Here is a 576716-nt window from a genome sequence, read left to right as displayed (position 1 = left end):
CTTTTGCATTGTTGTTATGTTTTGTTTATTGCTGTTTTGATGCTTTAATTGTTTTTACACTGCCTGAAATTGTTCTCCATTTGGAGAATTCTTATGAACTGAGCTGCAGATGCTTTTACATTTTAATTCAAAACAAAACAAAACAAAACAAAAACGCATCTCTTTCTACCCACCATCCCATGAGTTAGGAATCTGCCTAGGTTGCTGTTTCACACATTACACACAAAAAGGAAAGACGAGAATACGCTCTTGTACGTTCTCCTTCGGAGCTTCTTTGTGGATGTGCAAAGCTGCTCCCATTTAACTCTGGGCTTGCTTCGTCCTCCTGTTCACTGAGCATGCTCCTTTGGCTGTGAGCCTGGCTAATTATTTCTGTCCGTGAACTGTGTTCTGAACTGGCTTGACTCTTTCAGCTTTTTGCCAGCTTTGCAGAAACACACTGCACATGCTATAGCACAGATTTAACGCTTGACTTCAGCTGCTAACATTGAATGCTGGCTTTAGAAATTTTAACACTATAAAGGAACTGGGAACTTGGATTCCCATTCGTTGCTTCCAGACCCTATAATGGTAAGACCAGGACCAACATCAACACCCAGGTTCCAGCATCTAGGAAAGATTATTATCATTATTTATTAAATTTGTATACTGTCCTACATCCGTAGATCTCAGGATCCACTGGTAGCATCATCCCAGGTGTTATGTACTGAGTTGAATAGGATCCAAAATGTAGCAGTCTGATTGGTCCACAGGAGCACCCAATCCAGCTCCAGGTGGAAGTGAATCCGCAACCTGATTAGCCTACAGGTGAATCCCGGAATTAGCCAATCACGTGGGGCCCAATGTGTAAATAATGTATTTAACGCAGACATTCTGGGGAAACTTCCATTCCTCCTCACCACTATGAGCTGAATAAAGAGCATGAAATCCACTCTCGACTCCAAGTATATTTCACCAGGGAATTGTGGGCATGCAAGTCTGCCATTTTAATTTCCCATAATGCTCTAGGTTGATACTATGTCAGCCACTCTTGGAAATGTAAATCAAAAACCCATAGCCACTGCCACCAGATATGTTGAGAAAGCCACCAATATAGGAAGATAGCCATGCTGGGTATTACACAGCTGGCCCTAGACAGGGCATTTTTCGAATAAAATCTGAACTCTCTGATTTCAGTGGGTCTATTTGACTGATGTTGGATATTGAGACTACCTTTTCCACACAACAATCAGCGAAGGTAAAAAGAAGAGGAACCCAGAGTAAAGAGAGAGAAAATGAGAGCCTCTTCTCTCTCTGATGCCTCTGGGTTAGTTTTTCACTGGCTTATCTTTTTTTAAAAAAAAATAATCTTATTTCTTGAGCAAATGAGTTTTAGTGTTTCTCTATTGCGAAAAGGAATTAAGAGCACTGATCTAATAAGCTTGTCCTTCAGAGTGCTAAGCCGACTTCCTGGGCTTAGGAATTGTCTGCCATGGATTTTGCTTGCTTGTGCAATGTATTCCCTATTTGTTAAATGGAATAATACTGTATGTTGCAAATATATCCTGTGTGTGCATGTCACACACTACGAGTTAAGTGACACGTGTTTTTCTGGCTTCAACACCCACCCACCCCAAAATCCTAACCCTTTGGAGCCTTATACATCTCCGTCCTCATTTCTATGGGAGAGGAACCTGAAAACTGTATTACAGTTGCTGCCCTTTTATCTGAGAGGACCTCTGTCACATTTATGGCAGCATCATAGGCAGGAACTAATACCCAGTGGTTGGTGGATAGATCCATACTAGAAACCTGTCTAGCCAATATACTAGGATAGTTTAATGCTTCCAAAATCCATGACAGGCAGTCCATTACACAACCAAGAATAGACGGGTATAAAATTATGTTGCTGAGCTGCCATTGGAAAATATGGGAATTTCTAATGTCACACTAGTTCTTTGTTCAGTAATATGTTTGGAGAAGAAAAAAGAAAGATGACAATGTGTGTGTACTTGGTACTGGCTCCAAACTGGAAATAATCCTCTTGGTTTGTTTTCTGCTCTGGAACGTTCCTACACAAAACATCCCATAATCCTTTTTTTCTTTTTGCCTGTGTAACTTTAGTCCTGGAAACACCTTCCCATGCCCCCAGCTCTCTGTAATAGTTCAGCTCTAAATTGTGTGGGAAGTTCTGAATGTTTTTCAAAACATAACATTTTCCCTCGAATATATAAGTTTTGGCCTTTGGTAATCATGGAAAAATGGCATTATCATAAGAAACATGTTATCAACTGTCCTCATTTCCTTCGTTGACTCTTGCTTTGATGGATGATACGCACATTGCACTCTGCAGGAGAGCAGCATTCAAAAGAGCTCATTTGCAAGAAACAAAGAGTTCCCACAATGAATGGAACTTGTCACACAAAACTTCATACTGAGTTATAATCAGCTCTTCTTATTTTCCTTAGCTATATTTCTCTGATGTTTATCTCTGATGTTTATCAGAATGAAATGCTAGACCCAAGATGCTGCCAGGACAAAATGCATCATTCCCAAATCATGATATCTAGGCTTGGCAAGGTGAATTTTGAATAAAGTCAAGATAAGCATGTCATAACTCGTAGAAACCAGGATAAAGGCAAAGGCTTTTTTCGTGTATGAATTTTCTCTCACACACAAACATTTATCAAACTAATATCATGGGCAAAGACAGATACAGGGCAAAGGACCTCATGAGTTCTTATTTTCTCCTCACTGCTCTGAGGAGGTGCATTGACCTAAGTTAACACTGTGACAAGATTTTTCAGATACAGTGGTACCTCGGGTTTGATACACTTCAGGTTACAGATTCTGCTAACCCAGAAATAGTACCTCGGGTTAAGAACTTTGTTTCAGGATGAGAACAGAAATTGTGCTCTGGCAGCACGGTGGCAGCGGGAGGCCCCATTAGCTAAAGTGGTGCTTCAGGTTAAGAACAGTTTCAGGTTAAGAACGGACCTCCAGAACGAATTAAGTACTTAACCCGAGGTACCACTGTACTGGAAAGGTCTGCACTACTTGTGACCTACCAAGCTGAATCAACAATCAAGACCAACAAAGACTCAGTGCGTGCCCTGTTTTGATGCCTGCCTAGGACTGCAGAAGCAGGTGATTGTGAAGTACCCTGTAGTCCTACCAGGTATTGTTAGGCTAGTAAGCAGATTCCAGTTTGGTGAATAGTGCAAGCCTGTTGGCAACCATCTGTCTTGAGAGACAATGAAGTATGCCTCCTGAGGTGAAGTCAAACTGCTGTGTTGGGGCACCAAGGTGACCTCCTCAGGGCACAAGCCTGGGCAGTGTGTGTGGAGGACCTGAGCTGCCCAGAAGACAAGACCGTCACCCCCCCACACCCCACCCCACCCCACCCAACCTTGCTGATGTGGTCCACAGGAAAGCAGAGCAATACAGTACATTTGACACAAGGTTGCCTACAGGAGTTGCCGGAAGGAGGCATACAAGGCACCTTCCAACCATCTTAGGGACTCCACTCTGGATGTGTGTAGGGTTTGCTCCTTAGCCTTTTCTTCTCCAAAAGATATCCTGCAAGGCAGCGTAGGTTTAGGATCATTTTCCTTCTTCTAGATGGCCTACCTTCCGAAGTTGACAAGTCCCATTTGCCCCTTTGTTAAGTATGCTATAGTTAGTATAGAAGTATTCTGAAGCACTGTATGCTGTTCTCTTGCTATTCTCGAGACGCATTGATTCATACAAGTGTTCCCCCACCTGCTCTTTCCTAAATTTCCTGCTGTTCTCATGCCCTATTTCCTGAAAAATACGCTTAAGGGGCCATTACTGATCCTGCTTCCCAAACACACATGCTGTAACGAACCCAGCAAACAGCTTTGTGCTGACTGAGACCATTGCTCCATCTTGCTTGGGGTTGTCAACACTGACTAACAGTGGCTCTCTAGGGTGTTAGGCATGGATTTTTCATAGCCCTGCTTTGATATGTCAGGGATTGAACTTGGGTCCTTCCACATGCGAAGCCCTGAATTTATTTCAGGTGAGTTGGACCATACATGCCACTTGTTCTATGGGAAGATTAGCAATTCAAAGGCAAATGTCCGTGCGAGTGGACACATTTCATGTGGTTAAACCACAAGGCTCGGCTAAAAGGGGGAAAAAAAGCTGTTTTCCTTTAAACATTTCATAAGTTTTATTCATAACAAGGGCGGTGTCGCTTTTTCCATTTACAAATGCCGCATGAATCTTTGTAATTCGCTTGCCTACAAATGGAAACAAGATGCACTTTTCTAAATAAATATTATAAGGGCTACTTCTGCCCCCTCCCGCCACCTCTCCTATGTATTCAACAGCTTAGGCCGTGCCACTTGCTGGTTTACAGCTCCTGACGTAATTTGAGTCAAAATTTCATAAGCATGAAGCCACTGGGCAGCGTTTGTGCCAATTCCACCTCTCATTAACCTGAGTCGTGCCCTCCCTCCCCCCCCCCAAACTCCAAAGTGTAAAAGTCAACAGGATGTGAGGGAATTCACCATAAGCTGCTGCTGTGGCAGATAGCTGTGACACAGTAGCGTAGCAGTAGCTGTGTCAAAGCTGAGTGCCAATGAAGTCATTTCAAGGACCTGTTTCTTGTCCCCCTCCAGGACAAACTAGCATTTTGACAGGCCAGAAAATATGGTTTGGTAGCACAAATGGACTTGTGCAGCTAAGGAGAAAGCTGCTTTTCTAAAGCCACACCAGAGACACGCTAAAGACCTTAAATGAATCATAATAACTTGATGAGTTGGTCCCAAAGGATATTGTATGACTGCTGATGAAAAATGTTGGACTGAAGTGAAAAAGGACTTAGAAATATGGTCAAATTTGAAGTTATCGTTGTTAGGTCGAATTGCTGTGAATAAAAATGAATGTATTGCCAAGAATGCTGTTTCTGTTTCAAACATTGCAAATTTTGGACAAAATGGACTGTTTCAAGAAGTGGCAGAGAGATGTCTCTAGATTTGTCTGGCAGGGCAAGAAGCCTCGTATAAAATTTAAGATATTAACTGATGCTAAAGAAAGAGGTGGATTTGCCCTGCCAGACCTTAAACTTTATTATGAATCAGCCGCTTTTTGTTGGCTGAGAGAATGGATGCTTCTTGAAAATACTGACGTGTTGGATTTGGAAGGGTTTTTTTTATTTTTTGTTTTTTTTATAATATTTTTTATTGCATTTTTTCCAGATACAACTAAGTCAGATATACAAAGAAATAACAGAAAAGAAAAGAAAGAAAAAGAGAAAAAGAATCATCTTTCCAAAACATTTTCCATAACCAACCGGACTTCCCCACGTCTCCCTCACAATGCGTTCTTTACAAATAAAAATAACAGCAAATTGTAACCTTGTTTCATGTATTCTTTTGTTCTTTCAAATAATTATATTTTGGGTTTAAAATACTTATTATCAATTTACTTTAAAAACAAATTGTCAGGGAACTGCCATCGGAGGAAAGGGAGGTGGAAGGGCTCACAGAGGCTGGGAAGGAGTCAGCAGCGAAAGCAGGGACCAGCAGGGGGAGAGAGGGGTCTCTGGAGGAAGGGCTCATGAATGCGGAGAGAGACGCAGCAGCAAATGCAGGAACTAGCAGGGAAGAGGGAGGGATCAGGGACACGTCCAGCGAGAACAGCGGGGAGGTGTCAGAAGCTCCCATAGGGAGACCCATGCTTCGCCGGAAGCTGCCACGTCGTGAGTCCAGAAGACGCGTTTCCGTTAAGGAGCTTCTATGCTGGAAGCGCTTCCGCAGACAACCACTGTCGGAATCTACGAGTGACTAGGGCAGACATGTTTGAGGAGCTCTGTCACACACAGAGGTTTGTGGAGTTGCACAAACTCTGAGGGACCACGATTTTACACACAAGCAGCTAATCATCCCATCATAGCATTCCGACAGTCTTTGTAAGCTGCCTGTGCAGGAGAAGGCATCATGAGCGACCCAGCCGGAGCCGGAGAGGCAGGAGTTGGAGCGGGTCCAAGCTTGGAAGATAGGTACCGAGCGTTGGAAATCCAATTGGCGCTGCAGACGGCTAGGCTTGAGGAGAGAAGGGCTCAGGATGCAGACAAGAAGGGGAGAGCCACCCAGTTCAACAGAAAGGTACCAGGATTGGTGCAGAAATTTGGGGGGGACCCCAAGGACTATCATGCCTTTAGAACAGAGATGCAATATGCTCTCAATGTGCAGTTTGATGAATTCCCTGACGAGGAATCGCGAGTTGCTTTCGTGATTGGGCATCTTGAGAGGGGGGCGAGAGACTGGGTTAGGCCCCTGATGGCAACGCACAATGACGTACTAAAGGACACCATGAAGTTCTTTCGTGCAATGGATCTCATGTTTTCCAGCGATATTGAGGAAGGAGTGGTGCGCAGACAGCTAATGGCTTGCAAGCAGGGAAGCCGATCTGTCCGTGAGTACTGGACTGAGTTCACTATGCTGGTTCACAGATTGGGGTGGGACTTATCGGCGGCACCCATTCAAATGCTATTTGAAGAAGGCCTGGCTTCGGCCGTGAAAGACGAACTGTCCCGGGGTCCTAGGGCGGATTCCATGGATCAGCTGACTAAATCTGCGCTGACCATAGGAGCGCGCCAGGAGGCGAGAGCTTTGGAGAGGCGGGAAGGGAAAGGGGAACGCTGGAAGGAGTTCCGCATTCCTGAGATTCCAGAGACAACTTTCCCGCCGGCAGAGCCGATGGAAATCGGAACAGCGCGCGCGCGCGCAGTTTCAAAGCCCAGTGAGGGGGCTAAGAAGGAGGGAAAAGGCGCCCGGAAATGCTATCTCTGCCAACAGCCAGGCCACTTTGCCAGAGTCTGCCCCCAGAGGAAGGAATGGCAAGGGATGGTGGGAGCTGTTGAGGGAAGAGAGCAGGGAGAACCGGAGCAGGTAAAAGCCAACGCCTGGTTGCCACAGTCGGGGCACAGCAGCCAGGCCAAAGAGCAGTGAAAGTGCCCATGCCAGAAGCTCCTCAACCTGCTCTAGTGATTGAAGTGTCGCTAGAGCTGCAAAATGGACACCCCCTAAAGATAAAGGCGCTGTTGGACTCAGGCAGCTCCTGCAATTTTATGAGCAAAGAGTTTGCTGCTGAACACCAGATACAGACGATCCCTTTAAGCAACCCCCTGCAGGTGACCACGATCGATGGCAGGGAGTTGTTGGGAGGAGGAGTCAGCTTGCAGACCGTCCCAATGATAATGAGGGTGGCAAGGCACACAGAACTGATAGCGTTTAATGTGGCCACCTTGGGAGGCGCTCCCATTATTTTGGGAATGAGCTGGCTAGCGCTACATGATCCGCTGGTGGGCTGGCATCAGAGAGTGGTTTCCTTTGGTTCAGCACATTGCTTAGAACACTGCAAAGGGGAAAGGGGTTCAGCAGGGGCCCAAGCCACCCTAGCAGGGACAGAAGTAATGGAGAAGGTGAAGGTACCACCACAATATGCAGATCTCAGCGACGTGTTCAGCGAGAAGGAAGCCGACCAACTACCCCCGCATAGGCCCTTTGACTGTCAGATCAATTTACTCCCTGGAGCACAGCTTCCTGTAGGCAAGTTGTATGCCATGTCAGACAGAGAAATGCAGGAGCTGCGAGAGTTCATTGACAAGAACCTGAAGAGAGGCTTCATCAGAGAGTCCAAAGCAGCGGGGGGTAGCCCAGTGTTTTTTGTGGATAAAAAGAACACGGACAAGCCGAGACTTGTGTGTGACTTCAGGGGGTTAAATGCAGTGACAGAACCAGTGGCTTTCCCTATGCCCAGGATTGATGACATTTTGACCAGGGTGCGGAAGGGAAAGATTTTTACAAAGCTGGATCTAAGGGGGGCGTACAACCTGATACGTATAAGGAAAGGGGATGAATGGAAAACCACCATGTTCACCCCTTTGGGGGCATTTGAATATTTAGTTATGCCATTTGGATTACAAGCAGGCTCAGCGTGCTTTCAATCGCTGATGAACCACGTACTGGGTCCTTTGCTCTACAAGAATTGCGTGGCCTTCCTGGATGACGTGTTGGTGTATTCTGAGAATGAGGAGCAGCATGTGAGAGACGTCAGAGAAGTGTTGCGCAGGCTGCTAGACAACCGGCTGTGGGTGAAACTGGAGAAGTGTCAGTTTCATACCAAGGAGGTAGAGTTCCTGGGGTACCGCCTGTCAGACAAGGGATTGGCTATGGATCCCGGCAAGGTCCAGGCAGTGCTGGAATGGAAAACTCCCAAAACCAAGAAGGACGTGCAGAGGTTCCTAGGGTTTGGGAACTTTTATCGTAAGTTCATCCGAAACTTTGCCCACCTGACGGCGCCCATAACGGACTGTCTCAGCAGTAAGAAGAAATTTGTTTGGACTGAGGAGGCGGAGCGAGCTTTTGAGGAGCTAAAAAGGGCCTTCGCCTCTGAAGAACAACTTCTGCATGTGGATTTACAAAAAAAGATGAGAGTCGAAACAGACGCATCAGACAGAGCCATTGGGGCGGTGCTCCTCCTGCAGCCAGGGGGGGAGGAGTCAGAGTGGAGACCATGTGCTTTTTTTTCGCGAAAACTGAACAAATCCGAGAGGAACTACACGGTGTACGATCGAGAACTTCTTGCTATCCATGAGGCTTTCCGGAGATGGAGGCACCTGCTAATTGGTGCACAACATAAGGTGCAAGTGTGCACGGACCATAAGAACCTAGAGTATTGGAGAACTGCGCGAGTGCTCAATCAACGGCAGTTGAGATGGGCCCAGGAGTTTTCCAAATTTAACTTTGAGATTTGTTACGTGCCAGGCCCAGAGAACGTTAGGGCGGACGCTCTCTCACGCAAACCTGAATATTTGGAGGGGGAGGGAGCACCCGAAGAGACCCATGTCATTCCAGAGGACCGCTGGGTGTGTGGGGCGGCATTGGTGGGGCAAAGGGAACTGGTAGAGGGAACGGTGCATGATGAATACGCCCAGGACAAACTCAGGGGTCTCAGGAGGGAGGGAGACAAACCCGGGGGTTTTGAGGAGAGAAACGGGGTGTTGTATTACAAGGGAGCGTTATATATACCTGAAGGTGAATTGAGGGAGAAGGTACTCAAGCAACTGTACGATAGCCCCACAGCAGGGCATTTTGGGCAACACAAAACCATGTGGCTGGTTACCAGGGAATTTTGGTGGCCCAAGGTCAGGGAAGATGTGCGGGAGTATGTGAGAGGGTGTGACCAATGCCAACGAGCCAAGGGGGAGAGGCGGGCACCGGCAGGGTTATTAGAACCACTACCCACACCTGAAAGACCATGGGAAACAGTGGCAATAGATTTCATGACTGATCTGCCAAGGTCCAGAGGGAAAACAGCCATCATGGTTGTGGTAGACCTGTTAACCAAAATGGCCCACTTTATAGCCTGCTCACATGCGGTCACGGCAGAAGAAACCGCTAAATTGTTTGTAGAGAATGTGTTTAGGTTGCATGGCGCCCCCTTGAGGGTGGTTTCAGACCGAGGGAAACAATTTACTTCCAGGTTAATTTCTCAACTGCCCGGCATCCTGAAACCAACGGGCAGGCGGAAAGAGCTAATGGCGTCCTCCAGCAATATTTGAGGTGTTATGTGAATGACAGAGAGAATGATTGGGTGGAAAAGCTGGCGTTGGCAGAATTTGCCTACAACAATGCAGAGAACGTGTCCACGGGGATGAGCCCCTTTTTGGCTAATTACGGGTGCCATCCCCGAGCCTTCCCAGGGGGGGAAGGGGAGAACTGGAGCGTTCCAGCTGCAGAACAGTTCGTAGAGGAAATGGAGGCGATCCATCGCCAGCTCCAACTTAACTTAAACAGGGCTAAGGAGGAATATAAGAGGCAGGCAGACAAAAACAGAAGAGAAGGTGAAACCATTAGGGTGGGGGACCAGGTGTGGCTGTCAACCCAAGGGTTACCATTCAAAGGGGGTTGTAAGAAGTTAAGACCCAAAAGACTGGGCCCATTTGAAGTCACGCAGCAGGTCAACCCAGTGGCTTTCAGACTCCGGTTACCGAACCACATGAAGCTGCACCCAGTTTTCCACAGGTCGCTGCTGTCACCGTATAAAGGGGACAGAGAAGGGAGGGTCAATAGGGGACCAGCAATGGAGGAGAAGGAACACAGCTACCATGTAGCGGAGATTCTCGATTCCAGGTGGAAGGGAGATCAAGTAGAGTATTTGGTAATGTGGGAAGGGGAACCGGAGTCGGAAAACACCTGGGTCATGGCAGAGGATGTAGATGACGAGGTTTTAATAGAAACTTTTCATCAGAGGTTCCCACGTAAACCTCAGCCAGTGGTGAGGTTCCGGAGGGAATACTTTGCCACCACCGACGAAGAAGAAGAGTTGGAGGGGTTCCCTGATTCCGAGGAGGAGGAGGATTCAGTGAGCCGGGACGAAGACCGATGGAGGGAAATGTTCGAGACGTCGGAAGATGAAGAGGATTCTTTTCGGGGTTTTATCTCCTCACCGCCCAGAGGAGAGAGAATGGGCGGGGGGGAAGGGGGCCCTGGAGGGGAGGTGGATGTCAGGGAACTGCCATCGGAGGAAAGGGAGGTGGAAGGGCTCACAGAGGCTGGGAAGGAGTCAGCAGCGAAAGCAGGGACCAGCAGGGGGAGAGAGGGGTCTCTGGAGGAAGGGCTCATGAATGCGGAGAGAGACGCAGCAGCAAATGCAGGAACTAGCAGGGAAGAGGGAGGGATCAGGGACACGTCCAGCGAGAACAGCGGGGAGGTGTCAGAAGCTCCCATAGGGAGACCCATGCTTCGCCGGAAGCTGCCACGTCGTGAGTCCGGAAGACGCGTTTCCGTTAAGGAGCTTCTATGCTGGAAGCGCTTCCGCAGACAACCACTGTCGGAATCTACGAGTGACTAGGGCAGACATGTTTGAGGAGCTCTGTCACACACAGAGGTTTGTGGAGTTGCACAAACTCTGAGGGACCACGATTTTACGCACAAGCAGCTAATCATCCCATCATACAAATGTAATATTGTTTTAAACATTAGTCCTTTCATTAATGTAACTTAAATTCCCATAACATCGAATCTTATTGCTGAAGCTAGATTTTCCAAATCATGCAAATTCTTAACATTCATATAAGTTGTAAAATTTTTGTAGATAATCCTTAAATTTTTTCCAATCCTCCTCCATTGTTTCTTCTCCCAAGTCTCGGATTCTGCCAGTCATTTCCGCCAACTCCATATAGTCAATCAATTGCGTCTGCCATTCTTCCAGTGTGGGTAGATCTTGTGTCTTCCAATATTTTGCGATGAGAATTCTTGCTGCTGTGGTTGCATACATAAAAAAAGTTCTGTCCTTCTTTAACACCTTCTGGCCGACAATGCCCAGGAGGAAGGCCTCTGGTTTCTTAGGAAAGGTGAACTTAAACACCTTTTTTAGCTCATTATAAATCATTTCCCAGAAGGCCTTCACTTTTGGACAGGTCCACCAGAGGTGAAAGAATGTTCCTTCAGCCTCCTTACATTTCCAACATTTATTATCTGACAAATGATATATCTTAGCAAGCTTGACTGGGGTCATGTACCACCTATATATCATTTTCATAATATTCTCTTTTGGATTTGGAAGGTTTTAACAATGTATTTGGTTGGCATGCATATCTGTGGTATGACAAGGTTAAAGCACATAAAGCGTTTAAAAACCATATTGTCAGGAAAGCACTGTTTAATGTCTGGATAAGATATAAAGACCTGTTAGAAAATAAAACCCCAAGATGGCTGTCACCAATGGAAGCAAAGGCTCAGAAAAAAACTCAATATGGAGGCCAAATGGCCGAAGTATTGGGAAATTCTGGAGCAAGAGGGAGATAGACTAAAACTGCAGAGCTTTGAAAAATTAAAAAACAGAGTGCGAGACTGGCTCCATTATTATCAAATAATGGAGGCATATAATTTGGACAAAAAATTAGGCTTCCAGGTGGAAAAATCAAAATTGGAAACAGAATTGTTAGACCCCAAAGTTAAGAATTTGTCAAGAATGTATAACTTGTTGTTGAAATGGAATACTCAGGATGAAACGGTGAAATTTGCTATGATCAAATGGGCACAAGATGTTGGACATAACATTATGATGGCTGACTGGGAACAGTTATGGACCACAGGTATGAAGTTTACAGCATGTAATGCCTTAAGAGAGAATCTAATGAAAATGATCTATAGGTGGTACATAACACCAGTCAAGCTTGCAAAAATCTACCATTTGCCTGATAACAAATGTTGGAAATGTAAGGAGACTTTCACCTTTGGTGGACATGCCCAAGGATTAAGAACTTCTGGGAGATGATTTATAATGAAATGAAAAAGGTATTTAAATATACCTTCCTGAAGAAACCAGAGGCCTTTCTCCTGGGCATGGTCGGCCAATTGGTGCCAAAGAAGGATAGAACTTTTTTTATGTATGCTACAACAGCAGCAAGTATACTCATCGCAAAGCACTGGAAGACACAAGATTTACCCACCCGGGAAGAATGGCAGATGAAGCTGATGGACTACATGGAATTGGAGGAAATGACTGGCAGAATCCGAGACCAGGGAGAAGAGTTGGTGGAAGAAGATTGGAAAAAATTCAAAGTATATTTACAGAAATATTGTAAAATTAATGAATGTTAGAAGGATGCTGGAATGAAGTTACATGGTTTTAGCAGAAATGTTATAAAGAACTAAGTAAAAATAGATTGTTAATGGGCCAAAGTGTAAAATTTAAGGTTAGATTGTGCTAAGATAAATTATAGAACAAAAATTGAGAAAGATGGAAAGGATTTGCTGAAATAGCTAATTGAACAAGAATACAAAAAAGGGAGGTGTGAGGAGGTCGATGATACAAGTAAATGAAAAGTAGAGATATAGAGATATTGGATGTGTTTTTTAAATGTTTTTGCTTTTCTTGTTGTTTTGTTGTATTGTTGTTGTTTTTTGTTTTTTCTCTTTATTTTTGATGTATTGTGAACTTTTTGCTGGTTTTTTCTTCTTTTTTCTGTAACTATTAAACTTTTAATAAATATCTTTTTTAAAAAAAGATATTGTATGACTGCTGATTTAACTTCCACTGGGACTAATTAATCATAAAGCCCTTTCTTTCTGTCTTTCTGTCTGTCTTTCTGTCTTTCTGTCTTTCTGTCTTTCTGTCTTTCTTTCTTTCTGTCTTTCTGTCTTTCTGTCTTTCTGTCTTTCTGTCTTTCTTTCTAGCAGCCTAACAATGGTTGGTTAAGCCTTTATCCACTGGCTATTTTTCTGCTCAAAATTCCCTGCTCTTAACTCTTTTTCTTTGCCTCAGGGTTACGGCTGTATGCTTATTAGGCCACACCCCCACCAGTTTGCAAGGTGTCATAATCTATTAAGTTTCTCATGCCACTCTTTGCATCTGTCAGCAATTCCGAAATTCCAATTCTACTAAATTATCCTGGTAAAGAACAGGGAATCCTAGAACTAGACTGCAAAAGAGCTGCGGAAGGACACAAAGCTAACCTGACTTTATAAGACTTGAGAGCTTCTCCATTTCTCAAAGTCAAGCTGGCTTTGGCCAGCAGGTTGCCAGTAACACAGCCCTTTCATTCTAGAAGGGACACACAATGTTGTATTAGATCCACTGCATCCTTAAATCAAACTGAAGCTTGCTGAACAGAATGAAGATATACACAGATGCATTAATCTAGTGCAAATAAGTAGATTTACTCAGAAGTAAGTCCCACTGGATGCCATGGACAAATAAAGCATTGGACTTACATTTGTTATGGCTCTTTAATGTATGCTTTTGTTCATAAAAAGAGCCTGGAAGAGAGACAATTCAAAGTACGCAGCTGTTCTTTCTCACAAGACCCACCCTGCAAATTTTATTTCATTGTCCTTCACAGGGATTTTAAGGAGGTACTTGACAACCAGACACTTTACAGGCTCATAAAGCACAATAATAAATATGCAAAGATCAAACTAGGTAAAACGCTTTTTCAAAATGAAAAAAGGTCCAAACAGGAATAACTTTGTAAACAAAAAGAACAATCGACCATATCTACCTCATAAACATCATGGAGACCAAGCAGAAGGAAAGCAACAAACATTTCACAAATATACCTAGCAGGTCATTTTCACAGACTCCTTAAGGTCATGAATGACAACTGCCCCATGTGTGAACCTTCAAGAACACCAGTTTTAACTGGGAGCATGTTAGGGCAACATGCATTTATGAACATTTTCTAAAGCAGGCTGGCAACAACCCACTTAGCCTGTTCTGCTGAGAAGCCTCCTCGGTTGGATGCTAGCTACTTTCAGTGAGTAAAATGAAACACCAAATTGAACACCGGTCCGTAATTTGTCACTGTGTGACATACAGCTGTACCTCACATTACGTTTGCTTCAGGTTGAGCATTTTCAGGTTGCATCCCAAGGCGATCCGGAAGTACCGGAAAGGATTACTTCCGGGTTTCACCGCTCGCGCATTCACAGACGCACAAAATGACATTACGCACATGCGCAGAAGCGGCAAATCGCGACCTGCGCATGTGCAGATGCGGGTTGCGTTCCTTTCAGGTTGCGAACAGGCCTCCGGAATGGATCCTGTTCGCAACCAGAGGTACCACTGTATATAGAAATGGGGACATAGGTCAATGTTTGGTTATGTGAGTTCAGACCAATTGAAAATTGAATACAGGTGATGACCATTTTGTGTGGGGGCTCCGTTCCTGGTCCCTGCGCGCATTAGCAGAGCACACAGAAGCATGCCCCACCCCATGCTGCCCCCGTTCTTCCCTTCTCCAGTCCAAAAGGGCCCGTGCATCAGTGATCACATGTCATTGGATGCACCTGTACATCAGACTCGAATCTGATCTTGTAATGGGTATGTATTTTTGTATTAAATATACCAAGACAAAAGCACACCAAGAACTCAGGCCAATATAAATTTCAATAGTGGGAGTGGTCCCTACTCACAATTGGTATATAATACTGTTTTATAATTTATGACTGTTTTATAGGTAAAAGGTAAAGGTACCCCTCCGTGACAGGGCCAGTCATGGCCGACTCTAGGGTTGCGCGCTCATCTCGCTCAAGAGGCCGGGAGCCGGCGCTGTCCGCAGACACTTCCAGGTCACGTGGCCAGCGTGATGAAGCTGCAGCTGGCGAGCCAGCACCAGTGCCGCACACGGAAACGCCGTTTACCTTCCCGCTATAAAGCGGTCCCTATTTATCTACTTGCACTTAGGGGTGCTTTCGAACTGCTAGGTTGGCAGGAGCAGGGACCGAACGACGGGAGCTCACCCCGCTGCGGGGATTCGAACCGCCGACCTTACGATCAGCAATTCCTAGGCACTGAGGTTTTACCCACAGTGCCACCCGCGTCCCTATGACTGTTTTATAATTTATGATAATATAGAATTTAAATGTATTTTCATGTGTTATTTGATACTTCCAGCTGATGAAGGTGAATACATCGAAACAAGGCCCTGTTCTGGTTTCCAATCCATAACTTGACTTCTGCTCAGTGATTGAAACTGAGTCTCCATCTACAAGCTGATAAATTATAAGGATCAACATTATTGTCGAGTGAAAAGGAGAAAATCTTTGTAACGAATTATTGTCTTATACATATCTCTTTGAGTTTGAGTTTGTAATCTCTATTTGAGTTTGTAATCTTTATTATAATACATACTTTTGAATGGATTAGTTTTTGTTTCTGTTGACTATTGAATTGTGAGTAGGGACCACTCCCACTATTGAAACTTATATTGGCCTGAGTTCTTGGTGTGCTTTTGTCTTGATGTATTTTTGTATAGCTTTGAACAAGTCTCAATAAATAAGTTTTTTAAAAAATGAAAATAAAATCTGAATAAGAATCACTGTGCCTACACATTTAGGAAATGTTGGAGTTCCAGTGTTGATTTTGGAGCAACGTTTATACAGTATATGCATCTAGGGCATAAACCTCTGAGGAGTTCTCTACTACACTCCATTGAAATGAATGGGAGCGGCTCCAGAGCATCATCCTTCTTAATCTGCATTCATAATGTTCTGTATTTATTTAAGATACTAGATAAGAAGGCAGGAGAACTGTGATTGGTCTCCCATGTTGTTTTTTAAAAGAAGCTACAGGGGTGTAATCAGACCATGCTTCTTGCAGAGGAGTTAAATTCCCCTGCCCCATACTATTTTGCAAGTCTGTATCATCTCAAAGCTGCTATTTGTTGCGGAAGGGGGAAGAACATGCAGGTATCAAATATACAGGCCCCAGCCCTCCCCTAGCACTGTAGATTTCACAGATGCCCACACATACACATCATAGTTTTAGTAAACTGCTTTGAGGGTTTTCTTTACAACCACGCGGTGTGTAAGTTTTATGAAATAAGTCAATGAGTCATTTTACATGTTGTTGTTGTTGTTTAGTCATTTAGTCGTGTCCGACTCTTCGTGATCCCATGGACCAGAGCACGCCAGGCACTCCTGTCTTCCACCGCCTCCCACAGTTTGGTCAGGCTCATGTTTGTAGCTTCGAGAACACTGTCCAACCATCTTGTCCTCTGTCATCTCCTTCTCCTTGTGAGTCCCATGGACTGCAAGAAGATCAAACATATCATTTTACATAGTTACTGCTTAAAAACAGGCGACCCAACTGTAGGTGCCATACTATCTTTTATAGCTTGGTGTTGGGGGTCTATAAAGCTGAACACAAGGTATTTTTGCGTAGTGTTGGATGCGATATAATAAGAGGCATGATTGTTTGTGGTGTGCCAAAAACACACTTCTGTCTCTGGTGAACAGGTTTTGTTGTTGTTATTGTTGTTGTTGTTTAGTCGTTTAGTCGTGTCCGACTCTTCATGACCCCATGGACCAGAGCATGCCAGGTCCAGTCTTCCACTGCCTCCCGCAATTTGGTCAAACTCATGCTGGTAGCTTCGAGAACACTATCCAACCATCTTGTCCTCTGTCGTCCCCTTCTCCTTGTGCCCTCCATCTTTCCCAACATCAGGGTCTTTTCCAGGGAGTCTTCTCTTCTCATGAGGTGGCCAAAGTATTGGAGCCTCGGCTTCATGATCTGTCCTTCCAGTGAGCACTCAGGGCTGATTTCCTTCAGAATGGATAGGTTTGATCTTCTTGCAGTCCATGGGACTCTCAAGAGTCTCCTCCAGCACCATAATTCAAAAGCATCAATTCTTTGGCGATCAGCCTTCTTTATGGTCCAGCTCTTACTTCCATACATCACTACTGGGAAAACCATAACTAGCACTTCCCAAATTTGTGCATGCTGGGCGAGGAAAGAGGGGTATACCATTTACTCCAATATAAATCTGCTTACTCTCAAGTCACCCACTGAACAACTCTACTGAAAAACTATGGTGCAACTGATCTGTAGACTGCACTATCACATTACTTCTGAGTACCGTATTTTTCGCTCCATTGGACGCAGTTTTTCCCCTCCAAAAATTGAGGGGAAATGTGTGTGCGTCCTATGGAGCAAAGGCAGGCTTGTGCCATAGCTGCGCGCAACCCCTCTGGCAGGGAGAAGCTGCACGGTGCTATGGCTTCTTTAGCCCCGCACAGCTTCTCCCGGGAGGGAGAGGTTGCGTGGGGCTAAAGAGGAAGCCAAAGCAGCCAGCGGGATCCATCCCACTGGCTTTCTTGGCTTGTAACATAGCTGCGCGCAACCCCTCCGGCAGGGAGAGGTTGTGGGCAGACTGTACGCTGCTCTTTGGGGCTGGGGAGATTTTTTTTATTGATTTCCCCACCTAAAAACTAGGTGCGCCCTATGGTCCGGTGCGCCCTATGGTGCGAAAAATACGGTAATTTTAACTTGTTCCATGGTGCCAACAGAGAGAGAAAGGGCAATGTTATCATTTGCTTTGTTCCACTTTATGCAAGTATTTGCACACAGACTAACCCAAGCTGGAAGGAGGTCGTTGAAGTAATGTCCTCGAATGACTTCATGATTAGGGATGCGGGGAAATGTCCATTTATGGATAATCAGGTTTCCAACGCTATGCCTCTCCTCTTCTTTCCATCCTAGCTCTCTCTAAGAATACAAGAAATCTTTCAGCTAAGTAATACAGAAAGCCAGAACTGAAATGGGTCAGGGGCACTCTGACTTCAGCTGAGAACGGACACTGTGTCTGCATTATTTCAATGAGTCAGTGTGTCACTGATAAGAAAGTTTAAGCAGAGTCCAAAGAGCTGTAATTTATTTGGGGGCATTTCCCATCATTAGCACTAGGAGACTTCTAAAATCAGGCAGACTGAGAGACTTAGCATGCTGACTATTCGTTTTCAAAACAGAAGAGTCCTGTTTCTTTCTGTCTTTTATTTATTTGGAAGCTTTATATCTTATTTTATATATTAAATTTCTATACTGCCCTTCATTTGAGGATCACAGGGCAGTTTACAATATAAAAACACAAAACATACTAACACAACACATAACATACAGTGGTACCTCAGCTTAAGTACTTAATTCGTTCCGGAGGTCTGTTCTTAACCTGAAACTGTTCTTAACCTGAAGCACCACTTTAGCTAATGGGGCCTCCTGGTGCCGCCGCGCCGCCAGAGCACAATTTCTGTTCTCATCCTGAAGCAAAGATCTTAACCTGAAGCACTATTTCTGGGTTAGCGAAGTGTGTAACCTGAAGCGTATGTAACCCGAGGTACCACTGTACTAACAAACAAAAACAGTACACTCCCCAAAAACACACAGAGTTTAAAAGGTCAAAAATTGTTTGTTTGTTTGTTTGTTTGTTTGTTTGTATGTTAATTAGCCAAAGGCCTGGAAGAAGAGCAGTGTTTTTGCCTGACGCCTAATGAAGGTGCCCATCCAAGCAAGGCTTTCTGAGATATTGCAAGAGCACGTGCTTAGTCTAGGAAGCCCTGCTGGGCTATGAGGCTGTGTTCAAAGGATCGGTGCACTTTTAAGACAGTTATTTTGTGCTTAAGCTACAAGAAAGTGTGGTCTTCTTTACTGGAGAATCGGGGTCAATCATGGGGTTTGGCCCGAACATCCTATTAGCATAAAGCTGCTGAACAAAAAAGTCACATATAAGTAGAATGGATTTAACTAGTTGAATTTACTACTTTTCAGCATTTTTATTCCAAAGGTGGACAGCAGCATATTTTCTGTTTCATATTTTAAACCTTAAAGAATTCAGATATTTTAGTTTCAAAACTGTTTAATGAACAGGGTTGTTTTTAAACAATGTTCTGGCTTTTTATTGTGTAGACTCTGTCCTGAAACCGCAAAATATCAATGACTTTCCTTTTCTTCTTGGCAAAAAAATTACTAACCTGGCTCTACAACAACCATGTAATTGGAACAATGTGAGCCAATTGGATGAGTCAAAACATATCTATGCAGATGAATATTGATCTTGTACAGGTGTTTGGGATTGGGATTTGGGATAGAGAGAAGAATGCATTTTCCTCCACTGAATGGGATGTTTTGCACATCCAGGGTGACCCAATTTTAGAAAAATTCTCCTCTCCCCCTACCACCAAAAAAAGCAACAGTTTTTTTTGCATTCATGTTTTAATGCTATCTATTGAGATAGTTAGCTCTAGCTAAACCTCGTCTGACTAAACAGCTGCATCAGACAAGGGCTGCAATTTGAGACTGTACTGCTGTTGCCAAAGGTCTAATTTGAAGTGTTTTAAATAACCATGATTAAGTAAACATGAGTCTCAAAGTGGAGCAGCTAGGATTTAAATGTCTCTCTTTAATACAGTCTTCTGTGTAAACTGGGTTAGATCAGTTAATCTGCCAGCAGATAACGGGGATTAAAGGCACACACTCTAGTTTTGGGCTTGTCCCCAACACTACATCTGTACATGGTTCCTCCAGTTGCAACTCCCACATCATAGGCCTCGGCCAGTCATGGGCATGTCACTGGCAAACGGAGTCTAGAAACGTTATTTGCGGTGCTGTGCCAGAAGCTGCAGGCTGTGCATAGGAACACAATAGAGCCAGCGGGTCATGGGATTCAAATTATTTCCCCATGGCTACCATGTGACCAGTGTTGTGTGTTTATGACAGAATGTATTTATTTGGTCTTATACCCTCCTGGAGGCTCCATGCGGATATCAACATCATACCCTCCAACATTTCTCTGATGAAAAAATAGGGATGTCCTATTCCATAACAACAATAATAGTGATTTTATCATTTATACCCCACCCATCTGACTGTGTTGCCCCAGTCAACTCTGGGCGGCTTCCAACATATTTAAAAACATAATAAAACATTAAACTACTTCTCTATACAAGACTGCCTTCAGATGTCTTCTAAAGTTTGTATAATTACTTATGTCCTTGGCTCGGGTGTCGCATAACTCCATACGTTCCAACATTTCGCCAATGAAAATAGGGATGTCCTAAGGAAAAGCAGGACATTCCAGGATCAAAGCAGAAACCAGTACAGCTTCTGAAGAACCGGAACTGTCCTTGGAAAACAGAGAGACCTGGAGGGTCTGCAATGTGATTAGCAAAATAATAAGAACAACAACCACCCTATTTGATTTACGAGCAGTTCCAATTCCCAACACACACCATTTTGGGCTGCAATCCTAAACCCCTTGACCTGAGAGTGAGCCCCACTGAGTTTGGTGGAACTTACATCTGAGTAGACATAATTAGGATTGCAGCCTTAGCTACTAAATGTTTGTCCCAACTGTAAAGATCCTCTGGTGTTTCTCAAATGTGTTCCCAGGGAATCTCGTGGAGAAGAGTTTTCTACATGTGGGCAGCTACTGAAAATGCCTCTTTACAATTCCATGATGTTCAATGTTTGTTTGTTTTTTGTGAGGCCACTGGATATTGCCTCATTCACAGTGTACCTATACTTTAAAAAAAGTTGTCTCACATAAAAGCTTTGGCCTTATTTTATTGACAAGTGGGGGTTCTGCAAAATTCCCAGCCACCAACTGATTCTGCATTTCAGATATGATAACAGAAGCTACAGCTGTCTCCCCTTACGTGATGGGTACAAATTGCCCCACCTCAGTGAAATATCTGATACACAGGAGTTAATAGAAGATCGACATTACCACATGAAGATTGTCCACAGTATGACTCTCACTCTTAGCTGAAATGGGAATCACAAACGTAAAGAGCCAAATACTGATTCTGGCAGCAAAAGCAGCCATGAAAATGAGGGACGTTTTACTCCAGACATATGAAATTGAATATCTACCGTCATAATTTATTTAAGTAAATTCAAAGGTAGGCTTTTAGAGTTACACTTGTTTCATTCCTAATTTACTGACTGCACCTCTGTAATCCCTTCCACATTTCACCTGCATAGACTAATTACTCGAGTGGTACACAGATGGAGTTGTTTTTTCACCCACTGCCAGCTGCCAAGATGGATGTAGGTGGGCCATAAGAGTGTTGATTCTCAAGCATCCATGGCTGCTGTTCTTCTGTTGCTCTAGCAGTAAAGTCACTGGACCAGTTCCTTTTCAACCACTGTAGACTGTATTTTGGATTTTTTTTTCTCAGGTGCCACTAAAGCAGAGAAGAAAAATATGGCTTGGAGCACACAGTGAAAAAGATTAAGGACTTTGTCTGTCAACACTAATGTCCAGATGTTTTAAAGTGCAAGAGAAAACAGCAAAAAGACATTAATTACATGCCTCTTTCTTCACTTTGAAATGCTGTTTAAAAATAAGCTTTAAGTACCTAACTTTTCCTGCCATTTTCAGAATGATTAAAAAAAAGAAAACATTTCAGACAAAACTTGTCAAAGCAGGCTTAGAGGGAGGGAAACACATCTCCACCCCCAAATAGAGGTGCCCCCCATTTCAGATTAAATTCACACTTACTGGATTAGGTGGGAAACAATCTATTAACTTCAAGGATCCATATGGGGAGGTGGTGCCATGCTAGAAACTACAGACAAAACCCAACATTTTTAAGTACCAAATGTCAATTGCACTGACTGAATGATGGATGTGGGTTGCATGATTGCATGCTATCCATGCAACAAATACATGGAAACACATTTATCTTCACACTGCATATAGAAAACTATAATGTCAGACCACTAAACTCTTCTCCCAAACATCTAGTTCTAAGTTTTGCTTTATTTTTAAACAGAAGTCTATTTGGTGATGGCACCAGGCAAAAATATTGGGAGAGTATAGAAGGGGTGAAGTTCATTTCTGTATGTGTGAGCTTTGTCTTGCATGATAAATTGGAGGCTGGGGGAAACTCTGCTTGTATGGATGGTTCCTTATCCCCCAGACCTGGCATAGGCAAACTCGGCCCTCCAGATGCATCCCTGACCACTGGTCCTGTTAGCTAGGGATCATGGGAGTTGTGGTCCCAAAACATCCTGAGGGCCGAGTTTGCCTATGCCCACCCCAGACCCACTTCTGGTGCCTCCCATAAAAATAATCATGTGATTTTCTTTCATCCATATCCTGAAATGGCAGAACAGTTTTATAACATGTGATGAGTTGTTTGTTTTTACTAAATCTCAGATTGTAGCAACCTTTGCCCCCAAAGTACCACTCCCTACCTCTGTTGTGTCACCACTACCACCACGTTGTCCATCAGCGTTCCGTTCCTTCTGGCTGGATGTAAATCCTGCATTCCATGGAAAAGCAAATTCCAGAATTCATGCAAGGTAAACAAATATGCTGAACGGTTCTTTGCATTTGCAAAATAAACTTTAGCCACACAATTTGATGTTTCTGGTACAATACTAACATTTCCCCCCTTTTTACTAGAAAATGTGTAGAGGAAGATACTAATATGAAATACAATGGCATTACTTTTAGACACTGCACACATTGAATGCATACTGATTTACTACAGATTCTGCACAGGACCAGGCAAACAAGGATTTCTACAAGTAGACTGGGCCTGCTCACATTAGTGCAACATTATAATGGCAACAACAAAACATTGTAGGAGCCAACACGAGCGCCAGCTTGGCCCCACAACTGTGGGTGCCCAGGGCCATGGGTACCATGCAGCGTTCATGGCCTTGGCACAAAAAATTGTGGGTGCCCAGCCCCTTCATAGGGAATTTTGTGGGTGCTCAGGAACCCAGGGCCCCAGGGAGTTGGCACCTATGGGAGCCAATGTTTTCCTTCATCAAGACTCTTTTACCAACCTTTGTGGGGGTCAAGGGTCACATTACCATGATGAAAAGCTGATGGGGGCTACATTTCAAAACTGGATAGAGCCAGGCTCAAAAATGGGCTGGACAACACACACCCTTACCACAGACACACAATCACACATAAACCACATCATTCATTCCTCATTGTCATACACAAAAAGAACCAGGCTCCAAGTGGTTAACAACAAACCACAAATTCATCTCAGAATCAACCATCACAGGAAGTAGTAACGAGTTCATAGCAACATAATAAAGCAACAACGTAATAGCACAACAAAACAAAGAAATCAGATAACAAAAAAGTCACATACGAAATTTGAAAGATCATCCCTCCGAAGCTAAGCCCATTGATTTCAGTGGAATTAAGTGAACGCCATGCTAACCTCTCCAGTTGAAATCAATGGGATTTAAATGTGCTGTCATTTATTTGGGCCATGCCCATAAAGAACGAATTGCCTAAACAGAGAGTTAAAACCATAGGACCTAGCCAAGCCCCCCCCCCCCACTTGTATAAGTCAATCTAAACTATTGGCTCTTGGACTGATGCTTGAAGCTCAGCCACATCTAGACCCTAAAAGCAGGTCCAAATATGTTGACGTTCCACTGTGAAGCTGAATACACCAAGAGCTTGCGAAAACAATCTTTGTACTGCCGTCAACCTTATGACCAATCCCAAACACTGCTTGCAGCCATTGGTTTAGGGACTGGATGCAACAACAAAGTTTGTTCTGTGTGGGAGTGCTTGGTCTGTCTTTGAAGATAATGTTCTTGGTTGCTTGCAAGCTAAACCATCGCTTCAGGCTTGTGAGAAATGCCAAAGCCTTGATCAAAATGGTGTCTTTTTCGTGGAGGCAGAAACATGTTTGCAGTATGCTGGCAAAGTTGGAGAACAAAACAAAAATGGAAAGAAGAAAATGGAGAGCATACAAGGAATTTGTAAATGTTGCTTTAACAAGTAAATGATATTCATTTCTGGGCTTCGTACATGTTTATCATGTTTTCTAGATCAACAGTATATTTCCAAAAAACCCTTTTTCTACCACAGCAATTTTGATTAAATAATAAAAGCCAAATGCTGGAGAGTTCAGAGTTCTGAGACCTAAGGCACTACACTAATACTTAAATAGCGTATTTGGACGCTGCCTTGCAATATGAACGTTATAGGGGAGCCGATTCATTAATATTTGGCACTTGTAGCCTGGAACTGTTTCTGCATGATTCATACGTTGATCTTTTTTCTCTTTCCAGTGACGCAGGGAACAGGACTCATTTTTCCTTGGAAGTGTTGCTTATTTTGACCTCTTCATTCACAACTTTGCTAGACTTCTTCCCATTATGTACTTGATAATCAAAAATGCCATCAGAAGGCAAGAGTAAGAGTAAGCTAAATGTTTCCAGAAGGACAGTTCCCAATTATATCACGTGGTTACAATGTAATAACTGAGGATGGAAATTTATAAGAGAGCATTAAGCATTAGGGATAATATGCCCATAGCATAGCAGTAGGCAAGCTTCAGATTTGTGGGCTTTTCCTTGTTTTTTATTGAATCTTGAAGTCCACTAACTGGAGCCAAGTGTAAAATATTGGTGGTAGAGGCAGAGGGGAGGAGAGACATAGACAAAATTCAAGAATAAGGTGCTTTGGAAGACATGTTCAAACCAGGAATTTGTTTCTGCATCAGAACCAAGCTTACAGTCCTTTGCAAAAATAATTGACACAAACCTTTTTCATTATAGCAATCTAATTTAAGGTCAGCAGGAGAGTCTTTTTGCTGTTGCTGTTGTTAAACCACTGGGAAACTGAAACACTTGCCAAACTACTGCAAATCACCCCAATATATCTCAGTGGATCCCAAACTACCTTCAATCCACCCCACTCTGACATATATAGAAAACAGAAAACTATATGGATAATTTATTTGGACATACAAAACAATTTGAAGAAACTGGGATTCAAAATCCACTCTTTGATTTGCTAGAGCTTAAAATTGATTTAAATTGAGAAATCACAATGAATACAAACTAACCAGCCACAGCAACAATGTTAAAGCCAGAACTTAAGGAGGAAAGTAGCATTCAAAATTGAAACTGAATGAATTCACATTACTTTTATTATTCAAAATTCTTATTTAAAACCTCAAACTTTGATTTACAGTGTGGCTGTGTTCAGGTTTTGATGACAAAATGTTTTTATTTTCAAACAGAAATGCAATTTAGTGTGAAAAAATCAATTGCATAGCCTAAAACCAGAATCTGAAGGTATACTAAGTACTCTTCACATATAACCTTCCTATCACCTCCCCGTCCCCACAGAACTAGAATGGCATCACAACAAAATAAGTCACAGGTTATCAGAAAATGTTCCACAGTTGCCTGGATGACCTCCGCTTTCAAGCCGAGGGAGCCAGTGTTTGTCCACAGTTTTCCAGGTCACGCAGCCAGCATGAGTAAACCACTTCTGGCGTAATGGAACACCGTGATGGACGTCAGAGCACACGGAAATGCTGTTTACCTTCCTGCCACAGTGGTACCTATTCATCTACTTGCACTGGTGTGCTTTCAAACTGCTAGATGGGAGGAGCTGGGACAGAGCAACAGGAGCTCATTCGGTCATGGGGATTTGAACCACAGACCTTCCAATCAGCAAGCCTAAGAGGCTCAGTGGTTTAGACCACAGCACCGTAGTCTGGTTGTACTCTGATAGCAAGGAACTTTGTCACTGATTTCCATCAGATCTGGACTGCAACCAGAGGAGGAGATGACTGGGCAACCCAAACCTATGGGTGGACTTTCTAACTCCAGGGAGGAGACTCCAACAGTAGCTCAACCTGCAGAATGGTCTGTGCACAGCTGCAGGCTCATGGAAACAAGGGCAGATTTGTAACTGGTCCCAGCTCCTTGATAACGCCTGGTTGCATTCAGCTGGGCAGTCTCAAGCTGTTGCATGATGAAAACTTTCCACTTGAGCTCATTCTAATGATATCTCCAAAGATATGACTAAGTAATCAAACTTCGGTGCAATGAGAAATCTTAAAGCCCCCTCTTCTAGAGGGAGGAATGATTCTCTTAAAAATGAGGGGAACAGAAACTCTTTCAGTGTGGGAGTGTGGCTACTGAGGAGATTAATGTGTTGCCTGACTGTAAGCAGTTTCAGATGGTGCAAGTGAATCAGTTGCCCAGTAAAATTCACATGAAACTTCACATACAGCTTGCTCCTTAATTCAAAAAAAAAAAGTGTGCAAGAAAGATTTTGTACTATTGTTACATCTGGACCAACTTGGTTATACCATGTCCTGGAGGACCCACTGCTGAGAAATAAACTGTAGTTCTAATCAAGCAAAAAATCCCTGTTTTTAGAACCCATGTAAAAAAGGTTGACATGTACTTGCAAGGAACAAGACATTTGTTCTAAAATGCCCCAAATGATACAATTGTCAAACAGATGTTTTAAGCCATTTTTTTTATTTCAAGTATTTATTAGGATTCAAGAACTCAAAGGTGGGTCACAACAACCAGTAAAACATAGCATTAAAATCTAAAACTACAAAAAGATTTGCAAATGAATCTGTGTTGTGACCCAGAGATAGACACAATCCCTGAATCAGAGCAGCAAAGCCTTTTCCTGCATCCTGCTAGCCTTTCTATAAAATGTCACTTATACGATTCCAAGACTTTTCTCCAAAGAATACTCACTATTTTAAAAGCACAAAGGTAAATGGGTGGCAGCAAGAGGGGGCTAGATTGTGTCCTGTGGGAAAACACACACAGGATGTCATCTATCAGATTTGGGGGCAGAACAGCCCAATGGAATGCTTGCTTGGAAAACACAAATTACAGGCTTGTTGTCATTCAGTAAGGAAAGGAATGGGTATTTCTTCCTGCCTGGATGAGTTTCTACAAAGTCTATAGCATTTCTTTCCAGATGGATGAGTCCCTAAAAGCCTAAGGCAAACTGAGTTACCACCATCAGTCAGATGCAGGATAGCATGCAGTGCAAGAGGCTTCTAAACCACAGCCTTTCTGAGTGACAGGTGCAATAATGGGAAAGATTTGTTTTTTGTTTTCAAGGAAAAGGGCCATTGCCTTTAGTGTAGCAATTTCTTTCAGGTGGTCTTCATCTTTAATCACCTGCATTTAAAGGTCAGGTTGCATAGATAACCTCTGTTTCTAATGGAGGCATTTCCTGAGAGAAGCCCTAAGGAACAAAGAATGAGAAACAGAAACAGAATAAGTTTGCCACCTTTCGGATTAGCCAGCAAAGGGCCTTTCCTTAAGGACTACAGTGTAGATAAGCATCATTTCATCCACTAGGATAGCACCCCCAAAATCGATGGTAACTTAAAACTCCACCACCATTTTTAAAAAAGAATTGAACTAAGAACCTGAAGATCTTAAGCTATAAAGTTATGTTTTTGTCAGTGGGATGGCATAACCTCTATGGAGTTTATACCTCTGCTCTCCTCAGACCATGGTTACCAGATGTCCCTGTTTCCCAGGGACAGTCCCCGGATTTACAAATCAGTCCCCATACAGAATCCATTGAAGTTGAAAAGTGTCCCTGGATTCATTGAAGAAAATCTGGTAACCTTACCTCAGACCTGTGTGGTGTTAATCCCATTCAATAATCTCTTTAGAAGGTGTGTGAGTAGTCTTGTTTACTACTTCCCAGCCATCAAGGGGTCCAGATGAGTTTCCCCCCTCTAAAATTGACCTCAGTAAGAAGTAATACAGTACTGTAACATGTCCTTGTTTCCCAAATGGGAGGGAAGGATCAGGTGAAAAACAGAATGGGAATTTTTCAACTTTCAGAACAGCTTGGAACTTTCAGTAAGTGTAGCTTGCCCACTCTTGCTGAAATTCCTTCTTTGATTCTGCAGAGAATGAATGCTTTTGTCAATCGATCCAGAAAACCTGGTCTCTATCTCCTTCTTGTTAAGAAACCATACCTAATGCCAGATCATCTATAGAAATAATGAGGGAGGAGATGAAGTTTCTCAATCTCAAAAAATAATAATATTCAAAACTTTTCATTTTCTTTTTTGAGCTCTCTGTGAACGATTGGGAATGTTTAGTCCTTTGCTGAAGAATATTCAGCAAAATGGATTCTCCATTTTTTTTCACAATCTGTTAATTTAGGGGACAGCTGTGGATCCAGCTTTAAATATCATTTAGTATCGTTTAGTATCATCCACACTAACAACAGAGTTCCGTTCAACATTAAGTGAGTTGGAAATTCTCAGAAGATAATTTTCTAAGGAAAATTTAACCTCCACTTTTCCCACAAGAGTAGTTGGCAAAATCCTGTGCCCCCCCCATCCCATTTCACAGCCCATAAATTGCGTGAGGAATTTTGAAAGAGCAGTCTTCCTCACCTGCTGCCTCAGTCCTACTTCTAAGGGCCTCTTCACTACAGGTAGAAATATTCTAGCATACCTTTAGACCTGCTCTTTGCTAGCTCTATTCTACATGCCCCATTCCATGCCCAATAAGCACAGGACACCTGGGCCTGGTGGCATTGTGGCCTGTAGATCGCAGCAAAATACTGGGCAAGGTTTTGCCTACTATCCTCACTGTGCGACGGACTAGTGGGGAAAAGCTGTCCAATAAGCCCTTGCAAAGGGGAAGGGAAAGCATATATAAGGCTATTATCCCTGGAGCTCAGGGCCATTTTCTCTTGAAAGCTTGCACCTGCCCACCCTTGGTTTAGAGCCTTCACTGAGCAATTCTGGGTCCCTGGTTGACAGGACCAAAAATTACTGTAATTTCTCTCTCTCAACCTGATTGGCACTTGGTTAGGGTTTTCTCCCATTTCCCTCAGTGAAATTATGACCTTCCTTTGTTAGGTGGAGAATGTTGTTTGTATGAGGACAGAAATGGCACTGGGCAGGATCAATATGGTATAGGGCCCCCACAAAAGGGGCCTAAGGGAAGGATTGAACTCGCCACTCCCATGCTTGGGGTATCTGCCTGATAGGAATGCCAACCCTCGCCCTGCCTGCTGCTGTCAATAAAAAATTGGCCTAATTTTACCCCCCTCACCATTGTACAGTCTTGTTATTTTGTTGTTCTCATGGGTCACATATTGTACCTGCCTGGGCAACTTTAAGATGAGGCTGCCATCCTATTAGTTCCAGGACTCTCCAACAAAAGGACACAGTGCCCCCTACAATTGAACCAAATAGGATCTGTGTTGTGCTAAGAGGAAAAAATAGAGAGACCTACTACTGTGCTCCTTCATTCCTAAGTGGATGGCAGCTTGTTGAGCCTTATCTTTGGATTTCCTGGCTTGTGTGTCACAACCTTCATGTTATTTCAACAAAGTTTTGTATCTAATTTAATTTCCTTGTTTTTATTTAGCCTCAGTAATGGAAAGGAAATCTTTTCAATGAGGGTAAAACTAGACAATTATTGACTGAAAGAATGGGTTCATGAAGTTATCAGAGACTAATGAGAAAATAGCTGCTGAGGCAAAAACAAAAAACTACAAGTAAGGAGCATGGGAACCAAGAGCTACCAAGGATAGCTGATTAGATTTTAAAATATAAAGCCAGCTTAAGGGACACATGCAAAAAAATACTTTAAGATAAGACCAGGGAACGGGATATTCACAGCACAATAGAATGGTAATTGTGCAAGATAGAAGCTGAAGAACTAAAGGCCAGTTGACATCATCAGGTGCCCCTACATGTGAGGCCACCATGACTAAGTTGATGCCCTCCATATTTTGTTGGACCACAACTCCCATCAAGCCAGCCATCATAGCCATAGTCGGGGATGATGGGAGCTTTAGTCCTGCAACATCTTGAGGACACCAGCTTGTCAAAGCCTGGCATGGAGAAATATTAGTGTGAACTGGACATGGAAGCAGCCAGAAGCTATTTTGTCGCAGCTCCTTCATCTGTAAACCTATCATTCCGTTAACATGTTAGCATTTGAAGATGTTTATTTAGCCATTCTGCCTGAAAAGAAACACACACAGTAACTTTCCGATTTTGTTCAGTGGGTTTTGCTATCTCTGACCTGGCGCTTTGCAAATAAACATGTTTGTGCAAACACAGATGGTGCAGCAGGAAGATGGTGCCTTCCCCTGTTGGACAAAGCCATTGCTGGGACATCAACGAAGCGCAGAGGCAAACTCAAATGATCTCATCAGTGCAAGCCAGCACAGCAAGCCAGCCAAAATGATTCCTGCCAAGAGTAATTCTCTGCAAAGGGACTTCCTGGCCAGATAAGGCAAAAGAAACCTATTGCACATGTTGTTATTCTAAAGGCTAACGGGTAAAATACATGGATACTGAGCCACTGCAGGAATCCAGCGCATTGTGTGAGGAACTCAGAGAGGGAAATCGATCTTTTTGACAGTACCCCAAGTGGGAGATTGAAGCCACATGGGAAGTCAGGAAAGTTCAAAAAGATTGTACATGGTGCAGTTGAATGTCTTTTGTGGTGCATTACGCTTCACTTTGTGGCATATCTCTCATTACAAGAGAACCTGAGAGCCATGGGCCAGTTCTTCCTCTTTGCACTTCCAGCTTGCACCATCACTTGTCACCACCCACCATGGTCCATATTATATTCATTTGGCTTCCAGCTTTGAGCTTGTCCCTCCCAGTTGGCCATGCATGCCCTCTGGTTGTTGTTGCTGTTGTTTTGTTGTTGTTGTTTCATACCACCCTTCAACCACACATCTCAGGGTTCGTAAGAAAAAAATACAATATAAAAACCACAAAATACATAGTCAAAAAATAAGAACAACAAACCAATAACCCCCCATCCCGTGACACATTTAAAAGGGCATTGGATGTCAATCAGTCAAAGGCCTGGTTAAAGAGGAATGCTTTCGCCTGGCACCTAAAGCTGCATAATGAAGGTGCCAGCTGAACCTCCCTGGAGAGAGCATTCCACAAACGAGGAGCCACTCCAGAAAAGGCCTGTTCTAATACAGTGGTACCTCAGGTTGCATACGCTTCAGGTTACAGACTCCGCTAACCCAGAAATATTACCTCGGGTTAAGAACTTTGCTTCAGGATGAGAACAGAAATCGTGCTCCGGCAGCGCAGCAGCAGCGGGAGGCCCCATGAGCTAAAGTGGTGCTTCAGGTTAAGAACAGTTTCAAGTTAAGATTAAGAACAGACTTCCGGAAAGAATTAAGTACTTAACCCGAGGTACCACTGTACTGCCATTCTCTGGACTTCTCGTGAAAGGGGGCACATCAAGAAGGGCCTCAGATGGTGATTGCAAGGTCATTGTTAGATACAACGTAAGCTAAATGTACCCACATCCTTTAGTGTCTAATATGATAATCATCCTGATCCTCCTCGGCATCATTTCCAGTGCACCTTCACCCATTGTGTACAAAATCTCACAATCAAATCTTGAGACAGAACTTTGATACATCTTCAGTTAGACTTGGTAGCCTTTAGGACTGAAATGATAAAGAGCAGGGTTATTCTGCCCTATTGTTACGCCTATTGTTCAAGCTCTGTTGAGAGGTCCAGGCACCTCCCAATTAACAGCTAATTCCCTTTTAAATGGTTATCTGTTTTGTGCTGCCTTTTCAGAACAGGCCTGTCTCAGGCAAACACGCCGTGTTGCTTTTGTGAAAGCATACTTTTCCTATTAAGATGATGTTTTCATTGCTCTTCCATCACGCTGTGCAGAACGGGATATTACTCTTTCAACAACTGGAGCACAAGATCCGTAGCCAGTGGGGGACTAGCCATTACTAGCTACACCATTAAGAGGATGCATTTGCCTCATAATTGCACACACATTGTTTCTTGCCCAAACCAGACAACAGTCCTGTTTTCGCTAAGATGGTAGTACTTCTCTGTACCACTCCCAGCCATTATAAATTTGTACAAACTTCATACTGTTTTGCATGCAGCAGTGACTTTAATGATGATAATAAATAGTCCCAGGTAAAAGATTACCACCCCAGGCATATAAAACACAGTTTATTAGTCCAGGAATGTTCCCTCCACACACATCCCCTAACTTTGCACACCTAACTTGGGGGTTTCTGTTTCGGACTTGCTAAATCACAGTTTACTGTGATATTCAAACTGTGAAGGTGGTTTATTGCTGCTTGAAAACTAGGATAGAGAACAAGAATCTTAGCTTTTTAAAGTAAATTGAGTGTTTGCAACAGACAGCCTCCTCCATAGCGGGTAATTGCATTAAGATTGATCATACCCAAAATGAGAGATTTATGCATCTTGCAGTGGAGGCTGAGTGGAAGGGTGCAGAGACAGGCAAGAACAGAACAGTGAATCATGCAGGGAAGCAGCTGGTGCCCTCCTCTATAGATTAGTGCTTGGGCTAACAGCAGCCTTTTATTTACTTGTACTGTATTTACTTACTTCCAGGTCCTGGTCATTCTCTCACATGTTCTAGGGCAGTAGTGATTAGGTAATTTTAGACTCTGGACTTATCTGTTTTATCTTTAGCATTGTGAAATTAGATAGTAATTACTTCAAAATTGAGGGACGCAAGTGGCGCTGTGAGTTAAACCACAGAGCCTAGGGGTTGCCAATCAGAAGGTCGGTGGTTCAAATCCCCATGAAGGGGTGAGCTCCCATTGCTCGGTCCCTGCTTCTGCCAACCTAGCAGTTCAAAAGCACGTCAAAGTGCAAGTAGGTAAATAGGTACCACTCCGGTGGGAAGGTAAACGGTGTTTCCGTGCACTACTCTGGGTTGCTAGAAGCGGCTTAGTCATGCTGGCCACATGACCCGGAAGCTATACGCCAGCTCCCTCGGCCAATAAAGCGAGATGAGTGCCGCAACCCCAGAGTCGGTCATGACTGGATCTAATGGTCAGGGGTCCCTTTACCTTTACCTTACTTCAAAATTTGGTAACCCAGTTATGTTTGGGGACACTCCTGCTTGCTCTGCTGAGTAGGACCTTGAATGTCCCCCCCCCCCAGTTCTGCCCTGAGGGCACCACTGCTCTAGGGTACCAGGATGCCCAAGAACAGCCTAGGGATGTTACTCTAGCATTCCAGAGCCTATAAGCATGGAGTATGACAAAGGATAAGAGATACTTTGTGAGAGATCACAAGACAAGTGAACAAAGAGGACTTTTTGCTGATTGGCACCCTGGCTCTGAAATATACTCCTGGTAGAGATTCACCAGACTCACTCTGATGCCTTTCCAACAGATTCCTCTCATCTCTTCTTTATAGCCCAGCTTGATTGCTGAGATCATCCAGAGGAGTGCTGTTAGTTGTCCCCCATGTCTCTGAAGCCTGACTGGCATCAGCCAGAAGTCGGGCATCTAGTGTCACTTGCCATCTCAACCAAGATTCAGCAGGCATTCTCGCTGTAAACTTTCAGAGGACAGACCTATCCAGTTGTTTTTAGTGTTATTATTATTTTAAATAAACCAGCCATGTTTGTGGTTTTTGTATTGTTTTGTGAAACTTTATGCAGTGCACTGCTTTGATGTTTTATGTGAGTGGGCAAAATAGAAATACAGTGGTATCTCCGGTTACATACGCTTCAGGTTACAGACTCCGCTAACCCAGAAATAGTACCTCGGGTTAAGAACTTTGCTTCAGGATGAGAACAGAAATAACACGGCGATGGCACAGCGTGGCACGGCGGCAGCAGGAGGCACCATTAGCTAAAGTGGTGCTTCAGGTTAAGAACAGACCTCCAGAACGAATTAAGTTCTTAACCCGAGGTACCACTATACCTTTATAAATAGACAGATAAATTGTAAACATTTTTGTTATTTCAATCGGCTTTTAAAGTGGAGCATAACTTTAAAACTTAAAATATTTAGATGTGCTTTGTTCTAAACTGCATTGTGCTGTAAATCACCACCTGAGATGCATTAAGAGCAGAAGAGTGGGGTTCAACTATGCAGTCATTACTAGCAACAATGGTGTACAGTTCAGAATAAATGTATGGATGATGACTGCTTTAAACCACATGACACTTAAATCCTGGAGAACGGGACAGTTACAATTCACTTCCCTCAGTCTGAATACAAGCGGGAGATATCCTGCCTTGCTAATCATTGGCGATTTCAGTTCACTTCTCTGATTTACAGTTTCCTGATTTGCAGGTTGTTAAAATGCTTGTTAGAGAGTGGGGAGTGGGGAATCCTTGGCTGGTCTGGAAAATGTTCCTACATAATTATGCTGATGACTGAGAATCGGGCTGAAAAGGCTTTAATTCATAGCAGCTTATACAATAAGGGAGATTTAGGGAGGGCTTTTATTCTCTTCCCATATTTTTAATAAGTTTCATTCATGTTCATATCCTGTGCTGCAGGCCCAAAGCACACGGGTTTATGTGCCTAAATCAGCTCTAATCCTGCTCTCAGGATCCGATTCATTTTTCTGGAAATACTTTCCTGGGCAACTAAAGTATTCCATCTGAGTGCGTTGTGTTTATGTCCTAGCAATGTTTATATGGGGAACGAACAAAGAAGGGGTATTGTCCTCCTCTCTGCTAGGAGCTTGGAAAGGTGAGAGTTGAAGCTGAGAGAAAATAGCCACTATTTGTGAGGCAAAATAACCTGGCTAAGTTCATGTGAAAAGAGGCATAATGGCTGCTAGCCACAATGGTTGTGTCCTATTTTCCTGCCTCCGAATGCCCATTGCTGGGAACCTCAGATGGCGAGAATGCTGTTGTACTCAGATCCTGCTTGGGGGCTGCCCTGGGTCATCTGGCTGGTCCCTGAGAGATCAGGATTCTGGACTGGATGGGCCATTGGCCTGATCCAGCAGGAAGAAGGGGGAAATGAACAAACAGCACACTTCAGTTCACCTCAGCACTTTGTGTGGGTGGGTACGCATTCCAACAGCACTGTGTAAATGTGGAATACAGTGGTACCTCAGGTTACAGACGCTTCAGGTTACAGACTCCGCTAACCCAGAAATAGTACCTCGGGTTAAGAACTTTGCTTCAGGATGAGAACAGAAATCGCGCAGCGGCAGCGGGAGGCCCCATTAGCTAAAGTGGTACCTCAGGTTAAGAACAGTTTCAGGTTAAGAACGGACCTCCGGAAAGAATTAAGTTCTTAACCTGAAGTACCACTGTATACTTTTACGGGAAAACAGTCAGTGTAGCTTTAAGATAAAGCTAAATGCTAAATGCTGCTTTTGCTCTTGGAAAACTGCTCTGTGTTCTCCGCCTCCATCCTTCTGTGAAGAAACTGCTTTACCGGGCAGCTCCTGTGCTCTATTTTTCTTCTTCTCAGGCGTCATTCCACTTTCTCTGGCTGGCCCCTTTCCGCCCATTTGACCAACCTACACCTGGGACCACAATGATGCATTGCAATAAGCTTCAAAGAGCACTGTGGTTAACTGCTACTGTAACACGATCGCCTTCCTATTAAATACAAAGGTCAGCCACATACAAGTTCGTTCTGGTTTGAGGCTCATAGTGATTCTGAAAGATGATTAGCTGGACCAGGCAGCTGTGGCAGCAGAGACTCATAGAGTCGCCAACAATACTGTATGATGAGTATCCCCGGAAGAAAGCCTTGCCATCTATCCAAACTTATTAGCTGCATTCTTCTTTGTTAACTATACAGTACTGATTTGAATGTGGAGGTTGCATTTTCACACTTGGTTGTACGCTGCCTTGAGACTCATGCAGTAGGTGGTATAGTTTTGATAAATAAATAAATATAAATGTGTCCCTCCATCAGAATTAGGAGACCGATACAGGTGATTTTAAAATGTTTATATGTTAGATTGGAATGTTTTTAGTTAAAGAGAGACAGAGAGATACTAAATCAGGAGTGGAGAACGTTGTTGGCCTAGTGGGCCAGATTGCTATTGGTCCCCATCCAACTTTGACAAACTGGCAATTTGCTGAGGGTGCCACTGCTGCTTGCTAGCCAGAATCAGATGCCTTCTTTGCCCTATTCTGGGGGTTATTAAAAAATAATAATAATTGGGGAGGAAAGAAGACACATCAGGTTTATCCTTGCGAACTCAGGCTGCTGCATACCTGCCTGCCAGCAGTGGGCACCCCTTTTGCCCCATGCTGGGCCTAGTGGAGGGAGGAAATGTGTGGGGAGAAGTACCGTATTTTTTGCTCTATAACACACACATTTTCCCCTCCAAAAATTAAGGGGAAATGTGTGTGCATCCTATGGAGCGAATGCAGGCTCCTTGGCTTCAGCGATAGCAACGCAAAGCCTCAGAAGCGCAGTGGAAACGCTCCCGCCGTGCTCCGGAGGCTTCGGGTTGCCTTCACTGAAGCCTGGAGAGTGAGAGGGGTCAGTGCGCACTGACCATCTGAAGCCTCCGGAGCATGGTGGGAGCTCCCACTGCGCTCCAGAGGCTTCGGGTTGCCATCTCTTAAGGCGAAGGCAATATGGGAGAGGGAGAGCTGCGCAACACCCCTTCAGCGAAGCGGGGGGAGAAATGGAAGGGGCTCCATTTCTCCTACCGGTTCGCTGAAAGGGCACTGCACAGAGAGGGGGAGATATATATTTTTTCTTGTTTTCCCCCTCTAAAACAAGGTGCGTCCTATGGTCGGGTGCGTCCTATAGAGCAGAAAATTCAGTGACAGGAATATCCCCAGAAGCTCAAGCTGCTGTTACCCTCCAGTCTGCAGCAGGCAGCTCTTTTGTTGCATACTGGAGCTGGTTTTTTTAAGGTTGGAGGGAGGAAAAAGTAGTGGGGTTATCCCTGTAAACTCAGTCTTGATGGCGCCTCATTTGCCCCATGCTGGGGCTTGCTTTTTTAAAAAATAAAATGGTTGGGGAGGGAAGGGAGGAGTGGCAAGGATCAAATTCGAATTGTAATACAATAAATAGAATATAAGAAATAAAAATACAATTAATGATCCATGTGCATGTTTAATGTGAAGGACGTGCAATGCCTCATCTTCAACCACAAATCCACAGACGTGCCACAGATTAGCTGAACGACTGCAGTTTGGGAACTGTGCCATTGCAACTCACCCCTCTCCTGGGAGCAAAGGTGGCGTGGCCACACCCACTTTTTCTTGGCTACACCCACCACTGGCATGCACCCTTGGGGGATTGGCCCAAAAAAGATAAGCTACCACCATCCAAATACGTTGAGTACCAAAACAGGATGTATCTTAAACGCAGGTAGAGATGTTCTTGCTATGTGATACCCAGCTTTATAGCCTGCTATTAATATGTGTGGACATTGCTTTTCATTACTTCCTCCATTTCACTTTATGGTTACTCAGAAGCCCATTTCCAAATATATGATTTTATGCTGCACGAGCACAACATGGCAGAAAAGCTGGATTCAGGGAGAGCGGAAGCACATAAGAACATTATAGCTTGGTTGTCCACAGATGGGAAGTTGCAGCAAAACGGATTCTGAAGTGGCGACAGCGGTGCCTCTGCAGGTCCACAGCTTGGCTGAACACCTAGAAACCTGAGCTTCTGCAATTATATGAGAGGTCTCATGGTGATAGCTTTACTCTGGAGGATTCCACTGCTTCCTGCTTTCTGATTCTTGTTGGAATTGCTTTGGAAACAGATGTCCTTACAGCACTTGGAACTCAGGCTTATAACCTTGGCTAAAAGCAGGAAGTGTAAAAGGTGCGTTCACTAAAAAAGGGGGGGGGTAAAAATAAATAAATAAATAAGTGCATCTGCACCTGAGCTTTTCTAAATCTCAAAGACTAGGGACTGAGTTTTGGGCAATTGTTCAAATTGGCACTTCATCCTTAAAATCACTTCACACATCCTTGCACACAATATGCTGAGTTTAAGAAGGCTAGTATTTCAGTTTCAGCTCTCAATTCCCTGTTCTGATTTTGCAAGCCAAACGCTTAACTGTTTTATAGCTGGGACAATTTATATGAAAGAGCTGCAGACTGAAGTGCCATCTGTTTAGCATCTCCTTTCTACTAAGCCATTTGAAATGCCCAGAAAGACCCAGAAGGAACTGGTTCCCAATTAATTTTGAGCGCTGAAAAACAACAGCCAGCGGTCATTCTCAGTGGATGTGGAATTAAAGTGAAGCCAAACAGGCCAAATGAGTGCCCCGCTGGAACTGAGTGTGCTGTAGAATATGACCCAGGATGTTCTGCAATGAGCAAGAGTTTTGCCATATAAATGCAGGGGTTCCTCAACAGATAACTCGACATCCAAATGGAACTTTGGGATCTGCCTCACATGGAACCTGACCATTGATCCAAGTATCATTGTTTGGTTGGGTGGACTGTAAAATCATGAATAAACCAATACAGGCCTTCATATTTTCTCCCGAAGAAAAGGCAGCGGAAGTTTATTACATATTGCAAAATGAAATAAAAACATTTTTTAAAAAATAAATAAATCCACTTCTGATTTTGCACAAGATTCAACAGGGTATGATTCTTCATCAAAATTACCTTAATTCAGAACACTCTATAAAACGTCTGTTTCAATGATCATTATCATTATCCAACTGATAATATCCTCTTCCAACTCCTTTTTACTAACAAACAAATGGTTATGCACAGATCAGACCCTGAGCAAGCCACCTCTTTTCAACTGTAGTTGAAATCTAATAAAAGTGTTATTAATAATCTTATTACACAAAGTTAGAGATTTTGCCTAGAATGAAGAAGAACATGAGCTCACTACAGGACAGTCAGTTTAATGCCGTTTTACATATTTTGAAGCGATTGATAGTAGAAGTACTGGGAGAATCCCCCAAGGCAGCTGAAGGTCATTCGTAGGCTTTGGCAAGGAAAGGAAATTATCTCTGAAAGCTAATCTAATGAAAATCCTTGGAAATTAATCTCCAGAAACAGCTTTCTTCCTTTCAGAGGGGGGAAGAAAAGGTTCTTAATCTCCAGCCATTCCATGTGAAAGGTTTCAAGTCTCATCTGTCCTGAGTTAATTAAACTGTGGAAAGCCAGGGTTCCTTCGAATGCAGCTGGTTTAGAGTTAAACCGCTAGCATCAGATCAGAATAAGAAAAACAAGAGGACATGCAGTTTTTGATGACTCAGCAAGGAAGGTTTCTCAGCCTATTGTGGTTTTTGTAAATATATTAGCCCCCCTATATTGCAGAACTCTCCAAACAGGTAGATTAAAGGGCTAAAAGAGACTTGACATTTCAATACATTATCATCTCTTTTTGTGTTTTCTTTCTTTTAAAATAGCAGCCACTGTGGAAGCAGATGCTATGAATTAGGACACGGGGGAAAGAGGTTATCCTTATTATTATTTCTTTAATTTGTAGTGCATGCTTCATTGGTTAATAATTGCAGTGCAGATTATCTATAATTTTAGAAAACAATGTACTATTACGGTCAAAATTCATAAGAATAAAAAGATGAGTATTAAAACAAAATAGCACTTTAAAGTAAAAACCATCCTAGTAAGACTAAAAATGCCTTACCCTGTACATCTGAAGTCAATCACTGAGCTCATCTGGGGGAGCACTATAATTGGCCCCCTATGGATCAGAAGCATGATCCATGTCAATGAGAAATCACGCCTTCCAGTTGTGGGCCCGACTCTATGGAACTCCCACTAGAAGTCAGAGTCTACAGAGTTCCAGACACCTGATTAAAATGATTTTATTTCAGGAGACTTTTGCATCATGAATGGATTTCTGATTTTTTTTTAATGGATTGTTTACATTTTCCAGATTTTCCATTTCTGAGGTTTAATTTATGTTTTAGATTCTGCATATTGTCTTTTTTATTGTTGTAAACCACTTTGAGACCTAGATGTTAAAAAGCAGACTGCACACAAACATATACATATAAATAGTACAGGCAGTTTCATCATTTACAAATTAAGTCAATTCCATTAAACTCCCACAAAAGCCTGGAGAAAGTGCTGAAGCCCCTCCAACTACTATTTGACTCCCAAAGGTGCCATTGCAGTCAATAACAAATTGGGTGGTGGGAGTTTTCAGCAGGAAAGTGATGGGAGGAGAGTCCCAATCCAAATGGTACGTGAAGTGTAGGTGGCTTCCCACAAGGCAAGACACAGTGATAACAGCAAGAACCTTTATTGAACAAACAGAGCTTGACAACAGGCGCAAAGTAACTGCTTATATACATTCTGGAAGCCTGGGCCACTCCCACCCCCAAAGTGACTGGCTGTCTAAACTTCCAAGCTGTGAATCATAAGTCAGAGTTTAAGGGCCAATGGCAGAGGCCCAAATCCTGAAATGTTCTGTGACTGGATATCGTGTATCGAATCAGAACACAGGGGCTCAGAATCCTTAGTCCAGACTCAAGCTCAGGCAAACACAGACCACTGAATACATTAACAGTACCTCCATGTGACTGTAATCTTAAAAGAATCAAATTATGATGATACCTTTAATACCAACCTTGTTGTTGTTGTTTAGTCGTTTAGTCGTGTCTGACTCTTCGTGACCGCATGGACTAGAGCACGCCAGGCACTTCTGTCTTCCACTGCCTCCCACAGTTTGGTCAGGCTCATGTTTGTAGCTTCGAGAACACTGTCCAACCATCTCGTCCTCTGTCGTCCCCTTCTCCTTGTGCCCTCCATCTTTCCCAACATCAGGGTCTTTTCCAGGGAGTCTTCTCTTCTCATGAGGTGGCCAAAGTATTGGAGCCTCAGCTTCACGATCTGTCCTTCCAGTGAGTACTCAGGGCTGATTTCCTTAAGAATGGATACGTTTGATCTTCTTGCAGTCCATGGGACTCTCAAGAGTCTCCTCCAGCACCATAATTCAAAAGCATCAATTCTTCGGCGATCAGCCTTCTTGATGGTCCAGCTCTCACTTCCATACGTCACTACTGGAAAAACCATGGCTTTAACTATACAGACCTTTGTTGGCAAGGTGATGTCTCTGCTTTTTAAGATGCTGAATACCAACCTACTTTCCCCCAAAAGTCTGATAGATACAAGTCTTATACACTGCTGTATACCTACTTGAACTATAAATCCTTGGCTATTCAAACGGAAAGCTTCAGCAATAAAGTTCCACTTCCACAAGGGGGAATTACGTGGTCAGAAGTTCAGCAGTCTACTGTGGTTTCCTGCCGGAAAGAGCAGGTCACGTGTCAGTTTTGGCAAACATTCGTAGTACAAATGTAAGCTTGGTTTCCCCTTTTCTAAAATACCGTGTGCGTGCCCTGCTATGATTCTGTGAATTCCAAAAATACAGTTGCAATGTGAGAACTAAACCACTGGCAATGTCAGACTAAGGGCCAAGCAGCGTTTCGGTAAAGAAAAAACAGAGGCAGGCTTGCTGTGGTTGAATAATTGCTCAACTAAGTTCAAGGCCCCAGTCAAGCTGCATAATAGCCATGGCTGGCCAATTTGTTTTGGCATCAAAGCTAGAAAACCCCACAAGCATATCTCCCTCAGAATAAGAATGCAACCATAATAAATTAAATAACTAAGCATTTGCTGCCTATGACACCCAAACTCAGCTGCCTGGGACACCCGCTTCACTCTGCCTCATGGTAGGACTAGCCCTGCTGTTATTATTATTATTACATTATTAAAGCCTGGAGCATCCAGTCATTTAACATTCTGCATGGTGATCTTCCAAGTTAACTGATGACACTTGTTATGTCATAAATGCTGAAATCCGATCTTTAAACAGTTGGCCGTATTTTGCTTTTAGCACATGTCTGGAAATGAATTTTCTGAATAGCAGTCTTCAAAATATCTGTGAAGCATTTTTATTTTTTAAAATAAAAAAGGCAAAGGAGACGTTGTGTGTCTTCTGTTTCCAGTTAGACTAAGCCAGCTTTCTTAATGAGGTAATGTTCTTCTGCTCTAAGTTTATCTGCTGGCAGATGGGTCAGCAGGTGATCTAAAGGGGATAGAGGCGTGAAAAACATCACCTACAAAGCTGTTTAAAGTTAACACTATCATTCATCTTACAGAACCTTTGGTTAAATTGACAGGCACAGTAGTGCTTTCTCCTTCTGGGGGCCTCACCAAACCCTTGACCCTACTGTCTAGCACACGCTCTCTCTCTCTCAAGCCAAATGAGATTTCACTCTACAAAGGAAGTTTATAGCAGTCTGTTTAAAGCCATAGGAAATGTCCAGTGAAATACTTTCCATGCCCCCCAACATTTCTCCCATGAAAATAAGGACATCTCATTCCATAATGATCATTTTACTATTTATACCCCACACATCTTACTGGGTTGCCCCAGCCACTCTGGACAACTTGCAACATATATAAAAACATACTAAAACATTTAATATTTTTAAAAACTTTGCTAAACAGGATTGCCTTCAGACAGCTCGGGGGTCGGATAATGTCATACCCTCCCAACATTTATCCAATGAAAATAGGGGCATCCTAAGGAAAAGTGGGACATTCTAGGATCAAATCAGAAACCGGGACATCTTCTCTAAATCAGGGATGCCCCTGGAAAATAGGGACACTTGGAGGGTCTGACTTTCATGTATCTGACTATGAAAGCCAGAGGCTTGTGGCTTTCAGAATCTCAGAACTGTCAGACTCCAAGGCATCTTAAGAGCCCATCTAGTCCATAGCCACACAAAGGCAGAGGTTAATTAGTCTAACAGATGTTTATCTGTTATGTTTCCAAGCAAAATTCAAAGTGTTGGGGCTGACCTTTAAAGCTCCAAACAAGCTCGACCCTGTATACCTGAAAGAGTGTCTCCATCCTCATCGTTCAGTCCAGACACTGAGGTCCAGCTCCAAGGGCCTTCTGGAGGTTCCCTCAGTGCGAGAAGTGGGGTTACAGGGAACCAGGCAGAGGGCCTTCTCAGTAGTGGTGCCTGCCCTGTGGAACGCCCTCCCATCAGATGTCAAGGAAATAAACAATTTTTTGACTTTTAGAAGACATCTGAAGGCAGCTCTATATAAGGAATTTTGTTAATGTTTGATGTTTTATTATGTTTTTATATTTGTTGGAAGCCACCCAGAGTGGCTGGGGCACCCCAGACACATGACTGCAAAGCCTTTGCACAGGTACATCCAGTTTGCATCCAGTTATCAATTTCTTGCTCAGCGTACATCAGCCTGAACAACCTGGTACCCTTCAGGAGCGGTGGACACCAGCTCCCATAAGCCCCAGCTGGCATGGACAATGGGCAAGCAAGGTGTGGCTTGAAACCCAAAACATCTGGAGGGCCTTCCTAATCTGGGGAAATAGTAATCCATTCCTAGTAGTGTGTTTGGTTGTGCTTCAGCCCAGTGTACCTGAAGGAGTGTCTCCGCCCTTGTTGTTTAGCCCGGACACTGAGGTTCAGCTCCAAGGACCCCTCATTGAGACAAGTGAGGTTATAGGGAACCAGGCAGAGGGCCTTCTCAGTAGTGGCGCCTGCAAAACGTCCCTGTAGAACGCCAGCCCATCAGGTATCATGGAAATAAACAACTATCTAACTTTTAGAAGACATCTGAAGGCAGCCATGTTTAGGGAAGTTTTAAAGGTTTGATGTTTTACTGTGTTTGATGTTTTAATTGGTTGGAAGCCACCCAGAGTGGCTGAGGCAACCCAGTGAGATGGACAGCATTTATTATTATTATTATTATTATTATTATTATTATTATTATTATTATTCCTTTTCCTGTTGCCCACTGTGAGACCTTACCTGTACCTGTGGATTTGTTGGTCCTTTCTGTAAAGGGCATATTTATCACGTGCAAGAGGCACTCCTAGCCGTGTTGAGTAATGGAAAGTTGCTCAGGCATTAGACAGCTTCCACATATTTTGACGAGAGAGAGACACTATCCAGACATAGATGTTAACATTGCTGTGCATGCTCAGCTCTTTTCTTGGGAAGGCAGAGATGAAAGATGTGTAGGAATGCTGTTTTGAGGTATGGCATCTCACTCCTTGCTGAGGTCCGCTCCCCTCCCTGCTTTACTTATGGGGAGTTTTTCCAGCTCCAACTGCAGCAGTGGAATTCAGATCCCTATTACAAGTTTGCTTCTGGAGGCAGTGTACCTGTTAGAGTTTTGCCAACACTTACGCCCCTTGCTGGTTGTTGGGTGTTTGTAGCTAGTGCACAGTGCCTGTTCCACAACTCCACATCTGTGTACATAACTCTAAAGACCTGGCAACAGAGTGTGATGTGACTCCACTTTCATGGCTTGAAAGCTGAGGTGTGTGTTCTCTGGCCAAGGATACATAGTAGTGTGCCGTGATAGATTGCCTTTTTTAGACATACCAACACAGAAGCAGAAAAAAACAGGGGCGAACAGAGTGAGATTTGCGTTCCATCCCTGTCACCTCCAAACTGGAGACTGAATATCTGAAGCAGGGAGCCTCCTCCTGGCCTCTTGAAGGCTTGCCATGCTATTGGTTCTAGATCACGTGGGGAGCATCCACAAGTAAAGAAGACTCCCTGCATCAGACGTTTATCCTCCTATTCATAGAGGGTGATAGGAACAGTGATGGGGTGAAGCTCAGAATGCCCATTCCCACTTGCATGAATTTGCGCATGAATAAAATGCCTGCAGATGTCTTTAGGGATGCATATGTCCATTTTGGTTCTCTCTATTTCTCCCTTTTCCAATCCTAAATTCCATTTCCCAATTTGCATTTTTTTTAAAAAAAAATAGAATTTCATCAGCATTTATTCTAATAATCACATTTTTCTATCTAGATTTGACTAACATACATGTTTTTGCCAGCAATTACCCCTAACATAATGCATTTCTGTATGTCATTTTCACCAATATATTAATTTTTATAAGCGTCCATTTTATGTGTAAACATTGTTTGGAGAACTGCAGTGCAAAATTCAGATCAGTGTGAATTTCAAGGTGTGGCTTGAAATTCGGCTTGAAATTTTCGGTTGTCATGCTGTTTCCAAAAGTGTGACTTGGATAGATTCACCTTTACATGCGAGCAGGATTTATTTTCTCCCCCACCCCTTGGCAAAATCCCACCCTCCCTTTGCAAAAGAGTGGGGCAAGTGGGAGGACCTCTTCATTTACTCCAGAGATTATGTTTCAGCACGACACTGCCTGTTTTGTCATCATAACATTATGCCATCAAAGGGCACAGGAACAAGCCTGGGGGAAGCATAGGATTCCTCCTAAGCTCCGGTCCTCCTTCTGCCACACTTCCGTTCCACCCCTTGTCCCTTGTACTAATAATGTCCTTCTGGCAGTAGTGCTGCTGCACTGGCCTAGGGTCACATCAGCTTCCACTTCCACAAGGGAGGAGGACTCCCCAAGCACAGAAGGCTCTAGGAGTGCTGTCAGCACCACTGGTTGTAATTCAGGATCAACGTTGTGGATTTATTTTGAATTTCTTTTGAAAATGTTCTCAGAGTAACACCAGTTCCAGAGTAGCTGAGTACTATATCTGCAAGCAGTTGCTTATTAGTTTGGCTTATACTGTATTGTGAGCGGGAAGATTTAAATTATCTATGGGTTTAAGCTCCTAATGCATATATACATACTCCACAATTCTTTTCCAAAGTTCCCAGTCTTCTGGGGGAGCGCTAAGAACTTCCTAGCCTGATTTCCATATGGATGAGCACTTTGAAGGGTGTCTCTTCCAAAGATTACTGGATGAGGTCCTAATTGTATGCAGCTCTGGTTGTGTGGAAGCAGCCAGTCAGTTCATGTTTCAAAAACAAGCACAGCACAATACACCAGTGCGGACATCGATGGGAAGACGATATTCAGGCCAGAACACTAAGCACCACCTGCTTGTGAAAGAGCTGTTGGGAAGTTGCCATGGGAAACTCGCAAGGCGGCTGCTCAGTCAGGCCTGAGAAGGGACCAGAAGCTTGTTCCTTTCCATGTTTCCCCCCATCTGAACATGGGGACTTAATTACTCAGAGCTTCTCACAGCCTACCAGTTGGAGGCTGTGCAGAAAAACTGCAGCTCAATTCTACCGAGAGCACAATTTCCACCTGAGCAAATTGATTCTGTCCAGACAGCTGTATTTTCAGTGTCATGACAAAAAAAGAAATTATAGAAGTATCTGAGGCTTTGCAGTGTGTTAAAGAAAGGAAGAAATCAGTCCAGCATCTGTAATCTAATGGAGGCTCTCTGTAAAACTACATTTCATGTTTTAAAATGGCAGAGCAGCTACAGTGGCTACAGAAGTTCTAGTTTTGGTTCTTGGGGTCTCCAGGTAAGCATCAGGTGAAAATGGCCACTCAGCCCTTCCTCAGGTGGGTGGTGGTTGCAGCCCCTCACCCTCAGCTGCGGTTCCCAACAGCCAGATTACACGTGGTGGGCCAGCCACTTGGGAATTCCAGCAGGGTCACAGGGTGGGATTTCCCGCCCAAAACTTAAGTTCAAATTGGACCAAACAGAGCCCCGCTACTGGGCAGTGCCTCGCTGGCCATGCCCAGTCAGGCAGCAAAGCATAAAAGCCGGCTGTGTGTTTCTTCCGCAGTGCAGTCAGCAGAATATGGGAACAGGAAAAGGGCTCCTGAGAGGGTCATCATATTCCCCAGGCAGGTTCATATGGGAGAAGAAGGTCCTTGATCTCAAGGCCTTTGAGGAACCTGTGGCCCTCCAGATGTTATCCAACTCCCATCAGCTGTAGTCATTATGGTGAATGGACAGTGATGATGGGAGTTGAGAGTCCAACAACATCTGGAGGGCCACAGTTTCCCTATCCCCTGATTTAGGGTTTAAAATGTTTATAAAGTTTCCTTACATTTTATATAGTTGCATGTGCATTTAAAATATTTTCTATGCTTCTACACTCTTATGTACTTTATATAATTGTGTCTCTGATGTACTATTCTGGCCATTTTGGCCAATATATACTTGAAGATCCCTGCAGCAGAAAATGTAAAAGTTCAGGGCTTGAACGTATGCATTAAGTCATGGCCTGTTGTCTCTTAAAACAGGAGATTTCAAAATGGTTTGTCGTATAATCTTAGCATGACTGAAGTCTCCTGCTACCCATACCAGTAAAGTGTATCTTGCAGTAATGCTTCAAATTGAGCTCTTTTGCAAGTGAAAAACTCCAAACAGAATACATAGAAAATTCCAGTCCTTCGCCCCACCCCATCTCACCCCTTGCTGGTGTGGATTACTGCAGACCCATTGGAACCAATGGATTTTATGTCAGCTGATGATTTGTTCTTAGGAGTGGTACACAAAAGAGTGAAATTAGCTCCATACTTTCCTTTTGGTATCCAAGGAAAATACACCACCCCAGAGCCATGAATTGACTCAGAATGGAGAAGGACATTGTGATTGAGCTAATTACCCCTCTTCTAAATTATGCAGCATAGTTTCAGAGGGGAGGGGAGGATCATGTGTTGCATTGACAATGTGTTTCAACTAAACAAATGTTTTCCCTTTTAATGGTGTCTGTGGGCAAGGGAGGGAAGGGGAGGGAGGGAGGGAGGGAGGGAGGGGGAAGGAAGGAAGGAAGGAAGGAAGGAAGGAAGGAAGGAAGGAAGGAAGGAAGATTTTATTGTGTTTGTGAAGAGCACAATGTTTTGATGGGGATACAATATAGTTAGTATATGTAACTGAATCCTCTTGTCTAGGGGCTTGCCTATACTACTGGTTTAACACGGGTCAGTGCTGAGCTGAAAATGATTTAGTTAGCAGCTGACCAGCAAATTTGTTATTGAAAACATCTGGGAACCAGTATAATTGCCACTGGAAGTTGTATTTGTGCCGGTCATATAGTATACTTTGATGTAGCAGAGGCAGAACAGTAGGATTCTGTGATTGGTTAACTATGTCTAAGGTCTGGCGTATGTTTTGATATCTTAGAAGGGTAATTTGGCCAAGATTGAGCCTAACCAGAATTTGTGGGAAATGTGCTGGGTGAAAAATCCAAGGTGGTCAGCACCAAACAGTAATTTTACATATTTCCCTTAGAGAAGTAACAGCAAAGGTGTATTTGGTGTCTAAACAGGGATATTTTGGGTCAAGGAATTCATTTCTGCCAACGTAAAGCAGCTATTGAAACATGTTTGCCTCCCAAATGGTTTATGTTGATGGAAAATCTTTCATCTTAAATCTTTTTAAAGTGTGGGGGCAGAAACCACCATTGACCTTATGCAACCAGGCATCATAGTTGTAATATGAAATGTCCGGAAAATTAGCCCTCGCCAGCTTCAGCCACTGGCGTCCAAATATTCTGTCTATGGTAATGAGGAACTCTCCAGTCTGACCATTTGTAACCTTCCCTAAAGGTTAAAGGACCCCTGACCATTAGGTCCAGTCGTGGCCGACTCTGGGGTTGCGGCGCTCATCTGGCTTTATTGGCCGAGGGAGCTGGCGTACAGCTTCCAGGTCATGTGGCCAGCATGACTAAGCCACTTCTGGCAAACCAGAGCAGCACACAAAAATTCTGTTTACCTTCCCGCTGGAGCGGTACCTATTTATCTACTTGCACTTTTGACGTGCTTTCGAACTGCTAGGTTGGCAGGAGCAGGGACCAAGCAACGGGAGCTCACCCCATCACGGGGATTCGAACTGCCGACCTTCTGATCTGCAAGTCCTAGGCTCTGTGGTTTAATCCACAGTGCCATCCGCGTCCCTCTTCCTTAAAGGTTACTGCCCATCTAACATGGAATCACCGATTACCATGCCCAAGCTGACGGTTTAAAAAATAGCTATTTCACCATATGTTTTCATCAGTAGTAAAAGACAATATTATATGCAATTTAATGTGGGTCTCCTGCTGCATCACTTCCCTTGAGCCTTTCACTGCACATTCCAAAAGAAGAGGCTGAAGAATGCTTGCAATCACTTTTTATGCCAAGAGATTCTGTTTTTTATTTGGTGGTAATCTCGATCAATAACAGTCAGATCATTTGCGTGAGGAAAAATGAATGTGAGCAGCACTGCAAGTTTATATTCCAGCTGTGCAGTGGAATCTTGGTTTACTTTCCATGTCCTTGCCCACAACCCCCCTCCCCATTCCCAGTTTGTCAGCAGGAGAAATTTAGGCTCATAAATGCCACATTGGGTTCCAGTGCAGGTGTGATAGTCATTTCTCTCTGATTACCTCCATCTGCAATACATCTTATAATTACAAGTCAGGTAATTGTCCTAAATAGACACTGGGGGGAGGGAGAGACTGGGGGAGAGGGAGAGGGGGAATTCACAAGAGTGAGTACATTTTTAAAAAAATTCTGCATTTGCAGTTTTGTGATAATATTCAGGCAGGCCTCCTTAGAAGACCTGTACCTGACACTTCACGGATTAAAACAGGAGACTCTTGTCACCCACTAAAGAACACTTGCTCGTTCGACACAACTACAAACCCCTGACGTGTTTTTTTGCCTGCTCTGCATAGTGATGCCAGCTTTCTAACCAGCCCTTGAAGTTGTGCTTGTAAATGTGGCCAGTTCGTGGCATGAAGCTAAATGCTATTGCTTGCTGATTGCTGCAGATCACTGTTAAAAGCACAGCTATGGGACCTTCTTGAAAGGTTGGCAACCATACCTGTAGGCATTCATTTCTTGTGCAATAGCCTCCTGTCATACATTGGGTCATGAAACTCGGTGTGCTCATAAGAGTGTGCATGCACACAAAAGCTCATACCAATAACAAACTTAGTTGGTCTCTAAGGTGCTACTGGAAGGATTTTTTTAAATGTTGTCCTTATGGTCAGTTTGCATACACAATGGAAGGAAAACTAGGGCATCCAGAACTTTTTAAGGTGGTGGGGGGAGTATTTCCTATAAGCAAAATAGGGGCAATGATTTAGCAAAGAATGGTACCAGAAAATGAGGGGGAAATAGGGTACAATTGGAGGTATGAAGACAGCTTTGGAGATACTGTATTGTGTTTGTCAGTAAGATCTCATAAAGCTTGACAGGGAGAAAGAATGTGGATGCAATTACAGAGTGTTGAAATGCTGTTTGCAGTGTCTAGATTGCATGATTGAATTATCATTTAGACCTTAGTCAAAGACTTGCCATGGGACAGGCTTCCCTTTGATTCAGTCAGTCATCTGCCTCATTAACCAAATTTCTAAAGAAATGTAAAAAAAATATGCAATCATGTAAAAAATATTCTTTATTTCCCTTAAAGACAGCATAAAGCATTTTTAAATCATCATCATCACCACTTATTAGTGTTCTTATTGCATAAAACCCATGCATTCTGTATTGCTGGTCTTTTAGGGGAAAGGAAGTATAGAGCTGGAAGGTGGGAAGGTGACATCCAGACCACAGAGCTGAGGGCTCCTCCAGATGATCTATCCACTGTGCATTCATCCTGATTTGCTTGCACTAGGTTTACATGGAGTATAGATCATATTTGGTCTTTATTGAGCATTCAGTCGATTTGTTTGCAGGGAGATTGAACTACAATGAGTATTAGACCTGCATTCATCCTGATTTGTATTCCCCTGAGTTATTTCTTCATTCTACACATTTCAGCCCATTTTCCCATCACTTTCTGAACCTGTGTGTGTTTTAAATGGATCTGTTTCATTAGGATAACAGAGTGTTATGATTCACTTTAATTGTGCAATCTTAAATTCCCTGTTAAGCACTTGAATCCCTCCCAGTGCATTCTGGAGATGCACTGTCAACATTCAATAGCACAAAGATAAGAATATGGACAGTATAGTAGTAGTAGTAGTAGTAGTAGTAGTAGTAGTAGTAGTAGTATTTATATGCCACCCATCTGAACTGATAAAGGTCAGCGAAAAGAGGCATGTATTTAGTATATGGCAAAAAGCAATATGGCGAAGATGGTGGTCACACTGCTGTGGCAGGGGAGTTCCATAATTTAAAAGAGTCCTTCCCCCAGGCCACCATTCCCTGCTCTTCTGGGGGTTAATCTCTTTGGGCATGTGCATGGCCTTACAACATAGTGTTTGTAATATTGTTGTTGTAAAACTCTCATTGTGGGTTCTGTCAAAGGAAAGGTAGGCTAGAAACCCACTGAATCAGCGGCGTAGCATGGGTTGTCAGCACCCGGGGCAAGGCAAGTAATTTGCGCCCCCTAACCCGGGGCAAGGCAAGTAATTTGCGCCCCCTAACCCGCCGCCGCTGCCAGCTTCTTCTTGCTGCTGCCTGGGGTGGTCTGGTGTGGTTCTCTCCCGCGGTCAGCGCTGTGCTGGGCGGCCGCTGCACTGTCCCTCCCCCAGATAGTCCCTCGCTCTCTCTCCGCACCGCACGCCTGGCACCCACCCCCTCCACAGTGGGCGGCGACCCAGCGGCTCGGATCGGATTCGCACAGCCAGCACTGCAGTGAGAGAGAGTGAGTGAGCCAGGTAGGGGCAGAGAGCTGCGAGTGCGAGCGCCCCCCCCCCGATGTTGCGCCCGGTGTGGCTGGCCCCCCTGCACCCCCCACGCTACGCCACTGCACTGAATATATGAAATAATCTGTTTCATGTGGACTTGCGATAGGAGAAAGGGAAGCTCACTGGCTTGTCATCTGAAATTCTGATGTCAGGAAGGAAATGGCAATGTGGAGCCAAAGGGTGTTAGATAATACCAGGCTAACCCATTTTGATGATGTCAGCTAGGTTTGTACAAGCAAGACTTGCCAACAGAGCATCCTAAGCTAAGCAAACATTATTACTTACTACAGTGAGCCTGCAAAGGTTACATTCCGGGGGCAGTGCATAAAGCCAAAATCACGTCTTGTCGAAACACGTTGGGTGCAATGGCAGGTGGGTTTGCCATAGTCCCCCGCCCCCAGATGCCAGCCCTCTTTTTATTTAATTTTTTAAGTTGCCAAACAGGTAAAGCTGAATATGCACAAGTCAGATGTGTGTAAGTTGTGAGTGTACACTTTTGAGGCATTGTCTAGCCCTGGAAGATGGTGAAGGAGGAGGACAGGGAGAAATCTGCACCTTGATTGCTGAAGGTACTAGAGTATCTTATTGACAGCAGAATCCTCAGGCCTGGATTGTAGCCTGAATTTTTGATCCAAGAAGACCCTCCATTGTTTGAAATTGTATAGTGAGCAGACTAAAACTAAACCAGGTGTTGTTCCAGTTTTGCCAAGAACAGGCTTGACACACGCTAGCATGTAAATTGATGGCTTTGCAAGATCAAACAATGCTATATTATGTTGGCCGTTCCAGCCGTCCTAGAGAAAAGCAATTTTCCTGTAGTAGTTTTTTTAAAAAAATGTTTTTATTTATCTATGGGTATAATTGGATATCATCAGGCTGGCTGGTACTGTTGTGAACCAATGTAAAACAGAAATGCTTGAGAAGAAAAGCTGATGAGACAAAAAAAAAATCAGTGATAGCTCTATAAGACTAAACTTTCTTTCAATTGTCCTTTTGAGGGCATCATTAAAAAGTCAATTAAATACAGTAAATGTCAATTGCCTTCACCATTTGAAACCAAATTATGGTCCACGATCAAGACTGGGTCATCTTACATCCCCAAATATCCAAATTCCATGCCAAAGAAGTCCAAATGAGCAGCTCAAAATTTGGGATGCTTGGAGAATTTGATTTTTTGCAAATTCTGGTACAAACTCACCAGATCTGTACCTCCCACTCTTTAGCGCTCCATCAGAGCAAACAGCAAACAGCTTTTCGTGGTTTGTCGTTTGTTCCTATTGAAAGCTAAGGAGCAGGTTTTCCCTGGGGAAAGAAGCAGGGCAAGAGGAAAACTGCTTGGACCTGTGTTTTCTAGGCACAGGACAAGCAGAAGGATCTATGAACCCTAAAAGCAAAATCCCTTGGGGAAAACAGGATTTTCTCTTCTTTGTGAAAAGCGGGGGTGGGGGGGGAGAAGATCAGCTGGATATTCAATGGCAAACCAGAGTCTGGGTGACCTAACTGAGAAGGCGCTCCCACCATTACCCACAAAGCTCACTTCAGCTTTGGGTGGGTACAGAGGAGGCCCTCTATCCATTTCAGCAGCATGAAAGAAGTTCATATGGAAGGCTGTGTTCCTAAACCACGTAAGGCTTTCAAGACTAGTACCTGCGCTTTGAACCGGGCCCATAAACTCCCAGAAGCCAACGAATGTGATGCAGCCCACTAGCAGCCTAGCTGTCATATTCTGCGCAAACTGGTGTCCAGACACTATTCAAAAGTAGTGCTGTGTGAAGCATGCTATGGTAGTCCAATCTACATGTAAACAAGGAACATGTATGGATAGTGTCAATATATAGTTAGGTGCCCACAGGATTTATCAATACTTCCATGAAGCTTGACACAAAATAATAGCTTCAGATCAGGATGACAATTCAAAACAATCTGAATTTCTCTGGCTTTTGAGATAAACAGGAAACAAAGGTGCTTTTCAACCCCTGTGCTTCATTGAGGTTTTCTCTCTCTTTTTTTTACAACGGCAAGTGCACTTGCCCATAACCCCCTTAAAACTGCAAATGGTTCTTTCTGGAATTCCTCTTTCGCTTATTAAACAAGGATCTGGCATCATCTTCCCCCTTAAAATAGCTGGCTATTCTTCCTCTCCCCTATTTTTAAATGTCTTCCAGCCATAAAAATGTCAACTGCACGACTGAAAAATGTTGTGTAACATTATGGCTCGCATGTTGCCTGTCTCCGCTTGCCACGTTTTGGTGTGTTGGGGGTGGGTGGGGAGCACAGCAGTGAAAACCAGAAAGAGAGAGACATGGAAATGAAGCCTCACTTTGCTGCACAATGTGTGTGGGCTTCTAGCCAAACAATTCTGTATAACAAGCTAGTCACAAAGCCACCTCTCAGGTCGGAACATATGGGGAAAGTGGATTAAAACATATATTTTAAATAAAATAATAATTCTTGGCCATTTCATCTTTATTTCATTTATTTTTTGCTCTTTTTAATTTTAATTAAAAACACTCCCCACCCCATCCCAAGCTCGCCTGGACTGAGTTAGCTGGATCAAAGAGAAGCTATTCTGTACAAGAATATTTCATGTTAAGTTGCTAGATCTTTCATGAACCATCCTCCTTCATTCAGAAAGCCACACTATACATGCATGTGTTTAACAAACACTTGCTTGCCTGTTTGGCTATGGAGCAGGAATTGGGAGGGAGGTCATTTTCATATAATATAGAGCATATTGGGGTGGGGGAGAGATCTGTTGTTGTTTTTTTGTTGTTGTTGTTTTGCATTTTAATAAGGAACTTCCCAGTGCACACTTTTGGAACCAATGTGCAAATCCAAATCCTTTTTTTTTTTTTTTTTTTGGAAATTTACACTTCTTCAATTTTTGTGGGAGAGCTCTCCAACCAAACAATCTGTAGGAGGGAAAAGGCATATATTGTGGGGAAATTCACACTTCCCCCAATTTTGTGATGCAGTTATATAATAATAATAATAATAATAATAATAATAATAATAATAATAATAATAATAATAATATGGTTGGGTTTCCCCAGCCACTCTGGGTGGCTGCCACAATAAAACATCAAACATTAAAAACTTCCCTAAACAGGGCTGCCTTCAGATGTCTTCTAAAAGACAGATAGTTGTTTATTTCCTTGACATTTGATGGGAGGGCATTCCATGGGGCAGTCACCACTACTGAGAAGACCTTCTGCCAGCACAGAAATGAATACACTAAGGTAAAGTGTGTGTTAAAATGCATATATTCATGAAAACAGCATACAAAAATGTGTTATGTTCGCTCTACATCAGAACTGACTTCCAATGCAGCCCACCATTTCTATATACAACCAATGAGGGGACGTAGGTGAGACTAGCTAACCACCATGACACCTCACATTTAACCTCTCTCTTGTCTCTTACCCCATCTTCCCACTTTGGTAATAGGCTTTCCATCAATGTTCTCTAGCTTCCGCCAAAGAGAAGCAGCAGCTTATGAAGGAAACAAGACTCTTTATTTTTGGATGTATCTTAACTGTAACACAAGTAGCCTCTAACCCAGCTGTCATCTGAGCAGCCAACGCCTGTTCAATTCCTGTAAATATTAACACTCAGCTCACCAACATTGCTGTTTGCATATTCTCTACCACGTTCCCATGATGACTCACTTTGGTCACTTGTTGCGCTAGATACCATTTTTCTCCCAATAGGTTTCTTCCACGCCTAGCATTTGACAGTTCAGCTTCTCCACTTCATACTAGCTCGGTGCCTTGGTCAAACATGTACCCTCTTGACGGCTGGGGAGGCAGACCAATGGTTTATTTCTTACCATAGGCCGTAACATAGTACCAAAATATAGTGACATTTGCAATTAAACAATAATCAATTATTAAAGCCCATGGCTCGAAAACAACCTTTCAGCATACAGATTCATTTGTCAAAGCAGTAATCTGTCACATGGCTCTCAAAATGCACCATGCACCCTTTTTCTTTTTCGCTACTGCCTTTACAAAAGCAAGAATTTGTTGCACCACTGTCAGCTTGTAAAGGACCACAGTCAGAAATCTAGTAGTGTGCTAAAAATTTGTAGAGACTTTTCTAAGTGCCCCAGGGAGGAAATATGATGAAGACCATTAACGCAATTTCTCTTTTTACCTGAGGCAGCTCGTGAACTCTGACTTTCAAAGGTTGGAAATCTCCCTTTCCCTTTTAACCGTGCAACGAAGTCCAAGCAACATTCAGAGTTTCCACTCCAAAGTTGAAACGTGACTGTGATTAATGTGTAGCTTTGAGTTTCATGTATTTCTGAACTGTGTACATTGCTCAGGGCTTGAAAGGTTTCCCTTTTTAATGTGCAGTACAAATGTAGGTTTAAACTGGAGGGGCTTGAGAAGGGAATGCAAAGTCAAAAGTATTTCCATATGTATTTTGAGAATGTTGAGCCTGAAGTAGAAGAGTACCTGGGGATTTATACTGTGTTCCACCAAACTCTGAGAAGTGTGCTAATGAAGACGCTCTGAATTCAATTGCTGCAGTGCTTTGGGTTACTCCACAGCAGCCAAGAATGCTGAGAATCCAGCATTCTGAAAGTTGCCAACGTTCATTCAAACAACATCTGCAATGTGCTTTTTGCTGCTGTGCTTCAAAACAAGGCAACTCATCCTTATGCTGATTAGGTCGAAACCTTCTGAGTTTAGGAGTCCCTGAATCTTGGATGGGATTTCATCACCAAAGCTTCACCAGTGTTGGTGCAGAAGCTGTTTTTGATACCTAAATGGAACACTAATTGTTTCTTCTATTAGTTTAACACCGTATAAGGCTCTATCTGCACTATACGTTTAAAGAAGAATCATACCAAATCGTGGCTTTCCACATAGACTCTTGGGAACTGTTTTAAGGCTTCTGGTACCATATCTAATACCGTATGCTGATACTAATAGTTGTGAGGAGACCTCTATTCTCCTCACAGAGCTACCATTTCCAGAGTGGTTTAACAATCCCACTTCCCAGGGAACTCTGGGAATTGTAGCTCCATGAAGGAAATAAAGGCCTCCTCACAACCGGAGGACTATGTTTCGCGCAACACACCAGCGATTCCTTCAGCCCGCGGTTGGAGATTCAAAGGATAAAGCCTGTTTTGTTCAACAAACATTACTTGCTGGCTCTCACATTTTCTCTGTTCAAAAGCTCAGTAAAGGGAAAACAAAATGATGAAGGGGATAGAGCAACTCCCTTATGGGGAAAGGTTGAAGCATTTGGGCCTTTTGAGTTTATAGAAAAAGCAAGTAGGAGGTGACATGATAGAAATGTGTAAAATTACACATGGCATGGGAAAAGTGGATATAGAGATGTTTTTCTCCCTCTCTAGAGCTTCAAAAGAGGATTATACATATTGCAGGTCTGAATGTACAGCAGCAGAATGCAGACTTGATTTGTCTGGTAAGATGGCTGGTTGAAAGAATAAAAAAATAAAATTAAGGTTTATTACCCTTGAGAAACAAATCTATTCTGAGTACCAACATACATGTAGCCTAACTGAACAAGAAGGAGGAAGGAAGGAAAACCTGGGATAAACATTCTACATACCAACATATAGTTAACTTAGGAAAGTACAGTGGTACCTCGGGTTACAGACGCTTCGGGTTACAGACGCTTCAGGTTACAGACTCCGATAACCCAGAAATAGTACCTCGGGTTAAGAACTTTGCTTCAGGATGAGAACAGAAATCGTGCGGCGGCACAGCGGGAGCCCCCATTAGCTAAAGTGGTGCTTCAGGTTAAGAACAGTTTCAGGTTAAGAATGGACCTCCAGAACAAATCAAGTTCTTAACCTGAGGTACCACTGTATTGGGAAAGGAAAAATAGATTGTCTTTCTGTCTATCACCCCTCCCCCTCCAAGTGATTGAGTGAACTTGTAACAAGCAGTGATGCTTTACTCTCAACAGCAAAATTCGTGGAGGAGAAGACTATCAGTGGCTTCTAATCCCAGCGGATATCTTCCATCTCCACTGTTGGGGACAGTATGCTTTTGAAGACAAGTTGCTGGAAACCACAGGAGGGCTGCATCAATAGGAGTATAGCATCTAGATCAAGGGAAGTAATAGTGCCACTGTATTCTGCTCTGGTCAGACCTCACCTGGAGTACTGTGTCCAGTTCTGGGCACCACAATTCAAGAAGGACACTGACAAACTGGAACGTGTCCAGAGGAGGGCAACGAAAATGGTCAAAGGCCTGGAAACGATGCCTTATGAGGAACGGCTAAGGGAGCTGGGCATGTTTAGCCTGGAGAAGAGGAGGTTAAGGGGTGATATGATAGCCATGTTCAAATATATAAAAGGATGTCACATAGAGGAGGGAGAAAGGTTGTTTTCTGCTGCTCCAGAGAAGCGGACACGGAGCAATAGATCCAAACTACAAGAAAGAAGATTCCACCTAAACATTAGGAAGAACTTCCTGACAGTAAGAGCTGTTCGACAGTGGAATTTGCTGCCAAGGAGTGTGGTGGAGTCTCCTTCTTTGGAGGTCTTTAAGCAGAGGCTTGACAACCATATGTCAGGAGTGCTCTGATGGTGTTTCCTGCTTGGCAGGGGGTTGGACTCGATGGCCCTTGTGGTCTCTTCCGATTCTATGATTCTATGATTCTATGATTCTATGATTCTATGATTCTATGAAGAGTGTGTTTGTGCACTTCCCAAAGGCATCTGACTGGCCACTGTGAGGAGAGGATTATGGACTAGATGGGCCACTGGCGTGATCCAGCACAGCTCTTTTTATATTCTTAGGTTCTCTTTGCTGAGATGTAAAGCAACTTTGCAGAATATGAATGCCAACTTTCCTTGTTTAGTTCTCTTGGATCAGTAGAAAATCTCACCACTACCCCCGCTACCCTTGCTTTCTTTTGTGATATTTCAGATTCCCATACTTTGCACCTAGAGATAGGAAGCAGAAGGGCACTCCTCAGTCTAGTGACAATTCTACTCTCCCAACTTCTACGACACTTTAATTAAAAGAAGTGCCAAAGTCCAAAAGGAGTGCTGACTAATCCTAAACTAACCTATTCTTTATAACACACCAACGTCCTGAATTATTGGCGTGGCATCCTGTCTAAGCTGGGTCTAAAAGACCATCCTATAAAGATGTGATTTGACATCTCCCATATTCTTCCGTTTAGCTTGACTAAATTAAAGCAGAAAGCACACATGCACTAGAAATGCTGTTCATTTCTGAAATGTATAGTATTTGGATGGGTTACTGATGCATGAGCTCATCACATTTGGCGTGTTAATCAGTTCTGAGCACCCAGCAAATCCAGAAGCCCGCTTTTACAATGCCAACCTTGTCCTGTTTGAAGTGACCTCCTCCCCCAAATTTTAATTTCACATGGCAGACCTCCTCTCGTTTCTTAATTAAGCCTAAGGGAAAGGAGAGGGAGTCTTGCAAGCCCCACAGAGTAGCCCCCCCTCCACTAATTGACATGTCTGTAGGCTCACTCATGTGGTTGCATTTTCATAGCCTGACCCTGAGCAGCCATTCTTCTCTACCTAGGCTCTCCCCCCCCCCTTTCCTCTCTTTCTCTCTCTTGAAGCAATTTTGCATACGCTGATTTGGGTCGAAAAATTCAAATTATCAAAACTGTCATGGGTGATTTGCTGGATATAGAGATACCCAGGGTCGGATCAGCTTGGGTGTCAGAAACAATTATGTATCCCAAAGTGATTCCAGTTAGCAAGCCCTCCACTAATGGGCCACCGCCCTAAGGATGCTGATTGCTTCTGACGTTGTTTTTCATACTGTTTGCTAGGAATCGACAACCCGGGCATTTGTGGCTTAGCATTTTAGAAAATGCTCTCAAAAATGAAATCTGCACATATACAAAAACATACTGTAAGTTCTTCAGCTTCGCCATTCCTTCGGTTCCCTCCTCCCTCTATCTCCACCTTAAAACTTGTTTCTTGAAAAAGCTGTAATGAGAGGACTGAGCCTTTCTGTCTTCACATACCCTAATGACAAGTGTGCACTTGGTATCTGCTGTTTGCGCCCTCTTTTGAATAAGTCACGGTTTGTGGGCCATAATACACCAAATCATTCTGCTTAACCCTGCCTTAACCTGCATTAATATTTTCTCTGGTGTTCGCTGTGTGGCCCTACAAGGATTCTGGCTGCAGTGCAATTGGTTGCAAAGCATCATGGTACGTCCAGATACAGGTGCATATCTGGAAATGCCTCAGCTGGTAGACAACTCAATCCTTGGCACTGATGTGGCCACATAAAGGTACAATGTGCTGTGGCATTCTAGATCTGGGAAATTATAAAGGTTTCCAGGAAGAACTTGCTTTCTCAGACTACCGGCAACCTCAAATGTTTTACTACTGTGACCATATAGATACACACACACACATGAGATACAACTGGCTGGAATGATGTCATTTACTGGCTCAAAGCCAACAAGAGCTTCCTGACTTGGACATGTTTTGGGACTCATGTACAGTGAGAAGCATGTGAGAAGCAACCAGTTCATTTATCTATTCACACACTTGAGCTTTTTCCTTACCGCACAAAGTACAATAAATACAGAAATGCTACCAAGCACTTCTTAAATCAGATTTCAGAAGCTGTAAGCTAAATCCACAAGCACCCCTGGGGCATTCCAACAGAGCCTGTCTTATCCAGTGCACTGACATGGGATTTGCCCTGGGTACTCTAAAACAAAAGACCAAGATTACGAGGCTCTCTTGAAGCTAGGCTTCTAAAGGATTTGTGCTTATCTGCTCCCCCATCGACAAAAATCACTAAACTTTTAACACAATTGATAGTTCTGTGTTTTCTTGGTAATTTAATGGTGAAATTCTGCATATTTCCCAAGACATTGCTCAGAGATTCTTTGCAACTGAAAACACAGTTATATTTTTTTAATCTGGAGGAAGGTATATGGCATTTGATGAACTTCATAGGAATTTCTGTGAACCGTGAAAAATAAAATAAAGCCTAAAAAAACCCCAAAGACTGGTGCCAGAGTTTCAGGATTTAAAGGGGGGGAATACTAGCCTGTGATTTGCAAATTCAGGGATATTTTTTCTAAAGTTCTCTACATCTTAACACCTCAATCCTCAATACTTTGTCCTGTCAAATTGGCCACCCCCTCACCTCTCAAACTCCATTCTAAATAATAGTTGCCACTTCCCCTGTGGCACCCTCAAGGCTCTGCACCCAGTGTGACTGAATGTGCTCCCCTAAATCCCCCTCTGCCTAACCTGTTGGGTTCCAAAAGTTTGAGACTTTTGATGCCTGAAACACCAGTCATCTACATGCACTCCTTGTTTCTTAAATACATTGAAGTCAATTCAGGAAAGGAAGAAGAGGAGGAGGAGGAGGAGGAGGAGGAGGAGGAGGAGGAGGAGGAGGAGTTTGGATTTGATATCCCGCTTTATCACTACCCTAAGGAGTCTCAAAGCGGCAAACATTCTCCTTTCCCTTCCTCCCCCACAACAAACACTCTGTGAGGTGAGTGAGGCTAAGAGACTTCAGAGAAGTGTGACTGGCCCAAGGTCACCCAGCAGCTGCATGTGGAGGAGAAGAAGAGAAGAGTTTGGATTTGATATCCCGCCTTTCACTCCCTTTAAGGAGTGTCAAAGCGGCTAACATTCTCCTTTCCCTTCCTCTCCCACAACAAACACTCTGTGAGGTGAGTGGGGCTGAGAGACTTCAAAGAAGTGTGACTGGCCCAAGGTCACCCAGCAGCTGCATGTGGAGGAGCGGAGACGCGAACCCGGTTCCCCAGATTACGAGACTACCGCTCTTAACCACTACACCACACTGGTGTAGTAACCTAAATACATGCTCACAGGATGTAAGATTTGCTGCTACAAATGTTGTAAAATGTTACCACAGAGGACTATGTGTGTGTGAAGCTTTACTATGAAATTCTCGCTACAGCTGATTTCAAAAATGATGCTGCATTGGGTTCATTTTCTACTGGTGCTCTCCAAAACCTCTCCCCTCCAAGTAACTTTTCACAGAATGTTTTGGTTCCTTTTATCAGTTCACAAGAGTTAAGGAGAATGGACAAATGCTCAAGTCCTGCTTGATCCATTCCAAGTTAAAATGAAATGCCTGCTGGTAGAGAATATGCCAGATAGGATTATACAATATTCTACCCCAGCTGTGGCACTTTTCAGAATATAGGTCATGGTGGCTTCTTGTTATCAAAAGCATGGCCTAGGGTTCAGCTGTTTAGTATGCCATCAAACCCTTTATACTGAAAAGAGACACCAGCAGGCTCAAATGTGATTTCCATGTGATAGGCAGTCAGCTTCATTGACTGATTTACTCTTGCCCACATAAAAAAGATGCTTTAGGATTATCTAGGTTACATATGTAGTGTGGAAGATAGGGCTGCAATTGCTGTAGTCAGTTGCTTTGAGGACCAAAAACTTATAGCAATAACAACTCTCACATGCCTGTAATATAATAGAGTAGAATTAACTTAATGTATATATCTATTATGACAGGCCCAAATTCTCAATACCTCTAAATGTGCAGTAAATGGACACCTGGCTCATGGGGCACAATGCTATGTATATTCATTCAGAAGTTACACTGTGCTCAAAAGGTAATCTTCAATGGTGCATGTAATATTGCATCCTTAGTCATAGAATCAGGAACCTTAGCTAAAGCATCTATGACAGGTGGCCATCCAACTTCTGCTTTAAAACCTGCAAGGAAGGAGAGTCCACCATCTCTCCTGGGAGTCTGTTCCACTGCCGAACAGCTCTTATTGTCAGAAAGCTCTTCCTGCCTGCTGTTTACTTAGAATCTCCCTTCCTTTAACTTGAATCCATTGGTTCGAGTCCTGCCCTCCAGAGCAGGAGAAAACAAGTTTGCTCCCTCTTCCACGTGACAGCCCTTAAGATATTTGAAGATTGAAGATGGCTTTCATATCTCCTCTCAGTCTCTACTTTTCCAGGCTAAACATACCCATCCCCTTCAAGTGCTCCTCAATAAGGCTTAGTTTCCAGCCATTAAGTCTCAGCCATTGCAGTGGTACCTCGGGTTACATACGCTTCAGTTACATACGCTTCAGGTTACAGACTCTGCTAACCCAGAAATATTACCTCAGGTTAAGAACTTTGCTTCAGGATGAGAACAGAAATCATGCTCCAGCGTTGCGGCAGCAGCGGGAGGCCCCATCAGCTCAAGTGGTGCTTCAGGCTCAGAACAGTTTCAGGACCTACGGAACGAATTAAGTACTTAACCCGAGGTACCACTGTTATTTATATGCAAACCCACTTCTATTGCATGTTGAAATATAACACAGAGATCTTTGATGTGCCCAAGGTGGATGTGCTACATATAGAGTATGTTCCCTCCAGCAAAAGAAGAGAACAGGGTAAGCTTTAAGCATGTTGCCTTCGGTGATACATGACCTACAAAATAGAATGGTCAGCAATTCAGGGGATAGCTTCAGATTTGAAAAAAAATGGTATCACAATAAAGAGTATCAAGGACATCAAATCTGTTTAAGCCAAGAAGGTAAAGGATAAATAGTATGTGGCAGAACAAAAGAAAGATTTGAGTTGTTCTAATTTGGGGTTAAATCTGTTTGTATGTTATCCATTAGTGCCATCTGGTGGAACTTAGCAAGAATTAAGAAGGCAAAGCATTTGTTCCTTGAAGGCCAGCATATGACCTCGCATTTTAGAATTAATAAATAACCTTGATTCAGATTAAGTGGATGATCATAGCTAGGCATCCGAGTTAATGACATCTTTAAATTTGTTTCCAAAGTTGAAAGTTGGACACCGGCAATTGCATCAGCTTAACAGTGTAAAGTTAAGTACATGCACTTTGGACAGAGCAATCTTATACTCACTTTATGCCAGAACTGGAGATATGCCAGCACTAGGCAATTGTATCCAGCATGTGCTCAGGCCAGGAGGGGAGGGGGAGATAATGCACAAACAGAAAATACAAAAATAGAGTGAAAACGATCGACAGCATGCCTGAACTTTCACTTACACCAGCCAATCAAGGATTGTGCTGGCAGTTATGCCCACATGTGGATGGAGCCAATGAACTCATTCCAAGAGGGACACCCCTCCAGCACTGAGCAGGCTGCCTACAGAGAGCGCACACAGCTGCCTTGGGACTTGGATTCGAGACATGCCCAGTGAAGGGAGTATGCTTTTGCCAAGCTGGTAAGAGGAAGGGTCAAGATATAATACTTATTTATGTATGTATTTATCTAAGTTGCATACCGTCCTTCATCCGTAGATCTCAGGGCAGTTAACAGCATGAAATAAGGGGAGCCACACAGACACACACACACACACACACACACACACTGACAATAACAGTCCTCAGTGGCCCACTGCATAGGGCAGAGGGTTGGGAAGACTGAAGGAGTTCACTTTGCCCTGCATGCATGAGGAGATGAGAATAATCTACCTTTAGACCACCCAAATTTTGCAGCTGTACCTTGCTTTGGTGTTTGTTTGTTTTTAAAGCATAAAAAGACCTGGCACAAGAAATTACACCGCCTGAGGTGGGCAGAGGACACCGTCTCCTGCTGCCTTCTCCTCCCCACTCACATTCTCCTCCTCTCCTCCTCCCCTCCTCCCTCACTGGCCTGACTGCTAACAGAATGGGGTGGGAAGATGGGCCTGATCCGCTGGCTTCCCAGTTTGTGAGTCATGGGAATTGTCTTCAAGTCATTTTCAGATTGGTAGCCATGTAAGTTTCAGCAAAAAGGACAGAGTCTTGCAGCACCTTGAAGACTAAACAGACGTATTATGGCAAAAGCTTTTGTGAACAAGAGCCTATTTCATCCAATGCATAGTGTTGTCCTAATTTGGCAGAGAAATAAAATGGGAGGCGATGGAGAAGGGTGAGGTCATAATAGTGTGACCTGGTGAAAAAGAGGACAGGCCTTGTGTACCTTTACCCCACCTTGGACAGAGAGAAAGAATAGTGTGGGGATTTTATTTTTATTTTTTTGTGAACTATTTTTTCATGTGGTCCCAACCTTCCTTAGCAGAGATCCCGCCACCCTGCTTAAAGTGTGTATTTTCACTCTACTGGAGTTCTTCCTGCCAGCTGAACCAAGCAGTTCAGACAGATCAGACAGATTCAAATGATTTTAAAGTTTTACGGCCTCGGTCCAGTATATCTGAAGGAGCGTCTCCACCCTCATTGTTCTACCCGGACACTGAGGTCCAGTGCCAAGGGCCTTCTGGCGGTTCCCTCACTGCAAGAAGCCAAGTTACAGGAAACCAGGCAGAGGGCCTTCTCAGTAGTGGCACCCGCCCTGTGGAATGCCCTCCCACCAGATGTCAAAGAGAACAACAACTACTAGACTTTTAGAAGACATCTGAAGGCAGCCCTGGTTAGGGAAGCTTTTAATGTTTGATGCATTACTGTATTTTAATATTTTCTTGGAAGCCACCCAGAGTGGCTGGGGAAGCCCAGCCAGATGGGTGGAGTATAAATAATAAATTATTCTTCTTCTTCTTACTGGATTCAGTTGTACCTTGGTTCTCCAATGGAATCCCTTTCAGAAGTCTGTTCGACTTCCAAAAAGATTCAAAAACCAAAGCACGGCTTCCGATTGGCTGCAGGGGCTTCCTGCACTCAATCAGAAGCCACAGAAGCCGCGTTGGATGTTCAGGTTCCAAAGAACATTTGCAAACCAGAACACTCACTCCTGAGTTTACGGCATTCGGGAGCCAAAACGTTTGAGTCACAAGGCATTTGACAACCAAGGTATGACTGTACTCCTTTAACATACAAAAGAATAAGAAATGACACACAAAAGAATAAACAGCACAACATCTGCTCAGGGGTAGGGGATGCTGGAGGTGACAGGAGAGAGAGAGAGAGAGAGAGAGAGAGAGAGAGAGAGAGAGAGAGAGAGAGGAAGCTCTACTGCATTTGCAGAAGTCAGTTGCACCCATAGACCTGAAACATTGGCTATGACCCTTTGATTGTCATGTATCTAGCAGCACCTTTGTTCTTGATGGCCTTCTCATCATTTGCCTAGATAGTTGGATTTTCATCCCTGTTATGTACTGAAGTTCTCACCCTGGGCCAGCAGCGGGATACTGTAGATAGTTTTCACTCAGGTCCACATATGCAAATAAGGGATTGAAAGTGACGTTCAGTGATTGGATAGTTACAGAAATTTGTTACAGTTCCGTTGTAGTGGAGCTCTATATAAGCAGGCTGGCTGAACACTTTGGTTCAGTTCTGTTCTGGCCTGTGAATAAACAAGAGCTGTTTGAAGAATTGCTGTGTCGTCTGATATGTTCACCCACAACTTAACAATCCCCTTTTTGCAATCCCCAGAAACAGCTGGCTGGGTTGGGCAGAGCCGCTATGCTATTTTCCCTCTTTCGAAATAAGATTCATAACAACAACTTCTACTACTTTTTATTTATCCCCAGCCACTCTGGGTGGCTCCCAACAGAATAATAATAATAATAATAATAATAATAATAATAATAATAATAATGCGATAAAACATCAAACATTAAAAACTTCCCTCATCAGGTGGGTGAGTGTGGGAGAGTGGGGGGGGCATGCATGTTTTATTCTAGTGCTATCACAGTCACAACTGCATAAAAGCAAACTAGTTACAGTGACCATTGGAGAGGCCATATTAGTGACAAGGAGCACAAACACATTGGCCTTGGTAAATGTATCTTAACTTTGGAGCAGACGTGTTAGACTGCATTGGAAAATGCCTTACTAATTGTCCTTTGGGGAGAAAAATGCAAGTATAGATGATTTTCTTGAATACACACACACACACACACACACACGGCTAATTGTAGCTTGGGAGAGCAAGGGGATTCAGAATGGAAAATAGATCCATGACAAGGGTTAATATGTCTACTTCCAGTGCTCCAATCAACTTCAGAGACCCCTGCATCTGTTTTAAGGTAAAAGAAGGAAAGGAAACAAAAAAGTTCAGAGAGCCAATCATGAATTTCCCGCATCGTGTGTGGTTTGTCCCTCATCTAGCTTGCTAGTCAAGGTTGTGTATTTATTTTGTTATCTAAAGGCATACACCAGTTTCAGCAAGAAATCTCAAGGTTGCAATTATGTTCAATCCAATGGCTCATCTGAAAGATCTGCCAACATCCAGAAGAGGGCAGTAATGTACCTGCAGGAAAATACATCTATCCAGTGCTTTTTTTCTAAAAAATAATCATAATAATGTTTAGGGTTATTCTCTTTTTGACTCAAGAAAATCACCATTTTATAGTTCAAATCAGGGGAAAATAAATACAGTAAATGGACAAAAGTACAAAGAATCACAAAATGTTTAGGGATATGCATACCCCTGCGTACCCCCAGGGGGGAAAAGCACTGCATCTATCCATTTTCACTCTCCTTAGCTCTATGGAGAAATGATTGATTTCTCCCTTTTTGTTGGAGAAACAGCATCTCTGTTTCAAAACGTTGCTGCTTTGCACCTAGTTGATGAGGGTATGGATAGATGAAACAAAACTATTGGTTGCCATTAGCATCAAAGAGGGGTGTGTGTCTTTAGCACATCATCTCAGTGTTCTGTCAATGGATCTATAACAGGGTTGGGGAATTGGATCCAGACAGAGGACTGGAACCAGAAACGATCAACCCTCAATGGACCACTGTGATTACGAAATGGCATTTGAGAATCATGTTGAGTATTACAGTGTTATGTACTGAGTTGAATAGGATCCAAAATGCAGCAGTCTGATTGGTCCTAGAACAATAGGATTCAGAACGCAGCAGCCTGATTGGTCCTAGAACAATATGCTCCAGAATGCAGCAGTCTGATTGGTCCACAGGAGCCACCCAATCCAGCTCCAGGTGGAAGTGAATCCGCGAACTGATTGGCCTTCAGGAGAATCCCGGAATTAGCCAGTCACGTGGGGCCCATTGTGTAAATAATGTACATAAGTCAGACATTCTGGGGGAACTTCCATTCCTCCTCACCACTATGAACTAAATAAAGAGCATGAAATCCACTCTCAACTCCGAGTATATTTCATACAGTAAAGGGAGGAGGGCTTGCTAGGAGCTGGAGAAGTGGGGCTGGCAGTGTTGGAGAGCAGCGGCAGCTCCTAGTGTATAATATAAATGATCCTATCCTGATTTCTTTAAAACATGGAATTAAATGCTCTATACTAATAAAAAAAAATGCTAGTGCAAAACCACCTAATTATCTTCTATGTTACTGATCCAAGAGGAATATGTTGATGGCATTTTACCAATGTATTCTTGAGAGTGTATTAACTTATGGTCTGTGTGTGTGGTTTGGGAGCTGCACGGTCAGGGAAAAAACAATGTTGTCCAGGGTGGTAAAGACTGTGGTTCCGGTCGCAGCCAGTGAGGAAGCGCAGAGAACTCGCTCCCGGTTTTCTGGGCTCTGTGGAGGCTTGGGGAGAGACGCTAGGGCGCAGCGCACCCCAAAAACCTTAAGGGGGGTACCCTTAGGGGATAGGTTCCCAGCAGCGTGGAAGCGGTCGTGCCGTCTCTCTGAGCCGACAGGGCGAGAAGACGAAGGGCCGCTAACACGATTTGGGAAAGCACCGACTCCGCAGGGCAACGCCTCGAGCTTCAGCTGGGAAAGGCGACGGGCTTCCTCAAGACAAGAACGGGACCCTCAGCGTTTTTAACGTTTTTATAAAACGCATTTTTCAAAGCGTAAAGCCAGTAGTGGAGCTGGGCGGGGCCTGGTTGTTTTTGAACTGTGTTTGGGAGTTCACTCGGTGGCGGATTTAAGATGGCGCAGATGGGAAGTCGGCGGTATGAGGAAGTCTTGGAAAGTCTGTCTGAGTGAGTGCATTTTAAGTTGTGGATTGAGAACAATTTGATTAAAAGGATTTAAGAACCTATAGAACATTAGTGGATATTAAGGATCAACCGAACTTTGGTGAGTTTAATAGTTATCTTTTCTGTGCTGTTTACGCTGATCAAGCTGTGTTATGTTTCTACGCGGTTCAAGCTGCTTCACGTTTCTATGTTGTACAAGCTGCTTCCTGTTTTTATACTTTATAATTAATACTCCTGGAGCTCTTATGCCTCCTCTGGAAGGAATATAGACTGTATGTTGAGGAACTTTGGGGAGTTGACGGATCACGTTAGGAGAGAGGCGGCAGCAAAACTTACAGCAAAGAAGAGAGAGAGAGGTTTAAAGTGAGAAGACCCTAAAGACTTCTCTTTTGCCGCCCCTCCCCGTTTCTCTCCTGCCTTTCCTCTTCTTTTTTGAGAGGACTCCCCCGGTGGTTGGACTCGGACCAAGGGGATTTAAAGTAGACGAGGCTGCGTGGCTCTTTGATTGGCTCTACGCGGTTTAGAAAGATTTGTGCATACCACCTCGACCTGGACCCTGACTGTGGTGTGCAGAAAGGCGACTTCTGACTGGACTAAATTGGACTAAACTGGGCAATACGCCTTTAAGGCTTGATTGCGGGCAATCAATCTTCACTGCTTCCGTGACTCAGGACTGGCGGGGGTAATTGGACTGGCGAGAGTGAAGTGAAAGAGAACGTCAGGATACTGGGTGGAATTATCCCGCATCCCCCTTTTTGGTACTTTTCCCTGGATTTATCACAGAATCTGCTCCGGGGTGTTTTGGGACTACGTTTGGATATCGCTCCGAAGGGACTGGTCAAATTTGTTTGGAAAATCGCCTTATTTTTGCTTATAATTGTTGATAATTGGGGGATTTAAAGGGGAAGGAAGTAAAGGCAGGGGTGAAGTGAATCTGTGGGGGGAGAGATTTGGAGATGACGGGAAAGGATGGAAAGGATTGGAAGAAAGGGGGCGGGACCCCGGGGGAAAGGAAGCTGTCCCGTCAGGAAGAAATTACAGACTTAGACAACTTATGGGCAAAAATAAAGGAGGAATTTAAGCAAAATGTATTATACATGGAAAGTAAATTAGGAGAGGTACAGGAGATGATTGATAAAAAGATAGAAGGAGCAGTTGGAGAACTCTCAATTAAAATTCAAGACCTCTCTACTAAGTCCAAAATAATTGAAGAATCTAACAAGAAGCTGCAGAAAGAGATGAGGGAACAGAAAAAAGAGACAATGAAGATAAAAGAAGAGTTAAGAGAGTTAAGCAACTCACAAGACAGGATTTGGGATAATCTAGCCATGGCAGATATGCGGGAAAAACAGCTTCATCTAAAATTTAGGGGAGTAGCAGAGGAAAGAAATGAAGATATAAGAGGGAAAATGATTAAAGAACTCTCTAATTGGCTAGGTTTAAGAGAGGAAGAGATGGCACTTACCATAGACAATGTATTTAGGATGACAAGGCCCAAACATTTAAAAACTAATAAATTCTTGGGGGATTGTTTGGTGATCTTTAACTCATTGGAAATGAAAAACTTAATTTTAAGAAAGAGCTACCATAACAGATTAAGAATTGATGGAAGGCCTATTATTATCTATAAAGAAATACCGGTCAGGTTATTACGTAAAAGAGATGGATATAAACAAGTGGTAGCCGTCTTGAAGAGAAATGGGATACAATTTAGATGGGAGTTCCCGGAAGGGATTGCTTTCTTTTACAAAGATAAAAAATTCAGACTGATGGACATACAGGAGGTGGAGAAGTTTTTGAGAAGATATGAAAAAGATTTGGGAAAGGCAGAGAATAGACCCAGGACCAGAGAGGAGGAGGAGGGGGAGATAAGGAGCGGACAGGGGGGGAGAGGGGGAAGGAGGAGAGGGTAGTAGAAACAGATGAGGAAGATGATGAGGCCGTAGTGGGAGTAGAGACGGCAGAGGAGGGGGAGCTCTCAGGAAACAAAGGCGGTAGATTATAGTTCGGGATACCGGCCAGAGGTACCGTAACAGATAAAGGAAAACAATAACACACACATTAAAATTTCTGTCGTGGAATGTGAATGGGCTGAATGAGAAAGTTAAAAGGAATAAAACTGAGAAAGTTTTGAAAAATAAGAATTATGACGTAATTTGCTTTCAGGAAACCCACATTGCTAAGAAACATAAACATATCCTGGTGAATAAAAAACTGGGAGTAGAGTTTATCAATTCGGAGGTAAATAAAAAAAAAGGAGTAGTGATATATGTTAAAGAGAAGTGGGAGCCTGCACAGATTTGTAAAGATGAGGAAGGAAGAATCTTAGGGATTCAATTAAATTTCCGGGGGGGGGGGGAATTAATGTTGTGACGGTCTATGCCCCGAATACAAACAGAGCAGAGTTTTTTGAGAAACTTGAACGTATTTTATTAGAGCTAGAAGCTCATAAATTAATCCTGCTCGGGGATATGAACGGAGTTCCAGTACCGGATCTGGACAGGAGTGAAAAGAGGGGGAAATTGAATAGGGGAAAACTGCCGAAATCTTTTAATGATCTTGAGGAAAATTTAGATCTAATTGATATCTGGAGGCATAAAAAATCCCACTTCTAAACAGTTTACTCATTATTCTGAACCCCACCAGAGTTGGGACAGAATTGACCAGATCTGGATGACAAGAGTACTTTCGTTGAGAGTAAAGAGATGTGAAATCCAACCTAGGACACTTTCCGATTATTGTGCCCTGGTTATGGAAATAAAAAATGAAGTAAAGGGACAATATAGGTGGAGGATGAACGAAAATCTACTTGAAAGTGAAGAGGTGAAGGAAAAGGCTAAAGGTACTCTGAAAGACTATTTGGACTTAAATTTGAATAAGGAAGCCACTATAGATATTGTATGGGACGCCAGTAAGGCGGTCTTAAGGGGTCTCTTGATACAACAAAATAATTATAGGAGGAAATTAAGGGAACAAAAGAAAGAGGATATCCTCATTCAACTGAGAAACTGTGAGAGGAAATTGACTACAAACCCGACGGATGATGAAACCATTAGAGCCTCTAAAGTGCTGCAGTCTCAATACTCAGCTATATTAAATCAGGAGATAGAATGGAGAATTAAATTTATGAAGCAGAGGTACTTTGAATCGGCAAATAAAATGGGGAAGTTACTCGCGTGGCAGCTAAGAAAAAGAAAGAAACAAAATGTGATAAATAAAATAATAATGGAGGATAACATCATAGAAGACCCAGACGAAATAGAAAAAAGGTTCATTCAATTTTTCGAAAAGCTGTATGAAAGAGGAGAGGAAGATAGCGCAGAAATTAAAAACTATCTGGATCAAAGTGGAGGGAAATATATAACAGAAGAGGATAGAGCACAATTGAATAAGGAGATTACAGTAAATGAGATTAAGGAGGCTATTAGTAAGATGAAGAATGGAAAGGCCCCTGGGCCGGACGGTCTGTCCTCAAAATATTACAAAACGCTAGGGGAATACCTAGCGCCAGTGCTTAGAGATGTCATTAATAACATCCTCCAGGGAGGGAAGATCCCTGGCTCTTGGAAAGAGGCATACATGACCTTGATTCCAAAAACAGAAACTGAAAAAACAGACATAAAAAATTATAGGCCAATTTCATTGCTTAATAGCGATTATAAGATCTTCGCTGACATTATGGCAAGTAGACTTAAGAAGCTTTTAATGAAATACATACATAAAGACCAAGCGGGATTCCTCCCTAATAGACATCAGAAAGATAACGTTTGCCATATATTAAACATCATTGAATACTTAGATATGAGAATAGATATCCCAGCAGCATTGATTTTCATAGACGCTGAAAAGGCCTTTGATAATGTCTCCTGGGAATTTTTATCACAATGTTTGGAAAAGGCAGGCATAGAAGGCCCTTATATGAAAGGCATTAAGGCAATATACTCAGAACAACAGGCCAGGCTGATTATAAACAACAATCTGACCAAACCCTTTAAGATTATGAAAGGTACAAGGCAGGGCTGCCCATTGTCCCCCCTGTTAGTTATAATGGTATTAGAAGTAATCGCAAATCGAATAAGAGAGGCAGCAAATGTGAGGGGGATAAGAATCGGTAAGAAAGAATTCAAGCTGAAGGCTTATGCCGACGACCTGGTCCTGTCCTTGGAGAACCCAGTGGACAGTGCCAGCAGGGTGGTAGAATTATTGGAGGATTTTGGCAGATTGTCAGGATTCAGATTAAATAGGAAGAAAACAAAAATTTTAATAAAGAATCTGGCTGACCAGGATAAAATCCAGCTGGAGAAAAAGATTGGTATTAAAATTGTGAATAAAGTAAAATACTTGGGAATTTGGTTATCACCGAAAAATATAAATTTGGTTGAAGATAACTATAATAAGGTATGGCAGGAAATAAAAAAAGACTTGGACACCTGGCACAGGCTGAAACTTTCATGGACAGGGAGGATGGCAGCAATTAAGATGTGTATTCTACCGAGACTACTGTTTTTGTTCCAAAATATTCCGATAATTAGAGGCACCTCCCGTTTTAGGAATTGGCAAAAAATCCTGACCAAGTTTATATGGCAGGGGAAGAGAGCCAGAATAAAGCTCAAATACCTAACAGACTCAAGAGAGAGAGGTGGCTTTGCAGTCCCGAACATAAGGCTTTACTATGAGGCAGCTTGCATATGTTGGATAAGGGACTGGGCCACCCTCAGGAACACAGATCTATTAGATTTGGAGGGTTTCGATATTAGGTTTGGGTGGCATGCCTACCTGTGGCAGGAGAAAGGTGGGGTCCACAGAGGTTTTTCCAACCATATAGTTAGAGGCTCATTACTGGAAGTGTGGAATAGGTATAAAAAAATGATTGAAAAAGGTACCCCCTGGTGGCTCTCCCCAGTTGATATCATCAAAATAAAAAAAATAAATATGACAGGTGAAAGATGGACGTATGAGGATCTCTTAGTTAAGACAGAAGAAGGGTGGAAGGTGAAGCCTTATGATGAGTTGAAAGGCAAGATAAAAGAATGGCTACATTTTCACCAGATCAATGCATTGTGGGGTGAGCACAAGAAACTGGGGATGAATGAAAAAAAATCAAGATTCCAGGTGGAAATCTTAGAGAGTAATGATAAACTCCTCTCCAAAATGTATAAACAATTACTGGAATGGGATACTAAAGAGGATTTGGTGAAGGGAGTGATGGTAAAATGGGACAGAGACCTCGGACATAACATTGAATATAATAAATGGCAGACACTTTGGAGGAAAGGTATGAAATTTACAGCGTGCGCAACCCTTCGTGAAAATTTAGAGAAAATGATGTACCGCTGGTACCTGACACCAGCAAAGCTAGGAAAGATGTATAAAACAGCTGATAACACCTGCTGGAGATGCAAAGACAAGGTTGGGACTTTTTTCCATATCTGGTGGACCTGTGACGTAGTGAAGGAATTTTGGGGACAAATCCATGATGAATTGAAAAAAATCTTGAAGTATAATGTTCCCAAAATTCCTGAGCTGTTCCTTTTGGGTATGATTGGCGAGGAAATAAAAAAATTAGATTAAACCTTCTTTCAATATGCCATGGCCGCGGCGAGGATTCTCATAGCACAAAAATGGAAATCCCCTGATTTACCCACGATTGGAGAGTGGCAAGTGAGGCTATACCAATATATTGAATTAGCGAGACTAACACAAAAAATAAGGCAAAATAATACAGTTAAACATAAGAAGAAGAAGAAGAAGAAGAAGAGTTTGGATTTGATATCCCGCTTTATCACTACCCTAGGGAGTCTCAAAGCGGCTAACAATCTCCTTTCCCTTCCTCCCCCACAACAAACACTCTGTGAGGTGAGTGGGGCTGAGAGACTTCAAAGAAGTGTGACTGGCCCAAGGTCACCCAGCAGCTGCATGTGGAGGAGCGGAGACGCGAACCCGGTTCCCCAGATTACGAGACTACCGCTCTTAACTACTACACCACACTGGCTCTCATAAAGATAAATAAAGATAAAGATGAATGGACTAAATTTTTAAATTATTTTGAGATTAATATGGGAATTAACAACTTAACAGTAGACGATAATTAAAACCCTCGATGTATAATGCTAATGACAGTACTACTGCAGAAGTAATGTAAGGATATGTAATCCAAGACCGAGTTGGACGGAAGTGTATTATTTGTCAGTGTTTATGCTCTGTGTGTTTCTTCTTTTTCTTTTTTCTTTTGTTTCTTCTTTTTCTTTCTTTTCTTCTTGTTGGATTTTTTCTTGTAAGTATATATATGTGTATTTTAGTATGAAATGTGTATTTTTCTCAAATAAAATAATAATAAAAAAAGACTGTGGAGAGAAGCACTCTCCCTACCTTGGATCAAATCTATGCTTCCAGGTGCCATAAGAAAGCTGCAGAGGTAGTGCAGGATAGTGCGCACCCCGGAAATGATCTCTTTCAGCTTTTGCCTTCTGGAAGAAGGTACAGGATTATAAAGCCTAGGACTAGCCGCCTGAGAAACAGTTTCTACTCAAATGCGATTTTGAGTAGAGACTACAGTGTAAGGTATTCTCTATGGGAGTATATTGTATTTTATTATGGAGTATCAGAGTTTTTAGAGGGCTAGCCAGGCTGGGATAGCTGGGATAGCAGGCTTGTTGGTTTCTGAATGTCTGATGTAGATTTTCAATTTTGTTGTTCTGTATGGGACAATGACAATAAAGATTATCGCATCGTATCGTATCAGTATGTTACAAATATAATATGCTCATCCTGGATAGCTCAGTTGGTTAGAGCATGGTGCTGATAACGCCAAGGTTGCGGGTTCAATCCCCGTATGAGACAGCTGAATATTCCTGCACTGCAGGAGTCCTTCAATCTCTATGATTCTATGAATATGAATAGATAATGCTGAAAGGACCCTTAGCCATAGCAAATTTGATAGGTGTGGCCTTTAGTTGATGTTGCATAGTAAGATAGATAGACAGACAGATATACATATATCTCTCTCTGTGTGTAGACGCATGTTTTTACAGGTTTTTTCAAAAGGAACATGACCCTACTTATCAAATATTTTCCCTTACCCACACAAAACACAGATTCTTATGGGGGAATGATGCATAGTGTTGAAGGTTTGAAGGCAAATGTGTTTTAGTGGTAATACTCTGGATAGTGTTTGATATTAACCACCTTTTCTCTCACCTTATGCATTTCCATAGTTTTTGAACGCTGAAATAAATGTGGAAAATAAAAAGCAGTACTGTATCATAGGTTTTTATTTCATTCCCCCTTCCCTCTTTTTTCTTTTCTTTTTTTACTAATAGGTGGAAAATTTTCATTAAACAGATACAGTGGTACCTCGGGTTAAGTACTTAATTCGTTCCGGAGGTCCGTTCTTAACCTGAAACTGTTCTTAACCTGAATCACCACTTTAGCTAATGAGGCCTCCCGCTGCCGCCGTGCCACCACCACGCAATTTATGTTCTTATCCTGAAGCAAAGTTCCTAACTCGAGGTACTATTTCTGGGTTAGCAGAGTCTGTAACCTAAAGCGTATGTAACCCTAGGTACCACTGTAATATAATCTTACTGCATCATCTGCCCTTAATAACATTACCATGCTGGTACTAATTTAAATATCTGGAAGTTGGCCACTTGCTCTGAACACTCTCATTTGAACTACAACAACAATCCAGTCCTATATACATATCTATTCAGAAGCAAGTTTCATTGAGTTCAATGGGACTTACTCCCAGGTAAGTGAATACAGAATTGCAGCCTATGATGCCTTAATAACATTGAACCTCTAGCAACAGTTGGTTAAAATATGTTAGTTATTTCAAATGAAAGAAGCAGAAATGTATCGATGAGTAAGAAAAATTCTGGAAAGGGCAGGATTTATTAAAGCTTTTCATACTGTACCCTGTTCAAATGGGTATCTGAGGGTGGGTTTGGGTTTTACAATTAAGTGATTTATACTTTTTCCTAAATAAATGAATAAAATATGCCAGAATGTTTTTGTTTGTTTGTTTGTTTGTTTGTTTGTTTGTTTGTTTGTTTGCAGCTTCAAAATCCTACCTTCAGGTATATAGATCATGTTTGGCTAAAACATGTAGTGCAAATATAACCATTCACATAGCATTCAAAAATACCCAGTCTAGCAAAAGCCAGTATATTTGATTCAGTCACAGCTTATTTTTAGGCTGGCTAGCTATCAAACTCCCACAAGTTCTTGCAGTCTTTCCAAAGAGAGACTGAAAGGTCACAGGTCTCTGGAAGATCCAAAAACATTAATATCTGTTGCAGCTTGGGTCAGCCTTTATTTCATTACAGGGGTCCTGCTCTTTTAATAGTTCCATGGCAGGCAGAAGTTTAATAGATGCAGCACTCTCAGCACAGAAAGGAAGAAGACCCTGTTGAATTTCTATATGCCTTGTATTATGAAACAAGTGGTGTTTTCCAGCATCCCTGCAATGTAAACATGTGCAAAACAATAACTGTTATGTACTGAAGTTCTCACCCTGGGCCAGCAGGGGGATACTGTAGATAGTTTTCACTCAGGTCCACATATGCAAATAAGGGATTGAAAGTGACATTCAGTGATTGGATAGTTACAGAAAATGGTTACTGTTGCGTTCTAGTGGAGCTCTATACAGTGGTACCTCGGGTTAAGTACTTAATTCGTTCTGGAGGTCCGTACTTAACCTGAAACTGTTCTTAACCTGAAGCACCACTTTAGCTAATGGGGGCCCCTGCTGCTGCCGCGCCGCTGGAGCACGATTTCTGTTCTCATCCTGAAGCAAAGTTCTTAACCTGAAGCACTATTTCTGGGTTAGCGGAGTCTGTAACCTGAAGCGTATGTAACCTGAGGTACGTATGTATGTAACCCGAGGTACCACTGTATAAGCAGGCTGGCTGAAACCTTCAGTTCAGTTCTGTTCTGGCCTGTGAATAAACAAGAGCTGTTTGAAGAATCGCTGCATCGTCTGATATGTTCACCCACAACTTAACAACAACAATGCAACAAATGATGCAGTTAGCATCTTACCAGATGAGCCATAGGCTTTCTTCATTGTTGCACACACAACCCAAAAAGTATGGTTTGCCTTTCAAGTTAAGGCAACTCTCCAATATTATTCTAAGGAGTTCAAATTTAGGGCCTGCCCCAGAATTGGAGGTTCAGTGCTTTGCACCCATGCAGTTTCCCTGCCTCTTATATCTTCCATAACCCATCTAATCTCTATTATTGCTGCTCCAGCTCCTATTGTATATTAGGTTCAGAGAAAGAAAGAATAAAAGGCTTCTACCCTCTCCTTTTAGACGTCCAAGATCAGGAGTTTACAAGAGGAAGCAGGGAGACTTGCAAAGCTGTGTATTTGACAGTCATATGACATAATAATCTAGGTCATGTATGATTGTGCTTCCAAAAGTTATGGGTCCATGTCCTGCCCACTGCAAGACTGACTAGAGACGGAGGCAAGCAATAGGCCATTTTCTGACAATGCATGCAGCGTGGCTCAGGTTATTGCAAGCTGTCATCTGTACCGCAAGTGGCTAATTTGAGGTTTCACTACTGCAACAATGTCATGAAGAGCTGTGGGAAAATAGAAATACTGTACGTATGCATAAGCTTTAGTAATGTGCATTCCCACCATTCCTTTTTTGCACCTCACTTTGCTCATATCTCAATGTTTCATTGCTATGTCTGTTTGTATGCAGAAGTGTGAGTTTCCCCCATATGGTTTGCGGTTATGCTTTGGCCTGTGTCAAACAGGAATTATGTTGACATCAGGGAAACATATTGCATGTTCAGCTTTCATTTTATTTTAAGATCCTTGCGTTACTTGCACATTCCAGAACGACATTGTTCACGTGAAATGCTATTCTTGTGCAAAAACACCCAGAAGTTTAAGAAAAAAAATTGAGGGGATCCCTGCAGCATGCAGATAAAGTGATGCTGACTTGAACAATGACCTATGGGGAGGAACCGTAGAGACCCAGAAGAGGCGACAAGAAGTGGAGGGAATGTAGGAGGGGGAGAAACAGAGATAATGATAGGGCACTCTGTGTGTGTGTGTGTGTGTGTGTGTGTGTGTGTTCAAATAGGGTGGACAAGACCACGGAGAACTTAAATCCAGAGCCTACATAAATATGGCAGATAGCATAGACAGGCAACTATGAGCAGGCTATAACTGATTACACACAAATTCCATGCTTCAGAGTCACAGCAGGATATATAAACCCCTGGTGACAGTGTATATAAGCACCGCTATAGATAATATGATTAATCCATCAAACATGTTAAACAGATCCAGATCCACACTTCAGTGTTGGAATTTGGCTTAAGGTCTGGATTTTTTTGAGGTTCAATAAATTATGGTATCTCTTGGCTTTTGAGGTCTACAGGAATTTTAAAAGCTGCAGCAGCTTCTGAAAGCAGAAATCAAAGACTGCCCACTAGTTACATACACAATTAAGCAGCAGGATCTCAATTTAGAGCTCTGATTCTGCATGATTGTTGTGTGTATGCCTCCAAGAGCAGCACTTTAAGCAGAATTTGAGCAGGTGCAGGTTTTTCCATGGAGTGGTGAAGAAGTGATGGGGAATCTGCACTAGTAGCAGAGGATGAAATACCTGATAGAAACCAGTATTTGATTATAAATTTAAAAAATTGTCCAGTAGCGCATTGGAGACCAAGAATATGAAGAAGTGTGCATGCACACAAAAGCTCATACTCAGAACAAACTTAGTCGGTCTCCAAGGTGCTACTGGACAATTTTTTTATTTATTTTGACTGTGTCAGACCAACATGGCTAACTACCAGAATCCAATATTTCATTTTCTGCCTTTAGAAATGTCACATGGACCAAAGAAATATGGAAAAGCAAAATATGTCCAAAAGCTTCTGATGACCAGGGAGGTAATTTATGCCTCTTTAGGAGGGGAGACTGGTCCTTACATGCCTTAAAGGCATCTCCAAACAAGTTCAGGACCTGCATTGTCTTTCCAGGTACTGATGGAACAAAAAGACAAAGCTTGGCGTTGTTTTTTGAGACTTTGGCTCATGGGGATTTATTTATTTAAATATATTTAGTACCTGCCCTTCACCAAAAGGTCCCAGGGCAAGTTACAAAACAGAAAAGAACAATGCCAAAATATATTAATATATATATATGACATACATATAAATGAAACAACCCAGCCACAAAGTCACCGAACCCGAAGGCAATATTTTTTTATTTATTCGGGGAGCTTTTCTCCAAAACGGTGAGGTCGAGGTCTGGAAAATAACAACACCAGCAAGAAGTAAATAAGCACGTGGTGGTAGATCCACCCATGGGCGTAGCCAGGATTTTTGTTCGGGGGTGCGGTGGGCGAACAGCCAAAGTTGTTGAGCTTCTTTTAGGAAATCAAAGTTGAGCTTTTCTTGGTAAAAATACCCCGTAAATAGGACATTGCGCGCGGGGAGGGAGCAGCAGGCTTCTGGGGGGGGGGGGTGAAGAACCCCAGATAAATGTATACTGCAGTGGCGTAGCGTGGGGGGTGCAGGGGGGGCCGGCCGCAACATCTGGGGGTTAGGGTTAGGGGGCGCAAATCCACGGGTTAGGGGGCGCAAATTACTTGCCTTGCCCCGGGTGCTGACAACCCACGCTACGCCACTGGAATACTTTCAATGCTTTTCAAGCTTGGCGGGGTGACCGGGGCTCAGTATAGTAGCTGCTGCTTCGCCCGAAGCGGCATTTGCGGCATTCCACCGCCTGTTGCCTCTGACGTTTCCATGACAACCACACCCCTCCTCCCCTCCATTCACGTTCGGGCATTGGCCTCGCCTCGCCTCCCTCCGCACGTGATCGCGGCGGCGCTCTCCCCCCACCTCTTCCCCCACGCTCATCCGGGCTTCAGCAGGCCGCTTCCGGGTGGGTGTGGGGCTCGGCGTTGTCCTGCCCTGAGGCGGCGGCGGCGGCGGCGGGAGGCGGGCCAAAGGAGGAGGAGGAGGAGGTTCCCGTCAACATGGCGGCGCGCAGAGCGGGCGGCGGCGGTGGCAGCGGCCGCCGGAGCGGGAGCAGCAGCAGCGGCAGCGCCTGAGGCGTCGCGGAGCGAGGCGCCATGGAGAGCGAGGAGGAGCAGCACATGACCACGCTGCTCTGCATGGGCTTCTCGGACGCGGCCGCCATCCGCAGGGCCCTCCGCCTGGCCAAGAACGACATCAACGAGGCCGTGGCGCTGCTCACCAACGAGCGGCCCGGCCTGCACTATGAGCCCATGGACAGCGGAGGGGGAGGCGGCGGTGGCGGACAGGGAGGCCCCCAGCAAAGCGGCGGTGGTGGAGTCTCCCGCGGCGGAGGGGACGGCGAAGGCACCGGTGGTGGAGGAGGAGGCCAAGGTGGAGGCGGCGGCGGCAGCACTACCGGCTTCGACCCGCCCCCTGCCTACCATGAGGTGGTGGAGAACGAGGTAACGGTCTCGGGGCTGAGGATGGGAGCGGGCAAGGCTCGCCTGTGCTTTGCGCCGCCGTTAAGCGGGATCCCAGCCTGACCTTTGGCCCCACCGGCCCGTTGGAAACGCATCGAAAGGGGGACGGGATCGCCTTAAAATACCGCTTTGGTTTTGAGAGAGAGAGAGAGATTGCAAGGATAGGAACCGCGCAGCCCTGAATCCTCACCTCGATTTCTTCTCAAGGGGCCCCCTCCCCCAGTTTCCACGAGTTAATAGGGACCCCGCCAAGCGCGCCTTGGGGGTCTTGGTGGAGTTGACCCTCCCCCCCCAAAAAAAGCAGGCGGGTTTTCCTGGGCGTCTTGTGCATGAGCTGTCAGGTGCATAACTCGAGCTTCAAATGCGATCTGCGTTTGGGTTCCCTGGTTTGTCACCAGAAGAGGAATGTAGCCTGGAGCCTAGGAAAAGGGGATTGCTGTGTTATGCCTAGGCTGCAGTGGTGGAGGGTTTGGAAGCTGGTCACTTGTGTGTGTGCAGACTCATTCTTTCATTATGAGGGGCCCATACTAATACTTTACATGTCTACTCTGATGTAGGCCATATTTCTTTCAGTTGAGTTTGCTCCCATGTGTGTATAGTTTTGCAGCTTTTGTTAACCAAGGAGTTCTTTGAGCACCCATTCAATTCTTTATAGCAATTCTGTCCTGATTGTCTTACTTGAAAGAGTCTGGGTGGCTTACAAGCAACGAAATCGGTAAAATGATCCAAAACCATGAATTAGGTAGGAGGTTTTAAAACTATCGCATCATTAGTGGTTGAGGTAGAACTGGATTTGATGCTTATCTAAAAGTGATATTGATAGGCCCAGGTGCACTTCTTTTGGGAAGCTGTTCCAAATCTTAGGCACCACATCTGAAAATACTATATCTCTGGCACTATCCTGCTATACTTCCGATGATAGAGAGACCCAGCAAAGAGTCTCATTAAGAAAACAAAGTTCTCAGTTATGTTCATCTGGGAGAAGGAGATTTTTGAAATATTCTTGTCCCAGATTGCTTAGAGCTATAAAGCTCAATAATTTTGTGCACTATATCACATGGGTAGCTATGTTGTATGAGCAGCAAGTCATAACATATTCAAACATGGGCAAAAAATAGAGGTATAAAATACGCATTCTGACAAAACCTCATAAAAGCATATTGTGTCAGGAACTTAAGAGTTATAGTCAGTTAACTTTTACTCAGAGTGGACCCATTGAAATGAATGGCCGTTTAGGTCTGTTAATTCCAGTGGATCGTCACTGAATGCAATAATTAATGTTTGGATCGTGTAAGCTGATCCAGACATTCAGTAGCAACTTGCCTGGTGAGCAGTGTGGAGGTTGGGGCTGTCTGGGCACATCCAGTTCTGCCAGTACACCTGCACAGTCTCTGCCACCTTGCCCCTCTTCCTCTTGGTAGTGATGCGACTTCCCACTGGGTGCGCTGCTTCTGACTATGTTGCAATAGGTAAGAAAATGAATAGCCTTCCTACAATTGAATGGGTTTGGGGGATAGGAATGAAAGGTAGGCGGCTTCCTCAGCTGCTTCTTGGTGGAGTCACTCTGAGCACTTCTACCAAGTGCATATTCTCTGCTGCCTACAGGAAAGGTGATGGGGGCTTCCTGGGGAGATACACTACTAAATATTGGCCAAGGACAGCATGGACTCCTTTGACTTCTGTACAAGATAGGAATTCAGAATGCATCTGGGACATCATCCAAGCTGTCAGTGGAGAAGCAGCATGGCAACATTGTAGACCTCTGATACAATCTTATTCTGATCCATCATACACTGAAAGAACTAACTTATACTCTACTTTTTCTTCCATACTTTCTGCTCATTCCAACCTGCAATGCTTATTAGATAACATTCAGGTTTGAATTTGTGGTTTGTCTCCAGTAACGTACCAGCACGGTTCACCTGGCACAATGGGATTGTTTCTTCTACCCCCCCCCCAAACCTCTGAAGCTGAATTTGGCAGCAGGCAATGGCCTGAAGGGGACAGAACAGGAAGCTCCATTGCTTGCACGGAAGCCCATTGCACTGGTGAAGCTGCCGTGTTGGGTACAGCCCTACGTTTCTAGTTGTATTTTGTAACAAGAACAAGTGCCTGAGTTTGTTTTTGGCTCCTCCCTCCAAGGCCACTTTCCTTTTGAGTCAAGTAAGATTGTAAGCTTTAGGTCAACGACTGTCTTATTACTTGCTTTTCTAAGTAGCAGCCCTCCCTTTTTTGGCTGAGGAGTGAGATAAAAATCCTTCAAACAAATACTACTTACATTCCTTATAATATTCCCACCCCAAGACTCCAGAAGTGATGTTATTGTATGAAGCATTTTAACAGATAAATAAAAAGTTTTCAAATTTGAAAAGCTGGTTTTTGTTGTGAAGAAAGAAACGATGCCTGGGGTATAGAGCTTGGACCTGTCTGCTATAGAGCTGAGAACTTTGGCTGGGAGGTCTTTTGGCAGGCTTGGCTGTGTACGAACTCCTTCCTTTCCTTGCTCCCAGTTCTCCTAAATTACATGCTGACAACTGAATCATGACTGAAAAGGTAAATAAACATAGGAATCCATGAGCATATTCTTGTAGTAAGTTGGGAATTTTAATTATGTTGGGAACCAGCACAGAAGTCTTGTTTTGATTCTTAAGCATTTACTATTCTTCGCAGTTGTCATTACTGTAGTGCCACATCAGTGATTAGTGCCGCATAACCACCAAATATTTACCTACTCAGTTTTTGGTGTGCCATGTAAGAGCCAAACTATCTATCTATTTATTTATTTCACAATGTTTATATACTGCTTGAGTGTAATGAAACTTCAAAGCAGTTTACAAAAAACACACACACAAAAACCACCTACGTAGGACATTTGTGACTGGATTAGCCAACATTTTGATTCTTTCTTTAAAAGCTGTCACAGGAATCACACAATTAGATCTGATCAGTAGTGCTGAGGAAAAGAAGAGACTTTCTCTCCTGTGTCCATTTCTGTTCTGTTTGACTCTCTTGGGAAAATACAGATATCTAAATATTTGGTCCTAACAGAGATAAGCTGCCTTTACAGTTTCCTGTACCTGGTTTTGTTCAGCAGCTATGCAGAGCCAGTACTAATAATCTAAAATAACACATTGGCCAAAAAATAACGGGACTATTCTTTTTCACAAAGAGTCCACTACTTGTACTTCTGCACTGTACACATGTTCATCACAGATGAGTTGCTATAACAGGCATATTCAGAGTACCCTTCCCATCCATCCCATCTTGGGTGATGGAAGACTTGAGAGTAGCAGAACACTTCACCGTAACGTGTGTTCCACTATAATCATGTTCTTTATTTTTGTGTGTGTTCACACATGTACAGTTGCTGTGGCAAACTATGCTTATGCATAGCTTCATATATTTAAGAGCATTGCATCATTCACTAAACATTCTGAATCATTTTATGAATGCTTAATCCTTGTCAATAAACTAATAATTAAAGATATCGTGTGTTTAGAGTGCAGAAGTGATATTTTTTATCCGTGAGACAGAAAGTTGCTATCTTGATTTTAAGATGAAGGGATTGAGTATTTTAACCAGAGTTGGGCGAGCTTCTCTTCTCCCACTCCTGTGGCTTTCACTAAACATTCACTAAACATTCTGAATCATTTTATGAATGCTTAATCCTTGTCAATAAACTAATAATTAAAGATATCGTGTGTTTAGAGTGCAGAAGTGATATTTTTTATCCGTGAGACAGAAAGTTGCTATCTTGATTTTAAGATGAAGGGATTGAGTATTTTAACCAGAGTTGGGCGAGCTTCTCTTCTCCCACTCCTGTGGCTTACATTGGCCTAAAGGTTAGAGCTAGGGGGCTGCTTCAGAGGACTACTCTTAGTGTAACTGGGATGGGCAGGTGACAGAAGCTTACCATACAGGTGGCTCTGGGAACAAGAGGGTCTCTTTATGGGAGTAACTGTCGTAGGGCAGTCTTTCAGGGCAAGTTGTAAAATGGAAAGTCCTTTCTGGCTTGGTTTTTAATCTGGGCTGGGGAAGAGTTTAGGAGCTTCTAATGGTCACCTCTCCTTCCAGTTATAGTGCGATGTACTGCTAGAATTTAGTTGTCTGTGTTCATGTTGCATAGCTTAGTACTACATCCTGAAGTGCAACAAGTTAAGTTAGAAAGTTTGAACAGCTATTGTATAGAATAAATATATACCCCACAGATTCAGATGTTATATTTTCAAAAACAGGTATATTCAGTTATGTGGTACCTTCTCTGAAGGTAAAGGTCTGACCACAGCGTATCAAATTTCAGAGCTCTAACTCATTGGGAAACACTGAAACAATTTTCATATTCCTATCAGGCCAAGCACCTGATACATAGTGGTCTGACACATGTTTGCCAAGTGCAAATTTTTACTTGTGCACAGCTCTTAAGAGTGTTTGTTTTTTATGGTTTGGCTTTTACCTAGTTGCTCCTCTGTTTTCCTGTATTTTATTACTCAGATTTCTTAACTTGCCCTTCAAGTTGCAACAGTTTAAAAATATAGTATTAAAAACAGTTGAAGCAGATTACAATCAAGAATAGGATGAGTTCTAGTTGTATATATATTAATGGTTTTGTCTTTTGGTTATAAATCAAGTGGGGGAGCTGAAGCCTGAAAAATAGTGTAAAAGCTTAAGAATACAGTACTTTGTTCACATTCTCCATAGATATGTTCATTATGACTTTTGTGCCAACTTCATAGCTTTCTGAAATTACGGGTTGCAGTTAAATCAAGTGATAGCATTGATTTCATTGTTTAACTTTGTCATGCCTGTATTCTGTTGATTTTTAAAGGAGGAGTTCTTAAAATCTTAGATATGGAAGGACTGTGCCACCAGCACACCACCCTTTTGTGTAAATTATAAAAGGCCATATGCATTTTGTGTATAACACGTGTCAGGATTAAAGCATTTTTCTATGTGGTATTCTTGGGTTCCTGGTTCTGCAAAACTGGAATCTCAATATGCATTCAGCACTTTTATTTCTTGAATAAAAAATATTTATGGACATTGTCTTTTTAACCTTCTCCGCAGCTGTTATAGTCTTTAGTATATTTCTTACTGTTAACTTCCACCTTTAAAGGGTTCCCAAATCCCATGTGAAATATTTTTCTGTTTACTGAAGCAACCTCCAGGCGAAGATTAACACTTGATGTGATCTAAATGTTTATCATTGGTGGAAGTGGGAGGCCATTTATGCATGGAACAAACAGCAGCTCAGCTGGGCAGGAAGTGTCTTTCAGATAATGTTCAGTAAAGACATTTTCTGGTCATCTTCCCAGTCAGAAGTTCTATTCAATGACAGCTGCTTAATAAGGAAGTGAAATGCTGAAGGAAAATGAGGCCAGTGTTAGAAGTTAATTCTACCAAACACATTTTGAATGTTTCTGGATAAGAACAGGAGTCTCTTATAAGAAAAGGCCTGGGAGGATCCTAATCTTTTATAGGTTTTATTTGAAAACAACTTACTTATACAAAAAAGTTTGTCTGGGATAGCGGAGGCAGAGGTCTGACAGTTTATAACAGATCCTCATTTGGTGTCAACTCTTTTTCACCTGTTTTTTGCATGTATTGTTTGCTTTCCTTTGCTTAATATCAAAAACTGTCTAGATGAACTTTTCAAATTCAGTGTTAACTGACATATAAAAGGGAGCTATAAAATTGTAACTAAGTAGATCTATACGCTCTGAGTTATTGTGTGAATCATTCGATGCACCTATGGTTCAAATCATTTTTCCTATGGCTGTCAAGTATGGAATAAAATGTCCTGTCTATGGCAGCATCCTGATCTGGATGCTAGCACCTGACAGAAGGACAGGGGGAGGCATTCCTATTACCATGCCATGGAAAATTATCCTTGTTTCACTATGAATGTATTTAGCTGGTATTATAAGATTTAAATTCTGAATGTGTTATCTTTGTGAATGTACAATCCTGGGCACCCCAAAGGAAAAGACAGTGGTGATTAGCATTTTCCCCTTGGGAATGGGAAAAAGAAGTAATGCTAGAGAGAGCTGCTAAAGTACCCATAACTTATATAATCCTGCAGCAATATAGATGAACTAAAAGAAATAGGAAACTTGTGGTTTAATGTTTGATGAAAACTGTGCTGTAGAAAATGAATCGCACTGTTGTGTTTTCCTAGGCTTCCATTAAAGAGCTATACCTGCATTTGCATTAAGAAATGAAGGCAACAATAATTCATTTTATAGAGGAAAGCATAACTTGCAGGGCTGACTTGCAGGGATACATCCAAATATCCCTCAAATTTCACACTTCGTTTGTGCAGAATCAGAATACAGTGGTACCTCTGGTTACGAACCTAATTAATTCCGGAGGTCCTTTCTGAAACCGTTCTCAACATGAGGCACCACTTTAGCTAATGGGGCCTCCCGCTGCCGCCACACCGCCAGCGCGCGATTTCTGTTCTCATCCTGGGGCAAAGTTCTTAACCCGAGGTACTACTTCCGGGTTAGCCGAGTCTGTAACCCAAAGTGTTTATAACCCGAGGTACCACTGTATCACTTGCATGTACATGCTTGCCACTTTGCTGACTAGATTACTTACTTACATGATTTTCCTCTAGGATAGTGAGATGTTATTTTGCAGTTGCTGTAGTCGTCCACACACTGGCTACTTCCAGGCTAGGCTGCTGTAATGCTTTTTATGTAGGGCTACATTTGAAGGCAGCTCAGAAGTTTCAATTGGTAGAGAATCCAGCCACCAGGTTGCTTGGAGAGCAAAGACGTCTGTGTGTATATAACACCCATTCTGCTTCAGTTACTTTCGTTGCCAGTTTCTTCTAAGCTCAATTCAAACTGCTGCTGAGTTTAAAATTTAAGGCCTTTAATGGTTTTGGAATAGGTTGTTTGAAGGACTGCCCGTGCTCTTATGAGTGAACTCTAGGTGCAAGATAATCCTTGGGGGACTCTGTTGTCTGGCCTACTATAAAGAACAATCAAGTTTGCAGATATCGGGGACGGGGCTTTTGGGGATGAGACGGGACACCACATCTCTGAAAATCTTTCCCCCAAGAAATGTGTTTGAACCCTCCACTTGAGTATTTTATGTGGGCCCTGAAAAGTTTATTTTGTTCTGTCAGGCTTTCTGTGATCCTGTTGCTGGGTTTTTGTGCTATTTTTTCAGTAATTATGATGTAGTTTTATTGTGCTAAAAACCCGCACCTTGGGAGGGCACACCTTGAAGGTGACTTATAAATGATTCAGATAAATAAATGATGTGTAGTTTAGTGCTCTGTGATTTTGCTGTCTAGTGTAGCATTGTTTGGTATGCTAGTTTTGCAAATAATGTGGTGATGCCGTGCACAGCCTCACAGTAGTTCAGTGTTGACTGAATAACATATCTGATGTTGTTTCTGGCTCTCATTGCCATGATGGATAGTGTGGAGACTGCTGCTCTGCTCTTAGCAGCAACCTCTGACCCTGTACTTCTCCTACTTGCTCTACAGTCTAACCTCAGGAGGCTCTTCTGCAAAACCTCAGAGGTTTATGCACTGTGCCGGAGGTCGTGGGTAGTGGCTCTGTCAAAGATTGGCTGTATCTTGTTTTAGCCTAGTTAAGTAGATGGAGCTCGGGACATAAATGGGGATATATGAAGGGATTGGAATCTGTGTTGAAACTGCGTTAGGGTAAGTCCAAGATTGAGCACTTCTGAGCTTGTGCAGTCTTTTTTCCTCTTGGAGGAAATATCCCTTTGCAAATATTAAGTGTTCTCTTTGTTATCATCAGGATGCCACTATCACCACACTAAAAAAAGCATTCCTCCCTACATGTATTCCATAACCCACAGTATATGTATTGCATCACTTAGCCCAATAATAGCATTTCATGAAATGAAATTTCTAGCCTTTACTCAATTGAAATGATTGTCTTTATTTTGCCTCTTCTCCTGTGCACATCATTGAGCTTGGCCAAGGGGCAGACAACTGCTAGGGAATTTCCTAAAGGGTCTACAAAAACATCAGAATATATGAACCTATGGATGGCATTATGGTTCAAGAACATCATTCCCCCCCTCTCTCTATAGTGTAGGACCTCTATAGTCTAGGAGGGGTTCAGGGGGTGTCATTTTTATAGAATTTCCCTTCATAGTCAAAGATCCCCCTGTGTTTTAGGTTAATTGATAGAGGCATTGCCATACCACGAGCCCAGATGCTCTCACGGAAACCCAGATGAAAGCTTGATCAATATGAGCAAGCATCACTTGATCTCTATGGGAATCAGTTGAACCACCATACTTAGGATGCATAATTGTGTATTTGCAAGTGCATGTTCTGAGAGTAGAAATGTTGAGAGATTATGTAGCGTGTGGTATCACAAGATAAAGATATCTAAGAGTTTTCCTTGCTTTTCTAGCTGTTATCTTGAATAAAAGTGCTATTTTCATGTGATGCACTTTGGGGCGGGGAATCCTAAATGGTGACTGGTCAGAAACACAATTTTGAGGTTTTGACAGATAGCACAATGAAAATTTGACCCTGTGTGTGGATATTGTAATGCTGAAAAGGGTTCAATAAGAGGAGGGGTGTGAGGGAAGGTTCCAACATTTGCTTAGAAAAAATGTGAAGAAGGGGAACATGATAGAGATGCATTCATGCTGTAGGGTTTTTCTCAGAATATCAGAGCCCATGGCTGTCCAATGAAGCTGGGTAACAGAAAATTCAAGACGGACAAAGGGAAGTACCATATTTCTTTACGTAGCACACTGTTAAACTAGCGATGGCCACTTATGAACTGCTCCTGAATTTCCCATAGACCTCTAGCTGACCACTGTGAGAAAATGCAGCAGGATTCTTCTTACATTCTTACTGCAATGCTCACCATTCTCAAATGCTGTTCTATAACCACAATGTTGTTTTCTATATTTCAATCCATTGAAAAGATAGTATTTAATGTCCGTGCTTTCTGTTTGTTGTTGCTTTCCTAGATAATAGTTTCCTGTTCCACAGCACTTAATGTTCATTCTCAGATAGGAAGCATTATTTTATGAATGTGCAGTTGTTTTTAATACAGAGAGCGTGCTTGTTAGACCAGGAAATGAAAGCAATAAATGAGACAGTGGAGTGGTACTGGAAAAACAACCTGTGACTACTAGTTCACAAGTTTTGAACCTTGTCCAAGTACATACAATGATCGAAAATAGCCTGCTCACTGACTAGCCAGTGTGCAGTGAGTCATGGTTTTGGTCTTTTTGTGGTAGCTATGTGTGTCCATGAGAGTTTTATTGTTAGATCCATGCTTGGCATCAATTTGCATCCTGTTGGCACTTTTAAAAAAGGTTAAATCTCAAGCTGAACAATGGTCAGCGCTTACTACCCAATCTTGTACATGGTGAAGGATTTCATAGGCTCCACTGCTCTGAGCAGCATTGAATGCCTTTAGACCTAGGGTGTTCAAACTATTTGTTCGCAATAATAATAAAAAAGTTAAAGCCTCTCTTCATTAATTGTAACAAATGATTTGAATTGTTAGGCCTGCTAGATGGAAGTAGGTAAATTTAAGTGGTGTTTGGGGAATGGGGGGAGAGCAGGGATTTATAAAATGAAATGTGGGTTATGTGCTTTCTGTTTGTAGAAATGGCTCCATAGGAAATGAAACTGATGAGAAAGTGGCATAAATGACCTTATTTACTTTACTATAAATAAGTTGAATAAATGTGCTGTCCACATGGGCTACATTAGTTGGGGTGGGTCAGATACCATCTTGCTCTTTGTTTGCTTTTATTTCCCCTTATGGGAATCCACCTTAGCCTTGTAGATCTGTACCTATGGATTTCAGAATCTTTTGCTGAAAATGTGAAAAAATAATTAGAGAGTAACTATAGTAGAATGGTTTATAAACTAGATAAGGCACTCCTACAGTAACCTAAAGAAAAAATAGATGCCTGTAAAGATTCTAAACCAACCTTTGTTTTGAGATTATGGTGTACTCTGTTTCCTTATTCACTGCAGTAGTGATGATTTGGTTATTTAGATATAAAGGAGAAGATAAGTTCAAGGCCAAATAGATCAATATTGATTTGTTTGATATGATTGTCATATCCCTATGTAGATGCAGATGAGATAGCTGTAAGCCTTTCAGCGTGGAAAAAGCTCTTCACAAAGTTGTAGGTCTAGCTGCTCTTCAGCATGGTCATACTTTTCTTTCTTACCTCAGAAGTGGTGCACTCACTTCTTGTATGCATTATGATCTTGGACAGGTGAGTAGTCCAGTAAAGGCAGAAAAGAGAGGCACAGTCAGTGTCACATCCACTGTAATGCAGAACTATGGTAGCTGTATATTCCACATCACCTCCTGCCATAAAGCAGAGGTTGGTACCAAGGTAAAACTATTAGTGATTGCTCATTATAATGGCTGTATAGTTATCGTCTCCTGTATGATTGGCAGTATGCCTCTGAATACCAGTTGCTTTGGGTCATAAACCGGAAAATGCTATTGTGCTCATGTTCTGCTTGGGGGTTTCCATAGGTATCTGATGGGTCACTGTAGGGACAGAATGTCGGCATAGATTGACTTGCGCTCTTATATGATTAGAAGAAGCTGCATTTTTGTTGCATAGTGGGGAAGCAGAACCTGACTAGAGTGGCTGGCTTGTGGGTCTGGTATGATCAGATCTGTGGATGGGCAATTAATACTTCATTGTTAGCATGTTGGATCAATTATGTGATTATCAGAAGTTGTATTCTATGTCTTTTAAATAATTAGGTGATTTCTTTTTGGTTTGAAAATGATTGGAAGAATGCCCTTCAATCCTTTCCAGACTTTTGATTCAGTAATCTAGGAAAACTTTTAAGTCAATGATGGTAGTACATCTGTCTCACCACTGTGCATATATATGTCACAGTGCTAGATTCTGCATTAATCCTCCCTACTTTTTCTGGCACTTCCTTATTTTTCTGCTGGGTGCAGAAATGGTGGGAAAAGAGGACAGCAAATAGGCTTTGTTTTCTGAGTTAAGAAGTAGAATTTCTGTTGCACAGGAGTTGCTTTGTAGTTGGAATGTCAGGTTTTCTGGTATGGGTCTGCTACAATCCCTTTTTATAACAGCCAGTAACTAGAACAACTAACTGTGGCTTCTTCATACAGCTAACTGTGGCTTCTTTTCAACAGAAAAATGACGAAAATGGGAACTGCTCTGGAGAAGGTATCGAGTTTCCTACAACAAATCTTTATGAACTGGAGAGCAGAGTATTAACAGATCATTGGTCCATTCCATATAAGCGGGAAGAATCTCTTGGCAAGTGTTTAATTGCATCCACTTATCTTGCAAGGCTGGGTAAGTTGCAACCTTTTTTTAAAAAAGTAGCATCATAGAAATGTTGACTTTTATGTTAATAATAATGACTTGACAGTAAAAACTTGTCTACTCAAATAGCTTTTGACTTCACCTTTTTCCACGTTGCATGTTGGTAACAGGTGTTTAATTAACAAAATCTTTTCTTGTTGGAAGTAGTATGACTCTCTTGGCTTCAGTAGAGTGCTGTGCATTTTTAAGTTGATGCTTTCACCTTTTAATCGAATGTTTCAGAATCACTTTTGAATTATAGGTGATCTTTAGAACATGTGAAGACAGGCACAGATATATCCCTTCTTAAATATTATTTTGTTTGGTGGTTAACAAACTGTTGAATAGGCCGGTATGCTCAAATATTGGGGTGAAAATGAAATTTTATTTTCTAAACCTGCTTAAAGATATTGCTCAAGAGCAGGGCTCTTCAGGCAATTATAGAAAATTAACTGTTGTTTTGTTGCAGCAAGAACAAATGAGCTGCTGATTTAAAAAGGCTAGTAGTAATGCTTTTTTATATGGAAATGCTTGTAGTATAATTGCAGTATAATTACATGGCGGAAACACTAGTCTGCAACATTTCAGTGGAACTTTTGAACACTTGGAAAAATGTATACATGTAATGCTAAAGGTGATTATTTGGTGTTAGTTAAGTTGCGGTGGGGGTGTGGAAAGAGATTGGTCTTTTCTCATTATGAAAAAATCACAAAGTCTTCCGAAAACCAATTTCTCAAACTGTGGAATACCCAGGAATTAAAAAAGGTAAAGGACCCCTGACAGTTAAGTCCAGTCATGAACGACTCTGGGGTTGTGGCGCTCATCTCGCTTTACTGGCCGAGGGAGCCGACGTTTGTCCACAGACAAACACAGTCACAGTCCACAGTCAACTGGCCAGCATGACTAAACCACTTCTGGTGAAACCAGAGCAGCGCACGGAAACGCCGTTTACCTTCCCGCCCAAGCGGTACCAGTTTATCTACTTGCACTTTGACATGCTTTCAAACTGCTAGGTTGGCAGGAGCAGGAACTGAGCAATGGGAGCTCACCCCGCCGCAGGGATTTGAACTGCCGACCTTCTGATCGGCAACCCGTAGGCTCAGTGGTTTAGACCACAACGCCACTTGTGTCCCTTAACCACTTCTTGAAGGGAACCGTGCCCAGCAATTATTTCCTAGTTATTTCTGCTTGGCACATAGAAAGGGAACTTGGAAAGGTATTTGCAAAGGGAGGCACAAAAATGGTTCCAGTGGCATCACTGATAACTGTAGCTTAGATCTGTATATGCATGCACACCTTCTTTTTCCTCGTTTCAGGAATCTAAATCCTTACTGGGGTCTTTATTTTATTGGAGCTTCCTAACTCATAGAGCCCCTGCCTCGTAACTTAGGTCTCCAATGAAGTCTTGGGAATCACTTTGCTTAGCTGGTGTGGAGGGTCTAATTGACTACACTTCTGGGGTGGTATGCAACAAATTAGATTGTGCAACAGAGCTTCTCTGCCTGTGTGCCCCTTAAATGTGTTCTGTGGATAGCCTGAACCCTCTGGAGCAGATTTGGGGAGATAGCATGGAGAGCCAAGTTCCCTTGAAAAGAGGAAATCTTTTGTGTCAGCAGAACTGCTTGTTTGGATTTCACCCCTGAGCTTTTGATGATGCTGAAAGTTAAAGGGGGGGTGAGGAAGTAGCATGGCATCTTTACATAAGGGAAGGACCAAAAGTTATTGGTAGAGTATGTGCTTTGCATGCAAAAGACCCCAAAATCAATATCTGGCACCTTTCAGGTAGGCTGAGGAAAGACTCCTGTAACCCTGTAGAACCACTGCCAGACAATGTAGATGTTACTGAGCTTAGAGTGTTGGTGCATATGGTCAGAAACAGGCAATGAAAGCTGAGAAAACTTGTTTTATTGTTGACAGAGGATAACGTGGCTTTTTGGCTTTTTGTGTTTGTGGTGCACAGTTGGGGGTGATACAGCTGTATAGAATGAGCCAATGACTGTATAAGCTATCTCCCCACACTAAACTGAACATGTTTGGAGACTGCCTGCAAGCACTTAAGGGTGATTGGAAGGCTCACTCAGATTCCTTTTATTGCATCACAGGAGTGTAAATGTGTTGAGCCTCCTTTGTAGAAGTGGAAGTGAAGAGGGAGAGAATAAAGTGAACCTTGTATGACGAGGAATGCATGTTATCCAGCCTTACAGAGTGTGCCAAGAGCAGTGGGGCCCTGCTGAGGTTCAGATCTATATAGGACTGGAGTTGTGTGCCCTAGATTTTCCCCCTCCCACTGATCACATACATTCTTAATGAAATGTGCCTTAGTTAAGGGATAAGGGAAATTAACTGTTCATGTACTCAGAGGCACTTTCCTTTATTATTAAATCAGAGCAAATGCAAATTGTTGGGATAAAAAAAATATTTCATCTGAAATGGGGTCTCAGAAAGAGGAATACATTGAGGAGGGTGCAAGTGGACAGATTAAGAATTACTGTCTTACAGATATGGGAGCAATCAGCTGTCTGCATTGAATTACAGCAGGGCCCCTAGCTTTCCTGGGCCCATGGGCATATTTGGCATTTTCAAAAGGTGTTGTGAATAACACCACAAAATTGCTGCTGTGGAGCGGGCAGGGAAGAGAAGGCTGCAGGTCATAACATGACTGCTGTGAGTGTCATGCCTAGTCACAAATTTTGGAAAGTACGTCTCTCCCCCCCAACCCCACCCTGCGACTTACTTACATTGTATGTCTCCTGGGAAGGAGGTAGGCAGGCCTGGAGGAAGAAAAAACAAGTAAAGGCTCACAAACCCCGGAGAACAGGGGGAAACAAACAGTAAAATGCAGACACCGGTGGCCAGGAAAGTATGGGAAACAAAAAAATGTAGACGACCAGAGAGGAAAAGGTTGGGAAGGGGAGAATGACAAATACAGACTGCTTCAGAGAGGAAAGAAGTTGAAACAAGAATTTAAAAATAAAAATGCAGAACCGCCACCCCCCGAGAGAAGGACAAAACCTACACACAGTGTTCTGTTCCTTCCCTTCTCTCCCTCACTAGGTCCCTCTTTTCTTAGCCCCATCTTACTTCTTTTTTACAAAATACTTTTTCTCCTGGTCACTCTGTGTTCTCCTTGGATAGTGATTTCAGGCTAGAAAACAAGAGAGTTTGAAGAGGAAGTGGGAATGGCACTCCTCCCACTTCCTCTCTCAGCTTTCTTTTCCAAGCAGAAATCACTCTCTTCTTACTTCTGAAGGGGCAGGGAGTGAAGTCATAGCATGGTATGGGGTATGGGGAGTACAGAGGCTTTCACTGACATTGAGAGACCCTTTCACAGGTGCTAATGCACACAAAAACCACATTGAGGATGCTGGCATTACAGCCGAAACCTTATAAATAAATACATTCTATGCATGCCTGCACATATTGGCTCTTCTGATTTTACATGCTGTGGAAAATCACCAAGTCACAGGATATGCATTGGGCCTCCATTTGAAAGGAAGTTCTTATAGATGCTGGTTGAATGTGTGATCTTTTGTTTACAGTGCAGATGTGTACCTCGGTCTAGTGCAGCCCTGTAAATATAAGCACTCTGCATTTGCACCCTTCAGGTTTACAGCATGTGCTTTGTGCAATGATGCTTACTCAGGATGATAAGTGATGCTGCAAGACCTATGCTTCAGGGAACTATTTAAGTTGTCTGTGCATAATCAGTATCATCATGAAATTATAGCTAAATTGCAGCTGTTCAGCGCGAAGCATTGCCTGCTTACTTCTGCCGCAGATGGTGTGTGGCACATCTGATGTGCTCAGAAATGTCTGTATCCTTTCCCAAGGGTTTGACAGTAAACACCATTAAAGAAACAAAATAGTTCCTAGGTTGGGGATTCAGTCTTCTGCTCTTGTGTATGATCTCTCCCCCTTCCCCGTTTTTCATCTTGATGCTTCAGATGAAGTGAAGAGCATTTATGTCACTGATAACTGCATACACTCCAGCTGGAAGCATCTGCATCCACAGAGAAAACAGAGCAATGCTTACCTTTTATTACCTTTGCTGTAATATTCTACTGTGCCAGCCAGCAAACTCTGCCTGGGATCCATAGAGCTGTTCTGTCTCATGTGAATTTCTCATTCCCTCATAGAATTTCTGACTCCAGTGCCATATCATAAACTGCTTTTGAAAGTCCCACAGTTGAATAAGAAAATATCTAAAGTCTCCTTTGTTCATAGTATTCTGGATCCTGGCCTTTGTGAGCAATACCTTGCCCCTTCCTTTTAAGCACAAGAATATGGAGCTTTAGAAAGCATTGTTGCTTCTGTGTTGACTTTTAGAAATCTGCACTGTTTTATTTCATTCATTTCTCCTTATTAAAACTATAACTTCTTTGAGTTTCTTCATTATTAAAATAATTGGTATGCAGTAGTGGTGTTTGTGTGAACCAACAAAAATCTTGTTTGGGTAGCCCTGTGAGCTTCAGTCCGTAGCTTGCAAAACTTTGCAGGATCCTAACTCCTCCTTTTTTCCTCTGTTAAATAAGGGCTTTCGGATTCTGATGAAAACTGCAGGAGGTTTATGGACAGATGTATGCCTGAAGCATTTAAAAAGGTAGGTGTAAGAGAAAATTACAGTGGATTCTATCTAGTGCTGTAGCTAGGAGAGTAGGCGGTATATAACTCATAAAGTGGCAGCTTGCTACATTCTGATACTGTAGCAAGTACTGTAAGGGGGAAGAGGGCAAGTTACAATAATGAACATGGTTGACAAATACTATTGTGCTATTCCACTTCAAATTTGCAGAGTTAAGAGCTGCATTTGATTTTTCTTTTGCATGTTGCAGCAATTTTGTGGTGTTCTACAAAATAGGTCACTTTTTATTGGGACAGCAAATGGGGACAGGAGAATGGGGTTGAGAAAAGTTTGTAGGAATAAGGACAGGAGTTTGTTTGGGGTGTTTTTTTAAGTGAATTAGTGATGTTATGCCAAGTGAAGATGTTCTCCTAGCCACCTCTGGTCTTGGAATGTATTGAAGATACTGTTTTCTCTAAATATTCTATGCCTAAAAATGGAATCTTCTTAAAACTGGGATGGGGAGCTAAGGTAGATGCCGGCTGTTCTTTCCAGGTTTAAAATCTGCCTTCAGAAGTTGTTTGTTGGTAAATAGATAGCTCCAAAAGCATTTCAAGGCTAGCAAAAAAGTACTCTTTTCCCCCTTGTAGATCCATGTCAGCATTTTAACACATACTGTGCTCCTTTGCAGCTGTTGACATCGAGCGCTGTTCATAAATGGGGTACCGAAATCCATGAGGGAATCTACAACATGTTGATGCTACTAGTAGATCTGGCTGCAGAGAGGATAAAGCAAGATCCTATCCCTGTTGGTCTTCTCGCTGTATTCACAATGGTATTGCAGTTACTTGATCTCAAGGCTATTCAGCATGAAAATCTTACAACTGAATATCCGTTCATCCTAAACGCATGGCTTATTAAAATGTAAAATCTAGAAAAGCCATTTCTTGGTTATATTTGCATACTGAATACATTCCGCCAAATCATGATTAAGGAAGCTTTTAACTATGACTTAATGTGATGTTTGAATTGACAAGACATATTGAATTAACAAGACATATTGAATTAACAAGACATATTGAATTAACAAGACATACTGAATTGACCCATCACCCATTGAATCAGAATAAGAAACCTGGTTTGCAGTGGTTTTTTGAACCATGGCTTGTACTATTCTGGTTTGCCATGTCTGAACTGACAAACCACAGTTATGGCTGTTGTGTCATTTTCCAAGAACTGCTCCAAACCTTGGCTTTCCTGTATATTTGGAAATTCAAACCACTTAGGTTCTAAACTATAGAGAATGTAATTAATTACTTAGCAAGATGTATGTTCGTACTTTGCTTTGACACTTGGTATTCTACTGTCTGCAATGACTTTAAACTTGTCAATTTACTGTTTTTAAGAAATGTGAAGAGGGAGTGACCATATCTCAGTGGTAGAGCACATAGTCTGCAATCTCAAGATCCGAGGTTCAATTTTTGGCATCTTCAGTTAGACGGATCAGGTGGTAGGCAATGGGAAAGATCTCCCTCTGTCTGGGACCCTGAAGAGCTGGTCTTTGTCAGAATAGACCATACTAGAGCAGATGAGCAAACAGTCTAACCTGGTATAGGGCTGGTTTTTGAGGTTTCACTCACAATATTTCACTTTTCATTTTAAAAGCCAAAGTTAAGCATCCATGGTAATATCTACATAAACATAATCCGAAGCAATGCATTTCGCCAGTCTAGGCTCCAATAGCCACCCAGTGTTTTGTCAAAGAAAATTGGTTTTGAGATACTAAAACCATGTCTTCTATTTCTTCACTCTGAAGTTCTGGTCCTGCTTCTGCAAAAGTGTATGTACTTCTTGATGTTCAAACACTTCTCTTTCTTAAGAAGGAAAACCTGATGAAAAGCCACTTGATCCAAATGTGTTTTACATTGGAAAATTGCTAATCCTATATGTCTGCTTTCTTGTCACACCTTTCACTGTAGGCTCTTAATCCTGATAATGAGTACCATTTCAAGAACCGAATGAAAGTATGCCAAAGGAACTGGGCAGAAGTATTTGGAGAGGGCAATATGTATGCTGTCTCACCCATATCTACTTTCCAGAAGGTAAATGTTACACTTCAGGTCTCTTACTAGAAGTCAGACAGAATTTAAGTTGTGTTTTAGTGCAGTATGTGTGTCACTTGAAATAAACATTGCCATTTCCTCCCCACCCCCTTTCCCATATCTAACAATTTATCAATCTGTCTCATTGACAGTAGCCTTTAGTGTGCTATTATTTCTGCTACTTTGACTATAATAAGGGTTTAATTACCACTCCAACCACAGTGCTCTCTTCTAGGTCTTAGTGGTGACCACACTGTAGCTGTGGTTTAGACTGTCGTATGGGTGTGATAATTTCCAGTCCTTTTAGATCTGAATAGTGGCTAAGGAAGTGATATAAGGAAGTGATAAATGGATAAATAAAAATTCGGTCATGAGACTTTTTAGACACTTTTGCAGCATTGAGCTTATTGTTGCCAAAATCTTGCTTCTAATTTCATTCCTTTTTTAAAAAAAAAACCAACCCCTTCTACTCCATTATGGGTTATAAATATAACTGATTCTGTGTCACCAACTCCATATCCTAATCTTGCCATAGAATCATAGACTCATAGACCATAATACATTATAATAGGTTAGGCAATGTTTGGGAAGTGGATAGTGCTAACAATCTCATCCAGAAATGTTATGTGCCTTATCTGAACAGTTGTTGGCAGGCAGTGCCTGTGTTGTATTTGCAGTGACCAGTCATGCATGAAGTAATCTAGAGCTCTAAATGAAACACACAATTAAAACACCATTATTTTAGAAAGTATCCTTGAGGGGGAAATGCTACTAATTTGTTAACATCTCTGTTGGCTAGGAACCACATGGATGGCTAGTGGACTTAGTGAACAGGGTAAGTAAATGATAAAGCATTATTTATTTTGAACCATCTGCACATGTAAGGCACTATAAAGACTTTCACTAAACAAAAATAAAACCAGTTCCTGGGGTGGGGTGGGGTGACGACAAGAATGACTGTGAAGAAATACAGTTACAAATATTTAAGCTGGGATTAAGTTGGAAATAAGTGTTGGTCAAAAGACATATGGGAAAATAAGATACATTTGAGGAAGGATCTGAAGTGGAAGAGTTAGCACCATGTCTATATTCAGATAGATCACAAAAGAGAATGAATGGGTTGTAATTTAAAGCAAGAGGACTTCTGTGAATGAAGGATGTTAGCACTGGAAGAATGAGGATCATATATAGGCATATATTTTTAAATGAGATCCAGTGGATGAAATTATAGTGGTACTGAAGGGAATGGGAAGTATTTGAAGGGAAATGAAGAGCGGTCATCACTTGTACAATGGGAGAGCTGAATGTTTTTGTCAGCAGGATGAGTATTTTTAGCACCAAATATGAGGCTAGAGTTCTGTGGAGAGGCTTCCAAAGCTCATTTTGTATGTGTGTGCGCACATGTTCATGTATGCAGCATTATTCTTGCAAAATGTTCATGTGTGAGTTTTCATCATTTATCTGGAGCTGTAATAGAGTAAGAAGAAATGGATGATGCATATGGAAAAATAGTTTTACCTCTTAAAGGGATTTGTCATCAATTTCCCTGTGAAATGCCATTGAACTGAGTTTTCTAGGTGAACTTCAGAAAAATATGAGTCTTTGACAGAGAGAACTGCAATAGTAGTTTTCCTATTCTCCTATGAGAATTGTTGTACCTTTACCTCCATCACTGAAGTAGTAAAATCCTTAGACTCAGTATACCTTACAGATACATTTTCCTGTGGTGGACAACTGAAAGAAATGCTCATCTATTCATGCCTGTTTCTGAGATCTATCACGCTACTTTTATTTATATAGTCCATGTCTTTGACGGTGTTGTTTGTATATTTTTTTAGTTTGCAGAATTAGGTGGATTTTCTGCAATTCAGTCTAAGCTTCATTCAGAAGATATTGAACTTGGGGTAAGTTAAAATCCCGATCATTTCCCTTTGTTTTATGAATCTTTTACAGTAGTTGGCTCTTGTTCAATACTTACGAATTTTCTGTTGTTGTGGAACGGAAGTAATATTTTAGTCTCGAGATGTGCTGGGTGAAGCAAACACAACTTCTAAAACTGTAGTGTGAATTGGCATGCTTCATTGCATTACCTTTAGGCTGTATTTGCTGCTGCTGTCATCAAGCAAAACTATACTAGCCATGTTCATCTGTCTGTTTTATCAAATACCATTCTCTTGTCTTAGCCTCATATGCTAGGGACCAGTTTGGGCATCCTTCTTGTGTGGCATTTGCCTCGGGTCTGTTCTGTGTATGTTCTTAAATGCTTTCTCTTTCTTCTAGGCAGTATCTTCTTTAGTTCAGCCTTTGGGGGTTTGTGCAGAGTATCTCAATTCTTCGGTAGTACAGGTAACGAACAGCACTTTCTCTTTAAAATTATGTACAATTAGTAACTTGCTCTGAGATTTTTTTAAATAAGTGAAACAAGTGTGGTTCATTGCCCTATGCCTTATGTTTGTTTTTCAGGTAATGCATTTGCAAAATACTTGTTTTGAAACTCATAATATTATAATAATATAATAACACCAAATGATGCTCACATTAACATTGATGCTATTATTGTTAAAAACAACAGTCAGTTTGGGATAACTCTAGATAATCTGCGAGATGCCTTTATAGTACAGATTGGAGGTGGGCGGTCTGTGAGATCCAATTTGTATACTTAGAATTAAATAATTCTGAACCCTGGAATTTGTATTTAGTGACAGAACCAAACTGAGTTTTCAGTCCTTCGACATAAAAGCCTACTCCTCCAGCAGTTGAATGGGGGGGGGGTGTCATTTTGCTGCCATTGTTAAACAATTGGAAGTTGGAAATCCTTGTTCTACTTTAACCCACCCAGAGCTCAATCAGTAGGTCCTAATCTAACATTTGCCACCCCAATATAGACTTGTATTTATTTTTACATTGGGAAGTATCTAACAGTCACATGTGAAAGTTGCTTGTGCAACTGATCTTTCTCCTCCTCCCTACAGACACTTAAAAAGCCTTTCCGGAGGACTTCATTGAACAGCGTGGGCTGTTTACCTGGAAGGGGGGTGTTGTCTGAAACTGGACACAAAAACCTTGCTTCCTTTGCCCATTTTAGGGAGAGTTGCCTATTCCACAGCCCATAGGAAAGCCCTCCAGAGATGTTGTTCAGGGGGGCGGGGGTGAAAAGATTGGTTGAGTGAGCAGTTTACCACTCAGGCAAGCAGTGGATACAACACTTTATAATTAATTTGTTTATTTCCTTACTTCACATATACTCACATCAAACTGGCTTACATCTATTTTAATTGTACCTAGTTTGTGTCAAATAATGGAACACTAGCATAAGTCTTAAGTTCTGAGCATAAGTGGAATATACTTTTACTCAGGGGAGAGTGGTTGCAATTTTTGTTTCCTGCACCACATTAAATCTCACTTGGAGAAACTTCCCTGATCTTCAGAAGGGTGCAGGAATAAAGGTTTTCCATTTCAAGAAAGCCCTTGGAGCAGGGAGATACATTTTCTCTGTAACATACAGAATGCCTGTTTCTTGTTTTATAGCCCATGCTGGATCCAGTAATTCATAATATGATTAAATATGTACAGAATGTTGAAGAGAAGGACCTGAAAGACAAGGTAAAACCTGATTTTTTGGATATGACCTACAACTTGAACTGCAATTTGAAAGTGTAAAACGGACATTCCGTTAGCTAATGCTGCTGCTCCCATGCTTAAAAGCATGTGTGTACTTAACTAATGCTTGGTGAAACACTTGTAATGACACTTGACAAATAATCAGCATTAGAAGATTTAGCCATTAATGCTGTCAGCTGCAGTGTGCTTAGTACACACTTTCCTTTATAAATTAATTTGTTCTATATTTATGATTTATTTAGAACATGTTTACCCAGCTCTTCAGCTGGGCTACTTACATGCAGTCAGTTAATACAGGAAAGTGCCTTCCTACAGACGTGCAGTCTAAAACACATGATGCACAAGAAAGAAGGGCTTGGAAAGGAAGAAGAAACTCAGGATACCCATTTAAAAAATAAATAATAATTTCTATAATGACAGCATGGAATAGAATTGTTCAGGGACAGGAAGAGCTCAATAAAGCAAGTATTTTAGTGGAGCTGGTAGAGTGGCCCTGCTAGAGTGGTTGCTTCCGTGTAGCAGTCTACATCAGGCATAGGCAATCTCGGCCCTCCAGATGTTTGGGGCTACAACTCCCATCATCCCTGACTACTGGTCCTGTTAGCTAGGGATGATGGGAGTTGCAGTCCGAAAACATCTGGAGGGTGAAGTTTGCCTGTGCCTGGTCTACATCCACAATAGTTGCAAATCTGCACTCTTTGTTTTAGGAGGCTGGAATCTTGTATAGCTATTACTTTTTCAAAGCTTGTTTGATAGACAATGCAAAACTTTAAAAAGCTTAATAACTTTTACCCAAAAAATACTCAACAACTTTTGTGTCCAGATTTTCACTTTTTGAAATTTGGGAGCCCTACCTGTACAGTTTCAAAGGAGTTTGGATTTGGATTTGATACCCCGCTTTATCACTACCCTAGGGAGTCTCAAAGCGGCTAACATTCTCCTTTCCCTTCCTCCCCCACAACACTCTGTGAGGTGAGTGGGGCTGAGAGACTTCAAAGAAGTGTGACTGGCCCAAGGTCACCCAGCAGCTGCATGTGGAGGAGCGGAGACGCGAACCCGGTTCCCCAGATTACGAGTCTATCGCTCTTAACCACTACACCACACTGGCTCTCTGAACTTAGGTGGTATCTTCCTTGCTGCTTGAATTCTTCTCTGAGATCTCTAAAAAGCACTCATAATTCTTATATTTGCAGAGACTGGTCAGTATCCCTGAACTCTTGTCTGCCATCAAGCTCCTTTGCATGCGATTCCAACCTGACTTGGTAACAGTCGTAGATGACCTGCGCTTAGATATCCTGTTGCGTATGCTGAAATCGCCACACTTCAGTGCAAAAATGAACTCTCTCAAAGAAGTAAGTTTGCTATGCTAAAATCTTCAACTGATTAGATTGACATTCACAATCGGGTATTTTCAACTTTCACAGATCTAGGACACACTTTTATCCCAAACACTCATTTGGCGATCATTTTATTGATCTTTTACCATATATGTGCATGGTGGTAGTGCTCCTCTTGCGAGCCACCTTAAATCAGGCTGCAGCCCACGAATGGGTCCCGATCCAGTAGTTAAAGGCTAGTTCTCTAGCTCATATTAACCGTAACAACTTAATGATAACCATTGCTGATTTGGATCATAAAGCTTTCAAAGAGAAAATTCAGAGGCATAGGAGGAATCAAAAGATTCTTAGATTCTATCCATGGCTATAAATCCATTTGAAGTTCACTTATGGAATAAGTGGCAAATATATGGTGTTAGTGTGCATTTAAAAGGCCTAATAAACTTTTCATGAGGCCATTGAAATATTAATGATTTTACAGAGCTGGGCACTGCTCAGTGCAGTAATGAAAAATAGAATATAGTTTTGCTTATTCCCTGGATCTTCAAGTATTTAGTGTTTCAGGCCTTGCAAACCTTCACAGTGAAGACACATATTTACAGCCCTCCCAAGAACCACCCATACATACAGCAACTGACTTTCAAGTTTATATATTTTATTTCCTACTACACACTTTGGCTATTGATATATCTAGTTGTTACAAATCCTCTGAATGACACTGTGTTAATTTTTAGGTAACAAAACTTATTGAAGACAGCACTGTATCCAAATCAGTAAAGAACGCAATAGATACAGATCGGTTATTAAACTGGCTAGTAGAAAACTCTGTTCTTTCAATTGCATTAGAAGGTAAGTTTTGAATATCCTGCTGAAATTCTTAAACAGAAAGAAAGTTGATATTGTGGTTGCAGTCAGAAGGAGTGCTAAACTATGTTTGGTATTAATGAAAGTGAGCCTTGTACTTGCATGCTGCCTCACTCCTCTTCCTCCAGGTTGGCTGCAAGGAAATGATGTGAAGCTTTCACTTACAAGATTAAAATAAATTCAGAATGTTGTCCAAACCCAGGCAAACTGTGGTTTATCTTAACAGTGGTCGATTGACACAAACCATAGTTTAGAAAGTTGGCTTGTTTCAATTAACCATTGTTAAGATGAAGTGTTGTTTGGCTTTGGATGATTAAAAAAACCATGGTTAATACAAGATGGAAGCTAAAATTGTGTACTTTTTGCAGTACGAGAACAAAGTATATGAGCTAAGACTCGTAATGCTAAACCACAGCACCTTGTCTGAACCATTCATGTACCTGAATATTTTGGTGTAGATATTCAAAAGTTCATATTTTAGTGAGTCTTTCAAATTCTCTGGTATTTTTAGAAGTATCTTGGGTGCTACCAGCACCAATCCATCGGGTAAGAAAGGGCATTTTTAAAAATACTAAGGGCCTTAGTTGTGTAGTGAATGAGATGGAGAGGGTTGTTAGAAAACAGATCTTCATGTTACTGAAGCTCTTCTTGGTTGTTTTGAAGGAGTATATATTTTGTTATTACCATTTCAAAGACTTGATTAAGGCATTCCTTCTGGTTAGGCTCACTGTCCTCTTTCTTTCGCTAGGTAACATAGACCAAGCACAATATTGTGATCGTATAAAAGGAATTATTGAACTCCTGGGCAGCAAGTTATCATTAGATGAGCTGACAAAAATATGGAGAATACAGGTGAGGATGTGCAGCAGTATGTCTCAGAGTTTGAAATTCTTTTGACAGCATTTGTGGAATGTCTTTTTCAGGTGCATGTATAAAGATCCCAAACCTATCCAAACTTAGCAGTTAATAATAGTGTGACTGATCATACGGTAGATATCCATGGAGATGGAGTATGTGTTATTCTACAGAATTAGGACTCATGGAAGGAAGTTGTGTTCGTGGATGCTAAATAGATGCATCAGTCCTAGGATTGGAAGGAGGCCAGTAGGTCATATTGTTAAACAACTTGCCCAAGGGAAGTTTGTTGCTTGTAATACAAACAACACCTCAATGAATTTTATTTTATTTTATTTTATTTTATTTTATTTTATTTGAAATCACATAAATATGCCACAAGCAGAGAGAAGGGTTTGTTTCAATGCATGCTTCTCAGTACTTTCCTATCACCATATTAAGTCCTGACATCTTTATCTTGTGTTGTGACTTTCTCAAACCTCATAAGACATACCTTGTTCATGTCCTGCTGACCAGTAATCTGATTTAGGCAAGTTTCCAAGAAGATGCGTGACAACCACACTCCGATGCTATATGAGCAAGAAAGCAAACAGTATGCTGATCACATTTGCTGAGACCCTGGAAAAAAATACGCTTCTAGGTTCATCTCTTTTGTTTCTAGTTGTATCTCTCTTCAAATTCTGTGTGAAAGAGAAAACATTGAGAGATGTATGAATTTTCTTTTTATCTTGTTTTAGAACTGCTAGTTTTTTTTAATTGCTTTGCTAAATTTGTTTGACACCCACATACCTTTGCATTATCTGTACATTTTATTCAGTCCATCCATCCTCCCACACACCATTTCATTATTTGGTTACTTAGTTATTGCACTTTGATAAACAGAGCTCTAGTAATTCATGTATCTTCAAGGGCACTTCTGTCACTTTTCTTTTTTGCAGAAACGATGTTCATTCAAATTTCACATAAGTGTTGAAGGCTGCATGTTCTCTCCCTACCCTGCCTCCTCACTGCTTAATTTTAGTACTCTTATATGAAGCAACTATGTCAAATCTTCCTGTGCGCTGAATATGTTAAGAAACTATGGCCTGCTCTATACCTCAGTTTATGGTTATTCATAAATTTAATGGGAAATTTCTGCATGAAAATTTGTGCTGGAAAATTTCTGGAGTGCAGAAATGTAATGAGCACAAGGACCGCAACTCCAATTTACTTTATAACTAGATATGGGCGTCTTTAGAATATCCACACAGTGTTAAGCTTATAAATATGCAGTAGTCTGTAAAATGGTGACAAAGCTCTTTATTCCTGGCGTTGTTGCAACAATGTGACGTACTTCTTCATTTATTTTGAGCACAGTCATTCTGCTGACAAACCTGTGACATGTTCTAAAAAAAGAGATCTTAAGGCTCTGTGTGTCTCTGAATATCACACATTATAGCATGTCTTTGTAGTCTATCCCTTTCCAGTACTGTAGGACATGGGTAGGTTGTGACTGACTAAGGTGAGTTGCAAATCATTGCCACAGTGTAGCAGGGATGCAGGTAGAGTTGATGTACAAAGTTGTGATGTCCACTGCTTTTAAGCACACAATTTCCAGTATTCCAAATGGATGACTTCTGTGGTTCAATGTGTTTTCAGTCTCTCAACATTACATAGGATACTTATAACTAAGAATACTGCTACAATATTTTAAGGTGACTTCATTTCTTTAGATTTTGGCCATACGTTAACTTCAGTTGTATATGAGAACAAATAACATTTGCACACTGCCCATTCACAAGTATATTTCTTGTTGTAATATGTAGCACCAAGAGTTTGGTTGATAAATTAGCAGCTCAGTATTCCATACAGTCTTCATATTTGCATTACCTTTAGAATGTTTATTTCAAATACTGTACTAATCTGCATTCATATAAGGGCTGTTAGCACCTATGTTAACAACTTCTTTTGATTTCGAACAAATCAGTTCAGCCTTCCTGAAGGATTGTGAGTCCTTTCTGACATGGCTTGAGGATTTATTTCTGAAATTTTATCTTCCAAGGTTCTCAAAAGCACCATCTTTTCTTAGAGATGAACGAATGATTCATCTTTATTTAATTATGTAGTAGTAGTTACACAATGCCTGCATTTCTACTGGTTCCATTAGCCTCCAGAGTACCCAGAACCTGAAACAGAAAGTGCTTCTGAATTAGTAATCAGTTTACTCAATGACACACCTAGCAAATGGTATCTTCCCTTTACACTTAGTATAAAACCTTTCACAGAATACTAATACCTCCTTTGTTGTGTCCAAAACCTGAACGTAAAACCACAAAGTTGTCAGTGTGGTATTTCTTGCAGTCTCTAAGATGGGGCTACAGACTTCCTCACTCTTGCTTGATAATACATACACAGTGTGAACCTAAGCATGTTTAATCAGAAACATCTATGTTTTCAGTGGTTTACTCCAGGGTGAGAATGCCTAAGATTCCAGATTTTCTGTTTAATATACATCTATGATCATTTTTTCAAGTTCACCTTTTTTCATAGCTGTCTCCTTACTGTTGTTTTTCTCTCCTCTTTAAAGTCAGGACAGCCGTCAACTGTAATAGAGAACATCCACACCATTATTGCAGCAGCTGCTGTCAAGTTCAGCTCAGACCAGCTCAATCATCTCTTTGTCCTTATTCAGAAGGTGAGGCAACTGCAGCAAGAAACTGAAATATATATATTGAAGTCTGTTTGGATCTAAAGATCATAATATGGATAGCCAAAGCTTGGCCTAGTTGAAACTCAATTTGTTTTTTGTTTTGTCTTTATTTATTCCCCCCTCCCCTTCCCTCCCCTTTTGTAGAGTTGGGAATCTGAGAGTGATAGAGTGAGACAGAAGCTGCTAAGCTTGATAGGACGTATTGGTCGGGAAGCACGTGTAGAGACAACCACTGGAAAGGCATGAGTAATAAATTCCACTTTTAAGAGTTAACATGGAAGTTAACTTCTGTAATGAATGTTGATATTTATCTCTGTGTGTATATCCTTGTAGGTTCTTGAGGTTCTCTGGGAGTTGGCTCATCTTCCAACATTGCCCAGCAGTTTGATTCAACAAGCCTTGGAGGAGCATTTGACAATCCTTAGTGATGCATATGCAGTGAAGGAGGCAATAAAAAGAAGCTACATCATCAAATGCATAGAAGACATCAAGAGGGTTAGTTTGCCCTATCTCTCAGAATGTATATTCCGCGTGCCCCGCCTCCAAATCTTCTAGATGTAACTTTATTTGATTAGAAATGTTGCAGAACTTGAAGCTTGGCATATTCATTAGTTCTCACGTTTCACAGGACGCCTTGAAAAGGGAGAGTGTGTGTATCAGTTTGCTTTTTGTGAGAGTCATAGCCAGTATCTTGCCTTTGTTTCTGCCAAAAGCAGTGACTGTTTGCTGCGGGGAAGGTGCAAGAATGAAATTTGCAAATAGATCCACGTGTCCTTCACAATGTAATCTATATATATTACATAGAGAACTAAACAATGGATTTTGTGGAATTGAGGAATAGCTATAGTACAGACAACAAAAGTAATCTGGAATGGGGAATTAAACTTTGAATGTTTATGCAGTCATTGTTACTAAGCATATCTATTACTGTACCTTCTCCTAATAGTCATCCCAACATAATAATCCTCAGTTTGTGTGGGTGGTACCAGCTTTACGTCAGCTCCATGAAATCACACGCTCCTTTATTAAGCAGACCTACCAAAAGCAAGATAAGGTAAGATAATTTTTGAGACAAAATTGTGTCTTGTGTGGAGGGATATGATATGATCAGGAGGGAGAAATGATCAGGAGGGAATGAATCTAAAAAATGGGATGCATTCAGGGACAACATTAAATACTGAGGGTTTGGGTACTTGGGACCTAAAAATGTTTGTTTGTTCTTTCAGTGTATAGATCAGTGGTTCCCAGGCTTTACAAATTTGAGGATCACTTTTTAACCTCAATTTTTTTTGCAGGCCCTAGCATACAAATTGTTGTAATTTTAGGCTCTGTTAATTGAGCAAACGCTATTATGTACTCAATACAGCATGCAACTCACTCTCTCAAGCTAGATTTTAAAGAAGGGGGGAATGTGTTTCTTTGGGTGGTCTTAAGAGCTGTCAGCAGTAGGATCTCCCAGAAATAGCTATTTCCCACTATTCAGATTGTGTCCGAATATTTGGTCTGGTGTAACTCACAAGTTCACATACCATGTTGTAAACTCTGGCATGGTCAGATATATTAGCTCTGATTAAAGATGTTCTTCTGACTCTCCTTTTTTTTCGCAATAAAGGCTGTCTTGTATTGAGCCGCTTTTCCTCAGACCCTGCCCTCCATCAGCAGGATCTTCCATTATTTCCCATTTTATCTTTGTATCCTCCTCTCCTCCTAACATTTTTTAAAAGAGTCATCCTTTAGAAAGCTTGTATCAGACTCTAGCCTTACTTATTTTGTTGATCCAGATAATTATGATTTAATTAGGGTTTTTCAGCTCTGCATCAATACTTTATATTTGTAAGGTTACCTTGTATTTTATCCTTTTAACCTTATTAAACTTTACTTGTGTAATTCTTGATTAAGTTTTACTAAGTAGAGGAAACGTATTGGCTGACACTGTGGGCCTAAAGTCTCATCCTTGAATCCAAAATTTTCTTTGTATTTAGCCCCCCTCTTCCTAACTTTCTCCCTTTAACATGGCACCTGTGGTGTAGGGAACTGATGTGAAAAACAGCTATCAAACCCTGGGTCTGCTACATAGAAATCAGACTTAGACTTCCTCTTTGAACAAAGCAATCGCTGTCACAATGCCATGCCGTATTAGTGTCATTCTTAATGCTAAGTATTCATAGTAAGTTCAGATTTGGCTTTGGAAACGAAAGCACACGATTTTGTGTTGTGCTAACTGAAGGATGTATTTGAAGTGCTTAGTACTTCCTTCTGCACGACTAGTGTCATGACTGGAAACTGTGGTGAATGAGGATAGAAATTATGAGACTTTTGAGGCCCTGATTGAATAGATGGCCAGGGTGGTGCAGCGAGGGAAACTTGTATTCGAGCCTTGAAAGTCTTAATTGCGCATGTTGTAATGCTCTGCTTAACACATCTTTTCCAATACTTCTGCCAAGAGCATTATTCAGGATCTGAAGAAAAACTTTGAAATAGTGAAGCTGGTGACAAGCAGCTTAATAGCATGCCACCGATTGGCCGCATCTGTGGCAGGTCCTGGGGGCCTGTCAGGAGCAACCTTAGTGGATTGCCGATACACGTACCGGGAGGTAAGCAAACTTGTGGCGTTCAAACCAGATCACTTGGGGATAGCCCTGTATAGAAGCAACTTGTCTCTTTACTGAGGCAGCGAGCTTGAATCTCTCAAAGCTCAAATTTGCAAAATGTTTCATAAAGGTCTGTTCGGAAATGTTAATTGCAGTTTGTGTTTGCTTCCTTTTCAGTACTTGGAGGCACATCTCAAATTTCTGGCATTTTTTCTCCAAGAGGCTACGCTTTACTTAGGATGGAATCGTGCTCGGGAAATCTGGGAATGCCTTGTGACAGGCCAAGATGTTTGTGAACTAGATCGAGAGGTGAGATGCTGTCCTTGGAATAAATGTAGCACTAATTTACTTGGAAACAATGTATCCTAAAGATGATCTGGGGCTAAAATCAAAACACACTAGGAAAACAAAATCGTTTCGCAAATCTGTAAAAAAATAAGATGCTGTTATGAATGTTTGAGGGGCTATCAGGAGTAGACAAAAATTACTTTTAATTCTCAGTCATACGGATACTAGCGTTTTCTTAAATTGTTAGCAATCCTCAAACAAATTTTGGTGCGTGGAGTAAACCATAGTATGTCGGATATTTTAGAGCAGTGTAAAATATATCATTTAAAAACAGAATGTGAACCATAGTGTAAACTCTTTTCACAGATGTGCTTTGAATGGTTTACAAAGGGGCAGCACGATCTCGAGAGTGATGTGCAGCAGCAGCTTTTTAAAGAAAAAATTCTTAAATTGGAGTCTTATGAAATCACTATGAATGGTATGTAAGTATTTTTGTTTTATCAGCCTTCTGTATAATAGTCAGATATCTTAGAATAAAATTTGGGGGGCTTGATAACGGCTGAAGATTGCAAACAGCTTCAGAGACTAATGAAGTCAGACTTTAAAGCTTTTATTTTGCATGAGTAATGTTTCTGTGTTTGTTTAAATGAAAATAGCAGAATTCCTTTAAAATGTTAATTTTTAAAAACAGGTTTTGGTTTGTTTAAGACCTTTTTTGAAAATGTGAACCTCTGTGATCATCGATTGAAACGTCAAGGAACTCAGCTGGTAAGCAGCTTTCTATAAACTTGTTCCAGTGCAGTTCATAGGTCACAGCTGGCAAGTTTATTTGGAAAATAGTGTGTGCTATAAAATAGTGACCATTGGGAAGTGGCAGTTAGAATGTGGCTCTTCAAAGCTATAGTTACGGATTTTCCCTGACATTACTGGGATTTCAAAGGCGGAATTGATATCCAGGGGAATTTCTGAAAGGCAGCACTTTGTCCTGGATCTTAGGCAAGTCAATTTTTAAAAAATCGTGTTTTTTCCCCTAACAAAAGCTCAACAATTTTGGGGGTTCCTTTAAATAATCTCAACAATTTTGGGGTGCCCTGGTTTTTACTTTTTGAAATATGACAACCCTACTATAGTACATTAATTTGTCCTAAGTCAAGATTAGCTTTAGGGCTCAGATCACTTTTCTTTAACTTACTCATATGAAACAATCCATGAGCACAGTTAAATTCTTTGCTTTTACGTGCTTGGGAGGGAGGGGATTTTTCTAGGATTAACCAACATAATTAGAGGAGTCCTTATTTGTACTCATATTACTATTACTTGTTATTAATAATAGTATCTTCAGTTTGTGATAGGATAAAGCTCTGCAACATGTGAAATATTTCAATAGTGTACTCTGATCTGGGTGCTAACAATCTTAGTCTCTCTCTCTTATTTTGTCTAGCATGTAGAAAAACTGGAATTAATAGGAATGGATTTTATTTGGAAGATCGCAATGGAGTCACCTGATGAAGAAATAGCAAATGAAGCTATTCAGCTAATAATAAACTATAGTTACATCAATCTAAATCCAAGACTAAAGAAGGTAACAACTCTGAATTGTTTTGGTGGCTGTACTTGTCCCAGAAGATGAGATGTAGGCTGCCTTCAGACGATCCTAACCCAGCGTTCGGTATCTGTGTTAAAAGAACACGTGAGAGTAGGCAGCAAAGACTAACCTGGTAGCTCCATGTGGGCACCCCATCCTCATTGCTGTCTCCATGACTTGGAGGGATAGCTGCTTCTGCAGTGGAGAGCCTGCTCTATTTATGCGGGTTCCTCATGTGATTTTCAAGGATTCTAAATCCTTGCCAAAATGAGTTGAGCAGGCTCTCTACTGCAGAAGAAGTTATTCCTCCAGCTCAAGGAGGGTGACAAGGCTGGGGAGTCAGAGGTTGTGTCCCTGTCCTCACTCTTCCACCTTGCATGTTGTTGTAAACAAATGTAGAATGCCTCAGTATTGCCCCTGAAATGTGCAATCCCACCTCTTCCTTTGCGTGCCCGGAGAAAAGAGATTAGTAGCTTCCACTTGTTGACAGTTGATAGTTTGCTGCATTTGTATGGAACTGCAAACTATTAGCTTGTCACTGATTTGAAGTTAACTTGTCACCGATTGAAGTTAAATTGTCACTGATTTGAAATTGAACTTCTTTCTCTGCATCTGCATGCTTCTTTGCACAGGAAGGAAGAGGGAAGGGGAAGAGATTGTGCGTGTGTGTGTGTGCGCTTACTGCTGTTCATTCATAATGGCAAGCCATGGTTTTGGTTGTCTGAATAGAGACATGGACCGTGTACGTTGTTGTATTACCAACACTCTTTCTCCTACCCGTGCTCATGCTTAAATTCAGTAATATGTGTATAGTAGCAGTTCTCTGTATGTACTCTTGCTCTCTCTGCATGTGTGTGAATTAATGTTTTTAATATAGTTTAACACTTTTCATTCTTTTCAGGATTCAGTGTCACTCCATAAGAAATTCATTGCAGATTGTTATACAAGATTAGAAGTAAGTGTCAATCTTTTTTAAAAAAAATGTCCCGTTCTATTTTTTCTTTCTTATATAATTGTAAAATAATTTCCAGCATTCCACCTTGTACTGTACAGAAAGCCCTTTCTCAACTGGAGTAATGGAGCAGCCACCATGCTGGGTTATATCCACTAATTATCTGGGGCAGCAGGGAACTGCATTGTAGACTTATGACCCTAGACAACTCCAGTTCTTTTCCTGTCCTTGCCTGGGACGCTGAACCTTCTCCCACCTTTGACCCAAGTAGAGTTATTCTTTTTTTGGAATTGTATTTTCCATCTCTCTCTTGCCATGGTTGGAACTGGAGCCAGGAGCCTAGAGTCAGAGATCTTTTACCGGTTTACTTGCCTTGGGTGTAACCCTCAAACATCTTAACTAGATAGAGTATTTACAGGGAGTAGCCAGTGCTCGTTTCTTGAATATCATTAAAATGAAGGTTTGTAGAGATGTCTGCCTGTTATGCCTTGGCGCTAGCAAATTACTTTGCAGATAAAAGGCAAAGTTTAGGTTCTCAGTGCTGAAGAAGTTGCCGCACCATTACGTGGCCTTCCTTGTAATCCAGAAATAGCATGATGTTTCTTTCATTCTAGGCAGCCAGTTCAGCACTTGGTGGTCCAACGCTGACACATGCTGTCACAAGAGCTACCAAAATGCTAACAGCAACTGCAATGCCTACTGTGGCAACATCGGTACAGTCTCCGTACAGGTAAGGTTTTGGTTTAGGAATAGATAAATATGATCTATGTTGGTTTGTTCTAGATAACCCTGATTTAGAGGACTGGGAATGTGCTGAAGGCTCACACCTTCCTTCAGTTTCAAGTTTTCTGTAACCATGCCTTGCTAAGGTGTGCAAAACCATGGTATGAAATCCTCTTTAAACCATGCTAATGTGGTTAGCTGTAACCACAGTTTGCCCAACTTGCTTGTATTAAAAGAAAGCTCAGTAATGAGGAGTGTCATATCTCACATTCCTGATCCACTAAACTTTAGAATGTTACATCTGAACCAGGTATTCTTGTGTGTGTGTGAAATGGGTATGGGCCAAAGAAACTACCGAAATTAGAACTGGCACCCACAGCTTCATCATACATAAACACTTTACAAAGGATAGGTTTATTCAATGTATTTGTCCCCACAAATGAATGTTTCTGGGATTTGTTTGTTTGTTTTTGGTTTTTGTTTTTTTAAATACCTTGCAAAGGATTCACTGCAGAAGGTAGTTGCCAGAAGGGTGGTGCAAGTCTCTGGTTACAAAAAGAAGTGTTGAGTAAACACTTTTTTAAGGTTTACTCAACTTATGCTGGCCTGTGATGAGAAGGAAAATAATACAACACAGCACAATATAATATACCCTATGTTCACCTTTTGGAAAATCAAGTGGTGCTCTGTTCCAGTTCCAAAAAAGAAGTGTTGTTCCTGTATTAAGCAAGTGTAGTAATCGTGGAACAAATAATGTGCACTTCCATTAAATTGATTTGGACAGCTGCTTAAAGAAGATCAAAGTTGGTACTAGTAGTATTTCTCAGGGAATGTACAACAGCATAGTAGTCATTTATGCAAGTGGGAGAAGTCTACAGTGAGGCTGCAGTTTACCAGCAACAGCACTGTAAAAATCTTAAATCTAAATGTTTTCTGTTGCTGATATGGCTTCTGTGATCCTTTTTCTACTGCTGTTTGGTCTCATCTGTATTTTTATTTGTAAGCTTCCTTGAGTTTACTGTTACCATGGAAAGGTGTGAGATATCGATACATTAATTAAATAAATGGAAAGATGAATTGCCCAGGAATACAGCCAAGTGCAGAAGCTGGTGCTATTTCCCTAAAGCACTGACCACGTTCCCCCTGGCCCTGAGGGGAAGGAGGGCAAATTGGAGGTATAAAATAGCATCAAAAACTGCAATAATCTGCAGCGCTGTCTTGCTATTGGCTCTTCTCTCACACCTTCTTCACCGCTAACATTTCTTAAAAATGTATGTTGTACCTCACTTTTTAAGCCTTTTTCAGGTGAAATAATAAAGTGTGTTGCCAGGTTTATCTTGAATTATGTGAGCCCCAAATAACAAAAGTTTAGGAAAAACTGGACTGAGTTTACTACTTATACTCCTCCATTCTTTTCTTTCGCTAGGCAACTAGGGTTGGAAGTATGTGTTAAGGATGATTTTTTTTCTCCTTGCTGCCACCGCCACCGGTACTTCATCACTAATCTGTGGTTACTTGGAATGCATAATATGATATGACCCAGTTCAGGAATTTCTCTGGCTCTGCTTCACTTCATTGTGTAATGTGGAGCAGGTACAGCAAAACAGTGTGAAGACATCACATCACACTTCCTCTTTTTTAAATCAAATGTTACTGAGGTGATGGTGGGGAGGAGTGAATAAATCTAACTCCTTGACTGTTGCCACCTTGAAACTTAGTTCCAGCTTCTGCATACTCCTTGATAGTGAGAAATTTGTTTGGGGCACCTATCAGATAGCGGCCACAGGGCATAGTGTTGGTGGCTTTTGTCAGGCTGGTAGGTATTTTGAAGGAGCTCAACTGAGGTCTCACCCAACTGTCTCCCATTTATTTTGATTGCAATCTCCAGGTCAACGAAGCTTGTAATAATTGAGAGACTGCTGCTATTGGCAGAACGCTACGTCATCACTATAGAGGTAAAAAAAAAAAGTCTTTGTCATTTTGGTACCCATTTCCCTTTAGTTTGAGTAGCCCAGTAAGTGCAATGCTAAGTTTAGGCTTCAAGTTCTATTGTTATTGTTCTTATTTATTGAATTTATATACCGCTCTATCTTCTTCTTCTTTTGGCGATCACTCGTACCCAAGTAAGATTGCCATCCATAAACATGGTTTTAACAATGAGTCCGTGAGTGACTGTGGAGGCCAATTCTGGACCCACACATCCTTCCACAGTGGGGACATTGGTTCCCAGGTGGGAGTTGATCATAGTGTGGATTTGCCAAGCGTGCCTTCCTCTTAGCAAGTTTCTCCCTTGCATCCTGAGTTTGGGGGTCTTCAAAGTCCATGACACCTTTGGTAAATGCTGTTCTCCAACTGGAGCGCTTGCAGGCCAGTGTTTCCCAGTTGTCGGTGTTTATACTACATTTTTTAAGATTTGCCTTGAGACCCGAAGATCTCAAGGTGGTTTACAAAATAAAATCAAAATATAAAACCACAAAATACATAATCAAAATAAAAACAACAACCCAATAACACACACATCCCACTGTAGACTCATTGTTTAAGCAAGCAAGTTTCTATTAACTTTGGGCCGCATCAGAGAGTGAGGAGGATGAGAACCAACACAGAACTGGATTGAAAAGGCTACAGTTTTATTAGTGGTGGCTACTTTTGTATTTGGCTGAACTGTGGCAGGGCAAGTGATCTAGTGAACTGGTCCTGGAGCCCCAGTCTCTCAAGCTTTGGGAAGAAATTTATACCTTGGAAGGTGACTAAGAAGTCCTAATAATAACTACAACTACTACTACTACAACCCCTCAACAGCCCACTGCAACAACAGTAGCATGCAGTGATCGGATCCTGCTCCTTGATCATGGCCCTGCTTGCTACCCAAGTGAATGAGAACACTGAGCTTTACCCGAAATTGGGTCTCCTTTGAATGACCTAGGAGCAGGCTGGAGAGAAGATCTCCATTCTGGACCACCGCAACCCTCTCCACCCACAGGCCATGTGGCACCAAGCTGACTCGATGAGGGACAAGACCCATGAACAGTGCAGTGGCAAAGGCATGGACTTGGAGCTGCATGGCCTCTACACTGACAGGCAGGGGCTCTTCATGATTTCATAGCAGGAGCATTCCCAGCCCCAGCTGGAGCTTCTGGGAATTAAACCAGAGACCTTCTGCAAACAAAGCAGATGTTCTGCCACTGAGTCCCAGCCAGCATGGGCAGCGATGATGATGTCCAAAATATCTGGAGCACACCAGGTTGGGGAAGGCTTTGCCGTATAATGGATGGATCATTGTGACAGCTAAAACACAGATAAAAATGTTCAGTTGATCAGCTTACGCCAGTTTACATTTTAAATTGTTCCTTGATCATTTGTGTCAAAGGTCACTTTTACCACTTTCTTTCCATAGGACCTTTACTCCGTTCCACGTACTATTCTACCTCACGGTGCCTCCTTTCATGGACATCTTTTAACACTTAATGTTATGTATGAATCTACCAAAGATACCTTTACAGTAGAGGTATGCTCTTGCAATTTTATTGCATTTTAAAATACTCAAATTTAAGGTGTGAAAATTCTCAGCAAAAAGGGAGTTGGGTGCTGATGCAAAGCAGGGGTCATCAAACTTTTTCAGCAGGGGACCGGTCCACTGTCCCTCAGACCTTGTGGGGAGCCGGACTTCATTTTTTGAAGAAAAAAAAATGAACGAAATCCTATGCCCCACAAATAACCCAGAGATGCATTTTAAATAAAAGGACACATTCTACTCATGTAAAAACACTCTGATTCCCGGACCATCCGCTGGCCAGATTTAGTAGGTGATTGGGCCGAATCCAGGCCCCGGGCCTTAGTTTGCCTACCCATGATACAAAGAATATAATAGCATTGGGATGTGCTAAATAATATGTTTTGAGTGTGTTATATATAATGGCAAGTGTATGCTGAGTAAATTAGGATTGCAGGATAATGTGGAAAAGTTTCATGCGCTTGTCCCTTATGGGTCACTGGTTTCTATCTGATAATACTTCCTAAAACTGAGAACATGAATGAACTAACTTCCACTTCATTTTTGCAGGCTCATAGCAATGAGATCATAGGGAGTGTCAGATGGAAGATAGCAAAGCTGTTGAATGCTCCTGTGGAAAACATACAGATATTTGCAAATGACAGCTTGGTATGTTAGGATGATTTTATCAATATTCTAGATGTGTACGGTTTGCAGAAGCTAAGAAAAGATATTGTATTTCAGCTAACAGTGAATAAAGATCAAAAGCTACTTCACCAGTTGGGCTTTTCTGAAGAACAAGCACTTACAGTAAAGACATCAGGAAGTGGAACCCCATCAGCAAGCTCTGCTGATTCCTCCACTAGCTCCAGCAACAGTAGTAATGTCTTCAGTTCATCATATGCAATGGAACAGGTACAACATGGGGGGGATAAATATAGATTTCACGCACACAAAGACACTTTTTCATTAATTAAGTTGGTTTCATTTCACTTTAAAAAAATGCTTTCCAGTATCTTCCATTTCTCTGTACTCTGCATTGGTCATTCGTGATTCAAATCTTTATAAAATTAGTTTGTCAGAATTTGAAAATCAGTTGGAAAGACTGAAGTAAGCTAGTGCTACATGCAGTTACTTATACTGATCCTGCACTTTTTCCCAGTTGAATTGAGATGCTTGATAAATCCAGCAGGAACTGCTAGCACACCTTTCTCATCTGATTTTGATGAACGCAGGATTTCAGTGATCATTTCAGAAATGAATGCATCTGAATTGTTTGAAGTAGTTCTAACTGTAAGCAGAAATGGAAAACGTAGAAAGCATCCTCCCTGCTGCTGTTCATTATATTTGATGACACAGTTTAGAACTCCAAGGTCTAATGTTTTGGTTCACTCTGTACATAAAAGTTAAAAGTATTGGAAATGTGAAGCTGTGGTTTCTTTGGCAGAATTTCAGATCAACACTGCAGTGGTGTGTGTGTGGGGGGGGGTATGGGTGTGTGTGTGAAGGGGGGGTGAAGAAGGATACAGGATTCAGTGCCTTGTGTTGGCAAGTAGCTGACATCCCTAGGCCAGGTTTTAAATTTATATCACTCAATTTTTAAAAATTGAGAACCCTAACAAATTGCTTAAGAAATAGGGAAGTTAATTGTGTGTTCTTAATCCTCAGGAAAAATCCCTCCCTGGAGTGGTAATGGCTCTTGTGTGTAATGTGTTTGACATGCTGTACCAGCTTGCGAACCTAGAAGAGCCAAGGTAAGTAGTGTTATTGAAGACACTGTAGAAATACTGTGGCTGCAAAAATAAATAAATTTTGGAAGCATTTACAAGCAAGCATAGTGTCCAGCCCAGCAGAAATTGAGTACGTTATATGTCTCTTGTATTCTTTAGGATTACTTTGAGAGTACGGAGGCTTCTTTTGCTGATTCCTACTGACCCAGCTATTCAGGAAGCTCTTGATCAGCTAGATTCTCTTGGACGAAAGGTATATATATTTTTTTGTTAACTACACAATCATAGTCTAGTTTTACTGATTGAGCTTGGGATTGAAAGGAATGGAGAAAGAAATAGGGCGTTAAATTGTAGGCATTATAAAATGCTGGGGAAATGCTAGCCATTGTGGAGCAAGAATTGAACCATCGCTGGCTAAATTAATTTTATTTCTCTTATTATTAATGATGTGTTGCTTTGGCGGGGGGTGGGATTCCTTTGCTTAGCACACATTACTTTCCTTCTAGGGATTCAGATAGCATGGCTAATGTGCTTATCGCCACTGGGGCAGGAAAAATGCCATGTTAGCACAGCCGTGTATTAGCTTGCTAGCTTCATCTGTAAAGTTGGCACAGAATCTATTACTCGAAAAGTTCCTAAGCCGCAGACCCATTTAACATTCACCCTTAAGGATGGCTGGCCTAGCTACCTATATAGGATAGTAGCAAATAGTCATTGGGTCCTAAACATGCTTCATAGAAGTTAGCAAACTACGTTAAAATTAATCTGGCATTCACAAAACATGTCTCTCCCATATCTCTCGCGCTGCAACCTTCCAACAGTTTTACTTCACCCCCAAAGGCACACTCCTCCATTGTCTCCCAAGACAGATGGATGCCAGCTATTAAAAAATAATAATGCAAATTACAAAAAATACTAATTAAAGAGAAATGGTATTTACACTGGGGTGCATCGAAAAGGAAGGGTGTGGCATAAACTTTGTAAAAATCTACAGATTGTATTTTATAGTTCTTTATGGTATTGGATAGGGATGGGGAATCTGTGGCACTCCAAACGTCAAATTTCCATCAGCCTGAGTCGGCTGCACCAGTAGTCAGGGATGGACTTTTAATCCAACGATATTGAGAGGGCCATGAGTCCTCTGTCCCTGGTATAGAGTATAGCAAAAGGTGCTTGCAAGAGATTTTATTACTTTTAGGAAGTTCAGGACTCCAAAGACTAGCTGTCATGGCTATATAACCATGTTATATCAGAACTGCCTTCTTATTTGTATTATTCTATGCTTATTCTTTTCTCAGAAAACATTACTCTCTGAATCAAACTCCCAGTCTTCAAAGTCACCTTCTTTGTCTACAAAGCATCAACACCAGCCTAGTGCTACTTCAATACTTGAAAGTCTTTTCAAGTCTTTTGCCCCAGGAATGTCTACTTTTAGAGTACTTTACAATCTTGAGGTAAGAGTAAATTGGCATGGAAGTGTGGGGTAGGGTCAAATATCAATTCTTTTGTTTTGCATGTAGAAGACCCCGTGTTCAGTTCCTGGCATCTCCAGGTAGAGTTGGGAAAGTTTTCTGTATGAAACTTAGCCGCCAGTCAGCGACCTGGTTTATACCATAATACTAACATGTGACTTAGGCAAGTATCAACAAACTCGGAGGAGGAGAGAGAAAAGGCAGTCTGTGAACCCAATGGTTTGTTGAGGCTCATCCATTTAATGCCAAACTATAGTTTAGTGCTTGGGTCCTCAAATATTTTGAGTTCTGAGGCACATCTGGAAAACAAAAAAAATATAAAGGATGCCACAATATATCAATTCACAGAAGAAAAATGGGGTGATGCCAACACACACAAAACAAAGCTGGCAAAAGAAACATGCAAAACCCTCCATCCCCCCAAAGGGGAAAAGACAAGTACCGTATTTTTCGCTCTATAGGACGCACCCGACCATAGGACACACCTTGTTTTAGAGGTCTGCGCTTCGGAGGCTTCACGTTGCTGTCGCTAAAGCCAAGGAGCCTGCATTCGCCCCATAGGACGCACACACATTTCCCCTTAATTTTTGGAGGGGAAAAAGTGTGTCCTATAGAGCAAAAAATATGGTAATAAAAAGCAGCCCAGACTAACAAAAAAACAAAAAACACCTGCAGCCGCATGCCAACATGCAGAATACACACAGTGCTAGCAAACAAAAAGGAGTCATTGAATTCTCTTAAGATGAAACTCTGCTGTAGTGACACTGTGTTTCCAGTTGTCCACAGTTGGGATATTTTTGCATGGTTTCCATAGTAGTGATCCTGCTCTCTTGCAACTACCTAAACATCTGTTTACCAGGTCGCATGGCACTCCCTCACCACCTTGTAGTTCCTTATCTTCCATTCTTTTCACATACTATGTAAATATACCATACCTTCTCTCTTGAAATGACAGGGATTGTCATGGGCCTTGAAACACACTTCGTGAAAGCTTTGTTAGTATTCAAGGACCTCTGACTGTGTTAATGTTCTTAATTATATGACAGGTGTTGATAAAAGAATTAATTAACATTATTGAAAGGTCTCATTGAATTCAGATGACCAAGTGCCGTAGGATGGTGAGTTAATTCTGAGTAGCAGTGTTAGAGTGTAATATGAACTCTTGACCAGCTGAGCATACTTTGGGTGAGAGAGGGGCTTAGTGTATTGCTCCATTGAAACTCTGCCACTTACCTAAAGTCTGAATATTTTTCAGGTCCTGAGTTCCAAGCTAATGCCTACAGCGGATGATGAAATGGCAAGAAATTGTGCCAAATCTTTCTGTGAAAATTTTCTCAGAGCAGGTGGCTTGAGGTTAGTTGAAAGAAATACTCTGAAGTGGAACCTTCCAGCTGTGCAAGAACTAGCCTTTAAGCATTCTCAACTCAGTATACATTTAATACTCGTATCTGTAAATGGTGCTCTCAATAGTAGTATTCGAGCAGCTATTCCAAATACCATGGGGACAGCATAAATTACACTAGGTAGTTTGCCTTCTTTGTGTGTATGATGTTGAATAAATTGCAGCAAGGGTTTTTTCCTGTTACCTTTCCACTTCCATAAGCCTTTCTTCGCACATCCTACACAAAGAGGTGCCAAAACTGCAGCGGAACCTGGATATCCTTGCTTTTTCAATACTGCTTTCAGTGGTTGGTGCTGTCCTCCCAAAATCTGTTTGCAGAAAATGCTTTGTCAAAGAGGATAACAGATAGTACTATGCCATTGACCATTGAATCTGCACTTAACTTTGAATGGGAGTAGATAGTTTGAGGCACTGAGATGGCATTAACTATGCCCTACTGATAAAGTCATAATAAATTTAAATAGTTGATTAGAATTTAAAAAGAATAAGCTGGAGGTTGTAAGTATTAAATGTCATCTCTTAGCATATTTGCAGTTCAGTACTTGACCAGCAAATGAGAGTTGCTTATATTTCTAGTCTCCAGTGGTTGTGTGCTTAGAATCATAGAATGGTAGAGGTGGAAGGGACCCTGAGGATCATCTAGTCCAAACCCCTGCAATGCAGCTGTTCCATACAGGGATTGAACCTGCAGCCTTGGCATTATCAGCACCATGCTCTAACCAACTGAGCCATAACATGCCAACAGAAGAGTATGCCTTTGGACCACAGAAAGCAAGGAAGTGACAGGTGCTGCCATTATTGTGATGGCACAGTCATTGGATCAGTGTCCAGAACATTGTGGAGTGCAGAAAAAAGTTGATTTACATCAGAGCCCTTGCTTTCCCCCGTTTCACCTGTTGATAGTCAGAATTTGGTGGAGCCTATCAACTGGCCCCCGGATTTAGTGATAGTGTTAGTGAGGCTGCTTTGTTTTAAGTGATTAACACATTATATTAATCCTCATCAATACAGGGAAATATTTTCAACCAACAGACTTCTACATGTGTTATATGTTTCTTGTCTTAATTAAAAATCTCTAAATTTATTTTCCAGTTTGGTGGTGAATGTTATGCAGAGAGACTCCATCCCATCAGAAGTGGATTATGAAACAAGACAGGGAGTTTATTCAATCTGTCTGCAGCTGGCAAGGTATGTGATTGATTTTTCAACAGTAGATATGCATGACCCTAATCTGCTCAGTGTTTCATCTTCCTAAGGTACATAGTGCCTTCACTGTTCAAAACAGCACAATTTTTTTATGTTTAGGTTTTTGCTTGTTGGGCAAACCATGCCTACCTTTCTTGATGACGATATTGTTAAACATGGAGTGGAAACACTATCGTCACGCCCATTCCGTAATGTGAGCCGGCAGACTACCAGGCAGATGTCAATGTGTGGAACCCCAGAGAAGTCCTCTTATCGCCAGCTATCTGTGTCAGACAGGTCCTCTATCAGAGTGGAGGAGATCATTCCTGCTGCACGGGTTGCAATCCAAGTAAGTAGGTCTAATGTGGTAGCAGTAGCCCTGCTAAAGGCAGAGCTCAAACATCCCCTCTGCAGAATTTTAGTACCTTTTTTAAAAAATGCTACACTTCCAGAAAACCAGAGTTTTTCTCCTGTTTCCAACTATGTTCCTTGGATTTGGTGTCACGTGTAAGTGCTTTTCTGGCCTAACACATTGGTATCTTGAACAAGAATTCTTTTTTTTTTTTTCCCCAGACAATGGAAGCAAATGACTTCACTTCCACAGTTGCTTGTTTTATGCGACTCTCATGGGCGGCGGCTGCAGGGCGGCTTGACCTGGTGGGAAGCAGTCAGCCGATCAAAGAAAGCAACACGCTGTTCCCTGTTGGCATTCGTAACCGTCTTAGCAGCTCAGGTACACCGCTGACTTAACAGAATTGAAACAGCTGAGATTGGGCAATGACCTCAGCTCTGTGTTGCTCATAAGACTTTATCACAACTGTAGCTATTCATTCCTAACTTGAGAGATCTACACTTCTTTTAATCTTTTGTCACTTGTTAACATATTGCAGGAAGCAATTGCAGTTCAGGGAGTGAAGGAGAACCAACAGCTCTACATGCTGGGATCTGTGTGAGGCAGCATTCTGTATCCACCAAAGATGCACTGATTGCAGGAGAGGCCTTGTCTCTCTTAGTTACATGCCTACAGCTCCGCAGTCAGCAGCTAGGTAGGTTTGAGAGAAGTGGATGAAGCTTTTCTGTTGTTTCCTGACCCTACATACAATTGAGCCACAAAGACCCAGTCCCAATTTGTTACCATCCAACTCTGTTTTTACTTTCTCTCAACCTCTGCTTATATCTGGCACCCACATTTTACTGTAACGCCATATAACGCTAATGATTCTATTAGATTTTCCCAATGATATTTTAATACTAGGAGTATTAAGTACTATAGTGCTTTCTCACGAAACAAATTGTGACAATCCACATTGTGTTTTTCTTAGGATCTTTTTACAACCTCCCTTGTGTTGCTGACTTTATCATAGACATACTACTTGGCTCGCCAAGTGCAGAGGTAAGGTGCTTGCATTTATATTCAGAGCAGTTCTCTTGCATGCTCTGCCCTGTAGCATGGACCAAGTGTTCATGCCAGTGGCAGCTGAAAAAACATTTGCTACAGATGAAGTTACTTAGGATATGCCACTGACTTTCAAGCAAGCAAGTTCCTAGGATGAGAAAGCTGTGTTCTTTAGAGGACCAGACTTCTGGGAATTAAATTAACTGCAAGCATTTTTTATCATACTTTATACAGATGTGCCAGTTTAAAACTGAAACTAAGATTTGCCTCAAAAGCAGCAATGGATTGATGACATTTTTTCCTGCCTCAAGTGAGCAATTGGAGGACGACAACCACTTGGTGCTGCCCTAGTGCCCACTCGAGAAAGAGCCTGCATGGTCACTTCTGTTCCTTACATGCTTGTCTGTCTCAGCTAGCTTGGACAAATTACGATAGTAACTTGGGTGTTTTAAGAGTCTTCTAAGACAGTGGTATTAGGTTTTGTGATCTGACATGTGCTTCTGCCCTGTTCCAGATTCGTCGCGTGGCCTGTGACCAATTGTATACCCTCAGTCAGACAGACACATCAGCTCACCCTGATATACAAAAACCAAACCAATTTCTTTTGAGTGTCGTCCTTACCGCTCAGCTGCCGCTCTGGTCACCTACCAGCATCATGAGAGGCGTCAACCAGAGGCAAGTTGGAGGCATGTTTGTTCAATAGAGAATGTAAGAATTAAAAATAAGCATTTGTCTTAAATGCTTATTTAAGACAAGTGCAGTAAAACCTGTGAAACCGGGGGGGGGGGGAGTGCTAGAAGTGAACTGAGAAGTTAGGATTTCCCCTGTGGTTGCTTGAATAGGAATTGAATAGCCAGGAAGTTACTGAATCATACTGCAGCATTGAACCACAGTCTACCCAGTACAAAGAGAGGATAAGCATTTGGAGGCAGTAGCATCAGCCAGCATACTATGCTAACTTACTTTTAGATTTGTTGATCATAGTAAATGCACAAAAAACCAATAGTGCTGTGGGGGTTTTTTGTTCTGTTTAAAAATTACATACATGCCAATAACAAAATTTCAGTCTTCTTCCTGTTACCATTTGATTTTCAATAAGAACATAAGCATCCATGATGTTGAATGTGCAGCAATGTTTGCTTTAAAAGTTAAACATTAAATATGAACACCAAATCCCAGATCTGCTTTCAGAGAAGCGGATTTTAAGCTGATAGCATTTCAACATATTATTCTGGGATGAATGATGATCATCATTACAAACAATTCACTACTGTGAACTTAAAATAAAAGTAAACCTTTGTTTTATAGCATAGAATGTAAGTCAACATGTTGGCTAGGGCTGAATAAACATCTTGCATGTGTACATGGTACCTGGGAAAGTAAAGGTTTCTGTAAATATTTTGCATGCTTCTGAGATTCCCCCCCCTCCCAGTATTAATTTCCTGAATTTGCTTTTAGGCTTTTGTCCCAGTGTACAGAGTACTTTGACCTTAGATGCCAGTTATTGGACGATCTCACATGTAAGTAATAGGAATCAAAACTGCTTGAAACTTAATGTACCATAAGAAAATGTCCCTTATCCACATGGTAACCAGTGCCATCGAAGTTGAGTCAAGAATTAATATTGATTGCGCTTATGGAGAGAGAGAAATGTGTTTGTCTTGGATTCTTATCCTTCCTTCATTCTTTGTGTCCTTGTAGTTCTGTGCAGGACTGTATTTGCATGGGCCAAAAACTCTGTTTCAGAGGTCAAGTGAAAGATCATCTGCCTCTCTCATGAACTTTTTGCCTGGGTCTTCTCTTTAGTTTTAGTGTGCAGTCTAATTGTCTCAAATGATTAGTAGTTGACTCTGAGCACACAGGTGGGTAGCAGTACTACCCCAGCCAGATGGGCGGGGTATAAATAATAAATGTATTATTATTACCATTTCCTACCTTTTCAAGACCATAAGAAACTACACACTACAACTACCATAGCATTCAACTTTCTTGCGGATGGAAATAACATACAAGAGCCACTTTGGCTTTTTTCACATTGTTTTATAGAACTAGGAAAAGTGGCCAGGATAATGCTTGCATGTTCTTTGCCACTAGGGGATGTATGTAGGAGTATCAGCAAGTGATAGAAAGGCAAAAGAGCCAAAAAAAATGCTATTTGCCTTTATAATAACTTTTTTTTTTTAAAAAAAGGAATGTTTACCTGTGTCTTGACATTTCATTTCCAAAAAGTAATTCTGTGTTCATTTTAAGCTAAATGATATATTTTATATGAAACAAAATGTTAACCTAAGTTTGTCCATCTGTTCTGTAAGCTTAACCCATGTGGTTTTTCTTACCTAGCTTCAGAAATGGAACAGCTAAAGATTAGCCCAGCTGCTATGTTGGAGGATGAGATCACGTGGTTGGATAACTTTGAACCTACCCGTGCAGCTGAATGTGAAACCAGTGAAGCTGACAATGTGTTGTTGGCGGGACATTTGAGGCTCATTAAGACCCTCCTGTCACTTTGCGGAACAGAGAAGGAAATGCTAGGTAACTTGCTTTCAGTGCTTAGTTGTGTCATTACAATGTTAAACCTAGTGATTTCTTCCTCGCTGCTGAGATCGCTCAGGCTTCAGGTCACCAGAATTCCTAATTTGTCAGGTCAGGCTGCTTGCATCTGGTTGCCATGGGCAACAAGAGTTCTAATTTTCACAGTGGAAAGAGAATGGTTCTTCACCTCCTTTGTGGAGCAAGGTTTAAGCTTTCAGGCAAATAAGCAAATGCAGCAAATTTGGCAGTATGAACAACTATCTCTTAGGATAAGACCTGAGTGAGCAGAGGTTGTCTCACTTTCCTGCCTGCTTAGAACATACTTCAAATAGCAGTGGTCTTAAATGAAAATTATTTGCTGTTTTCCACATTTGATTCGTAGTGCTTTGGTCATAAACTAGACAATTAGAACAAAAATAACAGTTATCTGGGGTGCTAATAGCTATATGTGTAGCTTACAATAAAACAGGAACAACATGTGATGCCATTTGATAATGATTGCTTAGTTGTTTTAGTAAAGGGAGGGGAAACTTTGGTGGTGGTGCTCTTTAAATACAGTGAAAGCTGCTATAGTCCGGCTTGTGTTCCGCCAAGGTGAAGCTATCTGTTCTGACACTGGCAGCAGTTATCCAGTAAGACCTTTCTCAGCTCTGCTTCCTATGACCTGTTTAAGTGGAGATGATAGGAAAAGCATGGTCCCTCACTGGACACCTTTTTCTTGCATGATCATTTATTATAAATCATGTAACGGTCAACATTGAACATAGTGTTATTTCCTTTATAGGTTCATCTTTGATCAAACCATTATTAGATGACTTCCTCTTCCGAGCATCTAGGATTATTCTGAACAGCCATTCTCCAGCTGGCAGTGTGGCTGCCACTCAGCAAGACTTTCATCCAAAGTAAAGAGTGCATGAGGACTTTTGTTGTATTAAACAAAGAAGCACAGAGGGCTCGGATCTACCATCCTTGAATAGTCAATCAGCTTTGTGCAGAATGGAACAATTTCCTTTTTTAAAAAAAGACATTAAAGTAAACTTCATAAGCAGTGCTTGAGTGTGCCGAGAAATTAAATAACCGAGAATAAATGTGGTTCCTGAGAGAGGCTATTAAGAAACATATTGAAATACTACTCAATTATAAATCATCTATATTGCTCTCATGTCCTTTATTACATTTTTAGAACATGATGTTCCATATCTGTAGAGAATCACATTTCAGATTCTTGAAGATTATTAAGCAATGTTTTAAATGCTCTTCCAGAACTATTTATTTTTACTGTGCATAATTTGAATGGGTATAATCGGTCCATTACAAAATCCAAAGGGCTCAGTTGTTTTAAAAAGCAAAGCTCAATTCCTCTTTCAGAAGCAGAAAGGCATCTGAACAATTTATTGGACCATAGGGCTGGTGTAACTAACCCGTGCATTATCACAGTCCATAACTCCCTCAAAATGTTGAATGTCATACCCAGAAACAAAGAAATCGGGTTAACTGTTTTCGTAAATTTCTCTTATGGGTGTAACTTAGCCACTGAGCTTGGGATTTTATGCAGAAATCTAAGTACTTTTCTGCTTAAGTGTCATTTTATTTACATCCTGGAACCACCCTTTCTTTAGGAGGGAATGATAAGCACACAGACTTGTTTTATTCCTTGCCTTCCCCTGCAAAATAAATAACATCCACTGGTCCAGGAAATAAAAATGCCCTGAACGGTTTTAAAATTGGACTGCACAGATGGGCATTAAACTTTACTTGGATTCCCTTTGGCAACTATTGGAAGTAGGTCATTTGATATATCTTGCTAGTATGAAAACTGAATATGCAGCATGAACAAATTCTTTTTGCTCCCTTCTAGGTGCAGTACAGTGAATAGCCGATTAGCAGCATATGAAGTGCTGGTGATGCTGGCAGATAGCTCGCCTTCAAATCTACAGCTTATTACAAAAGAGCTGCTCTCTATGCATCACCAGCTTGATCCAGCTCTTTCCAAGGAATTTGATGTAAGTGCGTTGCTTCAATGGAAGTAATTTTTTTCACTCCAGCTATGTATATGTGAAACTAAGTGTCAGATCTTCAGAATGGATTAAATAATGAGAGTCATAGAATTGTAGCATTGGAAGGAACCATAATGAATACTTTCAGAAAGTCTCTTGGATATTCAGTTTTTCAAATAATTATATCCATTCATTCTTTAAAACTTCTTTGCTACAAATTTCTGCTCTCTGCCTCCCTATCTTCCAGTATCTCCCACCTGTAGACGGTCGATCCATTTCAGGATTTGTGGGGCTAAAAAATGGAGGTGCAACATGTTACATGAATGCAGTCTTCCAACAGCTCTATATGCAGCCAGGACTTCCCGAGGTAATCTTTATTTACTGTTCTTAAAGCAAATTCTTTTGGAATGCCTGTTAACTTCACACATATAGTATGGACTCTGGGAAGGAAGGAGTGCTGAATCATGAAAATGGGCCACAACTCTGAGGTAAATCCAAAACTACCTAGTTCAGAAATTACAAGGCTGAGAGTCATATGCAGTAAATGAGGGGATCTCTAACCTTGGTGGTGGGGTTTTGGCTCAGGCACATTTAGAAATCCAAAACTTTCTGGGACACCATAAAATGCCCATGTCACAGAATAAAAACTGTTGACGCTCACACAGGCAAAACACTTGTGTAGATGACAAAACAAACATGCAACACCCCCAGAAAAACACACACATCACAAAATAAACACAGTAAAAACCAGGCAAAACACGCATACCCCAGCAGTGACAAAAAGCATAACTTTGGAAATAATTAAAAGCAAGGAGAACACCCAGCCCCAAACAACAAAAGCAAATTGCACACAAACACAAGCACCTAAAACAAAACAACAGGAGAAGCACACACACAATTGGTCCATCATCCCCAAGCCTCCCAGACAGCAGCAGGATTCCTTTTCTTCTCTGAAAAGGTTTGGAGGCTAAACACAGAGCTGGAGCTTGCCTGCCCTCTTTCCCCTTCCTTTGAAGAATACCTCTGGGCCCAGCTGGGCCGTAGTTGGAGCACAGGGGCATTTGAAGCCCAGGCTCTTGCTCTGCTTTGCTTGGAGGACAGATACGGGAGCCTTGTGATCTCTCCTCCTTATTGTTCCTTTAAGGGGACAGAATGAATTCCAGTCCTTTGAGGTAGTGCAGTTTGGTGAGAAGCCTCTCAATGAGGCCAGCCATGTTGCCCTACTCTTCGTCCCTTCCATCTTCCTAACCAGTATGTTTGTTGAAGGTGGGAATAGCTAATAAGGAAGCTTTGGGTATGTTGAATATTAATATTAAATATCTTTGTTACTGCTCTTACCAACTCCTGACAAAATTGAACTGTTCCTCAGTGTGATGCATTTTCAGTAACTTTCCTTGTCAATTGTTTCCAAAGGCATTGCTTTCGATTGACGATGACATGGACAATCCTGATGACAATGTGTTCTATCAAGTTCAGTCACTCTTTGGTCACTTAATGGAGAGCAAGCTGCAGTATTACATACCTGAAAATTTCTGGAAGGTAATTCTCCCCACCCCCAATTTTAACATGTAGATTTCGGTCTAAACATACTGAAACGCAGCAATACTAAAAGGGCTCTTACCTGTTTGAATATACAGTCGTACCTTGATTTTCAAACAGCTTAGTTCTCAAATGTTTTGGCTCCCGAATGCCGCAAACCTGGAAGCGACGGTTCCAGTTTGCAAACTATTTTTGGAAGCTGAACGTCCAACAGGGCTTCCACAGCTTCTGATTGGCTGCAGGAGCTTCCTGCAGCCAATCAGAAGCCGTGCTTTGGTTTCCAAACGTTTTGGAAGTCGAATGGACTTCCAGAACTGATTCCGTTCGACTTCCAAGGTAGGACAGTAATATATAGTTCTCCCTATTGGTCACAATCCAGTGGTGCAGATCACTGGCATGTTCTCCTCTCCTTCCACTAGGAGGCAAGCTTTTTCCAGGGAACTAAGATGCATCTGCTATCCTTAAGAGTCTCAGTATCTTAAAGCAGTGACTCTATGGAATACGTTTTATATTTTAGATCTTCAAGATGTGGAACAAGGAGCTCTATGTGCGTGAACAACAAGATGCTTATGAGTTCTTCACAAGTCTTATAGATCAGATGGATGAGTACCTCAAGGTTATTTTTATGTTTGTTATGGTGTTATAATTACACAGTAATTCTTTTCATTAACAGCCGCTTCATGTATAAGCCAGTTGCTATTAGCATTTTTTTATCTCTTACAGAAAATAGGGCGAGACCAAATATTTAAGAACACTTTCCAGGGAATCTACTCTGATCAGAAAATCTGCAAGGACTGTCCTCATAGGTGGGTGAATTTTAACTAGGTTATTCCTAGTTACGGGTAGCCTACTTGGAAAAAAGAACTCTTAATGTTAACTACTGGAACATTGTAGGCGAAGTACTTGATTTTCATCTTTGTTTAGTGCCATTCAGTGACTTCATTTTAAAGGAGAAAAAACTCTTGTAAGTACATGGCCGATTTCCCCCCTCAACTTTTTCTTTCAGATTAGCATGATTCAGGCATGGAATTCTCCTTTCCACAGGCAGGGCCATGTCAGTCATTTGGCAGCTTTCAACATTCCATGGGATATGGCCTACCCAGTCCTAACCCTGCCTGCTCTGCAACAGCACAGAGCTCTTTCAAGGCTCAACCATTTCTATCCTCCCTTCTCTGGATTATGTGGGAGAGGAGCCCGATCGCTTCTCAGTCAACACATTGCATTAGATTTCTAAATTAATTTCTCAAGCCTTGATAATTCTCATAGGTTAGGGTTTATACGAGCCATTGCCAATTCTTCATTTTTAAAAGTAGAAATAAAACACAGCAGCTTGGTTGCAAATACGGAAAACATGTTCCTAGCAAATGATGTCTGACTGGGAAGTCTCTTGTCCAGCCCTTTCCCAACCTAGTGCCTTCCAGGTGTTTTGGGCTACAACTCCCATCATCCCTGATCATTGGCCATGTTGAGTGGGCCTGATGGGATTTGGAATCCAAAACCTCTGGAGGCTGCCAGGTGAAGGAAGGCTTCCATAGGTCTGTTTCTATGGCACGTGCCTCCCCTATCCTGTATGACACCCCCAACCCCATTTTCTTGTCAATATGGTTAGTGTTGCATCTGTAATTAAACTACTTCTTAATTCTTCATAAATAGTGACCATGGCTAGTTTTTAAGCAGCAAACTCTCACCAGGATTGAAATTGCAGGGAGGATGGGATGGAGCCATGAGTCTATAGCCTGCCGTCTTACAGCACAATCCAAACTCAAGATCCTCTGGGATGAATGGGTTTGGTTCTGGCAGATTTTGGGCTTCCTCAGCTGGGGATATGCTGGCAGAAGTCTTTCACCCTGTCTGAGGTAGAGGGTTGCCGACAGAAGTCTCAAAAAAGGGAGGCATTCTGAGGGCCTGGCAGAGGTAGAACAGGGCAAGGAGAGACTTAGACCTTTTCCAAACCCCTTGCAATTAAGTCATGTGGCCTCACAACCCAGCAGAATTTAGCCAGCAAAATGGGTGGTGTGAATCATATTCTTCCTTTACAGAGCTGGAAATAGGCTTAACTTAAGCCAGTGTAAATTAAGATTTTCTACACTTAAGATTGCTCTGTAAACCATCAAAGGAGATGATAAGCCTCATGTCTGCAGTGGGTTTGACTGTTAGAGATATTGCCAAAAAGAGACATCTCTTAAACCATGAAACAATAGAGTTGGTAGTATTGCAGTCTAACCCTTTTTCATTATCCAATTTGGTGTAGGTATGAACGAGAGGAAGCCTTTATGGCTCTCAATCTAGGAGTCACTTCATGTCAAAGCCTGGAAATTTCATTGGATCAGTTTGTTAGAGGAGAAATTCTGGAAGGAAGTAATGCATATTACTGTGAGAAATGTAAAGAAAAGGTAATGCTTCTCCCCCACTTCCCTGGTGACAGTTAAAATACCTGTGAAATTCTAAGAGAGAGACAACCCAGGGTGTGTTAGTACACTTAGAGATCTGGAGAATGAGTCTAGTCCAAGCCCTCAAGTTTAATGTGTTCTTGTCTTTATCACATTGATATTCTGCGCTTCCTTCGATGAGTACTAGGGTAGTATATATATATATTGGGGGGGGGGTCACTTCAGAATATTGGTGTCCTAGGCAAAGCAGAATCCATACATTTGTATGTTTGAAAGTTTTTGCCTTTGAAAAAAGACGTGTTGTAAATGATTTGATAAGGAATTAGTAGTTAGTCTTTAGAAAATAGTTTTCCTGCTCTTTTAGTCTATCAACCTAAATCCATAATTGTAAGAAAACTTCTCTACAGTGAGCAGGAAGTATGCATTCCCTGATGCTAAAATGAGTAGCTGGAGGTGACTCTCTTCTATTTTTAAGAGAACTACAGTAAAGCGGACGTGCATTAAAGCTCTGCCTAGCTTGTTGGTGATCCACCTCATGAGATTTGGATTTGATTGGGAAAGTGGACGTTCCATTAAGTACGATGAACAGATAAAGGTAAGCACAGCTGCTCTTTTATTTCTCTAAAGGCATTTTCTGGAATGGAATCTTTACTTCTCACCATTATTTATTCTGTTCCAAGTATGCATGTTGCCCACGGTGTATCTCTGTCCCTCTGATAGGCCTTTGACATTACCTGCCCTAACTACTAACGGTGCTTGCAGAGTTTCAAAAGAAGTGATTGTGACTTGCTTTCTGAGCTGAAGTCCATAATCTTCCTCACTGGAAAAAATCGGAAGTTCCATTCTGAGTCCTGGAAAAACAGACAAACCTTCTGGTTTGCTCTATGACTCTCTGCATCCCATAAACTATTTCCTGTGTTCAGCCTTTAAAGGTTAGCCGCCCTGTGTTTTAGGTAATTACAGGAGGTTTATAAGCAAGTAATAGGGCTCAGGTTTAAATTTAATCGGAAGTGTTTCCTTTCAAACAGTTCCCCTGGATGCTGAACATGGAACCCTATACAGTTTCAGGAATGGCCCGGCAAGATTCTTCCTCGGAAGTTGGCGACAATGGGCGACACGTCGATCAGGGAGGCGCAGGATCCCCACGGAAGAAAGTGGCCCCTACAGAAAACTATGAGCTGGTTGGGGTGATCGTGCACAGCGGTCAGGCCCATGCAGGGCACTACTATTCCTTTATCAAAGACAGACGGTAAAGAGAAAGTCTGCTCTGGGTGGGCTCTTCTAGTTCTTTGCTGGAGTACTTTAAAGCAGCTAAGACCATGCAGTGTTAAACTTGCAAACTCCTATTGGCAAATGCATCATTTTTGTATAGCACTTTTTAAACCTCTGTATGGCACTGTGGGTTAAACCACAGAGCCTAGGACTTGCCAATCAGAAGGTCGGTGGTTCGAATCCCCGCAATGGGGTGAGCTCCCGTTGCTCAGTCCCTGCTCCTGCCAACCTAGCAGTTCGAAAGCACGTCAAAGTGCAAGTAGATAAATAGCTACCGCTCCAGCAAGAAGGTAAACGGCGTTTCCGTGTGCTGCTCTGGTTTGCCAGAAGCGACTTAGTCATGCTGGCCACATGACCCGGAAGCTGTACGCCGGCTCCCTCGGCCAATAAAGCGACATGAGTGCCACAACCCTCGAGTCGGTCACGACTGGACCTAATGGTCAGGGGTCCCTTTACCTCTACCTTTATGAAAGTATACCAGGATGCTTGAAAGTTTTTGCAAATGTAATGGGGTAGCTCTGGCTTAAAACAAAACCAGAATCTTCCTTTCAAAGGATGTGTGTGACAGGAGGGATGATCTTTATAAAGTTTGAATCATTGTATGAAACAGACTGGTGGTGAATGTGTCTGCCATCTTGCTATGATTTCTGATCCCTTTATATTCAGATCTGTTTTGTTCCATATTTGATTTTAACATGAAATCATTCTCAATGCAGATTATCTCTTTGGTAGCCATGAGAATTGGAAAGCTATTAGGAAACTTGGTTGAGATTTTTAAGCCATCATCTTTGACAGTGAACATGGCTTGTGTTTCTGTGTGTTTCCAACAGGGGATGTGGAAAAGGAAAATGGTTCAAATTCAATGACACAGTTGTTGAAGAATTTGAGTTGAATGATGAAACTTTGGAGTATGAATGCTTTGGCGGAGAGTATAGACCCAAAGTTTATGACCAGTGTAAGTATAAATTTTGTGTTCCATTATCACTTTTCCCCTCCTTTAAGTCTTACTCACTTCAGGGCTGAGTTACAGGATCACAGATGCTGATGTGGAAGTTTGGCATCTATCTTCAGAAAAATTTAATAATATTACTCAGATACTGTATGGTTGCTGTCCTGTTGTTTTTTATTCTTTTCATATGGCTCCTTAACAAATTGAGAACTGAAGAGTGTTACTGGTGTGATCAGAGTTGCTACACAAACACATGCTTTTTCTACACAGAAGGCATTACCATGTAGGAAGCAACGTGAAACGTGCGTGTGATGTGTAGTGTATTGCTTCTGTGCATGTACACACACACACACTGTGAAGCATGCATGCATATCAGTGCTATGCTGTTTCCTGCACAGACCTGCTTTTCTTGGCCCGGGGGTCGGGGGGAGAAAAATGTTTGACGTGAAACGGAAGTGAGCCACCTGCCTTCGGAAAATAAAATGCCATGGAAAATGTTGCTTGTTGACCCCCTTAATCAGCAATTTATTCTTTCCCCGTTGGAATGTGTAGATTTCCATTAACAACTGCCTGAAAGTTGTAGTTAGGCCAGTATTCCTGCTGCAAGAATCAGGTCAGTCAACTATAAGGATATCTCTTCTTCGCAGCAAATCCATATCCTGATGTTCGCCGCCGCTACTGGAATGCCTACATGCTCTTCTACCAGAGAGTCTCTGACCAGAACTCGCCAGTTTTGCCAAAGAAAAGCAGAGTTAGCGTCGTGCGTCAGGAAGCTGAGGACCTGTCCTTGTAAGTTTACCTGCCTCTAACCCCGGTTATGATCCCTGCACAAGCAGAACATCTTGCTTCGCCTCTAGTCTCTCTCTCTCTCTCTCTCTCTCTCTCTCTCTCTCTCTCTCTGTGTGTGTGTGTGTGTGTGTGTGTGTGTGTGTTTAAGCTACTTAACCAGAAGCTTATTCCTTCCATGGGGGACCTCTGCAGAATTTATAATCTTCTGTTCAGAGGAGTACTCTTGAGGCTATAATTTGGTTACGCATAAGCTCAGGACAGCTTCTGTGAGTATGTTTATGACTAGGGGCATCCAAGACACTTAAGAGGTGGGTACCATATGAAGGAATAGGACTGTACAAGCTACAGTATTGAAACTTTTTAAAGATATAACCTTGAAAAAGATATAACCATTTGGGGGCGAATACTTGCACCATTAAATCCTGCTAAAATGGCCAAAAAACATTTAGTCAGAGAAACCTTTGGTTTTCTCTTTACCTTGTTTCATTTTTTCCCATTAGCAGGGGGCTGGCCAGCTGACTCTATGAAGCCTATTTTCATTATGAAAAAGAAATGGTTCAGTTATGAACATCATTGGGTATTACAGATACAGTGTATTAGTAGTAGCAGAAGCAGAGCTGTGTGAGAGAGGGCTTGGCAGGTTGTTGAATGCATGGGAGCATCTGTTTAGAGCAGTGTACTCAGCACCAAGCAGTAAACAGCCCTGGAGACCTGATGAAGGAGGAGAAGCTACACTGGCTTCTTAGAAAACACTGTTCCACAGCCTGCTGCCCTAGCAAAGGATGCAGGATTGTAGCCACAATCAGCCATATAATGAGTTCAGGCCTTCCATGCGCAGAGCGTAAAGTTATGATCAAATGTGCATTGCTAGATGCACAACATACTTGAGAACTTTGGCTTTGCACTTTGTCAAGCAAATAGAAGAATACATTTTCAGCATTGAGCTTACATGCGTTTTATTTCCCAGGTCTGCTCCATCTTCACCAGATGTTTCACCGCAATCATCGCCACGGCCCCATAGACCCAGTAGTGACCGCTTGTCCATCTTGACCAAACTGGTCAAGAAAGGGGAGAAAAAAGGCTTATTTGTAGAGAAAATGCCAGTTCGGATATATCAGGTAAACAGTGTTAATGGCAGCTAGATAACATTATAAAAATGTCAGGTATTCACAAGCTCAATAGATTAAATTCTAGGTGTAATGGATATAGGTATATCTTTTACTCTCTGAATTGTTCTGGAGCAAAACAAAAATCAAAATTTAATCTCGTAGATTTAGAGGTGACGCTTCATTTTAAAGCTATTCAGTTGAAGACCATTTCCTCATGTTGTAAGAATCAATAATCGATAAATTAATCACATTTTGTGAAGAAATAGTTCTCTCTTGTAAGCCTATATGTCTGTCATTTTCAGTGGACAACTCAATTGTAGCTGCTCCTTTGTGTATCTTTGCTAGCACTATAACATAGAATAATAGAATTGTAGGGTTGGAAAGGGACCCCAAGGGTCATCTAGTCCAACCCCCTGCAATGCAGGAATCTCAGCTGAAGCCATGACAGAAAATCATGTGAAAGTTTAGTTACTGTTTTATGGCACTGTAATAAATGTGAGTTCTGTTTTCTATTTATTTTGCTGGTAATTCTTCACATAGAATTTGCTATTAATCTCACTGCTGCAGCACACTGAGCCTGATGTTTTCAGTGAGCCTTTCCAGTATGACTTGATTAGCTTGGTGATAATTACAGCTAATTCAGCCCAAATCATGCCATTTCAAACATACAGTATGAGATATACATTGCTTCCAACATCCTGCTTTTAATGATGCTTTTGTTTACAAAATGTCATATTTTCTGTAAGAAAGATTTAGAAATTCTAAACATATCCTTGACTTTTATTTCTAAAACCAGACATGTGTTGTCATTTCAGATGGTGAGAGATGAAAACCTGAAGTTTATGAAGAACAGAGATGTCTACAGCAGTGACTATTTTAGCTTTGTTTTATCGTTAGCTTCATTAAATGCTGTGAGTGATGAATTTTATCTTTCAGATACTAAGTGAAGTGAATTGCTGAGGCTCAGTGGAGCCAGAACAAGATAAACTGTCCTCATTGGGAAGAGGGGGAGAAATTAAGACTATCCAGCAGCAAACTTCTTTTTTAAAAATGAATGCATTGTTGATATAGCATATTATGGCCTCTTTGATTACTTAACAGCAGTAAAACATATGTTCAGTCTCTGATTATATCTTTTAGGGTGTTCACTGCCTGTGTGTGGGCCAAAATACAGGGTGATTTGTGGGGCTGTCCTCCACCAAGTTGGATGAAGGATCCCACAAAGCTTTATGTTGTTCTGTCCTATTGTTTCTGTACTTTTCCCCTCATATATCTATTTTTTCCTACATCTCTTTGCAAGAAGGCTGTCCAAAATGTTGTTGAAGGGCTCTAGATTGTGTTTTTTGTCAAAGCACAGCGGTGTAGGACTTTTTAAGAAGTTAGAAGCTACTCACACACATATATATTAGCTCCTGTATTGCTCTGCTTTAACAAAGAAAACTGAAACACCAAAACTCTGCGGCCAACATTTTAGACACGCTAAGGCTGTATGGCTTATTGTAGGCCTGTAAAACCCATCAGAGGACACAACCACTGGAATGAAAAGGCTGGTATGAAGCATTTAATACACACACCTTTAATTATTGTATGAAGAGAAAAGGCAAGAGACAAATACCTGCTTCCCTCGCCCTTGTAAATTTCATCCACTTTGGTCAAAGGGAGGGGGCAGTTATACCATTTTTCAATTCTCCATTATAGTGAATGGGAACCTCAGAATTTTGTTTACACAAAACCAAATCAAATAGCAGGAAGCAATTTGAAAATGGATCAGAATTTTAAAACATACAGTTACAAGGCAAATATTGAGCCCACTACACACACTCATAGTTTGGTTTGAGCTAAAGAGGAAGGTCCAAAAAATGAGAAAAAGTTTGTGCTGGATTGCAGCTCCCATAGTATAATCGAAGGGACAGAAGCTGTTTCCCCCCTTTCTTTAAACACCAAGGAGCTTAGCAGAAGAGTGGAAGTCACCAGTCACCACACATTTGACAAAGTGTTTTTCTGAAACCTCAGATAATTCTCTTTACCTTCTTGTGCCATCCTAAAACTATTTTGGCACCATCTCAGTTCCAGTCTGAATACTGTGTTTAAGAATCTTATCAGAAAGGCCAGTACTTGTGGTGTTATGTGATGCACTTTCTTTTTCTTAGACAAAGTTAAAGCACCCCCATTATCCATCTATGGCAAGAGTAAGTTTACAACTAGCAGTCCAGTTCCTCTTCCAGACATGTCTGCGAACCAAGAAAAAACTCAGGTAACACTTTTAAAAGCTTTTTAAAAGAGAGAAAACTTATATTTCTCATATTGAAGTCTTGCTGACCTTACTGTGATTGTTTTTTGGTGTTTTTTAAGGGTTGACATAGAAGAATGGATTGCAACCATTGATGCTTTGGTTTCTAAAAGTTTTGAAGCTTGTCAATGGTTGGTTGAATATTTAGTTGAGGCAGAAGGGCGAGAGCTCATAAAGTAAGTATCAATATAAGTACACAAGTCTAACTATTACATACTACTCACTTATCTTCATTAGAGGCATGTACCCAAAAATTTGTATACTTGGATGAATAAGCCATATGAGAGAATGATCTACTTGTGGAGAGGCAGATAGCCTTTTAGATATATTTTCTGGCAGGAAATATAATTTATGACATGAATATAAAAATTGCTTGATCCATTAAGTGCACAGTGAGTCATTGTGTGTGTGTGTAGGCATGTGTCTGCTCCAAATGACAAGCTCTGTCACACTGAACGACTTTCAGTGGAAAGCCTATCTACATTGCTTTAGGCAGTCAATTACTGCTTCCTTTTAATCTGTCTATTTTGTTATGGTATTAAGTCCTGCTGATTTGAAGAATTCCTGTCAGACGCACATAGATATCATTTACATTCTATGAGGCACCTTCAGTTTGGCTATTAAGTGACCGTATCCAGTCTTTCTACTCTCAAAGAAGTGTAAATATTGGATTTCACACTTGAGTAAAAGGCAGGGATTGCAGATTTCTACTAGCACATGAGAGAGATGGATTCTATCGCGCGCATCTTCATTTTTATTGCATGTGTGCATTTTTCAGGACTTTTCTACTGGAATGCAGTGTGAGAGAGGTGCGAGTTGCTGTAGCCACCATTCTTGAAAAAACCTTAGACAGTGCCTTGTTTTATCAGGAAAAGGTCAGTAATATGTAACTGCTGGTATGCGAAACATTTCATTGCACTTCAGAAAATTGTATGCTGCTGCTTCATTAATGATATATGTTAATTGTTCCCCACCCCTCTGCCGCCCTTGCTATTCTATCTTATTTCTTTAGTCTGTTCACTGCCAGAATCTTGTAACTAGTTTCAGACCTTTGCAAATCCTATGATTCTGTGATGGTTTTGTCTAAGTGCGGTATTAAGTGTTGTGAGAAACTCCTACTTGAAAAAATAAGTTTCTGTTCTTACAACTGCAGAGATTCATTGGAGAATGTATGGTCGACGTTTGGTAAAATCTCAGGAGGTGGTTGGTGGTCAGAGGAAGAGGCTTAAATGTCCTGCCTAGCTCCTTGCATACACACGGACCAAAGTCGTTGTTGCTGTGCTCCATACCGAGCTTTTTAAGCTTGAGTGTTTTTACTTAAATTTGCTGGGCCAGTGGTCAGACTTGAAAGTGCTATAGTCCTTCTATTCTAAGAGTGTATACGCTGACGCCCTTCTTAAATAAAGTTATTTTGTTCTAAGGATATGTGTGAGTCCTGAAATGTAGAATAATAATCATAATTAATAATTTTCATTTATACCCCGCCCTCCCCAGCCAAGGCCGGGCTCAGAGCGGCTTACAAGCAATAATAAAAACAAATTGAATGATTACAACTTAAAAACAAAATTAAAATACAACATTAAAATATGGAAACATTAAAATATTAAAATGTAGCCTCATCGCAGGAGGAGAAGGAAAGGAAAAAAGAAAGAAAGGGAGGGAGGGAATCAAATTGGCTCCAAGCCAAAGGCCAGGCGGATATGTAATAGAATTGTTCAGGGGGGTGTTAAGGAAGCAATGCCCAATGGCCAGCTGAACCAAGCTGCCTAGCATTTGTCTTAAGCAAGCCTAATAAATCCATAGGCAGTAGGTGCCTTTTGTACTTATTATTAAATGTGCCTTAATTAAATCCGCCTTCCTGATAATACAAGATCTTCCCATCTTTACTTTTCAACAGTTGAAAAGTCTGCATCAGTTAGTGGATGTGCTGCTTGGTCTGCTGGACAAGGACGTCCCTGAGAACTGCAAAAACTGTGCCCAGTACTTCTTCTTGTTCAACAATTTTGTACAAAAGGTAAACCAAATACTCACTCTTCCACTTCTCTCTTTATTTGCCCTATGTCCTAGGACAAATTTATGTTATGGGTAAACATTACCATTATCACATAAAGGTAGATTGTTTTTCTAGATTTCTTATATAGCCATTTAGAGTTTAAACCTGTTACAGGTGCTCAAATCAAGCCCTATTGACTGGAGAGCATGCCTTTCCCCAGGTGCTTTCCAATGGTCTGCTGCAGTCTTTAGGGCATGTGTTTCCAGCTGTCAGGACTTCCTTTGTGTTCAGGGCATCCTATTGTTAAACCGGTAAGCAAGCAAACCTGAAAGAAAAAATATCTGCAAATCACAGGGAATCTGGTGCTGTGGAGCCACTCAAAACTCTGCCAGTCAGTAGTATATAATTTAATCATATGTGCTTTTGGAAAGTATGAAGCATAATAAGGAACCATAATCTAATATGTGCAGGCATGCTCTGCATATGGAAACAGATGTGACCCTATGTTCTGTTTGTCCTTTCATAGCAGGGTATAAGAGCTTGTGATCTCCTTCTCAGGCATTCTGCCTTGAGGCATATGATCAACTTTCTCCTTGGTCCTAGCCGTCAGAATAACCAGGTAATGAGGTGCTTAATATCATCCAGTAGTCTAGGTTGAATATTTGTGTTGCCTTCAAGTTCATATACTTAGTTACAGAAACTACCCATTGGGATTAAAACCATTGTGAACTCTGTCTTCCGATTGCCACCGCTGCTCCTGTACCTGAGAGCCCAACAGAAGCAGCCAAGGAAATTTAAGCTGTGTGCTCCTCTTCCCCCTGCAATCGTATGTGCAAGAAAACAGCCAGACTCCCTGCAGCTGCTTCCCTTGGGCCCAGCTCTGCGCTGCCAGCAGCATTTGAGGCAGGAGGGAGGCAGAGCCATGTGTCTGGCCTGCCTTGGCAGCTGCTGGGACTGACTGCCTCAAGCCTGTAGGTGATTCAGCACAACTCAGCCCCGTTCTGAACTTGCTGCATGCATTGCTTCTCCCTCTTGGAACACCCTGCCCATTGTTGGGACAAGTTGCTGGTAGAAGGCTTTTTGCATTAATCAAACAGAAACGGGTGCCTACTTGCAACATAACCCGATTCATGGTGCGATATGCCTAGGCTCTGCTGTACCATAAAACTGAGTCTACCTTGGAAACTCAAAATGAGTTTTCCATATAGCACTCTATACTTTGCTACTAGTATATGAACACAGTTGCTGCTTACTTAAAGCAAGTATATGATTGGTTTTAGAAATGCTCTTCCCTTAAATAAAAGAAAAGAAAAGACACAAAACTGAAAAGTATGTGCAGGCAATGATGTTTAAGCAGGGCTTGCAAAATAATCTTCTACTCTTTTTTTATAATATTGCCTAACAAAAACAGAATCGCAGATGGAGTTCAGCACAAGCTCGAGAGTTTGGGTTCCTCCATAATACCGTGGCGCTGCTTGTTTTGCACTCTGATGTCTCATCACAAAGGAATGTGGGTAAGTATTTTATTTCACAAAACTAACTGGCCGCTGTTAATAATGCAGCTTGGCAGATCTTCAGTAAAGAGATTAAACTTCCTCAGTTTACCCACCAAGAGCAACTCCTGGTTTTCAGTGACTATTTGGAAGGAGTGTACACCAGCCACCATATTCAACTTTTAATCTGAAGCTTTGGGAAGCAGCCTGATCTGTTTGGAGCCAGTCTTTCCAATTCAACCCATTGTTATTCAGAGCAGAGCCAATTTAGATCTGTTAAAAATTAAGCTCTGTTTTCTCAACCCCTTCATGATCATGGAGAATCCAAAAACAGCTGTAACTTTCTTCCCTTTTCACAGAAGTGGGTTAAATTTGCCAGTGGGTCCTTGCTTGGAGGACCCTCCAGAATGGATTAAGACTGCAAACTAGGCATTTATATCCAGGGGACACCTAAAGGTTAGATTCTTTTCCCATCAAAGGACGAGTTACACTTTTTTTCATTTTCTTCCAGGATTGGGTGAAATTTGTATGCACAGTCACCCTTTCTGTGAGGGAATGAAGCTTCACAGCGCTTCTCCCACAAGGACAGACTTGACCATTTTAGGGTGGGCACACTAGGAATTGCGGGCGAAGAAGAAAGTGCTAGATTCTCAGGAAATATCTAGTGTGGGGAATGTTGCCCCTAGCAAAGACCCTTGTGCCCAAATGGTTGTAGTTAGGGGGTTGAGCTTTTGCCTCCCACAGACATTTGGAGGCAAATTCTCTTCTCCCAAGGAGACTTGCATGGAAAGGGGTTGCTGCAAAATAGCACAAATCCGTAGGAAAAAGGGGTTTTCTCCCAGCAAGGACCTGTTACCATAAGGGTCAAAGGGCTGGTCTTCAGCCCCTTTCCCACTTACTTTGAGGCATACAATGGAAATCTTTCCATTCACTGTAAAGAATGGAACATGTAAAGAAATAGCTTTCAATCCCTTCTCTAAATATCTGATTGGAGTGCTCTGGGAAAAGAAATCAGTGTTTCAAAGCTAGACCTGTTTCTCAGATTCCACCACCTCTCCACCCTTCCGAGTTTTGGGAGTTTCCCCCAGTCAGCTTGACTTAGTTTCTGGGAGGCTAGGGGTGGGAATCAAGGGCACAGAGCCACATGGAGGCTTAGGGACTCCCCAGTCCATCTGGAGGCACCATGCTAGTAGCACAGTCTGATGTGGGAATCTTCCCCAAATCACCCTGATTCACCTTGTAATTTGCAGTACACAGAACCAGTGCAAACCCCTGCTATTTACTCTCTGCATATAAAGTTGCTACTCAAAAGGAGTAGTGGTTCAACTATTTTCTCAGGAGGCAGGCAGGTGGGGGATGTCTCCTCGTATTTGTTCAGGAAGGCCCAAAATCACATGGATCAAAGTTTTTGCTATCCTCTCCACCACTCGTCCCTCTGCATGTTTCCTGCCTCCATATTTCATTTCATTTCGTTTATTTTTCAGCTCCTGGTCTGTGTGTTCTGCATTCACCCCTTAGCATTACCACCTCTGGACCGCTCCTGGCCCTCCATGAAGAAGTAGAAGCTTTACTGTTCCTGCCTGAGGGGAAGCCTTATTTAATGGAGGTAAGCTACTGTTTTAGGCCTATAAATTATGAGGCTTGGGTTGGGTCTTAAATGTGAAGAACATTTAAAAAGAGCAAATCTACAAGCTTCCCAAAGCTGGATTTTTATTTTTATTTTAAGAAAGAACGGCTGCCTAATCTGACTCTTTGTGTTTCTTCATTAGGTGATGTATGCATTAAGGGAGCTAACTGGATCGCTGCTGGTCCTCATTGAGATGGTGGTGTACTGCTGCTTTTGTAATGAGCACTTTTCCTTTACCATGCTCCATTTCATCAAGGTAAGGAGAAACCAGTCAGGGTACACTTTCAAAACATGGCCTGTTCTACGTTGGTGCCTGAGGCGTGTGTGTGTGTGCGCGCGCACACACATGTCTGTGTACGTAGCAGCTCTGTGCAGTACAGAATCGAATTGCCTGTTGCATAATCTCCATATTGGCAGATGCCAATTCTTCAGAATGAAAGAGCTTATTTGCACTTCACCGTACACATTAGCTGTTGTAGCACATGAAAAGGCTCTGCAAAAAGGTACAAATAGCCAGAGCTTCTGGCATATTCCTCCATTCATCCATGCACTCCATGCATGCATATTAATTGCATTTCTATCCCACCCTTTTTGCGAAGGAGCTGAAGTTGGCATGCATGGTTCTTCCCTTCCTCAATCCCCACAACAACCCTGTGAGGTAGGTTAAGCTAAGAGACTGCGACTGGCCCAAGGTTACCCAGTGAGCTTCATTGCCAAGTGGGGATTTGAACCCTGGTCTCCTAGATCATAGTGCAGCATATTTCATATTTATAAACGTAACTTGCTTGCTTTTACGAGAGCAAAACGTTTATATTTGAAATAGCAAAACCAACAAAAATTGCTTAGTTTCCAGGAAGCAGGAGATCTGTATATGTTCTAGCCCATAGTTTGTACACCTCTCACTTCTCTAATTTTCCTATTTTATATGTTTGGTTCCTGCTGCCTGTCCTCCAGCACCCTAGCCTTTGAACCAATGCTCTTCAGAAAAAAATCACAAATAAAGAATTCTTCCCCAGAACAAATTGGAAAAAAAATGTTTAAATGTATTTCTCTGATGACACATGCTTCTGATAAAAGTGCAGATATCTAGCCCCCACCTTGTTATAATTTAGGGGGTTTTAAAAATGCAAAATCATATATGAATGATTATCCTAAATCTGATATTCATGTGCGTGCCCTTCTACCTGCTTAAATCTGCGTCTTCAACTTACAGAATCAGCTGGAGACTGCTCCACCCCATGAATTGAAGAACACCTTCCAGCTTCTTCATGAGATATTGGTAACTGAACACACTTTAATAACAAACAGGGGTTTTTTTGCTTGTTTGTGTTACATTGTTCACTCAGTCGATAAGCATTGGAGTATAGATGCCAAAAACGAAACTAATTTATACAACCAGGGATTTTCCCTTATCTGGTTTTTGCAGTGTCATAATATTAGTTATCTTGCTAACATAACAATGGATATAAGGTAATCTAGCCAAGGTAGAATCAAGAGAAAGTGCTATTGTGCAGGCAGAAGTCCTTGTACTAGTGGAAAGACTTCTTTGGGTACAACCAAGAAATGTATAACTATACGATAGATTCCAAGTGTCTGTATAAACTAATTGTTCTGTTCCTTTTCGCAGATTATTGAAGATCCTTTGCAAATAGAGCGGGTCAAGTTTGCATTTGAGACTGAAAATGGATTGCTGGGTGAGTAAACCTGCTGTGAGGTGTTAATGGATCCAAAGAACCTTGTAGGTTCTTCCATGCATGCAAAGAGGATTTGTTTTTTCTCATCTTCCTGGCAAATCACTTTGAAATTGTGGGAAACTTCCAAAACAAAAAATTGGCAGTAAGAAAATCAATGGCTTAAATCCAGTGGTCGCACAAGTGAAAGGCAGGTTGCACAAGCAACCTTCCTCTTCTTTCCACCTGAAAACTCTCTAGGGGGTATGGAGCTGTGTGATACAGAGTGGCAATGCAGGAGAGGTGAATTTCCCCCTTCCAGTGACAACAGTTCAGCCCCACCAAAAAAAACGTCTGGACAGGGTTTTCATTTTGTACAGAAGCCGGGGGGGGGGGTGGAGGAGATCATTTGCGTAAGCAGCCTTACACTTCCACAGCTAACGGATACTGCCCACAATCTCTGTCCTTGAATATATTCAAGTGAAGAATTAGAAACAAATTTATGATGTGTGAATTCAAAAGGAGCTATTTTTTTTATTGTGAAGACTTGGTTCATATAGAAACTGAAGCGCTTTTTATCATTTTGACTACTACGTCAGAGGCAGGTGGCATCAAAAGAACAGAAATCCTGTAGGTAACGGGGGGGGGGTATGTTGATAACCAAATTTCATCATCTTTAAGTGCTCTATTATAACCTAGGTTGTAATCACACAGCTCATTGCATGTTTGAACTAGAAAGGGGGTCTTAACATTTTGTTGTTGTTAAGTAAGACATGAATCATAGGCTAAATTCATACGTTGCACCAAACTATGCTTTTGTCTAAGTTAGCGAACCGTAGTTACAGCTACTGTCTGCAGAAGCTGGTGCTGCTCAATGAAAGTGAGAAATATTTATGAAAAACTTCTTGAAATGATGGTTTGTCTGTGGAACGTTTTGAAACTACAACCATGGTTTAGATTCTACACTCTGGTTAGTGGTCTGACATGAAGCCCAAACTAGGATGTAGAACCAAATCTCCCTGCTTTATGGCAGGGCCCACTCCTGAAGTCTTTAATACTGATTAATCTCCTTTCTTTTCCTTCAACAGCACTGATGCACCACAGTAATAACCATGTGGACAGCAGTCGCTGTTATCAGTGTGTCAAATTCTTGGTCACTCTTGCTCAGAAGTAAGTATAACACTCAGTGAAACGGAAGTCGGTGTGTTCTGTTTGTATTAAGTCACATGATTATAAGCAGCAGCTGTGTCTTCAGCAAGCCTTTGCCAGTTCTCTTTTATCCTTTTTCAGGCCCAAATAAAATGTGTAGGATCCATTTATAACCTAGATAAGGGGTCTGCTTCTTGTGAACCGGTGATCCAGGAAAGACTAGTTGTATGGATACCTAAAGAACGTTCAGTGCTGTGCATTCAGTTGCATTGTAATGGTAGCAGGCTCAAAGAAAACACTGTACAGAACAGCAAATATGAGGCCTGTGCTGTTTGAAAAATAGTGATGTTCTGTCATTTGTAAAATCGTCCCATCACTGCAATGTATCATAGCCGCTCAGCTGACTGACTGTGACAAGAAAGAATTGCCCCGTGTGACAAGGGAGGAAAGGTTTTGTAAACTGGAAGAATTTGTACTTTGGAGACGTTCTGAAACATTGGACTCCAGCCTGCTCTGTATCGCAGCACACAAGCAAAGGCAGTGAATTGCACAGCCAGACAGTTCATAAAGTATGAAAAGGGAGTGTGATCCTAAATTACCTTCAGATAAATAGTTTTAATAATTTGCTTTGGATTTCAAAGGTGCTCTGCTGCTAAAGATTATTTCAAGGAGAATTCCCATCATTGGAGTTGGGCTGTACAGTGGCTTCAGATAAAGGTAATTTAAACCCTTTCGTTACAAAAGTTTATTCACGTGGCTATAGTACTGTTCCACAGTTTCCATTAATGGATGCTTTCATATTTCTCTAGATGTCTGAACACTACTGGGCTCCACAGAGTAATGTTTCCAATGAAACCTCAACCGCCAAAACCTTTCAGCGCACTATTTCTGCACAGGTCAGCCTAAATTTGACACTCTTTACACAGAATCTCTGTGGGCTATAGTTACCGTGTGTGTGTGTGTGTGTGTGTGTGTGTGTGTGTGTGTGTGTGTTTATACAAATATAATGAAAATGGTAATGCTGTCTAGCATTTTTGCTGTTGTGTGCAGTACTCTCCTGTCTAATTACTATGTAATACTGGCCGATGATTGCCAAGTTTTATTTATGAAAGGCACAGCAAACTTGGTGCACAAATGCTGCAAGCTACATGCGTGTATGCATACATTACCAGTCTTCATAGGCTTGAAATTCATTAGCATGACTGATTTTTAAATAATTTCAAGTTGCCCATTGCTTTAAACATTGAAACAGGACTGAAGTGCCATAACTTTCCAGTTTGCTCTTTTAAAAAATAAACCTCGTACAGCTGGGCTGGGGGCCAGGAGCCAAATCCAGCTCTCCTGCCCTCCTTGCATCTCTCCCTCAGCGCTCTCCCCAGGCCACACTCCTCATTTGTTCTGCCTTTGCATTTGGAGTGCTTTTGGTCCGTTAGTGTCCCTGAACAGAAGATGAAGACTGTGTGTGAACTAGCCTACTATCCAAAGGTGAAAGCTGTTTGTTGCTCCTCCCCCTTTTGCTTCTGGCTCCGCCCTCCACTACCATGTGGTCTTCCAAGGTTGCACAGAAGGGAATATGGCCCACGGGCTAAGAAAATGGAGCCCCTGCCCTGCAGTATAGCAAGGGATTTTTGTTAAGTCTCTGATATGGTATCACTACCATGCTCTTTTTAAAAAAAACAAAAACCAGTTTGCCATATTTGAACCAGTGCCAATTTATGCCTGTTTGCAAGCACAGCATTTCTTTTTCCTAGTAAGCAGCAACATTGTGTAAAAAGTATTTACTTGGCTCTGAAGTCCTATGGTTTTCCTTTAGGACACGCTGGCATATGCCACAGCCTTGCTGAATGAGAAGGATCAATCAGGAAGCAGTAACGGATCCGAGAGCAGCCCAGCCAATGAGAATGGTGGCAGACATCTACCACAGGTAAAGGGCAAGGTTGTTCTGAGTCCGTTACCTGCATGCTTGCTGCTGTCGGCTTCCTAATTGGCATTGCCTCTTCAAAGCTGAGTGACTAATACTTAGGAAATGGTTTGATTTCCGTTCACCGTTCTTGCTTTGCATAACCTGATGCTGAAAACTTTCGAATTCCACCCCAGAAGCTCACCTGTTTTATAATAGTGGTTGTTTTCTATAGACAACCGTAATTCCCATTCATGCGTTCAAGAAGCTGTGAGAGTGGTTGCTTGACTTGAGAGTTTTGCAGAGACGGCTTCATATAGAAAGTAATTCGTGCAAGTAGCTCCCCACATGGTTCCAACTCGTTTTAAACCCCACCCAGTGCAAACGAATTGAGCTTGTGCATTCTTCTGTCAAAAGCTGAAATGTAAACTTTTGTAAGCCAGGTAGGACCCTACCACCTGTCTTCCTCAAGAACCATTTGCAGTGTTCTTTGTTTCAAAGGCCTTGTTGCCCAGCTTGATTTGACTTCAGGCCAGTCTAGCACCAAAGAGTGATAAGCACAAAGCATCAGAATACTGAAATACTTAGGGTAACAGGCACAGAACAGTTTCACAATATAGCCAAAATAAGTTTGATACTAGCCTGGTTTAAGATGCATCTGTTTCTAAGCAATATAGTGGAGTTCTTAAGCACATTACTTTCTTAGATGAAATTCACTCTCTCAGACTTTAAAGAACTCAGGCAAGAATTAGCTCTACCAGCAGCATCTTGGAGGCTTAATTTGGTTTGGCATACATTTACCATAGTGCGCCTTCCTGGTGATGCTTGTGCCATTCAGATCAGCAAAATAATTACTGAGTAGTTCTAAATTGCCAGCTATGCGGTGGTAGTTCACAGTGCCTGGGGTCTACGATGTACTGCCCATGATCTCCATAGCATCTTGAGACACTTCACTTGGCACCTGCTAAGACCCACTGCCCCTCCCAATACTCTTTAAAGAGCATTTGGCTCCCCCCCCCCCCACACACTTTCCATGGGTAGAAATAAAAGGGCATGCATCCAGCCACACCTTCATCTTGTCTCCTTTTCACCACAATGCTTCTTGCCCACCCACTTTTTTGTTCAGTTGCTTGTTTTGGTTTCGTGAAGGTTGCCTGCTTGCTTGTTTTGAGGGAGGAAGTTTGCGTGTTTTTTGTTGGTTGGAGGGCATTTTGCTTGTTTTGGTGAGGAGGTTGCCTGCTTTTATCTGTATCTGTTTTATTTGGGAGAGGGTGGTCTCGGCACTGCCTATTCCTTCTGTGAAATGGGTGTATTGTGTTGCCTGCTTCAGATTTCCAAATGTGCTTTCAAACCCCAGAAGGCTAGGGACCCCTGCATTACTTGGAAGAGTACATATGCTTTCCTAACTCTTTTGTGTTTTTGAAAGGGCACAGTGTCCCCAATGATGATTGGTGAACCTAAAAGTGACCTTGATGATGTGGATCCTTAGTGGTTAGCTGCAAGCTGAAGAACAAGCGTTCAACGGAAGCATTGAACCCCTGGCATCTTTCTGATATTGTTAAAATCCCATCGCTTTCATCTTTTAGAAGTGACGCTTTCTAAGAAAAAGTGGCCATGCTACTTCCTAAAGAGAGATTCTCCAACTGAGAAGTTTAAGCATCAGGCTGTGGGGGAAGTCCCAGCATCCCTTGTGGTTCTTGTGGGATGCTGGTCCAAGCATGAGTTTAAAAATCTGTCACAAGATTTTACCAATTTAAGGAAAAATATCAAGTGGTTGAAATTTTTATTATGTGAACCTTTAATGAGTGAATGTAAAAAAAACTTGCTTTTCTGTGATGCTGCAAAAAAAAACCAACTTTCAGTTTTTATACAGAAGAAGAAAAAAATCTGACTGCCTTTAGGAATGGAGGGCAAATTTTTAATCTTTCTGAAAATATTGAATAGTGATATTCAAAATTATGTAAAAATGTGTGACTTACACTTGGCATTGTAAATTATTAGTTAAGAATCAGTTTACACAAGGACCTTTGTATTTAATATGTCTCCTAGGTCATTTGTATAGCGCTTTGCAGAAAGGGTTTGCAGCCCTTTTGTGTAAGGATGGTTATTCCTTATGGAATGGTTTTGGTACAAGGAAGTCTGAAATTGGTAACTTTTTTTCCTGATGCTAAAAGTAAATGGATAAGAGCAATAAAGTAGCTTTGTTTATTCCAAGAATACATTTATGTATTGTGGCATCAGTGGATCTTTTTAAAAAAAATGTTGATGAGTAAGTTTAACAAAAAACAAAAAAAGCACTTTAAGACAGAATTTTATTGCTGTTTTGCCTCCTTAAATCATCATTCTAACACTTGGAGACATATTGAATAAATTGTAGTCTTAATGATGTGATCTGCAATCATTTGCTTATGCTTTTGAATTTGAGAGTTGGAATTGGCTGTATATGATTCCTTGAGTGACATGGGGACATATGAATCTTTTTTTAAAAAAAAAAACAAAACAATAACACAGGCAAAGATTGTAGGCTTTGTTTTGCTTGGCCAGGCAGCATTGAAAATACAACAGGTTCATTTGTTCCTTAATAACTGGAAACCAATTGAGCTATATGGGTACAATTTAGTTTTCCCATGTGAAATGCAGTTAAGTGATGTCTTTAGCAGCTCTGGGTACTAGCTTCTTCTTCTGTGCCAATTTTTAGTTTTTTCACATTTTTTTCTGCACTGCTTTTGCCTTTGTTCGAGGATTTTGCCTTAATTTAAATGAAATGCACCATGCACATGAATTGAGGGGAAGTTGTAGAGTGCCTGGGTTACCTCCACTGTAGAAAGGTTTGCCAAGTCAAAGGCACAAACAGCCAAAAAGTGCCTCTTTTTGCTTTTCACTTTTATGTACTGTTGCAAAACCTGATCTGACACAATAGCTTTCTTCACAGTTGTGCACTGGTTGTGAATATTACAGGTCACTTCACTGCTGAAGGAAACAGCTATACATCTTCCAGCTGTAATTCTCTGCCATGTGTTTTGAGTCAAAGGAATCGTGTTGGTAACACTGCATGTGCAAAACAATGACATTTCAGTTGAATTTGCTTCTCTCAAGACACGTGTCTTCTTTGAAATGTGGCAGAATTCAGATATTTTATCAAAAGCCTCCAAAATTTTAAATGTGGTGTTTTAAAATTTTGAATAAATTTTGATGTCCCACCCCATTTTTATTGCAGCACCTATCTTCACTTTTAAGTTGAACCAGAAGCGAGTGTTAACAGAGGTGATATTAAAAAGTATCACTCTGTTTGTCCAAAGGCATTGGCGCTTCCATCATTTCCTATGGAAAAGATGGTCTCTTTTCAGACTGAAACACAACGTTCAACCCCAGGAATGTTCTGTTTTACCACCATACATTATAACATTATTGCAGGCTGTTTTCTGGTCCTCTTTCCACTTGTACAGAGTTGATGGTTACCGTTTTCAACTACAACAATTGGTTGATTATTTGATTTCTGGCTGCTATCACTTGAATCTGCTGAAGAATATTTTTTTAAAAAAAACCAAATGCAACAAATCTAGTTTGCTGTGTAAATTGTGACATGTTTCTATGTTGTGATCACTTTTACTGCCAGTCTTTTTGGATGAAAAATGGATATGATATATGTTTAATGGAATGTTCTATGGGGTGGGGTGGCAGATGCGATTCAACTGTGCACTCTTAGCTGTGTGTGGATTTGTCCAACTAATTCCTAAGGCACTTGGTACTGGAAAAGAAAAGGCAGTTCTCATGGGGGGAAATCCTGGTCAATGGAATAAAGTTTATTCCTCTCACACACAAAAAGGACCAGTCTGATCATTAGGTTGTGAAAAGAGGTCAGATGTCATTTTGCTGGTGTTTTACTCAGGAAATTGCCCTATACTTCAGATTTCTGCTGAAGACTAGCAGAAATCTGTACCTTTGTTATGTCAGGTAGCTGTCTAACAAAAAGAATGCATCTAGTCAAAACACATTGGGTGCAAATGGTTGGCAGGACTGCCAGGTTTTTTTGGGGGGGGGTTTAAAAAGCCAAGCTGAATGCACACAAGTTAAATGTGCGTAAGTTGTGAGCTACCTGTAGTTAATATTCTGCTTAAGAGGAGACTACACAGTTATGCGTTCCCAAGAAAATTCATATGAAACTTTATTCAAAAAAAAAAATGGCATTATAAAATGTTTTATATAAAACAGAATAAATAGTTTCCAGATAAAAATGTAAAACCCACAGCACGAGGAAAGCTTTTCTTTACATTAAGCACCTATCAATTACAGTAGTTAATATGTGTGTTAGTTCAAAAACACTTACAAAGTATAACATGCTGTCTACATTACTCATGAAAAAGCTGTTTAGACTGCAGCCCTATGCAGACTTACCTGGAAAGTAAGCCTCACTTCTGAGAAAACAGGGAAGGATTGGTCTGTCAGAGTATTTTTAACATACTATTTCAACATACATCAACAGATAAAATTTTGATTATGTAAGCAGTTGGGAAACTTGACTAAAAACCCAAAGGAGAGAAGGACTTGTGCCTGCTTAAAACAAAAATTAAAATCATAGCTACCAAGTGCTTTATCAGTAAACCAAACTATTTGGCCTAAATTACTAACAGTGTGCTTGACTTCGCAGTATCTCATGTGTGGTTTATGGCCAATAATAGTTCGTGGTCTCCTGAATCTTAAGTGCTTTGGGTTCTAAAGAAATGTTCTTCACTCAGTGGTATTCTTGGAGGCCAACAATGAAATCTGAACTGTTCCCTCTACCTCGGCTGATGACTTTTGCAGTGCCTTCCGCAATTACAGGTAGGGGCAACAGTGGCCAATTAAATATGGCCGCCTTAACATGGGATCACAGTAAACAGCCCTTGTAGATGGGGCATTTCTAGGTTAGAAGGCAGCATCAGAAGTCATCCTGACCACTCCCTGTTTTCAGGGAGGAGGGTTTTAAATTTGCAAGGCTCTCTGTTAATTATTGCAAATGGGGTCTGTAAGGCACTTTAGAACTTGAAATATTGAAGGAATGCAGGGGTGTGTTTGTATGAGCTGAATGCTGCCCCTCCATGGGCATGACGACTCCCCCAGTCTTTGCTAAACCACAGCAAGATACTGAGATCCCTCAGCCTTAACACAGGAGAGAATTTTTAGGCACTGGAACTTTTTCTCTGTGCTTAGGCAGGGGTGGGGGACCTGTGGACCTCCCAAGACTCCCCAGTTGCATGGCCAGTGGTCAGGAAAGATGGGAGTTGTAGGTCCAGCAACAACTGGAGGACCACAGGCTCCCCTTCCCTCCTGTAAAAGGTTATGGCTTAAGAATCCCAGGAGAGGGTCTTCTGGACTAACCTACTATTTTCCTACTCTGTCTTGGACAAGTAACCTTGTTAACCATGTTTGCTGGGGAGAGAAGGTGAAAACAAAACGTTTACAAAACAAGACTGGCCTGATAGGTACAATGCTACTTAACATAGTAAATGGTTTTTTAAAACAAGGAATGACCCCTTTGAGGGGGAGAAGCTGAGCATACAATGCACGACATGGAGTCATAGGAAACTTATTGCGCGAGTGGAACAGCTTCCATTTGCATAATGGGGCCTTCTGCCCCGCACCCTATATCTCTTCTGAGAGTTCCCTCAGCCCTCTGCAGTAGATTTGGGGGCACATATGGAGGAGGGGCAGTCCCACTGCATAGGCTCTCATGCAGTTACTTAGTTGATTATATCCATCCAAAATCCTGCTTCAGCTACCAGATTAAATGTCTTAAGGGGGATACTCAACATTTAGTTCAAAAGCTGCTAATTACTGCAAAAGGGGAGTTGCTGGTTACACCTCAGACACCATGAAGGGGTTGAGGTCCCACAAAAACCTGTTGTCCTCTCCAAAGCTCCCATTCTTCTTCTTTATCCCCAGCTTTTGAAGAAATACTGAACAGTTCTTCAAAAATCATAGAAGTCAAACACATTAAGTGAATGCATGTATGTGCATTAATGTCACTTTGAGCCCAGAGCACTGCCCAATCCATGCTGTTTTCACGAAACCACTCTGGGTGGTTCACATCAATAAGGAGTATGGTTGGCTACCCTGCAGTTTGGGGACAAGAAGAAACTTGGAAGGAGCCGATGCTGTCACACATCCTAAAGGGCTGGAAGTGGCTGGCCATACATATAAAAGGCAGATAGGGGAAGTATTGACTAACCTACTGTCAACATCATTCTGTGGATGCATCTCAATTGGTATTACTGAGAGGGCATCACTAGAACCATCTCCCCATAGTGAAGATGGTGGTACTATTGGCAAACTGGTAAACTCGGAGCATTCTACTAAGGTCACCCCAAATGCTTTCTAGAGTCCCACCTGGAAGAATATCTTCTTCACTAGGGTGATGTTATGGGGGTGTGGTCTTAACACAGTAGTTCCAGGGATAGATAGTAAAGGGTGGGGTGGGAACAGGTCTGTCACTTATAATTGGAACCATGCTTATCTTCCAAGAGTCTCTTTCTGCAACAGATGGCCAGAGCTGCTGCTCCTTTGCCCCTTGGGCTGCTCAGGACGATGCATGTGTTGTCCACAGAATACGCCCCAAGTGTGTTGGGGCCATGGGACTGGGCACTGCATCCTGTCAAAGTCCAGCCATCATCGCAAGTCACCATCACCTGTGATGGAGAAGGCAAGGTTAGTCAACACCGACAAAGATGAAAACCTCTAGATAAGGCAGCCCCAAAGGTGGCACCCCCAAATAAGTCTATTCATTCTCCCTTGCAGCCTCTTATACAGAGAATCCCACAACCCTGCTGCCACTGCGCCTGGTTCAAGTATCCCTGCCCAAAGAAATGGACTTGCAGCTAAAAGACCACAAGATCATTGTGCAGAAGGGTCCCGTGGTCTCTTAGTCAGCTTGGGCATGGAGCAAATTCCAGTAATCATATGGCAAGTGGCCTCCACTTGAGGCCCAAAAGTGATTAAACTCTGCCAGAGGTTGAAGTTAGGCTTGAAAGAAGCTGTCTGTCATAGCCAGCAGAGTAAGTGGTGAGGTGCATGCTTCTCCAGGTTTCAAATGAGCCCATGGACCCACAATGGTTGGTGACTCATGCCCTAAAGGAACGACACCCACATACCTTTGCTGTGTACTCCAGAGAAGAGTATTCCTGCACCTTGCACTCTAGGCTGGGCGCATGGCAGCAGGAAGCATGCACGGTTGCACCTGCCTGGCCAACACACTGGTCACGATGGCTTTCTGTCCCCAGTTCAGGTCTGATGCTGTCACTGAAATCTCCAGCCAGAGAATGAGAGCTGCAACCTGCCAGTTTAGATCATATTAGGGTATATGCTCAGTGACACGGGTGTGTGTAGATGAATGCAATCATGGGTACAAGTTGATTTGGAATGTTCACATTGGGAATCTCCATTTTTGTTTGTTCTGTTTGCTTTGGTTTATATTGCAAGTCAGAAATTAGCTGGGGTATGGAAGAGGTTTCTGCATCAGCATCACATTCTGCTTGTCTGTCCCCACCCACTCCAATTCACATCATCATCCTACCACATGTTGTCGTTTGCAAGAACCCAAATATAAACCCAAATCACCCAATTTGCTGTTCTTGAAAAGACCAAGCAGTAGTGTGGGATACAGCCTTGTCTGTTCAGACCTACTGAAAGGCCTGTTTCCACAGGCTGTTTTGCCCACTTGGGTGTGCATGCACTGTACTGCTCATGGGCATTGTGCATGCATAAGCAATGTGTGCGGATGTTGCCATGACAATGCAATAGGTTTACATGCTGTTTTAAGGATCCTTGACCAGTACTTGACTTTCCGGCTGCTTTAAAAAAAATAAACTCTGCTTGTGTGAGTTTAGAGAAAGGTGTTAGTCAATTTCCAAATAAATTCTATCCAGCTTTGAAGAATTCCCCAAGTGCAAATACAGTTGTACCTTGGAAGTCGAATGGAATCCATTCCAGAAGTCCGTTCAACTTCCAAAACGTTCGGAAACCTCAGTGGTGCTTCTGATTAGCTGAAGGAAGCTCCTGCAGCCAGTCAGAAGCCCCGTCGGACGTTCCAGTTCCGAAGAAGGTTCGCCAGCTGGAACACTCACTTCCAGGTTTGCAGCATTCGGGAGCCAAAATGTCCAAGTACCAAGGCGTTTAGGATCCAAGGTACGACTGTACTTATAAACTGTTCCATTTTCATTACCGGTAGTTATTAATTGTGCAAACTATGCAAGCTCAGAAAGAGTTGCTTGCAAATGTCGCACAGTGGTCCCAAGATGGCAGGTGGGAAAGCCCATCCCAACCCACACAGTGCAATGCTGATGGGGCTGGGGCTGCATCAAACTATAAGATCTGCAAGTGTGCCACAACACATTATTGGCCACATAAGTCTGGGTCCAGTAAGGGAGTCCTCTTCCCTGCACAGAACCTTCCTTGGCAACACAGAGCCCACAGCTGTCGTCACATACCTGTCAATACATGGCCGTCCTTGGTGCAGCTGACACTCTGCAGTGCCGTGCCCTCTGCAGTCTGCGAGGGGGCATGAACCTGGCAGTCGGCTTTGGGCCAAATGCAGCACCTGGCAATGGCATAGACGCCTTGGCCCCCAAATCGATTATGAGCCACACACTGCTTCTTGCCTCCGTAATCCTGGAATTTGGAAAGCACAGCAGTGAGACACAGGGAAGTGCCAGCAAGCCTCCATAACCCACGGAAAAGCTTGTGTCTGCATGTAAAACAGCAACTCCAAAACGTAGCCTTGCCCCCCACAGAACATCACCTCCATGCGCTCGCCTCGCCGCTTGCCATTCTTCGATAAGCTTGAGCAGCTGAACATTTCTTCGTTGCTGTTGCAGCGAGCGGCAGCTATCGACTTGCTGGTTGACCCCGACAGGGAAGACCACACGGAACGACAGTACAGCTGCTCATCTGAAAGGAAGTGGCTCGTGGCCATTAGAGGTGCCTAGCAGTGCCCCACAGAGTGCAGCTCTTTCCCTGGTCCAGCCAACTGGAGAACACACACGCATTCACGAGACCCATCTCAGGGAGGTGCTTGGGAACCAGTCAAAAGTTGAGCTGGAAAAGTGGCATTTTGGAAGGCGGGAGGAGGGGGACGTCAAATGGACCCTTGTCATGGCCTGTCAAAGCTTTTCTACTAAAGCATGAAGCCAACGAGAATAAGGATCACTCACCTGCTACCAGTTTGGAGGGAAGCCCAGCTACCCTGTTTGGAGTTAGTAGCCTCTGGTCTTCTGGAAACCAAGCCTCATTGATGAGGTTTTTTCTGGAGAAGTGGATCAGCTTCTGCCTCAACTCGGAGATGGACAGGTCAGGGTTGGAGTTCAGAAGCATGGCTGCAATTCCTATGGAAACGTGCATATTACTCTGCATTATTTGACAGCGGCTGTGTGTGTGTGTGTGTGTGTGTGTGTGTGTGTGTGTAACTAGATTGGGCGATTATCTTTTTCTGTTTTCTGTTATCACAGAATTATGTTTGTGTGCTGTGAAATTAACAGCTCAGTGTTTGGGCTCTCTTGTGTGCGCAGCTGTTTAGATGGAATTCACGTTGCTCTTCCACTCATCTGGGCACGTGCTTGAATCTCTCCCATTGACCTCAATGAGACATAAAAGTGCTTAACTTTGGCTGGATTGTACCCCGTAGTCTGTTCTACATCCAGGCTACTTAACTGAGTCTGATGCTCTTGCCAAAGAGAGAGAAGAAGAGGCAAGCACAGGCAAATGTCTGCTTTTTTAGAAAGGCCCCACAGAAGATACTTGGCCCAACACATACATTCACTGTGGGCAGAGAGGTTCTCTGATGGGTGCACTGCTTTACTCTAAAGAGCTTTCCCATTCACTTCAATGGATGGAACAGCCAGTTTCTCCATGGAACGGAATGGTGCACACACCCAGGTGGTCTTGGTCAGGATAAAGCAAACAGCAAGAACCACCTTCTAATCTGCAAATTGCTTTGTTGTTCTTGGGCGTTTACTTCTGCCGATAATTCAGAATACAAATTATTCAGCCATCTGGAACTCCTTTCCTCCAGTATAGCCTAATCGGAGGGGTTATTTCTGCGTTAAGTAAATGCCTTTTCCTTTCCTCCCCTTCAAGCTGCATATTTCATTTCTTAAAAATATCTGTTTTTACACTCGCCACAGGCACCCTCCAGGATGCACAGAACCATTTAGTAAGGAAATGTGTTGGCAGCAGTTAACTCTTTGATGCATTCAGCCTTTGGCCCAACAGCCCACGAGGCATGTCACTATCAGACCATGACACACACGCTGGCATTCCCAGCTGCAGCCGCACAAAGCTGCCAAATGAGCCTGAGGAGCGGGGGAGGGCGAGAGCATGTGCATGTGCACACGCCGGGAAAATATTCTGTGGCGTAAAGGTCAGGCTGTCATTTCACATGGATGTGCCCTGCCAAGGCCACAGCTTTCAGACACTGAGGATCTGATGGGCCACAGGGCAGATTCCTAGCTACTTACTTGTTATCTATCAAAGTATTTATATGCTGCCACCCATCTCGTAAAATATCAGGCCGATGTACAACAAAATGTCCACCATGCAATATGAAACACCATTAAAAACCCTTTCAAAATAATCATGAAAATGACTGGCTGATAACCCCAAAAATTAAGCAGATGCACAGGTCTTCAAAATTTGAAAGCCTAACCAGCTCGAGGAGTGTTCCACAGGATGGGACCAGCAACACGGCATGCTCAGCTTCCAGCTGAGTCCAGTCAGGGCTCTCTGTAACATGCCTGGAAGCATGTGGGTAGCCATTGCAGATGTTTTAGCAGAGGTGTCACATGCAGTCGGCCATTTGCCTCCATTCTGCACCAGCAGGAATTTCTGGACTAGGCCCAAGGGCAGTCCTACATGCAGCATATTGCAGAAATATAGTCTCGAGATTACCAATTTGTGAACTACAGTGGCTAGGCTGACCCAATCCAGATACAGCTGTTAGCTTGTGTACTGGATGAAGCCGGTAAAAGGCACACCTATAACCACAGAGGTCACTTGCTTATTTATTATTTAGGAAATTTATATCCCGGTTTTCCTCTCTCGTTACAGAGGCTGTAATAACACAAAGATGTTGCAGGGTTTCTGAAACTTGGGTCTCCGGCTGTTTTTGGACTATAACTCCCATCAGCCCTAGCTAGTAGGAGCAGTAGCCAGGGATGATGGCAGCTGTAGTCCAAAACCAGCCAGAGACCTAAGTTTCAGAACCCATGCTCTAACGGGTTTGAAATGACAAATACATACTTGGGAGAACCCTCAAGCTGTGTACCTGCTCCTTTAGAGTGCAATCCCAACCATAACAGGCAACGGCCCTATCTTCCAGACATGGAACCACCTATCCACCCTGTCTTCCCAGGATTCAAATTCAGTGCATCAGCCCTCATCAAGTCCACCATTGCATTGAGGCACCGGTCCAGGGCTTGCACAGCCCCCTCCTATTTTTAGATTTTATGAAGAAACAGAGCTGTGGGTCGTCAACATACTGGCGGCAGTGTGCTCCAAAACCCCTAATGAGCACTCCCAACAGCTTCATATTGATGTTAAATAGCATTGGGGACAAAATGGCGCCCTATTGAGCTCCATAGCATTAGGACCAGGCCAAAAAGCACTTCCCCTGATGTTACTTTCCAGGCTTGAACACACAGGTAAGAACAGAACCACTGCAATATAGAGCCTCCAACACACACACACCCCAATCGGTCCATCTAGGAGGAGACCATGGCCAACCTTTCCAAAGGCAGCTGAGAGAAACAAGGTTGAGTATGAGAAACAAGGTTGCCCTCCCACTATCTCATGATAAAGGTAATCCATCAGGTCAACCAAGGCTGATTTAGTCTTGAAACTAGGCTTAGACCCATGGAGAAGCCCTATGTACATAGAGTCCCTTTCACACTACTGCCAAATGTGGGATGAATCCAGCGGGCGCATTTACATCCAGGGCACTGGCAGAGGGCCTTCTTGGGAGTGGCACCCACCCTGTGGAACGCCCTCCCACCAGATGTCAAAGAGAAAAACAACTACCAGACTTTTAGAAGACATCTGAAGGCAGCCCTGTTTAGGGAAGCTTTTAATGGTTGATGCACTATTGTATTTTAATATTTTGTTGAAAGCCGCCCAGAGTGGCTTGGGAAACCCAGCCAGAAGGGTGGGGTATAAAAAATAAATTATTATTGTTATTGTTATTGTTATTAGCTAGTGCAATCCTCCTCCTGCCATCATGCATGTGCTTAATATGTGGGACGGGGGGGGGGGAATATCTATATGAAAAATAGCCATCGATGAATCATGAAGCTGCAGGAGTGGAGGCATATCTGTAATTGCATGCAGTCCTGAGTGATGGGGGCCACTATGAGGAAAACCTTCATTAATTCACTGTTCTGTGTTAGGGTTTTGACTGCTTGATGAGATAGAGAAAATGAGGCGGGAGAAAATATTTGCCTTTCACCATTGAGAATGGGAGGCTCAAAACGACAAATTCAAAGGTCACATCTGCACCGGGCCATTTGAAGCACGTTTAACACACATTTAAAGCACACAGCTCCCCCCGCCCACAAAAAAAAAATTTATAGGAACCACGGTTCACCTCTCACACAGAGCTACAATTCCCAGCATCCTTGACAAACTACAGAGGATTCCTTGGGGGAAGCCATGTGCTTTAAATGTTTGGAGTGGGTGTGACCAGAGACACAGAGAGATTCCGTGAGTTCGACCCTGCTGGGAGCCGTGCAGCAGTCACACAAATTCTGCCGTAAGGTCTTTACCTGCCACGTGCGCAGCTGCTTGGGATGTCCCGCTCTGCGAGGTGAAGCAAGTCGTGCAGTCGCTGGAGGCACCGATGATATCGTCTCCGGGGGCGAAAATGTCCACACAACGGCCAAAGTTGGTCCCCAAGGAGCCCATGGAAGCAGGCTGGTCCTGAACATTGGTGGCCCCCACCGTGATAACCTATGACAACACGAGACCTAATCATGGCTGGCGTGGAGCAAAGAAGAAAGGCAAACTCCTAGAGTCACAGAGGGTCTTAGATGGCAGAAGCCATCAAATGCAGGAAACCTCCAGCAGATGGACTGTCTGTCCTCTGCAAGAGACATCCCACTGCCAATTGGCCTGAGTAATTAGTTCCACTGTCAAACCTACCTTTAAACTCTAGTGTATATTTAAACAGCACAAGCACAGGGTGCAACGTTGATGGGAAAACACCCAGAAACACCAGGAAGAGGTCCTGTCCACCCCAGGTGTTTAGAGCAGGGGTGGCCAGGCTTACTGGGCATAGGCCGGATCACTCCCGCGAGATCCTCCGTGGGCTGGGCTGGCGCAGCGCAACGCCGGAAATCACGTCTGTGCATGTCCGCGGTGCCGGAAATTGCGGTGCCGGAAATTGCTTCTGCGCATGCCCAGACGCCGAAAACCGTGCCTGTGCAGAAGCAATTTTCAGCGTCTGGGCATGCCCAGAAGTGATTTCCAGCACCGTGGAAGAGTCCCCACGCTGCGCTGCTCTGGTTTAGCACAGTGCATCGGGACTTGCCGACTGGGCGGCTTGGTTCGGTGGCAGCTCATGGGCCTTAGATTGCCAACCTCTGGTTTAGAGCATTCTTACGCTGCTTCAACAGTTGTGGCTTCCCCCAAAGAATCCTGAGAACTGTGGCTTGTGAAGGGTGCTGACCTCACAGAGCTACAACTCCCAGCACCCGAACAAGATTTCAGGATTCTCCACGACTATTATCATCAAGTGGTATAATGGTGCTATAGGGAGAGAGCATGGTGTGGATGTGACCAGAGACTCCAGAAAATATTAGCGTGTGTGTTTTTAATGGCTACTTTCCTCCCCAAACCATCTTTTCCCCAAAATGTCACTAGAGATCCCAGTTAATTTGAACATTCCTCTTCAGCCAACTCTATAAGTGGGCTGTGGTATAGACCCTGCTCTGAGAATCACAACCCACAAGGCTAAGTGCCAGCCTCCCCCACTTTATATCTGGAGTCAATGTAGTCGCAGAAAGGAACCTGTGGCTTGGCCAAGATATCCGCAGCATGTTCTAGGGCAGCAATCTTTCTCCATCCGTAAGCTGCCCAGTCCTTGGTTTGGAGGATGCAGGTGGCAGCAGTCGCCCATCTTTCCATGCCTTGCCCTGGAGTGCTAATATTCCATCAAATGGCAGGTAGGCTAGCCCAGGTGTGTGCACCAGTCAGTACTTGGCAACCGCACAGTGGATGAGTGGCAGGTCCGTGCGGCAAACTGTCTCAATGGAAGAGCGCTGTGTTTACAACCATGTGAAAGATGTACCCGTGATGAGATAATCTGGAAGCTTCCTTGGGGCACCACAAATAATTACTGGACTACTTTACTACGGGCCTAGAACAAGGGAGCAAGCTAACCCTCTCACGTACCTCTGGTTCTGATGCCGGTGAATACAAGCAAGCATCTTCCTTGTAGTTGCCCGCTGCAGCGATTATCACCACCCCCATCCGGACCATCAGGCGGCAGGCCATGTTCAGAATGTGGCTGTAGCCACCAGCCAAGGGAAGCAAGACAACCAGAGGGCTGTAGGGCTGGATATCCAGGGTCTTCTTAATGAACTCCAATCCTGTCATGTGAAAAAAAGGAAATGGGCAGCTGAGCTGTCTTGCTCAAAAGAGAGAGCACAAGGCACGACTCTTCACAGTGTGTGCTTTGCCCTGTTTCTGAGCTGGGGAGACAAACCAGTAGAGCACATGTGAAAGAGGGAAAGGAGATTTTTGTACACACATCTGTCCTACTATGCAGAAAAGGAAGGAGAAGAAAACGTCTTGTTTGTTTTAAAGTTAGGAACCATGAAAGTGCAATGGACAAAAGGGTCAGCCCTTGATAGCACAAAACAAAAAAAACCCCAGAAGACTTTTGTGGGACTTGAAAGACAAACATTTGTTATGGCAGAAACTTTCTTGGGCTAGAGTCCAGCTGACAGGTCCATTCAACCATTAAAGTGGGCTGTGGAGGTCAACATACTTCCACTAAATTCGTAAGTATTTCTCCTTTGGGGTCCTCAAATATGAAACCACAAAATAAGCTCCGTCTCTCAATATAAATTAGATTTTGACCGCATTCTCTCTCTCTCCCCCTTTTGTTTTTAAACCTGACCGGGGGGGGCCAAACAAAGCGAGAGCTGAGTTCATAAGAACTGGACTGAATATCTAAGTCCATTCAACCTAACAGGCTCCTCCCCCAGGCGGTGGTGGATCAGCAACATCCAAAGTCTGGCTGGGATTTGACAGATTGGACTCCAGAGTTCTGCTCCCCCTTGACGAACAGCTGCTGCTTACTCACCCATCAGAGTGCCACTCACAGTGCCCTTCCCCTGGCAGTTGAGCACTCGGAGGCTGCTCACGCTGGCTCCTTTGGCGATGCCGGCATCCCTCCCACTCACAACGCCAGCCATGTGGGTCCCGTGGCTGTCACACTTGCTGGCCTGCCACAAAGCATAAAGTTCGCCATTCATCACCTGCTTCTGCCCCCTCGCGCACACCATGAATGGCAATCCTTCACGTCCTCGGGTCTAAAACCACCCTGCGGCCTCTGCGTGGCTAAAGAACCAAGTGGTTCCGTTGCCTTCAACAGACATGAGGAAAAAGAGGAACCCAAAGAATGTGAAGTACTGAATTATATTACAGAATTCTAAATTAATTTTTACTGAAAACTACAGTGGTACCTCGGGTTACGAACTTAATTCGTTCCAGAGGTCTGTTCTTAACCTGAAACTGTTCTTAACCTGAGGTACCACCTTAGCTAATGGGGCCTCCTGCCACCACCGCGCAATTTTTGTTCTCATCCTGAAGCAAACTTCTTAACCCGAGGTACTATTTCTGGGTTAGCGGAGTCTGTAACTTGAAGCGCCTGTAACCTGAAGCGTATGTAACCCAAGGTACCACTGTATTTGGAAAAAGAGCAATGGTAGAATGTCGGGGTGATGTGAAGACATAATTCAGGACAGTAATTGATTAAATGCTACCATTATTGGAAGGCGCAGGGAGAGAAGAATAAATGCTCCCAATGTAAAAGGGTAGGCATGACTGGAGCCATAATTTCATCCTTTCAAAGCTATCTTGAAATTCTATTCTGTCCAACGGCCCCATTATTCACCCCTTCGCTAGACAAAAACAACTGAACCCTTTTATCTCATCTTGTGAAGAACTGACTGCTCTCCCTCCCCATTACTAACATGCTAAATCGAGGGGGGGGGGCTGCAGAGGTCAAGAAAAAGATTAGGGGCTTTAAGCAGATCCAGGTTGTGCCGCAAATATGAGAGGCTGGAAGCCCCTTGATCCTTCACATAAGGAGTGATTGTCATTACAGATAAAAAGCAGCTGAACTGCCTCTGGCCTACTTGCTCAACTGACACTTCCCGCTTCAAGAAAACACCATCCCAGTGGTGCCGCCAAACACAGTAACACGTTTTTATGAGGAATTCAGCAACGGAATAAGGGAACAAGTTGTCGGCATGACAGCTCACGTTAAAAAGCAAGTCATGAATGTTACAGGGCCTCCCCTGCCATACACATACGGTTAAAGCATGACAAGAGCACATGGGGCCTTTCAGATGCGACAATAACTCAGCAAAGCACAAAAACGTTGATTGATAATGCCTGAACAAAAGCCTCACTGTGACTGAAGAATCCAAGGGGGAAGCCTGAAGAAGGGGGCTGGCTGAAGCTGGCTTTCACACTCTGCCCACCTTTTGACAGCCCCTCCCCCTCCCCCAAAACCTCTCCCTGGAGAAAGGGGACCCTGCTGAATGGAGCAGGCTCTGGTGTAAAGGGCTAAGGGAGGATCCTCAGAGGTCAGGTGGAGGTAGCTCCTATAAGGTGCTTCTGCTCAATTTGCGAGGACTGGCTCCTTCCTCCTGAGCGCACTGCACCTGAAGGAGCGTCTCCACCCCCATCGTTCTACCCGGACACTGAGGTCCAGCGCCGAGGGCCTTCTGGCTGTTCCCTCACTGCGAGAAGCCAAGTTACAGGGAACCAGGCAGAGGGCCTTCTCGGTAGTGGCACCCGCCCTGTGGAACGCCCTCCCATCAGATGTCAAAGAGAACAACAACTACCAGACTTTTAGAAGGCATCTGAAGGCAGCCCTGTTTAGGAAAGCTTTTAATGTTTAACAGACCACTGTATTTTAATACTTTGTTGGAAGCCGTCCAGAGTGGCTGGGGAAACCTAGCCAGATGGGCGGGGTATAAATAATATATTATCATCATCATCACATCCCACCCCATTCAACAAGGTACCCCAACCCAAAGGAGTGGCTTTTCTGGGGTGGAGGCCATCAGGGTTGAAAAGTCAGCTTCCACCAGACTCCTTCTGTGGGCTTTCCCTTCAATTCAACCCACAGAGGCAGGATGAAAGCCCAGCCTCAGGTGTCAAACTGCAGCGCAAAAATTAGTTGGTATGAAAATTTTGGTTCAATTTTATTTGAAAAATGCTGCCCTGGACCTTATCTCACTGGCTTTAGGCCTCTTAAGATGGCACTCAGCATGTGCACAGATTTCCACCGCAATTGTGCCATTCAGTCTGGAAATCTCCATGCAATGTACATATCTGAAACCACCTTAAGAGGCCATTCTGCCCTGGAGGAGAGGAAGTGACCCAATGGGAAGACTAGGATCCAACATCTTGGTCAGAGGGAATCTGGCTGCAGTCAGGTCTGTCCACAAATGGCATCTCACTGGGATGCACAGAAGCACATTCAGCACCCACAATGGTGAGTGTCTGTCAAAGAACTCACCCACTTCCCAGGGGTACAGTTGCGAGCATCCCTTTTCAACATAACGAAAAAGCGGGCCTGAAGAAACTGACAGATTGAATTACACATGCTGCTCCCACAGAAACACCGTAACTGGTGCTTAATCCCACAAATCTCCTCCAAGGACTAAAGGTTTCAGGGTTGAGCCATCATAATAAACATAGGGTTCTAGCAACGTCCCTGGTAAAAGGGGAAGGTGGCAAGAAAGTCGTCATCGCTCATGAAGCAGAGCTGGCGTACCTGTCGGTGGAAGCGAGTGCCATCTTCTTCTGGGACGTTCTCAAATTCAGTCATGAACACTCTGCCCTCGATCTCTCGGTGGTTGCTCTGGACCCCAGTGTCCAGCAGATAAACTTCAACCAGGTCGCCCCTGTCTAAAAAGAGGAGAGAGTCAGCCAGTGACGCCAAGAGGCAGTGAAGGCATTGCTCTCAACGCAGCATCCCAGCATGCCAATATACAATGAGGTTTATCTTGCGCAAGCAATTTATAAAGGGAGCTGCTCCAATTTTGTCTTGTACGGAGCAGGCAGGAAAGGAAATGGAAGATTGGACTTAACACGATTATCCCTTCTATTCTGGTGATCAAAGGCAATACAAGTGAGTTGGCTGCTCTGTTTCTGTGTCGTTAAGGCCAGATTTGCAATCTTCGGAAAGCGGAAATTGGGGTGGGGGTGAGTCAGTCTACTTCGCTATTTAAAAAGTGAAGTAGCCTATCCAGTAATTATTTGAGGTCTCAGCATTTAACCATCTAGTGGTTTTAGCAGAAAACAAAAAGAGATATTCAGAAAATCCACTCTGCTTATTGTTAAATTTATGTTTTAATCAGAAACATGTGTATAATGAAGTACATGTTTTAATTTCTCCCCCTTCCCCGCTTCCTCCTCCCTTCCTATAAATTCTAATTGTTACTGATACAAAATACCTTTTACCCATCAAAGCAATCAATGCAATTTACTATATATAAAATTTCATATCTGCAACAATTGTAATCATTTTGGCACAAACACCTATTTCATTCATTTATTAAACTTACTAGTTGCTTGTCACCTGAAGGTCTCCATTTTGACACAACTTTGTTAATAGATTCAGAAACGTTTACCTGAGTACTTATGGTTGTTTTATTTCCATTTTAAATTTCATGTAATTGTTGCATGTCATATGCTCTAAAGTAAACAAAGATGTATCCCAATGCAATCATGTTGAACAGTTTAGAGAAGGAAATGAATAAAAACTATGTTGCAAAAAGAATACATGCAGAGCAATTCAAAGCAACCCTCACACCAAGCCGGGTTGGGTGGGTGGATTCAGCAAGGCTGTTCCTCTGCTCATCTCCACTGGCTCAGCCCAGTCAGCTGCCAAGCATGGGGATGAGAGGCAAGCTGGCAAGTTATTCGCCAGCAGAAAGCCCCCAGATGGAGTTCTCCTGGGGAAAAAGAGGGGCAGGACTAAGCCAGCCTGAGATCCACTGGATCTGGAGCTGGTCTCGCTATTGTCATGTGACGGTCTCAGGCCCAAATAGGGCTGTAAGGGCAGCAAGCATGTGAAACAGGGCCTTATTGGTGGTGGCCCCACACCCATGGAATGCAGTCCCATGTGAACCACATAGTGGCAGACCAAGAAATCAGTGATAGGTAGCGCCATCCCTCTGCATAGGATTTTGTTGTTGACTCCATAGATATTTGGCATCTCATGCACACATGGTTGAATGGAAATATCACCTACTGGGAGGATTATATTCAGTAGATCCGTCTTGCACAGGGACAATCCGGCCCAGGTTCCAGGGAATGCTCTGAGCAAACACATAGGAGTCTTCTTCTATATAATCCACATGCGGTAGTCTCAAAGCCTGCACAAAAGACGACACGGGACGAACGGTGCAAGTCATGCAAGAAATATCATCGACATCATCCTACTCTTCTCCTAAAAGTATACAGAGCATATAACAGGAATGGGGGATCTGTGGGCCTTCAGATGTTGCTGGACTACAACTCCCATCAACCTGAGCAGTGGCCATGTTGGCTGGGGCTAAGGGGAGGTGGAGTCCAAAATCATCTAACGGAATGTGGAGAGAGGCCATTTGTGTAATTTCCTCTTCTCCCTGCAGCTCCTCCCCATCAATGAGAGAGCATCTGGAAATTCAGATTTATACAATTAGTGCCCTGGAGCAACAAATCCACTTTTAAAAAGAAACTGGTTTCGAAAGTGAGCGGGAAATGCACCGAAAAGTAGGTCAACAGAGGATTAACATGCAGATGGTGGCTCAAACAGATCAGGACGAACGCTCAATAAAGACTGGATACAATCTAAACTCTGTGTAAACCTTGTGCAAGCAAATCAGGATGAATGCTTAACAGGTGAACTGGAGGAGCTGTGAGTGCGGCTCAAATTGATCTCAACAGAACTGGGGTGTCACCACTGAGAAGGCCCTGCCTTGTGTGGTGACCTGCCCATCCAACCTTGTTCCATATTCATTTGGAAGCACAAGCAGAATCTTCCTTCCCTGCAGGAATCAGAAGCCAGTCTGGCTGGTACTGAGGAAGATGAAGAGACATGCTGGAATGAGGAAGCCTAGCAGGGTGGGAAGGTGCTGGAGATTTAGGGCAAGGGTAGGGATGAGAGAGGAAAATGAAAAGGTTGGTGGTGGTAAGGACAGGAGTGCAGCAGGCAAGGCGGAGGGGCTGAGAGAAGGACTCGGGAACCTTTGGTCCTCCAGATGTTGCTAGACTGCAATCCCATCAGACCCAGAAAGATGGCAGGACAGAGACCAAAGACTTCTCTTCTTCTCTATGCACAACATGTCCTCCTTACAAAATTGTGCAGGCTTCTGTTTCATATATGTATTCAACTACGCCTGACATCCAGCAACATCACTTGCTCCCGTAACTGTTTCTGTGAGTCCATTCCCTTCATTGGGCAAAAAGATTCCTGCACTGCAGGGGCGGAACTAGATGACCTTGGGGGGGTCCCAGCTCTACAATTCTCTTAATTTTATAATCTCTGATAGCTTTGTTTTTAATTTTCTTGTCATTACCATTACAAGTTATGCAGCTATTCTCGAACTCAGCATTACGGCGGGTACTTAACAAATGGAAAAAGACATACTCCTCCAGTTCTGGATAATTCTAATAGCAATGCCAATGTCTGACAAAATTCCTTCCAACGTCTGACATCTAGCTCATATTTGCTAATTTCCCCTTTGCCACCATTTAGGGAGCCTTTCCAGCCTCTTTTTCTCAAAGCAGCTCCAACTGTTGTAGCGGCAAGTCATAAATTCTCCTGTGTGCAATCAGCGCTTGAGACCTTTGTTGGTAAATATCTACTGCATGCAGGAAGCACACCATTGACGGACTGTGGGAGAATCTCCTTGCTGCAGGCTAACTCTGTGGTCGCTGCCCCCCACAAACATACACCAAACACGCATACACAATCTCGATCTCTCTCGTGCTCCCACACAAATTCTAATCCTCTCGCCCATTCTCTCTTTGGGTATGTGCATGCATGCGCACACATCCATCTGTGAGCGCTCCTGAATATTTTCCCTTCCACTTCCCTTATGCGTGTGCAGACAAGCCTTTGTGACCGCAAGCACAGCCACACAGAGGGCATGAGATGCTCTTCCCTGCACCTGTCGCAACTTGCACATGGATGTCTAAAACCCTGCAGAGAGAGCCGTGTCAACGAGTTGTTTTAAAACCCAAACCAGGAGTGTTTGCATTCTGCATCGGATGATTTCCCCTAAGCAGCGGCACACCTGGCATCATCTTTAGCGTTGCAACGCTCTTAAGTCCTCTGATTCGCCGACTTTCACAGAGCTACCAGCCTGAAGCGTATCTGGCATCATAAGCGGCTAGGAAGTGATTAAGCAAACCTATTTGCCTCCGCTGAGTCTTGCATCACTTTGGATTTCTCAAATGGCACCTGCCTTATCGTAAGATTATGAAATGTTTGGAAAGGACCACTGGGTTATCAGTTGTCCTGTAAAAAGCCATAGGAGTCCATGCAAATATGCCCTTCTCAGAACGCAAGGGGAAAAGCCATCACAAAACACCTCCCAAACACTTCCCATGGGGACAAACAGGAAAGCTGCTTCTTATTTGTATCTTGCCAAGGAGGTCAGAACATTAGCCGTGCCATAATCTCATAAAGTCAACACAGCATGCACTCCTGCCCAACAAGAGAACGTTGTGGCTGAGCAGGGACCTGAACCTGGTATTCACATCACCATAACAAACCCAGCACTCTGAGCCAAAACACCACACTACAGTCATTCAAAGGCTGTTGGGGAAATTGGGAAGCATCGTTTGGTGGCAAAATCATTCCCAGCAACGCTGTGATCACTGGATGGAAGAACGCTTTTAACTGTAAAGCAATTACTTTAAGAATGTTCTAACTGTAACTGCTTTTTAACCAAACGTTTTTAACCAAAACTTTTAGATGTTTTTTGTTACTGTTTTTTAGAATATTTAAACTGCTTTAGAATGTTTTTGCTTTGCTTTCAAATTGTATGTCTATCTGCAGCCCTGGGGCTCCTTGGGGAGGAAATAAATTCAGTGAACAAGTTAAGTATTTTTCTGCAGAAAAAAAAGATCCATTTTAAAAAATGCATTGTTTCATAATATCAATTAGTAACATAAGGAATGAGTACAATGCCAGTAAAATTGTTCGGTTTCAAAGGGGGAATCAGTGTGTATGCGTGCGCGTGCATGCGTGCACAGATCTTTGGCCACACAGTAAGCCCACAACTTATGTTGTGTTATGTTCCAGGGAGACCGCCGAAAGCCAAAGTCACATATAGTGAAAACAGAATCACAGACTTGTAGAGTTGGAAGGGAATCTTTCACTCACTGTGAGGCTCAAACCCATGAGCCTGAAATTAAGAGTCATGCCCTCCCGTTCAATGGGGGGGGGGGAGGATTGCCAAGGTCATATATTCCCCAGAACCACCTCCCTTTAAATTGTTCTTTATTTTTTTACCACACACATAAAGCTGAATGCCCACAAGTTTAAGTTGGATGTTTACTGTACTAATATTGGAATGTTAACTGGTCCATCTCCAGTATCTTTCATTTTTCTTCTCTTTAAGATTTAAACAATATAAAGGAAGAGCATGCTGCCGAATTGTGATGTCTTAACTTACTTTCAAGCATTCCAACTAAAGCACATTTTCCAAGCAAAGCTCTTAAAAGTGCACTTCCCTGATTTATTTATTCTTACCCCAATCATATATTTTAGTTCAACTACAGTTGGCCTACCGGCAGTACCGGTTGCTAAGGCTACACAGGGATGGCGGCCTACATTGACCCCCACTTTTCACAACTCTGTGCCTCGCTGCCACTGACTGAGAGAAGGAGGCGTTCAGTATGGTGTGGGAGCAGAGCAAAGCCCAGCTGCTCCTTCTGCTCCTGCGCCATGTTGAGCTCCTGCGGCCTTGTTCCCCCTTCCTGCCTATGAGCGGCGGCCATGTGCAGCCCCAGGAAGACAAGAGAGCAACACAACCACACAGCCTTCCCACTACTGGTTATGGGAAAAACAATTTGAGATATTTATACAACAAGTAGAATTCACATGGTGTACTTGTTCAGTTTTGTGTACTAAAAACAACTCAAACACCACTCAGTAGATCCTGGTCGATTTCGGCCAGTCGCACATTGCCAGAAGGCCCACATCATTGCCCCACGCAATGGGGAATAGGGACTTAGTGAAAGTTCATACCACAGAGATGATTAAAAAATAATAATAACGGTAGGGACGACAAAAAGCAGACAGATGCACAAGTATTAGCCCCCCAAAGTGTTTTGGGAATTTTTCTTTCTGCTCACTTAAGCATTCTGCTTAGTGCACCAAAAGAAGAGTCTGAAACTGAAAGAAATCTCACTTGAAAAAGAAACATCTGTACAGTGGTGCTAGCGGTTTTTTCGTCTTGCGAAGCAAGCCCATTGACGGATTAGAGGATTAGTGCTATTAGCGGCTTTTAGCGGCTTATCAGCTTATCGGATCAACTGATAAGCGGCTTAGCGGCTTAGAAAAAGGGGAGGGAAAGGAAAAAACCCCCGCAGGAACTCGCAAGACATTTTCGTCTTGCGAAGCAAGCCCATGGGAGATTTGTTTTGCGAAGCACCTCCAAAACGGAAAACTCTTTCGTCTAGCGAGTTTTCCGTCTTGCGAGGCATTCGTCTTGCGGGGCACCACTGTATACATGCGGCTGGTTTTAACTAAGCAAAAGATCCCAGCAGATTCTGTTCCTCAAAAGCCAAATTCTTAACCTTTTTTTTCCCTTTACAGATATTAACAGCTGTTGAGATGATGGTGCCTTGCTTTTACTAGCCAGATTTCTTAAAAATATCTATATTTGTTGTTGATATGGCATTGCACAAAATATATTCAAAGACAGCCATAGTCTTGCTCCATCCTTAGCAGGGAGGTTTCAACTAGATGGCCTACAAGACCCTCCCTTCCCAGGGTTTGGGTGGCATTTGGCATGGCGCGGGCGGAGACTTTCACTTGCAGCATGGGTCCTCCCCTTTTCCCCTTCCTCTTCCTCCAGTATGGCTCCCCTAAAGGTAAAGGTAAAGGGACCCCTGACCATTAGGTCCAGTCGTGACCGACTCTGGGGATTCGGCGCTCATCTCGCTTTATTGGCCGAGGGAGCCAGCGTACAGCTTCCAGGTCATGTGGCCAGCATGACTAAGCTGCTTCTGGCGAACCAGACCTCTCCAAATCTCTCCAACCCTCTGGAGCAGATACTGGAGCTGTGGGCAGCCAAGAACGCCCATTCCACTGGTGGAACCCCACAAGGTATATTTTATGCTGCATTTGATAAAACTGTAGAGCCAGGGGAGCCTTGGATGAGAGACATGCCAAGATCTGAACGTAAATAAGTACCTACTGTGCTTGTAAATACTGCTGGGCTCTGTCAGGGACTAGGAGGAGGAGATAGGAGACTGACTTGGAAATGGGGGGAGGCAACAGGACTGGTGGGCCTGCCTTTTCCCAACTTGTAAGCATACTTTTGACAATAGTTTCTTCCACACTCTGGACATTTCTGATTGCACCGTGATGGACTATAACTCTCCTCGTCCCCGCCCATAGACCATGCTGACTGGGGCTGACATCTGGAGCAACCCTGAGTTCCCCAGCCCCGATGCAGAAAGAGGGACTTACCATGTGCAGCACGTCGCTGCTCATCTTCACGAGAAAGCCCTGGAACAGGTCCTCAAAGATATGCAGGATTTTCGTCAAGTAGCCATGCCTGGCTGCTCTGGCCTGCAGCCGCTTGGCGGTCCTTGACGTCTGAGATTTGTGGGTTTCCTCCTTAAGCACCACGATGTATTGCCCTGGCAGGCGCCACAAGTCCTGCGTTTAGACAAACAGAAGTAGAGAGTCGGTAGGTGATTTGCATAAGCGCGTGCCCCACTAGGGGGGTGGCGCAAGCACAGGGTGGGGCTCTGGTGCCCTTAAGAAAGTGTGAGATTATGCTCCCAGTCCCACATGCTGGCCACTGCCTCTTCTGCATGCTCACTTCTTCTGACATGCATATGAAATGAGCCAGTGGTGTGGCAGAGAAGGAGCTAAGCGCCACCGATTTCATAGCAGGAATGACAGCGACATCCCCCTGAGGGGGGCCTCCTCTGTGTGCCAACCAAATAAAGCTTTTCTAAAAGACAAAATGACCAGATAACCAACCACCCTCTATTATGGCTAATCAAAATAGCGAGCAAGCTTTAGAGGTCCACCAGAATTCTCCACCAGGCTGCAAATTAAGCAAAACTTGGAAAGGGGTCCCTGCATTTATCCAAAAATCATTTTGGCTTTACAGCCTCAGAAGAGATGTGGGTGTGCTGTCACGAAGAGGGCCTGCATTTCAAAATTACCGTATTTTTCGCTCTATAACACGCACCTGACCATAACACGCACGTAGTTTTTAAAGGAGGAAAACAAGAAAAAAATATTCTAAATGAAACAGTAGATGTATGATTTTTGTGGTTCATGCTGTGGCCACAGACATGTGATCTGATGGTGAGTTTGGGGTGACCCAGTGCAAAAATCCTGAGGATCCATGTGGATCCGTGCTTTGTAACCACGTTTTAAGTGGGGAGGGAAGGAAAAGCACTCAAGGGATAAGGAGCACGCGTGGGGTGGGTGGAGAAGCAGCTTTTCTGCGAGCTGAGCAGGGAGGGAAAGAGCACTGTTGCTTTAAAGGTATACTTAAGGTATTTGCCCTGTGCCTGGGGTTTTTTCCATTTAACAGTTTGCAGCCTTTTTCTTCGCTCCTTGTTTTGAGGCAGAATAGATTTGAGCAAGTGAGGAGGACTTGGATTGCAGGGGATTTGCTATTAGCTGTGTAAAAGCTCTCCTCCTTGCAGCCTTCTACTTTGTTTGTACAGGTGGCTACTGGTATCAGGTTCAGTTTGAGTGATAAGCAGCCACCAGCAGCAATACAATGGAGCACAAAAAGCAGTAGGGGCACTAGGACCCAGACAATGCTCAAATCTATCCTGCCTGAAAACAGCTGAGAAGCGGGGGGATAGCCTTTTCTTTTACTTCCTGGTTTTCACTGCGCTCGTGGCTCAGAGCTCCAGGTTGGTTTTGGGGTTTTTTTGCTGCTGGTTGCTTAAACTTTATCCTTCCTGATCCAAGCCCTCCTGTCCCTCTGCAGCCTCATTGCTCCATTTAGAGAGCGCTGGGACCTTTGCTAGCTGAGGCTGCAGCAGCTGTTACCGGCTACTTTAAAAGCGCCTGCTGGCTTTGAACTGCCTGCCTTCTCCCGGCTTGCTATGGCTCCCGTCTGTCCCTCCTCGCGTGTAAGCGGCTGCTGCCCGCTTTGCTGCCATGGCTCTCCTTCCCTCCCTCCTCCTCAGCTCCTCCCCCTCCTCCTGGCTGTAAAGCAAGCAAAGCTAGAGCCGTTCAAAGCCCTGCAAGCGGCTCCTTTGCTTGATTGACGGCAGCCATGGCTCCGGTCGAGTGCATTCGCTCCGTAACACGCACAGGCATTTTCCCTTACTTTCTAGGAGCAAAAAACTGCGTGTTATGGAGCGAAAATTACGGTAACTACTGCACCACTGTATTTAACACCTCACTGGAAAGGAAACAGATTCCACTCAACCACTCCTCTGACTTAACATTTTTTGGCTCAACACAGCCACTTCAAGAAGCAAACAACACCTTGTTAAGCGCATACACATAAAGCAGCACAATCTTTATTTGCGTAGTGAATGACAACTGAGAATTGATGTGGTTTTGAAAGTGAAGGAAAGATGTGCTGGTCGTTTTCCCAGTTCAAAATCTCTCTCTCCTAGCAATTCCACCCACAGATATGGATATAAACGTATAGAACTTTGTGTAAGAAATAGCAGGAGCAGGGAGAGATTTTGAGTGAGGAAACTGATCAGCAGAGAAAGGATTGCGCAAACACAAGCTCACACACCTCTACTAAAAATCTGCTTTTTATTTTTTTAAAAAATTGGAGTTTGTTGCACACATCACCATGTCATGTATAATCTGCCCCTTAGAAGGAAGCTGATATCACAGGCAACTATGAGAAAGGGAGAAGGACCAGGAATTTTGTGAAGGAAATCTTGCTGAATCCAGCAAATTATTCTCCCATCTTCTAGTCAATCGCACAGAGCTGAGATGAAAGGGACATGGGAGATCCAGAATCAGACCTCCCAACATCTTTGCTCAAAAGCAGTCACATCCTCCGATTTGGATCAGGGTTGGATGCTGAGTGAATTGGGGCCGGGGAGCTTCTTCTCTGCACTGTTTCCGTGATTTAAAATCCCCACCTCCCAGAAGCTGCTATTAGCTGTGGAGCGTGGAAGACATAAACCATTACTGGATGTTCTTTCTCTCAGCTCTGTAGCAGCGTTGGGCAGAGGAAATTTAAACTGGGGAAAATGTTTAAAAACCGGTCTTTCAGCACTAAATCCTGATCCAAATCATTTCCCCACCCCACCTATAAGTGCTTCTTAAGATGCCAAGAGATCCAATTATAGATCTCCTGCGTTGATCACATATAGATGCCCCCCCATCTTTTAGCAATCTCCATTTGTGTTCCTTTTTCTTTTCATTTTTCACGCACCCCTACACTGTTCTGATTTTTTTAAAAGAAGCCAAAACCAAAATCCAGTGACCCTTTTTGGGGGGGAGGGAGGACCTGCATACACATCTAAGAAATCCAGATGCTGACTGCTCGCTGCTTCCAGTATTGACCATACCACCTGGTTCATCGCTGGGCAGACTCCACCTCTAAAAGCCAAGGAAGTGAATTTGCAAGAGCACCTTGACTCTTCCTGACACTCCCTTGAGAGGAGGTAGGTCAGCCGTGCAACCTGCACAGCACAAGCCAAGGCAGCAGATATTCTCTATCATGGCTGGAGCTTGCAAGGCAGGTGGACTGCACAAAGGCATCCAATCAAAAGAGGCAAGGCTCAGAAGTGCCCCAAAGACAAAAGAAAGACAATACAACGCAGAGTGCCAGGAGAACAACCCCCTGCATTTCCCAACCGCTCCCTGGATGCCAGATCTTTCAACTCACATGCAAGACAAAGCAGGCATTTTTTAAAAATGAATAGTTCCAATAGAAGCCATGTCACCAGAGATCACAAGACCTTAATAGGCAGATCTACCTTTCAGCAGACGAGGAGGTTCTGAGTGAAGGCAAAATGCAACAGGTGTGCATTCGTTGCAAAATATCCTGGTAGCCTTTAAGGCATGCCCAACGTTACAATAGTATATGACTGGTGCCTGGCCAAATTTCCTAAAATGGATGCTTCACAAAGCCTCTTCCTCCCGCTGCCTGAACCTAACATTTCAAATGTTCCTTCTTCAAGAGACAACACCCCCCTCCCCAAAAAAGAGAGGACAGGGGAATGATTTCATAAGGAAACAGAATAGATCCAAAATAACAGGGGAGGGGGGTATTGGGTCCCTGTTCCCACCACAGCCTTTGCTTCATGAACAATGATGCTAATAATAAGCCCATCCCAGGTCCTGACCTACCGCGGGTGTCTGAATTTGGCAGCAGAAATGCCAAAGCATGCATTAGTATCCTTCCAAATGGGGAAAACAAGTTTCCAGACAGGGGAAGGGGTTGGGGAAGCAGTGCCACAGAAACAGGACTTCAAGTCAACCTAGGATCCTCCCATGGAAATGTTTCTGAATGCCAGAGCCCTGCCCAGAAACAAGTGAAGCTGACTATAATGATGAGAGCAGCCTGGGGCATGTACAAAGAGACAATGTGCAGAGAGATTATTTTCCTTCTCGCCCAAGAAAGCACAGCCCATTTAAGAAGCCGCCTCAAACTGAGTCAGACGCTTCTAACTCAGCGTTGCCGGCACGGACTGGCAGCGGCCCTCCAGGGTTTTCACGCAGGGAACCATTCCAGGTCCTGCCTGGAGATGCTGGGGTTGGAAGCAGGCACGCAAAGCTTCCCAATAATCCACACTCGGCTTCAGGTGGGGCGGGGGGGGGTTCCAGAGGGAGGGAGCAAGGCAGCGCCAGGCAAGATCCTCTCTGGTTTAGGGGCTGCCTGCCCGCAAGCAAAGGAACGAGCATCTGTGCAATGCGAACCCGGGGCCTCTATGGGGTCCCTTCAGAAGTCCCACGGAATTCGCTGTAGCTTATACTCCCGGGCAACTGCAGCCTAAGGTCCCAAGCCTTTTTTGTTTTTTTTTAATCTCTTCGATGTGTTTTTTCGGCAGTCAAGAGGCATATATACATTTTATGAAATAATCAATAAGCTCCATTGCAGCGCGTAAAGCTACTTTTGCACGGGAGCCAGGGGCTCTCGCTGCCCCCCAAACCCCGCCTGTCTGGAACGACCAGAGTCCTCAAACTAGAACCCGAGCCTGAGCCTCGGAGGACGGAGGTGCCCCTCCAGGCCACCCCAAGGCGAGTGGGAGAGAAGAAGCAAGGGCACCAGCCGGAGCCTTCCGAGTCCCTCGGGTCCTCCTCTCCATCATGGTCACCTTATTGCTCCGATGGAAAGCGGCGGACCCGCTCCGGTATTTCCCCAAGTCGGCCTGGCTCTCCTCCTCGAAGGCGAAGGACGCCACCAGGTCGTCGTCCTCGTCCGGATCGTCGAGGTTGGCAGCAGCCGGAGAGAGCGCGCCCAGCAGGAACAGCAGCAGCAGCAGCGGAGCGCCCATCGTGTCCCCCGCTTGGGAAGAACGCGGGAGTCGGCAGAGACCGAGAAGAACCCGCCGCGCGCGGAAAGGCTCGGCTCTGGAGCGCAGCGCGACGCCTAGAACCCGGCGCGGGCGGAGCCTAGAACCCGGCGGGCCCTGCACTCAGCGGGCTGCTGGCGCGAGCTGCCCTTGGCTCGGCGGCAGTTGCACCGGGCGAAGGATCAGCAAATGGGAATCGCATCCCACAGCTCGCTTGCACACACAGCGCGCGCGCACACCCCCCTCGCCCGCTTCTTTCTCGCCGCTTCGACTTTCCCTCCTCCCCTTTGCCTTTCCATGTGCTCCTCTAAATCTTTTTGGGGCGTGGATGTGCCGGATCACGCCACTATTATCCCATCGGACCATCCTATCTCGTTAAACATTAATTGGAGTTTCTCTCATCCCTGGAGATCAAGTTGCTGCCCCGTTTTGCTTTTCCTGGCGTCAAATTACAGGATTACTTTCGCGTGGGGTTTTTTTCCTTTCTTTCTTCCTTTCTCAAACGCATTCCATTGCATAGCTTGCAGAAGGAAAAATGTACTGTATATATTCTATGCATGAACACGATTGGAGGACTGCGTCTCAAGGGGATAAGGGGGAGCAGTTGTGTATGTAAGGAATTCGAGAAGCAATAGGCATGTTGTGGCATGGGTCTTTGGAAAGCTTTTTTGAAGGAAACCTGGAAAAAATGTCTACAGTACTCCCCAGACTCTTGTTTCTTCGGGGTACGATAGTACTTCCATCCCAAGGAAGTACAGCTTTAATTTCCCAAGAGAACTAGAATGAACATAGCACACAAAGAAAGGCTGAGAGACCTCTCTATCCCCCACCTCAGGGCCCTCACTAGGGCACAGCCCCTCTCAACTGAAAGAGTGTCTTTGCCTGGCTGGAATGTGACCTTGAACTGCCAGAATGTTTCTTGCTTTCCTCAGTTGCCTGGATGCAGAGGCGCGCTGTAGGGTTCCCTGACTTTTGCATGCCTGAATGCAGCCTGCTATACAAGGGTCAGAGTGGCATCCACTGAGCCACCTACCTTTGCCTCTGGCTCCGCCCACTTCTGACTGGCTCCACCCACCACTGGCCTGCAGTGACTCAAAACAAAGCACATATGTAGCCCACTCCTGCTAGCTGATTTTCTCTTTGCTGAAAGACCCGTGGATTGAACCTAGTAATCTTAGAATCATAGACTCATAGAGCTGGAAGGGATCCCAAAGGTCATCCAGTCCAACCCCCTGCAATGGGGTTCGAACCCAAGACTGAGATTAAGAGTCTTGTGCAAGCCAAGCATGTGGTCTAACCACAGAGCTATGGATCCTGCCTTTGACACTGTCAAATACAGGTGAGCCTATAGAGACAGAATGAACACTTTATGAAGCCCAGGTCAAATATTATGAATTATTATTATTATCATCATCATCATTTAAACCCCATCTTTCCATCTGCATATGTTCGAGGCAGATTGCAATATAATGTTAAAATAAAAATATCTCTGCAAATATCTGTTCTTTCCTTTTTTCACATTCTTATTCTGCTTTTTGTATTAGTTGCTGCTTTCCGTATTGACATGAACTCACATGGCAGACATTTATAAAAGCAGATTAGATAACAATTAAAAAAATAAGAAAGGAAGAAACATGGGGGTGGAGCAGCAGAGAGCCACGGGGAGCAGCCTTCCCGATGCAGACATTTCTACACCTTGCTTGGATGGGGCAGGTCAGGGCACTGGACAGATGCACCGGCAGAACCAATCTGGTACACAGCCCAACTTTGCCTCTGCCCCAGCCCCAGCCCCATTTCTGTAAACTGCTGGGCCACCAGTATTGGGAGGGTGACTCTGCCCCACACCACCAGCTGCTACTGCCACAGACAGAGCTTCCATATCGCCTTATGTCACCTTTCACACTCAGTGGCATCACTTTGAGTCACCAAGCATGCCAATTAAGGCTGCAGCCTTTGATTATATCCAACTATGTTCTACACCCATTGAAATGAACAGACCTAAGTTAGTTCTGCCCATTAATGTCATTGGGTCTGCTGCTGAGTAGGTCTAACACTGAACACAATTCCTAGCCTTTCTTTCTGGAAGGGCATTGTGCCAAAAGCATAATCAGAGAAGCATAGTATTGTCCACCCCCCTGCAATGCAAGAATCTCAACTAAAGCATCCATGACAGATGGCCACCCAACCTCTGCTTTAAAATCCCCAAGGAAGGAGAGCCCACCACCTTCCCAAGGGGTCTCCTTCACTGTCGTACAGCTCTTACCATCAGAGAGTTCACCATGATGTTCACACACCCTATGCCAGGACCCTTTCAGTGCTTCTGGATCTCTTGTGCAGAGGCAGTGCTGCATCCAGGGCTTTTGGCAGCAAAGAACAGCTTCAGCTTTTCTCTGCTACAAATGGGACAGGAATCCATGGTCAGCCTTAGAAAGTCATTCCGGCTTAGAGTTACTGTGCAGTCGTCACCTGAACACAGAAGTAGAGAGAGCAAAGGAATTAGAAGCAGCTTCTGATCAAATGAACCAGCGACACAATTGAATTACTTTATCAATGCAAAGAATGTAGATTTGGGTCAACTGTTAGGAGAAATGTCTTTGTGGTAAGAGCAATTTGACAATGAAACCTAATCTGGGTGGGGTGGCTCTCTCTCAGTGGAGGTCTTTGTGCAGAGGCCAGACGGCCACCTGTTAGGGATGCTTGAGATCTCCGACTTTCTTGAACTGATTGGGATTGGACTAGATGACTTATAAGACCCCTTTCAACTAAGGATGAGTGAATGTGTCAATTTCATTTTGTCTCAGTTTCTCATTTATCCTTAAGTTTAATTCTCCACATTGCTGCAGCAGTTTGTGGCTTTGTTTTTTTAAAGGTCCTCAGGAAAATTAATCTGCCTTTTAGTTTCTATTTCTCCTAATATGCACAAGTTTGTATGCAATGTCTCCTTATATAATGCACTTTGTGTACCATTTTCATTTACGTATATATATTAATTTCTATGCACCTCGGTGTACGGATTTTCGTCCACTTTAACTGGAAGGAGAACTGCCTTGCAAAATTAGGAGAAACGCATCTTTCGAAAGACGCGTTTCAGTTTTCCTGTTGCTCTGGAAAATACAAATTAGGTAGATTCACCTTTAAATGCAAACTGAATCAAGTTTCTCCCCCCAAGCCTACCTCTGATTCCGTGGTTCTGCTGTTCTGCAGCAAATTGCTCTGTCACATAAATTGCGAGGCCGAAACAGACCATGCCCGAAGGAGCTACACAATGTGCTCTCAAGCAAATAAGAGTGCTGTGGAATGATCAAAACTCAACTAAGTCATATTTTTGGAAGAATAACTGAAAAGAAAACAGCAGTGTTTTCCTCTCTTTTTTATGTTCTGGCCAGGACATTTTCAAAACAGTGTTATCGTGAAACGCTGGGCAATAATTTCTGTGCGCTGGAGGAGGGGGAGGTGGAACTGGCAAGAGAAACCACCAGGAAGAGCTCAGCGGACGGCCTTGGTTGGAAAGCCTGTGATGTGGCTCCTCCTTCAGATGTTTGGGGCTTAATCCAGTTCAGCCCATTTCCAACAAAAACCACAACATGCTGTGGTGCCTTTGATTTTACAGTCTGTATGTTTTGTGGGTTGCTGCTGTGACTCTGGTTGTTGGCCGCCTCTTCAGACTTAACCCATACGATTTGCTCCCAATGGGACTACTCCAGAGAGAAGGGAAGGCCTAAAATTTTGACAAACCTTTCTCAGTCCAAGGACCCCATCACCTCAGGGACAACCTTCTTGAGGAGAAGGCAGAGCTAGAGCAACAGATGTAATTCTTGCCTTCGTACTGCAGGCTTCGTACCACAGGCCTTGCACAAGTCAGAGGTTTCTACACAACCCTCTCTCTCCATCCAGGCAAACAAGAGGGATTATCATAGTTCAATGGCACATTTCCTGTCAGACAAAAGCACTCAAGGACAGCACAGAGATGGGGTATAAGCAGTGCCGGATGTACGTATAAGCTAAACAAGCTATAGCTTAGGGCCCCACTCTCTTGGGGGCCCCCCAAAAAAAATTAAAGGAAAAGAACTGGATGTACATTTCCAAAATATAAGATAAAAAACAAATAAAATAAAACCTACATACAGCAACAGTGTTTTGTGTTGTGTAGGCTCCTATGATGTAAGTCAGGGGCCCCGCCTGCTTTGATAAAATACATATTTTGTTATGTGCAAATGGCTTTTGATACCCATTAGGTCCATAAATTACCAAACTGTAGAGCATATATTCAACACATAAAACAGCGGCAATTTGTTGTTTACAAAGGACAGCTGGCCATATAAAGGGCCCCATTACCTTCAGTAGCTTAGGGCCTCATCAAACCTAAATCCGGCCCTGGGTAGAAAAGAGGGGCAGTGTTGTCACTGGGGGGTGGCATTTTTGCCTTGGGAAAGGCCTGAGGGTCACATTCAGATCACAGTCCTGAGGTTCCCCATGCCTGGGAGAGATGAATAATTTTATTAAGTTGTTTAATCTTTGATTTTTTTTTAGAAGTACAATAAAGTGTTTGTGAATTGTGTGAACTGGCATGGGCTCAGAGGCACACAAATGCGCCTCTTGTCACAAGTCATGCCACATGGTACTATCCAATCAGAATCTTACAGTTCTGTGAACCCACAATCCTCTAGACTGAATGAACTAGGGCTCAATCCTTGGCATCTTCTTAGGCACCTCAGCTTCCAGGGACTCAGGCAAGTGCCTCTCCTGGACTGCCTACAATCAAAGTCTATCTGGCTCTCACACCTGTGGAATGGAAGGGGGCAGAAATAAGACACCTTAATTTGTTTCTGGGGAAGGAATATTCCTCCAGCCAGCGCACTATTATGAGGAAAAGTGTGTGTCTCCCCTGCAATGGCTGTACCTGACTTATGACCACCTGGGAAGGTCTTTCACCTTTGTCCTCGAGCTTCTAAGTAATGTCTGGGCTCTTTACAAGAATGTTTTGGATAGCTAGTGAAGATGTTTATGTTGCATCTTTCGGACAGCAACAACAAAGGGCTCCTTTTCAGTGAATGAATACCAGCAAATAACATGCATTCCTGCTCTACAGAATTCTGAACAGGGCGATTTAAATTTATCCGATTAGCTTAAAATGCACACACACACAAAATGGAAATTTGAACCCATCCCATGTTACATTTGAAATCGTGTTACATAATGAATGGAGGAGGAAGAGAGAATCTCTGTGCCTCTCGCGGTCAATTTCACACAGTCGCTGCTCTTGGCTTGATGCCTCCCTGAAAGATTGGCTCCTTCTCTATGGACTAGAGGCAAACTGGCAAGCCAAGAAAGCCGGCAGTTGGCTGGATCCTGAAACACATATGAGTTGTTCCAGTTTTTCACTGTGGAGAGCTGGCCATAAGGCCTCCCAGACAGCAGAAAATGGGATCTTGGGACCACAAGGAGCTGGGAGCCCCTGCACAAAGGGGGCCTGCTTAGCCTGTGTGTGAGGCTTCACATCAGGAACTTCTTGGTGGTGCAAGAAGAGTTAATAGGCTAGATCTTTTCATCTTTGTTCATGAGCAGGAAGAAATCTTCTGCTGGGCACCAAACAACAAAAGCTCCTTGTGCCAAAATAAGAGGAAAGCCAACAGATCTGGAAAGAGATGAATTCAGTGACCTGCTTTCGTTTATCCAAAAGACGAATTCCAACTGCTCCTGTCATATTAGAATATTCCTGGATTCTAATATAAATTGATTTAATTTACTTCACAGGATACATGGAGTAAAAGCGATCAGCATGTTTGTAACCTGGTGGGCTGAGATCCAGGGCAGAACAGGCAAAGTGGGCCTGTTCCAAAAGGGTAGCCAATGTTAAGACTATACTGGGGAAAAGCAAATTAGGAGCCCTGTGGAATAATCCAATTAACACATCTTGCAGCAGCAAGAGTCTCCTTTTTCAGATGCATGAGTATTCTATATCAGAAGGCTAAATTAATATCTTCCAGAGGGACAAATTCCACTTGGGATGGTCAAAAGCAACTGGGGCTGGACACATCAAAAAAGCCTTTCAGGAAAATGCGTTGTAAGCTTTATTATGGGAAATCACGTTGGAGAATGATGGGACTCCACAGTGCCATCTGGTGTCACAGAGTTATAACACATATAGAACGCCTTTTTCTTTACTAATGAAGCTGAGCCCAAAGAACATTGCGGCACCAAACCATTTCTTGTGGTAGGACTTTTCTTGGTTCAAAGCTTGCTTGCTTATGGGAATGTAAGGAAAGATCCAGAAACCTGATGCGCAAAGCATGTATTTAGTACATAAGCCAACCATTCGTTTGGGAATCAAAGCATGAAAGGGTAGTGAAGGATAGGGAAAGAAACAGGGCTCAATAGTTGTATAGGAGAGACTTTAGTAGTAGAGTTGGGATGCACAAACACAGAAAGAGTCATTGCTGTGTTCTGGAAGCACACTCACATCATTGTCATGTGTACCTAATCCTCTCCAGTATTGATTGGCAGCTGTCTCGTGACATCACAAATGCTCTCTCCTCAAGAGTGATTTTGCAGTGTTTAAAAACTTGGCTGTGCTTGCTTTCAAAAAGAAGCTCCTGATTGCTTTGGCACCCAAGCAAAGCTTTGATAGAAAGACAAAAAGGCAGGCAGACAGCTCACCAAAAATATAGAAAGCAGGGCAAGACTCTTATCAGTGAAAGAGGGAGTTCCCAGGCGGGCTGATTACTGAGCATTCCTGCCGCTAACATCCGCAACTTGCATGGAGTTTATTTGATGTCTTCTGCTTCTCAAGCATTCCTCATGTGGAACCTAGTGGTTGCTATCTCACACTTTGCAATGTAGTTTTCCATAACTTTTCTTATCAGGTTTTTTTGCAGTTAAAAAAGGGATGGAAAATTGCACTAGAAAGTGCAGGGTAACAATCACATTTTGTGCAAATAAACAGCCAATCTGGAAGCACTGTAATAGTTACCCAAAAATGAGCATCAGTTCTAGCTAACCAGCTATATAACTGTATGTATATATGTATGTATGTATGTATGTATGTATGTATGTATGTATACAGACATCTATACACATGCACAAACTGATAGAATCGGAAAATCAGAAAAGCAAGTGCCATAATACCAATACAGTATACCAATTTTTGCCACAGCCTGTCATCCAGATACACCTATACAGAGCACTGATATTTGGGCCAGGTCCATATTGCTCCCACAGGGTCATCTACAAATTCTGAACTTTTTGGGGGGGCAACTGGGGGGCATTTGCCCTTTGTGCCCTCTTACAATGCCTTCTGACAGCCTCTGGAAGAGAATTGTTGCATCCTGCTCTCAATCCCAGATCCAGGATTTCTCCACCAGGGTCTTTATAAAATGGGCACACAGAAAAGACAAATTGAACAGGAAAAGCCCCTTCCTCACTGGCGGGAAATGACAACAAACAATGAGATAATGAATATGTGTGACAAGCTTCCAGAAGAACAACAACAAAGGGGAGGGGGTTCTGTAAAAGCTGCAACTGAGGCAATGGAGAAGTGTGTTCTCCAAAAAGTGACTTCAGGCTCCAATAGATATTGTTATTTTTTGAAGGACCAGAAATTAGCGTTTCTCCTTCGTCTGAGGACCACTGCAGACTGGTGTGTTTGTGGTTGTCTTCTGCCATGTGCTATTGACAGGGTGCTTGCATTTATATGGGACTATCACCATTTACACACCATTCTGCTTTTTTAGTTCTGCAATGCTTCCACAATGTTACCGCACTATTGCCATCTGGAGGGGCAATTGCCCCACAGCACAAGAAAAACCAGAGAGAGAGAGAAGAAATTTCAGCAGGAAGAACAGGACATGCACTGATCAGAAACAAAGCAGTACATCCACCCCAAAACCTGCAAGCACAAAGCAGTTAGACAATATTGATAGCAGGGTTGAATATGGCATCCTGAGTGCAAATTATCCTGAATGCACAATCCTAAGGACTTCTGGCAGGGCCCGATATGAGCGTCCAGATCCCCCCAGCTCATAGTCTGTCTTTTCCACTTCTGCCATCAAGCTCTCCATTCTACTACCTAAGAACAATTCTAGTCCTACTTATCTACTGCCTATGCGGGGCTGTGTATCATAAGTATACATATACTGTATATCGGAATAAAGTTGTTATATCACAAGTGCTCCTTTTACATCTTCATTTTTTACCTGTGGTTTGAGGGGCAATTTGATGATCATCTGTACTTAGTGGTTGTTGTTGTTGTTTAGTCGTTTAGTCGTGTCCGACTCTTCGTGACCCCATGGACCAGAGCACGCCAGGCACTTCTATCCTCCACTGCCTCCCACAGTTTGATCAAACTCATGCTGGTAGCTTCAAGAACACCATCCAACCATTTCATTCTCTGTCGTCCCCTTCTCCTTGTGCCCTCCAACTTTCCCAACATCAGGGTCTTTTCCAGGGAGTCTTCTCTTCTCATGAGGTGGCCAAAGTATTGGAGCCTCAGCTTCACAATCTGTCCTTCCAGTGAGCACTCAGGGCTGATTTCCTTAAGAATGGATAGGTTTGATCTTCTTGCAGTCCATGGGACTCTCAAGAGTCTCTTCCAGCACCATAATTCAAAAGCATCAATTCTTTGTCGATCAGCCTTCTTTATGGTCCAGCTCTCACTTCCATACATCACTACTGGGAAAACCATAGCTTTTACTATACGGACCTTTGTTGGCAAGGTGATGTCTCTACTTTTTAAGATGCTAACACAAATTAAAAGCTAAGAGAACCTACTGTGTAGGGTTGCCATATTTCAAAATGGCAAATTTGTTGAGTTTTTTTTTTCTTTTTGACCAAATTGTTGAGTTGTGTTGTTGTTGTTTTTAGTTTTGCCCAAAATGTTGAGTTTTTTTGTGAAATATCGGAGGGGGGGTTAATTCTTGAGCTATTTTAAAGGATGTTTGCCAAAATCCACACTATATGTCTGGATTTCCCCCGACATTTTAAGTGATTTCCACGCAGACATAGTTTTTGACGGCCAAAACCCAGCAATATCTGGGAAATTCCAGACGTATGGCAACCCTACAACTATGTAGTATAGTGGTACCTTGCTTCCTGAACTCAATCCGTTCTGGAAGTCCGTTCGACTTCCAAAATGTTCGCAAACCAAGGCACAGTTTCTGATTGGCTGATTGGCAATGGAAACAATGCCGACAGCTGAAACAGATGTTTGGCTTCAAAAAAAACATTCGCAAACTGGAACACTTACTTCCGGGTTTGCGGTGTTCAGGAGCCAAGCCGTTTGGGAACCAAGGCACAATTGTACTGCATTATAAAGTATCCAGAGTGGTGTGTGTACAAATGTAGTCAGCAGAGGGCAGGCTGCTACAAGATTCCCAGTTCTGGAGTTCTGTGTGTTGGATCCCACTGAGAAAGATGGAACACAAATTATTTGTGTAAATAACCATATACACTCAGATGTGCCTGCTTCTATCCCTGGGTACAGGCAAGAACAACCCACTATTAAGAGGAGCTTTTGTACTCTTCGTATTTATTTCTCATGCTTACAGCCCACCCTCCATAAGCCCAGGGGCTGCTCCATTTAATAGTAGGTTAGGCTGAGAGTCTGTGGCTGGGCGGCAGTTAGCCAGCCAGCTTCATGGTTCTGCGGGAATTTACAACCCCACTCTCCCTCATACAAGTCCAGCATCTTAACCTCCATTACACAGTCTCTCTGCTTAATATAAGCAGCTAAATGGAACCAAAACAAGGAGTAGAATAGCACAGCAAAGATACAAGCTCCCTTCTGAGTAATACCCCTCCCCACCCTCTCACTATCTATATATAGGTGTGGTGACTTCTGTTTCAGTGTATCTGAAGAAGTGTGCATGCACATGAAAGCTCACACCAAAAACTTAGTTGGTCTCTAAGGTGCTACTGGACAATTTATTTATTTTTATTTTTATATATTTCTACCGCGTCAGACCAACATGGCTACCTACCTGAATCTAGAACTTTTGGATTGTGTTTGTTTTCTGGATTGTTTTTATTGTACACTGAATTGGGTGGCAGGGGGTTGTACACAGTCTTGGTATCATTTTAATGTGAGGCAACATAGAAAATATTTTAAGTAAATAAATCAAACACTAACTATTAAGGTGCCTCTTTGCAAATGGATTCTACCTCAATGCAAAGGATTGGAATAGATTACCTAACATTACCTCCAGATATTAGGTGCACATTTCCCGCAAGTCCTCCATTTTCACTGCACCGCTTATGTTCTTGGGAAGACAGGATCACCAGAGCAAAACTGGAGCTTCTTAGTAGGTTATATACAACCCCAGCCAAGTGCCTCATGCCTATTCCACAGGGAATAGCCTGCAGTGCCTGAAAAGCTCAGCACCTGGTTTTAATTTTCTCACAGGTGAGTTATGTCTGGTAATGCTGCAAAGTCTATTGCCTCCCATGCCCTATGTCAAGGTTATTTACCAGGGCTCTGGGTGTTGCCTCAGACTTTTCTACAATTAGGCAGCCAAAAGCTCAGGGATTTCTGTTTGCATGTTTTAATTTCATGCAGGAATGTCTCCTTCCCTGCCATATTTAACCCCTGCCAAAAGTGATAATTCCAGGTTTGAGCTATGCAGCCAAAAGCAGCAGGACACAGAAGACTTAACAGGAATTATCACTCTATATAACAGGACAGTGCTGTCCCAATGGTCCAGGAGGCTGAATCCTGCTTTTCAGTAACAATAAAACCGTCACACTGATCTCATCTCACAAGTGGCCTAAATCAGGTCCAGGAGAGGACTACTGGCCAGTCTCTAGTGGACCTTCTCACACTGGCTTGACACTGTGATTTTGCAAAGAATTAAGGACTAGATGGAGACACAACTGACTTGGCAATGCACTTCTTGCATTCTTAACCCAGAGTCCATGTTCACTTAGCACAGATTAGTTGTACCTTAATTGTTAAGACAAGGAATCCAATGAAAATACGTTTTTTACAGGTTGATGTAAACAATGGCTGCAACACCACTGTGGCTGTTGGGATGAATGCACTGCAATAACACTGGTGGTTTTATGTCTCTGTGATGAAAATAGTGGCTGTTGGCATCTTAGGGGGCCCCAGACTGTCAGTATTTTGTAGGAGGGATCCAGGCACATACCAGAAGAATTAGGCTTAGGTCACTAACGTGAATGAAAGTGCTCAGTCACCCTTCTGCAGGAGTGAATATGCCCTTTTCAGTTTCTCTCTGTTTCTCATTTTTCCAATCTTAAATTCAGTTCTCCACATTGCTACGTCATCTTGTGATGTATTTATTTTTAAATTGTCAGCAGTTCTCTGGAAATTTCTCCTGCACGTTTTTATGTGCAATGTTGCCTAATGTATGCATTTTTGCAAAGCAATTTCCCCTAAAATAATGCACATTCTGATGTTACTTTCCCTTATATACACATTTATATGCACGCCTTACCATAGTATATGCATTTTTGTACACATTAATTGCCTGGAGCGTTGCATTGCAAACTGCGGAGAAGCTCACATTTCAAAGGAGAGCAGTGTTTCAGTTTGCATATTGTTTTGGAAAATGCAAAGCTTTCAAGTTCTCCTTTAACAGTGAACTGGAGCGAATTTCTCCATGTGTGTGAAGGGGGGCAGGTTATACCAAATTGAACAGCGACAGGGGCAGGCAGTTTTTTAAACCCTACAACCATGCTGTGATCCCAATCCCACAGTCCTGCCTTTGCTGTTTGTTTAGCATAATTCAGCTACCCAACAGCAGCAAACTCCATCTAGCTTGGCCAGCACATCACGTCCTAGAGTGAGGTGAGAGCAAGCAAACCTCTCAGGACTTGGAAGGCAGTGGCGTAGCGTGGGGGTGCAAGGGGGGCCGGCTGCACCAGGCGCAACATCTGGGGGGGGCGCTCGCCGCCTCCGGAGTCGCTGAAGAGCCTCGGGCACAGGCTGTAGCAGAGCCCCATGTTTCGCGGAACCGACGAGCTGGCAGCGGCTCTCAGCGCTCGCCGCGGTCCCCGTGTCAGGGCCGCGAAGGGCGCGCCAGGCAGCCCCTCCTCACAGCCCCGCCGCCGCCACTGCCGCTGCAGCTGCTGGGCCATGTTGCATTTTCCTCGCTTCTCTGCCCTCCTCCTCCTCCGGGCAAGCGGCATCGTTTGGGCGGCAGCGCCAGCGGCAACTCGCCTCAGATCACCTGACGCGGCAGGTTAGGGGTTAGGGGGCGCAAATTACTTGCCTTGCCCTGGTTAGGGGGCGCAAATTACTTGCCTTGCCCCGGCTGCTGACAACCCACGCTACGCCGCTGTTGGAAGGCCTGCCTTGGGGAGTCAGGCAGCTGGGAGCAGGGACATGAGTCAAGTCTAAACAAGGAGGGGGGTCCATTTTTCTTTTGTGTGCTGCTCGCACTTCTGAAAACAATGTTTAGGAAACATGTGCTTTTCTTCTTTTCTTTTGTTTTCTTGCTGTGACACCCAACAAGTGTTTCTTATAATTGTATAAACAATCCTCCTCAACTCCCTGACATTGTTTTCACCTTTGGCTGCTTATTTCTGTGTACGTGATCAGAGGGCCAAACATCTGCAGGGAAGGCGGTGTGCTTTCTTGTGGTAGACAATGAGTAAAGTACAAAGATACCTGCTAAATTTATAGTCTAGCTTTGAAAGTGTTATGTAGTGTAGTTTTCACCCTGGGCCAACAGGGGGATACTGTATATAGTTTTCACTCAGGTCTGTAGATAGTTTTCACTCAGGTCCGCGGCAGTTAGTTTAGGCGGGAACTCTGGGCTGTTGTGGTTACAATGTTGACAGCCAGCTGCCTATAAATACAGGCCGGCTGAGCTGTTCGCAGTCAGTTCTATTCCAGCTTATTTTAATAAAGAGCTACTTGAAGAAATCGCTGTGCCGGCTGCTATGTCAACCCACTATTTAATACTGGCGACGAAGGTGGGATCGATGGACATCAGAGCACAGCCAGATGCGGCCAGCCTCTGAACTGAGCTGAATCACAGAGCGAAATCACTGAGCGAAATCACTGAGCGAAATCACTGGGCAGAACCAATTCAGAGCTGACTGTTCTGGCTAGAGCACTGTGTTCCATCCATCGCCCTTCACGCCGGCATCGGAATCATGGCTTCACTTGTGCCTCTACCGCCGTTTGCGCCAGCCTCTGAGTCATGGGACTCCTACCTCGCTCGGTTCGACTGCTACCTCCAAGCCAACGAGCTGACAGCAGTATCAATGGATCGGAAGCGGGGCCTATTCCTCAGCCTCTGTGGGCCTGAGGTGTTTGAGACGGCCCGAGCATTGGTTGCGCCTGAAGCAGTCCAAGCAACACCATGGGACACGATCCAAGAGAAGCTCCGCAACCACTACGCACCAAAGCCGTCCAAGATTGCTGCCCGCCATGCGTTCTACCACCGGAACCAGGCAGAGGGGGAGTCAATCAACAACTACGCCACCGCCCTGCGACAGGCTGCAATGCACTGTGAGTTCCGAGACTTAGACGATGCCCTGATGGATCGAATCGTCTGCGGGGTCCGGGACATCCATCTGCAACGGCGTCTCCTAGCCAAGCCAGACCTCACGCTACAGAAAGCCATTGAGGAGGCTGTGGCCTCAGAAGCTGCTGAACGCTCCGCCCAGGAGATCCGCAAGTCCAGCAGCCCGCGTCTTGCTAGGGGGCCAGTTCCGGTGCATCATGAAGAGGCCAGCAGTGATGAGGCATCCTCCAGTGAAGACGATGACGTGCACCAGACAAAGCGGGAGCGCAGGAAGCTCCAACAGAAGTCCAAGGGCCAACCGGAATGTGCTGGCTGCGGAGGCGACCATTCCCGTGCCAAGTGTCGATTCAGAGACGCCATCTGTAGGAGGTGTTCCAGAAGGGGCCACATCGCTAAGGTCTGCCAATCGGCTCCATCTGACACCCCCCTTCATCGACTCGCAAGTTCAAGTCTTCACTCCAGTCTGCCAAGGAAAGTTGTTTCGCTCTCACCAACTGCCGCTGCCCGTCTGGAACCACGATTGGCCAAATCGACTCGTCTACGCGACGCAAGCTGAACGTCACGGTGCTCATTGAAGGAGCTCCATGTGACATGGAGATTGACACCGGGTCTGCCCTGTCCGTCGTGTCATGGAGCACCATCAAAAGACTGGTACCCAGAGTATCCAAAAGGCAACTCGACTCTCACCGCGTACACCTGAGAGACTACCAGGGAAACGACATTCCCGTGGTAGGCGTTGGCCAGTTCCGGATCGCCTTCAAGGATTTTTCGGGCCTGCTCCAGTTGGTGGTGGTCGAAGGTCAGCGGCCAAGCCTCCTAGGGCTAGACTGGTTTGATGCCCTCGGCCTGGAAGTCACCGGCATCAACTGCATATCTAACGCAGAGACTGAGGGTCTGGTCAAAGACTTTGCCGAGGTTTTTGACGGCACCTTGGGACAATATACTGGTACGCCCATCTCCTTTAGCCTTGATCCACAAGTCGCCCCCATCAAGCTTAAGCCACGCCGGGTTCCCTTTGCTCTCAAGGCTAAGGTGGACGAACAACTGGACAAACTGATCGCCCAAGGAGTTTTGGAGCCCGTTGACCACGCAAAGTGGGAAACCCCCATCGTCACGCCTGTCAAGCCAGATGGGTCGGTGAGAATCTGCGCTGACTACAAGTGCACAATCAACAAGGCACTTCAGCAGCACGCTTATCCGGTTCCTGTTGTCCAACACCTGCTGCATTCCCTGGGTGAGGGTAAGGTCTTCGCTAAGCTGGACCTTGCCCAAGCCTATCAACAACTGCCAGTCGATGATGCCACTGCTGAAGCCCAGACGATCGTCACCCACCGGGGGGCATTCCGTTGCCGCCGGTTGCAGTTCGGGGTGAGTGTGGCTCCTGGCATCTTCCAAAGCCTTATGGAGCGTCTCCTGCAAGGGCTTCCGGGCGTGGTACCATATTTTGATGACGTCTTGGTGTCTGCAGACTCACACCAGCAGCTGTTCGAGCGCCTCCGTGCCGTGCTGACCAGGTTCCAGGAGGCCGGGCTCAAGGTAAAGAGGGAGAAGTGCCTGATTGCCGTTCCACAGGTAGAGTTCCTGGGCTATCTTATCGATGCCTCCGGCCTTCATCCAACCACATCCAAGATCCACGCTATCCAGCAGGCCCCCACCCCAAAGGACAAAACGGAGTTGCAGGCATTCCTGGGGCTGCTGAACTTTTATAACATGTTCCTGCCCCACAAAGCCACAGTGGCTGAGCCTCTTCACCGACTCCTTAGCACTAAGACGCCTTGGGCCTGGGGTCATCGAGAGACGGCGGCCTTCAACGCGGTCAAGGCTCTCCTTTCTTCAGACAGTGTGCTGGTACAGTACAGTGAATCCAGGCCGCTGGTCCTTGCCTGCGACGCCTCACCTTTTGGCATCGGTGCTGTCCTTAGTCACCGTTTTCCAGATGGAAGAGAAGCACCGCTCGCCTACTTTTCCAGGACACTATCTCCGACGGAACGGAATTACAGCCAGCTCGACAAGGAGGCATTGGCACTTGTGGCTGGAGTGAAGAGGTTCCATGAATACCTCTATGGCAGGACTTTTGACCTCATCACTGACCACAAGCCACTCCTGGGCCTCCTCGCCGGTGATCGTCCAACTCCACCGGTCCTCTCACCACGCATGCTGCGATGGACTGTTTTCCTGGCTGCCTACCACTACCGGCTCATCCATCGCCCGGGGAAATCGATGGGCCATGCCGACGCCCTCAGCCGTTGCCCTCTTCCAGCATTTGTGGAAGACCCGGCTCCAGCTTCATCGCTCCTTCTGATTGAGGATCTTCCGGCAGCGCCTGTATCGGCTGCCACTGTGGCCTCCGCGTCTGCCCAGGATCGCACCATCAGCCGGGTGCTCAACTGGGTGTGGAGGGGGTGGCCACAAGGGCCTTTTGCATCGGAGTTCCAGCCCTTCGCAACCAGACAACATGAACTCTCAGCTCATCGCGGCTGTCTGCTGTGGGGAGACCGCGTCGTGATTCCCCAGGGACTCCGTCAGCGCGTCCTGGAGGCTCTGCATGTTGGCCACCCGGGAATTGTCAAAATGAAGGCGTTGGCTCGATGTTACGTCTGGTGGCCTAATATGGACGATGCCATCACTGCCTGGGTGTCCGCCTGTCAAGCGTGCCAAGAGTCGAGGCCTGCACCACCGGCAGCTAAGGGACACACCTGGGAGACGCCAAAGACACCCTGGTCGAGGGTGCACATCGATCTGGCTGGCCCCTTTCACGGCCGGACCTTTATGGTAGTGGTGGACGCCTATTCCAAATGGCTGGAGGTCGCCCTGATGCCCTCCACCACTACCGAAGCTGTCATCCGGGTGCTGCGAGGCCTGTTTGCAACGCATGGGTGTCCTGATGTCCTTGTCTCTGACAACGGACCGCAGTTCACGTCAGGCACGTTTGAGCGGTATCTTTTGGGACTGGGCATCCACCATGCCCTAACGGCACCTTTTCATCCATCCAGCAACGGGCAAGCGGAAAGAATGGTGCGCTCGACAAAAGAGGCACTGGCGCGCCTGGACCGGGGAGACTGGCATGAGCGGGTCGCCGAATACTTGTTCGTGCAACACATCACTCCTCATGCGGCCACAGGGAGGAGTCCTGCTGAACTGCTTATGGGCCGCCGCCTCAGGTCACCGCTCGACCGGCTACACCCAGACTTTGCCGTGGCTGAACCCCCAGGCTGTGCCAATGCACCACGGTCATTTGTCCCAGGAAACCAGGTCTTTGCCCGGAACTATGTGGGGGACATCCCTTGGGTGCCAGCCACAGTAGTGGGAGTCACTGGGCCTCGCTCGTACCAGGTGGCACTCGAAGACGGACGTTTGTGGCGACGGCACATAGACCAGCTTAGGCGCAGGGTTGACGACTTGGACACTACCGAGGTGCCCCCAACTGCGCTTGCGGCTCCAGAAGAGACACGTACAGATGGCGAGGCCCCACCTACACCTCCCTCGCAAACTGCCAGCGTGGAGCCGAACCAAGCCGTCTCAGAACAGACTCAGACCACTCCATTTGCGGAGGCTCCACCCACAGCAGCGGATCCAGGGGAGTTGGTTCCAACGCCACCTAGGGTCGCACCACAGCCTCAGCGAGAACTGTGTGGCCCTCCGGACTTGGCTACCAGTCCCCGGCGGTCTGGCAGAGTTTCCAAGCGCCCAACTTATTTAAAGGACTACGTTGTTGGACAGGTATCACTGTTGGTCTAAGTATGGGAAATGTAACCGTTATGCTTTTGTGCCTAATTGAACCATTACGCGTAGTGCTGTATATAAGGAAACCATTACGATTGTAACTAACGCCTTATCTCGGTGGGGAGGGGTGTTATGTAGTGTAGTTTTCACCCTGGGCCAACAGGGGGATACTGTATATAGTTTTCACTCAGGTCTGTAGATAGTTTTCACTCAGGTCCGCGGCAGTTAGTTTAGGCGGGAACTCTGGGCTGTTGTGGTTACAATGTTGACAGCCGGCTGCCTATAAATACAGGCCGGCTGAGCTGTTCGCAGTCAGTTCTATTCCAGCTTATCTTAATAAAGAGCTACTTGAAGAAATCGCTGTGCCGGCTGCTATGTCAACCCACTATTTAATAGAAAGAGATGCATGCAATGGAATATAAGAGGGAACCAGGGCACAAGGAAGACAGAAAAGGGCAGCACTATGAAACTGGACCACCAGACTATCTATTTTGGCAAGCTGATGAGAAGGTGGCATTGCACCTTGCAAAGCCCCCAATCTCTCTACCCCCTTAAAAAATCCATGCCTACTGCAGACTTCTTTCTCCCACCCAGCAAGGCTAGGAAAATACACAGATCAAGAGTTCTTGCTGGAAATTGCAAGAGGATGTTTTCCATTTTGTTCTATCCAGCCTGACAGTGCTCCAGAAGAGGATGGTTCCGTTTGACACCCCTCAAAAGCTATTTTGATGGGCTAAGCCAGGAGTGGGGAACATTTTTTCAGGCCAGGTGCCACCTTCCTTCAAATCCAGCCTTCTGGGGGGCCACATGCCAGAGGAACAAGGAAATGGAATAGTGGGTGTGGTGAAAATGAAAGTGGGTGTAGTCAGAGCTGATATGGGATACATATAGGCACACAACATGTGGCACACACAACACATATTGACACAACGCGTGGGCACAAAATAGCTACGAGAGCCAAGATGGAAGAGTCATAAATAACTGTCCCAGTCAAGGAGGTTGGCAGGGATATTGGTGGTGGGGTCACCGCTCACAAGACTTGTGGGAATAGGAAAAAAAGAAGCGAAGGGGAACCCGCAGAACAGAACAAGATGGTTCCAATTATCTACTCGAGGACACATGGAATATTCATGAATACGGGATGTACCTTAGTAACTGGATCTGGGGCTGCAGCCTCTACAAACGTCAAGTGAAGCTACGAAGGACACCTCAGGGTCACGAACTGGGCTTTTCTATTTAGTGCAAACAACACATTTTAAATGGCTGTTGACACAGTACACGAGTAGGATTACCACTGTCAGGGCAGCTTATGCCAAGTACACAATGCTTTAGCAAAGTACTAAAGCTGGCGGGACAGAAGGGACCAAGCAACAAAACCACCCACAGCCATTGAGGTCACTTCTGACATCATTACGCCATCATTTTCACAATCTGTCTTCAGTCCACGTTATTTCCTGCAGCTGTCAGGGGTGGGGAAGTGATGTATCAGAAGCACAAATGGGAAATGGAGCAAGTTACAGAGCCAGGGGGTTGGTTGCAACACAAGACTGCTTCTGGCATTGTCAAGTGTTTCGTAAAAATTGAGGCTCGAGACAACCAACCTCTTCCAGGTCACGTCTTAAACCAGCTTCTGATGGGATATTTAAACTGTGTGGAACTCTTCTGCTGTTAGTTACCAGGAGCATTGGACTGCAGTCTACTTACAAACAAGTAGCGTCTTGTTCCATTGCGGAATTGAAACATTAAAAATACTCAGCTTCCAGGTCACTTGAAAGCTTATTTGAGAAGCCAAGACATGCATGAAGACTCCTGAGATTTGCAGCACCCTTCAGTCCCTGAAGAAAATACGTTTTCCTAATGGTTGTGGTTTCTCTGGAGTGCCTGCAGTGTATATGGTCCTATAAACTTCTACAGACCCTCTAAGTGCCTCTTTTTTCTAGGGATAGTCTCAGATTTGCAGAAGCCATCACAGCTTCTGATTTGATTCCAGAATGTCCCACATTTCCTTAGGACATCCCTATTTTAACTTGGGAAATGTTGGAGGGTATGGAGTTATGTGACCCCCAAGCCAAGGAGATAAGCAACTCTACAATTTTTAGAAGATATCTGAAGGCTTTTAATGTTTAATGTTTTATTATGTTTTTATATTTGTTGGAAGCTGCCCAGATGGGCAGGGTATTATTATTATTATTATTATTATTATTATTATTATTATTATTATTATTGAATAGGGCGTCCCTATTTTCACCAGAGAAATGTGGGATGGAATGCTGCTATCTTAGGGTGCAGGGGTTATTATTAAGATTCATTAATCCATTCAGAATAAAATATTTTGTGTGGTTCCCAAAGCTGTGATGCTAAGCACAAGTTGTTTGGCAGTAAGTCCTGTTGAACTCGATGCCATATTCCAAATGGTGTCTTTCTGCCCCCAAGGAACAGGCATGAGTGCAACTTCTAAAACAGGCCCTACTGGCTTTATACTCAGATAGCCTAGTTAAGACGGAGCCAACACCAACCCCTTTGTTGCCACGCGCTGTCAGTTTCATGGAGCTGCTGTCCCACAGCTGCCTGGGAGCTTGGCTCCCTCCCCATACGGAAGAAGCAAGCTGACAAGCTGAGCAGTTGGCAGGCTTCCGAAAGCAACATAAATCACTCCGGATTTTCCACTGCAGCAAGCAGACCTCCAATGGCCAAAAGGCATGAATCGGAGCAGAAAGCGGGACCTCAGAAGCAAAGGTGCTGAGGGCACACGATCCGCCTTCTGTCTGGCTGCTGCTGCTCCTGCACATCAGCCGCTCCATAGCGATCGGGCCAATTAATGAAGCGTGAGCCCTGAGCTGCTTTGGCACCCACACGCAAGCACTTCGTAAACCTCTGACCAGTTCTTTTTCATGTTAAAAGTGTCACTGTTTGATATATCATCCAATCCCCAGGAACCACCACCATCGAACATGTCCTCAGCAAAGCAGTCCATGGACATGAAGTACAATCACACCAATATACAGTCAGGTATCTGTGGATGATGGGGCAAGAATGCTAAAGGAGTCTAAAAGACTAGAAACACATTTTTGTACATTTAGAAAATGGCAGCCTTAGTAGGTAAAAGGTAAAGGTAAAGGACCCCCGGACGGTTAAGTCCAGTCAAAAGCGACTATGGGGTTGCAGCGCTCATCTCGCTTTCAGGCTCATCTCTGTCCACAGACAGCTTTCATGTGGCACAACAGAACACCGTGACGGAAACCAGAGCACACAAAAAAGGCGTTTACCTTCCTGCTGCAGAAGTACCTATTTATCAACTTGCACTGGTGTGCTTTCAAACTGCTAGGTTGGCAGGAGCTAGGACAGAGCAACGGGAGCTCACTCCATAACAGGGATTTGAACCGCTGACCTTCTGATCGGCAAGCTCAAGAGGCTCAGTGGTTTAGAGTTTAGACCACAGTGCCACCTGCATCCCAATAGAGTATCATTTCATAAATGGCAAAGAAGCGCTAAAAGATGATGTTCAGGCGAGTCATGGATCCTCGATCCACACTCCCAGGGAAAAGTCATGACTCTCCCCCTTGGGACAATATATATGTTCTCAGCAGGGGCGCCGTTCTCATATACAGAGTCTGTTTCCCCTTTATAGTGTTTTTCTGAATCATCTCTCTGGCTGGTGAGAACTTTTAGGGGTTCAGTGCTACCCAGGTTTGATTTCCTTTGGAAGAAAACCACAGGGGGCTTATGGGATTTGGTGATATTTCACTTTATTTACAAATATACAGGTTGAGCATAAGTGGAGGGACAGCTTAAGACACTTCAACAGACAGCCAAACTTTTGTTCTTCTGCTTTGGTCCTAACTCTTATTCTCCATCACTCCCTATAAATCCCCAGAGAGCAGGACCAATCTACCATGGCTTGGGCATCCCTTTTATTGTCTGAGCCACTCCCCACCCCCACCCAACCTTTCATCTCTTTGGATTTGGACTCCCATGAGAATGTTCCCGGGCTCATTCCTAATTTTTAATGCTTAGTCCTTTGGTTCAGAGACAGCACCGACCGATGAGGGGACGTCTCCTGCTCCCTCTTTTATTCCATAGTACATGTCATCCTCTTCTACATTATGCGTAGCTCTGTGTTCCAGTCGTTCAGGCCCTACTGTAGCCAATGCCCCATCTCCTCTGGGGGCAGGAATAGGGCAACGGCTTTGGTTGGGTGCCGTTATCCTTTCATTGTTTTGACCTTGACCTTCCGCCGTCAGGGAATCGATCAGGGCAAAATCTTCATAGGATGGAAGCTTGAATCTGAGCTGGCTTTCTGTTGGAGACATAGGCTTCGAGACATTTTCCCACCTCTGCAGAAACGGACTGTTGGCTGCAGATTCCACGGAAGAGGCGTCAGCTTCCTCTTGGAAAGAAGCCAGTGGCGCCTGGTTAGGAAACTTTTCCGACTCACTAGAATTTAAAGAGAAGGTTCATTGAAGGACATAGCTTCCAAGGCTGATTGTTGAGCTGTTTTGTGTTTCTACTAGGACATTTATAGTAAATCAAGCCAGGCAGATGCTGTGCTTTTCACCGGCACATCCCTGGTTCTGGAATGACCAGCTGTTGTTGATTTATTTAACTTGATTTCTAAGGGTAAATTAAATATTATTGACCATGCCAGCCCAACAGCATTGTTTTGATCTTGAACTCAAGAGTCACCAATGTGGTCCCCTCCAGATGTTCTTGGACCCAACTCCCATCATCCCCGGCCAGCATGCCCAATGGTCTGAGTTAACAGGAGTTGCACTCCACCCGGAGGGTATTGGGCTTGTGATGCCTGCTTTAACTAGAAGGAACAACACCGGGCAGAACAGACTGTGTTGGCTTTTCGTTGATACAGAGCTAGCATGCATCTTATATTTAGCTCCACCTTCTATGGGGATGGTAACATTAGCTGATTAATATAACAGATTAATCAACTAATGTTGCTAATCTGTTAGATTAATCAGTTAAAGAACATAAAAACGTAAGAAGAGCCTTGCTCTGGATCAGGCCAGTGGTCCATTTAATCCAACATCCTCTTGTCACAGTGGCCGACCCCTGTTCAGTTTTGTTCAGTTCGAAAGGAGCTCCCAGATAAACAATCAGTGGTGCGCTCTCTCTCTCTCTCTCTCTCTCTCTCTCTCTCTCTCTCTCTCGCATGCACTTTTTATATATACAGTGTGTGTGTGTGTGTGTGTGTGTGTGTAGTACATATATATCATTGCACCATATCTCACACATAGAAAAGGATATAATTTCTAACATAGAATATTACATATTTACAAAGATTGTGTCGGTTCTGACACCTGCATTAGTAACATTGTTTTATGCAGATGTTCATTTATTCATTTTGTTTAATCAAGCAATGAAAATGCATACAACCAACTAATATTTATATAATTTGACAACCATCCCACCATTGCAAACTTTTCTCTATCCAGAGTGCCTAATAGAAATCACCAAGAGTGACCATAAGGTTCAGGGTGGTGTGCAATTCAAACCAGCCCCTGAACGCACCGCATGAGCTACTCACCAGTACAACCTTGTAGAGTCCTTCTGGGACATTGGGTCCTTGCAGGAGTCTCCATCGCTTTCTGAATCCCTGTGGACCTCTGCCTTGGCCTGTACAACAGGCTGGGTACATCCTTCTGCCCTGACCGGTGGGACTGGGGAAGACAGAACACCCACAGATTCTGCACCTGCCACTTTCATCTGGATCTGTTCATAAGACGGCAGGCTTTTCTCATAGACTTCAGCTTCTTTCTGGCTGGTGTAGGGTGTCTGGGAACTGAGCAAACAACATGAGAAAGTGGAATATTACTTCACCAGATCTGTTATTAACAGGGGACAGGAATCTGATTATTTGCGGATTCAGAAATTTGAGCAGCTTCAGAGGACCTAGCATTTCTCTAGTCAAGTTTGCTTCCTCTTAAGCGTGTCGCAGTTGTTCGTTATCTGGATATGAGCTGTCAGGAGACCTGCTTTTCTTACCTGTCCTCCATTCCCTCCTGGCTGACTAGGAGAAAGGGACATACAAAATCCATCAGTCTGTATGCCAAGGCTATGCTGCCTCCAGCTACTTTAGTTTCACTTTCCTTTCTGTTGTTGGCAATTGGAGTATTATGGAAAATTGTCTTGCGCTGTTTAAGGGAAGTTGATGGATGGAGTGTGGTGGGAAGGGAGATCTGAGCAAGTAAATGACATATAGCCAGGAATGGAGTGGCCCATGGACGCCTCTGAGGCTGGGCTAATGCACAGTAGGCTGGTGCCGGGTCCAGGTTTTCAATCAGAAAAACAACTGCTTTTGAAGTACATAAAATAGGCCTTCTGGCAGCAGGCTGTGCTCTTGCCCTTAGTCAATGTTGAGAGGAAGGGAAGAAGTGACTAATGAACTTGGTACAAAGCGCTATACAGCTTGGGACCAGGATAGCCAAAGATTATCTCACCTCTGGGACTCAGCTACATTAGTAAAGCAACAACTATTTGAATGTGCTATAAGCATGCAACACCAGATGGTGCCAGAGAGCAGAAAAATTTTATATGCGATTTTCCATAGGGTTTTATCTTTCTTTTATTATAACGGATCTAATTTCTGGCTTATTTATAGCGGTTTCCCCCTGTGTGTAGATCCACCCTATATATACCCAACCTGTCACTGCACTCTGCAGGAGACCACCTACTACATTTCACCAGGATTTATCCATCTCTAGGGTGAGAGAGGCACTGTTCTGAAGAAGCTTGGATGTGAGGTGGAGAATAAGCTCTTTTAAGCTGCCATAATTTTATCTTGATTAACCAGTTATAGCTTCTGCACAGCCCAGAGAGACAAGGCCAAAGGAGCTGCTGTTCTTATGGCCAGTGCAGAATGAACCCTAAGGAGGCCCACATGATTTTTCTGGATTGGATTATATATAGCAGGGCTAGACACTGAAATGAGATGGAGGTTGCAATCCTATACACACATCTGAGAGTAGGCCACATTGAACTCAATGAGATCTGTTTCCAAGCAGACAAGCATAGGATTGTGCTGCAAATACTGCTGCCTTTTGCTCTCCTATGCATAGGTCTCCAAAGCTGTTCCATGCTTTACACACAAACACACACACCTCTGAGGAGCTTTATATTTTCCCTAAAGACACCGCTTTTCTCCTGCTTAAAAATACACTTAAATTGTGCAATTCACTGCCCTGTGCCAGCGTTTCCAGACGTTGACCTTGTCCCTCTGTGGAACACAGTTTGCAATATGCACAGGCGAGTACTGTATTCTAATTAAAAAGTAGATTGCAGACTGTTGAGTTGAAGCTTACAAGCTTGGTTTCCGCAAACATACCTGTTCTTCTCGGGAATCTCATTTTGAACAGATGAAGCAGCAGTGTTCTTTACAAGAAACTTCTCAGACTCCACGTCAACAGAAACAACTCTGATCTGGGGAGGGAAAGCGGGGAAGTAAGGGAAGATAACTCCTTGGAACAAGGGGGTTATTTCCTCCCATCAAATGAGCAGCTACACACAAACACATGCACAAACACTGAATTTAATTAAGAAAATGTGGTGTATCATTTGGATCTCAAATAAAGCTCAGGAGGCAGTCCACCCTGGGCAAAGTGATTCTTTCTCATCTATCTCCAAGGAGATGTAGGGGTTCCCTAGAAGAAAGGCATTTTATTTTTATTTTTACATTCCAAACTGTGTCTTCAATCAAATCCTAGATTTCCAGAAAGAAGATTCAAGCTGCAACTCCAACAGGGAACAGCCTTAGATTCGCCATTACCTAACTTATTCTTTCTACAGTTCCCACTACATTATATTGTGACATCATTCTAATATCTATCCTGCGATGGCAACATTATTTTTGTGGCAACAGTAAGGAAACCAATGTGTAAAGTAAAGGATACCAAAAAATTTGATTGCTTTGCAAGTAAAATATTTTTAAGTTTCTACTTCTTAAAAGGCTAACAAGCTCAATAAAGAGTAGGGAACATATAATCCCGCCATTTCCAAGAGCCCAAATATATTCTTGGGAAGTCTGAGTTTGATACCCCCAAAATGCAACTGTTGAAAGCACATTCTTTAGAAAAAAGGAAAAGTAGACTGTTTCCTACCTTCGGGTAGCACTGACACATGCTCCAAATGATCCCCGCAGCGATGACCAAGGCCCCTAAGGTACAAAAAGTGATGTAGATCTGGGGCTTATCCACACTCATGATGAACATTCCGATCATCACGAGAAAAACTCCCAAGACGATGAGCCCATGGCGAAAAGTTTTCTCTTCAGCCATTGGGATCCAGGAAGAGAGATTGAAATCGAGGTAAGTTCTGGGCAGGCTAATTCATGGAAAGAACTTGCACTGGAAAAGTGTGGGTGGTGGTGGGGAGTCCAGAAAGGCTGGGCAGCCCTTCACCTGTCCCTGACCCAGACAGCAGCCTTCCTCACTCTGGTGCACTGCAAGGAGATGGTGCAGAGACCCAGCAAGGGGACAAGTGTCAGCTGCAACCTTCAGACCAGTCCTGCCCAGGTCTCAGCCAGCCAGCTTTTAATGGGTTTGTAATGAATGCAAACAAGATCCTTCCATTCACACATGAGTAACATTGCCCAGGGACACTTCACAATAACCTTCCCCCTAGGTATATACAGCGCAAAAGCCAAGCATGCTTTGCCAAAGGGGTGTGGACTCAGGAGGGGAGGTTTTAGGACCCTTCTAGAACGGGATCCCAGTTGCCAGGTTTCAGAGGCTCACTGGTGAATTAGGAAAACAGTACCCAGAGAGCCAACTGACTGCTCCACAGTCTGGTCCTTTGTCTAGACCTTAAGGGGACTCTCTGGTGGGACAATAACCTTCCTGCCTCTGTGTGTTGTCAGATGGCATGGCCTTCGCAGTGTGCAATCTTGCATGGATGACAATGGTGGCTCCCCCAGGCTCTGGATAATGAAGTTATTGCTTATGAAAGGCAAATAGGAAGGAGGCTTCACAAGATCGCTTATCCCCCCTGCCCCCTCAAAATGTGTTCTTTCAGTCAGACCAGTTATCACAATGGCTACATTTTGCTCCTGTCACCCCCCCTCCCCCACTTCCCACCCCATTGCTTTCACACAGGCTTTCACAATAACTCAGTTATGTGGGGCAGGATAAATATAATCCCTCACGGAGATGAGCCATTCACTATCAAATGGCAATCATAGCCCCACCCTTTAAAGTGCTTTCTCAAAATCATTTACAGTTATACTGACAAACTTCAGACTGCATTGCCTGTATGCATTTACCTAGGAGGAAGCCCTGTTTAATTCAATGGGACTTACTTCTGAGTAGACCTGTATAGGATTCCACTATAAGTCATTTGACTAGCTTTAATAGTCTGCTAATGCATGTTGATAGAGTGGAAGTTTCTATTCATCCTCCCCCCCCAAAAAAAATATGTCTGTGTGTGTGTGTGTGTGTGTGTGTGTGTGTGTGTGTGTGCGTGCCTGCCTGCCTGCCTGCCTGCCTGCCTGCCTGCCTGCCTGCCTGCCTTAGGAACCATTCTCACAGTCCTTGTTGGAGCTTGCTAGTTTTGAGTTTATATGCAGGATTTTAGTAATCGGTCCATTTTTACAATTTTCTTCTTGGATGAATGAAAAATCACCACCCTTTTCTTGTCTCTGCGTGGCTTTGAAATGCAGTTCCTCGCATCTTCTTTCCCACCTGTCAGGGGATATATTAGTGAAATCAGAAATAATACGGATTTCATTTTTTTATGTTATAGTTAGGTGAATGGGCTTGGAGGCAAGGGAGATTGCTTAGGTTATGGCTTTTTCTCCTCAAGCAGCTGATAATATTCTGCTGGGTCCCCCCCTCCTTTCCTTAAAACCTTTGAGATTTGTAGAAGGAAAAAGTTTTGGGAGTAGGTTGCCATCTAGTGGGCATTTTACACAGCTGCGCCACCAAAAGTGCTGCGGAAAGCTGAAGAAAGCTAGCCTAATGTAAGAAAGCCAGCCTAAATTGTGAACCTCCAAAAATGGAAGTTGTTCACAAATCAGAAATCTAAATAATCCTCCCCTCAAACCTTTCTTCTTATTGTTTCTCGATTCTTCAAGTGCATATATACCCTTCCAGTTTATTAGCAACCTACACTGACAGTGGGGGAAACCCTGGAGAGCCACAGCCAGTCAGTCTGAATGATGCTGAGCTGGATGGACAAATTGTCTGATTTGGGGCATTTGTAAACTTACCAATTATAGCTATAATTGCTGGGGGGAGAAGTTTGCAGATATTTTGCCATGCTGGCACATGGTGTCAGCATTATTCAGCCGAGTCTTCCAGAATAATGAACTCACAAGCACACATTTCTTTTCTACCACAAAAAAGCCCTGACTTTTCTGAAAGATCTGTAATGGATCCCCAACATCTTCATTTGTGCAGTAAACAAGCACCATCCTGGTTTCTTGGCTGAGGGGGTTGGTGGGTATGGCTTGGAAGACATCTGTTTTACACCACCTCCCTCTGACCAGTCAGTTTGTGAGCTCAGTTCAGAGGAAAGGCATGGCCTATGAAGATGATGCTACTGAATCCAAGCACTGTTTGTGACAGCAATTGTAAGCTGCAGAAAACAACATTTCATCACAATAACCAGGTTCACCAAAGACATGTAGTTCCTCTTCTAATCTCCCATACTCCCACAAGATTAGAATTCTGGCATAAATTTGTTTTAAGCCATGAAAGGTCCATTTCCCCCCCCCCCCCGCTCATGCTCATAACTTCCAATATTTACTGACTGGATGAATATAGGGGTATGTAAGAGTTGCAATGACAACCGTGGAACTTCCCTCAATTCAGGCAAAACCCTCCATTAGTGTGGAAAGAAAAACCCCACATTCAGCAGCGTATGACCAAAGGGGCAGACAATCAGCTACAAATTCACTCTTAAAAGAATCTGATTGAACAGCAACTGTTCTACCATAGAAGTAAATGTAGGAAGACCCCGAGTAAGGTAGCTCCCCAAGCTCCTAAGAAGTTATCTTTATTTGGCCATCCATATATTTTCAGTTCATATTTCTGGAGCTTTGGCTTCATTTACTAGCCCCCAGTGGAAATATCCTTCTCTAACAAGACTAGCTCTTGAGAGAGTCGACACCAGATGAGGCATGAATCTTGCTCCAGTAGTCATTGAAACACACCATTATCAGCTGTTGACATTACTCACAGATTTTACAGCACACATTAGATACACAATAGACCCTGAAGAGCAGTCTGGGAAGTCCAGCTTTTAAAAAGATAGATGCAACTGAGCCAATATAAGCTGATGTGTGAAGTGGTCCTCAATCGTGCATCCCACCATGACCAAACATATGTTTCTAAGGCAGGGGTGAGAAACCTGTGGTCCTCCAGATGTTGGATATCTTCTTATCTTTGGTGATCACTCGTAGCCGAGTAAGATCGTCTTCCATAAACAAGGTTTTAACAATGAGTCCGTAAGTGACTGTGGAGGCCAATTCTGGATCCACACATCCTTCCACAGTGGGGACATCTGGGGCTGATGGGAATAGGAGTCCAGCAACATCTGGAAGGCCACAAACTCCCAATCCCTGCAAGCAGGGCAGGGAAGCTATAGGCCTTCTCCACAAGTGTTCCTCTAGTTAAGCAGTGGTGTGCCCTGTGTCCAAAAATGGAAATTCCACAGAATCATGGATTCTGTGGCCTCTCTCCAGCCCTTGAGGTGCCTGCACATTTCATACCACTCTGTCCCAGGTTATCGAGCGATGAACAAACCATCTAATGCACCTTAGGAAAGAGACATCATAAAAGGGATTTCATACAAGCAAAATCAATCAATCATGCGGCTAAGTTTATAACCAGATTCAAGTGGGTGGTGAGCAACTGCCAATAACAGCAGTAGTTGCACTTCAGTTGCTTCAGGTTGTTTTGCTACGTTTACAGCTTTTGGATTTGGGGACTGCATTTGGGTTGTACATGTGCAGCATTTTTCAGCACTGTATATCATATGTGTATCATATCTCAAGCAATCCTTTCAGGTGTATGGGAGGAAGGAGTGGGATACATCTATGCCACGTAGGGTGGGGGATGCAGACTTGGGTTGTTGGCATCTGCCTGTCTCGAGAGACAATAGAGTGTGCCTCCAGGGGTGAAGTCAAACCAATGTGTTAGCAGCACTGAAGTGACCTTCCCAGGACACAAACCTGGGCAGTGTGCATAGAGGTCCTGGGCTTGCTGATGTGGTACAAAGGAAAGAAGAGCAATACTTTTGCACCAGCTTGGCTGCAGGAATTGCCAGAAGGATGTGTACAAGGCGCCATCCAACCATCTTAGGGACTCTGCTCCTGATTGCGTAAGGTTTACTCCTTAGCCTTTTCTTCTTGCGAAGGCAGCAGAGGTTTAGGATCAGAGTTTCCTTCTCTTAGATGGGCTACCCTCCCAGGTTGACAAACCCCATCCGTACCTCGCTTTCCTCTATAGCACATGAAGATACCACCTTCTTGACCACTGGACCGCTCTTGGTCTTGTTCACTCAGTCTGCCAGAGCCTGTCTTCACATGCAAGGGAAATCCCTAACTCACCAAAGGTTTGAGGCCAATCGGTTACCCTCACCTGGTTAGCTGGCCAGTTGAAACCATTTCCTGGAGCTGCTGTTGCATGCTGACTGCTTCTAGGAGCCATAGGTGAGAGCTGAGTGCAGGGTGGGGACCAAAAGAGGACAAACTACCCCAGAAGAAGCATGACGTGTCCCCCATCAGAGGTACTACCCCTCCCCCAGCACCCCATACCACCCTTTGGCGTAGTACAGGTTATGCAAATCCACCCTTAAATCTTTTCCAAATTTTGCCTGAATCACTTTAAGGGCAAAGGAATTAAAGTCATTGTCCTTTGTTTCCCACAAGGTTAATCCTCTGTTTTAAAAGCAAGCAAAGTCTTATCTTAAAAAGTCTCTTGAACTTTTGCTTCTTGAAAATGTGTGTAATCCAGCACAATGGAATGCAGGAAACTCACGATGAACCGAAAAGTTGGCTGCCGGCTGAGTGCATGATCCGCAAGAGGCATCTTTGCAATGTGTGAAGTAGTCACTCCTCTGCACAGAAAGCTGAAAAATCAAGATTAGACGCTCCTATAATTATTTTCCACTTGATCTGGGGTTTCCCTTCTCACAGTTTATGCTGCAAATGGCTGCCCCACATTCCCTTTCAGTAAGGAAGCATGGGAATTATTGTTGCTGAGGCTGGTCTAGCTGGATATTTCACTCAAGGAAGAAAGGAGTAATAATTATTTAGGATTCCAGAACTATTTGTACCATCCCTTTAAAGCTGTTTTCATAAAGTGTTTCACAAATCCTGTTGATCTTCATGATAGTTAAGTCAGACATAACACCTCCAAGCCACTGAAGAATTACCAATCCTAAAGTGTTAGGAGAGCTTTCAACAATAATTACAGCAACAAATCAGGAGTAAAGTATCATGGGAAATGTTATGTACTGAGCTGAATCCTAGAACAATAGGATCCAGAATGCAGCAGTCTGATTGGTCCACAGGAGCCACCCAATCCAGCTCCAGGTGGAAGTGAATCAGTGACCTGATTGGCCTGAAGGAGCAGCCAATCAGGCTTCTGAAGGAGGTGAATCCGCAACCTGATTGGCCTACAGGAGCAGCCTGGAATTAGCCAATCACGCGGGGCCCATTGTGTAATTAATGTATATATAATTAGATGTTTTGGGGAGATTCATTCATTGCTACTATGAGCTGAATAAAGAGCATGAAATTCACACTCAGGAAATGTATCCATGCTAGGTTTATGTGGAAGCCCCTGATAAATTTCAGAGCTGCATTTAAAGTCCATTTCATTTGAAATGATCACTAGCAAAATCCAGCATGTTTTAAGAGCTGATGTCCCCCTCCCCCTGTTCAGCTTTTTATGAAGAGATTATATTCTGTCTCTGAAGCACTAATGTAATTTTGCTGCAGAAGGATTAACTTTTCAATGAAATTAGAGATGGTAAATCAGATGAAGAGAAGTGATTTCACTGGCTTGGCATCTTTCATGTCAGGGTTGCCAGCTTTTCTCCTGGCCCTGTTCTTGAGCGTTGAGCAACAGCCCAAAGTGAAGAAATGAAACAAGTTATGCTTGCCTCATAGAGAAACAAAACAATGGGGAAAGGCACAGGAGCAGGGCTATTAACACACTGGCAGCCCTTTATTCATGGATGCATTAAGTGGTTGTGGTTGCTGCTGGTGCTGATGTTGTTGTTTTATACCCTGGCTATTTGGCTGGGTTGTCCCGGCCATTCTAGGTGGCTTCCAACACATATAAAAACATAATAAAACATCAAACATTAAAAAACTTCCTGACACAGGGTTGCCTTCAGATGTCTTCTAAAAGTTGCATGGTTAATTATCTCTTTGACATCTGAAGGGAGGGTGCTCCACAGGGCAGGCGCCACTACTGAGAAGACCCTCTGCCTGGTTCCCTGTAACTTCGCTTTTGGCAGTGAGGGAACAGCCTGAAGGCCCTCAGAGGAGTTCAGGCTGAACGATGGAGGTGGAGATGCTCCTTCAGGTATACTGTGCCAAGGCTGTTTGGGGCTTTAAAGGTCAGCACCAACACTTTGAATTATGCTCAAAAACATATTGTGAGCCAGTGGAGATCCTTTAGAACCGGTTTTATAAGATCTAATATCAAACAGAGTAGACTTTACTTCTGGGTAAACTTGCATAGGATTGTGCTTTACATTTAACTAGGTAGCACGGGGAAAGATTAAACAAGAATACATATAGAGAAGATAATCTAATATTGTGTGCAGTTAATTTCAGAGTAGAATATTTCCCTTTAACCAATAAAAGGGTGCAACCCTGCTAAAAATACCAGACTTAATTGCGTTCCCGATGCTGCCAGATCCATTGTCTAACACCCACATAACCTATTCTTTAGTTTGAAGGAAGAATTGATCGAACATGTGACAGACAATACCACGCTGCACACAATGCTGCCTTTCCTCGAATTACCTGAAACTTAATTTGAGGGTTCCAGATGTGAAGTTTGCCAGATCTTTGGTTGCTGAAGGCACTTCTTAAAGGAACATTAATATGTGTCACCTTGCCCCTTAAGGAATTATAATTTCAGTTATTTATTGTAAGCAATCCTCAAGCTGAGGCAGAAAGAAAGAAAGAAAGAAAGAAAGAAAGAAAGAAAGAAAGAAAGAAAGAAAGAAAGAAAGCTTTGTAAGGGTTCTATTTTATGTGACAAAATTGGCAGGCTACAAATATTGAGTAATCCAAGCTGTCTTTTATGTGGTAGTGATGCATCCTAGGATAACTTCACGCTTGGCTCCCAGATCAGCCCACATTTACTATCCACTGCAGAGCCACCCAACATGGCTGAGCCATAAACGTGGGTTAGTTTGTGAGCTGAGTGCGCATATTATGAGATGTCCGCAGACTCAGTGCTGCTTTACTTCCTACTGAATTCGGCCACGCTCCACTCAATCCACATTTCTCATCATGGCAGTTTGATCACACACACTGACCTAATTCTTAAATCAACTCCTTCTTAACATTGGGGGTTTCTTCCCCCCGCCCCTTTTGCCTTCAAACCTTTAATTTTGTAGTTCTGATCCCGTTTGCCAAATTCTGGATTCTTTGCTTGCAATTGTTTTTGCCTGAGCAATTTTTGTTGGAAAGTATCTCTTTGCTGTCCTTCTTAACCTTTCCTCATAAATTTGCACCCCCACCTAAGGTATACTTATGCTTCTAATGTTGGGGTGGGCTGAGTTGCACACTGTTATGTACTGAGTTGAATAGGATCCAAAATGGAGCAGTCTGATTGGTCCTAGAACAATAGGATCCAAAATGCAGCAGTCTGATTGGTCCTAGAACAATAGGATCCAAAATGCAGCAGTCTGATTGGTCCTAGAACAATGCAGCAGTATGATGGGTCCGCAGGAGCCACCCAATCCAGCTCCAGGTGGAAGTGAATCCGCAACCTGATTGGACTACAGGAAAATCCCGGAATTAGCCAATCACGTGCGGCCCATTGTGTAAATAATGTATATAAAGCAGATATTGTGGGGAAACATTCATTCCTCGCTACTATGAGCTGAATAAAGAGCATGAAATCCACACTCGACTCGGAGTATATTTCATACACTGAACAAGGACACCCGTAACTTCTTAACACAATGAATCATCGTGGAGTATTATCACCTAGACACCTTCTCCAGGCTGGGGAGCAATGGTTGCAGTGTGCTGTAACCGCTCCACTGCTGGTGTTGCAAAGGGGAGGGGACTATCTCAAACTGACATTTACAGGCAGATGACATAAGAAAACCTGAATAGCTGGGCCGTCTATATCCCTCACAGCGATCTCTTGTTTCTTCACTATTTAGTAAACAAACATTTGGAAAACAGGTGTCATGCGAAAAGGTTTCAACTTCCCCCTTGAGACACACACAGGAACAATTCTGTTCTCTAAAGTGGTTCTTGGCTTCAGGACGATTCAACACCAGCATTGTATTCCATGGAGCTAAGTGACCTTAGGGTTGCAAATGGAGAACTCCGTCCCTTCTTTAGCACTGTATCAACATACAACTATTGGTTATATTTTTATGTATAGCGGAGGGAATCTTTTTCTCCCTCTCTCTCTCTTAACATTTAGACTACCTTTTGGCACAGTGTGGGAGCAACAGCACATGTTCTGTTTCATTGGTTTGTGTTGTGGCTTAAATATTGCGCTATGCCACCCATGCTAGCTTACTTTTTACAATATTAAATCAGGTTTTATATCAGTAAAGTTTGTTATGGTGTCCTATCCAAAATAAAAAAGCAGCAGCAGACATCCTGTGCTCTGAATTCCTGAACAAGGTTGCTACCTTTGTTTCTGAGAGTCTCTGTACTTTAATAACTGTGCGATAGCAACATTCAGATCAGGTGATTTCTTTTTCGCACTGCGGAGATGTAGTGATGTTTCACCTATTGAATGCTTGCCTGTCACCCGCCTGGTTAACTCTTGCATGGAGGGGGCTCTTCACAACATGACCTGTTGGGTTGGTTCCCTCATCCGCCTGTGGGTCCTCAAGGGCTTATCTGGTGGGGAGCGGTGTCAACAATAACTCAGGCCTAGCCGCCATTTTAATTTCTCACAGTAGCCTAGCTTCATGGCTTCCATTTATATGACCAGTAATTGATCCTAATTGTTTGCATCTGATCACATGCAGGGGGACGCAAAACCGCAGCCTGCCCACTTCCAAATACTTCCTATCAGAACTTCCATAGCAGTCACACTTTAGAATCAGGAGTGAACTATTGTAGAATAGGCATAAATTCAACCGTAACTTCTTTTGCCAGCATGGAGATGCAATTGAGAAATATTTACCTGTTGGATTCCTGCCTGTTTTGCAACTGGTAAAAACACAGAAGTCTTGGTGTATCCTTTGTCCATACACTGACTAAATAAATGTCATTAAACATTTTATGAAATAAGGAGATTAATAGGAAATAGGTATTTGCACAGAGTACTGGAAAACGTCCAGAGGTCTTTTGTAGCTTAAGGGTAAACAGACTACTGTTAATACTTTGGGGGAAATAAAAAGGGGAGTAATAGGTGGAAATGAGTTGAAGAGAGATAAGGCAGGCTAAGAGAAGAAGAAGAAACTTCTCCTTACCCATTATAAGATTCAAGGAATTGGTTTGGGTATGGATAAAGCCCCTGCTTGTGAGATTTTGACCACCTCATCTTCACATGAAATTGAAATTTCTCCTGTGTGAGAATCACCAAAGTTACCGTGTCATCAGAGAAAATGTTATTTCTAAACGGTTTCCTTTTACGTAGTTATCTGGAGATTTTCATGTGGGCAATATTTGAGACAAATAACTTCCCATGTGAAAATGAAGCAGTAAAGTCATTGCTTGAAGACTTCTATCACCTCAAAATAAACATGTGACTCAGTCCTAATACTCCCCCGTAACAATTACTTTTTTAAACATAAAAAACCTAGGAAAATAAACTGTTCATTCTCATCTGTTAGATCCTCACAGAATCCAAATATAGATGCACGCAGTGGTTCCACTAAATCGTGTTACTTCCAGGGAAGGCAATCCTGCTGCCCCCTTCCTCCCCCCCATGTTTCAGATGACATGGGATTCTTCCTCAGCAGCAGAAGAAGCATATTATCTTTGGTAACTTATGAGTAACCATCCTAATACGAATTGGGGATTGTCTTCCCTCCCGCATCTTCCTTGGGCCTACTTAAGACTTGTATGTCCTCAGGCAGAGATGGGCAATCTCAGCCTAGGGGCAAATGCAGCAATCCAAGGCCTCTCTAGCCGGCCCTTGAGACTTTCCCCAGCCATGCCCTCTTCTCAGGCTATGCCGCTCACTGGGTTTGCTCTGCATCCTCCTGCTTTTGCCTGGATGAGGTGTCACTGAACTACGATAATGCCTCTTGCTTGCCTGCATAGAGAGGTATATGCATAAAAACCACTGAAACCAGCACCAACAGCCTCTCACAAAAACATTCCAGCTCACAAAAACATTCTCAGGAGCTCATCAGCAACATTTGCAAAGCACCCCCAGAAACACTCCGGAGCCCAGACCTACTGATGACCATTCACTCATCATAACTATGAAAGATAATGTGGTCTCGATAGATGGTATTTATATTCAAGACTGGGATGCTGGCTTGAAACTGAATTTTGTCCCCATTAAGTATGACCTCATTTGGCCAAATATAATCAAAGAATGGCTTCTAGGGGCTACTTAGGAAACCTTCCAGCACTGAAAGAAACCTTTCTCTGCCACAATACATGGGGTTGTAATCCAGCAAAGTTGTACCAATGCCATGGGACTTCCATTTCCTTTCTTCCTCCTTCCCCCGAACCCTCCCCAAAAGAAATCCGCTTCACGAGGTTCCCAACCCCCTGGAGGTGATTTTGAGAAGCTGGAGGGCACAGGAGAGGAAGAGGAAGTTTCACTGCATGCATTGGATATTGCCTTTGGTGTTCAGAACTCAAACACGTTTGCCTATATCCCCGCTATGCATATAAAACAATTCAGAATTGATAGTAATTTTATTAAGAGCATTTCAGAACATTTTCAAAATGTCATATATCCATAGCCTGGTTACCCAAATTAGCTGTGTACTGTCCTTAAAGGCCTGTAGCAGTGTAACCTATGAAAGCAGTTCTTTCATTTAGCGCAAGTTTGAATTTTCTATGCACTTAGTATGTGCTTCTGAAGCATCATTCTCGGCACATGAAGCATTGTATTCACATTAGTCGCACACTAAAAAAAGCAATGTCGAGACTGACCTCCGACAATTCGGCAGGGACCCATACGAAAAGACAAAACAGTTGTTCGTATTTTTAATAGCTATTTAGCTTTTCCACTCCAGCTTGCCACAAATAACTAGCTTAAGAAAAAGGCAGGTGTCAGCTCAATAGTAATCTAGAGATTCCCAAGACAGATGAACCTGATCCCAAGGTCATCCGTCGCACGAGCGAACACTCTCATAGCTAGGGGGCGGAGTGTCGCAGGCGACGCTCGAGTCGTCCCACGATGCTGACTCCAGCCTCGGCAGAATATTCCGGAACAAAACGCTATCAGAGGAACTGCGCCTACGGCCGGCATGGCGTGTGTCATTTTCGTCCACCACTTGATACAAGGGGGGCCTGCTCTCCTTCAGGCTGTTGGGCTCTGTGCAGTTTGGGGTGTCTTCAGCAGGCTGGCAATTCAAGGCTTCTTCATAGGAGGGAATGCTGCTTGGATCCCAGGTGCTGCAACAAACCAAGGCAAAATAAAAACCCATTAATCATTATTTTTAAAAAGAGGAAAAGGTAAAGGCACCCCTGACCGTTAGTTCCAGTCGTGGCCGACTCTGGGGTTGCAGCGCTCATCTCGCTTTATTGGCCGAGGGAGCCAGAGTACAGCTTCCAGGTCATGTGGCCAGCACGACTAAGCCGCTTCAGGCAAACCAGAGCAGCGCACGGAAACGCCGTTTACCTTCCCACCAGAGCGGTACCTATTTATCTACTTGCACTTTGACGTGCTTTCAAACTGCTGGGTGAGCAGGAGCAGGGACCAAGCAACGGGAGCTCACCCCGTCACAGGGATTCGAACTGCCGACCTTCTGATCGGCAAGCCCTAGGCTCTGTGGTTTAACCCACAGCGAAAGAGGTATCTCGATGCAAAATAAGGTTTGCAAGGGCATATGCAAGCCAGATTAATAATTTCAGTACAATTAGTAATCTTTCTACTCCACAGCTGTAGCTATTAATCTTGAAGTCTCAATGTCAAATGTAGAGAGAAAAAGTCAGAGAGAAGAGAGAAGAAGAAGAAAACCCCACCGACCTCTTTTCATGTGTTCCTCAAGGACAACGGCACACGTGACATGTAAATGCAGCTGCAATTCTATGCACAGTTACCTGGGATATGCATCTTATTGACCTTATTTCTTAGCGGGTATATACAGGATTGCACTGTGGGTCTCTTGTGCATTATATAAGAACATAAGAAGAGCCTGCTGGGTCAGGCTAAGGGCCAATCCAGTTCTCAGCAGATGCTTGGTGGGAAACCCAGAAGCAGTGCCTGAACACAGGAGCACTCTGCCTCCCTGCAGTTTCCAGCTACTGGTGTTCAGAAGCCTATTGCCTCTGACAGTGGAGCTGGGACACAGACATCAGGGTTAGCGGTGACAGACAGCTGCATCCACCACAAATTTGCCTAACCCTCTTTTAAAGGCTTCCAAATTGTTGGCCATCGCTGCCTCTTGTGGGGAAAACCCACATGAATAGGTATAGACAGTGCTTTTTTCTGGGGGGATGCAGGGGGACGCAAACCCCTAAACATTTTGTGAATCATTGGCCTCATTGAGTAGGAAAATGAGAGCTGGAAAATGAAAGTACCCCTAAACATTTTTTTTTTTAGGAAAAAAGCACTGGGTATAGAGAAAGCACAAGAGAATTTTCTTTAGTCGAATGTACCTTCTGTGGGTATATTAGAATTACACAGACCGGAAGTGCAAAAAATACTAATAAATGTATACAACATCAATTTAAGTGAAGAATTTGTCCCTGCATCAGATGCCTCTAGCACTTTAGCAGTACCCGTACACTACGGAGACTTGTGCCCTTTCACAATATTTAGAATATCAAGTGTCAAACTTGACCACATTCCCACTGGTTAATGTGCATTTCATGGGCCACTGATCATCACCAGGCCGCAGCGATTACTTTTTCCATTGTGCTTTGCTAAGCAAACATGGCTTGTATACAGGTGAAACTTTCACATAACCTTTGATCATTTGACTTCCCTTTTCTTTTCCAAGGGGTAAAGGGTTTATATGTGGGAAGCAACAATATACTGAGATCGCAGAGTTCACCTTGAAACAGTGCTAGCCAGGGAAAATGCTATGCTGTAGATCAAAAGCAGCAAATGGAAAAAAATGATACCACAAAGTGATATTTTATCATTGTACATCATAGACGTCGTATCCTAGTTTTAGCTAAGCATCAATCTACCCCCATCAGGTTTGGGCGCAAAGATTGTGCTGACCTGCAGGTCTGTTTCTCAAGAGGCTCCACGGTGGAGTAATGAAGGTCCCTGGAAAAATGGTACTGATAGCGGCGAGAAATTATCCCTGCATTGGCTGACCACAGAAGGCCAAAAAGGAGGAGGAGACCGCCAATTCCACAGCAGAAGAAGCTTATGGACCTGAGCATTGCATTAGATGAGGAGGAGGAAGAGCTTGCCACTGGTCCGACCTCTCCATCAGGCATGATCTTTGGCTCACTGCTAGATGGGGCGGCTTCCATCTCGCCATCACTCCACCAAGCAAAACAGAGAGTCCCCGTCACCAGCAGGATAGCTCCAGTGATGGTCACTCCATGGCGCAAAGTACCACTTGCCATTTTAAAAACAGAGGCTGAAGATACAGGTCATCTAAAGTTTCACCAGGAAATAGGTCTGATGTTCTGATTCATGCTGGGGGTGAAAAAAAGGGAAGGGGAGAAGAGAAACCATCACAGTGGGGAAAGAATGGGGGGAAAATAAAAAACACAAAGCATGAACTGAGGACGAAAGGAATGCTGTCCTCCCAACACACTAGGAGCAACGTAACAGCCAGTTAATTATTGCAGGTAGCAGTTTTTGTCACAACTTTTCATTAAACGTGTTGATGCCGTCCCTTCTGTCAAACAGAGCACGGTTAAAGCAAACCATTTTGCTTGTTACTGTGTTATGTATTCTTGCGTTTTTATATTGTAAACTGCCCCGTGATGCTCAAATGAAGGGTTCTATAGAAATGTAATAAATAATAACAATGACTGATCCTTCTGTGTGAACATCAACCAATATCTGACTTTGGGCGTTTCCAGACTAGCGCTGTCTTCAATCACATACTGGCAAATTCGGGTGGCCCAATGAAAGCTGATTTGGCCATCTTGCTCAAGAAACCCACTGCCCCCAATATTGGACTTTTTGCGATAAGGTGACAGGAAAATGCACTGGAAAGTGTGGGATAACAACTGTTTGATGCCACATGGTATAACCTCCCCACAAACAAATCAGAACAAATGCTCAATGCCATCTAACCTCCCTGCAAACTTGGTGCAAACAAGTAAGGAGGAATGCTCAATAAACAGGTCATCTGGAAGCGACCCAAATTACCAACCAGGTTCCAATCCTAGATTACCACTGAGCTTGCCCAGGCATTTATTGTTTAGAGTGGTGCTTAAATTGTTTGTGCCTATAGCCCTGACTCTCTGTTTTCAGCGCTGCTGAATTTCCATCTGTGACTATATTTTATTCATTTCTGGCCCTGGGATTTTATTTTATTTTTTACTTGATAAAGGGTGTGTTAGAAATCCTATTAATAAATAAAAGAGTTTTGCAGTTCACAACTAAGATAGATTCATTGTGTGGAACAGACTGGACGAGTATTAAAATAACCCTAATCTACTGGCTCCCATGGGAGGCAGTGACAGGTACCATCTTGGATGCCTTTACAAAAGGATTGGAGGACAAGGCTATCAATGGCTACTAGTCATGCTGGCTGTGTTTTACCTGCACCGTCCCAGGCAGGCTGCCTCTGCATGCCAGTTGCTGGGAATTGCAAGGAGGCAGATGTGCTCCTGTCTTGTTTGTGGGCTTCCCACAGGTGTCTTAACTGCCAACTGTGAGAACATGATCCTGGACTTCAGTGGATCATTAGATGGACCATTGGCCTGATTCAGCGGGTTCTTCTTATGCATGAGCTGAAGGCCACTGCCGTTACCAGCAGATTCACACATAATGGCAACTGACTACTTGTCGTCTATTTATGACATGAGAGCCATAGCTCCCAGGTCTTCATAATTCCATAATTATTGATGCCACGCATGCTATCTAGATTTTGGAGTGGAGGCTGCACAGGATGTACCCCTAGATCTAGGGTGTAATAATCACTGTAATTGCACAGTTGAGTCGATAACCATGCAAAAATGAATATGCTTTGTATGAATCAGGTGTTAATCATAATATGCAAGGTTTCGAGTGAAGGGAAAGCGCAAGATGAAATGGGAGAAAAACGTATTCCGAGGACTAAGTGATTTAGCAATTACCTTAAAAGGCGTACAAGTTGTATTGCTGCGGGGAACCTTAAAGATTTGTTTGGCTATTAATTTTTTTCATTATAATTTTTGAAACACCTGCAACAATTAGACAATGCACAAAAGATTACAGCATTTCAAAGCGTGGCCCAGTCTGAAGGTTAACGGCAAGCTATAAAGAGAGAAAGGGGAGGGAATTGTTTTGATAAATCTCTAAGAGTGAATAGCCCTGTGTTTGTTCTGAAATATGCAATCTCAGATCTGATGCAGAGGCAGAGAAACCTAGAAACTGGGATTAATTTGTCATCTTCAGGACGAGTGGAAACTGCACTTTTCACATGAGCTGGGCAAGCTAATTTGGAAACTGAATTACGAGGCAGTGAAAGAAATCCTGGATGATCTTATCCATATTTAATGAAGAGATGTGATGAAATCAGATTTATTAAAGCTGCAGACAGATTGGATGAATCTGAAGTGTATTAATCTAGTGCCTCTTTCAGCTTTGGGGAATGCATCCCTGGCACAGCCCAACGATTCTTGAATCACATAAACATGGGACTACTCTGGAGCTGAGTCTGTCCCATATGACAAGGCCAAGTCAATGGTCTTTGTCAGGAGTGCAAAAACAAAAATGCCTAGCCATCGCTGGTACCTAAAAAGATGGATCTGGGGACTGGCATCTGGGCTGCTGCAGAGGTTACCTCCAGACTCCCTTTGCCAGCGTGCTCAGGTCTTTCTCTCTACTCTGAACCTGGCTAATTTTTACTAAGATGTTCTAAAGATGCTCTAAATTTTGGATCCTCAGTGTGGGCCAGGGAGTCTGGTGGCCCTCCAAGTGCTGATGGGTTGCAATTCCTACCATCCCTGACCATTTGGTCATGCTGGCTGGGGCTAATGGGATTTGGAGTCCAACAACATCTGAATTCTGAAGAGCCACAGGTTGCCTATCCCTGCAGTAAGATTTCCCATAGTAACGTACTTGATGTCAGAGAGAAATTAAGAGGGGAGATGGCGATTACTGTCAGGGACTCTCAGGTTTGTACCTTGCAAGGTCAGCAGAACTGATGCATTGTCTGTTGCAGTCTCTAAGGCCCTGGAAATACACCTTCCAAGTCTATGAAAGGATCTCCCGCAGCACCAACAATTATATTAGTTTGTGCCCCCGTGGGAAATGGTGGTCTGAGACCACAGAGACAAGCTGTCCCAGAAGACATTGCCTTGTGCGCTCCTGCTTTTCAACAGCCTGAACAGCCAAAAAGGGGTATCGCAGAAATAATAATAAGGTGGTAAGATTGTCTAATATTCAAAGGTTCTTTGGGAGACAGGCAATAGATTTGAATCCAACCCCTAGAATGGAATAGTCCTGTGATCAACAAGTCCCAACTGTAGAAGCTCTGGGCAAGGTATTCTACTTGTGCAACTGGGCTTCCCCCTGCTCCCCCAAAAAACAGCTTTGGGGAAGGGTCAGGAGAACCCCGAAAACAGCACAGCGAAGAGGGGAGGGGGATTGTTCTGTCTGGCAAGTTGAAAAGTTTGCACTGACAGAATGTTCAACAAAGCACAATGCTGAATTCATCCCAATATTTTTAAATTGCTGCAACCCACCGTGGTCCCTTTTGGTAAATAACTGAATTAATAATATTCAGATATGCTGCAAATATAAAGAGATGCTAAAATGTGAGCTACCTTTGTTTCTCGATTCAAGATCTAGCTTCGTCGCCAACAACTCACACTGGTTTCAAAGGAATATCTACCTACCTGCTGGGTCTACAAAATGTGGGTGAGTCAATCCTTCTTAAATCCACTTGAAGGATTATACGGGGCTTAAGCCGTGGTACGGTGCCTGTCTTAACAACACCAATTAATTAACCTTACAGAGACAGTCTGCTTACAATAAATTGGATTACAGGATCAGGCTCCTTGCATACCACACATTTCGTGGGATGCCTCTGTGGCCACCAGGAACAAAGCCAAGAGATGGGACGCAACCATTTTATTAACTAAGATGCTTCAGTCAATGCTTCCCCCCTTCAGGATCCTCTCCACCAAACAAAAGGGCAAAAACAGATCATATTGTTATGAGTTTGTGGGTGCCAGACACTTGTAATCCTAGCCAACTAATCAAGGGAGGCTAACTTCCTGATGGGGTAACTGGCCATTAAGACAGCAAAGGAAAGGGCTCTGTGCCAGATGTGAAATGGGGGGGGGCTTCTCCTCCAGCTCTCGGATAGTTAGAAGGAGAAAGCTGGGGTTTGAGGGCAGAGTTTGCTGTGGCCTAGAAGAAAAAGTGGCAGGCTGGAAAAGCAGAGAGAGAGCGCACCATGGCTGATTTCTGCAAGAATCCAAGGCTGTGGCTATGGGAGAAACAAGACCCTTTGGGGTCGTTGATACTGTGAGCCCCTCCATCGCAGGCTCAGGTTGCATATATGTGTGAACAAACCATATATCATCAAGACACTACCGTCTCCACAGTGCCTCATTCCCAAAAGGAAACACAAACCCTGGTCGAGTGCCTGGAACCCCTCAAATCTCGCACCGCTTGGAAATTGGGGCAGCATGCAGCAATATATTATATCATTTACAGACTGGAGGAAAAGGCTTAGAACCCAAGCTTTTAACCACTATATAAATGTGGAGGGATTGTGATAATTATAATAAATGCCCATTCTTTCTCTCAAAGAATACAGGTCACTGTAGTTTGTAAAGAATTCCTGGGAATCGTAACTCTTTGAGGGGTTAACTACAGTGCCCATAATTCTTTGAGGGAATGATGTTCTTTGACTGTGTTTTAAAGGTATAGTGTTGTGTACACAGCCTGTTGGTTACTGCTAACACTTTGCATGCCAGCAGGTCCCAAGTTCAACCCAAGTCCCACGTTCAACAACAACAAAATCAGGTGGTAGTAATGGGGAAAGATCTCTGCCCAAGATCCCAGAGAGCTTTTGCCAGTTACAGTGGACAGTAGGCTTGGTGGACAGTCTGAACTGGTATAAGGAGGGTGAAAATATTGATTAAGCAACCACAGAGGCATGGGAGGAATCCATCTTTGTGGACAGGAAGGATGGTGACTCAGTCAGGTACGAGAAGTTAGAATCAGAGAGTTTTTCTACGAGTCAGCTGAAGACCAGCTTGCCATTTGTTTTGCATCTGAGGCAACACAGCGAACACTTTCCAGTTCAGCCTTCTAGGATGATTTTTGTGGGGGAGGCTAACAGCTTAACGCAATTTTTATCGCTTACAAAATAATAAGGGAGATTGACAGTTTCATAAGGAAAAAAGTCCTCTCTTCCCCCTTGCATAAAAGCTGCAGCAGTGACATTTTCAGCATCCTCAGCCCACGCTTCCAGAAAAGGAGGAGGGGAATTGTAGTGGATCCCTCCTCACACCAATGGCTGCGAGATCAAAATCCCAAAACTTAGCAGCGCGATCCTACACTTACTTCTCAAGTCAGTTCTACTCAATCCAGGGCTTAGTTGCTAAGTTACATGTATTTAGAACTGCACCTTTACAGTCTTGTTTCAGCTATTCCTTGCCCTGATAAGAGATCTGCATTTTTTTATTTATTTGTATTTTATCTTGTTTTCACACAGAGAGAGAGCTATCCACACACATACTCATATCCATGTGTTTTGTTAGCTGTCTTAGGCAGCACCAGATGAACAGGAAGGGTATACATTTACTAAAATATGTAAATACAAAGGCTGAGAAAGTTCAAAGCTTTGAAAAGATATGGAAAGGGAGAATACTGAAAAACTGGGGGGTGGGGGTGGGAAGAGCATCCTTGAAAGGGGCTGCTTAATGGAAGGAATGGCAGGTCCACGGGTCCCCACTTATGTGTCAATAGTAAGGCTGCAATCCTAAACCCACTTAACCTGGGAGTAAGTGCCATTGAACTCAATGGGTCTTACTTCTGAATAAGGCTGCTGCTGCCAGGCTTCCATTCCAAACACACTTACTAAAGAACACTGAGCATAGTTAACATGCACAAAATTGTGCTGTTGCAGATACTAGGCTTAACACTCAAGGGCGTGACTTAAGTTGCAGGGTGGGGGGGGGCCTCAGACTCAGGGGTGGGTGGGATACAGCCCTCTAAGCTTCTCTATCTGATTCTTGGGACTCTCTCAAACCATGCACCCTGCCCAGCCACATCCTTTCTGCCCAGGCCTTTACACCACCTTTGAGTCTTCTGGACTGGCAGGAATGTGTCCCTGAACTGGGACTGGACCTTTCGCTTACCCAAGTATGCTGGGTGTGTGTGTATGTAGGAGAAACTAGCCTCTGCCCATTGTTGCCTCGTTCCCCACCCAGTACCGGCATGGGCCCACCAAGGCCAAGGTTGTTGAGAGGAGAATGCTGGCGGCTTCTAAATCAGCATTCAGATACATAACGGGTTGGGCTGATCAGGGGCATAAGAAGGGGGGTGCAGGGGGCGCGGCCCGCCCTGGGTGACATCCCTGAGGGAGTGACAAAATGGCACACCAAGGGGGGCGGCACTTACTGCGGGGCCTGGCCTGCAGCACGCCTGAGCCACACGTATCTCCTGGGAGTGACGCAGTGGCTCAGGGCCCCGCAATGCCCAAAATGGCAGCGTGGGGCTTGCGTCCGCCAGGCAGACTCCCTGGGTGGATCGCCGCAGCGCCCCGTGAGTTGCTCGCCCTGCCCCCGCTGCTCCGGGGGCAGGAGCAGCTAGCTATGCCCATGGGGCTGATGCCTTTGAGGAAAGAAAACTTTTCTGCCACCAGGCAGTACTTTTTACACCCACTAAGACTCACCTCCTGCTGCAAATTCTGGATGGAAGTAAACTTTAAAAAGGAGAACATATTGGGAGTGTCTAAAGATGGGTTGCACTCAGGCTTCCATAATCGTTATTACAGGCATAGGCAAACTTGGCCCTCCAGATGTTTTTGGGACTACAATTCCCATCATCCCTGATCACTGGTTCTGTTAGCTAGGGATCATGGGAGTTGTAGTCCCAAAACATCTGGAGGGCCAAGTTTGCCTATGCCTGTTATTATTAGTGACCACTTTTCATCAGCTGACAATTACTTGAAATGCCATTCCTGTGGAGGCAGTTTTGGATGGGTTTTGTCATCTGCCCGTTCTACGTATTGCCCAGTCAAAAGCAACACATTGCCACATTCTTTTCTTGAACTCAAGGAAGAAGAAAAACCTTTGCTTTGGGGGAGATGGAAAGTGAAGGCGGAGGGCATGCTGGGGCTAACATATTGTGTAAAATATAGGAGCTCCCTTATAAAGAATTAGGCTATGAGTTCCATTTAGGTCAATGTTATTGACACGAACTGGCAGCACCTCCCCAGAATTTCACTCAGGAGTTTTCCATACCTACTTGGAGATAATAATAATAATAATAATAATAATAATAATAATAATAAATCATTTATACCCCACCATCTGACTGGGTTTCCCCAAACCAAAAACTGAACCTGGGAACTTCTGCCTGTAAATCAAGGCTCTACCACTGAGCTACTGCCCTCTTCTAGTGTATGGCTTCTATAAACAGCTACAGGATCCATAATATGTAGGGTTATCCCCCCAGATAACACCATCCTAGCAGGGGAAACAAAACATTAGCATGCACATTTCTTTATTTGAGGTCTCGCCAGTGTTAGAAACTGAGATATGAAAGCTAGGAGCTTAATGGCACCTTAAACCTAGGTTAAGGGCTCAACAACGGAATGGCTAGGCACACTTTTTTATAACAAGAATACAAAACTGAAAATGAATGAACTGCAGCTAAAATCTTATGTTCATTTTCCATGTGGTCTAGTCCTTCCCCTGCCCACCCCCCTAATATTCTTAAAAGGGTCTCTTCTCCAGCCTTCAGAGAGTAGCTGGAAGGGGGGAGGCAGAAAAAGGTCCTCCTTTCCTTCCACTCTGCAGTTTTAGTCTGAAATCTTAGGCGCAAGCACTGCTCCCAGAGCTGATGAAATTCCCTGTCACAAAATGTGCCTAGAACAATGGGAGTTTTGAACACTGGGTGTTGCAATCCCACCTTTTGCCATAAAACCGTCACAGAGCAGATCACACAAAGCCAATTACAGATAATGAATCCAACACACCTGGATACATCAGAATCAAACTGAACTCAATCTGCATGCTCCTCCACCACCCATTAGGTACCTGAAACAAACTAAGCTTCAGGTGGCTTACCTGTGTCGGTGTAAGCACTGAGCAGTGATGAACCCTCCTTTCTCCACTACTGAGGATACACCATTTATGCAAGTTCAGAATATTGGATATATTCAAGTACACCATGCAACCACCTGTGTGCTACACGTTTAGGAAACCTAGCTCTGTATTTTACTAATTACAGCTCTGTGAGATGCTTTCTGTTACAAGTGTGGGCTATTCTTAATGGGAAATGTCTTGCAGGAATAGATCTAAAGTCACTGTGTGCATGGCAGGGAAGGAAGAAGAGATCTGGTCAATCCAACAAGCTTAATACTGTAGTTGTTGCAGGGTAAGTGCACAGAACAAGTTGTGCAGAATGTGGTCGAGAGGCTCCGCTAAGCTTTATGATTCATCAGCAAACAGATTAAACTGGGTTTATACAAATATGGGTCTAAACTGGCTTCACCAGGCTGGAGGATCGCACTCTTTACTAAACAAAATCTAAGGACGCGAGATTCTTGGCTCCTCCGTCCCACTCAGAAAACGCAAGTGTGATGATGGCATCTTCCCCCGCCAATCTTTCTGCTTTCTGCGTCCATCCAACGCTATTAGCAACCGCAGAAATACAGCAGGGAGGCGAAGAAGCGCGACGCGAAAGCACCCATCAAGCCTAGATGGAAATGGGTTCTGTATTCCCACCCCCCCTTCTCACCCGCCCCAGCTGTACTCAACTCTTACAAAGAAAATGCACTGGGCTTTTAAGATACAGGATGAAAAAGCTCTGTTAATGCTATTATGATCTCCGCGAGTGCCGGCTGGAAGCAAACATGCAAAACAAAACACACACACACACAAACGAATGATGCTTCGAGCAAAATAATCGTGCTTGCTAAAATAAAATAAAATAAAATAAATTGCCAGAGTTGCCACTGATCTGGGAGACTTGCAGACCATTCTGAATCCCTTACTGGTTGCAGCGTCAACGACGGCTAACTTTTAAACGATTCGAGCCAGGAGCAAGGAGCAACTACCGAAGCGGCTGGTGCAACGTAGCAAGACAGCGTAGCATCGCCTGCAACGCCCCGCGCAATCCAAGCGTGCTTCAGCAAGAGATCGAGCTTGCGAAGTACGCGTGCAACTCCTCGTCGCGCTTTGTCCCCTTGCAGCCTCGGCCCTGCGATACTTACTTCGCTCGGCGGCAGCTTCGCGGGTTTCCCCCATGCACTTCAAAGGCAGCCAGCGCAGCCGTGCAAAAAGGCGACTTTCCCGAGGGGCAGAAAGAGAAAGCGCCGCGCGCGCAGCAGCTCGGCTGGCGAAAGAATGCCGCCTTGCAAACGCAGCTCCCGCGGGGAACTTGCGTTTAGCAGCAGCGCCCTCCGGAGGACAAAGGGAGAACTTCCTCCGAAGTACACCTGGACGTGTTTTCTGCCAGGCAGGCGGATGGCGGTGGTGATAATGCCTGTTTCTGGCGAGTGCCTCGCATAAATCAGACATGGAGAGGAAAGGAGAAAGGGCAGCTGCCAGAAGGATAAGGAGGTGCTCGGCTCCTACTCCTGTCAGCCCCAGCCAGCCCAGCCATTGGTCTGGGGTGATGGGAGTTCCAAAATGCCCCCTGGAAAAGTTTCCTTCCAAAGTTTCCCTCTTTCCCTACCATACTAAAAGACCACACGTCTTTGGTAAGTTTTAAAATGGTTCACTTACAAACTCTCCAAAGGTCAGGTTCGATTGCTTCAGAAAGTTGCTCAGAGGCAGTAGAACTTGGCTTAGTTATGAAGTAGTGAAAGTTCCTAAAGTACAGTGGTACCTCGGGTTACAGACGCTTCAGGTTACAGACTTGGGTTAAGAACTTTGCTTCAGGATGAGAACAGAAATTGTGCTCCAGTGGTGCGGCGGCAGCGAGAGACCCCATTAGCTAAAGTGGTGTCTCAGGTTAAGAACAGTTTCCGGTTAAGAACGGACCTCCGGAACAAATTAAGTACTTAACCCGAGGTACCACTGTATTGGCATATAGGAACTCAAGAATGGCTGGTGAAAGCCATGTGGCTGAGCTCAAACCTCTTCAAACCTCTTCACACTATGAGGCTCTCAGGTGGACTGGGGGAGAACAAAGGTTTGGTTACCTCCCAGGTGAGGGGAAGTGGACATAGCTAAGCCTGGCAGGACAGCTTACTCTATGGTATTAACCTCTTCATGTGTTAATTAAACTTAAGCATGTTGGTTATATGAGGCTGGTAATCCCATAGTTTGGCCCTACACTGTATGTTCCAAGCATCTTTGATGGGACTGAAAATAAATAAGAAACTTTTGGGATAAAGTTATTAATGTAATATACAATGTTAAAGAGAATAAGATATAAACCAATCCCAAAGTTATTTCACTTGGTAGATTGGATGGGTGGGATACTATCTAAATACAAACAATTTGTAGGGAATAAGTTAGCTTCTGCTGAAACAGTAGTTGGCAAAAGGCTGGAAGAAACAACTCCCATTACTAGAAAGTAAGAATAAGCACATAATAGTACATAATAATAATGCCCAAGATTCCATATTATAAGAAACTGTGGAAAGGATAAACACAAGGATATTAAAAGTAGCTATGTTGGTCCATAAGAAAAAGTCCATACCAGGGCAATATCTTTATTACACCAACAAAAATGTCATAAAATAGTGTACAGTACATGCTTTCAACAGGCTCTCCTACCACCACTATTAAGTTGGGTCCTCCACCACAGCAAAGCCTCCCCCCCCCACCAGCAACAGTTCTCTCCCCCAGCCCAGGCTGGCAAAGAAAAACCTATGTAGGAACATAGGAAGCTGCCTTATTCTGAATCAGAGAAGTGGTCCATCAAACTCAGTACTGACTGCCAGTAGAGTGAACCTGCGACCTTCTGCATGCAGTGCAAAAGCTGTGCCTCTGAGCTAGGGCCCTTCCCCTGCAATGTGTTGTGTGTCACCCTAATACACACACCCAGCCATCAAAGGGATGGGGAAGGCAGAGCTGCCCTCAAAAGTGTTAAACCAGGACCATATTCTCGGTCACTCGCTATATGACAAGCCAAAGAGAAGGCTTCATGTTGCATAATCAAGCGTTCTACTCAGCAATAATTCTTACAGCTTTTTTAATAGATCTAAAGGAACTCTGCCTCCTGAAACTCATATACTGTACCTTCCCTCCCCGCAACCTTCTCTGCAGCAAAGAGCTCTATTTTGGGAAGTTTTGTGTGACAGGCATTATCTCAGGCCCTTGCAGTGATGAATTAAACGGGGACACAAATGCAGCGCTTTTCCCTCCCTCCTTCCTTTCACCCAGGTCCAACTAACTTGAATTTATAGGGGGGGGGGGTTCCCCACCCCCAAGGATCAAATGCCTCATATGTATCAGTTTACAGGAAGGGAAGCGGCCACAGACTACCCTTGCAAAAATTATTTCATAAAAGGAGAATAGTGTAAATAAGCAACCTCAAGAAGAGTCTCCGTTGAACTGACAAATCTCTAACTTGTGAATGCTCTGCTTCCATGGCAGAGATGCAACCACTAGGGCAGGAGTGGGCAAACTGCAGCAGCCCTAGGGCCACATGAGGCCTTTAGCCGAATTTTATGTGGCCCTAATTTCTTTTTTTTTTTAATGATATTTATTAAGGTTTCAAAGAAAAAAATTACATAGATAAAAAGAAAAGAAAAAAAGACAGAAATAAGAATAAAAGAAAAATACAAAATACAAAAAAGATTAAAAAAACACTTTAAAAAATACATCAATCTTTCCACCTTACATTCATTTCCTTGCTTCCCTGACCTCCTCACACCTCCCTTTTTTGTATTCCAATTCAGTTAGTTAATTCAGCAATTTCTTTCCCTCTTTGTTTTTATCTTAATCCTTTGATTTAATATATTATAACTTTGGATTCTCACCTGTTAATAATCCATTTTTGCATACACCTTTATAACATTGCTGCTTAAACCACTTAACTTCATTCTGACATCATTCTAACATTCATTAATTTTGCAATATTTCTGTAAATAATCTTTAAATTTCTTCCAATTTTCTTCCACCGACTCTTCTCCCTGGTCTCGGATTCTGCCAGTCATTTCCGCCAATTCCATGTGGTCCATCACCTTCATCTGCCATTCTTCCAGAGTGGGTAGATCTTGTGTCTTCCAATACTTTGCAATAAGTATTCTTGCTGCTGTTGTGGCATACATAAAGAAAGTTCTGTCCTTCTTTGGCACCATTTGACCGACCATGCCCAGGAGAAAGGCCTCTGGTTTCTTCAGAAAGGTATATTTAAATACCCTTTTCATTTCATTATAAATCATCTCCCAGAAAGCCTTAATCCTTGGGCACGTCCACCAAAGGTGAAAGAATGTACCTTCAGTCTCTTTACATTTCCAACATTTATCTAATTTCAAAAGCCCTCTGTATGCAATCAGCTGAAGATCTGGGTGGAAGGAGGGAGGTAGCAGAAATAAAGTGTGAGGAAAGGGGTCGCCCCACCCACTTGGTTTCGGTCTCTGCCTCCCTGGGATTAAAATATAAACATATAAAATATTCCACAGAAACTCCACCCTGCGCCACTGCATGTTTCCCCTTGTCCTCTATCACCATTGGTCGAGTCAGTGCTGATTTCTGTGACCTCGCCAATGGAGGACATCTTTGGGTTGTTATGGATGAGCACAGCAGTGATCAAGAGGTAGAAATGGTCATCACTACTTCAGCGAATGCTGTCACCCCCAAATTGGACAAATGCTTTTCATCTAATGGCCTGCCTACTACTGTAAATAGTGACAATGGACCACCTGTTCAAAGTGTGTAATTTCCTCGTTTTTCAGACCATCTTGGATTCAAATATCAAAAACATTGCCTCTCGTTAGTCTCAAGCAAATGGGGAAGTTTAGAGATTTATGAGGACGCTTGAGAAAGACTTATGAATTGTCACAGCAGAGGCAGCCAGTATAAAACAAGAATTGTTTCCATTTCTCTGAAGCTCCGAAACCATACCCTCAGAACTTGCATGGCACCAGCTACCATGTTTGGTGGAAAGGTAAGGACAACATTTGCTCAAATTGACTACCCACACAGGGATGCACACTGCACCAACGTGATAATAAGGCAAAGCTTGCAATAAAAAGTATACAGACCAATGCAAGCGAGACACAGTAGTGCCTTTCATAAGGGAGAGAGGGAGGTGATCTATGTTAAGAGCTTTGCAACAAACTTTCAATGCCTTTCAATCCTGTTCCATATGAAATCACAATGATTAATGGCACAATGGTCACTGCAGAGGCGTGCTCATAAAGTCACCAGAAATGTGTCTCACAAACCATTTCATAGCATCACTCAGATTCAAAGACCTTACGATAATGATGACTTCAGTAACTTCTCATCCACCACTCCTGCTGCCTGGAACCCATCAACTCCATGCATTCCAGAGCAGTGTTAGAAACAGAGATATGAAAGCTAGGAGCTAAATGGCACCTTAAACCTATGTTATGGGCGCAACAGTGGAATGTATAGGTGCGCTTTTAAAAAAAAAACAAGAATAAAAAGCTGAAAATGAATGAACTGCAGCTAAAATCTTTCACATGGTCTAGTCCTTCCCCTGCCCCCCTCCCTAATATTCTTAAGAGGATCTCTTCTCCAGCCTTCAGAGAGTAGCTGGAAGTGGGGAGGCAGAAAAAGGTCCTCCTTTCCTTCCACTCTGCAGTTTTAGTCTGAAATCTTAGGCGCAAGCACTGCTCCCGGAGCTCAGAAACTACTCGCACTGATGAAATTCCCTGTCACAAAATGTGCCTAGAACAATGGGAGTTTTGAACACTGGGTGTTCCAATCCCACCTTTTGCCATAAAACTGTCACAGAGCAGATTACAGATAATCTGTAATAAAACCAATTACAGATGATAAATCCAACACACCTGGATACATCAGAATCAAACTGAACTCAATCCACATGCTCCTCCACCACCCATTACGTAACTGAAACAAAGTAAGCTTCAGGTGGCTTACCTGTGTAGGCGTAAGCACTGAGCAGTGATGAACCCTTCTTTCTCCACAACTTGAGGATACACCATTTATGCAAATTCAGAATACTGGATATATTCAAGTACACCATGCAAGCACCTGTGTGCTACACATTCAGACAGTAGCAGGAAGTAGGGAGGCAGAAAAAGGCCCTCCTTTCTTTCCACTTTTGCAATTTTAATCTGATATCTTAGGTGCAATACTGCACCCAGAGCTCAGAAACTGCTCGCGCTGATGAAATTCCGTCACAAAATGTGCCTAGAACAATGGGAGTTTCAAACACTGTCCCAAAGATCTTGCAAGGTGTCACCGGAAGCCATCACTATGGATCCCTGGCAGCAGGGCTGACGCTACCCTGTAGGTTTCTGCTGCCTAAGGTGGGCTGCTTCACTCTGCCCCAAGCTGGCTCTGTTTTGGCTGGCCCTGCCAGTTGGTGTATAAACAATGATTTTGCAAAGAAGTTTAAAAGGGGAAGAAGGGAAGCAGATCTGGGGCTCAGAGTAAAAGACCCAGTGTTCAGGCATTATTTGTTGTGGCAAGGGGAGAGGCTGCTCTTTTAGAGTGACACACACACACACACAAATATACACACTATTTCGTGTATAGCTCTGGAATGAGATTGTGGCATATTGTTATGGAATGTGGAAAGTGCTCTGATGGAGTAAGATTGTGAAATATATTGTGCGCACACCCTTGGTTTAGAAGGTTAGCAAAACAATACATGACTGCTGGTAAGAGAATGCTTCAAGTAATTTTTTTGGAACTCAGTGTACTCCTGAGAGTACACCAAGTAATTTTTCAATAAACCAGTGGCAACAAGGCTGATCTGAGCAATCCTTGAAACTTTAGCCTTAACTGAAACTAAGACATAAGAAGCAGCATTTCTCCTCCAGGGGGTGGGGGGAACCAGGGAAAGAAAACAAATATATTTTCAAGTTGCTTTCTGAGACAGTGGAGACACAGGTAGGCAGCCTGACAGACAACTTCTTGTTTTCTTCACAAAGGCATTTAAGCAGCCCACAAAGAGGCAATATAAAGACTTCACATCTCCCCAGCCTTCAGTCTGCAGAAATGGCTTAAAAGCAGAGCTTTGGGAATGGGCAAAGATACCAGGCTCCAACAAGCAGCATCCATATCTGTCTACTCATAAATGAGGTTTCCATTCTTCAACTGTAGATCTATCTCTTTAGCTGCTAGTAGAAGAGTCCCTTTAAAGCCAAGGCCAAAGAGACACCAGCATCTCCATTCCTCATGGACAGTCCCTTGCCAGGTATGACTTGGTTTATTCTGTGCCAGAATGCTGATATCTATTACTGTATATGGTAAACTTTCTTTTTTTTAAAAAAAAAATTTTTTTATTGCGTTTCTTTCCATAGGTTAACAGATTAATTTACATAGCAACATACAAGAAACATTTTTATATATATATATGAAGAAAAGTAGAAAAAAGAAGACAAAAGTTAGATATCATCAAATTCACTTTCTTTTGGACCTCCTCACATCCTCTCAACATTGCTTTCATTATTCTAACCAGTTCAGCAATTTATTATCTTGTTTCACATCTTATAATGCCTTTGAGTTTATTATGTTACCAATTTCAAAAGTTTGTAGTTTGTTTTCAAAACTTTTAATAAACATAATATTTTGTTTCTAATTTGTCTCGTTTTTTCATCGTTACTTACTTTACCATTTACCTAGATAAATTGCAGAGGCGTGACGTTTCTTAATCGTGCACAATCTTAACATTCAAACAACTTATAGTATTTTTGCAAATAGTCCTTAAATTTTTTCCAGTCTTCCTCCATTGTTTCTTCGCTCAGATCTCGGATTCTGCCAGTCATTTCTGCCAACTCCATGTAGTCCATCAGCTGCGTCTGCCAGTCCTCCAGTGTGGGTAAATCTGGTGTCTTCCAGAACTTTGCAATAAGGATCCTTGCTGCTGTGGTTGCATACATAAACAAGGTTCTATCCTTCTTTGGCACCTTCCGGTCCACCATGCCCAGAAGAAAGGCCTCTGGTTTCTTAGAAAAGGTATATTTAAATACCTTTTTCAGCTCATTATGTATCATTTCCCAAAAGGCCTTTACTTTCGGGCAGGTCCACCATAGGTGAAAGAATGTCCCTTCTGCCTCTTTGCATTTCCAACACTTATTATCAGAAAGATGATATATTTTAGCCAACTTGACTGGGGTCATGTACCACCGGTATACCATTTTCATAATGTTCTCTTTCAAGGCACTACATGCCGTGAATTTCATACCGGTGTTCCATAACCTTTCCCAGTCCTCAGACATAATGTTGTGTCCTACATCCTGTGCCCATTTTATCATAGCAGATTTGACTGTCTCATCCTGTGTATTCCATTTAAGCAGCAAGTCATACATCCTCGAAAGTACCTTAGTCTTTGGTTCTAGTAACTCCGTCTCCAGTTTCGATTTCTCCAACTGAAAACCCACTTTTTTATCCATTTTAAATACCTCTTGAATTTGAGCATAATGTAACCAATCTCGCACCTTACTTTTAAGTTTGTCCTGGCTTTGGAGCTTCCAATTATCTCCAACTCTTTCGATCAATTCCCAATATTTTGGCCAGTAGGCCTCCATATTGGGCCTTTTTTTAGAAATCTTGGCTTCCACTGGTGATAACCACCTCGGGGTCTTACTTTCTAATAAGTCCTTGTACTTCATCCAGACGGCAAAAATTGATTTTCTGACAATATGGTTTTTAAACAGTTTGTGAACCTTCGCCTTGTCATACCACAGGTATGCATGCCAACCGTACACATTATCAAACCCTTCCAGATCTAGGACATCGGTGTTTTCCAACAGAAACCAATCCTTCAACCAGCAGAAGGCTGCAGCTTCGTAGTACAACCTTAAATCCGGCAGGGCAACCCCCCCTCTTTCTTTTGAGTCAGTTAATATTTTAAATTTTATTCGGGGCTTTTTGCCCTGCCAGACAAACTTAGATATATCCTTCTGCCATTTTCCAAAACATTCCATTCTGTCCACGACCTGAAGGGTTTGAAACAAGAATAACATTTTTGGCAAAACACACATCTTTATAGCTGCGATTCGGCCTGACAAGGTAAGTTTCAATCTTGACCAAATATCCAAGTCTTTTTTAATTTCCAACCAACATTTTTCATAATTATCTTTAAAAAGATTTAAGTTTTTAGTGGACAAGGATACCCCCAGGTATTTCACTTTTTTAACCACACTTAGCTCTGTCTCTTTCTGGTACCCCTCTATCTCTGTAGGTGTCAGATTTTTGACCAAAACCTTTGTTTTTTGTTTGTTTAGCTTAAATCCCGCCACCCGACCAAACTCCAAGATAAGTTCCAGAACTCTTTTTGTACTAGATTCTGGCTCCTGTACTGTCAAGACTAGGTCATCTGCAAAAGCTTTCAGTTTGTATTGTTTCGCTCCGACCACTATACCCTGCACCAACTGGTCCTCCCTGATCATATTCAGCAATACCTCCAGAACAGAAATAAATAACAGAGGGGATAGAGGGCACCCCTGTCGTGTCCCTTTTTCAATTTGGAGTTCCTCCGATACCACATTGTTCACTATCAGTTTAGCTTTTTGTTCTGAATAGATTGCTTCTAATCCATTTTCAAACCCCCGTCCCACTCCCATCCCTTTCAAGTTTTTCTTCATAAACATCCAAGAAATGTTGTCAAATGCTTTCTCCGCATCAATAAAGATTAAAGCAGCCCTTGTGTTTCTAATTCGCAACAACTCCAATATATCAATAATGTTCCTGGTGTTGTCAGACATGTGTCTACCAGGGAGAAAGCCTGCTTGGTCCTTGTGAATTACTTCATTTAGTACATTTTTAAGTCTATTTGCTAAAATGTCTGCAAATATTTTGTAATCCACGTTCAGGAGTGAGATGGGACGGTAGTTCTTAAGCTGGGTCTTTTCCCTTTCTGACTTGGGAATCAATGTGATGAATGCTTCTTTCCACGTTTCCGGTGCCTTCCTCCCCTCCATGATCTGGTTACAAACCTCCAACAACGGTTGTATCAAGAACTCCTTCAAAGTCTTATAATATTTGGAGGTGAGTCCATCCGGGCCTGGAGATTTGCCCAGCTGCATATTTTGGATGGCACCTTCAATTTCCTGTTGAGTTATTTTGCTGTTAAGGATTGATCTTTTATCTTGACTTATTTTAGATAATCCATTTGTCCTCAAAAATTGATCTATTTCCGATTCTTTCTGAGGCCCCTGTGCGTAAAGCTCTTTGAAGTATCTGTGGAAGCACTTTCTTATTTCTTCTGGTTTCTGAACTATTTTTCCTTGAATCTCCAAATTTGTAACCGTGTTTAACTTTTGTCTTTTTTTCAACTGCCAAGCTAACAACTTTCCACATTTGTTTGCTGATTCAAACGATCTTTGCTTCATTTGTTTAATTTTCCATTCAATCTCTTGATTGATCAATTTCGAATATTGTGCTTGATGGAATTTGATCTCTCTTAGCACCTCTTTTGACTTTGGTTTGGTTCTCAGCTTTTTCTCTCCTTCACTTATTTTCTCTAGAATTTTTTCCTTTTTTCCATTCCAAAATTTTCTCTTTATTGTATTCTGTTGTATCAGAAACCCTCTCATTACAGCTTTACTTGCGTCCCAGATTATTCTTTTCTCCACCGTGGTGTTCAAATGTATTTCAAAATAGTCCTTTAGGGTTTTTTGGGCCTTCTTAACAATCTCTTGATCTCTCAACAAGGTGTCATTCATTCTCCATCTGAAGGATCCGGTTGGGATAAGTCTCAATTCCATTTTCAAGGCGTTATGGTCGGAGCAGGTTTTTGGGCAGATTTCCACTTTTCTTGTTTTCGGTGCCATCCCTCTAGATATCCAAATTTGGTCGATTCGTGTCCATGACAGGTGGGCCTCAGAAAAGAAGGTTCCTTCTTTACCCAAGGGGTTCCTTGTCCTCCAAATGTCAATCAAGTCCATATTGTCTGTCATTTCAAAAAAAGTTTTAGGAAGTCTGCCGTCTGTTGTTAAGTTTTGATTTTGGGATTTGTCCATATTTGTTGACACCACCCCATTCATATCTCCCATCACAATAATGTTAGAATAATCCAGATAGTCCATCATTGTCTCATGCAGCTTCTTGTAGAATTCTGATTTTCCATCATTTGGCGCATAAATTCCTAATATCAAAATCTTCTCTCCTTGTGTTTGAATTTCAATTGCGAGAGTTCTTCCATGGTCATCTTTAAATAGAAATTTTGGTGACAGGTTCTCCTTTGCATAAATTACAACGCCTCTTTTTTTAACTTTGTCAGATGAGATAAATTCTTGGCCAAGTCTTTTATTAATTAATACTTTCCTATGGAGCCTAGTCACATGTGTTTCTTGGAGGCATATTACATCCAATTGTTCTTTTTTTAGGATATGAAATATCCTCCTTCTTTTTTCCGGAGAATTCCCGCCATTTATATTCCAACTAAGTAGCTGCAGAGACATCCTGTTCTAATTAAGATGTTCTTAGGGTGAGGTGCCTTCCTTTTGCTCAGATCCCGAGGGTGCAGGCGTTGGCCCGCCTCCAGGCAGTATTGGTGTTGGTAGGGTTGGAAGCCAATCTGTTCCTTTTTGGAGATCTTCTCCGTGGTCGTGAAGGAACTTTTGGTTATCTTCAGGTGTTCTAATTTTGACCTTCCTTTCTTTGTAGGTGAAGGATAATCCTTGTGGGAACTCCCACCTATAGGGAATTGCGTTGTATCTCAGCAATTTTGCTAGTTCTGTATAGGTGGCTCTGAGGTCCAACAACTGTCTCGGAATATCTCTGTAAATTTCCACCCTTTTATCTTGAATTTCAATTGCTTTTTTGAAGTGAAGACCTAGGATCTTATCTCTCTCTTCCTTTGATCTTAAAATTATCAAGCAGTCCCTGGATCTGTCTTTCCTTACCAATCTTCCCAGTCTATATGCCGAGACAATCCTGAAATCTGTATCCTCCTTTAAACCCCAGAACTTCGTGAATTCCTGCGTCAAGTATCCAATCAGGTCACCTTGCTCGAGTTCCGGGATGCCTCTCAATTTGATGTTGCTCTCGCGATTTTTCAGTTCCACCATTGACAGATAAGTTTGTTGTTCACCCACCTGTTTGTGCAGGGGCTTGACTTCTCCTTTAATTTCTTCAACTTCTTTTTGTAAAGCTCCCACTTTCTGAATTGCTTCTCCAGCTAATTCCCGGTTTTCCGCTGTTGCTCCTTGCAAATTCTCTATAGCTTGCGTGTGCTGGGAAACTTGTTCAGTCAATTTTTGAATCGACGAGGTCGCTTTATCTATTTTCAAAGACTGATCGTCCACTTTCTGGTTTAAACTTGATAGTTGCTCCAATATTTGTTTTAATAATGTATCTGACCCACCTGCTGCCATATCTTCTTCAGTGGACTTCTCGGTTATTTCCCCTTCCCTCTGAGACACCAGTACAGCTGGAACCGACGATCGGCGTCCTTGGGTCAGTGTTGTTTGTACAAATTGTGTTGGTTTTCTTTCTTTTTCTTTTTCCTTGGCCTCTTTAGATTCCTTAGCTTTGGATGCTCTTGTTCTCCCTGCACCACTCATTACACATCTGTCAGTGTTCAAGGTCAGATTGTCTGTTGTTCCATGGGAGAGACAAATTCAGAAGTAAACAACCAGTAAAGTGGAATTCAAAACAAAAGTCGGTTCCCAGGATTTTATAATCTGAAAGCCCTATAGGGGGAGTGCCACCAGGCTTCAAAGACAAAGAAGGAAATAATCCGCCATTAAAGTTCCAAATTATTTCAAGACAGTAAATCCAATAGTCCAACAGTCCCTTCAGAAACTCAAAGTTTCCCAAAGCACCTTTTATAGTTCAACAAAGTTTCACAAGAGGTGCTTGCAACAGTATCCCATCCAATCTTTTCTGCTCAAATGTAGCAGTTACGTTCCAGCAAAGTTTTTACAACTGTTTCCGCAGTTTGACACAGTCTCCCTCTCTGGCAGCCCGACGATCTGGCTCCTTAAAAATACAGCCCAAAGAAGAAAAAAGATAGGAGGAAAGTCCCCATTTACTACTTCTTTTAGTCAATGTCCATTTCCACCTTCAGTTTAAAAAAACAAGCAGGTCTGATAGCACGAAGAAGTTAAAGCTTCCCACAGTCCCGTTTCAAGCGCTTTCCGCTTTTTAAAGCTTTGCTTTGATCTTGTCAGCAATGTCGGAAGACGGACTTCCCTTTTCTCGTCTCCCGCTTTCAGCCAAATTTACGAAATTCTTTGCCAAATTTTAAACCCCTTTACTCACGGGTGTGTTACTTGCAGTTTGGTGTTGATTTTAGGAAGAAGGATCAGCGCTCATCTGCAACAGCCGCGCGGCTTCATTTCCGCGGAAAGAGCGATGAACTCACAGCACCGCTACCCCTCCTTCACTCCGGGTCTCCTTACGGGGTCCCTTCTGTGTTTTCAGAGCAGCTTCTGGTGCCCGCCGAGTCCCACGGCCACGGGCTCACTCTACCCGTGGTTTATCTTGATGGGTCGTCGCTATGCCGCAGCGAACGACCCTTTTCCGCGGAGCCCCTCTTCAGAGAACAAAGAGGACCGCCATTGCAGTTTCGCGCCGCCCCCGGAAGTCCTGTATATGGTAAACTTTCCAGTAGTCAGAGTATGAGCCAAATTTCATCTTAACCATTTGTTGACATGCTGATACCTCCATGTTGAAAGATATATAAATGCTCCTCACCCCATGTGTGAGAATGTGAGGTTCAATTGTCTATATCTATCTAGCAATCTGAAGGAAAATCAGGGTATGTAGCAATTTAGGGTAGCCATTGTAGAGATGAACTTTATGTAATTCAGTATATGTTCTTGTACATTCATGTGGCAGTATCTTACAGCCGGTGCACTATAGAGGATTGAAGTAGGCCTCCCTTCTCTAACAAGTGGGTATGTTCAGCCTGGAGAAGAGGAGACTGAGAGGAGATACGATAGCCATCTTCCAATATCAAAAAGGCTGCCACATGGAAGCTGGAGCAAGCTTGTTTTCTCCTGCTCTGGAGGGTAGGACTCAAACCAATGGATTCAAGTTAAAGGAAAGGAGTTTCCAAGTAAACAGCAGGCAGGAAGAACTTTCTGACAATAAGAGCTGTTCGACAGTACTGTAGAATGGACTCCCTCAGGAGGGTGCAGACTCTCCTTCATTGGAAGTTTTTAAGTGGAGGTTGGATGGACATCTGTCATGGATGCTTTAGTTGAGATTCCTGCACAACAGAGGGTTGGACTAGGTGACTCTTGGGGTCCCATCCAACTTTTCGATTCTATGATTCTATGTATACACAAATCCATTATACTGTACAGTGGTACCTCGGGTTACAGATGCTTCAGGTTACAGACTCCGCTAACCCAGAAATAGTACCTCAGGTTAAGAACTTTGCTTCAGGATGAGAACAGAAATCGTGCTCCGGCGGCACGGCAGCAGCAGGAGGCCCCATTAGCTAAAGTGGGGCTTCAGGTTAAGAACAGTTTCAGGTTAAGAACGGACCTCCAGAATGAATTAAGTTCTTAACCTGAGATACCAATGTATTACAAAAAACTATCAGTGGTGCTAGATCAACGTTTAGCAAAATTGTGTTTTTAAGACTTACAGAATATAGAAGGTTGGACACAATTTAGCAGATATTTGATGGTAAGCTACTTGATTCTCACAACAAGGTCAATGCAGGGTTCATCTGACTGTAAGAGCTGGGATATAATTTTTTTCAAAGATGCTAAAAGAAATATTGAATACATGAAGAGTTTTAAGTCTGCTGTCTGGTATAGTGAAATCAAACCAGACCATGAAAGGGCCACCTATCTATCAAAATATACTCTGCCCCTCTCCCTGTTCCAGACATGCTTTTACCGAGTTTGGATTCCAAGCCATGCCTATTGATGTCTAGATATGGTTGCAGATTTTCTAACAGACTAGCAAAGGATGGTTTGGGCTTGTGCAGAAAGGCCGAATTGAAGATGTGATGCACTGTATCTTGTACCATCCATTATATAATTATCCAGTGCTTATGTTTAATCTTCCCTTTCAGGCTTTCTTACAAGGCCAGATGATTTTAACTTTGATAACTTTATCTGAATCTCCTATTTTCATTTCTGTGTTTTAATGGGATTGTTTTATTGCGTGTTTTAATGATGGATGTTCATCTTCTAATGTTTCAATGGATAGGTCAGCTGGTTAGAGCATGGTGCTCATAATGCCACGGTTGAAGGTTCAATCACAATAAAGGACAGCTGCATATCCCTGCACTGCAGAGGGTTGGACTAGATGATCCTCAGGGTCCCTTCCATCTCTACAATTATTTTATTCTATGCCGCTCTGTTGCATCCATACATAGATGAAAACCTGCTCGATTGCAGGAAGCCTTTTGCAAAATTTGGTTGTATATTAACAGATGTCCAAACAACTTTCCAAAATATATAAAAGTAGTTAATTATGGATTTTTGTTTTAATGTTTTGTAACTGGTTATTTAGAACTGCTTAGAATGTTTTGGCATTAACTGTATGCATGCAGAGCTTTTTGTTACAATACTCACAGGCACAGAAAACAAGCACCTCTCTTTTTGCTGCCCATGGCACCCACAACATGCTTACCAAGATATGAGAACTGGTACATCATTTATTTTATTTTAATTTTAGAAGAACACAGTATGTTTGTATCTTGCTGTGTGTGCAAACTTTCAAAAGTTGCAGTTCCCCACCTGCAATCTAGGGGGTACTGTTACAGAGCAGACCAAGAATTCTGCCAACTCACTCATCCCTCTCCTTCTGCTAATTATTATTAATTTATTCAATTTATATACCACCCTTTATCCAAAGATCCAAGGGCGGAATACAACACTACAAACATAATTTAAGCAGAACAACAACAACATAATGCACAGCATAACAATACGCAGCATCATCATAATCAAACGATCATAACAATAATGCGTAGGATTGAGTTCTGCTTTCACCAAGAGGGAAAAAGGTAAAAGGCGGATCTAGACGGTTCCTCATGAATTCATATGATTTTTTCATTCAAATTAAATAAAACCACCATGATACTGTAGACCATGTCTTACTCTGTAGAAAGCATCAAAAAAATCACACATCCACTGTTTCGGGGGACCGCAGGGGTGAAAAACATGGTTAAAAAACACAGATCCTCATGGATCCTCATGATTTTTGCACTAGATCAGCCCAAAGTCACCATCAGATCAAACATCATGGCCATCAGCACAGCATGCAACACAAAAATCACGGATCCACGGCTTCCTGGTGAAACCGTGGCCCAAAAACGTGGTTTTGAAGCACGGATCCTCATGGATCTTCACGCTTTGTGCATTGGGCCACCCCTAAATCACTGTCAAATCACACATTTGACACAGCCTGCACCACAGAAAACTCGGATCCACGGCTTCCTAGTCGTACCGTGGCCCAGAAACGTGGTTTTGAAGCAAGGATCCTCATGGATCCTCACGCTTTTTGCATTGGGCCAGCCCAAACTCACTGTCAAATCACACATCATAGCCAGGGGCACAGCCTGCACAACAAAAAACTCGGATCCACGGCTTCCTGGTCACTCCATGGCCCAAAAACGTGGTTTTGAAGCACGGATCCTCATGGATCCTCATGATTTTTGCACTAGATCAGCCCAAAGTCACCATCAGATCAAACATCATGGCCATGGGCACAGCATGCACCACAAAAATCACGGATCCACGGCTTCCTGGTCGTACCGTGGCCCAGAAACGTGGTTTTGAAGCACGGATCCTCCTGAATCCTCATGCTATTTGCATTTGGACAACCCAAACTCACCGTCAAATCACATGTCATAGCCAGGGGCACAGCCTGCACAACAAAAAACTCAGATCCATGGCTTTCTGGTCTTACCATGGCCCAAAAACGTGGTTTCAAAGCACGGATTCTCATGGATCCTCACACTTTTTGCATTGGGCCAACCCAAACTCAACGTCTGATCACACGTCATACTGTTAGGTGGATTTGTAATTGGTTGACGGGCTGAACCCAAAGAGTGTTCATCAGTGGCTCATCTTCATCCTGGAAAAAAATGACTATTGGGGTTCCACAAGGTTCTGTCCTGGGCCGGGTGATATTCAATATTTTTATAAATGATTTGGATGATGGAATAGAGGGCATGCTAATCAAATTTGCAAATGACTGCAAACTGGGAGGGGTTGCTAATACACCAGAGGACAGGGTCAGAATTCAAAATGACCTGAATAGCCTAGAGAGCTGGGCCAAAACCAACAATATGGAGTTCAATATGGAGAAATATGGTTTAAATATTTGAAGGGATGTCATGTTGAAGAGGGAGCAAGCTTGTTTTCTGCTGTTCTAGAGACTAGGGTGCAGAATAATGGATTCAAACTATGGGAAAAGAGATTCCACCTAAACATTAAGAAGAAATTTCTGTCAGTAAGGGCTGTTGGACAGTGGAATATGCCACCTCGGAGAGTAGTGGAGTCTCCTTTGGAGGTTTTTAAGTGGAGGCTGGCTGGCCATCTGTCAGGAGTGCTTTGCTTGTGTGTTCCAGCATGGCAGGGGGTTGGACTAGATGGCCCTTGCGGTCTCTTCCAGCTCTATGATTTTATGATTCTATGACACTAGCTAGTACGCTGCACTGTTCCATTACATAGATATTGTTGCTATTTTTTAAGCTAAAGGTTACACTGGGCAACAATTTTTTACTTTTTGAATGTTGTCTAGATTTCTACAACCGATATAGGGTATTTTTGCACTGCTGAATCAGGAAATGGCATCCATTTCTCTCCATCAGGTCAGGTTTACTGTAAACTGAATGGTGGGCATAGATAAAGGTAAGTACATGTAAATTGCATGTTGCTTCATCATTTTTCAAACTTCCGGGCTTGAACTTCCGTTTCTTGGAACTCCAGGAATGCTCAGCGGCAGGGAGGTCTCTCTTCAGAGTCCAACAATAGTCAGCCATCATGACTGCGTCCCAGCGACCCTGATACCTGGTCTCCATCTCTTTCATGTCCTGATGGAATCTCTCCCCCTGCTCGTCACTCATTGAACCCAGGTTCTCAGGAAACTGGTCCATATGTGAAAATAGATAGTGCATCTTGACGCTCATGTTGCAGTACGGCCAGGAAGCCGTGGATCCATGATTTTAGTGGTGGATGCTGTGCCCATGGCCATGAAATTTGATCTGATGGCGACTTTGGGCTGATCTAGTGCAAAAATCAGGAGGATCCATGAGGATCCGTGTTTTTTAACCATGTTTTTGCGCCATTGCGACACAGTGGATGCGTGATTTTTTTGGTTCTGCCTACAGACTAAGATGTGGTCTACAGTATCATGGTGTTTTTATTTTGTTTCAATATAAAAATCATATGAATTCATGAGGATCCGTGCCTCGGATCCATGTTTTTGTGGTGCTGCAGCGCGGTAAAGTGTTGGATCCACGTTTTTTATAGTCCAGTCTGTAATCGTGCCTTCCAGGTGTGATTTGACACTGCATTTGTTGGAGTTATTTTTTAAAAAGTGGAGGATCCATGAGGATCCGTGTAGATCCGCCTTTTACCCAGACCCCACAAAGAGCTCTCTGTTTAGCAAGCAACGTGAAGATTCAGAACTTGGACACGGCTTCTAACATGGCGAACGCCCAAAGGCTGCAGATGGTTCGCCTCGTGCCGCGGCACCGTGCCCCGGACAAAGGGGGCAGGATTACAACGTTCCAGGCGAGGTGCCACCAGGCAGCACGTGGCCTGAAAGGATGCCCCCCTGGTGCTGCTCCAGACCCTGGCTGCCGTTTCACCCCAGCGTGCCAACTGCATTTCCGAGCCCACAGAACTGTATCTGCGTGTGCAAGCAAGGCAGGGCAGGGGGAATTCTCCCTTGGCATGCGAGTTGTCCCATGAGCAGAGGAGGCACATTTGCAAAAATACTTAAGCGCAATCCTATACCGATCAACTCTCCGGTGTGTAAAGGATTGCAACGTTATTTCCCTCCTGTGTTTCGGTATCCGAGCAAGAGGCCTCTTTGTTCTGGCTGCAATTTAGGACGGGCATTCCCCCGCTGCATGGCTTGCGGGGAACCCTCCACAGGACCAGAGACGGGTCACTATTCGTCAGTTCACGAACAGAACCGGGGGTTGGGTCCTCCATACAAAAAAACCCTGCCTTGCAGCGTCATTCCCCCCCCCCCCCGGGCGAGAGCACCCAGCCTGCATGCCTGCCTAGGGCGGGGAGGCGGCACACGGCGTTCGCTCGGCCAACTGGCCTCGTGCTGCTCCGAGGCACCCGGCCGGTACGGGTGTTTAGCTCCCCGCCCCCTCGCCTCCCTGGCCAGCCAATCCCGCCACTCAGCGCCTGATCCGATCCAAACGGCGCCACCCCATTGGTTGGACGTCGTCCCTCTCCTCACCGCCGAGTAGCCCGACCGGCCAACCAGGAGGGAGGTGGGCTGCGCTTCGAGTCGGGCCGGGGGCGGAGCGCCGGGTGTTAAGCGCCGAACGTTGGCTCGGCTGGGCTGCGGAGGGGAGCGCGAGGAACGGTCGACTCGCGAGCTGGGGGTGACGCCGGTCCGCGAGCGGGTGTGACACGGTCGTGGGGAAGGCGCGCGCGTGTCCCCGACGCGGTTCTTCTGAACCCGGGTCTCCAGACATACTCTGTAAAGAGACTTGCCCCGTTGCGAGGAAAGGAGAGGGGCGAGTGCCCGCCTTGCTTTGCACAGGGCGGCGCGCTGCTAAGACGGTGCTGACCGTTGTACGTGGGAAGAGGCGGCGGAGGGTAGCGGGGTCTCGGGGGGTGTTGGAACAGGTGGCTGCTAGGTGAGCCAACTGGGGACTGAAGAGGCCGGCTGTGCAAAACAAGTTGTGCCGGCTTGTTGGGTGCTGCGGGAGTCGAGCGGATCCGATTAGGAGAACGACTTGGGTTGTTAGGCGCGTTGCGTGTGAGTGAGTGCCGGCGAGGGTTCGCGATGGGTCCTCTGCTGTCTCTCGGGGTCGGGCTTCTGCTGCTCATCCTGTGGGCCCGCTACAAGGGGCTCGCGTACGTTCTGGTCCACCACCGCTGGGTCTTCGTCTGCCTCTTCCTGCTGCCCCTCTCCGTGCTCTTCGACATCTACTACCAGTTCCGCGCCTGGATGGTGCAGAAGATGCACAGCGCGCCCCGGCAGCACAACCTGCGTGTTCGCAACATCCAGGAGCAGGTGAGAAGGGCGGGCGGAGGGGGAAAGTCCCCCCAAAAGGGTTTACAAGTTGGAAGAAGCGCAGGCTGTTCAGTTTTCCTAGTAAGACTCGGGGTGTTCCTGGCCTTCCTTCCCTGGAGCAGAGGTTTTCAAGCATGGAAGTTGGCCAGAGGTTTGAATGAGGCTATATACAAGTCTTGAGTTGCAGATCAGGACTACTCACAGCAACCATTGAGTCTGATGCCCCCCCCCCTTTTTTAGCAGTTTTGTGATATTGCTGATATTGGAAATTTTTCTCATACAAAAACTCAGAGGAGATATCCTGACAATTATGTTGTTGCCCTGTTACTTTGGGTTGCATCTCTGGCTGCACCCTTGGACCAAAGCAGGGATGGGAAACCTGTGGCCCTCCAGATGATGTTGGACTACAACTACAATCATCCCAGCTATTGGCTTTGCTAGCTGAGGCTGATGTGATTTGGAGTCAGTTTCCCCGTTCCTGACCAATCAGCTGTGGGCCTGTAGCAGTGATACAGTGCTAAATTAATATCTTATTTACTTATATACCATGTAATGCTAGAGTAGGTTTCTGAGCAGTTTAGAAAATATTAAAAAACCCCAGCCATTAAAATACACTAGAAAACGGTACCATTAAAATTAAAAGGTGGGAAAATCAGATGATGCTCATCTAAGTGGGTTGCCCCAGATGAAGATATCAAGGGACACATCTTGCAAACAGGTGTGTTTTCAGAAACCGGCAGATTGTCAGTACAAATAGTGATGTATTTCAGCAGAGAAGGCATTCCATTACTGTTACACAAAGAAATTGTAAGTGGAAGGAAAGGTGCTGCAAGAAAGCAGTGCCAGTATTTGGCACATTATTGCTCTCTAGACAGTATCTTCTTCATAGAATCATAGCATTGTAGAGTTGGAAAGGACCACAAGGGACACCTAGTCTTCAGTGGTCCTCTTGTTTATGGATAACAGGCATAAACATTAGTGGAGTCCGTATGTGGCTTGCGTAGGTATGTGCCTGATGCTAGGGAAACCATAAATCAGGAAGCATTCAAATTGCAGAGAGCCTATTCTGTGCCGTGTGTCTCCCTGACAGGTCATTATAATAATAATAATAATAATTTTTATTTATACCCCGCCCTCCCTAGCCAAGGCCGGGCTCAGAGCGGCTTACAAGCAATAATAAAAACAAGTTGAATGATTACAACATTATACCAAACAAGCCTTTACTCTTTCGTTCCTGTTGATGAAAATAGCAACTTCCTGTGTAGAAAGGTTACAGCACTTGGGGCTTTTTAGTGTAGAGAAAAGGCCATTAAGAGGAGACATGCTAGAGCTAGAAGAACACGGTGCACACCAATGGCACTGTATAATCATCATCGTGGGGTTCATTAGCATGAGATACTTTAACCTCACACTGCAGTTTTCTGCTCATCACAGTGCAAACAAGGCCAGACTGGCCTGTGCTGTCATGCTTTTCAGATAGTAGAGTGTGTTCACATTACCACTTTAAAGCTCAGTGAAGTCCCTTCTGCTGCCCCAGTGAATTTCACATCAACATGGCTCCACTAGTGTAAGGTTTGTGTCTGTTTGTGTACACATTAGAGTGCACTGGCAGGCAGTGACACCTTTTCCCTATGTAGAAGTGTTCACACCTTGGCTGGAGATGAATTGCGAATGGCTTAAGGACTCTCAATCAGTGTGAAGTTAGTTTGGGGAGAAACTCATAAAACAGTAGTGTAACAAAGTCCAGGATGCATTTGCACCGGAATGGCAGTGAGCACAGTGGGAGTGTGAACACAGCCCTAGTAGGCTCTTATTCTGTCTTAATTGCAATACCAATTCAAATTTTAAAACCTTTTGTGTTAAAGGTACTATCTTGAGAACAGGCAGAAAAACCATTAAGTGGTCCACCAAGACCCTCAAGAATTTTCAAGTAATCTGGGGGAGGGGGAGTTCAGGAACTGTTGGCTTAGGTTTTCTAAATTAAGCAGTATATAAATTTTGATAAGTAAATGTTTGCTTTCAGTTGCCCCATTATATTTAATGGGACTTCCAGGGAAGTGTACGTAGGATTCTTCTAGTCAGAATCAGTTTTCTCAGATGCAGATCTGTTTACTTGCAAAAACAACATCAAGTTGTTATATATAAGGTGTTAAATTAATCTTCCTTTCTTGCAGGTACGAGAATGGAAAAAAGAAGGGCTAAAAACATATATGTGCACAGGACGTCCTGGCTGGCTTACAGTGTCTCTTCGTGTTGGAAAGTACAAGAAGACGCTTAAGAATATAACAATCAACTTGATGGATGTTCTGGAAGTGGACACTGAGAGAATGGTAAGCTTGGAATTGATCCTTCTATTTAAGTGATGAGCTTTTGTTCAAGGGATGTGGCCATTGCTGAACATCATTGAGCCTGTTGGTTTCTGTGCTTTCTGGTCCTCTTTGAGGTGCCTGACCAAGGGTGAGGCGCATGATTTCGAAGCGGAAGAATCAGACCTTGGAACACAGGACCTCTGGTGTGGCAGTACTACTGAGGATGTTTCCCCACTAGCTGGTGTCTTCAGAATTGCTGTCTTTTGCTCACTCTGTCTTAGTAGCAGGCAGTGGGGCAGCAGCACTTACCTGACCTCATGTCACTCCAGCTTACTGCAAGGGGCCAGGTTGGTGCAGTGCAAACTTGTTGGTGGAACCAATCTGGCACTCCTTGCACCTTCCTATCTCCCTCCCAGTAATATGTAGAAACACCAGTGACGCAAGGGCAAGTAAATGCTCCATTCCCCTGACCACTACTTCTCTGTGTTTATGGAGAGTTGCCTGCGCATCTTGGATGCGGAAACTACTCACCTACAGTGCCTTCATCTTGGCAGGATTCAAGCTCTGCTTGTTTTTCCTCATCCATTTCACCACTGCATCTAAGTACTATCCCAGGGGCTGTACAGCCTCTCCCACTTCAGGTGTTACGGAGGATAGAGCTGAGTTTCATCAGCATACTGATGGCACCTTACCCCAAAACACATAATGACCGATCCCAATAGCTTCATGTAGATATTACCGTATTTTTTGCTCTATAGGACGCACCTAGTTTGGGGGGGAGGAAACAAGGGGAGGGGAATTATGAATCCCAGAAGCCAGAACAGCAAGAGGGATCTGGCTTCTGGGATAGTCTCTTGCTGTTCTGGCTTCTGGGATAGCCGGCGGGATAGCTGGCAGGGCAAATCCACCTCTTTCTTTAGCATCAGTTAATATCTTAAATTTTATACGAGGCTTCTTGCCCTGTCAGACAAATCTGGAGATATCTCTCTGCCACTTCTTGAAACAGTCCATTTTGTCCAAAATTTGCAGTGTTTGAAACAAAAACAGCATTCTTGGCAATACATTCATTTTTATCACAGCAATTCGGCCTAACAACGATAGCTTCAAATTTGACCATATTTCTAAATCTTTTTTCACTTCAGTCCAACATTTTTCATAATTATCCTTAAATAAATTCACATTCTTAGCAGTCATATTAACCCCTAAATATTTCACTTTCTTAACCAGTGACAGTCCTGTCTCCTTCTGAAACTTCTCTCTCTCAGTCTCATTTAGATTTTTCTCCAAAACTTTAGTTTTCGCCTTATTCAATTTGAAACCTGCTACCTGACCAAATTCTTGAATCAATTCTAATACTCTTTTAGTGCTTGATTCTGGCTCCTGTAAAGTCAATACTAAGTCATCTGCAAATGCTTTCAGTTTGTACTGTTTAGCTCCCACTTGTATACTTTTAACCAATTGGTCCCTTCTAATCATATTTAGCAGAACCTCCAGGACCGAAATAAAAAGCAATGGAGAGATTGGGCAACCTTGTCGTGTTCCTTTCTCAATCTTAAATTCTTCCGTCACTACATTATTCACAATTAATTTAGCCATTTGTTCTGAGTAGATTGCACCTATACCATTTCCAAAACCTTTACCAACCCCCACCCCCAATAGATTCTTCTTCATAAAACTCCAAGAAATATTTTCAAAGGCTGGTTTCTCTTCAGATCGTATAAATCTTTCGCCTTTTACTGCATTCGCTCCATAAGACGCACACACATTTTTCCTTAATTTTTAGAAGGGAAAAAGTGTGTCTTATAGAGCGAAAAATATGGTAAATAGCATTGGAGATACCTGTAAGATAGTAAGCTGTGGCAAGTTCATAATGTAGCCACCAAGGGGTTGAAAGGCACTCTCAAGTGCTACTCTCTGGACTCAGTTCCAAAGGTAGGGTTGGAACCACTGCAAAATGCATTTATTATTATTAAAGGAGATCAATGTAGATAACTGCTTGATTGTGAAAGAAATGAAACCTGCCATTTCTGTATGCTAATTGAAGGATGAGGCTTCTGTTCATGGGAAGTTGGCTTACACAACTCTGCCCAGCAAGTGGAAGGTACAATAGCCAGGAACAGAGGCATGACCCTACGCTTTGTTCATGCACTAGTATTTATGTTTGTGATAAACAGTGCAGACAGGAGTTTCTTGGGCCAAATTTTCAAGTTGTTGGTGCAACCTTAGCTGCCTTGTCTGCTGCAGAAAGTACTGTTGTGCTGCTCAGTCTTAAAGCATTCATGCTACGGGTTTCCTAGTTGTAATTTGCCTAATTACATCCAGGATAGGCAAGCATGATTGCAACACTAACCTGTTTAAAGTATTTCTTTTCCACTGTATTTCCTGATTCGCAAAGACCGAGGTAACTTTTAAGGTGTGCACCAAATGATGGGGCAGAGTGCATTTCTGTGTTACAGCTTCGGCATCAGATTTGTATTGACGTGGCATTCAGTCTTCGCATATAAAATGTGTTCTTCCTTAGGTTGTCCGTGTGGAACCCTTGGTCACAATGGGACAATTAACAGCACACCTCAACCCCATAGGCTGGACTATTCCAGTGGTACCAGAACTTGATGATCTTACTGTAGGTGAGAGATCTTGGGATTTGTAAAATATAACTACAACTCTTAAATATTTCAATACAGTTCCACTTAGCAATTAAAAGCAAATTATTTTTATACTTTTCTGTGATGCATAAGATCTAATGCTCACTGTATGATTCCCAAGCTGTGAAAATTCACTTGTTATTTAAGTAAGTCCTCTGGAAAATGAAAATACAATTCATGTGATTGTTGTGCAATGATCTCTTGTTCAGGCGGTTTGATCATGGGGACTGGTATTGAATCGTCCTCCCACATCTATGGACTGTTTCAGCATTCCTGCGTGGCCTATGAACTTGTTCTTGCTGATGGGAGCCATGTGAGATGTACACCGGTAAGATAACATTCTAATTTGCTGTGGTTTGTGACATTATTCCTGCTCTGTATCTGTATGCGACTTAGTGTTGCGTGCCTTTTGCAGGAGGAGAACTCAGACCTATTTTATGCGGTTCCTTGGTCTTGTGGCACACTGGGCTTCCTGGTGGCAGCTGAAATAAAAATGATCCCAGCGAAAAAATATGTAAAGCTGCATTATGAGCCTGTGAGAGGACTGAAGACAATCTGCAAGAGATTTGCTGAAGAATCTGAGAAGAAAGAAAACCATTTTGTGGAGGGTCTGGTTTATTCTTTAGAAGAAGCTGTCATAATGACCGGAGTTTTGACCAATGAAGCTGATCATAGTAAGGTAACAACATTGATTCTTTCACTTCTTCAGGTAAATAGGACACCGGCAGGGGGAGAACTAGCCAAACTTGCCTCTGAAAACCAATCTCTGCCCTTCATTGATTCTAAAGTTTAGAGAGCCCATCTGCAGTACAGGCTTCCTTTAGTTTTTATGGTATTTTTAATGCCATAGCTTCCCCTAGAGAACAGTAGTTCGTTGAGAGTATTGTGAATTCTTTTTTGGAGCTCAGCCTCCCTTACAGAACAGTAGTTCCCATGGTTCTCTGGATGGAGGAGTGACTGTTAAACTAGTTTAACAAAATACTGGGCAGATCAATTCCATGAGTGGAATGTCTTGCACATAATTAATCTGGTGGGAGAGGTCATTCTACAAAACTATTTCTCCCACAGGCCTGGGGCAAACCAGTCTGCCTGATAGAAGTGCACAGAATTGGCCTGTAGACAGTTCTTATCTACAAAAAAAATTGCCAGTGTTGATTGCATACAGACATTTGCATGTAAATGATGTACATTGCATGACTTTACATCAAAGATAGATAGTGTGTCACCCTACAGACGTTGTTGGACTGAACTGCCAGTCGGCCCCAGCCATTGCTGGCCAATGCTTGGGGGGGGGGAATTGTAGTGCAGCAACATCTGGAGCAGCAACCCTCATAGCGACCCTTGATCAACACAACCTGTTGTTGGTGTTTCCTTGGCAATCTTACTCTTAACAGTTGCAGAAATGTGCTGAGCATTAAAAGAACTTGCATTCAATTGCAGCTGTAATTAGAGCCACGTTATGAAACTTTGTCTTCAGGCAAAGTAGCTTTTGTGCTGGTGTGTTCATTGTGTTTCTGTTCATGTTAAGATCAACAGAATTGGGTGTTACTACAAGCCATGGTTTTTCAAGCACGTGGAGAACTATCTAAAGGCTAACAAGACGGGAACGGAATATATCCCTGCAAGGCAATACTACCACAGGCATACACGGAGCATATTCTGGGAGCTCCAGGTAAGGTTCCAATTCATGCCATATTAGCTGTCAATCAAGCTCACAGACACATCCTTATCAATTCAACCCTCTCTCTGGTAATGATAAACCTAGTTAGCGAAATAGCTGACTAGGCCGAACTTCTTCCCCATATTATATATCAGGGTAGGAACTAGATCTGACCAGCTGACGTGTCCCAGTTCCCATGGGCCAGTTTGACAGCTGCCTACCTGTTGGTTGCCTGATATCAGTTGATCAGCGGCTAGTGCAAAAACCCCATTTCATTTGCCCATGCCCTTTGATTTCAAGCTACGGGAGCAAAGGGGAGGCATTTCCCCTCAGGGCTTGTCGTAAGCGCCAGTGTGAGCCAACTGGAAAAATGGTTGCGGTCATTCCCCAGACCGAAAAGCATCATTTTGCTGCAGCTCACTGCACAGAAAATCCTTCCAATGTTATGTGGGATTAGTCGCTAATTAGCTAAATCCATATGTGCTGTAGCTTTATTTTATTTTATTGTATGTACTAATTAGTGCCACTAGTAATTGTAATCGACTTGATTTTTGTAAACTGCATACAGTGGTACCTCGGGTTACATACGCCTCAGGTTACATACGCTTCAGGTTACAGACTCCGCTAACCCAGAAATAGTACCTCGGGTTAAGAACTTTGCTTCAGGGTGAGAACAGAAATTGTGCTCCAGTGGTGCGGCGGCAGCGAGAGACCCCATTAGCTAAAGTGGTGCTTCAGGTTAAGAACAGTTTCAGGTTAAGAACGGATCTCCGGAACAAATTAAGTACTTAACCCGAGGTACCACTGCAGCATGTGAATTTTGTTAAAATAAATGAATGATGAATGATGAAAAAGTGTTGAGGTGTTGTTTTTTAAGGCAGACAGTTATTTCTGAAGTCGGCGATCCAGATTTGAAACGCGTAGTTTTCTCACGACATGCATTTGGTCTGTTTTCTAGGATATCATCCCATTTGGCAATAACCCTGTTTTCCGCTACCTGTTTGGTTGGATGGTTCCTCCTAAAATCTCCCTCTTAAAACTGACCCAAGGAGAAGCAATTCGGAAGCTCTATGAGCAGCATCACGTTGTACAAGACATGATGGTCCCCATGAAAAGCCTTGAGCAATGTATCGAAACCTTCCACAGTGACATCAAAGTAAGAGCATCTTTCCTACCTTCCAGGTTGTTCTTAGTAGCAGTAGTAAAACAAAACATGTCTCGACTACAGGATTCAGAAGGGCTGGGTAGCGGCTCCCATGTATTGCTTTGTCGTGATTTTTTTTGTTCTTCCGTTGTCTCTAGGTTTATCCTCTGTGGCTCTGCCCCTTCATCTTGCCCAATAACCCTGGCATGATCCACCCAAAAGGAGATGAAGCAGAGCTCTATGTGGACGTAGGAGCCTACGGAGAGCCCAAAACAAAATACTTCGAAGCTAAGGCTTCCACCAGGCAAATAGAAAAGTTTGTAAGGAGTGTTCATGGGTAAGGGTCTAAGTCCCGAAAGGGCATTCTCTCAAGTTGTTAGGAGAACTCTCTTGCAGTTAACTTTTCAGCTTGCTGCATGACGATGTTGCAAAAACAAAAAGAATTTTAACTTAATTTTTTATTGGTCAGGGGTTTTTTAAGGATCCTTTTTACCTGAAGACATATATAATTTAACAAAAATGTGCTTCATTATAAGCTGCTATGACAGACTCCCCTTTTGGGGCTACTGAGCAGTCTGAAGTGTTTTCTGTTCTAAAATTCAGAATTGGTTTCATGGGGTTCTATTGGAGTACTGGGGACTAGACAAAAGGGTTCCTTTAGGACAAGATCTGAACGTTTGTGCTGGCAAAATAGCCTGCTCTAAGAAATGAGCAATAGTTTCTGCCACCTTCTGATGCAACAATTTTAAGATCTGTTTTTCATTCTTCCTTTTAGTTTTCAGATGTTGTATGCTGATTGCTATATGACCCGTGAGGAATTCTGGGAAATGTTTGATGGCTCACTGTACCACAAGCTGAGGAAGCAACTTCATTGTAATGATGCTTTTCCAGAGGTGTATGATAAAATCTGCAAATCTGCAAGACATTAAATCGGACTCACCTGAGCAAGAAATTGGGTGAAGTTGGATTTTACAATAACTAATTGCTCTGCCCTTAACGAAAGCATGTTGTTGCTGTCCCAAAGACTTCAAGCATATTTGTGATTTAAGAGATATAAACTCCTGCCTTTATATGAAAAAAAAATCTACACTTGATAATCTTATAGCTTAGAAATGGAAATTCCTATAAGGTTTAATTATAGGTTTGCTATAGATCTTTTAGTGGTTTCCTGTAGAAAAATGGGAAAAATCTGAGTTTTGAGGATGCTAGAACTGCAGTCTAGCTAGCAATTGCCAGTGGGAGTTTGATAGGAGCTTCACTACTACAAATGTAATGGGATGGGATCCTGTAATTTAGAAAATCACCTCTACGCGAGGGTAGTGCCAAATACCTGCCAAATGAGACTGCCTTTAAATTACGTCACTGTTGCCTATACCATATCACTAAGCTTTCCCAGGATTTCCATTTGAATTGTTAAAAGTAACCATGCATTAGATTCACAGTTGTAGACCTGTCTGTCTGAAAGCGTTGGAAGTTATTGTTTGCAGGCAATTTGAATTGTTCAGCCTCTCTCTTTTACTTTGAATTACATTTTTCTTTAGTTGTGTCCATCAAGGTTTCTTTGATGCAGGGGAAGACTTGCTGGTATGCACTGTGGAGGGATTGGTGCATTTATCTTTCCTGTTTATAAATGATGTTGCTTTTGTCTGTTCTCCCTCCTGCCCCCAGTTCTACAAGTCTTCAGGGCAAACTGCCGCTGGGTGGCCTTTGCTTGTTTGTTTTCCTGTGTTGCTTTTTGGTATCGCTGCTGCTGCTACAAGATACAGAATATGCTATGATTATCTGTTTTTTGGCTAACAAACACTGGATTAGCAGTTTAAATGGATGGTCAGAAATGCAAGATTGGCCTCATTTTCCATAATACACGGAGAAGATCAACACTGATCAGACACTGAGCAAAGTGGTTTCATTTTGTTGCCTAACTAATTTAGGCTTTATTTTGTTTTTGAAATGTGTAGCAAATTATGGGTTTTGTGTGGTAGATGATGCACATAACTTTAGTTTGAAAGGCAGTATTCACCATGGGTATCTTTTATTTTTAGGAAGTTTTTATTTTTATTTTTAGTGCCTTAATCAACTGGAAGAGACCTGGATCATTTTAGCCATCCTATTTTTTAGACTTCATTAGCGTTTGGAAATGCGGGTGGGGTAGGAGTAGATATCCAGATTTTTAAAATGTCGGAACATGCACCCCACATGTAGGTGAAAGGAAACTTAAGCTTTTGTATGATGTAACTCAATCCTATGCACATTTACCCACAAGTCCCACTTTCAGTAAGCCTTAAGAGAGCCACGTACATCCAGAAGCCAAACTTGCACGCAGCCAGCCTTGTAGGAGGAGGGATACCATTTCTTCATCCTCTTTACCCTCATCCTGCCCAACAAAAGGAAGAGGGTTTGGATGAAGCAGAGCTGTCCTTCTGCCTAAATCTGTCAGCAAGAGAGATATGTTGCCATCTGTCAAGCCCTCCAAAGTGCTCGCTCAAAAGGTGGGTGACAGATACAGCTGGTGATATTCAGCAGAAACCTGGGGTTGAGAGACCAACACATGATCAACTGGATCCTGAGCCATCCCAGCTGCTGGCAGCCACAGGCCCGAACTAGGCCACCAGCCCAGCCCTGGGAGCTGTTCTAGTGAGGGGGAATTTTGCCCCCTGCTTCTTCCACACTGGCTGGTGTGTTGTCAGTAGGGCTGTGGAAGTAGCAGCGGCTACAATTCATTAAACCTAGCCTTAGTGGTCCAGGGGTTTGGGTTGCACACTAGTGAGAGAGGAGCGGGCCTCAACTTTACTTTTATGTGTGCCCCCCTCTTCCATACATTCTGAGTAATGTTAAAATGTTAACATGGCTGTTTTCTTTTTCACAATTCTACAAGCTAGTGGTTTTTCTGTTAGGGTAAAGCTTCTGCACTGAAGCAATAAGCCCCCAAGGCCTCTAACATCAATGCTTCCTAAAAACTTAATGTAATAGCAATAGGTTAAGTTTAGCTGGGGCCATGAACTTTCCCATAATAAAACTCGCTTCACATCTGTAATCAGTTTTACAGGGGTTAAGTGGGTTTGGGTTTCTTCTTTCCTTTTCATTGCACCAAGTTTAACCAAAATCTGATCCAAAGACTAGTCAAGACTCAAAAATTCTCACGTGGAATTATTTATCTGAACATAGGGAGAAATGTTCGGCTTGGTGAGACAATATGAAAACATCTTACTGTCTGTGGGGTTTTATTTATGACCAGCTGATGGTTTTATTTATTGGAAGAGAATAAACGAGCATATTTTAGCTACTCAGTAATGCACATGCATTTAGACTGATCCATCTGATAACTATTCCTTGATGGGGGAGAGCCCTGCATACACTGCTGTAGCACATCTGAAAACCATTCTCGTAATGTTTGTGAGAGTAGGAAGTGGCAGTGGCAGTAAAAAGCCACTGTAGCTGTGCCAGCGTGTTGGGCATAGGTTGAATCCAGAAAGGGACTGAGAGTTGACAGCGCAATCCATGCTTGCCATTATTTATCTGTGCAGGAATGAGTTCTAAAGGCAAAGGGGGGGAAAGTGCCAGAGTCTGTAATCTGTAGAGTATGTCTTTGTGTCGCACACGGTTCTGTTTCTCATCACAGGCTGTATCTGCAAGTGTGTTTGTCCTCTTGCTACAACCATAGTGAAAAAGAGTCCCAACCACTCAGATGTCCTAATTTTATACCAGCAGCCACAGTGTACTTACGTTGCAACTGTCAGCTGTTTTGTACTGCTGCTCTCGGGCAGAACTTGCGCTACGACCATAAAAAATATATGCTATTTTGATGTGACTGAATAAAATGGTGTTGAGAAGATCTTTGCTGTACGTCTCTATTATCTCAAGTCACTTTGAATGGAAGACGCATTGGAAATGTCATTTATTGGGCAGAACTCTTTGAAAACTTTCAAGTAGGTCTTCATAGAAGCTGGGTTCAGGAGCTTTTGGAAGTGCTCATAGGATTTTTGAAGCTATCAAAATTCAATCTTTAGCTTTTCCCTAGACTTAACTGTTATTTCTAATCCTGGGATCACATCCATATTTATAGAATATGTTGTATTGCATCCTTTTTTAAAAAAAAAGAATTTATGCCTCCATTAGACTATAAAATGTCTCAAAAGTAAACCTTGCCATAAATTCCTACAGGGTCTTGCCTGGCATTATTTTACCACATTATGTGCAAGTTAACATTTATTCAGAAGTATAATAAAATGTCCTTAAAGGAATTGACAGAATGAATTAATACTTCAATTCCTTGTGCTTCAGTACTATCTAATTCAGAAGTAACGAATATGTGCCCTCTTAACATTGTTGACCTCATGGTCGGGGATGATGGTCCTTGTAGTTGCATCAACATCTGGAAAGCATCCTGTTGGCTCATGTTGGTCTAGTTAAATAGAATGTTTCATACACCAAATAGGATCGAACCATTTAGTGTTCAAATGCTGTGACAGTCAATGCTACCCTATGAGATCTCTAGGGAATATGCCCACCCACAAAAAAGCAAGAAAATGTTCAGTGGTGTTAATCATCAATGAAACAACAAATTGATAGGAAACACAACTACTTGTATTCATGCCAATCATCCCTGTCGGGATACAGTCTTATATCTAGCAACTGCTGCTATTTCTGTTCGTGTGACTGCATTGAAGGATTGCACAAGGTTTATATGTGTACATACATTGTACACCTGCCAAGTTAACTTCAGGTATTACACTGGAGCCAAGAAGCTCCTCCTCCTCCATCACCATCAACCAGCATGTATTGGTGCTTCTGATACGAGTTCAGACTTTCCAGGTAGATCCCTGGCAGAGGAGAGGCACTTTAAAAACACCTGACCCTGATTGTCTGCAATATTTGGAGGAACTAGTAGCAACTGCAAACTGTGCTTTCTTTACTCATACAACTGACTAGTACAATTATTATTTTTTGTTGGTGTTGACTACTTGTAACAGTAAGCAGTTCAGTTTGTGTCTAGCATTTTTAATATTGATATAATTACATCAGCATGCTGGTTTTCAAAAAACACATTAACCATATTCCACCAAGTGTCTTGATTTGAGTGTTATACATAATTACCAAGAAATGATTGTAGGTGGGTACGGGATACGATATAGCAAATGTTGAGGTGTCTGTGTCCTCTTGGCAGGATTTTTTTATGGACATTAACCAGAAATGCAGCTGATACCTGGTGACTTAACTATGTTTCAGGAAGCAACATGGCTTCAGGTGGATTAACAGAGTTTTTGGAGGCCTTTATTAACAGGCGTAATCCTCTCCCTGAAAAAGAAGATTGAATTGTTAGAACAGTAAGCCAGCAAAATGTTTACCTTCAAAGAGATGCAAATGAGCTGAAAATTGCACCCAATTCAAGAATTAATTTTAGGAATTCTAGTTAAGCTCCACTCCTTCTGGGTTCTAGTTTATTGTTCCCCTGGTTTGTTTAGCCTTACAGAAGCAGAATGGGCAACATCTTTTTATCTCCACATGAGACATTTTCACTCTAAACGCTTCCTGTCCCACTGGCCTGAGCCAAATCCTCAACATTTCACAAGCCCAATTCTATTACTATTCTAGATCCTGAAAAGTTTCCAAATTCTAAAACTAAGTTACAATCAAAACTTGTCATCCAAAACAAGGCATGCAAATTAGGCCAAGTGTACAAATTCGAATGAATTGCTCAAGCACAATTTCACGTACTGCTAGAACTTAGAAGTTGCTGCTTCCTCTGTGTTTTGTAATTTTTTTACTTACTGTAAGCACTTGTCCCTCTCCAGGTTACTAAGGTAACGCTGTGTATCATGCATATAAAGCGAACGGTATCTGATCTTCTTTCGGTATTTCTCATGTTTCATAGTATCATAGCGGCCAACTCCAACTGGGTTCTATAAACAGGAAAGCAGACAAGGAGCAGCTTTGGGTATCCTGAGATGCAGATCTGTAAAGCCCTTGAGCATCCACTTCTTGTCTGGCCAATGGAATGAAAGTAAGCTCATGCTGGGGAGATGAATGGGCATTAAGCATCCCCTCTGTGCAAAATCCCCTTTTGGCATTAGACAGTAGAAGGGCAAAATGCACAGGTTTGGACTACTTTCACAACTGCTTGTTAATGTTCCCTGTTATGTCTGAGACTTTTTGATTTTTGTGAGTGACATCATGAATGTTCAGCTGCACTATAGTGAAGATGATACCACCTCTCATCTTTATAACATTGGAACAGACATCCACCTCATTGATACCCAATATATATCTACATATCTTGTCGTAAGGTCCTCCAGATGTTGGTGGACTACAACTTCCATCGTCCATGGACATTGGTCATGCTGGGGCTGATGGGAGTTGTAGTTCAACATACAGAGAGCCACAGACTCCCCCCACATGTCTTAAAGGAAGACTTCTGATCCTCTCAAAGGGAGAATGGGTTGAAAGAATTGTGAACATAGCCTTAAAGGCTTTGACATCACAATCCAAAGGCTCACTCCACTTGTTCATGAATCTCTGTAAGTGCAGTGGATTAGTCTAATGAGTAGAATGATTTCAAACCAATCTATTTGGACAATATACCAATGGCTTGACCCTATATTAGGCCATGCCATCTAGTCCTCCAACAGCCCTCCCCCCCCCCCACGATTTCACACTGGGATTCCTGTCACCAGAAATGTCAGTGGCCCTGCTAGAGGGAAATGTTCCACAATCCACCTAGCCTTTTATTGGGGGCAAAGCCTTCTCCCTTGCTGCTGTTAGGAAGTTGCCTAAAAAATAAATTGGCCCATGTAATTCAGCACTGTCTGCACTGACTGGGAGCCGCTGTCCAGGGTTTCAGGTGAAAGTCCACCCACCCACTGACTGAGAATGACAAACATTGGACCTGGGACCTTTGGCATGCCAAACACTGGCTCTTCTTCTGAGCTATGCCTCTTTTCCAATGTTGCCATTAGTACAATTGCTGTAGGGAGAGGCCATGTATCTAAAACGCCTCTGCAAAGGGTCCTCCCCGTCCCCTTGGGGTAAGAATGGCAGTAGAACAGAGAGAGGCTGTTCCGGCTATCAACAACACCCCATTTGCATGTTTTGTACTTGAGAACATCAATCCCTTCTTTCATTTCCATATGTGTACAAGAATTCTCATTCATTTTGCTAACTCTGGCTATTTGAACCCAGATCGCTGAGCAGGCCCCTCTGAAGTAGGCTTTTTTTAGATGTCCCAGTGGCCAGAGCAAAACGATTTGCTCCTCCATTGCATTAAAAACTCTCGAACCGCCGGCAGGTAAGTTCAGTTCTCTGCCAACTTTATCCGTGACACTTAATCACCACCAGCAAAGTTCCCCATCAATTATGAAAGAGCCCTTCATTCTTGACCTCTTTTAAGTTCCCTGCTCTCCAGGATCAAGGAGAGAGAACAAACCCTGCCTGGGAGTCCTTACCTGTTCCCTAAGTGGAAGTGAACTCTTTCAAATGAAAGCTTTCGCTGACTGAGTCCTCCCAGCTTTGTTCCAGTTCACCACAGGAACCCAGAAAAGATGAATGCAGATGATACAAGAAAGGGCACAAGGAGAAGGAGGAACAGAGCCAGCGCCATCCCTTTGGCACATCATTACTAAAAGGAGTTTTAGCCTATCAGCAAAAGGGATGCGGCACTATCAAACAATCTAAAATAGATTCCCTCAACCCAGCACAGAGTAAGGGGCACTTGAGCCTAGTGGAGACAAAAGTATTTTATTTGAGCACTGCAAAATTCCTGATCATAAATGTGTTTGCTTGGGGGGAAATAGTCCTACTTCTAAGTAAGTACACATAGGAGCGTGGTCAAAGTATAAGGCAGGGATGGCCGGATGTGTGTGTGGCCCCACCTGCAACTTGGCAGTGGCAGAGGAAATGTTTCCAACCAATCCAATTCTCTGCCACTTCACCATTCGTGCCTTTGCCATGCTTCCTGGTGGGCTCATGTGAGATATCCATTGCTCCATTGAGCCCCTTCTCAGGACAGGCAAATCTATCCATTTTGATTTCTCTCCGTTTCTCATTTTCCCATTTAGTACATACATTACTTGGCAGGAGAACTGCACTGGAATATCTGGAGAAGTGCAAATTTTGAAAGATGGCTGTGTTTTGATTTCCATAGTTTTTCAGGAAGGGCAAGTTAGGTAGCTGCACCTTTATATGCAAACTGAATTCAAATTCTCTCCCTTTCTGCCACTGGGAAAATTACGGTAAGCGGTCTTTCTTAGTCAAACTCTGATCATATAATTTCCCACTCACAGCATTTCCAACAAACAGACGGTATGCTTTCCTGTCAAATCTTTTTGCACCAATCCAGAACGGTGGCTGATTTTCATACTCTTTTCTCTTGATGGGCTTTATGTCGTATGAGCCTGGCCCTGTCTGGTACTGTAACAAGTAAAATAAATTACTTTGAACCAGTGAATACAACAGTTGTGTAGCAGCACAAAGAGTATAGAAAAGTATCCTGGGGGAGATACAGCTAGCTACATTGAGCCAGAGACACAGCACAACGTTTTGCTAGAGATTCCCCTTGTTCACTTGACTAGCAATATTGTGTGATTGAGTGCTTACCAGTTTGGAAGTCACATAAAATACTGGCTTCTATGTACTTGGAGCAAGATACGCCTATGACATTTATGAAACAAAGGTTGAAACACAACCACCAAAACATATTAATTTGATGCTATCTCACAATGGACTCTGCCCCCAAACCCCTAGACTCCAGGTGCGTGGCTAGTTGCCCTCAACTCTGCTTGGTTGATTAGCTGCAGTTCGGCATCTACCTAAAGCTGAGGAGTTAGTTCTATAATAGCCTGGGGCCCGTAGTAGACTGCCCTAGCAGCCTGTTTGTTCTTTGATGTTTGTTCCCCACTCACCCTTTTCACCTCACACAACTTCCCAACCCTGCCATCCGGAAGAAACTGGCACTGTGATTGCAACCAAGAAGCAATGGAAAGTCACCTACTTGTTCACGTGGACACTGGCTGACAGTGGCCCAGAAGATCCGATCGGAGGGGCACTTGGGATTCCAAACAAGACTGCCGAAAGTGCCGTGCTTCCTTTTATCCCTTGATTCTAGTTCTTCCAGGAAGCTCTTCAATGTGGTGCCACTCAGTTCGATGGACTTTTTCTAGAAACATTAAACAAGGAAAGGAGACAGTTGTACCTTGGATCTCGAACACCTGGCAACTCAAATGTTTTGGCTCCCGAATGCCACAAACCCAGATTCCGTTCAACAGCCAAGGTACAACTGTATATCAAATCTGTACAATTTTACAAAAGGAGGAGGAGGAGAAGGAAGAAAGTCACCTGAGGGTACTCTTGTTGCTGTTCTTTCATGGAATACAGTTATAATTTTCACACGCCACACACATACACACAAGCTCAATAATCTGAAGGAAGATTGTATCAGGTTCAATGATCTTATATAAAATGAATTTTCAACATGCATTGTGTAGGCTTACAACAGTTAAAATGCACGTAATGCAATTGAATTTGTTGAACTGTAGAATCTGCCCTGATTCTGCTTTTCCTCTACCACCGCTGATTGACTGCTTTTTCTATACAGTTTTCATTCAACCTGTAAATTTATCCATTTTGGAAAAGGAAAGCAATGCAATATTTATCACTGGCAGAAAATTTAGAAGAAAGGGCCATCCCCAAGATTTCCTATGCCCACCCTCCTCCAAACAGCTGCAGTTATTTGCATTGTTTAGCCTCAGATCCATCTGTAGTATTGTATAATACAAGATTTGTTGTAAGGGTGCTGAGATAATTAATGGAATATGCGGTGTATTGGAACACTTGTGACAAAATGCTAAATAAGTACTTAATCATCAATATAATCGGAATAGTTTGCTCACCCTGGTCTGGAGTGTTAGAAACATTAAAAACAATATTACAGTGGAGACATTTGAACTCTTACAAATGCCTGTCTAATAATTTAGACATTTTTCATCTGAATCACCAGTGTTCCAAGTAGCAGAACCTGACAGAACACAAAACTTCAAAATTCAACACATACAAAATTATTTCTTTTTGTGTTTCTATATTTTCTTCTTTTTAAAGACAATCAGAATCTTCTTTAATTCCATTACTCCAAAAGTTGGAGGCTTAAAAGAAGCAGTGTGGGGAAGGTTCATGGATTTTCTGATGTTTTGCCAGTCAATCTGAAGTTTGGCAACTCTATCATTTGAATTACTAACCAGCAACATGACGCTTTAAAAAAAAGTTTGCAAGCAAAGAAGATGAGCGTACATACATCAGTAGCGTAATGCCCACAGACAATAGGCTTTGACCTGTCTCCTGTGAAGGTTTCATAAGGGCCTTTTAAGCTGACCACGCGTTTCAGCATCTCATCCATCCCATTTTTGATATTGTAGGTGCCAGGTCCCAAACCACTTCCCTGAAATCAAGGATTAAGAAAGTATTAGGGAGAGCCTTCTTAAGCAGTTTGCAAAAGTGTAGCATCTGTTGCGTTGAATAGGCAAGGACTTGGTCCTGATGTGGCTGTAGTTGTATGAAACTACATGGGATAATAATCCCGTGCCAAAGGTATGGTATGGGAATGCGATCCCGTATCAGCAACACAAGCCTTCTCCAGCCAGTTCAACAGGAAGACTTTGAAGATTGAGAGCAGCTAAGCAGAGAACTAAGAAACTAAACTTGCCACATTGGGAAAGGCGAAGCATTTTGAAGTTTTACTGTCCATTATTCCAAGTGCAGTCACAGAGCGTTTTTCCTTTTTATCCAGGGCAGCATAAGGATTTCCATAGGTTCCTGGGCCAGGATAACATTCCTAGGATGTTAGGGTGGAGAGAAAGAGAGAGAGAGAGAGAGAGAGAGAGAGAGAGAGCATTAACATAACCACAGCAGAGCAATGCCCATCTCTTATCTGGACTCCACATTGTTTCCAATGGTGCTTCGAGACTGCTGCTGTTTTTGAGCTGAATGCAACCACATGCTGGCAATTTCATGTTATGCAATTATAGTTGATTTTGAGCTCCTGCTCACCAAGTGCATCTTACCAAAATACTGGACATTTTGCATTAAGAGAAATGATGGGGAATTGCACTAGAAAGCACATACATAGTCACATTTATTATGACACCATGTCATCTAACCTTCCTGCAAACAAATCAGACTCTATGTTCATTAAATAGCTAGTGTTGTCTAATCACCTGGCAAACTAATTAGGAGGAATACTCAATAATTATTAGCGAAGTCTTGGGCTGGTAGTTCTTATTTGGTAGGGCTCGTGTGAAAGCAGCAGGCATTCAAAGGGTGGAGCTTTCCCCAGCAATTGGATGGGGCAATGGGAAAAGTTTCACCTACAGAATGAATTTCTGCTTGTCACACTGCTGTTAAAGGTACAGAAGGCCTGCCAGAGGAAAAACTCTAGATCAGAGATGGGAAACGTGTGACCCTTCAGATTTTGTTAGGCTACAACTCCCATCATCCCTGACCCTGGGTCACACTGGCTGGGGCTGATGGAGTCCAACAACATCTGGAGGGCCACAGGTTATTAATCCCCGCCTTGCTGTTTTCTGCTACATGTACATAAGCTGGTTCTTCATGTCTACCAATTGCTTCCTAGTTGCCTCTTGCAGAGGAAATAGCTCAGGTTCGTGTAGGAAGGCAAGGAGCCTTCCCTTGACTTCAGGAGCAAGGAGGTGCTATGAGAAAACACCCTTTAAAAAAAACCCACACACACACACACTTTTACTGAGATTTGTATCAGCTACAAAAACAACCAAAACCTCGCACAGACTAGAGTATTACATATGTCCATATCCTTTGATACTTTAAGACAGTTTCCCTTTTGTGGTACTATTGATATCATCTTTGCTACTGTGACCTAAGTGAGGGTAGAAAAACCTGGCTTTTTGGAATATGTTGATTATAGAAAAACATTACAAAAACAATTCCTGGAAATTCTGCACAATACTTCAGAACAAAGAAAACAGTACAACGCAATGAATAATACTGCGATTAAAGGTATTTTGCAGGCAAAGCAATCTTTCCAGCAGTTAAGAGTTGTAGTACTTTTTTTTTTTAATGTGTTTCACCTACTAATCCACTGTGAGTCACTCTTGCTTCATAAATGTGTCAGTCCGGTGATGAATAATTTTTATTTTGCTGGTGCTAAACCACAAAACCATTGGAAGGCAGCCAATATATCTGCCCTTCATTCCCACCTCCATGATTCACAAGGAATGGAAGATGTGCGGACAGCTGAATCTTGAGCCTTTCACCACGCCAACTCTCCATCTACATCAAAACCTTTCTTTTTTTACGACACAAGCTCAGTTGTTGTAGCACTACAACTCCCATTATTCCTCACTGTTGGCTATTCTGGCTGGGAATAATGGGACTTGGGAGCCCAATACATATGGAGGACCACAGGCTTCCCACCCCTACCTACGGACTCCTGAGGTAATGAGCAGGTGGTAGACTCTACAGGTGATAGGAGCAGAGGAAGGAGGAATGTACACACTGAAAGGAGCACAAAGCAGGTGACCATAGCAATGGCAGCCATTAGTACATGCATAATGGCTGCAATCTCATTTATGACACATTAGAACAAGGGGGTTTTAGATGTTGAGCCAAATGTAAACCCAGAGGCGGTTTTAAGGTAGTGTGACCAGTTCGGCTGCACTGGGCACTGTGCTGCTGGGGGCATCACAACAATGCTGTAGAGCGGAGCAAGAGAGGTGGAAGGTGCCAAATTTTAGTGTCACACAGGGCGCCACTGTAATTTGAGAACCCACGGTCCACCTCTGGTAACCCCCCCTAGTAGGAACAAAACCCAAATGGTTGACTTCTGTATGCTGATGCTGCAGTCCCACCCGCCTTTCTTGATGCTCTGGAGAGACATAGGCTCACATTACTGGGGACAGTGGCTTCACGGTCTGGTTTCTCTAAGCCTACTTTTCAGCCTAGACCCATAACGTAGGTTTTAAAGACCGAATGTTCTTGGTAGGTTGTCAACTCTCCTTTTTTAGCAGAGGTTGGATGGCCATCTGTCATGGATGCTTTAGTTGAGATTCCTGCATTGCAGGGGGTTGAAGCAGATGAGCATAGAGTCGGGGATCCCTTCCAACTCTATGATTCCTTTAAAATGGAGACAATTTCTTTTAATAAAAATCTCTATTATTTTCATAATGGAATATGTTGGCGTGGTGAATGGCTCAAGATTCAGCTGTCCACACATCTTCCATTCCATGTGAATCATGGAGGCGGGAATGCATAATGGAATATGTTTTGCATCAATACGGAATTGCACCACAACTGGTGGTTTGAAAGACAGGATCAAAGGAACCAAGACAAACAAATAAAACCCCACAATCCAGGTAACAAAGTTGAAGACGATACTAAAAATAGAAAATTCAAAGTAGATATGGCAAAAACCATTTGCAAAGAATGATGCATTTCACACAATTCATTCTGACAAGGACAGATGCCTACCCTGATGCGGTCTTTAAATCTCACTGCTCCGGTGTCACATATTCCTCTAATGCTGTGTGGACGTTTCTCTTGGAGTTGTAGAAAATCTGAGTACTCATAAGTCCCAGGACCCAGCTTTGCTTTCTTGGAGAGAGAAAGGATGCACGTGAATAGGGTTAAGAGATGGCATGTGCAGCTTTAAAACAGCCATCTGGTATGTGGAGTTTGTGGCAGCACAGGAATGAGGTGGAGCATAGCTCCAGGCTTTATTTTATTTTTCACAGCAGATTGTGCCCCCGGCTAGTGGCAGAAACTAGGGTGGCGGTGATTGAAAGGTAGGTCTGACCTGGTACATGACCCCTTTGTTAGGGAAGCCAGGCTCAGATATGAATGTCATAATTCATCAGGAGTTATTCTGGAGTGTATATGCCAAATATTGGAAATAACTGTGTTATATATAATTGGCAGATAGAAGAGTGGAAGCACCTCTTTTTAATCTTTTTTTGTTTTTGCTTCCTTCCTACTTAGTTTTTGATAGTATTTTATTAATATTAAATAATACTGCTTATGGTTAAGATAAAGGTAAATGACCCCTGGATGGTTAAGTCCAGTCAAAGGTGATTATGGCATGTGGCACTTCTCTCACTTCAGGCCGAGGGAGCCAGCGTTTGTCCACAGACAGCTTTCCGGGTCATGTGGCCAACATGACTAAACTGCTACTGGCACAACGGAACACCGTGATGGAAGCCAGAGCACATGGAAATGCTGTTTACCTTCCCGCCACAGCGGTACCTATTTATCTACTTGCACAGGTATGTTTTTGAACTGCTAGGTTGGCAGGAGCGGGGACAGAGCAACAGGAGCTCACCCTTTCACACAGATACGAACCACTGACCTTCAGTTCAGCAAGCCCAAGAGGCTCAGTGGTTTAGACCACAATGCCACCCGCGTATTTGCCTGAGAAATAGACAGCGGTGACAAGATTCCCCCTTACACTTGCCTGATGCCCATTGTTACGCTTGATGGGCCTTTCCTTCATATTTCACAATGATAACATTCTTGGTTATATAACAAAGACAAACCACATGCCATTTGGAAAATACTCTTAAAGTTGATACCAGTCTCAGAGAAAACTGTGGGCCCGTGTCCTCGGTTGTATCTGAAATGAAACTAGCTGATATTTTAACCCCTTGACTAAACCAGCATGTAACAAAGAGCTTGAAGCCAAACACTCACCAGAGCTTTCGCCCTGCTGCATATTTCCTTAAAATTGAAATGTGGCATTTTGGTGAGCCTTGCTGCCTCCTGGGCTTTCGCCCAACTAGAGCTTGACATCTTCTTATGCAGATGACTAGAACTGAAGCCTCCATAGTCAATACTGTAGGTGCCTGGTCCTAATTTTCGGTTCTAAAGAAAGATATGGTTATTTTCTGCATTTGCTTGTATAGCTACAGTTCCTTCAAAAAACGGCATCACCAGGGCTAGATAAACTATTAGGTAAAAAGTCTGTACATTCTGAAGCACCCTGGTTCAATGGGTATCCTTCAGCATTAGTTATCCCGTTTCAGCAGGATATTTTAATGTGCTAATGAAGGCATCGACTGATATCTGTTAAACTACAGATATTGCTCTTGGATCTCAATCCACCTACCCACATCACTCATCAATACCTCTGACATCAATACCTCTGACATCCACAAATGAAACCATAATACTCCCTCTCCAGTGTAGCATAATTCATATTCTAGAACGGAATGGAATGGGGTTAGTTGCACCAGCGGGAAAGACACAGAATCATAGAATTGTAAAGTTGGAAGGGACCACGAGGGTCATCTAGTCCAACTCCCTGCAATGTAGGAATCTTTGATTTGAACCCATGACCCTGAGATTAAGAGTCTCATGCTCTACCGACTGAGCTATCATTGTAGAGCAGAAGCAAGTAATAAAATGAGTGGGGGGGGGGAGAAACAGAGGGTATAATAAGTTTCTTCCTTCCGCTACCTTCCGCTACCAGGCGAGGGACTTAGAGGATAGGTGGGGTCACTACTGAGACAGTTATGAAGAATTCCATTTAACACTGGAAATTTAGTATGTACCGGTACCTATAAGTAGTTCAAATTTAACCCACTGTTTACCATCCCTTCTACTTTGTAACAGCTTTCTTGTGGTAATATTCCTCTAAGGTTTTTGACAGGAGGGGTTCAAAGCATTACACTCCCAGAGGGTCCTGTTTCTCCCAGTGCTGCTGCCTTGGATTCAATCTCTCTATCCACATAACGCTTTGACCACCCTTTTGTTGCATTTAACAGACTGACACTTTTCCCCCCTCAGTCACACCACAGCCAACTGAAATCCTAAAACTTCCTCTTAACAAAAACTCTGGCATTAGCTTCTGACTAACCATCACAGAGCTCAGGGAGGGGCTCTTCCCATTTGTTGGCTGCCAGAGAGTCCATTGCTTTCTTGATGGCTCTGTCCCTTCTCTTAGTCCTCTTATAATAGTCTGTCTCCCCAGGTGATTTACCTGCCATGGGAAGCTGGTTTGACGTGTATTTTAACATGCTAAATCCAGCATCTGGCAGCCCACAAGCATTGATTCAATTCTAACACTTACTAAATTCAGGAATGGTGGCTGCTTTGCACCCACAAACTCTGGCACCCAAACTCATAACAATATGATGCCGTCGTCCTTCTGCTCAAGGAGAAGACAACTTTCACCCTCTCCAATAGCAAACTCGGGCTGTGAATGCTGACAGAAATGAAGCTAAAACACAGGCAGTGAAAAACAAGGAGGTGGTGTCATAATGCTTTGAGAGACCCCGAGGTTTCCAGAACTATAAAGGTAAAGGTAAAGGTACCCCTGCCCGTACGGGCCAGTCTTGCCAGACTCTAGGGTTGTGTGCTCATCTCACTCTATAGGCCGGGAGCCAGCGCAGACACTTCCGGGTCACGTGGCCAGCGTGACATCGCTGCTCTGGCGAACCAGAGCCGCACACGGAAACACCGTTTACCTTCCCGCTTTGTAAGCGGTCCCTATTTATCTACTTGCACCCGGGGGTGCTTTCGAACTGCTAGGTTGGCAGGCGCTGGGACCGAACGACAGGAGCGCACCCCGCCGCGGGGATTCGAACCGCCGACCATGCAATCGGCAAGTCCAGAACTATAAACAGTGCTATTTTCTGGGGGGATGCAGGGGTACGCATACCCCTAAACATTTTGTGAATCGAAGTTTGGCCTCATTGAGGGGCAGTATTTCAATATGAGTAGGAAAATGAGAACACCCCTAAACATTTTTTTTAGGCAAAAAGCACTGATTATAAAAGATATTAAATCAGACCCTCAGGGGGCAAAATATCCACCAAAAGGGGGGGAAAGGAGGATCAAGCACATTTAGTAGCCACAGAATGTTGAGTATCAGTTGGAAAGGAAAAGAAAAACTGAAGTGGGGGTGGAATAGCATATCCTGGAGGAAAGCATGGCTGGATAGAACCATGAAAAAGAGCACTCCTATTAGGACTCAGAGTCCCAGTCCATTTCATTAGAGAAAAGCCAAGTATGTCTTGACCGTGCTCTAGAATGATCAAGGAGTGGAATCCCTCTAGGGCTAGGCAATGTACATCTAAATTGGCTTGTATGATACTCCACATGGGTGGCATGCAAGCAACTGCTTCTATGAGCGGACTACTCAAATGAAATAGTTTGACATCACAACAGCAAACTCCCAAGAGATTGTCCCTCTGTAAATAGTCAGTTTGCAGCTATAGTGGGAGACAAAGTTCTGGGTGGTCTAAAGTAAATGCGGGGTAGGGGTGGTGGTGGTGGAGGGAATACTGTACATTAAAAAAATATTGTTCAACCACGCATACAGTAAAACTGAAGACTAGGTTTGCTTTGTGCATGTGAGGCACCCTGAGATATAGACTCACCAAGTCTGAGCAGACCGTTTTGGTGTATGGGGCCTGCAGGTAAGTACTTGGTCTCTTGACATCTGGATAAATTGCTGACACATCAAATCTAGCCAGAGAAATACAAATATGGAGAGCTGAAGGATCCTGCTGGGGCCATTTGAATCAAAGTCATGTAACACAGTTGCTTTCAAAACAATTTTTGACACTCTAGCTATATAACCACAATACAGTAATAGCTTCAGGGTATGTATAGGCAGCCAACCTGTGTTTGGAATGGTGCAGAGTGCTGCTTCAAAATCCAGATCCTGCATCTCAGTGTCTCCAGCAGTGCTATTATTCGAGAAAAAGAGGTGCCAGAACTCCCCTTGTTCTCTCAGAAGGGCAATGGCACCCACCTGAGAGGTGCTGGAACTTGAGTTCCAGCAAATTCCAGCTGAGAAAAAGCCCTGGTCTCCAGTTAATTTGTCTATAAGGTTAGAACCAGTCCAGGTGTTTTGCTGTCTGACTTGGAGCCTGGAGGACAAGATGGTGCCTCCCTCCCCCCACTTCCATATACAGAAGCTAAGCAGGTGGGCACTTGACTCTTACTTCAGTGCTGCCTGGTAATGATGAGCAGCAGCACCCCCCCATCATACCTGAGGGCAGCAGGGGGTACATGCCACTTGGTCCTTCAACACCTTCACACAACTCCTTACCTACCAGCATCTGCTGCCTGAGGTACTTGCCTGTCTGCCTAATAGTAGGACCAGCCCTGTATGAGGTTGTTTCAGAGCTCGATCTGACTTGCAGAATTCTGGCACAGGGTAATCTACATTAAAATCCTTCCCCCTATATGCCTCCCTGCCCCCTGAAATTGGTTCAAGGGGCTGTTGGGAGGATCCCCAGAACAGCACATGAAAGGGGGTGTTTGTTTCATCTGGCAAGCTGGTGTGCTTACAGAGATAAAGCATTTGTAATAGAAGTAACATTTGAATTGAATTTGAAGTGTCTAGTCTAACAGCTGAGGCAAATGGGAAGCCCTCTAAGTTGTGAATTAGTGGTGCCCAACTTGTGACCCTGCAGATGTTGTTGGACTCCTTTTTAAAATGTTTGATGTTTTATGATGCGTTTATATGTGCTGGAAGCCACTCAAAGTTTCTGGGGTAACCCAGCCAGATGGGTGGGAAATAAATAATAAAATTATTATTAGTAGTATAATTATTATTATTTTATTGGCACCAGCCAGTGTGGCCAATGTTCTGGGATGATGGAGTAAAACATCTGCAAGGCCACAGGTTGCACACTCCCGCTATGGAAGGAAACTACAACCCTATTATGTCTTATTATGAGTACATTTGTGCGGTTGAAGTTGTCTTCTATTAAGGAGCCAACAGATCTGTGTTCTAGGTTGATGTGATGCGCAGAATTCAGTTCTGAGCAGGTTCAGGGGTATGTTTGTTTGCTTGTGTAGGATTGTGACTTAGGGTATGTCTACATGGACTTTGAACCAAGATAAAAACAGATCTACAAGACAGAAAGTGTATATGATCCATACTTGTGTGAATATTTGTATGTGACAACTTACATTTCTTGCAAAATTAAAATCCATGGTGAATTATTTGTAAGCATTGTACCACGAACACAAGTGGTATATGAACTGTTGCTTGGTTTTTAAAACACAAAATGCCTGCATTACTCAAAGCTGCCAGAAAAGAGCGCCCTCTGCTCAAAATCCCAGAAATCTGGAAGGATGGCTGTGGTTTCTCTCTCTCTCTCTCTCATTTTTTTTTAAAATTTAACCAGATATCCACATACAGCATCCCAAGAACATAAAAGAAAAAGACAATAAAAACAACAACATCCTCAACAACATCTACATCAAAAAGAAAAAATCCTAAGCACGATGTTAAACACAAAATGACAAACTGAAAATGGTCTTATTACTATAGACCCGACTTCCTGTCCACTCCTTACCTCAGATAATCTTCATTAGTTTACTGCCATTACACCATACATTTGATCAAAATGTAAATACGATTGAACTATGTTATCTCTCACTGCAAACTTAAAACTGCTACTAAAGTTATTCAAATGCTGCGACAGAATTTAAACTGGGATAATTATTTTTCAAGTATATTTTAAAGGCTTCCCATTTTGAAATAAATGCTTGTTTTGATTTGTTCTTTATTTTTTCAGACAGGCTATCTAATTCTGCATATTCCACTAATTTTGAAATCCATTCTTTCTTTGAGGGTATATTATCACTCTTCCAATTTGCTGCTATAAGAACTCTTGCAGCCACCATGGCATATAAAAAAAATTCTTTTGCTTTTTTGGGAATATCCAGGTCTGTAATTCCCAAAAGAAAGGCTTCTGGTGTTTTTCCTAAGGGAAGGATGGCTGTGGTTTCTCAAGTGGGAAAGCCACTCACCACATGCTCAGAGACTCTTATATTTTCCGTCTTTCAGGACTGATCGTTGATAAGCCCTAGCACAAGTTATGCCCTGTCTTCGAGAAGGTGTAATCTTTTTTTTATTTTTTTAAAAAAGAAACCAACCCGATTCCTGTGGGAGCAGCCCTTACCTTGCCGTTTGACTCCAAAAGGGGGCACCTGTGAATCCCTTTGGCTCCTCCATCCTCTGATGCTTGGAGCAGAAGAAGGACAACCCCCTTCCTTCTTGGAGATTGCTTCTGACAAGAGCTCTGGAACTTCACTGCCATGACAACACTAGATGCTTGGCTTTCTGTTTCCAAGTGGCTGGGAGGAACAGGTTCTTCAGACAGCCTGATATGCTCATGAGGATTTCTCAGTGCTGAAGGCACCTGTGGTGGTTCAGTGCCAGAAATCCCATGTGGTACAAAAGGACATTGTTGTGATTTAGGGCATGTCCAGGTGATATGAGTCTTCCACAGTTTATCTCGCACTGCAAGCTGAAGTAAAAATATGGGAAAGGTTTAGGGAGTGGGAGAGGTGGTGTACAACGGTTGCTCTTTCAGGGCTGTCACCACTTGTCTTGATCGTGACATGTGGAAGGATCAGCCCCTCCATCCAACCTTCAGGAGCCAACGCCTTTCAGCTAAAGGGAGAGGCAGAGAAACAGTTGTAGTCTGCAGCCAGTCTTGCAGCAAATAAAGAATCATTTATATGTTTATGATACACCAGGATTTCTATATATTTGTATATAATATATATATATATTCTGAAGACCTTTCTGCGTGGCCTCCAGGCTAGATGACAGTAACTGAAAAGTGATAATAGTACAAAATAATACAACAACGAGGTTCCTTGACAAGGTAGTGGTGACTTATAAACTTCAGGGTGGGGAGGTGATAGTGGCAGTTATCCCTCTCCAGGCCTCAGCTGATGTGGCAGTTTCAACTGCCGCTTTTCAGAGGTTCCGTGGGGACCACAGAGGAGACTAGCACCCCCATCCATGAGAGCTCCCCAGCAACCATGACCAGGTAGTACCAGGTGTTTCAATCACTGGGAGAAAGGCATCTCCTCACACATGCAGTTAGATCAGGCATAGGCAAACTCGGCTCTCCAGATGTTTTGGGACTACAACTCCCATCATCCCTAGCTAACAGGACCAGTGGTCAGGGATGATGGGAGTTGTAGTCCCAAAACATCTGGAGGGCCTATGCCTGAATTAGACACACTGCTGTTGGGAGCAGTGAAGGATGATAACCGAAACTATCCACATCCCAGCCTGGTGGTGATGGTAGTGTGGCTGAGAGTTCAGATCAGTGGTTTGGAACCTCCAGCCCATGGAACTATTCAGGCCTGCTAGGCCTCAGAAATTGGACTGCCAAGCCATACCTACCTTTCCCATGTCTGCTGTCATATATGACATCAAGCAGGAGAAGTTCAAGCCATGAGGTCCTCATTTCTTCCTTGGTAGGGAAAACTGGCACTTTCAAAAGATGCCAAATATGAAAAGAGCCAAGTCTTGGCTGCAAAGGAAAAACCAGGAGCGCATTTCTGATTTGTTATTTGCAGCTGCAGCTTGAATTCAAGCCAGGGAGGCAAAGTAGAGTCTTCTTAAGGCGCTCCAGCTGCAAAGGGAGCTTTTTCCTTCACACCTGAAGGTACAATCACCTGATAGACAGATCCAGTTCCCCATCCCTGTTTTAGATGGAGGTAGGTAAATGGGGGTGCAATCGGAGGCTGTATCGGCTGCACTCTGATGCAAGGTTAGCAGCTACCCTACCTGCTGAAGGAATGTTTTTGTCTTCACAATACAAGCAATAAAATTCTTATGAAGACACCATCAATCTCCAGGGTTCTCCAAAGGAAACCCAAGACTACCTCTGGAACTTCCCACCCCTAGGGGAAAAGGAACAAGGAATGGTAATTTGTCTTTTATATTTCTGTGAGTTTGTGGGTGCCAGGCTCCTATAACCCCTGGATCCAGCAAGCGTTAGCATTTAATCAAGGCTGATATTGTTAAACTGGGTGCCAGACCCATTCTAACCCCTGGGCCCAGCAAGTGTTAAAATAGAAGGCAGGCTAGCTTCCTATGTTTAGGTGATGGGCCGTTAAGAGAACCAAGAAAAGGGGTTTTGTGCCAGGTGACAAATGGGTGGGGCCCCTCCTTTCCTACTTCTTAGATAGTAAGAAAGACAAAAACCAGAGATTAGACTTGAAAGTGTGTGCAATGTGACCTAAAAGTTAAGCTGCAGGCTGGACAGCCAGAGAGGCAGAGCACAATGTTTGATCTCTGCTTGAATCCAAGGCTGCAGCTTTGGGAGAAACAAGGCCCTTTTGAGACGCTAATGCTGTGAACCCCTCTATTGTAGGCTTAGGTTGTGTATAGATATGTAAGGTAGGGGAAAGCAGTGCATTTTTTTCTAAAAAAATGTTTAGGGGTACTCTCATTTTCCTACTCCTATTGAAATACTGCCCCTCAATGAGGCTAAACTTAGATTCACAAAATGTTTAGGGGTATGCATACCCCCAGAGAAAAAGCACTGGGGAAAAGTAAAGGTAAAGGACCCCTAGATGGTTAAGTCCAGTCAAAGGTGACTATGGGGTGCTGCACTCATCTCGCTTCTAGGCCGAGGGAGCTGGTGTTCATCCACAGACAGCTTTCTGGGTCATGTGGCCAGCGTGGCTAAACCGCTTCTGGCCATGATGGAAGCCAGAGGGCACGGAAGTGCCGTTTACCTTCCCAGCGCAGTGGTACCTATTTATCTTCTCGCACTGGCATGCTTTCAGACTGCTAGGTTGACAGAAGATGAGACAGCAACAGGAGCTCACCCCGCCGCGCAGGTTCGAACTGCTAACCTTCCGATCGGCAAGCCCAAGAGGCTCAGTGGTTTAGAGTCTCCGCTGTGTCTCATTTCCAAAAGGAAATGCAAACCCTGGGTAAGTTCCCGGAAACTCTGGGATCTTGCACTGCTCGGAGATTGGAGTGCTGTGCAACAATATGGTTTGTACCAGGTTGCGTCCTACTCAGTTCCAAACTTGACATTCTAAAGCATTTCTCGTAATGGGTTGGCATTATGGGTAGCTGGGGTGAAGCACCATTTGCTCTCCCTGCTGCTAGCCTTTTCAAAGGCATGTTAATAACGTACTTGAAATGCAAGTTTGTTCAAAGGAGCCGATCACTGTATTTGCCATACACCGGTAGCCTTCCAGGACCTGGAGCTTTCTCCTTTATTGACAAATGAGGGGTTGCTTAAGCAGTTCTTGTCTTTGCTTTCTGCGATTCACTGACCAAATGAGAACCCTGAACCAGCTGGTTGGCTGTGGAATGACAAGCGTTCTATTTTGCTCCTCCCTTCCCAGACTTCATGTGAATCAGCTAAACCAGAAATACAGGTAGAGAAAGAGGTGGAGGATTTCCAAAGGCAAATACCCTGAAAGGACAGTAAAACAAACAAAAAAACCACGTCTTGAATGGAAAAATAACAGGGGAAAGTAGCTGTTCGAGAGAGCCTGGAGTGATTGATATTCTTTCCAACGTGAAAATGGAAGAAGCCGAGGTGGACATTGATACTCTCATTGACGAGATGGATTACATTCCAGGTCACTTTCACTTAGATATGAACTTGAACTTTGAGTCTTCTTCACCTATGAATTTCCAAGGGAGAGACTTGAAGCTGAAACGAGAAAGCCTAACCTATGAGTTAGAGCTCGAAACTGGCTTGCAGCAGTATGCCATCAGAAACCTCCTTGGGGTCTTTTCTTTCTACCTGGAAGAAGTGGAGCAAGCCAAGGAGATTTTCCTCTGCATCTCTCAGGAGGACCCTGAGAATCTGAACGCTTGGGCCAACCTCGCCTACGTTTATGACAGGCTGAACAACGAGCAAGAAGAGGCTAGGTGCACCGAAAGACTCTCCCTCTTAATGGGCTTGGATTCAGAAGACCACAAGCCGCAAGGGGACCCCCAGCTCAGAACAGCCCGTTGCTTGGCTGAGCAGGGCTATGCTTATGCCTTCGACGTTGGGCTGGTGAACGAAGAAGAGAAGATGGAGAAACTAACCGCAGGCCTCACTCTCTACGGCAAGGCTCTTGCTTATGGGAAGCAGGTAGGCAGGCTGTTTTACCTTCTGATGTCATGTGCCATTCAATGGGTCATTCGTTGGAAGAGGGATACTAGCCAATACACATGCACACCCCTTTTCATTTTCTGTTTCAGAAGGCACACCATACCCATCTGTTGTCTAGAAATATTTTAGAAGTGTGGGTGCTGCATTAGTTGTTGTTATATATTTATTGCCTTTATATCCCAGCTTTTTCTCCAAAGAGCTCAAGGCGGCATCCATGGTCTCCCCCTCATCATTTAATCCCCACAACAACCCTGTGAGGTAGGTTAGGCATCTTAGCTGTTGATCTGTGTAGGGAAAGGTGCTTTTTTGTATGCTAGGCTATTTTGGAGGGAAACAACCCCTCTGGGAGCTGAGTCAGGCCAAGAGAAAGCTCTTCTCATTAAGAACCACCGCTTCATTTAAACCACTTGTAGCCTTCAGACACCTAATCCTGCATAAATGTGCAAGAGCAAACAAAAGGAGATGCCAATGGATAATATTGATAAGCCAACTTTTAGAATCAGAGCCTTAGATCCTCATGGCCTCTTGTGAGGCTGAGAGGCCCTTTTGTCCTGCTATGCTTCAACGGCACCTCAGTTCGATTGTGAAGCTCCCTGCTTTGGGAGGTGGCTCAGAGGGAGAGCATCTGCTTTGTGTTCAGAAGGTCCCAGGTTCAGTTCCTGGCATCTCCAAACAGGCCCCTGTCTGAAATCCTGGGGAGCTGCTGCCAGTCAGTGTTGACAATACTAAGCTAAATGGACCAATGGCCTGACTCTGTGCAAGGCAGCTTCCTATGGAGGTGTCTCGGCTCTCTATCTCCCCTGGCTTCTCACTGCTTGACCAAGACTGTTCTCTTCCAGCAGGCATTTGACCTGATGGGTCGAAGCTTTTTTGTATGTGTGTGTGGTTAATAACCATCCTGTTAGGAAAAAGCTGATACAATATGTCAGACCCATAGTCTTTGCAGCAGATGAAATGCCTATAGAATGGCTTGCACATGTGTCACAACCAGCCCATGATAGTTTTCTGGGGCATTGCTCAGACACATCAGGTTACAGCAACAGCTGCCAGCCGGGCAATGCATTCTGCTACCCTCGTTCACCACCATGAAGCTGACACACAGGTACAAAGTCAGGGCATGACACTCACCTTTCTAGCACAGTGCTGCATAGGAGCTTCAGGTCTTTAGGTTATTTTGAAAATGTGGCTTCAGAATCACAGGGAAAGGTTGGAGGAACTTAACTGTAATCACCTCATTATTATGCACTCTAAAATCATATGTTTCGAATTCTACCCCTCTAGTGACTCATTTTTTGGTTGGTCATGTCATGTTTTATGATATGCATGTACAATTTTTGTAATAAGAAAATAAAAAAACACTTTTTTAAAAAAAAGTTGGAGGACTGGAAACAGCTATGGACACTGGTGGAGGTGGGGCTTGTTTTGGTATCCTCCCAGATGGGAGAAGCATGCTGCCACAGGGGAGGGGGTAAATTTAAACAAGGATTCTGTAACTGGGCGCAACCTTGATCAATTTAAAAAATAAAATAAATCTAAGATGCTTTAGACATGTGGCTTTAAGAAAGAACCAGACATAACCAAAGATGAGGCCAATTCAAATATTGTATTTGGAATGTTCAAACCTATTAGAGAAGTGGTTGCAGTGCTCCCAAGAAGTCGCTGAACAGCCCTCTGCACCAATTTCTAACACTATCCAGTTTTCTGATTAGATGCTTTTTAAATATTCTGGACTACTTGGCTCAAGCTGTCCAAACAAAGGTGCAACCTTTTGCACACCCAGTTTATCACCCCCTGCAGCGACAGACAACAGGGAATATGCAGGTGGCTGAACTGGAGCACTGTTTGTCAAAGCAAAATGTTTGCACTGAGGGGCAGGGCTATATTTATATTTAAACTACAACTGTGCAGAGTCCAAACTTCTTAAAACATTAGAGAAAGCAGCAGCAGTGGGGGGGGACATCAAACTAACCATACTAGTAATGACAAAAGTGTTTCAGAAAATAATTGCCACCTTGAGTCACATAAAAATGTTGCTATTCTACCTGTTTTGCTCAGAGCTTCTTTTAGCTACAGCCCGTTTCCTGTTACTCATGGCTGCCCAATTAAATAAATCTTAGCTAATTAGTCTGAGTTGTTTATTGATCGATCAATCAATAATCAATTGAATGTGAATCAATGTGTATATATCAGCATATATGCAGACACACAGAGAGACAAGAAAAAGAATATGTTCTCTGGATTGTGCTCCTTGGAATTAATCCAACTGATATCAGTGGGATTTACTTCTAGAAATGAAAGAATTGGTCAGTTTTGATTTCTTTTAGTTTCCCATTTTCCCAGTCTTAAGTTCATTTCATCACATTCCTGCATCAGTTTGTGATTTTCTTGTCACCATTTAATGTGCATCTCTCCTAATATGCATTGCATTATTAATATTACATTATTGAACATGGCAAGGACAGGAGTAGCTGCCAAAGTCCTTGATTTAATGGAGCAACTGGTGTTCAGCACAGACCTGAAGGCACCTGAAGCCCATCACCTTAGAGAAGCTAAGCAGGTGGCTGGTTGGGTGGCCACTGCTTGGGAACCACATGAATGCCACCTTGGATTCCACGACCAAAGAATGGTTGGAAAATAAATAGAAGGCAATGATATTTAAAAATGTATTTGCAGGGAGGCAAATACTGCTTTTCTAAGAACTTCTCTCTCCCTCTTTCAGATCCCTTTGGAGGAGAAACGAAGCTGGTATTTCACTATGGCCACCCTGCACATCAGGTGAGGCAAGAATCCAGGATGAAAAGCCACCTCAAAGGAAACAGAAACAAGATGGGCTCCAAGGGGCAAGTCTAGAACTTTTTGTGATGGAATCCACTTAGGGCTTATCCACATTTACTTTTTGCCCCGTGCTTTCTTGGGCACAGGTCTGTGCTTCCCCGGTTCCTGTCTGAGTGCTCTATAAAAATTAGCCCGATGCTTTCCCCAGGAAAACCCAATATTTACTGCTGAATTAGAGCAAATGGTAGGGTTGCCATAGTTTTTGAGCTATTTTTAATGAAATTCGCCAAAATCTACACTACTGACGTGGGCTGCCATATGTCCAGATTTTCCCAGACATTTCAGTGATTTCTGACTATGTCCAGGAAATGGCAACTCATGTTTTCTACGGATTGGCGTTTGCTCCAATGCCAGTGAGTTTCGTGGCTGAGTGGTCCAACTAGACATCACTGCATCAGATTCCTAGCATGTTTTTCAATCATAAATTCTGCCATCTCCAGACTTGGATCAGAGGTGTGGTCCTATGATGTCCTATTCCCCTACCCTGGCTGAAATTTGTCTCACAAGGGACGAGTTGCAGGTAATGGGGGAGCAATTCAGGTCAGGAAAGCAGCATTAGAAAAGAGTTAAACAAGAAACAAAAAACTCTAACACTGCTGCCCTGATCTGAATCAGGATTCCTGTGACCGCATTTATCATTATTCATAACTGCAAGATCTCCATGAGGACATCTGATCACAGACCTCCCAGAATTATATGGTTTGATCCATAGTCCAGTGCTGTAGTCCAGCCTACGCCAAACAGGTACCTTCCAGCTGTTTTGGACTACAACTCTCCATCAACCTCAGTCAGCATGGCTGATGGGGAGTCATGGTTCAAAACAGCTCAAGGGCACCAGGTTGGCAAAGGCCACTATACCACACAAGAACTTCTGAAGTGAGTTAAGGCCCAACATGGACGAAGCATATCACTTTCAGATGCAAAAAGAAAAGGAGAAAGGCAGGTTCAGGAGGGGCAGCTGTCAGCTCTGCCCCCTGGCACAGCACGAGTCCCTAGCCTGCATTCCTATTCACTAAAGCCGGGTGCAGCCTAGGATCCAGGAAGGGCACCGCTGTTCCAGTTCCCTTGTCGGTGCCCCAGTGAAGCCTCTGCTGTCCCGCAACGCTGCTGCACCAAGAGGGGTGAACGGACTTTGCAGCAAAAAAAAAAAAATCACCCTTTACCTTTTTAGCCTTGGAAGGAAAGTTACTTACCTGGAAATTGTTAGGATATTTCCATTCCACCTTAAAAGGGAGCAGGCTGTGAGTCACAGAGTCTGCGTATTTCCTGTTCACAGGATGTTTATGTTTCTATTGCTTTCGTTTTCTCTCTGTGTCGAGACACTGACGCAGGCAGTCATGTCTTTCTTTGTTCTGATCAACGCTGAATAAAACTTGTAAATAATGCTCTCCTAAGTGCGACTTTTGCTGTGCGTTATCTGCTGATAGAGTGTGCATGAGCTCTAGAATGTGGCAAGATATTTTCTAGAAACTCATGTCGCTAACTGCTGATACTGCGTGCCTACGGGAGATCAATGGATCGTCCGGCAGACGGCTTGGGGCCATGATGGACTTTGTCTCCCTGGCAGTATCCCAACTGAAGTAGGACTTACTTCTGAGTAGATGCACTATTGCACTATTATTAGAGTTAAGCATTTGTGGATTAGGGCCTAATTTATCAGCGCTATAGCCTTAGAACCACCATAGCGCACAGGGAAATACTTATTTTGAATGAGCATAAGTACTGTTGTTAAGGCTAGGTTGAGTGGGTGGGGGGTTGTTTTCCATTTACTTCTGCTATGTTTCTTGTTGGCTGTATTTCATATACTGTGCTGGTAGGCACCTTGCACCATACAGAACTATGAACCAATCAGCATTAGATCAAAGACAACCACAGAGATTTTGATCCACGATCTTTCCTCCCTATGGGGGTTTTGTTACAAAATCAGTTACAAAATCTGTTTGTTTGTTACAAAATTTTGTTACAAAATTTTGTTACAAAATCAGAGATAAATCAATTGTCGTGGAAAGCACAGTGTCAACAATATAGACACATGAAAATTAGAAAGGACAAAGAACAATGCTTTGCAGAAAGACTTGCCAAAGCATCATTCATTACTGTATAAGGCGCAACATTTGACAAGTTTTGTGCCTTAATCTTTCCCTCCCCAGTTATGACCACTCCCAAAGCTGTTTCCCAACACTGCAACTAGCCTAGAAAAAAGCCTTCTATTGGCTACAACCAATGGCTTAGCTATAACAAGTGTTCCTTCCTATAACTGAAGTAGAAATGGTGTATTTTTTAAAAAAAGATTAATCATACTACATGGGGTAAAGTTAAAGGGACCCCTGACCATTAGGTCCAGTTGTGACTGATTCTGGGGTTGCGGTGCTCATCTCGCTTTACTGACTGAGGGAGCCGGCATACAGCTTCCGGGTCCTGTGGCCAGCATGACTAAGCCGCTTCTGGCGAACCAGAGCAGCGCACAGAAACACCGTTTACCTTCCCGCCGGAAGGTATCTACTTGCACTTTGATGTGCTTTCGAACTGCTAGGTTGGCAGGAGCTGGGTCCGAGCAATGGGCGTTCACTATATGGGGTACTATACTACAATAGACATATAATTGTAAAGTTCTTGTTAAAAATATTTTTTCTTTTCTTTTTCTTTTCTCAGTCACTCCTGTTTTCTTCACTTCTCACTTCCCTCCATGGCCCCCCATTTACACGACTTTCACCTGTGCCCCCCTTGGAATATCCTGAAGGCCCCCAGTTGAGAAACGCTCCTCAAAGGGTTATTTTGCAGCAGATGGTGGTTATTTTGGGGAACTATATATTGCATTTTATGTCTTTTGTATTTTATATTAACTGTTTTGAAATATTGCTGCCAAACCCATTGGATGGGGGTAAAACAGTGGCATTTGGAGTAAATCATTTGCTTGCCAGTTTTAGAGCTCTGTATATGCAGAACAACAAATCACAGTAGCCTTTTTCTCTCTTCACTTCAGGTTGGATGCGATGTGGATGAACAAGGGCAATGATGAGGAAAAAAGGTTGCCAGCCTTCAAAAGAACCTTGGTTTTGCTTCAGCAAGTCCTGAAGTGCTCCAGCCTACATTATAGAGGTAGGAGAAGTCACTTGCACAATCGAAACCATGTAATTACATGTGTAATTCACACATGCAGCTCTGCATCTCGCAAGACTGTTGCAACCCAGGTGTGTGTAATTGGGCTCTTCAGCTCAGCTAGCAGAAGTTCAACTGAGTCTTCATTGCTGCAATCTCCATGCCCACTGAGGCAAACTACTGTGCTCTTTATTTTCACAAGTGGTTTGTTTCATCAGCTAGGAAACCTCAGTGCTTGGTTTAAGGTGGCATAAAACGTTCCTTTGGAACTTTTCTACTATAACCCAACCTCAGTAACTGTCTGTAAATCATTTTGAATTGCTTTGGAGAAGGTAGAGTGGAATTTACAATGCCGTTTGTAATATATTGCCCTGCTTTCAATTCTGTCCTTCTCTTCTAGCCTTGGCCTGGTGCTATCTTGGGATATTGTTTGAAAGGAAATATTCCTTCTCAGATACCCCTATGGCTATTCATGACTGTGGGTACTCTGGGACAGATCCGCTCGACTGCTTTGGAAAAGTAGGTTACGAGTTGTTGGGTTTTTTTTTGGGGGGTCCTGTCTGGATGATACCATGGGCCCCTATCGGGGGGGGGGGGTAGAATGCATAAGAACAAGCTTTCCAAACCAGTTCCTTTGTCAGGTTAATGGCTTTACCTGGCTAGTTAAGGACCATGATTTAGCACAATCAAAGAAGTTGCTCTGTACCATAAAACAAATGGGTGAGATTTTTCCCACACACCCCTCACCCAGCTGCAGGGCTGGATTAACCATTAAGCAAAATGGGGGGGGGGGCACCACAGAAATTTTCCTTTGATGGGTTTTTAACATTAATAGTCACAAATTGCTCAGCTGAGCTTCCATTTTCTCACTTGAAGTACCTTATATAAAAAATCCCAACAGAACAACTATGCAATAAGGCAGTCTGGGTGCCTTATTTCTACTAAGTTTAGAAGCAGATGTGTTGCGTAAGGTTAGTTTTGAGGATCTGATCAAAGACTTAGCAATTAGAAAAAGTAGGAGAAAAATTTGTCAAATATAAATAAAGTGGAAGTACTGTATACAAAAGTATACAAAAAGTATGCAAAAATAAACATTGTTTTCCACCTTGCTGTGGGTTTTGTTTCATTTTGAAAGATAAAATGTTATTTTACTGTTTATTACTGTTTATATTTTGAATAAGATATATATGGAGGCCCTCTAAATTATCTTAATCTGGCCCTGCCCTGCTGCTAGCAGAACGATAGCCAGAGTGGGTGGAGCTGCAAAGCTGAAGCTAGAAGCTGCAGAGAGAGATGTATTTGGCCTGTGCTAGATCCAAAGCTGTGGCCAGTGAAGAAGCAAGATCTGTTGGGGTGTTAATGCTGTGAGTGTTTCAAGTGGTGCTAATTATAATTATGGATGTATGCGGGTGTATTATAAAACAAAGACCCCTTCTACCCTTGAGGATGAACACAAAACTAGAATTCGTTGACTCTGGGTGTACCTATTATTGGCTTCCCTGTCTTTCCCCCTTTCCAATGGGTGCCAGCTACCACTTGCTTATGAGTAGATATATATAAGGCAGTGCTGTAATTGACAGAAGGGAAGAGATGCCCTCTTTTGCTCATTTCCTTCTCATCCAGAGCAAGGTGCCACCTCAATTCACGTCCTCACACACTTCAGTCCTTCCAAAGGGCATAATGTACAATGGCGGCCAAGCTGAATGTTGACACATAAATTTCTCCTTTCATTGCCCATTGTTCAACAGAGCAAGGAGAAGTTCACTAATGGAACAATGTATTGTGGATTTGTTTGTTTTTAAGGCAATAGAGATAGCTAGAGAAAACCCACTGGTTCTGAACCGCCTTGCAAAAATCTTCCACTTCCTTGGCAAGCAAGAGATGGCAATGGCAGTCTGCAACATGGCCTTAGATGTGCTGCCAGATCCAGTACTTAACTGGCAGGCATATTGCATGCGTGCCAAGGTATGTATTTCTCCTTTAAAAACAAGGCCTTTGTAACATACAAGTGCTATGGGAGACCAGCTGGGGGTTGTTGCTTTTTTGTATTACTAGGGGCAGGGGTGGTGGTGTCTGTCAGCATTGTGCTTCCTGCCTTGGTCCATCTAGCTTAGTAATATCTGTGTCTATTTGATATAAGCTGTTTATTTTAAAGTTATTGTGACTTTTTTGTATTGGATCAGATTGTTATTAAGTATGCAATCTTTGTTGTCCCATTTTGTTACCTCTTCAGCTTGTAAACCACCTTGTGTATAGTAATTATAGGTGGTATACAAATTAAAAGTGAATGAAGGGCAGTATCTGGCAGAGGCAGTAATTTACTGATTTAGACTCTGAACTTAATGGACTTATGGGAGGGGGCTTCAGATGGTCGTATGCATTACTTCACTTACTTCCATATGTGGTGAGTCAGCCTTGCTGTGTCTGAGGCCTCCCCTTCTCATTCTGAGGAATGGGGGGGTCCCACACTTCAGCCCCAAAATCCTACCTTGATGGTACCACTGGGTCTTTCCAAGCTCTGAGCCCTGAGACCCTTTTAACAAGAGAGGTTGGGGAATAGAGAACAGTCATACAAACTAATGTGTAAGGAGGGGAGGGCAAAAAATAGTTTAATAGCTCTTTATTTTTAGATGCTGCTTAAACTATATTTGCGTGATTTGGATCGTGTGAAGATGGGCCTGGGAGGAATGCCAGACCAGAGAAACCTCTCTGATGCCAAAGCTGATCTTGAGAACGTCATGAAGGTGCATCCGTGTCTGAAGACTTACCTTGACCTAGGCCAGGTGAGTGAAAGCAACCACCTTGTCCAGACATATTCATTGTCTTCACTTTAGTTTATCTGTATGTTAATAAAAGTGTTGTTGTTCATTCAGGCTTTAACAGGGCTAAGGCTGCATTCTTAATTTCAGTACCTTGGAAGCGAGCGTTATTTGAATCCAATAGTATTTTTGAGTAAACATTGTTAGCATTGCACTTTTTAATTATTTAATTTTAGTGTTAATTCTAGAGAGATCTGAGAAATGTAATCAGAATGTGATGAGAGCATATCCATTTTTAACCACTAGTAACATCTTGAGAAGTTCCTGTATGTGCATGGATCTCTGAAGGGATGAGCAACATAAGGAGCTATTCTGAACTTTCAGTTCGACTACTTGCTATGGTTTTATTTGGTGTGACTCACCCACAAGCCAGGTGCTTGGGAGGAAGCCTTGTTGAAGTGGCCATAGTTTGTGAATCTTTTGTTCCCTTCTCTAAAATAATACATTAATTTAATAGAAAGTTCCTGCCTAGCAGCCTACTTAACCAACTCAAGGTTCCAATGGTGTTGACCTATGTAAAGCCCTGACGTTGCCCTGGAATAGCTTTGTCTCTGTGGGGTGAGCTCTCTCCCTCAACTTGCCCATTCTGAGGGGAAAATGCTTTCAGATAAAAAATGAAGAGCTGAATGTCACTGAGGTCCTGTTTTAGTTTCTTTAATGATTGATCATACAGGGGCTTCTTGACTATAACTCTGTTATTACACAGCCTCACTGTTAACACACAGCCTCACTCTACAAGCTTTTAAGAAAGGGAGGGGAAACCTATGGCCCTCCAGATGTTGCTGGACTACAACTCCCATCATGCCTCACCATTGGCCATTGCTGGCAGGAAATGCAGTCTAACAACTACCGGAGTGCCACAGGTCCCGCCCCTCCCCCTCCCCCCCCCCGTGCTTTAAGAGAAAGTACAAGATATTCAAGGGGAAAAAAATATGGTTCATTACCATTATATTAAAAAATGTATTTTCTGGCTGTTACTCAACAGTGAACATTTATGGATTTGTTTTCTGCAAGCTGTAAGCCATCTTTGTTCTTTTGACATGTTTGTTTAAATAAATACTGAGTGTTCCTCCTTTCCCTCCCTGCCCATCCACTGCTCTTCTAGGTATGTTACTACATGGGAGTAGATGCCATGCAGGAACTTTTACTTGTAGATGAAAATGCCGTGAACAATGCCCTCGTGTTCTTTGCTAAAGCCATGGAATTAGACCTGGGGAATGTTTTGCCTGAAATCCAGCTGCTGAGGGGGAAATGCCTTCGGATAAAAAATGAAGACCTGAATGCCATGGAATGCTTCAAGCAGGCAATAGAGCTGGATGGTGTGGGTTCTGTTTACACAGAGAGCTTCCGTTGCTTAATGGAAATGCTGCTTGCCTTGTTCAGTCAGAAGAGGATGAATACAGAGATGCTGATGAAGGAAGTAGAGTTGTGGGTGAAGAAGGCTGAGGAGAAATATCCCAAACAGCGAGTGCAGCAGGAGCTTAGGCTAGTGTGTCGTCACTACACAGCTGAGGTACTTGAGCTCTCCAAAGCCATGGTGGCCAGAGGGAAGACTGAGCTGGTAAAATTGCTCTTTGAGACCATGAAGTGTGACTTTAACAAAGGTAGACGGAATGAACGCTCACTCTCCTTTTGAATGGCTGGTTTGCTTTTCAGCCACGTGGCATAGAAAGAGGTTTAGCTCTCCCCATAGTTTGCGGAAAGAATTATGAAAAGCTATATAATAAAATGTGATACCTTCTAGAGCACCCACCAAGTATTATTCTCCCATATACATGGAGGCGTCGAGGTATGTGTGCTCATATTAAAAAATGAGCATGCTTAATTTTTTCCAAAGCAAAACATTAAACAAGCTCAAAACGTTTACACTATGTATGTATGCATAGCACACAGAAGCAGGTCAACAGGAGGTAAAATAGCCTTCATTTATTACTGGGAAGCAGGTAAGGTGTAAGTGATTTACAGCAACACTCTGATTTTTAAAAATTGGCAACGAGAAATTTCAAGGTATATCTGGCAGGGTAAGAAGCCGAGGATAAAATTTAAGATATTGACAGACGCTAAAGAAAGAGGAGGCTTCGCCCTGCCAGACTTGAAATTGTATTATGAAGCATCTTGCCTCTGTTGGTTGAAGGAATGGATAAAATTAGAAGACACGGATGTGTTAGATCTGGAAGATTTTGATAATAGATTTGGGTGGCACGCGTATTTGTGGTATGACAAGAAACGGGTACATAAAGGTTTTGAAAATCACATAAGAAGGTCTCTGATTGAAGTGTGGAAAAGATATAAAAACTTGTTGGAACAAAAAAACTCCATATTGGTTGTCGCCATTGGAGGCGATGAGTGTGAAGAAAGTCAATATGACAGGGGGTTGGGTGACATATGAGAAGTTAATGTGTAAAAGCGAAGGAAAATGGAAAATGAGATTATTTGAAGAAGTCAAGGATTATGTGAATGACTGGCTGCACTTTTTTCAAATTAATGAGATGTTCAGAAAAGATCTAAATCAGAGGGGTTTTGCTGATAAAGAATCAAAATTTCAGACAGAAATACTGAATAATGACTACAAGATTTTAGCAAAAATGTATAAGATATTATTGGAATGGTGCACGAAGGATGAGGAGGTAAAATCAGTTATGATTGATTGGGCCAAAGATATGGGGCTCAACCATCAAAACTTAATGTGACCAGATATTGATACTTATGTCCTTGCTTTGGATATATACATTCATTTAACTTAATTGTAGCAACCTAGGGATGTGCTCTTCCGTTTGGAAGAAAACCACCACCATCACCCCATATTTTTCACTTAATGAAAAAGAGATATAATAGCAAATGTTTATTTAGAATTTTTTAAAAAAACAAGAATATGTAGGTACCTGTTTGGTTTTGTCTGTTGAAAATATAGAATGAAAGCCTCCAAATTCACTATATTTTGTTGTTAGGTATGTTTTACATTTTCTGCACCTGCCTTTGAATCAATCGTTGTCTTCACATATCATGTGGGCTTCTTGCTAGGCCACATATTGAACTCACAGAATGGATTAATTCTGAACGGATTGTGGGGCTGTTCTTTTGCCACATTTCCAGAGCAATTAATTAAAACCACCAGATATGTTAACAGTCATATTCAGAATCACATATTCCGTAACTTATTTACTGATCTTATCAAGTATGCAACCCATGGGTGCCAACTTCCTGAGACCCTGCATGGCTGAGCACCTACAAAATTCCCCATATAGAGGACGGGAACCCACACATTTCAGTGCCAAGGCCATACACGCTGCATGGCACCCATGGCCACGGCACCAAGCTGGAACTCCTGTGCAACCAGTTACATTGGTGCTGCTATTCTGAGATATACTCACTGCATTTAAATAATGAATTTCTTGCGGGACTCTCCAAATAGCCAACACCTGTTGATTCATGCTTGGACATTAGCTCATGTGATAGTTTAAGCTGTTCCTGGTCGCAAGACATGTTGTTAGCCTGGCAAGGAAAAGACAGTCTCTAAATTGTCAATGCGTCCTTCATTCTGATCTTATAGGAATGTTTCAAGTGATCTAATGTGGCATTATAATAGAAGAAAAACAGCACATGCTACACGGCGAATATCAGCCAAGAGAGAAAAGCACTGGGTGATGTTGAGAAGGATGAAACCCAAGCTCTCAGGAATGACACTGCACCTCTGCTCAGCACCTTCCATTCTGACTCTGCTCTGAATGCACAGATCCATTCTTCAGGAGTCCTTTAGCGACAGGGCTGCTGGGATATAGCCGAGTAAAGCGGGCAAGTGCAAAGATAGGGAAGATAATTCGGTAGGCATTGTAATGCAGAGTACCAGCTTTGTAGAATGCTGTAGCGATATCACCCTGAGGAGAGGCAAAAGAGAAATTCCTGAACAACCTACGTGCAGTCTTCTGTCCTGACTTCATGGTGACTAAATTCCATCTGAGATTCCAGTTGTATGATCACTGCAACCTCTTTTAAGAGCATCTGTCACATACAGTATAACCGAGCTTTTATTTGGCAAACAAAACTCTGGAAGCAGGAATCAGAGACCAGAGCCAATTAAAATGTAGGAAAGGCGACTAAAGACATTGTAGCATCTCAGGCAGAATATCTAAATGGTTCCATGATTAAAAAATAAAATAATTAACTGGCAGTCTATGGCTTTTTAAAGGCACCCCTCTGGCCTGCCACATGTATGTAACAGTAGGGCCAGCTGTGTCCTGTGCTCTGATACCACACAAACTCAATCCTGATGGCACATTTTGATGCCACAACAGTAACAAGACAGGTGCATGAATCACTTGGGTGCCTAAGGCAACAGAATACTTCCCACAGGAACATCAGAGTGTTCAATAGAGGGAGAACATGGGAAGCACTTGTAAGATCTCACCTGCCAATGCCACAGAAGTGCCCATGTGTGTCCACAATACATTGCAGCCATGTACGAGAAGCACCTTTATGACAACAATGCCAATGAGAGTACATTCTGATCTGCCTCATTCAGTAAGTGAGGGGTGGATAACCTTTGGTCCTCCAAACATTGCTGAATTGCAACTCCCATCATCCCTGTCTATTGCCTGTGTAGGCTGGAAGGCAACAATTTAGCCACCCCCACTCTCAGTACTTGGTGGGAAATGCTCTGCGTTCATTCATTTTACATATATTTGGAGAACATGATCCATTTCATAGGTGGCTGAAATATACTGTTTCTGTAAACCTTTAAATTATATTGCTATGAGGATATTTGATTAGGAAAAGAAATTAAAAGTATTAACACACCTGAGGCCACTCCCCAATCGATGTCTGTCTGTCAATCAAAACTTGTATTCCTCTTTCCAGAACCCGAACATCAGGATATCTGCAATGCCACAAGAATACTGGACATTAGTTTTGTTATCAGCACCCAGTGAGGGCTGGGGGCTGGAGCGAGGGGAAAGCCTATCAGTTTTCTCCTGGGAAGAAGCTTATATGACTACAATTTCTTTTTAAAAGAAAGAAACCCTCATGGGCTCACAGAAACTCAATGGGTCCCCCTAGGGGAAAGACCTGTAAGTGCATGAGTCCACACAAGTTCCAAAAAGTGAAGCAGCTAAAGAAATGAAATTTCTCCAATTATTTCAATTGTTTGGACTAAGAAGCACCTGAGAACATCTACATACCAAGCTGCAGGAAAATTCAGTCCTCTGTAAGTTTACAAAAGCTAGCTATGCAGCATGAGGGACACAACATGTGAGCGGGAAGTCTGTGGCCTGTTTTTCCATAGGTTTTCAAAGGAGTAATGGCACCCAACGAAAATAAGCACAACCAAAGATACTTCCAGAAGGAGGTCCTCTTGTGATGGAGGATTAGGCTGCAAACACACCGTAGGTTTAGAGCAAATTACTTCCGACAAGGAATCCTGGGAACTGCAGCACTGTGAAGGATAAAGTACAGTTCCCAGGATTCTCTAGGGAAAGTCATGTGCTTTAAAGGTACACAGCTCACTGCTTTTGGGTGCTGGTAGCTCCATCTCCCACGGCTAGCCTGCTTCAGCCAACAGATCCAGAACAAATTTATGCAAGTGATGCAATGCACTCATAGTGAATGGATAATGTGCTTTTGTGAAAAAGACTTTGGAGGAAATGAACTTGGGGCAGATCAGCCCCCTCTTGCCAAACCCCATGAACTTAGAAGCATGTTTCTTTAGCACGCCTTAATTGGTTTGTCTAGCTGCTGCAGAAACCACTTGGGCAAAAGCAGACAGAAGTCTTTGCTAAGGTAGGTAACTGCCATCTTCTGTGCTTACCTAACAGCCATCAGCCCCAACAGAGCCCAGGAGGTTTGGTGGATCTGGGAAACAGTGTGCTGAATATATTTGCGAAACCTGTAGGATTCAAATTCCTCTCCCCAGCCACCGTCTTCCATTTGCTTGGAGACTAAGAATTCACAGGCTTTGGTCACTTCCTTGCATGCCTCCCTAGAAAATATGAGAGGGGAGAGAGAGAAAATAGTCCATGAGGTGCCTCATTGGGTTTTGTTCCACTGTTGGCCTTGACTGCATCCAAAGAATCTCATGCACAATTACCTGCAGGTAAGGCCCACCAAGCTCAGCTGGATTTACTTCTGAGTAAGCATGCATTGGGGCTGGCGCTGTCAATATTATATGCACATGACTCCTCTGCCTTTGATATTTTGGGTGGAGGAGCCTGACAGTCTCTCCACTTCACACCCCTGAAGCTCAGCTCCATCAAGGGCTCCCAGCAGAGCAACATTCATAGTAATGTTCTACCCGAAAGGCTGCTTACTCACCCACCACGGTAGATGTATCCCATACATGCAAATGCCTCTAGTCCAAACCAGGTGCCATATGTGAAGCATACACCCCATCGCCTGTCAGGGAGGAAAAACCCATCAGCTGCTGAATGAAAGATACTGAGACAAATGAGAGACTACACCCTTTGAGTATGCCCTTTCATTCACTGTTTGTTTCATAGAATCATAGAGGTGGAAGGGACCATGAGGGTCATCTAGTCCATGGGAAGGCAAACTAAGGCCCAGGGGTCGGATCCGGCCCAATCGCCTTCTAAATCTGGCCGCTGACGGTCCAGGAATCAGCATGTTTTTACATGAGTAGTATGTCTCCTTTTATTTAAAATGCATCTCTGGGTTATTTGTGGGGAATAGGAATTCGTTCTCCCCCCCCCCCACAAAAAAAATATAGTCTGGCCCCCCACAAGTCTAGGGGACTGCTGAAAAAGTTTGCTGACCCCTGATCTAGTCCAACCCCCTGCAATGCGAGAATCTCTTGAATTTCATGTTCCTAGTCAAAGTCAGAATCTCTTATTGCTATATAACTTGTTATTTTATTATTTTCTTCTTGTACATTTAACTAGATCTAATTTATATAACCAGTTATTTTTCTTACTGGCTGTAGATCTAAGGGTGTGAATTCTCATGATGACTCATGAAGGGATCAGTATGGGATCAGTACATAGTGTTACCAACAGTACAGTATGTTTTCTCTCTAAGCCTAATGACAATGTGAAGGTTTCTGCAACTACCTAATGCAACTACATTGTTAAAAGACTGCTCAGTTGAACGGTCACAAAATCCTGTCTCAGAACAGACATAGATTTACTGAGGGTGGAAAAAGCTGCTGATGCCTAGATATTGGTAGTACATTTTAGGTTGCTGGTTTCAAATCACTCCTCAGACAGGCTAACATCAGTTATTTGTTGTGAAGAAGACCCCTAACTGCCCTCTTAGCTGTCACATGCTGAATTTGCCTATTTCATGCATCAGGGTTAAGTCTGATCCAGCTCTGTTTATTTTTAGGATCTCATTGCATCAAAAAAGAGGCTGCATACTCATCCTTTCATTCCCGTGCATAGAGTTAGGCTGTAGCATTCCCCTCCATAGCGAGAAGGCAATTCTGTGCATTTATGAGAAATCCCGTTCCTTGCTTGTGTTTTACCCTCCATCCCAAAATAGTTTCATATTTGTAGATCATACCAAAAGAGCAAGCTGTCACCAGTGCAAATGCAGATAAACAGGACTGTGCCTGTGATTGGTCACCTCAAGACACAGGTCAACCAAACTGACCACCCCCCCAGGCCACCAAATGAAAGTTCTATGCTTGTCTGCCCCCATCTGGACTTCTGGACAGAATCTTCTACCCAAACCCCTTTACCAGGGTTCCCTGAGATAAGCCACCAAATGAAGGGGGTGATGCGCCATTTTACCCCCCAAGAAATAGACCAAAAATTCATCCCATGCCTTATCCACTGAAAGTTGTGACAATTGCTATGAGAAGGCAAAACCACCAATTGGGCCCAATTTGTTTGCATGCAAATTCCTTCCTGGTCCTGAAAACAGTGACCGATTATCTCCACAGCAAGGTCCTCCATACACATTGCCCACTTACCTCAAAGGCAATGCCAATTTTTAGGTGGGTGGGATGATCAGCTGCCAACTATGTTGCTGGCTCCCAGTGCAGATGGCTTAAATACTCCAGCGGAGGACTGGAGTGAACCCTCAGTATCTATCTCTGCTGCTGAAGCCCCACTCCACTATCAGGTCACTATTGGCCAATTTATATTTTAGAAATTGACAGGCGTTCCCATCATCCCCCCGAGGGGTTGCACTGGGCCACAATCATAGGCCACAATCATAGGCTGTATCAACATAGGACAGCTGACTGTCAACTACACTACAAGTGGTCAGCTGATCCACAGCACTTCGTCTACTAGGATGACACACCAGCTGAAACAATGGAGCAGTGTGTTGCATTAGCTAGTTCTCTCCTTTTTATCTGTCAAACTGTTGTGTAGGAAAGGCATTCAAAAGGTGAAGGTTTCCACAGCTCAGTCAGCAAGGTCATTCTTTGAGAACACTATGTATGCATTCAGAAACTCCACCGACCAGTGCCACAGTCAAGTTCAGTGTGGGATATTTGTAAGCCACTCACCCTAACCAGGAGCCATCAGCCTTCTGCATATTACGACAAAACTGCAAAGCCTTACTTAGCGTATCACTGGGAAGAAAAACAAAGGAGTCTTCTTACATTTCAAGCTAACCAGGTTCTGGATAAGACAATCATTAAGGCAAGCTCCGTGTAACAATGGCATTCAACGGCCTAAAGAAGCCTTCCACTTTTTCAGAACTTGGACCCACCCAAAACATTCATTTAGTGGCCCACTTCTTAATGTTTTAACAATGTTAGTGTTGCTATTGTGACCCACCTTAGAGCAGGCTGTGATCCAGTAGTGGTCCTACCAGCCTCCCAAGTGATGGCTAATTAAGATCAAGAGTGTTCCTCATCAGTCTTTGTTTAAACCACCAGCAACAACTTTACATACTGTATCACTTCTATGTTGGAAATAACATGTATGCTGTAAGTTACATGTACATAAACATTTTCGGAGGGGTAGCTGTGCTGGTTTGCTGCAGCGAAAACAACCAAGTGTCTTGTGCCACCTTAAAGCCTAACACATTTTATTGTGGCAAAAGTTTTTATGGACTGGAGTCCACTTCAGATGTACCGTGTGATCACTAGTTGCCAGGGATGTAAGCAGATGGAGGTATATGTATATATTTTAAATAATGACTGGAGTTGCAATCAAATACAAAATAAAAATAAAAATCAGTCTTTGCAATTCCTGAGCTCTTAACATGGAATATTCTATTAGAATACAGAATTCAAGACTATAGAATATGAATTCATGCTGTAACAATAATATCCTTCTCAGCTTCTGGGGATTTCCCCCCATACCTTTACCTGATTTCATCTTCCCGGTGATTTGGGAATCTTTTCCCAAAATGCTTCAATCCCTGCATTATGGATGAAGTACATTCTGTATAGGTGTGGTCGACCATACAGTCAGCTGAAAATCATAAAGTGAAGTATTTTACTTTATGTTTCAAGGTGGCTTACAGATTTATAAAATGCTAGCATCCCCGAAAATATCCTTTAAAAGGGAGCCAAAACCTAGCAGTTTAAACAGCAGGAGAAAAAAAAAACTCTATAAAAACAACAGTCAAAATGTCAGCCCTTTGCCCACCAAAAGCTTATCAGGAAAACCGGCCATGCATTTTGTGCAGAGGACTATCAGCGAGATCCTTCTTTGTCTAGATCAGGGGTGGGCAACCTGCATTCAGAGGGTCACATACAGGCCTCAGCCTATTTTTAGAAGCGCAGGAAGAGCCCAAAGGGAGAGGAAGATGGTGGTGGAGGTGAAACAGATGGGGTGATGTGAGAGGAAATCCCTTTGCAAGCAAACAGTTGAGAACCCTGCAAGAATTATTGGTCTCTCCCCTAGCAGCCTGTTGGGCACAGAGCAAAAGAGAGAGAGGAAGAGAAGAGGGTGTGGCAAAAGGAGGGAGAGATGGCTCTGGCCACACTCCTTGCTGGCATGCAGTTCACAGAAGAATGCCCTCAAGGGAAAGTGTCCCCTCCCTGAAGGCTGTGAGGTGGTGGGGTCATCCTGGGAGAGGTGGCTTCAGAGTTTTGACAGTCAGACGATGTGTGATGTGAAGAGACCATTGATTTCTGGCTGACTTTGTGTACCTGTTTATCATTTTGGTTCCATGGTCAGAGCCACATGGACTGTCCGTATCACGCCATCTTTGTTCTGCCTGTTCCAGAAACCAACCACCAGCCTGCCTTAGAACATCTCCCCTATCAGCACCTACAGTGGACTCTGACAACGTGAACAATTGCCAAGGTCCTATGGCCAAAACAAACTGCCTTCAAACATGTGACTTCAGTTCATGGTCTCTATCCCCAAAACTATGAAATTGTAAAGAGGACCAGAATTCACAAACGATTCCCATTTAAGTTGTTCTGATATCAAGGCTGTGTTCTTACCATACAACTCTGTGCAGTTCATTATCTCCAGTAGCCTACTCCCTCGTCTGGTTTCATAAGAAGCAAAACCACCATCAGAATTTCGCATGCTCAGAATCTGCAAAAAAGTACAAGTGGGATGGGGGGGCGGGAAGAGGGTTTAAGAACAGGCATGGTGTTCCTTGTCCTACTTGCAGAGGAACATGGCTGGTCGCTCCTCTCCAGCCCCACCAGCCACTCCTGTGCCCCTTCCTCACTTGCCTTTTTAATAAACTAAAAAACCCCAAATGTTATGGAGGAGATCCTCCAAATTCTTCATCATTTTAGTTGCCCCTTTCTATGCAAGAATTCCCATGATTCATGTGGCCATTTTCTGTTTTTCAAGTCTGGATAGATTCCTGCTGTTTCAGACTTTGCCACAAGCACCAAATGCAATTCAGGCGCCACTCCACCCGGCTACAATGGTGTGTAAAATCAGAGTCTGTGCTCTTGACAAACCAACCTTTTTATTTTAAGTGGAACTAAACAAAAGGAGAGTGGCTCGCCATACATATGTAGTTGTGCCAGTTGGCCCTCTCTCACCATATTAGTGAGGAGATTTCACCCCTCCCATACCCAAGAATCTCCTGATCATCTCCTGGTGGTCTCTGCTGACTCTCCAGAGAAGAGGAGGCGTGTCCTGCCTATCTACTTATTCTACCCAGCAACATATCTGTGTGTGTGAGTGAGAGTCAGTCAGTCAGTGTATCGGAGAGAGTGAGAGTGTTAGAGATCCTAGAGATAAGATTGCTGCTAAGAGCAGCTGCAGACTCTCAGTGTAGCATTGATTTATGCTTAGAATATTCAGCTCTGTATATAGTTTTGTATCATAGTTGTAGTTACAGAATAAAAGGAAGATATTCTACAGAGCTGCTCTCCGAGTGGTTTATACTCTGCAAGACTCTGCAAAACTCTGCTGCGCAACGACTGTATTATTGAGACAGTGAATCCGGTGCTCTCAGCTCTAAGCTGTGAGTCCACAGCACTGTGACCGTTTCCTGTGAGAAGGAGGTCTCTGGCGGTGCTACCCAGCTCGCCTAGCCCAGTCGGGGTTGAGGTGCAAGAGTCCAGTTGGTGCACTGGCTCTAGGGCGATGCTGACAATTAGGCCAATGGAGAACTCAGTGGATGGGGAGATTCTGTTGTTCTAGCAAACCCTAGAAAGTGTCATTGCTCCTCATGACTATGATGAGGATTCCAGGACAAAATTTGCTAATTTGCACTGTATCTCCAAATTACTACTGTAAGGACAGAGATTAACAGATTATGTATTTGACTTCAAATTGTAAGTAAACTGTAATGATGCAATAGCTACTTTCTAATGAACAAGATCAATGGTCCATCTGTTGTCAATCCTAAAGCCCAGTGAGCTTTCGATCCAGCTTACTGAGGGAGATTGCTCTCAGTCCTGCTACCTTACAACCCCTTTACCTGAGCTTAAGGAACTCAAACTTCAAGACTGATCATCCTTCACAGAGGATACAATGCTGCCATAGTGACACTTCCACCAGTTCTCTTAGCCTATGGTCCCACAAAGCCAATATTCTCCTCAGCACTATTACTGAATGCTAGATGACTTCAGTCTTCCCACAATAGCTTCCTCCTGCCTACTTCCCATTTTCTCTTCTGAGCTTTCCCTTCTCACCACATTGACAGCATCAAAGAGGCGCTGAGGTGCCACATGATCCTCTATGAAGGGGCATTTTTCCTCCAGCAGCATCAATGTCCTCATGGCCTCAGCAGTGCAATCACCGACTATCCAGTCATTCTCTCGATTGCTGAAGGGGAATCCACCCTGGATATTGAAGAAAATATATTATGACTCCTTGGGCAGCCATCAGTGTAGAATAATCTCCTCCCAAAAAGATCCCAATAAAGCAACCAGGGATTTGACGGGTGATCCACATTTCTCTTTCAGGATCCTAGACTAGATGGGTTCTGGCCCAAACCAACAGGCTCCTTAGGTTCTCAGAATTAACACTTAAAGACTCTTTTTTTGCTGGCTATGTGTCACACAGACAGGACACAATTCTGGATGTACCTTGTTCATCTGGCGATAATATCTCTGGTAGTTAGGTGGGTTATCTACAATCTGAAAAACAGATTAGCAGCATATTAATAAAAGACAATCAGAATATATTTATAACCAGAGAAAGCCAGTGTGGCATAACAGTTTGAGTGATGGACCTGAGAGACCAGGATGCCAATCTCTACTTCCTCTCAGCCTAAAATTCCTCACAGCGTTGTTGTGCGGATTCAGTAAGGAGGAAGAAAACCATGTATGCCACCTTAAGCTCCTTGGAGAAGAAGATGGGCTATGCAATAATTAACAAACAATAGAAAAGAATAAATAAATTAACTCAGTCAGAAATATGTTCTGCAATTTAGAAGACAGAATATGGCTACAACCTGATGCAATGGCAGCACATAGGGTTGTGTCCGGTGCTAATGCTACTCAAAGCAAACTCACTGAAATTTATGAACTCAAATTGGGCAGGTTTATTAATCTGAATTGGTTTGCTCTGAATAGGATTCATACTGCGTACAACCCACAGTGTCGGTTGAGGTAAATTGCAGTGGATATACAAGGTTTTACACAGGACTGAAGCCACACTATAGAACCGAATTGATATTACTTGTCAATGTTACTTTGCAAAAAGAGACAAGCGTTTCCCTCCTGATTCTTTTGCTGAGACAGCTGAAAGCAGTATTGATTCCCTGTGTATGTTATTCCAAGGATCAGTGCTTTACCTGAGAGGCTTTCAAGAATTCATGGGCTTTTTTCAGACAGGATGCATAGTCAGGATTGTTCTGAACCCCAGCCTAGAAAAAGACAGAAGTTATGCTTAAGGATTCTGACCCAGGAAAGTCACAGAGAAAATCTCAGACACTTACACAAAAGCATCACTTTGGACAGCCACAAAAATAAATGCAAGTTCTTCAGGGATAACTTCAGTGCTACAAAAGGAATACTCAGTGTGTGGATTTCTGGACCTCATGTCCTAAGAATTACCTGGAGAACATGCCTTTCCTGGTGAACCATGACAGGCATACGAGGTGTTCGGATCTCGTAATGTGTGTGTTTTGGTTAAATAATGAACACACACCATCTACATGCCAGTTCATTCATCTAAAATATACATGTAAATGGAAATTATTGTGGAAAGAACAAAAGCAGCAGATTTGACAATATAAAATGATACCTCCAAGAAGCCTTGAATGGCAAATGATGTATCCCAGGTCTGTGATCCCATGACCTGATATAAAGAAAGGAAGAAGAGTTTTGTCCATTAGATCAGGGGTGGAGAACCACTGGCCTGGGAGCTGAATGCAGTCCTCTCTAACCAGCCCTTTGGATGCTTCCCCAGTCATGTCCACTTCCCGGCCTACACCCTCGCCCACTGGCCTTGCTCTGCACCCTCCTGAAGGGCTGGAACGTCTCATGGAACGGTGAAAAGGCCTCCTGCTTAACTGAGTGGAAGATGGGGAAAGATGTGGGTGGACTGGTGTGGAAGCCTCTGAAATTTGTGTGGTCAGAATTGTGTGGGAGTGGTGAACAATTGGTTTCCTCCCATTTTTATTTTATAATACGCTATTTTAAAAGAAAGCAAGAGCACCGGGGGTAAATCAGTAACTAAAGGGCTCTTCTGCACCTTCGCTTGGCCCTTGTTTTGATTGTATTGTATACTGATCAATTCCTCTTGTTCTCTCAGTTAAGCAGCATGTGTTTTGGGATTCTTGGCCCATCAGATAAGATCTGAATCAGCATTTTTAAAAGGTGCTACATGACCTGGTATTATCTTACATCTTATCTCCTAGCCCTAACCCTGTGGTGAAGCTACACTTTATGCAGGAGAGCCATGACTGGATCTCCTGATATTTTGACATTTTGATATTTACTTCAATGAAGCTGGTACTGTCAGGCAAGGAGAAGACAGCTGAGCTTCAGAATCACCAAAGCAATGCAAATTGCAGCCCATAATATTTCCCAACATATTGGTTCACACTATTGTACCTTTATTAACATACCATCTTGTCCCATCCTGCAGAGATATAAAAAGCAGAGATTATAGCAGACACAAGACCATGTAGTTACCTATCTGCATTGCATAATAGGAGACCCAAATCATCCTGATATCTCTTCCATACAACACCATGAGTGAGGCATGGGTGTGCATGAGATCTGCCTATACTGCAAATAAGGATATGTTCACATCACAGGCTTAAAATGCAGCGAGGTCATTTTATCCCACTGCACTGCAAGCCGCATTTGCACAGGGTTGTTCAAATCAGATGGGGGCAGAGATATCTTTATAGAGTGTGCATGCCCTTTCTGCCCCTCCCCCTGCAACCCCCTGGAACTCCTAGTGATGAAACTGCCATCTGAGCTCATCTGTGCACATATGACGGATGTCGCAGGTATACACACCATTCTGAAGTACGATGTGAATGTGCTTTACATTTTCTAGTCTGATTGATCCTTTTTTGAGGAAAGATCAAGGTCTGCAAAACCACCTTATGCAAGACCATGTTCAGGACACTACAAAGATGGAAGGAATAAATATGCCAGCCTTACCAAAGGTAGTCATAGATCCTGGAGATATGTTCTTGAAAAGCTGGAGAATCAGCTCCATCAACATGCCGTCTTATTAGCACATGAAACGCTTTACAAATCTACAGGACAAAAGAGAATATCATTCCAGTTAGAAATTCTCTTCCACTATACCTCCATGCTTAGCACACTCATCTGCCACATGGCTATGTCTCTGCATGTCACCAGCCAAACACAGAAACTCCTTCAAGTGGGCAGAACAAGATTGCCACAAGCATAGTTCCACCTTTGGAAGTATACTGGTTTCTGAGGGAAATCTTCCTCAGGAGAAGGAACATATGTTGCCATCAAAAGTAATTTGGTCCCGATACAATTATTTCTGAAAGACATTCACAAAGGACCTACCGGACTAGAATTGGTGGCATTTGAGAATATGTCATCAGCCTTGATTTGCTCATACATTTCTGTGATGGCTTTCTTTCTGAAACTGGTGAAATGGTATCTCTCATACAAATTTAAGGTAGCTGCAGAAGGAATAAGAGAGACACTATGAACATCGCAATCATGTTAATGTGGTTCTATCTTCCTCGTGTGTTTTGGGCTGCAATTTTCCATGCAATTACAATTTAGCAAACACAATTTAGGACAAGCACAATTTAGCTTTCAAAAGTTAAATATTAAAAACAAAACAATCAATTTTTTAACACAGAGGAAAACCCCAAATGCCATGCCTTCTATCTGTGGTAACCCCCGCCCACACTTCCACGAACATTTTGCAGATCCCCTTCTCAAAAACTTTTCTACGATCATTTGTCCCAAACTACCCTGTAGCCTGACAGGCAAAACCACAGTGATGATCACCATGAATGGTTCCAAGACAACAAAACCCATAATGCCATGGCATATGTCCACAGCATGGTTCAGGCCTCTTGCTCACAAAGCAAGGCTCTTTCTTGTATTTGCTACAAAGGTTTGTATTGTGTTTGTTCTCAGAGCTGACTGTTTGCTTCCAGCTAACAAGCTGTGATAATATGAAACCTGGAAGGTGTTGTATGTTTCCATGGATATATGTCTGGGCCAAGGACATGCACGTCTTATTCCTCAGACCAACAGAAGTCTCTTCCTCTCTTTCTCTGTGCCAAGTAAACCCTAGAAAACCTACGCTGAAGACCTGAACTCCTGGAATAAGACTTGCCAATTCCAAAATCACTCACCAAAAGCAGCATCCAGCATCCAGCTGTGTGCAGCTTGCAAATCGGCTTCGTAAATATTGTTCCTCTGGGCTGGCCAATCAATGGTGGAGAAGTCCTCCACATAAATCTCCTAGAAGGAAACCATGAAGTGAAATGACTTTCATAGTAAAGAAGAAGCAGGATATTAGTGTACTTGACAACTGTCATTTCAGAGCTTTAAAAAACCCCAGAAAATTCATGTTAGTGTGGCAAAATCTGCTCTGTACCCACATAACGCAATGCTTTGTACTAGGAAGGGAGCCCACCCCTCCCTGTGTTATGGCATCAGCTTTCATGGTCCTCCTCATCACCATTTTGATACTTATATGAAAAGAGGTATGTTATAATAAATAATATATTAATGAATTAAATATTAGAGGAGGGTACTCCATAGATTAATGGTTCAACAGTTCTTCATTAATTTGTTTTTCAGTGGTTCTGAAGAGGGGAGGAGAAAACACCTTTTACCACCCAAAAAGAAAGGGAGAAAGAAAGAAAAAGATGCATCAAAAAGGGGGAGTCTGGTGGCCAGCTGGGCCTTGGAGTTCCCTAACCTATTGGTACTGGGGGACTTCAACTTCCACGCTGATGCCACTCCCTCCTCACAGGCTCTGGACCTGGTGTCTTCCATGGCGACACTAGGGCTCTCCCAGTTTGTTTCGGGCCCCACACATCAAGCAGGCCACACGCTGGATTTGATCTTTGGCGCCGGTATAGATGTGATCATGTCTCCTTCGATGAAGCTGCCATGGTCTGATCACTACGCTCTGAAAGCCAGGATTGACTTTCCACCCCCACCCTGCTTAGGTGGCGAGCCGATTTGGGCTCGCCCGCAGAGGCTGATGGACCCTGATAGATTCCGTCAAGCCTTGCGGGACCTTGCTCCCCCTGGCGACTCATTGACTGAGCTTGTTGAGGGCTGGAATACCCAGCTCCTGGCAGCCATCAATGAGATCGCACCTAAGCGCCCTCTGCGACCCCGCAGAAACCGGGCTCCCTGGTTTACCGAGGAGCTTCGGAAAATGAAGCGGGACCTCAGACGGCTAGAGCGAGTATGGCGGGGTGCCCGTGACGGAGCCTCAAGAACATCTTATAGGGTTTTTATGAAAACCTATGAGATGGCAGTGAAGGCCGCTAAGAAGTCTTACTTCTTGGCCTCCATTGCATCCGCTAGCTCTCGCCCGGCGCAATTATTTAGTATAATTCGGTCTTTAACGTCCCTTGAAGGACAGCCAAATTTAAATAACAATCTGACACACAGCTGTGAGGCATTTGCGAGCTTTTTTGCGGAGAAGGTCCTGTTGCTCCGCCATGACCTCCCTGCCAATTTGGATACAATAAAGGAACTGGAGGCCCCTTGACTGTCCTCGGGTCCAGTATTGGACCACTTTGACCGGATATCTCCAGCCGATGTGGACAGATTCCTCCAAGCTGGAAAGCCCACCACCTGTCCTCTTGACCTGTGCCCGTCATGGCTGATTAGAGCGTGTCCAGACGAGGTGCGGGCCCCCCGGGGGATATCATCAATTTGTCCCTTGGCACCGGGATATTCCCAGGGGAACTGAATATCCCACCCAGGTGGTGCGTCCGCTCTTAAAGAAAACATAATTAGATCCCTCAGATCTATCCAATTACCGCCCGGTCTCGAATCTTCCATTCCTGGGTAAGGTGATTGAGAGAGCGGTTGCTGAACAGCTTGGTAGGTTTCTGGATGAAACATCTGCTTTGGATCCATTCCAGTCCAGCTTCCGCGCTGGTCATGGGACCGAGACGGCTCTGGTCGCCCTAACAGATGATCTCCGCAGGCAGCTGGATCGAGGCGGGTCGGGGCTGCTGATTCTTCTAGATCTGTCAGCAGCCTTTGACATGGTCGATCACGAACTCCTGGACCACCGCCTTGCCGACATGGGGATCCAGGGCACAGTCCTTCAATGGCTGCGCTCGTTTCTCTCTGGTCGGGGACAGAGGGTGGCGCTTGGGGGGGAATTGTCATTGCGCCACTCCTTGGTGTGTGGAGTGCCTCAGGGTGCGATTCTCTCCCCGATGCTTTTTAACATCTTTATGCACCCCCTCGCCCAGCTTGTCCGGAGTTTTGGGCTGGGTTGCCATCAGTATGCTGATGACACCCAACTCTATCTGTTGATGGATGGCCATCCTGACTCAGCCCCAGACACACTGACCAGATGTCTGGAAGCTGTGGCTGGATGGTTACGTGGGAGCCAGTTGAAGTTAAATCCTTTGAAGACAGAGGTCCTCTGGCTGGGGCGGGACGATATGGGATCGAGGGAGCAACTCCCATCTCTTGCGGGGGTGCAATTAGTGCCAGCACCGTCCGTTAAGAGTTTGGGTGTAATCTTCGATACCTCCCTCTCTATGGAGGCGCAGATTACAGCTATAACAAAGGCGACATTTTTTCATCTCCGCCAAGCTAAGCAGTTGGCCCCTTATCTCTCTCGCCCTGACCTAGCCACTGTGATCCATGCGACGGTCACCTCCAGACTGGATTATTGTAACTCGCTCTACGTGGGGCTGCCCTTGAGACTGACCCAGAAACTCCAGCGGGTGCAGAATGCCGCGGCGAGACTCCTTATGGGGTCTTCGCTGCGAGATCACATTCATCCGGTACTATACCAGCTGCACTTGCTCCCGGTGAAGTACAGGATCAGGTTTAAGGTGCTGGTTTTAACCTTTAAAGCCCTATACGGCCTAGGAGCCTCGTACCTACGGGACCGCCTCTCCTGGTATGCCCCACAGAGAAACCTACGGTCTGCAAATAATAACATCCTCAAGGTCCCAGGCCTCAGAGAGGTTAGGCTGGCCTCAACTAGAGCCAGGGCCTTCTCGGCTGTGGCTCCAATCTGGTGGAATGCTCTGTCACAAGAGACTAGGGCCCTGCGGGACCTGACATCTTTCCGCAGGGCCTGCAAGACAGAGTTGTTCCGCCAGGCCTTTGGTCAGGGCGCAGCCTGACTCCCTCCTCTGGCAACCTGCACAGAATTTTGCTTAATTGGTTGCCATCAATTTGATTTAATTAATTTTTATAATGAAATATTTTTAGATTGTGTGACTATTTGACTGTTTGATTATTTGATTGTTGTTAGCCGCCCTGAGCCCGGCTTCGGCTGGGGACGGCGGGATATAAATAAAAAATTTTATTATTATTATTATTACAGTACTGTGATAGAGAAGGCAACATGGGTGTTGTCTGTCAGTTTTTAGGAGAAGAGGCAAAGGTCTGAAGCAATTCTCTGTGGAGCACGAAGCACAGAGCCATTAAAATAAATTAAAACAAAAATGTGGTAGGAGAGAGACTTACATGATTTGGCAGGGTGATTCCCTGGGTACCATCTCCACTCCATATTCCACCCTCCCAAAGTTGCCCTCCCCTATGGAATAGGGATGGCCAAGTGGCATGTTTCCATGCTCCCGCCTCTCTCCAAAATAAATATTCCCATGGCATTTTGAAACACCGATGCTCTGAGCTCGGCTTCTGCCTTAAATGGAAAAAGGACACCCAGCTCAGCCTTCTCCCTGTCAGATACAAGCAAGCAATCCCCCAAGTGCAGATCCAAGGGAGTACGAGGGTCCCACTTTGACCAAGGATGGTGGGATGTTTGGAGAATGTTGCCTTGCCTGTCTTAGACTCTGGATCAATTCATCTTCTTCTACAGTCAGGCGAGTGGCATAGCAGTAGCTCATCGCGAGGGTGATATGGCGAGCGTGACACCAGTATGTTGAGGGATGTCCCGGCAGCCATGTAGGAAACAGCCTATTTCAGAAAGATGGAAGAAACAGGTTCATGGAAGACAATGTCAGGAATCCTGGATGTAGGGGTAAAACTAAGGGCAGGTTATATTGCCCTTCATCCAAGGATCACAGGGCAGTTTACGGTATAAAAAGACAAAAATGCATAACATAATAACAAACAAAACAATCCACTATATTTTTGTGCCTTATTTTGCTTTCCAGTATTGTCATTTTTATCTTCATTTTTATTATAGCTAGGGATCTCAAAAACTGGAAGCAGCCCAGGCCTCTTTGGACCTCTGAGAGTGCCTGCGCTCTGAGCTTCGAAATAAAGTTTGGAGGGCACCAGTGCAGCATTGCCATGATGTGCACATTGGCATAAACATCTTTGTAGCTGTGTTTTGTAATCCCAAGCACATCAAAAAGTCAGATGGTTGCACATGAGCAAACTATTATATAGGTAGAATCTACACACATATAAAAAATGTTCTGAAAATGCTTTTAAAAATACCTTGAATTTTCCATATGGCTTTCCATCGCCATCTTGTGTCACATTGTATATTGCACTTAAAACACACTTAAAACGTTTTATTTGCAGCTGTATAGCTGAGTCCATAGTCTCTTATATATACAGATTGAAACTCTGTTATACCCTATTACAAAAAAAAATGTGATAGACAAGAATTCACTGGTCACAGAGACCAAATGGTCTCAGCATTTCTTTACACACATAGTTCCTGAAACCTAGTATCTTCTGCAAGCTTCTGGTTACTTCTTTCTTAAAACCAGCGCTTCTTTTCTGAGGGTATGCAGGGGTGCACATACATGTAAACATTTTGTGAATCTAAGTTTGGCCTCATTGAGGGGCAGTATTTTAATATGAGTCAGAAAATGAGTACCCCTAAACAATTTTTTAGGGGGGAAAGCACTGCTTAAAGCAGTCCTAAAATCATTAAAATCATTTCCCAGGCCTATGGGCTGCAGTTTGAGCTCCATTTGCGGCTTGCAGTTTTTGCTCCTTAACATGCAGAATATGCCACATCCATGACATGTGTCTGCTCACCAATCAGGCAGAGCTATGGCAACCAGCCATACCTCACTCTGACTCATGAGTAGATGTTCTTCATCTGAGTAACCTCTACATGATATCCTGTGAGGAACAGGTTCTGTCACAAAGACACAAAGTAGTGAAGATTAATATGGATGTCTCCATTTCCAAGTCATTGCTATTTAGTGAAGGATCTGTCTACTGTGTAATACTATTGCAGCAGAGACCTTTCTCTGGCAATTCATGATCAGCAGGGTGGGTTGGGGATGAGTAAACTTTAGGACACATACCATAGCTCAGGTAACAGTGTATTCATTCCCTCCCAGCTGTACAAATTCATAGTAGCCAGCCAAACCTTGCCCAGATGAGGGATTCCAAGAGCACCACCTGGAAAGAGAATTAACAAGTTTTTCGTTTCCATAGACTGAAGGGGCAAAGTCAAAGAAACCTTCAGTGAAAACCGAGATATGTTTATAGCCTTGTGAGATTGAAAGCTCAACTTGTTTAGAGTTTAGTGATGCAGTGCCTCAGAATTCCACTAGAGTGCTGTGCCGCAGCCTCCTTTTGATTGGTTGTGGGTACAGGTAGCCAGAGGGAGGTGGTGACAGCACTTGGCGTAGGCACGAGAAAAAAGCAGCTAAGGAATTGGCGTTCTGGCATTCAGCTGGATAGTTGTATAGCTCCTGAGCTGTGTGTTAAATCCACTCTGTAATCAGAAAAAAAGTCTCTGAACTTAGTTTGAGAGACAATGATTAGTGTATTTTAAGAGTATATAGACAAGAGAAAACTGGGAAGCTGAATTGGGAACAGCACATGTGAGAGGACATATTATTTGGATTCTCAATTCAGTAAGAAGGGGAGAGATCTTCTTGAAAGAGAAGAATCCCAAACCAGTCGGACGGGTGAGCTGATCCCCTGGTCTGTTATACTAGAGGAGCCTCACAAGTAAGATTTATAGAAGGCTGGGAAACTGACAGAAAGTACCACCCTGAATTACACCCATGAATTCATGGAGATCAGGCCGGTCTTTTACCAGATGGATATATGAAAGATAATTTACGGAACATTATTGATGTGATTGAATATCTAGACGTTAGAACTGATAAGCGAGCAGCTTTGATTTTTATTGATGCAGAGAAAGCTTTTGATAATATATCATGGACATATATGAAAAAAGTAATTGAAATAATGAATTTTGGACAGGTGTTTGCTAAGGGTATTGAGGCAATTTATTCTGAGCAACAGGCTAAATTAATAGTAAACAATACAGTTACTGAAAAATGTAATATAACAAAGGGAACAAGACAGGGGTGTCCATTGTCACCCCTGTTATTTATTCTGGTGTTAGAGACTTTGTTGAGAAAGATAAGAACAGATGAAGAAATCAAAGTCATCACAATTGGAACTAGGCCATTGGAACTAGGCCATCACAATTGGAACTTAAGGCATTTGCAGATGATTTAGTATTAACGGTAGAAAATCCTTTGGAATCGGTACCAAAAGTATTAGAGAAATTGAATGAATTTGGCCAAGTGGCAGGTTTTAAGTTAAATAAAGGAAAATCAAAAATGCTGGTTAAAAATATGACAGAACAAAATAAAAATGAACTTGAACAAATAACAGAATTAAAGATAAAAAAGTAAAATATTTAGGGGTCGGTTAACATCAAAAAAATATAAACTTATTTCAAGATAATTATGTAAAAGTGTGGAATGATATGTCGAGTAAATGTCAAGTACATGTTGGAAATGTAAAGATAAAGAAGGCACATTTTTCCATATGTGGTGCACCTGCAAATTAGCAAAAGCATATTGGGAAATTATATATAATGAATTAAAGAAAATGTTTAAAATAACTTTTATTTAAAAACTAGAGTCTTTTCTATTAGGTATAATAGGAGAAGAAATCCCAAAGGAGAAAAAGGTCTTATTTATGTATGCGACAACAGCAGTGAGAATGTTATATGCCCAGGGATGGAAGGAAGAAAGAACCTCATCAAAAGAAGAATGGATAACAAAATTAATGGACTATGCCGAAATGGCGAAATTGACTGGGAAGATCAGACACCAAGAGGACAAAATATTTTTTTAAAGATGGACTAATTTTGTAGAATATCTGAAGGAGCATTGTAAACACATAAAAACTTTAGCAGGCTTAGAATAGCACTGGTGAGATAATTAGGGTAAGTTTTGTAATAAGGGAAATGAATAAATTAGAGAAATATATAAAGATGCAGAAAAGATAAGTGGTAATGATGGGAAACCGGGGAGGAGGATGGGGGGAAGTCTGGGGGTTGAGAACCTCCAAAAGGTAGTGTTTTGTTGTGTTGATATGAATGTAAAATGTAAGCAACAAATTCTTAAAATAAAATATTAAAATACATATATAAAAAGATATTACCACCCTGTTTCAGAACCAAAGTATTACGTAAGTCCTAAGCTGTAACACCTAGGCAATTAGCTGAAGAAATTGAAGTGAAAATAAGCTGTGTTTTCCACCTTGTTTAGACGCCTGTAACAACGACTGAATTTAATATATTTATATATGTTAACTGCCCTGTCATACCCTCATTGCCTCGCTTGGCCACACTCCACACATTGGAGGGCAAATCTAGCAGCAGCTGCACAGCTGTCAGCTACATTCAGTGTAGAGTTTCTGAACAGGTTTGAGCCAAAGGGTCCCCTCTTCATTTCTATATTGGACAGAGTGAATGCCCTGATCATCCTGGAACCATATGCATATGTTTCTCAGACTGTATCCATGCAGAAGTAACTACAGTGGTACCTCGGATTATATACGCTTCAGGTTACATACGCTTCAGGTTACACACTCCGCTAACCCAGAAATAGTGCTTCAGGTTAAGAACTTTGCTTCAGGATGAGAACAGAAATCGTGCTCTGGCGGTGCGGCGGCAGCAGGAGGCCCCATTAGCTAAAGTGGTGCTTCGGGTTAAGAACAGTTTCAGGTTAAGTACGGACCTCCCAAACGAATTAAGTACTTAACCCGAGGTAACACTGTACTTCACCTCCCACTGTGCCATTAAACCCTATGTATGAATGCTACTGCAATAAAAAGGCTATAACTCAGCTCATTCTTTGTATTTATTAAATAATATTTTATCACTGCATTTGTGCTTTACGGAGTGGCACAAAAGGGCCCGTGTCCAGACCCTCCCAAGAGTTCCCAATATAAATTTTGGAGGAGGGAAAAAACAGGAGGGAAGATATGACCAGCATCTTCTGTTTGATCATAGAAATGGTGTCAATGTGCCAGTCTATGGAGATTTCTAAAGGGACCCACAAAGGAAGGAAGGAAGGAAGGAAGGAAGGAAGGAAGGAAGGAAAAGAGACAGAATAGAGAGGTGCTCCCAAATAACTGTACAACACCAGGACCCCCAAGTTTTGCCTGGGTACTACGCTCAAGCAAAATGGATTGATTCAGCCCTGGCGGAGATTTCTGCCTTACCTTTCTTGTGGAGATTTATCCGAGCCCGCACTACATCTGGATGGTCAGGCCCAAGTCCAAGGATTCGCATAGCTATGTAGCTAAAGGTTGTGCCAAATACTGTTGACTGTTCTGTAAGATGGCTGCCATAAAGAGAGATCAAAGAGCCATTAGAAAGTACACCAGAGTGTTTGCATGTCTAAGAAGCTGTTTGAATTGTTTAGTTTCCATTCTTCTGGTGCATTAACTTAAATTCAAAAACTTCTCTGAGAACTTGTTAGAATACAGTGGTACCTTGGGTTACATACACTTCAGGTTACATACGCTTCAGGTTACAGACTCCGCTATCCCAGAAATAGTGCTTCAGGTTAAGACCTTTGCTTCAGGATAAGAACAGAAATTGTGCTCCGGTGGTGTGGCAGCAGTGGGAAGCCCCATTAGCTAAAGTGGTGCTTCAGGTTAAGAACAGTTTCAGGTTAAGAACGGACCTCCAGAACGAAGGACCTCCAGAACGAATTAAGTACTTAACCCGAGGTACCACCGTACTCCAAGAATACCCAGTTAGCTAGCCATTAGGTGGGATACCACAGAATACCTACTTTTGTTTTCTATTTCCTTTTTTTAAAAAAGTAATGCCTTAATGAAGGACATGTAGTGCTTTGAAATGTTTCTTTTCAGGAGGCAGCATAGGCATGAGAGCAACTCATACAGCCAGAATACCAGTTGAAATTCCATTCCAGATAAATAAAGCTGATCTTGGTCAATGAGAATGTAGATTCTGAATTCAGATCTGAATTCAGATTCAAAGCTGAGTCAAACCCCGATCCATTTTGTGGTTTGCTATTGGTTTGACAGAATACATTTGGATGGAGGCAACCTGGCCTCACCAGACCATTATCAATTGTAATACTTCCTAGAGATGGTGCTTTTAAAAGGAAAGAGTGATGTCGGATATCATTGCGGTGATCACACAGGGTCCCCGGACGTTTCACCATTTATTGATCCCTGTGCCACCACTATATTTCCCGCTGCCACCACCCAGGCTCTACCTCGTACAACCCTGAGTCCAGTCAGGGTTAAATTGGAACATAAACTTTTGTTTATTTATTGCAGTTTAACAAGCGTGTGGTTTAATAAACGGTATCAGTCAATTACAAACATGGGGTGCCTATCCAGACCTATAACTTCCACTACATGCTCTCGCTCACTAAACCACCTCTCAGATATTTACTTGTCTTCCTAGGCCCTAAGTATTCCTGACTCAGTTTATTTCGTTACACTAACTCAACCTACCCACAAACTCTAGCCCAATTCACTCCCACTTCAACCAACCACCCAACTCCCAACAAACTTCCCCCTTCGCCCCTCCCAGAGCTGGTTTTATAGTCCCTATGACTCCACCCCCCTGGGTCCTTATTGGGTAACCTGTTTAACTATTTCACCTCCAGCACTCTCTCATATGTTAACGTCACAATCATGTCTTCATTATTGTTGCCTCTCTCCACCCCTCATGCCACAATTCTATTTTTCTCTGCCACAGCTGGGCAGCTTCAGTACATGCTAAGGCCAGCTGGCATTCTGGTCATCTGCCCTGCTGCCCAATCCACATGGTGAGTATTGCTCACAGTCAAAAGACAGCAGAATGCAGAAGTGATTTAAAGAAGCCTTCATGGGGGAATTGCATCACGGACCAGCCCAAGACAAAGATATGCAGAATTAGAACATCACACCCTCCTTGGACTACTCACAAACTCCAGCCCCCATCTGGAAGCTGTTTTGAGAGGATGTAGCGCAGGAGCTCTTTCTCGGCCTCTTCTGGCAGTGAGATCTTGGCAGCATAGCATGACATCAAAAAACCTGTTTGATTTTTCAAAAAAGATAACAATGTATAATACTTGACTATCTCAATTTTGGTTTGATTTGTTTGGATACCACCTGATTGGATATCAAAATGTAATTTGTGCTTTTGTACCCCTGATAGGTGGTGTGTGGTTTTTTCCTATCTTGAAACAGAAGAAAAAGGTCAAACATAACAATATTTAATTATCTAGCAAGTTTAGGCAAAAGATCATCACTTCTGCCCCCTTACTAGAAGGTGCATGATTTCATTCTGGACTGTTCAATGTTGGATGCTGCTTACAGTGATTGCCTGGAGCTGTATGCACATCCCCTGTGTGGTGAACCATTGAACAACAGGCAGCAGGATTCTCAGTGAATTTTCTTCAAACTGCTGGGGTCTTACCCAATCCTATCAGGTGATGCCAGAGGACAAGCCTAGGACCTTCTGCATGCAGGGACTGAACTGAATTCAGCTTCACTCACTTCATTTCAAAGTTTGCTTCACTTTTTCGCATCGGTTTGTGATTTTTATTTTTATTTTAGTTCTCATGAAAATTCACCATCCCAATATACAAATTTTTGCAAAGCTATTATTGTTGTTTCTGCTGTTGTTGTTACTCTAGTATATGCCATTCTACACATTATGTGACTGGAGACCTGCACTACAAAATTCAGTGAATAGCAAATGTCAGTGGATGCCTGTGTTTCAGTTCTCATGCTGTTTCTGAAAGGTGAGAGCTCTTTGTTCCTTTCATACTAAAGGCTTACAGGTCCATTATTCTAGATGATTCTGACTTCATTGGAAAGAGTGATAGCTTTTGCTTTGTTGCAGAAAATCCCAAGTTGGATCCTGGGCATAGACCTGGGGAAATCACAGAGGGTTGCTACCAGTTCAGTGTTGAGATAGATGTGCCAGTGGGATAAGGCAGCTTCCTATGTTATTATGATGAACAGCTTTGTACAGGCAAAAGAAAGACAACTGATTTAAGCAGTTTCAGAAGTTTCTCGAAATGTCCACCTATTTGTGCCTAGCCTATCTGGTAAAAAAAGAAATAGATTTATAGAAAATATACAGGGAGGCCCGTTAATGTATTTGTGGTAAGTCTGTTAGCGTTCCTATACCTGGTCCAAGAGCAACGACACCAGAGCACTCCATGGCCCAATGGCCATCTTCCACTTGCAGGCCAGAGAAGAATTTAATCGCTTTCTGGACTGCTTCCTGGGCCGTATGGGCTTTGGGCAAGTCTGGAAAGAACTTACTCTGTAAAACAAAATGGGGGAAATAAGAGAAATGTACAGAAATTAAAAAGGCTGGCTACAGTACAAAGTATGCATAGTGTTAAATGTCCTGCTACATATAATGCAACTGTTGGGTCATTTAAAAATAAATATAGCAGTGAAAGGTAGTCAGGATAGGGACCATGGCAGATGGGGAAGTGTCATTTAATACTTCCCCTCTTAGCAGTAGTCTCAATGAAATCCCCCCGCCCCTCGCCAGCTGCTATTTGTATGTGCCTGGAGACACCAGCAGGCGGGGAAAGGCAAAACTCCTTCCTTCCCACCCAACACAATCCCCATCCTGACTGGGTCCTCATGTAGTTGAACAACAGTCATGTTAAATACAAAAAGTTGTTTAATGTAATGGATGGTTTGCTCCTGAGAGACCATTCCAAAATAAAGTTTTACAACCACACTGCGATTCCGCAAGTGAAATCAACATCTGCAAACATCTCACAATGCTTCACATCAGTGGGAGATCACAGCTGTTCAGAAATCCAGGAGTCTTTCTCTAAACAAACTGCATAGAGGATGCATGTGCCTCAGTATTTTCACACACACAAAGTCCCTCATGCAAATGCATCATATGTGCATCATGGAAATGATTATCAGTATACTGGAGAATAATCATTGAGAGCAAGAAAGTGGCTTTCTAGAGAACATCTCTGAGCTCTTAGATCAGAGAACCATAGAATATAAGGGACCAGAAGATCATGTAGCCCAACTCCCTCTCCACAAGTAAGAACCCTACACTGACTCTGGCTTGCAGATGAACTCACTCAGCTTTCTAGGTATCAAGCACAGAGCAGCTACTTTGTAGAAAGTGATAACTAAGTTATGTATTTCCTGTAGATTGTCATATTCATCTTGCAGGCTTGTCTTTTTTCAAGTAGGGTTTCATATTCAACCCTGACATTATCAAGTTGCAGTTGTAGAGCACCAAGTGGCAGGCAGTTGGGGGAGATGACCCTCATGATCCCTTCCACAATTCTATGATTCTATGAAAGCAATCACCAAGCTTCCTGTGCTCCTAACTGAGGTGTCAGAAGATGAGAAGCCAAAAGAAAAATGACCCAGCCCTTGGGAAACTGCTGCTAGGCAGGGCCAAGCCAGCAGTCCTCATGCCCTGGGCTCCTTTTGTAGCCTTTCCGTGTTGTACCATCTGTTATCATTAAGCCACTTACAGTGTCCAGCCCTAAGGTGTAAGCCTCAAGTGCATTCTGTTCACGGGCACATTCTTCACTGTCTGCCACGTAGTACCATCTATGCCGCCCTTCCACGGAGCTGAATCGCCAGCGAGTAAGATCAGTTTTGGGTTCTATTTCATGTGCACCTTTTCTTCTGCGCAGACATCTACCAAAGAACACGGGGGGGGGGGGAGTTTGAAACATGCAGGCAGATTTTCAGTTATTCTACCACAGGAAGTTATTCTGAACCCCTTCCTGTGGTCCTTCCAGCCAGAAGTGAGGGACAGACTTGTCTATTCATTTCAGTGGGTCTATTCATGACTAATTTGTCCACTGATTTCAGTGAATCTACTCTGAGTATGGCGTATTCATATACCACCCATAGATCCTTTGCTTTTTCTAACTAGCTCATTATGGAAACACTTCCTATTCTCTACAACCATATTTTTGTCCCAGTTGTTCAGAGCAGAAAGTGGTTGACAGGGATGGCTTATGAGTTTCTTTTATATCCTGCTTCATTCCAATGACAGAGCTCATTTTAGGGTTCTTAAGTATGGAAGTCCAAGACTGATCAACAGGACTTATTCTCAGATAATTTGGCATAGGACCACAGCTTTAATTTCCAATCTGTCCAAATATGTTCATTTCCCCAAGTCTGCTCCTAAAACTGCCCCCCCATCTTCTCTTAGTTATTTTACAATATCTCTTCTAACTTGGAAATGATGAATTTTCACGTGTCTGTCTTTCACATTATCTCTTTGGTGGAATCTCTTGCATACCTTTCCTGGAGAAAAGCCCCAGTGAAACAGTGGTACTTACTTCTGAGTAAGCATGTATAGGATTGTCCTAGTAGACTATTCCATGTTTAAAATTTAGGGGTGATTTTCTCGTAATTGGCCTATTATAGGCCTCCACTAATTGAACTGTTTTAGACATCAATAATTGATAAATAATAAGGACCACTGATTCAGTTCCAAAGAGAGTTAATATGTATGTACTGTGCTGCACTCTGCTTTAGTAATTAATTTATATGCAGCCAGATATTTTGCCCATCTTCTAGTTATTCCCATCATTTATCAAATTGGGTTTGCTAAGTTTAACATCATCAACACATCTAGTTTCATGTCATTTCTCAACTGCAAATCTTTTTCTTCAAAGTTATTATAACCAATGAAACTTCTTTACACCAATTTTCATTTCTGTTCCTAATCACAATACAAAACTTCTGTTCTATTTTCCACAGTATTTCTGAATGAAGAAAAGCCAAAATGCTGCCTTTTTATTACTTAATACATCAGGTTAATTGCCCTTCCCATCTTATTTCTGTGAACTTCTCCTGTAATAAAGCTTGCTTAATCAATATGAATTAAGTCAAGCAACTGGCACACTTTGTTATTTTATTTAAACATCATCCTAATTCAAAGCATATAGATTGCACACAATGTACTTACGTCTCATCAGACATCTTCTTGGGTTGATGAAGACTGCCTCAGATTGTTATGGTTATATTTTAGATGTTGCCAGACAGGCACGCAGGACACTGAATAGGACACTGAACTCTTAGACTCTGGGCTAGAGTTCCTGCCTCTGAAGGTCCACAATTCCTAAAACATTCAGGCTCACATCCAGTAAAATACTTGAAGGTTATATATAAAGACTGACCTAACCAATCACAGCAAGAATAATTTTACAGGGTTGGATCAGGAGTGTTAATGTAATCAGTGAAGGACACACCCACAATAACAAAGGTGAGTGTATGGCAGGGCTATCCTTGATGCATTGCACAGACTTTTTCTGGAGATAAAAATCTATCATGAGTAAAGTAACTTCCCCAAAGGATGTGTGCTGAAATTTCTTCAAAGCCAGACTCTTAGCTATGCTATCTGATCCTTCTACCCTAATGCCCTATGGATGCTAATACAGCATAACATGAAGATTTCCAAAAAATGAAGACAACATCCACATATGGGAAGGAATCAAATTATATCATTTGTAGAAATTGTGAAAGTGCCTCTTTTTCAGTGATGATGCTTTCTGCAAGCTGCCATGCATCTGAGATCTAGGAAAACCTGGTTGAGAGTGCAAGGGTAAAAGAAAAATCTAGAAAATCTGGCCCAGGGGCAAATAAGAAGAACAGATAACTTTATCCTTTGCTCCACTGCCACAGTGCTTTGCTGTTAAGAGCTTTTTTTGATGTCCGCAGTTGCATCAACCACCAAAGCATTTATAAATATGGATTCACTAAAGAATCCACCCAAAGTTTTACAGCCTCAGATTAAGAGATGATTGAAAGATAAATGTATTAGGTTGATAGAACCGGTTTTATCTCCTTCATGCCAGAATGCTTTAATTCAGGGGTAAAGCCGAGCTGGTTGGTTTGCAATGTGTTGTATTCCCAGGATCAATCACTCTCAGAAATTCCATTGCCCCGGCGCTGTCAATACAGTCTAAACATTACTCTTTTGAGGAATTAATCTTAGTCAAAGATCTACAGGGTTGAGTCACCATTTGAACATCACCGTCTCATGCTGAGATCCTACACTGTGCATCCATGAACATAAGGAAAACCTACTAGGAATTATCTCTTGCTTTGAAATATTTGATTTCAGATTTCTGAATCACTATTTCCCCTGCACACATTCAATTCTGATGTAAATTGTCACGGGAAATGGGGTTGCTTGTGTGTAAATCTCCAGCCGTTCCAAACTGCTTAGGTGTGGTTGTGTCTTTCCTTGACTGAGCAGCCCTTTGTGCTGCTGCTCAGTCGCTAGCAGAATCCGTGAGTGGGCGTCTCCTAAATTTCCTCCAGCATAAGAATTCCTTAACGGACAACCTTCGCCTCGCCTCTCTGCGCGGAAGCCTGCTGCGCAGAGTGGGCGTGCCGAGTGGTGGTCCTCCACCCTCCTCACTGACTTCACTGGAAGAGTCTCGGAGCTTCACCTCCGAGATGCTCTCTGCCTCTCCCTTCTTCCTGGTGTCACCTGGACTTCCTTCCCCAGATAACATTCTCCTTCTTCCCTTACTCGTTCCCTCTCCTGCAGAATCTGGGAGCCTCGCCTCTCCCCTCTGCTCTGATGTCAGTTCCCTGACATAAATAATCACTGATTTAAGTGTAGTCCTTTTCATTTCTGTATATGCTATACTGACTAAATAATCTAGGCTTGGCTTTGGCTTTTATTTCATTGTAACCACTGTAGCACAGGGAATTCATAAAAGAGTTTTTTATACTGTGTTGTTCTGAGCGTATCAGGGCCAAAACAGAAGTCAAAGAGATGCCAAAGATGGGTGTATTGCTAGATTGCTTCCGCAAAGCAATTATATGCTTCTACAGCTGGCTAAATGTTTGACTATTGTCACTCATGTGAATCTGCTGTTTCAATTTATTGATTTCTTAATTTCCCCATTTTCTTCACATGCCATTTTGTTGTAATTGTTCACTTGAGGATTCTTCCACAGAGCCAACTCTTCATGGAAGAATGGGGCTGCATGTTCCTTATGATGTGGAGGCAGCCCTATTCTTCCATGTAGAGTTGGCTGTGGAATAATCCTCAGTTGAACATTTAAAGCACATTTCCCTCTCCCAAAGGATCTTGGGAGATGTTGTTTGTTAAGTGTTTCTAGGATTCTTTGGGAAGGATGTTCTGAATGTGTGGTGCGTATGTAGCCGAGGTGGAAAAGACAGAGAGCTACAAAGGGAATCCAAATTCCTATCTCACTTGTCCTCACCATAACCTGGTGGTGTGGATTTAACTGAGAGGCACTGTCTAGCCAAAGTCATCCATGCAACTTTGGGTGAATCTGCACTTGAATATGGCTCTCCCATGTTGACACCCAACACTGTGTTCCTACTAATAAGAAAACTTTCTCTGAATTGGTTCTACCCTGATGTACTACTGTTCAGATAAACTGAAGAGTGCAGATAGACAAAACACCATGTTGCATCTGCACCAGCGAAGCCAGATATCTTTTCTGCAATAAAACATATCTCTCCCATATTGGTCTCTACAGCCATGGCAGGCACTATACCTCTCCAACAGTTTGACTTTACCTCCAATGGCGCACTCTTCCATCGTCTTTCAAGAAAGGTGAATGCCTTCATATAACTTTAATCACTATGCTCCAATGCACAATCCTACCTCTTCAAATCTTTACAGTAGACTTAGCCTTTATACCCAAATCCCAGATGAATTCAATTGTCACACTCCTGCCCCTTTTTGCTCATGCATGTCACACAGCCTTTAGTCTGAAAACAAGGAAAACAAGAATTGCGTCCAAAGACCAGAACAGTTCTGTGAAGAATTTGGAAAGCCAGGAGTTTTGTTGTTGTTCCTCATTTATCCAAAGCTATTGGTCATTCACTTGGGACATAGTGATTTCATACTATGTTATATAAGGTAGGATTTATTAGGAATATACATGCCTATTGCTCATTGGTTCATACTCCAAATCTTCAGGGGCTATTTATTACAGTATGTCAGTAATTACATTATGACACAGACATTATTTCAAGCTATCTTGCTATACTCATATATAACATATCATATAGATAGATACACACACACACAAAACGTAGTAGCAAACAAAAACAATACCCCAACACACACCACAGTTTAAAAGCCATTGATTGTTTAAGTACCCAAAGGTTAACCAGCAGCAAATTAACCTGAGCCTTGTCTTTGGGAAGGGGAATGACTGGTGAAGGGAGAAGCAATCAGGGAGAGTGGTACCCATGACAAGCTTTCAAAATTCAAAAGTGATTACAAGCCCCAAAATGTTGTCAACCCTTGATGTAAAATGAAGCACATTGGAACAAAAACAATAGCCCTAATGACTGCACATAACTGAATTTGCCACACTTACCCTAGGATAGCCTGAGAATGCCCACTCAGTGAAGGAAGGTCAATTTTGTTACCATCCACGACCTTCCCCCACCCCCATGTTGTTGCCCTGAGGAAACCACCCAGTGCTTAAGGAAGAAAGAAACAGAAGGAACTAGTAAAACTTCCCCATATTACCAAAACTAACTCTATCCTACAGCTACCAGGCTTCCTCAATTTGAAGAAAAAAATCTCAGTGCTATTATGCCTGATCAGATAACGAAAAAACAAACCTGAAATATATGGCTGATCAGGTTTTGAAAAATGTATACTGTATTGTGCAAGTAACAGTGAAGCAAGCTTTGGAGAAGAATCGCCAGCATGGAGAACAACAGTGTGACAGACTTCAGTGGGAAAAGGTTTAGAACCAGAAAGTTGTTGACAACAGAGAGACAAGCAGCAAGCCAACTGAAAGTATCAAATGGGGCTACTGAAAGAGCAAGATTTTTAACTTTGGTGCACAGCCATATAAAAGGACTGCCAGTCCTTTAGCTATATGGATCCCAGATCATGTAAAGCTTTAAAGATCACAGATAGCACCTAAATGGGCCCCAAAGCATAGTGATAGTCAGTGCAACAGATGCAAACAAGCTATATGTGAATGCATAATAAAATAAATATCATCCTCTCTTCTTACCTTCCTTTCCTTGTGTGTGATGTCTTTTCTCCAGACAGGGACTGTCCTAACTGCTGATCTTTGAAAGTCATTCCAAGAGCTTCTCCTGTGCTGGGCTTCATTCAGGGTGGGGAGTATCCTGTCCTCCCAAATTATTGCCTAGCATGTGCAGCCTTTGCCACTGAATCCATATCTCTTGAATGTTGCATACCCTCTGTCATTCCTCATCAAGCACACAAATTTAAGCTATATTTTGTGTTGCGCTGGGGGAGGGTCATGGTCAAGAACCACTCAGCGAACAAAGCCTTTCTTAGATTTCTGTCAAATTTCCATTTTCCAAGAAAGGATTTGAAGTGGTGTGAATACCTGCCAGGAAATTAAGTAAATGTGCCTCTTCGTCCTGTTCCTTTTGGGGCGTGTTTGCACATATCAAAGAGGTATCATTAGTATATCATTAGCCCTCACATTTCACCAGTCACTTCTTCATATAAGTAGTTAACCACCAGCCATAAAATATAATAAAACTTAATGTGGCCATATATTGATACTTATATCCTTATAACCTGATTTTGGATATATACATTCATTCAACTTAATTGTAGCAACCTGAGGGTGTGCTCTTCCATTTAGAAGAAAATCACCACCATCACCCCATATTTTTCACTTAATGAAAAAGAGATATACCGTATTTTTCGCTCCACAAGACAGACCTGACCATAAGACACACCTAGTTTTTAGAGGAGGAAAACAAGAAAAAAAATATTCTGAACGAAACAGTGGATGTATGATTTTTGTGGTTCATGCTGTGGCCACAGACATGTGATTTGATGGTGAGTTTGGGGTGACCCAATGCAAAAATCCTGAGGATCCATGTGGATCCGTGCTTTGTAACCACATTTTTACAGCCCTGCCCTGTCACACCCTCGTTGCCTGGCCACACCCCACACATTGGAGGGCAAATCTAGTAGCAGTTGCACAGCCTTCAACTATGCTCAGTGCATTGTTTCTATGGAGATTTCAAAAAGGGCCCACAAAGGAAGGAAAGAAGGAAGAATAGAGAGGTGTTCCCGAATAACTGTACAACATCAGAACCCCCCAGCTTTTTCTGGGCCCTGCTCTCCAGCATATGGATTGACCAAGCCCTGCTGGAGATTTCTGCCTTACCGTTCTTATGGAGATTTATCTGAGCCCGCACTACATCTGGATGGTCAGGCCCAAGTCCAAGGATTTGCATAGCTATATAGCTGAAGGTTGTGCCCAATACTGTTGACTGTTCTGTAAGATGGCTACCATAAAGAGAGATCAAAGAGCCATTAGAAAATAGACCAGTGACTCCAGATATCGAGAAATCTCTTTGAATTGTTTAGTTTCCATTCTTCTGATATATTACCTTAATGCAAACTGCGAACCATTTTGTGGTTTGCTATTGGTTTGACAGGATACATTTGGATGATGCCAGCCTGGCTTCACCAGACGATTTATCAATTTTAGTACTTCCTACAGATGGTGGTTTTCAAAGGCAATAGTGAAGTCCGATATCATGTCTTCATTATTGCTGCCTATCTCCACCCCTCATGCCACAATTTTATTTTTCTCTGCCACAGCTGCACAGGCTGAGCCCAGCTTGCATTCTGGTCATCTACCCTGCTGCCCAGTCCACATGGTGAGTACTGCAAATGAAAGTCTCACAGTCAAAAGAGAACAGAATGCAGACGTGATTTAAAGAAGCCTTCCCGTGGAATTGCATCATGGACCAGCCCAAGACAAAGATATGCAGAATTAGAGCATCTCTCCCCAGGCCAGTCTAGAGAAGCTCCTTGGACTACTTACAGGCCCCAGCCACCATCTGGAAGCTGTTTTGAGAGGATATAGCACAGGAATTAATTAGACTAAATTAAAAGACGCCTGCTTCTTGGGGAAAAAGCAAAGACAAACCTAGATAGCATCTTAAAAAGCAGAGACATCACCTTGCCGACATAGGTCCGTATAGTTAAAGCTATGGTTTTGCCAGTAGTGAGGTATGGAAGTGAGAGCTGGACCATAAAGAAGGCTGATCGCCGAAGAATTGATGCTTTTGAATTATGGTGCTGGAGGAGACTCTTGAGAGTCCCATGGACTGCAAGAAGATCAAACCTCTCCATTCTGAAGGAAATCAGCCCTGAGTGCTCACTGGAAGAGCAGATTGTGAAGCTGAGGCTCCAATACTTTGGCCACCTCATGAGAAGAGAAGACTCCCTGGAAAAGACCCTGATGTTGGGAAAGATGGAGGGCACAAGGAGAAGGGGACAACAGAGGACAAGATGGTTGGATAGTGTTCTTGGAGCTACCAGCATGAGTTTGACCAAACTGCAGGAGGTAGTGGAAGACAGAAGTGCCTGGCATGCTCTGGTCCATGGGGTCACGAAGAGTCGGACACGACTAAACGACTAAACAACAAAGCGCAGGAACTCTCTCTTGACCTCTTGTGGCAATGATATCCTGGCAATATAGCATGCCATCAAAAGACCTGTTTGGTTAAAAAAAGAAAAAGAACAATTTATAATACTTGACTATCTCAGCTTTGGTTTGATTTGCCACTAAATCACCTGTTTGGATATGAAAAATTATATTGTGCTTTTGTATCACTATTGGGTTTTCTTATCACCTTGAAACAGAAGAAAAAGGTCAAGGATAACAATATTTCATCATCCAGCAAGTTTAGGCAAAAGATCATTGCTTCTGTCACTTTACTTGAAGGTGCATAATTTGTACCTGCAATTTTCAATGTGAGATACTGCTTACAGAGATTGCCTGGAGGTATATGCACTTCCCCTGTGTGGTGAACCACTGAACTGCAGCTGCCAGGCTTCTCTGTGAAGCACCTTCAAACTGCTGGTCCATCTGGGGATTCAGAGAGGTCTTACCCAGTCCTATCAGGAGATGCCACAGGACAAACCTGACCCTGAATTCAGCTCCTCTCACTTCCTCATTTCAAAGTTCAGTTCACCTTTTCACATCAGTTTGTGATTTTTAAGAAAACCCCTCATGAAAATTCACCATCCTAATATACACATTTTTGCAAAGCAATTTTCCTGATACTATGCATTTTTGATGTTATTTTCATGAATAAATGCATTTATATGCACACCTTAGTCTAGAATATGCAGCTGGACACATTACTTGGCATGAGAACTACACTACAAAATTCAGCGAAGAGTGAATTTCAAAACATGCCTGTGTTTCAGTTCTTGAGTTGTTTCCAATCGTGCTAATAAGGCCTCTCTCTCATCTCAATCTTCATGCCAATCACATTTATATATTTATATATTTGTTTATTTGTTTGTTTACCAATTCGATGTAGTAAAACTTCTAAGTGGTTTACAAGAAATATTAAAATTATCCATAAAAACAATAGATAATTCAGATTGAGAGTAAAAATTAAAAAAAAAAACATCCCCTATGTGTTGCCAACAATGGACAATATCCTGCCCAATGAATTCAATGGATTATCCCCCTGTTCAGAATGTACTGAAAATATATTCTGCTTTGTGAGAAAGGCTTAGTTTTCCTAAACAGGGGTGAATTGTTTTGTTTAAAGGATAAAACATTAACTAGTGGCAATTCTGAGACTCAAGAATATTCCAAAAATGTGACCAAAGGCAGTCTGAACTGGCTTGAATAAGATAAACATCTCTGCTTACCCAAGAAGATGAAAACCTATTTAGCTGTAAGGTCACAGGTAAGATCTCTTTTTTCCTTTCATAGCTAAAGACTCACAGGTCTATTCTTCTAGATTATTCTGCCTTCATTGGAAAGAGTGATAGCTTTTGCTTTGGTGCAGAAAATCCCAAGTTCGTTCCTGGGCATCTCCACATAGAGCTGTGGAAACCACAGAGGGTTGCTACCAGTTGAATGGACCAGTGAGATAAGGTAGTTATTTTGGTGAACAGCTTGGTACAGTCAAAACTAGTTTTAAGCAGTTTCAGGGGTTTCTCCAAATGTCCAACTATTTGTGCCTAGTCTATCCGGTAAAAAAGAAGATAAATAGCTTTATAGAAAATATACAAGGAGTTCCTTCTTAGCCAGTTAATATATAAGTAGTAAATCTGCTGGTGTTCCTGTACCTGGCACAAGGGGAAGACACCAGAGCACTCCATGGCCCAGTGGCCATCTTCTGCTTGCAGGCCAGAGAAGAATTTCATTGCTTTCTGGAGTGCTTCCTGAACCATGTTGGCTTTGGGCAAGTCTGGAAAGAACTTGCTCTGTAAAACAAAATAGGGAAAATAAGAGAAATGTACAAACACTAAAAACACTATCTACAACACAAGGTATGGAAATGTAACATTTGTCTTGTTACATTTAATGCAGCTGATCGGTCATTTAAAAATAAATATAACAGGGAAGGGTAGTCAGGATTAGGACCATGGTAGATGGGGAGGTGTCATTTAACACTTCTTCTCCCAGAAGTAGTCGCAATGAAATGCCGCCCCTTACCAGCTGCTACTTATAGTTGCCTGGAGATACCAGCAGGCTGGGAAAGAAGCAACTTCCTCTTCTCCAGCCACCACAATGCTCATCCTGATTGCGCTTGTTGTTTTGGTTTAAAATAATAGTCATGCTAAATACAATAAGTTGTTTGATGCAATGGATGGTTTTGCTGTGAGAGACCGTTCCAAAATAATGTTTTACAACCACACCATGATTCCTCAATTGAAATCTACAGCTGCAAACATCTCACAATGCTTCACATCAATGGGAGATCACAGCAGTTCAGAAATCCAGCAATCAGTCAGAGGCCTTTCTCTGTATTTTTTCACACACATCAAAATGCCTCATGCAAGTGTATCATCTGTGCATCGTGGAAATGAGTATCAGGCACAGTATATTGAAGACTGATCATCGAGAGCAAGACAGTGGCTGTTTTCTAGGAGAACATGACTAAACTCTCAGATCAGAAAACCATAGGATAGGAGGGACCAGAAGCCCATGAAGCCCAACTCCCTTTCCAAAGGTAAGAATTGCAGGCTTAGGTACTTCAGTATTTCCAGTAGATTGGCCTGTTCACCTTGCACGCTTGTCTTTGTTTCTACAGTGGTACCTTGGGTTACATTTCTAGTGATCAAAAGGAAGTGGTTTTGTGCCATAGAACACATGGGCATCTCTTGCCAGCGGATTGATCTCTGCTGCCATTCAGGCAAAATGGAGTGGTGGGGAGGGTGAGGGAGAAGAAGAGGAACATTCAGCTGGTCTTCTGCTTGCTGGAGACCAAGTACACACTGGCAATGGAAGTTGGTGTGTCAGGTTGAATGGGGCAGTGCTCCACCAACATCAGCCAGCACCCACCTGCCTGCCTTCTTACAAATACCCAGTGCAGGGGGTGGCCTTGGTTGTGCCAGCTTCCTCTCATTAGTCTCTTGTAAAACTCAGCAGGGAAAGAGGATGAAGGCAAAACTAGAATTAGTTGGCTCTGCCTGTCATTCGCTCTGGTGCCGCGCGCTGCTGGGCTACCTCCCTTCCACCCTATCAGTCCCAACAGGTGCCAGCCACTACTGGAACACACAGACTTACCTGCTGTGGTGGTAAATCTTGTTCCTCATGTGCTCACAATAAAAATATAAAAAAATTGCGGGAATACTTATGGTCATACTTTGACTTCTTGCTCTGAATCTTCTTTGGTATGCATGCATGTAAGCCTTATACCCTATGAAAGGCCTACCTCCTCCTCACCTAGTTTTTCACCTCCTCCCCCTCCTAGTTTTTCCTCCTTCTCCTAGTTTTTCACCTCCCACCCCCCACCCCACCCCCACGGTGTGTCCTGCTGGTGCTTTTTCAAAATTTATTTTAAAGTTGGTATCCTATGCACACTTGGGACTAAGCCAAGAAGTGATTTTGTTCTGCGAACCGCCCTGAGACAGCAGGGTATAGGGCGGCATATAAATTCAATAAAGAAATAAATAAGCCACGTTATCTAAGTGAAATTTATTTTCAAGTTGACATGCATAAAAGTGGACTACAAGACATGTAAAAACTGTTCATGTGACCCCTTTCTATGCTGCTATGAAAGTTGTATGTGCATGTACAAGTGCATGATATAAAATCAGAGAAAAGAAAAGTGCTTGATACAACATTTCCGCAAGGAATTGTAAAAACTCATAAACGTTTTGCAAAACTGAAAGGGTGGAGGGAAAGTTGAAAATAGGTATCAGTATCTGCAGCAAATAAATAATAATGAGTTAACTGACGGTGGAGGTTGGAAGTAGTTCTTTGGGGGGGTGACAAAAAAATTTCAGCACCAGGTACCACCTGACCTTGCTATGCCTCTGCCTAGCATATCCATCATATCATATAGATTGCACACAATGTACTTACGTCCCATCAGACATCATCTTGGGTTGAAGAAGACTGCCTCAGATTGTTCTGGTTATATTTTAGATGTTGCCAGACAGGCACACAGGACACTGAATAGAACACTGAACTCTTGGACTCTGGGCTAGAGTTCCTGCCTTGGACTTTCCACAATTTCTAAAATATTCATGCTCCCAATAAAATACTTGAAGGTTATATAAAGACTGACCCAACCAATCATAGCAAGAATAATTTTACAGGGATCAGGAGTGTTAATGTAATAAATTAAAAGTATGCCTAGGGACTGGTTCTGAAGATAAAAATCTATCATGAGTAAAATAGCTTCCTCCAAAGATGTATGTATAGATTTGTTCAAGGTCGAACTCTTAGCTATGCTATCTGAACAATCTACCCTAGTGCACTATGAATGCTTATACAACCTAACATGAAGATTCCCCAAAATGGAGACTATATCCACATAAGGCAAGGAAGAGAATTGTATCATATGCAGAAATTGTGAGAGTGCCTTTCTGAAGTGATGGCACTTTCTGCAAGCTGCCAAGCACTTGAGATCCATGAAAATGTATTTACCTGTATCTTAAAACTTGGCTAGGAGAGTGCAAAGGTAAAAGAAAAATCTGGGAAATCTGGCCCCGCAGCAAACCAGAAGAACAAGTAACTTTATCCCTTGCTCCACTGCCACAGTGCTCTGCTGTTAATAGCTTTTTTGGATGTTCATAGTTGCATCATGCACAAAGGATTTCTAGAGATCAGCTCACTATTAAGTATTGGGAGAACCCATCCTACACTCATACAGCTTCAGATTAAGAGGTGATTGCAAGACAAATGCATTAGGTTGATAGAACCAGTATTATATGCTTTATGCCAGAATGTTTTAATCTGGGGGTAAAGCCAAACTGGTTAGTTTGCAATGCATTTTATTCCCACTATTAATCACTGTCAGGGATCCCGTTTGCTCAGTGCTGTCAATGCAGTCTAAACATTACTTTTTTTGAGGAATTAATCTTATTCAAAGATCTACAGGGCTGTCTCCCCGTTTGAACATCACTGTCTCATGCTGAGATCCTGCGCTGTGCATCCATGAACCTACTAGGAAAACCTACTAGGAATTGATTATCTCTTGCTTTGAAATACTTGATTTCAGATTTCTGAATCACTATTCCCCCTGTGCACATGTACAGTTTTTTTGGATTTTGATGCAAACAATCAATCTCCTTTATTGGCATAGAAAAAGTGCATTGTATACATGGATTAGAACACAACACAGAGAACAAAACATAGTAGGAGATACTTTAGCATAAAACTGTCCGGACATTATGAGGTACAAAAATGGCTCTTAGGACCTATGGTAACGTCATTTCATGGCATCACTCAAAAATCTTGCCACATTCTCCACTACAATTATTCAGCACAAAAGACCCCTTGGAAGAGTCAGTGTGATAAATCCCCTCCTTCAATAAGAGGGCCAAATACTCAGCACAGGGGTCAGCAACCTTTTTCAGCTGTGGGCCGGTCCACCATCCCTCAGACCATGTGGTGGGCTGGACAATATTTTGGGGGGGCGGGAATGAACGAGCACCAGGCAGGCCCCACAAATAACCCAGAGATGCTGGGCTTCATTCACAGTGGAGGGTGGGGAATATCCTGTACCTTCAAAATGTTGCCTAACGGTATCCCCACTGAATCCACCTATTAAAGGGAGAGCAACATATCTTGAATTTTCCACACCCTCTGTTATTCCTCCTGAAGAACACAAATTTCAGCTGTATTTTGCTTTGTGTAGGAATGTGGATCGTGGTTATGAATCGCTCAGTGGACAAAGCCTTTTCTAAATTTCTGTTGCCAGTGAGGGATTTGAAGTGGTGCAAATCGCTACCAGGAAATTAAGCTAACGTGCCTCTTTGTCCACTTTCTTTGGGGCATGTTTGTGCATTTCAAAGTGCAATCGTGCTACAAGGGGAATATCAGCCAAGAGAGAAAAGCACTGGGTGATGTTGAGAAGGATGAAACCCAAGCTCTCAGGAATGACACTGCACCTCTGGTCAGCACCCTCCATTCTGACTCTGCTCTGAATGCACAGATCCATTCTTCAGGAGTCCTTTAGCGACAGGGCTGCTGGGATATAGCCGAGTAAAGCGGGCAAGTGCAAAGATAGGGAAGATGATTCGGTAGGCATTGTAATGCAGAGTACCAGCTTTGTAGAATGCTGTAGCGATGTCACCCTGAGGAGAGGCAAGAGAGAAATTCCTGAACAACCGACATGCAGTCTTCTGTCCTGACTTCATGGTGACTAAATTCCATCTGAGAACCCAGTTGTATGATCACTGCAACCTCTTTGAAGAGCAACTGTCACATACAGTATAATCGAGCTTTTATTTGGCAAACAAGACTCTGGAAGCAGGAATCAGAGACCAGAGCCAATTAAAATGTAGGAAAGGCGACTAAAGACATTGTAGCATCTCAGGCAGAATATACAAATGGTTCCATGATTAAAAAATAAAATAATTAACTGGCAGTCTATGGCTTTTTAAAAGCACCCCTCTGAGCTGCCACATGTATGTAACAGTAGGGCCAGCTGTGTCCTGTGCTCTGATACCACACAATCTCAATCCTGATGGCACATTTTGATGCTACAGCAGGAACAAGACAGGTGCATGAATCACTTGGGTGCCTAAGGCAACAGAATACTTCCCACAGGAACATCAGAGTGTCCAATAGAGGGAGAATATGGGAAGCACTTGTAAGATCTCACCTGCCAATGCCACACAAGTGTCCATGTGTGTCCACAATACATTGCAGCCATGTACGAGAAGCATCTTTATGACAACAACAATGCCAATGAGAGTACATTCTGATCTGCCTCATTCAGTAAGTGAGGGGTGGATAACCTTTGGTCCTCCAAATATTGCTGAATTGCATCTCCCATCATCCCTGTCTATTGCCTATGTAGGCTGGAAGGCAACAGCTTAGCCACCCCCACTCTCAGTACTTGGTGGAAAAGGCTCTGCGTTCATTCATTTTACATATATTTGGAGAACATGATCAATTCCATAGGTGGCTGAAATATACTGTTCCTGTCAACCTTGAAATTATATTGATATGAGGATATTAGATTAAGAAAAGAAATTAAAAGTTGTAACACACCTGAGGCCACTCCCCAATCGATGTCTGTCTGTCAATCAAAACTTGTATTCCTCTTTCCAGAACCCGAACATCAGGATATCTGCAAAGCCACAAAAATATTGGTCATTAGTTCTGTTATCAGCAGGGAAAGCCTATCAGTTTTCTTCTCAGGAGCTCACAGAAACTCAATGGGTCCCCCTAGTGGAAAGACCTGTAAGTGCATGAGTCCTTCACACAAGTTCAGAAAAGTGAAGAAGATAAAGAAATGAAATTGTGAGGCCTCCATCCAGTCCTTAAGACAGCCTTAACTGCCTCTTTGTTTGGCATTATTTCAATTGTTTGGACTAAGAAGCACCTGGGAACATCTACATACGAAGCTGTAGGAAAATTCTGTCCTCTGTAAGTTTCCAAAAGTTAGCATGTTTCTTTAGCACGCCTTAATTGGTTTGTCTAGCTGCTGCAGAAACCACTTGGGCAAAAGCAGACAGAAGCCTTTGCTAAGGTAGGTAACTGCCAGCTTCTGTGCTTACCTAACAGCCATCAGCCCCAACAGAGCCCAGGAGGTTTGGTGGATCTGGGATACGGTGTGCTGAATATATTTGCGAAACCTGTAGGATTCAAATTCCTCTCCCCAGCCACCGTCTTCCATTTGCTTGGAGACTAAGAATTCACAGGCTTTGGTCACTTCCTTGCATGCCTCCCTGGAAAATATGAGAGAAGAAAGAGAAAAAACAGCCCATGAGATGCCTCATTGGGTTTTGTTCCACTGTTGGCCTTGACTGCATCCAAATAATCTTATGCACACTTACCTACAGGTAAGGCCCACTAAGCTCAGTTGGATTTACTTCTGAGTAAATTAGGGAATGCATTAGGGGAAGGTAAACAGCATTTCTGTGCACTGCTCTGGTTCGCCCGAAGTGGCTTAGTCATGCTGGCCACGTGACCGTCTCCCTCGGCCGGGAGCTGTACACCGGCTCCCTCGGCCAGTAAAGTGAGATGAGCGCCGCAACCCCAGAGTCGGTCATGACTGGACCTAATGGTTAGGGGTCCCTTTATCCTTTTTAAGCATGCATTGGGGCTGGCGCTGTCAATATTATATGCACATGACTCCCCTGCCTTTGATATTTTGGGTGCAGGAGCCTGACGGTCTCTCCGCTTCACACCCCTGAAGCTCAGCTCCATCAAGGGCTCCCAGCAGAGCAACATTCATACTAGTCTTCTACCCGAAAGGCTGCTTACTCACCCACCACGGTAGATGTATCCCATACATGCAAATGCCTCTAGTCCAAACCAGGTGCCATATGTGAAGCATACGCCCCATCGCCTGTCAGGGAAGAAAAACCCATCAGCCGCTGAATGAAAGATACTGAGACAAATGAGAGACTACACCCTTTGAGTATGCCCTTTCATTCACTGTTTTATAGAATCAAAGAGGTGGAAGGGACCATGAGGGTCATCTAGTCCAACCCCTGCAAAGCAAGAATCTTTCGAGTCTCATGTTTTATCATCTGAGCTATCGCAGCTATGCTTTTTTCTGCATTTCTTCCAAAACTTTCATATCCCTCCATTAGCTGCACCAAACAGTGAACAACTAGATGAGGAGAAGGTTTCTTCTTGGTGGCAGTTTTTCAAAGTTTAATCGTCTACAGACAGGACTCTCTTCAAAGTAGCGAAAGGAGGGATGGAGCCAAGTTCATTCATCATAAACCTGCAGTGAAATTCCTGGTCAAAGCCAGAATCTCTTGTTGCTATAACTAGTTGTGCGTTTTTCGTTGCTTGCTATTGATCTAACTAGATCTAATTTATATAACCAGTTATTTTACTTAGTGGCTGTAGATCTTATGGTGTGAATACTCCTGATGAATCATGTAGGGATCAGTATGGGATCAGTACATAGTGTTACCAACAGTACAGTATGTTTTCTCTCTAAGTATAATGACAGTGTGAAGGTTTGTGCAACTACCTAATCCTGCCTAAGAACATAGATTACCGTAACTGAGGGTGGAGCAAGCTGCTGACACCTGGATATTGGTACTACATTTTAGGCTGCAGGTCTCTAATCACTCCTTAGACACACTAGCAATCAGTTGTTTGTGGTGAACAAGATTCCCAACTGCCCTCTTAGGTGTCACATTCTGAAATTGCCCATTTTACACATCAGTTTAGGATCCCATTACCTCTAAAAAGAGGCTGGTGCTCCTGTGTTTTCTTTACCATGCACAGACTTAGGCTGCAGCACAACCCTCCACAGTGGGAAGTGAGAAATCCCATTCTGTGCACGTGTTTTACCCTTCATCGCAGAAATGTTTCATATTTGCAGAATACTGAAAGCACAAACTGCAGACTGTACAAATGCAGATGAATCAGACGAAGCTCTGGAGGTCTCCTTCTTGGAGGTAACAGGCAGCCTAGGGATGCTACTAAAGGCAAGAGTTCCACTATGTGTGTCACATTCCACGCAAGGTAGCAGTCTGCCAAACTGTTGTGCAGGAAAGTCATTCGAAAGGTGAAGGTTTCCACAGCCCATCAACAACCTCTTCAAGTCCTACTTTCAGAATGCTATGTATGCATTCAGAAACTAAGCCAACCCGTGCCGCAGTCAAGTTCAGTGTGGAATATTTGTAAGCCACTCACCCTAACCAGGAGCCATCAGCTTTCTGCATATTACGACAATACTGCAAAGCCTTATTTAGAGTATCACTGAGAAGAAAAACAAAGGAGTCTTCTTATATTTCAAGCTAAACAGACAATAATTAACCCAAGTCCCTTGTAACAATGGCATTCAGCCGCCTAAAGTAGCCTTTGACTTTTTCGGAACTTGGACCCACCCCAAACATGCATTTAGTGGCCCACTTCTTAATGTTTTAACGACGTTAGTGTTGCTATTGTGACCCACCTTAGAGCAGGCTGTGACCCAGTAGTAGGACCTCCCAGCCTAGCAGGTGATTGCTAATTAAGATGAAAAGTGTTCCTCATCAGTCTTTAAGGATATTTAAACCACCAGCAGCAGCTGTACATGAGATGAGTATCTCACAAAAGTATCACTTCCATGTTGGAAATAACATGCATGCTATGTGTACATATACATATACATTTTCCCAGTGCTTTTTTCTGGGGGGGTACGCATACCCCTAAACATTTTGTGAATCGAAGTTTGGCCTCATTGAGGGGCAGTATTTCAATGTGAGTAGGAAAATGAGAGTACCCCTAAACATTTTTTTAGGGGGGGGAAGCACTGCATTTTCCAGAGCTGTGCTGGTTTGTTGCAGCATTAGAATACAGAATTCTAGAATAGAGAATATGTGTATTATAACGTAACAATAACATCATTCTCAGCTCATACATTTGCCTGATTTTCCCTCATATATTTACCTGATTTCATCTTCCCGGTGATTTGGGAATCTTTTCCCAAAATGTTTCAATCCCTGCATTACTGATGAAGTACATTCTATATAGGTGTGGTCGACCATACAATCAGCTGAAAAACAAAGTCCAGAATGTTACCTTTCAAGATGGCTTACAGATTTATATCCTTAAAAAGGGAGCAAAAACCTAGCAGTTTAAACAGCGGGCGGGGGGGGGGTGTCTATAAAAGCAACAGGTCAAATGCCAGCTCTTAACCACCAAAAGCCTAGCAACCAAACGTGCCATCCAATCAGCAAAGCAGGCGTGCAAAGGGTGTGGCAAAAGGAGGTGGCTCTGGCCACACCCACTGCTGGCATGCCCAGCAATACCCTCAAAGTAATGTGTGCCCTCCCTGAAGGCTGTGAGGTGCTAGGGTCATCCTGCGAGAGGTGGCTTCTAAAATAAGCAAGACCCATGTGGTGTAGTTGAAAACCAATTATGTTGAATTAGGTCCATAGACTCATTGGCAGCCACTGTCAATGGCACTGCATGAGCCCTCATGCCTCCTTCCCAAAGCCCAGTAAGTGCTTCCCCCACCTTTGGGAAACGTGGTGCAAAGGCTCTGGGATGCTGCCAGAACCCTTGCACTGCCTTCCCAAAGCTCCCACGCATACAAAGCTGTGATTGCGTGACTTGGCATCTATCCCCCAAACTATGAAACAGACTTTGCTTGTGAAGATGACCAGAAATTCACATAAGATTCCCATTTAAGTTGTTCTAATACCAAGGCTGTGTTCTTACCATATATCTCTGAGGAGTTCATTATCTCCAGTAGCCAACTCCCACGCCTGGTTTCATAAGACGAAAAACCACCATCAGAATTTCTCATGTTCAGCATCTGCAAAAAAAAGTACAAGTGTGATTGGGGAGGGAGCAAGGCAAAGGGTTTAAGAATGGGCATGGTGTGCTTTGTCTTACTTGCAGAGGTGCACTCCTGCCCAGTCCCACCAGCCACTCCTGTGCCCTTACTTCACTTGCTCTTTTCCTAAACTAAAAAGCCCCAAATATTATAGGGGTATGTAAAATCACACCTTGAAAATCTAATCTCTTTACTTCAAGTGGAGTTAAACAAATGGAGAGTAGTTCTCCATACACATGTAGTCGTGCCAGTTGGCCCTCTGGGGGAAATATTAGGGAAATGGAGAACTCAGTGGATTGGGAGATTCTGTTCTCCTAGCAAACACTAGAAAGTGTCACTGCTCCTTGCGACTATGATGAGGATTCCAGGACAAAATTTGCTAATTTGCGTATTTCTATCAAATGTGATTTAACTCCAAATTACCACTATATGGAAGGAGATTAACTCATTATATATTTGACTTCAAATTGATTAAGTAAAGCGTAAGCATGTAATAGCTGCTTTCCACTGAACAAAATCAGTAGTCCGTCTGTTGTCAATCCTAATCCCCAGTGAGCTTTCGATCCAGCTTATTGGGGAAGATCGCTCTCAGTCCTGCTACCTTACAACCCTTTACCTGAGCTTAAGAAACTCAAACTTCAAGACTGATCATCCTTCACAGAGGATACAATGCTGCCATAGTGACACTTCCACCAATTCTCTTAGCCTACGGTCCCACAAAACCAATATTCTCCTCAGCACTATTACTGAATCCTAGATGACTTCAGTCTTCCCACAATAGCTTCCTCCTGCCTGCTTCCCATTTTCTCTTCTGAGCTTTCCCCCTTCTCACCACATTGACAGCATCAAAGAGGCGCTGAGGTGCCACATGATCTTCTATGAAGGGGCATTTTTCCTCCAGTAGCATCAATGTCCTCATGGCCTCAGCAGTGCAGTCACTGACTATCCAGTCATTCTCTCGATTGCTGAAGGGGAATCCACCCTGGATATTGAAGAAAATACATTAGGACTCCTTGGGCAGCCATCAGTGTAGAATAATCTCCTCCCAAAAAGATCCCAATAAAGCAACCAGGAATTTGACAGGTGATCCACATTTCTCTTTCAGGATACTAGACTAGATGGGTCCTGGCCTAAACCAGCAGGCTCCTTAGGTTCTCAGAATTAACACTTAAAGACTCTTTTTTTTTTTTTTTGCTGGCTATGTGTCACACAGACAGGACACAATTCTGGATGTACCTTGTTCATCTGGCGATAATATCTCTGGTAGTTAGGTGGGTTATCTACAATCTGAAAAACAGATTAGCAGCATATTAATAAAAGACAATCAGATTATATTTATAACCAGAGAAAGCTAGTGTGGCATAACAGTTTGAGTAATGGACCTGAGAGACCAGGATGCCAATCTCTATTTCCTCTCAGCCTAAAATTCTTCATAGGGTGGTTGTGTGGATTCAGTAAGGAGGAAGAAAAGTTCAGTAAGCTGCTTGGAGAAAAAGATGGGCTATGCAATAATTAATAAACAATAGAAAATAAATTAACTCAGTCAGAAATATGGTCTGTAATTTAGAAGACAGAATATGGCTACAACCTGATACAATGGCAGCACATAGGGTTGTGTTCAGTACCAGCGCTACTCAAAGCAGACTCACTGAAATTTATGAACTCAAATTGGGCATGTTTATTAACCTAAATGGGTTTGCTGTGAATAGGATTCATACTGTGTACAACCCATAGTGTCGGTTGAGGTAAATTGCAGTGGATATACAAGGTTTTACACAGGACTGAAGCCACACTATAGAACCGAATTGACATTAGTCAAGGATCACATGGGCTTCAGATTAAAAAACCTATTATTCTATAGTCCTGCCATGACACATTATTCAGCTGAATGAATCTCATGCGATCAAGAGGCAGCTGGACCACACTCTGGCTCTGCTTCCAAGGTTGCACAACATTTCATGACCACAACACCCACACATTAAGCTTTGCCTATGCAGGCATCCATGTCTAAATGCACGGATATCAGAGGCAGGGCTGGGGGAAACCATACAACCTTGGAAACTGCCCTTCAACATCTAGGTCAAGTAAGCCCATTGCCTTTGATACCCTAATAGCTCCTTCTCATGATGAGTAACACATGAAAGATGAGTAACACATGTTACTTTGCAAAAAGAGGCAAGCGTTTCCCTCCGGATTCTTTTGCTGAGACAGCTGAAAGCAGTATTGATTCCCTGTGTATGTTATTCCAAGGATCAGTGCTTTACCTGAGAGGCTTTCAAGAATTCGTGGGCTTTTTTCAGACAGGATGCATAGTCAGGATTGTTCTGAACCCCAGCCTAGAAAAAGACAGAAGTTATGCTTAAGGATTCTGACCCAGGAAAGTCACAGAGAAAATCTCAGACACTTACATAAAAGCATCACTTTGGACAGCCACAAAAATAAATGCAAGTTCTTCAGGGATAACTTCAGTGCTACAAAAGGAATACTCAGTGTGTGGATTTCTGGACCTCATGTCCTAAGAATCACCTGGAGAACATGCCTTTCCTGGTGAACCATGACAGGCATACGAGGTGTTCGGATCTCGTAATGCATGTGCTTTGGTTAAATAATGAACACACACCATCTACATGCCAGTTCATTCATCTAAAATATACATGTAAATGGAAATTATTGTGGAGAGAACAAAAGCAGAAGAATTGACAATATAAAATGATACCTCCAAGAAGCCTTGAATGGCAAATGATGTATCCCAGGTCTGTGATCCCATGACCTGATATAAAGAAAGGAAGAAGAGTTTTGTCCATTAGATCAGGGGTGGAGAACCACTGGCCTGGGAGCTGAATGCAGTCCTCTCTAACCAGCCCTTTGGATGCTTCCCCAGTCATGTCCACTTCCCGGCCTACACCCTCCCCCACTGGCCTTGCTTTGCACACTCCTGAAGGGCTGGAACGTCTCATGGAACTGTGATAAGGCCTCCTGCTTAACTGAGTGGAAGATGGGGAAAGATGTGGGTGGACTGGTGTGGAAGCCTCTGAATTTCATGTGGTCAGAATTGTGTGGTAGTTGTGGGAGATCTTAAACAACTGTTTTTTCACATTTTTATTTTCTGTTTTAAAATGTATGTTCCAGTGCACTATTTAAAAAGAAAGCAAGAACACTAAGAATACATCAGTAATTAAAGGGCTCCTCCACATGTTTACTTGCCTGATTTTTTATTGTACTGCTCAATTCCCCTGGGTTCAAGAACTTTTCCCCTTGTTCTGCAGTCATGGCTTGCAAAAATCTGAACTTTCCTGCTGGACTGAAACTCAGTTAAGCAACACAAGTCTTTGGATTTTCAGCATATTAGATAATATCTGGTTCAGCATTTTTAATAGGTGCTACATGACCTTGTGTTATGTTACATCTTGCCTCCTAGCCCTAATCCTGGGGTGAAGCTACACAATATGCAGGAGATCCAAGACTGGATTCTCCTGATATTTTGATATCAGGCAGGCAGAAGACAACTCAGCTTGAGAGTCACCAAAGCAATGCAAATTGTAGGCCATAGCAATTCCCAACATCTGGGTCCACACTACTGTACCTTTATTAGCATACCATCTTGTCCAATCCTGCAGAGATATAAGAAGCAGAGATTATAAGAAGCAAGTCCATGTAGTTCTCTAACTTCATTGCATAACAGGAGACCAAGGCTTGACAAGACTAGAATAAAATAGAATAGGCTTTAGGAAAAGGGACCCCTGACCATTAGGTCCAGTCGCGGACGACTCTGGGGTTGCGGCGCTCATCTCGCTTTATTGGCCGAGGGAGCCAGCGTACAGCTTCCGGGTCATGTGGCCAGCATGACTAAGCCGCTTCTGGTGAACTAGAGCAGCGCATGGAAATGCCGTTTGCCTTCCCTCCGGAGCGGTACCTATTTATCTACTTGCACTTTGATGTGCTTTCGAACTGCTAGGTTGGCAGAAGCTGGGACCGAGCAATGGGAGCTCACCCCGTCGCGAAGATTCAAACTGCCGACCTTCTGATTGGCAAGCCCTAGGCTCTGTGGTTTAACCCACAGCGCCACAAGAACAGCCAAAAAGCAAAATCTCCCTGAAATCTCTTCCAGACAACACAATGTGTAGGACACAGGTGTGCATGACACCTTTCTGAGTTCCACCTATGCTGCAAATAAGGATATGTTCACATATGTAGCTTAAAACACAACAAGGTGATTTTTTCCTACTGCACTGCAAGCTGCATTTGCACAGTGTTGTTCACATCTGGGGCAGAGATGTCTTTACAGAGTGTGCATGCCACTTCTGGTCCCTCCCTCCCCAACTCCCCCCCCCCCGGAACTCCTAGTGATGAAGCTGCCATCTGACCATCTGTGCTCATGTGTGCACATACTACGGCTGTCACAGGTGTACACACCATTTACATTTCCTAGTCCGATTGACCTTGGTTTGAGGAAGGATCCAGGTCTGCAAAAGCACACTTATGCAAGACCATGTTCAGGATTCTACAAAGATGGGTTTGAATAAATATGCCAGGCTTACCAAAGGTAGTCATAGATCCTGGAGATATGTTCTTGAAAAGCTGGAGAATCGGCTCCATCAGCATACCTGCTTATTAGCACATGAAATGCTTTACAAGTCTGCAGGACAAAAGAGAATATCATTCCAGTTAGGAATTCCCCTCTGCAATACCTGCATGCTTAGCACTCTCATCTGCCACACAACTACCTGTCTGTATCTCACCAGCCAAACACAGAAACTCTTCCAAGCAGGCAGAACAAGATTGCCACAAATATAGCTCTTTGTTTGGTTTTTGAAGCAAAGCTTCCTCAGGAGAATGAGTATATGCTGTCATCAAAAGGAATTTGTTCCCAGTACAATTTTTTCTTCACAAAGGACCTACCGGGCTAGAATTGGTGGCGTTCGAGAATATGTCGTCAGCCTTGATTTGCTCATACATTTCTGCAATGGCTTGCTTTCTGAAACTGGTGAAATGGTATCTCTCATACAAATTGAAAGTAGCTGCAGAAGGAATAAGAGAGTCACTATGAACATCGCAATCATGTTAATGCAGTTCTATCTTCCTCGTGTGTTTTGGGCTCCAATCCTCCATGCAATTACCTGGAAGAGGGCGCCACTGAATTCAATGGCACTTACTTCTGAAAGATCTTTTGGCTCAAAACAGAGGCAGGATTTCAGCCCCTAATTTCAAATATGATTGGGGGGGGGAATCTGCAAAAGAACATGGGTGTGAGTGAAGGGGTTTACCACGGGTGGGCACCAGTTGTTTGGGGTCATTTGGTTTTTTTTCTTTTCATTTACCCCCAACTTCCATTAACCTTTTGCAGATCCCCTCCCAAAATCTTTCCCAACAAACCTCCACCCTGGACCCACCCCCAAAATTGAAGAGCCAAAATCACAATCCCTGCCAGATTTTCTCCTTTGGCTTGGGCAAGGTTACATCTAGAGAAATGGAATGAAACAGTTTGATAGTTTTAAGGTTCACTGGGAAGCAAATGGGGGGGGGGTCATTAAGCACCATAAAACTGCTGCTGGGTCCCTCCCACTAGCTCTCATTGGGATCAGTAGGGCCCCCAAACTATGAGAATGTAAAGAAGCAAAACGTGTCTTTCTTCATTTGTGGGCCTTCCACCTTACCTGCAAAAGAGGACACAAATTTGCATGTTGCACAACACACACACATTTTATGCAGATCTGCGTTCTCTTTGGCAAGTGAGTCAGAGAGCCCAATCAAGGTACAATGCATTGGACCCAGATAATCCTGTTGGCACCCCTGCATCAAGTAGTTACATATCTTGTTTTTCCTTAACTGATCACAATGGCAGGGGATCCCAATTCACACTGTAAAAGTAATGGGCGGGGTAGAAATCTCAATTCGGATCGTGTGAGGGATCCCACACACTGTCTTCACAGTGTGATTCAATATCCCTTGTCCTTGTAATTGGCTAAGTATTTGCTTGCTACATATGATAATATGAAACTTGGGAAATGTTGTATGTTCCCATGGATATCCTCTGGTGAAAAGTGTTTGCCTATACCAACAGAAGTCTCTTTCTCTGTGTCAACTAAACCCTAGGAAACCTACGTTGGAGGCCTGAACTCCCAGAAAAAGACTTGCCAATTCCAAAATCACTCACCAAAAGCAGCATCCAGCATCCAGCTGTGTGCAGAATGCAAATCGGCTTCGTAAATATTGTTCCTCTGGGCTGGCCATTCAATGGTGGAGAAGTCCTCCACATAAATCTCCTAGAAGGAAACCATGAAGTGAAATGATTTTCATAGTAAAGAAGCAGCAGGATATTAGTGTACTTGACAAATGTCATTTCGGATCTTTAAAAAACCCCCAGCAAATTCATTTTAGCATTTTCCTCTCCCTGTGTTATGGCATCAACTTTCATGAGCTATAGTCTACGTCATCACCATTTTGATACTTAAATGAAAAAGTATGTTATAATAAATAATAAATAATTATTAATAAATAAATAAATAAATAAATAAATAAATAAAACATTAGAGGAGAAAGAGATTAATGGTTCAACAGTTCTTCATTGATTTGTTTTTCCAGTAGCACAGAAGAGGGGAGAAGAAAGCTCCTTTTACGACACCGAAAGAAAGAAAGAAAGAAAGAAAGAAAGAAAGAAAGAAAGAAAGAAAGAAAGAAAAGCATCAAAAAGGGCAATTGTGGTATTACTGTGATGTAGGAGGCAAAATTGATGTTCATCAGTTTTTATGAAGAGAGGCAAAGTGTTAAGAAATACTCTGTGGCACAGGAAGCACAGAAACATTTAAATAAATTAAAATAAAAGCATGAATGGAGAGAGACTTATGTGACTTGGTAGGGTGATGCCATGAGCACCATCTCCACTCCAAGTTCTACCCTCCCAAAGTTGCACTCCGCTAGAATAGGGGTGACCAAGTGGCATGTTTCCATGCTCCCGCCTCTCTCCAAAATAAATATTCCCATGGCATTTTGAAACACCAATGCTCTGAGCTCGACTTCTGCCTTAAATGGAAAAAGGACACCCAGCTCAGCCTTCTCCCTGTCAGATACAAGCAAGCAATCCCCCAAGTGCAGATCCAAGAGAGTACGAGAGTCCCACTTTGACCAAGGATGGTGGGATGTTTGGAGAATGTTGCCTTGCCTCTCTTAGACTCTGGATCAATTCATCTTCTTCTACAGTCAGGCGAGTGGCATAGCAGTAGCTCATCGCGAGGGTGATATGGCGAGCGTGACACCAGTATGTTGAGGGATGTCCCGGCAGCCATGTAGGAAACAGCCTATTTCAGAAAGATGGAAGAAACAGGTTCATGGAAGACAATGTCAGGAATCCTGGATGTAGTGGTAACACTAAAAGCAGGTTATATTGCCCTTCATCTGAGGATCAGGGCAATTTAAAGTATAAAAACACAAAAACCGGTAACATAATAACAAACAAAGCAAAAATTCCCCACTATATTGTTGGTGCATTATTTTGCTTTCCAGAGTTGTCATTCTTAACTTTATTTTTTTATGGCTAGGGGCCTCAAAAACTGGAACTAGCCCAGGCCTCTTTGGACCTCTGAGAGTGGTGAAGATTAATATGGATTAATTTCAATTTCCAAGTCACTGTTATTTAATAAAGAATTTGTCTACTGTGTAAAACTGTAGACATTGGGGGGGGGATTTCATGATTGGTGGCGTGGGGTGGGGATCAGTAAACTTTCAGACACATACCACAACTCGGGAAATGGTGAATTCATTCCCTCCCAGCTGTACAAATTCATAATGGCCAGCCAAACTTTGCCCAAGTTAGGGATTCCAAGAGCGCCACCTGGAAAGAGAATTATCAACATCTTTGCTTCTGTAGACTGAAGGGAACAAAGCCAAATAAATTTACAGTGAAAACCTAGATATGATTATTGCCTTGCTGTGAAGATACTGTGAAGATACTTTGCAAAACTATAAAAAGGGAAATAGTGCTTGGAAAGACCCTCTTTTGTACAGGAAGACGACAAATACATTTAATCCTAGCTTTCTTTTTTCTAGGATTGTTCTCATTATTTAGAGAGAGCCATATGGCATGTGGTTTTTCAGATTTCTTCTTACCCATATCAGGAGGAGACATGAGTATAAGAACTGCTGTGGTGTCCACATTTAATACCACCCAACACTACCTCTATGCAGGTTTTATGTCCTCATCACACGAGGGGGAGAAAGAGAACTGGGCTTACTGGCCCAGTCCCCCCACCCCTGCCCAATCGCACCCTCATTGCCTGGCCCGGCCACACTCCACACATTGGAGAGGAAGTCTAGTAGCAGTTGCACAACTTTCAACTATGCTCACTGCAGTGTTTCTGAACTGGCTGAACCCAAAGGGTTCCCTCCTCACTTTTCCTATAACTGCACAAGCTACCCAGAGACAGGGTGAATGCCCTGATCATCCTGAAAACATATGCTATGTATTTCTCAGACTGTATCCATGCAGAAGGAACCACCTCACCTCCTAGTTCCATTAAACCTTATGTGAATGTGTGACAGAAAGCTCAGCTAGACCAGAGTTTAGTGATGAAGTGCCTTGGAATTCCACCAGAGTGCTGAGCTGTAGCCTCCTTCTGAGTGGCTGTGGATACAGCTAGCTGGGCAGGGGTGTGTGTGTATGGAGTCCGCACTTTGGGAGGAAAAAGAGAAAGCCGTAGAGACAGTTGGGGAGAGAAGAGTTGAGAGTTGGCGTTCTTTGAGTTCAGCTAGATACAAACAAACTCTGAGGACAATATCTGTAACCAGAGATGGAAGTCTGTTGAGTTTAGTTTGAAAGACATTGATTAGTGTCTTTTTAGGAGTGTACAGACAAGAGAAAAACTGGGAAGCTGAATTGGGGACAGGATAAGTAGAGTTATGAGGGGGACACTCTACTTGGGGTCCCAATTCAGAAAGTAGGTGACAGAACTTCTAGAGAAAAAGCAGATTCCCAAACCAGTTGGAGGGTGATCACCTGTTATCCTATTAGAGCCTCAGGAGTGTGATTTACAGAAAGTTGGGAAACTGACAGCAAGCACCACCTTATTTAAGACCCCAGGTATTAAGACCAAAGCTGTAACATCTACTCACTTAAGTTTAAGGAACTGAAGTGAAATAACTGAAAAGAAGCTATGCATTTACCACCTTGTTTCTGTAAAATAAAAACCTTTCCCTGTTTAACTTTCCTAAGTCTCCAAGTACCAGAGAGTTTTCTTCATAAAACCAAAAAGATTAAGCAGTAGTTAAGAGGGGGGTTCACCGTAAAACACTACTGCAAAAGGAAGGTTATAATTCACCTCATTCTTTGTATTTCTAAGAATACAGTAAAATAAAATTTTATCACTGTATATTGTGCATTACAGAGTGGCATAAAAGGGCAGGTCCATTTCCCCCTTCCCAAGAGTTCCCAATATAAATTTTAGAAAAGGGAAAATGGGAGGGAAGATATGACCAGCATCTTCTATTTGGGACATGGACACAATTTCTATGATCATTCTATGGTGATTTCTAAAAAGACCCAAAAAAGAAGGGAGGAAGGGGGGGGGGAGAGACAGAATAGGAAGATGCTCCCAAATAACTACATCAGGGCTCCCAGCTTTGCCTGGGCACTACACTCCAGCAAAATGGATTGATCCAGCCCTGGCGGAGATTTCTGCCTTACCTTTCTTATGGAGATTTATCCGAGCCCGCACTACATCTGGATGGTCAGGCCCAAGTCCAAGGATTCGAATAGCTATGTAGCTAAAGGTTGTGCCAAATACTGTTGACTGTTCTTTAAGGTGACTACATTAAAAGAGAAATCAAAGAGCTATTAGAAAGTGGACCAGTGAGTCCAGAGGTCTAGAAATCTCTTTGAATTGTTTAGTTTCCATTCTTCTGGTGCATTACCTTAAATTCAAACGCTCTTCTGAGAATTTGCCTCACCCATACCCAGTCAGCTAACCATTAGCCAGGACACCACAGAATACCTTCTTTTGTTTTCTATTACCTTTTTAAAAAAGTAATGCCTTAATGAAGGGCATTTGGTGCTTTGAAATCTTTCCTTTCATGAGGCAGCATGGGCTTGAGAGCAGCTCATACAACCTGAGCACCAGTTGAAATTCCATTCCAGCTAAATAAAGTTGATACCATGCTACTAAGAATTCAGATTCAAAGCTCAGTCAAACTCCGATCCATTATGTGGTTTGCTATTGGTTTGACAGGATACATTTGGATGGAGGCAACCTGGCCTCACCACACCATTTATCAATAGTAATACTTCCTATAGATGGTGCTTTTCAAAGGCAATAGCGATGTCAGCTACCATATCTTCATTATTGTTGCCTCTCTCCACTCCTCATGCCACAATTCTATCTTTCTCTGCCACAGCTGGGCAACTTCAGTTCATGCTGAGTCCAGCTGGCATTCTGGTCATCTACCCTGGTGCCCAGTTCACATGGTGAGTATTGCAAATAAAAGGCTCACAGTCAAAAGACAGCAGAATGCAGAAGTGTTTTAAAGAAGCCTTGACAGGGGAATTGCATCATGGACCAGCCCAAGACAAAGATATGCAGAATTAGAGCATCTCTTCTCAGGCCACTCTAGAAAAGCTCACACCCTCCTTGAACTACTTACAGGCCCCAGCCACCATCTGGAAGCTGTTTTGAGAGGATGTAACGCAGGAGCTCTCTCTCGACCTCTTCTGGTAGTGAGATCTTGGCAGCATAACATGACATCAAAATAGCTGTTTGGTTAAAAAAAAGAAGAAGAACATGTGTAGTACTTGACAATCTTAACTTTGGTATGATTTGCCAATAAACCGCCTGTTTGGATATCGAAACGTAACTTATGCTTTTGTACCCCATTGTTTGTTTGTTTTTACCATCTTGAAACAGAAGAAAAAGGTCAAACATAACAAGATTTGTGTTTTTACTCTAGTATACGCCATTGTACACACTACTTGGCTGGGGAAATGAACTACAAAAATTAGTGAAGAGCGAACTTCAAAGAATGCCTGTGTTTCAGTTCTCATACTGTTTCTGAAAGTGCTAATAAGACCTTTAACTGGAAACTGAATCAAATTTCTCTCTCATCTTGATCTGCACGCAAATCAAATTTAATTATTTATATACCACTTCAGTGGCATAATCCCGCTAAGTGGTTTACAGAAAATATTAAAATTTTCAGTAAAGACAGTTAAAAAAAATAATTAAGATTAACTGTAAGGGGAAGAAAAAATATTAAATCATCTGGTCTACCACATCCCCATACAGCTGTACGTTGCCACCGATGGACAGTATCCTGCACAATGGATTCAATGGATTATCCCCCTGTTCAGAATATACTGAATAAGTATTCTGCTTTGTGAGAGAGGCTAGACTTAGTTTTCCTAAATAGAGGGATTTAAATATATATATAAATTTAACTATAGGCAATTCTGAGAATGAAGAATTTCCCAGGCAGGTGACCCAAGGCAATCTGGCTTGAAGAACATACACATCTGATGAATCGGACTTCCAGGGAAGGTAATGGGAGACTATGTGTCGACTCATGACACTCCTGTCAGCAGAAATAATTATGCAGTGATGGAAGATAACAGGGATATATATCTTAATTACAAAAACTCCCTTCTGAATTAAGAGGGTTCAAGGTATAGCCTCTCATGCATGGAAGAAGACATTCATGACACTGAGATCAAAGAAGTTTTCAGAGAGTGGAGAAGTGTCTCAAGCGAGAAACATTTACACACTGCATAATAACTCTTAAAAGAAGGCCTCAGTTTAAGAGGTTTCTCCAAATGTCTACCTATTTGTGTCTGTCTGGTAAAAGAAGATAAACAAATTTATAGAAAATATACAGGGAGGTCCTCCTTAGCCAGTTAATGTATATGTGGTAAATCCACTAGTGTCCATGTACCTGGTGCAAGAGAGAGAACACCAGAGCACTCCATGGCCCAATGGCCATCTTCTGCTTGCAGGCCAGAGAAGAATTTAATCGCTTTCTGGACTGCTTCCTGGGCGGTGCTAGCTTTGGGCAAATCTGGAAAGAACTTGCTCTGTAAAACAAAATAGGAAAAGTAAGAGAAATGCACAAAAACTAAACAGACTATCTACAAGACAAAGTACAGTGGTGCCTCGCAAGACGAAAAGAATCCGTTCTGTGATTCTCTTCGTCTAGCGGTTTTTTCGTCTTGCGAAGCAAGCCCATTGACGGATTAGCGGATTAGCGCTATTAGCGGCTTATCTGCTGATCGGATCAGCTGATAAGCGGCTTAGCGGCTTAGCGGCTTAGAAAAGGGGGGGAGGGGAAAAAAACCAGCAGGAACTTGCAAGACATTGTCGTCTTGCGAAGCAAGCCCATAGGAAATTCGTTTTGCGAAGCACCTCCAAAACGGAAAACTCTTTCGTCTAGCGAGTTTTCCGTCTTGCGAGGCATTCGTCTTGCGGGGCACCACTGTATGCATTGTGTAAAATGTCTTGTTACATTTAATGCATCTGATTAGTCATTTAAAAATAAATATAACAGGGAAGGGTAGTCAGGATTGGAACCATGACAGATGGGGAGGTGTCATTTAACACTTCCCCTCCTAGCAGCAGTCTCAATGAAATGCCCATCGCCAGCTGCTATTTGCCTGGAGACATGGCAGGCTGGGAAAGGGATAACTCTCTCTTCCCCACCCACCCCAATTCCTATCCTGATTGGGCCCTCATGAACTTGTTTCGGTTTAAAACAACAGCCATGTTAAATACAAAAAGTCATTCAATGTACTGGATGGTTTAGCCCTGAGAGAGTTCCCAAACTATGTTTTACAACCACATTTCAAGTGAAATCTACACCTGCCAACATCTCACAATATGGGATATCACAACTGTTTAGAAATCCAGCCGTCAGTCAGAGGCCTTTATCCAAACAAACCGCATATTGGATTCATGTGCCTCAGTATTTTCATGCACATCAAAATGCCTCATGCAGATGCATCATCTGTACATCATGGAAATGAGTATCAGGCACAGTATATTGGAGATTGATCACTGAGAGAAAGACAGTGGCTGTTCTCTAGGAGAACACCACAGAGCTCTCAGATCAGAGAACTATAGAATATGAGGGACCAGAAGATCATGTAGTCCAACTCCCTTTCCAAGTCTAAGAACCAAACACTGAGGCCGCAAATTGCTTGCAGATGAATTCAGTCATCATTACAGACAACAAGCATGAAGAAGCTGCCTTGTAGAAAGTGATAACCAAGTTATGTATTTCAGTATTTCCTGTAGATTGTCATATTCATCTTGCAGGCTTGTCTTTTTTCAAGTAGGGTTTCATATTCAACCCTGACATTATCAAGTTGCAGTTGTAGAGCACCAAGTGGCAGGCGGTTGGGGGAGATGACCCTCATGATCCCTTCCACAATTCTATGATTCTATGAAAGCAATCACCAAGCTTCCTGTGCTCCTGAGGTGTCAGAAGATGAGAAGCCAAAAGAAAAATGACCCAGCCCTTGGGAAACTGCTGCTAGGCAGGGCCAAGCCAGCAGTGCTCATGCCCTGGGCTCCTTTTGTAGCCTTTCCGTGTTGTACCATCTGTTATCATTAAGCCACTTACAGTGTCCAGCCCTAAGGTGTAAGCCTCAAGTGCATTCTGTTCACGGGCACATTCTTCACTGTCTGTCACGTAGTACCATTTCTGCCGCCCTTCCACGGAGCAGAATCGCCAGCGGGTCAGATCAGTTTTGGGTTCTATTTCATGTGCACCTTTTCTTCTGCGCAGACATCTACCAAAGAACACAGAGGAGGTGGGGAATTTGAAACATGCAGGCAGACTATCGGTTTGTTATCCTATCACAGGAAGTTATTCTGAACCCCATTCTGTGGTCCTTCCAGCCAGAAGTGAGGGACTGACATGCCTATTGATTTCAGTGGGTCTATTCATGACTAATTTGTCCACTGATTTCAATGAGTCTACTCTGAGTATGGCATAGTCATGTAACTCCCATCGATCCTTTGCTTTTTCTAACTAGCTCATTATGGAAACACTTCCTATTCTCTACAGCCATATTTTTGTCCCAGTTGTTAAAGCCATTTGTTCAGAACATAAAGAGGTTAACAGGGATGCTTTATGGGTTTCTTTTATATCTGATTACCTCGTTATAGTATTTTTAGGAATGCAATCCTATACAAAAGTCCCAGATTGATCAACATGACTTATTTTCAGATAATCTGGCATAGGATCACAGCTTTAATTTCCAATCTCCCCACTTCTGTTCATTTACCCAAGTCTTCTCCTCAACATTTCCCCCCTTCTTCTCTTAGCTACTTCACAATATCTTTTCAAACTTGAAAATGATGAATTTTAACGTGTCTGTCTTTCACATTACCTCTTTGGAGGTTTCTTTGCTGCAATCTCTTGCACACCTTTCCTGGAGAAAAGCCCCAGTGAAACAGTCCTTGAGTACATGAGCAAGCATGCACAGAACTGTCCTAGTAGACTATTTCATGTTAGAAAATTTAGGTGCAATTTTCTAATAAGTCTTTCATTGGCCTCCACTAATTAATCTGTTTTTGAAATCAGTAATTGACAAATAATAAGGACTACTGATTCAATTCCAAAAAGATTTACTATTTATGTACTGTAGACTCTGCTTTACTTAAATTAATTTTTAACCCATCTTCTGCTTATCCCCTTCTCTTATCAAATAGTGTTTGCTAAGCTTCATGTAACATCATAGTTATTTTCATCTCATTCCTCTTTTATTGCAAATTTATTACAATTATAACTAAATAATAGTTATTACTTAGGGGTTATTATTTGGGGGGTTGAGAATCAGAGGCCACACCTGTCTTGTTTCTCTTTCCAATGAAAGACCATTACCTAAGGCTTACAAGTTAGTTTTTGCAGGTTGTTTTGCCAGAAATCCAACAAAAGCTTTTTACACCAATTTTTGTTTCTGTTCCTAATCACAATCAAAAAGTTCCATTCTATTTTTCACACCTTTTTGTATCAAGAAATTGCGGACTAAAGTACAGGTGCATGCTAGAAGAAATGAGATCATAAACTGCGGAACAGAACCAGCAAAAAGGTCGTTAAGGTTTGAACTTGAGAGAAAACTTCATTTGGTGCAAAAGACGGGAGGGGGAGGGGAGCCTACAGCTTCTTGATATAAAGTTTTCTTCTCTACGTTAATGATTCGGCAACCCTCCCTTGAATGTTAGTTCAAATTATATATGTACAAGTGAGGAGGGGTGAAACTGGATTATAGATATGGAATATAAACTGTGTTTGTAAAAAAAAGGAAAAGGGGAGGGAAGCTCTATTTTGCAAAAGATTTACAATGGAAACTTAGAACTGACTCTTCCACATCCTTTATTATCTACGGAGTGAACTGAATAATGCTAAAAGGACTTGGAATTTAATTTAATTGGAAGTATAATTGCTCATTTATCTTCAGTTGGATGGAAGGATGAAAGGATGAAAGGAGTCTATGAACTTGCCAAGGAACTGATAAGGTTCATTACTGAGTCATCTGCAGTTCGACAGACCACTCTTCTTCCCAGGCTGAGAGGAAAAATGGTGAAAACAGGTTATTTATTGGGACAGAGTGATTTTTACAGCTGTTGTTAAAGCTGCAAAACGACGAAGCACGGGACAGAGCAATGGAGACTTTTCTGAAAAACAATGGGATACAGTGGTACCTCTAGATACGAATGGGATCCGTTCCGGGGCCCCGTTCACATCTAGAAGCAAACGTAACTAGCAACGGCGCATCTGCGCACACGGGTGTCGCTTTTGCTGCTTCTGCGCATGCACATGACATCATTTTGAGCATCTGCGCATGCGCAAGCGGCGAAACCTGGAAGTAACGTGCTCCGTTACTTCCGGGTTGCCGCGGAGTGCAACTCAAACACACTCAACCCGAAGCGCATTCAACCCGAGGTATGACTGTATCGGCTCCACGCATGGCATGATGGAGAACAGCAACAATGGGGGAAAGATAGACATAACATTTTACAAGGACAGGAAGAAACACCACGAACAGAATAATTGCCACACACAGGAAAAACAAGGATATAGTTTGAGTGCCTCACTTGTAGTTCTATAAATCATTTAATGTGTCAACACGAATAGACGTTATTAATACTGCAGTTGTTGTATAAGGGATTATTTTAACTGGAATTTAATTGAAATTAGGAAGATTTTGGAATGCAGAAATAAAGAAAACCATCAAATCTAGCATGTGGGGGGGCCACCTAAATTATATACCGGTAATTCAGTATTTGAATGATTGGTATTAGTAACTGTATTATAATTTGGTATTGTTGCAAATGAGGCTATTATTGGATTGTAATTGAAACTTAATAAAAATTATCATCAGGAAAAAAGAAAAGCCAAATTGCTGCCTTTTTATTCCTTAATACATCGGGTTAATTACCCTTCCCATCTTATTTCTGTGAACTTCTCCTGTATAATAAAGCTTGCTTAATCAACATGAATCAAGTCACGCAACTGGCACACTTTGTTATTTTATTTAACCATCATCCTAATCAAAGCATATAGATTGCACACAATGTACTTACGTCCCATCAGACATCTTCTTGGGTTGCTGAAACTGCCTCAGATTGTTCTGGTTATATTTTAGATGGTGCAAGGCTTCAGGTACACAGGACACTGAATAGGACACTGAACTCTTCGACTCTGGGCTAGAGTTTCTGCCTCAGAAGTTCCACAGTTTCTAAAACATTCAGGCTCCCAATAAAATACTTGAAGGTTATATAAAGACTGACCTAACCAATCATAGCAAGAATAATTTTACAGGGTGGGATCAGGAGTGTTAATGTAATCAATGAAAGGCACACCCACAATAACAAAGGTCAGTGTATTGCAGGGCTATCCTTGATGCATTGCACTGACGTTTTCTGGAGATAAAAATCTACCATGAGTAAAGTAACTTCCCAAAAGGATGTGTGTTGAGATTTCTTGAAAGTCAGACTCTTAGCTATGCTATGTGAACTATCTACCCTAATGCCCTATGAATGCTAATCCAACCTGACATGGAGATTTCCCCAAATGAAGACAACATCCACCTATGGGAAGGAAGCAAATTGTATCATATGCATAAATTGTGAAAGTGCCTCTTTTGCAGCGATGATGTTTTCTGCAAGCTGCCATGCACCTGAGAACCGGAAACATGTGTTTCAAAACCTGGTTGAACTTTAAGTGAGAATAGGGGTAAAAGTAAATTCTGGGAAATGTGATCAAGCGGCAAACAAAAAGAACAGATTACATCATCCCTTGCTCCATTGCCTCGTCAAATTGCAGTGGTGTAGTGTGGGTTGCCAGTGCCAATGGCAAGACTAGCATTGTGCCCCTTAAGACAAATATTGCGCCCCCTAACTGGCACCTCCATACTGCACACTGCTGCTCGCAGAGGGAGCTGTGCAGCAGTGGTGGGACATGCATGCACGCTTCTTTGTGCTGGGGATGGGTTGCTGCTGCTGCAAGACTCCTGTCTACACACCTCCTCCGCTGGTGGGGATACCACACAGCTGAGGGATGCAAGGGCCCATTCTCACTACAGCTCCTGCTCAGCATGCTGCTTAGATGAGGTGGGGGGGGGATTGGGAGGGTCTCCAGTCGGGGTGGAAGCTGCAGAGACGCACCCCAAAAATGTTTGCAACCTGGTCAATCTCCCCAGTAGACCCCCCTACACTACACCACTGACAAATTATAATTATAATTAGCACCCTTTATCTGATGAGCAAACGTTAGTTTACAACATAAAAACAAAACAAAAAAACATAGTAACAAATAAAAACAAAACCCCACCAGTTTAAAAGCAATAGATTGGTACCCATGACACCCATTCAAAATTCCAAATGTAACCACAGCCCCAAAATGTTGGCACCCATTGATGTAAAATGATACACATTGGAACAAAAACAACAAAAACCCTAATGACCGCACATAACTGTATTTGCAACAATTACCCTAGGATAGTCTGAAAACGTCCATTCAGTGAAAGCCAATTTTTCTACCCACCACTCCCTTCTCCTACCCCCATGTTGTTGCCCCGAGGAAACGATTTAGTGCGTAAGGAAGGAAGAAAACAGGAAATATTAAGTCAAACTTTCCCATATTACCAAAACTAACTCTATCCTACAGCTACCAGGCTTCTTCAACTTCGGGGGGGGGGTGCAAATCTCACTGCTCTTATGCCTGATCAGATAACAAAAAAACCACCCACCCAAAATATATGGCCAATCTGGTTTTGTAAACTGTATACTCTACAGTATTGCGCAGTTAACAGTGAAGCAAGCTTTGTAGAAGAATCATTAGAATGGAGAAAGTGACAGACTTTCACAGGAAAAGGTTTAGGACCAGAGAGTTGTTGACAACAAAGAGACAAGCATCAAACCAACTGAAAGTACAGTATCACATGGAGAAAGAAAGATATTAATTGACCAAGTAAATTTTAGTGAAAATAGTTTTGGAAAACAGCTACAATGATTTATATGGAAACTCAGCCAGGGGGATTCGAGGAAGTCACCCAACAATGTTAACAAAAGTGGAACTGTTACAATTAGGATAAATGTTTGTTTGTTTGTTTGTTTTTTGATGTTCTTTTTTCTATTTGTTATAAATTTGGAAAAACAATAAAAAAATTGGGGGGAATAAAAAAATGAAAGTATCACATGGAGCTACTGAAAGAGTGATATTTTTACTTTGGTACAGTATCTAGACTGGGCCTCAAGCCATAGTGATAGTCAGTGCAACGGATGCAAATAGGCTATATGGGCATGCATTTTTCCCACCCGTAAAAAGCTGCCTTCTAGACCGAATGATGCTTCCGAACTGCCCTTAAGGGCAGCTCTACACACAGCACCCTACATTAGCCAAGCCTAGAAGTTACAGAAGTGCAAGTAAATGTGGCACAGCCAAGTGCAGTCAAAAAGGTAAATATCTCTTCTCACCCCCTTTTCCTTGTGTGCAATGTATTTTAGAACAGGTGTGGGGGAACCTTTGGCCCTCCAGGTATTACTCAACTTCCACCAACTTCCCTGGCCATCGGACCAGCTTGCTGTGGCTGGTGAAGGTTGTAATTCAGCAACACAGGGAAAGCCAAAGGTTGCCCATACCTGTTTTTGATCGTAATTTTCCAGGCAGGGACTGTTTTAGCCACCCATTCCGAGAACTTCCCCCAGAACATAATATTTCAACACTACAGATACAGTGCTGGGCTTCATTTAGGGTGGAGGATGGGGAATATCCTATTCTCTCAAATGGTTGCCTAAGGGGAGCAGCCTTCCCCAATGAATCTAAGGGAGAGCAGCATCTCTCGGAATTTTCCATATCGCCTGTCATTCTTCCTCAAGCACACAAATTTAAGCTATATTTTGCTTTGTGTAGGGGGTTTGTGTGGCTCGGTGGGCGAAGCCTTTCTTAAATTTCTGCCAAATTTCCGTTTACCAATAAGGGATTTGAAGTGGTGCGAATCCCTACAAGGATATTAACGTGAGTGTTCCTCCAGTTACTTCTGGACTTGTTTGCGCGTTGAAAGCGCAGAAACAAAAGGAGCCGCTAAACTTTTCCTGCTTTGGCCTTTTTAGTTAGTCATTTTCTTAATTCATATCTATTCCCATTACTCCGGGCCGGCAAACTGAAATTCTGCAGCAAGGAGCCTAAAAAGAGGAGGATTTAAAGAGTAGGGATGCTATTTAGCAAGGCCTCTTCACGTGTCACGAGAGGCTGCCTGAACCTAAATCGCCATGGTTATTGGCGGACTTCATCTGCACGCCCGAGACGGAGGGGAGAGAAAGAGCGTCGCTCTTTCGTTTCCTTCAACTCTATGGTTCCGGCTCCGTTCCGAAAGGGACGGGGCATCGCTGCTGCGCACGCGCAGCTGCTGCATACTTTGTTGCACCCCAGTCCCGCCACCGCGTGGTTTCTGCCACGGGCGCTGCAAGAGCTGGAAAGTTGCAGCGTAGGGTGGTAACGCCGGCGACCGTTGCAAGGACAAGTCTGGCCCTGCAAGCTTCCCCGGGGATATAAACTGCACCCTGCACTTCAGCGGCGCCTATGGTCGCTTTTCTTCTCAAGGAGCTGCTGCGTATGAAACTTGACTCGGCTGCGCTTCCAGTTCAGCGAGGTTCGTGCAAGTCCAGTGCTTTTGTGTTTTTTCTCGGAAGGAAGCCGTACTCAGTAGGACTTCCCCCCGAGGCAGCTCTTGCACCTTTGCGCCCAATCCGCCGGCGTCCCTCTTCTCAGAAATGTCAAAACAGGCACCATATAGATAGGTGCCCCGTGATGGAAATGACGCGAATGTTACAATAGCAATGTAATTGGGGGACGAGCAGGGGAATTTCTTATTTCTCTTTTCCTGCTTCCTCAAAAAGTCTCTGGAGGCGTTAACAGATTTGGACAACATCTTAATTTGGACCGTGAAGACACTTGGTTGCTTTTCGTGGCTCTTCAAATGTTATCTTTGCAACTATAGGAAAAGCTAGCTCATTGTTGGTATTAAAACATGCAGCTTCTTGCATTGCAGCAGGGATGAGGAAGACTCTGGCCCTGCAGGTGTTGCTGGGTTCAGCCCCAGACTGATGGGTCAGGGACGATGGTCAGGGATAATGGAAGGGCCAATATGCCTTTTCTGTACAGATGTGTACCCTAAGTGGGGCAGGGGAAGCTGTACAGCTGTTGTGTGAGCATTGCAAATGTATATTCTTGTGCCTGTGCATACATTTTGAAGGTGATGAAGCAGGTCTTAAACATCATTTGAGACAGTTGTCGGAAGCACATTCTTCTAGAAACTCCTCATTTATTTGCCAGTTAACTGAATCAGCTAGAACCATTCAGCCCCATGTTTAGCCAAACAGGCTGTGTTCAATGCATTCGGCTCTCACAGTAGCTAAAATATGTGGGGAATCTCTTTTGGCTAGATATAAAATGTGCATCTGTTTATGTGAAATGAGTTGCTTTTATTTTCTCTCTCTGCCTGCAGATTTGAAAGAGAAGCTTCATCTGTGAGTCTCAAAATGGATGGGCTTCTCAGAAGAGGGAAAACGATTCTTCCTGCTTTGAAAATTTGGATTGGTTGGTGCCAAAGGCAGCAACAGTGTTGCAGGTTTTATTCTGATCTTCACGCAAGACAAAAGTGTGTATCCCAGCACTTCCAGTCGATGAATCTGCGGGAGGATAGCATAGCATCACAGCAAACCAGCAAACCAGGTGAACTGACGTGTAAAAGTCAGAGACTGATGTTACTAGCAGGACTTATCTACCCGGCCAGTCCCGGCTGCTTCCACTATATGCCCTACACTGTTCGAGCACTGGAGAAGCTCATCAGAGTGATAGACCGAGAAATGCAGGCTATAGGGGGTCAGAAAGTGAACATGCCCGCATTGAGCTCAGCAGAGCTCTGGAGAGCCAGTGGAAGGTGGGAACTCATGGGCAGTGAACTATTACGACTGGCAGACAGGCACAATCAAGAATACTGCCTAGGACCTACTCATGAAGAGGCCATCACAGACCTAATCGCTTCCCAAGGCCATTTGTCTTACAAGCAGCTTCCCCTCTTGCTGTACCAGGTAACAAGAAAGTTTCGAGATGAGCCAAAACCACGCTTTGGGTTGCTGCGTGGCAGAGAATTTTATATGAAGGATATGTACACCTTTGATACCTCCAAGGAAGCTGCCCTCCAGACCTACGCCCTTGTGTGCAATGCTTACGGCAACATATTCAACACCTTAGGCCTTCGGTTTGTGAAAGTCCAAGCAGCTACTGGAAGCATTGGGGGGACGATGTCTCATGAATTCCAGCTGCCCGCTGACATTGGTGAGGACCGATTGATGATGTGCACAGGCTGTGACTTTGCAGCCAATGAGGAAACGATAAACCCAGATGAGAAGCATTGCCCAGTTTGCAAAGGGAAACTAGCTGAGTACAAAGGGATTGAAGTTGGCCATACCTTCTTCTTGGGCACAAAATACTCCTCTGTTTTTAACGCTACCGTCCGCACTGCAGAAAATAAGCATATTCCAGCTGAAATGGGCTGCTATGGGCTGGGTGTGACTCGGATTCTTGCAGCCTCCATTGAGGTGCTTTCTACTGAGGATGCCATTCGGTGGCCAAGCCTCATTGCACCCTATCAAGTCTGCCTTATTCCCCCAAAGAGAGGGAGCAAGGAGGAGAAAGGAGCAATGCTCCTGGAGGATTTATATGACTGTATTGTTGAAGCAGCCCCTTGGCTTAAGGAGGAGATAGTACTGGATGACCGGACACAATTCACCATTGGTAAAAGATTAAAGGATGCAAGTAAACTTGGGTACCCCTATGTTATAATAGGTGGCAAGAAGGTTTTGGATGAGCCTTCTCTATTTGAAGTATGCAATCAAAATACTAATGAGACTTTGTTCCTTACCAAAGAAGCCATTATTAACTTGCTGAGTAAAGTGCAAACTCTTTAAATGCTGGATATGTAGCTTTTGATTACTGAAATGTCAGTGTTTCCCCTCTGCCATCTTAAGCATATGGCTATGGGAGTCTATGGGAATTATTTTTATTTTTATCTTCCAGCCCAAGGATTACTGTGAAGGCAGATATGGTGCTGCCTATATGCCAAAGCCTCATGTGCAAACTTGGTTGTCCTTCGATTTCAACAGCAGACAGTTCCATCTGTACATTTGGGGTCTTCTGCAAAGGTGAGGATCCTGTAGCCCTCCAGATGATGTTGGCTGCACCTTCCATAATCTCCAGCCAGCATGACCCAATGGCCAGGAGTGATGGGAATTGTAGGCTAACAATATCTGGAGGGCCACAGTTTTCCCACTGCTTATTTTGCATAACCAAAGGCCGGCCTTTCGTTATGCAAAATAATAATAGTGTCCTGCTTGACAATTATTTGGGGGACAGCAGCCTGAAGCTAGATGTAATTAAGCCTTAGGGTAAAAAGAAAGTTTGCAGTTATGTTTTTGCCAGTGCAGCTGTGGTCATGGAAGCAAAAGGCGAATCCCCACCTCTAGTTTTTTTTAGGTGCGCTGTGCCTCTGTGTGAGGGACTCTCATTGTCTGAGTACTTAACTGGATCTGTCCTATCTGATCATCAGCTACATGAATTCAAAGACCGAGTTGCTGCTTACATACTAGTGGGTCTTGATTATACTAGTCAAATACTTCCTGGAAGGATTCGAGATGGACTTTGCTAAAATATATATACCAAGTTGATCTTTGTAAACTTTTTTTATATATAAGAAAAATCATGCCTTCTTGAGTAGAGTATTACCCCCCCCCCATCTGCATGTTGATTAAAAGTAATTTTTCCTCTTCTGACTATAGGGTTCAATTTCTAAGTATGGAAAACAAATTCCAAACAACAAAATTGATGGAACCTGGTTAATGCTGAGCTTCTGAGTGAGCCAATTAAATTGGCTATTATTCTGAAATCCTGACACCTGATTGCCAAATAGGCTGCTGCTGTTCTTCCCCTCTTTAAGATCATGTACAGTAATCTGAATTTTCAGTATTCATAAGCATTTCACTTAATTAAAAGATATACAGCTAAGTTTGAATATTGTTTTGCTTTAAATATGACATACCCACACTCCTGTAACTTTTTCCCAATGATAAAGCAGTTGTGAGCATTCAGCATGGCTAAGAGAGTAAGGCTGCAATCCTAGCCCCACCTAACTGGAAATAAGCTCCATTGAATTAAACAGGATTTGCTACTGAATAGCTATGTTTAGGATTGCACCGTAAGCTAGGAATGGAAAGCCTGTGACCCTCTAGAACAGCCTTTCTCAACCTGTGGGTCCCCAGATGTTGCTGAACTACAACTCCCATCACCCCTAGCTAGTAAGACCAGAGCTCAGGGATGATGGGAGTTGTAGTCCAACAACATCTGGGGACCCACAGGTTGAGAACCGCTGCTCTAGAAGGTGTTTGCTTACACCTCCCATCTTCCCTCACCCTTTGCCATGTTCAGAGCCAATCAGAGAATGGTAATTTAGCCTGGGGCCTCAAGCTTAAAGTGGGCCTCAAAAATAGGCACTTGTTAAGTTTTGCAACTTGTTTTTATGTGCAGTGGATCAAATTGCAACACGCTAAGTTTAGAACTGCAAATTTAAGCAAATAAGAGATGAGATTTGATAAAAGACATTACCAGTACTATTTTGTTAAGTGATGCAGATTTTGCCACATGCTAAATGTGACATTGCATGTAAGCAAGATTTTCCCTCAAGAATAAGTGCATTTGCACAGAAAGAGACTGGAAAAGTATTCTTTTTTAAAAATCAAATTATGTCTTATTTCCTCCTCCCCCACCCACATGCCTCATTTTGTTTTTGCATGTTGTCATATTTCCATGACTGCATTTATTATTATGGGGCCTTGGGCTGATGGGAGTTCAACAATTGGAGAATCACACATTCCCCATCCCTGTACTTGTTCATGTAATGTAAAAACATAGTTTGTTACATCCAAACAAGAACTACATAGGTGGAATGCTTTGAGTACTCTGAAATACCATTTAAGTGCATAACCATTTAACTTAGATATCTGGTAGAGATGTTACCATTATTGGTCGTCGTTCTCCCCCCACCTTTCCTACCATCTCTCACACATTTTCTTGGGAATAAAAGCATCCTTACAATAAATCCTATTCTGTGGAATTTAGCTTCAGTCTGCTTAGAGCATCGTTGTTGTCAAATTGTACAAATCTCAAACCAGCAGCAAACTGATCACTTAAGACAGTAGTTTTCAACCTTTTGAAATCCAGGACTCTCCTTTAACCCCAAAGTGCATTGGGGAACCCATTTCTCTCTCTCTCTCTCTCTCTCTTTTTACCAGATATTTGTGTGGTGATAGTGCTGGTACTGTGACCCACTTTGGACCAGGATGTGACCCAGGCTCTGGCTCCCCTTGGGTGTGCCAGGCATAACCAGGCATGGTTCCCTGTGCTTAGAATTACTGCAAAGGAAGTCCTGTGCCCACTAACTTTGGGTGAAAGCCCCACTGAATTCAGTGGAATTTATCCCCAAATAAATATGGCTTGGATTGGCCTGCTTGAATATCAGCATGTAAGCAAAAGCAGCCATTGCATGAAGCCAGCATCTCCTGGGATAATGACTCTGGTTTCGTCTGGGGTTGTAGTTACTCTTGCTGGTGTGCTGCGAGATGAGAATGAAGTGTCAGGTTGCTTCCTCCCACTGTGTTCCTGTGACTGGGAGAATTTGGGGGGGGGGGATCCCCGCGATGGGGTGAGCTCCCATTGCTCGGTCCCTGCTCCTGCCAACCTAGCAGTTTGAAAGCATGTCAGAGTGCAAGTACATAAATAGGTACCGCTCCAGTGGGAAGGTAAACGGCGTTTCCGTGCGCTGCTCTGATTCGCCAGAAGCGGCTTAGTCATGCTGGCCACATGACCCGGAAGCTGTACGCCGGCTCCGTCGGCCAATAAAGCGAGATGAGCTAGCGCTGCAACCCCAGAGTTGGTCACGACTGGACCTAATGGTCAGGGGTCCCTTTACCTTTACCTTTTACCCTCCCTTTTTTTGGGGGGGGGTCTCTCTGTTTCATATACTTGGGCTCTCTCTCACCCATCCTCCCTGGACAAGTAAAAGTGGAGGGCTCCTTCGGAATCATCCTTCTTGACAGAAGAAATAATTGAGAGGTGGAAGTAAGGATGATTCCCTACCCCGAACAATAGCTTACTGCTAAGGGATACAAGACAGGGCCAAGGAAAGGACAGTGCTCAAGACAGCAAGTATTACAGTATTCCACAACCATGTTCAGCTCCCTTACCCAGGATCTTGGATACAATGCAACCAGCAGTGTTGGCTTGAATGATGACACAAACCTCTCCATTGTGACATTGACTAGTAAGCCCTTTCTTCCCTCAGAGGAAAAGGAATGTGAACCCAGCAAACAGCTGGGAGCATTCACCAACAAGTAAGCAAGTGTATTTATTTCTTTTTCTGATCTGCTCAACTGAGTCTCTCTGGTTGAGTCCATCAGTTCCTCAGTATCTGGTCTAATACCTTTATCCACAAATGTTTCAGCATCATTTAGTACACGACTAGGTTGCCTTGGCAATTCTACTGATTTTCAGTCCCATGTTTCTGAGATACTAAATATAAATGTAACAAATCTGTTTGGCATGTTTAATTATGGATTATTTCTATGCAAATCCCAAGAAACAGAGATGGAAGTAGGGATGATTCCCTAGCCAAAACAATAGCATACTGCTAAGGGATACATGACAGGGCCAAGGAAAGGGCATTGCTCAAGACAGTGAGTATTATTCTACAATCATGGTTGGCTACCTTACCCATTGTGTTCAGGGTCTTAGATACTATACAACCAGCACTGTTGGCTTGAATGATGACACAAACATCTCCATTGTGACATTGACTAGCAAGACCTTTTTTTCCATCCGAGGAAAAGGAATGTGAAGCTAGCAGATGGCTGTGAGTGTTCACCAACAAGTAAGCAAGTGTGTGAGCTTTCTGTAGGGATCAGCTGAGCCTCTTATAAAAGAAGTATACTGCCCAGATCAAGAGAAGTAATAGTACCACTCTATTTGGCCTTGGTCAGATCCCACCTGGAGTCCTGTGTCCAGTTCTGGGCACCACAGTTCAAGAAGAATATTGACAAGCTAGATGGTCTGCAGAGAAGGGTGACCAGTATGATAGTGTCTGGAAACCAAGTCTTATGAGGAACAGTTGAGGGAATTGGATATGTTTAGCCTGGAGGAGAGGAGAACTAATATGATAGCCACCTTCAAATGTCTTAAGGGCTATCACATGGAAGATGGAGCGAAATTGTTTTCTGCTGTTCCAGAGCATGGGACCTGAATTCAAGTGGATTAAAATGATTCTGATGAAGTATTTGGAAGAAATTTCCAATAGTAAGAGCTGTTCAGTAGTGGAACAGGCTCCCTCAGGAGGTGGTGGACTGTCCTTCCGTAGAGGTATTTCAAGAGAGGTTGGATGGTCATCTGTCAGAGATTCTTTAGCTGTGATTGCAACCACAAGGCATATTGGGTTTCACATTCCCAGTGCTGACTACTGTTTTCCAAACATTTCATATCAAAATCTGAATTGGTTGTCAACTTTTCTTTTTACAAAGACACTAGACTGTCTTTTATACTTCCTTCTCTTAAAGGGACTAGAAGAGCTGCCTATGGAACCAAAATGTATAGGTCTGGGTTCTGCAAGAATCTTGGACTGTGTAGGCTTGAGCCATTTTCTATCTAAATTCCTTGGTTAGAGAGTAAAACAAGCATAAAGTCCGCATAAAGTTTAAAAGGTGAAGGGTTTGAATGCTGTTTTCCTTTTCCCCCCAGCTAATATCTTGTGATCTCTAATTAATCAAGTTGTAATAACATCACCATCTCTATAAAAGCTGATAACTTCTGTATGTACACAGAACTCTCTACCGATCAGCTCAGAAGAGAGTCTGGCAGTTGGGGTCTCCAATACAGTTGCTTTGTTTTTAATAGGGTATTGGACAGACTTCAGCCCTAATCACAATGTGAAGGCTTAATTCCACCACAACTCTATATGCCCTAGTTTACACGTAAGTCAAGCCATGGTTTGATGGGAATGCATGAGTGTGGAAGCTGCCAGATTGAGGCCACTTTGTTCATCCACAAGTCCTGCTGTGAGTAAGCCATGCTTTGCCTTAGCATGTTGCCTGAGTTTGGGCTCATGAGTTGTTTCCTCCAGAAAAACCTTGAGCTATAAACTGGAGACAAACCTTATTTGTTGCATGTAGTTTGTCTGGAGCAAGAGAAACTATGAGCCCAGATTCAGGTGACACTAAACTAAAGCATGGCTTAAGCCATCTTACAGCAATGCAACAGCAGGAGGACCAAAGCCAGCTGAAAATCTGCAAGGCAAAATATTTGAAGTTCACCAGTGAGGCATCACTGACATTCTAAATTCCTGACCCTCACACAGGAACACTGCTCATGTCGTGAACATCGGTCTTCAAGACTGGAAAGCCTAAGTCTGGAGAAGTCAAGCTATGGGTCAAGATTTTCAAAATGGTGCTTACTATAGATCTTTGTGAATGAATGAGGGAAGGACAATACCATCAATCTTTTTCTAGCTGGTGAAGAATCAGTTTCTCTTCTGGTACTTAACAAACAAAAACTCCCTGTGATCCCAAAGATGGAAAAAGAAATAAAAAAAACTGAGAATGAAGAGTCAGCTGAAGTCCAAACAATTCAACAGTGCCCCCTGACGACAAAGAGAGAATTATCCAGGAATCCCCTACTGTTGGAAAACTGCCTGCCCGATGCAATTTCTGAAGGTGAAGACAAATGACCTCTAGGGTTTGGAGAGTAAATATGTAGAGTGAAGAACTAAGTACAATATATAAGGCATAAATACTAAATCTCGAATCTTTTAGCTCACTCTCCAATGTGTGTCTGACAATGCACAAGCTTGAACCTTAGTTGCCTAGGTTAATGCTTCTAAATGTTTATCTTTAGGGAACTGTAACATCCAAAAGACCTTGGGAAGCCACTGCAAGCCAGCTAAGTGACATTCAGAGTAGACCCACTGGAATCAAGTCCGTGGAATCTACTCTGATGTTTACTCACATTGGATATCACCCAGTTCAGTTTAGTTTATTTAAATAATTTCTTACCCACTTTTTATTGCCACCGGCAATTCCAAAGTGAGATAACAAGTTTTAAAATGATGTGGTAAAATAAAACACAGGTGCAACGATGCATCTGTTACTACTTTAAACCACCAGGCAGAACTTACACAATATTGAAACAGCAGGCTCCTCACTGATGCCCACCAGGCACTTGTGTGAAAAATTGTAATCAAGTACGGAGCTAGATGAACCAATAGCCAGATTCACTATAAGGTAACTTCCTAAGTACTTGACCAAACAGCTTTAAACCAGACAGGGCCTGTGTGAAGTCAAGAAATATCTATCCTTTTTGGCTCTGATTTTGCCGTTGTATCAAAATTAGACTGGCAATTTGATAGTTAGATTTTTACCAGTCTACTAAAGCAACTGCCGAAAAAGGGGCAGAGACTGGAGAAAGAACTGTGAGTGAGTTTTTTATATATATTAAGTGGAATGGAAATAATGTTGGTAATTAGATGATAGATAGATACCAAAACCCCATAGCTTTCGCTATGGTTAGATGAAGTTAGATGAAGATTGCAGTTGGAGGATTTCTAATTGCATAGAACCCTTCCTCAGCTGGAAGTCTTAATTTGCACCATGAAACTATGTTTTAACTTCCTGATGACCTACTATTGAGTTTCAAAGAAAGAGTCCCAAATAAATGGCTCAAGATTAGAAATGAACAAAAGAGTCATGTTTGGAGGAAGGAGATTTTTGCACAAGTCTGAGTAAACCTCGGCTTATTGTCACACACCCCGACAGCAGGGGTGGGAACACTTTGGCCCTCAAGATGTTGCTGAACTACAACTCCCAGCTCTAGCAAGCAGGGCCAATGACCAAGGATGATGGCAGCAACATCTGGGAGGCCAAAGGTTATCCACCCTTGTGTTAGAGTAACAGTACCAGGAGACATTTTCGTATCAACTGCAACCTCAGTTCCATTTACTTTTTATTTGTAACAGCTTCAGTAACCTCCAGCAATGCCTATGGGATGATGCTGTATGACGCAAAAGGAAAGGAAAAGGAAACACCGCTAGCCTCTGATGACCGTGATAAAATGGTAGGAACTGTTCCTAATACTCTGCTAACTCTAACTTTGCCCTTGCCTGCACTTTCCTCTCGACAGTAAATACACATCTGCAATATTCTGCACATACCTGAACCTTAATATTAGATACCTTCAGAACTTATTTCAGTGCAAGAGCTCAACTTTGGAAGGCATAAAGTTTTAGTGAATAGTAGATAATTTCAATTTGGGGTAAGGTGCTAACGGAGGAGATCAGACTATACCAATATAATGAGAGTCCCTCTTCTCATGGGCCCATCCCAGTCACGGACTCACCTTCCATGTTAGCTCATAGATGATTTGCTGACTTCAAAGTCTTGCAAAATAACAATCTTCCTCTTTTCTTTTTACTATGGTGACATGAGCTCTTAGAACTTAGTCTTCCTTTTCCCATTCAGACGACCTGGCCCTTGTATAATCATAGGGATTACTTTCTTGCACATTGTTCAGGGAAGACTAAGGGAAGGTGAACTGATTGTGAGTGAAGGAAATAGAGGAAGCAGAGATGGTACTGATTTCCGATTATTATGTTCAAAGTCTTAGTAAACAGCTTTCCACGAAAAAGGTATTGCTTCCTTCCTGTATCCCAGTACCGGCTGGATGGGGACACGGGTGGCACTGTGGTCTAAATCACTGAGCCTCTTGGGCTTGCTGATCGGAAGGTTGGTGGTTTGAATCTCTACGAGGGAGTGAGCTCCCGTTGCTCTGTCCCAGCTCCTGCCAACCTAGCAGTTCAAAAGCATGCCAGTGCAAATAGATAAATAGGTACCACTGCAGTGTGAAGGTAAACAGCATTTCCATGCGCTCTGGCTTCTGTCATGGTGTTCCGTTGCGCCAGAAGTGGTTTAGTCATGCTGACCACACGACCCGGAAAACTGTCTGTGGACAAATGCCAGCTCTCGCAGCCTGAAAGCAAGATGAGCGCCGCAACGCCATAGTCACCTTTGACTCGACTTAACCGTCCAGGGATCCTTTATCTTTTATCTTTATCTTTATCTTTATCTTTAGCTTTAGCTTTAGCTTTACCTTACTGGCTTGATGTTCAATGCGTGTTTTCTGTGTTAAAGCAGAGAATACCAGGCAATCAGCAGAATGTCTAATGCCATTCAGCATTCTATTGCCCTCCTTTCACATGTTATGATGCAACTGGCTCTGGAAACTGGTTCTGAACAAATATGGTCATATTTGAAAGTGCTATTGAAATCTTCCACCCTTTTCTTGCTAGTCTCATATGCGTTCACAGGAATTTGATTCAAAAATGAGTGGGAACGGTAATCAAAATTATCAGCATGGGAATCAGAAATTGCAGCTGGTTGAGCAAACAATGGTGAGTCAGATACAATGCACATCCTTTATTTGTGTATTTAATAGCTTGTACAATTGGTGTAAGTGTTTGACCTGTGCAGGGGGGGGGGGGAATCACACATTAGTGCAGCTGTAGAGCAACTTTGGTGAACAGAGCAGACATGTGAACAGTTCTTCCTCACAGAATTTGCTGCTGCTCTTTCACAGGCACAGATTTTAGACCTGCCTCTGGACAGCATTGACTCGCGCTCCACAGCTTTGCGCTGTCAGGGGATGCTTCTCATTCAGGACCTAAGGTATGTCGGAGCTACAACCCAACATCCTCCCTGACCCAAATGTTGAAGCAAAGCTCAGAAGAAAAGTGCTAAGAATAGAGCTGAATAATGCCATCAGGAAGAGACTGCCTCAGGCTGGGGTAACCCAGCCAAATGGGTGGGGTATAAAGATTATTATTATTATTATTATCATCATCATCATCTGTATCTGTGGAATTATTTGAAACAAACTACATAGAAAAGCCAAACCTGTCTCAGCTCCGTTGATATGGAAGGGATTGGCTTGCTTTATTGCGCTACTGATGAATCACGTGACCTATATTGGTGAGCATGGAGTCCTCTGATCTTTACCCTGGTAGTTCTGAATTCCAGTCAGAGCCATGGGCTCAAGGTAGGCATACCCACACCAGATTCTGGTCAGTGGCTACCGCTTTGTAGCCTGCCCATTCCAGTAGGCACTACACAGCTCAGACATAGTTTATTTTCTTTCCTCAGTACTCTGAACTTTTTCTGTGTTAAGCTGACCGCTCCACTTCCGTAAGGAAGAATCGTAACGCACATTGAATGCTCTGTTTCTTCTTCCCCGACCGCCATTCCTCAGCCAAGTGGAGCCTTCTCATTGGCCTAAAGAGAAGCTGCTCAGCACTTGCATTGCCAGCGTCTTTGCCTTGCCCTCGGTTGACACCTTACAAAGTCAGAGCAAGGAAGAAGTTGACGTGCAGGTATTTTCCCACTCCAGATTTGTGTAGAGTTTACTCTTTAGCCTTTTCCTCTCCCGAAGGTGTTGCACCTGCAATGTTATAGTAATATATTATGCAACATTTTTTTTCCTTCTCAGGCATTGTACAAGCAGACCTTAGAGGCTATAGAATCAATGCTGAAAAGCTTATTGGCAGAAAGACCAAACATAGATGAACTGGCCACACTCTTAGAAGTAAGCTCCTGTTATCTATTTGTGGCTCAAAGAATCACAAGTGATGAGAATATGCCCTATAGCTAGGTTCATGAAGTAGTCTTTCTTTTCTTTTCTTTCTTGGTGTATATGGTTCTCCTCGTGCCAAAACAATCCTCACAACAACCATGTGAGTCATCGTGGAATGAGAGATACTCACTGGCCCAAGATCACCCAATAAGGTTCATGGCTGAGTAGAGATTTGAACCAGTTTGTGCCCTGTTATAGTCAAACAGTGTAATTGCTACACCACGCTCTCTCAGATCTTTGGTTGAAATGGCATTTGCTGCTCAGGGAGCAGAGAAGTGCCTCATTCACCGAAATCTACTTGTGGGTTTTTTGTTTTTCTTAGGGGGTGTTAAAATTAATTTTCAAAGATGTCCACTCAGAATGGCTCCTTTCAGTTTGGTCAGGGAGAGTTACAACAACGGGAATAAGAGGCCAGACAGCAAGCCATAAGATTGTTGACAGTACTTAGCATGACATTATTCAGAACTTTAAAGACCGGAAGGAAAGCACCCAAAGTGGAATTTCGATTTCCTTGACATTGGGAAGTAACACAGGAAGTGCCCTTTCCCCATGTTCTTTAATCTTTGGAAACCAGGAAAAGTGTCAGGGTGGGAGGGGAAATGAGGAAGGAAGTAACCTAGCTTACTTCCTCTCTGTGAGGTTTTGACAGCTTTGAGAGAGCAACCTGAAGGGTCCATGCCTGAAGTTCCCCACCCAGGTTTTCCCAAACTTGGGTCTCCAGCTGTTTTGGACTACAGTTCCCATCATCCCTGACCACTAGTCTTGCTACCTATGGATGATGGGAGTTGTAGTCCAAAAACAGCTGGCGACACAAGTTTGGGGAACCCTAGCGTAGCCAATAGCGAGCTTAATGAAATGATGGCTGGACTTGGAATAAGGCAGCTTCCTGGGTTCCTTTCTGAAAGACAAAAGCATGACTTTGAAGAATTACAATAGTATGCACTTTCTCTTCTTATACAGTTGCTAACAGTTTGCTCCCACTACCCTTACAGCATTTGATGCCCTGGATGATATCAGGACAAGCACATGAGCGGGCAAGAGCAGCGAACACCTATGTATCCCTGTTAAAATTTGCAGCCACCTGCCCCACGTTTCATGTGAGTTCTGCCCTCTGGCTTGAGGCGACTGGGCAATGGGTCTTGTGAGACCTGCAAATGTTTAAGACAGAAAATGGAGGTAGATGTGAATGGCTCTGTAGTGTGAATATTGCATTCCTCTTGTGCTCTGAAATGAGTGGATAGAGACTGTGAAAAGGTTAGAGGGGCCTAGGATGGGTTCAAGGGATGCACACACCAAACAAAAGAGCAACCCTATGTCTCTTCTCTTGACTGTGCTAGCAAGTTTAGGGACTGGTACTCACTGGAATCTGGTGCTTTATTTCTGCATCACTATTCTTCTACTGAAAAAGGGGGTGGGGAATTAGTGACTATAGTCTGGGATGGCCAGAAGCAAATGAACAAGACATTTTCTAATATCCAAATGGTCTATTAGAGACAAAACCGGCCTATTATAGCTTGAATCCCTTATATCCTGCAAAAACCATGCTACAGCCATGAGCCATAGCCTTTTCACAGTATTGCTGCTACAAACTGATAATGGGTATGAATCTAAACCCTGTGAAGGTATTCTGCCCCACACAATTAGGATCACTGGGAGAGAGCTAGCCAGCACTTCCGTCACATCCCCATTGCCCAGCCTTGCCACCCCTATGCAACATGGAAGGGCAAAAGTAAGACCATAGACAGCTGTACAACTTGGGACCAGATGATCTAAAAGATCATCTCGCCCTCTATATATACAGGGAGAGAGCCTTCTGCACATGCCTTCTCACCAGGAAGTCCATTCCACATGATATAGGAATTGGGCCCTGAGTTTGGTGGCACCCAGCCCCTGGAACTCCCTTCCACTAGATATCACACAGGGACCTGTGGAAGACCTTTCTTCTTTAACAAGCCTTTTAAGTGGAGGTCTGTACCCCAGTTCTATCTGAATCGGATTTGAAATGGTTTTAAAACTGCTTTTATCTATTGTTTTTAAGTGTTTGTGGTTTTTACTGTGAAGCTGCTTGGATATATTTATGTGAAATGATTCATAAATGGAATCAGATAAATAAAAATATTATTATTACATTTATATCCCACCTTTTCTCTAAGGAACTTCAGTTGGTGTACATAGTTTCTCCCCCCCTCCCCGCCCCTCCTTTTTGTCCAGTGAGGTAGGTTAGGCTCAGAAGCAAGATCAAGCTTTGTGGTCGAGTGGGGACTAGAACTCAGGTCTCCCAGTTCTTAGTCCAACACTCTAACCACAACAACACACTGGCACTCTGAAGTGTCTGCAGCACAAAGCCTATTGTCTCTGTGGAGGCTTCCCTCATGACTCAGAACCACTTGTTCTCATTAAGAGTGCAGCAGACTTTCTTCTGCAGTTGTTTGTGTGTGGAGGGGTGGCAGAGCTGGCTGTTGGAGGCATGGTGGAGTCGGTAGAGGCAGCTAGCATGGCCCTGTCTCCCTCTCCTTGTGTGAGGAGAATAGCCTGAACAGGATACAAGGCTCATCAGAAAAAAGACAATATACCGTATTTTTTGCTCTATAAGACTCACTTTTTCCCTCCTAAAAAGTCAGGGGAAATGTGTGTGCATCTTATGGAGCGAATGCAGGCTGCGCAGCTATCCCAGAAGCCAGAACAGCAAGAGGGATTGCTGCTTTCACTGCACAGCGATCCCTTTTGCTGTTCTATCTTCTGAGAGTCAGAATATTTTTTTCTGGTTTTCCTCCTCCAAAAACTATGTGCGCCTTATGGTCTGGTGCGTCTTATAGAGTGAAAAATACGGTAATTCCAAACATCAGTTCATCCAAACAAGGGAACTTTTTTCATTCAAGAACCACAAAGATTCCTTCTCTTCCCCTCTGTGTCAAAAGACAGCACTCTTAATTTCTCCATTCAGGTGTCACCTGATGGATGTCCTAAGCTTGGGCGTCTGATTGGTCAGCTGTGTCTGCGTCTCAATGACCCCCAAGAGGAAATTGGTGAACAGGCTATGGAAGGCATGTATTTCCTGTACTCCCTTATGCTGCGCCAAAAGGGTAAGATAGGAGCTGTGAAAACTCCAGTATCCAAACTATGCATCTATATAGAAGTAGTAGACTGTACTTTATTTGGCAGCCATTGGCTTGTTGCCCTTGACACTCTCTTCTTATGTCCTGTATTTTATTATATCTGGGTAATAATAATAATAATTATTATTATTTATACCCCGCCCTCCCCGGCCAGAGCCAGGCTCAGGGCGGCTAACACACAATAAAATCAAGGTAAAAACATAAGGGGGGGGGGAACCAATTTAAAATACAGGTTAAAATGCAATTTAAAATGCAGCCTCATTTTAAAGTAGCCAATAAATCAAGACCATAAGGGGAGGGAAACATAAAGGTCAGACTGAGTCCAAACCAAAGGCCAGGCGGAACAGCTCTGTCTTGCAGGCCCTGCGGAAAGATGTCAAGTCCCGTAGGGCCCTAGTCTCTTGTGACAGAGCATTCCACCAAGTTGGGGCCAGTACTGAAAAGGCAGTATTGCATTATATCAGGAATCCCCGATTCTCTCTCTTCTTCTTCCTCCTCCTCCTCCTCCTCCTCCTCCTCCTCCTCCTCCTCCTCCTCCTCCTCCTCTTCTTCTTCTTCTTCTTCTTTTTGGCCCAAGGGCACATTTGGAAATATATATTTTTTGTCAAGACTCCTTGAGTTGCCTGCAGTGAGAGAAGGTGTTTAATAAATTTAATAAAGAAGAAGAAGAATCAACTGTTGTTGGCACCACATAATACCCATTTCACAGAAGAAAAAACAGGGGTGCTTAGAAACTCCAGGCCCCCACATTAGCAAAAGACAAAACACCTGCACACACATGCAGACAAATAACTACAGGACGACTGTTATTATAAGGTGCCTATTTTCTAAGCATTGCACATATATCAAAAGACAAGATAGTCTCTGACTACAAGTTTGCAATCTAACAGACATGAAACAGGGAGGGGAAGGAGAAGGAACCTTCACTAGCCAATGAGTGGAGCCAGATTGGTCTTCCTATTGCCGCAATGTTCTTGTTGCGAGGCAGGGGGTGCAGTCTCTCTCTTTTTTAAAAATAATATTTTTTTAATTAAGAATTTAAACAAAACATATTACCTTAAAACATATCATCCTTGATTCCCCCCCCAATTTCCCCCCTCCCCCCATAAAATGACCCACCCTCCCCTCCCCCGACTTCCCTCAGCTCCAATCTCTGATTTCTCTACAAATGCTATTCTCTGCATGTTACAGAACTGTATAAATCCTTAATTTATCTGACTAGTTATTGTCAATAAAAAGTGTGTGAGTCTTTATTCAAAACCTGCCAAGGAGTCCAATTCACTTTGTTGTTTCTTAGTCTCTCAATGGTATCAGAAGCCAGTGTGTGCTTTCCTTCGGCTTTGCAGCTGAATAATCACACACCAACTTAAAGTTTACAAAACAACTTTCTGTTATTTCATGTGGAAAGAAGTATTCTGGAAAGATCCACAGCAGAGACTATTAATTTGATGCATTGCATCATTGTTAGGGGATTCCAAAAATCTGGAGAGACATGCCCATTTTGTTCAACAGCAAAGAGTGCTTTTATTTAGTTAGCTGTTCTGCAGACACGGGTCTGCTTGCCCTTGATGCTCCTTTTGTCTCTGCCATAGTGTGTTGGATTTTGTGCTTACAACCCCTGTAGTCCTCACTGTGCAGAAGCCTAACGTAGCTACAAAGTGGGACTTTGAGAGAGGTCCCTGGTGGAGAAGATATTATTGATCTATAGCTCAGTGCCAAATCATGGGTGGTCACATCTCAGTTGCAGCAGGATACCCACTCTGCAGTTTCCAGAGCTAATTTGAGAATTAATGAGGATTTTGGAATGGGGCATGTTAAGTTGTGGGTGAACATATCAGACGACACAGCGATTCTTCAAACAGCTCTTCTTTATTCAGAGGCCACAACAGAACTGGACTGAAGAGCTCAGTCAGCCTGCTTATATAGAGCTCCAGAACAACATAACTGTATCAGCTGTCTAAAACTATCCAATCACTGAATGTCACTTTCGATCCTTCATTTGCATACAAACTATCCAATCACTGAACATCACTTTCAATCCTTCATTTGCATAAGTATCTACAGTATCCCCCTGCTAGCCCAGGGTGAGAACTTCAGTACATAACAGGGCAGGCCGATGCAGGTTATTGTTATGCATCCCCACATCTCCAGATTCCAGGGGCAATGCTATCCAGGGTTTGGCTTCCTTTTGGAGAAGAGGCAATGAGAGATATATGCCATTTCTGTAATATTTGCTTTATTTGCAAACGTTCAAGTGGAGCATTGAAGGAGGCAAACAGCTTATTTTGTTCTAGTTGCTTACTGTGCTGTGGCTTGTACAATGAGCAGTATGCCTATCATCTAAATAAACAAGCTTCACAACTTTAATTAGTTGGCATGCAATTCCTGGGAGCAGCCTGTGTCTTTCTGCCTTCCTTTCCTGTTCCAAAACACACTTCTGTTGTTGCTGTCATACACTGAACCCAACACCCACCTTAGCTGTGGGTGAGTCCCAAAGTGTTTGTTGGCCATTCTGTGCCATTTTCCTGCAATTTCCCTAACAAAAGATGTGGCTGGAACAGTTTGGCCACTGGCCATTATGTGTCATTAGCCAGCCATTCTGGCTCCTTCTTTCCCTTTTTTCCGAACTCCAGACACCCACACAGCAGCCTGAGAGCAAACTCTCCACTTGGAGAAACTTTAAAGTCACTCTTTTTCTCGTTAGGCTTTGAAAACAAAAGTGACTCCCTGGAAGCAGAAGAGACCCAACTGTATGAAGAGATTCTGGGTTCCTATGACCCTACTACGTCTCATCAAAATATCACCCATATTATTCAGGTAATTGTTCAGTGCTGGATATGATGCAACGCAGAGGATATGCAAACTGCAGAGGCCATCGTAACTTAGTCCTGATAGGGTGTAAGGTAGGGGTGGAACCATAATTATTACTACATCTTTGTAGTGAGTTTTGAGGCAAAGATTTCCACTTTCAGATCATAGGTCAGCAGTGCTGCAATTCTACATGCACTTCCTTGAGAGGGGAAAGACCCATTGAACTGTGTGGCACTTCTGAGCTTGCATGCATGGGATCTCCCCCATTTTCAGTTTTCTGATTTAAACTTGTGGAAGGGCTGTAAGATCAGTGGGAGAGCACGTGCATTGGGTAAGAAAGGTCTCAGGTTCAATCCATGGGATTTCCAGGCCGGGCTGTGAACGTCCTCTGCCTGGAACCCAGGAGACTTACCGGTACTACCAGCCAGTGAAGACAGTACTGAGCTAGAAGAACTGGTCTGGTTTTCTCCATAAGATGAAAAGCTGAGAACAAGGTTTTGAATCTGTACACCTTTACTTGGGAGCAAATTCCAGAGTAGCTGGTTGAATTTAACTTCCAAGTGATGTGGTAAAAGAACGGGCTCCTCCACAGAACCTTTAATTCCTTCCTGCAAAGGTCTCTTAGAACAAGGAAGCCCTGCCAGTTGAGCTTGCCTTGCTGTTGTCCTCTCAGCTCTGTGTCTCCCCTGTGTCTCCTCTCTTAGGAATTTCTGCCGTACCTCACAGCACTACAGATCACAGAGCTTTTGTTGACTGCTATAGACTGCCTAAAGGAAGCCAATAGGAGCACCACTGCGGCATCACATGACATCACATCTGTAATCCTGCAGCGATACGTGCACAGATTACATGGGCAGGTAGGAGATGTTTGGAGCTAGTAGAGACCCCAGCAGTGACAGAGGCAGCTTCTTCAGAGGCACCATTACCTTTTTATACCCTGGGATAAACCGTAAATGGGTTTTACAGTTTATCTGTGGTGAAGGACCATTAATGGTCTTGGCAAGACTCTGTCAGTGCTCACAGGATGTTTTCCTGTGTCAGTACCTAATTATTGATCAGCTGACGCGTGCTCCCTGTACCATAGAATTGCAGGCTGGGAAGGGACCCCGAGGGTCATCAAGTCCAACACCCCGCAACGCAGGAATCTCAGCTGAAGCATCCATGACAGATGGCCACCCAATCTTCAGGAGAACCCAAATGACCAGAGCAGGGGATCTTTGTGCCTTCTCACCTCCAGGACCAGCCTCAGATGTTTTGCTGACTGAGCAAATAGCCTCCCCAGCCTAAGTCCAGTCACATTATTTTGGCACTTGAGATGGAAAATCCCACAGGCACTTCTCCCCCTCCCTAGCAGTGAAAGTACAGCAATAATAAATATCTTATATACCTTAAATAATCTTAAATAATAAATATCTTAATGATTTGTTGCTTGGCCATGAAAACAGGGGGTCGCATCCATACCACACATTTAAAGCACGTGGCTTCCCTCAAATATTCCTGGGAACTGCAGTTTACCCCTGACAAAGCTACAGTTCCCAGGATGCTTTGGGTGACATACTTTAAATATATGTTTGCTTTCTGCTCTTTGAGGGCTCTGGTTTGTACCTTGTGGTGTGGTCCCTGCCCCAGCGCTGCTTCCCTCTAGCAGGGCATTTAACTGAAGCATGCTTGTTCCCTTCAAGGTGCCGGAAATTGTGGATAAGATCTACCAGCAGCTTGGTTCCATTTACCAGTACCAGGACAGGCAAATAATGATGTGGGTCCTGGCCCAGCTGGCTCATACCTACATGGCAGAGGTTTGCAGTGCCCTTCTCCAGTGCCCTTTACCAATCGACAGGTACATAGTTCAGTGATGCTTAGTCCTGCTGGGTCAGCCTTCAATCCCTGGACACCTTGGGGTGGGGGGTGGGGAACATGGGAACACGGGTTCCCATTCTCTCCCACCTGCAATCAGGCCTCAGTGCTCCAGGAAATACAAATCAGAAAATACCTAAAGCCAGCAGGGAAGATTCTTATGAGTGCCACCTTTTCCTGCAAGGAGAGAGTGGGAACCGGAATGGCCTCCCGCGGTCATCCTTCACAACCAGTTCCCATATGGAAAAAGCAAACAGCTTGTGGATTTAGGAGGGTCGGAGCAGAAGCCTGGTCTGGTTATGGAAATGTAGGATTGCTCTGGATTGAGGGGAAATAGAACAAGGGATTTCTGATGCTAAGGAGAGAGGCATGGCTGTTATTTGAGGACAGAGGGGGAAGTAAAGCGACAGAGATGCATTCACACGCCTCAGGGGTCACATCTAGTTTGGCCCCCAAGTCTGCAGAACACCACCTCCTCTCCACTTTACAAAGTGCAGCTTGGGACTTTCCCCTCGTGTTAAATAGAGGGTTGACATAGCAGCCGGCACAGCGATTTCTTCAAGTAGCTCTTTATTAAGATAAGCTGGAATAGAACTGACTGCGAACAGCTCAGCCGGCCTGTATTTATAGGCAGCCGGCTGTCAACATTGTAACCACAACAGCTCAGAGTTCCCGCCTAAACTAACTGCCGCGGACCTGAGTGAAAACTATCTACAGACCTGAGTGAAAACTATATACAGTATCCCCCTGTTGGCCCAGGGTGAAACTACACTACATAACACCCCTCCCCACCGAGATAAGGCGTTAGTTACAATCGTAATGGTTTCCTTATATACAGCACTACGCGTAATGGTTCAATTAGGCACAAAAGCATATCGGTTACATTTCCCATACTTAGACCAACAGTGATACCTGTCCAACAACGTAGTCCTTTAAATGAGTTGGGCGCTTGGAAACTCTGCCAGACCGCCGGGGACTGGTAGCCAAGTCCGGAGGGCCACACAGTTCTCGCTGAGGCTGTGGTGCGACCCTAGGTGGCGTTGGAACCAACTCCCCTGGATCCGCTGCTGTGGGTGGAGCTTCCGCAAGTGGAGTGGTCTGAGTCTGTTCTGAGACGGCTTGGTTCGGCTCCACGCTGGCAGTTTGCGAGGGAGGTGTAGGTGGGGCCTCGCCATCTGTACGTGTCTCTTCTGGAGCCGCAAGCGCAGTTGGGGGCACCTCGGTAGTGTCTAAGTCGCCAAACCTGCGCCTAAGCTGGTCTATGTGCCGTCGCCACAAACGTCCGTCTTCGAGTGCCACCTGGTACGAGCGAGGTCCAGTGACTCCCACTACTGTGGCTGGCACCCAAGGAATGTCCCCCACATAGTTCCGGGCAAAGACCTGGTTTCCTGGGACAAATGACCGTGGTGCGTTGGCACAGCCTGGGGGTTCAGCCACGGCAAAGTCTGGGTGTAGCCGGTCGAGCGGTGACCTGAGGCGGCGGCCCATAAGCAGTTCAGCAGGACTCCTCCCTGTGGCCGCATGAGGAGTGATGTGTTGCACGAACAAGTATTCGGCGACCCGCTCATGCCAGTCTCCCCGGTCCAGGCGCGCCAGTGCCTCTTTTGTCGAGCGCACCATTCTTTCCGCTTGCCCGTTGCTGGATGGATGAAAAGGTGCCGTTAGGGCATGGCGGATGCCCAGTCCCAAAAGATACCGCTCAAACGTGCCTGACGTGAACTGCGGTCCGTTGTCAGAGACAAGGACATCAGGACACCCATGCGTTGCAAACAGGCCTCGCAGCACCCGGATGACAGCTTCGGTAGTGGTGGAGGGCATCAGGGCGACCTCCAGCCATTTGGAATAGGCGTCCACCACTACCATAAAGGTCCGGCCGTGAAAGGGGCCAGCCAGATTGATGTGCACCCTCGACCAGGGTGTCTTTGGCGTCTCCCAGGTGTGTCCCTTAGCTGCCGGTGGTGCAGGCCTCGACTCTTGGCACGCCTGACAGGCGGATACCCAGGCAGTGATGGCATCGTCCATATTAGGCCACCAGACGTAACACCGAGCCAACGCCTTCATTTTGACAATTCCCGGGTGGCCAACGTGCAGAGCCTCCAGGACGCGCTGACGGAGTCCCTGGGGAATCACGACGCGGTCTCCCCACAGCAGACAGCCGCGATGAGCTGAGAGTTCATGTTGTCTGGTTGCGAAGGGCTGGAACTCCGATGCAAAAGGCCCTTGTGGCCACCCCCTCCACACCCAGTTGAGCACCCGGCTGATGGTGCGATCCTGGGCAGACGCGGAGGCCACAGTGGCAGCCGATACAGGCGCTGCCGGAAGATCCTCAATCAGAAGGAGCGATGAAGCTGGAGCCGGGTCTTCCACAAATGCTGGAAGAGGGCAACGGCTGAGGGCGTCGGCATGGCCCATCGATTTCCCCGGGCGATGGATGAGCCGGTAGTGGTAGGCAGCCAGGAAAACAGTCCATCGCAGCATGCGTGGTGAGAGGACCGGTGGAGTTGGACGATCACCGGCGAGGAGGCCCAGGAGTGGCTTGTGGTCAGTGATGAGGTCAAGTCCTGCCATAGAGGTATTCATGGAACCTCTTCACTCCAGCCACAAGTGCCAATGCCTCCTTGTCGAGCTGGCTGTAATTCCGTTCCGTCGGAGATAGTGTCCTGGAAAAGTAGGCGAGCGGTGCTTCTCTTCCATCTGGGAAACGGTGACTAAGGACAGCACCGATGCCAAAAGGTGAGGCGTCGCAGGCAAGGACCAGCGGCCTGGATTCACTGTACTGTACCAGCACACTGTCTGAAGAAAGGAGAGCCTTGACCGCGTTGAAGGCCGCCGTCTCTCGATGACCCCAGGCCCAAGGCGTCTTAGTGCTAAGGAGTCGGTGAAGAGGCTCAGCCACAGTGGCTTTGTGGGGCAGGAACATGTTATAAAAGTTCAGCAGCCCCAGGAATGCCTGCAACTCCGTTTTGTCCTTTGGGGTGGGGGCCTGCTGGATAGCGCGGATCTTGGATGTGGTTGGATGAAGGCCGGAGGCATCGATAAGATAGCCCAGGAACTCTACCTGTGGAACGGCAATCAGGCACTTCTCCCTCTTTACCTTGAGCCCGGCCTCCTGGAACCTGGTCAGCACAGCACGGAGGCGCTCGAACAGCTGCTGGTGTGATTCTGCAGACACCAAGACGTCATCAAAATATGGTACCACGCCCGGAAGCCCTTGCAGGAGACGCTCCATAAGGCTTTGGAAGATGCCAGGAGCCACACTCACCCCGAACTGCAACCGGCGGCAACGGAATGCCCCCCGGTGGGTGACGATCGTCTGGGCTTCAGCAGTGGCATCATCGACTGGCAGTTGTTGATAGGCTTGGGCAAGGTCCAGCTTAGCGAAGACCTTACCCTCACCCAGGGAATGCAGCAGGTGTTGGACAACAGGAACCGGATAAGCGTGCTGCTGAAGTGCCTTGTTGATTGTGCACTTGTAGTCAGCGCAGATTCTCACCGACCCATCTGGCTTGACAGGCGTGACGATGGGGGTTTCCCACTTTGCGTGGTCAATGGGCTCCAAAACTCCTTGGGCGATCAGTTTGTCCAGTTGTTCGTCCACCTTAGCCTTGAGAGCAAAGGGAACCCGGCGTGGCTTGAGCTTGATGGGGGCGACTTGTGGATCAAGGCTAAAGGAGATGGGCGTACCAGTATATTGTCCCAAGGTGCCGTCAAAAACCTCGGCAAAGTCTTTGACCAGACCCTCAGTCTCTGCGTTAGAGATGCAGTTGATGCCGGTGACTTCCAGGCCGAGGGCATCAAACCAGTCTAGCCCTAGGAGGCTTGGCCGCTGACCTTCGACCACCACCAACCGGAGCAGGCCCGAAAAATCCTTGAAGGCGATCCGGAACCGGCCAACGCCTACCACGGGAATGTCGTTTCCCTGGTAGTCTCTCAGGTGTACGCGGTGAGAGTCGAGTTGCCTTTTGGATACTCTGGGTACCAGTCTTTTGATGGGGCTCCATGACACGACGGACAGGGCAGACCCGGTGTCGATCTCCATGTCACATGGAGCTCCTTCAATGAGCACCGTGACGTTCAGCTTGCGTCGCGTATACGAGTCGGTTTGGCCAATCGTGGTTCCAGACGGGCAGCGGCAGTTGGTGAGAGCGAAACAACTTTCCTTGGCAGACTGGAGTGAAGACTTGAACTTGCGAGTCGATGAAGGGGGGGTGTCAGACGGAGCCGATCGGCAGACCTTAGCGATGTGGCCCCTTCTGGAACACCTCCTACAGATGGCATCTCTGAATCGACACTTGGCACGGGAATGGTCGCCTCCGCAGCCAGCACATTCCGGTTGGCCCTTGGACTTCTGTTGGAGCTTCCTGCGCTCCCGCTTTGTCTGGTGCACGTCATCGTCTTCACTGGAGGATGCCTCATCACTGCTGGCCTCTTCATGATGTACCGGAACTGGCCCCCTAGCAAGACGCGGGCTGCTGGACTTGCGGATCTCCTGGGCGGAGCGTTCAGCAGCTTCTGAGGCCACAGCCTCCTCAATGGCTTTCTGTAGCGTGAGGTCTGGCTTGGCTAGGAGACGCCGTTACAGATGGATGTCCCGGACCCCGCAGACGATTCGATCCATCAGGGCATCGTCTAAGTCTCGGAACTCACAGTGCATTGCAGCCTGTCGCAGGGCGGTGGCGTAGTTGTTGATTGACTCCCCCTCTGCCTGGTTCCGGTGGTAGAACGCATGGCGGGCAGCAAATTTGGACAGCTTTAGTGCGTAGTGGTTGCGGAGCTTCTCTTGGATCGTGTCCCATGGTGTTGCCTGGACTGCTTCAGGCGCAACCAATGCTCGGGCCGTCTCAAACACCTCAGGCCCACAGAGGCTGAGGAATAGGCCCCGCTTCCGATCCACTGGTACTGCTGTCAGCTCGTTGGCTTGGAGGTAGCAGTCGAACCGAGCGAGGTAGGAGTCCCATGACTCAGAGGCTGGCGCAAACGGCGGTAGAGGCACAAATGAAGCCATGATTCCGATGCCGGCGTGAAGGGCGATGGATGGAACACAGTGCTCTAGCCAGAACAGTCAGCTCTGAATTGGTTCTGCCCAGTGATTTCACTCAGTGATTTCGCTCAGTGATTTCACTCAGTGATTTCGCTCTGTGATTCAGCTCAGTTCAGAGGCTGGCCGCATCTGGCTGTGCTCTGATGTCCATCCATCCCACCTTCGTCGCCAGTGTTAAATAGAGGGTTGACATAGCAGCCGGCACAGCGATTTCTTCAAGTAGCTCTTTATTAAGATAAGCTGGAATAGAACTGACTGCGAACAGCTCAGCCGGCCTGTATTTATAGGCAGCCGGCTGTCAACATTGTAACCACAACAGCTCAGAGTTCCCGCCTAAACTAACTGCCGCGGACCTGAGTGAAAACTATCTACAGACCTGAGTGAAAACTATATACAGTATCCCCCTGTTGGCCCAGGGTGAAACTACACTACATAACACCTCGCATGCCATATCTCTGTGAATGTTTCCCTTTGAGGACCAATCAATAATTTCTATTGGTCCGAATAACAGTATTACACCTCAGTTACTTAAGCATAACGTATCATTCCTGGTGGATTGGTTTCCATGGTATACTTTTGATCCCACCACTGCAGCCACTGTTGCTCTCTGGGGACTCTTCAAAGTCTTCATTTATGCATGGGATGGGGGAGCTGTGGTCCTCCAGATGTTGCTGGACTGCAGCTCCCAGCATCCCTGTCCATTAGCTACGCTGGATGGGGCAGATGGGAGCTGAAGTCCCATCAACATCTGGAGGACTACAGCTTCCCCATCTCTGATTTATGCACTCAGAACAGTTTGGGGGGCAACTGACATGGTTCATGGTTGTGGGTGTACAACCCGAAATGTTTCTGTTTCCCTCCCCTGAACTTGCAGGTATGCTTCTGAGATGTGGCACGTGTTGACCAAAACGTGTTCGAATGATGACCTAACTCTCCTTGTGAATGTACTGCTGAAAAAGCTGCAGCTGAGCCCAAAGGTCACGGGAAACTATATCACACCTCTGGCTGTAAGGAATTGTACCAACTTGTCTGGATGGTTTTTGCAAATGAGCTCCCTAGAAAAAAGGAAGGAGGGGCATAGCTCAGTGGCAGATCATCTGCCTTGCCTGCAAAAGGTTCCAAATTCAATCCTCAGCATCTTCAGGTTGGGTTGGGAGAGAACCCTGTCTGAAGGCCTGGAGAGCTGCTGCCAGTCAGTGTATGCTATACTGAGCTAGATGGACCAACGGTCCACTCAGCAGAAGGCAGCTTCTTCTGTTCCTAAAGCAAGTTCCAGCACTTCTTCCGAAACTCCTTCTGCACAGGACCTGCTTTGAATGTGACAAAATCCCTTGTAGGAAGTAGCATGCAGCCTATACATGTCACATCACATAATGATTGCATGCACAGGTATTTTCTAGCATGTACATTCACTGCTGCTTCCTAGCAAATGTAAACTCATGTAACTGCCGGCCATGTGACCTGCTAGCAGTCACATTAAACAAATGTGCCGTGCGGGGTCCACCAGGGAGCATTCTCCATGCAGGGAGATTGTAAAGGAACTGAGTGATGTTACTGCAAAAGTGTTGAAATCCCTAATACATAATCTGCAATGATACATTGGCATTCAGTACTGCATGAATCAGTGCTACCTTTCGAAACCTGCAGTCCTGAGCTTGCTTGCCTGTTCACTCCACTGAATCCAGTGACTGCTACTTGTGAATAAATAGGCTTACGGTTGCGTTTCTTTCAGGCGGTGCCCATTCTTGCCAAAATCACATCCTTGTTAACTAGGCTTTCAAATCAATTGCAGTTATTATACCTAATAATATATACCTAATTATACAGAGGTTGCACAGACCGTTGACCTAACTCGGGAAGAGGTGTTTACATTTAAAATTAGTCCAGGAAGGATAAGTGGTTCAGGAGTAACAACTCCCAGAAACATAAATGAGCTCTGCAGAGAAAAGATCTTACCACAGTGTCTCTCTCCCTCTCCCTTCTCCCTCTTCCTCAGGCTGCCAGCGCTTTCTCGAAGCTGTTATCTATGCCCAAAAGTTCAGAAGTGGCCTTCTACATCTACCCCCGGCTGCTGATGGCACTGCTTGTTCAGGTGCACTATAGCATCAGGCACAGCGTAATAAAGAACTCAGATTCTCAGGAGGAATTTGAGCCTGTGGGGTAAATATGAGAGAAATTGTTATGGTAGGGGCCAAACGCACTCCCGAGAACATGTGAACGTGCTCCTTTGTAACGGCATGCTTCCATGCGCTAGGTTCTCTTGAGTAAATCTCACCCATACAGAGCAGATCGTCGGTGGGCATAATCTAGCCCTGGCATCAGCATCCTCAGGCAGCTGCAACAACCCACCCCCACAAAAGGGGCCCACCACTTTTGCCTTGCCCTGAGTCCCAGCCCTTCCCTTTGAAAAAAGCAGGTGGTTTTGGAGGCCGCCATTTTAATTTCTGGCAATGCCCTTGATGGGGCACTGGTGGGTGGACACAGCATCACACACATCAGAGGAGCCAGCATTCTCCAATGATTGCAATGATAAAAGTGGCAGTTCCCAAACATGGCTCTTTTGCAGGAAGTGGGCAGAGGAAAGGTTGCCAGGCAAGCAGAGATGCTGAAGAGAGGGTAATGGGCTGGTTTAAAAGGCCTGCAGGCCACCAAGTCTCCTGGATTAGATGTGGAGGGAGTGGTGTCCTTTCAAAATGTATGTCCTGCAGAAACAGATCAGGAGTACGACTAGGCAGCCATTCCTGGATAGGGATAACCTGACCACTGTAGTCCATGCATTAGTAACCTCAAGGCTTGATTACTGCAGTGTATGCTGTATATGGGGCTGCTCCTGAGTCTGATTCAGAAGCTTCAGCAAGTGCTGAGCAACAGTGTTTAAATTGTGTATACAGTCATACCTTGGTTCTCGAACAGAATGTTCGACTTCTGAACACTTTCAAAAACCAAGGCACGGCTTCTGATTGATTGCAGGAGCTTCCTGCACTCAGGCGGAAGCCACAGAAGCCACGTCGGACATTTGGCTTCCAAAAAACGTTCGCAAACCGGAACACTCACTTCCAGGTTTGCAGCGTTCGGGAGCCAAAACGTTCGAGTCACAAGGCGTTCGAGAACCAAGGTACAACTGTATAGAATTTCTCCAAAGTGCTCTAGTGCTTCATCGATAATCCTACACTGGCCCTGTAAAGCAGACTAATATTATCCCCATATTGCAGATGGAGGGTTGAGTCTAGGCCTAAGGCCACCTAGTTAGTGGGTTTGTGGCAGAGGTAACATTTAAACTGGGGACTTCCCAACTAGGAGGTCGCCCCTGTGCTACACCTGCTTCTTGGTGTGTCTCATATTTTATTTTATTTTTAAATTCAGCTATATTGTAGCAGCACTGAAGATTCTTCTCCTAGCTGTGAGGTGCTATTGTGAGTTTACTCTTATTGAGAAGGAGCGGGGCTGGGAGCTCCTCATCAGCTGTAAAGATCACCATCGGGGAGTAGGCCTTATTGCAAGGTGCGCAGTGGTAAACATTTGGTTAAAGGTAAAGGTAAAGAGACCCCTGACCATTAGGTCCAGTCGTGACCGACTCTGGGGTTGCGGCGCTCATCTCGCTTTATTGGCTGAGGGAGCCGGCGTACAGCTTCCGGGTCATGTGGCCAGCATGACTAAGCCGCTTCTGGGGAACCAGAGCAGTGCACGGAAATACCGTTTACCTTCCCACCGGAGTGGTACCTATTTATCTACTTGCACTTTGACGTGCTTTCGAACTGCTATGTTGGCAGGAGCTGGGACTGAGCAACGGGAGCTCACCCCGTCGCGGGGATTCGAACCACCGACCTTCTGATCAGCAAGTCCTAGGCTCTGTGGTTTAAGCCACAGCGCCACGCACGTCCCTAACATTTGGTTAGAGCACCCCAAACATTTACCAAAATTCCCAAGTGTAGAGTTAACCACTGGCCATAACGGTGTGCATCTGCATTGTCTTTCCTAACCAGAATCATGCTTCAGACCTCCAATTATGACCTTTTGAGGATCTTGTACCTCCTAGTTCCCTTCCTGGAGCGAGGTGATGAAGAGCACCAGATCACAGGATTGGCTTTCTTCAGCGAAGTAAGGAAGATGCAACTTCTGCACTGTGGAACCATAGAGGCCTTTCTGGGAATGCAGAGTGGCTTGTTGGCCTTGATTCCAAGGATGGTTGTACAAACATAGTTATAATGCCCACCTGTGACTCGGTGGTTATGTTCTCAGATAGTTGTTACTGGTGGTGTAAGTGGACTTGGATCAAACAGAATATATTTGTAGCAGTGCATCTGAAGAGCCGCTTCATCCTGTTGCATTTTGGGTAGGATGCTGGCAGAATAAATTAGATAAATAATATTTGGTCTATTAAAGCAATACGGTTTTACTTATTCAAAGCAGAAAGCTGATACCAAGAACAAACTTAGTTGGTCTCTAAGGTGCTACTGGACAATTTTTTTATTTATATATATATTTCTACTGCGTCAGACCAACACGGCTACCTACCTGAAAGCAGAAGCTGTTCAACTGTGGCAAAATAAGTAACAACAGAACTAGTAATATTTGAGAAAGTGCAGGATCTCTAATGCTAGGTTGGTCCTTATTTTGCCTACACATTTGGCATCAGGTCATGTCAAATATGACATCAGATGTGCAGCAAGTAGGCATGGCTCAGGGGAAATGGCCTCATGGGACAAACTGGGACCTGTGCTGGCCAAATTTGGTCCACATGCTGGAGATTCTCTACCCCTGCTGTGGTTGAATGCAGCACAAAGAATAAACAATATAAATCCCCCGGAAGGCAGAAGAATGGATGGGTGCAACTGCTGCAGGCCATTTCTGCTTAACATGGACGAAGAAACAGATTGCGCGTCCATTGGAAGGGCCACTGTGTACTTTGAAATTTTGGGTAGGATTGATAACCAAGTGCCAGAAACAAGTTAGTACATTTTTGGCATCTGAACAGGATTTTGGGGGTGTATCTCTCTGGAGGAAACTGAAGCAGGCAGTTGCTTGTGAACCAAATTCTCATGGACCTCTTCTTTGTCTTTTAGCTTCTTTGTATGTCAGAGGCCAGAAGACTTCCCAAACAATATTCTTTGTATCGTCTGAAGCGAGGACTGGCTAATGAAAACCCAGTCATCCGGGCATTGTGTATCAAAGGACTGGTTAACATTGCATACTGGATAGGAAAGGTAAACAACAGGGCCCGTCATATGATTTCACTGGATTTAGTTGATAAATTCAGAAATATCTGCTGAGGATTTAATTGCATTCAGCTCAATTTGCACAAAATTTGTGGAACAGTTAGACAACATGAACTATTTACTGTACTGATCATTCATTCTGATTTGTTTGTGGGGAGGTTCTATGTTGTTGTGTCAATCAATCATTAGCCCATACTTTCCAGCGTGTTTTCCAATAATTTTCTTTATTACAAAAAGTCTGATTTTGGGTGAAGTGTGTTTGTTGTGCAAGAGCACAAAATCAACTTTAATTGAGCAACCTAAATTTTCCAGTATGTTGAATTGAATCCCATCCAAAAAATAGCAGTAATCTCCAAAGCCTATGAGTTATGGCCACAAATTCTCCAGTACGTGGCATAAGCAAATTGTGCCCTAAACATCTATAGGCACATGGATTGCTCTCCAGCATTTTGCATGTTTAGCATGAAGATTTTTTAACGTGTTCTCAGTTGAATGCACTTATAAAATTTTCCCAAAATTGGAAATATTGATACGCCAGTGTGGCTTACTTCTGAGCAGGCATGTATAAGATTTTATTTTTAATAGACTTTATCACTTGGAGAAGGTGAGTGCCGTACATTATATTACAAAGAAATCTTAATTCTCCATTGCTATTTCACTTTCTTTGCCTTAAAATTATGTTTCTTGTCCACTGCTTCATGCTTAAACATAACATCCAGATAGCTTGTTATCCATAGGTCTGGCACAATGAAACTTCAGTTTTCGAACGTAATCCATTCCAGAAGACCATTTGACTTCCGAAACATTCAAAAACTGAAAGCAGAAGCCTCAATTCAATAAGGAAACTCAAAACGGAAGCTGCGTCGGATGTTCGGGTTCTGAAAAACGTTTAAAAAACCGGAGCATTTACCGTACTTCTGTGTTTTCTGCATTTGGGAGCCAAAATGTTCAAAAACGGAGCCGTTCGAGAACCGAGGTTTGGCTGTTTATTAACTTAAATTATGCCTTTCTGTGCAGGAGGAAGTAAAGATTGTATTGCCTGCCATGACAAAAGGTCTTTCTGGGATGGATGGGCAGCTGTTTGTAGAGGCAGTTGCTGAAATTGAGAAGATTCTTAATGGCCCAGAAGGAGCAGACTGTATTTGCGATATCAGCCTTTCTCTTCAGGAACTATTCAGTGATGTAAGAAAGCAGTGTCACACTAGCAGGGTTTTGTTACAAACCAACAGGCAGGCCTACCCTCTCACAAAAGTGCTTTTCTCTTGAGGTCACGTTGACAATGAGAACCAATATGGTGCAGTGCCTGGAGTGTGGGACTTAAAGACTCTCAGGTTCAGATCCCTAGTCTGGCAGTGCCATTAAAGAAACTCAGTGTCCTTGTGGCTGTAGCTCTTTTTCTTGGCCTAACCAACCTCACAAGGTTGCTGTAAGAATAAAATAGCAGGGGAGAATCATAGGTGTGACACTGAGCTTAGGGGAGCAAAATAAAAATTTGACAGCTGATAACCCTGCCCAGAGATAGATGCTGCATAGCTTCAGTAAGGTAAAAAAATGGAGATAAGCCAATAGCTGTTAATAAGGTAGACAACTTGTCATCCTTTAACAATACCCCAAAATCAGAATCCCCCTATGGGGGGCAAAATGCAGCAGCTACTATTCACTCGTATGAACCGTTCCATATAGCCCTATACAGCTTGGGACAAGGATATCTGAAAAATAATCTCATCCCTTACATACCAAACCAATCACTGCACTCAGCAGGAGAGGACATACTGCAGATTCCATCTTATCAGAAGGCTCATTCCACATGAAGGGGAACCTGGCTTTCACTGTGCTGGTATCTAACCTTTTGAACTCCCATTACATTTCAGACAGGTGGAATCTTTATGGCCTTTTCAGCATCTGTTGGAGACTTTCCTCTTTCAACAAGCCTTCTAAGTGGAGATTTTTTATCCCAGTAGTATTACATTACATACATATGCAGTATGTGTAATTGTTTTTAACTGTTTTTAAGATATAATGCTTTTGGATTACTTTTATGTGATTGTTTTAGATACCTTTGTTGTTGTTGCTGGCATCCGTCTGTCTCGAGAGACAATGGAGTGCGCCTCTGGGGGTGAAGTCAAACCGCTGCATTAGCAGCACCGAAGTGATCTCCCCAGGATGCAAGGCTGGGCAGGGTGTATGGAGGTTCTGGGCTGCCCAGACGACAAAGACCCCACCTCTCAGCCTCACTGATGTGGTCCAAAGGAAACCAGAGCAATATGTTTGGCACTAGCTTGGCATATGTTTTTGTTGTATTGTGAAATCGCTTTGAGGTGCTTCATAGGAAATGATTCATAAATGAAATAAAATTATCATTTAAAAAAATAATGGAGAAATGGGAGTACAAATTTTTAATCAGGCTCAGTTTGCATGTCACTCTCTACTGAAACAATCTCACTGCCTTCTTTTGTTTCTGAGACAGGAAAGAGCAAGTGTCCGCGCTTCCGCCATATGTCTTTTTGGGAAAATGGTGAAACGGGCTAAGAAAAATAACAAGCATTCAATGAGGCATCAGGTACTAGAAAACTTGGTTCCATTACTTCTGCATCTCGAAGAGGAGGACCCTGACATCCACAAGGCAAGCTTCTGCCAACATTTCTTTGTTTTCAGGGGAACCATCATGGTTCTCACCAACCAGATAATTTAAAAAGTTCTCTCTTCTAGCCTTTTCGGCCTCCCATCTGAGTGCTGGTCTTGCCAAAGGCAAGGTGGTTCTTTTAAAATGAGATTCAGAAGCAATACAAACTACACAAGTGAGTGAGAAGATTAAAAATTTTATTCTAAAACAGCAAGCAACATATACATACCAAGCAAGCACTTCAGTCTGCCTGGCTTGGAAGCTCTCATGAAGCAGCGAAGCGACTCACCCAGATAGCCTCAGTTTGCACGGCTCTGCGGCCAATCAGTCTGTGCACGAGCTTCAAAGAAACTCTGCCTGAACTGTCCAGTTTTATAGATAGCCCCCCTCCCAATGCCTCCCTTTCTCAAAACAATGTCCAACATCAAAGAAGGTACCCATCATTATCCTTCACAACTGATGAGGCAGCTGTGGGGGTCAGGCTTCACCTCCTCCCAATGTTCTCAGAACATCTAAGACTGTTCTCACACCATCAAAAAACTTAACAAGAGCAAGGGAGGGGGAAGAAACAGGCAGGAAGGGCTCTGTGTCAGATCACTAACTCCTCAATACATTTTGTCTTCCGGATGCATTTCCCAGACAGTGTTTTCATGCTTCCTTGAGTGTAAATATACTAAACCTCAACATTCACATTTTCTGTCCCTTGATGAGCAAATACCAGAAGGTGTGTCCCTTCTAAAGAATATTCAGTAGTTGGCCATTTTGTTTTCTGAATGGTGTAAAAAAACAATATATCATCTCCATATCTTGCAGGAATGTAGTTACGCCTTAAATGAATCCTTTCAGTTCCTGGGATGGAAACTACCAAAGCAGGTTGTCAGCAGGAAAGCTTGGCCTGAGCATGAAGAAGTTCTGGATGAAACCTGCCAGTACCTTGTATGTTGTCTACAAGTTTCTGACTATTGCTTTACATTAAACAGCATCCGTTCTCCAGGATGTCAGAGTCTTCCCCAGCCCTATCTGCAGATGCCAGGGGTTGTCCCCAGGGTGTTTTGCATGGAAGATGCGTGCTCTACCACTGAATACAAACCCTTCCCAGTGCTTCACTAAAAGTTATTTGCTGGTACAAAGGAGTCGAGACAAGGACAGCAAGAGAGGCAAGAACACAAGCCTGATTGTGGCAAGGGCAATGACCTTGAAGGAATTAAAACAAAAAAACCAACAGCCACAATTTTTTGCATTCATTTGTTTTTTTATAAATGTCTAGATTAGATTAAGGGCAAAGTGGGGTGATAATATTTTTGAAAGATTATGAGCTGAGTGACATCCCTAATTGTGACATTTTTGAATTCTGGGGTGGAATTCAACACTGCCATGTAGCTCGCATAATGGCTTTCGATCCAAATGTTGCTTCTGTGTAAGAGGTGATTTTTCAAAGATGCTCTCCTCCTCTTCTGTTAGTGCAGCCAGTTGCAGGAACAAAAGCCATGCTGTGAGTTGCGCAGCAGCACTGAGATCCCTCCTCCTGCTCATCGCTATGAAAGGCTATGCACAGCTTTCTTCATTTGATTCTTCACAGCAAGCTGATATTTGTCCATCTACAGTCTTTTTAAAAAATCAGATATGATGATGATAATGGTTGCATGTTTATTTATGTAGCTCTTTCCTAACTCTCACACCAACTCTTTATTTTTATTTTTAATGACGACAATTCTTCATTTCTTGAGTTTCCAGGTGCAGAAGCAAGAGGCAAATCTCCAGAGATTCTTGTACCAGGACCTTTACTACACTCAGAGTGAACTTCTTCCGATAAAAAGGGCTTCCATCGTGTTCCTTGGTAAATGAAAAACACAAGTTCAACTGTTTGCATTAGCTCTTGCCAGGACCTTTTGATCTTTGTTTTACTGTGGAGAGGATTCATTAAAATCATGCAAATTCCCTAAAACAAGTTTAGGGAATTTATTTAAACCCAAGGGCCAAATTCACTTATAAGCAGCTTTCTAATAGTGGGTTCATCGAACAAGGGATAGGACTCTTAACCTTTGTACAGTAGGCTACATTCCTGCAACATCAAACCCAGAGATTTCTATACAAACACACACACTCTTTTATCCAGACAAGCAAGAGGCATTGTCACAGTTCAAACGCACAGCCTCATTCATCTCAGGAGCAAGGTTTGCCACTGCTATGCTGAAAGGATGCCGATAAAGCTGCTTTGTGGACATCTGTTTGGATGAAAGCTTCTACTCAGCAAATGCTAGCTTCAGAACACACATCCAGCCCTCCCTTCCCCTGATAACCAGTACAGAGTTGCATCCTTGTCCTTGAGAATATAACAATTTTAAACCCACTTTCTTAAGACATTTCATTGAAACAAAGGGCTTGTTTTCAAGGAGAATTAGTTACACGCGTTGCTACCAGGCATTGACCCAAGTAAATGACAACTAAATCCTTGTGTGTTGCCTTTAGGTTTTCTAGTACAACATATGGACAGCAAGGCAGGAACTACAGACTTGGAAATGATCATTCATGGTAGGTTAAATAGAGAAATTGTAAGATTATTGCTGTCATGTCTTTAGGTACTAAATGAAGAGAGCTGAACACAAAGGAGAGACAATGAGATGCAGAGACTGTTACACTTTTATAGAGTGTATATTTTCCTCTTTCTTCCTTCATTTTTATTAAAATGCCAAAATCGTGAAAGATAATATAGACACACAAAAAGACAGAATATAAGCAAAGTTCAAAGACTTATTGGTTGATAATTTATGAATTAACTCACATCAATTATTCTTGCTATTAAAATACTGAAAGCACCTTAAAACATTATGAGGCCACCCTGAGGCAGCAATGTATTTTTTCTTTAATATTCAACAAGTGGTGCTTAAAGTAGAGCACATCCTTTCATATGGGATACATAAAATCACACAATATAATCAGAAAAATCAACTTTGCTTTTTTCTCCCAGTTGCATTCAGAATTGCACAAGCTGCTAGATACTTAGGGAGGGGAAGAAATCAAAGTGCGCTTAGGGTAATATATAAACACCTTTAAGTATTTTTCAAATCTCTATTATACATATGTAAATTTACCGTCTTGTTTTTTGTAGGGTATCAGTTTTAGAAAAAGAGGCTGTAAAAGGGTGATTCTATGATATGGTTTCACAAAATGATTTGGACACAATTATGCTGCAATTCAGGAAATTAAGTCTGCCGAAAACTCTGCAGTATTATGGGACTGTCATATTTCCTTCCTAAAATGTAAACTCTGATCTCCACAGTTGCAGAGAAATAACGGCTAATGTTTCGGTAGCTAATAGTTGTAGGTAAGGCTCTTTCCCTTCAGGACTTGTGCCTTTTCTCTCTACATCCAATCTCTCTATTATATCGGTCCCTAATAATAACTTCCATAATAATAATGTGCAACTCAGGACTCAGGCATATTACTAAAGAAACAGTGATTTGAATGCGCTACAAACACACAACACCATATGGTGCCAGAGAGCAAGAAATTTTAAAATGTGATTTTCCATAGTTTCCCCCCCCCCTTTTGTTATAATGAGCTAATTTCTGACTTACTTATAGCGGGGGGGGGGGTTTCTCTGTTTTGATCCACCCTAAAATGAAATAAGCAAATTCACTAAATATGTGCAAATCATAAAATTTGTGGAGTTATTTTTAAAGATGTCCACAACAACCACAAGGACACTAAATAGCTGAAGGCTTAATGTGAAAGGTTTAGCATTTATTTGGATCAGAGCCCCCTTATGTGTTAATGTTTCCCTTTCATTTTCAGCTCTTGAAGGCTTGATGCATGACCCAGATGCTTCTGTGTGCATAGCTGCAGCACATGCCCATGAGCGCGTTTCTTCTGTTCTCTCCAATCAGAAGGAGAGGCTTGAAAGCAACTGCAAGACGGAGGCCGGTGACACTGCTGCTGAAAATGCTCTAAGGAGTTCCAGAGCCCTGAATAGTATCCGCCACACCCCTTCCAGACTTCTTGCTGTTATAAACCTCTGGAGATCGGCCAATGGAAATTAATATTGGACTGGAAGAGGAGAAAGGATCTTGGGGCATAGCTCTTCCTAACAGCAACAACAACAAAAAGGCTGTGAATATCACTCTTCCTATACTGAACCTCAGCAAGAACATTATAAAGGACCATAAAAGGAATTGATAATTTACCAGCTACCTGGATAATAAAGAACATCAATTCCCTACAGAATCCAGCCTCCTGGACTTTTGCTTGCTATAGTTACATCATTACAGGCTTTTCTATGAAGATCAAGGCATGCATGCCCTAGTCACTTATTAGCTTGTATACAACACTCCTGCAAGCCCCTTTTAAATACCAATGTTGTTGTTTAGTCGTCTTAGGTAAAGGGACCCCTGACCATTAGGCCTAGTGGTGGACGACTCTGGGGTTGTGGCGCTCATCTCGCTTTACTGGTCGAGGGAGCCGGCGTACAGCTTCTGGGTCATGTTGCCAGCATGACTAAGCCGCTTCTGGCGAACCAGAGCAGCGCAGGGAAACGCCGTTTACCTTCCCGCCGGAGCGGTACCTATTTATCTACTTGCACTTTGACGTGCTTTCGAACTGCTAGGTTAGCAGAAGCAGGGACCGAGCAACGGGAGCTCACCCGTCGTGGGGATTCAAACTGCCGACCTTCTGATCGGCAAGTGCTAGGCTCTGTGGTTTAACCCACAGCGCCACCCGCATCCCACAGCGCCACCCGCTTATATGTAAATCCGGCACTGGTTTTTCCTCAGCTCGGCTTTTCCCGCCTACAACCCCAGACAACTGACGCCCCCACAAGCGAAATAATTTAAAACAAAGCGGGGCGGTATAGAGCGAGCTTGCAAAAGCCCCGCTGCAGCGCCGCGCTCCCCATTGCCGGCCCAGGGAAGCAGCATCGGGCTCCTCCCGCTTCGGGCTCAGCAGGGGCGGGAAGCCGCCGCCTCCGGAAGGGCGGAGCGAGCGAGCCTGGCTGCGACTGGAAGGGGAGCGCAAAACGATGGCGGAGGAGGAGGAAGAGCACGAGGCGGGCTGGGATGCCTTCCTGGACCGGTTCCGCGGCCCCGAGCGCTACGCGGGCGCCCTCAGCCCCGAGAACTGGGAGCAGGTGCGTCTCTCCGGGCGGCGGGACGAGGGAGGACCCGATGGCCGCGCTCGACTGCACGGGCTCCTGGGGAGATGCCAGGTTGGAGAAGAGTCTCCAGCCTTTTAGTTTTATCCTCTTTTCACCGGCCTCTTGTCCCCCCCTTTCCGTCCTCTCCAACAGCCCTGCCAGGTAGGCAGAGGGTGAGCATTTGGGGGGAATTGATCTGCAGTTTTGAATGTCGGGATAGGACCCGGGTTCGAAATCTCCCACTCGCCCGAGCAGTTTGCTGGCGTGGCTCAGAGCCGGTCACTGCCTCTCTCAGCCTATACGACCTCGCAGGGTTGTTGTTGGTGTTGGGATCACATGTGGAAGGGGGTTGGATCATGCGCGCAGTCTTGAGCTCCTTGGATGAAAGGTAAGATATAAAGTAAACAAACACTGGCTAGCCGCCTGCAAACCACTAATTCCCCGTCTTCCTCCTGACCACTGCAGGGCGAGGGTTGATGGTACCGATCTTAACAGGGTTCTTTGTTGTGAGCATTGCTGGTTAGCTCTACTAAATTATGTTTGAGCCAGAGGTCAATTCTGGAGCCTGCTTTCAACTTCAAGGCATATGAACCAGCAGTAAAGATGAGAGTGCCTCTAGAGCTTGTGCAGAATGCCTTGCCTCCAGTGTTAATAACCAGTCATCTCCCACACCTGGATATAAGAGAGCAGTTTAGAGAACATGACCAACTTCTGGACAGGTTTTCCTGACAGCCATGGGTTTTTGCAGCACATTAATGTTTCACGTTGACATTTAAAATATTGTCACCATTGTTTTATCAAGGAGCAGTTGCTGGTATATACTGAATCTGCATGTAACAATAGAGGACACCTGCAAACTGTAACTATTAGGTTGGCACAATGTTGTCAACACAATTTGGCAACTGAAACTTACAGCTTGACCATGTACAGTGGATGTTGACTTTCTAACCAAGGGGTGGGATGTGTGTTGTGACATTAGAGTGGGTAGCATTTTAAACCTGCATATTGGGTTGCAAGTTGACAATACATGTCAGTGTATAAAAAAAATTTTTTAAAAAATTGTAACTTGAATTTGGGAACTTGTGACTCTGCAGACTTTGCTGGACTGTGCTCTCCTCTTTGCTGTCCCTTGACCATGCTGACTGTGACTGATGGGCATTGGAATCCAACAACATCTGGAGGGAGGGCTAGAATTCTGGAGGGAGGGCTAGATGTTGAATAAGATGATGAATTCTCTTTTTTATAAGATATTTATTGCAAATTTTAAACAAAAAATCACCAAACGTATAAAATACCATCACCAAAATATGACAAACAAAAAAGAACAGAGAAAAACAGAAAGATAAGCATAGAATAGAAAAAATAGAACGAAAACAACTTTCCATAAATCATATTTCCATAACCTTTGAACTTCCTCACATCTCCCTTTTCCTGCGTTCTCAGTAATCGACTTATAAGCAGCAATTTATTGCCTTATTTCAGTTCTTATTTTGTAATTCTCAAATATTATGTCTCAGACTTTAAATATTTTTATCAAATACTTAACTGCTAAGTTTAAACATAATATTGCATCAAATTTCATCTTTTTCTTAAACATCACTTATTCTCATATATCTTTCAACTAAATTGCTGATGCCATGTTGTTCTCTATCGTGCATTTTCTTAACATTCATACAACTTATAATGTTTTTGTAAATAGTCCTTAAACTTTTTCCAGTCCTCTTTCACTGTCTCTTCTCCCAGGTCTCGAATTCTGCCAGTCATTTCTGCCAACTCCATAAAGTCTATCAGTTGCGTCTGCCATTCTTCCAGCGTGGGCAGATCTTGGGTCTTCAAGATGATGAATTCTCTAGTCACATTTTTCTATACTGTTTATTAAACTAGTTTATTATTAACTAGTTTATTGATGATACAGTTTAATAAACTGTAGTTTAATAAACAATGGTTTAGCATTATGTGCTAACCTTGCCAATGTGTCTTTCTTGGTAAACAAGAATTGACTTGAAAGAATAGAGAAATTTAATATAATTCAATGACGGATATTACAGGATCTATATCTTACATTCCTGTTGGTTTTGTGTTTTTGTAACAGGAAAATGGTGGCTTTGAAGGTTTAGCAAGGGCTGATGCTAAGTCTGAAATTACTTACCTAGAAAGCCAAGAACTATGAATTAAGTGAATTCTTTAGAAATAACCAGGGACAAAATTCAATGTATGGAGGGGGGAAATGCAAGTTCTTCTGTTAAGTATCTCGAATAAAGGCTATATTTCCAAAGACATGTGGCTATTTTGAACCCTTTTCTTCTATCCTTGGTAACTTGGGCTGTCTGCATTTGTTGACAGGAATTTGACCAGATCCCAATGTTCATGAGGAAAGCTCCTGCTGAAATAGATCCTAAGCAGAATCCTGACCTTGCTTGTCTTCAGTCTATTATTTTTTATGAAGACCAAACATCTGAAGGTAGTCTCCACTTACATACTATAAATGTATCAGCTGATGAAATTTACGTTGTTCTCGCAACACTTTCTCTAGGCATCAAAGGGCATAATTGTTTCGTCTCAATCAGTTCAATGTCTTGAAAAGAGACATCCCAGCTTTGTCTTACCAAGGCAGGTGCTCTGTTGTGTCCCATTTGAAGGAGAAAGGCTGACAGTCCAGTATAGCCTCTGTCACAACCGTTGTCCAAATGCTGCAATAGGTGTCCACAGATAAATGAGCTGACGGCCCTACTGTATTCCCATTTTGAAAATAAAGATCTTAAGCCAGAGCTTTAAGGTTAACAACCAAGTGTTTATATTGAAAAGGCACCGTCCCATTTCAAAAAATACATATTGGGGCTCATAGGACTTGTAGAAATTTAACTTGGCCGGCACACGCAGCTCCATAAAAAATTGAGAGGTTATCGTAGCATTAAAAACTTTAATAGCTGCAGAAATATCCTTGACCCCCTTTGGTGTAAAAGGAAAAAAACATAGCATAGCAGGCTGATTAGCTTGAGTTTTCTGGGAAGCATAAGATCTGTGCTTTATCTGTTATAGATAACTTGACTTTTAAAGGAGTGCTTATGATTGCTTTTCTAACATTGCAATGTTTATCTTTATTGGTGTTTTTCAAGCCCAGACCTATAAGAATGAGGGCAATGATTATTTCAAGGAAAAGGATTATAAGAAGGCTGTGATATCCTATTCAGAAGGACTGAAAAAGAAGTGCAATGACCTAGAATTGAATACTGTTCTTCATACAAACAGAGCTGCAGCCCAGTTTTATTTGGGTAATGTATTGCATTCAAAATTGTGCCTAGCTCAAATTCTATATAGCAGAAAAATATCAAAGGTAGAACTTTCTCCTGTATGTTCCAGCAGTCATAAAGTTGTTTTTGAATTTTTTTAAACAAACAAACAAGTAGTATTGAGGATGCTAAATTTTAGACCCATATCCTTGTTAGATGTTAATTTAGCAGTGTATGTGGAGCTCCCAAAGAAAATAGGCACCACTGAGTTAATTGGGACTTACTCTCAAATATGCATAATATTGCGTCTGGTTTGGCTGGCACTGTCCACATTACAGTGCTTTAAATTTTGTTAGACATAATTTGATCCAATGAATTCCAGGTCCCAAGATTCAGTATGTGCAAGCAGAGATGTCTCTTGAGCAGCTAGTATGGATTAAAAAAAAGAATTGAATGCTGTTGGTTTTTAATAGGGATGAATAGCCTCAAATGCAGATTCTGAAAAGAAAGCCAAGAAGTAATAGGTTGTGTTGAAGTTTTTGCAGCAAAATCAAATTATTATTTATCAAATACATTTTTTAAAAAAGGGGCAGCTTTTGGAATCTGTATCTTACCTATTATAATGCCTCCTCTTTTCATTATCCTTATAAATTAATGTCATATTTGAAGACTTCACGTGTCTTGCCTCAGTGTAGCCCAGTGTTTCTTAGGGAGCAATTTGCCAGCCTCCCTTAAAAATCCAATGTAATGACCCAGGTTTTACAGAGGTATGTTTTGTTTAGGTAACTATCGCTCTGCTCTCAATGATGCTATCGCAGCAAGAAAACTGAAACCCGATCACCTCAAGGCAATTACAAGAGGTAAAAGAATGTTCAACAGTTGCATTTTACTAGAGGCCTCCATGTAATTAAGAAAGTGGGGGCACTGTATAACAGCAATAAAAGTTTGTATAGAATATTCTTGAAAAGTAAACTTTCAAAGTGCCATGAAATAATAACATAATGCAACTTAAAAGGGTTGTGTCTACTTGAGATAAAGAGAAGGAAGAAGCATGGGAACCTTGGAACAAAGTTATATGCAGCATGTATAGGGGCAGCATGTGGTCTGAAAGCACATGAGACCACCACTCCAATGAAGCAAAGCAGGTCTTGGTCTAGTTAGCATCTGGGAACCACGGGAGGATGCTGAATGCTGTTTGTGCTCACTAGTAAGGAGGGAGATGGAAGATGCTCGCAAATCCACCTGCCACATCCTTCCCAGCAGCCCTACCAACTTTGAGCCCTGCGAGTTTTGTTGGGACCAGGAAGAAGAAAGAAACAAGAGTTGAGGCTTATTTCCACCCTTGTCTTTTTTGTTGATGTTTTTTGTGGTGTTGCTACTTTGGAAAAGGAGTGGGAGATCTTTGCAATTGGTGCCCTTATTGTAGTTTAGCTTTGTTTGCCTTATAATGGAACTGTAAATTTGTTATTATTTACTGGACATGTTTTTATTATTTGTTATGTTGCTCCCTGCTCTGAGATTGAAAATAGTCGGTGAAGAGTGGGTTATAAATACTTCTAAAAGTAATGATAAATGTAGGGTCATGCTAGGTTGTATGATGGAAGAAAAGTAGGGCATAAATGTAAGAAAATAAATAAATGTCAGCCCAGAATGGAGGCCTCTATGGCTCTTCAGTGCCTTCAGTCTGGAAACAAATTGACCAGCGTAAGTGTACCTCCCTGTTTGCCACACTGATGTTTTAAAAATTAGTTGAGTGTATCTGTGTTTGCTGCGGACATATGTGAAACAAACTACAGTGGTACCTCAGGTTAAGAACTTAATTTGTTCTGGAGGTCCGTTCTTAACCTGACGCACCACTTTAGCTAATGGGGCCTGCTGCGCGATTTCTGTTCTCATCCTGAAGCAAAGTTCTTAACCCGAGGTACTATTTCTGGGTTAGCGGAGTCTGTAACCTGAAGCGTCTGTAACCCGAGGTACCATTGTATTGCTTTTCTAGGAGCACTGTGCCATTTGGAACTTAAACACTTCTCTGAAGCCATAACATGGTGCGAGGAGGGATTGAGAATAGATCCGAAAGAAAAGAAACTTCTGGAAACAAGAGCTAAAGCTGATAGACTAAAGGTTAGAAGGGGGCAAATGGAAACCTGTTTATACAGTAGACTAAGACTGGTGGAACAGCATTCTCCTCCCCACAGCAACGATGTAGCTTTGTCTGTCTTTCAGCGCACTGAAGAGAGGGATTTCAGAAAAGCTAAATTGCAGGAGAAGAGGGAACAGTCTCGGAAGGAGGCCTTACTCAAAGCTATCAAGGTAGCTTTTTCTTTTGATGGGAAGAATTGCCCCTGGATATTTTAAATGTGTAAAGATGTGGATACTTGCCTCATATTTTTTTCTTTTCTCTTCTGATGTAGGATCGGAACATCAAATTGTCTGTAGCATCCTCTAAGGAAGACACGACGATATCAGCAGACCTGGCTGAGATGTCTTTAGATGGACTTGGCTCAGAAAATGATATCGGTGCCAAAGTCTGTTTAGATGAGAATGGCAGCCTAACCTGGCCTGTGCTGTTCCTGTACCCTGAGCATGGGCAAACTGACTTCATCTCCTCTTTTCATGAAGAATCGAGGTGGTTGTTTTGTAAAGCTGAATTTATATAAATCCAAATGAACATAATATGGAAGGGAGAAGGCAGTGGGTTCAATTCACACATTTTATTTGCCGTGTTTTCCAGTACTGTGGTAAGACCATTCAGGTCTTCTGAATGTGAAGAGTAGGAGTGGGAGCATGCCTGCCAGCCTCATCTGCTAATCTCAGAGTAATGTCTGAACAAGTCTTCCCCGGCCTGATGCCTTCCATCAAATGTTTTGGGCTACAACTCATTTCAGCCCCAGCCAGCATGGGCAGTGGACAGGGATGATGGAAGTTGTGGTCCAAAGCTTTTGGAGTCTTAGAGGATGTTAATATGAAGTGGTGTTTGTGAGCTATTTTAGAGACTGATCAGTGAGAAGGTAGTTATTTTTGGATTAACCTTAAATAAGGGAATAGATTTATGATCTTCCTGAGCATGCCTATTTTGAAAAAAAGCATTGAAGAATGTAATTTTTAAAAATACTGCGTTGGTTAGCAGCCTTTAATGAAGCTACATTGCTTTGAATTCGAAAGGCGTCAGTGTACAGTATCTACTTGAATTCAACTCTAGTAGTTGCTGAAGCTGAACTTAATAGCTTGGAGAGTAACATGATGCATCTTGTGTTTCAGATTTATTGACCACTTAATGGTCATGTTTGAAGAACTACCTCCCTGGGATGTAGAAAAGAAATATATTCCTAGTGAACTGGAGGTAAGATACAACGCCTTTTGGCATTTATCTGTCCTTTCTTAAAATGGATATTCTAATATATATAACCTTGAGCAGTGTAGCCCCATGTGGGATGCCTGGAGCCTAGACCTTTTGTACCCTAAGGAGGTGCGGGAGGGGAGCAATGGGCTCCAGCAGAGGTGGAGAGAGAGGGGGGACAGGAAGACTGAGGTTAGAGGGAGTAAAAAGGAGTCTTCCAGCAAAGACTGAGAGAGCAACCACACTTTGCCTTCACACAACAGTATACTAAGCAACAGCTTCATCATGGAGTTTGACAGAGCCTAAGTCAGCCTCTACCTGCATCCCAGGCCAAGAATGGGAAACTTATGGCTCTTCAAATGCTGTTGGGTCTAAAATTACCATCTTCGTTGATCATTGGCGATGCTGGGGTTAATGGGATTTGCAGTCCAAAAACATCTGGAGGGCCAGACTCCCAAACCCTGATATAGCCACAGATAGGTCAGACAGGCAGAGAATAATCTCAAATCAGAGGGTTGTGTTATCCGTAAACAACTGCAAAATTGTTTTTAAACTTTCATTAAGTACTTAGATTTGTAGGCATGAATAAAAATTCATTTATTTAGCTCTTCCAAAGGCTTGAAGTATATGGCAAGCAATAAATAGAAATAAAATTAAATCCGGTAAAAAACAACCCCTAAACTACCACAATTCTGGACTCCCAGAACTTGCCCTAATAAATTGCAGTCTCAAATTGAAGCAATAGAAAGGGGTTTTCATCACATGAGTAGTTGGTTGTTAGTATTATGGATGCCCTGCTGACCTGCATAAATAACGTACTAAGCCTTACAGGTAATGTTGCTTCTCCTTGTTCACATATTTAGTTGATTTGTTTCTCATATTAAATTGCACAGCTATATTTTGAGGATGAAGAAAAAGGAGAGATGTACCAGATAAACACAGAAATCACATTGCTACAAGCGCTGCAGCACCAAAGGTGAGATTCTGAGCTAGGGACTGCATGTTACTCATCTTTATTGTCAAAATGACACGTGTGTAATGTTGAATCAACAGGATCCATCTATTTGCTTCAAAAAAACAAGAAGGGTTTTTTTTGTCTAACAGTAATCTGACAGAGAAATAATTGCTCGTCAGCAGATTCTGCTGTTAAGGATACAGTAGTCTTAGATATCCACAGCCAACAAAACTGCCCATATGTTGTCGCTTCAGATTAGAGGTATCAGCTTCAGCTGAAGCTTATTCATCCATTTCACTACAGGGCTGCCTCAGTTTTCTCTTGGTGGCACCAGCTAGACGTGACAGTTACTTACGGAAATAACAATGCATAGCCATTGCACTGAAAGGTGGCTGTATTTTTAGACTGCCTTGCAGCAAAAGGCTAGGTGACCAGCTTCTAAAGAAAGGGTAATTTGCTGCAGTTGCGCCTGCCTGAACTTTTAGAATGTCATGGATCTTCGCAGTGGGGACATCTCTTCTTACCAACCTAGCCATTTAGATTTTCCAACAATCAAAGCAGGGGATGGACTTGAGCATCGTGCTGTGGTGAGCATTCCCTCTGTGCAAACATTTCAGCTTGCCAGACAGAATGAAGCCCACCTTTCTCTCCACTGTGCGCTATTCTGCAGGTTCTCCTGACCCCTGCCCAGAGCCAGTTTCTGGGCATAAGAGCTTCTGCTGACCGGGCTTGTTAGGTGAATCCCACCCATATTATGTTTCTGTCCTATCTTCTTCCAGATTTGTAGAGCAGGCTGAGAATCTAACCTATCAAGTTATTCCAGTATCTTTCAGTGTGGAATGGGGTGGGGAAACGGGATGGTAGTGTAAGCAAACATGCATGCACAAACACAAGCATATAGGTTATCTTAAAATGTTGTGAGCCAAGACTGGAGGTTGACTTTCTAATTGTTTTTGCAGGTACTTCATAAAAGCTGGGACTCCTACCTTTTTGGTTTTGGTGAAACTTGCACCTTTCTCTAAAAACTACTTCTTTGGGAAGAAGGTCCACTGGCTAAAGTGAATGAACATTTTTTGAGGGGATTGGGGTGGAATACAACACATAATGGAACACGGCCTTCATAAACTGAAAGATCAACATTTTGTACACATGTATCTTCTTCTACAACAATTGAGATGGCAGATTTCCTAATCCTAACCACAGAAACTGCACTTCTATTTAATTGGGGTGAATAAGCATCGTTCACATTTCCTTAAAAGTAAAGGAATAGAACAAAATGGGGCATATGTTAAGTAGAAAACCTCGCTCTCCACTGTCAAAGGCAGTTATGTCTCTGAATACCAGTTGCAGAGTATCACAGGTGGGGAGAAGGCTGTGGCACTTGGGTCCTGCATGCAGGCATCTCGCACGTATCTGCTTGGGCACTGTGAGTACAACATGCACAAATTATATGGGCCTCTTTTTCACCTGATCTGGTAGGGCTTCTGTTACGTTATTCACCTAGATATTTAATACACTGAGTTTTGCTTTAGAGAAACAGACCTCCCCCTGCCCCCCCCCCAATATCTGATTAGTTCTTGAAGTATCCAGTTTGCCATAAACCATGTTAATCTCAATGGGGCTTCTACTAGCAGCTTGGGGCAACACAGTATAACTTTACAGATTTAAGTGCCATAAAGTAATTGTATCTTGGGATCAAGGAGCATACTTGCATCGAATGCTATGCAAGTACAGCTAACAATTCTGTTTTAGGAATAGTTAGAATGTGGGGGGGGGACCCCCTAAATGCCCGCCACCTGTTGTTACTTTTCCAATAGATTCATACAGAGCATTCGCCTGCTCAATAGGCACAGAGATTAAACCACAGCTGCGATTTATTCACTACTGTCTTGTGCACTTCAGCAAAGGAATGTGGAATGCCATCATTGAGAGCTTTACAATTTTGCTGGCTTTTTGCTGTGACAAGTTTGTATTAACCTATCCAAAATAGGTTTTAAAAGGAGCTGGGCACATTTTATAGGTTCTAAATTATGGTTTTAATTTCTAGAGGTACATTTCTTACACCCACCCAGTTGCTAAAGTTGTGGCCAAAGTAGCATCCTTCTCCATGCTGCTAATGTACAACAAGTAAAAATACAACATAAAATGACTTGTTTCTAGAGTACAATATCTCAAGGATGCGCCTTCACACTGAGTCTATCTATGGCATCCCTCTGTATACAGCTTAATTGTTTTTGAAGTGCTCTCATGCAAGTGCTTTCTGAACTTGGAACTCGCATCACTTTTCATGGAGGTGGGAAGATCCAGTAAACACAACATAAGGCAAGGGATGTGCTGCACAGCAACTTACTCCTGAGTTCAACCTATATAGAAGGGCAAGTACTACCTGAACAAACCTGGCTAGTGCTTGTCTCCAGGGAAAAGGAAAACTACTGCTTGACTTTTGAAACTAGACCTCTGTTGTATAGCAAATAAAGAACAGGAGCATTTTACAATAGGGTACTTTCGTCTGGGAAACAAATTCATTACTGTACTGCATTTAGATTTTGTTTTATTACCGCATCTGTTGTTGCTCTTTGGAACGTAAGGCTTTAATATAATCCATGGTAGAATTAAAAAACAGTCACCTTTTGGCTGGGAAGAGCATTTTACCTTTTCAGAAGTTGGTATCAAATATATTTGATATCAGAAGAGATTTTCCCTAGATTGGACCAAGCACAGTTAGGAAGTCATAGGTGCCCTTAAGCTGATACCCATAACTAGCAAGGCTGCAGCCACCTTAAAAGGTTAACATCTGGTCCTTTAGAAGACTAGGGGGAGCAGAGGGCAAATAAAGTGACAAATCCTTTTTCAGCTGTAGGCATCTGCTTACGAATTTTTCATTTTCAAAAAGAAACCTGTTACTTGCATCAAGTATTTTGGTGGTATTTATATTGTCTCATAATTGTCTGACCAAGTATTACTATTACAATGAGATGTCTCATTGATCAACAAGGAGTCCAGTGTTCTATGAAAGGTTGATTAGTGCATGGGCTGCCAATCCAATGATGGCTGGAAAATTTATAGCAGAACAGGCTGATCCAAGCACCTGTGAATCCTGCTTGGAGGAGCACTCTGCAGCAACCCAAGCCATGGCTTCTGCCATTTGCAGTCCATCTTTTCACAATCATGCCCATGCAGGTTATTTACCCATGTGCTTACAATGTTGAAAGGTGAGCAGCCATATAGTAGAGGCTCAAGCCATTGCATGCGATGCAGCACAGGTTGCAGAGGGAAGAGAAACCATGATAGATGCCCAGTCTGCTTGTCAGCTCCCTGTAATGAGAATCCAGTTGACGCAGCCGCATAAAGGACTTCTGCGGGAACCACCCAGCATCCTCTCCCAAGCCATAGCTTTGCTCAATCAGGTGCATTTCGGCCATAATATCTGAAGTCACTTGCCCAAACCACTGAGCGTTTAGAGCAGCAACTATGACACAAATGAAGAAGACTGTAATCTGGAAAGGAAAGATAGTTATGCTATGAACTATTTATTGTCGGGTAGCATCAGCTAGTATGTGGGGGGTTTTCATACCACATGTAGCTGCAATCACTTTGCAGGAATAATATTCGGATTCATGGCTGGTACCTAGGCAGGTCCCTGTGGCCCCAGCAGTGCATATCATCCTTAAAATAACCCTGTGGGTTGGCCCTGCCATTGCATTTTCAAATTAGGATTAATAGGGTATATTTTGGTGCAAGAAGTTCCGTTCCTGTGCCAAGTCACCAAACTGCTCCTTTGCTGCTCTGCCCCACCACCTACTGTCTGAATACTACCCCCTACAGCCATAGTGGTAGTTACAGGAAACAGAAAGAGTGCCCTGCTAGTAAGTGTGGGTGGCTTCTCGGTCTGACCACTTCTTCCTAAGGCAGGCATGCCATCACAAGCGAGGCCATGTAGCAAAGCAGAATGGCGGACTAACGGATGCACGTGATATTTAAAAGAGGGGGCCCACTACCTGCATGGTTTCTTCCTCGTTGAGAAGTTCGCTGGGGTGACACATGGCAAATATGGTCAGGTTGATGAAAGCACAAGCTGAGCCAATGTGGAAGTAATAAGGGAAGAGGCAACTCTGAATGAATCCGAATGTATGTTGTGAGAGATTGTTGCCCATCACAAAACCTGCAAGAACAAGTGGGGCGAGCACAAAGGAACAAGGTTATTTAAATGATACAAATGCTAAAAATAATAGCTTTTTTAAAAAAACCATTGGATGCAAAATTAACAGACGTATACAGTTTTAGATAATCTCTTCTAGCTTCAGAATGGCTTATTTCCATAGCTGTCAAGCTTCCCTTTTTTGCGGGAAATTCCCTTATTTCAGTGCCGTTTCCTGCTGCTTCCCGCTGCTATCCCGGATTGTTAGATATCCCGTAGACTGCCCCCGGGACAGGCGAGGCTGCTGAGCCCTTGCATTTTCAAATCCAAAAGTTGTCAGCTATGCTTATTTCCATTGTTTATTAGGATTTTCCACACTTGGTGGTTTTACCTTCACATCATCATCATCATTCAGTTGCTTGGTGTCTAGGAATATAGACTCACCAATCCAGAAAGTAAATCTTCTTGCCAACCAGTGTTATCCCTATTTACCCAGCCTACATCTTACTGCCAAGCTAAAGTACCCCCTTTTCCCTTTCTGAATTCACTGCATATGCCAGTTCAGAGCACTCCCATTTCTCCAAATGTCAAATCCCTCCCTAAATAAATTATCTGTGATTAATTTGGCCTTTAAGCATCTCCGTGCAAAGAGTGGGGCTGTGGAACGGTCCAAACCTACTGGCTATAAAAGTCACCCAGATCTGCATTCCCCAGAAAGTTGAAAGGAAAACCAAGTGGAGCACTTTCACTAAGGTCGAGGGATCAGCATCTGTGGACATGGTACTTCAAGAAGAAAGTCGCTTGCAACTCCCTTGGCCAAACTTCAACTTGGGAGACACTCGTTTTACCTGTTCAGACACACTGAGAGGCAAAAGAAAGTTACTTTAGCTTCAAAGTAGTCAGAAATGTCCTGTCCCCTCAAAATTAAAGTGTAATTGTCACATGTGTTCTCTCTCACACCACATTTCTTAGGGGTATATGTTTTGTATTGCTGCTGTGAAGGAGTTGAATTTAAATGGACCAGCTAATAGTGCTTAACAAAATTCTCAGCCAGTGCTCCCAAGAGAAAGCTATTCTGAGACATCTGTGAACAGTGGCGCTCATAACCTCCCCTCTTGACTAGACTGATAAAAAGATGGCCAGGTCATCACACCATATGCCACCATAAAGCCAGGAGCAGGTTTTAAAGGCTTTGGGCAACATCTGGAACCATTAATGCCAATGAGCATTTAACCAGTGATTACAGAGGGATGTGGGTTGCATTTGTAAGGACTTGGAACACAGACTTCTTATTTATTCATTTTTTTCCAGCATTTATTCCATTGCCTTCAAATTACAGTGGAGGGAAGCTTCTCTGTTACTTCAGGTAAATTCTGACCCCAGTCAATGCTTAGGCTGGGTAAAGTAGGTCTGGATTTAGCTCAAATCAATTATTCCAGCCTACCAAAAATTAGGGCCACTTGTCACAAATTTATGTTGTAGTCCGACAACAGCTGGAAACCCACAAGCAGGAATGAAAATAATTACTCAGTAATTGTCTATAACAGGTCCCGCAGCCATCCCACCCGGTCACCCTCCAATCACCTACCAAAAATACACTTGCTGTTACAGACCCTCAGGTGGAGAATCAACTACAAATGTAGATCCCAACTAATAGTTGCTCACCAAAGCCACTTGCAATAACAAAAGAGTCCATACCTGAATTTATTTTAAATGGTTTTACATGGTTTTTATTGCATTGTGAAACTGCTTTGAGAGGCTTCATGGGAATTGACTCTTAAATTGCTATGGATTGCAGCAACATGCTCCTTATTCCAAGCAGTAAAATATTTTCAGCAGGGTAACACACATCCTGATCTGAACAAAATACTGCATATAATATAGGAAAAGCAAACTAGGAGAGTAACAGTTTTTTTCCACGCCTTAAACTTCCAAGTACCTCAAGATGGGTAGTTTACTTTCAGAGAAACACATAAGCTGACACTTGTCTTCCTCATCCCTTCAACCTGCAACACAAAAGGGAAACTTGGAGGCTAGTAAAAGACAAATACCGTATTCCCCAAGGGATTCTCAGATAAATTGCAATTAGGAGTACATGAGCGAGAACTCTGCATAAAGGAATCCCACGATTATAAATTGCACTCTTTGATTCCCCTTAGTATAGCGGTAGTGACACGGTACCCTCAGTCTGAAAGAATAGCAGGTGCTTCAGCCGAGTGGGTGGCCAAAGACATTTCAAACGGGTTTTCAGCGACTAGCAAGTTGAAATATTAACTTCAAAACAAAACTTTCCTTACCACCGATGAATAACGTTGCACTGGTGCGTTTTTCAGTGTGTCACTCAGACTCCCCGCCGCCCAAGGCTAGAATCTCAGAAACACAAACACCAGCAAAGCTGCCGGATCCCAAAACAAGAATGGCATCTTTACCATCAAAATAAGCACGGTCGGAAAGGATACGATCAAGAACCGGGCACAACACTCAAAAGCAGCGGATCCACACATCCCACATCAAACGGTCCCCAAGCGCGGCCAGATAATTGCATAGAAAGCATTTCGCTGTGCAAACAGACGGAACTACATCCCGGAACTGGGAAGGAAAGTCCCCCTTGCGGCGGGAATGCAGAGACAGACTGGACTGGGCGATAGGGAAATCCTCGTGCTAGTGCTAAAAAGGAGCCAGAAACGCAAGCGGAGGGGGGCGTGTCGCGATGTGCAAGTTTGCACAGGGGGACTTTTCTCTTTTGCAAGTGCTCTTTTACCTACGACTGGAGGAAACTTCAGCCCGTACCCCAGCAATCGTGGGGAAAACGGGTGCCAATCCGAGAGGGGAGCGGCCCCCTCGTGGCAGGCAGTTGCTCAGGCGGGGTCTTTTGGCCAGGCCACACTGCTGGGCTGCTCAGCCAAGGGGGGCGCGCAGGACTGGTTGGCGCGGGGCTTGCACAGGTCACCCCAGATCCTGCTGGTCCCCCACCTACCTTAGCCCGACTGGGTGGAGGCGAACCTCCCTTACCCGACTGAGTTAGGGGTTGCCCACCTCGTTCTTCCGATCTCCCCAGTTCTCCTTTTCCCCCTCCGAGGCGGGGCCAGCGGTGGGTGGGAGTCTCGGCCTCTGGAGAGACGTCGCCTTTGCCCTAGTTTATTTTTCCTGAGCCCCCATCATCACCGAGGCTTTTACAGCTGCTCCTTTGCTGAGGTGGAAGCTCTCGACACCATAAAACGCTAGGACAGATGACCCCAGACAAAAACAAGGGAGTTGCGCCATATTCAAAGCGGCAGCTTCTCAGTAGCACAGAACGCCTGCCCTTTTTGAAGAAGAGTCCTGTGCAGCTCAGCTGCCTTATTATCCAACTTCAGTACCTTGGTCTAGTAAAAGCTAGCATGCATCTCAACCAAGGAGGTCATACTTGGTTTCACTTATGGCACCTCAGCCCTAAGCCGCTTTCCATAGAGCCGGAACAAGCTGGCAGAGCTTTGCAGATGGGAGGAAAGTACCCCTGCATTGGGCAGCTGGAGTTAGCAGAGAGTCATGTTTGTTTCTGCAAAAGCAAGTAACTAGAGGGGTCATAACTCTCCAGTGGGTAACGTGGTGCAGAAAGTTCAGGTGTAAAGGATGGTCAAGTGCTATGCTATATATCCAAAAACTGTGCAGGTAGAGAAACACTATTCCCTCTGCATGTTGTTGGAGAGCTAGCAAAATGATGCAATGGGGATGTCTGAATTAAAAAGAACCACAATGATTCTCTGCCATGGGGGGGGGGAGCGCCCTGCATTTGAGGACACTGTTCTGGGGGTGCATCACCAGCCTCACATCTTATCCCCATGTTCCCCAAGTACAACCCATGAGGATAGGAAAAGTCTAGGGTAACACATATACCCTGGTTTCCTGTTTTAGGCTCTCCATTTATATGGTAAGAGTGCTAAGAGCACAGCGGTTGTGTTTGTGTGTGTATGTGATGCTTCATACAACATGCTGGCTGCAGTTGATGGGAGTTGTAGTCCAAAATATCTGGAGGTCAACAGGTTGGTGCAGTCTGATGTTTGTGAGCTGAGCCCAGCATGTCTGTGTTCAGTTGAGCTTTAGGTTAGGAAGCAAAGGAGGCAGCAAATTTAGCTAAATTTCCCCATACTATATGTTTTGCTTTTTGGAGGATATATTTTGCTGTGGTGTCTGTTTCCAGCATAACTGTGTGACGAAATGAATTTATTTGAAATATCTGTGTATCCTACATAACTGCCTGCATCTTGGCAATACCTGTGTACTCTGTAGTATGGCAATGAAAAGGGCATGTTGGATGTTTTAATTCACCAATAAGAGGCTGAATAGGAGGCAGTTCTTCGGATTGTTTATTAGAGAGCTATTATGAGCCATTGTCTGTCAACCTTAGCATCCATCTGAAATGCAGAGCTCATGATACACATTCCCACTCCATTCTACTATGTAGGCATATAAATGGCAGATAGCATTACATCATTATAAGTTACTTGGCTGCAGCTTTTTCTATCCACCTGCAATATGGGGATATACGGTAGACATTTCAGGGTTGTAGTAAGCCACATTTTCAATATTTGCCTCCCAGCTCCCATCACATGTACATAATATATCACAACCTCCCCTTTCCTTGTCCATCAGCTATACAGGGTCTATAGTACTGAACAGTTTGTTTTTAGAAACAATTTTAGAAATGCTTTTTCACATATAAGAAGGCCAGTGTTTGGAAAGGTTAGAAATTGTTTCTTTGTGTCTATAGTTGGTTTTTTTTGTGTGTGTTTTTTTGCAACAAAAAAGTCTTTACTTTCTCCATGAGCGACTGTCATGTTAGCACTCTAATGAGAGAGAGAGTTGCATTGTCAAAAATTACCAGCAAATCTGGTCTGCAGACAAAGGAGCTGTCAGCCTAGTGCTTCTTCTGTCTGCACTTTCCCCCAGAGAAGTTAATGGCTGCTAAATGGCTTCTACAAAGCAGAAGCATGCCTGGAATTCTCCTAAAGACAGGAAGGTGCAACATACTGGAAGCACTGCACAAGTAACAGACAGAAACCAGAATAACAGGTGGTTATTATTATTTTAAATCAACTGTATTTAGGCATTTTCTTGTTTTTCAAAAAGCTAAACTAAGTTTTGGCCCTTGGAAGAAGACAAGTTTAAAATCGTAACTGCTTTTAGACTTGGAAGAGTAGTAAAGAAAGACAAATCCAGAGACTGTTTGATTACTTTGAGATCGAAGGAAGAAAGAGATAAAATATTAAGTTTACACTACGAAAAGTCACTTGTAATTCAAGGTTGGAGAGCAGAAATTTACAAGGATATCCCAAAACAACTTTTGGACCTCAGATCCACCTACACAGAGCTTGCAAAATTGTTGAGGAGCAATTCGATTCCTTTTAGGTGGGAATTTCCCCAAGGATTATCCTTTACATTTAGAGGGAAGAAGGTGAAAATTAAAACAGCCGAGGACAAAGAAAAGTTTCTGCACGACTACGGAGAAGACCTTCACAAAGGGATCATAGGAACCCCAGGATCTGGGCCCTTGCCTATACCTACACCTTTGGGGCCTGAAGACCAGAAGAAAGAGACACCACCACCAAACGAATAACAGATTTGTCCAGGATGTCTCTGCAGCTTCTTAGCTGGAACATTAATGGCTGTAACTCCCCGGAAAAAAGGAGAAGAATATTTCATTTATTAAAGAAAGAACAATTGGACATTATTTGTTTGCAGGAAACGCATGTGACTAGGCTCCACAGGAAAGTGCTAATTAACAAGAGATTAGGCCAAGAATTTATTTCATCGGATCGAGTTAAGAAAAGAGGAGTGGTGATATATGCAAAAGAGAGCCTATCACCGAAACTTCTATTTAAAGATGAGCAAGGAAGAATTTTAGCAATTGAGATACAAACTCAAGGTGAAAAGTTTTTGATATTGGGAATTTATGCACCGAATGAGGGGAAATCAGAATTTTACAAGAAACTGCATGAGACAATGCTGGACTTTCTGGACTATAGCAACATCATTATGATGGGAGACATGAATGGGGTGGTCTCTACAAATATGGATAAGTCACAAAACCAAAGTTTGAAAAAAGACGGCAGACTACCTAAAACTTTCTTTGAACTAACTGATAATATGGACTTGATTGATATTTGGAGGACAAAGAACCCCCTAGGAAGAGAAGGAACATTCTTTTCTGAAGCCCAAATGACATGGACAAGAATATACCAAATAAGGATAACTAGAGTACTGGCACCTAAGACTAGAAAAGTGGAAATCTGCCCAAAAACCTGCTCCGACCATAACGCAATGAAAATGGAAATGAGACTAACTCCAACCGGCTCCTTCAGATGGAAGATGAATGACACCTTGTTAAGAGACCAGGAGATTATTAAGAAGGCCCAAAAGACCTTAAGAGACTATTTTGAAATAAATTTGAATACTACAGTGGAAAAAAGAGTAATCTGGGATGCAAGTAAAGCTGTTATGAGGGGGTTTCTGATACAACAGAATACGATAAAGAAAAGAGCACAGAATGAGAAAAAGGATAAGATTTTGGAGAAAATAAAGGAAGGTGAGAAAAAGCTAAGATTGAAACCAAAGTCACAGGAGATTCTGAGAGAAATTAAACTTTACCAAGCACAATATGCTAAACTGATAAATCAGGAAGTTGAATGGAAAATTAAGTTAATGAAACAAAGGACATTTGAATCAGCAAATAAATGTGGGAAACTGCTAGCATGGCAGTTGAAAAAGAGACAAAAATTGAACACGGTTACAAACCTAGAGATTGAAGGGAGAAACATCCAGAACCCTGAGGAAATTAGAAAGTGCTTCCAGAGATACTTCAAACAACTTTATACGCAAGGGCCGCAAAAAGAGATTGAGATAGAGCAATTTTTAAAAAGAAATGGATTACCAAAACTGTCTCAAGAAAATAGGACAACTCTGAATTATAAAATAACACAACAAGAAATTGAAGGTGCCATCCAGAATATGCAATTGGGCAAGTCTCCAGGACCAGATGGGCTTACATCCAAGTACTATAAGACATTGAAAGACTATCTGATACAACCATTAATGGAGGTCTGCAACGAGATCATGGAGGGGAAGAAGGCACCGGAATCGTGGAAAGAAGCTTTCATCACATTGATACCTAAATTGGAAACTGAAAAGACACAACTTAAGAACTACCGTCCCATCTCTCTCCTAAATGTGGATTACAAAATTTTTGCAGACATTTTGGCAAGTAGACTCAAAAAAGTGTTAAATGAAGTAATTCATAAAGACCAGGCAGGTTTTCTCCCAGGTCGACATTTGTTTGACAATACTAGGAATATTATCGACATTTTGGAACTTTTGCAAACGAACATTAATACAAAAGCAGTGTTGATTTTTATAGATGCGGAGAAGGCCTTTGACAACTGTCAGGGGTTCAGGAGCAGAGGAGAGGGCAAGGGAGGAAACAGAGAGCGAGGGGGAGGAGGCAGAAGAAAAGATGAGTGATGACGACGACCCGAGATCTCCGAGTCTTTCCAGTGAATCAGAAGATTCACAGAAAGGAGCACCAGTGGCCAGGGCAAGGGGGGAGCCTAGGGGGACACCCCAGGAAGATAGAGCCAGAGGGGACTCAGAGGGGAGCAGTTGGAAATCGGGACCAGCGTCACCGCCAGAGAGTAGGGAAGAGGAAGGGTGCCAGGGATCAAGCGCTGGCAGCTCACAACAGGGGGGAGGGCACGAGTCAGGAGTGGCCACACCTCCATCGGGGAGCGAAGAAACGGTCAGACGGAAAGTGGAAGGTTGGGCGCGCGGGCCAAGTTCAAATGCACAGGAAAGTGACGCAGTAGGCAGCCCGGAAAGGGAGCCAGGTCCTAAAGCCCGGCGCAAGGAGACAGGAGGTTCCGGGGGGTCGGCGTCAGAATAATCCCGGAAGGAAGAGACCCCGGGGGGCAGAGGGACCCAGAGGAGAACAGTCAGGCGGAAAAGGTGGAGCAGGGCTAGGATATTAAGTTGGTGCTCAAGGGGCGGAGACTCAGACGGAGCTTCGCCGATCTAACCACTAGACGTAGAGTTGCACGCAGCAGCTTGAGAATGGAAACTGTAACTCAATAAAGACTTTTACTTAACGATCGCTGGCTAGCGTGATCCTCTGTGAGCTAGGATCTGGAAGCAGCTCTGACAGTAAGCTCCGTCCCATGAATTGTGGGCATCTACGGCCTCAAGGAGAGGAGAGAAAGTGGGTGCCTACTAGCGAGCTCACGAATGGCAGACAACATGATGGCTGAGCAGCAGATAGCGGAACTCAGAGAAGCAGTGACACAACTGAATGCCGAGGCTCTCGCATCCAGGAAGAGAGAGGAGGAGGCAGCTGCCGCCTACAGGGATCTCCAGGTCAGGTTGGACATGCTTACGAAGCAAGGGCAACTGACACCCAAACAGGAGGGAATTGGGTTGGGGAGACGAACAGGCGGTCTGGTCACTCACTTCGATGGGAACCTGCAACAGTACCCCAACTTTAGAGCAGATGTAATGTGTGCACTGCAACTGCTGAACAAGGACTTTAGAGATGAACAAGAGAAAGTGGGATTCATCATGTCCCATTTGCATGGAGATGCTAAAGCATGGCTGCGCAATTTGTGGAGGGATAAGGATCCGGCGCTCCAAAATGCGGATGCCTTTATTAAAGCGATGGATGGGTGCCTTTTATCAAGCATTGACGTGGATCTTGCTCGGCAGCAGATACATGGACTGAAGCAAGGGAGGGCCAGCGTAAGGCAGTACCATGCCCGCTTTTTCGCTTTGGTCAGTGCCCTGGAATGGGACAGAGATTCGGCTCCGGTAAGAGACCTGTTTTGGGAGGGATTGCACGGCTCGGTTAAAGATGAAATTGCGAGGGGGGAGAGACCCCGGACCACGCAGGAGATCGTTCAGAGGGCGCTGGCGGTGGGGGTGCGGCTGGAAGAACGTCCGTGGAGCAGGGACGAAGGGCGTGGAGGGCGCGAACCAGCCAGGGGCTCCTCCTTCCTTCCCAGAGAAGCAGCGCGTGCGCAATCCACGCCTCCGCCTGGAGGAGGGACGGAACCTATGGAGGTTGGAAGTGCAAGGGCTCAGTCAGCAGCCAGAGCCCTAGCGCCGGCAGCAGTGAAAGCGAAGCCTCCTAGAGGGAACAGGAAGTGTTACATCTGCGATGATCCGCAGCATATGGCGAAAGAGTGTCCCCGGAGGCTCCACCAGCACACTGCAGCCTCAGCAATGGTAACTGCAGCAACGCAGCAGGGAAACGACGGAGTCTGGCTGGAGGAAGAGGCACTGGGGCCCAGCCAGACGTGTCAGTGAAGAAGTCCCCAGGGATTTTACAGCCCATGGACCCCCTCCCGCCCAAACCAGTAGTGAGGCTCACCGCATCGCTCCAGCTGCCCAATGGAATCACCATGGACGTGCCAATCACCATTGACTCAGGAAGCAATGCGGACTTTATAGGGCAGGACTTTGTCGACCGGCACGCTATACAGTTGCTGCCTGCCACGCTGCCCCTGCAGGTGGTCACGGTGGATGGCAGGGAGCTGCTAGGGGGGCAAGTGGTGAAGCAGACGCCACCAATGGTGATGCGACTTGGGAATCACAGGGAAATCATCAGCTTCAACGTCACTCAACTATCGGACACGCCCATTGTATTGGGCATGAGTTGGCTGGACAAGCACAGCCCAACGCTGGCTTGGTACCAGAGGCAGCTAACCTTCGGCTCTTCCTTTTGTGCTGAACACTGCATCGTGCCCCGGCAGGAAGGGGAGGAAGAGGAGTCACAGCTGCAGCTAGGCACGCTGCAAGCGGTTCCCCACAAGTACGCAGAATTTTTGGAGGTTTTCTGCAAGAAGGACGCAGACAGGCTACCCCCCCACAGACCATATGACTGCAAAATTGACCTGCTGCCGGGGGCGGCGCTGCCCAAAGGGAAGCTGTATTCCATGTCTGAGGACGAACTGCAGGAACTCAAAGAGTTCATAGATCATAATTTGGAGCGCGGTTTCATACGAGAGTCCAAGGCAGCGGGGGGCAGTCCTGTATTCTTTGTTAAGAAGCGGGACACGCCCCAAAAAAGGCTTGTGGTGGACTATCGCATCTTAAACAGTGTGACCAAACCATCGGACTTCCCCATGCCCCGAATTGACGACCTCCTCGCAAAGGTACGGAAGGGCTGCGTGTTCACCAAGTTGGACCTGCGAGGGGCGTACAACCTCATTCGCATGCGGGAGGGAGATGAGTGGAAGACAGCCATGTTCACGCCCCTGGGCACCTACGAATATAGAGTTATGCCTTTTGGATTGCAAAATGGCTCCCACGTTTTTCAAGCGTTCATGCATCACGTGTTGGCGGGGCTCCTCTACAAGACGTGCGTCTGTTTCTTGGATGACATCCTGATCTTTTCGGAATCGCAGCAGGAGCATGACAGACACGTCAAGGAAGTGCTGAGCAGGCTACAGCAGCATAGGCTTTACGCCAAGCTGGAGAAGTGCCAATTCGATGTGACGGAGGTGGATTTCCTGGGCTACAAGTTGTCTGACAAGGGGCTCGCCATGGACAGCGCCAAGGTTCGAGCAGTGTTGCATTGGAAAAGCCCACGCAACCGAAAGGAGGTCCAACGGTTTGTCGGCTTCGCGAACTTCTATCGCAAGTTTATCAAAGGCTTTGCCATGCAGACAGCGGCCATCACGGACACGCTCAGCTCCAAGAAAAAGAAGTTCATCTGGACAGAGCAGGCGGAGCAGTCCTTTCAGGCACTCAAGCGTCTCTTCGCGTCGGAAGAACAGCTGCTTCATGTCAACCCCAGCAGGCCGATGAGGGTGGAGACAGACGCTTCGGACAGAGCCGTGGGAGCAGTCCTGCTGCAGAAAGACCCGCAGGGGGTTTGGAGGCCGGGAGCATTTTACTCCAGGAAGCTCAGCAAGTCCGAACAGAACTACACCATCTGGGACAGGGAGTTGCTGGCCATTCATGCAGCGTTCAAAGCGTGGAGGCACTTCCTGATCGGCGCCAAGCACACGGTGCAGGTCTGCACGGACCACAAGAATCTGGAGCACTGGCACACGGCACAGTTCCTGAACCAGAGGCAGATACGTTGGGCTGAGTTCTTTGCGAACTTCGACTTCCGAATAGAGTATGTCCCGGGGGACACCAACATCATGGCGGATGCTCTCTCCCGTAAGCCGCAGTATCTGGAGGAGGCAACGCCAGCGGCCGCCATGCACATCTTCGCACCAACAGTGTGGGCGTGCGCTGCGGCAACAGTTGACCTGGAGGCGGTGCGACGAGCGTTGCAGGATGACTCCTTCGCGCAAGCAAAGATGGCAGAGGTGCAGAGGGGCACGGCAGCGACCGACGAGTTCCAGCTGCGAGATGGATTGCTCATCCGTAAAGGGGCCATCTACGTGCCGGGAGACGAACTTCGCGCCAAGGTACTGCAGCAGCTGCACGACGCGCCCACTGCCGGGCACTTTGGCAAGGAGAAGACGGTGGAATTAGTCGCCAGAGACTTCTGGTGGCCCGGAATGAGAGGGGAAGTCGCGGACTACGTAGCGAGGTGTGACACCTGCCAGAGGGCCAAACCAGTGCACAGACCGCCGGCCGGACTGTTGGAACCGCTGCAAACTCCGGTCGAACCATGGGAGAGAGTGGCCCTGGACTTTGTCACGGATCTGCCCAGCTCGAGGGGCAAGACGGCAGTGCTGGTGGTGGTGGACTTGTTCTCCAAGATGGCACATTTCATTCCGTGTGCTAAGGTGGCCACGGCGGAACAAACCGCCAAACTGTTCATAGACCACATGTTCAAGGTTCACGGTCTGCCGCGGTCTATTCTGTCCGACCGAGGGCGACAGTTCATCTCGAATTTCTGGCAGAAGCTGATGGGCTTCCTGAACGTCAAGATCAACCTGGCGTCGGCTAGACACCCGCAGACCAACGGGCAAGCGGAGCGGGTCAATGCCATCATGCAGCAGTACCTGAGATGTTATGCGAATCAACAGCCTGCGACGTGGGTGGATTACCTGCCTCTCGCCGAGTTCGCCTACAACAACACGAAGCACGTGTCCACGGGGGTCACGCCGTTCTTCGCCAACAACGGGAGGCACCCCAGAACCTTCCCGGGACTGGAAAGAATGGGGGAGGGGGAGCCGCAGACAGCAGATGCGTTCGCGTCGGAGTTGCAGGAAGTCCACGATCAGCTGCGGCGGCACCTGGAGCTGGCCAAACACGCATACAAGGTACAAGCGGACAAACACAGAAGGGTTGGCGAAGAGATCCATGTGGGAGACTGGGTCTGGTTAGCAGCCCACGCAGTGCCGGCCAGGTCGTTGGCGAAGAAGAAACTAGGGCATAAGCAACTGGGGCCCTACCAAGTTGAAGAGCAGGTCAACCCGGTGGCTTTCAGGCTGGCGCTTCCGGAGGGTTCCAGGATGCATCCGGTGTTCCACAGATCGGTGATCACTCCCTACAAGGCACCGCACAGGTTTCAGGAACCAGGAACGGCACCGAGTCCGCTCAGAGAAAGAACCGGGCACGCGGGAGTGGCACAGGAGGAGCGCATCAACGAAGTCAAGGAGATTTTGGACTCCAGATGGGGGGAAGAGGGGGTAGAATACCTTCTCGCCAAGGAGGGCACCCCGGCCAGTGCCAACAGCTGGGTGCCGGGCTACGCTTTGGACGAACCTCTGCTCAAAGACGAGTTTCATGACCTCTTCCCACATAGGCCAATGCCAGAAGACTTTTTCGACGACTGGCTTTTCACGCCCACGCTTTCAGCCAGCACGTTCCGGGGGTGCGACTCGGAGGAGGAACCGGCACGAGACGCCCGTTCCCCGGAGGTGTCACCCTCGGGATCTGCCTCAGAACCCTCGTATTGGTGGGACGATAGACCAGAGGAGCAGTGGCGCAGAAAGTGGCTGGAGGGTCCAGGACGAGCAACGCCGCCAGGAGGAAGCGAGGGAGAGACGGACATGGACGTTTTCGGGGACGACCCAGGTTTCGAGCACGGCGGCACAGAGATGGAAGCGGAGGTGACCGGCGTCGACGAGAGCAGGGAGGAAGAACCGGAAGACTTCAGATGGAGGCCCGCCACGGGAAGCGAACTGTATCCGACATTCGTCCCCCTGACGCAGCAGCACCCAGCTCCCGCACCGGAAGGAGGGGAGGGGGGAAGAGGGGGCTTCGAGGGGGGATGGATGTCAGGGGTTCAGGAGCAGAGGAGAGGGCAAGGGAGGAAACAGAGAGCGAGGGGGAGGAGGCAGAAGAAAAGATGAGTGATGACGACGACCCGAGATCTCCGAGTCTTTCCAGTGAATCAGAAGATTCACAGAAAGGAGCACCAGTGGCCAGGGCAAGGGGGGAGCCTAGGGGGACACCCCAGGAAGATAGAGCCAGAGGGGACTCAGAGGGGAGCAGTTGGAAATCGGGACCAGCGTCACCGCCAGAGAGTAGGGAAGAGGAAGGGCGCCAGGGATCAAGCGCTGGCAGCTCACAACAGGGGGGAGGGCACGAGTCAGGAGTGGCCACACCTCCATCAGGGAGCGAAGAAACGGTCAGACGGAAAGTGGAAGGTTGGGCGCGCGCGCCAAGTTCAAATGCACAGGAAAGTGACGCAGTAGGCAGCCCGGAAAGGGAGCCAGGTCCTAAAGCCCGGCGCAAGGAGACAGGAGGTTCCGGGGGGTCGGCGTCAGAATAATCCCGGAAGGAAGAGACCCCGGGGGGCAGAGGGACCCAGAGGAGAACAGTCAGGCGGAAAAGGTGGAGCAGGGCTAGGATATTAAGTTGGTGCTCAAGGGGCGGAGACTCAGACGGAGCTTCGCCGATCTAACCACTAGACGTAGAGTTGCACGCAGCAGCTTGAGAATGGAAACTGTAACTCAATAAAGACTTTTACTTAATGATCGCTGGCTAGCGTGATCCTCTGTGAGCTAGGATCTGGAAGCAGCTCTGACAACAACATTTCATGGAAGTTTATGAAAAAGAATCTTGAAGGGATGGGAGTGGGACGGGGGTTTGAGAATGGTATAGAGGCAATCTATTCAGAACAAAAAGCTAAATTGATAGTTAACAATGTGGTGACAGAAGAGTTTAGGATAGAGAAAGGAACACGACAAGGTTGCCCTATTTCCCCTTTGTTATTTATTTCAGTCCTGGAGGTGCTCCTGAATATGATTAGAGGGGACCGGTTGGTTGAAGGGATCCAGGTCGGAGCCATACAGTACAAACTTAAAGCTTTTGCAGATGACCTGGTTTTGACACTACAGGAGCCAGAATCTAGTACGAAAAGAGTTTTAGAACTGATTCATGAGTTTGGTCGGGTGGCGGGATTTAAATTAAACAAGCAAAAAACCAAGGTTTTGGGGAAAAAACTTGACATCTTTGGAATCAGAAAGGTTTCAGAAGGAGACAGACTTAAATGTGGTTAAAAAGGTGAAATACCTAGGGGTTAATATGACTGCTAAAAATCTGAATCTATTCAAAGACAATTATGAAAAGTGTTGGTCAGAAATCAAAAAAGATTTAGAAAGTTGGTCTAGATTGAAACTTTCCTTGTTGGGCCAAATTGCTGCTGTAAAGATGAATGTGTTGCCAAAAATGTTGTTTTTGTTTCAGACCCTACAGATTGTGGACAAGGTGGAATGTTTTAGAAAGTGGCAGAGAGATATCTCTAAATTTGTCTGGCAGGGCAAAAAGCCCAGAATAAAATTTAAAATACTAACCGATGCTAAGGAAAGAGGGGGGTTTGCCCTGCCAGATTTAAGGTTGTATTATGAAGCTGCAGCTTTCTGCTGGCTGAAAGATTGGTTTCTTCTTGAGAACACTGATGTCCTGGATCTGGAAGGGTTTAATAATGCTTTTGGATGGCATGCTTATTTGTGGTAGTAGATAGGTAGCCGTGTTGGTCTGCCATAGTCAAAATAAAAAAATTCCTTCCAGTAGCACCTTAAAGACCAACTAAGTTAGTTCTTGGTATGAGCTTTCGTGTGCATGCACACTTCTTCAGATACACTGAAACAGAAGTTGCCAGATCCTTCTATATAGTGAGAAGGTGGGGAGGGGTGTTACTCAGAAGGGTGGTGGGAATGGGAGATAGGCAGATAGCTGAGAGAGCCTCTTGACGACTCTTAACGACTGTAATAGGTCTTACAGGAAAAGGCAAGGGGTGGGAAGGTGAGAAATGGTTTAGTTATGTATAGTGAGATAAGAATCCAATGTCTTTGTTCAGTCCAGGTCTTTTCATGGTTTATGTTTGGTAATGAGTTGTAATTCAGCAGCTTCTCTTTCCAGTCTATTTCTGAAATTCCTTTGTAGTAAAACAGCTACTTTGAGATCTTGTATAGAATGTCCTGGGAGATTGAAGTGTTCTCCTACTGGTTTCTCTGTTGGCACTTGATGGCATACACATACCATCTCGGGACTATTTAATTGCTCATCGTCTAACATTGTGTATGCCATCAAATGCCAACAGTGTCCTTCAGCTCTCTATATTGGACAAACAGGCCAAACCTTACGCCAAAGAATAAACGGACATAAATCTGACATCAAGAATTGTCAGGAAAGCAATATTTAATGTCTGGATAAAATACAAAGACTTATTAGAAAACAAGACCCCAAGGTGGTTGTCACCAATGGAAGCTAATGCTCGGAAAAGACTCAATATGGAGGCCAATTGGCCGAAATATTGGGAAATACTAGAAAAGGTAGGAGATACTTGGAGGTTGCAGAGTTTTGAGAAATTAAAGGACAAAGTGCGATACTGGTTACACTATGCTCAGATTAGGGAGATCTTTAATTCGGATAAAAAAACAGGTTTCCAGGTGGAAAAATCGAAATTAGAAACAGAACTGTTAGAACCAAAGACCAAGGTACTTTCAAAAATGTATAACTTGCTGTTGAAATGGAATACTCAAGATGAAACAGTTAAATCAGCCATGATAAAATGGGCACAGGACATTGGGTACAACATTATGTTTGCTGACTGGGAAAGGTTATGGACCACCGGTGTGAGGTTCACGGCATGCAATGCCCTGAAAGAAAACATTATGAAAATGATATATAGGTGGTACATGACCCCAGTCAAGCTTGCAAAAATATACCATTTGCATGACAATAAATGTTGGAAATGTAAGGAGACTGAAGGAACATTCTTTCACCTTTGGTGGACTTGCCCGAGGGTGAAGGCCTTTTGGGAAATGATTTATAATGAGTTAAAAAAGGTATTTAAGTATACCTTCCCTAAGAAACCAGAGGCCTTCCTTTTAGGTATTGTCGGCCAGAGGGTGTTAAAGAAGGACCGAACTTTTTTTATGTATGCAACAACAGCAGCAAGAATACTCATCGCAAAGTATTGGAAGACCCAAGATTTACCCACACTGGAAGAATGGCAGACGCAACTGATAGACTATATGGAGCTGGCTGAAATGACTGGCAGAATTCGGGACCTGGGAGAAGAGGTAGTGGAAGAGGACTGGAAAAAGTTTAAAGACTACCTACAAAAACACTACAAGCTGTATGAATGTTGAGAGAATGCACGATAAAAAATAATATGGCATAATTATTTAGGTGAAAGATACATGAGAATAAGTGATGTTTAAGAAAAATGGAACTTGAAGTAATATTATGTTTAAACTAAGCAGTTCAGTATATTGATAAAAATATTTAAAGTTCGGGGACATAATATTTGAGAATTACAAAATAAGAATTGAAATAAGGTGTCAGGGGTTCAGGAGCAGAGGCGAGGGCGAGGGAGGAAACAGAGAGCGAGGGGGAGAAACGGTCAGGAGGAAAGTGGAAGGTTGGGCGCGCGCGCCAAGTTCAAATGCACAGGAAGGTGGCGCAGTAAGCAGCCCGGAAAGGGAGCCAGGTCCTAAAGCCCGGCGCAAGGAGACAGGAGGGTCCGGGGGGTCAGCGTCAGAAGAATCCCGGAAGGAAGAGACCACGGGGGGCAGAGGGACCCAGAGAAGAACGGTCAGACGGAAGAGGTGGAGTAAGGCTAGGTTAGTAAGCTGGTGCACAGGGGGCGGAGACTCAGACGGAGCTTCGCCGGTCTAACCCTTAAGACGTAGAGTTGCGCGCAGCAGCTTGAGAATGGAAACTGTAACTCAATAAAGACTTTTACAAGTGACCGCTGGCTAGCGTGATCCTCTGTGAGCTAGGATCTGGAAGCAGCTCTGACAGTAAGCTCCGTCTCCCGTTGTGGGCATCTACAGCCTCGCGGACAGGAGAGAAGGCGGGTGCCTACGACTCAGCTCACGAACGGCAGACAATATGACGGCCGAACAGCAGATAGGAGAACTCAGAGAAGCAGTGACACGACTGAATGCCGAGATACTTGCATCCAGGAAGAGAGAGGAGGACGCAGCTGCCGCCTACAGGGATCTCCAGGTCAGGTTGGAAGTGCTTACGAAGCAAGGGCAACTGACACCCAAACCGGACGGGATTGGGTTGGGGAGAACAGGCGGTCTAGTCTCTCACTTCGATGGGAATTTACAACAGTACCCCAACTTTAGAGCAGATGTACAGTGTGCACTGCAACTGCTGGACAAAGACTTTAGAGATGAGCAAGAAAAGGTGGGATTTATCATGTCCCATTTGCATGGAGATGCTAAAGCATGGCTGCGCAATTTGTGGAGAGATAAGGATCCGGCGCTCCAAACCGCGGATGCCTTTATTAAAGCGATGGATGGCTGCTTTTTGTCCAGCATAGACGTGGATCTTGCCAGGAAGGAGGTACATGGGCTGAAGCAAGGGAGGGCCAGCGTAAGACAGTACCATGCCCGCTTTTTTGCACTGGCCAGTGCCCTGGAATGGGACAGAGATTCAGCTCCAGTCAGAGACCTATTTTGGGAAGGATTGAACAGTGCGGTTAAAGACGAAATTGCAAGGGGGGAGAGACCCAGGACCACGCAGGAGGTCGTTCAGAGGGCGCTGGCGGTGGGAGTGAGGCTGGAGGAACGTCCATGGAGCAGGGACGAAGGGCGCGAACCAGCGAGAGGGTTCTCCTTCGTTCCCAGGGAAGCTGCGCGTGCGCAATCCACGCCTCTGCCAGGAGGGGGAGCGGAACCGATGGAGGTTGGAGGTGCCAGGGCTCAGTCAGCAACCAGAGCCACAGCACCGGGAGCAGTCAAAGCGAAGCCTCCTAGAGGGAACAGGAAGTGTTACATCTGCGAAAGTCCGCAGCACATGGCGAAAGAGTGTCCCCAGAGGATCCACAAACACACTGCAGCCTCTGCGACGGTGACTGCAACTACTCAGCACAGAGACACACAGCAGGGAAACGACGGAGTCTGGCTGGAGACAGAGGCACTGGGGCCCAGCCAGACGAGTCAGTAAAGCAGTCCCCAGAGATTTTGCAGCCCACAGACCCCCTCCCGCCCAAACCAGTAGTGCAGCTCACTGCATCGCTTCAGCTACCCAATGGCCTCACTCTAGACGTGCCAATCACCGTTGACTCAGGAAGCAATGTGGACTTTATAGGGCAGGACTTTGTCGATAAACACGCTATACAGCTGTTGCCTGCCACGCTGCCCCTGCAGGTCGTCACGGTGGATGGCAGGGAGCTGCTAGGGGGGCAGGTGGTGAAGCAAACGCCACCAATGGTGATGCGACTTGGAAATCACAGGGAAATCATCAGTTTTAATGTCACCAGACTGTCGGACATGCCTATTGTCTTGGGCATGAGTTGGCTGGACAGACACAGTCCGACGTTGGCTTGGTACCAGCGGCAGCTAGTCTTTGGCTCCTCATACTGCGCTGAGCACTGCATTCTGCCCCGGCAGGAGGGAGAGGAGGAGGAAGCGCGGCTGCAGCTGGGGACGCTGCAAGCAATCCCCCACAAATACGCGGGATTTTTAGAGGTCTTCTGCGAGAAGGAGGCGGACAAGCTACCCCCCCCCCACAGATCATATGACTGCAAGATTGACCTACTGCCAGGGGCGGCGCTGCCCAAAGGGAAGCTGTATTCCATGTCTGAGGACGAACTACAGGAACTCAAAGAGTTCATAGATCATAATTTGGAGCGCGGTTTCATCCGAGAGTCCAAGGCAGTGGGGGGCAGTCCTGTATTCTTTGTTAAGAAGGACACGCCCCAAAAAAGACTTGTAGTGGACTATCGCATCTTGAACAGTGTGACCAAGCCATCGGACTTCCCCATGCCCAGGATCGACGACCTCCTCGCGACGGTACGCAAGGGCCGCGTGTTCACCAAGTTGGACCTGCGTGGGGCGTACAACCTCATTCGCATGCGGGAGGGTGATGAGTGGAAGACAGCCATGTTCACGCCCCTGGGCACCTACGAATACAGAGTTATGCCTTTTGGATTGCAAAATGGCTCCCACTGTTTTCAAGCTTTCATGCATCACGTGCTGGCAGGGCTCCTCTACAAGACGTGTGTCTGCTTCTTGGATGACATCCTGATATTTTCTGAATCGCAGCAGGATCACGACAGACACGTCAAGGAAGTGCTGAGCAGACTGCAGCAGCATAGGCTTTACGCCAAGCTGGAAAAATGCCAGTTCGACGTGACGGAGGTGGATTTCCTTGGCTACAGGTTGTCAGACAAGGGGCTCGCCATGGACAGCGCCAAGGTTCGTGCAGTGTTGGACTGGAAGAGCCCGCGCAACCGGAAGGAGGTCCAGCGGTTTGTTGGATTTGCGAACTTCTATCGCAAGTTTATCAAGGGGTTCGCTATGCAAACAGCGGCCATCACGGACACGCTCAGTTCCAAGAAGAAGAAGTTCATCTGGACGGAACAGGCGGAGCAGTCCTTTCAGGCACTCAAGCGTCTCTTCGCGTCGGAAGAGCAGCTGTTGCATGTCAACCCCAGCAGGCCAATGAGGGTGGAGACGGACGCATCAGACAGAGCCGTGGGAGCAGTACTGTTGCAGCAAGACCCGCAGGGGGCTTGGAGGCCGGGAGCGTTTTACTCCAGGAAGCTCAGCAACTCTGAACAGAACTACACCATCTGGGACAGGGAGTTGCTTGCCATTCATGCAGCATTCAAGGCGTGGAGGCACTTCCTGATCGGCGCCAAGCACACGGTGCAGGTCTGCACGGACCACAAGAATCTGGAGCACTGGCGCACGGCGCAGTTCCTGAACCAGAGGCAGATACGTTGGGCCGAATTCTTTGCAAACTTCGACTTCCGAATAGAGTATGTCCCGGGGGACACCAACGTCATGGCGGATGCCCTATCCCGTAAACCACAGTATCTGGAGGAGGCGACGCCAGCCACTGCCATGCACATCTTCGCACCGACGGTGTGGGCGTGCGCTTCGGCTACAGTTGACCTGGATGCGGTGAGGAGAGCGTTGCAGGACGACTCCTTCGCGCGAGCCAAGATGGCAGAGGCGCAAAGGGGTACGGCAGCGACCGGCGAGTTCCAGGTTCGCGATGGATTACTCCTCCGTAAAGGGGCCATCTACGTGCCGGGGGACGATCTTCGCGCCAAGGTACTGCAGCAGTTGCACGACGCACCCACGGCCGGGCACTTTGGCACGGAGAAGACGATGGAATTAGTCGCCAGGGACTTCTGGTGGCCCAGAATGAGAGGGGAGGTCGCGGACTATGTGGCGAGGTGCGACACCTGCCAGAGGGCCAAACCAGTACACAGACCGCCGGCGGGACTGCTGGAACCGCTGCAAACCCCGTTCGAACCATGGGAGAGAGTGGCCCTGGACTTTGTCACGGATCTGCCCAGCTCGAGGGGCAAGACGGCAGTGCTGGTGGTGGTGGACTTGTTCTCCAAGATGGCACATTTCATCCCGTGTGCGAAGGTGGCCACGGCGGAACAGACTGCCAAACTGTTCATAGATCACGTGTTCAAGGTTCACGGGCTGCCGCGGTCTATACTGTCCAACCGGGGGCGGCAGTTCATCTCAAACTTCTGGCAGAAGCTGATGGGCTTCCTGAACGTCAAGATCAACCTGGCTTCGGCTAGACACCCGCAGACCAACGGGCAAGCGGAGCGGGTCAATGCCATCATGCAGCAGTACCTGAGATGTTATGCTAATCAACAGCCTGCGACGTGGGTGGATTACCTGCCTCTCGCCGAGTTCGCCTACAACAACACGAAGCACGTGTCCACGGGGGTAACGCCATTCTTCGCCAACAACGGAAGGCACCCCAGAACTTTCCCGGGACTGGAAAGAATGGGGGAGGGGGAGCCGCAAACAGCGGATGCGTTCGCGTCGGAGTTGCAGGAGGTCCACGATCAGCTTCGGCGGCACCTGGAGCTGGCGAAACACGCATACAAGGTACAAGCGGACAGACACAGGAGGGTTGGCGAAGAGATCCATGTGGGAGACTGGGTCTGGTTAGCTGCCCACGCAGTGCCGGCCAGGTCGTTAGCGAAGAAGAAACTGGGGCATAAACAGCTGGGGCCCTACCAAGTTGAAGAGCAGGTCAACCCGGTGGCTTTCAGGCTGGCGCTTCCGGAGGGCTCCAGGATGCATCCGGTGTTCCACAGATCGGTGCTCACTCCCTACAAGGCACCTCACAGATTTCAGGAACCAGGAACGGCGCCGAGTCCGCTCCGAGAGGGAACCGAGCAAGGTGGAGTGGCACAGGAGGAGCCCATCAACGAAGTCACAGAGATTTTGGACTCCAGATGGGGGGAAGAGGGGGTAGAATACCTTCTCGCCAAGGAGGGCACCCCGGCCAGTGCCAACAGCTGGGTGCCGGGCTACGCTTTGGAGGAACCTCTGCTCAAAGACGAGTTTCATGCCCTCTTCCCACATAGACCCATGCCAGCAGACTTTTTCGACGACTGGCTTTTCACACCCACGCTTTCAGCCAGCACGTTCCAGGGGTTCGACTCGGACGAGGAACCGACACGAGACGCCCGTTCCCCGGGGGGGGTCACCCTCGGGATCTGCCTCAGAACCCTCGTATTGGTGGGACGATAGACCAGAGGAGCAGTGGCGCAGGAAGTGGCTGGAGGGTCCCGGGCGAGCAACGCCTCCAGAAGGGACCGATGAAGAGACGGACATGGACGTGTTCGGGGACGACCCGGGTTTCGAGCACGGCGGCACAGAGATGGAAGCAGAGGTGACCGTTGTCGATGAGAGCAGGGAGGAAGAACCAGAAGCCTTCGGTTAGAGGCCCGCCACGGGAAGCGAACTGTATCCGACATTCGTCCCCATGACACGGCAGCACCCAGCTCCCGCACCGGAAGGAGGGGAGGGGGAAGGGGGGGCTTCGAGGGGGGATGGATGTCAGGGGTTCAGGAGCAGAGGCGAGGGCGAGGGAGGAAACAGAGAGCGAGGGGGAGGAGGCAGAAGAAAAGATGAGTGATGACGACGACCTGAGATCTCCGAGTCTTTCCAGTGAATCAGAAGATTCACAGAAAGGAGCACCAGTGGCCAGAGCCAGGGGGGAGCCTAGGGGGACACCCCAGGAAGAAGGGTCCAGAGGGGGCTCAGAGGGGAGCAGTTGGAAATCGGGACCAGCGTCACCAACAGAGAGCAGGGGAGAAGAAGGGCGCCAGGTATCAAGTGCTGGCAGCTCGCAACAGGAGGGAGGGCACGAGTCAGGAGTGGCCACACCTCCATCGGAGAGCGAAGAAACGGTCAGGAGGAAAGTGGAAGGTTGGGCGCGCGCGCCAAGTTCAAATGCACAGGAAGGTGGCGCAGTAAGCAGCCCGGAAAGGGAGCCAGGTCCTAAAGCCCGGCGCAAGGAGACAGGAGGGTCCGGGGGGTCAGCGTCAGAAGAATCCCGGAAGGAAGAGACCACGGGGGGCAGAGGGACCCAGAGAAGAACGGTCAGACGGAAGAGGTGGAGTAAGGCTAGGTTAGTAAGCTGGTGCACAGGGGGCGGAGACTCAGACGGAGCTTCGCCGGTCTAACCCTTAAGACGTAGAGTTGCGCGCAGCAGCTTGAGAATGGAAACTGTAACTCAATAAAGACTTTTACAAGTGACCGCTGGCTAGCGTGATCCTCTGTGAGCTAGGATCTGGAAGCAGCTCTGACAGTAGGTAATAAATTGCTGCTTATAACTTTATTATTGAGAACGCAGGAAAGGGTGATGTGAGGAAGTCCAATGTTTATGGAAATATGATTTGTGGATTATTGTTTTTGTTATATTTTCTTTCCTATTTTATGTCTACTTTCTTGTTGTTTTTTCCTTTCCTTCTTTTGTTTGTTATAATGTGGGGATGGTATTTTGTATGTTTGGTGATTTTGTGTTTAAAATTTGCAATAAATATTTTTTAAAAAAACAAACAAAAAGCTAAACTAAAAGAACCATCACTTCCTTCCCTGTCACACTTGCTGCTTATTTTCCTTCCTCCAAACACTATGAGGGAAAATAAGAGGGGGTGGGCAGAGAAAATAGTTGGAGTATGGCAGGTGTCATCAACCTCTCTGGACCAGGGACATATTTTGAATTTTGAGGGCAGGCTGTGGGTGCCAGTCACAAAATGGCTGCCATGGAGGTGTGGCATAACACAAAATGGCTGCCATAGGACAACAGAATAATAGAAGGACTGGACCAGGGGGACTTTAAGCCTGTTTCTTCAGATCAGGGGCACCGAGCCAGTCATGATACCCCAAAACAGCCTTTTGTGTCATTGCTTCCAGAGTCATGCTAAAGGTTGAGGAGACTCAACACTCATTCGGTATGGTCCAAGTCAATGAGATGAATGTACATTAGGATCACAAACCACCCGAAACAACATTTAAGGGCACTACCCAAAAAACAGCATTTTGGTGGGGAATCCTGAAGTGATCCAAAAAGGGGATAGAATTTACACAGAAAAGAGGGCATCGCACCTGTCACTTTTAGTCTGGTGGATGACAGTCCCTCTATTCTTTAATTCTCACAACATTTCTGCCATGGGAGACATGCCGCAACACAAAATTAGGGAGGGTGCAATCATGGTGAAGCCATGTATGTGTTTCTGTACTAGAAAATGTTTAACCTGTTGAATTTCTGTCTGCCATACAGCTGTTAAAGGCACATGAACCCTGTGGCTGCCATCCTTTACCTGTTTACCTGTGAGTAAGCCCCATTACGCCCATTGGGACCTCCCCTCCCTCTTCTTTCCTCCCCCCATGGCAGTTAGATAAAGGCAGCCAAAAAGCAGAGGGGGAAGCACCAGTATTTCATTTATTATTTTAGAACACACCAAAGCAGCAGCAATGGAACACAGTTGTTGTTTTTTTAAGAGAAATTCAACAAGTGCAGACTTCCGGGTTGGCGCGAACAGCTAATGGCGGATTCCCTCCGAGCTCTGGAGGGAATCGGCTCCGCTGGGGACTGGTCTTACCGCGACGGCGACGCGGAGACCCTCAAAAACCGCAGGCGCGGATGCCTGCGGACCTGGTGACTCGGTGGGCACCTTAAGCGCCCTCCCCGACCCACGAAGAGCCTTTTTAAAGGCTTCGGAAAGGGTACGGAGAGTGGCGTGGTGCTGGGAGTAGACCGCTATCCCAGCGGAGCGAAGCCGTGTGCCATGGCCGATGAGCGCTGACTTTATTTCCTCAAATTCGGACCGGAAAAGAAGCAACCCGTGAGTAGATGGGAATTTGGACTCTAAAATATCTATTTCTGAATTTGATACGACCGGGGGATGTGTCAAAGGGAAGTCCGCACCCCCCCCCTCCTGCAGAAGATTTAAAGCAATAGCAGGAGAACTAAGTTGGAGAGCCTACCCTTTTGGGGTGAGTTAAAAAGACATTAACTTTCACGATTTGATAAAAGAAGTTTTGAGCTGGAGTGTAAGAGTGGAATTTCAGAAGCTTTTTTCTTGTTGTGTGCAAACCCCCCCCCTCCCAGGCCCGGGAGCGTCCTGCCTCTGAGCCTGTTAAAGAGGAAAGGAGTTTGACAGCTGTCAAAGCTGTCAAACGGGCAACTTAAAGTGAAAAAGCTTGCTACTTAAGATCTCTCTGGATTAAATGTGATACAATTGAATTAAAGTTGTTGATAACAAAGAAACCAACGAGGTTGAGGACTGTTGGAAAAAGATTACTAAGTAACCAGATTCCCTCTAGGGGGAATTCTGAGACATTACAATGGCTGCGGATGGAAAGTTACTAGCTGAGATAGAAAGAGCGTTCTATCTTGTGGGAATTTTACAAGAACAGAGTCTGGCTATGAATAAACAACTCACGACCTTGACTTCTGGAATAAGCAGCTCTGTTGAATGTACTGAGGATTTGAATGGGAAAGAACCTGCAGCTGAATTGGAAGAGATATCTCAAGAATTGAGGAAGACTAAACAAGGAAAGGAGAAAGTACACATGGAAAATACCAACCAGAAGGTTATATCAGTGGAGTATAAGCAAGAAGACCTTTGGATCACATGGATTACAAATCTGCGAAAGATGCGAAAGATGAAGGAGGAGGCCCCTGGAATACTTGGATTACAGGAATTTAAAATAAAGAAGAAATATAACTGGGGCCCCCACTTTGAAGATGAAGAGTTTGTGGAGCTTTTGCAGCAGTTGTTTTTAAGTGTTCCTGTGGGAAGAAAACCTGATTGGATTGAGACAGAACTCCTTCGAGATTCGATGACCAACATAAAGGACTTCCAACAAGACCGGCGGAGAGGGACTGAAAGAGATTTGAAGGCCTCGGACGTGAGGAACCCAGGCTAAGAACTGTTATTATAGACATGTATTTGGGAAAGGACGGAAACCGGGGATGGGAGGGAGAGGGAAAACAGAACTTTAAAAACACTCTTGATTTTTGGGTTTAGTCAATATGATTTTTATCTAATACAAATTGGGAAATCGATGGAAGGGAACTTGAGTCCAACTTAGGAAAGAACCTAATTTTTTATAAAAGGTGTTATATTAAGATGGTAAAGAGCAGACATAATAACTTGCTGATATAATTATGGAAATTGGGATGCATGAAGGGGGGTGGGGGGAAGTCAAGAAACAAGGTTAAGAAAATAAGATTTTTGAAATTATGCATGTTTTTTTGTCTTTGTCTTTTTTTCTTTTTTTTGTGTGTGTATGTTATGTCTTTATAAAATGTGAAAAACCAATAAAAAATTTTATAAAAAAAAAGAAATTCAACAAGTGCAGGAGACAATTGTATTAGAACGTGATCTACCATTTACTGAATTTACTATCTTCACCTGTGTCAAAAAGAGTAATGAGCAACTGATTCTTAAAAGCCTACTAAAGGATTTCATAATAGCAACCTGTGTTTGTTATTCTGAATATATTCCCATAAAGAAATTCAGGGAATAGGATGAAATCTCTAAGCAGAAACTGGCTTCTTCTTTCCTTTGATGGGGGGTTCCTACTTCATCGTATCAGTTTAAATGGAAACATATCTTGCAAGATGGTTTGCATTCCTAATAAAAGATCTTTGGTTAAAGCTCACTATATTTTACAAATTGACCTGATAAGAAGTAATCATCTGAGTTCAATAGGGTTGCTCCCAGGTAAACTATGCAAAGGATTATGAGCCTAATCAATAGAACATTATGTGGTGTTTGTGTGTGTGTATGTCTATAGATAATGGATTAACACAGTTGCTTGCATTTTTTGTGGGATAACCAACCTCATATAACCAGCATTCTTAAGTCAAATTAATGCATGAAGGGTTTAATACCATAGAGTAAGCTGTCCTGCCAGGCTTAGCTCACCTTGGGAGGAACTAGTAATCAAGCCTTGATTCCCCTTCCAGTCTACTTAAGAAGCTCAGCTTGTGAGGAGGCTAAGATGATTGCTCCAGCTTAGTCACATTGCTCTCACAAGCCATTATTGTGTTCTTGTAGCAATAATTTAAGAACTTTCTCCATTTTGACCAAGCCAATTTTTGCTGCCTGTACAACTTTTCTGACTGATGTACAGTATGAAAAAATACATGGACCTAACCTTTGAAGAATTTGTAAGTAAACCAATTTTTTATTTACCAAACGTGGTTTTTTCCTATGCTGAGGGAAGTGGAAAGTTTTAGAACTTACAAGGGTATATTTTAAAGGTCTAACAGCCTATATCTCCATGCTTTACTTTGCTGCATTTTTTGTGATTTTAAATCTCTGCTGGGGTTCTCTCACCAAAGAGTACTTGCTCCAAACTTGGATCTTGGCATCCTTTAATTCCGCACCCCCCCCCCTTTTGCACCAACATTTTGGACTCTCCTTTAGGATATTGCTGTGGGGACTGTCCTGATAATCTCCTGTACTTCATTTTTTTTCCAGTACACCACTAGAGTCCTGTAAAGAATATTGTAAAATGGAACAAGGTCTGATTAACTTGTCCCAGCATGTCAGCCAGAAGGTGGCAGTAGAAGGGAAGCTTTGAGAAAAGTGAATCTGACGCATAAAAGCTTAGAAATGAATTAAAACGAGGCTTCTCGGGAGCCACCTGTCCAGCCCATAAATCCTGGACCTGGCTTTATTTTCATTCTGCTGGTCTGCATGCATACTACACTTGTGTTATGCTTGTGGTATAGAAATGGAACAATGTTTGGACAGTGGTAGCTTGTGTTCATTGGGGCTGGTGGGGCAGAAGGCAGGAAGACCAACATTAGATGGAACCAGAGCCAATGACAACAGAGCTGCCTTCTGGCTGGTTGCAAGTAAGAAGGCGGGCAGGTGGGGCCTGGCTGATGGCAGACTGAGGTTGGCTGGAGCAGTGCCCCATATGGCCTAAATGGACCAGTGTCTGCTGCGTTTGGTGACAGCTTTGGAAAGGATGTAGTAGTCTTAAGAATGCCATGCTACCATAGCAAATGTGTGTTCATAAATTTATTGATAGCATGATCACTATATTGATTACATGATGATTCTAACAATATAAATTGCAAATAAAAATGATCAGATCATGCTGTAAACAGGGTGGAATTACTGGATCTGTGATGGACACTACTTTTATCCCTAGCAATGAGGTGCTGCTTGAATATTAAGACGCCGATTCTATGCAAACTACAACAGGGAGTAAAGAAACTGCATAAAAAATGCCAAATAAGCCACGCAGGCTGTTGATTTGTGGTTTAACTGCACATTGTCCCTGAGACATGGAGCTGGCATTGCACCTCCCCACTGGAGAAGGAGATTCCTCAGCCACATTGGAAGCCTTTGGGCCTCTCCAAATGTCCTTTTTATTGTGCGTTCAGAAGAATTTGTGCTTACGGTGATATCGGGACAGTTGCGTCATTCCAATACCATTCATGCTTGCCAAAGTTTTGGGAGTAAACAAACAGCTAGGTTTCCAATCAGTGCATAGCTTCTTGCTGAAGTCATGTAACTTTTCATCCCATGCTGTGTGTGTGTGTGTGTTCCACCTTCGTTGTGCTGTAGCTCAAGTGCGGCCCCCTCCAGATGGCTATAATTAGGTAACAAGTCAGTAACACTGAGGAAGCATTGCAGAATGAAGCAGAATGAAATTTGGACAGTCCAGTATGAATCCACCTCTAATACACTGTTAACTGCATCAACGACATGTTATAGAATACACCCACGAAAACACAGCACAACACCAGTTTTGTGGTTTCCCTTTGTTTTTAATCCGAGGATGAGCTGTGGGCTTGGGTAAACTACAGGCAGTCTCAGTCTGGCAGGTCAATGGAATAATCGCTTGGCCACTTGGCATTGCACACTGACCTTTCCTGCCTATCACATATAGAACAGATTGTTTGATCATGTGAACTGTCTCCAAGACGTTCATTCAAGAGTTTAACCTTAACAAAAACTGTTGTGCCCCAAACTAAACTACTGGACAGTTTTCTTTTCTGCTTAGCGAGAGGCCACCAAGCTGGGGTTCACTCGCCTCTGCTTCTTATTGGAAAGAAGGCGATTGACAGCAGCAGCCCACTGGGACTTTGAGAAAGGAAACACAAACTCGTGCGGCAGGAACACCTCCTTTGTAGCCATCGCACATGCCTGCCATCTGAATCGGCTAGAACCTGGTTGTCATGGTTTTCACTAGGCAAAGCAAGAGAGCACCATGAGGATTTGGCCCAGCATACACAGTGTATACCCAACCCTGTCTTGGGATATGTAAAGCAAGCACGGTACTTAAGTGCTTTAGTGGGATTTGCAGAGGTATGTCTCAGGTCTCCTGTATCTACAGTGGGATGAGTTCAGTTGTTATGAGATCCTGAACTTCTTGCATTTACACGTGGGGGGGGGGCTAATGCTGTAATTTTAACAGAAGCTTTTCAGAGGAATATATTCTCTTAATCTAGTAAGGTCAGGAAAGCTTAGAAGTGATAATGTCAGTATTATTTCAAACCTGTTAATTTAAAACCAGCAGGCATAGTCTTTCTTTCTTCCTCCCTGGTGGTGGGAGTGGTGTCTAATGTGATCCAGCATTTGTATGCGCAGATCTGAAGAGGGAGGACCCATCTTTACGTAATCTCAGAACAGCTGCCTTCACACACATGGCATTAATATAACTAATTCTTGGAGGGATGGTTCCCCCACCCCCCAGCACATATCAAGTAGATGTACTTTGGCCTCAAAATATTGCCCTGATGGATTTTTCATAGGAGCACAACCTCAGAGAACTTCAGTAAAATTATTTCTGAGCTAGAGAGATCATCACCAGTGTCTTCCCCCCCCCCCCGCCTCTTGGTAGCCAACCTATAGCTATTACAGAAACTTAGCCTGTTACTCCACGATGGTGATCTTTGATTACCAGGAGGTAAATCCTTCAAGGAACACAGAACCATTTTTTTAAAGAAGAATAATTATTTTTTAAGGCGGTGCCAGATTATCAGAAGAAAAACAAGGCCAGGAAGGTGTGTTAGAAAAGCAATTCTTCAAGAAAGTACCAGCTTGTTTAAAAGAAACACCTGCAAGACAGCAAAACATCATTAGAAGGAATCTCCTCCAAGACAGTAGCATGGTATCACAAGTGACTTGTCCAAGGCAATAATTATTAAAGTGAGAAAAATCACAAGTTATTAAGAGAATCCCTTCAAGGCAACAGTGGATTATTGGAAGGAAACTTCTTCAGAGCTGTTCTGGATTTTTAAAAGGAGAAAAAGAACACCACTTACTGAATTAAGATCCCTTCGTCCTGATTTCTGTTTTCGGGGGGCCAAGGCTTCTGGCTGGAGTTTAAACATTCTGAATTGCCTCTTCACCTTCATTTACTCTCTCATCCTGTTTTTGGAAGGAAACTGCAATTGTATAGGTGAAGCTGCCAAGGAGCTGGCACACCTAAAGAACATGACAGCTTCCAGCATGAAGTGTCCTTCCACTGGAAGAAAAGGTGTTGTCATTGCTGTGATCAGTGCCGTGGCAGTGATTTCCGTTTGCATAGCTCTCACTGTAACCCTGACAGTCAACAGGAAATCCCCGCAAGGTACTAAGCAAGAAGACCAGGGTTTGCTGGAGGTGGGGGCCAGTGAATTTCACATAAATGCTGTGATTGCTGGGTTAGAATTCATATTGCATTTGTTATCTATACATTGACAGGACAGGCTCTCTGTTGCAGCTATAAGAATAGAATTGTAGAGTTGGAAGGGAATTGAAGGGCCATCTAGTCCAACTAGATTGCAACTGCTTTTGGCTTAGGTTGATGCACAAGTATGCAAGCTCCCTGTTTTGCTGAATTCTTCCTCAGGCAGGTAAAATGTGAATGCTTACTTATTTTGAGGCCAGTTGGTTCAGTGAAATGTATTACTTCAGGTCTTTTAGCCTCACAGGATATTTCTGGGGCTGGTTCCATGAAATCCAAGAGGTGGCTGGGTAGTGGGAAGGTGGGCAAACTCAGTTTTGTTTTCCCTAAGATGTGCACAGCCTCAACCTAACCCCTGTGAAACCCTCACAACCTTGCCTGATATTTTCCCTGGACTATAGTGGAAAGCTCAGTGGCAGAGCATCCATGCCCCAGTTTCAGCCCCTGTGTATCTCCAGGTAGGGCTGGAGATGTTTCTTGTCTGAAGCCCTGCCAGTCAGTGTAGACAACACAGAGCTAGATGGATCAATGGTCTGACTCTGTATCAAGCAGTTTCTTAAGTTATAACACTCGACAGGTTGAGCGTCTTTCTTCTTCATTACTTGGAATTTGCACAGAATTTTGATTAGGGACTTTGCCCGTTTGGGGGGTGGGGTGGGGGGTAAGACAAAAGCACTTCTACATAGCAAGGAAGAAAGTAAAGCCATGAGCTCATAAGCCCATGAAGGGGAAGCCAAGATGTGAACTGGAACATAAGACCCCTCCTCACAGGATTTGGATACCCGATGCTAAACCAGTCAATCAATCAAATGTTTATTACAGTCAACTAACCATTAGGCAAAGTACAAAATACAAAATAATTCAAAATCACAACCTCAGCAGAACTGATTATTAATTACTAAAGGTGACAAGTTAGTAAAATAAGAATCACAGCAAGTCTGAGAGATATTACAACCTTCAGATATATTACCACCACCACCCCTCAAGGAAGTTATTCAAAAGGTTCTCTAAGGTTTGACCAGAAATCCACCTGTTAATAGGATAAATTATGCTTTCTCAAACCCCTTGATAAATCTATAGTAAAAGGACACACAAGAGACCGTTTCAGGCTTTAACTGGTTGCAAGGACAATTCCTATCCTTGAAAATAACTTTGGCAATTTTGATGTCTAGTTTCATAGAGGATAAAATGTTAAAACCTGCCAACAAAATTGTTCTTACGTATTGTTGGAAAATTTAGGTATGGCATACTGTACACTTGTTGGACCAATTCTGGCCCTACTGTTAAATGTCATCTTGTTATCAGCCATATGTATATTTATTTAGAAAGGAAATGTGGACGCTTCCCTTCTTGAAATGAATGAAATATGGTATGTTCCTTCAACACCAAAGATATGCACTAACTGGGTCTAACTACCAGGAATGACACGGGAAGTTGCGTTATTTTCTTATTTGCATAAAGCTTTTATTTTGTATGTGGGTTTAGTTTTTATTAGAAGTAACCAGTGCTTTTTTTCTCGGGGGATGCAGAGGTACACATACCCCTAAACATTTTGTGAATCTATGTACTTTTGTCCATTTACTGTATTTATTTTCCCCGATTTAAACTATAAAATGGTGATATGTGAGTACCCCTAAACATTTGTTTTAGAGAAAAAAGCACTGGGAGTAACCCATGTTTATTTGTGTTCAATTTCCTGTTTAGATTCTCAAGCCTTCAGTACAGGTGGAGATATGTTGGATTATTTGTTCAATCTGAGGAGAATAGACCGGAAAGATGGGTTGCTGGTCAGCTGGTACCATGCTGCAAACCGGAAGAGTGAAATGGAAGAGGCATTGAAGAGTAAGACACTGTTTTCTTCTCCCAGGTTAGATCATGCCTGGCTAAAAGTACCATAGTTGGGAACAAGTGCACTAGCTCGCCCCTTCGATTGTGCGGGGTTGATGCTTTGTGAAGTGTGCATGCTGTGCGCACACCGTGTGATGTGCTGATGTCATTGACTTTGGCAGTGTTTGTTGGGAAGGGTGTGGTGGTTGAAGAGGTACATTTGGACTTTAACTGCACATTGTGAAGGTGCTTCCACACCGACTGCTCTACAGTTGTTAGACATCATTATTTCTTTACTAGACTTATGGAGATATTGGTCTCATTTGTTGCAAGTGTTGTTCTGTACAGTTCCCAAGGAACAAACTTTCCTTTCAAGTATGTACCGTAGTAGCAGGGAAGATGACTGCTTGAGTTTCAAGTCCAGCTGAGGGTTTTCCCTCCCTCAAATAATGCTTTTCACAGATACATCACTGCTATGAATTCAGAGTAAGTCTGTATTCAACCACCCACATGGAGGATAAAGGGGTATGTAGACTTGCTAATGGGTGTAAGAACTTGTCAATATCCCTCAATTGACAGAAAAACAGCTGCAGTTTATTTGTTAATTTATGTGCTTGAGGGGCAAGTGACAGAAGTTCACTTTAAGGGGCTCATTCTAGGTTCAAAAGTGCATTTTAATACATTCTTCTTCCAACATACCTTTTCTTTTTTTAAGGTGGGTTAACCACCATGATTTAAAAGTTCTGCTAAACTTTAACATATTAACTACACCATTCCTTACAGTTAATCAAGGCAGAGAAATCTGTAATGATAAGGGGGATAGGATGGCTCACATTGTAGCGATAAGAATGAGCAATTGATTCTAGTTGTGTGAGATAAGACAACTCCATCAACATGGTTCCTGCTGCCTTCTGCCTGAAGGGGCTTATCACCTTGTGATAATGAAACTAGAGGAATGGGCAGAAAGCTCCAGGCTGATGTAGAACTCTTCCACTTCCATTATCAGCTCAGGCACAACATACATCAGACATCTTATCTGAAAAAATCAAGTATTTCATTGGGCCTTGGGAATCCTTCTTGAGGAAGGAACTGGAAGAGAGAGGTTTCCACTGAGTTGTCTATCAGTTAGCAAGAGGAATCAAAAGAACATGGCATAAAATTGGAGGACCTCTGCACTTTCAGGAACACTGCTGTCCTGGTGATCAGAAACCAAATATATATTTATTTCAGTAGGAATTTAATATGCTGAGTGTTGGGTGTATTATTCTGTTTATTTGTGGTGTGAACCCAATTAGTTTCTTCTTTTCTTCAGATAGCACTTTGTATATTGTTTAAATTGGAGGGAGTAGAAGCCCTTCCCGATGTTGTTTGACTTCCAATTCCCTTCAACCCCAGCCAGCATGGCCAATGGTTTGGTCCAATAAGATGTGGTCCAACAACTAAAGGCTCCCCAACTAAGCTTTAAAATAAAAAGTTGATGTTCATTTATTTATTTATACATACATACATACATACATACATACATATATACCCCACCTTTTCCCCTGACAGGGACTTAAGGCAGCTTACAGATAAAAATAATAACCTCTAAAAACAAACACACACACAAAATCTATTAAAACTATACAAATAATAATTTATCAAGTGAGAAATTAAACTCCTTTGGTTGCTCTATCCTGGTGTGTGATTGGCCTCACTCGTAGTCGCTGTTGGGTAAGAAAAAGGACTCGGCTGACAATGAACTCTGGGTGGATATTTTTCTCATAACACCACTGAAATTTCCAGAACTCAACTGTGTTGAGTCCTCATTCAAATTAAACCCTCCTTGCAATGAGAACAGTACCTCAAGGACTGCCTCTCCCCACAAAAACTGACCTGAACCCTGCAATCATCACCTGACACCCATCTTTGTGTGACCCCACCCCCTCCATGGGAGGTTTGGAGGATGCTATTTTTCTAGAAAAAGAGGTGCTGGAACTCACCATGAGCGTCTCCCTTGTTCTCTTATAATGATGGCCACCTGAGAGGTGCCGGAACTGAGTTTCGGCGAGCTCTGGCTGAAAAAAACGCCCTGGAACAATATGAGAATGGGCCTTTTTGGTGGTGGCCTCCTGTTTCTGGAATGCTTTCCCCAGATAGGCACACCTGGCACCATCTTTATCTAGCTTTAGGAAGCAGACAAAAGCTTTTTTTCTTTGCCTGGGACTTTTAGCCCTTAATTTCATTTTGGCCTCTTTAATGTGGCTAGGACCTAGAGTCCTGCCTTTTATTCATATACGTAGGTAGGTTTGTGGGGGGGGGGGGGTTGGTTTTGTTTTTAACTGGTTTTAATGTAAATCACTTTGAGTTACTCCATAAGAAAAGCAACTAGCAACAGCAATAAATAAATAATATTAATAATAAATGCACTATAAATAAATCCCTTTGCTTTATAAAATTATTGTCTGTTCTGTATTGATAATATTTGCTACAATTATTACCTTAAAACAAAGATAAGAGAAGTGCAGCAAACTGTTTAAATATAGCGCTTTTTCCACAGTTGACTGAATGCATCTAGAAGCAAGCCTTTAGACCTTGTTCCAATCCCAGACCGTAAAATCTGAAATGGTGCCTCTGGGTGAAAGCTGCCCACCATGTGCAAACTCCCACCATATGCAAATAGACTGTGCACAGAACTTTCTTCAATGTGAATTCTCTCTCTCTCTCTCTCTCTGTCTCTGTGTTTGTGTGTGTGGGTACATATGTACAGGTGACGTTATGGCCTTTGAAGCCGATGTCACCGTTGAAGCACACAACACACCCAATGAGACAGACACGCCCATCATGGCCCATCCACCTGACATCTACAGTGATAACACTCTTCAGGAATGGCTGGAGGCAGTCCTTAAGTCATCCAATAAAGGTATGTTGGTTGAAAGGAGACGTGCCAATTGAAGTGGATAGGGAAGGAAATTATAAGCTTCAAGCCAATGGTATTGGGTTTGTTTTTACACAAATTGTTTCATCTGAAAAGTATTATTTTTTGTCGGGGATAAATTATTTTATTTAACTATATTTATTGTTGTCAGCCTTATGATCTTGCCATATGTCACATGTATGGAAATGGCTGAGACGGTGCATAACAGCCCATTCTTTTTTTTTAAAAAAATATATTAATAATTTCAGGGTAATAGGAAAAAAAGAAAAAATACAAAAAAACACTACAATACTTAAAAAAGAAGAAAAAGCGCAAAACATAAAAACCAATACAGCAATACAACAAAGAAAATAATAGAAAAAAGAAAAAAGAAAAACACAAATCCCAAATTTCATATCTTTAACTTCCATTTGCTTGTTTCAGTCTGGAGCTGAGGAGGGTCCTAACTTTGGAGAGACCTTGAAATATGCTTATAAATATTTTTTGGATTACATTGATGACTGTGGGGAGTGGGGCTGTGGGGAATGGGAGGGTTTGATGAAGGGAGATGGAGACAATTTTGGGTTGGAACTCCCCAGAGACCTACTCCTCAATGGGAAAGGAAAGGAATTAAGAAAGAGACTAACAAATGACAAGGAAAAGGGCAAGTATAAACAAGAAGAAGAAGATCTGCAGAAGGGACATGGAAGAGACTTAAGGGCCTCGGACATAAGACTTCCAGGTTGATGGACTAGATGGAATGGACAGTAAGGACTGACACGACCCGAGACCAGGAAGAAGAGACGTTGGATGAAGATTGAAAGAAAATTTATAAAGAAAATTTTTTATTTGGGGAATTAGCCTAAAATCAATGAATATTAAGGAAAATGTTGGAATGAAACTATATGACTCTAGCAGAAATGATATTAGGGGTTATGTATATTTGAGTATTAAGATTCAAGCTTTAAGGTACTTTATGGTAAGATAAGGTTAAATAAATTAAGGTAATTTGAATAACAGAATATGGGGAAAGATGGAAAGGATTTGTTGAGTTAATTACAGTGATGCCCCGCAAGACGAATGCCTCGCAAGACGGAAAACTCGCTAGACGAAAGGGTTTTCCGTTTTTGAGCTGCTTCGCAAGACGAATTTCCCTATGGGCTTGCAAGTTTGTTTCCTTTTTCTTAACACCATTAATACAGTTGCAACTTGACTTCGAGGAGCAACTCATAGAACGCAGTGTACATAGTAGCCTTTTTTGAGGTTTTTAAAGACTTCGGTGATTTTTGAAGCTTTTCCAAAACTTCTTTTGCAGCCATTTGGTAAGTTAAGCTTTTAAAACTTTTTTTGGGGGGGTTGGATTTTGGGTTGGGGTGTTTGGAATTCAAGGACTTGGTGTTGGGAAGGGGTTTGCAAGAATCTGGAAGCTTGTGTGGTTTTTTTTCTTCATTTTTATGATTTTCTGTGACCATTGGGCCACTCTGCTGTTTTTTTAAAAAAAATTCTGGATTTGAATTTCTGTGTGCTGGGTGGCTGGGGGAACAGTTGGGGAGGGGTTTGCAAGAATCTGGAAACTTGTGGTTTTTTTCCTGCATTTTTATGATTTTCTGTGACCATTGGGCCACTCTGCTGTTTTTTTAAAAAAAAATCTGGGTTTGAATTTTGAAATGCTCTTTACAGTATGTGTGACTTTAAAGAGCACTTAATAAACTCTTGTTGTACCAAATTTGGCTTTGTTTGGACTTTTTTTGAGCATAGGAACGCATTAATTGATTTTCAATGCATTCCTATGGGAAACCGTGCTTCGCAAGACGAAAAATTCGCTAGACGAAAAAATTCACGGAACGAATTAATTTCGTCTTGCGAGGCACCACTGTATTAGGTTAAATTGTTAAGATAAATTATTTAACAAAAATCGAGAAAGATGGAAAGAATTTGCTGAAATAACTAATTAAACTAGAATACAAAAAGGGAGGTGTGAGGAGGTCAATGAAACAAGCATAACAGCCCATTCTTAATGTGGATTTGAGACTGTACACCATTAAGCTCTTATATCCAGTACTTTACATTTGTGCTGAAAGCATCTTCCAGGAACGGGGAGGAAGTTATGTATAAAAGAGGCCCTGGGTAGCTTCCCTGAGAGCAGCCCAGGCAGAGTAGGAGTATTTTGAGCTTGGATGTAGCAGCATAATTTATTACTGGGTCGAAACACCTCAAAAAGAACATGCACCCATTGACCATGGCAGGAAAACAAGCCAAAAACTTGAAATATAGAGGGTGATTTCCTTTCAAGTCTGAGCAACTTGCAATCAGGAATGAAGGTTTCATTATTTACGGTATTTAATTTATAGCTTGCATTTTGTTTACCGCACTTCCTGCTCAATAATGAAGCAACTTACAGGTCACTTCCAGATGGAAACTTATTGAGCAGTTGTCCTGATTTGTTTTCACAAAATTTGTGCAGAAGTCTTATGCTGTCACCAACACACCCCCTATCCAGTGATTATTATTATCCTACACTTTTTGTGGACTTCTGTCTGTTTTTTGTTTTGTTTTGGAGGGGAGGGGAATAGATTTGTTGCACCAGAGCTCTACTTGGTCATTGCTATTTATTGTGATGCGCCCGTTTTCTTTGTAGAAAGTTAGGAAAGTGTGTTCTTAAAGGCTGCCTACCTGACTGTGGGAGAGATCCACACAAAGGGTGACTTGTGCCTACAGCAGACCTCTTCATGTGTTGCCTCCATCCATCCATTCATTCTAGAACAAAGCAGGGCTGGTTGAGTTAGGAGCACTAACTGAACCTGATGGATTTCACAGGAGTTTCTTCCTTTTCCAATTAGCCATCAAGCTGGATTTCAAAAGCATCAAAGCTGTTGGCCCATCTCTGGATATATTAGTAAAAACCTCCTCTCAAATGAATATCCACCGACCTGTGTGGCTAAATGCAGATATTCTGAGAGGCCCAAATGTACCTATTAATATTGCAGTCAACGCAAGCCGGTGAGTAAAAAGGAACTTCTATTGTATTTGTATCAGGATGCATTTTCTATCCTGGGGTAGAACATCTGTATCCAGAAGTACCTGTCTACAGTTCTATCACACACTAGCATTCGACACATAGTAGGAGTCGAGTCGAATCAAAACCTGCGACTTTCTCCTAAGCCTCCACTTGTGTAAAGCATGTGCACACAGGGGACCCTGTGAAAAGCAGCTGGAGGAGAAGGGGACAAAGGCTGGAGAAAGAACTATGAGAGGAGGGGTGCCCTTTTCATATCCTTGGGACCCCCTTTTATATATTAACACTGTATTTTTGTAATATTTGCTGTTTTAAGTTGTCTGTTGCTTTAGTTTTCTGTATACTCCTTAGAAGGTGTGTATATATATATATATATATATATATATATATTTGCTTTCGTAGATTTTCACGGGTACAGGAATGTAGGTTTTGGTGTCTTCGGGTGTCTTCCCGTGTAAGAGTTGGGGTGTCTAGGCGACGTTTCGACGAGGTCTCACTCGTCATCTTCAGGCTGGTGCTTTCGGCTTCTTGTTACTGGAACAGAGCAGGATCTCAGTGTTTGAGTTCCTATAAATACTGTTGAGGGGGTGTGGTGTATAGCCTCCAACGTTCTGGGCAGAGAGGAAGTTCCTAGGTTAATGTGCCTTTTCTTCTTTTGTTCATTAATTACTTGAGGGATATCTTGAGTGATTACTTGAGTGATATTCTGGGTACCACTTAGGAGGGTCATTAGGTGTGGATTAGTTGCTAAAGCTTTCGTGTCTTGACCTCTTGACCTTGTAAAGAGTTTTTCTGAGAAGATGGCTGTACTGCACTTAGTTGTGCTCTGGCTTGGCTTCGTGTATAGGGGCGAGCTGTGGTTTTGTGCCCTGTGCCAGCCAGATCTGTGTAGGGATTGCAGGGGGGTGCAGCATCCGGAGGTGCCACTATGGTTTGGCTACTGGATGGTGTCTGTAATTTATCTGTGGAGAGGGTCTGGGTTTGGGTCTGGTGTGGTTGATTGGAGATGGCGTTCTGTGTGCCTCTGGTTCTGGTGTCGCACATTAACCTAGGAACTTCCTCTCTGCCCAGAACGTTGGAGGCTATACACCACACCCCCTCAACAGTATTTATAGGAACTCAAACACTGAGATCCTGCTCTGTTCCAGTAACAAGAAGCCGAAAGCACCAGCCTGAAGATGACGAGTGAGACCTCGTCGAAACGTCGCCTAGACACCCCAACTCTTACACGGGAAGACACCCGAAGACACCAAAACCTACATATATATATATATATATATATATATATATATATATATATATATATATATGAAATGGTGTAAATAAACTGTCCCATATAGTCAAATTCAGCCCCATATTTGCTCAAGAGGGGACACCTGTGGGCAAATGTAGTACAAGGTGTACTCAGTTCCACTGCACTAAAATGCATTGGAAGACATCAGAAAAATATGGATCAATTGCTGCAGATAGCTTAGGAACCCAATAACCCCACAACCATCTATTCTCTGCATATGTGGCATAAATTCTCCTCTGAGGCAGACCCAACTTGATCTGCAATGGAGCCAACATTTTCCATCTGAAAAGCTTCCAAATCATCCCGCAGTCTCTATAGTCTTCTTATAGCACAAGACTTCACTGAGCCAATTTTGCAATCACACAATTATTGATAAATGCCAAGTGTCTACTTGATTGTGTCAAATGGCCAAGTTGGCTTGTGCCTTGAGACAATCTCTTAATCACCACTAAGCCAAGCAGGGTTTCCTTCTAGATTTTAGACTGTGTTTTGCAGGCTAATAGCGTCTCAGCTTGTATTGGCAAAAGATGGCAGATCAGAGAATACAGATATCTGTAATAAGGGAAGGCTTTGGGATCAGGATTATGGGATGCTGGAAGCCAGGTATGAAGGTTACTGAGGGCAGATCAAGTCTGAGTCATTAGTTTCCAGAGTCATTAGAGAGGCTTCCCAAATAGTCTCTGAGTCTTGGCTATCCTTGTGTGAAAAGAAACTAGAATGGCTTTAGATGTCTGCAGTTGCAGCTATATTGTTGTTGTTTGTCCTCAGATTCCTCTCACTCATCCAGGAGAAGTTCCCAGACTGCACTCTCTCCCCAGGATGGTCAACCCTCTATTTACCTTTCTTTCCAAACAAGACCTACACACAGAAAATGGTTGAGGACATGCATAGCCTCGTAGGGAACCTCCCTCAGCGAATCACCTTCCCCATAAGAGCCGTCATGGCAAGACCAGCCTGGCCTCATTTGAGCTGGCTTCTCAGCCAGTCTGACAGGTAAGAGATTTACAGCACACTTATTGTTTATCTCCCCTGCAACACACAGAGATTAATTCAGAAATCTTGGTTTACTCACGCACTAGAAACTTGCAAACCGTATGCAGTAGGTCAGATTAAAACAGAACTGCTAATATTAGAATGAATCTACATATTCCCAGTCACAAAACATGCCAACCACCTTTCAAAAAGTGCTGTCTTGGGAACAAAGAATGCATTGCCCACAAGGTACAACACTGATCTCCCTACAGTGCAACGCAAGGACACAGCCAGATTAATCACATCAAAATGGGAGTAGGGGGGAGAGGAAGTGGTTGCTAAGCACTCGGGATGCTTGAGGAATCTGATCTTTGGGGATTCTGATCCTAACTGCCCTGATGGGTTACATCTCTTGGACTGATGTGCAGATTGGAACATTATTGTCCTTCAGAGCTGCGTCCCTGTAAAGTCATCCCCGTAGGCATATCCTACAGAGTCATTTCTGTAGTGAGACATCACCTGTACTTTGGAATGCCTTCTCAGTTGATATTAGGCAGGTGTCATGGCTGTATCCTTTAGATGCCTGCTAAAAATGCTTCTCTTTTGGTGGGTCAGCTTCTGATTTGGTTACATCTGTTCTTAAATTTGTGTTAGATATTTTATTGTCTTCAGATGTTTTTAACAGTTTTTTAAATAATTATCACAGAAGTGTTTGCTGCCCTGGGCTCCTTTGGGAGGAGGAATAGAATTTTAATAAAATATATACTAATCAGACTTTTCTGAATATTGCAGTACTGTTCTTGGCTCCCATTCCCTTCTATGCCATTTCCTCAAATCAAACCCCACACCCCAAAGCCTCTCAGGTATCAAGTCAATTGCAGCCTAATCATGGATCGCCCACATAACATATAGTTTGGACCTTAGCACTGAATGATTTCCTGTTTAACATCCTAGACTACACAGCTTCCAAAAACTTCCTGTACCCCCCAAACGATTTCTCTTCCTAGGTACAGCCTGACTCTCTGGCAAGGGAAGACTGACCCAGTTACAGTGGATGATCTCCTCTTTATTCGAAAGAATAGCCAACCTGAACAAATCTATTACGACCTTTTTGAACCTGTGTTGACTCAGTTCCGAGACTTGGCATGTGAGTATTAAATTTTACTTTTGAAAATGCACCAAGATACAGGCAAAATTCAAGTAAGGGTATGAAATATTTGCATATCATACAGCCACAGCCACCACCCCCCTCGTCTAAGCAACAAATTCAGCAGGCTTGTAAATAGGCACTTGCCTGGTTTCCTGCACTGACTCATATTCTAACAACCATTTTAGACAACAAATGACTAAGGCTGACCATGGTAATGCTGGCTAGGGTTTCTGAGAGCTGTAGGCCCTACCTGGCCAGGAAGAGAACCTGGAACCCTCTGCGTCCAAATCAGATGTTCTGCCACTGAGCTGTGACCCTTACCTACCAGGGAGGGGAACCTGTGGCCCTCTAGGTGTTGTTGGACTGCAACTCCCAACATCCCTGCCCGTGTGGCCAATGGGCCATCCAAGAACATATGAAGGACTTGTTTTATAGTATAAAAGTCATTTGTGTTTGTTTTCATGAACAAACATTTCAACTCCCTGTCGTTTCAGTTGAGACTAAGCACCAAGAATCAGGGCAACCTCATCCAAGTCCTGCTCTTTGTTATACATCTGATATGCACTGATCCAGCAAAGTTTCGAGTTTTTCATTTAATTCAGAGACCAGTAACGTTTCTCTGGGCTCATTGGCCAACTGGAGAGCTCCAGAATACCTTTGACACAGCAGAGACTCGCATTGGGCAAGGCTCTTCTTGCTTTGCAGTTTTTCCTGCCCAGAGTCAGATCACCAGCAGTGGTATGCTCCAGAATCGGGTTGACTTCCTTTGTTTTGCAGCTGGATTGGCAGTTTAGCGCATGGACTAGATGTTCAGGTCCAAGTGTGCTTGTTCTTGGTTCTCAGCACAACAGGAAGTTCAACGTGGCAAGCACCTAGGCTGATATCACCAGATCAACTAATATGTTTAAACTCTGCTACTTCCGTCAATGTGTACACACAAAAAAGGAACCAATTCATAGTCCCTGAAGCAACTTCTACAACAAATAGTATCCTCAGCTTCTTGCCATCTGGACAGTGCTGCTGCGTAAACAGCTTGGAAATGCCATCCCATTTGGCTGAGACAACTTTCAAACTAGCAGAAAAGATACATGACAAATGAATGAAGTTGAACTAAACTCATTCTCAGACTGTGGATGTGGACGTTCTGAGGACATGGCTGGAGCATCACCAATGGGTTTGTACATTACAAAAGTCAGTAGCTTTAGACATTTATTTAAAATGTCCCATTTTAGCTGATAGTTAAGGTTTAGAAGAAAATAAACAATTTTATATTCTCTATCACAAGTTGTGCTCAATTCACTTTCACACTGATTGGTTTACCTGTTTTTATCTTCTTTCTGGACCTTAAAGTACTAGGAACTTGATTTATTTTAAATTAATCCCAAGGTACTGAATTCTGTATTTGACCTCAGCTTTCACGCTTGCATAATGTGAATGCAGAAGCATGACATACATGTGCAGCAAAGCAAGAAAACCCTAGAAGCGGGCTGACTTTGGCAGACATCAGTGGTTCTTGGGGGACACAACTGCTACCCATACAGTGTGATCTCATGTACAAGAAAGAGATCCACCGCAGTTCTCAGCTCTGCTGCTGAAGCATGTAAACCAATCCTTAACCAGAGTTAACAGCCTCACTGATATACCACCCATGTTATGGGCAGCTTCAGAACCCAGGAATATATGTTATGTGCTTAACAGTGTCAGCGCTAAACCCTGTGGAGCATGAAATGAGAATTTGTTAACATGCACATATATAATTATAAAATGGAGGCATGCCACCATAGCCTCTGACCAGTTTGTGCCCAATAAATGCAAACTCAGGAGCTTTTAATTTTTTAAATATTCTTTTATTGAGAGAAATGTCAATAAAGTCCCACAGCTCTGTCAAAAAGATTCAAAACCAGAACTGGCAAACTTTACTACAAAAGTGTAAGAGAAAATACCCACCTAGGAAAACAGAAAATGAGGTACTTAGTTTATGGATCAAAGAATAGATTATTCATCCCCCTTTATTCCAAGTACCAGAAGGGCAAGTTTGAATGATTTTTTACATGAGGAGGACAGCACCGCCAGGGCAAAATAATTTAATCTCCCTCAGGCTCAGACTGATGATAAAAAACTTCCAACATTCAAGAAAGACACATTGATACTAAATAATGGTTAAAGAAAAGCTAACATGTGACATGATTTAATATTGTGCTGTGCACTGTAGGTAGTTAAGAATGCCCTCCACCAATTCAAAAATTAGTTTGTAGATTCTTCCAATGAAGAACAATTGTTGCAATGAATTTGTTCTGAATTCTTGTGAAATTCATTAAAAAACACTTTAAAAAACATTTCACCTCTATATGAAAAGTCATTTTTTAAGCTACTGATTTTCAATTGAAAGCTGTTCTCCCACCTAGTGTTCTGGACACAGAAAGAAACAGTCCATTTTCAAGTTTTTCTTGACATCACATTTCTCTGCCAATCAAATATATACAAGGCTTCAACAGAAGCCAACACAGGTGCAATTAAGGATATGTAAAACCCAGGACGGATCAGAACAAGTTGCTTCCTGAAGTGCAAACATGATTGCTAAGTTACTGATCATTAAATCCTACTGCATAAAAATCTTCATTCTGATCATAAGCCAATAAAGTGACTTCCCTCCACAAGTGAGGGCTGTGCAATTTGTGCATTTGAATAAACCTGTTTCTTTCCTCTCCTTTTATCCCATACATTGAGCCGTCATTTCAATATTTACAACAATGCTCATTGTCAGACAAAGATGACTGGTTTCTGTACAACTAAAGATTCTGAAGCCCAACCGAGAGATTGTCTTTGTTTTTCTGGAGAAACTGTTCACAGGCTTGAAAGGTGGAATGGAAGCTTGAAGAGAGGCCAGCAATGTTAGTTGTAATGTAGGCCAAAACACCTGAAGTGGCCTGGTGGTAATATGACACCTGGAAACAAAAAAAGCATCTTATCAATTAGTTCCTGGGAAGGCTTCAGTTTACTGACCCCAAACTAATAATGGATTTCCGTCCTCAATGTACAGTTGACAGCAATGCCAGAGGACCTTTGGCTCCTTGAACTCAGTTCTAATTCCTAACTTGCACAAGACATTGGTTTATTCAGAGGAATGCAAAGCAGGCTTCAGGGTACCATGGAAGGGCAGCAAACAAGGAACTAGTTAGTATACATCTGTGGGTGCATGTATCAGGAGAGACACCATGTGGATTTTCTGCCTTAAGCATCAGAACATCTTGAGCCATCTCTGGAAATGATTGCAAGAATCCTGGAATAGCAACCCACAAACTCAATCCAAACCATTACACTGGTGGTGCATCTCCTATTGTTTTTAGGGTTTGTGCCCATTTTAAATCACAAAAACCTACAGCCAGAAAAACCTTGGAGCTAGAAATGGGCAGAGGCTAAAAGCTGGCGCACACACGCAGGTCCCCGACTTCTTTTTCCGCACAGCCATTCCCAAATACATTGGTATATGTGATTGCATAGAGAAAAGTGTTGCATTAACCAATGGTACACAAAAGGAATTCACAGCAAGTGATTTGCTAAGTCTCAATATTTCACAAACAGCATCTATTCTAACATCAGAAAAAAAAGATTTGTGACACTTTATAAAGGTAATCTGGTACACAAAGCTACTCTCAGAACAAATAGGGTGAACTCATGCTATAAAATACATCCCTGGGAACTGAACCAATTTGGAGGACAGAGGCTTATAGCCTCCAGCCTCCACTACTTCCGAGTTGCTTTAACCATAGTTTCTCATGGTTTCTTAAATTGGGCAGATTACAGTTAGTGCTGACTTCCACACTTTGAGTTTAGAAACCATTGTTTGGAATTTAGCACTAACCATGGTTTGTCCCTAGTTGGAAATAATGGCAAATTATTATTATTAATAATAATTAAATTTGCATACCACCCTTCATCTGGACAGGGCAGTTTACAACTTAAAAATACAAAATGAGAACACAAAATGCGTAATAAAAAACAAAAGCAAACCAATAACCCCACTCCCCACAAACACATTTAAAGGGCCATAGTTTGTTTAATCAGTCAATAGCCTGGTTATAGAGAAAAGTTTTCACCTGGTGCCCAAAACCTGGAAATGGAGCAGAATCATTGCGTAAGTAGGGAAAGGGGATCCATGGGACAGTCCCCATAATCCATGTTCAAACCGAGCCACTATCACTCATTCCTCTGCTGCACTTTTAGAAAGCTAAATGCCTACCTTAGTGAGCTCATCTGTTTCCTGCCAAATACAGAAGCCAGAACACAAGGTCTCCCCACGGGTATACTCTGGTTTTGCTGGATGTGTTGGCAGTGTGACAGATCTGAATGCTACAACATATGGATCACTGGAAAGAAAGGAAACCCAGTTAGAACAAGTGCACTGAACTTTCCCCTCTGCTTTGAAGTTCACCATGCCCACAACAACCCCCAAAGAAACCTTGTTCTGCTTACTCAATAGGCTGAACCTGCCCTCAGCCAGCTTCGCTCTTGCCTTTAGCTTTTGTTCAAAACTGGTGAAATGAAGTTTGCAGAAGGGATTTTGAAAGGCCACCTGGGCACTGGTCTCTTTACAGATATGTGTGTGCACCATATCTGAAGCGGAACAGACGCCCTAGAAGTTGCAGGGGAGAGATGTTTGGCAACATACCCTTTGCTGCAAGGCTTCCTTTGTGACACGAGGATGACGAAGTCCTGAGGCTTGTTTTCCTCGCTCATAGTATGGCTAACAACATGATAGATCATGTCCTCTTTATCAACTTGTTGGACAAGTTCAGAACTCCTGCAAAAAGGGAAATCAGAAGGTGAACAACTGGAGATGACAATTGCCCTTTCGCATCTGGCTGGCCGCTGTGTGATACAAGATGCTGAACTTTGACCAGGAGACCTTATCTTAGGTTCTTATATTTGTGCAACCGCAACAATAAAGAGCAACAAGAGCCAATTGGATAACTTTTGGGAGTGATCAAAGTTGTGAGGGCATAAAGGAGGAGGCCTGGTACTGTGTCTAGTATCATTGGTAGAGTAGCTTGATAACCTCAGATCTGAGTTATGCTGAGATTCTACATGAGCACAGAAAAGAAAGTACACAGAATCTACTGTTCCAAGAATCTCAGCTTCTGGGTTTGTTTGTTTTTAACTGCATGAGCAGAAAGATCTCTTAAACTATGAGAATGGGAATTGGGGACACCATCCCTAACTAAAAAGCAATTGTTAACCACCAAAGTACTTACGCATAATGATTGTCCCATTCGTGCCTGTGTCGCAGGTCCGAGAGCAGCAGAAAGGCCTGCATTGCATCAATGCAGATGGTCATCTCTATTCGGATAGAGAGGAATTTGTCCTCTTCCAGTGTGTACATCTTGACCTTAGAGAGCGAAGGCAGGGGTGATTAAAACCACAAAAATGGCACTTCCAACAAAAAATATCTACATTCCAGTTCAATGCAAATGTAGCCCAACAAGTTTCATTGTATACACAATTCACGAGAACAAAAATAATAGTGCTTGCAGTCTGAAAACCATGATTCCTCCCACAACAAAGATACAATGGGATGAGATGCTTGGATACTTGACTTCATGTTTTGCATTTTAGACTGAACAGTTGCTTGAGGATGGGGTCAGCTACCTTGTCTCTTTCGGAGGTAAGCACCCAGTTGGCCTTTGCTACTAATGTCTTCAGTGCAGTAACATTGTTGTAACTCAGGTAAACCTGCATTTAAAAAAAACACAAGAAAATAGCCCATCAAAAAGAGCTTCTAGTTGTAATGTGTCCAGCACCAGCATGACCTTTTCCCATTTCTTCCTCTCACTGTTCCTCTTATCCTTATTAAATTACACACTGGTGTGCAGGGACTGCTGTGAACTTCTCTCTATTATTGTAAAGTATTGAGGGTCCTAGTACATGTTGCTTGCTCTAGAAATAAAAGACAGTGATGGGGACTTCATTCCACTTTAAAACTTTGCCTTATATGCTCTTTCTGACATGGAGTTCCATGAAATAGTTTTGATCCCAGAGATTTCACAATTCTGAAATCTTGGAATTTTTTAGCAGAATTAGCCAGACTTTATATAATTTATTTAGAAGTTGCAGGGAGTTGAGTGCTAGGAGTCAGTGAGGACTCTGCACTAATAAAGCTTGCAAAAATAAAAACATCTTCCTCTTCCATTTCCAATTGCTCCTCCATCCACCCTGGCAAATGGCCCCTATACTTCGTGGAGCCTCCTTTATACCATCTAGTATAACCAAGTTCCTGTCAAAATATTCACAACTTCAAACAAAACTTCCTTCCACAAGAAGATTGTAAAGGGTCTTCCTCTTTCCCACCCCTTAACCTGCAGAATATATTAAGGCAAGAGAGTCCGATTTACTTTCCATCAAGTGTATTTCTTTGTTGAGGAATGGGGGAATTCTAGAGGTGCCAAATACTGTTCACATTTTGATAACGAAATACATCTTAGCAACTCTCTCCACTGTTCTTAAACTTATTCACTGGCTCCTAGTTGGTTTCCAGGCCTAATTCACTGATGGTTTTAACTTTTAAAGCTTATTTGGAAGTCTTGCGCAACAAACCTGCTTCTCTCCCAAATTGGGACTGTTTTTGAGACAAGGCAAGTGATGGAAAAACAATGTAATGTCCTCACAAACAAATCAGAATGAATACTGAACTGAATAAATAGCCTAACCATCCCCCAAACTTGGTTGAGCATTCATCATAATTTGTTTTGAGCAGTCATCTTGAAGTGACTTAGGATAAGAACCTTCTAAATAATAGTCCATCTCCTTAAACACCTAGGCAGATCTTCAGTCATCACCAGAAGCTCTGCCACCACCTTTGGAAGCAAGCTAGGAGGGCAATAAGCTGAAGGCCTTCCATCAGTGGTATGGAATTCCTTCCCAGCAAGGCCCAAAATAGCCTTCTGAAGGTATTAAGAAGTTTATGAAAGCCTTTGGGGGAGAGAGAAAGAGTGTTTACATGGAATGTGATGATATTTTCTTGCGTTTATTCTGTTTTACTTTTCTCTTGCATCAGCTGCCTAAGAGACCTGCTGTCAGACTGAAGGAGGTATAAGTAAATATTTTAAGCAAACAAAAAGTAAACCATGGGTTTAACAAATCAAATGCTCTAACTTTAATCACCAGCCAAGGTTTCAGTGGGTTTTGTCCTGATTGCATAGCAACAGACACATGTCCGCTTCTAAATATCTAATTTCCCAAGGTACAGGCAAAATGTCATGTCTGGCTATAAAGCCAATATAGAAGCTACCTGGAGGCCAGCTTGCATTCTGAGACAACAGCATGGAGCCTCCTTCCTGTAGAAAATGGCTACTAGTTGCGAGGGCTATGTTACCTCCAATATCAGAGGCAGTATGACTCTGAATGCCATTTCCAATGAATCACAAGTGGGGATGACACTACTGCACTCACATCCTGCTTTTGGGCTTCCCCAAAACACCTGGTTAGCCACAGGTTGATGAACTAGATGGGCTACTGGCTTGATCCAGCAGGGCTTTCCTACCGTTCTAAACCAACACACAAAGCTTCCTAACTTTTTCTTTGCTCATGAGTAGCATTTCTCGTTCCCTCCCACAAGGGAGCCCTTATTCCTTAAGACATCTGAGGCACAAACAAGTTCCATGGCAGGTACGGTTAAGTTTTTGGGCCTGGGGGCAGCAGTCCCCCTTGGTCAACCTTCTCAGGGAAGTATGCAGATGGCGAGTATGTCCAAAAATGGGCACCTCCCATTGGCACACCCACACTTGTACACAGATGGGACTCACAACACACACCCCAAGCTGATTTGTGCAGATCAACTGATGGGGGAAGGGGTTATTGTCCACTCTACACCCATCAAATGAACTTTCTGATAACTAAGGATTTTTGTTAGGGGAGGGCAGGACTTTTATTGGGGGGGCATAACCGATGTGATTGGTCAGTTAAGTATCTCTATTGTTTTACTTGATGGGGGGGAGCTGCTCCCATGCGGCTATGCCCATGGGTGGGCGTAGAAACTAGTCTACTGTACAAAGGTAAAATCCACATTTGTTGCTCTGTGCACTTCTGCTTTTGGCACCACCCACCATTGTCATGTGGCCCCTGCAAGGCTGCTCCACGGGGAATGTGGCCCTCCTGCTTTGGAGGAGTCTAAAGGCCCCCTGAGATGCAGATGTTAGCAACTTGTGGAGCACCAAGCAACCTCCACGTTTATTTTACCTTATTGCTTTGATCCCAAGGCACAGACAAAGGTACTTCTGTATGCTTGCAGGAAAAGACGTATTTTCTGCAAAAAGGAAAAGAATGCATCGGTTACGCTGAATGTTGACTGTCAACAAAAGGTAATTAAAAAACGCTCCTCATAAAATTGGCACTAGAAAGTGACCTTCCAAAGATATTATCTAAAAGAAATAGGTTATCTTGTTTTTACATTGTCTTGTTTTTAAGTATAGCTTTTAAATTAGCCACCAGACTGAATCCAGGTATGTGCAGAAGAAGGGAGAATAAATCTTTTGGTTCAACAGAGACTCGCTGGGCAAGCTAGCTATATGGTCATCACAGAAACATAGAAATGATGAAGGTTAAATACCCTTAGGGAAATCTGCATAGGATACAGAGGCAGGAGTCATTCATTTTCAGCCAGATCAGATTGGCATGTTACCAGATCTGGGATCTGGGCCCTCAATTTCCACGTGTGATTAGAATCACATGAGGAAGAGCAGGAAGGGTGGCTGGCTCACAAAGCGCCGCATACCCACTTTTCTCTGCACACTGGGAGAGCAAACTGACTGCAGCAGGAGCCTGTTGCACTCATGGTGCCTCTCTGCATGATCAGGACTCTAAATTGCACAGGAAGCCTCCACAGGTGCAGCAAGTTCCTGCACCTGGAGGACAGCAAGGGCAGGCACAGGGACACACAGAGGAGTTCACCCCCACTTTCCTCATCATATGAGGAGGAGAATACCTGACTGCCAGTTTAATCGAGGCACTCTAGAGCAAGCTAGTTACACAAGATAGTGGTGTCAACATCTCTCTCTTTTTGTACACAAGTATTATTCCTTATTATTAGTCCTTTTTCGCAATAATTCATATAGTTCTCCTTACAAAACTTCTTGCAACCCTACAAGCGATGTCAATTGATTACAATTGTCTTTCAAATATATCATAAATTTCTTCCAGTCTTTCAGGAAAGTCTGGTCTTGCTGGTTCCAAATTTTCCCAGTTAATTTTGCCAACTCGGCATAGTCCATCAGTTTCATCTTGCACTCTTCTTTTGTTGGTAGTTCTTCTTGCTTCCATCGCTGGGCTAATAGTATTCTTGCTGCAGCAAAAATCCTTTTTCAAATTATTCTCAGGCCCGTCAAAAGGGAACAAATCAAAGACTGGTAAATACTCCCCAGCTGAGAGCAAGTATGAGATTATAGATGTGTTAGGGAACACTGTGCTAGTTAGGATCTGGGATACCTTTTATCTCTACTGTAGGGCACATTGTGTATTCAAGGTATAGTTTTGGGTTTGTTTTTCAGTTAAGTGAATTCCTTTGCTTGCAATCATTTTTGGCAAAATCTGTCTTGGTTCATTCTGGCCTTTTGCTGGTGCTAGGGAGTGAAGGCAGGCAAACACCTCGAGAAAATCACATTCAGGTTCGCTCTAACACACCACAATCACAGGTATTGACTTCTTTCATATGTGGATCAAGAGGCCCACTTGCGAATAACTACTTATGCAACTTCCTGCCACATCCCCCAACACAGAGTGCCCTAGATTCCTTTTCCCTAGTTGCAGGGTTAAAGTCAGAAGTATCACCTAATTGCACTAAAATAAAACCTTGCACAGGATACAGCATCTCTCAAATTTAGACGCTGCTATTAAATTTGGGTCTATTTTCAGAGAGGATTTGCTGCACACAGGTGAAATGTAATGGGATTTAATGTAGGGGCTTGAGGAAATGGAAACTGGTTAGTATGGTGTGCGTGACTTGGCTTGGTAGAGTGCATTTCGGCTATAGAACCAGCAGTAGCCTTGGACTCAAGTGACAGAAAAATTGCTTAGTGCTAACAGCAGGCCACTGGCAGTCACAAGATGCTCTTGTTCTTTGCTCAACTGTATCACTCCCATACAATCTCATTATCAGGACCTAAGATAAGGAAATGAGAAGGAGGAGAGATCTGACTGATAACAACTGATCTATGACCTTCAAGGTGACAGAGCCAAGGTAAAGTGGTCCAAAGTACCCAATAATAAACGGTCTCGCCTTGGCAAGCCATGTGACTTAGACCAGACATTTTAAAGTTCTTAGGAAGAGGAGATCAGGCAGAACAAAGTCCACAGGTTTTGTGGAACAAGGAGATTCAGGTACATACACAAAATGCACACTTGCACATCAGTTCTCGAGAAAAGGAATTTGCTCATATTCCTTTCTCCCCCATATTAAAAGGCACCCATGGAGCCCCAGCATCATAAACAGAATATTTGGTCATATAATATATAGTAAGTTACAGACATTACTATTTAGATTGCAAGCCTTCCATTACAGTTCTATTCTGTGTTTCGTATCAAATAATGCTCTGTGTGTGTGTGTTTAGGAGTTTTAAAAATAAATAAATACTTCTAATAAATTCCCTGGATTTGCAGCTTGCAAGACCAGCCCTAACGCAAGATGAAGTAAAATCATGATCTTGGGACACAAATCTGAACAACCCCTTTTAAATCGCTTAGAGACAGGATGGGGAAGCTGTGGCTCTCTGTATGCTGTTGGATGGGAGTTGTAGTCCAGCAGCATTTGGAGGGCTACAGGTTCTCCTCCCTGACTGAGGGCACCTCAATTCAGCATGCACCAACCTGATCCTCCTGCAGCTGTACTGAAAAGAGAGGGAAATGGTACCTCCAAGCTGAAGTATGTTTGCAGTCTCTCACTCACGCACACATGCAAACAGAGCAGATGTTTTAAGAGTAAAGGAAGCACAATCTAAAAGCTGTTTGTAGTGGCAGAGACCATTTCTCCCGAATGTGCTTTATGCTGAAGCACCTTCCCTTCCACTCAGACACCATAGCTAGGTGGCTAGGCTGATGTCATGCATTGGTGTGGGCCAAAACTTTGCTTAGCAACCCACCAGCTGCAAGATAGGGTTATGGTAAGCCCCGACCAGGGTGAGGGGGCAGTGGGAGGGAGGGATATATGCACTCCTGGGAGGGTGAAAGTTGCACAAGTGCCTTATTGAGCTTCTGTGGCTTCCAAATATATTGTAATCACAGCAAAACAGGCCCCCGTGTGGTTTTCAAGTGTACTACAAATGCTTTCCCCAGAAGAAGGCTCTTTGTGGGTAAAAGAAATATCGAACGTGAAGCAGCCCCATAACAGAAATCAGGACTTATTCAACTTTCTCTGTATCCACCACAGACGACACAAGGAGGCCCTCCAAGTGACAATCTGGTCATTGCCTTGATGGTGAGGATTACACATGCACTTCTGAACCCCTACTAGCAGGCAGCAGGCAGGTCTGAGGTGAGGTGTGGGGCTTCTGTGGTCCCTGTGTATGTGCTCTGTCTAGAATGACAGAAAAGAACAGATTGCAGGAGAGTTCTGTGTGGCAGGATATTGAGAGCTAAGCTACCAGCAAGGATGCAGAAGCCACAGGCCTCAGTCTCTACACCAGTACACAGAAACATCGGAAGCTGCCTTATAGAGAGTCAGACCAATGGTCTATCCAGCTCAGTATTGTTTATACTAAATAGCAGCAAGTCATCCAGGATTTTAGGCAGGGAACCTTCCCAGCACGAAGAAGCTGGAGAACTGAATATGGTACCTTCTGCATGTAAAATAGATTATTTACTATTAAGCTACAGCGCCCCCCCAATGAAAAATTAGTTCTTAGTTCCTTGACTTGTAGGGGGTTTTTTCACACAAGGGTGGAGGGCAACACAAACTTTATTTTAATACTGTTTTCAAATTAAAGTTTTTTTGCAAGGTACAATGCATCTTTGAGTTGAGCATCTCTTAAGTATGCATATGCAGAAAGTTTTATTAGCTTTTAAAAAAAAAACATTTCCCCCTAATAAAGATTTTAGAAAAGCTTTAGAAGAGTAAAGGTTACTATTGTGAAAATTTGTGACCTGTCCTACACCCCAAGGTCCCAGTGCAGGTTAAAGTAAAATGGTAAAAACAATTTAAAACAACTTGCAATCACAGAAATAAGGTGGGTCCTAAAAAAGATGGGCCAGAGAAACAAAGGAGACAGGCAGACACCAGAGACCACAGCTACTCACCAGTTACCTCGTGAAGTTGTGGCATATTTAAACCTGAGGCTATCCTGAACTGACTCTTCTCCCCACCACAGAAGTGTATTTCATTCTAAGTAGGCTTTGCAGTAATCGGCACTGCTGCTCAGCCAAGCATTTTGTATATCCCCCCAATGATTAGGATAAATAAAGTTATGCTGTAGATTATTTGACTGCTCTGCCTGCTGCGCTCTCCTGATAGGATGATGTAGCTGCGGTTCACTAGCAGGCACATGAGAATGACAGAGACAAATGGCCAAACCACCGAGATGCCAGAAAAGAGGGGACTCCTGAGCAAGGAAGGTGCCACGGACCCCTAAGTCAGAGCATTCTAAGCACTGCTCATGATGCTCTGGCAGCCTGCCTTATTCTTCCCTGCCGTCTTTCGCTGCTCTCAAGAGAGCGCATTGATCTGGTGTTAATGCTCCGAGAACTGTGGCCTTAAGGATAATGCATGCGGTCTCAGTCTGTGTTCTGCAATAAATTATGAATTAGAGACAACCAAAGAACAAGGCTATAAATACGCTATGAGGTTTTAGTGACATAACAGGAGGCAAACTGGAAGGGGCTCTGATGTCACCGCAAGGCAAAACTAGAATCAGAATGAAAACAAAGAGCTGGGCGAGGGTTTGTTTTATAAATAGGACTGGCTTTAGAAGAAAGGAACCGACTGAGAATGGGGGGGGGGGGACATTTCTCTGAGCTTTGCTGGTCACTTTTCCCAGCTTTCCCTTTCTTCCATGAAAACTTAACACTTTCGTTCCTACCAAGTTTTTACCTTTCTGACAAATTTTGCTACCAGAACACAATGGGCCAGATATGGGCCAGTGAAATTCTTGCGATTGCCTTTCCTTCCCTACATTTTCAGCAAGCGTATTTTGCATCAAATTTAGTAATCAGCACAGAATATAGATTCTGAAGGATCTTAACACTTGCAAAAAAAATTAAAAAGCGAATTTGTATCCTCCTTCATTGTGGAAACAGGCTTGCGATCAAACCAGCAGTGCCCATAAAAAACTCCAGCGCTGAAGAAATGGAGTCCGTGTGCCTTGCCTCATTTCCAGTTATGCCATGACTGCATTCCGGCCAGGCAGTGCTGTTCAACCCACCATCCTCCTATTCCAAAGGTTTAATGTCAACCTATTTGCAAGGCCAAAGTTCAACCTTAGAATGTGAAATAATTACAAAAAAAGAAGTGTGTGTCTGAGCATGTGCAAAGTATGTGTCCCTTCCTAGGAAGGAAATAGGAGAGAAACCCAGGCACGCTGTTCTGAATGCACATAAGAGATTTCGCCAGTGAGATCTAAAAGTTGTCCGTTACTGACATCATCAGAATGAGTCAAAAGACAGAGCTTAACTCTGTCTTTTGTTTTTTGGAAATGGCCTATTTAAAGTCAATTTAGATAAATTCACAAGAAACACCTCATCCTCACTCCTACCTCCTTCCCCTCAAAATCATCTCCATTTGGTAGCTGCTACCTCTGCTGTTTCCAAGAACGCCACCATGGGCACTTTGCTGAGCCATGGAGAAGAGCAGAAACACTACCTGTGGATCAAATCCAGGGGCCCCATGTGCAGGAAGACCTGCTGACACGTAATTGTTTCAGTCTACAACATATGAATACAATTCTACTGCAGGAATGTACCAAGAGGGAGGAGGAATCACATATGGTCCTAGTTATGGAGAGAGCGATGCTAGGAAGTTGCCAGAATAATACTTTTTCACTTACCTGTCCAGTCTGATTTTTTTCCTAGCGCTAGCTTCTTTGAATCGTCTTTCTCCATCCTGTTAAAGGGAAATAAAATGGATGGATGACTTTTGGAAGACATATGAAGCATGCATAGGAACAAACAAAGCGAGGCTTTAAACTAAATAGATGGGCCAGATGTTAAGAGTTTAACTCAAAAGCGTTTAGGTTGCCCTGCTTTTCCTGCAGTAAAAAATTATGGGCCAGAAAAGATCACCACTACGGCTGGATCCACGGACAAATAGGATCAACACCGTGAACTGGTATCTGCAAAAAAAGTTGCAGCACAGAATGCTCCAGTCAGTTAATTAGACTTTTTAAGTGTCTCTTCCCCGCACCCTGGTGTAGTCTAAAAAGTTGCCTTAATATATATATTTTGCAAACCCTGGGGTTCCCTCTCAATATTTCCCTCTTCTGTGTGAGATGTGTCATTTTGACTACACAAGCAGTGGTACTAATGCCTGAACATAAGATATAGAAGGAATGATATTCTCCCCCCCCCCATGCAACCATTTTGCGTGCGTCCAATTGATGTGTGACCACTGACCATCTGGCCTTGAATGGCGCTATATAAATAATACTAATAATAAATGGTGGTCCTCGTGCTATTGCACACCTTCCTTAAGAGATTTCTTCTTACTTCTAAGCTGACACAAAACAAATTTTCGCTGTTTCCCCAAGGAGAAAGCTGGTTTTGCATGGCTAACATGCTACAGTGTGCAGCTGAGTGAGTTCATGCAGGGTTACCAAATTTGATTCAGGACCACAATCCATCACTCTCAAAGCCATTGCTGCTTCTTACCCCAGGCTCTGGTTTCAGCATTGGAAGTGTGCGTGGCTGACCCTCATCATTCAATACCACAAAGGTCATGAAGGCACTGTTGATGTGTCTTCGGCTGACTTCCATTTCATGTCGATAAGCCTCTACACACACCCCAACCTCCATGCTGAAATTAAGAACAAGACATTTATTTTTTAGCTGGCACAGATCAAAGTATATGTAGAACTGTGACAAGCAGGAATAGATTCCATTTTTTATTTAAAGGGCCTTTTTGTTAACTCCACTTCTTTTGGACTTGTGAATTTATCCAAATTGATTTTAAATAGGCAGTCCCCCCCCAAAAAAAAGTGCTGTTTTTATTTATTCACAGACGAGTTAAGCTCTGTCTTTTGATTCATTCGGAAGATGTTAGTAACTGACAACTTTTAGATCTCATTGGTGAAATCTCTTATGTGCTACATAGAGGGGGAAAGTAAAAGAAAATAAAACACCAAAAGCTTCAATCTGTCATCTTCCTGTTCAATGACTTTGCATTTGTTCTAGTGGATCATAAAATGGTCTAATTTATACAAGTGAAGTAAGTTTTCTGAAAGGCAATACCTGTTCTTGAATGCATTGTTGACAATGGCCTTGAACAGGAGGCGGTCCCCCACCTGAGATGGTCCCCTGAAATGGAACATTTCGATTGTCTTCAGGGTGGGGTGAGCGTGGCACAATCGGCTAGGAAAGAGAGAGTATATTATGAGCACTGAAAAATCGAAACCAGTATTCTTCTGCAGGACAAAATATCCAAATACTACTTCCAACTAGTAATGGGTAAGCTGTACTCTCACACAAGAGATATGATCAGTTCTCCATTCACAAAACAACACATTTTTACCATGACACAGCGAGAGTCAGACCTAGGCTATCCAGCAACGGTCAAGCCCACACCATACATTTTAAAGTGCATAGCTTCCTCCAAAGACACCTGGAAACCATAGTTTGCAAAGGGTGCTGGGAATTGTAGCTCTGTGAGGGGTATACGATAGTACCCAGGAAGCCATGCACTTTAAATGTGCAGTGTGGATGTGACCTTATTTTCCCTCTGGCTCGTTGCTGTGGAGAAGCTCTTTCTCAATCCATGAATACACAGGGAGTCCCTAAAAATGAGGGAGTTTGGGAAGCTTGGGAAGTGCCCAATTTACCGTATTTTTCGGACTATTGGACGCACCGGTCCATAGGACGCACCTAGATTTGGGGGGGGGGGGAAATAAAGGGGAAAAAAATTTATCCCCCCCCAGGCGCGGGGCTGGGGCGGGGAAGCCCGAGCTTCCCCCTCCCCCAGAACAGGACTCAGAGCCATGCCGAAGCTACGCGCAGCTTTGGCATCGCTCTGGGAGCTTGCGGGGCTGGGGGAGGAGGAAGCCTTCCGCCAGCCTCCAAACCAAGTCGGGGGACAGCGGGAATGGCGCGCTATTCCGCGACCTGATCTGGAGGCTGGGGGTGGGAGAAGCAAGCCTGCTTCTCCCCCCCACCATCCCCACAACCTCCAGATCAGGTCGGGGAATCGCGGGATGGCAGCGCTCCGCCATCCCGCTATTCCACGACCTGATCTGGAGGCTGGGGGTGGGAGAAGCAAGCCTGCTTCTCCCCCCCCACCATCCCCACAACCTCCAGATCAGGTCGGGGAATCGCGGGATGGCAGCGCTCTGCCATCCCGCTATTCCACGACCTGATCTGGAGGCTGGGGGTGGGAGAAGCAAGCCTGCTTCTCCCCCCCCCCACCATCCCCACAACCTCCAGATCAGGTCGGGGAATCGCGGGATGGCAGCGCTCTGCCATCCCGCTATTCCACGACCTGATCTGGAGGCTGGGGGTGGGAGAAGCAAGCCTGCTTCTCCCCCCCCACCATCCCCACAACCTCCAGATCAGGTCGGGGAATCGCGGGATGGCAGCGCTCTGCCATCCCGCTATTCCACGACCTGATCTGGAGGCTGGGGGTGGGAGAAGCAAGCCTGCTTCTCCCCCCCACCATCTCCACAACCTCCAGATCAGGTCGGGGAATCGCGGGATGGCAGCGCTCTGCCATCCCGCTATTCCACGACCTGATCTGGAGGCTGGGGGTGGGAGAAGCAAGCCTGCTTCTCCCCCCCACCATCCCCACAACCTCCAGATCAGGTCGGGGAATCGCGGGATGGCGGCTCTGCACCTCCCCGCTGTCCCCAGCTTTTGGGTGCAGGCTGCTGCCCGCAAGCCTTGCGAGCCCGCAGGACATCCCACCGGGCTTGCAAGACTTGGGATAGCTTCCTGAAGCCTGGAGACTGAGAGGGGTCGGTGCGCACAGACCCCTCTCGCTCTCCAGGCTTCAGCAAAAGCCTGCATTCGCACCATAGGACGCACACACATTTCCCCTTCATTTTTGGAGGGGAAAAAGTGCGTCCTATAGTGCGAAAAATACGGTAAGTTTCCCTTCATCTCTCTTCTTCACAAACTTATGTCATCCAGATCCCCAGAATTAAGTGTCACTGTGTCACCTACAGGAAAGCAGCTAGCTTGTCTCTGCTAACAGGGAAGGGCGATCTTTGGCACTGCTCAAAGCTTTGGACCCTAAACAATTACACAAGGAAGGCTACCAGTGCTACAACAAACTGTTCCCGGTGAAGAGAGATGCAGTGCATCTGCTTAATTATGGGGAGAAGGCAAAGGTTAGGCACACCAGCCTCAGCCAGAGTGAAGTGCATAAAGAGAGATGCCTTTCTGCAGCAGCCAGGGAAATATTTGGGCAGGGCCACAATCCAGCATGCAATCTGAATGCAAAAGGCCCCAAGTTCAACCCCTGGAATCTCTAGGCAGGGCTGGGAAAGACTCCTCTCTGAGGCCCTGAAGATCCAGGGCCAATCAGTATAGATGATACTGAGCTGGACAAACCAATAGTCTGACTTGATATAAGGCAGTGTATATGTTCTCCTCACTAGAGCAACAACTCATAGAATTTACTTTCGGAAGTAGAAATGTAAATAGGCAGAGTAGGCACCAACCTACGAGCCCCACATCTTTAGGGGTCCCACTAAAAATGGATCAAAATAATACTGATCTTGAATGAAAATTACAATCAAGCTTTCTCAGCTTTAGAAGATAATTTGCAAGGGACCCCAAGATTTCAGCTGCCTAGGAGTCTCCACATGGTTTAATCCAGCACTCTTGAGGGGGACTGTTTTCTTTTAGTCTATCTGAACCAGTGGAACTTGTTTCAATGAGGAATCTCTGTCTTGTGGGACAGCAGTTAAAATAAGTCCTGCTTGGCTTCTGCAGTACCAGAGAAAGATATGGGATGGCATTCTACTACGTTTTACGCAGAACAGACCTGCTGAAATGAATGAATATGACTAAGTTAGGTTCATTAATGTCAACGGGTCTTCTCTCAGTAAAACTTAGTTAACTACCACCCAGGATGTCTAAACCATTAGGATGCCTCGTCCATACCCTTTGAAACCAGGATGTTGCTATAACTGGCTATAATGTGTGTTATGGTGCTGTGCAGGCCTAGTCAGAAGTTCTATGGAAAGGAGCTAAACATTTGCCAATGGGCAAGGGCTGTAGCTCCAGTGCAGAGCAATTGTCTGCACCCAGAAGGTGCCAGGTACAATCCCTGCGTTGCCAGGTACGACTAGGAGATGCCCATTCTGAAATCTTGGGGAGATGCTGCCAGTCAATGTAGTGACAATATTGGGCTAGGGTTGGAGCAATAGTCTGATTCGGCATAAGGCAGCTTCCTATGGTCATCAAGAAACATTGCTAAATTTTGGTAAGTAGGTAACTAAATAGGTGTTAGAGAGCAATGCTTTCAATGATTCCTGAAGGACAGTTTTACAACTATGGAAGCAATAACACCTCTGTTATTAGTAAATGATGGAACAGAAGTACTCCAATGAAAAGAGTAGACGTCATAGTGACAAACACATCTCTTCATATGGAGGCCAGTCCTAACCATGCACAAAGTAGGAGTTGCAGGGTCCAAACTTAAACAGCCAGGTAGCACCATCCTGCCTAGTTCTTCCCCCCCAAACCAAGTAGACCACCTTGCCGCTATTGTGGCCACATTTTCCATCCAGGCCATGATCTGTCCTCCAAATGTGTTCCCCTGGTGGTTGGCATGTGGGGGCAGGATGAGTTCCACACTTTCCACTCTGGTCTTTTCTGCAGGTACCATCATGCCACACTCTCTGTTCTCAAACTCTGGTAAGAAAAAAAAGGACACAATTTTATCAGAGAGGTGTCTGGAGAGGAACAATCTTCTCAGGGTTGAATCCCCACACCCTTTCCAGAGCCACAGTCTGGCAGGGAAGTGGGCAGGAACTGCTGCAGAATTATCCGGCACAAGAAGGACACAATGGTTCCTGATTACAGCATACAACCCTAGGAAGCCATGGACAGTCAGCATTTGTGATAAACTGGGATGTGTCTAAATGAATAAACTGGTAGGAATGCAGATACCAGGAGCTAGGAAACAAGTGGCAGCAAGTGTAATACAGTGGTTAAAAGTGTTAGAAACTGGGAGACCAGGGTTCAAATCCCCATTTGGCCATGAAGCTCACTGCATCTCTGCCTCTGCAGAGGGCCTTCTCGGTAGTGGCGCCCTCCCCGTGGAACGCCCTCCCACCAGATGTCAAAGAGAACAACAACTACCAGACTTTTAGAAGACATCTGAAGGCAGCCCTGTTTAGGGAAGCTTTTAATGTTTGATGTATCATAGTATTTTAATATTCTTTTGGAAGCAGCCCAGAGTGGCTGGGGAAACCCAGCCAGATGGGCGGGGTATAAATAATAAATTATTATTATTATTATTATTATTATTATTATTAACCTAATTCACAGGGTTGTTGTAGGGATTAATTGGGATGAGGGAGAGCCACTTGAGCTCCCTGGAGAAAAAGGTGGGATATAAATGCAACCAATAATTAAAATCAAGGACCCATGAGCCCCATTGCCTGCTCTACACCATCTCTTTCAAAAGTGCATGGTGTCAAGCTTGCCAATTTCTTCTTCTCTAGGCAACAAACCAGGGCTCATTCTCATCTCTACTTCTGTTCACGCCCAAGCTTTATACTTCACTCCTGTTCCATTAGGTTCCATCTGTAGTAATTCAAAGTGCTTATTTCTTTGTTAGGGGTTTAGTGACTTTTTTTTAAAAGGTAGTGATGATTAAGGTAAGGTCTACAAAAGGTGAAGCCCCTAACTGACAACCACTGGCACCACTGTTGTGCCTCCTTAAACAGCATGGCATAGACAGCTTAGCACCTTCTCTGCAGCAATTGTGACCCTTAGGGATTTAACAACAGGCCAGCAATATGCTAGCAGTAGCTTCTTCCACTATGCCACCCATGAGGATATCTTCTGGCAAAACCTCCAAGTATCCCTATCCGCTAGGAAATACAGCTGCTGCTCTAAATGCAAGGACAACACAGAAAGCAAGGCTGACTGCAGCTGAAGATTACATCTTTAGCAAAACCCAATCACCTTCTCTCTTCTATGCGTGAGAATACCTTACATAAATATCGCTGTGGGAAACCCCAATGCACATCATGCAAACACTGTAATTTGAAAAAGAAATACATCCATGTATATCTATCTGGTAGGAAGCTGTAGCTGGCTATGCAAACATGTGGTCAAAGGTACATACTGCTTCATGCACCAGGTGACTGCTAGAGACAATGCTGCCTGGCAAAGTGTGAGGAATCCATCTACTACATAAACATCTGCTTCTATATTCTGTGGTGGCCACCCCACAATTATAGGTAGTGTCACGCTCTCCAGATACAGGGCTAGCTTTAACTCTCAATGTTCAGTTGCTGATGGTTCCCTTTTCCTGCTTGTGAGCACACTTTGTTGTTTCCAACCCTGTGGCAGGATTGATGTACTAGACAAGTGCTGCCCGTCAGCAAAAAGTACCTGAAAGGAGCCTGGGGATTTCTGTACCGGACTGGACAGGGCTGTTAGTAACAAGGTCTTTGATGGTCTCTGTGTGGGCCAGTCGCATGCGGCGGCGTTCAGCTGCAACGCTGTACTCAATCTTCTCCTCTTCGGTTTGAGGAACCAGGGGCTTTAACTTGATCTAAGTGTATTATGGAAAAACAGCATAAAATGTACCTTTCAGTAGAGAGCCTTTGCCGGTGTTAAGCATCCTGACCTGAGATTTTCCGCGTTCTGAGAAAGTAGTTCAGCAATGACCTTCCATTTATTTTAAATCTAGAAGCTAAGGAAGTATTTCTCAGCTGCCTCTTCGGGCACAGACCTCACAATGCGGTTGACATAAAACCACCATAAAATAATATTTAATACAGTATGTCAATGACAGCCCCAATTTACAACAACAGTCACTCGAAAACAATTCACAGGCCACCATCACACCATTATAATTAAATAAAACAACCTTTAAACAGTTTCTGGGAAAGCAGCATTCTAAATCCTTTTAAGGAAAGGGGAACCGGAACAAGTGAGTTTTTCATCGGCCCCTTTAAAAGCCTGTAGAGATGGGGCAATACAAAAATCATTTCGGAGGGAGTTCTACTAGCTTTGGAAACTTGCTGAACGAAAAAGTTCAGGACATACCCGTGATTGCCCAAAGCATTACCAAACCACATTTTACCTATTTTGATGCAGATATTCTCTGTAGTCTGCATAGTTCTAGCGTAAAACAATAAATGTGTTGTTCACTTTGACGGAAGTGTGTGCACATGTCAAGGAAGGCCTTGCAGTTCACAACAAATGGCGCCATGGCCTTGTTTTTCAAACACCTTTGTACAGTAGGCTACATTACAGGCATGCAACAAGCTTTCTATTTTAATCGATACAGGCAAGCAAGAGGCATTATCCACATTCTGACCAGGCAAAAGCACTCAAGGAGAATGCGGGGCAGATTCAGTGAGGTGTGCAGTCTGAGGAGAGTCCCAGAGGTCAAACAGAGGTGCCTGTGGCTTCCAACCCCAGATTTACACCATGGTCCTGGGGATGCTTTCGCAGAAGTCCAGCACGTTCAATCCTTGCAAGTGTGCAGAGAACTGTAACCTTCATATAACTTTCATCCACTGCACAATCAGCCAAAGTTTTGTATGCCACAAAGCCAATCATGTCATCATTCTTGGCAATGGAGTGTGCCTCTAAGGGTGAAGTCAAACTACTGCGTTAGTAGCACCAAAGTTACCTCTCCAGGGTGCAAGCCTGGGCAGTATGTATGGAGGTCCTGGGCTGCCCAGAGGACAAGAACCTCCCCTTGGCCTCACTGATGTGGTCCAAAAAGCAGAGCAATATGTTTGGCACCAGCTTGGCTGCAGGAATTGCCGGAAGGAGGAGTACAAGTCACCACGAAAGCTATCTGTATTTATATCTGTGTGCCCCAATTTGTATTAAAAACCACGCAATGCTATCCCATTTGTGTACAGTCATACCTCGCTACGTTCGGTTCAGGTTACGTATTTTCAAGTTGTGTTCCACGGCGACCCATTCCGTTACTTCCGGGTTTTGGCGCTTGCGCATGCACAGACACTCAGAATGACATCACACGCAGAAGCAGCAAATCGCGGTCTGCGCAGACGCGGGTTGCGTTCTGCTCATGTTGCAAACGGGGCTCCGGAACGGATCCCGTTCGCAACCAGAGGTACTACTGTATTGCAGAACTCTAGACCAGCTAATAAGTTATGATTGAATTAAAATAATCTTTATTTTTCTCCTAGTCTCAACATTACAAATTAGACCTCAGCAGAGCTGCGCCAGCAACATACTGTATAAACACAAACACATAATTTTTATAAATAGTTGTTAAGGACCATGATAACATAGCTAAAGCAATCAACAAGAGTCTTTATACATTCTCTAAATGCACAGGGTAGTCTCTATAAAGCAAATCTCAAGGGGCAAAGGGAGTTGAAGGGATGGAGCAGCAGTGGTATTTTTCCCCCAATGCCTAAACTAAAGATTTTAACTCTCTTTGCCTACCTTAGCAGACGGCTTGCCTTGTGCCACAAACGTTGCATAGGCCTTGCAGACATTCCACTGCTCCCCATTGCACAGGTCTTCATAGCTGACCTGTACACCAACCTAGAAACAATCACCAGAGGGGAGGTGGAAAATAAAATGAAGGTGAGGTACTGAATTAAGAGTTAAGTTGCATTTTTTTAAAAACCTTCCACTATTTCCATTCAGAAAAAGGAACATCTGAAACAACTGGATAATATTTCAAAAGAATGCTTTGTAGCACCTGAAGGAGTTGCACTGCATAATAGCTCTCTGTGTTGTTCTAGTTCTTAGCTCTGGTTTGGCAAGTCATACTTCTGAATATTTAAAGGTGAACAGGCGGTGTGATTATTGCATTCTATGTACTGCTGCTCTCCTAAGCAAATGAATCACAGAAGTTTGTTCCCTGGGGCAGAAAAATGAAAACCAGACATCCCCTGGATAACATTCTTCCCTTTTCCAGCAACAGAAGCCAAGTTATGGGAATCAGGGTGCTGTTTGGGTTTTGCCTGGATAGATTCTTGTTCTGTGAATTACAGAAAAGCTTTTACAATTGATGGGAGCAATGAATATTTCACAAACCAGGGCCATACATATTCTGTGCCTTGCAAAATGTGGTCTCCATATAGCTTCCAGGAATAGCTGCTTTTAAGTTTTCATTTTTACTTAAAATCCAAGTTTCTAGCCCTTATGATTATGAAGGACAATTTGATGACTTGGAAATAGTATCACAATCAGGATACCACACTGGACCAATTGCACAGAAACAGTGACATTCTACTTCCCTTCAGAAACATTACATTTTGGGGGGGAGGGGAACCTTACGAATTCATGTATATTAATATTATTATTCAATAGAGTATTTAACATAATATTAACATATAACAATAACTGGTTCTGAGGATATATTCCAGGATTCACATGTACATGGAAAAATAGCCAAGAAATACAAGGCTTTGCTACAGGAATGTGACACCATTCTGGCACACAAATCTTGCCAATATGCTTCAAAAGCTCAGCAACTCACAAGTAAAATAGTACTTCAGCTGTAGCATGATCATTGTGCCTAGCAAGTGGATTTTGTCCTCTCCTGCAAAACTCCCATTTAACTCTACATGTTGCTTGATATGGAAGATGTTCCTCTGCACGGACTGGTGCAGATTCACATGAACCTGCTGAAAAGCTGAGATGGTCTTTGGAGACCCTTTTCTAGAAGCTCCCACCATGAGTAGTGAGCCATAACCAGAGACAGAGCTGCTTCTGCGATTGTACCTCATTCTGCAACTCCCTCCTAAGAGACATCTACCTGGCACCGTATTTGCAGTCTTTTATTAAGCACATGTTGGAGTCTGTTCTGTTCACTCAAGTTTTTGGTGGTGGTTAAATTGTATCATTTAAGTCCTCATTGTGGCTGGTATTGTCCCTGCTTGTGGTTTTATTAGCTGCTGCTCTGAGCCTATATGCGCTTTTTAAATTTTCTCATGTGGTTCATATTGCTTTTGTTTCATACAGTATTGGTTTTGCAATTGTTTTTATGGTTATTGCTTTATAGATCATGTAAGTGCCCTGAATTTGATTTGATTTTTGCCAGATATGTGCGATATGTTTAAAAAAATGAAATGAAATGAAATAGGCTGCCATGCAAGCCACCTATCCACTGCACTACAGTGAATTTCAACCCATTGACAGGGCATAGGAAGCTGGAAATAAACCTGAAACCAAGATTTACTTCTACAGGAAGACACAGAAAACAGCCTTTCCCTTATGTAGCATTCACTCCAAATAGTTGAATGTTATTTCTGTGTCATGCATTATTCCTATAGGACTCCTCATCGCTTGCCCTCCCTGTTTTCCTTTAAACTATCGAACCCCTTATTTTGCCAAAAATATTTCAAGCTTGACAAAGAAAACAATGTTTAGTATTCACATAACAAAGCTCGCACATTTTCATTTACCCTCCACCACCTATCCTCATCCTCTACAAGTGGTTGTGACCATCCTTTGATATATTAAATAACTTAGAAAAACAGATAACAACTTTTAATGAGATATATAGGTACAGTGGTATTTTGGAAGTCAAACGGAATCTGCACCGGAAGTCCTTTCGACTTCCAAAATGGTTCAGAAACAAAGGCGCAGCTTCTGATTGGCTGCAGGAAGCTCCTGCAACCAATTGGAAGCCACGGAAGTCGCAACGGATGTTCAGGGTCCAAAGAATGTTTGCAAACTGGAACAATCACGGAATTCGGGACCCAAAACGTTCGTCTTGCAAGTTGTTCAGGATCCAAGGTATGACTGTGTGTGTGTATATATATATATATATATATATATATATATATATATATATATAATGTATGTATATATATATATATATATAAAACCCAGCAACTCATCTTCAATTCAAATTAACTCAATAACTGCATGTTTGCATTATCTTTATGGAGAACAAAATTTGAGTGCATGGTACTGGCTACTATAGGGCTGAGATCCTAGCCTTCTCAGAAGTAAGTCCCACTGAATGCAGCGGAGCTTGCTCCCAGGTAAGTGGGGTTAGGATTGCAACCTTAGCTGCTTATTGGGCAACAAAAGTAAGTCCTCCAAGATAGAACATTGAAGCATACAAACCTCCATGCTAGAGTTAAATGCTCGGTTCACTTTTGCTTTGATGTTGACAACCTGCCCAACACTAGGGATAGGGGAGAAAAGATAAATAAGATGAGAAACATTAAAATGCAATTGGTAGAAAGCATCCTGTGGTTCTGATATGCAGGAGTTCTACCTGACTGGTGGGCCCTGCTCGACAGTACTGCTGTCATGGTCCATTTGTTAAGATAGCTTTCTGCTCAAATCACTCCCACCGGGTGTCTAGAAGCAACACAGTCAGATTAATTCCTGAGGCCTGTAAGTTAGGTCACCCGGACAGTTCATGGAACGGCTGAGAGGAAGCACTGGATAGGCCTAGAGATTTATGGGATGGAAATTATTTTTTCCCCTCCCCACCAGGTCCCAAGTGGAAGACTTTGCAGGCCCAGGCCTCGTGTAGTTTTCTGGTTCATCAGAAAAGGGCACATAGATAAGATTTCACCCATGGCTAAACACACATTTAAATCATATCTACCTCTCTATAAAGGAAGCGGGATGTGTCATCCCTCAAAAAGTTATCTGCCTGGGTTCAGAGACGCTCGGCTTTAATATAAGCTCTCAAGCGCAATGGCAAGTCTCTCTCCCCTTTCAGTTTCTCAGTAAAAAATAAAATAAAATAATAAAATCCCCCAATGGTGAGAACAGAATTGACAGGGGAAAGGTTAGGCAGGATGGTCACAGCCTGATTTAAACACTTCATTTCAACACAGGACTTTCCTTAAGCTTCTCCTTCAGATCAGCCCAGATATGAGATGTAGGAGTTCGTTAAGCATATGGATAGTGAAGGAGGCCACCACCCTCGTGCTACAAGCCAAGTGAATCTGCTTGACACGAAGCCATGCTCAAGTGCTCCCACGTGGTGTTTTGTCTAGGGGTGCTTCCAGACAGCTGTTCCTTGTGGAATCTGTGCTCCTCGTGCATGCACACTTCCGCCAATATCACTGACATTAAAAACCCAGCCCACAATTTCTCCCATTTAAATCTGTTGCAGGCAACCCACTTACAATATCCCACTGACCCATTTAGAAAACTGAGCCCCCGTCTGGAAGCACCTTAGGAGTAGAGACAGCCTCTTTAAGGACACATCCTCTTACTGCCACCCAGTGCAATTGTTGATGAAACTCAAACTGATGTTTTTCAGGTAGGATAAAACAGCGGGGTAAAAACTGAATTAATAATATTTAGAATCACACGCCATTAGCTGGAGAGTAACTCTCACAGTTTAAGTGCTATATTCTGAAATGGAAGTTGTCTCAGGGTGCAGGGGTGTGTGTTTGTGTGTGTGTGTGTGTGTGTGTGTGTGTGTGTGTGTGTACATACACATACATACACAAGTGGAAACAATGGATTTCAAAAGGGAACTGCCTTCATACTGGCCTTAAAACACCCAAAAGGTATACTATTACAATAAACACAGATCCCAAGCAAAGATTCACCCGCTAACCTAGTTTCTTTCACACAAACCCTTCCTTTCATTGACTAAACTCTCAGAAATTATATGCAGACAAGTAATTATTTTGCAATAAAGGCATTTGACATGCAAAAGGCACGCAAGTAAGATCAAGAACTAAATTAAATGTCTCTGTCAGAATATTGAAGATTTTGCCCCATTTCAAAGGGATGTGTTACTTAAATCAGGGAGTGAACAATTTACTAATGTTATTCCAAAACAGTTTGCTTCAAAGCACATTTTAAAAAAAACAACACAGAAGATTTAGAGAGGATCAACTTCCTTCTTCTTAGAGTTGTTGGTAGTTTGTTGACTATTCTGAACTGGAAAGAACAGTAAAGAAACTAAGCCAGAAAGGTGAAAGCAACAAAACTATTCAGCTCTTTGACAGGCTATGCCAGAGGCAACCAATGTTTCTGGACTACAGCTCCCATCATCCTTAGCTACTGGCCATGCTGGCTAGGGTTGATGGGTGATGTAGTCCAACAGCATCTGAAGGTAACCACATTCTGAACTGCAAACCCCAGAGGTAGCCAAAAAACATGCAGTGGCTCAGTTTTACTAAATGCTATGCGTGCATATTGATTCTTGTGTGAATTATAAAATGCTGTCTGATGTGAATGATGGACTAAAGAAAGAATTTTGCCCCACCTGGTATAGCATGACTTCTCTCATGAAGCACAATCCGATGCATGCTTCTGCAGAAATAATAAAGTCCCACTGTAGGACTTATACCGCAAGACCCAGGAAAATGCAGAAAGGATTTCAGCAATGCTTTGGGGTATAGCTTCTACCAAAATAATTAGCACATGTAGATGTATGTGTGTGTGTGTTTAAAACAATGGTTTGCATAATGTATAAAGAAAATACATAATGAAAAAAATAATAGTTGGGGGAAGCTATTTTTAGAGTCCCTGTGCATGACCAGAGTATTGCTAATATCTCTGGATGACGCTGCAGGACTGGGTTACATTTGCCGTCAGTTGACATTCAAGAAATGCATTCATATGACATTAAGTAGAAAACATTGCTCATCTGAAGCACAACTCCCAGAGAGTTGTGTGGATTTCAGATTTTCCGGATGATTTGGTCAGATGAAGCTTTTTTGAACTCCTACTTTGCACTTAGGGGTCTAATTGCAGTTAATACATAACAGTTTGAATCCCTGCCTTTTTGAAAATCTTTCTTCATTCTGGTAACTAACAGGCTCCGACACTACTCACTCTTCCCCTTTAATACTCCTGATCTGGATTTGGGACATAGAAGTAAAGAGCTATTAGGGGCTGAAGTCCCTCCTTCGTCCCACAAAACACAACCTACTCCCTTTCCATCCACTCATAGAGTACTATGAAGAAAATTAAATTGCTCCCATAAAACGAGCCCTTCATCTGGCAACTGCATCTTTTCTAGAAGCCAGAACAGCAGATGGACAAAGCATCCCTTCATTTTTCACACAACAATTTTATAGTCCCATGTGCACCCTGTGAAGAGTTACAGTTTGTTTTAGAGCCGGAAAGATGGAAAGAACATCTGCAAGCTGCAGAAAGTGAATATTACACTTTTTGAGAACCGTCTCTGTGCACAGGAAAAGCAGGCTAGTAGGTGCATTCTGAATACCGTGTCAGTTAGGTTAATTAACACCAGTATCTCAGGACATCAGTGGGTTAGGAGATCAGCAATCTAGTCTATTGCTGTAAACATTTGTACTGCAAAGGCTCATACCAGGCTTCGTCCTTCCCACATAGGCACCAAGGAGACTTTACATGCAGCTGTCTAATACAAAAGGATAAGGAGGGAAACAAAGCAAAGTGGAGCTGAAAAAGAAAGAAGTCGCCTCTCGCAATATAAAATATACATTTGCATAAACTCTGTGGGACCTAAGGGGTGTGTTTCATTATAGGACCTTAATTGTCCAACCCACCAGGTCAACATAACTGAGTGGCACTGGAACATTCTTATAGATGCTTTGCAGCTTTGGGAGAACAGGGAGAAGGACAGACTTAAACGTGGACAGACAAAAGGCCAGCAGGCACTGCCCATATTTTCTATTCATATCAGAAGGGGAAAGTTCAGTCTACTGGACAGTGTCTGACATGAACCCAGATCAGAGTCCAAACCCCACAATTCATTAGCCTTGGTCTAGTCTCCATCTAGCCCACCTTACAAGTCTGTTGTGTCAATTAAAAGGTGCTGAATAACCTGTGCTGATTCTTGCTCCCTCCCCCCATGTTTTTAAAGTGAACATTATTGGGCTTCTGATCTTGAGACAAAACACTGATCCAAGAGTTCTTGCATAGACACACCTTGCTTGTACCCAAGAACCCAACCCAAGTTAGTGGGCTACTGGTCTTAATTTAGCCCTCATTTTTAGCACCATTCAAGCTGCTCTCAGGTGTGAGGACAATTTTGGCTCATATTTCTCTGCTTATTTCCAATCTGTGTATGTTGTTTGCATGCTGGCGTTGATCTGGGAATATGTGGCTTACGGGAAGTCTTGCACCTTTAATTTGTCTTTATTTGCTTCCCTGGAGCGTAATAAGCATGGATATGAGTTCTACCACTGCTCAAGTACTAAAGTACTGTTTAGAAGTTCCAGTGTTTTATATATAGTACACTCTAACCATGGTCATTATCACTTAATAGAGCACTCACAAAACATAACTTACTGTCTTCCACAGCATATGCAGCCATGCACTTTGGCTCAGAAACATCTCCCTTTGACTATCTTTTCAAGGTTTGGGGTGCTCTTTGATCCAGGCTTCCATGTCTTGAAACACCTGCCTGCAGCTGCAGCTGCAACACTAGCTGCAGCCTCTCCTTGACAGAGATAGCCTGGTCATAAATACCTACACTTTAGTAATATCCCATTTGGACTACTGTAATTTTTGCTATATGGGGCTGGCCTTGAAGACAGGAAACTTCTCTTGGTTCAACCCATAGCAGTTAGAGGACTGACTAGGCAGATAGAATGCCCTTTTTTAAAAAAAGGGACTGGCTCCTTGTCTCTCTCTAATCCCAAACCACTATGCTAGTTTTAACCTTTTAAAACCATGATCTGTTTGGGTCCATGACTGCCTGTTCCTTCATGGACCTGTCCAAACATTAAGAGCATCCACAGAGGCCCATCTCTGGGTTCTCCCCCTTTGAAGGAGAGGGAAGTGGTGGCTGGAGGTAGTAGCATTTCAGCTCCAACTCTGGAATGCCCTCTTCATTTCAGAGAACCTCTCCTGGCACCAAATCTGATGTCCATTCAGTGCCAAGTAGAGACCTTTTTATATGCCATGGGGTTCTTTTAAAAAAAGTTTCCTTGTTTTAACTATTGCTGCTCTGCTGCACTTTTACTGCGACTTGTATTTTTACCGTTTCATTTGTAAACCACTCAGAGATCCTTTGGGCCTGAAGTGGCAGAGTAGAAATATCTGAGATAAATAAAGGATCTCCAAAGCATAGCTTCTCTAGAAATTTGTAAAGGCTGACAGTGCACCTGGGTTCCCCTAAAACAGAGTTTCCCAAACTTGGGTCTCCAGTTGTTTTTGGACTACAATTCCCATCATCCCTGACTATTGATCCTGCTAGCTAGGGATGATGGGAGCTGTGGTGCAAAAAGAGCTGGACAACAAAGTTTGGGGAAACCTGCCCTAAAAAGTATATGAAAGCCACGTTCTGGCAAGCTCCACAGACAGACCTACAACCACAGGAAAGGCTAGGCGGCATTTGCTGGAAGTGGCCAGGGTACATTGTTTGTCTGTGTAAATGACAAGGAAGTACCAGAGGCTCACAGCTAGCTACCATTGACAAGGCTGTCAAGGAGGAGACATGCCCTTTCCCAAGCATACAAACGTTGGCTGAGAGAGGGTATCCAGGTGGTAGTAAATGGGACAATAATAATCTGTGGCAGGAATAGAGAACCTGTGGTCCTCCGGAGGCTGTTGGACTACAACTCCCTTCTGCTCCAGACCATTGGCCACACTGGCTGGGGCTGATGGGAGTTGAAGTCCAACAACATCTGAAGGACTAAAGGTTCCCCATTCCTGATCTGAAGCCATATTGAGAGTCATGCAGATTGTTAGTAAATCCACACATCTAAAAGAATCAAGATGATGGGTACTCGGGTGGAATATAAAAGCTTAAAGTATTACCAAAAAAAGGCAAAACTCCAAATTCACCCATTCTTCCGACAGCTTTCCCAAAAGAAGGACACGACCACCCACCCACCAAGTAAGCTAGAAAAAAGAACATAGGTTTTTACATACCTGCCCTCTGAAAAAGAAGCCCACTTAATCTCTCACTGCTGCCTGAAAGGTGCTTTATTAATTTTTAACACAGACAGGTATGCCACAGAACTTGCGCTTACCATAATGATTTCATGCCATTTGTGTAACACATGAATATATTCAAATACGAACGGCAGGATAATAAAAATTCAGTGTGAACGTTCTGTTTCAGAAAATTCGCTTCAAGGCTTTAAGTTTAAATATAAGCACCACGGGGGAGGACCGTTGGTCAATGGTAGGGTGCCTGCTTCGCATGCAGAATGTCCCAGGTTCAATCCCTGGCATCTCAACGCAGGCCTAGGAAGCTGCCTTATACCATGTCAGACTGTCCATCTATTCTAGCCCAGTATTGTCTACCCCAGCTGCTTTTGGACTACAGTTCCCATCATCTCTGACCACTGGTCCTGCTAGCTAGGGATGATGGGAGTTGTAGTCCAAAAAAAAACAGCAGGATACCTAAGTTTGGAGAACCCTGGTCTACACTGACTGGCAGTGGCTCTCCAGGGTTTCAGACGGGGGACATTCTGTGTAAACCACCTAGAGCCAATGGGTGATCAAGCAGGATATAAATCCTGTTAGTTAATTAATTAATTAATTAAATTCCCAGCACTACCAGGAGTTGCCTGGGATTTAACCATATGCCTTCTGCACGTAAGGCAGTTGCTCTGTCGCCTAATAACAGCCCATCCTCAAAAGTCCCCCATTGGGAAAGACCCATCTGAAACCCTGGAGAGTTGCTGCCAGTCCGTGAAGGCAATACTGAGCTTGATAGGCAGATGGTCCTCATTCAGTACAAGGCACGTTCCTGTGCCCTGAAGGAGTTTGTTTTGTGACCTTCCTCTAGGAGAAGATGGAGAGGGGTCATCGCTCAGTGGCAGAGAGCATGCTTTTCGGGCAGATCATCCCTGGCATCTCCAGTTGAGACGACCTCAGGAAAGGCCTCTGCTTGGTGCACTGGAGAGCCATTGCCAGTCAAGGGACATCATACAGGGCTAGAGAGACAAATACGTTGACCTGGTATATTTAACAGGAATTGAAATAAATAAAGCTGGTTAACAGAAGAACAAATACGTTCTTGCAGCTGACGCACATGTCACTGTGTAAGATGATGCAGCTGCACATTTTGGCACTGGCTCGTTTTCTAAATCAGAGAGGTGCAGAGACTCAAGCCCTCTGAGAAGTCGTAATCCTATAATCCCCCAAACATCCTCCCCAAACGCCAGATGTGTCGGGTGGGCTGTGGTCAGTAGGGAAGGCAGCTTCCTGCAAATGCTCCAAATATTCTCTTCATTCTTGGAACAGAACCGACCTTAAAACAGAACCGAATTCAAAACAGGTCCCGCGACTGCTTCGATTAAACCTTCTATCTGGGATGTCAACTTGTGTGTAATGTTACTCTTAAATATAATACCTGAAGGGAGCTAGAGTAAGTATGTAGGGGGACAATGGGGACATGTGTGCTAGTGCTACACCCCCGTCCTCATCACCCTCCAAATTGTCAATGTAGTCCTGGAGACTCCCTGAACACCTTAGGAAACCCTAAAAACAGGATTCTAAAATGCATAGGGACAGTGGCGTAGCGTGGGTTGTCAGCACCCGGGGCAAGGCAAGTAATTTGCGCCCCCTAACCCGTGGATTTGCGCCCCCTAACCCGTGGATTTGCGCCCCCTAACCCTAACCCCAGGTGTTGCGCCCGGTGCGGCCGGCCTCCCTGCACCCCCCACGCTACACCACTGCATAGGGAGACCCCTAAAGTACAGGGGACTCCCCACTTCAGAGGCCACTCTTCCCTGAGTTGGAGGGAGATGGGACAAACAGGGGTTGGAGGGAACATGCTTGTCCCCCTGTCTGCCCCAAATGTGCTATTTTATTTGCAGGCATAACACATGAATAGGGATGCTATAACAAGGGAATCAAAATTTCCCAGACCCTCCACATCTGCACTGCATTCTTTGTTAAGGGCACACGCCAAAGGTGAGGCCTGTTTTGCAATGCTGCACTGAAACAGCAGAGCTGGAACACCCCATCTTAATGGAAAAGGAGAAACCATTGATTTTTCAACCTTATATTTTTCATTGGCTGTCCCAGTAAAAGGAAAGGGGGGGGGCAACCCAGAGAAGTTACCCAGGCTCAAAAGGGCTAATTAACATGGCACATATTTCTACTACTTCTGCATTTGCTAAAGGCACATTTTAAAAAATCCAGTTAAAAATCCAGTTAAACTGCAATGAGGCAAGGAAGTGAGGCAGTTACCTAATTGTGTGCTCAAAATAGATATCATCCACTGAAGCTGTGACGCAGGGGCAGCCAGCATGCCTCTCGGCTGAAAAGGCAAACAAACCACATTAGTTATGTACATCATTGCAGCAAACAGGGCTCTTTCTGTTCACAGTAATTACAGTTGCAGGCTTAGAATGGAAACAAGAAGCCTTGGTTGCAGGAACAAAACCGGCACCATGGTAGGACGCATAAAACTGCAGAGTCCAGCACATGTGCCTGCTATGTTAAGAAGCACTCTCACAATTATCCCCACATGCAGAATTGGGGGGGGGGGGATCCCAGGCAGGTGATCACCCAATTGCCTAAAAAGCTGCTGTTGGAACATAGGCATTCAAAATGTTTTTTCAGCTCTTTGCAAGGTTGACTCCTAAAGATTTGATGCTGGGTCTTTGGTATCTGAAATATTGTATTCAAAAGGCTACACTTCTCTTCTAGAATGGTGGTTTACTTATATCTAGAGCCCCCAACATATACCCTACCAACCTCAGGCTTTTTACTCATGCTTTTTGGCTTGGGAGGTTATTGCAAGCTTTGCCAAGTTTTTTCGAGGGTGTGGACTGCTTTTATTTTGTGCTTTATTTTGGCCTACGTGTAGGTGTTTTTGCCTCTTCTTGCAGGGAGGGTGGAGGGGAGGTGGTTCTGAGCACTGTCAGCTTTTCTTCCGGGAGGTGAACATTTTGTGGTGCCCAAAACAAAGACTTCTGAACACTCAGGTGGGTCCCCAAAAAGATTGTATGATTATTGTTACCTTCCAAGCCTCATTTTAATTTAAGAAGGTATCTTTCCACTGTGCAAGCAGCTCCATAAACAGCAATATACCCTTCTCAATAGTTTTTCTTTGCATCGGAAGTTCAGGTCAGTTGAAGTATTGGCGCTAAAAAGCCCGTAAGTTGTAATCAGTTTTAATTGACAGATTTAATCAATTAAAGGTTTACTTGATTAACGGTGAGTGCCAATTTAATTAGCAAGGTCAAATTTTAATTTGTGGAGTTAAGGTAGGGGTAGGAAATCTTCTGTTGCCCGAGAGCAACATTCCATAGTACATTCAAGGGGGGGAGGGCAGAGCCAAAGTGGGTGGGACAATGGGTGGAATACTTACCTTTGTATGACAGACTACATTCCAAAATTCACTCACACAGAAATTAGAGGTTTCTACACACAATGCTCTCCATCTAAGCAAGTACCAGCTACCGTGCTAAAGAGAACCCAATAGAAGTGTTTGCATAAGTCGCCTCTATAAAGGTGTCTACCTAGGGACACCTATTTCTGAACCATTTGCTCTGATGCAGCAGTAAAAGGAGGGTTTTTCTGGGGAAAGCGCCAGGAGAAAACAACAACATTTGGACACGGAGCTTTAAAGCTCAGACCTGTGCTCAGAAACATGGCACGAAAGAAAGTGTGCATGAGCCCTTAGATTGCTTTAGAAAGATTGAACAAATTGAGAGAACATATTGGAAGCTATTAGCTATGACAGCTAAATGGAACCTCCCAGGTGAGAGGCAGTCTACCTTTTAATGCCCAGTGCCGAGCAAAGTATATACAAGGAAGAAGGGGCATTTGCCTGTATGTCCTGGAAGTGTCAGTAGTATATGTAGTGTTTATCAGGCTACTGTGCGAAAGCAGGTTGCTGTATGGAATAGGCCTAGGTTCTGATCCAATGGGACTGTTCTTATGGATTGTGCAGATTCCTCTGTGGACGTCTGGCAGGTGAGCAATCCTGCCTGTCAGTGTGCAGGACTAGAGTGCATTAAGTCTTTCCCAAACCTCTGATCATTACAACAGCTTGACCTGGGCACATTTAAAGTGGATTAAGCCCCTCAGATTCATCTGCTTTCAAAATGCAAGCTCCTTTATGAAGTTCCTTAGTAGTGCTTCTACAATGTAGTTAAAGGTTCTAAAGGCAACATGCCCAGAGGGAAAAACAAATAAGCTGCATTCTATAATAAGGACTAATAACAGTGGGCATGGCTGCTCTGGTTTGGTTGGGGGTGGTTTCCCCTAGCTTGCTTTGAGATATATGGCTTTTCTCCACCAGCACTTTTGGTCTGGTTGCCTTTCCCTCGGGGGAATCTCTGCTTGTGCAGTTACACTCTTGATCTGCTGATCAGCCACTAGTTTTATGATAGGGAAGCTTTGAGATGAAGCTTGTGGGACACTGGTGGGACATGCTCCCCACCACCACCATTGCACCCCATCAGCGGCGTAGCGTGAGTTGTCAGCACCCGGGGCAAGGCAAGTAATTTGCGCCCCCTAACCCGGGGCAAGGCAAGTAATTTGTGCCCCCCCAACCCCTAACCTGCCGCGTCAGGTGATCTGAGTCGAGTTGCCACTGGCGCTGCCGCCCAAACGACGACGTCGCTTGCCTGGAGGAGGAGGAGGGCAGAGAGGCAAGGAAAATTCAACATGGCCCAGCAGCTGCAGCAGCAGCAGCAGCGGAGGCGGGGCTGTGAGGAGGGGCTGCCTGGCGCGTCCTCCGCGGCCCTGACGCGCAGGGACCACGGCGAGCGCTGAGAGCCGCTGCCTCCCAGACGCCTTCAGCCCGGGCGCGCGCACAGCTCGTCGGTTCCGCAAGACATGGGGCTCTGCTACAGCCTGCGCCCGAGGCTCTTCGGCAACTCCGGAGGCAGCGAGCGCCCCCCCCCAGATGTTGCGCCCGGTGCGGCCGGCCCCCCTTGCACCCCCCACGCTACGTCACTGCACCCCATGAACCCTCTTGTCACAGCCCTCCATGCCCTTCTGTCTTGCCTTTGAACTGGCAATGGGGATCTTCTTCTTGGTGCCAAAGAAAGCCTCCAGCTGCCAGCCCAGCTTAATTCACAATTCAAAACTACACTAACCGACTGCCCATTCATGTTTTGTTTTGTTTGCCACTTCAGTTGTTCTCCATACATGTGTGCACGAACATTATTTTTATTTCACAGTCACCACTAGCTCAGGGAATAAAAGATGAAGAAAAAAGACAAAGTTTCAAACGAGACTGACTTTAGCTCAGAGAAGTTTCTCTCGCGGTTTTGTTTTTCAGAGCGGTAGAGAAGGGGGACAGAGGTCTCTAAGTGGGGAGCGCCAAGTAGTACCCCTTCCTCTTTCCCTCTGAAAGTCCACGGATGCAGGGAGCCTTCACGTGTACAGGCTTCCCCACGGTATGGCGTCCCTTCCGACGTTTCCGTCCGCGCTCCCGCCCCCAGATTGATTGGCTGTGAAGGAAAACAGGCGAGGCCCGCCCGTTGCCCCAAAAGCCTTTTTTTGCCTCTCCCTTGCGCGGCGAGGGCTTATGCCGGAACTCGCTCGGTCCACCTTAAGAGCGAGCAATGAGCAAGCCGAGGTCGTGCTCGCGCGCGCGCGCGCGCTTTAGATCCAGCCGAGGGCAGGTTGCCAAGAAACGAGCTCCCGCCCCTCCGCGTGCCCGAGGCGAGTGGCGGCGGCTCACCGGAGAGGCAGGCGGCCGTGTCGATCCATTTGAGGAGCTGCCCAATGCTGAGCTCGCGGCGGTGGTTGGTGTGGCAGGGCTGCACCATCTGAGTCATCTGCACCTCGGTGGCATTCCGGTAACTCTCCATGGGCCCCTCCGGCGAGCTCTGAGGGGGGAAGGAGAAAGAGAGAGAACAAAGCAGAGAGTCAGGGTGGAGAGAAAGCAAGACGCCGCCGCCGCCGCCCGGCTGGATGCCCGATTTCCTCCAGTGTGTTATGCAGCGCGTTCAGCACACTTATTCACACACCTATGGACGCTACATCCCTTCTGGACCCATCAAAAAGGGAAACCCCCACAACCATGGGCTTAGCCAAGCGGGAGCAGGGGGGGCAGTTGCCCCCCCCCAATCAAGCAAATAAATATAAATACTTAGCTAAAAGTAGAATGATGAAAAGATTTTGACAGGTTTTTCTCAGCACTTGGGGTCAAAAGAAAGTAATTAAAAACCACTGTTGTTGATATATTTCATTCTGAATCTGCTAGACAGAGCCAAGCAGAGGATGGTGACAGGTGGGTGTCCTGCCCCCCACCAACATAAATCCGGGCTACCTGCCACCCCCCCAACATAAATCCCGGCTCTACACCCATGCCCACAACCCTCACTTTGAGCACACCTAGGGGTGGGGCACATGCTTTTTAATATCTATGGCAACACAAACCTCAAACCCGTGCTTTTGGGGGACTGAAGCCACCTCAAAAAAGGTTTGTTAATTCCACCAAAGGAATTATTTCCCAAATACAGTGGTACCTCAGGTTACATACACTTCAGGTTACATACGCTTCAGGTTACAGACTCTGGTAACCCAGAAATAGTGCTTCAGGTTAAGAACTATGCTTGAGGATGAGAACAGAAATTGTGCTCCGGCGGCGCAGCAGCAGCAGGAGGCCCCATTAGCTAAAGTGGTGCTTCAGGTTAAGAACAGTTTCAGGTTAAGAACGGACCTCCAGAACTAATTAAGTACTTAACCCGAGGTACCACTGTAAAGCACCTTCTTTTTTCTGCCCCACAAATTCAAGGCAGTAGTGAAAACTATTTAGCAACTAACCAATCGCAGGCAAAAGGAGCTTCCGGTTAAACCAAACACTTCCACCACATCCCCAAAACCAAACACCTCTACACCCCAAAATCCCTCCAACATTTACCAACCCTAATCCTGGGATAGGGAATCTGGCCCTCCTGGTGTTATTAGACTACAGCTCCTGTCATCCCCAAACACCAGCCATGCTGGCTAGGGCCAATGGGAGTTGGGAATCCAACAACATCTGGAGGGCCACAGGTTCCCCAGCCCTGTTATTTGGGGCAAGTTTGGCATGAGCTAAATCAAAAGCAGCTGTCAACTGAGAGCCAAAGGATGCGCCAGAATTCCTGATGCATATGCAAGGAATAAACAAGGACAACACGAGTGGCAATGCAATTCCACAAACCAAGAAGCAAAAAAATATAAAATAGTCTGAACCAATTTGAGTTGCACAATTATTATTTTTTGATAAGGCTGGTCTCTCCAGCTGTCTTTCCATGAAAGCACTGTGCATAATGCCTGCTCAGCGACTTGATGCTTGTGCAAGCATTGTTATTGCACCCCCCCAAAAAAAAACTAGTTCCTGTACAAGAGATGTGGCAGGAAGAGGCTTTATTGAATCCCAGCTGACCACTTTTGAAAATATTAATAACAGCCAGTAACACTTTCCCAAGACTAGTGTATTATTGATGCTTCCTGATTTTCATTTGTGACTTCCTACCCAATGACCCACCTTAAACCAAAGAGATATCCAGGAACTTTTTGCAACAGTTTCTAGAGGGTTATTGGTGTTAGTCCATTCAGGAAAACACAGTGTCTTGCAGCACCTTAAAGACCAGCAAATCGGCATAAAATCTCTGACATTTAGTTATTGTGGAGGGAAATAACATAACTTATGGGTCTCAAAGGGACAGGAATATTCTGGCCATTTCTACTCAGTATGGCGGGATAAAACAAATAACACAATTTAAAAAACCCAGACTTTTACCAGCTTTGGGATAAAAGCAAGAGTGGAAGCTTTTCTTTCACCTCAGTGGACTAATTGGTGTGTCCTTTCCTAATTGGGATGATAATGGTTAGTAGTCCTCATGACATGGAGAGAATTGTTTTCCTGCTCACAACAGGATATTTCAGAAACAGCAGCACAGAATTCACCCTCTTCTCATGCTCCCGTCCACTTGTTCAGTGCATGGAGGGAGTGACCTCTGCACATCAAGCAGAGCACAAGAATGGGTTGTATCATACATAGCGTATACAACTGAGTGTACAGGCCATACATTGCTCATGTAGTGCCTAACCCATGGAGGTCAAAGGGCACAATCTCACTCCCCTCCACAAACTGATTGAATATGTGGAGCAGAATGTGATAGTGGCACTCTTGGCTATAATAACGAAGTGGGCAAACACTTTGTACACAAGCTGTGCCATGTCAGAACACAGGAAAGGCTTAAAATAAAGAAAAGGTTTAAAAATGGCACAGCATCTTTGAACAACTAGCCCCCAAGTTACTGTCCTGAGCCTCAGTGGTGTTGAACAGTGAATGCACCTATGAGACTTGCACAAGTACATTCCCTGATGCAATCAAGATGACAATGAATGAGTTATCTGGGGAAAGGATCACCTTTGCTCTTTAACCCTTTGAAAATGAGAGTGTGTTGAAACAATTGCATGCTGTAAAAAGGAACGTTTGTGGAGTACAGGCAGCATGCTTTAAGCATGCACTTTTAATGCACACACAAAAAAAGATGGCATGAAGAACTTAAAAAAAAATATCCATAGCAAGTGTCAGCCATGCACATGGGGGGTGCAGAGAAAGAAAGCGGGAGGGCAGGCTCTCCTTGCAATCTTCCTTTTGGCACTGGGAGTTCGAGCAGAGGAAAAAAAACTTGCAGGATATACTTCAGACAAGACTACGGATTACTCAACATTACTTTCACCCAATATGGATATTAATACTGGTCTTTGGAAAATAATATATTTGACGGTACAAACATCCATTTTGTTTCTGATATATGTGCTGGGAGGCAACTACCGGTATATATAGTGACTTCCTGATCAGTGTTTCAGAATTAGAAGGTATTTGTGACATCATTACCCTATTCTATTTTACATTTTGTCTAGGATACATTTGTTTTGTATATTAGAAAAAAACACAATACAGTATTATTTTAGGCACCAAAACAGCCCTGAGGCGGAGCAGGGAATAAGAAAAGGTAAAAGGAAGGCCATCAGGGGTTTGCATTGAAACGAAACTTCTCTCTGGCAAACCTACTACACCCTTCCTAAACATAAGCTATTCCACTTCACTGCTGTTATAACAGACTCCCCTTTCACATAAGCTTGGACACGAGAAGCTGGCAATTATTTGCTTTGCTGAAACACAAAAGCTGGGATTTGCTGAGAGGGTTAGGCGCTCAACAGCCACTGAAGTTCAGTGATTCTTGTAAGCCACATACACACAAAGCGGGAGTTGCCCTGGCTTAGGGGTTAACCCCCCACTGTGGTCTACCTGAAAATTAATTCATATAAGCACCTGAACTCTCGGAAGTGCTCTTTTTTATATACCGTGGTACCTTGGGTTACAGACGCTTCAGGTTACAGACTCTGCTAACCCTGAAATAGTACCTCAGGTTAAGAACTTTGCTTCAGGATGAGAACAAAAATCGCACGATGATGGCGTGGTGGCAGCGGGAGGCCCCATTAGTTAAAGTGGTATCTCAGGTTAAAAACAGTTTCAGGTTAAGAACGGACCTCCAGAATGAACTAAGTTCTTAACCCAAGCTACCACTGTAGAGGGGTCTACCATCACCGCATCACTTTACAGAAGGACCTTTCCTGATTGAGAAAGGTGCTGGAGTAATGCAACATGGGCTATCCAAAATTGACCCTGGAGCAAATATGCATTTGGGGGGCATAAGCAGAAAAGACTTTTCCACACAGACCTTTTCTCATTATTTTTGCTAGGGTTTTGGAAGACAGTGGAAAAAGTCGGTTTTTAAAAAGGGCTTGAGTTTTTGAATGTATGGGGGTGCGGTGTGGGGAGGTGTAAAACCAGAATCTTTTGAAAAGAATAGTCATAATGTTTAAATTGGAAAAAATAACAGGGAATCCAAATAGCAGATGTGAGGGTGCCCACATACTAGTATTACAGTAAAAAGAAAAAAGAAACAAAAAGCATATATGCTCCCTGAAGGGCCCCATTTGGTCAAAAGATTAGATTTTTTTCATTAAAAAAATGTTAAAATAACACACTTTGTTGCATTTTGATTGGTCCCAATAAAGGTACTGCCCAATTGCGAATTTTAGAGTTTTTAAGAAACTGTAAGCTTGGAGTGTGTTTTGTGATATGTATTGGAACTGTACACGTAGAGCATCCTTAACAGATACATCAGCACATGATCATTCCGAATGACTTATCTACTATTTAGGGTAGATCAAGTTACTAGCCTGAAATCCTTTCTCCTTTCTGTATGGCATGCAAGTTGAAGAGTTGGAGCCAAATGAAAATTGTATACATGTTTGTTTCTAACAAACCATCTATACATTAACAAATGTTTTTGGTGTTTTTTTCAATTGCCCAGATAGTTTCTTTGGCTACTGTCCTGCACAGTTAAATTGCTCTTATCCAACTGACTACAGCCAGGTTGAAGGTGCAAAGGATACCGGCTTTGGCTTCTGCATTTAGATTTCTGTCTCTCTCTCTCCCTTCCCCTCCCCACTCTCATATATGTTACACACACATATAGACACACACACATTACGTAGAATTTAAATACTTATAAAGATTATCAGTTGTCTTGTTGGAATGTCAGTAGCTATGGAAATATAATCAAACACACACAGTGCAATTTCACAAATTCTAAAATTCTAAAGTCCAATATAAACAAAAGAAACATTGTCTGTTCTTCAGATTGTTTTCTACAGAAAACACCTTGCAGGAAAAATGGGGAGAAGTGCTTGTAGACCTCGATCTCTTGATTGTCTTTTAATTTTTAGATTTTGACCCGACAGTTCCCTTTTTATACCAATATTGCAGCAAACTAATCTGAAGATGAGTAATTCACTAGACATCAGACACTAGCCTAGAATTCTGGCCTGAACTTCCCTTATATAGGCCTAGATGTCCCCCACTCACTTGTATCATCAGGAGTTCTTTGTCGTAACAGCTTGGAATTGACGCAACAGGGAAATAAAAGGAAGCAAATACAGACTGCAGTGGGAGCAATCTTCCCATTAAAACAGTTTCTCTGAGTCAACAACAACAGAACGCATCCCCTCCTCTTAGACAGATCCTACTGTTCTCAGTACTTCTAGGAGTGTTCCAGTTAGATAACTGCTGATACAACCTAAGGTTCTAGAAGGACTGGTGTTTCCAAAGGCAGGTAGATCTCACCATCCTGCAGCAAAAATCACTTCCAGTTTCTCTTCCAGCCACTGATTAACTCAGGGAAGCCAAGACCCTTTCGCTGATAATTAACAATACAGACATGCCACAAGAATTCTACCGGGCTGAACAAATGTCTGTTACAACTGTATGTAACTGGCAGCCACTTAAGTCAAACCTACTATCCAATTTCAAGTCAATTCCATGCCTACACACAAGTGATAAGCCAGGATACCTATATTTAGCAGCTTTGGGGCCACTTACAGAGACATCAGCCAACCAAATCTCTCTCTCTCTCTCTCTCTCTCTCTCTCTCTCTCTCTCTCTCTCTCTCTCTCACACACACACACACACACACACACACACACACACACACAGACACACACACACACTTTTGATGTCATGTAAACTGTCGACTTGGCAACATGGTTCTTAAGAATTTTGCTACATTCAAGTGCATAGATGTACAGTGGTACCTCAGGTTAAGACCTTAATTCGTTCTGGAGGTCTGTTCTTAACCAGAAACTGTTCTTAACCTGAAGCACCACTTTAGCTAATGGGGCCTCCTGTTGCCGCTGCGGCGCCACTGCATGATTTCTGTTCTTGTCCTGAAGTAAAGTTCTTAACCCGAGATACTATTTCTGGGCTAGCGGAGTCTGTAACCTGAAGCGTCTGTAACCTGAAGCGTATGTAACCTGAAGCATATGTAACCCAAGGTACCACTGTAATAGGCAGGTTGCAAGTTGTTATGAGAACAAAATTCTACTGGAAAAACAAAATGCAAGCAAACCTTTGAAGTACACATTCAACAACAATGTTTTCATACAACTTCCTTTCCAAAGCAAGAAGTCAAGCTGCTTCATTCCACTGCTGCTCTGTCTGCTGCTGGCTTTGCTCTTAGGAGCAACAACCTGAACTGCTCCAGGAATGCTGCTGCTCCTCCCTCCATCTCGGCTAAAGGCACACCTTGCTCACAGGTCTTTTCTCCTGGAAGCACGAAACCCAACTCCTGACATGAGCGTTACACGCCACCCCAACCTCTGTGTGGTGCAAAATTCCAGGAGTCCAGCTGCTTGCCCAGGGTTTGTGTTCTCCAAGCCTTGATTAAATTCTAACATTTACTAAATCCAGGAATTGTGGGTGCTTTGCGCCCACAAACTCTGGCACCCAAACTCATAACAATACAGCAATAAAAAATATAAGCAGCACAGAAGTGGCCACACATAAGGGAACGTTGGCAGTGAACAGGACTGAGAAAATGATCAATGCTCAGTCATGGATTTTAGGGAGAAATAGTTCTGCTCTCTGCAAAAGCACCAGCTTCAAAACAAAAACTAAAATCATACAGGCCACCCCTACTTTGAAGCAGTTACCAGTTCCGGTTGTCTGAATACACATTACTATGACAGAGATTAAAGTGGTCTAGTGCTCACCTACAAGTAATAAGCAATTTAGGTCCATAACCACTTTTCTGTGCAAGAGTATTTGCAGTCATAATGATCTAATAGCATTTATGTGGGTGAAACAAAAGAACGTTTGATATGGCATTAAACATGCTGTACAGTGCATGTTTGATTTGATTAGGAGTAATGGTGGTTCCTTTATCCGCCAGCCAAGTCTAGTGAAGAGTAATGTGCAACACAAAAACTTACACATTCTCCTATACCAGTTTGTTAAGTTCCCAAAAAAGGAATAAAGCACAATCCTACCTTACCTATTTTTCCTTTCCCATACTGCATTCTCCAATATGGCAACAATAATTTAGACTTATTAATCAACCTACTCCAGCCTAACAGAAATAAAAGATTTGAGCAGTGACACATGGATCAAGCTTTCTGGGTGTGTTTTGGAGAGCAGGTCAGTGGCCGCCTGCTTTCTTTGACAAACAAGTTTGTCTTGTGCTCTGCCTAAAAATCTCCACATGCCTCACGTGACTTCAGCTGCAATGCCAGGAGTGAAACGTCCAGGAGCTGCTGAAGGAGAGCAATTTAGTGACAGCCCAGGCGCCCACATGAGAGTGAATCAGAGCGAGCCTCTAGGGTGGTACTCCAATTGAAAAAGGATTGCTGGGTGTCATTGCGACAGCAAATGGAGATAATCAAGGGCATTGTTTTTCTGAAATACAGCATGGGAAGCGTTTAAAAATAGAAGAGAAGATTTGGACAAAAACAGAAACCTCAAGCCCATACTTTAGCCCAAATTGTTCACCATCTGACATTCCACCAACCTTCCTTCCTCAGGCTGCTGTTTTGGAAACAGGCCGGCCAGTGCCAGAGACACATATGCAGCAGTATGAGAGGGAAAGAGAAAAATTCAGGTTTATTTCTGATCTTTGTAACCTGGATTCTTGTTGAGTCTAGCAGTAGAAGTAGAGCTGTTTGCATCCCTAGAAGCTGGCAGTCTTGGCACAAATCAGGAAAGAAAGCTTCAGAAGGAGCAAGAGGGAACAGAAAAGATGATTGCACCAACTTGTGCTTCCCCTTATAGACGTAACTTGAAGCAGCCATCAACAATATTGAGTCAAAAGGTCTAGTTTAGTGCAAATCCAAGTCCTGTATAGCAAGATGTCTGTCTTCAACTGCTACGGCTCCAGCACAACAGGGAATGGCTCAGAAAATCAAGGATGGTATGGGGCAGTCCAATTTTCTAAACCAGTGGTGACAACCCCTATAACCACACCCTCAAATAGTGTCCATACCCACCCACCCCCAAGATTCCTGGGAGCTGTAGTCTGTTAAGGGTGCTGAAAGCTGTTAGGAGACCCCTATTCCCCTCATAGAGCTAGTTTCCAGAATTCCTTGGGAAGAGGGATTGTTAAACCACTCTGGAAACTGTAGTTCTGTGAGAAGAGGGCTCTCCTAACAACTCTCACCACTCTTAACAAACTACAATTCCCGGGATTCTTGAAGGGAAGCCATAACTGTTTCAAGTGGTATGATACTGATTTAGATGTATAGTGCAGATGGGGCCATAGAATGGTAAGCTGGCAAAGAGCAGTGTAGTGGTTAGCATGATGTACTTGGGCTGCGGAGAACTGAGTCCACATTCTTGATGAACCATGGAGTTGGCAGTGCGACTTTGGCCCAGTTAGTGGTCTGAGCCTAGTCTGTCTAACAAAATGCATCACAGGTAAGGCCTGAATTGTCCTCGAACCCCCAAAGTGAGACCCACTGGCAAACTTTATTTACTTAATAAATTAATATATTGCCCTTCCTCCTAAACGAGCTCAGGGCAGCAGGTACTGCTCCAGCAGATATTGCCATTGCTTCTACTTTGCATTTTGCCTCTGCAGCATTCCTGCTTTCAGTTGCATGCACAGGCTGCCACAGCAGTTGCATTTGGCTTGCAACATGGATCCTCCAGCTTAAATGCTCACTGTTCTAATACCCTGTCTATTAATCCTTTGGTCGTCATGTGGGCTGAGGAAAAGCAGGAGGAAATAAAATTAAAAATCTGAATGCCCACCACCAACCTTTGCACTTTCATTAGCACCTGGGAAGAAGAAGAAGAAGAAGAAGAAGAAGAAGAAGAAGAAGAAGAAGAAGAAGAAGAAGAGATCAGTTGTGCAGACCAAGACCACCCCAAGAAGAATAGTCATTCAGAGTAGACTTTCCCAACTCACAATTTCAATAGGAAACACAGCTCTTTTCCCAGGCGAGTCATCACATCCTGAAACTACGCAACACGAGGAAGGAGCTTTCCTTAAGAACTGAAATGTCAACTGACTACTTTTTGTTGTGGCAGCAGGATTCAAGACAACTGAATTATTTCGGCATATGAACGAAAAGGCTTCCCTCAGCTTCAGTAGAACCAAATTCCTAGAACAGCCCCTTTGACACCACTGCTCAGCGGACTGCGAAATAAGTGAGAAGTGCTTACCACAGAATACAAAGAGCACACAGTAAGACGACGTCATTATTTGACCACAGGACAGCTCGCATTTCTATGCCAAGGGCTTCCAGAGAAAGGGTCTTTGTCTGCATTATGAAGTCTAGATGTGACAATTGTGCAGCTAAAGCATATCACATCACAAGTATACCAACATTTGGTATTTTCATAGTGCATCTTTTTAAAAAGAAGTCTCTACTCTTGCATGCCTCCCCTAAGCAGCCCTAAGGGGCTGTGAAGAGTTGTCTGGAGACATGTGGAAACACCTGCCCCTTAGGCATGCCACCGTCTGGGCCAAGTGGGCCACAAGGTGGAATCAGTGTGAAATGTTGGTGCCAGGTTCTGATAAAGATCCTGGGTTCCAATGGAACTATCATTGCATTTCAAGGGCATTGTGCTTTTCCATCGTTGTGAACCTTAGCACGTCCTGTGAGCCCCTTCGACTCTTCGTCTTTGTTTTCTACTAGTCTTGGCTCATCACGCTTGGCCCTTCTTCAGAGCGAGGTGGTGAGACTGCCAGTGCCCCCTCTGCTAACACAACAAAATGCTAAGTGGAGTGAGAGGGGCAATGTGCATGTTTGCATGCGTGTGTGAAACTGCTACCCCCCCCCCCAGCCCTGCTGAGCTCCTTCATCTGGCTCAGAGAAACAACCAACGCAAACCTTCCCAGCCACGGATTTCAGTGGTGGTTCTGCCAAACTACAGGGTCCTGGAAGCAGCAAACCACAAAGAACACATGGCACGTGTTGAGCATACCTTTGAAGTACATAACAGAAAGGCTGCAAAACAAAAATTTGAGAAGCGCCATGTTTGAAAAAAAGAATAATCAATCAAGATCCTTTATTAGGCATAGCAAACCACACATTATCAAACAGACACCATATACAAATTGTGCAAAATACAAACTCAACATAACAAGGTTTGTCCCAGTCGTATCTAAAAAAGAATAATGAAATCACATGTACATTGGATATCGTGGAAGCTGCTTCAGAGCAAACATGCATAGCTGCATGCCTGGTACCTGCTATTCCTGATCTTCCAGCAGCTAAACCCCAAGTAGGAAGCTCCCTGGAACTGAACTAAGTACAGGGAGGGGCTCAGTGGACTGTCATAAAGAATTCTATACATTGCAAGTACATAGCGTGCAAGCAATAGAGTCTAGATTTTCCAATTGCATGTGAAACTCACATCCCTGGCAACTGCCGATGTGATTTGACCCTCGAATAATGACTTTTTTCAGGACCATTCAAACAACCATTCTAAGAAGGACTGCAGGTGCCAAGCAAAGGCATACTTGAGTTCTGATCAATGTGAAATAGTTGGGTAGTTCCTTTGCCTCAGCGCTGCCTGCCTTTGCTAATTTTAGAGCGATTGGATTGGACTGGGAGTCATGCCTGCAGAAAAGGAGGCACTTCTCCTGGTGCCCACACCAGGTGAGGCACAACATGTGGAAAGGGCCTTCTCAGTGGTGGCAGCCTAATTTTGGAATTAGGTGTCTTCGCTATGGACTTTACACAGCACCAAGAAACTTACAAAGCCTTATATTTCCAGGCTTTGTAAGTTTCTAAATCCACTGAAATTTAGATGAGTTTTAGTGACATTGTTCTGCTGCTGAATGTTTTTTACGCTGGAATTTATTTAATGTTTCTATAGTTCCGCAGTTCATGGATTTTAATGCTTTCATTGCTTGTAAGCTACCCATTGTTTGGGTAGCATATAAAAGCTGTCAATAAACAAATAAGTTGTCACATGATGACTTCACAATAAGCATAAAAGCCCATGTTTTCACAACTTTAAATACTCATTATTTGTTTGTTTTGTATTTAAAGCCCACCAAAACTGTCACAATTGAAGCAAGCACAATTCAAACTAAAATCATAGCAGCAAAACTACAAAACTAACCAATAGCAAAATTAATGAAACAGCAGCAGGGAACAGCAATATAGTCAGAGGGAAGACACCTATTCAACCAAAGACCTGGGTAAAGAGCTGTGTTTTGACCAATCATCATACAGTTGACAAGAGGCTCCTCAGAAGGGAGGCCATACTGCAATGTGGGGGCCACTACCAATAAGGCCATCTCCCAACAACACTGCTCCTCAAACAACAAAGAGTGGTGGCACTGTCAGCAAGGCCTCCATTGCAGTGCAGTGAAGAGAGCTTTATATGCCTTCAGCTTGATATATGGAGAGACCCACCTTTTTAGGTATTTAAAGCAGCTCCCACATGGCAGCCATAACATGTGCACAGGTCTTGAGGCAGCTGCCATATTTCTTTCTGAAGGAAGCCTACACTAAATGAGATTCTTAATCAACGATATGTTGCAAAACACAGTTAAGGCTCTTCTCAATGACCTGATATTGGTCATGATGACCTATATGTCGTAACATCATGGGAGGAGTGTTTCCAGCTCCCATGCCCTTGCCTTGTAAGAAACTGCAGCAGGAGGGGAAGCTGAGTAATACCACAGGAGGAATTGCTGCCTGACTGGTAACGTCAAAAGGGCGGTGGTTTGTGGGGGAAGATCAATATATTTGATCACACTGACTTGATCCTTGGCTAATGTGCAGCAGACACAACAGCAGTGGCTGGAACATCTAGGACCAAGGCAGAACTGTTCAAACTCCTTTGCTATTTTTGCTATTGCCAGGAAGAGTAATGTTGCTACATTTTATGTACTGAAGTGCTTTTTAATGAAGTACTGTAACATTTACCGTATGTTGCTGTTTTGACATTGCTGTTATTATGAAGCCTATGGACCTGTTTGTGATACCTCAGTGGTCCATTTACAATATTAAGCCAGCTTCTGGAAGCACCCTTGAACAAGGGAGGCAAATAAAAGCACCTTTAGCAACAGCACTGGCTGTTGTTGCTTCATGTCAGGGCTCAGTTACACCATCAATGCTGTTAGTCCTAAATGCTGTTAGATTTTGGGCTCCGCCCAAACAGACAACAGTGACCCTTCCAAAGACCACAGGGCACTAGATCTTGTGTTTCTGAACCCTCTTCAGTGTCACTACCTCCATGACTTCCCAAACCACCTGACTGTTGTGCGTTTGAGAATTCATCTTCCAACAGCCACAGTCCTCTTGTCTCCTCCCCCCCCCCTGTAAATAGTAATAGAAATTTATTATTTGTACCCCACCCATATGGCTGGGTTTCCCAAGCCACTCTGGGCGGCTTCCAACAAAGATTAAAAATACATTAAAAAGTCACACATTAAAAACTTCCCTAAACAGGGCTGCCTTCAGATGTCTTTTAAAGATAAGATAGCTGCTTATATCCTTCACATCTGATGGGAGGGCGTTCCACAGGGTGGGCACCACTACCAAGAAGGCCCTCTGCCTGGTTCCCTGTAGCTTAGCTTCTCGCAGTGAGGGAACCGCCAGAAGGCCCTCGGCGCTGGATCTCAGTGTCCGGGCAGAACGATGGGGGTGGAGATGCTCCTTCAGGCATACTGGGCCGAGGCCGTTTAGGGCTTTAAAGGTCAACACCAACACTTTTGGTAAATCTTTTGTCAGTTTCCTGCTGGTTCTTCTCCTACATCACAGTGGAATATTATTATTATATTTGCAGGAATTTTATACTGGCTAAGTGCTTTTACTTGAGCCATCATTCAACAAAGATCTTCCAGATCTTTGTGCTTTTTCAGAGCCTCTCGTGGTCCTGTTTTAGGGCCAAAACACTGAGGCAGTGGTAGTAATAGTATAGCAAGCAGCAGCATGTGAAATTCCCATTCAATAATGTGCTTGGAAGCCCTGTCACCAATCAGTTCTAAAAATGTAGACCTGGGTGGGAGTCGACAAGCAAGCTAGGCCATTTGATAGGTTTTAGACAGCTCTACGATGCCAGCTCAAAAATGTAAAAAGAAATGCACACCTAGGAATAAAAATGGAAGAGGTGCAAAATGCTAATTTTCCCTGCCTGAGAATTAATTCTAACAGAGGTTTTGATCAGTTCTCAGAAGATAGGCTTTTGTTTACTTGCCCTTCAGGAAAGGAAAGCTAATGACACTAATAAATGACTATTCAATATGAACAATAAGAGAAAGAAAAAGTGACAAGCTGTTAACTAGACAAGCTGTATAATTAAGGCCAAGCTGGTGGTGGAGGTTGATTCCCCCCCCCCCCCTTCAGAGAACAAGGACTCTGGAGCTACAGCAAAATGTCTCAGTTCTGGAAATTAGGCTTTAAAATGAAGAACATTTAATGTAATGAAGACAGAAACTTGACATCACCTTTGTTGTCATATTAAATTGCCCTCTCTTGAATGTATTTAGCTACATAAAAAGGAATTAAGGACAGGTTCTAATTGCTCCAGTCTCCTGCAAGAAATTTCTTTTCCCTTTTTCTTTTTAAGAGAGGTTGTGTTCGACAGGATCTCTGCCATTAATCAGGTGCCTTCCCCTGAAGTTAACAAATCCTGCTTAAAGAATGGGTTCTGGTGTTAACATGGGGTGTGATTAGAAAGGACAGAAGCCTTTGAAAGCCAAGGCATTGAAATCTGGCCTAGCCAAGCAGGAGTCAGTCAGTAAGTCCGATTCTTTCCTTTTTTAAGTCACAGCATGTCTCTGCAGAGAAGACATTAAAAGCCAGTGGACAAAATCCTAGAGAACACACCGCAATAGAAAACTTTGTATTCCTAACAGGAAATAGGCATCCTAACGGGCCTTTCCCCTTCCCTTCAGAGTGTGCAGGATCAGGGCAACAGCCTCTGAATGTGCAGGAATGCAACTTAATATTCACGGTGCAACATTCATAAGAAGTCACAGCACGTCTGTGCCACTGCAGAGATTGGATATTTATGCACAGCTCCCCCCCCCCCAAGTATTGTTGTGAAGGGGGGTGGGCTTGCTTTGCTTAGGGCTAGTTTTTACTCTTCCCTGGCCTAGCAGAGGCAGTATGCAGATGTTTGCATCTGAGGGAAGGGAAAGTGGAAGGAGGCACAGAAAAGGATATGGAAAGCAACGCTGGCAAAACAGACCTATCTGGATTCTCATACATGAAGTCATGGTAGCCAAGATGTAAAACTCCAGAGGCCCAATTCATGTAAACAAGCTTGTGGAAAGGGGAGGGTCATAATAGGCATGTGTCAAAAACGGGCATATTTGCATGTCAAATGGGTCATACTGTATATGGACATTATTTTATGCATGACCATCCCCCACCCCAGTTGTTTTTAATGGGGCCATCACACATCAGCTGATTTGTAGGCCAGAAATTATACAGCAACAGTGGGCAGCATGGAAGAGATGGATACAATCAAACCTACTTCCAGCCAACAACCTTCCAGCCCCTAAATTCTGCACTAGCTGAAGAAGAAGAGGAGTTTGGATTTGATATCTTGTTTTATCACTACCCGAAGGAGTCTCAAAGCAGCTAACATTCTCCTTTCCCTTCCTCCCCCACAACAAACACTCTGTGAGGTGAGTGGGGCTGAGAGACTTCAGAGAAGTGTGACTAGCTCAAGGTCACCCAGCAGCTGCATGTGGAGGAGCAGGGAAGCGAACCCGGTTCACCAGATTACGAGACTACCGCTCTTAACCACTACACCTCACTGGCTCTCACTGGCTCTCTAGCTGCAGTTTCCCATCTTCAAAGGTAGCCCCATGCCGTGGATACTAGTCCACAAGAGGTGCTTGGTCACAGCCTGCCCAAGGAGAATGTCAAGCAAAGGCTGTTGCTGTTGCTGCTGCTGCTGCTGCTGTGCCCCTAAGGGTTCAAAGCATCATGCTCCTTCCTGTCCCATACACATCTTACACTTCTAAGTATATTTGGAGAAGCTCTGCAAACATCTTGTTCCACCTACTGTTATCTGGCCAATAAGGTCTCTGCAGCGTTCAGCCAATTTGACTTCAAAAGTATAGTTATGGCAAAGAGGTCCCTCCTATGTGCATCTAAACAGAAAAACCACGTGACTGATCAAGCTGCTGGAAAGTCAGCCCAGTGCGGAAGACTCCTACTCCATCTGTTATTATGACGGCTCACCAGCATTCACTGTATTGGTCTACTAGGGTAGCCTTGAAGGGTAGTTCAAGCATGCTCTGTTTCCTTGAAAGTCATGCCTCAGAGCATTCCTTGAACTAAGAAAGTGAAGGGTATGGTAGCTAGCATGAGAGATTGTTTTCAATTACTGTTCGTTAAGAGAGAGCAATAGCGGGCAGTATGTAATAGTACAGTGGTACCTCAGGTTACATACGCTTCAGGTTACATACGCTTCAGGTTACATATGCTTCAGGTTACAGATTCCACTAACCCAGAAATAGTGCTTCAGGTTAAGAACTTTGCTTCAGGATGAGAACAGAAATCGTGCTCCAGCGGAGCGGCGGCAGCAGGAGGCCCCATTAGCTAAAGTGGTGCTTCAGGTTAAGAACAGTTTCAGGTTAAGTACGGACCTCCGGAACGAATTAAGTTCTTAACTCAAGGTTCCACTGTATCTTGATAGAACTGCAACTTTTCCTTAAGGTAAAAATGTTCTCTCTATTTCTCCATCCGCTTAGAAGCCTATTTTGGCATTCAGCAATATATACATTACATAACAACAGCCTATGCTCAGAAATCTGGTGGGCACAGAAAATTGCCACCTGAAGAGCGTTTCTTACGGGTGCCTTTTTGCCACTCAATAATTTGTAAATTCAATCTCAGAGCTGTGCTACAGGAAATTTTAACCCTTCGTGCATTAAAATTAAAATGGCATGTGCAAATTACCAATCTGGAGAGCAGAGGGGCAAACAGTTGTTGGCCCACAGAAAACATCTGTATTAATACACAACACCTCTCACATATTAAACTGGGGGTGGCGGGGGGAGAGGCCGTGAAAGCCATTTACCAAAGCAGTCACTAGCATACTAGCCACAGCAACCAGGCTGTGGAAGCAGCTGGCATCGCTCTGAGCACAAGGAGGTCAGAGATGGAGGGTGGCTTCAGCTTACACGATGCACGCACCACTTGTGCTTTAGCTTTTGCACCATACTTCTACAAGTCCCTTTTCAAGTTCAAGTTACTGGGGCTTTTTGAACTGGGGTTTTTAGCAAACGGATCTAAGCTCCTCAACAGTTATTGTAGCAACTGGCCAAAATTGAGCATCTTTTGCCTGCTATTCAGCGCACCGAGGCAATGCCTGTACAACAGGCAAGGCAAGAATTCAAGCTTGTAATCCCAGTGGTTCTCAGGAGAGCCAAGGGCATTTTTACTTGTCCCTACAAGTCTGACCTCCTCACTCTTCTCGATAGAGAAGACCAGGCTGGCGCAAGATTAAGCCTCCTCATGCAAAGAATAGTGCCACTGTATTCTGCTCTGGTCAGACCACACCTGGAGTACTGTGTCCAGTTCTGGGCACCACAATTCAAGAAGGACACTGACAAACTGGAACGTGTCCAGAGGAGGGCAACCAAAATGGTCAAAGGCCTGGAAACGATGCCTTATGAGGAATGGCTAAGGGAGCTGGGCATGTTTAGCCTGGAGAAGAGGAGGTTAAGGGGTGATATGATAGCCATGTTCAAATATATAAAAGGATGTCACATAGAGGAGGGAGAAAGGTTGTTTTCTGCTGCTCCAGAGAAGCGGACACGGAGCAATGGATCCAAACTACAAGAAAGAAGATTCCACCTAAACATTAGGAAGAACTTCCTGACAGTAAGAGCTGTTCGACAGTGGAATTTGCTGCCAAGGGGTGTGGTGGAGTCTCCTTCTTTGGAGGTCTTTAAGCAGAGGCTTGACAACCATATGTCAGGAGTGCTCTGATGGTGTTTCCTGCTTGGCAGGGGGTTGGACTCGATGGCCCTTGTGGTCTCTTCCAACTCTATGATTCTATGATTCTATGAAAGACAGGTACAAGCTCTAAACTATTTTTAGAACCAATTGACTAGAAAGCTAATGAACATCAAACTAGAAATGCTTGACAAAATAGCAGGCCCTGCTGTTGTAGGAGATGGGGACAGCGTTGCTGGTGTTCGCCAGAAGGCTCATTCTACATTGTGGCTGCAACAACAGGCATAACCGCTAACTGATTTGGATCACTCATCACCGACTGCTTTACAAAAATTACTTTACCAGCTGGTGGTCCTCCTGGCACAGGGTGATCATAATGGCAATTAATGTGCAACTTGTGTGAAAAATTGCACACACACACTGCAAAATATAGCACTTCCAGAGCTGGAAAAATGCAATATGGCAGTGTTTTTTCTGGAGATACTCAAGGGTACGGAGTTCCGGCACCATTTCCTCCCGAAATGTTAAAAGTGTAGCACTTACTATAACAACTTCATGGTGAGTACTGACACCTTTTTTTCCTCTTAAAAAGCACTGAATATGAACACAACAGAACTGTAGTCTTGAATATGGACCTATGGACTGTGCATAAATGCAGTAAATTAAATACACCGCTATCGTGCAAGAAAGGTACCAAGAACTACTGCTAACTTTAATCTAATCACAGGATCAGCCTCATGGCTGTCAACCTCAGGAGGGCTCAAAGAGAAGGTTTAAAAACAGCATTAAGAAATGGCAGACAGAATGGGAAACAGGAGCCCTAGTCATACACAGCTGTTGAAGGCTTTTACTCCCCCCCCCACCCCACCACCACCACCACCGCTTTCCTGGCTGCAGGCTGGCAGCTTTTGGCACTGGCTGCAAAGCAAACAGCAGTTGTGCTTCAAGGAACATACATATGTGATTCCACAAAGGCCAGCATTTCTATTTCAGTGACTTGTTGAACAGGCTGCTTTTTGTGTTTACAGCTTACTGACGGAGTAATCCAAGCACTCAGCATTTGTGGGCATGTCGCGCGCACACAAATTCAAACCCTGACCACTGTGCTTTCCAAAGCTTTCGTACTAAACATGCCTCATTAAACCATCTTCTCTGTGTGCTGCTTCTCCATGCTGCTTGTTGAGTTACTCACTCACTCACTCACTCACTCTCTCTCTCTCTCTCTCTCTCACTCACACACACACACACACACACAAGCTTTGCTTTCCACAAAGACTTGTTGCATCCCAGTTTTTAGTTCTGGGACATGATGAAAGCAACTTTCCTGGCTGTGCATTTTTACCAAAAAGCACTTGCCGACATAGCAAGCACACTAACTGGAGGAAAACCATTATATGGCTAGGAGTTACACAATGTACAATTCCCTATTAAGACATTATCCAAGACAGGTCATTCTATTATGATTAGAACTGTGTAACATTTGCCTGGTTTCTCTCTTATACTTATATTCTGAAAAGCAGGAGTTGTGGAGAATTCACCACTTTCAGAAGCGCAGAAGAGGATAATAGGTGTGTGCCACATTCACATGTTAACTCACATGAAGGGCTTTTCACACGATCAAGTAGGAGTATAGGTGGTTATTGATATTGACTGGGAACTATCTGCAACAACAAAAAGTTCCTTGAGATAGGAAAATTAGGGCTGAAAAAAATCATTTAGAAAATCAATGTTCATGACATGTGTTAAATCAGCAGTATCTGTTCATTGTAAGTACTCAGTGCCAATTTTCATTGTTAACAGATTTCTGTACATCTCCCTTTGATGGATTTAGACCATGGGTTTAAACAATGTGTGTTTTTCATGCATTAATTAGCAAACAGAACTAATGCTGGCTTAAATCGCCTCAATTGTGGGTCCATCCCACAGTCCTGTTTGTCCCTTGATTCCAAGTCACGGCTACGAGAGGGTTGATTTTGTTGTTGTTGTTGTCCTGCCGCCTTCTCTGGGAATGCACGTTCTTTACAGCTGAGTCGGAACAAATGTCAAGCCACAGAAAACCCAATTGATGTTTGTTCCAATTCAGCAGTAAACAGTAGTTTTCCTGTGGAAAGTGGAGGGACAAAATGCCCCCTATTGGAACCCTGACTTGAAATCACTTGAAATCATGAGACAAACAGAATTGTGGATGGGCTCAGAATTACTAATATTGGAATATAACATTGCTTTAACCGATGAAACTCAATTAAAAGTTAGACAGTAGAAAAATGTAAATTGGTCAATAACCCTTTTTAATGGATATACTTGTTCTTAGGAGAGGACAGCAGGCCACTCAGATTTACAGATGTGGTCCAAACATTTAAAAGCAACAATAGGAAAACACACTGCTTGAGAGATGCTACAGTGTACTAACAATTAATATAAAGACACAATAGCAAACAAAGACAAATAATTTGCAATTAAGACCACCATTATGAAAATTATGGTGTTAACTACCCTCCGCAAGTATTACAAGATATTCACATCTGCGTTATCCATCTGAGAAAGCAACGAAGATACAGAGGTCTTTCTGTACCAGCACAATAGTTATCCTAGGAATATGACAAAAGGACCAGCAAATACCACATTATGACCTCAGGGGTTTCATGACCAGCGGAATCCATATCAAATGGGAGAACCAGCCTAACATTATTATCCTTCAACATCTTGCTTTGGAGTGTCAGGAACTGCACAGAGGGAGACCTAAATTATTAATTTACATTCTAGAAACATTAACAAGGTGGAAGAATATTTTTAGAGTACTTGGCTATTGAAACTAACCAAGTGTCTGTCCTCATTAAAACCTTCAGTCTCAGTCAGCTGTCAAAATTTTGAAAGCTGTTGACTGATGCAGCCTTTAGGGTCACCATGGCAACAAGATACATTACCTAGGTGATGGCGCTCTTACATTGTCACCCCTTGGGTGACCTAGTTCTTGCAAAAAAGAAGAAGAACTGTTTGCATTATATTTTGGATATAAGCCTTCAAGCTGAATATTGCACCAGTCATGGAGGTAATTAAGAAGAGCAGGATATATGTATTGTGGGGGCAGGATTTTTTTATATAATAAAAGAAGAAAAGTTGGCCTGATCATTCAGGTCAGTGTCACAAGTCAAGCATGAAGTTCATTTCACTTGTAAACAGTATGCATTCTCTTTGTTTACAAGTATCCAATCAACAATGAGTAAAAGGTAAAGGTACCCCTGCCCGAACGGGCCAGTCTTGACAGACTCTGGGGTTTGTGCGCCCATCTCACTCTATTGGCCGGGGGCCAGCGCTGTCCGGAGACACTTCCGGGTCACGTGGCCAGCGTGACAAAGCTGCATCTGGCGAGCCAGCGCAGCACACGGAACGCTGTTTACCTTCCCGCTGGTAAGCGGTCCCTATTTATCTACTTGCACCTGGGGGTGCTTTCGAACTGCTAGGTTGGCAGGCGCTGGGACCGAAAGACGGGAGCGCACCCCGCCGCGGGGATTCGAACCGCCGACCTTTCGATCGGCAAGCCCTAGGCGCTGAGGGTTTTACCCACAGCGCCACCCGCGACAACAATGAGTAGTTTTAAGTTATTTGAAGGACACACTACTGGGAAGTTACGATTTAAGTGGTCCAAATTTCTCAGGAAATTATCTGTCATTTTCCAGATTCATGCCAAATCAGTATGACAAGCAATGCTACACGAAGCAAGCAGTCATATTGACTGGCAACGAGGTCACAGAGATATTCACGCAAGCCGCAGAGTGCCATCCTTTATAAGACTGTACCATCTCTGAATGCATGTAGCAAGGAGCTCTTTTTAAAAAAAGAAGTTACATGGCTGGAAGAGACTTTTTAAATAACATTAAAGCTCCCCCTAACAACATCAAGTGCTGGCTGCAGACAGAAATAAGGTCAAAATGGGATTACAGACACGAGTAAAGGGGAGTGTATTTGCATCTCAAGGAAACCTTGATGTTTACAGAAATACAAACAACATACAACCTAAGCCAGAGGCCATGGGAAGAAAAACACCCCATCCAATGGAGACTGAGTATGCTCAGCAGCCATGAAATGTTGAATGTCAATTGCAGAGGAATGGTGGCTGGACAACTCTTTTTACCCTTGGATGAAACTGACTATATTCAATTCAAGTTGTTTTCAGGCCTGGTTTTGAGACACACTTAGCTTTTGCCCTTTTATGTTATATGCTCCATAGATAGTCTGATAGTTGACGGGGGGGGGGGGGTGACACCAATTCCTAGGTATGCATCTGCAAAGAATTACCAGCAAACAGGAGAAGCAGAACGCAGAGTGAATGATCAACTTTCAGCTTCACCAGCTCCCAACTTCTCCTTTGCAGCAACTGAATCTCCAGGTCTCAAGACATATGAAACATAAGGAGATGAAAAAAACATTCAACCAGTCTACTCCACCACACTTCCACTGTGGCATCCGGCAAGGCAATTAAATTTTCCACTGATATAGCAATTCATACCTTTTCACAATGATAGAAGATGTCAGCTAAGGTGAAGTGATAGAGAATGTCAGCTAACACAGAATCAAAGAGCCAAGTCCAAATGAAATTATTGCACTTATGCCAGTTAGAAATTACATGTGGAGGGAACCCTTATGCAGAATGGGAAATTTTTATACCTGACAGTGAGATGGGGTGGGTCTTGTATGCAACAGATACCCCACTTTCTCTAGAGGCAATTAATTGCCACAGGCAGGTACAATATATTGGACAGCATAGAGATGGGACAAAGTTCACCCAGTCAATGGAAGGAGTTCTACTCAGCATCTAACTAACATTGTTTGGGTCAGAAAAGAGTCCAGGATGATCACTGTTATATATTTCCACACTGTTCATAAACCCTGAAGAGTTCTTGCAGCATCTCACAAATTAACAAACAACAACAAACACTCAAAACAATAAGACAGAGCTGCAATATTTAGAAAGCAAGGTAAGACACTCACTAAAATAGAATCTAAAAGGTCCAGGCAAACACACACTCCTGGAAAGAGCAGGTCCCCTCACCATCACAAAAGGCAAGGGGATCCAAGAAAGGGCCTCTAAGATAGATCTCCACCTGCAGATTCATTTGGGAGCCAGTAGTTCCTTAGGTATCCTAACCCTAAATTGTACTTGCCATTTTTTCCTACCTCACCAGGCAGCATGTAACTTGCCTTCTTTGTGCAAACCTTACTTGCTTTGTAAGTACATATGTGGAGCCACACATTTCTGAATTGCTTAGGGGGTTTCTGGGTGGATGGCCCTTCACTGCAGTAGGGTATTGCCCTAGGATCAGCCTTCTCCAAGCCTTCATATGTTGTTGGACTATAACCAGCCCTTTGGATTAGTAGCCCAAAACATCTTGAGGACACCAGGCTGGGGAAGACTGGCCCAGACCAGGACCAGGGACAGGAACCTGTGGTCCTCCATATATTGTTGGGCTCCAGCTTCCATGATCAGGAATGATGGGAGTTGTAGGCCGACAACATCTGCAGTCCCACCAGTTCTCCACCTGTGGCCTGGATGGGGACCTGGGGGAGGTTTAAAATAGCACAAGCAAAACCATTCCTCTCCACTTCGGAGACAGCTGCTTCCCCACCTTTTATCTTAACCTAGATTCTCAGTTGCTTCAGCTCATATATTCCCAGTTTTCAACCATCAGAGCTTCTTTTACACATTCTGGGAATATTTAAAAACAGAAAGATGAGCAGCAATCGTGAGATTCTCATGGGGGATTATTGGTGTATAATTAAGCAATATCCATAGTAACAAGCAAATCTGCATTAGCCTGACCTAGTTTGAAAAATTCCATCAGCTTGTTGAGGGACAATGACATATTATCTCCCAAAGTACCCCCAACTTTGAAAGCACAACAAAGGCAGGACTTTTCCAACAATGAGGCAGCCAGAGACAAGGAACAAGGAACTCCATGGCACAGAGTGAGTTTATGTAATTTTCTGTTCACATAATTTCAAAAAATGTCTGTATAAGTTATTAAGGTGAATGGAAATCCCAAACTTGTGTTTGCTTCACAGATGAACACATCATTATGCCACCTTGAACAGTTTGGAAAGGTGTGGAATAAATTTGTGAAATAAAATACATATTACAAAATCCTACAGAGATGATACTTCTCTGCATAAACATTCACATATGAATGGCCTGTGCAAGATTATGCAAATATTCTTTGGGCCTAGCCGAAAATTGCAGCCACCACAATTCACCTTTCCTGCTAAATTCCTCCAAAACCCACCAGCTACATACATATTCTTACTCCACTCTACTTTTTTTCTTCCATTTCCCCAAAGGATGCCCCTCGGTGACTCAGAAAACGTGTAACTACTTTATGCACAATATACACTTAAAGCAGCCGCTCCAAAAAAGAAATCTGGAAACTGTAGTTTGTGAAGCATGCTTTGAACTGTAGCTCAATGAGGAGTAAACGACAATTGCAGGATTCTGGTTATTTTGTGGGGGAGGTTACTGTGTGTACACAGAGAGTATTACATTCCAGGGGTGAAATGAGGTCACCAAAAGCTTATACCATTCTGTATTATTTTTATTTATTCTCTCTCTCTCTCTCTCTCTCTCTCTCACACACACACACACAGAGAGAGAGAGAGAGAGAGAGAGAGAGAGAGAGAGAGAGAGAGAGAGAGACTGAGCATTGGGAAAGATACAGCATAACTCCTAAAGATACAGTGGTGCCTTGCAAGACGAAATTAGCTTCGTTCCGATGCCGCGCGGCGGGAGGAGGTCCGAGGACAGTGGGGAAGACGCGCTGCGCTTCCCCGCTGTCCCGGAGATTTCCCTATGGGCTGTCGTCTTGCGAGGCAAGCCCATAGGGAAATTCGTTTTGCGAAGCGCCTCCAAAACGGAAAACCCTTTCGTCTAGCGGGTTTTCCGTCTTGCGAGGCGTTCGTCTTGCGGGGTACCACTGTATTGTAAATTTACTTCTCTCCCTCAGATTTTCAGTGTGGAGAACAGCCAGTCTCCACGATAATGCTGTTGACTTACAGACTCTAAAACAGACACACTTTTTCCAGCCCATTTATTTCTAAAGATGACTGGTCTACTGTTCTCATCTGCATGCACACACAAGAACCTGTCCTACACCGCCTCCAGCTGCCTTCTTCAAGAAAGAATACTTGGCAAAGGTCAGCTATTCAGATCCCTCAAGGTCCATCCTCCCAGTAGACAGAAACTGGCCAACCAAACTTGCCTAATTGGTTTGCCCTCTGTGGCAATCTCTTTTTTAACAACCAGAGTCACAGGGTTGGGATGAGGAAGACGTTGGGAGATCATTCGGGCCAGTTTCCCATCTCACTACAACAGCAATAACATGCTTGAGAAAGTAAACAGAAAAGTCATTCAAAAGTCATTCAAGGAGGTTCAAAGTCCCTGTCATGCACTTTATAAATAACTAGTGAAACAGGAGGAGTGTATATGGATGTGTGGCTCAGGGACAGGAGAGTACTTGCATAAAGGAACCATAAACCACAGGACATACCTTGGCTACAGCTTGTGGTTAGTGTAGAGGGAGCTAAACTATGAACCTGTGTTCAGACAACATGCTAAGTCAAACTGCGGCTTGCCTAATCATTTATTTATTTATAAAATACTTAAATAACACAATTTCATTAAAATATCAAAACTGTGTACAAAAAAATCTATACAATAAAATAACAGACAAAATAAACCAGAATCACAAATCACCAGTCAACAGTTTAAAATGAATCTCTGTAAGCCTGCAGCATAGAAAAGCCTGTGAAGATTAAATATCAAATAATAATGTTGGTGAGATAGGACAGTGCCAGGTTCAGATTTTGTTCTCAGCAAATCTTCCTCTTCCTCCCAGCTGTCCCTTAAGTTGCCCTCTGTGCTAGATGCTGCTCCATCTCCTTATTCATCACTAGAGGGACAAGAGCTGCAAGAAGGAGCAGCAGCAGGGAAGAGGAGGCAGCGGTGGCAGCCAGGTCCCAAGAGCTATGCCAGCCAGAGAGTAACCACACATCTACAAAGGCAAGGGCACTAACACCTAACTAGGTACATATAAGACACTTCCTTCTGGATAAGGGTCAGTGTATGATTGTGTTGCTTTACGTATGTCCACACTGGACACACAGTCTTCCATTCATGTCTGCCAATGCACCAGACAAGGCAAAAGGGAAAATAACTGAGTGTCACTCCCAGAAATTATTGGCACTGAGTTAGTGCATCCCAAGCGCCAAATAAATCTCCACCTAGTCATGGGGAATAATCTATGGAGAGCATTTGGTCATGCCATTCCTGACCCACAAGGACCTTTCCAAATGGACAGTTTAGAGCACATTTACTGCAGGGAAGCCATGCATTTTTCTGGGACAGAATTCCATGATATTCTTGCATCTTCCACAGATGGAAACCGCAAGCAACTAGTGTTCAAATATTGCTCTTCTGTTCCCAGCTTAGCTCTATTTCTGCTCAATGAGTAGCAACTCATTGCATGAAAAACACAGTCTTCTACAGAAACATCAGATCTATCAGCAGTTTCCATTGTGACTCAGCCATGTTTAGAAAGTGTGGAGCGCGGAAACTTTGGACCAGCTTTTGGTGGGGAAAGCGAAAGGCACAGTTTAGACTCTTTTTTTGGCTCCAGAACCAACTTAGCAGTAATGCTCTACACCAAACAAACAAGCTGGTAAAAATTGCAAGCCTCATTCACCCTGGAGATTATATATTTAACAGAGATTCTGAAATCTAACCCCAGGTACCTGAAGAACCATCCTGTCATCCATATGAGAAAATTTAGCGTGAGAGGGTAACATGCAAAGTGGAGGTAGGAATCCTGAAAAAGGCCAGTTGTGGGACTGTCAGGGAGTTTGGAAACTACTGCTGAAAAAGCTAAGTCTGTAGATGTCCTCTTCCTTTATTTGATAAATGCCATGTCATGGAAGAGAAATAAGATGGTCCACTGCTCCACCAGGAACCTTCAAAAATAAAGTGTGCATTTCCCTCTTAACCACAGAAGTGTTGCTGTTTTTATCACAACTGCGCACCAATAAAGTTCTGCTTCAAGTTCTGCATAAGGCAGCTTCATCAGTGCAGAGGTATTTAGCACTAAACACACACTGCTTTAGCAGCCTTCCCCAAGATCAGGAGTTCACTGGTCATTTCCTCCACCCTTTATTATTATTTTTACCCAAAAAGAATAACGTTTCTCACACCCCAGGAAAACTCTTAGCCGTGGCTAGGTCTCTCCCAATCTCCTCTGCCCCTCTCACCTTCGCCAGAGGAAGCTGAAAACTGCCAAAGATTGTTCCTGTGAAACCGACAGGCTGCTTGCACTGAGCGATCTCAGTTCAGGCTGCGACTCGAAGTGAAGGAGGAACCCCAGGCCACCTGCACGCAGGACTTTTCTGCCCCATGCTTTTTATTCTCTCTGTGTGAGTCCTTAGGGCTTTCCAGGCAGAGCCACTGGCAGGGCTTTCCTTCGGATCACTGGGGAGTGGTAAACCCTCAACTTCCGTAAAAAAAAAAAAGTCTTTTGAAGTTTTCTTAAGGTGGAACTTTGTAGAACTGTTCATCGTTAGCCAACTTTCCTAACTCTTTCATCAATCCCCTCTCCCATTCCTTTTAAAGTAATAGAAATTTCTCCATAATTTTCAAGAACCTCGAACATTGGCTACATACTACTCCTTACCAATCTGTAGGCAATAAACAAAGAAGCAGAAGAGCCTTGATTCTGAGATTGCTTCCAGAAGGCCCCTTTAACAAACATCCATCATATTCAAAGTGCATTCACCACACATTTAAAGCACATGACTTTCCCCCAAATAATCCTGGGATCTGTGACGTCCCCCTCGCAGACCTACAATTCCCAGTACCCAGAACAAACTACAGTTCCCACAATCCATTGGGGCAACTCACGGGCTTTAAAGGTGAGTTGGATGTGCCTTAAATGCACGGTGTGGATCTTAAGATTGCATCAATACTTTCCAGTGCATGTCCCTGTCATTTTCCTTATCACAGAAAGTCCGTTTCTTTGGCGTTTGTTTTGCAACGGCTCCAAATGAGCTTTAACACACAGCCTGAATTTGCCAGTGACTGTCTGGAAGCCAAATTGTCGTTGTGATAAATTTTAAGTCAATTTAAAGTTTATATTCTATTACAAATCTCAGTATTTCAGCCTTACAAAATCTTCTTAAGTCATAAATATAGGGGGGGTACGTAGTTGGACAATATGGCCAATAAGCCATATAAATGTGAAGAGGAATTTGTTGACCATGGCAGTAAGGAATAGTTATTCCAAGATATATTGTTCCTCCCCCACCAGCGTCACCTATGAGACCAAAGCTGTAAAAACCTGCCACAGCCACAGTGTGAAGGATGAAAGCCAATCTCCAAAGAACTGAGACATGTTCTAAGTGTCGCCAATAACTGAGCAAACGAAGAGGTAAGTGGAGGCTGCAGCTGTTGCACTCGCAGAACTACCAACTGTGAATTCATGACTGCCATTTTACACACACACACACACACACACACAATAACATTAAGAAGAGCCTGCAGGATCAGGTCAGTGATCCATCTAGTTTAGCACCCGGCCCTCACAGTGGCCACCCAGATGCCTCTGGGAAGCAGGACGCAAACACAAGAGCTTTCTCCCTGCTCCTGTAGTTTCTGTGGAGGCAGAGCCTAGTAGCCATTGATAGCTTTATCCTCCACGAAGTTGTCTAATAGTGGCCATCCCTTCTTCCTGTGGGAGTGAGTGCCGTAGTTTAAAACTATCTGCTGGGTGAATAAGTAATTTTATCTGTCCTGAACCGTCCAACATGAGGTGTCCATGCGTTCTATTGTTATGAAAGATGGAGAAAACCTGCTCTCCGTCCACTTTCTCCATGCCACACGATAATTTTAAATGTGTCTAATGTATTAAATGTATTTAAATGTTGGCTGTGTGCCTGTGCTATGCACCCCCTTAGTCCGTCCTGCTTCTCATTTTTAGTCTCATCCTTAAACAAATCAAATGTATATACTTAAGTTTGATTGAATAATAGGGAACAAATGTAGCTCTTTGCAGATGGTTCAGATCATCTGGATATTGTTGTCCCTCAGACCCGTATTCCTCGCTGTGCATGTTACCCTCTTTTCTTACCCTCCCTTCAAACTCAAGCCAAATATGTGCAGTCAGGCAACACCCAGCTGAGAGACCCGAGGGCTCAAGAGTAAATATCCAAGTGTACAGGAAAAAGCAACTCTAAAGAAATATAAAGGCATTTATAGTAAAAACTAGCAGAAAGGTTTGGAAGCCAAGACCTTACCCTCTTGTGGATCATGACAAGGGGATGTTATTGCCTTGTTCAATTCCTTTTAACCTTTTCAGTGTTTGAAATACTGTATGCATTAATAAAATTCCTCACAAGTACTTAGATTTCCAAGAGCAAAAAGGTTTGTTCTGAATTGCTCTAGAATATCATCCAGGAATTACAGCATCCAACATCCACATCTGGCTTGAAGTAAAGTATGACTAGATGCAAAAATATCCCTCCTCAGTTTCAAGATTCCTCTGGGATAGTGCATCTACTACATCCATGCCTAATCCGTTGCAGTGGTTGAACTTCCCATGTGGTTTGGAAGCATTTGCCGCACAGCCTTTACAACACAACCCTATATGTTACTCAGAAGTAAATTCAATAGGGTTAGGGTTCCTATAAACACATTAAGTTTATAGTGGCAACTTTTATTTATTATTTATAGGGTTCCTATAAATGCATTAAGTGTAACTTTTAATTTCTGATTGCACAATTTTGTTTCTGACAGCAATGTGAAATGATCCATACCATGTATTTAAACATGACTTTCCCAAAATAATCATGGGAACTGTAGCTTCACAGACCTACAACTCCTGGTACCCTTAATGGACTACAGTCCCCAGAATTTTAAATCATGTGATTTAAATGTATGTTGGATCTGCTTTAAATGTATAGTGGGTGTTTGGGGGGGGGGGTTCTTCACTTCCCCCAGTTCCCAACTCTCCGTGTCGTGCAAGTCCTCGCCATTTGATTTTACTATGAGAGATGTGGAAAAGCTCCTTAGACAAGCAGAGGTGACGCAGGCCACCAGTTTGCATACTGAGATGTGTGCAGCACACTTACCAATCATTGTAGGGGCAATGATTAAACATGTGCCTATTAACTGCTGTTATGTGCATCAGCCATAAATTGTCTCATGGATCCCTCTACAGAGCATCCACATCATGGAACATCTTCACATCACTGCTAATTCCTGTATGGAGCAGCTGCTCCATAGGGAAAGCACTTCCAGCAGCTTCCATAATACATCCTATTGACCAGCCCTCTGCTGTCCTGGTGTCATCAACAAGAGCACAAGCATTGGATCAGCTGTTCAGTGTGAAAAACAGCAAGAGATCCTCATAATCTCCAGGATTTGCCATCGTTCTAGAATACAGACCCATGAAGAACTTGTGTTTATAATGCAAGTAGAGATCCAGAACTCAGGGGTAACAGAAGCAGCAAAAAATCAAGACCGGGTTTAGGTGTGGGGCTGAAGTTTGGAGGCAGCAATTCTGAGAAGAGTTGTTCTATGTTCTTAAGATCCCTTTTTCAAACAGACTCTTGTGAAAATGTGCCCCTTGATAAAAGTTGCCACTATGAATTCTTCCCTGGTACAGTGGTACCTCGGGTTACATACGCTTCAGGTTACAGACTCTGCTAACCCAGAAATATTACCTCGGCTTAAGAACTTTGCTTTAGGATGAGAACAGAAATCGTGCTCCGACAGCGCAGCAGCAGCAAGAGGCCCAATTAGCTAAAGTGGTGTTCCAGGTTAAGAACAGTTTCAGGTTAAGAACGGACCTCCGGAACAAATTAAGTACTTAACCCGAGGTACCCCTGTAATATCAAGGATGGGATGTGTCTTATGCCTTAATGTGCAAAGTCATATTACAATGCTTTCCTCTTCTTTTCTTGTTTACACATTGAAGGGAATCACCATTCCTAAGTTTCCTTTACCGCAAGGAATTGCATCTTTTCTTAGAAGGGCGTATGAAAAATGTCTAAGAAATCCAGAGCCTCCAGCCCAGAGACTTGACATTATTCTTATTTAGGGAGCTACACATCTTCCATTGTCCCATAATAAATATCGAACAGAAAACCTGTTAAGTAAAAGATGGCATTATCCACTGAAGAAGAAGAGCTTGAGGGGCAAATATCACCACATTGTTTATGGCATACCATCCATCTGGCTCAGATTTTATCTAGAATACATATCCAGTGCATCTCTCCAGAAGTGGTGTGCTCCAGAACATTTTATAGTATTGCTTCTCTTCCCTCCCACCCCCTCGCTCCCACAGGCTTGTTTACAATGTGTACACTTTTATGGCTCAGGAAAGAAAACAGCCTCTATAATCATGCATAGTAATCAACCCTCATTATTTACTCTTAATGATTTTACAGTATTTTTACACTAGTCCCCTAGAAATTTTAGTCATCCCAAAGAGAATAGCTTGCTTGTAACCATTTGCTAATTGCACGTATGAATGTCAATTAATTCACTTAGCTAATTATCCACTCTATGAACATCATGCACCAAAGAACTGTAAAAAGACAGGCATATGGTAATAGATTTGGAACAGAACATAGCATGTTGGTGGGTATTCATTTCATCAGATGAGGCATTGCGGGCGGGTGGGGGGGAATGGACACATGTGTATTAAGTTAGTATGTCAGCACACCCTGGATGAAAAGGCACTGTCAGCTTGGGGAATACCAGCTCCATAAGCCATAATTACAGCATTATGCTAATTGTGCCTGAACATTGATCAAAATATCACTGGAAGGATACTGCAACAACACTACAACTTTGGTTTGGAGATCACATCGCAAGTCAAGCGTTTAAGAGGTTCTAATCATCTTGCTCCTTTCAACATAAGCAAGAATTACGTTTCATCTAGGAGTCCTCTTGAAAATCGCTAATAGGGAAAATGCACACAGCTTAATTGGCAGAATTCCTCACAAACCTAATCCCAAAGAACCCAAATGTTTCAAGAGGCCTCACATCACATGTTTTGGTCCGGGAGATGCAACTGTATTCAAGCATCAGCCTTTGGTTCTAGAACGCTTATCGGATAAGGAGAGCAAAGCCCAAACAACTGATTTTTATCAGTTTTGCTCTCTGGAAATCAGCAGCCAAGAACTGCAGGTTTCACAACAAGGTCAGATCCACGCCATACATTTACGCCGCTTAGAGTGTTGTGGCTACTCTAAATGTATGATGTGGATGTGACCTAGGCATTAACAACTAAAACTTGACAAATCTGTGTTTATCTGTGAGAGGAGGACATTGGGTGTTTTCAGACTAGCAACTCCTATTCAGCAATTGCTCTTCCACCGTAAGCATGATGAAGAAGAAAAGCATACTTTCCACACTTTGGGGATATAGCACTTTGTGTGTACAGTGTACATTCTGCTATGCTCCAGCCACACTAATGGGGATAACATAGTCATGTGAGCATGGAAGGGACCATTTAACCTGAGCGTGTCATTTACATAGGAATATATGCCAAGTCAGATCATTGCTACATATAGCTCACTACTGTCTACTTTGACTGGCAGTGGTTCTCCAGGATTCCCAGTCCTACATGGAGATGTCAGTGATCTTTTACATGCAAAGCACTTGCTCTACTGCTACCCTCCTTTCTCTTCAGCCCATTGAACTATTGTTATTTTTAAAATTTGCATGAAAACGTGTGTTTTTTATTTTACTTACATGCTTTTGCATAACTTCTTCAATACTTTGTAAGGCAAAGAAGGTGTTTCAGTCCAAGTTTTAAAAACTCAATTTATAAACAACATACTGATAAAATGGCACCACCATGAAAAGGCAGGGAAGCAAATGCATGGCAACGGACTCATGTGCTCAATATGTCACTCCACGTCCCCTGACCACATCTATTTAAAAAGATGGAAGCATTCTATGCCTTTGGATAATGAAAGGAGCCAAGAGTTCCCCAGACATCATTTCAATATTGCTCCCCCACCCCACCCCGCCGCCACCTAATAATTAGTAGCCACTCACTTAGTTAACTTTAGTGCATAAGCTTCTCTGTCTGGTATACTTCCCTTCCCCCTTATATGCAATCAATGTACCATATATGCATGTGAGATGCTATCAGAAATATTTGAGGGCTAATAACATCTGAAGACCTGCATGTAAAGTTATTTCAGCTCTGATCTGCACATTCAACCATTCTGAGGTAGTACAGTAAAGGACAGAACTTCAGATTACAAGGGGCGAGGCAGGAAGATGCCATTTGATGGTGGTGGTGGTGGTGAATTGTACCCCACCCACCTGACAAAATATAAAGGAACACAACAAATGCTCCCTTGCCTTAAACAAAAACAATCCCTTCCAGAAGATGACCCAGAATAAATGAGAGAGTGTTTCTTCTGTGTACTCTGCTAGTTTTCCTATTTAGGGCAATATTCAAAAAAATTATCCACACAACCCCTGTAGTCGGAAATGGAGCAGACCATGCTATCATCTCAAAACTCTACAACCTCATCTGCTCCTCATTCTGCTACATGTGTAGCTCTGGTCCCACTAAATTCTTAATACAAGTAACTTAAGATAATACCGCCTTATCATCTTCTTATTTATGATGGAGTTTACCCAGGATTTGAACTAGAGGACTTCTACCTCAAAGAGATCATGCGCTTAACCTCTCGCCCATAAGGTTGGCTCATGTAGACTCTTTAAAAGCTGGACATAAACTGTAATCTCCTTTCACAGCTAAAGAGGATGCTGAACCATCACAATTCCTTCCGAGATGCAAGAGCCCTCATTTACAGAAGCGCTCTCTCTCTCTCTCTCTCTCTCTCTCTCTCTCTCACACACACACACACACACACACACACACACACACACACTATGTTATGCAGCAAGCGTTCTACAACCTGGGAACTCTGTACTTCCAAAGTGCATAATAAAAGCAGTTTTGCAGACATCTCCAATGGAAAAGGCTCATTATGAAATAGGAAAGAGGCACTAGCTGGCGCATTAGCCTAATAAATCATAGCCTTGTAGATTCTTTTGCATTAGCTAGCCTAGCCTCTGGGACAACTTGAGTTTCTGGCAGAGATGGAAATCCTAACCAAAGTATTAAACCTTTGTGGTGATGCTAAGAAACCAGCCTGCCTTAGTCCCTTCCCACCTACAACTGCCCCTTTTCAACAGAGCTTCCCTTTAGATCCTTGGAAGCTCACAGACAGGCAGATTCAGCTACAGCCAGCAAATTAACCATTTAAAGGAAGTATCCACTTTTAGTCTTTAGTCATCATGACTGCTGGTTCTGTACTATATATAAAAAAGCTGTCCATTGTCATATTGTAACTTCCAGTGTTTCACAGAGAAGCATCTTATTCTGCAAATGCAGAATAAGGCAGCCTAAGAATCTCAGCTTCTATTTAAGCTTTCTTTAAAAAGCGTTCTTTAGCAGTTAAGCTAATCTGAAGTTTATCTATATGATAATGTGTGTTTAAAAATGACTCAAAAGTCAGAGCAGGGTTTTCTACAGGCAAGAGAGCAGCACTTCACCATCCTGTCTGATGATGTTCACCCCTTCCAACTATATGTGTGTGTGTGTGTGTGTGTGTGTGTGTGTGTAATATATGCAAACATGAGCCAGTGTGGTGTAGTGGTTAAGAGCGATAGACTTGTAATCTGGGGAACCGGGTTCGCGTCTCTGCTTCTCCACATGCAGCTGCTGGGTGACCTTGGGCTAGTCACACTTCTCTGAAGTCTCTCAGCCCCACTCACCTCACAGAGTGTTTGTTGTGGGGGAGGAAGGGAAAGGAGAATGTTAGCCGCTTTGAGACTCCTTAAAGGGAGTGAAAGGCGGGATATCAAATCCAAACTCTTCTCTTCTTCTCCTCCACATGCAGCTGCTGGGTGACCTTGGGCTAGTCACACTTCTCTGAAGTCTCTCAGCCCCACTCACCTCACAAAGTGTTTGTTGTGGGGGGGAAAGGGAAAGGAGAATGTTAGCTGCTTTGAGACTCTTTCGGGTAGTGATAAAGCGGGATATCAAATCCAAACTCCTCTTCTTCTTCTTCATGCACTTCTTCCTTTGCAGAAGCCACATTTGCTTGGTTCAGAACCTGGATTCCTTCAATGCCCTAATTCGTTAAAAGGGGTTAAAAGGTACCTTGCCTACCAACAGATTGAGCATGCCTTAGCAAATTTCTGAATTGTTAAATTCAAACCCCCATACCACACTTTTGTACATCAGGATATTCATAGCTCAACATCTCAACTCCAGGTATAAAAGTACTAAAATCAGAATTTGGCTGAGAACCAGCTTCCAATTAAGATGGACATCACTGTTATCATCTGGCCGAGTTGCGTTCTGTATGAGGTACAAACTCAGTAGCCTCTGGAAACAGCATCTACAGTAGGTACATATATAGCATATATGTATCAATTGCTAAGCAGCTGCTGTTGGAAGGTATGAGAAAAACAGCAGTGTGCTGTGCACTGAGCACACTATGAATGCAAGTCAGGTAAATGTCACACTAAGATAGCCTGCAGAGTACCTAGTTTGCAATTTGAATTCACAAGCAGCCTGTTTGCAAATGCTGACCAAACAGTACTTGGACACACACCTAGAAATACACACATAAGTTATTTTCCTTGTACCTAGACCTGTTCAGTGAATACCAGAAATCCCTCTGCAGAATTGACCAAACTGATTTATTTCACTAGAACTAATGTTTTATGTTTAAGTTGGTGGCCAACTTTAAAATCCGATTCATTATTCTAAAGCTCTCCCTGTGGTTTAACAGCAGGGGGATTTCCCTTTCCAAAACCAACAGTATATGCAAAATTATTAATGTGGCCGATCCAAAACACACCCAGCTTGCAAGTCATTCCATGTTTACAGTACCACCACAAAGACGGCAAAAGCAGTTTAAACTAACAATGCTTCTTAGCTTTAATCCACTGTTCTTGCTTTTCTGGTTTCTGAAACACATTCGGAATTCATGATGACCATAACAGATTGAAGAACTGGGCCCAAACTATCAAAATGAATCTCAACAGGGACAAATGTCAGGTTCTACACTTTGGCAGGAATAACCAGCTGCATAAATACAAGATGAGGAACACCTGGGCTGCCAGCAGTATATGTGAAAAGGACCTAGGTGTCTTAGTAGACCACAAGCTTAACATGAGTCAACAGTGTGATGCAGAAACAAAAAAAGCTAATGCTATTCTAAGTTGCATCAACAGAAGTATAGTGTCCAGATCAAAGGAAGTAATAGTACACCTTTATTCTGCCTTGATCAGACCCCACCTGGAGTACTACGTCCAGTTCGGGGCACCACAATTTAAGAAGGATGTTGACAAGCTGGAACGTGTGCAGAGAAAGGCAACCAAGATGATAAAGGATCTGGAAACCAAACCTTATAAGGAATGTTTGAGGGAGCTGGGTATGTTTAGCCTGGAAAAGAGACTGAGAGGAGATATGATAGCCATCTTCCAATATCTAAAGGGCTGCCAACATGGAAGATGGAGCAAGCTTGCTTTCTGCTGGGGAAAGGACCTGAAAGGTCTGTTTGGGTGGGGAGTGGGGAAGCAGATTTATCGCACAAGGACTCCCAACCAGCTATTATTGCATGACCTGAATTTGCCAACACACAACTGAATTCCATCAGAAAATGCTGACAGTCCCATGATTGGAGAGGTTTTCACAGCAGTTTAGACCTATGGACAAAGAGAAAAGCAGTTCTAGCAGGCACTTAGACATCACTGCTCCAAACACAGCACTGATCATCTAGCACTGGCAGGAGTTAGGAAAATCTGAAAGGGAAAACACAAAAGAAGTTTGTAAAGCTTTGTAATTAACAAGCTTGTGCATGTAACTCTGCCCTCTCCTGGAAGGAACTAAATACTGAACTGACTGCTAAGCACCAAAGCAGCACCACCATGTTTACTAAATGTCACTTGTTGGAGAACAAGCAAAGGCATCATCCAGCAAGCTCATTACAAAAAGCCAAAGATTGTCAAGTCTGAACTAGGTTTGGGCCAATTACTAAAACGAGAAACAATCGAGACATGACAAAGGGAAAAGTAATTTTTCACTAGTAAGAAGCTTTATTTTGACCTATAATATGTCACTTAACTATTGCTAATCCAATATAGGAAGAGAACAAAACTATGCAGTTAATATTAGTCTGCATCAGTTTCTAGATACCAGGAATACAAAGGAATGACTTTCAGAAAATAACTTCAGACAAACCTTCCTTTTGAACCTAACTCCAAGAGCTCTGCATTTGACACTATACCCATGAGCCTTTACAGGATATTTTCATCCTAAATATTGATTAACCTAAAATAGCTATCTGAAATATCTGTGAAACAAAATGCAGGCTTTCTAAGTGAGCCTACTGCAGTGTAGCTAGACAGAGACTGCCAAAGTACTACACTCACCTACATATAAATATTTCTTACGAAAGCTTTGCAGAATTATTAAGTCTTAGAAACCTATTCGTTACAACTGTATGATAAAGCAGGTGCCAACTGGACAATGACCTCCATGGGGAGGTCTACCAGACATAGATGCAAACGTATATTCAGGTGGCAGGATAGAACCTAGGTAATTGGGTTATATTTATTGATGCTGCTTTCCCCTTCATTTTTTATTTTGACTTTGGCTGTCCCTGGAATTTTGCTATTGTGCATGCTGGTTCCAGTCTTGTAGGGAAAACAGCATAGGATTGCAGAGTTGGACCCCCAAGGGTTGCAATGTCATGTAATAACAGAGATATATATGGCTATATATCTCAGTGATAGAGCACATGCTTTGTGTGCAGGTTCAGTTATTGGCATCTCTAGGCAGAGCTAGGACTAAGAATGTTCCCTGCCTGAACCCCTACAGCAGCCTTTCTCAACCTTGGGTCCAAGATGTTGTTGGACCAGAACTCTCATCCTTCCTAGTAAGGAGGACCAGTGGTCAGGGATGATGGGAATTATAGTCGAACAACAGCTGGGGACCCAAGGTTGAGAAAAAGCTGCCCTAGAGCAGGGTTTCCCAAACTTGGGTCTCCGGCTGCTTTGGGACTACAATTCCCATCATCCCTGACCACTGGTTCTGCTAGCTAGGGATGGTGGGAGTTGTAGTCCCAAAGCAGCTGGCAAGCTCAAGCAAGGATGGCTAATGTGTTGCCTTCATACCCAGACACAGGCCATGCTGGCGGGGGCTGATGGGAGCTGTAGTTTAGCAGCATTCAGAGTGTCACATGCTCACCTCACACATCCCATGCGCTACACAGTGCTGCCATATTTGAAGCACTTTCTTTCCCTCAAAGAATCATGGGCAAAGAGTTGCAGCTCCCAGCAACCCTTAACAAACCACAATGCCCAGAATTCTTTGAGGGGAGAAGGAAATGTGTTTCAAATGTGCTTTATAGAAAAAGTGTGCACGCAACCTAACTGTACCCAACACTGAGCTAGAAACGCGCCAGTGGTCTGATTAAGGTTGCTTGCTATATTCTGAAGTTCAGCCCCCATTAAAACAACAGAATCCCATCCCAAAAGGCCGGGAAACCAAAACTGGAAAGTCGGTTGTCTCAATTCTTGAGACAAAAACCTTCACTATTTTTTTTTAAATGACTGAGATAAAAGATGCTATTAATACTAGAGCCCTTGTCAGTTAATTCTCTAGGCCAGTGTTTCCCAACCGGTGTTCCGCGGCACACTAGTGTGCCGCGAGACGTTGACTGGTGTGCCGTGGGAGGGAGGCGGGCGAGTCAGGCGGCGAGAGGCGGGGCGGCGAGCGAGCTCCCTCCCACATCCCATCGCCGCTCGCTTCGGCCGGCCTACTGGAGGAAGGCGCGAAAACCTCACGCATGCGCAGGCCTTCCGCCTGCGACAGCCCAGTAGGCCGGCCGAAGCGAGCGGCGATGGGATGTGGGAGGGAGCTCACTCGCCGCCCCGCGTGTGCTCGCCGCCCGACTCGCCCGCCTCCCTCCCACGGCACACCAGCCTACCTCCGTGGGAGGGAGGCGGGCGAGGCGGGCGGCGAGAGGCGGGGCGGCGGCGGCGAGCACACGCGGGGCGGCGAGCGAGCTCCCTCCCACATCCCATCACCGCTCGCTTCGGCCGGCCTACTGGAGGAAGGCGAGAAAACCTCGCGCATGTGCAGGCCTTCCGCCTGCGACAGCCCAGTAGGCCGGCCGAAGCGAGCGGCGATGGGATGTGGGAGGGAGCTCGCTCGCCGCCCCGCGTGTGCTCGCCGCCCGACTCGCCCGCCTCCCTCCCACGGCACACCAGCCTACCTCCCTGCTTTTTCCAATTAAGGCAACCTCCACTCTCCTGCCCCTCCGCGTTTCTCACCCCAAAGCCTTGTGGGCAGCAGGAAGTGGGGCCGTCCTGCCTCTACCCCACGCCGGGTGGCTGCTGACACGTCCCTTGGGCAGGAGAGGCATCCGGCTGGATGAAGGCAGCGACGCCGGGGGAACGAAACAGCACGGCAGGTCTGAGCTGGCGCCTGGAAGGACACAGATTGCTTCATGTCGCTGCATTCCACAGCTCCGAGGCTGGCAGGTGAATGCGTGCACTTCTCTCTCTCGTTTTATTTAATGTGCATTTTAGAAGCATGTGGAAATATCCTGCGTCATCAACCACTTTGGGGAAAGTGTGCGTGTGTGTGTTTGGGGCTAGATTTCATGCATGCCTTTTTTTTAAGTTCTCTTCCTGCTTCATCCACATTCACCCCCCAAAAGGCCATTTTCTGCGTGCTGAATAAATTCTGCAACTTACTATTTCATAATAAAGTAATTATAAAATACTTTCTTTGTGTTTATTTGATTCCTATTAAAGAGAGTTACTTTATATATATTCAATATAGGCACAGAGTTAATTTTTTAAACATTTTCTAATGGTGGTGTGCCGCGAGATTTTTTTCATGAAACAAGTGTGCCTTTGCCCAAAAAAGGTTGGGAAACACTGCTCTAGGCCAGCAGGGGCCACTACCAACCAGCCCAGGCACAAACAATAATAAAATCTGCCTCAAGTTGCTCTACAGCTACCTGAAACTGGCTTCCAGTTGCTCTCTTTCAGCTACCTGAAACTGGCTTCCAAGGACAGCAGATTCCTGTATTTTCACAGGGGAAGAGGAGCTCTCTGGAAACAGATAAATACAGTGGCCCTTGGTTTCAGGAAGCCACTGTAAGTTTGGAGCACAAGGCAAAGCTCAGCATCCTTTATGGATTCTTTCCTATGTGTATATTTTATATATATAATATGCAACCGTCCCATTTCCTTGTTCGTGTTGTACAACGTCTCCCGGCAACTGTGGTACTTTCCCTGGGCTACTCTGAGAGGCTTTTGTTGCCAGATATTCTTTTTATTTTATTGTATCCGCTAATCTCTCCCCTCTCTCTTTGAAAATGACAGATGTAAGCTCAGATCAGTTGCCTGACCCACGCCGTTCCTGCAAGACAAAGAAGTGTTCCCAGAGAGAATAAAGACCCGCTACACTGGATGCGCTTTCTCCCACCCCACCCCCCTTTCCTCCCTCAAAGTCTCCAGGGGTTTATAAACCAGTTGAGGGAGAGGGAGACTGCTTAAAAAAAAAAAAAATCAAATTAGCGTGGCACCACGTGGACTTTAAAAAAAAGAGGCACCAAGAAGCACCGCAGCAAGGATTAGCTTGCCGGCTTTATCTCTCTCCCCCCCCCCGCATCCCTTCCCGAAGCCACACAGCTCTCCCTGCCAAAATTAATCTCTCCCGCGCCCCAAATTGGGGAATGAAATGCGGTTTTTTTGTGTGTGTGTGTGTTTGGTGGGGGAGAGAACCTGCCGGGTCTGGGTGCCGTGGGGCGGAGAGGTCTCTAGGGGGCAGTGTTGCTCCGAGTTGCTCTCGCGGCCAGTTCAGCTCGCACGGCGAATATGCCTGTTCTCAGAAATGTCCTCTTCCACCTCGCTCCCTCCGCCCTTCATCCCCGGCTCCGCATCCTCTTCCCTCCCTCCCTAGTGCCAAGTGTCAGCCTCAGGAGGAATTAGCCATTGCAAAACCCCGAGGGAGTAGAAGAGAGCCGGTGTTGCAGAGCAGAAAATGCCAGGGTCTTTTCCACCGCTGAGCCTCTCTCTCCCCCTTCCGCGCTTTCCCACACCAGACACTGCAGTGGCTCTAAAGCAAACCTGCTGCACCCCTCTTTTTTGGGGGGGGAGACAGAAGGGGCATCTTGCTTACGTCTCCTCTTTGCATGTTAAAAGGGGCAGGGAAAAGATGGGGAACCAGTTCGCCTCTCACATTAAGCACACAATAAATGGCTACGTTAGAAAGGATAGGGATCTCAGCACAAAATCTGCAATAATGGATTTCTACCCAAGCAAATAATTCTCTCTCTCCAGACTCGAAATTTTGGTTCTGGTAGGAGAGGCACATTTGGAAAAGCCCCCCCCCCCTAAATACACACACACACACCTCTCCATATGATTTGTTCCTGCAGAGAGACAGGAAAAGGAACCCCCAGTGTAAACCCCAACATTTGCAAGTACCCCACTTTTTTTGGGGGGTGGGGAGGCAACCTCTGCGTTTCGACTCGCTCTCATAGCCCGGCGGGCGAGAGAAAGCATTGATAACCCCAATATAACATCCCCCCCAACATTTACTTACAACGAGGAAATAAAAGCTGTTTTGTTTTTAAGCAGAAAGTTTTGCTGGACGGAAGAAGAAGAAGAAAAAAACTTTGCATCTAATCACTGAGAGGAAACTTTTTAAAAAAGAAGCAAGCCACATAGAGAGCGCCTTTAATTGAAACCATCTCTGCTGTGGAAAAACACAGCCCCCCCCCCTTCTCCCCCTGTGTCCTATGAAATCATAATAAGAAACGTGCAAAGGGGTTGCGAGGGGAAGAGAGCAGGGTTGTGGGAGGCTAGTATAAAATCCTGCAGACACTGGGACACAGTTTTGATACTATGGTTACTTGATCTGACCAAAACATGCAGCAAAGAGCAGTGACAACAACAATAGATCAAGCAGCAAAGGAAATTCCTTCCGGGATGGACAGAGTGGAGGGAGGAGAGCCGCATGCCTGGAACGCTGAGACACGAGGCTCCGCCAATCAGCGCGCAGCAGCCAGCAGTTTCAAAATGCCCCTGCTCTCCCCACCTCCCCTCCCTTTCCCCTGCTCTACACAAGAATTGCTGAGACGTTTCTCTACACACGTCTCTGTAACCCTGAGTGTGCTGCTGCAGCAAAGAGATTTCCAAGTCCCCCAACACAGACACACACACACACAACCCCACATTCCTCAGCCCTAAGCTGCACAAGTTGGAATCATAAAAATTCTCTCTCCCCCCCCCTCCCCCAGATCTGGCTCCCTGCTAAAGCTTTTATGTGCAACTATATGGACAGACAGATCTATACTGTATGTATTGTAAAACAAAGACAACCCAATGCAACTTGGGCCCCTTTAGGAGCAAGAAGGGTCAGTATGCAGAAAGGCCCTGTTTATTCATATTGTCAGGACTTGAGATCAAGAGACCGTGATGTAGGTGGTTTTGCTAAAAATGGGGATGCGGGTTGAATTAACAAAACTATTAATATGGAAAAGAGATACCATCAGTTCAGTGTATGTAGCAGACAATGCAAAGAGTTACATTTTTTAAAGAGCACATGAAATTCATCACATCCACAAGCAAATTATAGCATTTCATACGTTTAAAAAAGTGACCAGGAGGCTATGGTTCAGCAAAATAAAAGAGGAGAGAGAAAGAGAGACAGCAGGACACGAGGTATCCAACAGAGTCTAACTATGCTTGTTAACAGAATGAATTCTCTTGTATAGCTTTTGCAAAATAAGTAACCAAAATGTCGTGACATATGCCTAACTCCCAGCATAAAATCACAATAGCGCTGCACTCTAGTTGGTAGCTGGTACTTCATTATTTTTAACTGGGAATATCCCTATTTCTCCTACACTTTATGAATAACAAGATTGTATTAATTATGCATATACAGTAGCTGCAAGCAGATTGCTAGTTTCTTCATCTCTAAGTACTTGATTAAAAAAAAAGAGAGAGAGAGAGAGAGCAAACAGACCATTCATACTCTTAAAAGAGCTTAGGCTTTTTCTGCAAACCACCAAAAAACTTCAAGGGCCCTACATTTTCCAAAGGGAAGGAACAAACATTTGTAGGATCTTTCACCCAGGCTGGAAAATGGCTGGGGCAAAAGAAAGGTTGAGGCAGTGGAAGAGGGGGGAGAGAAAAGATCAAAACTTGTTAGGTGCCTGCCTTGTGTATACCATTCAGTGGCTTGACTTGCTTAATACACACACACCCTTTGTAATGCTCTCCATGCAGCTGCTCCAGTAAACAGGAAACTAGCAGTAGCTGGAGTGCCCAGCTTGCAGTTTTTTTTTTAATTTCTGAGACAGACAGACAGACAGACAGACAGACACACACACACACACACACACACACACACACAAATTCTGACTGACTGCAAAGTCTACTTTCCAGTCTTGACATTGAAAACACACACAAAAGTTGTCTCATTTCTTGCACATTCCTTCCAAAATGACACACTACTGAAAACATCAAATGGGAACTTGCAGGGAACAGGGATTTTAGAACCAAGTAGATCAAGAAATTGATGCTTTTGAATTATGGTGCTGGAGGAGACTCTTGAGAGTCCCATGGACTGCAAGAAGAGCAAACCTATCCATTCTGAAGGAAATCAGCCCTGAGTGCTCACTGGAAGGACAGATCGTGAAGCTGAGGCTCCAATACTTTGGCCACCTCATGAGAAGAGAAGACTCCCTGGAAAAGACCCTGATGTTGGGAAAGATGGAGGGCACAAGGAGAAGGGGACGACAGAGGACGAGATGGTTGGACAGTGTTGTCAAAGCTGCCAGTATGAGTCTGACCAAACTGCGGGAGGCAGTGGAAGACTGGCGTGCTCTGGTCCATGGGGTCACGAAGAGTCAGACATGACTAAATGACTAAACAACAACAACAGATCAAGAAAGGCATCTTCAGTGCACAGGGATTTTTTAAAAAAAGGTTAGTTGTGTTGCTTACTTGAATTAAAGACAGCAGCGATCATCAACCTACACCGGTCACCTTTCCTGCATGCAGCAGCAACCAGTGCTATTTTTCTAGAAAAAGAGGTGCCGGAACTCACCAGGAACGCCTCCTTTGTTGTCTTATGATGGCAATGGCACCCACCTGAGAGGTGCCAGAACTGAGTTCCAGTGAGTTCCACCTGAGAAAACCCCACTGAACAGCACATAAAGGGGTGCACTGCTGGTAGAAAGCAGCACAGTTCATACAGTGGGGTGGACTCTCCTCAGCCACCCTGGGAGGGTCGTAGCTCAATAGCAGAGCATCTGCTCTGCACACAGGAGGTCTCAGGTTCAATCCCTGGCATCTCCAGCAAGTTTTGGGACCCTGTCCAAAACAGCTAGAGAGCTACTGCCAGTCATTATAAACAGAAAGGAGCTAGAAGGACCAGTAGCATGAGCATAGGGCAGCTTCCAATGTTGTTTCTGTGCCTCGCACAGTCATCTTTTATGCAAGATCTTCTCAGACTTTCCTCCTTCCAATAGTGAACGAGGATGATGACGCGACCGAGAAACAAGAGAGAGGCATTCACATGCTCAGGGGAAACTGGGCTGCCATGTACTGTTTACAGAATACAAACATACCTTAAGTGGATGCCGACACCACCCAAAAAAACTCACTGAAAACAGAGCATCCTAATTAGCCAAGTAATATTGCCATCCAGAAAAGAAGGAATGGGAACAGAGAAGGATGGGGCAGAATGGAGTATCCTGAAGCAAGGCATGACTGGCCCCCTAAACTCCACAAGTTTAGTATACATGGCAACATTTCATTGCAGCCAACACTTATTTATGTTCAGTGCTAAACCACAACTCTGGAAAGAAATGCCATAAAGTCGCACCTTCGTATTTCCGTGGGTCTATACAGTGGTGGTGAGACATGGGTGGCGCTGTGGGTTAAACCACAGAGCCTAGGGCTTGCCGAATCCCCGCGACGGGGTGAGCTCCCGCCGCTCGGTCCCTGCTCCTGCCCACCTAGCAGTTCGAAAGCACGTCAAAGTGCAAGTAGATAAATAGGTATCGCTCCAGCGGGAAGGTAAACGGCGTTTCCGTGCACTGCTCTGGTTCGCCAGAAGTGGCTTAGTCATGCTAGCCACATGACCCGGAAGCTGTATGCCAGCTCCCTTGGCCAATAAAGTGAGATGAGCACCACAACCCCAGAGTCAGTCACGACTGGCCCTAATGGTCAGGGGTCCCTTTACCCTTACCTTTATACAGTGGTACCTTGGGTTGAGAACTTAATTTGTTCTAGAGGTCCATTCTTAATCTGAAACTGTTCTTAACCTGAGGTACCACTTTAGCTAATGGGGCCTGCCACTGCTGCCGTGCCACCGCCGCACAATTTCTGTTCTCATCCTGAAGCAAAGTTCTTAACCTGAGGTACTATTTCTGGGTTAGCAGAGTCTGTAACCTGAAGCATCTGTAACCTGCAGCCTCTGTAATCCGAGGTACCACTGTATACCTATATGGATGGTTTATATGCCTACAATAGATGTTTTCTAACTGCATCCTTCTGAACCTTGGGAACTGGTTGCAGAACTGGGCATGGTAGAATCATCTGCTGACAGCAATACTGAGCAGAAGCGAGTTACAAAACAAACTGCAGACAACAATTAAAGTATCTCTGTATCTGTAGTGCTGCCTACCCCTTAGGGTTATAGCACTGTGGGACCCAGACTTTAAAGAAAGTAACAGGCTCGGCTGCTGGGCCTGTCCTGTGGCGTTAACTGGCGTCAAGATATTCCTCAGACATGCATCAGTAATTACGTTCTGTGCCGTAATGATGCTGAGGAATTGCTAGAGATGTGAGACTTCAGTCTTACAAAGCCTGTTTTACCACTTGGCTTCTAATTACTGTTTGGGAGGCCATGAGATCAGGATGCAGATCTCTGTTTCAAGCTTTACTCTCAATTCTATGCACGCTTACTTGAGAAAGTAACCCCTTTAAATAGTATTTGCTTTTGAGTAAGTGTGCATATATGGTCATGCTGTTGAACTCCAAAACAGAATGATTACATTTGACAAATCAGCCCTTATTCCCAACCAGCAAATTACTCCAGCTACTGATATCAAAGACTGCAAAGTTCATTGAAAATTTGCACTTCCAGGTTCCAAATAAAAATGACAGTTCAGGAGAGTTCCATATCCCATTCAAAGATAGTCCCTTCCACTTTACAGTATAGTGGCTCAAATTCCCACTGAAACTGCTATGTGGACATAAAGTGCTAATGGCATTTTCTGTATAGGATGACACCATACACGATACACTGCGTGTGACTATAAGCACACAAGCTGCTGCAAAGACTGGTCAGTACCTGCCACTACTGTATGTCCAGCCGTCAAGAGGAGTCCCTTACCATCCAGCCTGATGCTATCCTGTAGGTGGCAGTCTCAGCAACAGGTGAAGAGTGGTGCTTAATTCAAGTCTCCATCTAAGGAAAAGCTTGCTGTATTACTCAGAAGTATACTACTTAAGGAAAGCTGCATCTCCATAGTTTCATTTTCAGGAGTTGAAATCTTCATGATGGACCCATTTTTTACTCTGTGCTTTCTTTGTGAGCAAAGTCAATAAACCCCGGATGCAAAACTATGTAGACAATCATAGTGCATGTAACTGGTGTGTCCCAGAAAAAGACAGGCAAAGAATCCTATCCATAATAAGAGCCGCCGAGGAAGTGCTGCTGACCAGATCTGTGGGTTCATCTCACTTCCCTCCATGCAAATATGTGTGTCAGGACATGAACAAGAAACCAAATACTGCCTAGAGCAGACATAAAATCAGCACTCTAATCTAGACTGTATAGTCTACAAACCATTTGAGGTTGGTTGGCTTGTCTGACGCATAGCTGTTGTGAATTTCAGAGCCAAACTACACATGACATTGAAACATGATGGTTGTCCCTGCCAATCATTTCCCCTTTTTTAAAAAAGTGTAAATGCCAGCTGCTGGGGGACCCAATCAGGATTGACCATAGTGCAAAACTGGAGAGCAGGTTAACCCTTTTCTCCTGTGCCATGATCCCAATGTAGAAGCTATTGGTCATGAGGGGGAAACTTCCTCTTGCCACAATGGATTAAACGCATACATACACACATTGCAGTCCCAGTCTTGATTAGACACTCCCACCTCAGTGGTGCAGCAATAAAACTGCTGCCACATTTGCAAAGCTAAGCAAGATCTGGTATGGTTTCAAACTGGATGGCGGACTGTGTTTAGATTCCTGCATTGCAGGGGGTTGGACGAGATCTTCCAACTCTACAATTCTATGATAATTCAGATACATGCATGCAGTGTTAAATCATGTGATTTAATATTACAGGTATATTGGCTCCTTGTTAATATTTTCAGATATGCTTTTTGGAGGGAAGGGGGAACGATATTTTGCACATTCTCCGCACTTTAACACAAGTGTTTTAATGAAGCAGGTTGCATATAGCACTGCATGTGAGCCACATAGCCCTCTAATAGTGATTTCAGGAAATTTAACTTGGCAAGCACACAGTTGTCTTTTTATATCTGCTACAAGCACTGGCACATTGATACGACTGGTGTTTTGACCACTTGAAAGGCAGCAGCGTGCAGTGGACTGGACAAGTATACCCAGCAGCAGGGCTCACTCCAGAGGGTGCTCACATATTGCATGGTCACCTCACCTCAGAAGGGAAACTGTAGATCTAGAAAAGGTTCAGGAGAAAGGAGGCAAACCAATCGAGGGGATGGAGCAGGAAAGGACACAACATTTGCGAAAAGAAAAGGAGGACATGCTAGAAGTGCATAAAATTATGAAAATTATGCATGGTCTGGAGGAAGTGGGTGGAGTAGAGTTCTCCTCTCTCTCTCTCTCTGCTGGACAATTTAGGACGGACAAAAGAAAGAACTTCACACAACGCATAGTCATACTATGGAATCTGGTTGCCTATTGTGAGAAGGGGATGCTAGACTAGCTAGACCTTTGGCCTCTTACCTCAGGACGCTTCTTAAGTTTTTTAATGCACCACTTGTGGTCCAGATTCCAGCTCTATTTTTCTATAGTCCTCCAGCAATTTGCTGATAAATCTCAAGAGGACAACCATTCCTCCTAAAAAGAAATGTGTCACTATAGGGAGGGCTTGGGAAGACCCCAAACCGGTATTGCTCCAAGGACTTCCACCATCCCAGTCTTACCTCATCAACCATGGTACCACAAATGTCACGTTGCCCAAAAGGGCATACTCCACAAGCAACATGCCTATGTATGGGGCCACAAGTGATAAAAGCACACTCACAAAGATTTTACTTAGACATGGGCTACAAAATGCAGTTGTGTTGGTCTGCATGAAGATAGCAGAGGCTTTCGGTGGAGCCCCTAACAAGAAAAGTTTAACTTTAATATTACTAACATAAAATGGGTGTGTGTGTGTGTGTGTGTGTGTGTGTGTGTGTGTGAAAACCTAAAGGAAGATATTCTGGGTTCTGTATGTTTTACTCCTGAACTGTTTCTTCTGCCGGTCTTCCTTCTCCCTCTCTCTCTTCCAGTTCCCCAAAGCCATAAATCACATCCCTGCCCCCACCCCAGCTGCCCTCTACAGTCTTTCCCCCAACAAAGATGCAGGCTGCCTAAATGAAGAACAGTCTCTCTTTAACTCGGCTTGAATATTTGCAAGCGTTTTAGGGAATCAGGTAAAGATTTCAGCCTCTCCAGACAGCGTCTGGAACACCTCCTTTGCAAGACTTCATTTAAATGCAATCTGCGCTCAGCGTTTCCCACTGCCACTGAGGTGTGGAAGTCTCGCAGAAAGCAAAAAAACGGTCCAAGTAAATCCTTACCCCAAAAAGGGGAGTAGAAAGACGAACAGATGACACAGACAAGTTTTAAAATAAAATAAAAGCCAACTCATCTACATTGGGGTGGGGTGGGGTGAGAATGTCACAATTTGGAAAATGTTAAACCTATGACATAGTGTGCATCACTGGATTCAGATTCATACAGAACATCATTCTGTGCAGCATTGGCAGAAATGCAGGTAACTGAGGTCCCTACATAAGGCTTAATCTGAATAATAGCCCCCCCTCCCCCCAAAACAGGACTCAATTTCATAGTGCCAGGACAGAATTTCTAGTGCCAGGACAGAATCTGTGAACACGTGGTGTGCCTCTGAGCATGTTCAGAGTGTGTCCCCCCCCAAAAAAAAACAGCAAACAAATGCAATTAGTGTTAAGGAACAGGCATTCCAAATGGTATGGCATTCTAATTTGCCTGAACCCTGGACTCTCTTAGAAATTCATCCCTGCTTTTAATGTGAACAGTGGAATGACAGCCTGCCCTAGTATGTCTGAATTAATGCCAGCTGTGGCTCTTCCCCCTTAACCTATTGTTCTCCAGATTTGACCACAACAGTGTTTTAAGTAGATGCCCTGTTAGGAATAGGCAAGAGTGTTTAAATTCTAGCACTACTATTCAGTGGTTCTTATTCCAAACAAACAATGAAACAAATAAAGAGCAAGAACATCTAGCAAGAAGGTGGCGCAGGGTTCCCCCCACTTGCCTTGTGTTCCCTGCACCCTCCCAGGCAATTGTGTGAAATGGGCCAGAGAGACAGGACTAGTGGGCAAGGAAATTGGAAGCCCACAGAGGGAAGCTTCCCCCAAAGACCTCCAAAACCTGGAGTCAGCACTGCTGCATGCGTAGTGTGGGGAAATGATAGGGGAAGTCCCTCCCCCCCATAATAATACTAGAACTCAAAGGGACTTGCAATCAAACAGGCAGTGGCAGATGATTCAGGACAGACCGGCAAGAGACATGCAACACCAGATCATTCAGGATAGATGGAGAAAAGAATATAATTCCTGCACACAGGGCATAGTTCATGTACAGAAGTCAAAGTAAGAAGATGACCACTAGAATGGATGCCCTTAGAGGATGTCATGGAGGAAAAACCCACGTCTTCAAGTTCTGATGGTCATGTGGAAACGCCAGGGTCAGAAGCAGGATGCCAGGGAATACCAATTGCCTGAGAGCAGAAGGAGGCTCTTGCCTTCATAGAGGCCACTGGCTGCCCTCTGTAGAAAAGAGTGTTGCTGGATTAGGTGGACTCTTGACCAGATCCATCAGGCTTCTTCTCATGGCAGGAGGTGGGAGGAAAGCAGCAGCTCCAAGTGTACTGCCAGGAATCTAGGCTAACATAACCAGAAATACACCCCTGCTCAGTATTTGACTAATCTTCCTCAGGGCTTCATCATCATTTCAAACCCTCGTCCCCAGGCTTAGATGTAAGCTGGCAACCAATCCAGTGAGTTGGAAATATTAAACATTCATCCAGAGTTGCACATGATGCACTCCCTCATTAAGGTTCAAACACAGGGCCTGTTAATATGTTTGGCCACGAATTTCATCCAATCTTAGTCATGAAGGTCTTAATACCCTTCCTTACTTTTGCTTTCTCATCCACTGCTATCCACTACCTTGTCACTGGCTGATTTGCCCAAATATTGCAGAGAAGCTGCAAAATGCACCTTCTTTTTGAGAACTGTAACAGTCAATAAAGGTTTTTCTAGGTATGTCACTCAAATCACACAAAGGAGAGAACTACATGCTACTATTTCCTCCGCAACTGGAACTTCTGGGGACTGACTGACTGTGTGGTAGAAACCTATACTGTACTATCTGACTAATGCCATAAAAAGCAATGGTTCCCAACCTTTTGGGTATGCTAACTCACAATCCAAACTTACTTGGTATGGCAACCCGTTTATTATCAGATGATTTTTGGACCTTAGGAACAGATAGCTGGACTGAGCAAAGTGGGAAAGAAAGTTATGCATTGTTAGAAAGTTAAGTAATGCATTTTTGTCTTCATAGTTTGGATTCTGGGTACTCTTCCCCTATGTGCCTATAGCATTTATTTATTCACCATACCACACAGGTCTTATAGTAGAATTTTAATATCATTTAAATAGCTGGTGGGTTCAGCAAACCACATCTTAACTGCAGCAGCCTTCCCAACAACCCTTTGGATGTAGGTGAACTCCAAATCCCATAAGCCAGCAAGGCCCATGATCAGGGATGATGGAAGTTGGAGTCCAGCATTTGGGTGAGGAAGAAGACTGAATTATGGCAACAGCCAATGAGTACCTGATGATATTAGCTTGCACACGATCCCATTCTCTGCATCAATCATCTTGAAATTAACTACCAAGTCCGCTGCTCACAACTTGCAACATGCACTTCATCCACTCAAAGGACTTGGAAGAGATTGGTGGTGGAGACTCAGATTTGAAAATCACAGACCACCTGTCCATTTCAAGGCAAGAAACATCATCTCTATCCAGATACCCAGAGATGACATCCATACTAACAAAGCAGGTTTGAGATATATTGCAAGAGCCTCAGAGCAGCACAGTGGTGATTGTGAAACTAAACGGCAAGTGCAAGCAATTCTGGTCTCAAGGCCACCAAATGCACCGCCTGAATGGCTGAGATTTGATCTTGTATCCATTTCCAAAACTTCTAGTCACTGCACCAGATGGATACTTGCCTATGGTTCACTGGTTTCCAAGAGCCTGCTCTGTATCATCTGAATTTGCTCAGGAATATGTTGCTTTAAATAGCAAATCTAGCTGCCTTTACTAGCACATGCATCATGGGACCGAAGCCTCAGCCGCAACACTTGGAACTGTGTAGCCAAGGAAGAAGTATACAGTTATGGGTCAGTAAGTACAGCCTCCCAGAGCTCTGATTTGCAAAGACTGCTCTAGTTTGACATAATAATTCCAGCTCCTTATTCAAAGCTGCCAGCCCCTCGCTGCTTCTCTCTTGGGCACGCTTCCCGCTCTAGGATCTATGCAGAGCATTAGCTTTTGCTGTGAGGTAAGCAGCATTGTGTGGTAAGCACAAACTCAACAGCCCTGGAGGCCAGTGGTGGGCAGTGGGGAGGGGAAAGGGCCCCCAAAACAGCACAGTTCAAAACTGCACGGTTCGGACAGAAGTCCAGCTCTCTTTTTGCAAAAGGGTGTGCTTCGGTTATTCAAGTTAAAATAGAAATAAGCTCAATCCTTTAGCACTCCCACCATACTTTTAAAGCTGAATTCACAAACAGTGAAAGCTACGTGGAAGACCTTTACTACTATGACAATCAGTCTCAAGATGTTTGTTGTAAAGCGTGTTACTTCGCATGTTTCCTTTGAAAATAATGAGTTTTATTATTATTGCTACCACAATTTTATTAGAAAACTGCAAAGGGAAAGTTAGAATTTGCTCGTGTTCTGTCCAAGGCAGAATGTCAAGACAATTTGCTACAGGCAACACTCCTCTCTGGTGAGCCATGCTGCCGCTATGTATCTGTGTCTTTAAGTGCAGCTTTTGTTTTTTTCAGATTGCTTCCATGGGAGGCCTGATCTGGATTGATTTCCTAGCAAGCAGTAAAGGATTAAAGCTTCCTTACCTTCCCATGCTGGAGTGGTCCCAACTAGGACTGGGACTTTACTAAGCAGTTTAAGTGAAATGGTGGCATTTTTTATTTTTATTTTTAAAAGGCAGAGATATTAACTAATATCCTGTTGAAGGTAAAGGTACCCCTGCCCGTACGGGCCAGTCGTGTCCGACTCTAGGGTTGTGCGCCCATCTCACTTAAGAGGCCGGGGGCCAGCGCTGTCTGCAGACACTTCCGGGTCACGTGGCCAGCGTGACAAAGCTGCTCTGGTGAGCCAGCACCAGCACAGCGCACGGAAACGCCGTTTACCTTCCCACTAGAAAGCGGTACCTATTTATCTACTTGCACTTAAGGGTGCTTTCGAACTGCTCGGTGGGCAGGAGCTGGGACCGAAAGATGGGAGCTCACCCCGCCGCGGGGATTCGAACCGCCAACCATGCGATCGGCAAGCCCTAGGCACTGAGGTTTTACCCAAAGCGCCACCCGCGTATACTGTTGAACTTGATTCTAAATAGTTCATATATACAGCTCCTGTTATCATTCTGAGTCAAACTATGCATTAACAACATTTTCATCATCATCATAATCATTGTAACAATAACTTATACCCAAAGGTCTCAAGGTGACTTAGACGGTAAACAAGCAAATCTTGAAAACAAACAACAACTAAAAGTGACCACACTATGTATCGACACACACCCATAAACTTATCACAAGTGGTCACCATAAAACAGCAATGAGTGAGGGACCAATAGCTATCAACATACAAGTGACTGAGGACATAGAAAAATGATGTTACACTTGGAGTTAGGTGTACCTACGAGGTGGAGATTGTTCCAGAGATGGGAAACCACTGTAGAAAAGGCAGTGTGGTGTAGTGGTTAAGAGTAGTGGACTCGTAATCTGGGGAACCGGGTTCACTTCCCCGCTCCTCCACATGCAGCTGCTGGGTGACCTTGGGCTAGTCACACTTCTCTGAAGTCTCTCATCCCCACTCACCTCACAGAGTGTTTGTTGTGGGGGAGGAAGGGAAAGGAGAATGTTAGCCGCTTTGAGACTCCTTAGGCTAGTGATAAAGCGGGATATCTCCTCTTCCTTCTCCTCCTCCTCTTCCTCTTCTCCTTCAATGGGAGCAGTAACAACTGTTCAATCATATGTCTTCCCTATTAATGTAAATATCCCTTCTTATTTTTAGATCATAGGGGAGCTGAACTGTCCCAGCCACTTCTCCATGCTCTGTCACCCCAAGCCAGCTCCTATATTAGAAGCTGGTCAGAATAGGAGAAAAGTGCCTGGGATGATATTATTATTATTATTATTATTATTATTATTATTATTATTATTACTATTATTATTATTATTATTATTATTATTATTATTATTATTATTATTATTATCATAGAATCATAGAGTTGGAATAGACCACAAGGGCCATCGAGTCCAACCCCCTGCCAAGCAGGAAACACCATCAGAGCACTCCTGACATATGGTTGTCAAGCCTCTGCTTAAAGACCTCCAAAGAAGGAGACTACACCACACTCCTTGGCAGCAAATTCCACTGTCGAACAGCTCTTACTGTCAGGAAGTTCTTCCTAATGTTTAGGTGGAATCTTCTTTCTTGTAGTTTGGATCCATTGCTCCGTGTCCGCTTCTCTGGAGCAGCAGAAAACAACCTTTCTCCCTCCTCTATATGACATCCTTTTATATATTTGAACATGGCTATCATATCACCCCTTAACTCCTCTTCTCCAGGCTAAACATGCCCAGCTCCCTTAGCCGTTCCTCATAAGGCATCGTTTCCAGGCCTTTGACCATTTTGGTTGCCCTCCTCTGGACACGTTCCAATTTGTCAGTGGCCTTCTTGAACTGTGGTGCCCAGAACTGGACACAGTACTCCAGGTGAGGTCTGACCAGAGCAGAATACAGTGGCACTATTACTTCCCTTGATCTAGATGCTATCTAGATGCTATCTTGATGCAGCCCAGAATTGCATTGGCTTTTTTAGCTGCCGCGTCACACTGTTGGCTCATGTCAAGTTTGTGGTCAACCAAGACTCCTAGATCCTTTTCACATGTACTGCTCTCAAGCCAGGTGTCACCCATCTTGTATTTGTGCCTCTCATTTTTTTTGTCCAAGTGCAATACTTTACATTTCTCCCAGATTAGAGAACTGGGCCAAAACAAACAAGATGAACTTTATCTTGTTTGTTTTGGCCCAGTTCTCTAATCTGTCAAGGTCGTTTTGAAGTGTGATCCTGTCCTCTGGGGTGTTAGCCACCCCTCCCAGTTTGGTGTCATCTGCAAATTTGATCAGGATGCCCTTGAGTCCATCATCCAAGTCGTTGATAAAGATGTTGAATAAGACCTGGCCCAAGACAGAACCCTGTGGCACCCCACTAGTCACTCTTCTCCAGGATGAAGAGGAACCATTGATGAGCACCCTTTGGGTTCGGTCAGTCAGCCAGTTACAAATCCACTGAGTGGTAGCATAGTCAAGACCGCATTTTACCAGCTTCTTTACAAGAATATCATGGGGCACCTTGTCGAATGCCTTGCTGAAACCAAGGTAGGCTACATCCACTGCGTTCCCTTCATCTACCAGGCTTGTAATTCTGTCAAAAAACGAGATCAGGTTAGTCTGACATGACTTATTTTTCAGAAATCCATGCTGACTATTGGTGATCACAGCATTCCTTTCTAGGTGCTCACAGACTGTTTGCTTAATGATCTGCTCCGGAATCTTCCCTGGTATTGATGTCAGACTGACTGGGCGATAATTATTTGGGTCCTCTCTTTTCCCCTTTTTGAAAATAGGGACAACATTTGCCCTCCTCCAGTCTGCCGGGACTTCGCCTGTTCTCCAGGAATTCTCAAAGATGACTGCCAGTGGTTCTGAGATCACATCTGCCAGTTCTTTTAATACTCTTGGATGCAGTTCATCTGGCCCTGGAGACTTGAATACATCTAAACTAGCCAAGTATTATTGTACTATCTCCTTAGTTATTCTGGGCTGTGTTTCCTCTGCTGAATCATTTGCTCCAAATTCTTCAGGTCGGGCATTGTTTTCTTTATCGGAGAAGACTGAGGCAAAGAAGGCATTGAGGAGTTCAGCCCTTTCTGTGTCCCCTGTTTGCATTTCACCATCTTCTCCTCTGAGTGACCACACTGTTTCTTTGTTCTTCCTTTTGCTACGGACATACCCATAAAAGCCTTTTTTGTTGCTTTTAACCTCTCTAGCAAGCCTGAGTTCATTTTGTGCTTTAGCTTTTCTGACTTTGTGTCTACATGTGCTGGCTATTTGTTTGAATTCCTCTTTGGTGGTTTCCCCCCTTTTCCATTTTTTGTACACATCCTTTTTTAATCTTAACTCAGTTAAAAGTTCTTTAGATAGCCACCCTGGCTTCTTTAGGCACCTTCCATGTTTCCGTCTCATTGGTATTGCCTGAAGTTGTGCTTTTACTATCTCCCTCTTAACAAACTCCCAGCCATCATGAACTCCCGTTCCTTTTAGTATTACTGTCCATGGGATCTCACCCAGCACTTTCCTAAGTTTTATGAAGTCGGCTTTCTTAAAGTCAAGAAATTGAGTCCTAGTTTGCTTGGCTGCTCCTTTCCACTGTATAGTAAACTTCAGAAGAGCATGATCACTCGTGCCTAATGATCCTTCCACTTCTACCCCACTAACCAGGTCATCAACATTGGTTAGGACCAGATCTAAAATGGCTGTTCCTCTTGTTGCTTCTCCCACTTTCTGGAGAATGAAGTTGTCTGCAAGGCCAGTGAGGAATCTGTTTGACCTTATGCTCTTGGCTGAGTTTGACATCCAACAAATATCCGGGTAATTGAAGTCCCCCATTACTACTATCTCTCGTCCTTTTGCATGCTTGGCCATCTGTTCCAGGAAGGCATCATCTATGTCCTCCGTTTGGTTTGGGGATCTATAGTAAACTCCCACAATGAGGTCTCTGTTATTCTTCTCTCCCTTAATTTTGACCCAAATGCTCTCACTTTGGCTTTGAGGTTCTAAATCTTGGATCTCTTCACAGGTATACACATCCCTGACATATAACGCCACTCCTCCTCCTTTCTTGTCTGGTCTGTTTCTCTGAAATAGATTGTATCCCTCCATTATTACATTCCAATCGTGGGACTTATCCCACCAGGTTTCAGTGATGCCTATTATGTCATATTTAGTTTGCTGTACCAAGAGCTCAAGCTCATCTTGTTTATTTCCCATGCTTTGTGCATTAGTGTACAGACATTGAAGTCCATTAATCATTCCCCCGTGTCTCTTATTTAAGGATTTTGTCCTCCCACCACTAGGTCTGCGTGCTGTTTGCTCCATTTGGTCTATGACATTTGGATGATCATCTTCATCAATTGATAGACTCCTACCTTCAGGAGCACTGTCTCCCTCCCCCACATTAGTCAGTTTAAAGCCCTCCTGATGAGGTTTCTGAGATTTTTGGCAAAAACATTCCTCCCAACCGTTGTGAGGTGCAGCCCATCGCTTGCCAGAAGTCCATCTTCAAGAAACTGCAGTCCGTGATCTAAGAATCCAAACCGTTCCTGTTTACACCATTTGCGAAGCCAGCTGTTCACTTCCACTATTTTTCCCTCTCTCCCTGGGCCACGTCGTTCAACTGGGAGGACAGATGAGATGACAATTTGTGCATTTAATTGCTTCAATTTCCTGCCCAGAGCCTCGTAGTCTCTTTTGATCTTCTGGAGGCTATTGCTTGCAGTGTCATTGGTTCCCACATGAACCAAGAGGAAGGGGTATTTGTCAGTGGGTTTTATGATTCCTTGCAGTCGTTCAGTTACATCTTGGATCTTAGCCCCAGGGAGACAGCACACCTCCTGAGACATCTTGTCAGGCCCACAGATCACTGCTTCTGTTCCCCTCAGTAGGAAATCCCCTATCACCACTACACGCCTCCTCTTAGGTTTGGTCGGGGTTCTTCCATGAGCTGTCCGTTCCAAGGTCGCCTGCACATTCCCTGAGGACTGACTTTGCTGCTCGTCTTCATATACCTGATCAACTGTAATGAGGGAGAGATCCTGAAATGGAGTCTGTTCTTCGTCTTCCATGCTAGGGGAGAGGACTTCAAAGCGATTGTGTATTTCTAAACAATCAGAGCGAACCCTGGGCCTCCTACTTCTTTGAGTCACGTTTCTCCATATATCTGGCACCTGTGTTGGTGAACTAGCCTCCTTCTCAGGGATGTCCCCTGTCTCCTCCTTGGTGGAGACGGTGTTCTCTGTTGCTTCCAAGAAGAGCTCCAGCTCTCTAATTCTTTGGAGCGTAGCTACACGTTCCTCCAGTTGCTGGACTTTGTCTTCTAAGAGGGCAATCAACATACAATTGCTGCAGGTAAAGCTGCCTGCAACCTTTGGCAAGATGGCAAACATTGTGCAGGAACCGCAGGTGACTGCAGCTGTTCCCTCACCCTCCATCTTGAAAACGTGTCGTTGGGGGTGGCTACAGTGGTCCTCCATCTTAAAAAGCGTGAAGACAGGACAAATAACCCTCCCAAAAAACCCTAGGTCTCCCCCAACAAACGTTTGAGACTAGCTCCCCTAAATCTAAAAGATGGATCAAACTGCGCGCGCCACTGGGCGCGCGCCGCTGCCCTGCAAGCTCTGATAAGCTCCTCCCACAGCTAATCACCTAACTCAACAGAAACCCTGCCCCCTCTGACCTTTGCACAGGGAGAGCAGCTAATCAGCCACAAAGAAACACACACATTATTATTATTATTATTATTATTATTATTATTATTATTATTCACTTCTTCCCATGTGACTCAAAGTGACTTACAATGTAGAAACATATATTAAAACTAAGTAGAAGAAAAAACCTAAAATGTTCACACAGAGAAAGAGAGGCAGATTCAACTCAACTGGTTGGATATTAGTGGAGTTGAAAGACTTTAGAGAAAAGGTGAGAGAGATGACATGAGAGACGTTTGTAACATCATGCATAGCATGAAGAAAGTGGATAGATAAAAGTTTTTCTGCCTGTCTTATAACACTAGAACTCGCAACATCCAATGAAGCTAAATGTTGGAAGATTCAGTACAGATAAAAGAAAGCTACTTCTTCCTGCAGTGCCTAGTTAAGCCTTGGAATCTCACTCCCACAGGACGCAGTGACGGCCACCAACCTGGACTGCTTTGAAAGAGGACTGGACAAATTCGTGCCGGAAAGAGCTATTGATGGGTACTAGTCACAATGGCAGCCATGCTTCTGAATACCAGTTGCTTGAGATCACAGGAGGGGAGAACACTTCTGTGCTCAAATCCTGCTTGCAGGTTTTCCACAGGCATCTGGTCACGGTGAGAGCAGGATGCTGGACTAGATGGGCCACTGGCCTGATCCTGCAGGCTCTTAATATTGCTTTAACACACCCCACTAAAAATATGAGCAGAACAAGAGGCTACAAACATACTTAGGTACCCTCTAGATCAGGGGTCTGCAACCCGCGGCTCCGGAGCCACATGTGGCTCTTTTACACCTTTGCTGCGGCTCCGGGGCGGATACTAGCGAGGGGAGGAGGCGCATTGTGTGCCCCGACACTCCCCACTGTGGCGGGCGCTGTACTGGCTGTGACGTCGCATGGGGGCGGTGCGTGCGTTAGTCATGCACCGTCCCAACGTCACCTTCCCGCCCGCTGTCAGATCGCGGCTCCGGAGATATATTTGTTTTAAATGTCGCAATGGTTTTGTGGCTCCCAGTTTTTTTTCCTTCGGAAACGGATCCAAGTGGCTCTTTTTGTCTTAAAGGTTGCAGACCCCTGCTCTAGATTAAGATCCAAAGGCCTAGGTGAATGGATATGTTTCTGCTGAGTGCCTTAAAACAGATAATGATGGCACTGGGCTTACATCCCTGGAAATAGCATTTGATGAATGGGGAGCCACCAATGAGAAGGCTTATTCTTGTGCCACCACCCTCATATCTCCCTCAGAGGAAGGCACAGATGATAAACACAGGGTTGGGGCTCGCTCATGTAGGTAGAAGTTGTCCTTGAGGTACTCGGATCCTGAACCACAGGAAGCTTTTTATGTCAAAACCAGTACTTCTAATTGAGCCCAGAAACCAATTGGCAGCCCATGCAGTTGTGCCAAGATTGGTGTTATAGGCTCAGAAAGCCTAGCTCAGGTCGGCAATCTGGAAACTGCAGCTGGGGCAGCTGCCAATCAGTCTTCAAAGGCAGCCCCACATGTTACACATTGCAGTAATCTAAACTAGAATATGGGAAGGTTAAGACTTCTGAGGGATGGTGAAACTCACCTATTAATATCAGATTTCGAGATTCTTCATTCACATTCTCCAAATAAGTCAAGACACATTAACAAATTCCATTTCTTTTTCCCAAGTGTTTCCCATCAAATATGGACAAAATTTAAACACACACCTACATTCCACATACAAATCCTCCTTCCTGTCTTTTTCAGACTTTGCATTTTGCAAGGAACTCCCCTTCTCCTCCCCCTTCATATTTCTTTAAAGTCACAGAATTCCACAGTTCAGCTCTTTTCTCCAGCCTACTGCCAGAGCCAGTTATCACACAATATCCAATCCATCAGGAAAGACTGGATACTCCTTTTTCTGCCAGAAAGTTATCAGATGGAGACACACTGAGTTTTCCTGATAGGATAATCAGCAGACTGCTTAGTACCATGACCCACCTATGCCTTGGGGTGAATCCAACTTGGATTTCCCCCCACCCTCCATCATATCCAATCTGGAATTTCTTCCTCTGTCTCTCTTGCTGTTGTGCAGCAACAGAGAGAACCAGCTCCAGGAGTGTCAAAATTATACCTCTCCATGCTTTCCCAAGAAAACTCAAGGCTTGTAGTGAAAACAAATCACACACAGCTTGTGGAAAGTTGCTTATATGATAATATTGAATACAAAATGTAAGTTGTTTGATGGGTTTTTTGTTTTCTGCAAAAAATTGTACTACTACACGTGAAAAGAAGTAGAGCAGTCCCACCAAGAAGTCAAATTGTCAGCCCCAGGCATTGAAGACAGTACTATCTACACAAGTAGCACTTTACAGTCATACCTTAGAAGCCAAATGGAATCTGTTCCGGATGTCCATTCGACTTCCAAAACATTCAGAAACCAAGGCACAGCTTCCAATTGGCTGCAGGAACGCTCGGCTTCCAAGGAACGTTCACAAACCAAAACACTCACTTCTGGGTTTGCAGCATTCGGGAGCCAAAATGTACAAGTGCCAAGGCATTTGGCTTCCAAGGTATGGCTGCAGTTGTTTCCCGGCTAAAACTGGATCCAAAGACAAAGGGTGGCATCTGACTAAGTTGTACTCAGAGTAGACCCATTGAAACCAATGGACTTAAAATTAGTCATAACTTATTAAGTAATTGACTAATCTATTCTGAGTATGATTTAGACAGATACCACCAAAAATAGATGTTCCACAAGCATTCAGAAGATGAAAACATACCAGTCGCTGCCCTGCAAGCCATCATATGGTGATGTCCGGTTACATTTTGTGCCTTACCAGAATGCTGATTTTCTGAACTCTCAGTAATTTTGCACCTCCTGTGCCCCAGAACCACCCATGCTTCCTGCTGGAGTTTTTCTTTTGTGGCATTTTACTCATACTGTTCCAACTGATCACCTGTAGACAAGAGAGAGAGAGAGAGAGAGAGAGAGAGAGAGAGAGAGAGGAAGAAAGAACAAGGGAAAGGGTTTAGCACCATTTGGACGTTTGTAATTCATGGCTCAATTATCCTGGGTATTAGCCCTGCTTTTGCATCTGCCTGCTTTAACTGCAGCACCTCAACCCCAGTCTGGCTAGTTATTTTGCCAGGGTTATAAGGGAAAGCATGCTGCAGTTGCTAAGCAACTACCCGTCACTTCCTGCCATTGGAGAAAACAACAGCTTTGGGGCATGTAAACAGGGGGGGTGTTGAAGCTAGAAGGCTGCCTCCTGTACTGAAGAAGCAAAGCCCATTTTCTCCTGTTCATGCACATCTGGTCAGCCTTCTCTGTTGACAGGTGGTGCCAAACAGGGTACGCAAATGACACACAGGCTTCCTGGGGCCATCTTGCACAATATGGCATCTGCTGGAACAATTCCACACCTGTATGCATGCAGATGCCTGGTGCCATTTTGCCTGCTGCTTCAAGACCCAAGCTTTGGGTCTGGGTGTAGCATATTTTGCTCCTGAACCTCGCCCCAAATTCACCACTTGAAGTCACAATATGGCCATCCTTGCATTCACAGAACCAGATTACAAAGAAGATGCAGAACTGTCTCCTTACTAGAGTGAAGGCTCTTGTTTGTGTGACCTCTTGACAAACACAGGCTTCTGGGATTTAGCCCAGAATGGCTTCAACTTTTATATATATATATATATATATATATGCAGGTTTTGGTGTTTTCGGGTATCTTCCCGTGTAAGAGTTGGGGTGTCTAGGCGACGTTTCGACGAGGTCTCACTCGTCATCTTCAGGCTGGTGCTTTCGGCTTCTTGTTACTAGAACAGAGCAGGATCTCAGTGTTTGAGTTCCTATAAATACTGTTGAGGGGGTGTGGTGTATAGCCTCCAACGTTCTGGGCAGAGAGGAAGTTCCCAGGTTATTGTGCCTTTTCTTCTTTTGTTCATTAATTACTTGAGGGATATCTTGAGTGATTTCTTGAGTGATATTCTGAGTACCACTTAGGAGGGTCATTAGGTGTGGATTAGTTGCTAAAGCTTTCGTGTCTTGACCTCTTGAGCTTGTGAAGAGTTTTTCTGAGTTTTTCTGAGAAGAGTTTTTCTGAGAAGATGGCTGTACTGCACTTAGTTGTGCTCTGGCTTGGCTTCGTGTATAGGGGCGAGCTGTGGTTTTGTGCCCTGTGCCAGCCAGATCTGTGTAGGGATTGCAGGGGGGTGCAGCATCCGGAGGCTGCACCCCCCTGCAATCCCTACACAGATCTGGCTGGCACAGGGCACAAAACCACAGCTCGCCCCTATACACGAAGCCAAGCCAGAGCACAACTAAGTGCAGTACAGCCATCTTCTCAGAAAAACTCTTCTCAGAAAAACTCAGAAAAACTCTTCACAAGCTCAAGAGGTCAAGACACGAAAGCTTTAGCAACTAATCCACACCTAATGACCCTCCTAAGTGGTACTCAGAATATCACTCAAGAAATCACTCAAGATATCCCTCAAGTAATTAATGAACAAAAGAAGAAAAGGCACAATAACCTGGGAACTTCCTCTCTGCCCAGAACGTTGGAGGCTATACACCACACCCCCTCAACAGTATTTATAGGAACTCAAACACTGAGATCCTGCTCTGTTCTAGTAACAAGAAGCCGAAAGCACCAGCCTGAAGATGACGAGTGAGACCTCGTCGAAACGTCGCCTAGACACCCCAACTCTTACACGGGAAGACACCCGAAGACACCAAAACCTGCATTCCTGTACCCGTGAAAATCTACGAAAGCATATATATATATATATATATATATATATATATATATATATATATGGAGAATCCTAAATATACATGCTCATGGTTTGCCATGGGCAGAATGAAAAGTTACAGCTGGTGCTATTAGCTAAGAGAGCCATTTGATTAGGCTCCAGACCTGCACTCACCACAGGCAACCCCTTTCCTACTGTGCAGGTTTTGAGAGAAGGAATAGAAAAACTCATGTGAAAGTCATGAGTCTGTATTTGGTTATGGTCTTTATATAAGAGGAGACTTGCAAATGAGGCTCTATATTATTATTATTATATTTATTTATATACCACCTTTCCAGACTGGAACTCGAGGCAGCTTGTACAAATTAAAATAACACTGATAAAATACAAAAAGCTAAAAGCATATAGAAGACAATAGTTAATTAAATAGTTAATTAAATAAAGTTAATTAATGGAGTAATTAAACTCTAATAGAATCAAAACCATATAGAAACAAATCTATTAAAATGCAGATAGTAAAAACAGTGCAGACTATTAAAAAACTATTTAAAAACAGTCCGTTCCCCCAAAGGCCTGTTGGAGGAAAACACAATGGCTGACTCCCCCATTCCTGAAAAGAACAAAAACCAATTGTTACCCAGGTTAGTCTCCAAGCTTAGAAGAAACACAGTTTCTCTGGCAGATTGCAACAGAAATAAATAAAACTAGGCAGCCTTTCAGGTGTGTGAGCTGGGTAAAAAAACAATAGAAGACAAAGAACCTCTGCATCTTAAAGCTGCAGGACCATGGCTTCACCACCAGCCTGCTTTTTTACACAGTGGTGTAGCCTGAGGAAGCATTATGGAGAACTCAAAAGCTTGCATACTTATTTTGTGACATTCTTCAAGCTGCTCTATGGAATATCCTTTGGAATATATTGTCTCTTGGTTCCATTTATCAAAAGGACAGGAAGCCTTGTTTCAAATACTCTTCATTTTAATTTGTCTGCAGCTCTTCAGTTGGGTGGGACATAGAGACAACACCGATAAAATAACAGAACTAGGAATGACGCTTTCCAAAACAGTTTCATTTTCTTAATTGATGGAATTAACAATGCTACTCCGTGCTGAAACTTGGAAGACAGGAAGTGTGTTTGTAGGCAGGAAAAGGGAACCCGAATACAAGGGGATATGCAATAAAAGCTTAGACCAGTGTTTCCCAACCACTGTTCCGTGGCACACTAGTGTGCCGCGAGATGTTGCCTGGTGTGCCGCGAGATGTTGCCTGGAGGGAGGTGGGCGAGTCGGGCGGCGAGAGGCGGGGCGGCGGCGGCGAGGAGAGGCCGCCCAGCGCGGGGCTCTCGCCGTTTGCCTGCCTGGCTGCCTGCGAGCTCGGCGGGCAGCGCCTCCGTCCGCAGCGCCCGCCTCGCGGCTCTCATTCCCTGCCCCTGCCAAAGTTCACCCAGCCAAGCCGCGCTCTCCTTCCTGCCTCGCTTTGCTGCCTCCTCCCCCCCCACCCCCAAAGCTTGGAGGTTCCCCGGCAAGGGGGAGGGGAAAAAATTGAAACTTACACTTTCGTGCGTCCCTCCCGGCGTGACGCTGTGCGCTGACGTCACGGGGCTGTAATGGTGGTGTGCCTCGAGATTTTTTTCATCAAACAAGTGTGCCTTTGCCCAAAAAAGGTTGGGAAACACTGGCTTAGACCACCATCACTACTGCTTTGCTCACTACTCCTGCACTATAGTAGCAAATAATGTTTACCAAAACACACACACACACACCCCTGCAAATAGACGCAGACACAGAGCACGCAAACTGCAGGGCTTTGGACCTTATTAAAAAGATCCTCTTCCACAGCCTTGGTGGAGTCACCAATACCCACTTAACCCTCCACTGCTGGAATCTGGACATCCTAACAAGGGTCTGTTTCAAAGAAACGGAGCCAATCATGTTTACACACCTATAAAATACACAAAGCAAACAGTCAAAGCAAAGCCCCAGTTCACAGGGGCTAATCACAGAGCAGACCTGTGTTATTAAAAGACTACCTTCGGAGCTTTGGACAGCACTGCTGCTGACCACCCCTAAATGATTCCAGTCTACCGTCCAAATACAAGAGGAAAAGTCTTGTTCCAATTTTATCCTTCTCGCTCAACCATTTCTAAATTATAGCGAAGTGGAATGAGAAGGTACTGACTTGTCTACATTCCTGCCTGCCACAGAACAATCTTGTGTGGTGTTGGTTCGCAGGGCTTTTGCTTGAAAGCTGTGGCCAAATTATAAGCAAATCTTATTTAAAAATAAAATAAGGAGGAATGGGTTTGAGCTACAGATATATAGATTTAGGACTTGGCTTGGGATGGGGAATGCGGAAAGGATGTTGATAGGCCAGATCAGTACAGGAACAGAAAAGTGTGTAGGGAAACATGGAATATTTGCTGTATGAGACCACAGTCATATACCAAAGTTGGGGTCCATCTTTTTTGTGGTTTTAGGACCAGCATGCATCATATCATACATATGAGGCAGAGCCTTTTCATCTTTACGTTCCTGTAAGGGGCCATTCCTTGGCGGTAAAGCATCTGCTTTACATGCAAAAGATGCCAGGATCAATAACCAGCATCTTCTGGTAGAACTAGGAATGTCCCCCATCTGAAGTCCAGGAGAGCTGCTGGCTATCAGGGTAGACAATACTGAACTAGATGGACCAGCAACAGGCGGAAACCCACCAAAAACCACAGGCGGGAGAAGCCTGTGGACGTGGGATTCAGCTGGCACCTTTTGTGCCTCCCCTACTCGCGGGGAAACCCAGTTTCGGAGATCCGGAGCAACATGGGGTGAGCGGCACGGTGCTTCGAATAGACTACTCGAACAGCCGCATTGCTGTTGCCGGAGAGCGCTGACTTTTTCCTGTGGACAATTGGACTTTAAACAACTACCCGTGAGTAGAACGGAAAATTGGACTTTGAAACATTTTAATTTGGCACCGAAGCGGGAAGGTTCTAAACAGGAAGTCCGCCTTCCGCTTTTGTAAATAGATTGAAGCAAAGACATTGCAACCTAAAGTCTGGAAAATCTTTTGTAAAGGACTAAATCTCCATCGGCTAAAACTACTAACCCCCCCTTGGAAGCAGGAGAAGAGGGGGGAAATCTTAAATTGTTTAAGCCTGTAGGAGAGAGAGTAAAGAAAGATAAATTTTCACCGTCTTGAACCTGGGAACGGGGTGCCAGGAAGATAGACGTTTTGGGAAAGTTCACTGACTGAGAATAAAACGTTCTTTGACAGATAGTTAAAAAAGAGAAACATATTGATTCCAATGTTTCCTTTTGCACTTAAAAGGAACAAAATATTTGAAAAACGAAAGTAACTTTGTTGCATCATAGAACAAGTAATAAAGCAGAATAAATCCACTGCTGAAAAAAAATGAAAACATTGTCCAGTAGCTCCTTAGAGACCAACTAAGTTTGTTCTGGGTACTGTATAAGCTTTCGTGTGCATGCACACTTCTTCAGATTATTTTAAATCCACTGCTATTATTGTGTCAATCACACACCCGTCTGGAGGAGGCTCTGATCTTATCCAGGCAAATAATAGACAACAGCACCACTTAAAAAGGCAATGGTCAACTGGTGCAGGGCTGCAGGCCACATATTACAGCTGCTCTTTCTCTCGCTCCCCACTTTCCTCCTCGGCATTTACCACTATCTAAGCCAGCCACCTCAGGTTCATGACATGGGGAAGTACATACAGCTAACTTGTACTGTGAAATTCTCAAGGGAAATACAGCACACAATAAGGCCTCTGACCTTTACTGCATATTATAATCTGTGGGTGGGGAGTGGGAGTTGGGACCCAATTAATTTGCATTAATATAGACAACCAAGCACCCATGTGGTAGAAATCCTTACCATGTGGTAAGTGAACCACCCTGAAATCTGAGTGCGGGTATAGGGTGGTATACAAATTAATAATAATAATAATAATAATAATAATAATAATAATAATAATAATAATAATGGGATAATCTATATTTATCTATGGCTTCCAGTCAGGCAGATAGAAGCAATCTTTCCAGATGTGCTTTTGAGTCATGTCCTTGGGAAGTAGGGCTGCCATATGTCCGGACTTTCCCAGACATTACTGGAATTTCAAAGGCGGAATTGACATCTGGGGGCAATTTCCAAATGGGGGTGCTTTGTCCTGGATGGTAGGCAAGACAATCGCAAAATATTGTTTTTGTAAAAACAAGCTCAACAACTTTGGGGTTTGTGTTAAAAAAAGCTCAACAATTTTGGAGTCTTCCTTTTAAAAAAAACCAGGGTTCCTGGTTTTTACTTTTTGAAATATGGCAACCCTATTGGGAAGGTGTTTCTGGTTGTACCTTTCTGAATGGTTGGTGTTCAGGGTAGCTAAATTCTCCTTTGGGAGGAGAGAGTGATGCTATCATATGGCGCCTTTGTAATAACATTCTAAAACACGCACAGGTTTAGCAGCCATTATGCAGCCACAGAAGCAAGTGCACAGGTGACTGAAACTAGTCTCAAAAGCAGCCTGAGCACCACCAACTCTCCCTATAAATATCTTATTCCCTGGATCAGACAAAATGTGGTTTAAGGCTCCACCCTGCTCGGATATCAGACTCTTGCTTCAGGAAGCTTGGACCTTTGTCCCCGTATAACAAAGGGTTTAGGTTCTCCCCGGATTTTCATGGCCAAGGCCAACTTATGATCAGTTCAGGTTTCTCTGCTTGACATCTCTCCCACTCTCTTCTAGAAGAGCAGGACAAAACCCTAAAATTCAGGAACACAGAGCAAGTAATATGAGCTGCACTCTGTATGCTGATTCCCCAACTGCCCATGGCTGTGCAACGTCTGTGGGCAGAGATCAATGCATAGTGAACACAGGCAATAAGACATGCCAGAAACAGATCCTTTAAAACACTCTGGGAATTGCAGGTGCACCATTAGTTACAACTTTCAAGCATCTTCTAGCAAGCATTAGCAATACAGTACTAAGAAGGGATCCCACACTGTACATTCAAACCACTCTTATACCATGTTGGCAGTCATGGCTTCCCACAAAGAACCCTGAGAACTTTAGTTTGTTAAGGGTATTTCTCCTAACAACTCTCAGTGCCCTGAAACTGCCGCTCCTGGGATTCTTTGTAGGAAGTCATGGCTGTTGATGTGGTAGTGCTTTAAATGTAAGGTGTGGATGTGACCTTTTGAATGTTCCTCATTCAGGCTGTGTGCACATTACTGCCTTAAAACATAGCTAGGGCATTCTCTATTCTCAATTTGGACAGCAGCTGGTTTGTGGGGAAACACAGTATTTAATAGGAAATGACAAGCTAGATATGGATTGTGGCTAATGCCATGTGCATGCTGCCTCCCAAACCAGTGGTGGGAGCATGTTGGATGCAGAGTAAATGCGAGTAGTGTACACAGCAGCAGAATTCTAGGAAAAACCTGGAAGGGTTGGATATGGGCTGTGCATTCCCGATTCTGTGTGTGCTTTTCAGACCACATGCAATTATTCTTCAAGAGCTCCTCCAGCTATGAGGTTGCATTTAAATGCCACTTGTGCAAGTTTTCCCCTCCCCACCTTTTCCAGCTTATTATTGTTTGATACTCCTCCAAGTGGGAGGAGGTTCTGCAAACAACTTCTCACACAGCCAATTTCCTTGTAAGGGGAATAGTGGGGAGTTCCGATGATATTTTTTAATCTCCTGTTTTATTTAAGCATTGATCACATGAAGGAGGAAGCAGCCAGTCAGGCAGCACTAGATTTTTAAAGCACCCATCAGTTACACCACACACACACACACACACACACACACTGTCCAAGCACCGGCCTACACCTGTGGACAGCCTCCCCTACCCACCACCACAGTTTATCCTTGCTGTGCGGCTGCTTGGGGGTGGCAGGGGCAGGCACAGCACACATGAAAAGCAAAGCAGCCACATCAAATGCATTTATGGTTATTGGCTTTTCCACAAGATTGGCAAAGCGGCAACATATGCTAACAAGCCCAGCATCAGAAGCAAAAAGGCCTTATCACTTGAGTAAACTCATTCTGCTCTGTTCCAAAGCAAGGCTCCTTGTGTTCTGCTCCTCCCCGTTATTCAAAAGACTTCAGTTAAAGCAGCAACACCCCAAGTTCCCTGCTGGGTTAGCTTCCTGTATACCAAATAAATCAAGTCTGATCTGACCACTGTGACAAAGAACTACTGTTTCAATTTTAAAATGGGGGGGGGGGGGCCGTTGGAGAGAGAATAAACAGGCTAAGCGCCAATGCATTTTCCAGGGAACCCTTAACAAACAAACAAAGACATGAACTCAGGAGCGTAGCTTTTCATACCGCTGCAACATGACTGTGACTGTCGTTATAATCTCAGATTTAAAAAGGGTACTGCAGATACAACGCTGGATTCAGCAATGGTCTAGCAAAGTATTGCAGCAGAATTAAAACAGAGAAGGGGTACGTCGCACATGAATAACAGCAACTATTTGAAGCGGTTGGGCATATGGACTGAAAGCTGCAAAACTCTTCCCATGTTGGGAGGGGAGCTTTGGGTCAAATTAGATGCCACTGGGCAGCCAGGGATGATGTTTCTGTTGTGGAGGGTGGGGGTGATTAAAAAACACAATCCTCCTGTCAGACTGGGAATATCCCCTCCCTCACCCAGTTTAGGATATTCCACCATTCTTCAGCAGAGTTTCTTTTCTTTCATCAAAGTAAGCGGCTCAGGTATATGTCAAACAAAGCTTCAATAATAATAAAGAAAATAATAACACAATGACATACTATCTGAGAGAAACTAAAACAACATAATGAGGCAAGAATGAGGCAAGAATGACAGTTGGCCTCTCTGACTGAAGTTAACTGAACACCCGAAGGGAGGGGCTAATTCCAGAGCACAACACAAAAGCCCTGCCCACCAGATGCCAGACATTCTACTATTCAAATTAGGCCGCAGTGTTTTCATAACAGTTTCATATGCAATGCCCATTCTGACATAAAAAGCCACAGTGGGCAAGGTGGTGGTGGGCCCTAATTATTATTTTTTAAACCCATGAACTGTATTGCATAGGTCTGGGTAAACCAGGCCATGCCTCTCCAACCACTTTAACCCACCGCACTCTATTGCTTCAAGCAGTTTTACCCTCTTGCCTGGCACATGTCACAGCTGGGGAGAAAATTACCTGAAGTGACTGTATGCATAAGGTACATTTAAAGCACAGGGCTTCCCCCAAAGAATCATGGGGACTGTAGTTTACTCCTTACAGAGCCACAATACCTAGCATACAAACTACCATTCCCAGGATTCTTTAGGGGCAGTCATGTACTTTAAATGTATGGCAGGCATTGCAGTCTGGGGGGGGGGGGGGCTTTGATTTGCTTCCTTCAGCCATGCAATCCACTCCACATTTTGAGGAAAGCAGTTGCCAAAAATAGATGTAAGGGACTGGATGGAGCACAGCCTTGTTTCTCCTGGTTGCCTTGAGTTTGGTGCAGTGACTATGGCCATTGTAGGGAAGAAGCCCACCAGCTGCCCTGTATCTTAGCAGGGCAAGAAACTCCATTGTATCACCTGCAGTTTGAATTGGGATTACAGTTTTTTATCACTTTAGTTCACCAACACTTGCTTGACAATTGTTACTGTATCTATTGCTCTATGCAAAAATCACCAATGTATTTATTTTGACCTCATTCTTCTCTATTACTTACAGAGACAGAGAAAGAACTACAGTGGTACCTCAGGTTAAGTACTTAATTCGTTCTGGAGGTCCGTTCTTAACCTGAAACTGTTCTTAACCTGAAGCACCACTTCAGCTAATGGGGCCTCCTGCTGCCGCTGCGCCGCCAGAGCCTGATCTCTGTTCTTATCCTGAAGCAAAGTTCTTAACCTGAAGCACTATTTCTGGGTTAGCAGAGTGTGTAACCTGAAGCGTATGTAACCTGAAGCATATGTAACCCGAGGTATACACACACACACTTGCCAATTCAGGATTACACTTTGTCCATTTGATGATGCAGGCCAACTCTGGTCCATAAAATGGCATTTGTCATAATACAGTCATACCTCGGGTTGAGGTAGCTTCGGGATGAATATTTTCAGGTTGTGCTCTGCGGCGACCCGGAAGTAACGGAGCGTGTTACTTCTGGGTTTCACTGCTCATGCATGCGCAGACGCTGAAAATGGCATCACGCGCATGTGCGGAAGCAGCGAAACACGACCCACACACACATGCAGAAGCGTCTTACATTCGCTTCAGGATGCAAACGGGGCTCCGGAACGGATCCCGTTTACATCCAGAGGTACCACTGTACATTTGTTAAGGTACCACAAGACTCCAGACTCCTTGCATCTCAGCCACCCCACCCTGCTGCTGCCTTTCTATCATTAGAGAAGAATGTCAAATTATGAGGAGTGAGTGAATAGTTGGAGGAAAAACAGTTGTGTTATTACTTCTAATTGGCAGTGCTTCTGAACATCCCTGGTAATAAATATAGCATGGTCTGTGGCATAACCAGCCTCATATAACTAACATGCTTGACTAATTAATGCAAGAAGGGGTTAATGTCATTGAGTAAGCTAGGCTGGACCACTCCCCCTCATATTGGGAGGAAGGTAATCAAGCCTATTGTTGTAATTCAGTCTACCAGAAAAGCTCAACACGTGAAGAGATTTTGAGCTGGTTTCTGCAGCTCGGACTGCATGGCTCTTATAAGCCATTCTAGTGTTAGTATATCAATAATTTAGAACTTTCATTACTGTAACTAAGCCAGGTTTTACTGCCTGTGCAATGTTTTCTGAATGTTATATGGAAAAAGCACATGAACTTGACCTTTGGAGAGTTTGAAAGTAAACCAGGCTTAACTTACCAAATGTGGGGTTTTTTCTATACTAGGGAAAGAGAGAAACTTAGGAGCACATATTTAAAGGTCTAACATACTATATTTCCATGCTTTTGTGATTTTATATCTCTCCTGGGGTTCTCTCACCAAACAGTACTTGCCCAAATCTGGATCTTGGCATCCAGGAAGTCTCCTTTTTTAAAAAAATAGAACTACCGTATTTATTATTTGCCCACCAACAAATCCTAGGCACTCCCAAATTGCAATCAAAGCAGAAACCCCATATATTGGATTTAGAACAAGTATGTTTCCTGTTTAGTAGGGTTACCAAAGTTGTAAGGCAGAACTGCAGAAAGTTTTGATATATTTCACCCATTTTGGATTGCCAGGTGTAAGCTTGTAAACTGCAATTGGTATGAGGACTGTCTGAACCCATCAGCTACCACTTGAATATAAAAGCAAGTCTGGAGTCTCCCAGTGAGAAAACTTTATTTCTTCATCTGAAAAAGCCTATATCCCCCATTTTCAGTTACATATATCTGTTATGGGGTGGGGTGGGGGGGACTATCTAGTTCCATTTCATCCTTGTTCTCCATCCATTAAAGGATGCTTCACCTAGAGAGGGAGAAAAACTGAGTATTAGCTAGTTGTTGTATTTTTAGAGATGGGAAACCATCCATTTTGTACTGCTTCTTCCCAGAAAGGCAGGGTTGCAATTTGAAACCCAAGTACTTGAAAGGGCCTCAGTTGAATGTCTGCTAACTCCTCATGCCCTCTACTTTAAGACTTTCAGCAGAGGCAGACAAGGGTTGCATCACCAACACCACCAGCCCTTCTCTCTCCCCCCCGCCCCCCCCAATTTGCATTTTTACATCTGGCCAGATGGTGAATTCTGGGGAACTCAAACTTTTTGGTTGGCCAACAAAAGATAATGTAGATTTCGTGGGGAAAGGGTACTTGGGTTTAGAAAGCATGATTCAACACCCCTCAAATGAGCCAGTTCAGAGCTAATGAACACACTGATTGACATCACTTGGTGTCTGTCCCATCATGTGATAGTTGCAACAAAATGTGTCAACCATCTCCATTTAAAAATCTGTTAGAGGCAATAGGATATGGAAGCTCCGCCTGCAGCTTCTCATGTGTAATGAACATTTCACACATGCAAGGCATCACGAGGCTGCAACCTCTGGTGAACGTTCACATGTGATTTAGATCTCAGGTTTCAAACAAATGGAGTCCTCAAGCACAGAGAAACAGGATCTATAATAATTTCTGTTCTAATCTTCCACTTTCCTGTTGCTCAGTGCCATCGGATATTTTATCCTTCTACTAGACAGATTTCCAGGTTCCATAAACTTGTTAAAAAATGAATGATTGAGTAAAAGTTGTCGAGCAGAGGGAGGGAGAAGCTGTGTGTTTGTCATCCTCCTCCTATCCTACAAAATGAATTCATCTGACTTTTTTTCTGAACAGCTGTATGCAAGAGACATCTAGGGGGTAGAAAGGTTGTAGTTTGGCACAGTAATAACCATGCCTCTGTATTCCAGAGAAAACTGGTTTTGATTTGACTCTCAATTATGAGCCTTTAGAATTGCACTCCCATCACCTGCAGAGTATATTTTTGCCTGATCTTTTCCTAACCTCATAAAGTGCAGTTAAGGCAGGCTGTGCTACATAACTGTGCATATCCGTTTCAGCTGCATAATGAGAAACATACTGAAAGTCTATAGACCAAGGCAAGGAAAGCCTAACTTCAGGCTTTACACTCTGAGTAATGTTTGCATTACCTGGTACTGAGGCATTTAACAGGCTGGATTATGATGAAGCCTAGCTGGAAAACTTCTGAAGTAGTTCTCTCTCATCACCTCCACCCTCTGATGGAAAACAAAAGCCAGCAAGGATTTGTTGGTTCCATGAAACCATACTTACTTGAAGCCAAAATGTGTGTGAGAGAAAGAGGAAAACCCAGTTGTTAGGCAAAGGATTTTAGAAGCTAAAAAAGCAACATGGCTGCAATAGAACCTCATCCAATAAATTAAGGCCTATGGAGCAAAGTGATGGGTAGATTCTCTCTCCCATGATGCAGCTCGGTACATTCCTCAAGTATCATTACTGGTAAAGTTGAAATTGGTTTGTCAAAGGATTTTGCCAGAAATTGTAAAATGCCTTTTCTCCTGACCTTGGTGGAAAAGGCGCTGTAGGTACGAAGGCTAGAGACAGATTTAGGGGAGCGCAACAGCTTCAGCTGCACTGGGCGTGGAGCCACAACTATGAGGTGGAATGGAAGGCAAGTGTAATTACCAAATAAGCAGAGCCAATCAGAGAACAGACAAGCCTGCAAGCAAAGACACTTCTAATCTGGGTAACTGTGTGGCGGGGGTGGGGGTGGGGACTAAAGTTGCCACCAACGGGATGGAGGAAAACTTGATTCAAGCAATTAATTTATTTGTTTATTCCAAAATTCAAGTCTTCCCATTGCCTGTCATTAAACCATAGTTGTTGGTTTAAAAAAAACAACCCACATACTGGTTGCAAAACAGAAAACAAAAACTCACAGGCATCATTAAATTAGTTTATTTAAAATATTTGCTCAGCGCTCTTCATCAAAAGATTTTATGGCAATATACAAAAGTGTGAATAGAGGCTAACTTCAGTCAGGTGAGAGGCTTATAGTCTTCTATGCACTCTCTACATGCATCTACAGAATCATATAATTGTAGAGTTGTAAGGGACCTCCAGGGTCATCTACTCCAACCCCCTATGATACAGGAATCTTAACTAAATCATGCATGGCAGATGACCATCCAACCTCTGCTTAAAAATCTCCAGTGAAGGAGAGTCACCACCTCCCTAGGGAGTCAGTTCCACTGTCAAACAGCACTTGCTGTCAGAAAGTTCTACCTGCCTGATGTTTAGTTGGAATCTACTTTTTTGTAACTTGAATCCATTGGTTCAAAGTCCTACCTTCCAGAGCAGGAGAAAACAAGCTTGCTCCATCTTCCACGTGAAAGCCCTTTAGATATTGGAATAAGGCTATCATATCTCCTTTCAGTCTCCTCTTCTCCAGCCTAAACATACCCAACTCCCTCAACCATTCCTCATAATACTTGTTCCCCTGACGTGATCATTTGGGTCACCCTCCTTCTTAAATTGTGGTGCCCAGAACTGGGCACAGGACTCCAGGTGTGGTCTGAGCAAGGCAGTTTAGAGTGGTACTCTTACTTCGGGACACTGAATTATATGACAGACTGAACCTTTCAAAGCTGCACTGATTTTAACCACTTATTTCAAAACCCGCTGATTTTTTTCTGGTTTCTTGGTGCCCGGCATTGCCTGGGAATTCCTTCTGCTAGTCAGTGTATAATTGGCAATAATATCAACACAAACAGTGCCAACACAACTTGGAATGTGGGTGTTTTATGGTGACAGTCCCTCCATATGAACACTGCCTAGTCTCTAGGACTTGTACTATTTGAAAGAATATTGGCACATCCTACCTACAGAGGATTACAGAACACTTTACATGCCATGTTTGAACAGAGAGAAGGGCTTTAGAATGCTGGATAAGCAAGATCGTGCACAGGCTGAACAGGACAGTCAAGGTTCAGAGAGAGAGAGAGTGCAAGATTTAAGCCTGTAATCCATATTCTCACCCACCTACATACACGTCCCACTGAGACATTACTTTGGGTGTTATGAACTACATACATTTGCATGGAAAGCTGACCTAATAAAAAAGTTTTGCAATTTTTTCAAAATAAAGAAAATGTGTCATGATTTTTTATAATTTTTTATTTATAAAAATTTAAAGGAAAGCAAAGGGGTCGTTCAAGATTTTTGGGAGAGTTCCCAAGAAAGAAATACACACTCCCCAAACATATCACTTGTGTCACTTTTGCAAGCTTCAACGCAAACACTAGAAAGACACAAGAATGGGGGAAGATTGGGATGGCAAACTCCCAACTCATAGGCACGATGTGGCTCCCAAATTATTTCAACTATTCAGCCAGAAGGAACTGAAAGTTATGTAGAGTATGCCTTTTTACGTCACTTTGTGCTCTTTTGCTACTGTGGGTAAGGGATGGGAGTTTCTTGCTGTGGGTGCTTGTGGGCAAAAATTTTATAGTACTCAAGGTGAGTGCCTGGATGGTTTGGAAAATGGGGGTCAGTCCCACAGAGTCCTGTGGGCCCTACTCCCAGTTAAGTTTCTGTAGGATTGTATCTGAAGGCCAAGGCTACAGTCCTCCACACATTTACCTGAGAGTAAGCCCCAATGAACTCCATGGGACCAACATGAATAAAGATCCACAGGACTGCTCATTTTACGTTTACAAAGTTGTGTGTGTGTTTGTTTTTATGGAAAGGTGGGAAAGGGGAAAATACTGTTCCACCCCCTTTGCCAGATGACAACTTGGAAGACTTCAACCCTCTGTTTTTGGTTGCCACCAATCCACAACCCACCAGGAAGATTGCTCTGCCTGCTGCTACCTTAGGATCCAAGCCATTCAGTTTTACCTAGCAATAGGGATTTGGTTCATGAATATGAGAGGGTTGACAAAACACAGTGATACCACAGACTATGCATATAGTTGTTGAAGAAGAAGAAGAAGAGTTTGGATTTGATATCCCGCCTTTCACTCCCTTCAAGGAGTCTCAAAGCGGCTAACATTCTCCTTTCCCTTCCTCCCCCACAACAAACACTCTGTGAGGTGAGTGGGGCTGAGAGACTTCAAAGAAGTGTGACTGGCCCAAGGTCACCCAGCAGCTGCATGTGGAGGAGCGGAGACACGAACCCAGTTCTCCAGATTACGTGACTACCGCTCTTAACCACTACACCACACTGGCTCCTAGTTGGTGAAAAAGCAGGAGGGAAGAGCACTTCAAGATAATCAGCATTCGTGAAGTTTAGTAATACATTAGTAATCAGCCTTTGTGGACTAGGAACACGTGAGATTCGAGATATTTCTAGATCCCCAAAAGAGGAATTATGAGAGTTAAGATATATTCTTAGCTTGGATAATGGTTGCCTATCCCATGCTAGAGAAACTCTGAAGTTTGGAGAAGATATCTCCTTTTGGCCACTTGATGCTGACAATCCCTAGGGCAGCTCACCAGAATGTAGGAAGGACTGAAAATGCACAACTGTACCAATACCTCACACTAGGCAAAAAAATTTAATCTAGCCACGTCAAAAAATATAACCATTTTAGCATGACTTACAAGGGACTGGACAAATTCACGGAGGAGATGTTTGATCAATGGCTACTAGTCACAATAGCTATATATTATATCTCTCGTATGAGTGTCATTATGACTGTGAATGCAGCAGAGGAGGGCGTCAAGGTAGCTACCGTTAAGTACCTAATGCTGAGTTAGGTACATCTTTGGTCTGATCTAGCAGGGCTCTTCCCTTCTTATTGACCTGGTTTAAGTGCATGAAAGCAAGCCCAATTGCTTTTGATAATTTTCGTATCTAAGGAAAAAACATTCTTAGGATCAGATCTTTGTGAATCATATCTCACCCCAATAGCCACCAGCGTCCAAAACAATAAACTTGAATCTAGCAGGAAGAGATGCTTGTGTATCTTCACATTGTTTGAGGTTCCTACATAGCAGCAGAAGATTTAAATTTACCCAAGACTCCTATAAAATACTTTTGCAGATAAGCATTACTTGCATTGCCTTAAAAACCTGCACAGGAAAGCTAGTTGAATTCTCTTTCTATAGTAACACATACACCATTGTTGTCACTTCAAGTGGAAATATACATTTACAGTAATGTTATCTGTAAATATCCTTATACCCAGTCTCTTGAAAGTGATGGGGAAACTCCCAACAGCCCAACCCTCTGTATGCATACTGGAAAGTCAGCTCTCCCAGGGATGACTCCCAGGTAAGTATAAGCAATTGATAGGTTGGGTGATTAACCTGGGAGTAATTACTTCAGTTATGTCAGGATGGTTCGTATCAAGAGTAATGATTTCATCTTTTTTTCTGGTTCTGTGCCTTTAATCCTGCACAGGGGCAGAAATCAAATGGTGTTTCCCACTTGTCCCCATGGAATCTTCATGCCTGCAAAAGCTTCACCTGTTTGCTTTCTGCAGGCCTAAAAGACATAGACTTGGATCCTAAAATAAGCTAATTTAAAACTCTTAATGGAAAATCCATAGTTGTTTTTCTTTTTATTAACTGGTTGTTGTGAGTTTGGCTGGATCAGTGAGTGAATGAGTGGTCTGAGATTTTGATGAAAACAGCATTAACATTTTCTTAATGTCCGTGAAGGTAATTCACTTGCAGCGGTGGGGGAAGAGTCCTGGTGAGGAATGTTGCAATAAACAGCACTTTGCCATTGGAATGGGCAGGGGAGAGAGAACGGGAGTCAGTTGAAGCTGGCTATACCTTCTCAGGGGCTGCCCAACCTGATATGGAGGAAATCTTCTGCCAGAAGTAGGAATGCCTATTTGCTATCACCTATGGTTATATATTTGAAAATAAATATTACAAAGGTTGGGTGAGTCTAGTACTTTTCGTCCATAGGAAACTATGGAGTCAATGGTAACCCATTTTACCTGGGAGTAAGCCCCATTGAATTATCTAGGACTGCCCTCTCAAATCCAGATTAGGCAATCACTATGTATGGCTGGGGTCACCCAAGGCACCTGATGACAACCCACCATGATGGGGTGGATCCAAATGATCCCATTTGTTTAACTTGGGTCCCACTGAAAGTTAATTGTGATTTCATTTCAGTTCTATTGATTTCAGGAGGAACTAACTCATTCAGTTAGCCTGGACGCAGCCCAATGCATTGATACAGCTTGCACGATCTTCCATCGTCTTCTAAAGTAGATGGGAAGGGTGTGGGTGGGTGGTTGGAACTCAAAAACTGCTGGCACAATGTTCAGAAAGAATTCAGATCACTTAATTAGAAATTGGCCTGTGTAGCTAGAGGTATTGAACACCACTCAGAAGAAATTATTCCAAAAGCTTTATGTAAGGAGCTTTTGAGATGGAACTTGGCTTCATGTAGCACGTTCCTCATCTCCTCCTAGGGAAAGTTAAAGGACCTTCAGAGAGAGATGGAGATGGTACAAGCAGATGGTGACCAGAATGAGTCAGGAACTTCAGGATGTAGCTGAAGCTGTACTAGTGTTCCTCTGCAAGAGTCAACGCTTCATATAGGACAACCTTTCTGAGTCCTGGAAGAAGGATGAGCTCCAGTTACAGTCTATATGCATTTCAATTCTTCTGCAAAACATGCTTCATGGACTCAGACTCTGCCTGTTTAACTAGGGAAGCACCTATTTTCTCATAGAATCATAGAGTTGGAAGGGACCACAAGTATATTTTAGTCTAGCCCTCTGCAATGCAGGAATATTTTGCCTAACATGGGGTTCAAAAGAATGACCCTGAAATTAAGAGCTCTACTGGGCTGATCTATCACAGCAGCATCTAGAGAACTGCAGGCTTCCAACCCCCTAGAGTAAAGGAGTGTATTTTTTGAAATATATTTACCGATAAGGTTTTAATACTTTACTCTACTGCCCAGCTATTCCTGCAATGCTAAGCAGCATGGAGGGAGCAATTTTGCCTGCCTTGAGAACATTTGAGGGTGGGCTGAGGGCATAAACATTTTGCCCTTATCAACTTTGGTACAAATGTTCACCTTTTAGGAATGTTGTTAGCTTGTTCCAGTGTCCTGGGAATTCTGCTATTTTTTTAGAAATCAAATTTTATTAAACATTTTTATTAAATCTTACCAAAAACATGTGGAAAAATACAAAACAGCAAACAGTGTTGCAGATAGTTGCATGTGACGAAACTAGGCCAAGTTTAGGTTGACAAACCACAGTTCTGTTTGCACAAGGATAATAAAGTGCACATTTATTAACTGCAAATTAATACAGATAAAGTTATTTATGCAGAAATAATATACTTGCTGGATGCATTTCAGCCCTTATTTCAGCAGGAGCCATATTTGCTTCTAAGTAAACATGTGTAGGATTGATTCTGCTGTTTGCAGAAGTCAGGGAGGATCCTGGGCACAACTCAGGCAGGGTTTGGGCTAGCCAATGAGATGGCAGGGCAGAACTTATTTGAAAGTGAAACAGGACTCCATTCAAAAACACACGTTTATATCGTTTGAGAAATTCCTCCAGATTTACAAACAAGGGGTTGGATCCAGAACAAGATGGTTGCATTAGTTCCCATTGAAATAAATGGAACTTAAATTTAATTACACCATGACTATCTGGTTCCACTGATTTTAATGGGATGTAAATTAATCTAATTTAAACTGCAATCTTATATTAAATTACCTGGGATTAAGCTCCAATGGGATTAAACTCAATAGGATTTACATCAGTCTGTGTCTATAGGATTGTGGTGTTCATCTGGATCCTACCCAATGGTTGTTGAGTTAAATGTAAATTACACTAAGGCTCCATATATACACTGAAAGCAAGACTCTTGGGAACTGTAGTTTATGCCCACAGAACTACAACCCCAGCACCCTCAACAAACTACAGTTCCCAAGATTGCTGGGGGGAAATAATGTGCTCTAAATGTAGGGTATACATGCATCCTAGATACATCCAAAACTATCAATGGCTGAGTAAGGACATGTTGTTCTCTTGAACCAGCCTATTACACTATCAGGCGCAATTACTCTTAATTGAGCCAATCATTTCATACACACACATTGATACTGTTACATGCCACCCCAAGTGGTGTGATATTTGAGGAGTTCCAGGCACTTACCTGGAGTTGTATTTCCATTGGGAAGATCAAGGCACAGCAGAGACTAGTGTCTTTAAGAAATATGGTTTATTAACACACACTTACACCTGGAAGTCTGCAATGGAGGGGGTGCAGAACATTATACCCCAAGAGTGCTTCTTGTTGCCACTCTCCTAGCTTCAGAAAGCTGGGGTCCAATGCAGCAGTCTTTCAGGGCTCTGGGTCTCTCAGTACAGCCTCCTCCAACCAGCACCACATAGAATTCCGGCCTATGCAGCAGCTCATGGCAGTCTCACCTTTGTTCTCCTTCTTCCCAGCATACCTGGGAAAAACCCAATCCTCTGTCAGGAGTGGATGCAGGAGCCAGGCCCTGTGACCAGTAGGGCTTCGCAGGACTGGGGCTTTCCTAAGTTTGTTCTGGAGAGGCAAGGCGTGGCCACACAGGTGAGGCCGCTTGGTAACTCACTGCGCCTGGTGGCAAGAGCTGGGAAGGGATATAAGGTCAGCATTTCCCTTCGGCTCTTTGCCACAGCAACTCGTTTCCTGCCTTGCTGCGTTTGGCTTCTTGCTTCCTGATCCTTGGACCTCGGCTTCTTGACTCCTTGCTTCTCAACCCTCAGACCCCTGGCTTCTGGACTCTTGTTCCTGCTCCCACCCCACCATTTTGCCCCCAGTCCCGATGTCCTCAGCCAGAACTTTGATTGCCTGTAGGCCAGACCATGACAGCCTCCTGCAAAAGGACACATTTTTCTGATGCTCTGATCCATGGGGTCATGAAGAGTCAGACACGACTAAACAACATAATAGGGGTATTTAAAATGATAGCATCCTCTTTTGCTCTTCAAAATATGGCAACCCTAGGGGAAAGCCCTAACTCACCGGGGTGTTGAGTTGGCTACCCTGACCTGGTTTAGCTGGCCAGTCGAAGCTGTTTCCTAGGGTGTGGCCATTGGCACATGCTGACAGCTTCTAGGAGCCACAAGTGAGAGATGAGAGCAGGGCCAAAGGTGAACAAACTACCACAGAAGGAGCATGGCATGTGCCCCACCAGAAGCACTCCCCCTCCTCTAACACCCCATACATTATTGGGTTTAGGGGAGCCTCCCCTCCCCTCAGTTTATAACAATACATAAAGGACTTTGCTGAATAACTTAAACCAACAGGGAAATAGAGGCTCTCTGTAAAACTTTGCTGTGCGCTGGATTGTTCACATTCATGCAGCAGTGGGAAGGATTAAAAAAGTAACTATTTATAAAAGATGTAGTGGTTTTTCAAAGCCATTTAGTAACTATAGCCATGTAGTATTAAAGCAGTTATGCAATATTCAGGTGACTTTTTTTTTTTAAGAAATGAATCCTGATTCTCTAAATGTTTTTGTAGATAGGATCATAGGAAGCTGCCTTAAACGAAGTCAAACCAGTATTGTCTACACTGACTGGTAGCAGTTTTTCAGGATTTCAGACAGGGAGTCTCTCCCATGCATGTACACGAACATATTAACACACACAGAGATCTGTTTTGAGACTCCCCCCACTACTAATGCTGACCAAACATCTGTTCTCATGGAAACTGTATCCAAAAGCCAATGGCTGTGATCAGGAGTTCTTGCTAGTTTCAGGAGCTGCCTCTCAGTTCCTACTTATGCTCCCGTTTCCATAGAAATGAATGTCAGAATGGCAAAGACAAGGAAAGGGAAAGGAAGTACAATACAGGTTTCACAAAGTTTGCCCTCTGGAGAACTGGTTGGAAACATAACAAGCTGATGAGTAGAACTGGGATGCCTGGAGTTGCCTTTCAAACAGAGCTAAACCTTTTGTGCGGGGCTTTCGTCTCCACTGTCACCACTTACCCAAACAACACAATATTGATATTATTTATTAAAATATCTTCAGCCTTGACTCCTAAAACAGCAAGAGGTTTTTTAAAATCATCATCAACAACACACTAAATGTCATGAAACAACAATGGCAAATTGCTACAGCAGGAAAAAACTCAACAGATAATAACAAATGAAAAAGAAACCAAGAAGTAGAAGCATTGGTGTAAAACACCCAGGCAAACGGAACAGTTTTTCACCTGGCAACCAAACGATAATAAATTGTTTGGGCAAGTCTGTGGAGGAGCAGGTGGTGGTTTAAGTGCCCACATCCCACCCCAGTTCCAAGAGATGTTACCTGTGCAGAACTTATTTCTTGTCCAGAGTACTTTGGCAATCATGCTTTGGAGATAGCTGAGAAATTCTATTTTTGTCCCTATTTTTGAAGCAGGGAGAGATGTTGAAATATCAACTGAGTAGTCAAAGATCTAGCCATTAGCATATGGTGTGTGTGTGGTGTGACAGTGGCATAGCATGGGTTGCCAGAGCCCAGGGCCATGTGGAGGGGGTGAGAGGTAGGGAAACGAAGTATGCATGTGCATTCAACTGTATTACCCAAGAGGTAAGAAAAGAAGTGTTGTTCTGTTGTTTGGAGAGGTCACTTCCTGGTTCGCATGGAGAGGTTGTTTTCAATGGAGCCCAGTGATGGAAGTGCACAGTTGTATTCAGGCAGCACTGGGTGTTGAAATTTTGCACCGCTAACAATTTTGCACCTGGGGCAACCGCTCCTTTGGGCCACCCTGATGCTACGCCATTGGATGATGATAATTTACCTTTGGCCTTGTCAAGAACAGTCAGCAGGGGAAAAATGTCTGTTGCTGGCCTTTGCCTGATTTCTGTCTATTTGCAGGAAGCTTTTGACTACTGAAAAATAAAATCGCCCATCTACCACCTCATTCTGCTGCACATATAAACAGGACTGAATCTGGCTGATCCCCACTGGTTACTCCTTTCTAGTATGAACCGTTTCCATTTTTATTCTGCTTAACTCCCCCTTCGCCTCAAGCAAACCAATCCTTTTATCCCATGGCTGCTGCTTTAGTTTAGGAACTATTAGTGTGGGTATTAGTCAGACTTTTTAAAGAATCCAAGTACCCCCATCTACATGCTTCTTAATCACCATCTGCAACATGCTTCTGGGAAGCTTCCAATAATTCTACTGGGCTGATGAGTCATTGCTTGCTTTGATAAAGAATCCGGTTGATTTTCTTGCAATGCCAGATTTGCATGCACACAGTTTTTTAAAATGGGACAACTCATAAACCCCCGATCTTCCATGCTAACATGCAAAGGTCACTAGGGTGACCAGGTGGGATTTCGGCAGCTGTAGCTTGCATAACATGTGGAAATTCTCTCTTCTGCACACCTTAAAGGTGCAGGAGCCCTCCAAGATGGAAAATGTGGCTCAGAAATTTTCAAAATTAGTCTTTAAAAAGCCATAGAAGCGATTGCATGAAACTTACCTTTAAAATATTGCATTTCACAATATAGTGCCATGGTTATTTTTGCTTTTCTACCGTTGGGCTTACTTCATAGAATCATAAAAGTGTAAGTTGGAAGGAACCACGAATGTCATCTATTCCAACCCCCTGCCATACAAGAATATTTTGCCCAATGTGGGGCTCGAACCCGCAACCCTGAGATTAAGAGTCTCATGCTCTACCAAGGGAGCTGCTGCTGCTCAGTTTATTTATCTGTAGGCATTTATATCCAACTCTTCACCAGGCAGCGCCCCACCCCCGTGGCTTACATTCAGCATAATACAATTAAACCAGGCAATACAGAATTTGGAAACCTTGGGGGGGGGGCTGGGCAAATTTGCAAACTGGAGAAACAGCTGGGAACATCCTGCACGCACCACACTACACTCATCATCATCATCATTTTATTTGTATGCAGCCTTTCCAGTTAAAACAATGCTCAAGGCGGCTTACAATATGAAAAGATTTACATAGTTACAAAAATAGCAAAGCAGTCATAAAAATAAATAAAACACATCAAAACTACATAACCAAACAGAACAATTTCCACATAAAGATACAAAAAATAAGATCAATAACAGCAAAACTCCCAACAAAACTTTCCCCAAAATAACCCTTGCTGGGCGGCAGTAGCAGCAGCAGTTCTTATGAAGCCTGCCAGGCCCCGCCCTAAGCCAGGTGGAGAGAGGCAGGAATGGGGCCCTCAGGCTTCCAGCAGATAGGACCTCCCTCTCACACATTCATCCCCCATTCCCAGCAGCGATGCGCCTCAAAAGCAATGTTTTCTCTTTGCCCCACTGTGGGAAAATGATTGCTTGTACATGAGAGCATGAGCAAAGTTCTTATTGTTGCAGGGTGATCTCATAGCTAGAAGCATCCTTGGAGCATGAACAGCGCGTGAACAGCTCGTGCTGTCCTACATGATTGGTCAACTAACATAGCCTGATCGCTCGCACGGTCTAGTGCGCATGTTCTTATCTGCTGGCTAGAACAAATTGCTTGGCTTGTATTTTGTATCTTTCTGATTTCACACAATAAAAGCTGTGCCATATTAGCCCTAGGAGCAGCCATATTTCGGAACCCCTCATGGTGTGAGACTGATTTTTCCCTGGATGCCGAGCTGCAACTCGACATTTGGTGCCCCGTGTGACTGCTTTCGGACTTCACGTTGTTTTTCATTATTCAGCACTCACCAACACGTCGTTCATCCACGTACTGGATCCCTGGTGAGTGCTCCCGTGTGATTTCTTTCGGACTTCATGCTGTTTTACAACGTTCAGCTCTCACCTCGCCCCGCAAGGGCTGCAGACGCGTCGTTCATCCACGTAGTGGATCCCTGGTGAGAGCTCCCGTGTGAATGTGATTCTGGACTACGTTACGGACTTATCAGCACTTATCTCCGCCCGGACAGGGCAAAAAGGCGCCTCCCTCATCCTCCTAAGGATCCCTCGGTAAGTGCTCCCTGCTCTTTTTGCAACTCTCGCAATCATGGGAAAGTCTCTCTCTGCACCACAGAAAATTTTTTTTAAAGACCTTAAATTCCTTTTGGCCAGTAACAACCTTGCTGTTCGGAAAGCTGACCTTAAGTCCCTTATAAAAGCCCTGGACACTCACTGTCCGTGGTTCCCCCAGGACGGAACTTGGGGGTTAGATGATTGGAAAAAAATTGGACACTTCTTTCAAAATCATCCTCAGATTGATGTCAAGGTTTTGCATGCCTGGGGTAACGTCTACAAAGCTATGTCGTGTTTAACTCCTTCAAACATTCTTCTGGCTGCTGCAACAGCTTCTTCGCCCGCCCTCCCGGTACCTGTTTTGCCTGCCTCAAACCTACCTCCTAAACCGCCGGACATTTCCCCTTCGGCTCCTCCTGTCGTCCCTCCCCTGCATTCTCCGCATTCTTCACTTCCTGCACCTCCCGTTACTACTCCTCTCCAAGAATCTTCGCATTCAGCACCTCCCGCTCTTCCACCTCCTGCACCCAAGGCCTCTGGCACCGCTTCTACTACTCCTCTCCAAGAATCTCTCCGTGCCGCTGCCCCATTGTTGGGTTTTGACTGTGCAACTCCTAATCTCTTCCCTGTGATTGCTCCTGCCGCGCCAGGGGGAGGCCCAGCCCGGCACGAACAGTTTGATTTGAGATTCATAAAGGAACTGCATTCCTCTGTCAAGGACAATGGTTTACAATCTCCTTACACCCTGGGCTTGTTTGGCACTATTTTTCAACAAAATTTGATTTTGTTGCACCCCCAGCCCCCGTCATGTTAACCCAAGCTGATGTCCTTGATGGGCTGACGGGAGGAGGCAATTTTCTTACTGCTGCCCAACAGCTAACTCTCCATCCTCAGTATTGGGCAGCCACCACAGCCTCAGCCCAAGAGGCTCTGGCCTCTGTCCCTGATGACAAGAATGAGCGCAATGGCCGATGGGGGAGCATCAGACAGGACCTTGCAAAGCCCTATGGACAATTTGTTGATCGCTTGTACAATACCTTCAAGCGGCAAGTTCAGGACCTGGCAGCACAAGAACCGATTGTACGCCAGCTTGCGTTCACTAATGTAAATGAGAACCATAAGCAAGCACTGTGCCCTTTGATGACAACATCAAATATAGCCATTGCTGATATCCTTACAGCCTGCCAGTCAGTGGGCACTGAGATGCACAAAGCTCATCTGCTAGCCACGGCCTTGTCCTCCGCCATGTCCCAAAATCCTGCAAAGGCTACAACCTGTTGGATTGACAGTGGCTAAAGAAAAAATCCAGCGGACTTTACCCATTACGTACCTGGGACACAAGCTGACAGCATCTGCAGCCATTCCAGTTACGCCTCAACTACAGTTTCCTGGTTATCTTAGATTGGTGGATTTACAACAAATCCTTGGACAGCTGAATTGGATAAAGAGTTATTTGGACCTGCCCACCTCCACTCTGTCTCCACTATTTTCTGCCCTTAAAGAACACAATAATCCAGCGGACAAGATCACAATCACCTCTGCAATGGAAGAGGCTCTTCCACAACTATTTGAGTGTTTCCTGGCACGCTGAAAGGCCATCTTCACCCCTACTGCATTGGCCCCCCTTTTCCCTGGGAAGCCACTTCAACCACCAAACATCATTACAGTTTTGCTGCCTCTTGTTTGGGAAGTGAGCCTGGCTTTGAAGGATGCCCTCGCTGGACTGGCATCGCTTGGGTGCTGCCTCCTAATAGCAACCATCCCATCTGTGTCATCACGCTTCATTGGGCTTGGACTTTTGACTCAGCAGTACAAGGAGCAATACATCAGACTTATTTACAGCAAATGGGCTCCTGTATCTGCAGAAATGGTTGTGTGACTTCTTCTGGATTATGGTTTTTACATGCCAATAATCGAGCCACGAAATATCACGCAGGTTGCTCGGAAACAGCTATTGGAATAATTTACCAGTCTCACCCTTATTGCCCCCCCAAGCAACCAATATGGCATCGTCCTGAGTGGCCCCACAATTCCACTTCACACGGGTGGAGCCTCTCTGTGAACTTTGTGAAACGCCGCTTTCGTCGTGCTGCTCTTTTGCAGAAGGCCAGGAGGCCTGAACCTTATCATCAGATCTGGACTAACAATACTTACGTTAGAGACATTAATCATTTTGCTTCTATGCTTAACCTTTCTAATTGTTGGATGTGTATGCATATCCCTCCTCAATCAAAAAGATCTGGCATTTTATTACATGGTATTCCTATAAATGCTTCATATAAGATTAGTAATAATATGAAGGACAATCGCATAAGTTTACCTCCTGTATTTCTATCGCTTGTAGAATACGCTCCTTATTGTTTTCGTTTTAATCATAATAGCAAAAAATTTTTAGGTCATTATCCATATTGTAATTGGACATATGAGTACGTTAATGGATCTTCTTGTTTTCTTAATGTTACAACCATGAGTGGTAGGCCAAAGGTCTTAATTAATAATGTCACAACCTACATGACCTATGACCAACAGGCTGCGTGTAGAGATTTTTATGTTTGGTTCGACTGGATGAGAAAGGTCTCTTCTGCCTTCTTTAGGTGCAGCCATGAATTACCGTGATTTACATAAATTGGCAAACTGGACAGAAAATTTGTTCAATTCCACCATCTTGGCTTTAAAAATGATTAACAAAGAAATGTCAGAAATAAGAAATGTAGTTCTTCAACATCGTTATGCTTTAGATGTGATCCTTGCTTCTAAAGGTGGAATTTGTGCCTTAATTCATTCTCATTGCTGTATGTATATAACCGATCAATCGACCAATATCTCTGCTACTATTGATTATATGGAACAAATGATAGCTCATAATCCTTTGAATCCACCTGAAGGTTTTGATCCATGGGAGTGGTTGTCTTCTTGGTTGCCTAATGGATTATGGTTAAGAAAATATTATTGATTGTAATTGCATGTATTGCTGGCTTCATTATGGTGTGTTGTTGCATTCAATGCATACCCTCTTTGATTTCCCAATGCACTGCATGGTGGTACCGACCACGGCCCACCACAGGGGTTACAAGAGGAATTTATGTTGCAAAGTGTAGACGCTTAGGCAATGAAGTGTATGATTTGGACTAATGGTCCCTCTTTTCCTCTAATAATATAAACAAGAAAAGGGGACATGTGGGAAAATGATTGCTTGTACATGAGAGCATGAGCAAAGTTCTTATTGTTGCAGGGTGATCTCATAGCTAGAAGCATCCTTGGAGCATGAACAGCGCGTGAACAGCTCGTGCTGTCCTACATGATTGGTCAACTAACATAGCCTGATCGCTCGCACGGTCTAGTGCGCATGTTCTTATCTGCTGGCTAGAACAAATTGCTTGGCTTGTATTTTGTATCTTTCTGATTTCACACAATAAAAGCTGTGCCATATTAGCCCTAGGAGCAGCCATATTTCGGAACCCCTCATGGTGTGAGACTGATTTTTCCCTGGATGCCGAGCTGCAACTCGACACCCCACAAGCCTCATTCTTGGAGAGTGCAGCTGGGGAGGCAAGAGTTAACCCCCACTTCCTACCTGTTAGCTCTAGGAATTGGAGGTCCACATTAGCCACTGAGAAAAATGGGATGATGGACCAGATGGGCTGTTGGCCTGATCCAGGAGGCTCCTCTTCAGTTCTTAGGAAGGTCATCTCTCTCCTGCAGCCATTAGGCCTGGCAGTCTCTTCAAAGAGGAGTCTTCTTTGAAGCCCAGTTGCAATGAGGGTGTTTTCAGCAGGCAGGGTGTGGTCATCGCTGGGGAGGGGGTAATCCTTCCCAAACTCTCTCTCCTCTGTGATAACTGTACTTGAAAGCAGCTTTCTATACAGGGGTCTTATGTGGTGTGTGTGTGTGTTAACTCTCCCCAGTTTTAAACACAACCTTGCACTGCAATTAGATTGGGGGGGGAGCTTTCTCTTTGTTAAGAAATGAGGAGAGGACCCCACAGTCACCAGGGAAGGTCTCTGTGGGTGCCATGTTGACATAACCAATGTATATAAAAAATGTGTGTCAATGAGACATCAAAATGGACTCAAGGACAAAGACAGATGCACTGAGGGGAAGGCATTTCACACTGGGGGGTGGGGGCATGGCACAGAAAAGGCCTTCTCTTGCGCTGCCACCCCACAAGCTTCACAGAGTGGCTAGCAGCACCTTGCCTGCAGAATGTAACACCTGGGCAGGTCTACACACGAGGAAGTGCTCCTTCAGATATCTGAGGCCCACGAGGTTTGGGGGCTTGCGTGTCAACAGAAGCATCTTGAATTAATGTACAATTTTGTTTGTATAACGCAGCAATGCCTTAATGCGCCCCCCTTTCATTTTTAACAAGTTTACCGTTACAGATCCCATCAGATATGAAGTGCTATTATTATTATTATTATGATCATCCCCATTTTACAGCTGTACAGCTGTGGCATGATACAGCCATATGCCCAGCGTTGCACAAGGATTTGGCAGCTGAGGTATGAAACCCCATCCATATTGTGCAAGTACCCAGAAAGTTTGCTCAGTATTTTTCCTCCCAGTGGAAGAGGAGTAGGCCAGCATGGCATTAAGGGGATTTAAAATGGAACAAGGCATGGCAAGATCGGGTTTCAGATAGACTTGAAAAATGTCCATCATATTTAGCCACATTTAATTAAGAGAATCTGCAGAAAGCTGGGGTTAGGTCTGTAAATATCCCAGTCCCAAACATGCATTCCTATCTTTCGGCAGTGATCTTCCTCCTCTTTCCACTTTGGGAAGCTGTTTATGTTGAAAGGGAAGGTTGGCTCCTTCCCAGCCCATCATGTGTATCCACTTGGTTCTCCTTGCAGTGAGCTCACAAGGCTGAATTTGGCACATCTCTTTAATCCTTCTGGTGGAGGCTGATGTCACCAATAAGGGCTTCTTTTTCTGATTTCACTGCAGCACCCGACCATAAGGGACGCGGAGCGCAGAGGAAGAGGAGGCCACATATTGCCAAATACCTGGAAGGAAAGCACACTAGCTAGCAAGAGAGATGCCTGGAACAGAGCTTCAAAACACAAATCATAGGCATTGCAAATGTTCCCCTTTATGCAGGTTTCCAAGGAAGAAAAACAACCCTCTTCAAGGATTACACTTCAGGATAAGAAGGCTGGAGTGAGCTTTGTTTTCCTCCTCTGAAACTGCTGCTCTTGTGGGTTGCTGTTGTCATTTTTTTGCTTGCTCATGGTATCGATTGGCATTTCCAGGACAGAGAAGGAAACTGGTCAGTGCATGAAATGGTATCGGCTCGGGAAGGGGTCAAAGATTTGTTAGGAACAGACCCTCTTCAGTATTTCTGACTTGGAGAAAGCAGAAAGAGTACATCCAAAAATCCCACTTTGACCCTGAGATGCTGCAAAGGGGCACATGGACAGTGGAATTCTGTGACTCCTTGGATCCACATCCTCCTGCAAGCATTTGCTCCTCTGCAAACAGACCCTGGAATCCACAGCTGACAAGGATGTGGAAAGGAAACTCCAGCAGCATAGTTTTTGCAGGGTTCACTATACTTAGCTCTGCCTCCTACAAAGTGCTGCTTGCACACTTTGGCCCCAAAAGCGATATCCTGGCCCATCACGTACAAACCCCTTGTGGTAAAAAGCAGCTCCTGCTTGTCAGACATTTTCACAGAGCACAGAACCCTGCTGGGAGCAAACCACAGTGGCTGATGCAGCCTATTGCAAGACACGCTTCTCACTCTCTCTGGTTTCACATGCAAAGTAGCTATAATAAATGTTTTTAAAACACCCACCCATCCACCCCAAGTGAGGGAAACTGCAGAGTGCTTGTGCCTTTCCTATGGAGGAAGTTATCAAACAAGGAGCACGGTCCTCCCCCACCCTCTGTGATTTCCAATACAGTGGACGCTCGGGTTGCGAATGTGATCCATGTGGGGTGCACGTTCGCAACCCGCAGCGGCGCATCTGTGCATGCGCGGGTTGCAATTCGGCGCTTCTGCGCATGCGTAAAGCGCGATTTAGTGCTTCTGCGCACGTGCGACTGCCGAAACCCGGAAGTAACCTGTTCCAGTACTTCCGGGTTTCGGCAGTCCGTAACCCAAAAAAATGCAACCTGAGGTATGACTGTAATTGTTAATGCCCTCATTGATTTCTTAGGTTCAAAGTAGAATTCTAGAATCACAGAATTAGAAAGGACCTCAAAGATCACCTAGCTCCAGGTGGAGTGACCTTTTCTCAGCTGGGGGCCACATTTCCTTCTGCGCAACCTTCCAACGACCAGGTGACAGTGGCAGGTGGAGCCAGAGGCAAAAGTGGGCAGATGGATGGATTTTACCTCTGTACAGCTAGCTACCTTCTACACCAGGCTTCCTCCACCTCAGCCCTCCAGAAGTTTTTGGCCTACAACTCCCATGATCCCTAGCTAGCAGGACCAGTGGTCAGGGATGATGGGAATTGTAGTCTCAAAACATCTGGAGGGCCAAGTTTGAGGAAGCCTGTTCTACACAAACTCAAACGCCCGCTCTGTCCTCCATCTAGACAAGGAAGAGGCATTGTCAGAATTCAAAGACACATTCCAGCGAAAGCCCCCAGGTTGTGAATCAGGACCAGTTAGTGGCCTGGGGAAAAGTGCTGAGGTACCCTGATGTGGCCCATCTCTCTGTTCACTCCTGAATCAAGCCAAAAGCCCATCTAGTCCAGCATCCCATGGCAAAAGGAAATCCTCCTTAACGCTTACTTGAAATCTCCTTTCTTGTAATTCTAACTTGATTGGTTGTAGCCCGACCCTCTGGAGCAACAGGAAACAAATTTGCTCTGTCATCTATGTGTGAACCCTACAAATATTTGACTATGGTTATCATATTGCCCCTTCATCGTGTTTTCTCCAAGCTGTCAAACACATCCAACTCCTTTGACCTTTACTTGAGATCCTACAAGGAAAGTTACTTTAACAATGCAGGCACTGCTGTAAATCAGAGAAAATGAAACTCCTCCTCCGATCTGTGTTTGAATTTTGTCCATCTACATCATGCATCTAAAAGTTGATCACCCAAACTACCCCATATGCTAATGATGATAAAAATAATAACATTGGAAATAAACACCAGGAAAGCAAAAGATTTATTTTGAGCAAGAAAACTGCCAGCCTTTACGGTTTTAAGGAATTTTGACCCCAACTGTACCAAACTAATTCAATTACTGATGGCTCACACAACTCCTAAATGTAATGTGTTGTGTTATATATATATATATATGGATGGAAACGCTTTTTTAAAGGGATCTGTGGTGGTGAGTATCTTTTTCCTTCTGTGAATTCCATGCCACCTACCGGGAAAAAAAAATTAAAACTTGCAAGTTTCCACCGCAGACAGTGCTCTGCAGCCTTTGAATGTTACCTTTCCCTGGAAGCCTCAGTAACCACGCATAGCACAGATTAAATCAAGGCGAGTACAAAGCTCCGGGCTGTATCGTTTCCTGGGGGCGGGGTGGGGGGAAGAGAAAGAGGAGGAAGGAAGGAACATTACTCCGAAAACGCACATAAATTCGCTTTCTAAAGATCCATAATACAGATCACTCGGGGCTCTGCTCACGTTAAGAAGACTGCCCCCTTTTAAACAAATATACACCTTTGAACAATATCACCGAACTTTAATGGGCGTGTGCGCGCTTGTAGTTTATATTAACTCTGGGTTTGAGTTTTCCTTCTTCCACTGTTTTTTCCCCAGGACACTGACCTACCCTTTAATTGTTTGGTGATAGGCATGTAAGGGGGAGGGGCGTTACTTGTTTATTGGAACAGCACAGTTTAAAAAAAAAAAAATCAACCCTGGCGAACAGTTTCTAGTCCCCCCTAAGGATGTATCCAAACAGGCAGCCAATCAGCGCTTACACAGCTTTTTCAGCTCGTCTTTTTTAAAGGGACAGTAGCAAACGGGTTATATCATATTTAAAGCGAAAGGCACCGACATTTGCGGGGTGGGGGGAAGCTGGAAAAAGCTCTCCCTCCCAGTTTCTCAGGAGGTTCTAACTTTAGGCTTCAGGAGAGAAACGGACCGCCAATGTGGGTCTTTAGCTGTTAACAGGGATGGGGAGATGGTGGCGAGTTATTGTTTGAAGGATACAAGGCGCCTTTTCCTGGATCATAGATAGCCCCCAGGCATCTCTGAGGTTTTTCTTCGGGGGTACGGGTATCATTTTAAAACCTGTGTTTCAAAGATCTCCTTAAACGCTGCCCCCTCTCCAAAACTTCCTCAAACCTCCATCCAATTCTCTGTGTTTCCCCCTCCCTTAAAAAAATAAATCTGGGGAGGTCGCGCTCCCTCCGTTTTGAGGCATTTTGAATAGGTCCTTATGTTAGGGCCATCCTGGTGTAAGATAACATTTTTTAAAAACGGCTTTAGTTTCTGCAAAGGCGGGTAAGACACGACACCCCCTTCTCTGCAAGGAGAAACAAAAATAGCCTCGAGCGGACCAAAGGATCTGGGCGGGAGGGTGGGTGGAAGAGATGGGGAACCGGAGGAGTATGCAAAGGTGGTCCAACCACGCCGCTCCTGTTCCTTTTTACTAGGACTGGGAGTTAAGTCCCGTTGAGCTCCGTACGGCTTACTTGCTAATAAAGGTGTTTAGAAGCGGGGTACAAAAGGTGAATGAATGAATGGACCCACGGCCATCAGGAGGCCCCGTTTTTAAGATTCCACTGGCGAAGCCCAGATCCCACTGCAAACCACAGATTCGCGCTTCCTTGGGAGTAAGCCCCACTGAGCAAGGTGGGAGTTACTTCTGAGTAAGTAGCACGCCTTGAGATGAGCCTCTCACTTTGCGCACTTCTGTGCTGCGATCCAGTCCCAACCGAGGAACACACACACACAAATGTACTCGGGAGCTGAAGGGGCTTGAGGATCGCAGCTTCAGCCTGGGCAGCGCTATATGAAAGGTAATGGAGGCGGGAGGTCGGGAGGCAGAGGAAGGCGGAGAAACTGGGGCGGCCGAGAGCAAAGAGGATGGAGGGAGAAGCAAAGGGCAGGAGGAGAGCTAGGATAGGGATCGAGCGAGGAAGGTGCAGCCACGGGCGCAAAATGGGGCGCCGAGGGGGCTGCTGGCTGCTGCGGCGCGGGATCGTGCTGTAGCGGGTGCAAACGGCGCGCGGGGAGGCTGGGGCGAGGAGTGAGAGCAGGGCGGCGCATGTGGGAAAGGTGAATGGTGCGAGCGAGACAGCGGGAGGGCGTCTGGTGGGAGGCTGGGATTAGGGGAGGGTACCTGGGTCGAGGAGGGAGCCGGGTAAGGAAGGCAGCTCAGCCCCTCGGCAGCGGCAGGAGGA

General features: G+C 43.8%; 15 protein-coding genes and 1 pseudogene across 35 annotated transcripts; 7 read left to right on the top strand and 9 right to left on the bottom strand.

Annotated features, from left to right (window-relative positions):
• The first annotated feature begins 80051 nt into the window (after positions 1-80051).
• USP24 (ubiquitin specific peptidase 24) lies at positions 80052-152601 on the top strand. 2 transcript variants are annotated; one of them, XM_081196879.1, is made up of 67 exons: positions 80052-80499; positions 91677-91842; positions 96384-96451; positions 97104-97247; positions 98392-98514; positions 99314-99349; positions 100353-100418; positions 100795-100860; positions 102043-102117; positions 103329-103487; positions 104207-104321; positions 105085-105188; positions 107758-107865; positions 108025-108120; positions 108214-108375; positions 108827-108934; positions 110325-110474; positions 110649-110780; positions 111126-111237; positions 111451-111527; positions 112201-112341; positions 113246-113299; positions 113911-114026; positions 115908-115974; positions 117417-117527; positions 118083-118181; positions 118257-118427; positions 119181-119266; positions 119402-119495; positions 120541-120696; positions 121970-122067; positions 123209-123304; positions 123422-123650; positions 123875-124034; positions 124192-124347; positions 124624-124694; positions 125212-125372; positions 126156-126217; positions 127038-127229; positions 128014-128131; positions 129088-129232; positions 129474-129593; positions 130640-130765; positions 131283-131381; positions 131489-131571; positions 133017-133158; positions 133631-133750; positions 134184-134404; positions 135258-135382; positions 136024-136165; positions 137133-137283; positions 138090-138185; positions 139425-139528; positions 139627-139740; positions 140343-140439; positions 141462-141578; positions 142084-142176; positions 142969-143071; positions 144535-144656; positions 144820-144933; positions 145891-145956; positions 146305-146371; positions 147436-147517; positions 148138-148213; positions 148306-148392; positions 149310-149420; positions 150823-152601. In XM_081196879.1, exons 1-67 carry the CDS (start codon positions 80152-80154, stop codon positions 150883-150885), a joined length of 7839 nt encoding a protein of 2612 aa, XP_081053005.1. In that variant the 5' UTR covers positions 80052-80151; the 3' UTR covers positions 150886-152601. The 2 variants fall into 2 exon arrangements, with proteins under 2 accessions (XP_081053005.1, XP_081053006.1); XM_081196880.1 differs by lacking the exon at positions 80052-80499 and adding an exon at positions 87981-88195.
• PCSK9 (proprotein convertase subtilisin/kexin type 9) lies at positions 151885-180364 on the bottom strand. The gene is made up of 12 exons (XM_081196884.1): positions 179160-180364; positions 174355-174546; positions 168916-169039; positions 167434-167567; positions 164725-164866; positions 163809-164005; positions 162182-162365; positions 158582-158752; positions 158170-158318; positions 157859-158039; positions 156524-156705; positions 151885-156061 (listed from the first exon to the last, which is right to left on the bottom strand). The coding sequence occupies exons 1-12, from the start codon at positions 179337-179339 to the stop codon at positions 155864-155866; spliced, it is 2034 nt and encodes a 677-aa protein (XP_081053010.1). The 5' UTR covers positions 179340-180364; the 3' UTR covers positions 151885-155863.
• A 19976-nt stretch (positions 180365-200340) lies between these two features.
• BSND (barttin CLCNK type accessory subunit beta) lies at positions 200341-204895 on the bottom strand. Its single transcript, XM_081196895.1, has 4 exons — positions 204676-204895; positions 203904-203998; positions 202107-202361; positions 200341-201001 (listed from the first exon to the last, which is right to left on the bottom strand). Exons 1-4 carry the CDS (start codon positions 204850-204852, stop codon positions 200578-200580), a joined length of 951 nt encoding a protein of 316 aa, XP_081053021.1. The 5' UTR covers positions 204853-204895; the 3' UTR covers positions 200341-200577.
• Positions 204896-215596: 10701 nt separating this feature from the next.
• TMEM61 (transmembrane protein 61) lies at positions 215597-227603 on the bottom strand. Of its 3 annotated transcripts, none has more exons than XM_081195259.1 (3): positions 227450-227603; positions 218098-218526; positions 215597-216320 (listed from the first exon to the last, which is right to left on the bottom strand). In XM_081195259.1, exons 2-3 carry the CDS (start codon positions 218451-218453, stop codon positions 216029-216031), a joined length of 648 nt encoding a protein of 215 aa, XP_081051385.1. In that variant the 5' UTR covers positions 218454-218526; positions 227450-227603; the 3' UTR covers positions 215597-216028. The 3 variants fall into 3 exon arrangements, with proteins under 3 accessions (XP_081051385.1, XP_081051386.1, XP_081051387.1); XM_081195260.1 differs by lacking the exon at positions 227450-227603 and adding an exon at positions 227231-227293; XM_081195261.1 differs by lacking the exon at positions 227450-227603 and adding an exon at positions 226302-226871.
• An 18138-nt stretch (positions 227604-245741) lies between these two features.
• DHCR24 (24-dehydrocholesterol reductase) lies at positions 245742-258069 on the top strand. Its single transcript, XM_081195412.1, has 9 exons — positions 245742-246479; positions 248654-248809; positions 251310-251415; positions 251643-251761; positions 251849-252112; positions 252962-253105; positions 254052-254249; positions 254396-254574; positions 255013-258069. Exons 1-9 carry the CDS (start codon positions 246249-246251, stop codon positions 255164-255166), a joined length of 1551 nt encoding a protein of 516 aa, XP_081051538.1. The 5' UTR covers positions 245742-246248; the 3' UTR covers positions 255167-258069.
• A 1150-nt stretch (positions 258070-259219) lies between these two features.
• On the bottom strand, positions 259220-274310 carry CIMAP2 (ciliary microtubule associated protein 2). The gene is made up of 10 exons (XM_081195424.1): positions 274172-274310; positions 271628-271715; positions 268938-269108; positions 267723-267845; positions 264925-265053; positions 264517-264660; positions 263221-263385; positions 262512-262640; positions 260007-260137; positions 259220-259532 (listed from the first exon to the last, which is right to left on the bottom strand). Exons 1-10 carry the CDS (start codon positions 274222-274224, stop codon positions 259487-259489), a joined length of 1179 nt encoding a protein of 392 aa, XP_081051550.1. The 5' UTR covers positions 274225-274310; the 3' UTR covers positions 259220-259486.
• A 51-nt stretch (positions 274311-274361) lies between these two features.
• Positions 274362-290593, top strand: TTC22 (tetratricopeptide repeat domain 22). 4 transcript variants are annotated; one of them, XM_081195405.1, is made up of 9 exons: positions 274362-274481; positions 275835-275939; positions 277380-278122; positions 280863-280918; positions 283962-284077; positions 284478-284596; positions 285881-286042; positions 286708-286860; positions 288002-289751. In XM_081195405.1, the coding sequence occupies exons 3-9, from the start codon at positions 277562-277564 to the stop codon at positions 288530-288532; spliced, it is 1698 nt and encodes a 565-aa protein (XP_081051531.1). In that variant the 5' UTR covers positions 274362-274481; positions 275835-275939; positions 277380-277561; the 3' UTR covers positions 288533-289751. The 4 variants fall into 4 exon arrangements, with proteins under 4 accessions (XP_081051531.1, XP_081051532.1, XP_081051533.1 ...); XM_081195407.1 differs by lacking the exons at positions 274362-274481; positions 275835-275939 and adding exons at positions 274945-275050; positions 290447-290593 and having other exon boundaries at positions 288002-288500; XM_081195406.1 differs by lacking the exon at positions 275835-275939.
• LOC308587668 (lanosterol synthase-like) lies at positions 290592-313150 on the bottom strand (the record flags this gene model as incomplete). The annotated part of the gene is made up of 19 exons (XM_081195390.1): positions 313045-313150; positions 311318-311439; positions 308143-308239; positions 306691-306826; positions 303040-303148; positions 302231-302349; positions 301850-301947; positions 301289-301316; positions 300477-300530; positions 300025-300096; positions 299315-299365; positions 298919-299068; positions 297257-297353; positions 296168-296273; positions 295358-295423; positions 293200-293280; positions 292697-292867; positions 291691-291769; positions 290592-290771 (listed from the first exon to the last, which is right to left on the bottom strand). Exons 1-19 carry the CDS (start codon positions 313143-313145, stop codon positions 290592-290594), a joined length of 1917 nt encoding a protein of 638 aa, XP_081051516.1. The 5' UTR covers positions 313146-313150.
• A 1069-nt stretch (positions 313151-314219) lies between these two features.
• LOC308587763 (lanosterol synthase pseudogene) lies at positions 314220-351516 on the bottom strand (annotated as a pseudogene). The gene is made up of 4 exons (XR_014013516.1): positions 351424-351516; positions 317052-317088; positions 315598-315766; positions 314220-314396 (listed from the first exon to the last, which is right to left on the bottom strand). The product of XR_014013516.1 is annotated as a lanosterol synthase pseudogene (transcript).
• On the bottom strand, positions 328642-351512 carry LOC308587665 (lanosterol synthase-like). The gene is made up of 22 exons (XM_081195386.1): positions 351388-351512; positions 348419-348587; positions 346736-346874; positions 345455-345563; positions 344502-344623; positions 342557-342653; positions 341985-342120; positions 340980-341088; positions 339725-339843; positions 339364-339461; positions 338409-338436; positions 337542-337595; positions 337090-337161; positions 336062-336112; positions 335658-335807; positions 334708-334804; positions 333934-334039; positions 333196-333261; positions 331805-331885; positions 331092-331262; positions 330583-330661; positions 328642-329660 (listed from the first exon to the last, which is right to left on the bottom strand). The coding sequence occupies exons 1-22, from the start codon at positions 351399-351401 to the stop codon at positions 329481-329483; spliced, it is 2247 nt and encodes a 748-aa protein (XP_081051512.1). The 5' UTR covers positions 351402-351512; the 3' UTR covers positions 328642-329480.
• A 3207-nt stretch (positions 351517-354723) lies between the features above and the next one.
• Positions 354724-357460, top strand: PARS2 (prolyl-tRNA synthetase 2, mitochondrial). 2 transcript variants are annotated; one of them, XM_081195413.1, is made up of 2 exons: positions 354724-354956; positions 355812-357460. In XM_081195413.1, the coding sequence occupies exon 2, from the start codon at positions 355846-355848 to the stop codon at positions 357274-357276; it is 1431 nt and encodes a 476-aa protein (XP_081051539.1). In that variant the 5' UTR covers positions 354724-354956; positions 355812-355845; the 3' UTR covers positions 357277-357460. The 2 variants fall into 2 exon arrangements, with proteins under 2 accessions (XP_081051539.1, XP_081051540.1); XM_081195414.1 differs by lacking the exon at positions 354724-354956 and adding an exon at positions 355011-355104.
• A 5302-nt stretch (positions 357461-362762) lies between these two features.
• Positions 362763-391966, top strand: MROH7 (maestro heat like repeat family member 7). The gene is made up of 22 exons (XM_081195526.1): positions 362763-363117; positions 364416-364513; positions 365745-365846; positions 366032-366120; positions 366701-366821; positions 366938-367033; positions 368074-368178; positions 370026-370164; positions 372902-373014; positions 373713-373865; positions 374691-374845; positions 380778-380910; positions 381900-382063; positions 383267-383404; positions 383887-384001; positions 384967-385107; positions 386137-386301; positions 387587-387805; positions 388556-388678; positions 389477-389579; positions 390212-390274; positions 391538-391966. The coding sequence occupies exons 1-22, from the start codon at positions 362976-362978 to the stop codon at positions 391780-391782; spliced, it is 2922 nt and encodes a 973-aa protein (XP_081051652.1). The 5' UTR covers positions 362763-362975; the 3' UTR covers positions 391783-391966.
• A 737-nt stretch (positions 391967-392703) lies between these two features.
• TTC4 (tetratricopeptide repeat domain 4) lies at positions 392704-402541 on the top strand. Of its 2 annotated transcripts, none has more exons than XM_081195429.1 (10): positions 392704-392864; positions 395214-395331; positions 395987-396142; positions 396883-396960; positions 398097-398221; positions 398324-398410; positions 398512-398726; positions 399359-399440; positions 400331-400413; positions 400696-401328. In XM_081195429.1, exons 1-10 carry the CDS (start codon positions 392757-392759, stop codon positions 400763-400765), a joined length of 1122 nt encoding a protein of 373 aa, XP_081051555.1. In that variant the 5' UTR covers positions 392704-392756; the 3' UTR covers positions 400766-401328. The 2 variants fall into 2 exon arrangements, with proteins under 2 accessions (XP_081051555.1, XP_081051554.1); XM_081195428.1 differs by lacking the exon at positions 400696-401328 and adding an exon at positions 401352-402541 and having other exon boundaries at positions 392706-392864.
• Positions 402542-403044: 503 nt separating this feature from the next.
• Positions 403045-407089, bottom strand: LOC308587700 (transmembrane protein 205-like). 5 transcript variants are annotated; one of them, XM_081195453.1, is made up of 5 exons: positions 406960-407089; positions 406470-406536; positions 405210-405391; positions 404391-404554; positions 403045-403889 (listed from the first exon to the last, which is right to left on the bottom strand). In XM_081195453.1, the coding sequence occupies exons 3-5, from the start codon at positions 405307-405309 to the stop codon at positions 403590-403592; spliced, it is 564 nt and encodes a 187-aa protein (XP_081051579.1). In that variant the 5' UTR covers positions 405310-405391; positions 406470-406536; positions 406960-407089; the 3' UTR covers positions 403045-403589. The 5 variants fall into 5 exon arrangements, with proteins under 5 accessions (XP_081051579.1, XP_081051582.1, XP_081051578.1 ...); XM_081195456.1 differs by lacking the exon at positions 406470-406536 and adding an exon at positions 406229-406399 and having other exon boundaries at positions 406990-407049; XM_081195452.1 differs by lacking the exon at positions 406960-407089 and adding an exon at positions 406828-406917.
• Positions 407090-409440: 2351 nt separating this feature from the next.
• FAM151A (family with sequence similarity 151 member A) lies at positions 409441-448395 on the top strand. 7 transcript variants are annotated; one of them, XM_081195437.1, is made up of 8 exons: positions 427783-428153; positions 431305-431383; positions 436609-436746; positions 439481-439633; positions 442468-442627; positions 444706-444930; positions 445917-446056; positions 446554-448395. In XM_081195437.1, exons 3-8 carry the CDS (start codon positions 436638-436640, stop codon positions 446625-446627), a joined length of 861 nt encoding a protein of 286 aa, XP_081051563.1. In that variant the 5' UTR covers positions 427783-428153; positions 431305-431383; positions 436609-436637; the 3' UTR covers positions 446628-448395. The 7 variants fall into 7 exon arrangements, with proteins under 7 accessions (XP_081051560.1, XP_081051563.1, XP_081051561.1 ...); XM_081195435.1 differs by having other exon boundaries at positions 431271-431383; XM_081195436.1 differs by lacking the exons at positions 427783-428153; positions 431305-431383 and adding exons at positions 428178-428722; positions 430570-430588.
• Positions 447885-509508, bottom strand: ACOT11 (acyl-CoA thioesterase 11). 2 transcript variants are annotated; one of them, XM_081195396.1, is made up of 17 exons: positions 509276-509508; positions 482946-483093; positions 479492-479561; positions 474687-474737; positions 471497-471557; positions 468854-468955; positions 466811-466973; positions 464941-465097; positions 461480-461599; positions 460901-461045; positions 460081-460136; positions 454292-454358; positions 451706-451789; positions 451312-451445; positions 450729-450860; positions 450300-450426; positions 447885-449004 (listed from the first exon to the last, which is right to left on the bottom strand). In XM_081195396.1, exons 2-17 carry the CDS (start codon positions 483073-483075, stop codon positions 448849-448851), a joined length of 1755 nt encoding a protein of 584 aa, XP_081051522.1. In that variant the 5' UTR covers positions 483076-483093; positions 509276-509508; the 3' UTR covers positions 447885-448848. The 2 variants fall into 2 exon arrangements, with proteins under 2 accessions (XP_081051522.1, XP_081051523.1); XM_081195397.1 differs by lacking the exon at positions 474687-474737 and having other exon boundaries at positions 509276-509507.
• Positions 509509-576716: the final 67208 nt, after the last annotated feature.

Source organism: Podarcis bocagei (assembly GCF_964188305.1).
Source record: "Podarcis bocagei genome assembly, chromosome: 5".
Taxonomy (NCBI): Eukaryota; Metazoa; Chordata; class Lepidosauria; order Squamata; family Lacertidae; genus Podarcis; species Podarcis bocagei.
This window is presented reverse-complemented; position numbering and strand designations above follow the sequence as displayed.

Coding starts and splice junctions, on each gene's coding strand:
- BSND (XM_081196895.1), bottom strand. CDS start 204,852: ATGGCTGAAGAGAAAACTTTTCGCCATGGGCTCATCGTCTTGGGAGTT. Junction 203,999..204,675: donor TGTGTCAGTGCTACCCGAAG/GTAGGAAACAGT, acceptor TTCCCTCCCCAG/ATCAGAGTTGTTTCTGTTGA. Junction 201,002..202,106: donor GACTCTACAAGGTTGTACTG/GTGAGTAGCTCA, acceptor TTTAAATTCTAG/TGAGTCGGAAAAGTTTCCTA.
- LOC308587665 (XM_081195386.1), bottom strand. Junction 342,121..342,556: donor TCACCATTTCCCGAGTTGTG/GTATGTGTCTGA, acceptor TTTCTGAAATAG/GCTGTTTCCTACATGGCTGC. Junction 339,844..340,979: donor GATGCTGGATGCTGCTTTTG/GTGAGTGATTTT, acceptor TTCCTTCTGCAG/CTACTTTCAATTTGTATGAG.
- DHCR24 (XM_081195412.1), top strand. CDS start 246,249: ATGGGTCCTCTGCTGTCTCTCGGGGTCGGGCTTCTGCTGCTCATCCTG. Junction 246,480..248,653: donor TTCGCAACATCCAGGAGCAG/GTGAGAAGGGCG, acceptor CCTTTCTTGCAG/GTACGAGAATGGAAAAAAGA. Junction 254,575..255,012: donor TTTGTAAGGAGTGTTCATGG/GTAAGGGTCTAA, acceptor TCTTCCTTTTAG/TTTTCAGATGTTGTATGCTG.
- TTC4 (XM_081195428.1), top strand. CDS start 392,757: ATGGCGGAGGAGGAGGAAGAGCACGAGGCGGGCTGGGATGCCTTCCTG. Junction 392,865..395,213: donor GCCCCGAGAACTGGGAGCAG/GTGCGTCTCTCC, acceptor ATTTGTTGACAG/GAATTTGACCAGATCCCAAT. Junction 398,727..399,358: donor TCTTTTCATGAAGAATCGAG/GTGGTTGTTTTG, acceptor CTTGTGTTTCAG/ATTTATTGACCACTTAATGG.
- LOC308587700 (XM_081195453.1), bottom strand. CDS start 405,309: ATGTCCACAGATGCTGATCCCTCGACCTTAGTGAAAGTGCTCCACTTG. Junction 404,555..405,209: donor CTGGGTGACTTTTATAGCCA/GTAGGTTTGGAC, acceptor TTGTTCTTGCAG/GTTTTGTGATGGGCAACAAT. Junction 403,890..404,390: donor ACGAGGAAGAAACCATGCAG/GTAGTGGGCCCC, acceptor TTTCCTTTCCAG/ATTACAGTCTTCTTCATTTG.
- ACOT11 (XM_081195396.1), bottom strand. CDS start 483,075: ATGGAGAGTTACCGGAATGCCACCGAGGTGCAGATGACTCAGATGGTG. Junction 468,956..471,496: donor CATTTAACTCTAGCATGGAG/GTTTGTATGCTT, acceptor GATTGTTTCTAG/GTTGGTGTACAGGTCAGCTA. Junction 465,098..466,810: donor AATCCCCAGGCTCCTTTCAG/GTACTTTTTGCT, acceptor TTTTCTTACCAG/AGTTTGAGAACAGAGAGTGT.
- CIMAP2 (XM_081195424.1), bottom strand. CDS start 274,224: ATGGAGGAGCCAAAGGGATTCACAGGTGCCCCCTTTTGGAGTCAAACG. Junction 271,716..274,171: donor TTTTGGAGTCAAACGGCAAG/GTAAGGGCTGCT, acceptor TTCTCTGGCTAG/ATTTGATGTGTCAGCAATTT. Junction 265,054..267,722: donor GATTTAAAGACCGCATCAGG/GTAGGCATCTGT, acceptor CTAACATCCTAG/GAATGTTATCCTGGCCCAGG.
- TTC22 (XM_081195406.1), top strand. CDS start 277,562: ATGGAAGAAGCCGAGGTGGACATTGATACTCTCATTGACGAGATGGAT. Junction 278,123..280,862: donor CTCTTGCTTATGGGAAGCAG/GTAGGCAGGCTG, acceptor TCCCTCTTTCAG/ATCCCTTTGGAGGAGAAACG. Junction 280,919..283,961: donor ATGGCCACCCTGCACATCAG/GTGAGGCAAGAA, acceptor TCTTCACTTCAG/GTTGGATGCGATGTGGATGA.
- USP24 (XM_081196879.1), top strand. CDS start 80,152: ATGGAGAGCGAGGAGGAGCAGCACATGACCACGCTGCTCTGCATGGGC. Junction 127,230..128,013: donor AACAGAGAAGGAAATGCTAG/GTAACTTGCTTT, acceptor TTTCCTTTATAG/GTTCATCTTTGATCAAACCA. Junction 134,405..135,257: donor TCCTTTATCAAAGACAGACG/GTAAAGAGAAAG, acceptor TGTTTCCAACAG/GGGATGTGGAAAAGGAAAAT.
- PARS2 (XM_081195413.1), top strand. CDS start 355,846: ATGGATGGGCTTCTCAGAAGAGGGAAAACGATTCTTCCTGCTTTGAAA.
- TMEM61 (XM_081195259.1), bottom strand. CDS start 218,453: ATGGCAAGTGGTACTTTGCGCCATGGAGTGACCATCACTGGAGCTATC. Junction 216,321..218,097: donor CTTGAGAAACAGACCTGCAG/GTCAGCACAATC, acceptor GGTTTGTTGCAG/CACCTGGGATCCAAGCAGCA.
- PCSK9 (XM_081196884.1), bottom strand. CDS start 179,339: ATGGGCGCTCCGCTGCTGCTGCTGCTGTTCCTGCTGGGCGCGCTCTCT. Junction 169,040..174,354: donor GCAGCGACGTGCTGCACATG/GTAAGTCCCTCT, acceptor TCTTTTGTGCAG/GCTTTGAGACTACCGCATGT. Junction 167,568..168,915: donor TACTGAATATAATCCTCCCA/GTAGGTGATATT, acceptor TCCTCTTTTTAG/ACAGGGGCGACCTGGTTGAA.
- MROH7 (XM_081195526.1), top strand. CDS start 362,976: ATGGAAAAAGAAATAAAAAAAACTGAGAATGAAGAGTCAGCTGAAGTC. Junction 383,405..383,886: donor GGAGTAGGCCTTATTGCAAG/GTGCGCAGTGGT, acceptor TTTCCTAACCAG/AATCATGCTTCAGACCTCCA. Junction 386,302..387,586: donor TTCAGGAACTATTCAGTGAT/GTAAGAAAGCAG, acceptor TTTCTGAGACAG/GAAAGAGCAAGTGTCCGCGC.
- FAM151A (XM_081195431.1), top strand. CDS start 434,673: ATGACAGCTTCCAGCATGAAGTGTCCTTCCACTGGAAGAAAAGGTGTT. Junction 436,747..439,480: donor AATGGAAGAGGCATTGAAGA/GTAAGACACTGT, acceptor ACATATGTACAG/GTGACGTTATGGCCTTTGAA. Junction 444,931..445,916: donor CTTCTCAGCCAGTCTGACAG/GTAAGAGATTTA, acceptor TTCTCTTCCTAG/GTACAGCCTGACTCTCTGGC.